At 45.6% G+C, this 569,561-nt stretch overlaps 25 protein-coding genes and 1 long non-coding RNA gene across 64 annotated transcripts; 10 read left to right on the top strand and 16 right to left on the bottom strand.

Annotated features, from left to right (window-relative positions):
* Window positions 1-279: 279 nt before the first annotated feature.
* p2rx4a (purinergic receptor P2X, ligand-gated ion channel, 4a) lies at window positions 280-8,243 on the bottom strand. Of its 3 annotated transcripts, none has more exons than XM_018750372.2 (12): window positions 7,992-8,243; window positions 6,819-6,966; window positions 6,201-6,272; window positions 5,373-5,445; window positions 4,584-4,680; window positions 4,379-4,459; window positions 3,505-3,646; window positions 2,985-3,121; window positions 2,068-2,161; window positions 1,834-1,899; window positions 1,561-1,656; window positions 280-537 (listed from the first exon to the last, which is right to left on the bottom strand). In XM_018750372.2, the coding sequence occupies exons 1-12, from the start codon at window positions 8,132-8,134 to the stop codon at window positions 517-519; spliced, it is 1,170 nt and encodes a 389-aa protein (XP_018605888.1). In that variant the 5' UTR covers window positions 8,135-8,243; the 3' UTR covers window positions 280-516. The 3 variants fall into 3 exon arrangements, with proteins under 3 accessions (XP_018605888.1, XP_018605877.2, XP_018605896.1); XM_018750361.2 differs by having other exon boundaries at window positions 6,792-6,966; XM_018750380.2 differs by lacking the exon at window positions 1,834-1,899.
* Window positions 8,244-10,286: 2,043 nt separating this feature from the next.
* gstt1b (glutathione S-transferase theta 1b) lies at window positions 10,287-14,285 on the bottom strand. The gene is made up of 5 exons (XM_018750278.2): window positions 14,033-14,285; window positions 12,977-13,064; window positions 12,202-12,352; window positions 11,705-11,881; window positions 10,287-11,601 (listed from the first exon to the last, which is right to left on the bottom strand). Exons 1-5 carry the CDS (start codon window positions 14,142-14,144, stop codon window positions 11,404-11,406), a joined length of 726 nt encoding a protein of 241 aa, XP_018605794.1. The 5' UTR covers window positions 14,145-14,285; the 3' UTR covers window positions 10,287-11,403.
* A 3,017-nt stretch (window positions 14,286-17,302) lies between these two features.
* Window positions 17,303-20,963, bottom strand: ddt (D-dopachrome tautomerase). Its single transcript, XM_018751314.2, has 3 exons — window positions 20,776-20,963; window positions 18,128-18,303; window positions 17,303-17,869 (listed from the first exon to the last, which is right to left on the bottom strand). Exons 1-3 carry the CDS (start codon window positions 20,881-20,883, stop codon window positions 17,797-17,799), a joined length of 357 nt encoding a protein of 118 aa, XP_018606830.1. The 5' UTR covers window positions 20,884-20,963; the 3' UTR covers window positions 17,303-17,796.
* Window positions 20,964-23,104: 2,141 nt separating this feature from the next.
* chchd10 (coiled-coil-helix-coiled-coil-helix domain containing 10) lies at window positions 23,105-26,420 on the bottom strand. Its single transcript, XM_029252594.1, has 4 exons — window positions 26,223-26,420; window positions 24,395-24,623; window positions 23,933-24,074; window positions 23,105-23,312 (listed from the first exon to the last, which is right to left on the bottom strand). Exons 1-4 carry the CDS (start codon window positions 26,261-26,263, stop codon window positions 23,293-23,295), a joined length of 432 nt encoding a protein of 143 aa, XP_029108427.1. The 5' UTR covers window positions 26,264-26,420; the 3' UTR covers window positions 23,105-23,292.
* Window positions 26,421-26,607: 187 nt separating this feature from the next.
* On the top strand, window positions 26,608-28,637 carry LOC114910765 (uncharacterized). The gene is made up of 4 exons (XR_003797776.1): window positions 26,608-26,707; window positions 27,177-27,273; window positions 27,435-27,587; window positions 28,231-28,637. It is a non-coding gene; the product is annotated as an uncharacterized LOC114910765 (long non-coding RNA).
* A 9,318-nt stretch (window positions 28,638-37,955) lies between these two features.
* Window positions 37,956-59,831, top strand: mmp11b (matrix metallopeptidase 11b). The gene is made up of 8 exons (XM_029253093.1): window positions 37,956-38,096; window positions 48,153-48,439; window positions 52,216-52,359; window positions 55,852-55,985; window positions 56,185-56,399; window positions 56,888-57,092; window positions 57,395-57,652; window positions 59,106-59,831. The coding sequence occupies exons 1-8, from the start codon at window positions 37,956-37,958 to the stop codon at window positions 59,231-59,233; spliced, it is 1,512 nt and encodes a 503-aa protein (XP_029108926.1). The 3' UTR covers window positions 59,234-59,831.
* Window positions 59,832-66,462: 6,631 nt separating this feature from the next.
* On the bottom strand, window positions 66,463-77,036 carry LOC108936121 (SWI/SNF-related matrix-associated actin-dependent regulator of chromatin subfamily B member 1-A-like). Of its 2 annotated transcripts, none has more exons than XM_018755222.1 (9): window positions 76,873-77,036; window positions 75,279-75,390; window positions 74,970-75,078; window positions 73,556-73,693; window positions 71,850-71,977; window positions 71,580-71,746; window positions 71,089-71,279; window positions 68,776-68,907; window positions 66,463-67,845 (listed from the first exon to the last, which is right to left on the bottom strand). In XM_018755222.1, exons 1-9 carry the CDS (start codon window positions 76,954-76,956, stop codon window positions 67,806-67,808), a joined length of 1,101 nt encoding a protein of 366 aa, XP_018610738.1. In that variant the 5' UTR covers window positions 76,957-77,036; the 3' UTR covers window positions 66,463-67,805. The 2 variants fall into 2 exon arrangements, with proteins under 2 accessions (XP_018610738.1, XP_018610731.1); XM_018755215.1 differs by having other exon boundaries at window positions 74,970-75,099.
* Window positions 77,037-82,226: 5,190 nt separating this feature from the next.
* Window positions 82,227-139,479, bottom strand: ralgds (ral guanine nucleotide dissociation stimulator). Of its 3 annotated transcripts, none has more exons than XM_029252806.1 (18): window positions 135,578-139,479; window positions 96,719-97,023; window positions 95,902-95,976; window positions 95,448-95,641; window positions 93,820-93,941; window positions 93,400-93,615; window positions 93,068-93,171; window positions 92,890-92,974; window positions 92,119-92,196; window positions 90,614-90,700; window positions 90,435-90,467; window positions 90,229-90,350; window positions 89,989-90,084; window positions 89,123-89,351; window positions 88,671-88,745; window positions 86,364-86,621; window positions 85,433-85,547; window positions 82,227-84,824 (listed from the first exon to the last, which is right to left on the bottom strand). In XM_029252806.1, the coding sequence occupies exons 1-18, from the start codon at window positions 135,599-135,601 to the stop codon at window positions 84,649-84,651; spliced, it is 2,394 nt and encodes a 797-aa protein (XP_029108639.1). In that variant the 5' UTR covers window positions 135,602-139,479; the 3' UTR covers window positions 82,227-84,648. The 3 variants fall into 3 exon arrangements, with proteins under 3 accessions (XP_029108639.1, XP_029108637.1, XP_029108638.1); XM_029252804.1 differs by lacking the exon at window positions 135,578-139,479 and adding an exon at window positions 109,725-109,916; XM_029252805.1 differs by lacking the exons at window positions 88,671-88,745; window positions 135,578-139,479 and adding an exon at window positions 109,725-109,916 and having other exon boundaries at window positions 84,649-84,824.
* A 7,299-nt stretch (window positions 139,480-146,778) lies between these two features.
* On the bottom strand, window positions 146,779-162,627 carry LOC108934520 (TBC1 domain family member 13-like). Of its 4 annotated transcripts, none has more exons than XM_029252809.1 (13): window positions 162,588-162,627; window positions 162,127-162,314; window positions 159,215-159,288; window positions 158,927-158,967; window positions 157,665-157,726; window positions 157,408-157,507; window positions 156,454-156,536; window positions 153,961-154,120; window positions 152,523-152,733; window positions 151,168-151,331; window positions 150,687-150,847; window positions 149,403-149,460; window positions 146,779-148,027 (listed from the first exon to the last, which is right to left on the bottom strand). In XM_029252809.1, the coding sequence occupies exons 1-13, from the start codon at window positions 162,600-162,602 to the stop codon at window positions 147,962-147,964; spliced, it is 1,383 nt and encodes a 460-aa protein (XP_029108642.1). In that variant the 5' UTR covers window positions 162,603-162,627; the 3' UTR covers window positions 146,779-147,961. The 4 variants fall into 4 exon arrangements, 2 of the variants coding, with proteins under 2 accessions (XP_029108642.1, XP_029108641.1); XM_029252808.1 differs by having other exon boundaries at window positions 162,445-162,606; XR_003797751.1 differs by lacking the exons at window positions 146,779-148,027; window positions 149,403-149,460 and having other exon boundaries at window positions 150,767-150,847; window positions 151,081-151,331; window positions 162,445-162,607.
* Window positions 162,628-162,676: 49 nt separating this feature from the next.
* LOC108934504 (protein zer-1 homolog) lies at window positions 162,677-178,323 on the top strand. Of its 5 annotated transcripts, none has more exons than XM_018752379.2 (16): window positions 162,679-162,805; window positions 163,954-164,273; window positions 164,786-164,936; window positions 165,777-166,219; window positions 166,580-166,753; window positions 167,253-167,367; window positions 170,688-170,834; window positions 171,606-171,779; window positions 171,963-172,178; window positions 172,479-172,520; window positions 173,019-173,138; window positions 173,639-173,754; window positions 174,192-174,380; window positions 174,608-174,705; window positions 175,816-175,918; window positions 176,170-178,323. In XM_018752379.2, the coding sequence occupies exons 2-16, from the start codon at window positions 164,107-164,109 to the stop codon at window positions 176,225-176,227; spliced, it is 2,313 nt and encodes a 770-aa protein (XP_018607895.1). In that variant the 5' UTR covers window positions 162,679-162,805; window positions 163,954-164,106; the 3' UTR covers window positions 176,228-178,323. The 5 variants fall into 5 exon arrangements, with proteins under 5 accessions (XP_018607923.1, XP_018607914.1, XP_018607895.1 ...); XM_018752388.2 differs by having other exon boundaries at window positions 163,957-164,273; XM_029252807.1 differs by lacking the exon at window positions 162,679-162,805 and adding an exon at window positions 163,425-163,453.
* Window positions 178,324-180,107: 1,784 nt separating this feature from the next.
* Window positions 180,108-194,202, top strand: odf2a (outer dense fiber of sperm tails 2a). Its single transcript, XM_018750337.2, has 19 exons — window positions 180,108-180,230; window positions 181,149-181,268; window positions 181,355-181,468; window positions 181,640-181,813; window positions 182,371-182,558; window positions 183,026-183,155; window positions 183,404-183,535; window positions 183,631-183,705; window positions 183,826-183,897; window positions 184,048-184,164; window positions 185,025-185,210; window positions 186,071-186,180; window positions 187,003-187,138; window positions 189,474-189,584; window positions 190,311-190,574; window positions 191,876-191,976; window positions 192,841-193,003; window positions 193,601-193,726; window positions 193,819-194,202. The coding sequence occupies exons 1-19, from the start codon at window positions 180,228-180,230 to the stop codon at window positions 193,990-193,992; spliced, it is 2,496 nt and encodes an 831-aa protein (XP_018605853.1). The 5' UTR covers window positions 180,108-180,227; the 3' UTR covers window positions 193,993-194,202.
* A 4,956-nt stretch (window positions 194,203-199,158) lies between these two features.
* Window positions 199,159-236,876, top strand: LOC108934758 (spectrin alpha chain, non-erythrocytic 1-like). Of its 10 annotated transcripts, none has more exons than XM_018752839.2 (56): window positions 199,159-199,260; window positions 205,743-205,982; window positions 206,137-206,262; window positions 207,275-207,415; window positions 209,387-209,667; window positions 209,881-210,025; window positions 210,196-210,350; window positions 210,701-210,836; window positions 210,967-211,068; window positions 212,256-212,393; window positions 212,615-212,725; window positions 212,840-212,917; window positions 213,191-213,346; window positions 213,605-213,809; window positions 214,528-214,709; window positions 215,020-215,263; window positions 215,701-215,823; window positions 216,099-216,316; window positions 216,554-216,646; window positions 216,809-216,943; window positions 217,167-217,315; window positions 217,796-217,855; window positions 218,467-218,665; window positions 219,437-219,541; window positions 219,834-219,872; window positions 219,965-220,000; window positions 221,052-221,099; window positions 221,894-221,985; window positions 222,083-222,227; window positions 222,417-222,598; window positions 222,972-223,071; window positions 223,546-223,743; window positions 224,190-224,336; window positions 224,426-224,529; window positions 224,651-224,813; window positions 225,096-225,110; window positions 226,364-226,495; window positions 226,694-226,831; window positions 226,970-227,074; window positions 227,301-227,509; window positions 227,994-228,114; window positions 228,435-228,556; window positions 228,700-228,832; window positions 228,943-229,041; window positions 229,447-229,606; window positions 229,808-229,884; window positions 230,315-230,524; window positions 230,973-231,269; window positions 231,707-231,819; window positions 232,518-232,535; window positions 234,567-234,621; window positions 235,333-235,529; window positions 235,719-235,772; window positions 235,868-236,014; window positions 236,254-236,401; window positions 236,483-236,876. In XM_018752839.2, exons 2-56 carry the CDS (start codon window positions 205,746-205,748, stop codon window positions 236,606-236,608), a joined length of 7,449 nt encoding a protein of 2,482 aa, XP_018608355.1. In that variant the 5' UTR covers window positions 199,159-199,260; window positions 205,743-205,745; the 3' UTR covers window positions 236,609-236,876. The 10 variants fall into 10 exon arrangements, with proteins under 10 accessions (XP_018608355.1, XP_018608359.1, XP_018608375.1 ...); XM_018752843.2 differs by having other exon boundaries at window positions 219,834-219,863; XM_018752859.2 differs by lacking the exon at window positions 232,518-232,535.
* A 26-nt stretch (window positions 236,877-236,902) lies between these two features.
* Window positions 236,903-241,623, bottom strand: dync2i2 (dynein 2 intermediate chain 2). The gene is made up of 9 exons (XM_018752923.2): window positions 241,135-241,623; window positions 240,564-240,830; window positions 240,345-240,454; window positions 239,964-240,121; window positions 239,527-239,636; window positions 238,790-238,954; window positions 238,043-238,275; window positions 237,762-237,919; window positions 236,903-237,385 (listed from the first exon to the last, which is right to left on the bottom strand). The coding sequence occupies exons 1-9, from the start codon at window positions 241,210-241,212 to the stop codon at window positions 237,147-237,149; spliced, it is 1,518 nt and encodes a 505-aa protein (XP_018608439.1). The 5' UTR covers window positions 241,213-241,623; the 3' UTR covers window positions 236,903-237,146.
* A 1,065-nt stretch (window positions 241,624-242,688) lies between these two features.
* setb (SET nuclear proto-oncogene b) lies at window positions 242,689-246,658 on the bottom strand. Its single transcript, XM_018748928.2, has 8 exons — window positions 246,230-246,658; window positions 244,993-245,050; window positions 244,662-244,804; window positions 244,366-244,469; window positions 244,148-244,261; window positions 243,801-243,971; window positions 243,520-243,663; window positions 242,689-243,412 (listed from the first exon to the last, which is right to left on the bottom strand). Exons 1-8 carry the CDS (start codon window positions 246,300-246,302, stop codon window positions 243,392-243,394), a joined length of 828 nt encoding a protein of 275 aa, XP_018604444.2. The 5' UTR covers window positions 246,303-246,658; the 3' UTR covers window positions 242,689-243,391.
* A 2,238-nt stretch (window positions 246,659-248,896) lies between these two features.
* LOC108932774 (golgin subfamily A member 7-like) lies at window positions 248,897-253,794 on the top strand. Its single transcript, XM_018749349.2, has 6 exons — window positions 248,897-248,989; window positions 250,221-250,346; window positions 250,744-250,896; window positions 252,229-252,330; window positions 252,565-252,645; window positions 252,985-253,794. Exons 1-5 carry the CDS (start codon window positions 248,981-248,983, stop codon window positions 252,616-252,618), a joined length of 444 nt encoding a protein of 147 aa, XP_018604865.1. The 5' UTR covers window positions 248,897-248,980; the 3' UTR covers window positions 252,619-252,645; window positions 252,985-253,794.
* An 886-nt stretch (window positions 253,795-254,680) lies between these two features.
* Window positions 254,681-264,780, top strand: r3hcc1 (R3H domain and coiled-coil containing 1). Of its 6 annotated transcripts, none has more exons than XM_018752701.2 (9): window positions 254,681-254,765; window positions 255,340-255,473; window positions 256,145-256,282; window positions 256,663-257,164; window positions 258,558-258,730; window positions 259,138-259,208; window positions 260,056-260,151; window positions 260,510-260,684; window positions 264,706-264,780. In XM_018752701.2, the coding sequence occupies exons 2-8, from the start codon at window positions 255,439-255,441 to the stop codon at window positions 260,620-260,622; spliced, it is 1,128 nt and encodes a 375-aa protein (XP_018608217.1). In that variant the 5' UTR covers window positions 254,681-254,765; window positions 255,340-255,438; the 3' UTR covers window positions 260,623-260,684; window positions 264,706-264,780. The 6 variants fall into 6 exon arrangements, with proteins under 6 accessions (XP_018608217.1, XP_018608207.1, XP_018608225.1 ...); XM_018752691.2 differs by lacking the exon at window positions 264,706-264,780 and adding an exon at window positions 264,409-264,481; XM_018752709.2 differs by lacking the exon at window positions 264,706-264,780 and adding an exon at window positions 264,323-264,395.
* On the bottom strand, window positions 260,710-298,233 carry loxl2a (lysyl oxidase-like 2a). The gene is made up of 14 exons (XM_018752668.2): window positions 298,009-298,233; window positions 295,283-295,597; window positions 292,177-292,352; window positions 279,248-279,459; window positions 276,857-277,073; window positions 273,224-273,407; window positions 268,527-268,678; window positions 267,265-267,432; window positions 265,563-265,728; window positions 264,787-265,027; window positions 264,384-264,499; window positions 264,013-264,149; window positions 263,367-263,478; window positions 260,710-262,744 (listed from the first exon to the last, which is right to left on the bottom strand). Exons 2-14 carry the CDS (start codon window positions 295,569-295,571, stop codon window positions 262,674-262,676), a joined length of 2,241 nt encoding a protein of 746 aa, XP_018608184.2. The 5' UTR covers window positions 295,572-295,597; window positions 298,009-298,233; the 3' UTR covers window positions 260,710-262,673.
* A 9,943-nt stretch (window positions 298,234-308,176) lies between these two features.
* Window positions 308,177-338,732, bottom strand: tacc1 (transforming, acidic coiled-coil containing protein 1). Of its 5 annotated transcripts, none has more exons than XM_018752366.2 (14): window positions 338,191-338,732; window positions 327,176-327,279; window positions 317,532-318,612; window positions 317,243-317,278; window positions 316,014-316,074; window positions 315,473-315,632; window positions 312,815-312,867; window positions 311,098-311,232; window positions 310,753-310,829; window positions 310,570-310,613; window positions 310,231-310,391; window positions 309,838-309,944; window positions 309,595-309,715; window positions 308,177-309,491 (listed from the first exon to the last, which is right to left on the bottom strand). In XM_018752366.2, the coding sequence occupies exons 1-14, from the start codon at window positions 338,262-338,264 to the stop codon at window positions 309,423-309,425; spliced, it is 2,283 nt and encodes a 760-aa protein (XP_018607882.1). In that variant the 5' UTR covers window positions 338,265-338,732; the 3' UTR covers window positions 308,177-309,422. The 5 variants fall into 5 exon arrangements, with proteins under 5 accessions (XP_018607882.1, XP_018607879.1, XP_018607870.1 ...); XM_018752363.2 differs by lacking the exon at window positions 338,191-338,732 and adding an exon at window positions 328,274-329,352 and having other exon boundaries at window positions 310,231-310,388; XM_018752354.2 differs by lacking the exon at window positions 338,191-338,732 and adding an exon at window positions 328,274-329,348 and having other exon boundaries at window positions 317,532-318,609.
* Window positions 338,733-350,925: 12,193 nt separating this feature from the next.
* Window positions 350,926-380,076, bottom strand: nsd3 (nuclear receptor binding SET domain protein 3). Its single transcript, XM_018752331.2, has 23 exons — window positions 379,732-380,076; window positions 374,044-375,044; window positions 373,704-373,863; window positions 373,139-373,293; window positions 372,360-372,917; window positions 371,944-372,085; window positions 371,519-371,619; window positions 371,074-371,119; window positions 369,932-370,062; window positions 369,087-369,212; window positions 367,093-367,219; window positions 362,767-362,964; window positions 361,841-362,020; window positions 359,829-359,978; window positions 358,094-358,250; window positions 356,805-357,007; window positions 356,486-356,598; window positions 354,590-354,859; window positions 354,173-354,289; window positions 353,869-354,010; window positions 353,341-353,447; window positions 352,859-353,063; window positions 350,926-351,682 (listed from the first exon to the last, which is right to left on the bottom strand). The coding sequence occupies exons 2-23, from the start codon at window positions 374,998-375,000 to the stop codon at window positions 351,438-351,440; spliced, it is 4,590 nt and encodes a 1,529-aa protein (XP_018607847.1). The 5' UTR covers window positions 375,001-375,044; window positions 379,732-380,076; the 3' UTR covers window positions 350,926-351,437.
* A 2,136-nt stretch (window positions 380,077-382,212) lies between these two features.
* On the top strand, window positions 382,213-391,644 carry letm2 (leucine zipper-EF-hand containing transmembrane protein 2). 2 transcript variants are annotated; one of them, XM_018748067.2, is made up of 11 exons: window positions 382,213-382,311; window positions 383,565-383,627; window positions 383,773-384,208; window positions 384,401-384,544; window positions 385,689-385,826; window positions 386,973-387,176; window positions 387,669-387,788; window positions 388,052-388,171; window positions 389,056-389,160; window positions 389,283-389,345; window positions 389,816-391,644. In XM_018748067.2, exons 2-11 carry the CDS (start codon window positions 383,587-383,589, stop codon window positions 389,867-389,869), a joined length of 1,425 nt encoding a protein of 474 aa, XP_018603583.1. In that variant the 5' UTR covers window positions 382,213-382,311; window positions 383,565-383,586; the 3' UTR covers window positions 389,870-391,644. The 2 variants fall into 2 exon arrangements, with proteins under 2 accessions (XP_018603583.1, XP_018603592.1); XM_018748076.2 differs by having other exon boundaries at window positions 382,214-382,311; window positions 383,441-383,627.
* Window positions 391,645-392,943: 1,299 nt separating this feature from the next.
* On the top strand, window positions 392,944-406,171 carry LOC108935581 (serine/threonine-protein kinase 10). The gene is made up of 17 exons (XM_018754325.2): window positions 392,944-393,287; window positions 394,828-394,992; window positions 395,753-395,801; window positions 396,355-396,504; window positions 396,792-396,864; window positions 397,589-397,783; window positions 398,002-398,176; window positions 398,517-400,562; window positions 400,663-400,793; window positions 401,200-401,323; window positions 401,537-401,716; window positions 401,882-402,011; window positions 403,690-403,814; window positions 404,227-404,412; window positions 404,574-404,699; window positions 405,055-405,168; window positions 405,650-406,171. The coding sequence occupies exons 1-17, from the start codon at window positions 393,138-393,140 to the stop codon at window positions 405,770-405,772; spliced, it is 4,242 nt and encodes a 1,413-aa protein (XP_018609841.2). The 5' UTR covers window positions 392,944-393,137; the 3' UTR covers window positions 405,773-406,171.
* Window positions 406,172-406,450: 279 nt separating this feature from the next.
* LOC108935591 (ribosome-binding protein 1-like) lies at window positions 406,451-412,768 on the top strand. Its single transcript, XM_018754347.2, has 2 exons — window positions 406,451-406,604; window positions 409,027-412,768. Exon 2 carries the CDS (start codon window positions 409,029-409,031, stop codon window positions 411,087-411,089), a length of 2,061 nt encoding a protein of 686 aa, XP_018609863.2. The 5' UTR covers window positions 406,451-406,604; window positions 409,027-409,028; the 3' UTR covers window positions 411,090-412,768.
* A 15,627-nt stretch (window positions 412,769-428,395) lies between these two features.
* LOC108932452 (ras association domain-containing protein 2-like) lies at window positions 428,396-441,794 on the bottom strand. Of its 6 annotated transcripts, XM_018748883.2 has the most exons (11): window positions 438,915-439,663; window positions 438,536-438,760; window positions 437,068-437,233; window positions 436,828-436,903; window positions 434,806-434,957; window positions 434,090-434,172; window positions 433,249-433,403; window positions 432,409-432,562; window positions 430,774-430,895; window positions 430,143-430,240; window positions 428,396-430,025 (listed from the first exon to the last, which is right to left on the bottom strand). In XM_018748883.2, exons 3-11 carry the CDS (start codon window positions 437,118-437,120, stop codon window positions 429,956-429,958), a joined length of 963 nt encoding a protein of 320 aa, XP_018604399.2. In that variant the 5' UTR covers window positions 437,121-437,233; window positions 438,536-438,760; window positions 438,915-439,663; the 3' UTR covers window positions 428,396-429,955. The 6 variants fall into 6 exon arrangements, with proteins under 6 accessions (XP_018604399.2, XP_029109049.1, XP_018604407.2 ...); XM_029253216.1 differs by lacking the exons at window positions 438,536-438,760; window positions 438,915-439,663 and adding an exon at window positions 441,571-441,794; XM_018748891.2 differs by lacking the exon at window positions 438,915-439,663 and having other exon boundaries at window positions 438,536-438,788.
* Window positions 441,795-444,482: 2,688 nt separating this feature from the next.
* LOC108932943 (solute carrier family 23 member 2-like) lies at window positions 444,483-466,758 on the bottom strand. Of its 2 annotated transcripts, none has more exons than XM_029252831.1 (15): window positions 466,509-466,758; window positions 460,878-460,997; window positions 459,235-459,333; window positions 457,009-457,125; window positions 456,737-456,894; window positions 454,301-454,389; window positions 452,530-452,597; window positions 452,106-452,287; window positions 451,822-451,942; window positions 451,551-451,707; window positions 450,865-451,012; window positions 450,657-450,762; window positions 449,232-449,499; window positions 445,985-446,080; window positions 444,483-445,642 (listed from the first exon to the last, which is right to left on the bottom strand). In XM_029252831.1, the coding sequence occupies exons 2-15, from the start codon at window positions 460,968-460,970 to the stop codon at window positions 445,386-445,388; spliced, it is 1,959 nt and encodes a 652-aa protein (XP_029108664.1). In that variant the 5' UTR covers window positions 460,971-460,997; window positions 466,509-466,758; the 3' UTR covers window positions 444,483-445,385. The 2 variants fall into 2 exon arrangements, with proteins under 2 accessions (XP_029108664.1, XP_029108663.1); XM_029252830.1 differs by lacking the exon at window positions 466,509-466,758 and adding an exon at window positions 466,112-466,477.
* A 3,409-nt stretch (window positions 466,759-470,167) lies between these two features.
* On the bottom strand, window positions 470,168-499,205 carry LOC108932583 (calsenilin-like). Of its 2 annotated transcripts, XM_018749096.1 has the most exons (10): window positions 498,946-499,205; window positions 498,706-498,791; window positions 483,872-484,046; window positions 474,477-474,601; window positions 474,071-474,140; window positions 473,653-473,723; window positions 472,886-472,993; window positions 472,548-472,652; window positions 471,784-471,846; window positions 470,168-471,142 (listed from the first exon to the last, which is right to left on the bottom strand). In XM_018749096.1, the coding sequence occupies exons 2-10, from the start codon at window positions 498,766-498,768 to the stop codon at window positions 471,095-471,097; spliced, it is 828 nt and encodes a 275-aa protein (XP_018604612.1). In that variant the 5' UTR covers window positions 498,769-498,791; window positions 498,946-499,205; the 3' UTR covers window positions 470,168-471,094. The 2 variants fall into 2 exon arrangements, with proteins under 2 accessions (XP_018604612.1, XP_018604623.1); XM_018749107.1 differs by lacking the exons at window positions 483,872-484,046; window positions 498,706-498,791; window positions 498,946-499,205 and adding an exon at window positions 481,637-481,680.
* Window positions 499,206-505,938: 6,733 nt separating this feature from the next.
* Window positions 505,939-509,449, bottom strand: LOC108933423 (proliferating cell nuclear antigen-like). Its single transcript, XM_018750479.2, has 6 exons — window positions 508,998-509,449; window positions 507,947-508,044; window positions 507,643-507,710; window positions 507,305-507,499; window positions 506,836-506,959; window positions 505,939-506,546 (listed from the first exon to the last, which is right to left on the bottom strand). Exons 1-6 carry the CDS (start codon window positions 509,216-509,218, stop codon window positions 506,470-506,472), a joined length of 783 nt encoding a protein of 260 aa, XP_018605995.1. The 5' UTR covers window positions 509,219-509,449; the 3' UTR covers window positions 505,939-506,469.
* Window positions 509,450-569,561: the final 60,112 nt, after the last annotated feature.

The raw sequence follows: 569,561 nt of genomic DNA on the forward strand, positions 1-569,561 counted from the left end.
ATGCATTTGTAAGGGTGTTAAATGTGATCGGGGCAGCTATAGGAAGCCCGTGCACAGATTGTGTTAAATGCAGTTTACACTCACCGGTCACCTTGAGCAGCAACACAGAACGAGCACTAGATTCGAAGTCCTCATCTTTAATCTAGGAGACGCTAAACTCCATCTCACCTGGAAATTTTAGCTGTCATGGTTTAATCTGGTTTTCTGATGTCCCTACTTGCAAGCGAGAGCTTGTTTAGCAGCTGCACCATGAAGAATGAACAGGCCTACCATGTTGTTCACTGTTTATTTAAAATGTTTACTTCTAGAGTAATGTGAAGCGTGGCTGGGAATGACCACACAACGAGTCAGTCGAACAGCGGGTGACCGTTAAAGTACATCTAGAAAGGGGAAATGCACTGTAGATGGAGTAGCCCCTGTGCTGCAAGAATGGATGGAATATGAGTATTGGGTCCTCGATCGCTGCCGAACTTGTCCTCCATCATCGGCCACGCAGATGGTTCCCGCAGAATTCGGTTACGGCATTTCTTCCGAAACCTTCAACGACAGGCAACAAAATCCGCTTAAGACGCTTTCGTCGAGACCCAGAACCGTGTGGCTTGTTATGGGGGAAATGAAACTCGGGTGGGTGGGGTGTTTGATCGAGAGGGAACCGCAACCGGTACAGTCACTGCCCACTTAATGTCGGAGTGATGGAGCGCCGACTGCGGTGGGGGGGAACTGTCCCACGACAGAGATTTGGTTAAACAGCATGGAAATGACAATTTATAGCAATATAGTTATTTTAGTATACATTTATTAACGCATTGAAAATGAGCACCAAAAGCTTCTAAATGACTTTAAAAAATATTTTGTCTAAAATTCTTAAATTTCTCCATGATACAGAACATATACAAATACTTATTCAAAGTATTAAAAAAAAAGTTCATGTTATATATTTTAGCTACTTTCCCTGTATCTTTATTGCCCCAAATACAGAAGACTAGAAAGCTTTGTCCTCATTTAGGTATATATTAAAATGCACATTTAGGTATTTACTTATTCATGTAAGCAATGTCCCTGGGATTAATAAAATGTATCAATCCATCTAAATCTACCAATTAAAATGGTAGATTCTGTATGAATATTATTGTTAATTTGCTAAAATGACACTTCTTTTCAAAGCAACTTGCAGAATATTGCTACTTACAATGATTTACACATTTATATACCGTAGCTGTTTTTACTGGAGTAATTCAGGGTAAGTACCATGCAGGAGGTAGGAATGGAACCTGGGGGCTTTTAATCCTTCCATAATTAATAGTTACGTGTTTATAGTTTATTTAAATGAAAGAACTTTAATATGAATAGCTGTATACTAATGAATGGAAATATCAAAAGCTGTAAATTGTTACAAATATAAAATATTTTGGCGTTATTGCAATGCATGAGAAATACTTAATTTTAGCATTTTAATTTCAGGCAACACATTTTCCATCCAGGACCTGAGCTTTTTGCAGGAGCAGTAATGGTATTTTGAGTCAGCTAAAGGAATAAGTGGAATTGGTGAGAAGTACTCACCAGCGCATAGTCGTCCACGTAGGAATATTTCTGTTCTTTGTACAGGTTGGACTTCTTCATGAACGTCAGCACAACCCAGTCACATACAACATTGACCTTGAAAGAAGCGAAAGGGTGGCGTCACCTGCGGGGTGTCCGACACCCATCGTGCCAACGTCACACGTAACACGCAACGTCACACAGGACCCGGTGCCAGCTGTTAACCGTTAAACTGAACGCAGCCTCAACGTTAACGGATGATGCATTGCTGTCGCCGCACGCGATTGCACCTACCAGGCCGAGGAGTGCCAGTCCTGCCCCGATGTTCAGCAGCGTTGGCACAACGCTGAATTTACCAGCCTGGAGCAAAGACACGTCAGTTTTACTGGTAAACAAGGTGGAGCGAAAAGTGCGGTGCCATCAATCATACACCGGGATGCGACATCAGTCGAGCGTTAAGGGCATCGGCCGTTGGTGCCACAGCTCGACTTCACGCACATCCTACAGGCTACCTGCGTTAAGACCCACCTTGCCGAAAACCATGACATCAAAGCGGATGCCGAAGCCCTTGATCAGAGTTCTGGTTTCCACGTTATCGGCCACTTTGTAATATTTAGCAAACCTGTCGAGGAATGGGAATAACTATTATTGTTAAGTACTCTGATCAACACATCCGTTCAAATTTATGTGAACAGCTTTAAAGGCCAAAATATCAAGTTATAAGTGAATTAAAGTTTTTTTTTTTTTTAAAAAAAAGTGTCCCAAAAAAAAAAAAAACTTCCCATATTAAATCCACCTGAAGTTTTTGTTCTGTTATTAAGCCACAGAAAACAGAAGTAAAAATGTAGTAGCCACCCACCCTCTTCACTTTCCCTCGTGAATTCCTGGCTGTGCACTTTGCCTCTACAATTTTGTAGACGGAGTCACAAGGCAAAGGTACGTGGATGGTTCCAAGTGTGACCCCGTGCACATGACACTCCCGCCACTAATATTAACAAAGGTGGGCAAAGGTGTGTGTCGGTCGGCTCGTGTGCCCTAGTCGCACTCCTGGCGGGAGGGTTAAGGACACCGTCCCGCTCCAATAAGCCGAACATCAACACAACGCCAATTTCGAGAGGTTTTGAAAATGGGAATTAAAAAATTCAGAACCGACACTGAATGCGTACTGGGGGGGGGGGGTGTTTTATTCATCAGTTTCTTCCTGATGAATCACTCAAATGCAGGGATGCATTTTGGTTTCTGGATAATGTTCAGCCCAGTTTTACTTTTAACAGGGAGAAGTGTCAGTAGTGTGCGAGCCGTTGCATGAGCGCCCAGCCGACGAGCAGGTGATCCCGTTAAATGGCGTGAGGCTTATTTACCGTTTAATCCAAAAGAAGCCCATCGCTCTGCACCCGACTAAGAATTTCACCCATTGCACCGTCTTACATACTCAGCCATCCCACCTGAAGTTGTACCCGGGGGCTACGTTGTTGTCGGGGTCCTTGTTGTCCAAGCGCCGGAAGGTATATTTGGGAACGCACCAGCTCTCTGGCATGTCCAGGTCGCAGTCCCATCTGATGTGGATTCCCATCACCCCACCCTGGACACAGAGAGCAGAACTAGTGAATGAATGAATGAGAGAGAGAGAGAGAGAGAGAGAGAGAGAGAGAGAGAGAGAGAGAGAGAGAGAGAGAGAGAGAGATGGACACCCCGATAAGTATGGCTTTTAATTCACCTATGAGAATTTTGCCCCAGTTATACATTTATGCTTTTTTTCTGGTTCTTTCCTTTACTTACTCACTCACATTAAAGTACAGCATTTCTTTGGAATGGGGACACCCAGAATAAACATGCCAGAACCTAGAAAGAACATGCAAATTCTGCAGACAGTGCCAGGGTGGGATCCGAACCCACAACCCTCAGGCTGCAAGGAAGGCAGTGAATCTCCCACTCGAGGTACGGGTCCGAGTGTCGAGAACTGACATGCACTGCCATGCTCTGGAAGTCCTCGTTGGCCTCCGAGACGATGTCCCCGAGCCTGAAGATGGGGCAGTGCGGGTCCCTTTTACGGTCAAATATGCAGTTTCTCAGGTAGGAGGTGTTCACATCGGGCAGGATGTTCCGTCTGCACGCGAACAGAGGAGGCAAACACGTTTATTCCCTGCACTGTAAAGGAGAAGTAGGAAGAGTTCCTTTCACGTTTCTTCACGAAAATACATAAACACACACGCAATCCCTAAACCCTCTGGCCACGCCGCGGAGAACCGTACGAACCCACAGCTTCCTTATGAACCGTTTCACTCAGAATGTGGACCCACTCACCTAATAAGACCTTTCTTCTCAAAAAAATGATAAAGAAATTTATTCACGAGACTTTTCTCCAAAGCAACTTACAATGTCAATCTACCAACAATTATTTACCCATTTATAGAGCCGTGTAATTTTTACTGGAGCAATTTAGGGTAAGTACCTTGCTCAAGGGCACTACAACTGGAGGTGGGGGATCAAACCTGTGACCTTTGGCTCCAAAGGTGACAACAGCAACCACTACGCCACCTGCTGCCCAAATGATATGAAGTGACTAAAAAAAAAAAAAAAAAAAAAAATGGAGATGAAGCAAGAATGGAGGGAGGGAGAAGAAACAAAGCTATGGGAGTGAAAACCTTGGAGGCCCAAAGACAACGGGGGCCCATCCTTCCTGGGTCTGCTGCCCGCATACATAGCGAGGTTCTACTGCGGTGTGTGCAACTTCAAGAGTGCTCGGTAGGTCTTCTGCTTTGTACTAAGGACTGCACCCAATACCACAGCCTGGGTGTGAATCACGGTAAAAGTGCAAAGAGCAGCACCATGGACCCACCTGCCAAAGCTGAACTTGGGGTATTGGATGCTGTTTTTTATGAGCACTGTGAAGTTCTCAGCGTTCGCCAGCACTGCTGGACTGCAATGAGAATATTACTTTACTGTACACTTTAATAACTTTATTTCCTTATAAAGGTGGGCACAATGTATTCCGAACAGTGACCAAACTTGGTGGCAAATCGGCACAACGGTGGAAAACTTACTTTGGTGGTTCCGAGTCTGTCTCTACTGGACACCATGCAAAGACCTCACACGTTCGGGCCGAGTCGGAGAAATTCACACATTTACCTGTCTGCACACCTGGTGCGCAATAGAGAGAGAGAGAGAGAGAGAGAGAGAGAGAGAGAGAGAGAGAGAGAGAGAGAGAGAGAGAGAGAGAGAGAGAGAGAGAGAGAGAGAGAGAGAGATCCATCAGGAACATCAGCCCCTCAGGACACTTCTCCCACCATAGCATCTGATCTGCAGGTTCCCAAGTAACAGCAACACAAACTCAGCAGGTCATCACCTGATGGTCATGTGCTCAACGTACACTGTCATAGTGGAGTGTGCAGAGTCTCATATGACATATAATGTAAAAATTAAATCAATCATTATAAGAGGGCAGCACAGCAAGTAGCACTGCTGTCTCACAGTCTCTGGGTGGTGAGAGAGGACATGGGTTCGATCCCCGCTCAGTCTGTGTGGAGTTTGCATGTTCTCCCCCGTGTCTGTGTGGGTTTCCTCCGGGTGCTCTGGTTTCCTCCCACACTCCAAAGACATGCTGTTCAGGTTCACCCATAGTGTGAGAGTGACAGAGAGAGAGTGTTCCACTGATGTATGGATGAGTGCAAGTACTGTATCTAGCAGTGTAAGTCACCGCGGTGAATAAGGTGTGTGGGCTCATAACACTACATAGAGTTCGTTGGAATTTTCTTTATAGAAAAGCAGCAAATAATTAAATGTTATAACGGGGCATCCACATGGCAAAAAACAGGGTACACCTAAGAGATTACCGTTCCCACGCACGTCGACGAACCCCGCAGAGCAGTCCTTGTCCGAGGAGCAGTTAGTTGAAGAACTTGGCAGCTAAAGAGGGTAAACACCAGTAAAAACTATTATTAATAATAATTCCTAAAAACTTCAGGTGATCCTTTTCACCAAAATTAATTACAATCTGAAGATGAAAAAGTACTTGTCCATTTGTCCAGTTGGATGGTTTTACCATATTAACTCAGGAGAAGTACCTTGTTCATGGGGGCTACAGCAAGTGCTGGGATTCGAACCTGGGTCCTTCGGGCGAGTTCCGCTACACTGCTTGCTACTCGACATCTTAACACGTGAACGTTAAGCTTAGAAATGACCACAAGTGACACTCTACACCACAGTAATACCTCCTGTGCTGTCGTCGTACACTTTGTCATGACTTAATTCTGTGACCCCATCACTGTCTGTTATTTAGAGTCAAATAAATAAATAAATAAAACACACAACTAATATACCTGCAACATATAAGCTCTCAGAAATGAAGCTTTTGTGCAAAGAATGGCTACACTGCGATAGTGTTGAATTAATGCCTTGGGGTATCGTCTCCCCACTTCATTAAAGTAACACGACCGCGAGTATGACATTAACGGTCACGTTATTACGGTTAGTGCATTGATTTTGGCCCAGTGCAGTGGGACGATACAGTTTCCATAAAGCTCTGGACAGCTTTTCCCAAAGTACTTGAAGTTTCAACAGCACGGCTCCTCCAGGACCCGCATAACTGGCCTTTAGGTACTACGGTACCCGTTTACCGCGCCAAGAGAGCATGGAGAGGCTGCCCTCTCTGGGACACCTACCTCTGGGCAGCGGGTCTGCGTCTGGTTCATGGTGACGATCAGGTTGGTCATCACAAAAAATGAACTTTCCTCCTGTGAAGAAACACCAAACGCCTTGTAAAAGTCATCTCATCGTCACGACCTGACCGCACGTGCAAAACAGTGGCGTACGGTCACGTCTTCTCCCTCTACGGTCCAAGTGCTTTACGAACTCCACTAACAGGACGGAGAACACGTGACAATCTGCATGCGTGGTCACCTCCCAACGTGTGAAAAGGAGACCGCACGTGAACAGTACGCTCACCTTTTCCGGAAAGGACCGCAACGGTCAGCCCGATGTGCGTCTGAGGGAAAGATGTCACAATCCATGCACGCAGTTTAACAACACATTCTTGGTTTTATTCCCATCTGAAATCCGATGTGCTAATTTCCGCGATATTGCCATAAATAGGTAACATGGATTGCGACTCTGTCGGCGGGTGCGGTCATCACCCGTATGACATCACACCTCGTGGTCCAGGACTAGTATTGGACCGATGGCCGCACCAGCGTGCACTCCAGAGCACCCCACGTGATGATCCCTGGCTGCTAAAACGTGGACCTCGGCTGTACCTCGTCCTTCTCAGGCTCTTTCAGTACCTGAGGAGGGATGACGTAGTCGGCCACATCCCAGACGCGCAGACCCAGCTGGCTGGAGTTGGTCAGCGCAACGCCTTTCACCTTGGTGGTCACGGAGCTGAGGACCGAGTCAGTGTCCTGGTAGCCCTTCTTCAGCACGCACACGTACCTGAGAGGGTGGGTAGGCAGGCAGTAAGTAAGTGTGCGGGGGAGGGGGAAACGCATGGTCACTGCTTTAAAACCTACGACCACCTGTTTCCCAGCATCCGATGGCAACTCAGCAACTTGCGAGAGCTTCCGCTTCACTTCCAGCCACTGATCCACTGGGACAGCAAAACAAAACAAAACACACACACACACACACACACACACACTGCACACTGAACACCAATGTTGTGCTTTTGTCATAAATGCAGATTTAGAGGAGTCATTTCAAATACTCAAAAAAGTCCTTTAAATAAAAAATAAAAAAAAATCTCATGTAAAATGTATTAAATATTTTTACTATGGAGGGGTGCGGTGGCGCAGTGGGTTGGACCGCAGTTCTGCTCTCCGGTGAGTCTGGGGTTCAAGTCCCGCTTGGGGTGCCTTGCGGCGGACTGGCGTCCCGTCCTGGGTGTGTCCCCTTCCCCCTCTGGCCTTACGCCCTGTGTTGCCAGGTAGGCTCCGGTTCCCCGTGACCCCGTAAGGGACAAGCGGTTCTGAAAATGTGTGTGTGTGTGTATTTTTACTATGAATAATAAACAGTTTCAGCTGCTGCCTTTGGACCCCAAAGGTCGCAGGTTTGAATCCCACCTCCAGCTGTAGTACCCTTGAGCAGGGTACTTACCCTAAATTGCTCCAGTAAAATTACCCAGCTGTATGTATAAGTAAGTAATTATTAATTGTGTGTAATACTAAATCACGTTGGAGGGAAGCGTCACCTCACTTAATAATGTAAAAGTACAAGAGTGAAGAGAAACTAGTCATGATTATATTGTGGCTAATTATGGAAACAGCAAAGCAATTATGGTCAAAGACTTTCAAAAAAAAAAAAAAAAAAAACCATTTACAATGAAACAGAAACAAACACCCTCGGTGCTGAATACCGACATGTGGAACGAAAGGAACGGAATGATGACACGGCACTGTTGACAGAGCGGCGATATTACCGTGTTTTACCCCGTCCTGCTTCCCGCGGCGCGGTAAACTCACCCGATCACGTACGCAAGGATAAGAGCCTGGACCAAACGATTGAGGGCCCCCACTTTCTTGCTCCGGATCAGCAGGATTTTCGGAGTCTCGTACTGGAAGAAACACCGACACAGAAAAGCCCAACAACCGCCCAGTCGCGCCATGTGTGGGGGGGTGCGCGCGCGGGAGAGCCGCGTGCGCGCAGGTGAGGTAGTAGGCGCGCGGGCACTGAGTGGAGCGGCGCTACCGGTCACGGGTTCGCCGCACTTTAACGTGTCGGGGAGGAGCGCACTCCTGCGCGGAGTGTGTGTGTGTGTGTGTGTGTGTGTGTGCGCGCGTCCGCAGTTCCGTTTCGTGAGCGCTTGTTCCACGAGCTCTTAATCAATAAACCGGGTGTGGTGAAACTGAAACATTTTGGTTTGTCCTGAAATGGAAACAATAATAAAGTGCCCCGATACAGTTATAAAAATAAATAAAGTTAATAAATGAACCCTCTGCTATTTCTGTACCCGTTCGCACGTGTGTATCGAGAGTTCCTGTACTGATCAGAACGTTTCCCGCCTATTGATCGTTACACACCGCGTGCGGTTTATCAGTCCTGCTTCTCAGGGGTCTCGGGTTTCATCATGTTTCCTGTCATACAACCGCAGCGCGTGAGCACGAAGCACGGTAAGGTTCCCACAGTCGTGTCGGATCCACACACACTTTCTGAACCGCTCGTCCCGTACGGGGTCACGGGGAGCCGGAGCCTAACCCTGCAACTCAGGGCAAAGGGCTGGAGGGGGAAGTGGAGAGGGGGACACACCCAGGACGGGACGCCAGTCCGCCACAAGGCACCCCCAAGCGGGATTCGAACCCCAGACCCACCAGAGAGCAGCACCCGGTCCAACCCACTGTGCCCCTCTGGTGTCGGATCCCCATACAATAAATCAGTGCAGTACATAAACTACACACACACAGAGTAGACAATGACACACGCGGGTTTCCATAACAACAGTCTTTTAACACATACGATGGAAAGAGTCTACAGTCGGAACTTTGCTCTTTTGCCGTCACGTAACACCACCACCCCTCGCTCCTACAACACTTTTACACCAATTTACCTTACCTAACTACCTACTGGCAACTGTTTATAGTGCAGTTGCTCGCGTCTACCTCTAGGGGCGCCCTCGAGTAGCTTTGGCTTCTGGAAGACTGCACTACAGTGAGTGTACACCTGTGATTCATTTCAAAAAGAATTTAAAATCTTACCATTCTGTCCAGGAAATGGACAAATATCTCAAATTTGGTCTAACATATACTGATCTAGAGCTGTTCTGTTTGGTTCATTAATATCTTTGTTATATTATTCAAGCAGGGCAGCACAGTGGAGCCTCACAGCACATGGGTCAGTCTGTGTGGAGTTTATTGGGTTTGTTCTGGGTGCTCTGGTTTTCTCACAGTACACAGACTATGGATTGGTGACACTAAATTGCCTGGAGTGTGCCAATTGGTGAGGGAGTGTGTCACTACCCTGCGATGGACTGCTGTCCATGAAGTACCCTCTGCTCAGCCTTGCGCCTAATGCTTCCGAGATAGGCTCCGGGGCACTGCAACCCTGATCAATGTCCTGACATTGGTCAGGACATGGATCAGAGTATTGAAATTGGGTGGATGGATTCATTCGGTCAGAAGCTCAGTGAAACAATTAAATTCTTCACAGTAACACAACTGAATGGCAGGAAATAGAAGAAACAGTGAGCAAGTATGTTCAGAACCTCTGCCTTACTTCAGATCAGATGTTCGCAGCTCTTGTCCGGTGTTCATCTGGGTGGGGATTCTAACAGGGACAGTGAGAGTAGCACCGTTACCATGGAAACAAAAGTGGGGACGTTGAAAGTGGTGCGCGGAAGAGAAACACTGTATATGCTCATGGAATGAATTGGTCAGCAATAGAAATTGAAGAGAACTTTCTGGGGTCAACTTCAATTTTCACTCATTTTAAGTTTGCATTTATGTAGCTGGAATTTAAAAAATAAGGATTCTCAGAATCTCACAACAGTTTCATTTATAATAGCTTATTGAACATGTTTGCCCAGAATGGTGCAAACTTGACTTTCCAGCCAGACACCAACCAATCGAAGGAAGAAGGCTAAAAAGATTTTTTATCTTAGATGCATAGATGGCGTCTAGATGGTTGTAGAACAGGACAGGTGAGCTGCGGGTCCAACGTATCACCAGCATGGATTAATTGGGTGAGGACGTCTGAGGGTGAAAGATCTGAAATACCCATCATCTGTGATAATGCACCACGGTACAAAAAACATGCCAACAATTCCAGAACATGTAAGGCTGTGCGATATTTAATGGTTTTTTTTTTTTTTTTTTACACACAAAGCTGACAAATTGAGGAAATTCAGTACTAAAGATACATTTTACTATGGCAAATGTGAGTAAAATTATGAGGAAAACTATAATTTTGACAGTGCTTAATGGCACTGTGCAATTTGGGTTCATAGGTCACCTGTGCCTGCTTTTCCCCGAGAGACTCCTTTATGTACTTTTGGTTCATACTTACAGTTTTATCAATTACAATAAGTTTAGTATATGACATTCCATCTAGTTGAGTCCACGTACCTTATTTTAGTTGTACAGATGTTTGTCATATTTTAAAAGGTAGGAACATTTTTGCAGATTCCAAAGCTGGACTTCAGTTTACAAAGCAAACTGAGGTGATTGCATAGTAGTGCTGAAAATTCCTCTCCTCTCCCGTGAGAGCAGGCCACGTCAGCTTTGCGCAAACATCAGACTAAAATAAATCAATGTGAATAGAGGCTATTTTTGCCAGATCTGATATGTCGGTCAAAGGTGGAGTGAAAAAAATAGCAGTCTCCCTCATTGCTCCCCTCTGTGGACCTTAGTAAACGGTAACAAAATTAGTTTAACTACACATTTCCTTTGTAATAAAGTGAAGTCCAGGGTGGACCCTACTTAGCCTTGCACCCTTTACTTCTGGCTTCGGACCTCCACAACCCTGACTTGGACAAGCGGTTAAGGATAGAGGATCAGCAGACTGAGTCACTCCATTTTCAGCACAAATTACAATGTAAAAACACTTAACATAATAAAATCAAGGATGGTATGTTAGATTTTGAATTTAAATGGAGGGTGAAGACATTCCAAGTAAGCTAAGTAAACCTACATATCCTCCTGATGATGTAACAAACATCTTACGCCATCACATTATTACTGTATATGAAAATGTTCTTGTGAAATTAACATTAAACCAAGTCTTGTTAAATGCATTTTATTTGTTGAGACTATCGACGCAGGTCTTTATAGATGAGCCACACAGTACTGTAAAGGCATCTCAGCCCTTTGTTAATACAAGAGTCAAGAGTGTGGCTTCTGAGTATGGATTCAGACTACAGAATATGATGATATAGGACAAGGTTCAAAGGAAAAGTTTAAGGATCCTGGGTTTGAAAATTTCCAGTTTGCTTGAGTCAATACACTTGGCCATGTCCTGTGCACCAAGTATGTTTTGGTGGGCTTCGTCAAACAAGTCGTTGCCGATCTCTGCCCGGACGCGGTCTCGCCAGGCACTCAGTTTTGGTCTGTCCTTGAATACATCCAAGCCAGCTCCCACAGGCTGCGACACGGGAAGACGACAGTGTCAAAACTAACAATGCCATACCAAACGTAGACTCAATAAAAGTTCACACAAATATGGAGTTATGTTAATGCTTCTCTACCTGCATGATTTCCACAATGGCCACCAGGTCAGCCAATGAGATCTTCTGTCCAGCAATGAAAGGTTTGTCCTGGAGGAACTTTTCTTCAAACAGCCGTAGTGAACCATCAAGGTCCTCCAGTGCAGAATCCATCTTCTCCTTGGGAACATCCGTTCCAAGAATCTTGGGAATCATTAACTGAAACACACAGGCACAGTTATTACACCACCAAATTGTCTTTTTTTCCTTTACATACTGCATTTAAAAAAAAAAAAAAAAAGTTTACAAATAAAGTTGGCGGTAATTGTATATTTTAGGACAACTTCAAAATTGCATAAACAGAATACTAGTGTTTGATGTATTTCTGTACTGTCTTCGTATACACATTAACTTTGTCATACTAATCAGAACCCTTCTCAAGCATTCTACAGAGGGATTCAAACCCAGGACCTTTGTGCTGCAATGAGGGGACTATATTCTGTGTCACCCGCTGCTCTTCATGTATCATTGTAGGTTACCTTCAGCCAAAAGATCTTGGAGCCATGGATGCGGATGGCGCTGTGCTGCCAGGAAAGGTACTCCACCACGCGGGCTCGTGTCTGCAGATCAGCAGGGTACCAGTGGTCCGGGGTCCCATATTTGTCCGCCAGATATATCATGATAGCAACACTGTAGGGCACACAGAAATACTCACAACGAAGGCAAACAAAAGGCATAACAACTGTTCAGGTGCGGCAGGTCAGGAAAAAAAAAGAAATTAGAAACAGTATTCTGTGGAGCTAAAAAAAAAAAAAAAAGAAAAAAAAAGGTGGACCCATTAAAACTGTCTGAATTCTGGGTGGGATGTCCATTAAAATCATTATGGTAAAACTCACATTTATTTAGGAAACACTTTTCTCCAAAGTGACTTCCAATGAACTCTATGTAGTTATCAGCCCACACACCTTCTTCACCACAGTGACTTACACTGGGTCACTCATCCATATGTCAGTAGAACACACTCTCTCACTATGAGTGAAGCTGAACAGCATGTCTTTGGAGTGTGGGAGGAAACCAGAGCACCCAGAGAAAACGTGCAAACTCCACACAGACTGAGCGGGGATCGAACCCACATCCTCTCGCACCACCCAGGCGCTGTGAGACAGCAGCGCTACTCATTGTGCCGCCCACTTGAACTTTAAAAAAAATCAACCAACCACTTTGTATTTGTGACAAAAGTGTGCTCAGACAGAGATTCAAAAACATCTTCTAACTTTTGCAGGCATGGCCGAATGATTTCTAGGACGTTCTCACCTTTCCGCCAAAGTAAAGTCTCCGTCTTTGATGGCCGGGACTTTCCTCAGAACATTGATCTTCCCAAACTCTTCTTGGTACTGCTCTCCTGGATGGGGCGTGAACAAGGTGAGTCTTGAAATGTTCTTTCAGTGGCAGCTTTGGTGCACAACCCCAATCTGTGTTTGTGATTCATTTGCAAGAGATTTTTTTCAATATTTACATGTTCATTAATTATTTCTAACAGTTAGTTAGGGCAGATTCGTCTGTTTCAGGTGTCACTCAGGTTTACCTTAGTTCACCGTAGTTTTTTTTTAGGTTAGTTGAAACACGGACAGGGCAAGTAAGAAGTTGGTAAGTTGGGTGGAATAAACGCGACCGAGTTGTTGACGACGTCGTGTGAGGGAATCGATCGGAACGTGTGTGTCCATCATCAGTGTCGTCATGAGCCGAACCGAACCGTCACAAACTGACAGAACATGAAGCAATTAAGTGCTTCGGTACCACAAAACTTCACTTATTGCCAAATCGATTCTGAAATAACTGGTGAAAAGTCGCAGCGAAGTTCGCCTCAGGACGTCGAGAAAACGCCACAACACGTCACGTGCAGCCGCGGCGACGAGTGCTCAGAGCGCGCGCCGCACGTCTGCGTTGCGCGCGGCAGCGCGCGCTCGCTCGCTCGCATGACGCAGCGATTTCGCGGCGGACGCTCGAGCCGCGCCTGGGCGCTGCACCCCGCGAGAGCGACGGCTCGTCACGAACTGGACACGTCGGCCGTGCGCCGACTCCTTACTTTTTTTTTTTTTTGTTGGAAAACAAACCAACAGCATTAGTCGATTAATCTGCACGGTCACACGTAGAAACGTTCGCGGTTCAGTCGCAAGTGCAAAAGAGTTTGAGAAAGTTAGTGTGCAGAGCAGAGAGAGGGAAAAAAAAAAAACTGCACTGATTTCGCGCGCGCCACGGTCACGGTGACCGTCCTCTTACGAAGCTCGTCGACTAAACTTTGAGAGAACAAACCAGAACGTGACGGACGGACGAACCAACAACACCCTCGTACCATATTATAAAACATACCTTCGAAAAGGCGAATCTTTTTAAATTCGAATGGAATGTTGTTTTTCTTAGCAAAAATGTACACCGAGCGACACGGTTGAGAAAAAAGATCCAAGTAAATTTCGAGAGGCATTTTGAACGCAGGACAAAATAAGTTCTTTTTTATCCCCGTTTAAAAAAAAAAATTAAAAAGTAGGCAAGAACACTTGACCGTCCCGGTTCCCTGGCTTCCGTGCGGTCGCCTGCACTCGGTCCCACGCACTGGGTCCCCCGCTCGACGGGTTGGGCTCTTTTGAGGCGCTCGAAACGCCTCCCCTTTACGACACCCACACGAATCGGCTCCTTCGACGGGCAGCGACTTTGTAGCGTCGCGCAAGTGCAGTGAAAGTGACCCTGAAATGATGCAGGAGCTCGCAACAAAACGCCAAAAACAGAAAAACACAAAATAATTCGCCTTTCTATTAATGCTTTAAAAACTTCATCTGATCTAAATCCCCATTTATTCTTTTAGCTGACGCTCTTTTATTTCCAAAGCGACTTATGATGTTACGGTACTTTACAATTATTTGCACACAGTGGGGTGACTTTACTGGAGCAATTTTGCTCAAGGGTACTGCATCTGGAGGTGGGATTCGAACCTGCAACCTTGGGGTCGCACCGCTAATCCCTACGCTACCAGATGCCACCCTAACGCCTGTGCAACAGTGATTTGGACTTTAGCCCTGTGGACGTTTGAAATGTGGTAAATATTTGATGTTATTTGTGAAACGTGGAGACACCTACTGGTGAAAAGCCCTTTTCACGGACACGCGCGTGTCTCGTGTAGCTTTTTTCCACGCAAGGAAACACTTGGACGATCTCACTCGCTCGCTGCTGACAACCGCTTGTCTTGGTCGGGGTCGCGGTGGTGCGGAGCCTATACCGGAATTACCAGTTCATCAAAGAAATCCGCTACAATGTCTCGTGATCGTTTACATTTATTCACTTAGCAGTTGCTTTTCACCAAAGAAAATACAATTACATTTTCTGTTGATGTAATGCACTCATTGTATTTACATGTACAGTGTATATTACCCCAGACATGTGTCCGATTGGCTGTAGGTTCGACCTAAATTCAAGGAGCCAGAGCCCTACTATATAACCTCTGCACTACACTGCACTTTGCTGGAATGACACCAATAGGATTTTGGGTTGTCATGGTGATGACAATGATAATGTAAACAGTAAATATTTCCTTGGCATTGGTGCTTTTATAGGACATTTTGGAGCAGATACAGATGTGGTGTCTGGAGCCCTAAAGTTTTTTGCTCCTTGATGCAGTTATAGTTTTGCAATTTTATGGCAAAATCTAATCCATTAACCTGTATAAATGTTACCCTGAAAATAATGACCGTTAGTGTAAATAAAGCCTTAATCTATCTGTGATATGCCAGGCAGTGCTTGCTTGAGTGAAAGACATAGGCAGTGATCTCCTTAACTTTATTTCTTTATATTATAAACATCCATGAGACAAATTAACAAAATGTCTCATGAAAAGTTTGAAAAAGTGCAAAAGGCACAACAAAACACTGCAAATTAAGAGAAAGATAAAATGAAAAGGATAAAAATAGCAAAAATAAGTTTAAAATCATATTTTCCATCTAGGATCCCATTTTTTTCCCATAAGAAAAAAAAGATAATTGAATTTACCTAATCTACCTAATGAGTTTTTTGGACATGATTAACCTGTTAGGTGAGGTTCAGGTGTACATGAAGTGTCTCCTCAACTTACAGACTTAATTTGAACTGAAAGACTATTCGTAACTTGTGTTTGTGGCTCTAAAGTCACGTTTATCTTAATAATGCAACCATTTTTTCAATTTATTCACTGGCTAAAAAGCCTGTGATATAGCTATAATAAATGAGTGAACACTTTGTAGCTTTTTTCACTATATTTATATTGAATTTGAGATGTATTTGTTGTTTGTGGTGAATTGTTATGAAAAGTGAAGCACAAGACTTCCATCCACTATCAATAATTGCAGGTGAATTTAGGGTCATAGTGGTTAGGAGCCTATCCCAGACTCATAGGGAGAGACGCAGGTTACACCCTGGACAATCAGCAATCACTCTCTCTCTCACAAACGCTAGAGGCACTTTAGAGTTACAAAAATTCACCTGAAACATGCATTTGAACTGTGGGAGGAAACCAGAGCACCCAGAAGAAAACCTTATGTACACAGGGAGAATTGCAGCCCCGTGCTACTCAACTTTCTTAAAGCTAATTTAAAATTGAAGAAAAAAATCCACAGATTCCTGTTTAATCCTTAGTGTCGACAGATACGTCTCATAAACAAGTGCAATATTTTTCATCTTAGTATATATTTATTCTGTATAGTGATTTAGTGTGTGAGTGTATGGATGAGTGAGCCAGTGTAAGTAGTGTATCTAGCAGTGTAAGTCACCACAGTGAATAAGGTGTGTGGGCTGATAACACTACATGGAGTTCACTGGAAGTTTCTTTGGAGAAAAGTATCTGATAAATAAATGTGTTGTAAATGTAACGGTGCCATACGCTTTGCCAAGTGATGGTGGATTTATTTAGCATGTGCTAAATAAATAAATAAATGTAATCTTCTCATCATTTTTGGCTTTCCATGTTCCTCCCCTTTGCCCTCCAAGGTCGCAGTCAACATCTCCTCTCTGGAGATACGTTTATGTGATCTGCCAACACCACGGAAAATAGTTGAATCAAGTGAGTCCCACACTCCTTTGTTTTGTGCCCTTCGCTCTTCGTTGGCTTGGTGCGTAAACACAAGACATACTTGCTCTGCTCTGAACTGTTACTTTATAAAACAGGTAACACGTTAAAACACCGAAAAACATGGAAAAGTAACTGGAAGAGCCACTTTATAAACTATGTAATATTTGACACTGAATAATTATATAGGTATGGGTCATCTAAAATGAGTTATTCATGGCTTCTAAATGAATACAGCACTGTATGTCAATGTTATGCAGGTCACTTCACTCAATGTGCTTAAATTATACATCTACTTTTCTATTTACTGCAAGATGTGTCTGTCCAAACTAACTTTAATTACTGAACTGTGCACAAAAATGATCATTCAAGTTGATAGCTAAATACAAGCTTTATGCTCTCAGTTTACAGCTCTTTGTAAAAGCTGGATGTTGTCCCGAACCAGTGAACATCACGGTCAGGGATACGACCAAATGTTGGGACTCAAATAACGCAATAAGGTGTAAAGGATCCCTGTCATAAGTACATGTCGTTGTAAGTCGAGGAGCACCCGTACGTTTCGCCTTCATTGTGATGGGGTGCGACCAGAACCTGCGTAAGGACTCTGCGATACTGGTCATTACATATTTATTTGCAAGTTTCTGTTTAGAAAACCACCTAGTTAATCTTAAATTACAGATAAAGACAAGTGACATTATAATAGCAGAGAAGCACAACAGAACAAATTAATAGCATTTCTGTGAATTAATAAAATCCGGAATGTATTTTTCAACATTAAACTTCTGAAGTACTGCATATAAGGAATTAAACCATGTAATTTCTCAATTTGTGAAAATCCCATGAAAACCATGAAAAAGCTGTACTGTCTAACAAGCCCACAGCATTTTATTACACAAATGCTCCCGGACGCAGGCTGCGAATGTGAAATGTAATTCTTCACTGGGGTAAACAGTGTCTACTTCAACAACATCTTAAAGCAGATTGATGACAGCAATTTAGAAGATGTCATGATTTTATGGACATCCGGCGTTCCAAGGCCTCCACTCTACAGGAAAGTCATCACCGTCCCCTTCTTCCCCACTTGCCAAGGCTCCAGAGGGTAGAATTTGATAGCAATCCTATGGAGAAATGTCAAAATCAGGGAATACCAGGTTAGATCTTTCTTAGATGAGTTCCTTTGTATGACAGTCATTCTTCTGGTGAGCTATACAGTTAGGTGAATAAACATCTAACAGTGAAATTAAATGATCACAAGACAAAAGTCCCATTTCACCACCAATCATACCATACACTTAGAAGTTTATCCCCCTCTACTCGAGACCAATTTCAAAGGCCACCCCGTGGTACTTTTGCGCACAGCTGCAGAGAGCACTAACCTGTCTTCGCCGAGTCCCAGCTCCTCTGTGAGGAGCCTGAAGAGGTGCGCGCTGGTCTCCTTGTTCTTGTCTGCCGTGTCCGTCGCTCCGATGGCCGACACCGAGAGAAGCATGCAAGGCGCCGAAGACCCGGCCATGAGCATCGCGAGGCCAGACTTCACCGACAAGTTCATCCTCTGTTAGAAACCAGAATATTAGCTGTCAACACCCTAAATGCCCCATATTCTGCCTCCTTGTTGCTGTACTATAGAGTCCCTGCTGTATGATGCTAATTCAATAAAGTCCAAAACATAGTGAAATGATGTACAGCAGGACAGACCCCCCCCCCCCCCCCCCCAAATGAGAAATAACGTAAAACATAATATGGACTGGACATCGCTAAGGTTCCCTGGTCTCTACTACACATGATTATCAATCAGGACCTAAAACCATATTATCTGAAACAAAATACCAAGGTTAACCATTTCAGATTTTTTTCTTTTTTTTCTTTTTTAAACACTGAAAGATGTATGCGAGATGATGTATGTACATTTCGGAAACGCAGGGATTCAAACAGTAATAGCAGGAGGCAACAGATCTCGTTGCTGTAGAAAGCACATAGACTGTATTGTAACAGACCTTTCATAGTCATAAAATAACATTTCTCAGTAAAAATATACTTGTTACTTTCAATTTAGAGCTACAAATGGGCCCCCCATGACAATCAAAGTTGTGCATTTACATTTACCAGACACTTTTTTCAAAAATGACTTACACTGTATCCTGCTAAAAACACACCTGCAAGTTTTAAGTGTCTTATAGCAAGAAATGGTAAAATTGGAGAAAACATGTCAGTGAAACAACAGCCTACAGCTGCGCTATTGTGGATCATTTTAAATTCTGAAAACGAAACAGTTTTCTAAACAAGCCTCGTGTAACACCGAGAACACGGACTCCTTACAACAGCAACGTGATTGCGACTCGCGGTCTGTTGTAACTTGGTTTGTTCGTAAATATAAAATCACTTTTACCAATCAGAACAGACATTTCACCGCCAGCTAACAACTGAATGTGGAAACGCAGGTTTAATACGCCGAAATTTCAGGGAAAAAAAACCGGAAAAGTCAAGTAAAAAGACTGAAGAAGCAAAAGCTCGTAACTCGAGTGTTCGTATCTCGGGGAGCCGCCAAGATGGTGACGGTACCTGCAGCGGTCAAATAAACCCTCTGGAACGCTAAACATTTACTGCAACATTTTACCCTGTCCGAATCAACTGAACTGAGAAAAACAAGTTACATTGTTACGCAAGTAAATTTAACCAATACGTAAAACGAATTTTTCGCTTGACACAGGTTGTATTAAAAAGTAACTTAATCCCACAATGTCATGCAAAATCCTTTTAAAACTGAACTTCAAGGGCGTTATAACCAGGGGCGTGTCTAAAGGGTGGCACCGCCCCTGAAATATGATTGTTCCCACCCAACCGGTGACTCTCAAACGCCATTGGGCCTAGAGTACTGTCAATCCAACAATGCCCAACCCCATTGGATTAGACTGCTGTCGCTGTTTTATTCGCTGCATGCAAATTTGACAATGCTCGACGCCATTGGATCAGAGCGCTGTCAATCGCTGCTTGAGTTGCGACGCGGAATCACAGTTCCACGTTTTTCAAACAGGAGGAGAGACACGACTCAGCCACAGATCACGTCTCTGTTCATGGTATGAACACAATCATATTTTGAAATATGTGGACTGGGGTATTCTCTGCTGCAATAATTTGCAGGTGAACTCCAGATAACAGCAACAGTATCATCTACCGACTCTCTGAACTAAGATTAAGTTCGACTTAGACTTTCCCCGTCTTAAGCAGCGGTGCACTACCACTTAAAATAAGAAAAGATAAATATTACTTTTATCGGTTCTTTTCTTTGTTGTTTTAAAGACTAAAGGCACAATCACTTTTCCCCAAATTATAGGCTACAGCCTAATACAGGTCTCGATCAACCGCTACACCCCAGACCACAGCTAGACCCCTTCGCTCGTCTACTTCTGCTCGCTTGGTGGTCCCGTGCACGAAAGGTAAAGCACGGAGGTTCTCGGTTCTGGCTCCGTTGTGCTGAAACGACCTTCCCCAAACTCTGTCTGCATGATTCAAGAAGGGTCTGAAAACTCACCTTTTCCGGACCCATTTCGGCCCAAGATCTCTCCAGCTCATGTCCCGGTGTAAATCAAATGTTCATACACCGCGTACTTCATGATAACCCTACACACAGCTACCATTCCTATGTGATTTTGTGTATCTTATTATTAAAAAAATGATATGATAGGAGGTTATAAGGATTCATCTGTCCTATGGACCTACTCGAGCAATGAACATCGCCGGTGAGAGTAACAAACTTAGGGTTTACTTAAGAGTCACATCATCATGATCATGTCTGCAGCCAATCTCTCTTTGTAATGCACGAAATTGTATTTCTGCTGAGATGTACGTCGCTTTGGACAAAACAAGCGTCTGCTAAATGAATAAATGTAAATGTTTTTTGAGAAATGTGCCCCCGGCCCCCCCGCACTGGTTCTCTTGGTCCCTGTCCCTGTGCTAGAAGATGAGATCGGCCCGGCGGAGCTGCTGCTGCTGCTGGTGTTGCATTTTGATTTTCCGGTACACTTACATCCTCGGGTTTCCCCAGAAGAGCAGCTGTTGCGGAGCACAACTTTTTTAGGAATTCCTCCGGGAATCTGCTAGCAGGTAAATTACTTTCCAAATCGATGAACGGCATGTTTCGCGAACTAATTCCTCGTCCTGCTTCCCAGTCTCTGGCCTTCGGTGACGATGACTGTAACGCATCCGTAGCGCTATTGCGCTCCCGATAACAGCATGATTTGGGATCAGTTATTGTCTTTTAGGCTCCAGGCCTTCACAATTATCAGTGAATCACTCGATCTGATCCCGAGTCAGTGCTCTGAGAACGGGAGGTTACCGTACCGGAAATTGTTCTCGCACCTCCTCTGCTATTGGCTAGAACAGACACGCCCCTCCCGGTAGAAACTCGAGAGGGTTTTTCAAAACGGATTTTTACTCCCCCCTTAGTCCGTCTGCAGTTAGCCTTTCATCTTTGACCACCCAAATTGCACTGTAACATAAATGACAGAAACACATTTCTAATGTATGTCACCTGTTTAACCATATTGGATTCTGTGATGATTTCTTCTACTGTAGCAAATTATGTCCCTGAAATGCAATCAGGTCTTTGTTACTGCTGCAACTAAAACACTTTATCACAAACCTTTAGTTTTACATTTTGTTGTTCAAAACAGCGATGTACCTAGAATAAAAGTATCACAGTCCAGATCTTTAGACACACTTTGTGAAAACAGTTCAGTCCACATTACAATAGTGCTCTCAGGTTCACTCTCAGTATGTACAGTAAGATCAGTAGATCCTGAAATCACCTCTGTAGGAAATTAGCGTTTATAGATGTAATAATTATTTTAGTACATGAATTATATGACACTTATTCATCTAGCTGACATTTTCCTCTGAAGTAACTTACACTTATTTTACCCATTTGTACAGCTGGGTAATTTTACTCCAGCAATTTAGGGTAAAGTTCCTTGAACTTGTCACCTTTGGGTCCAAAGGCAGTAGCTCTAGCCCCTATGCTATAAGCTGTCCCACTCTTATTAAATATTACAGATATGGATTCATTTTCAAAAAGAACCTCAGGCTATTTCGGGATTACTGGGAGCAAGGCGGAGGGGGGGCGGGGTTATAACTTGTACGAGACACCAGTCCATTGCAGGGTAGCCCCACACACAGAGTCACTCACCTGTTCACACACTAAGGGCTATTTAGTGTAATCACTTTACCTGAACTGCATGTTTTTAGACTGTGGGAGGAAACCAGAGCACCTGGAGGAAACCCACACAGAGAACATGCAAATTCTACATACGCTAAGTTGGGCCTCAAACTTATGCCCAAACAGCCAAGGTGCTGTGAGGCTAACCACTGCGCTGCCCCAGACATGTGACATTAAATTATTACCACCATCAAAAGTACTTCAATCCATAACAATGTTATATTAAAAATTTCTAGCTTAACATTTTATTGCCATTTATTAATCAGTAATTATTGTTGACTGCTTGCTAAGAACCACTTAACATCCAGAGGTTCTCTAAGATGCCCAGGGTCTGAACATTTACATTCATTCATTTAGCTGACAATTATTACAGTTACAATTATTTACCCATTTCTATAGCTGGTTTTTTTTTTTTTTTTTTTTTTTTAAACTGGAGAAATTTTAAGGTAAGTACCTTGCTCTACAGCCAGTAGTGGAGATCAAACCTGCATCCTTTGAATCCAAATACAGTAAGCATAACCACTACACTACCAGCTACTCCCTGGATGGAGAAAATGATTTAACTATTATTATTAATAGATATAGTGGGGGTGCGGTGGTGCAGTGGGTTGGACCGGGTCCCGCTCTCCAGTGAGTCTGGGGTTCGAGTCCCGCTTGGGGTGCCTTGTGACGGACTGGCGTCCCGTCCTGGGTGTGTCCCCTCCCCCCTCTGGCCTTACGCCCTGTGTTGCCGGGTAGGCTCTGGTTCCCCGCGACCCCGTATGGGACAAGCGGTTCTGAAAATGTGTGTGTATTAATAGATATTAGAATCTGCTGCAAAATCCTACCTTATCGCCTCACCGTGGCACAGTGGTGACAATGTCTGTTCAGCAGCTATGGTAGCGGGGCGTATGCCCTGGCAGGTCTAACCAAGCTACAAAGATAATAGAATAATATTTTTTCTGTGTAGTGGTTTAACAACATGGCAGATTTTTGGGTGGGGACAAAAATATTAATCTATGGAGATTTACACAGCCTTTCCTGAACGTTGAGGGGGGGCACGTCCCTCATTACACCTGTGCTTCGGTCGAACCTGCACCGAGTCTTTTAAACTAAATTCTCTCAACATCTCAAAGAATATAAAGACAGTAAAAGCATTGACTGAATTAAATAGTTTTTATTTTACACTCAAGTACAATATTATAAATTCTAAAATATGACCTCCTGTCCAGTCAGAAAAGAGAAAGCAGTGGTCAGTGGTGACAACAAATAAAGGGTTAAATGTGTGGCTAAAGCCTCGTCTCTAGTGTCTCGCCGAGTTCAGTTATTCTCTTCTGTGGATCCGCAGCATCAGACCAGTGACGTCACACCTAAAATGAGAAACAATGTCAATGTTCTTCAAACACGTTATCTGCTGCCCATTAAAAAAGTCTTTTGTGCTCTACATGCTGAAAAGACATTTCAAATCTCACTGTACATCATTCTATGGTTATACTTTTTTACATTTATTCATTTAGCTGATGCTACAATGATAAAGTTTAAATTATTACAGTTACAAGCTTACAATTCTTTACCTTTATACATTTTATCACTCAGGTGACGCATTTCTCCAAAGTGACTCCCAGTGTTAAGGTTACAATTATTTACCTATTGATACAGATGGGTAATTTCACTGAAGCAATTTATGGTAAGTACCTTGCTCAAGGGTACTACAGCTGCGGGTGGGAATCAAACCTGCGACCTCTGGATCCAAAGGCAGTAACTGTAACCATTGCACTACCAGCTGTTCCCAGCTATACCTTTTAAATATAACGTTTGTGTACTGCCTTTAGGATACAGTTCAAAATACAAAAAATCCATTGTGAAATTCCCATAATATGATGCACACAGAAAAATAATAATGAATCTGTGTATTTTTACTTGATTTTTAACGTTTTGTACCACAATCCTAATCATGCGAACAATGCGGATGTGTTGCCGCCACTTTTACCATGGGAATACTTGCACTGCTTGAGTGCCTCACTGAAGCCTTCGCACAACGTCAGGTCGCTCTGAGTAGTGGCGCAGTCCAGGAACTGCCGCACCTCGAAGCGACAGGGTCCCGGTGCGGACGGGTCTGCGAGGGGGGTCTCCTGTGGACAGGAACAGGCCAGCAAGTGAGGGCTTTACCCTAAAATCTCCGGTCCTCCGACTTCACCTGTATCACGGCAATCAGTTTAAAAGTGACGTCTCTGTGCAGACAAAACATGCTGGGGAAAAAAGGTTTACAGACAGTGCATTGTCTCAGTAAGAATCCAAAAATTATGTCTAAGAGTAACAGGAGTCCTGTGCCTCTGTGCTCAGCACTAAACAGGGTAAAAGCAACAGGACAGAGATTACCTGTATCTTCTTTCGTATTAACGGGAAGGTGGCTACAGCACAGCGAGATGTGCAGCGATCAGCACGCACTCACCTGCGCAGGGGCTGCGGGCTTCACGGGTTCCGGAGCACTGCCGCCCCCGCTGAAGGCTCCGGTGATGGCGCTACCCACCACGTGCCCCACGGCCGAGCCGACGGCCACTCCCGCCGCCGTGGTCGCCATCTGCGCCATGAGGCCCGGCTGCTTGGGCTCAGCAGGGCTGGGGGCCAAGGCAGCAGGGGGTGGGTGGGCTGGGGCAGGGGGGTGAGAGGCTGCTGGGTGGCTACAGCATGGACAGACACAGTTGGACAAGTGAGCAAACTAGAGCAGACCGATGAGATCCTCCAACACGTGAAGAGAGTAGGAGAGGAGATTAACAGAAATACACTGGCTCCTCGTCTTGCAAACATCTGAGTTACGAACTTTCAGAGATACGAACACCTGTTTATTTTAAAATGCATTTCCTTAACTCCTCCATTTTCCAAAGTTTCTGTCCCGACAACGTGCGCCGACCCGAGCGTTGATCAGCAGCAACAAGCGGCCATTGCAGGCGAGTTTGTGGAAAGACACTTTATTTTCAGTCATTTCAGTTAATTTTAATGTAACTTAAAGTTAATAAAAAGGCTTTTAATAGAACCTATCCCATAAACAATTCAAGAAACTTCTTCATATTAAGCATTTACTGTGTAGGTAATAAAGTTGAAAGTGGGCAGAAGGTGAGCAACATGGCACACAGCCTGCTAATGTGGTTAATCAGATTGTACAGGAGTCTGTGAGGCGTCTTTATTATCAGTAATGTATTTTATTGTTAATAAAGGATGACAAAAGTAAATGTTACACTGAGATGGAGCGGTGTCCTGTCCGATGTGCGCTCACGCCCTGTGCTTCTAGGATTGCTACCCCACACTGGAACAGTGGTCACTGACAATGGAACTATGGATGAAGGCTGTTACATTACATTTACACGTATTCATATAGCAGATGTTTTTCTCCAAAGCGACGTACATTTGGACCCAAAGGTTGCAGGTTTGAATCCCACCTCTACATGACGTACCCTTAAGCAAGGTACTTGAGTGAGCAGTGAGCTCTGTGACAAGGTACTTACCAGTTGCTCCAATAAAACTACCCAGCTGTAGAAATGGGTAAATAATTGAAGGTAAATTATCACTGTGAGTTGCTTTGGAGAAAAAAGCAAAATCAGACAAATTAATAAATGTAGGGGGCAAAACATACTGTTAGTCAGTAGGTTATTATTTATTCTAGCTTATTTATCTAAGGTTTGTGGATAAATAAATAGAGAGACAACTGTATAGTGAAGTTATTACCTATTACGACTCAGGTCAAAACTTCAGAGTTACGAATAAGTGCAGCGCATAGCAGACTTCCAGTCCTAACTGTGTTCGTAACTCGAGGAACCAGTGTTCGGACATCGTCTGGGCCAAATTCTGAGCTCTGCTCAAGCGCACCAGCAAATTAATACGCACGTCATTTGAACAAGAGATTAAACGACACTTGGCGCTACAGGCTCGCAACACCGCACGGCCACCCACAGCGCTCACAAGCGCCGCGCACTCTTCCAGGAATGACGTCACAATCCGTCCGCCGTCACTGCGGGTAGTGACCTTCCGCCAACTGCTCATAATTAAATCATGGAACGTACCAGAACGTGTCGAGAATAGTCACTGCTCAGAAGCCTGTTCGCGCGTGGCAGTACTGTGTTTTACAAGGCATGGAGACCGCGGTCTCTCTACACACCAGGCCCCTGGGGGGCACGCCACCTGGCTGGACAGAACTGGGTCCAAACATGCTCTGTCTGTGTGTGTGTGGAAAGTACGTTCTCGTTCTGGTGGAATACACTGTCTGTTACTCTACTGTACTGTACCTGGCCGGTGGTGCCGGGCGACTGCGACTCCCTCTGGCCATTTTCCACGGGCTGGAGGTTCGCTATGAATCCGTTCGGGAAGCTTCTCGCGAGCAGAACGAACTGGGTCCTCGCGCTGCGCGCGCGCACCGTCGTACTGTCCCAGCGCTGACAGCCCCCAGCGCACGAGCTCCCGGTGACCTTGTGCACGAGATACGCGTACTGCGCATGCGCCAGGAAACGGCGGTAATTTTTTTTTTTTTTTTTTTTTAACTTCGCAACTTCTCTTGTAGTTTTCAATTTTCCGCGTCGCCTAAATTCAGTAAAGGGTTTCAATAAAAATGAACATTTACTTTAAAAAATCAGTTATATGCGTTTGTCAGTTTCAAGGACCCCTCTTCTTTTCTAGACTGTTCGACGCGCGGCGTAAGACGATTGTCGAGGTGCCGTTAGGACAAGTTGACTGCAAATCCTTTGGCGCTAATCCACCGAAACGTTCTGCTAATGTCAGTTTTCGGTGAACACATTTATTAATTAGGGCCTGGCAGATAGACGATGAAAGTATGATATCTACTTTTTGAAATGTGGTGCCACAGAAGTATGGAGAAAATAACCGTGGACGGAACACGTTCCAAAATGAAGAACGAGTCACTTAGTTCGATATAAACCGTGCTTCTTATATGTCTCTTTGTATGTTGTCTACACATTGGCTACATTATTATTATTATTATTATTATTATTATTATTATTAAAATGTGTGTGTGTGTGTGTGTGTATTATTATTATTACTATTATTATTTTAAAATTTGTGCATTATTTTTAATATTTCTGAAGTGTATTTTTCTTTTATTTCGCTCTTGTTTCTTTTTTTTTACTATTTAATATTTTCTATTATTTAAACGAGTTCTTATTAATATTATGTTTAAAAGCGTGAGAATGGAGAAGTTAACGTGCACCGCTTACCTTTACCACTAGGTGGCGCTGGACCATTGCTGTTGTGTGAGAAGCGCGGTCGCACGTCACAGATTTTGCACCTTGTACACAAGCAGATGGGAGAAAGGGCGAAACTGTGGTGAAAACATTTTATTATGTTTTTGTAGCCTTAGTGAGAGACAGTGATTGCTGTTCTCGTCGACTTACCCCTTGTTCTCAGGCTCAGTTCTTGTGTTCATGAGGTTCTCGGTCGAGGTCTAAGTTCTACATCTGCCAAGTTCTCCGTGTCTTCACCCGCAGAAAATTGCCCAACTTCCCCAACATCACCGGCGTCCTTCGTGTTTCCACCTTTGTCAAGATCTCTTCGTCAAGTGCGATTCTTCCCATGTCTGCAAGTTCCCAGGTTCCAGCATTCACGGCCAGTCATCGAGTCACCGCAGCACCGTGTTCACGGTGAGCGCTGACTGCATTGTGTGCGTGAACATAAACTCCGCACTTGAGTTCACAACTATTCCCAGTATGGTCAGGAAAATCTGGAAGCGTAATGGATAGAGTTGCTGCCTTTGGACCCAAAGGTTGCAGGTTTGAATCTCACCTCTGGCTGCAATACCCTTGAGCAAAGTAGTTACTCTGATTTCCTCCAGTAGAATTACCCAGCTGTATGAAGGGGTAAATAATTATAACTAGATTCACATTGTAAGTTGCTTTGAAGAAGAGTGTCAGCTAAATGAGTAAATGTCATAAAATGGTAACATGTCAATCCATAAACTGCAAACCCTAAGTATGCTGTGCAAATAATTTTCTAAAAATGTTAGTAATTATAATTCTTAGAGGTGATGGTGGTGAACACCACTGTATTTCCCTAGGGAGAGCCTAACAAAGATGAGATATAGATACAATCAGCTAACATGATTAACCGTGTTTTTACTTTGCACAAGGGATTTCTAGATAGGTTCTGGTTCAGAATTCCCGGCAAAGAGGCTAATGCTGCGATTGACACATTGAAACAAGTACGCTTCTGTTTGAAATGTGCTTTTAGTCCTCCTGTGCCGACGATCTGGACACATTTTCTTGCACCATGTCATTCTCTCCCTAGCTGGATCTCCTCCCTTCACCTGCATTACCTACAGCGTCAAAGCTGTTACTGGGGATGCCCTGGAAAATACAGCTCCAGATACACTTCCTGTGCCTAAGGGGTATAAACAGAAAGAGAGAAGCAGCTTTTGTTTGGTGGGGGGTCACAACAGGACACCCTTTGTGTGCAGTGCAGTAAGATTTGTGAGACCAGGGAAGGGGAAATTTATGTGACACGCATGGAGGTGTGTGGGCCAGTGATTCAACAGACATTGTGTCTCATCCGATCTCCTGCTGCTGTGAGTATCTGTGATTCAATCTCCGCAGCATCAGTTGTTGAATGATTCGGTTCAGATGTTTCTGTAATTACCCAGCGTCTCTCTCAGATACATTCAGTTGTCCAAAGATGAAAAACAGTCATCAACAAGGAAGGAAGCAACTGTATGGGCTCAATCATAGCCAGTACAGTTTATATGCTGAGCATTAATGTCAGCATATTGTTCACTGTGTTCTTGAAGAAGGAGAAATCGGTTGGAGAAAGTAGGGGATCCTTCACATACCCACTGCACATGCACCTAACTTCTTCTTCTTCTTCTTCTTCTTAAAAACAATCACAGGATATTCTTGAATGGGTGTCTCAGAAACACAAGAGGTGCTAGGACTGTTTTCAAGGGTGAGAAAATCTCAGTGGAATCACAATTTTTGGTAAGACCAGAGAACTGTGTGGATGTTGGGTCTGATGTATAACTTGTGTTTCAGAACCACTCTTTCCTTCTACCAAGAGGAGCACTTTCTGAAAACTTGCGGTTAGGACTGGATGCTGTTCCACAATCATTCTGCACTCCAGTAGCAATTAAAAAAAACGTTTTTTTTTCTGATCACGGAATCACAGCACTAAAAAAAGTAGATCCCGGATATTACTCAAACAACCTTTGAGGCATCCAAGGTCGACATCGATGTGTTATTCATAATTTCTCATCATAAGTTTACAAAGGTGCTTGACTGACCTGTTTTGCTGTACAGGTTCGTGTTCATATGAGTAAATACACCGATTTCTGAACTTATGAACATAAATGGAAGTCTGTTCATAATTTGTTGTGTTCATAATTCAAAAGTCACATTTACCACTAAGTCACTATCAATTAAAGCTTAGTATTACAGACATTAGCCTAACCCTCATTTAATTTATGGGTTATTACATTATAGGTAATAATGTAATATAGTAATCATAAATTAAAAGTTTAAGCTTCAACTTTTGCGTTAAGTCCGTAGTATCTTTATTTACTTTGAGCTACACTCAAATTAATTTTAAATCACTGCATATAAAAAATACATAATCTCCACAAACCTCTTTAACCCAGTTGTTATCTGAATCCTCTTATGTTCCTCATTTCATTATTAATCCCCAACACTCCAGAATACTACACATGAGCTGTAAACACTGTGGCAGTGAGTTGAATCTGGACACTTCCACACTTCTTTTTTCAGCGTGTTTTACTGTAGGCTGTAGTGTGTTTTACCACAGACTAGCTATGTACCGATAGATTAGCAGAGGTGTAGGGTCACTGTGTTGGGTCACTATGTGGCGGAGGGTTTACAGCTACTCAGCCCCCAGCTCACATTAAAATTTGACAATGTTTGTGTCATCATTACAACAATGTTCACTTGTTTACCCCCCACAACTGCCCCACCCCCCACTTTGGCGGTGGTGTTGACCCTCTCCTGCTGTGAGTCACTCAAAGCTGGCTGAATCCTTGGCCTGGTGCCCAGGCTTGGCCCCTATGCCCACCCTCTGGCCCTTTCTTGTGGTCAGTCGCCCCGGAGTTTCCCCTCTGGGATGGGGCTCATGGGTTATTGTTTCTCCTTTCATGTTCCCCTCTGTGCGAGGCTTCTGGGATCTGCTTGATCTGTGTCTGCACTGTGTTCTGGGTCTGGTTTGCATTTAGGGCCTTGATTTGTGAAGGGGGCCACCAAGCAGCTCTGAAGGCAGAGCGCCGTGCGTCACCGTCACCCACATGAATTCGGCTCAAATGGGAGACAAAGGGAAGGAGATGATGTGGGAACCTGTTCCTTCCCTGTTAGGGAACTGCCCTCCTGGAGCGGACCCTCGCAGTACAGCTCCTTCTTCATAGGACCCCCATATTTACACTTCATTGTTGCTGAGTGTAACGTGTAGTTGTGCTTTTATTTAAGAACTGTCTTAACCTTTGTTCAGCTTTCCAACCATTATGGTCTGTTTTATACTGGATCAGAAGTCCGGAAGGGAAAATCTCTTTGCTTTTACTGGTCTGCTGCGTATAACTCAGTCATTTTATTTCCAGTTCTTTCTGGATTTTGCAGGCAATTCGTTACAGGCACTCCCTCGATTATGAATGAGTTTCATTCGTAAGTCTGTCTCTAAGTAGAATTTGTACGTAAATCGCTCAATCGTGGATTTCATCAGGGCAAAGCCTTTTATATCCTCCCTTATTTTCCCTTTGTCCTTTAAAATTGTCCCAATCGTTGAGCGACTGTAGCCTAATGCTTTTCCAATGTTTGTTGGCGTTTCACCTTTTTTCCAGTCGCTTTATTATTTCCGCTTTAGGTTCAGTCGTGATCATTTCCTTTTCTTTGATGCATCATAATCACTTGCATCACATTTACGCTTTGATGCCATGATTACGAGGGTAGAAGCAAAAAAATTTAAAACCAAATACAGTAAAACACACGAGACACTGTTAACAGGAACGTGGTCCAACTGAAAAGAATGAATCTGTGTCCTACCTCAGGATCACACACCCACAAGCTGACAAATCGCAATAGACGTGCAGTGTTTTGATGCTTGTTGCAAAGTAGCACCCGTTTGTTATTACGAATCATTGTATGTAACTCAAATTTTCAATATAATAGGCTTTACGGGGGGTAGTTCGTAACTATGGGTTGTATGTAAGTCGGACGTTCGTAATCCGGGCACTGCCTGTAATGTGAGCTTTAATGCTCCCGTTCCAGTTCTCCAGGTCTGACTCAGAAACTACTTTATTGCATGTTGTAAAGGCTAAAGTGTAATGTAATCTCCACTGTCACATCTGAGGCACCATAAAGCAAAAGCCGTCCTTGGTAATAAAAAGAATGGTTAAAATGGTTAAAAGATGCCTTACAGTGCCTTTCTAAATTATGAAGTTAGAGGAGCGAAGGTGTAAGAAGATCCAGGCAGCATGATGAAAGAGTTAATGCCCCGGAGTTTTGAGAAGTACATAATTACCGTGGACACGCAGCCGTTCCGCCCGAACCCTGAACACTGAACCCAAAACCATGGGCTGCATCCTGTGACGTTCATGATGTCAAGGTCTCACTTTTGAGGAATGGTCTTACTTCTTAAGAAAATAAAACTCTTTCGCAGTCATATATGATTAATGAAAAGTGCAAAAATAGAATGAAAAAAACATTGAAACACATTAAAAAGAATTGTTAAAATAATATTGCTGGTTTGTTACAGCAGGACCTATTGTTTTGCATGTTTACAGTTGAGCAATTTGCTTTTAATAACCATAACCAGTGAGCCAAGGCAGCGGGTCCTCGGGCCCCTCATTCATACTGTGCTTTTATTTGAAAAACTGAAACAGACATTTTTAAACCTTTTTTTAACCTTTTTAATTCATTTTTGTATCTGAAACACAGCTGAATGTTTTCTTTGGCACAGTATCGTGTTGTGCTGTGAAAGTAACAAAAAACTTCCCATCCAAGTTTTCTGTTGACCTTAATTTGAGCAATTTTGAAGTCTATTCACCAGCCCATGTGGCCCGATGACCCCTCAGACCAGAGGATGAGCCATATTCCCATATTCCCAGGTGGACTTTGCGGCGTGTGTGCGTACCATCGCACGGCCGCTCCGCTCCCCCAAGCGAACCTGACGAACGTGCGGTGGGCTCTAGCTCCTGGCACAGCTGCAGGACAGGCGAGAACTCATCCGTTGTGTCCATAGGGGCAGCCGTGTGTTTCACCGTCGTCATCCAAGTGGAACAGATTCTCCTCTTCCTCCTTTGTTTCGCTTTTTTTCGTTTGAACGACCCATTTCTGTAGCCACCATGTTTACGTCCTGCTCTGCGTACCCTTTCCACTTGAGGGAAAGTGTTGAATTTTTGGGCAAAAACGGTAGAACGGGACACCTCCTTTGACCTGAAATTTGTGGTGCGAGCACAGCACCTCCACAGCTTTCTCCCACCTCCCACCTCTCTTTTCTCCAAAGTGACATTCGGTGTTAAGCTGCTTACAGTGATTTACCATCTGTGTAGCTGGGTACATTTTAGGGGGCGACATAGTGGATCGAGTGGCTGTCTTTTGGCTTCGAGGTTGCAGGTTCAAAGCCCACATCTTCATGTAGCACCCTTAACTGAGGTACTTGGCCAAAATTACTGCAGTGAAAATTAGAGAAGAAAGGTGGGAGGGCTGGCAAGAGCTTAGCGAAAGGAACACTTTTATTTGCAGCGCGTACTGTGTAAGTTACGTGAAGAAAAACGTGTAACACGGACGCCGAAGAAGGCAGCTTGTCGAAACGAACCGTAATTCATTTAATCCCACAAACTTTTAATTTGGGTAAAATCACAAATGAATTAAAAGCAACTGCTTTATATTTTCGTATATACTTACAAAGCAAGGGAACCCGCTCGCTACAGTGAGTTCGGTCCAGAAAAGTCAGAGACTTTGCGCCTCTGCCGCCATCAAGGTGTGAAGATTGAGGGGAAGCCTGAACGACTTCAGACGAGCGAATCTGGAATTTGTCTCGAATTTGGCAGAAAGTGAATCGGCTTCATTGGAGGGGGGAGGGGGTCCTTGCATCTCGTCGTCCCGAGTGCGGCGCCGAGATGCCACCGGGCAGCATCGGGCAGCCTAACCTCCCGTGACTCTGAGCTGCGGTCGTCGGCCACGCCCGGGGCTGCTCAGCGCCGGCACGGCAAGCGTCGGCACCCCGGCTCGGCTGCGGAGAGCCGCAAACGACGGGGCCCCTCCCGGCAGGGGCGGCTCGACTCGCCGTGGGGAAAATCCCCACGGATTCCCCCAGCCCACACCCCCCCGCCCCACCCCCTCCACGCTCACAGGTGCGACTGCATCGGGAAGCCCTGCCAAATAGCGAGAGCGATGCTGGTGATCCCAGGTGGTGCAGCTGCAGCCCTCCAGAAAAACCACGGTAAAAGTGGGTCATCGCCCAGGTTGAGCATCTGTGTTTGACGTTCCCCTTCCATCTCTGGGGCAGCAGCTGGAGATCTGCTGGAGGCCTCCTTACCTCATCCCTTCCGTGTGGAAAATGCATCTCCCTGCAATTTGCACCTCGGTAGTCAGGAAACTGCTTCTCACCAGTTTTTGGGTCACCTGGAGATCTGAGACAACAATGCAGCTTTACCGTAGTACCAGCCCTCAGGGGAAAAGCTGAGCGAATACTTTTGTGGTTGTAGAACTGGCGTGGCTTCTACGCGGCTTCCACGTGCGTGTCACGGCTAAGCAGTGGGTGGCACGGCATATTTACAGAGAAAGGGCTTAAACTCCAACAAGTCCGAGGCCCGTCGTTCTCAAAAATAAGAGGATTTTGGAACAGGACCGCATTAAGAGGCCTTGTGCCCGCATAAGAAATACCTCGTTGTGACAGTCTTCATACTAATAAAAGACAAGATCAGTAAAGGATTCTGGATCCAGACAGAGTATCAGTCAGCACCTGAGGTCTGTATAATAATCCTTTGTTTATACGCCATCTTTTGCCTTTCACATCACTGCCTCTCTCTCTCTCTCTCTCTCTCTCTCGGTCGAGTAAAAACACCTTCCAGGGTCCTCACTGGTTGCTCAGTGATCGGAATCAGAATTCGATTTATTTGGCCAAGTATGCACACACACGTACAAGGAATTTGGCTTTTGTTCTCCATGGCTCATAGTGTAGAGTAGACAAAAACACAATATACATATAGGGGCAGCTGGTGGTATAGTGGTTAGAGCTACTACCTTTGGATCCACAGGTTCAATCCCTACCTCTGGCCTACTTACCCTGAATTGCTCCCCTGAAATTACCCTGCTATATAAATAGGTAAATAACATTGTAAGTCGCTTTGGGGAAATATGTCAAATAAATGTGAATATACATACAGGCATTCACTTGGGGGGGGGGGGGGAGAAAGTATTGCACAGACTAACAACAATCAGCTGTTCAACGGACCAAATGCTCCTATGATCACCTTTACAAAAGTGCAGCAATTAACCAGCTGCTACCATACTACCTGAAGGTTGTAGGTTTGAATCCCATCTCCAGCTATAGTACTCCTGAACAAGGTCCTTACCCAAAATTGCCTGGCTGAACAAATGAGTAAATCGGTGTAAGTAACTTAATGTCGTAAGCTGCATTGGTGAAAAGTGTCATCTAAATGAAAAAATGCAGTGTTTTTTATATATATATATACACACACACACACACACACACACACACACACTTTCTGAACCGCTTGTCCCATACAGGGTTGCGGGGAACCGGAGCCTAACCCGGTAACACAGGGCATAAGGCTGGAGGGGGAGGGGACACACCCAGGACGGGACGCCAGTCCGCCGCAAGGCACCCCAAGCAGGACTCGAACCCCAGACCCACCGGAGAGCAGGACCCGGTCCAACCCGCTGCGCCACCGCACCCCCTATATATATATATCCCCCTATATATATATCCACATCCATCCATCCATTGTCTACAACCTCTTGCCCCGAGCGGCGTTGCAGCGAGTCAGAGCCTAACCTGGCAACACAGAGTGCAAGGCTGGAGGGGGAGGGGACACACCCTGGACAAGACACCATTCCGCTGCAAGACACCCCAAGCAGGGCTAGAACCCCAGACCCACCACACAGTGGGCACCGACTGAACCCACCACGCCGCCCCCATACATACATATATGTATATAAATACACACACGCACACACCCATCCATGTATTGTGAGCATCTGGAGAAAACTGTTTCCCAAAAGTATAAATGTAATGTCAGCAGTTAAGACTGAACATGCTGAGCTTCAGCGAGTCTTTGAGGAAGTCCAGTGGTCGGCCGCTCAGCTTTGCTGCGGCTGCTGCGCTGGTGGCATCTCAGCGTAGGTAGGAGGACAGCTGGGGTGGAGTACCGTGGTAGCACCCCCCCCGTCTCGTCCCCCTCCAGTGATCAGGCCAAACTGATGGAGGGTGGTGAGGCTGTGGCTCTGACTCAAGCATGCTGGTAAGCAGTGTGGAAATTATACTGGAAGCAATGCGACCATGGTAACACATTCAGGCCGCTGTGGCGTGAAGTCACCCCCCGTCTCACAGGACATGTGTTTGTAACCCGTTTCGCTTCACGCCACAGCCGGAACACATTACTGTGTTTCATAGTCCGGGGCTACCTACCTATTGTTCCTCTTAGTTGTGGTGCAATGGTTTTATATTCACTATACTTGTAATGTTTCGAGTGGAAGGTTTATTACTATGCACCTAAATAATTTGTTTGATATAATTTAACAGAAGGTAAAAATAATGTGGAAATCTTAATGGACTGATCGAAACGGTTATGTTAGATCTAAGATGTTGATTAAGGTGTTGAACATGCATGCTTTTGTTACTGTATGTTCGCATTGTTCATAGGAAGGATTCAAAAGGCTGGCAGTGTGTGTGTGTGTGTGTGTGTGTGTGTGTTTCTGCACCGTGTCGCCGAGCAGCTCCTGTGCTGCAATTCCTCGCTCTCGCCACCGGATGGCGCTAAAGAAGAGCTTCTCACCAGAATGTCTTTCAACGGCATTGTTTTTCAGACGAATCAAAATTTCTGTAAGCTTTTTGTTATTCGTGTTCCGTTACAGATTTTGATTTAGAAAGAGATCGTATATTAAAAAAAAAAAAACTTTAATTTTTGCTTTAATTACAACTCTTAATTTAGCTGAAATGGATCTTGAAAGTTACATTTTTTCCCGAGGGAAAACGGATAATTTCTGGGCAGAAAAGTACCAATAACTCAGCTCTGCGAGAAGAAGGAGCCTTTAATTGTCTCCGTCCGCTACGGGGCTCTCGACGAGTTAGATTTATTGCCTTCATTTAGTCTTCCTCGGCGCGGCGCGCGCCCCCCCCCCCCCACAGTCTCGAGGCGGCCGCGCGCACCAAGCTATTTCTGGAACGTCTCGAACCCGCTGTTTTCCGCGTTGTTTTTGGCGCCTAAGCTGGGTGGGGAGGGGGATGGGGGGGGGTTCCCTCGGTTATGATTCATACTCATCATCGCTTACCTGCCTTTCCTAAACTCACCTGGTGCGCTGAGTGGGGCAGCCAAGGCGGGGCGGGGGGGGATCGACTTTCACCGCTCTGATTAATAATAGAGGGTTATAGAGATTAATAACAGGGTTATGGTTGGAGATATCAGGGCATTTAGTGTGTTGTTTATGGGTTTGCGACCTGTCTCATGGCATCAAAAAGAGGGCGGTGAAAGGCGAAGATCGGGATAACAAGATGTATGTGTGTGTGTGTGTGTGTGTGTGTGTGTGTGTGTGTGTTGTGTATTCATCTGGTAGATCCACAGAGACAAGTAACTCAGAGAAAATTAAGGCGCGTTTCGCAACAGATCCAAATACAGACACACACGTGACTCTCGAAGTGCAGTCGGTCGGTCGATCAGTCAGTCAACACGTTTTAAGTCTTATTCATTTATTCACTTAAAGAAATCAGTAGTGAAGGTTGTCTCTAGCAGTGTAAGTCACGGCGGCGAATAAGGTGTGTGGGCTGGTAACACTACGCAGAGTTCATTGGAAGTCATTTCGGAGAAAAGCGTCTGTTAAGTGAATGAATGCAAATGTAAGGTTTGTTGAGAAGGCAGGAGATCAAGAGAAACGCGGGTCCGAAAGGGAAGTGTTTCGAGACCCGTCATGCCTGCCTGCCTGTCGGTCTGTTCTGCTAATATATTGTCCCTTTTCTTAGCGGACACCTGTTGTCCAAAGGTCACCTGCAGTGTGAGGTAATCGGGCTAATTACACGGATTTACCCATCTATACATCAGGGTAATCTGCCGTATTAGTCAAGGTAAATACTCGGTTGGTGCAGGCTTTCCACTGCCGAAAGGGATTCGAACCAATAACCGTCAGAGGGGAAGATGACGTCCCCAGCCAGGGTATGAGCTGCTGCACGTTGATAAATAGCTAAATACAGATACCTCTATTCATAAATACAAGTACGTTTATTTAATTTACCGTTTCGACCCACACGCCCCATTTCCGAAATGAAGTATTATTAAATTAGCCATCATTTCGAAGTAAACTTTACTCTTCCCAACACTATAATAAACCTAAGTTCCCAGGTTGCGAAAGACAGGTAACATGCAGCAGTAATTCACACACAAATAAGCCGAGATTGGAAAAATACATTGAAATGAAATGTGAAAAAATTAAAAATGATCGAGACGGACGACTCTCACGGGGGATTCGATCGCGGCGCGTAACGACGTCGTGTCTCGTTTTGGCTGTACCGTCCGGCGCGCGGCTGCGGCACGAAGGGGTTAAACCACGTGAGCCCCGGGCAAACTGTCACTCCTGCCCTTTAAAAAGTGTAATTTGAAGAATGAGAACAAAGAAATCGGAGAGTATAAAAATCCCCGCGCAGACGCTGCTCGGCCAAACGGCGCGCGACCTGGAGCTCGCGTGTGTGTCCGAGTGCGTGTCCCAGTCACTCAGTCAGTCACTCAGTCAGTCAATCAGTGTGTGTGTGTGTGTGTGTGTGTGTGTGTGCGCGCGCGCGATCGCAGGAGGATGGTGCCGCCAGCCCGCATTCCGTCGAGCGCCTTCGCCCTACTCGCGCTCCTGTGCGCTCGGGCCGTGCCCGCGCCCGTGCCCGCGCCCGCGCCCGTGCCCGAGAGGACGAGCGGCAGCGGCAGGTACAGAGCAGCTCCGGTGAGTGACTTCAGCGCACCTCGGACCCGCGCCTCTTGCGGTCCTGTTACATGCCATGGGGCCCATCAGTCAGTCAGTGTCGGGAGGTAGAAACATGTAAATCATGTTACCTGTTACACTTAGTGGAGTCATTACAGTGTGAGTTGGGGGGGGAGGAGACGACCCCCCAGGGGCGCCAGTGTGTTATATTCTGAAAATTGTCTCCAAGGTGGGAAATAGACCATGATCTTCCGCTACACGAACGCGCATCATCATGTCGCACCGCCTTACCCGCTTTTACCCGCTTTTACTTTTAAATACGTCGTGCTGATGAAAACGGTTTCAGTAAATTTTTGCTCTTTCCGAAGTGATTCGCTTTAATCTCAGATCAATCAAAGTGACAAAACTGCTTGATGTCATGATGAGTCTCACACGGTGGAACGTGACGAACGGACTGAACCCGAGTCACGTGTCCGCATCCGAATCTCTCCTCCGTTGATGTAGTACAGTACAGTAGTAGTGATGTAACTCGTGCGGTACACTGTGGTATCGCTCTCTGAGATGTACGTGGCTTTGGAGAAAAGTGTCTGCTACACGAATACATGTAAATCAGCCCTTCTTGATGTAGTAAAGGACGCCTGATGTAACTCATTTCTCTCAGAGATATTACCATAAATGCTTATTGAATTTACCCTGTTTTACATGAAGCATAGGTACAAAACTTGAAATGTAAATTTGATAAAAAAACAATAACTTAAATAAGTTCTTCAATAAGTGTGAAATCCAGGGTATAAAATCGTATTCGGAGCTTCTTCAACTGTGCGGCGACTCTCGAGTTACGGACAAGATGAGTTATGAACAGTGTAAGTGGAGGCGCCAGTGTACACAACCCCTGCACACGTGGGAAGTGCGGGTTACATCACAACGCATTTGCTCAACAGGTCATCTGCAGTACTGTGGGGTAACAGCTGCTACTGCAGTGGTTAGAGCTGCTGGCTTAGGACCCAAAGGTCACAGGTTTGAATCCCACCTCTGGATGTAGTACCCTCCCATAAGGTGCTTACCCTAAATTGCTCTAGTAAAATTACCCAGTGTGATAAATGTGTAAAGTAGTCATACTTTATAAGTTGCTTTGGAGAAAAGTGTCAGCTATGTGGATAAATGTAAAAGGGCAGTGTGGGGAAAACCAGGTATTACCTTAGTCCTATGTAACATCTGGTCAGATACCACACAACAACATATTTGGAGAAAAATGTAAGGTTATTCTTATAGGTACTCATTTTAAAATATTTTAAAATGAGAGTTTTAAGACTTTCAATTACAGTTCGTCATTTTCAAAGTGGAATAATTAATGGGAAAATGACGATAAAATACTGTGAAGTTGGGTGGAGCACTAACACAGCCCATATCGCCAATATAACGCAGTTTATTATATGAACATTGATGGATATGGCAGCGTAAACCTGAGCTTAAACAAAACAATGAGAGCATGCTAATAAATCATGAACATGTTTATGAACAATACATTGTAATGGTTAAAAAAAGAAACGGTAAAAATGTAAAACAAAAAAAAAACACAAACATACAGCAGACAGAGACGAGGTGTGGAATGAGAGCGAGACGCTGAGATTGAGTCAGACGCGACCATGGAATAAATATCCATCCAATTTCAATCACTGCTTGTCCTGAGCAGCGTCGCGGTGATCCAGAGCCTTTCCTGGAAGTATGGGGCGTAAGGCTGAGGGGGGTATGCCAGTCCATCGCAGCGTATTAAATATAAATGTAATATTACACTGTATAATAGCTTCCTGTCATTTTGGCCTTAACTAAGAACATGTTACAGACGAGACACGTGACGTAACCCAAGAGCGAGTGGGCGAGCGAGAGAGCGAGAGCAGGAAGGCATCAGTGGACTCGTTCAGGTTTAACAGCGGCATCTCGACTCGAACCATCGGCTTTGGCTCCTTTTTCTCACTCCCCCCACCCCCCGCTATGGCCACCAGAGCCAGGTGGGCTGAAGAAGCGCCGAACTCAATTTGTTCTCCTTACTGACGGGGAGAGAAATGATGCAGGTAGCAGCTTTTTGTTTACTGCTCGTCCCCAGAGGGAGCGAAGGAACACGCATCTCAGCAGTGATTTCGTTTATTTTTATTAACTTAAGTACCTTAAACTGCACACATATATGGCCTTAGAAATACATTTATATTTACGTTTATTTATTTATCAGACGCTTTTCTCCAAAGCGACTTCCAATGAACTCTATGTAGTGTTATCAGCCCACACACCTTATTCACCGCGGTGACTTACACTGCTAGATACACTACTTACAAAGGGTCACTCATCCATACATCAGTGGAACACACATGCTCTCTCTCTCTGTCACTCACACACCGGGTGAACCTGAACAGCATGTCTTTAGAGTGTGGGAGGAAACCAGAGCACCCAGAGGAAACCCATGCAGACATGGGAGAACATGCAGACTCCACACAGACTGAGCGAGGATCGAACCCATGTCCTGTCGCACCACCCAGATAACAGCAGACTTTCCCGCCGCTCTCTTTTCATCTTCACTCGGGCTTCTCCGTCCAAGTCGAAGGGATCGAGAAAACCGTCCGAAAGAGCACACCAAAGACGAGCAGAGAAGCTACCAAGTGGGAACAGTTGATGGAGTCGTGCTCCGAGAAGATGTTTTTGGCTCACTCTGTCCTGCTGGAGGTCAGAGGTCGTCATATGACACACAGCACCCCCCCGCCCCCCCCACACACACACTCTCACACACTGTGAGTCATTGGCTTCAGGGGAGATTTCAGGTGGTGTCTCATGGGCCACAAGTCAGGATTTGTTTAGCCAGCTGGGTTAAGGGGTAAATACCACGGTATCCAGGCAGGACGGTACTGCATTTTTTAAGTACGAATTAAAACGGTTTAAGGGCACGTGAGGGCTTTGTAAGTAAAGAGCAGTTGAGGCACAGCTACCCAAAAGAATCCCGTTGATGGGGTTCGAGGGCTGTTTAGACAAGGCTCCCTTGCAGAAATGCGGCGGAACAAAACCCAGCGTGATGAGCTTTATCCCAACAAGCAGATACCTGCACAGGTAATTGTAGCTCAGCTTCCATTTCTCCAACGCCAAGCCGTGTGGTTGGAGGGGCGGGATGGGGGCTGTGTGACATTGTTGCGCATAAATTTTTCCTTCGAGAAGATAAGGCTCTTTGTTTCAGTCGGCGCGGCCCGACGGGCGTCGGGTCAATTCCCCGGGCCAAAGCGCCAAGCTCTTCCGTCCTCAGAGAAGGTCGCGTCCCGAAGGAGCTGAGCTCATGTTCCAGGAGATGCAGCGCAACGAGAGGAACGGGATAGCCCTCCTACCTCTTTGCCCCCGAAAGGACTACCCCGTTCCTCTCGTTCCGCCACGCTGTGCCGCTATCCACCCGTCTCCAGGATCCGAACGTCCCCTATGAGTGACAGGAGAGGTATGTCGGTGAAAGAAGAATTTCCCAGGAGAAGAAAGTTGTGTGGTGAGCCCTTCATCAGCCGCACCTTCAGAACGAAGAAGAAACACTTGAACTCCACACACACACCTATGTCAAGGGTGTATGTGAGTAAGTCAATACTTAAGTAGATACGTGCCTGCACGCTTCAGTGGGGCCGCTGCTAACGTAGAGGTTCGAGATGCTGTTTATGGGCCCAAGGGTTGCAGGTTTGAATCCAGCCTCCAGCTCCTGTACCCTTGAGCAAAGTACTTCCTGTAAAATTATTCTAGTCAAATTACCCAGCTGTATAAATGGGTAAATAACTGCGGGTAGATTAACAGTGTAAGGAGAAAAGCACGAGATAAATGTAAGGAACGAACTCGGTCCCGACCTTAAGTGTATCTTACGCTGCCCGTCGAGGCTCTTTGGCTACTGAGGGCTTTTTACGTCAAAGGTCTCAGCGGTGTGTGACGTGTCCTCACACACGTGGCGCGAAGCCATGACGGGAACCCTTCCTGTACACAGATGTCACGGTTTCATGTGCAGCGTGCTCTAAAATACGTGCCTGCTAATGAAGCCAAGGGGCCAGCCGCCCCTTAACCCTTTAGCCACACTGATGCATGCTGGGAAGCGGGGGTGCAGTTGCATAGCTCCCCCCCAAGAATGAGACGCCGGCGAGATTGACCTTAGCCGCCCTCTGCCACTGTGGGGCCCGAGCAAAGAAAACCCCAGTGCGCGGTGTTACTGTGTTCTGCGGTGAGCCGGGTGCGAGTGGGGGGGGGAGGGGGGCGTCTAGGTGAGAGACGAGCGCAAGTAGAGACACGTTTCGGAGCGATGTTAACTCCTCTGTGCCCACACTTCCCTCCCTGTGCTCCACACATTCCTGTTTCCCAGCAAAGCCAGTGGATTCTCTGCTGGGAATCTTGCTTCTACTGGTTTCTTTTACCATGTTTCTGAACCTCGTACCTTGTTCACGTCTATGGGCACACAAGCCGATGCTTGTGTGTGTGTGTGTGTGTGTGTGCAAGAGACACTGTCAGAACAGGCATCTACGGCGTCCCTCCACTTACGAACGCCCTTGACCCGAAATTTCGGGATGAGAGCTCTTGCATTCCGATACCCAATTTTCGACTTCGCAACAAAAAATGAGCAGAACGAGATTTTACCAAAGTGCGTCCAGAAAAAACTCGATGTGCGGTAACGTACCATAGTCGGTACTAGTGTATCGCCAGCTGTTTCCTGAGCTCGTTCCTGAGCGCTGACCTCTTTTGTTACATTTAATCATTTATGTGACGCTTTTCTCCAAAGTGACTTACAGTGATTTACCCATTGATATAGCTGGGTAATTGTACTGGAGCAATCATTTCGAGGGTAAGTACCTCGCTCAAGGGTGCTGCAGCTGGGAGTAGGAATTGAACCTATGCCCTTTGCCCCTTAACCACTACACTCCCAGTTGCCCCATTCAGTGCTTGATAAGTTTTGGGTTTGCAGTTTATAAAAGTGTTTTACAGAGTTGTAGTGTGTTCTGATGGACTGAGAGCGTATTATTATTATTATTATTATTATTATTATTCCAATTTAAAATGATGTTAAGTAGGCTTTTGATATCCAAAATTTCAATCTTCGCCCCACTTTCAGGATCAGATTTATTTAATAAATCGAGGAATTGCTTTAATTTTACAAAGTATCATTTCAATTCCGTGGACCAGGGATTGAAGACGCCGCAGTAACTGAACAGGAACGTCTGCCAACGTCTCGAACCGTCACAACCGCACAGGGTCTTACTCAGATCTGTGCTCGACACGTAATAATCCGATAACATCCAGTTCCTCATCACAACCGTGTGTTATAAAATGCCTGAAATTGGAGGCGGTTGCCAAGGGCAACCAGTGAGGGAAATGTTTTGGTGGCAGGTGACAAATCCTGCTATCAGACAATGAATGAGCTCAGTGTGGTAAATCTTTACCGCGGAACCCCAACACTTCTTCACAAAACACTGGCGACGGTGTCATGTTTTTCTTTTGACCATTGAGAAGCCCACAGTTGTTATTCACAGCTGTGTCAGACATCTGGACCCAGGAATTATTCTCAGCGCCCTTCTCATATTGCATCATTTTTGGCACATGCTGTCACTACGACTCGGTTTAGTGAGCGTGAAGAAGAGCCGTCCTCTGTACACACTGGACCTTTGATATGACTTTGATAATTCCCGCTCAGTCTGTGAGGAGTTTGCATGTTCTCCCTGTGTCTGTGTGGGTTTCCTCTGGGTGCTCTGGTTTCCTCCCACACTCCAAAGACATGCTGTTCAGGTTCACCCATAGTGTATGATTGACAGAGTTAGAGTGGGTGTGTGTTCCACTGATGTATGGATGAGTGACTTATTGTAAGTAGTGTATCTAGCAGTGTAAGTCACCGCAGTGAATAAGGTGTGTGGGCTCATAACACTACATAGAGTTAATTGGGAGTCGGTTTGGAGAAAAGTGTCTATTACATGAATGATATTTTTTATATGTAATGTTTTTTACGGAGATGCTGTTTTATGGCTGTTTTCAATATAAAACTTTAATTCTTTCTTTATTCTGGGGCAGGAATAAAGCCAGAATTCTGGGCAGGACTCACTCACTGTTTATGAAATGAACACCACTGCCTTTGGGAGAGATCAAAGACTATTCGAAGCGTTATGATTATTCGGAGGTGAAAGAATTTAAAATCTACCCTTAATTTCCAGTGTCGTACTGTACAAATAAAAGAGCAGTTTTACTGGAAAACACACTGGACTGAAGGTGCCATTGATTCGCACTCTGTTTGTCAAATCACTTTCCGTTCAAAATGCAGCAAATTTTTTTCTAAAAAAGGCAAACACAACTGACATATTTTTAGAAACATTTACATGTATTCATTTCTTAGACACTTTTATCCAAAGCGACAAACATCTCGTAGAAAATACAATGTGTTCATTACATTAGCAGAAAGAGACACTTTGATGCAGACATGATTCTTAAGTGCAGTTTCTTTCTTTCTTTCCACCATATGAACCAACGTTCATCATACGAGTAACTGCATAAAACTATCGGAATATCGACGATTCCTGATCACCCTCCCAGTAATTCTTTTCTGAGATACATATAAACATTTACATTACATTACAGGAGTAGCTGTGTAAAGGTTTATCCGGCATCATCTTAAAGTTATGATGCATGGATGTTTACACCTTACATGAACTTAACTTTTTAAATGTGGAGAGAGATTCAGCAGTTCTGAGTGGGAGGGGGAGGTCGTTCCACCACGACGTAATAGGCAGAGTGGAGGACAGAGCAGGCGCAGCTTTTCAAACGGCATTCATAGGCTTTCAATTTGTCTCCATCATCTCCGAGGGACCGGGAAAAGCCTTGCTTGAGTGTGTGAGAAGGATACGTACAGCACGTTCCTCGGTTTTACGTTTAAACCTTCGCACCGTAGCCTCTTCCTGACGTCGGCGTCCCACTGCGTCCTCCTCCGTGGGGTGCGCTCCCATGTCACTTGTGTGAAGGCGCTTTGCCATTGGACCTCGAGTTACAGGATGGCCTTCGAGAGCCACGGAGCTCAACACCCACAAAAAAACCAGTTTCCCTAAAATGTTGCGTAGATATTCTCATAAATGTGAAATATTGAATAATGTTGTGGCCTGACTGAGGCTCCAAAAGGTCTCCGGTCAAGCCTCCCTTGCGACGTCCCCTTCATGCTGTCGTATTCGCGCTATTGGACCCGTCGCAGCTTCTACACGAGGAACGAAAGACCGAGCGAAAATACCCTCTAGAACGCGTTTCTGCCGAGAAGCGTTTCGTTTCGTTTCCATGGAGACAAACATTCGGTGTCAGATCCGGCCCTTAATCCTGCGCAACTGCTCTACTTTCCACTCCCTGCCATATGTTGCGCGGGAGCCTTCCTTCTGTTTTTTATCGCCCTTCTGGGCCTTTCCTGATGTGCCGCCACCCAAAAATGTACACAGGGAGACTAGTGTGCCCTTATATTTCATGTCTGTTCCACTTTACACACACATCATCTGAACCGCTTGTCCCATACGGGGTCGCGGGGAGTCGGAGCCTAACCCAGCAACACAGGGCATAAGGCTGGAGGAGGAGGGGACGCACCCAGGACGGGACGCCAGTCCGTCGCAGGGCACCCCAAGCGGGACTCGAACCCCAGACCCACCGGAAAGCAAGACCCGGTCCAACCCACCGCGCCCCCGCAGGTAGGCGCACGTACAGTATTAATAATAATCATAAAGCCATGCAGTAATAGAGTAATTAACAAGTGGAAAGTACCTTGTCATGCATTACGATAAGTAGCGTTAATTATTAAAGTAACTGTGTCCATTTGAATGGGATTTGGTGAGATTTTACCATAAATGGGAGTCACTTTTGGGCCTCTGTCATTGCCGGTTCCGGAAGGAAGCGGCAGACCTGAGCGCGGAGTGGAATTCGTGCTTTATTCAGGGAAATCCGAGAGACTTCGTCACGGGACAGGCGAGAGGTCTTCGAGGCGTGAACGTCGTTAAAAGGGCAATCCAAGAGGCAAGGTCAGTACGCAGGCAAGAGGTCGATGATCATAAGGAGGCACTAGGACGAAGGAGTAGGGTTACAGGACGGGGAACGGACTCGGGGACCAGGAAAGAGTAGACCGGTGGCAAGGAGGTCTCAAGCAACAAGGCTGAACAAGGTTCGCAGCAGCTCCTGGTCTGACGCTGCCTTTTACGCATCGGTCTGCACCGTGCCCTAGGTGTTCCGCATCGGCTCGGTGGCGTGGGCGCGGCAGCCTCAGGAACACAAAGTGTTTTACCGTTGGGGGTAATGGATAATTAGAGCTTCGAGAGATGAGAATTCGACTTTCCAAGGGTTTCTCAGAGATGCGTTGCGGAGGAGAACTCGACAGTACATTTCCATCCCCAAAGTCTTTAGGGCGATTTTCATTTCTTCATCAATTTACGCCTGGAACACGAGTTGAGTCAGTTTCTCATTCAGGTGTTAAGAATGCAAATATCAACAATCCCAGCTGCCCTCAACAATGTTTTTGCCAGTAAAACAGCCACAAGTTATACAAATAATTCAGGATCCAGAACACCAGAATATCAAGACTGCTCCTGTGACCTTTAAATCCAGGATTAAAACCCACACGTTTTCACATTGATTCGCTTAGTTGATGCGCTTCTCCAAAGCCGCTCAAAATATTAAGATACCTACTATTATTTATCCATTTAATCAGAGAGGTTACTTTTACTGGAGGAATTCATGGTAAATACCTTGCTTAAGGCTAATATAGCAAGAGTGGGATCTGAACCTGCAACCTCGGCGCATAAAGGCAGGAACTCCAACCAACAGGTGACAGTACATGGTGCTACAACAACTCAACCCGCAGGGATCTACTTACCAAGTGGTTACCAGAACAGGGACTTGAACCCTGGACCCTTCCCTGGGCTACCCAGACTCTTGAGGGCTCACTTGGTTATTGGGTCGGGTCCCACGCCTCCCGCACCACTGTGCAGCGTTTGCACTCAAGGGAGCTGAGCTGAAGCCGTGTCCCGTGTCCCTGTTGTCCCTGGGGGTTGTCTTTCGAAGCGACGCGTCTGCTCCGGAGAGCAGGTTCTCACGGACGTCTGTTTGTAGCTCTTCGTCTTACGGTACAAATCACATCTGCTCTTATCCCTGAATTTCACAAAGCTTTCGTTATAGGAGGCGATCCTGAAACGTGGTATTTTTTTGTAGCGATCGTAGTGAAAGAACATTTCCTTGCGGGTCAGTGTGTCCTCGGCGTGTCAGTTCATCTACAACCGCACTTCCGAGCTCTTGCACCGCGGTTCCTGCGCCCACGCTGGGTCATCTCACCTGGTGCTTCACGTATAAACTGTTCGCTGTAGTGAGACTGCCAACTCGTGGGATTCATAAGCTGGAACCGTGCGCCCATCAGCTCGAGTCGTAGGTGACCCACTCACACACACCTATTGTGAGACTCCCCCGCCAGCGTGTGTGTGAGGAATATGAGCGGAAAAGGGGCTGCAGCGTAACCTCAACTGTCCTGCTCCCGCAGTCATAGCCGCTGTGTAATATTCAGCGCTCAGATTCTCCCATATCCAATAATTCATCACAGATGTTTGGCTAAAAATGAAAAAAAAAAAAATCACTGAATAAAATATTGTGGTGGGTATTTTAAAGTCATAAAAATAAAAAAAGGGTTTCCTAAATTTCACAGCTGGTGTAGGAGCTGTGGTTGGTGAGCGGCAGTGAGGAAGTGTCCCCAGGCAGCAGTGGGCCTCCGTGTTGAACCCCTCTCCCTCCCCCCCACCCCCCAGCAAGGTCTGTGTCCATTTAATGGGCAGGTGTTTTCTCTAAGTGCTGCAGAGGAATTAAGGCACCGTGATGGAGGTGTTGTTAAGGGCTTCTCGGGTCACTCAGCTGGGTATTAAAGGGATCTTCTGGAAAGTTCCTGGAACAATTCTCCTTAAAGCAGAAAGCTTTTTCCATGATCGTTGCGTGAGTCCGGACTAGTCGTTCCAAAAGGTGCGTTGATCCTTCTGCAACCGTAGAGCACGGAGCAACTGTTGCTGTCCCCACGTCAAAGATGTATCTGTGCACCAGGGGTGGCTCCAGGAGACCCAGGCCTATCCGCCGAAGAAGAGGGCGAGGCTGCTCCACGCCCAGGATGCCCTCAAGGAGGAGTTTGAAACCATGGGGGTCCAGCCCAGGAACGACAGCGAGCTGTGGAAGCGACCCCGCTGCGGCGTTCCAGACTACCCTGCTCGCAAAGGAGCCGAGAGCCCAGACCGCCCCGGCGACCCCGGGAGGAGGTCGTATGGCGGACGCCGGCGGCAGAAGCGCTTCGTGCTCTTCGGGGGGCGCTGGGAGAAGACGGACCTCACCTACAAGTAAAGCTCGTTCGCATCGATCTCCGCCGTCCTTGCAATTCACCGAGTTCCTTTCAGGCGTTTAAAGTTACCGTTTGTTTCGGAAGTGCAAAAAAATCCGATGTTGGAAAAGAAATATTATTTGAGCCCCTCGACGGCTCGGGCTCAACACCTTCGGCTCAGTCCGAGTTGCTGTCTTTGCTCCTGTTGTTGCTCTTTGCGTTCATTGATGTCCTTGGGCTGCAAGGTCCCGAATAAGAGGTGAGAACCTCGTGGCCCAAACTTGACTCTTTCTACCCTGGAATCTTTTGTAGAATTTTATTCTAACTGGTAGTTGTGTGCAACACACACACACACACACACACACATGCTTTCTGAACCGCTTGTCCCATACGAGACCGTGGGGAACCAGAGCCTAACCCGGCAACTCAGGGCAGAAGGCTGGAGGGGGAGGGGACACATCCAGGACGGGACGCCAGTCCATCGCAAGGCACCCCAAGTGGGACTCAAACCCCAGACCCACCGGAGAGCGGGACCCAGGCCAACTCATTGCACCACCGCACCCTCCTTTGTGTGCAACAGCATCACGTTATTACTGCCTTCCTTTGTTCTCTGAGAGATTGTGAGTAATTCCCCAGCTTTGTACCACCCTGGGACCCTTTTGTAAAGCTGAACAGGCTCATCTGGACCGGAACCAAACCTTCCTGGATGAGGATGCTTGAAGGAAGGAGAGGGAGAAGAAATACCGTAGTACTGTAACCCTGCCTCCCAGAGCATAGCGCCCTTTTTGGGTTCCCCGTCATATGTTACATGTCACTGCAGAGCCCAGGTACGAGACAGTCACCTTCAGCGTCACCTTTCACCACAGTACTGTTACTGTGGTACCGTGCTGTAACTTTTTACCGTAGTCCTCTTTCTTAGACAGGCGGACGCTGTCGTGTCCCCTGGTACAATGAGCTCGGTGCACCCGAACAGTAATGGCAAACCTACGAGGAAGAGGGCGACCAGGGTGGGGACCGGGGGCAGAAGTGTAAAAAGAGCTGTAAAACACCATGAGCACAACAGCACGAATCACAAAGCGATGCGGTAGTTCTTTTAAAGATCTTTCTTCTGATCCTCCCGGGTCGGTGGAGTGCCGGTGCTGCTGGGGGTGGGTGGTGCTCGTGAGCTGGGATCAGAACCGCAGATGGCCGGCAGGAGAGCAAGGGTCGCCTAAACTGTCATCCCAGGGTGACACGGCGAGTAGCGCTGCCGTTTCGCAGCGCCTGGGTGATACGAGAGGACGTGGGTTTGATCCCCATGCAGTCTGTGTGGAGTTTGAAAGTTCTCCCTGTGTCTGTGTGGGTTTCTTCTGGGTGCTCTGGTTTCCTCCCACACTCCAAAGACAGGCTGTTGAGGTTCCACCGATGTATGGATGAGTGACGTAGTGTAGCTAGCAGTGTAAATCACTGCGGTGAATAAGGTGTGTGGGCTGATAACACTACATAAAGTTCATTGGAAGTTGCTTTGGAGAAAAGCATCTTCTGAATAAATGTAATCACCACTTTGCTTTTGGGAGTTGTGGTGTGACAGGGTGGTGCTGCAAACGCTGCCGAGGGGCTTCCTGCGTGTCTGCGGGACGTAATGAGAGCTCTTTGCCGGCCGAGTCTTTAATAAAAGCCTTCAAGAGTCTGCAGAGCTATGCTGCCCTGCACACACCTCAGAGGGAAAGGTCAGGTGGGGGTGGGGGGGCGACCAGTCCTACCCTCTCCTGTCAGGGCTCGCAGACGACCTCATGTCCTTCATGCTGGACAGCGGAGACCCCACCTCAGCGAAGAGTCGTACAGCAGAAACGGCGCATGGCCTCATAAGCAGAGAGGTGTGTAAATTCGCGGCACAACGACGCATCACGCAGGTGTCAGAAGGTGTTTCATCTTTGTGCTCAAAGTGTCGCTTTGCCTGCTTCCTGTGCAGAATGAAAAGTACGTTAATTGGATGGGGCAGTAACTTTAGTTATAACTAAATCTTATAAACGGGTGTGGTGGCGGAGCGGGTTTGGCCTCTGCCTGCTCTCTGGTGGGTTTGGGGTTCAAGTCCCGCTTGGGATGCCTTGCAATGGACGAGCGTCCTGCCCTGGGTGTGTCCCCTCCCGCTCCAGCCCTGGACCCTGTGTCCTGGGTTAGAATCTGGGTTGCTGCAACTCCACTTAGGATAAGTAGACTTAGACAGTGTGTGTACTTTAACGACTGTAATAGTGTAACTTTTTGCAAAAGGAATGCATGGAAATCTAAAATATGCTCTTTCCCATCGACACATTAGAGACATTAAATAACTGTCTAAAACAAATATTTTTGGGAAACATCTAAGTGCCTAAGACTTTTGCCCAGTACTGTATGTTACATTAATATGATTAATATGTCCACAATGCAGACTTTCAAAAAAAAAAAAAAAAAAAAAAAACCACAAACTTATATTTATTCATTTAGCTGATGCTTTTCTCCAAAATGACTTAGAGAATTAATTGACATACAGTTATTCACCCATTTATACAGCTGGGTAATTTTACTGGGACAATTTAGGGCAAGTACCCTGCCCAAGGGTAGTACGGATAGAGATGGGATTTAAACCTGCAACCTTCGGGCGCAAGGGCTGCAGCTCTACACACTGCACTACCTCCTGTCCCTTTATTAAGGCCAAAGATCCAGTTCAGGTTTCTATCGTTTCACTGCCACAGCAGCCTCCCTGAGTCACGGCGACAAAGAAAGGTAAAGGAACACAGTAATACTGAAAACAAGTGTAAATGAAGGAGAGCAAATCACAGTATTTCTCAGCAGCGGCCAACTGCCCCATCTAAGTCCATCGTCCCAATGTGCGTGTGAGAGAAATACGGGTGTCGACCGCAAGTGTAAGTCGTTATTAAGACTCACAAACAAACAAAACAAAACACAGTCAACAAATAAGTCAATAAATAAGCAAGCCAACAAAAAACAACTAAATAAACTGATAAATAAGAACGCCAATAAATAAATAATTGGAACCGACACAGGACTTTGACCGATTTCGATGGACCAACAAACCGATTGTCCGTCAGCTGCAACGCTCGCGTAAGACCCAGTGCGGATCTTCCGTGCGGATGTTGCGTTGCGGCCACCGAAGCCCCGGAGCCTGATGGCCCACGACTCCAGGTGTTGTGCGTCCTCATCGCGGACTGCGGTCTTTAAACACGCGTCACGGGGATTCGGGCGTGCTGAAGGAGCACGTGCCGCGGAGCCCAGGCAGCGAAAGATGAAAGCATTGCGTGACTGATGAGCGCCTTCATTTCCAGTGCAAAAAGCCCAAGGTGTTGATGCTCTTAGCTGTTGCACGGGTGGCACGGTGACACAGCAAGTAGTGCTGCTGTCTCACAGCACCGGGGTGGTGCAAGAGGACGCGGGTTCGATCCCTGCTCGGTCTGCGTGGAGTCTGCATGTTCTCCCTGTGTCTGTGTGGGTTTCCTCCGGGTGCTCTGGTTTCCTCCCACACTCCAAAGACATGCTGTTCGGGTTCCCCCGTAGCGTTTGACTGAGCGAGAGAGCGAGTTCCATAGTGTGGGCCAGTCCAGCTGGGTGGTAGCGACAGAGCTAGTAGGAGCTCCTTTGCGCACCCCCCCAGTGAACCAGTTCAAATGTACCGGGGGTCTCTCACTAGTGCGATTATCCTGCGGCAAATCCCGAAATCTTGCCGCCTAAGGCACCAGTTGGGCGAAACGGTACAAGAGCAGCTCAGGGCGCTCATTGACTCTTGCGTGCGCCTCCCCTGTGCGTTTGTGCAACCGTTAGGATCGTGCGCTTCCCCTGGCAGATGAGCAAGGACAAGGTGCGGCGCGTCCTGCAGGAGGCGCTGCGGGTCTGGAGCGACGTCACGCCGCTCACCTTCGCCGAGGTCCACGGCGGAAGGGCTGACATCATCATCGACTTCACGAGGTGAGGGACCGGCGCTCCGCAACCCGCCAATTACACACCGTGAACCTGCGCATTACGCACCAGTAAACCGTGAATTAAGCATCTGTAAACACGCGGTCGGGTGTGTGCAAACCGCCACTTACGCACGCGCCCGCTGCCAAGGGAGCGTGCGGTCGCGGACACGTAAACAAGCAACGACGCGTCACTTAAACACGAACGAGGAGTCGACGCGACGCGCCGCTGCCGCTGGTGCGAGAAGCTGCGTTTCGTGCCGCCGGTCAGCATCTTCGGACAGGCCAGGGGTCGCTCACCGTTCGCCTCCGAGACATGTCACGTCCCCCTTTTTTCCAGCTCTAAGGACTGTTGGTGGACCTCAGTTCACGAAACTCATTTCCTATTTAGTGCCGTGTCCAAAAAACTTGCTGCATCTGCTGTGCGGTACTACGCCGTATTCGGTGTTGTTCGGTTGCACATTTCAGACACCATAACCAGGTCCTACTAGTATCAGTCCCTTAGTCTATTGGTGTATTACTCTATTAGTCTATTACTCTGTCGGCGTATTAGCGTATTACTATGTTAATCTATTAGCCTATTAGTCTATTACTCAATTAGTCTATTAACCTATTAGTCTATTACTCTATTAGAATATTAGTGTGTTACTATGTTAATCTATTAGCCTATTAGTTTATTATTCTATTAGCCTATTAGTCTATTAGCCCATTAGCCTATTAGTCAATTACTCTATTAGTCTATTACTCTATTAGTCTACTATTTCTATTACTGCTATTTCCACATTTTCAGTTTAGTGGCGTCTCACTGAACGGCTGCAATTTCCATTTAAACACGTAAAATAACGTGGCGTGATTTAAAGCTGAGGATCGACCGTATTTGCCGTGCAGTTTGATCCCGTTCGGCAGCTGCGTTTATTAGGGCATCTCGAGAGGTGAGTCCACATACCCGGAAGGCGTCAGCGCAGCGCGGTGGGCTTCGGCGTGGCGCCACCTGCACCTGACAAGAGTCCTGACAGACAGGGTAAAACACAGCCCATCGCAGTGCTGCTCCGGATCATTTCCCCCACTGCTGGTACTCCTGTCCAGCAACGATGTGACCAAGGATGTGCGATTTTCGCCCTCCGCTACTTTGTCGGATTCCCTTTCCAGGCAAATGCCTCGCTTTATTTACGCTCTCCGTCTTAGCGACGGACCGACATCAACGCAGCTCTAATGCAGCCTGAAGGCGTTCCGCTTGTCCCGATGCCAATGGTGGGTCTGAACGGTACCCGGAGTACCCAGGGTACCCGCGTGCGGTCAACGGGCCTTGGCTTACTGCTAGTTGGCACCTCTGGCATTCGGGGACGGAACCGCGACGGCACTTCTGCTGTCTTCCCAAAATATCATTCGTATTAATTCCTCAAGTCTTGCAGAGAGCTGGAGCGAAAGGTGACCGACCGCTCTGGGTTTTTTCAGCTGCTCTGCAAGTACCGAGTTTCCAAGTGCAGCGGCAGAGCGACTCCGTTTCACAATCTTACTGTGAATACCGCGGTATTTAGGGGCGCCGGCTGTGCTGCGAGCTGGGACAGAAGCGCTCCGGGGAGCTGGAACGTGTTGCCGGGCACGGCCGACGCTCATAGTTGTGGGGGGTCGCCGAAGTTTTGGAGGGCGCGATTTACACTCCGGAGAGAGTAAATGGAGGCGTTCGGCGAAAACGGAGCCGCCGACTGTCCCGTGTCAGTCGGCGTTTGTCGGTCTTTCTCAGTTCTGTCCTTTCTGCACGTCACGCAGACCACCGTGGTTGCAAACCTCGAGGGCTGGCGAACCCTCAAAGGGGGGAAAAGAGGCCGAAAGCGCTTTGTACTTTTAATGAACCACTTCACAGCCCGCTAACTCTCCTATCGAGAGCCGGAGACTCTGCGCTCCGCAGCTCGGCCGCTTTAATCCAGCGCCGCTTCGCGTCGCCTCGTTTTCCACGTGTTGTTCGAGAGCCTCCTCCAGCGAGCGTTCCGACACGCAGTGCCAGGGCATCCTGCCCTGTGCCAAGAGCCTGCGGGGGGGGGGGGTTATTTGTTTATTCACCATACTCTGGTATCCAGGATACCTGAGAGATCGGAACCCCTGCACCTCCTCAGTGACCTGAGGATGATGAACTGAAATGCAGACATTCTTACCTGGAAGACCAAGTCCTCTCCAGCCTTTATTCCATGTGGTTGGGTATTATCATATTTGTGTTTCATTGATGTAGGGATGAGTGACCCGGTGTAAGTAGTGTATCTAGCAGTGTAAGTCACCGCGGTGAATAAGGTGTGTGGGCTCATAACACTACACAGTATCCAGTGGAAGTTGCTTTGGAGAAAAGCAACTGCTAATTGAATAAATGTAAATTATAATTCCCATAAAGTATGTGCTAAAGTCTCATTTATTAGCAAATAAAAGGTACATCTTATTTCTGTTCCTCCTTCCATGCATGGGGAAATAAGTGTGGTAGCACAGTGGCGCAGCGGGAGCTCACGGCGCCGGGGCTCTGCGTGCAAATACTCAGACGGTGTGGCGTCTGCATGTTCTCCCTGTATGTGTGGGTTCCTCTTGCAGTCAAAAAGTGTTTCATGTGAATTTGTGACTTTAAGTGTCGTGTGTGTGTGTGTGTGTGTGTGTGTGTGTGTGTGTGTGTGAGAGATTCATATGAGACGGACAGTATCCCATGCCGAGTGTATCCTGCCTCACACCCTGTGCATCAGGGATAGGCTCCAGACCACGTCAGCCAACAACTGCTTAACATCCAGGAATGAATTTATAGCTAAAAGCAATAAATACTCCTAATATGACTATAGGAAACGTATAAAAATGATACATCTTAGACTTTGTGATATGGTTACACCCAATTTAACATTACAAATACATGTATATGTACTATGTTCTGTGTCGCACACCGCTGATCTGACTCCCAACAAGGAAAACGTGTTGGGGTTTTTTTTTTTTTTTTTTTTTTTTCTTTCCCCTAAAAATAAGTTTGGCCCAGAAGAAGAGCCCAGACCATGCAGTGTTTCACTCTAAATAAACTGTTAACTGGACTAAATGGCCACGACTAATTTTTTGACAGCACATCTAGTCATAAAAGCTGGGGGCAGAACCTAGTTTTTGGTGTTCGCTCCGCTTCTGGACAATGAAGCGGAGTTAAACGCAGAGAACGTTTAAAATCCCGGTTTTCCTTGGCGGTCGTCGTCGTTTCTCCAAGCAAAGGCCTGAAGGTACGGCGATTACACCGGAGTTAATAATCCTTTTGTCCAATTAGCGTAAACTAAATTTCACATTTTTGTTTCTCCATTTTTGTTACTGTTTTGTTGCTCTCCATTACCCAAAACGAGCTTATATTCTTTGGTTACTCGAAACCTTCCCCATCATGGTATATTTTTCCCAAGTTTTGTTTAATTTCCCTGCACTCAAAGGGTGAGAACACTATATTAAGGGTACGCAAAATGTAGCGGCACTAATCTTCCTCCGCTTTTTGTTGGGTCTGCAGGTACTGGCACGGAGACAACCTGCCCTTTGACGGCCCCGGGGGCATCCTGGCTCACGCCTTCTTTCCCAGGACGCACCGAGAGGGCGACATTCATTTCGACTACGATGAGTCCTGGACAGTGGGCAACAGCATGGGTGAGAACATCCGCTCGTTTACGTAGATCGCTCTACGTACATTTCCGAAATGGACCGAGACTAGAATACACAGCATACGTCCTTCGTTCGCCTTTGTTTTTCAAAATCGAAAGCAATCTGTCAGAAATAAAGCTCAGAATCTCAGTCTTGCTCCTCCAAACCTCCGCAATGGTGGTCTTCTCTCGCGTGTTGCTTCCAGGCACCGACCTGCTCCAGGTGGCAGCCCATGAATTCGGCCACGTCTTAGGCCTACAGCACTCCCTAGAGCCCGGAGCAGTCATGTCCCCCTTCTACAGCTTCTCTTACCCGCTGGAGCTGAGCGAAGACGACAGACGGGGCATACAGCACCTGTATGGGCCTCGGCGCTCGAACCCGCCCTTCACCGGCACAGAGACCAATGAGATCCCCAGCACTGTGAGCTTGAACCCAACATTTCCCCAACACAATTCATACGTGGCTCAGCTTTTGTTATCTGAAGAACCCGATATCAGGAGACCGGATAACAGGAGATACCTACTGAAACAGTTTAAGTCACAGCAGTACAGTAAGAACTCTAGAGAAAAAAGGTATGACGGTGAGGCAGAACATTCCGGAAAAATACGGACAATAGATAATGGACAGATTCAAAACATTTCTCTATCATGAGACATTCTTTTCCAAAGCAGCTTATAATGTTTAGTTACACAATGATAAAGTCAGGGAGTCTTTCACCAGAGTAATTTTAGCCTAAGCACCCAGCTCAAAGGTACTACAGGAGTAGGCGGGATTTGAAGCTGGGCTCTTCAGATCCAAAGGCAGAAGTTCTACCCATTACATCATCAGCTGCGGAAGAGAAATGCGTTCACCTGCAAAGACCGGAGCGTGTGCATTATGTCACGGTGCGTGTGCCTCTCTGTGCCCAGCCGGACGCCTGTCGGACCAACTTTGACGCCGTTTCCATGATCCGTGGCGAGCTCTTCTTCTTCAAGTCCGGCTACGTTTGGCGCATCCGCGACGGACGCCTCCAGCCAGGGTACCCTGCCCTGGCGTCCCGACACTGGAAGGGCATCCCCGAGAGCATAGATGCTGCCTTTGAGGACAAGTCGGGCAACATCTGGTTCTTTCAAGGTAGGAGGCCAGAGGAAGTTGACTGTGACCGTCGGTCGTCTTCAAGGAAAGCTCCCAAAATCAAAACCACTCACGGTGTGAACTCATAAATAACATATTCTTCCCAACTGCGACACGCAAGTGTGTAGAATGTGGAGAACATTGGAGGATACATCCCCCAATAAATGAAGCAAGAAACATTTTTCATCCTGACAGCAATATCATTATTTTTTTTATTAGATGACATAAATATTGAAAACATGTCACTGCTTTTCATTTGACTGGCTGTGGTCTGTGATCCATGGCGTGCGTTTCCTCCCCAGGAGACAACTATTGGGTGTACGACGCCGAGCGGCAGATCACGGGGCCCGATTCGGTGCGGAGCCTGGGCCTGCCTGTCGCAAATATTCAGGCTGCTCTCATGTGGGGTGAGGACAAGGAGAAGATCTACTTCTTCAAGGAGGGCAGCTACTGGCGCTTCAGTTCTGTTGAGAACCGTGTGGTTGACGCCCACCCCCGCAGCATGCATGACTGGCGGGGTGTCCCCCGCAACACTGATGCTGCATTCCAGGATCAGCACGGTAATGATTCCCTTCCAGCCTTACTATCCACCTACCTACTGATTTCACTTGCACACTACACTTGGGGAAGGCTTTTGGAGTGCTGACAAAGGGCAAGGCCATGCAGCTGAACGCTGCTGTTTCGAGTTCCAGGGTGGGTTTGCTTTAGCCCCTCGTAATTTGACCTGGCTCAGTAAAACATGGATCATACTATAAGACCTATTGGACGAAAGTGTTGACTAAGTAATGAAACTACCCAGCAGCTTGATGCATTATTAGAAAATATCTAAATGCCTAAGTGAGGGGGGCGCGGTGGCGCAGTGGGTTTGGCCAAGGTCTGCTCTCTAGTGGATCTGAGGTTTAAGTCCTGCTTGGGATGCCTTGTGTTGGACTGGCGTCCCATCCTGGGTGTGTCCCCTCTCCCTCCGGCCTTGCGCCCTGTGTTGCCGGGTTACGCGCTGGCTCACCGCGACCCCACTTGGGACAAGTGGCTTCAGACAGTGTGTGTGTGTGTGTGTGTGTGTGTGTGTGTGTGTGTGTGTGTGTAAATTCCTAAGGATGAGTATGTATCCTTTTAAAAATCAACCAATGTTTAACAGCTTAATGATTTGCCTTAATGTACCATCAAAACATTTTAAAGCTGAAAAATAAAGGTGTTTTTATACTTCCCACTTTTATATTTGCCTTAATAACATCCATCAAATAGTGTTGTAGACCCTCTGCTGTCGTATTTACATTTATTTTAAACATTTAACAGGACAGAGAGTCACTGCTAACTGGTAAGCTCATGACTTGAGGTGCAAATTTTAACCTGAAAATGGCAAACTTCCTTATATTGAAATGAGCAGTAAGATCAACTGCAAAATTCTGAGAAAAAATGTCAAGATTTAATGCTGAGACAGTTATCAATTAAGATGGGGGAGAAAAGGATTGTGCAGAAAATTAAATGCCCCTATTTGATTACTCAAAGATATGGCTCCTAGTATCTATTCAGCATGTGGAACTTGTGGAACTATGTGCAACTGAGTACCATGTAAAATTGTTACAGCTGTCTGGTTTTTTAAATTATGCAGTTGAAACACTGAGACATCTCCACTCTTTATTTTCCCATACAAAACTGTCAGTCACAAAACAAAGTCCATGACAATTGTTCAGCCGGAAAAAATAATGCAGACACAGTTCATTAAAGACAGAAATGTATTGAGGGCTGTGTGAAATGTGAAGGCTTGTTTTAGTTTGTAAGTCTCCCATTTGGATTGGCGTGAGCACCGCTGGAAATCCTCTCTGCAAGTTCCACACTGAACACACTATCAAAAAATGGCTGTAACATTGAGTGTTTAGGTCCATAAAGAAAAGCATAAGTAGCTCAGAGTCGCAAGTTTAAGATGCTAAGTTCACCTCATGCTCCGTGTGTGAGGTGCTTGATGTCATGGTGAGAAATACTGGAATGAACCCATGTCCTGTTCCTTGACAGGTTTTGCACAGTTCTTCAGTGGCCAGCAGTACTGGAAGTTTGACCCAGTGGAACTGAGGGTTCTGGAGGGATACCCCCGTAATGTTGGAAAGGATTTCTTTGGCTGCGTGTCCTCTGGGAATCCATAAGATTTGTGTGGCTGAAAAGGATTAAGGATTAATCAGGCATAGCCTTCAAGATACGATCGGAATCCCTCTGCTGTCTTTTATTGAAACTATTGATGTGGTTCTCTTTAGATGCCGTGTCGTCAGTTGTAATATGCTTAACGTTGACGAAAGCATCGTTGCGAGAAATTGCAGCTGTAAGACAATGACATTGTGGCTTATGGATGTCATTTTGCTTTTGCGGTCAGTGAGAGTATTGTTGCATCTGTGACCACTGACATGACCATAGCTTTTTATAATTCCTGAAGGACGAGTTACAGTTGCAGAACGGCATGTTTTGTGACATGTTTTCACACCACTCATGTTACAAGCATCACGGTCTGAGGTCATGTTTTTGGACCAATGAATCAATTTAAAAGTTCATGCAGCAGTTAAGACTGAAGTATCTGTGATGCCTTTTGGATAAATTACACTCTAAATACTACACCCCACCAACAAAATGAGCAGCATATTATTGAAATCAAAATACGTATCACATTACTGAAATTACAGCGAAACGTACACAAAATGACCCATTCATCAATTTATGGATGATTTGGTGTTGCTATGAATTATCGCTTCTTCCGATCCTCAGGGAACCTCAACTTGGGTCCTTTCCTCTTTTTTTTTTTTTTGTGTAGCCATCCATTTGGTTTTTTTTTTTTTTTTTTTTTTTTGTTAGTTACTCATATCTTGCCATTTCATTTATGAATTCAATCACAAGGTGACCTCATATGTGACAAGTGCCTGTTGTGTTCTTGCTCCTTGCGTTGTCCAAAGGCCCACGCGGAACATCGCCGGATCTCCGACCGTGTTTTCACAGCGAGGGCAGAGCCAAGCCTCTGTGAACTGGTACAAACGTACCCAGAAATTAACTGTGACTAGGAACCTCATCATTTGCTCCCACTAGAACATTCACTTTTGAAAGAAGTGCAACTTCCGGGGGTCTAAAAACTGATGTTGTGTTTTTAAAGCTGTACACCATGTTCTACAGCATATGTTCAGTTCTCCTGATTCAGTCCATCAACCTTAATGTTAATTTTGTCCATAAAATTCAGGGGCAGCAGGTTGTGTAAGAGCTCTTAACCCTTACAAACTCTGAATTTGCTCCAGTTAAACACCCAGCTGTACAAAAAGAACACATAATGTGCCACTTCTGATAAAAGCATTAGTTAAGCACCAAATTATTCTGTGCTCTTGATGAAGATTGGATTTCGACAACATACACATCACATGTAGTATAATACATTAAATTTACATGTTTATTTTGCAGATGCTTTTATCCAAAGCAACTTCCAATGACCTCTATGTAGTGTTACCAGCCGACACACCTTATTCACCACGGTGATTTACACTGCTAGATACACTACTTACGCTGGGTCACTCATCCATACATCAGTGGAACACACACTCTCTCCAACACTCACACACTAAATGTTAAGGTACTTCACAATTATTTACCCATTTACACAGTGGGGTAATTTTACTGGAGCAATTTTAGGGCAAGTACTTTGCTCAAGGGTACTATAGCCGGGATTCAAACCTGCGACCTCAGAGTCCGAATGCAGCATCTCTAACCATGACGCTACCTTGTAGGCCAATGATATAACTGCACATTTAGGGCGGCAGTTATACTCCGATCTTGTGTTAAGAAAGGTTGTTTTTGGAGTCGCGAACTGAATCAGCGCAGCTTTATTTCACCCCAAGCGAATTAGTTCAATAGGTCGTCTATTTATAGACTGGCTGTTGAAAAAGCACCAAAATAAATTGAGCCCCTCTTGAGAATTGCTCTCCTCCTAACACCCACAGGGGGATTTTACCACATTCTTGTGGTGAGGAACTAATTAGAGTCAATTGCCCCAGAACTCTTTCCTATTATTAAAGATTGCAGCTGGAATGATAATTTAGACTTTTTTTCATGCATATTTTTACACATAAAGATGCCAAAGTCTTTTCCCCCCATTTAATAATGACTCTTTTAATCTGTTAATGACCCCTTATCTGAGATTCCAGATTGGGACAATTATTATTTAGTCACAAATTACAGAAAACAGGGTATGAAACACTATTCTTTTATCTAAAGCAGCTTTGAGCTTTTCACTTAATCCATTTACTAACCTAGATAACTATCCTGAAATTTGGGTTTTTACTACAAAACAAGGTCCTTCTGAGGATTTTAACCCATTTCCACTGTGCTACCTACAGCAGCGGCCCAAATAAGAGTGTAATACAGTTGTGTTTTTAATAAATTAGTAACCTGGGAAGGAAGATTAATCACTTCTCTAAATTCCAGAAAGTTCTTTTTAAATATTCCTGGATTTCATCACAGAATTTCAAAACTAAACGCTAATATAGTAGATGTCTGACTGACGAAAGGAAAGGTGATATTCCGATGAAACTTACCCGATTTTAAAAATATCCGACTCAAACTCATCACTTGGTGCTCTGACTAGTTGTTTTGTAGAACGAAGCCAATATCTCAAAAATGAGCCTGAATTTGCTGCCTGTGAATAAATGGTTGATATGGAATCAATCATTTCTCCGATTCATGGTGCTCTCCGTCAGTGCTGGACACTGATGCCGCGATTTCCGTTTTCTGAATTTTTAAACTTTGTTCTGTCGTTTTTTTTATGCCACTGAGGTAAAGAGGCATGCCTTGGAATTGTGCACCAAAAGTTCTCTGCACCAGTTAAAACGTGCAGCACTCATCTTACCAAAAGACATGTATCTTTGACATTAATCATTATATATTTTTTTTATTTGTTTAAAATCAGTTAACATATTTACTATGTAAATAAAGCAGTATGTTTTGTGTACAATATTTTGGTACAAATAAATTTCTCTCTTTCGACATTGTGAATCTGTTCTATTTTTACATTTATTTATCAGACACTTTTCTCCAAAGCGACTTCCAATTAACTCTATGTAGTGTCATCAGCCCACACACCTTATTCACCGCAGTGACTTGCACTGCGTCACTCATCCATACATCAGTGCAACACACTCTCTCTGACTCACACCAATCTACCTGATCAGTATGTCTTTGGATTGTGGGAGGAAACCAGAGCACCCAGAGGAACCCCACAGAGACAAGGGAAGAATATGCAAACTCCACACAGACTGAGCGGGGATCGAACCCACATCCTCTCGCACCACCCAGGTGCTGTGACACAGCAGCACTGCTCACGATGTTTAATGAACGAACTCTGCAAAAATTAAATTCTACGTCACCCCACAGGGCAGCCACTCAGTCAGGAGGAAGTCTGGAATGAGATGACGAGGTGACAGGTAGATCCATTTGTCTACATTTACATGTATTCATTTGTCAGATGCTTTTCTCCAAAGCGACGAACATCTCATACAAAATACAATGTGTTCATTACATCAGCAGAAAGAGACACTTAGATGTAGACGCGTGATTCTTAAGTGCTGTTAGTTTCTTTCTTTCCACCATATGAACCAACGTTCATCACACAAATAGCTGCATAAAACTATCAGAATATCAATGATTCCAAATCACCTTACTAGTAATTTTTTTTGACAGAAATATAAACATTTACGTTACATTACAGGAGTAGCTGTGTAAAGGTTTATCCGGCATCATCTTAAAGTGCATGAATATTTACACGTTACGTGAACTTAGGAGATTATGAGCCAAGTGAGTCTGGAAGAGGTGAATTTTCACACCCTTTTTAAATGTGGAGAGGGATTCAGCAGTTCTGAGTGAGAGGGGGAGGTCGCTGCACCACAATGGAGCCAGAACCGAGAACCTCCGTGCTTTACCTTTCGTGCATGGGACCGCCAAGCGGGCAGATGTGGAAGAGCGTAGCAGTCTGTCTGGGGTGTAGCAGATGATCAAGTCTTGCAGATATCTGGGAGCAGTTCTATCGATGCTTTTGTAGCCCATAACCAGCGTGTTAAATTTGATCCAGGCAGCATTTGATTGCCTATATTCATTCACCTGGCAGACGCTTTTGTCTAAAGCGCATTCGAATCAGGTTGTTCACGGAGGAGTGGTGTGTCCTGCCAGAAGGGGACGAGCGGTCAGTGTCCACGATGGTAGTTTCCAGGCTGAAGGCGATCGTAAGGTGGCCTCAGTAATATTCACCCTCTCCAATCCTCCAAGGTCCCAGCGGTGAGAAGTCCCACGACATACTTCCACAGCATGTTCCTCCCATTTATGGGCTCCTCTGCGCTACCAAGTCCTGCGCACCTCACCAAGTTACCAGCCAATGGGCTCATATGGGTTCCTGTAGGTGGTGGAGAATTTGCTGCGGTTTCGCTCTCTTCGAAAGGCACCTCGTACGGTTCTTGTTACCCAGAAAAGGCTTCTGAAATATTTCAGTCACGGAATGAAAAATGTCCAGTAAACAACAGTGAGAAATGTGTGTCTCCTTATAAACGAGTGTGCGCTTCACAATCTTTCAGGGAGAAAAAAAAAAAAGACCGACTTCCCTACTGGTGTGAAAGGAGTGTATAAACATATTTCATTCATTCATTTAGTTGATGCAACTCACAATGTTAAGCTGCCTACAGCTATTTATTGTCTATTGTTAGGAGGACGCTTTATAGAGCCTAATGGCTGCCGGTAGAAATGACCTCAGGTAGCACTTCCGGTGTACATTTATTTATCAGACACTTTTCTCCAAAGTGACTTCCAATGAACTCTATGTAGTGTCATCAGCCCACACACCTTATTCACCGCGGTGACTTACACTGCTAGATACACTACTTACAATGGGTCACTCATCCATACATCAGTGAAACACACACTCTCTCTCTCTCTCTCTCTCTCTCTCTCTGTCACTCACACACTATGGATGACCCTGAACAGCATGTCTTTGGAGTGTGGGAAGAAACCAGAGCACCTGGAGGAAACCCAAGCAGACACAGGGAGAACATGCAAACTCCTCACAGCCTGAGCGGGGGATCAAACTCAAGTCCTCTCACACCACCCAGGCGCTGTGAGACATGCTGTCATTCACCGTGGTCTAGTGCTGAAGATGCTCCTCTCTCCAGCAAAAATGTACAGCACAGAGGTGGTGTGTAGATCAACATCACTGGTCCATGGCTTCACTGGTACACTTGCTGCCTTGGCCTTCCACAACCTGGTGGCTCACCCTCAACTACACTTGGTTCTCTACCTTCTCAGACATCGTCCCTTCACTTGCTTTTAACTTCGTAATTTTGACACTTTTGAAACTGCCACATGTATCTTTGTGTCTTCTGCACATCAACTTATGTGAGATGCTCTATGGAAACACTTAAGGGCACTAAGTAAAAAACTGAATAGGGCTGAATTAGAGATATGATGCAACTAGAAAGTAGTTGCAACAAAACTGAAGATATATATTAATATAATGTATAACACGGTTGCGCTCGAGTTCAAAACGTTTCTCCTTTTCTGACAATGACCACCAAAAGCAGTAAAATTACAGTACACAAGAACCCGAAGGTATCCAGTTTCAGAACAAAACCATTTCGTTCACAGCTACATTAACAGACAATGCATACAGAGCACTATGAGATATGGGACTGCAAGCCTGTGATTGAAAAAAAATCGTAAACTTCCCTCCAATTAGAAGAGGAAATCACTGTTCTACAGAACTGATCTTTCAAAGGATTGGGGCAAGAATTTATACACACTGCAAAGCTCATCTGGGAAACCAGGTTTCTGGTATATCAAGCGCAGAATATCCACTGATGATTTCCCATTCAGTTTGAAGTGGTTTCTTCACTCAGCATCACTCAGCATTAACCAGGCATCTGCTTTACAGGCGTTTGTTTCCACTGGTCCAGACCGTGACGGCAACATGACACGAAGTACACATCTGGGAGCGCTGAAAGGAGAACCGTCCTTGGCCATCTGTTCACATCTTGAAGTTAGCAAGAGTGACAACAACCCTTTAGTCTTAACAACACAGCTTACGTAGATCCAAACACTCATCATGGGATGGAAGCAAATCTGTGCCCCATTCAAAAAACAAATGTGGAGAGTTGAGCAAACACAGAACCACACATTATGCCCAAACATATTACTAATCAACCACGGCAACAGGGGACGGATCCACCTTTTGTGTGAATGACAGATCCAGTGAGCTGGGATCAGAAAAAGTTATTGTTATTAAAAGGAATGCAAAATATTTCCAATACAATAAATACGATTTACAAACATCATCTGAAATTTTGAGTTGACTCTTGATAACAAAAAAAAATTGGTATAACAAAATTTATCAAGCGAATACAAAATATCAACTTGCATGTTGCGTGAGTGAAGTGGAACTGCAGTAATGTGCTTTAGATGATGCTACTGTACCAGAGGTACAATTAAGCTGTTTCCTTTTGGTTTCCTGTTCGCTTTGTTTCCATGTGTTCCTACAGTTTCAATGCAAGAATGACTGCCAAGCCTCCTCCCTCATCCACCCACCACAACTCAGTCAACTGTTTTCCTCTTCATGCACCTGGGTACAGTAACAGTTCATTGAAGTAAATTGCCTTGTTTTAAACATAAATTTCATTAGTGAATGTTCATTATTGTCTACTGAACATAAGAAAAGCAGTTTCCAAAACATACTGCTTAGAAATATACCCATTAATGACCTCATTCTGTGAATTTCAAGTGTTAGCCATGAAGTGTTTTATATTGTGCTAAAATCATGAGTTGAGTTACATAGATGTTTTACAGTGTTTTAGTGTTACGTGAAAATTTTTTTTAAAGTTTTCAGAGGGGCAGGGAACATATTATTTTTCCCCATTTAAAATAATGGGAAACAGGCTTTTGGTACTCGACTCGTATTCAGGAACGAATTTATGTTTTATCTCAAAGGATTGCTGTATTTTACAGGCAAAGTCACTGCCTTTGACTGATCTGTGACTTTTAAATACAGTGTTAAAACTCACATCTTTTCACATTTATTTAGCTGACACTTCTCCAAAGCAACTTACAATATGTTTAGCTACCTCCAATTATTTACCTGTTTATACAGCTGAGTATTTTTACTGGAGCAATTTAGGGTAAGTACTTTACTCAAGGGTATTACAGTTAGAGGTAGAATTCTGGGTCCAAAAGCAGCAGCTATAGAACCACTCCAGCAACTCTAACCACTACACTACCAGCTGCCCCATGTTGTTTGGGAACTAAAGCAATCACAGTACATAAGAGGTGCTGAATGCTAGAATCTGACAGCCAGAGTCCCGGAGATCGAGCAGAATTCATGTTTACTGGTGCGTGGCTGAAATGTCACAACAGGGGAAATAATATCCTGTTCAGAACAACAACTACGAGAAAAACACACAAAGAATTACCCAGAAATAATGTAATGCAGGTCAATGTTTTATGCTGTTAGCCATTCATTTATACTTTTTTACATGATTAGAAATAAAACAGGTCTTGAATAACACCAAGCCACTTTTTCACATATTTGCCTTCCATCACTGACTGCAGCTCATGTGTTGTTAAAAGCAGTGATGTCCATCATATGGCGTCCCTCCAAATGCCGTCAGTATGAAGAAAATCATCTTGTATGAAAACAGAGGGAGAGAGTCTGGCTGCTATCCTGCTGTTGACATCAACACCAGCGGAGACAATGCCACCAAGGTTCCGCTTTTAATACTTTTCCATGTTTGCCCATTGTTCCATGTTCTCCAGTAAGGAACTGATGTAATGAAAACTCTGTGTGGTTAGGAGGGGGGTCTGCTTCTGCCAGATTCAGCTTGTCATAAATCTTAGAGAAGGGCCAACAACCCACAATGCAGGAATTTACCCCAGTCAGCACTTCTGGCCAAATAAGACCACATGACTCTGCCAGATGTCTCCCAGAATCAGCCACAAATAAGAGGAACCCAGACACTGGAAGCACAAGGAGAAACATGCGTGTGCGATCAGCAGTCTCTCGTTACAGAGATAGGAACACCTCCGGAAGAACACCATGCTAAGCGGGGTAAAGCGCACTGAGTGGAAGAGTTGAGGAAGCTCTACATGAATCATGTGGTGCACATCCTTACAGACAGAAGGTATCAGTGGCAATGCATGGTCCACTGCATATAGCTCCAGATTTACACTGATTTACAACATAGGGAAAATGCACTTAAGAGAAGGCAGTTGAACTTCAGTTGTACTTTAATTTTAAAAAGTGCCATAGTAAACAAAATGTTCAGAGAAGCAATACAAAAACACTAACCTACAGCAGAAAAATTGTGCTCTCATGTCCCACCGGTCAGTTCAGTTGGAGTATGGGTGGGGGGGATGGGTTACTTCAAGACCCCATGGGGGACAGGAAAGGGAAAGTGACAAGCAAGGCATGGTGGAAGGTGATGGGACATTGAGCAAAGGGGCCAGGATGAGGGACCACAGTCAGGTTAGTCTATGGCCACTATCTTGCCCCAAACATACAGCGGTGCTGCCAGGCCTTGAGAGTGGGACAAGACCAGAACCAAGTCATCTGCCTAATGGAAAGACCCATCGAAAGCACTGACATTCCTGCCATCTTGTTACCCTAGAACATGATCATCTGGGCTGCCATCAAGAAAAGTCCTTGTCCTGGTAGTTATTTGTATTTTACCAGGCCGGAGCTGTATTTGCAAGACGTCTCATGCGCCTGAAATGGGGGGGGAAAAAAAAAAAAAAAAAATCATGTATAAATCAGGTTTTTATTGCCTCAACACAGCATTTTTGAGAATGCCAATGTCAGGGGACAAATGATCTGTTTGAAGAGATGCACATCTCGGGAAGGCTGCACAGCAAAGGTCCTGTTCAAACTGTGAGCTCTGAGCCTCTGTTTAGAAGCATCTTCAAAACAACATGTACTACAAAGGCACCACATAAACATGTGAGACTACAGTGGAATTTTGCAGGAAGTGGCGATACCTTCTTTATGAGGAAAGAACCTTCCACTGGGCAAAAACACTGACCAAAGATAGAGCCATAACAGTTCATAGAGCTTGGTTGTCTTAATGTTTCTTTATACTATATATGTGTGTGTGTGTGTGTATATATTATGTATATATCAAGATGATTACCAACAGTTCACGTTTGGATGAACCATCAAAAAAAAAAATTAAAGGCCATTACATCTATTCATTTGGCAACTTACTGTGTTAAGGTACCTAGTTATTTACCCATTTACAGTAATGCACTGCTTAACAATGTTTCGCTAAATGACTGACCACATATACGACGGTTTGTATAAGTACACTCTATGATGTTCACACAACGATGAAATCGCCTAACGACGCATTTCTCAGTATCCCCATCGTTAAGTGATGCATGTCTGTATATAGCTGGGTAATTTTTACTGGAGAAATTCAAGGTAAGCACCTTACTCAAGGATACTACAGCTGGAGGCGGGATTAGGACCTGCAACCTTCAGGTCCAAAGGCAGTAGCTCTAACCACTACAACACCAGTTGCCATTACCAGGGTCTGGGACACATAGTCACAACAGACAAAGTTACCAGGTTTATGTGTTGAGAACAGTTTAGGACACCCCTCCTCTCCCAACTACACCCTCAGTGCAGCCCCCTACTCACCTCGTGTTCCTATCCTGGTCTCTGATTTTCTTCTCCATCTCGGCATCCGTCAGCGTCTCCAGGAGGGGGCACCACTGGTCGGCGTCACCGGTGTTGCGGATGGCAATCTCCACTGTGGGTAACGGGTTCTCACTGCGACACAAAAGACGGTGTGGCCGCGGCCCATAAGATGGGAGCGCACGCAGGGCTCCCCGGGTCCGAGGACAACATTTCGTAGCTCGTGGAAGGAGACAAGGTCAAGATGATGGGGTGTCCAATGAGAAACGTGATCAGCCAGTTTGTCTGATTTCAAAGTTTATCCCAATTCTAGGGCTTAAGCTGACACTCATTCGGCACCTTCTCCAAAGCGCTTTACAGCAAACGCCATCATACTCAGCTGACACCTTTACCCATGGTGACTTACAGTGCCAGATGCACTACAGTAAATAGCCTACACTGATCGAACCCCTGTCCGATGATACAGGTGCGGCCCTGTGAGACACAAGCACTGTACCTTTAGTGTAAAATGTGCCGAGAGTGTAACGCTAAGGAATTTTGTGCAGCAGCATAAGAGCTGCTGTTCGCATCTTGTCAGTCTCTTCCCGTCTTGTTCCTGATCCTGGGCAAACTGGGCATCACCACCGTACCCATCACTTTACACAATGTCAGCATGACGGAGGAACGTTACCAACGATGGCTTCATCCGCCACATCTCTCACATAGCCTGCATCGATGTAAATAACAGTCCTCCTTTCATACGGATTCTTTATTGTTCTAATCTGTCAAAATCAACTGATGAGGGAGACATGACAAGAGGAGCTGCTCATCTGGCACAGGAAGTGCCCTGTGTTTACTGCTCCATTGCGGGCGGAGGACGTTTACTCTTGTGCCCGATATCTTTACACACAGAATTTACATTGTATCATGTTTTTATCCTTTTCTATTTTCTCATTTTTTGTCGTCATCTTTTATTCAAAGGCTTAATCACAGCGTTTGCCACTCTACGTGAAACCCGTCCGTGTATCCTTACCACAACATACTGACGTGCGCCTTACAACACGGTTTTTTATTATGTGGATCAGCCAGCAGACAGAGGAGTTTATAACACAATATCAGGGCCTGCAGGGTCAAAGAAGAAGTGTAAAGTACTCAGATTGCCAGGATATGAGGTTGAGTATGTTGAGCTGAAATCGGAGCCTTTCGGAAGAGACATGCAGGGGAAGCAGACTGAGAGAAGGTGTTCATAGTAAAAGCACGGGTAAATCATAAGGTAGAGCCATCAATCAGTCCAAGTGTTGTGGGAAGGACTGCAGGGCGAAGGATGAGAAAAGCAAAAAACAGCACAGACACTGGAGGAGCAGGGGCCACGAGGGATGCGACCTAAACAAAACCACTGCACTTCAGCTAAAACACCGAGGGGCAGCAACGCATTCCAGGTTGTGCGGTGCAAATGCGAAAAGCGCAGTTCTGAAAAACAAAAGGTTGCAAGGAAGTTAAGTCCATGCAAAACACATGGTCTTAAAATGTGAGCGGCACCCTAATTCTGCATGATAAACAGGATGCACTCTTTGGGGTGTTTTTCCTATTCTGCTTTGTGACTCATGGCCAGTGGAGTGTGTTTTGGTCTTAGCTGTGACCAGACCCTTAACCGCTCCCCACACCCAGATTGCTGAACATCACACTGAGATATGGACCGGTCTGGGGCCGGAACGCCCACGCCTGAGGGTCACAGCTTCGTCTGCAAACACGGGGAATAAAAAAGTGCATCTCCCAGCCAAGTTAATGGGTGTTATTCCAGCTTGCACAATATTAATTACATACCTCAGACACTAATTCACAAGTATGTTACACCGAAGACAAGAGCCCACGGAAAAGGGAGCACACTGTAAACCCAGGAGCTTCCAGGCCAGTCGTTCTCTGGAGCTTTGACAGTCTGAAGCTGCAGACAGTGTGAGCAGGAAGGAGTTAAATGTCCTGAACAAACAACCATCCAACACTGGAGTCCTTAAGTGCTCAGAAGAAGGGGGGGGATCTGAAAAATGACTCTGAAAGCCTTGGCAAAATGGAAAAGTCAAGTCTCAAGAGCACTTAGCTCAGGACGACCGCTTTCGACTCCTGTCTCATTTTGACTGGAGGCTCCAGAAACGAAGCGCTCTGACCGGTTCAAGTGGTCATGAATGTCGCTGTAGAGCTTAGACGCACTCAGACAGTCAGTCTCCAGAAGTCACAGTCACGCAGATGTTTAATGGAAAGCAGTTAAAAGGGGGGTGGTGGGGTGGCAGGGCAAAGATGTCTTGCTATGGGTACAACCCCTACTGAAGGGAGGTGAGATACCTGAAGGCGTAGGTCCTCTGGTGCCAGCTGAGCTGTCCCCGGATGCTGTAGGCGATGGTGGTGACGAATTCACCCCCCAAGCCCAGCTCTGAGCACAGTTTGAGGGCAAATGTCTCCGGGGAGTTCTCCTTCTCCGACATGTCCCACTCAAACTGGTCCACCAGCGAGATGTTGCCCACGTGGATGTTCAACTGCATGGGACAAAGCACAAGTGCACACTGTCCATGGGTAGGGAGACAGCCCATCTGCGGTGGGGACAACATCTTGACATCGTCCACCGTAAGATGCAGGATTTAGCCTCAATCTCTATGTCTATAATAATTCATAAAAGGTCTGGCTTCAGCTCTACACCTTCCTGTTTAAGAAGCCTGATACAGTGCTGTATAGAGAGAAACATGAGGATGACTTCTGTCTCCCCCTGGGGTTTCAAACACACGTCCTTTAGGGTTACGGTTTTCGGCTTTTTCAGTCTTGCCTCCACAATACCATACCTTAATGATGACCCTTTGGTCCGTCTGCTCATCCAGTATGCTTTCCATGGGATAGGACTCAATCTGCTGCCGGATGGCCGAGGCGATGGCAGGAACGAAGGTCAGCGGGTTCAGGTCCAGGTCATCGCAGAAGATTTCGGCAAACATCTCAGGGGTAATCAGTTTCTCTGGCAGTCAGATGCACAGCAGTATTTTTTGGGGCACGGTCACTGCCATCTGTCTGCAAAGGGGTGTGGTCTCGCTAGAGTGGAGGAGGAACGGCTTTCCTACCATTCATATTCCACGTGAAGGCATCTCTGAGCTTCTGTCCGTCAATCTCCATGTCGAGGCGGATCGGAACCAAGACTTCGGGCTGGTTGGCGCTCTCATGGATGACTGCAGGGTCGTGGTCATCAAAGCTAGCGGAGCACAGCGCAGAGCTATTTGTAAACCTTGACCGCAAACGCTAAATAAAAACCCGCAGACATGAGCATCGCATTCCTCAGAAAGCGGGAGTACAGAGCAAACTGATGAGGACGAAGATACTGGCTTTAACGCCACTCCAAAAAAATAATCCGAGTTTTTCCCAACTCAACCACAAAATCCATCATCTGGACAACACTACCTTATGAACAATGCAGAGACAGATTTATTACCATAATATTTTCTTCCAAAAGTGCTGCAAAATGTTTCCTCAATGGTGACGACAGCTAAGCTGGGAAAGCGACGGCTGATACTTCCTACAGCTGCCAGTATCAAAGAACAGGGTTTCCACTTTACACAAGTCCATGGTTTTTTCATGTGGCCACTACATGTGTGTGTGTGTGTGTGTGTGTGTGTGTTTTAAAATAAAAGTACATGGTTTACCCACATGCTTAATACTAAAATAACACCCACTGCATGTGTTGCTCATGTTATATATTAACTTTCGCTCATTTTCATGAAGGGTGCCAATAATTTTGGAGCTGACTATGTATATAGGCATATACGAACCTTATCAGACTGTCAACATAGGTCTGAAGATACATGCCGACATCATACGTACATGAATGTAGGTTTGCACACAAAAGGCATCTTTAAATGGAATAACTCAGGTAATGAATTTATTTCTGAGCCTGTATGACCCTCTACAGAACTGTTCTCGTGGGGGGGGGGGGGGGGGTGCGGTGCACACAAGGGTCGAAGGAAGAACTTCCTGTGATGGTCAGTACATTTCCCATTGCTACTACTACATCTTTGTGCTGACAATGGGAGGAGGGGGCAGCAGGGGATCCAGAATGGTGCAGTGGTGGGATGACTGCTGGTTTGCGAACCTCCTCTTTGCTCACGAAACCAGGAGGAGTAAACGACGAGCTCGCTTTGCCACGACGAGTACCGTTGGCAGTAAGACAGCATCATCCATCATCCAAGTTCCATCACTATGCAGACAAAGGTCAGTGGGAGGGTTACACCAAAAACGGTTGAGTCAGACGATTACCGGCTGGGTCAAGAGAGAAATAACTTGACAGCAGGGAGCGATACAAAAACACAGGAAAAAAAAAAAAAAAGCACTTGACAAAAACAGAAACCTCAGTTGCAGAGGTTGTTTTTCGCCCTGGAATAACCCAAGAGTAGGGCAGGGGGGCAAAACAACCGCAAAGGAGTCAGCAGCTGGTTTCCTACACGCAGAACAGCAGCATGTCGAGAGCTGCCGCTCGTGAGCACAAACGATGCAGCGTGCAATTCAGTCGAGAAATACACAAGGTTCCAAGACACACGGTAACAAGGAAACCCTTTCCCACACAATGCTTTGTTTTCAACCAGTTTAGTCTCATCTGGTCCTATCCAGTCCTAAGTCCACGAAGTGTCAAAACACTCAAACAAAAGGTGTTCCTAAAGTACACGGTGAGATGTGCAGATTCTAGGTATTAGTGAGCAAACTGGACAGAGCCTGAGGAAGGTGTGTCAGCAGTAAGAATGTGATATAAAAGAGACGACACAGTGCCCTCGGATTTCACCAGAGAGGGAAGGTCCTCTTCTTGTCACGACTCAGGCGACTGCGGTTGATGGTGGTGGAGCAGGGCACGGCATCCAGGTGGTGGGAGCTGTTGGGCAGGGTGGGCACCCACTGGCTGTTCCGCTTGGCCTTCTGCTCCCTGCAGGCAAGAGCGATGGACTCAGATACACAAAGAGCACTAGAGACAACACAGCTTTCCTGGGTTCAACAGTCCTTCATTTACATTTGTTCATTTTGCAGACACTTTTCTCCAAAGCGACTTACAATGTTACTTACAATTACTTACCCGTTTATAGAGCCGAGTAATTTTACTGAAGCAATTTTAGGGTAAGTAGCTTGCTTAACGGTAGCCAGAGGTGGGATTCGAACCCGCAACCTTTAGAGTCTAAAGCCAGAAGCTCAGGCTCTATTAAACCACTCTGATAATACAATAGTTGGCTGGAGGATTTCTGAAATATTACACTAAATAGAAAACGAGTCTGCTCATAATTGGCGGCATGGTGGCGCAGCGCCTGGGTGGTGCGAGAGGACGTATGTTCGACTCCGGCTCACTCTGCATGGACTTTACAGGTTCTCTCCGTGTCTGTGTGGGTTTCCTCCCACAGTCCAAAGACACCCTGTTCAGGTTCACCCATAGTGTGTGAGTGACAGAGAAAGTGCATTCTACTGATGTATAGATGAGTGACCCAGTGTAAGTAGTGTATCTAGCAGGGTAAGTCACTGCGGTGAATAAGGTGTGTGGGCTGATAAAACTACATAGAGTTCACTGGAAGTCACCTTGGAGAAAAGTGTCTGCTAAATAAATAATTCCACCAAAATCTTTGTGTCAGTTTTATTCATTGATTTATTTTGAATAACTTATTATTATTTTGCAGGTGTGGTCCACACTCATTTCTCTTTATATACATAGTGGATATTAGTGATGAATGTTCTTCAGTGAGAAAAATAAATCTAATTTGATCTGAATGACAGCCCATAGGCACACATGGTTTGGGACAACGGACTTGGATGGGGGGAGATGATCAGATACGAAAAACACTAATTTGTTCTTTAGTTTTACTGCAGTTGCAGTTCCAGTATTACTCTATGTTGTTGCCTTTACAAACTTACAAAAAAAAAAAAAAACACACACACACACACACACACACACACAGGTAAAACAGCAGATCACTCTTTAGCTTTGCTGCAAATGTAGCAATCAGAGGCTATAACTGAAAGAGCCCCAGTGAGAAGAATGACAATTGCTATGGGTTTCCTCCAAAGAGATGTCACCATAACCACTATTACAGGGACTACAATTTATAGACTTGTTTCATTTAACCATCTGCATATGTTTTCGTCTCACTAAGGCACATCTGCTACAAGAGTCCATAGGAGAGGTCGAACCCCCAAATCCTCAGTTAAGGTGTTCCTACCTCAGGTAGGCTGGTGGCTCTGTGCTGATGGAAACTGCTTTGTACTTTTCATCTTTCCCATCGAGAATCTCTTCCACTTCAGACGCCTTCAGCAGAGTCAAACTGGTGGCTAAAGTTGTGTAACCATGATCTAACACAGAGGAGACACTGAAGACACTGCTACCCACAAGCAGAACCCTAAGGATTATCATACTGGGTGATTACACTGGAATTGGGTGTTACTGTAACCTCTGATATCACAAGATCATAGAAAAATGGCTCAGAAAGGCAAACGAGGAACTCTAAATGCGAGCAATATTATACACTTACTGTGCGATGATGCTACTATCTTTTTCCTCTCCTCAACAGAAGCCGGCCTCCTCCAGAGCGACGGGTACCTTTTATACAAGGAGCCTCTGAACATTCGCAGGTAGTTACCCACCTGTCAGACGGTATAGAGAGGACAGTACCATGGACAAAATGAGCTGGCTGGCAGCAGCAGACACATTAGCATATTCAATTGTACCCTGAGATACACCCATTAGGGTCTCGAGAATCGCCCCCCGTCACCCTCCACCTCCGCGAGATACCCCGATTCTAAATTTCTTACGCTTATACTTCTTGTTACACTTGTACAGAGTAGAAGTGAAATTCAAGTGATGTGTAGTGTAAAAAAGGGATCCTACAGCAACAGATGGGCAAAAAAAACACCGCGATGTAATGTAAATGTGTAGCTGTTGGCTTTCTTATTTACAACGTTTCATAAGTGACTGACAGGGGATGGAAACCAACAAGGCGTATGCAAGAACCTCTTGAGAGAGACAGCGAGAGATTCATCTTACAAATTTCTAGAGTACTGAACCTTGGTCCTAATTAAGTTCATACATAGATGGCCCACACCACTAGGATAAAGGGTACTACAGCAAGAGTGGGACTGGAACCAAAAACCTTCAGACTGAAAGCTCACAGGCCTAAACTCAGCCCTACCTGCTGCTTTATTAAATGACAAGCAAGCATTTTCTTCCATCACAAACTGCAGACCTCAGTGAGTTCATATACCAAGATGCAGTCCACTCTCCTACATGCTAGGTCAACCTCATCAGCTCAGCATAAGCAGTGCTGTGGAGTTGGAAGCAATTATTGGGTTACTGAGTCAGAGTTGGCAAAAAAAAATGTATCAACTCTGACTAAACGTCCTATATATGCCAGCGTATAAATTGATCCGACGTATAAGTCGACCCCCAAAAATCCGAGGCGTAATATAGGTTTAGGCCTATATTTGCCGGATAAGTCGACCCCCTAAATGATGTGCAACTTTGGGCAGCGCTGCGGAGTCGGACGCAATTATTGGGTTACTGGAGTCGGAATCGAAGGTTTTGCGTACCCACTCCACAGCCTTGTGTGTAAATACACTTATTTACTGGGACTGCGACCCTCCCCCCTCCTCCTGGTGGCCCACGTCTCCCAAACAAGACGAGATACAGCATCATGGTTCTGATGAGAGGGGCCCAGTTTGTACAGAGGCCTGTCCACTGTATGGACGCAGTGCTGCCCCTGAAGCGCCATCATCATCATCATCATCATCATGTCCTGCATCGTCGCGTTCGAAACCTAGAGAGACACACTGACTGACCGAAACACGTCAGAGATAACAACTCCCCAGCTTTTCCCACATCATTTTTGTGAAAAAAAAAGCTGCATGGCTCCGCCTGTTATCAAACGTTCCACTTGATAAACGATTAAAATTAGCAAAAAAATGAAACAATTCGGCATTTTATACGTGCTCTGTGTGTGTGTGTGTGACGTGAACATGATGATGATTCAAGCAAAAAAAAGTAACCCCTCCGCGCTACCCTCAAACGCCACCCGTTAACCATACGCTATTTTTACGAAATGCGAACGTTGTGTGTGTGCAAACACATACCTCCGACCCGATCATGTAAAAGTCCCCATCCTCCTCCAGCTGGAATTTCAGCGGCTTCGGCCCGAACGTTTTACTCAGCGCCATCTTGGCCGCGGAGGAACGGGTGTCTGCGCGTGCGCAGTCCGGTCCCGCCCTTCAGCGCGCCATCAGACGGCTCGCGCGCCTCGCCTCAGCCGTCTATCGTTGTGCGGAGCGTTGGCGTATTTCAGAAAAGCAGTGACATCGAGCGCACACACAGACACACACACACACACACACACACACACCTTGGCGATAGCCGAGGAAATATTTACTGTGAGCCCCGAAAGCGCGCTGTACTAAAAAGTTGATGGCGAAATTTGTCATGAGTTACTTTGAAAAGAACTCTGACCCGCTTCGTTTGGTCGCGAACGAAGGCCGGATCCCCCTAGTAACCGCTTATTAATACAGTAAGCAGATGAATATGATGTATTTGTAAAAGGAAGCGGGTCGAGCCACTGTGTGTTTGGCTGCATCACACTACTGAAGAACTGCTATACACACACGCGCGCGCGCCAGACATGGCGGCGGTTCGGGCGCCACTCAGAAAGAGTGTTCATCCCTGTCTGCTGTGAGCCCGTGTGTTTCACAGGAAACTCGCCAAAAAAAAGGTTTTATATTACTATAGTCTAGGATCAGACATCATCTGGGTTACAGTAATTACTTACAAAACCCATACAGTGTGAGTAAACTGATAACGCCAAGACACCTCAGGTACCACAGAGCGTCTTCTTCAGAAGCCAAGACCAAGTCGGCCCTTTTTCCTCAACACTCTGCGTTTCAAATAACACTTTAACCGCTTTGCTTCCACCTGACAGCAGCGCTTCTAGTACTACTTCTATTTTTTTTTTCCTTTTACATTCACTTGCATTTTCATTGGAAGATATTTACCAGCTGCAACTTCAAGGACATCTTTAACCGATCACTCTCATTAGGAACTTTCCAGAGCCCTGATGTTTGAATGGTACTAAGCTGGGTAATTTTACTGGAGCAATTTAGGGTAAATATCTCGCTCAAGGGTACTACAGCTGGGATTCAAACTTGTGACCTTTGGGTCCAAAGGCAGCAGCTCTAACATCTACGCTATGCTGTAACCTCAATGTTACCAGCTGCCCTGTACTGGTCAAGTGCTGCCGTACTTACATTAACGTTGAGAAAACTAGCAGTCTAATTCTTTTTTTTTTTTTTTTGGAATGTTAAATCCAGTCTTTCATTAGTTATTTACTGATAACTCAACATGGTTCCTACTTTTGATATCAAATGTTACTCTCAACACAACCCTAAGAAAATGGCTGCCACTGTGCTCTTTGCGCTGCCACGGATTCTTGCGTTACTTTTACAAAGTTGAATTAAACTGCTCTGTTATTATTTGTCGAGGCGACGTGACGCTAGAAGCGCTGCGCACCTGCTCCAGTGGAAGAGCTGTGGACCCCAAACAGCGGAGACACAGAAGATTAAAGTATGGCCAACGTCCCAACCCCCAGATTAATGACAGAAACATCTGGAAGTGCTTTTCTTTATCAAATTCCTTTGTTAACCGGCTTTGTTTAAATTTTCTTCTTCGTAAAAATAAAACACAATGAGAAGGATTGAAAAATACAGTATATGCACAAAAGGAAATAGTGGACTCTTTCCAAGACAAGCTCCATTAGATAAATCCTTGGAGAATGGAGACATACTTATGGAGGCATGTAGCCAAGAACTAGACAGGCACTGGGTCATGGAGGGACTTGGGCAAAAGGGAAGTCGACCGGTCATGAGAAATTACCCACATTGGCGCCATCCCTCCACCCCCTACCCCACCATGTATAGCAGACCTGCTGGAGTCCCTCTCGTCCTGAACCGGCGCCACGGGTCTGACTCAACTCATGAGGGAACTCTCGCTGTCATCTGCCTGCATCCTGCAACACTTCAGCAGGCAACTTACTGTGTGTTGAAGGTGGACGCATGATGGCTGCGAAGTGTCCGGCCTGCTGGGTCACTCCCAGAGGTTGCAGTTACCGTAGGATGCTGCTTGAAAGCACGGGAACCCTTGTGTCCCTTCGTTTTACCACAAAATGGTTATTTAATGAGAATCAGTGTTTCGAACATGACATAATGGATATGTGATGACCAATTCCATATGTTGCTTTAGAAGAAATCATGTATGTAGTAGAAACTTGAAACATACGCGCGCACACACACACACGCTGTCCGAAACTGCTTGTCCCATACGGGGTTGCGGGGAGCCGGAACCTAACCCAGCAACACAGGGCCTAAGGCTGAAGGAGGAGGGGACACACCCAAGATGGGACGTCAGTCTGTCACAAGGCACCCCAAGCGGGACAAAAACCCCAGACCCACCAGAGAGCAGGACCTGGTCAAACCCACTGCGCCACCGTGCCCCCCTTCTAGAAACGTGAAAGTGCAAAAATAAGTGAACCCCAAGTTTTACTGGTTAAACCAAGTAGGTGAGTTGAATCACGTGTGGAAATCATAGTAGTTTATTCGTTTTATAGCATTTATAGTAGGGTACATGACAAACTTCTGCAGCAAAGAAAACCTGTCTGTATAAATGTTTTAAATTGCTTTGGCTAAACAACAACAGTAATAATGTCTTAAAACTTTCTTATAGATTATAAACAATGTAGAACTAATCAATATCCCTCTTATTATTTAGACAAGTGAAATTTGCCATCCTCATCATCAGCAATATACATCTTAGAGAAGAATATAAAAACTTCTTTACATCAACAGGAGGAGAGATTTGGATGCAGACGTGGATCTTGAGTAAAGTCAATTTGTCACACACCACAGTATAAACCAGTATACATTACACAAGTAGCTGCATAAAGGTTTTTTCTTAAGAAACAAAACAACTTACATAAAACAGGTTTATGGAGCACATGGAAGATTAGGAGAAGTGAGTCCAAAAGAGGTGTGTTTAGAGACTCTTCTTGAATACTGAGAGGGAGCTCATTCCAACACTTTGGACCAGAACAGAGAGCCTTTGGGCTTTTAATTTGACCTCTTTTGTGTGGGACCACCAAGTGGGCTGAGCTGGAGGAGCGTAGCAGTCTGGCTGTAGAGTCGTGGGGAATCACATTTTGTAGGTATTCGGTTAGCAGATCCACTGATGGTCTTGTGGGTCATAACCATAGACATGAAAACAGCACTCATCTGTTGCTGAACCATACCCAAGGAAAGAATCTTGACCACTACAGTAAAGAGGCCAAAAGTGTGAGTGTGAAGCCCATGAGCAGACTGTACTCACACTGAAGCACCACTGTTTTGGTCTGGAGAGAACCCACATGAGACAAGTCCTGAAGCTCATGTGGTATCTTCAGGGCAAACTGATTCCAAAGTGAAGCACCATGTTCTCCTACCAAAAAGGGGTTGTAGGTGCACTTACCATGCTAGAGCTCACTATCCAGTGACAGTAACTGTGAACAGTTCACCAAAACGTGATGAAACACGTTACCTCCGACGCCCTCTCTAAACTACTGACCAAGCGTTCAGGTCCAGGAGAAGCAGAAACATGCACCAGCTTTCGCCATCAGCTAAATCAACCTCGGAAATGTCCTTATCAGTGACGGATAGTTGCTATGACCTCAACCCCCCCCACCCCCACGAGCGCATGCTGGCCCCAGACAGGAGGGAGAACATTTTGGCAATCCATAACAGCAGAGACACGTTTGTAGATGTTTTGCTCCATCGCCATGACACCGGACCCCGTCTCCCACGCTTCCTCCGCCGCCATGTTCATTTACACACGGAGCCCTGGATCGGCTCTGCATTTTTGCGGTGAAGAGCCTGATAGCTGCACACCTTACAAAAAACATTTCAAATCACTAATGGTCAACGATCCAGCAGTCGGTTTGCCAAGTGAGTTTCATACAACGTAAGAAAAAACACACATGTACACGTAGCGAAACTTGAGAGATGAGGATGAAATCAGGGAGAGGCACACAGAGCACAGCGGTGCGCAGAGATCGGACGTGACCACAGGTGAACGGAGGACTCACAAATATAAAAATAGGGGTTCGAGGTCAGAGTACTGGGGATGAGTCTCCCCAGAGTTCAGGCATGTCTTATTTGTCCCCCCGTGGGAACAGCAGCTGATACTTTTAGCCCCTCCAGTAGCAGACAAGTTGCTTTATACCTGAATGGACCCGAGTGTCCCTGTAGATTTTGGGGCAGATTATGGGAGTGATGTGTGCCAAGAGACGTACAAAGGTGTACATATGTGTGGTGTACAGTGTTTGGTACGTGTCAAACGTTCCTGACATTGCGGTACTTTATTAATAACTTGCTACTGATAACTCCTTGTCCTGATCAGGGTCGCGGGGGTCCAGAGCCTATCCTGGAATCACTGGGAGCAAAGCTAGGGGGTACAGCCTAGATGAGACATGAGTTCATCACAGGATAGCCACCCACACACATCTACAGACAGAGCGAGTCACACAATAAGGACAATTTAGTGACACCAGTTCACCTGAACTGAATGTCTTTGGACTGTGGGAGGAAACCAGAGCACCCAAAGGAAACCCACACAGATACGGGGAGAACATGCAAACTCCACACAGTCTGAACCGTGTGTAAACTTACACCGAACCGGCTTAAGCGCCGTAAGGGTTGCAGTGCTACCCACCGCACCAACGTGCATTAATAACTGGCTGTTAAATCTATGCCTCCACCTTGTGGTAAATTCCAAGGCCACAGTTACCCGCACGAGGGTCTCCTTCAGGTCCGACTGACCTCACTGAAATTAAGCGGTACTGGTGAACCTTCCCAAAAATACTGGAGTGAAAAATACTCAGGCGCTCAGGTGCACATCCTGATTATTTACTTAAATAAAGCAGTTAAATAAATGTGTGCAGCCTTTAATTACTGCAGGGCTTTTATTACTGTTGTTATTGTTCCTACTAATAATATCATCATTCTTTTAAGCGACGCTTTTCTTCATGACCACTTTCAGCGTGAGGTATGTGTACTATGCTACTTAGTGTTTTACCATTAACAGCCGAGTAATTTTTACCGGAGCAAATCACGGTTAGTACCTTTCCCAAGGGTACAACAGCAAGAGACATGGGATTTAAACCTAGGCGTTTCAAAGGCAAGGCAACAGCTCTAACCACTGCGCCCCCTGCTGCCTGTTATATGAGGCTCTCTGCTCTCTTTACCCCACTGCAAGCTCACAAAGGGAGGTAAACTGGTTCCGTCAACACAGTAAATTCAGTCGGGCTTCACCACTCAGCGGAACACGAAACCAAGTGGAGTCGAATCCAAGGAAACCGATCTCTCGCACACTGGTGTGATGTTCATCGTAACACAAAGTCATTGAAGCAAGACAGAGCTTCTGGTTCACACTGAAGGCATTTATTATGGGATGGCAATTATTAACAGGGCTTGGATGGGACGGGACGACAGGCTGATCCGTCATACAAAAGACGAGACTAAGAACGCAAAGGAAGGAGGATCCAGGAGACAAGTGGACCAACAATGACCGTGTTATAAACTTTGTATATATGTACATGTATTTATATATATTAATTTATAGTTACATTGGAAAAGGGAAAAAAATGTACAGTGTTACACAACGACACTATATACAAATCAATAAATAAAGCTAGGACGCACAAACAAGGTTACAAAGAACTGCTTTCTTGTAGAAAAAAATATAAAAAAGAATGTTAAAATAAAAAAAAAGAAAAAAAACGCTGCACTTTGTTAGAAACTCTTTGTTTTTCTGTTAAACTGGAAAGTAATGGCACCAGACTTTGGATGGCATGTCGAAGTGAGGCTGTAAGGGCGGCGAGAGGGGAGAGAGAGACAGAGAGAGAAGGGGGGATCGGGGGGAGAAAGGGCTTCTGGTGCTGCGAGGGGTAACATCGGGTCCCATGATCCCCAAAAGATCTTTGGCAAAGGTTCAGAATATTCAATACCCCCCCTCCCCCCCCAACTTCCCTAATCCATAAACACACACACCACCACCTACCTACTGTATGTACTGTATCTCAGTGCTCTCGCACACTACTGTATTCTCCTGTTGCCTCAATTCTCCCATCAGTCCCACATCCTAAATCCAAGATTACCACAGTAAAGAGTATAAACAAAGAGCCCGGGTTAGGAGGACCCAGTGCCGTCTGGTATGGTGCGGTATCTGACCGGAACACACACTCGCTCATTTCTCCGACAGCCTTCAACTACTTACACTGATTTACCCATTTATATAGCTGGGTAACTTTTACTGTGTACTTTCAGGGTAAGTACCACACTCAAGAGTATTGCAGGAGTGGGGGCATCAAGCCTGGGTCCATGAGCAGAAGGCAGCAGCTTTAACCATAGCGCCACCTGCTGACGCACACATTACCCAAGACTACATTTGATGCAGTGCTCGGTCTGCGCTCCGTCTCCAGGCTCTGTCCCCAACAAACGGTCCACAGTTCCTGTCGCTCTCACTCACTTCTTCTCCCAAAAGCCTTTCTCCCGTCTCGCCCGTCGGCCCTCGAACCCCGGACCCTCTTGCCGCCTTCTTTCCGTCTTCCGTTCACAGATCCTCGTTTAGACCCGTCCTTAACAACGCCCTGCACTCCAGCAACAAAGGTCTTGTCTTGCGTGTGTGTGTTGGTGGGGGGCATTGCAGGCTAGGTGTCCATCACAGTGTGAAGCCAACAAAGGGGGGGGTGACAACACATGGAATTGGGGGGGGGGGGGGGGTGTTCCTGAAACCAAAGATCCTCATGGAGAAAATCAGAACCCGAAGCTCCGCCCCTTGGAGGGTAACACACAATCCCGATTCCGAGCAAGTCCATGGAACGCGGCAGGGAACATTGGTGCGGAATCACCAGCAAGGTCCCGCTGGTCCTGCCGCCCCCACCGTACCGCGGTGAGAGTCCTGGAACTCCAGCAGCACCACTGTGCTTAAGGGAGGGGGAGTCCCCTCTCGCTCGTCTCCGCTCCTGGTTTGAGTCCCGCCGCGCTTCCCGTCCCCCTGACAGCCGGGGTTGTAAACTCTGTGTGTGTGTGTGTGTGTGTGTGTGTTAGCACCAGCTGGACCTTAGTGTAAAAGCAGGAGAGCCGCGGTACAGATTTGATCAAAGGCCCTCCCTCGGTGGTACGCCTGGTCCCCCAGCTTCCGGAGAGCCTGCGGGTCCGAGGTGTGCAAAGCAAAGAGGTGCATCATGGGAGCGCCTCACCTGTCTGAGCAGTGCATGGGAGGGGCTCCTCCCTCTCGCCAGGTGCCAAAGAAAGCCCTGGAAACAAGGCGGTGAGTGTTAGGGTTAAGTCCCCCTTCGAGGAGAGCTACCCTCCAAGAAGGGGTTCGAGATCCACGTGGACGAGAGCATCGGCCGTGGAAGGCACTGTGACACACCAGGCTGTACCGTCACCGCAACCGCTGCCCAGCGGGGGGCGGGGAGGGCACGTCTATTCTCTATCGGGCATCAGCGGCCGGGAAACACAAAGCGGCCTCCCGCTCTCCGCAGAAGTAACCCGAGCGGCGCAGCGACGGGCGCGGCGCACACACTCCGCCACGCAAGCGGAACGATAAGTCCGGCCCCACCGCGGCCACGCTTTTCGCCCCGTTTACTGTTGTTCCGCGCAGCTGGAAACGGGACGTTCGGCCGTCGACCTTCCGTAGGTCCCCAGCGGTTTTGTCGCCTCCGTCGGCGGAAGGACCCCTGCGGTGAGCCGCCGAAGGGCTTTGGCAGTGGAGGGCGGCGTCGGCGCAAGAGCTCCGGGGGGGGCGGCTGTCTTCGAGGGAGGGGGGTGGGCTCTTCAGAAGATACCCTTGGCAATTTTCAAGCCCTTCTGCTTCATGCGGGGCAGAGTGGAGCTGGCCACGTGCTTGGGGCGGCCCGCTTTGGGGAAGCCGCGCTTCTTGAGCACGAAGTCGTAGTTGGCCGACGAGTTCATGGCATAGAAGACGTTGGCGTTGTCCGGAATCTTTAACTCTGTGGAAGGAAATACGGCACCGTTGACTCAACGCGGGAGGAGTCGCCACGGTTACAGCATGCCTCTGCTTTTAAGTCTTGGTAATTTAGATACCCGGTAAAATGATGGTCCAGAGCAACCGAAACGGTGTTTCCCAGCGCAACCCAACCGCCGAAGGGGCCGAGCGGTTTCCGCCGATTCGTTCGGCCGACACTTTTCTCCGCAGTCATTTACGCTACTCGGCTACTTTCAATTATTTGCTCATTTACACAGCTGGGTAATTTTACTGGAGTAATTTAGGGTAAGTACCTTGCTCAAGGGTACTACAGCCAGAGGTGGGATTCGAACCGGTGACCTTTGGGTCTAAAGGCAGGAGCTCAAACCAGGTTAAGTACCTTGTTGTCCCTCTTGGGAGCCCGAGCAGAAACGTTGACGTTACCTGCGTGCGTCTCCAACGGCGACGCTCATCACGGTCCTAATTATAAGAATTATTCCGACGCCTTTTCCCGGCGCCGACACGCAACAAGAGCTGAGGAAGGTGCGCGTGTGAAGACGCGGCGCGAAGAGCCACCAGTGTCCACGTAGATGCATTTCAGCTTAGAAAGACTTCAAATGCGAGAGGAGTTACCTTTCTCTTCGGAGATCTTCTGCAGCAGCTCGTACTCCTCGGGTCGCTCGCGGTCCAGGTTGTGTTTGACCATAGCCTTCCTGATCACAGCCGGCGTCTTATCCTGGCTCGTAACCTGCAGCACGCAGGGGACAACTGGTTAAAACTGCTGCCTGCGGACCCACGGGTCGCAGGTTCGAATCCCCCTCCAGCTGCAGTACCCCTGAGCAAAGTACTTTCCTGAAAAATCACCCAGCTGTATAAATGGGTAAATAACGGTAAGTCGCTTACAGGAGTGTCTTTACGGATCACAGTGGTGAACATTCACTGTACTTATAAAAAATAATATAAATGAGGAGAATTACTGTTGTCAGCGGAGCACAGAGGTGTAAAAAGGGAGTACGGCGACGCATTGCCCACAGCGTACGCGCAAACCGAACTTGTCGGCGCCCTCGGAGCTCTACCGCACTATGGCTCCCGATAAGTGACCCATAATAGTTCATTCCCATTTTTGTGCTCCTTGTTTTTAACTACAGATTTGATTATATAACGTGTTGTTGTAGTGTACTTACTTTTAATAGAAAAAAAAATTATTTTACCTTATTATTTACCAGTGCACCCACCCAATATCAATAACCGCTTGTCCCGAGCAGGGTCGCGGTGAACCGGAGCCTATTCCGGGAGGATCCGGCGAGTGGCGACACACCCTGGATGGGACGCCAGTCCATCGCAGGGTAATTATTTACCACTCTTCATTGTACTATATTCCATTGTTTTACCGATTAGTGTGTGGAAAGTTCTAGAACACAGTACTACGTAGCATGGTTATTCCCAGGGACCAGGGACAGGGGCTAACAAGGCCTTGACCGTCTCCTCCCTTGAAGACGGTCCCATAAGGACTTTGCTGTCGTGCAGAAAAAAAAAAAACCGATTGCAAGCCCCTCCCACTCACCAGGATGCTCTTGTACATGTTGCCGTTGTCCACGTCCAGGCTCACGCGTATGATGCAGCAGTCGTCGGCCTGCTGGTTGTACAGGGGCAGTGACAGGGACGAGTAGCTGGAGACGCCCGACACGGAGCGCTTGTGGGAGCGAGAGCCCGTCACCGGCGTGGAGGACACCGACGAGGAGGAGGCGCTGCTGGAACCCGAGCCGGAGCCCGAGCCCAGAGCCGAGGCGTCCAGCGACGACAGCGAGGTGGACTCCCAGAACTGGCCAGCAGGGGGCGACACGGAGACGGAGGTCGGGGGGAGGGGAGGGGAGGGGAGGGGAAGGGAGGGGAGGGGGTGGGGTTCGCGATCAGAAGCGTATAAAGAAGATTCGGGGTTTACGGGAGGCGGGGACAACCGTGGTCCGAGGGGCCAGCAGCCTTTCGAAGGAGCTAGTAAAACCAGGTGATTTACCTTAGCGTCCAAACAATCGGGCCTTTAAAGGCTCTGAGGGAAAAGGTCAAGTTCGAAAGAGCAGCACTTGCCGCGGCCCCTTCGAGACCAGGGTTCCGGTCCCGGCGCCGAGCCGCTTTCACATTTTTTCTGCACTGATGGCGTCATCGAACGAGAATGTACTCGATGAAAGGTGGAAGGAAAGGAAATCATGGTAAGAATGGTGGCGCAGCGAGCGGTGCTCTCATCTCTCAGTGCCTGGACCGTGCCCAAAGACATGGGTTCTATCTCCAGTCAGTCTGTGTGGAGTTTGCATGTTCAGCTGGGTTTCCTCTGAGTGCTCTGGTTTCCTCCCACAGTCTAAAGAGACGTGTTTTGAGTAAACTGATCACTCTAAATTGCCCACTGTGTGTGTGTAGCAGAGTGTGTTGCTCTGGTGTACAGATGAGTGACTGACTGTAGGTGATGTACTGTACCGTATCTAACATGGTAAGTCACACGGGAGGAAAAGGTGTAGGCGAAATATTACACGTTTACCGTGAGTCGCTTTGGACAAAAGCGTCTGATAAATGGAGAAACGTAGAAATAAAAATTCATAAATACCACCGTGGACCAGTGTAAAAGCTTAAGTTCTTACAGCTTAAGAGCTGTTAATAGTGCTAATATATAAATATTAATAATATCAAAACGTGTAGTTTATGCCACAGAGGCACAGTACAGGTGGTCCCCGATTTACGATGGGGTTACGTTCCCCGAAACCCATCGTAAGTGGAAAATGCATTTAATACACTCAATACGCACACCTGCGTGACGCACTGAGACATGCGGATCGCAGTCGCCGCCCAGCATCACGACAGAGTATCGCTCCGCGAAAAAAAAAAAAAAAAAAATCAAAATTCGAAGGACAATTTCTACCGAATGTCTGTCGCCAGCTCACCATCGTAAAGTCGAAAAAAATCGCAAGTCGAACCATCGTAAATCGGGGACCACCGGTAGATGTGTTTGTTGATAGTTTATTAATGTGCTTATTAACAGCAAGGGGGTCGTTTCAGGAGCGTCGTGAAGTACGAGACACAATTTCAAAGTGTGTCAGTGAAAACCAGGCACAACAATCACATTTTAAATCACGACCCAGCTGTTCTAACAGCTGTACCCGTGACCCCTGACACACTAGACCCGGACCGAGGGGCACCGAGGGGGGTGCGCGGCGGGCCGAGTGCGTCGTGCGTCACGCGTCACCCTCCCCCTTCCTTCTGCGTGGTCTTGAGGAGACCCCTGTGTGTCGCGGGCACAGAGCAGCACGCACACACACACACACGCACACACACGATGACATGATGATGACAGGAAGTGGCAACAAGGTGGACCAATGGAGTCCGCTAGACGGTGCACTTGACACACACCCACCACACTCCCCACATTCAAGTTAGGGCCATGCATTTTACCGCCGTGGTCCTTGACTCGCTACAAACTGAGCGGCTATAAAACCACTTCTTTACCCCCCGCTGCCCTTATTGTGCCGCTTGTCCAGCAGGTGGCGCAGCGGCTCACAGCGTGGGCTTGCGGCGCCACCGGATCGGGACGGCGACGGCGCCGATATTCAACATTCAAGCAAACGAATGTGCAAAACCGCAAGGCGCGTCGCATCAGAGCGGCGGCTGAGCAGCATCATTTGACGCTCGATAGCTGTAATTATGCGCATATTAATTACAGTCGCCGGACGCCCGCCCGTTTAGGCTCGCTGGGTCGCCACGGCGACCGGGGCCGGCGCCGCGCGAAACACATGGCCCTAAAGACGACACCGGTGGAAGCACACGAGACGACGGATGCAGACGGGCGGCCGAGTGAGCGGGAGGTGGGTGGAGGGGGGTGAAGTACCGTAGGAGCGAGGTTCGGGACCGGCCCTCCCTTCCCTAACGCGGAATTGGAATGTTTAACGGAAGGCGTGGAGCTCTAGGGGAAGGAATCAGAGCGGCATCACAACAGCGGTCAGAGGAGGAGCACCGGTGTCTGCGCTGCCTTATCGCACACACACACACACACACACACACACACACACACACACACACACACACACACACACTCGCCATAAGACACAGCACACGACACCATAGCACAGTAAACCTTGTGCAAAACACCAGCGTGAACTTACTGTATTCCCTAATATTCCTCGCATTAATCTTTTATTTATTTACTTATATTTCACCGATTTATGCATTTAACAACACTGGCATTTTAAAGCCGATCGAACTCCTGTAAGCAGAATCGGAAGACCGAGACGGCGCGGGAGACGCCGGGGTCCTTTCCCGACCTTTGACCCCCGACCTCACCTTCTTCTCGTGGGCTTCGGGCGAGTCGGAGATGAAGCTCATGTTGATTTCCTCCACGTCGGAGCTGCTGGAACCGGCCGAGGTCACGCTCAGGGAGTCGCCGCCGTCCCCGGCGGTGCCCCCCGTGCCCCCCAGCAGGGGAGCGTAGCGCAGCTGGTCGAAGGACTTGGAGTGAGAGCCGCACACGCCGCCGCCGCCGCCGCTGGCCTCCGCGCTCGCCGGCTGCCGACTGGGCGCGAGGCGGAGTCGACGAGGCGGGGACAGTCGGGGACAGGTTAAGACAGGTAAAGGCAGTCGGGGACAGATGAGGACAGGTGTGTGTGAGTGTGAGTACAGGTCCTCAACCCCTTTTGTCCTCAGCCCTCAGGGACCAGATGTGTTTTGGAACTCGGATTTTTCAGATTACTTTCCCGAAACGTTAACACGGTACTTGTACATAACTGACCCCCCCCCCCGTCCAACACATGTGCAGCAAAATATATGAATATTGACACTAAGTGGGATAAAGAGCATCAGCTGTACTGATGTTTATTTACAGCTGGACACACGTTTCACATATTGATACGGAAGCTCAACACCCGTACGTTTAAGTGGACCAAACGCTCATGACGTGCGGTGGCTCGAGGACCCAAAGTTTGGGGAAAACGAAACAAACGCACACTTTGTTCGCGGAGCTTTCCGGATTTCGAAGCTGTGGACGAGGGACAGCGGACCTGCGTTCGCTTCGCTGTCCAACATCTGGAGGGACATGCGATGATGATTCGAGCAGAGCGGCAGAAGCGCCGGGACACAACAGGAACACACACTCACACGCACGCACGCGCAGAGTGTGAGAAACAGGAAGCGGACGGCGGCGGGACACTCACTCGCTCCAGCGTTTGATGATACCCGTGTTCTTCTTCGCCTTGAGTGTGTTGCTGGCCGATTCGGACAGGGGTTCGATCTCACAGGAGTGGCTGTAGCTGCGGGCGTCACGGACACACACACACACACACACACACACGTACCATGAGTGCGTGCACAGCGCGTGTTGGAGCTGTGTCCATGCAGAACAGGTCACCCCCCTGGGGGGGGGGGGGGAGGGGAGGAGGTGACCCCGGCCTCACCTCTCGGCCTCGCTGAGCTTCTCGACGGCGGAGAACCAGTCCCGGAAACGGGCGTCGCGCTTGAAGTTGTAGTTGTTACACGCCAGCTGGAGCAGCTTGATCTGGGCGATGACCTCGAACTCCTGCGGGATGCGGGGGGGCAGAGATGCTCAGAACACGGGGGGAGGGGGGCTGCTGAGACGACCTCACGAAAGCAATGATCTCACCTTCCTCCTCTTCTCAAAGTTGATGAGCCCCCCCTAGAGTGGAGGAGGATAAGGGGAGGGGGTCAGTAAAGCAGCACCTTACTTTTTCAGCTCCTCCAGGGTCCTTTAAATGCATTTAGAAACAGTGGAAAATGCAGAAAAAGGGGTGGTGGGGGTTGGTGGGGGGGGCGCACACTTACATCTAGGTGGTCCTTCATTGCCGTGTCCATCATGACCAGGTCCGTCAGGAAGGTCCCCAGATACGGGATGGTGCCCTGCATTACGCTCTGCGGGGACGAACGGGAGACGCGGTTAAGGAGCCGCGGTGATGTCATCGCGGAGACAGGAGCGGCACTTCGATCTACTCCAGTAATACCAGCGTCCTTCTCGTAATGGCAACGTCCTCCAAACATCCGTCACCACAGCTAGATCGCAACGCAGGCGTCAAGACAGCTGGGAGCACAGCAGTAGTCAGAGCTGCTGCCTTTGGCCCTAAAGGTCACGGGTTTGAATCCCACCTCTAGCCATAGTACCCTTGAAGCAAGGTACTTATTACCCTAAATTGCTCTAGTAAAATTAGCCAGCTGTACAAATGGGTAAATGGCTGTAGGTGACTTAACATTATAAGGTGCTTTGGAAAAAAGCAACAGATAAATGAATAAATGTCAAGGCCGCTTCCTGCACACAAAGTAACATTCTGGGGCGTGAACTAACACACCGACGTACGAGTGTCAGACACAAAGGCCGACTGCCTCGGCAGACGCTGTTATTTGTCACTGAACAGAATTAAAAAGTTAATTGTTTGTTGCCTCCAAATCACTGCTAGCTGGATAATTGTACAATAATTACAATAATTTAGAGCTGCCCGTAATTCCCGGCATCCGCCACATGGTGGCGCCAACAGACACTTAATTCAGAAGTTTCATCACATTGTGCCACTAGGGGGCACTGCGTTTTATTGGTGGTGCAGTTGAGGATTAGTGTCTTTCTCAAGGGTGCAACAGCAGGAGCAGCAGGTTAAATCTGTGTCCTTCAAATGCAAGGTGGTCACTGGCTCTAGCGATGATGCTAATATTTATATGATATTAATTATATATTATTAATCTAAGCATATCTTATATTATATGCCCCTGCGATGGACTGGACCCCAGCCTTGCACCCAATGCTTCCAGGACGGGCTCCGGTTCACGGCGACCCTGCTCATGATAAGCGGTTATTAATATTGGACGGATGGAATATTATAGACCAATATAATAATGTCGAGGAGCTGAAATCGACACCTTGTGATGGAAAGGAAACACATGATGATTTCTCACATTTATAAAATAACGCTACGCAGGTTTCCGGTGACCAAAGTTTCGCTGTTCGCACCGTTTTCAGGAACGGATTAATTCCCTCAGTGGGGGGAAGCCTGTATTGGTACCACGGTCCCCCGTGATCACGCGGACGGCCAAAGCACTCAAGTTCCTTCCAGCAGAAAGTTCCGTTTCTTACTAGAACTTTCCATGGCCATCGTTTCCAATTCAGTGACCTTTGTTTAAATGGTCACCATTCAACAACCTCACCGTCACGGTTCAGCTGCGGTCCGGCGAGGAAACGCGTCGCAGCCACTCAGGGTCCCAGAGCTGTGTCCCCCGCAACCCCCACGTCCCCCCCCCCCGAGAGCCCGTGGGACCTCTGACCTGGACTCTCCCACCCGCCTTACCAGGTCCCTCTGCTGCTGGTGCCTCTTCTGCGCCCGTTTGGGGTTGATCTCCAGGGTGGCGAACTTGGAGGTCCCCTCCTGTAAAAGAGCCACGGACATTTACGTCTAGCCGCGTTGCTTCCTGTTGCCGCGGCAACAGGTGATGCCTCTCATCTCTCCGCACTGCCCCACGGGGCAACAAAGTGCGGACGCTGCGTCGCGCCCTCGTTTCCTGTGGAGCGTTGGGCCCGCGGGAGGGCTTCGCACGGCGGTCGCCCACATCCTGGGCGTCGAGCGGAGAGCTGCGACGGTCGGGAAACCGAAGCGAGTGACGAGAACTCATCTGCGCCCCAAGCAACGCGATAAATCCGCTGAAGGTCAAACTGAATCGACGTCACACTAACTCCTCAAAGTGAAGCTGTGGGGTTTCGGAAAGTACCGCGGTAAAAGGGTAGCGCGTGTGATGGGTTTACCCCCGCTCTATAGGCAGCACTGAACAGCGACAGTGTTTTTACTTCACTTTCCAGGCCGCACTGCAGCCTGGAGAAAAATAAAAGCACGATTAATATACATATGCGAAAGCGTCAGCCCTTAGCGACCAGCGGGCTTTGCGGAGCCGAGTCCAGTTCGCTCGTGGTGACCCCCGGTATGGTCTTCCCACTAAGGTACGGCACCCGGAGAGCGTGCGAGTTCCGGCCACCCGGGGCGGGATTCGAACCTAGGGCGCGGCGTGCAGCTCGGGTGCCCGAGGAGGAGGGACGCGACACCCGGCGCCGCGCCCGTCCCACTCACCTTGATGAGCAGCTCCCGGCTGAGCGAGTGGTTGTTCTCATCAGAGAAGATCTCCGAAAGCTCGTGGAAGATGCGGAAGTTCTCCCTGCGCGATAAACGGGAGCGACAGTGAGACGGCGAGGCGACGGCGCGAGGTGCGAAGCCCCGCCGGCGGCCCGTTCGACCCGCGACCGCCCACCTCGACACCTCGTCCCACGTCCTTTTCAGCCGGTGCACGGAGTTGCACTGCAGGGCCGAGAGGATGGCGCGCAGGGACGAGAAGTTCTTCAGGATGCGGCACTCCTGGTGCAGAGCCAAAAAAAAAAAAAAAAAAACAAAGGTTTGATACGGTGTAGGAACCTCACCCACCCCACTCCCCAGCAGGACACGCTTCCAAACACGGACCACGAGGACCACAAAGCGCGAGAGCAGAACCGCAACAGAAAGCGCGGCGGCGACAATCTCAAGCGTCGGCCTGAAGACGTCACGCAGCTCCGCGGTCTCCGCGTCCCGGCGAGCGCGGCGCCTCACCCTGGCCACCTCGATCCAGCGCTCCACCACCTTGGCACGCTGCGCCGGCTTGAGGGCGCGGTCCACGAGGCAGGTGGCGATGACGCAGTTGGTGACCGAGTTGAACTGCGTGACGGTGGCCCGGATGGTGGGCGCCAGGTGCTCCTTGCCCTTCTTGTCCCGCTGAGACCAGATGCTGCCCAGGCAGTGGTAGGGCACCACCTTCTTGAACAGCTCCTGCATGCACCAGTTGGGGGGGCCAAGAGAACAGGTCAACAACGAAGAGACTAGAGACTCGAGACAGAAAGCGCTTCGTGCCCAAAGGTAGGAAATGATGTGACAGCAATCAGTTTGGGAACATTTGCATAAACATCGGAGAGACGCGCCGGCGATGAGTTGGCTCCGCCCCCCCCAGCTTCATCTGCACCCCATCTCTCTCACCGCATCCATCAGCGTAAACTGCTCCGCCACCAGGGTGGGATCGAACGCCAGGAAGTCGGGGCGCTCCTCCTCGAAGCCGTTCTCCTCCAGCATGGCGAAGGGGCAGCTGGCGTGTTCCAGCACTGCGGGGAGAGGGGCACATGGTGGGGGGGGGGGGTCAGGACTCTCCATGCTCCGCCCACGCGACTCGCCGAAAGCCACAACTTGCGACTGCGTCCCGAGGAGCCCGTCAAACGTCCGAGCTCCTCGCCCGATCCTGGACTATGGCGGACGTCCCTCCGACGACCTGGCGGCCACAAGCACCGCGGTCTCCGTGACAACGGTGCGATGAACCCGAGTGACAAAAAGCAACGAGTGGACCGGAGTGTCCAAACAGGCCACAAACCCTAAAGGAGCGCAGCGGCTCAAAGGCCTCCGTCCGTTGCAATATTTTATGTCGCATTTTTATATCTTCAGGTTCTACGTCAGGATATAACTATGACCCGGCGAACGTGAGGACTGAGGGACGGAGGAGCCACCGGCGACCGAGTTTGTTCACTAACCGCTCACAGGGGTCCTGTGAAGCTCCGCTACTCTTTCAGTCAAAGTGTCGATTAATAGTTCTTTAATATAAAGTGCTGCTTGAAAGTATGTGAACCCTTGTGCCCCTTAATATCTATTTGTTATTTACATTCGTTCGTTTAGCTGGTGCTTTTCTCCAAAGTGACTTACACCGTTAATCTATTTACCGTTATTTACCTACCCGTTTATACAGCTGGGTAATTTTACTGGAGTAATTTCAGGTAAGTACCTTGCTCAAGGCTACTACAGCTGGAGCTGGGATTCAAACCCACAACCTTTGGGTCCAAAGGCAGCAGCTGTGACCGCTCCGCTCCGCTCCTGGCCGTCCCTTTATTTCAAGAATTACCATTTACATTTTATGCATTTATTTTAGTATTTTATACAAGAATAATGACCATCCCTGTAGGGGTCACGTATTTCAAGCAGCAGTTTATTTGATAACACGCTAAAAATGTGTCAGACTTGCAATAAAAATAAAACGAATAAAGACATGAAATACCGGTGGAATGCAGGTTTCGTTTGCGTTTTTGAGTCCGCTCCGTACCGTCACGCCCCCAAACCCGGCGACACCCGGCATGCCAGAATATGTTTACATAATATGTAATAATTGCTTTCCTTTGTCTACAGCGTCATACGAGATGCAGAATGTGCCCAAAATATTTTAGCATAAAACATAAATGTGTATCTTATTTGACAGTTAATTTCACTCTATTTTTACCCCTCCCCGACCAAGAAACAGAGAACCATACGGCCTTCCCCTCTTTATTTAACGTTCGCTATAAAGTTCACATTATGCTGCATGTTTTAGGTTTGAGTTCATAAATAACTACTGAATATCGCTATTTATTCCTCGTACACCGGTAAAACAACGTGCTTTGGAGGGAAAGACCACTGGCAGGTCAGACATGTTTTAAAGAACACGTTCCTATGAGCGCGGTCCCTAAACTGACCATCAGCGAACACGGTCCAGAAACGGCGCGGTCGAAAAGAGCGCCGTCCTTAACCACGTTCTGGCACTAACCGGGCATCGACTGAATTCGCAGATTGCCCACCCCCCACGGTCGTACCCTCCTGCTCCGGGTCGTGAACCTGCCGCCGGTGGAACTGCGCCAGCAGGTTGCAGGCTCGGCGCTCCAGATCCGAGCCCGGGAAGTTGAGATGCAGGTAGGCGATGAGCCGCCGGAGGCAGCTGTATTCCGGAGGCTTCCAGAAGTCCTCTGAGTACTGGTCCAGCCAAGCGCCCAGGATGGATGAGATGGTGCTTGGGGGGGGGGGGGGGAGGACAGGAGAATATGAATTATGGGGAAACAACACAACACTGTACTGGATCCAAAGCAGAGAGCGGCTGACACTCTAAAGGGGTCGACCGTGAAAAAGCAGCGAGACCATTATCGGTCCACAAGAGCCTGTATTCGGTGGCAAGGCGAAGAGGGAGGAGGGCAGACAGAAAGGGTTCAACGGGAGCGGATCACGGTCCGGAGCAGGTTCTGGGGTCGATGCGTCCACGCGCCGGGGACTCACTTCTTCAGCTCCGTGCGGTCGTCGTGCGTCAGCCTGGGTCCCTCGGCGCCGCTCAGGTGCTGCAGCTTGGCGTACCTGCAGCGGGACGGGAGGCGCGTCCATCCGCTCAGCGCATCAATTAACGTCACGGTGTTAAAAACACTTCTGTAACAGCTTGATATGCAGCCACTGGTGTAACGTGTGGTGCTTTAACAGCGCTCGGATACACGTGCGTGTGTGTGAGCGTGAGCGAGCCCGCATCTCTCTGTCTGTCGGCATAGCGCGCTGTCGCTTTGCAGGAAAGTGTCCGACTAATGAATAAACGTACCCGTGAACGTATGACCCATTCGTGACGCATCAACGCATTTTACTTTCACTTTCATTTCGTTTAAGGATTCTTCCGGAAACGCCGATTGTCGTCGGCAGGTCCGCTGCGAAGCGAGGGCTCGGAATCCCGGACGGAATCCGACTTAATGAAGCCCATCGCTTTTTCGGCGACTCTAGTATGAAGCACCGCCTGCGGATGTCGATCATTTGCGTTGGTCAAAAATAATATATATAGATTCATTCATTTACCGGACGCTTTCCTCCAAAGCGACTCGCACTTCTGAGATACTTACAGTTGTCGACCCATTTATACAGCTGCGTGATTTACCAGCGCGATTCAGGGCAAGTATCTTCCGCAAGGGTAATACAGCAGGAGATGGGATTCGAACCTGCAACCTTTGGGTCCAAAGGCAGCAGCTCTAAGCGCTACGCCCCCTGCTGGATGTTGCGATTCACAAGCGACGCATTTAAAGGCGTGACGGCAGTTTCCTTCCAGGACTGCTGAGCTCACCTGTTGAGCAGCAGGTCCAGCACCTGCTTGGTGGTGGCGAAAGAGCGATAGGTGCACAGGAAGATGGTGACGTAGGTGGAGTCGTTTCCCCGAAAGGCGGAGACCATGTACTCCACCAGCTTGTCCAGGGTGCCCGCCTTGATGGTGCGTACCTTGCACGTCTCGTACAGGCTGAGCGGCGCGTCGGATTCCACCCCCAGCCAGCGCTGCCCCTTCGTGGCCGTGTGGTGCATCTGCACCTTGCGGAGGGTGATGGTGTAGATGGCCCCCTCCTCCACCTCCTCCCCAATCTCCTGGGTGGAGTTCTGCAGTCAGAGAGGCAGATTAAGGAAAGGAAATCGAGGCACATCTCAGCGCTGACATTTATGTGGGTTCGAATCCGGCTCAGCCTGCGTGGACTCGGCAGGTTCTCCCCTGCTGACCCTGAACCGCCTGCGGTGTGTCAATGTGTGTGTGGCTGCCCTGCGATGGACGGGCGTCCCGCCCAGAGCGGACCCCTCCTGGCCTCGTGCCCAGTGATTCCCGGACAGGCTTCAGACGCCCCCGAGAGGCACAACTGGTTGACGCAAGCGACTATCCATACATCATTTTCATGCGACTATTTCATTCCAAGTTGAATTTCCATCTTTCATTACAACATTTTCACCCTGATTTACTGTCAAATGTGCAGCACGGCATTTCGAACACTGTAATGGCGGAATATTTGCATTTAATTTGACGCATGCTTTTATTCTTGCGTGTTTGATGCACGGCCACATAAGCCTTGGCAGCGGGCCACTCCCATTTACCGTGCCAGCGAAGGCATCTGAATGATGTTAAGAGCGAGTGCAGGCAGCCAGTGACCGCAGGAAGAGGACAAGGATGAGACAGAGACCTCGGCGTTATGAAACGGGGACCGACTGATTCACAGCCAACACACGGACTCTGCCATCGATCAGTGCGGCACGCAGGAGCTCAGAGCACGCCCGCTCGGAGACGAGGACCGGGTGCGGCCAAAGACGCCCGAGATACTTCAGCGGACCGAGGGAGACAAGTGGAGACTGGACTAAAGAACTAAGAGCAGTAAAGTGTGATCTTGGTTCCACGTGACTGTTTTGTGCTCAATTTGCTGCCAGTCCACTCTTTGCCGCCTCGAATCCGCTCCCTCTCCAAATCAGAGATGCATCAACCGCAATGACACCGCTTGTTGCTCCGGTGCACGGATAGCCTCCGACAAGCTTTACGCACAAGATCTGTGTGAACCGCGCACACGGAAATCACGGCGACGTTGGCAATGAGCGGCGTCGGAGGGCAGCAACAGGTCTTACGCACAGCAAGGGGACATTTCAAACGGAGCCCAACGGCTGAAGGTTCTGCAGGTCCAGAACCGGGGACCACGAATTCTCCACCTGAACTTGAGGGGAGGATCAACACGTCCTCTCGTAGTCTCTCCGAGTCCCCGACACATCTGTGACCACGATGGACATTCCAGGGGGTAAAGCTGAAGTGGGGCCAGAAAGCTGCCGTTTGCCATCCCTTCCTATTGGCCAGTATGTTCAAATGTAACACGACACCCTCAGGGTCCAGCAGCGTGGACCACACACTCAGTCCAGAACAAGAGGAGGAGAGTGGACAGGTTCCCTAAGCACACCCCTTTGAGCCTGGCTTTGGTTAACGATGGACACGATGAAGCCCATCGTGTACACAGGGCAGGGGCGTCACCTGAAGCTCCCTGAAAGGACCTTGCATTGTACCCTTATTCCAGGTACCAGAACCAAATTTCTTCAGCAGCAAGATCCACGTCTATAGAGACAGTGTGTCCATTTTTAAGCTACTGATGCTCACAGAGATGAGAGGAGTGTTCCCGAAAATCCATATCAAAGGATTCCCAATTCCCAAGTGGGACAGACCAGACCGTGGGGACATAAGGACGTCACGTGAAGGCCCAGGTTCAACGTCTGAGCTCTTCAAAACTCCAGCAGAAACCATTAAATCAGCAAAGAATTGAGGGACAGACCTTCTCAGTCGGACCAGGAAAGACGCAGCGGTTGGACGCTTCTCACCGGTATCAAAGCCGTCCTTCCGATTCCTCGCTTTCGCAAGCGGACGGATGGCGTCTCAGCCTCTGGCCAATTCCCCCGAGGGAAGGAAATCCAATTACAGCGTTTCTTTGCTCTAAATCTCCGTCTCTCTATGATGGAACCAAAGACGCGCAGGCACTCAGGTGGTCCACAGGGGAAAAATAAAGAGCCCAGCTGAGAAAAGAGTCACTTTCACATCTCACTGTGTTAAAAGAGAAGGCGTTGAGGTCCTGCTGACTTGTCTGTGTGAAACACACTCCAAAGGATACACTCGTGCTGTGTACACGGCTGGGCAAGGAGCTGAGAAGAGGAACAAGGGCTCTTTCTCTTTTTCGGACTCTGATTCCCTCATCATTTCAATTTATCTGCACTGTTAAGCTATTTACAATGATTTACCCATTAATACAGCTGGGGAATTTTAAGGTGACAACCATTGGAACTTGTGACCTTTGGGTCCAAAGGCAGCAGCTCTAAACACTACACTTCCAGCTGCCCCCATAGGCTTTGACTCAAAAATGACATTGACTGCAATCTCAAGGATGGAAAGTCAACCGAACCCATTCCATCTGTACCCTTGTCAAGAGTAAATGTAAGTCCAACAGGCAGTGCAGTGGTTAAGCACCACCTTTGGACCCAAAGATCACCGCTTTGAATCCCACCTCTAGCTGTAGTACCCTTGAATACCCTAAATTGCTCCAGTAAGGTTACCCACCTGTATATAAGTGGGTAAATCAAGTCACTTTGGAGGAAAGCAGTTAGATGAATAAATGTGATCGAACAACCAATAGTGATGTTCATCTCCATCTCCAATGAGGAATGAGAAGATACTACCAGGCTGTGACCGTAGCGAAACCCAAGAGATGAACCCGAAGAGGCCATTTGCGATGGGCTAACGGATAAACGGTTGAACAACTGGTGACATGGGGTGTGGAGAGAAGCGCAGGTGTTTGTTGAGGAACAATCAATTCGTCCATCCTTACCGAGCAACCTTCTCAAAAAGAAGCTTTAACTACATTGAATTTTTGTAGCAGCTCAAGGCACATACTTGGTGTTATTCAAAAAAGCACCGTCTCTGTACCCCTCGGCAGGGCAGCAAATATTTTCTGTTCCTGCTCAAAGCGATGGTTAAGACCTTGTATGAAGAAAGAGGTGGGTCACCGGCTTCTGATCTGTGGAGTAACAGTTAAAAAAAGAAAAAAAAAGGTGTTTAATGTCTTTGAAAAAGTTTACTGGCTTCATGGTTCTCTCACACACCCGCGGTCCTGGCGACCACGCGATTCCCGTAAACAGCCGCACACCGGCGGTCGACAAAGAATAGAGAATCAGCAGCTGCCCAGACAGAGAAGCGCAAAATCACAAAATTTCAGACTTGCCCATTCAAGCAGCTTTACATAAAAACTGTGGTGTTTTTGGCAGATTGGGGTCTTTTTTCCTTCCCAACTGTCCACTCCAATGAGCTGCTCGGACAAGCCAAGTTCTCGACCGCGTAAATGTCACCAAAGCTACCACGACGGACGGAGAAGACAATGGCGCGCAATTTCAGCCTTCGCTCGGGCGATGACTTTCTATACCCACGTCTCGGTGGGAGGGGGTCGGGGGGATATGGGGACTGAGCTCCTGCTGCAGGACTTAAACCGCCCTGGAGGACGGTACTCAGAAAGGCCTGGCCCTGAATCGAACCGCTTTCCTTTGTCCCTTATCGCTTCCCTTGGGTCGGCATTGGCAACAGCAATAACTTTGCATCATTCGACGGCACCAACGACCGCGTCAACGTCGTGAGCGAGGAGAACAATTTGTTTCAACTTTATCATCCCTGCGTTGCGTCCACAGTAAGAGTCACTCGTCTCCAACGCGAAGGCACCAAAGTCATCTGCGGTTCTAGGGGCAGATGGTAGCATTGGGTTTAGAGCCGCCGTCTTTGGGGCTAAAGGGTGCAGGTTCCAATCCAACCTTGATCAATAATACCCTTGAGTAGGGTACTTACCCTAAACTGATCCCGTAGACTTACCCAGCTCTACAAATGGGTACATAATTGCAAGCTGCATGAGATGACTATAACTGCAGAAAGAGGAATCTGGTCAGCATCCTGTTTGGTATCGATCACCTCATCACAACTTTGTTCATGTGTCACTTGACTGAAAGCTCAAGGCCGCTTCTTTAAGAAGTGTGGACATCACCTTGGCCACATGCTGCTGGACCACACTGTGGGGACTGTTGCTCCATTACCATAGCAACCAAGAGTGACTGGGAGAGGTGTCAGTTGGGACATCAGCAGCAGTTTGTCACGGTTGCCACTCTGGACCCCCAGTGGGGCAGGATGGGTTCATGTTTTGTGTTAGGGTTACTGCAGCGGAGAATACACGCTGGGCAAATAGGCACATCTCGCTCACAGTCACACACCTGTACACAGTCATCCAAAACACTTGCTTACAACCACATGCACAGGGAAACAAAAGTTATACAAACAATACTAATCAAAAACACACACACACCCCCAATACCAGACTTTGGTGGTTTCCTATACCAATTTCACACTAGTCACTACATACAAAACACGTGCACCGCTGGGATAAACACACACGACACACGGGAAGAGAAATCAGGACCAATCAGCTCCCCAGAGACACACACACACACACCTTATTCACCGCGGTGACTTACACTGCTAGATACACTACTCACAATGGGTTACTCACTCATCCATACATCAGTGGAACACACACACACACACACACACACACACTCTCTCTCTCTGTCACTCACACACTGTGGGTGAACCTGAACAGGATGCCTTCGGACTGTGGGAGGAAACCAGAGCACCCAGAGGAAACCCAAGCAGACACGGGGAGAACATGCAAACTCCACACAGACTGACTGGGGATCGAACCCACGTGCCGTGAGACAGCAGCAGTACTCGCTGTGCCTCCATGCTGCAAACCCTAACCCTCAGCAGTATACCTCACGAGTTTTCTGGGCAGTGGGGTCGGGGTAAACAGCGTAGAAATACGGTAATGCAGGTTCACTCGTCTCTCCGATTAAGCAGGAGCACTTTCTCTCACACACACACACACACACACACACACACACACACACACACACACACACACACACACACACACGGTCAGCAACTCCGAAACCCCGCAGACCCCCCTCTCGCATGGAGCAGATCTGTTTACCTCCAGCACCGACTCATCACACTGACAGGGGTGTAAACAAACACAAACCCCCCCCATCACCACGTGTTCTTCAAAGGGGGCGCGGGGAATGGAGGACGGGGCTTCCCGTCTCCTTTTAAACTTCACGAGCCTTGTGCGTGCTGCCAACTGACAACTACTGCGGGAGGGTGCCGCATGGGGGGATGGGGGGGACTTCCCAGGTGGGGGAGGAGATCCATTGAGCTGCGGTTGGGCCAAGGGAAGGAGTGCAGAAAGCAAATAAACCCGGAGCGGAACACGCCGAACGGTACCTTCGCGGCACAGAGAAGCACCCGATGGGAAGGGGGAGGCATCAGGGAGACTTTTCATCGACTGAAAAATCCTCAAAATGCAGGTGAAGCTGCAGACAAACACATTTAGAGCAGCACTTCGACAGCACCGACACGGGTTACCGCACCGCCGGCAGTCAAACGGGGTACACTTACTGCCATTCGGAGAGGGGGCCGCGTGCCACCGGACGCCACCGTCCCTGCAACCCAACCGTAGGAAGACTTTGGACCTCGGGTCCTCACGAGAGCGCGGTGAGCATCGCCGCTGCCGGCGCAACGCGGCTCCCTGGCGCGACACGCAGCAGCCCCGGGGGCGTCGACGCAGCTCGACGCGGGGCTCCGAGGTCCGACCGCACGCGACAGGGCGTTTGCTAACTGTCCCCCGGTCAGGATTCCACCGGATCGTCAACGCTATTGAGGTCATGTGCGCAACCTGTGTGTGTGTGTGTGTGTGTGTGTGTGTGTGTGTGTGTGTGTGTGAGAGAGACAGAGAGAGAAGAGGGACAGGGTGTGGCACTGCTCTGAGTCAGAGTCTGAGATTGCATAACCCCGGTAAGAAGTGCAGGACGTTTACCGTTCCCTCTGTACACCTTTGAACACATGACAATGTGTGCCCAACTCCACCGTCAATGAAGGAAACATTCAATTTTTGGAGGAAGTTTATACCACACAGTAAAACAACGTACAGCCTTGAGCCCAGGACTGAACACTCTACTTCACTCAATACCACTGTAAATATTTCTAACAGCGACATTATATTCAGCAGTATCGCTAAGATACACTAACCCTAACAAAGACTCCATCCCTAACACACACACACTGTCTGAAGCCACTTATCCCAAGGGGGGGTCATGGTGAACTGGAGCCCAACCCGGCAACGCAGGGCTGGAGGGGGAGGGGACACACCCAGGATGGGGCGCCAGTCCATTGCAAGGCACCCCAAGCAGGACTCGAACCCCAGACCCTCCAGAGAGCAGGATCCGGCCAAGCCCGCCGCGCCCCCTAACCCCAACCCAAAAATCTAACTGCCCCCAGCTCACCCACATATGAACCTTCCTCTGCCTTCCTTCACAAAACCACCACATTCGAACCTCCTCTCTTAGCCGACCGGCTCAGGACCGGCACTGTGGGACACGCACGCTGACCCCTGGCTCACCCAAAGGTACAGTGAAAACATACAGAACCGAGTGAGAGGAGTTCCTCGCAGTTCCTTCGTCATGCACACGAAACAGGGTAAATTACTTTACTACCTTATACTATGGGCTATCTGAGTGTAATATTACGAGAAGGAATTTGAAAAACACACAATGGACAAAGTCCAAAATGACTGAGAGGAAGCACTTTCCCACACCGGTGTTTGTCGCACAGAAAAAGTCACCGTCCAGTTCACGGCGTTGTGTGTTTTGGGGCCTCTGGGTAATAAAATAAACACAATAAAAGTATAAAACAGAGTTGACGGTGCAGCGCGAAAGGTCACCGTCCTGCATTCTCCCGCTGTGCTCCACACCTACTGTTCCACATGCCCTTTGTCCTGCCTCTCGCACGTGTGGCCAACTGGAACGAGAAAGCGGTCAAACTTAAACGTCGCCTATACAGCCCCTCACAGACCAGAGGACAGAAAACGCCGGAAAAAAGAGGTGAGAGAGAACCGGTCAGAGAGAGAAACCCAAGGCTCGGCTCTCTGGAGGGGGGCAAAGGGTGGAGTGACAGTGTCAGCGATGACATGTCTGACCACAAGTGGCAACGTTTCCCCTGCTCCGCAAAGGCTGCTGAAGGCTGGGGGGGAGGGGCTGTGAACCCTTAAGGTTAGGGTTAGCTCTAAACCCTAAGCCTAACCCTCCTCTGCTCTTCCTCTGTAGATACATCCCTCACTGTACACCCACCCCCCCCGAATGAGTGCCATGCTGAGGACCCTATACCTTCAACCCACCGCTCACACACTACACCCCCACGAGAGACACTTTTGCACGATCAATTCTCCCCCGTACGGGAAAGATTTCTCTATTTTTTTCACATATGAATTCATAATGCATTCGTGAAGCTGAGAAGCAGAAGGAAACGGCTGCCGAAGTACCGCGCTACAATTATTTACCCGCTTATACACATGGGTAATTTTTGCAGTTGGTACCCTGGTCACGGGTAATACAGCAGGGGTGGGATTCAAACCTGTGACCTTCAGATCCAATGGTGGCGTGTGCAATCAATAGGATCCTTATCTGGTTAGCGGTGGAGGGAGGGGGGGGGGGGTTTGCGCTCAGCCTTGGGGCCACACGTCTGCCTCTTCTCCACCGGTCTGCTGGGGCCAGCTGGATGGGGACGCTGCCAGCGGAGACTGTGTGCATTGAGGCAGCGGGGGTGGGGGGTCAGTGTACTCCAGTCCCATAATCAAGGCCCAGCTTGACTGGGGGCCTTGCAGAGTTCAGGCCTGGAACCTTCTGGAGCCCAAGAACAAAGGGAGGCTGTGCTGGTAAACAAACAGCTAGAGGAACGGAGCCTCTTAGGGTTCCCTCCCCCCTACTGTCTGCACCACGGGGCTCCTTTCACTGTGGGGGGGGGTGTTTTTTTCTTTTACCAATTAGTCCCCTATAATTAAAGAGGCCTTCTTGTTTAATCCCCAGCTCCTTTGTGCCTCCTGATGTTCGGGGCATTACTACCCCCACTGGATTCGAGATCCTTCACCTCTGTCTCGGTGTCTCCCGCCTCGTTTTCTTAAAGGCCTCGGAAATAAGAAGGTCGCACTCTCAGGGAGGAACCCCAAGCTGAGCGACGCTCTACGCAGAACCCATCCGTACGGCACGGAGGGTAAAAAGGCAAAAGGAATGCATAGGGTAACAAGTATCGTGAATGACATTAGACCGGCGCATAAGACACCAGCAGCTCCTCGGGCTCGAAACTGGGCGAAGACGGCGCTGACATTAAAGAGCCCATCGGGGGTCTCAAAGCCTCCTAAGGTGGTATCTTTGGCCTAGTCGGTAAACGCGGTAATTTCTGAAGACGGAGGGAAGAGCAGCGTAGTGATCCTGTGCGGGGCTGCCTCCGGCGCAGCTGGGTTGAGGAAACGGGACTCATCCGCTCTTCTTCTACATTGTGTCTTCTTGAGAAAGCACAACCGTCCGTTCCTCCCGCCTCGCACCCTACCTAGGAGCCCGAAACAGTAACGTGCTCATACTAAGCGCCACACGGGACTGAGAAGGAGAGCAGGGCGCCTGGCACCATCGGTTCAAGAGCGATGCTGGAGGACACATCTCCAGAGGTTCCTCTGAAGCTTCGGGAGAAACTCCAAAAAGACCTCTGCATCCAGGTGGACAGAGATGTGGGGCTACAGCCAGGTACTGCACCACTACACGATAGTGTCCACACGCTTGCCGACCTCTCTCAACCTCCCCTCGCTGTATAATCTTTTCCTCCTGAACCTTGTCCTCTAAACTCATTCCTGGCTCCCGCTCGTCTCGGTTGCGATCGCACAGCCTACAGATGCAAAGTCGTGACTGAATATTCCTTTTTCACCCTCCTGATGCGACATTCCACGGAAGTAAACCTTCTTCTTCTTCCTGACCCTCAAAAAACCCAGTTAATGTCACATTCACAAGAAGCAAAACGGAGAACGTTGACTTTTTTCCCCGAAGTCATTGAGAAAAGGCTGAGGTCATGAAGCGCACATTGTTCACCTCAGGAAGGAACCTCGTCCTCTCGCTTCAGTATGGTTAAAGGGCACCGATTCCTTCAACAGCCCTAAATGCGTAGAGTAGAGGTCATCTTGGTACAATGGCGCCTCAATGTAGCACAGTACGGCTTTGTTGGTCATGGCCCGTGAATGCAGAACTTCAAGGGGCAAAGCCTGGGCCATGACATCATCCCCATTAGAAGAGATCTAATTGTCTTCTCCAGCTAACCAGCGTTACCAAATTGAATTGCGGAGAGGAAAAGGGTCGGGGCGGAACGAGAGAGCGAAACGAAGCCCCCATTACGTGCGGTAAACACGCTCCTCGGCTAATCCTTCCATACACACCGACACCCCTAACTATCAGGAACACGTGTTCATTCCGGCTTGTGATCATAGCAGACAGATCATGAGATCTTGGAACAACAACTGAGAAGGAAAACCAGCAACCGCCACTGAAAACCCTAAGAAACGAAACCCTTGCAGTGCAGATGGTCCTTGAAGGCCACATCAACGCTGATCGCTTTCTTCTAACAAATGCAATAAAACAGCCTCGAGATCTCGGTCGAGTCCTAAAGAGGCCGGACTTGGAGCTCTTGTCCTGGTCCGACAAGCTCCGCCGCAGAGTCTCGAGATGACCCAGCGGAAATGTCGCGCAGTATGGAGCAACATGTCCAGGTAGCATTTGCGTGGAAAGAGGCTGGCGGAGGAACGGCCGATGGTGCCGGAAGAGGAGCTCAACGCCTTGGAACTCGACGAGCCATTCCATCGGTGGGTGAAAACCGAAGAGCGCGCACGGCGAAATGTCCAGCGACCCCCCAGCCCATGCCCACGGATCTCAAGGCAAAGAGAACTTCTGCAGAACTTCTGACTTGGAATCGTAACTAAAGCGCGAGTTACGAAGGCTGAGTAAGAAGGGGGCCGACCCATCCCTCGAGTCCAGCACACAACGGAGGCGTCCACCTACTTGCACACCCAACAGCCCCAGATACAAACACATCTATAACTCCCACATATTCCTTCACCAGCCTCGTGCTCCATACACTCAGTAACCACACGAATGAGGTTCTGGCGTATTTTTCACATCGCTTCCTCAATTCCATCGCACAACATCCTGGGTGCAACTTCTGCAGCGTCAAGCGTGACAAAGCTCAGGTGTCACAAAGCTGTGAAGTAAACATCGTGGAAGCGCTTTTTCATACGTTATCGCGCAGTAGTGCAAATATGCGATAAGGAAGCTCACACACTGAACACAGAGCAGGACCAAGGTAATGTGTACCGGTGGGGGCGGGTACAGTACTGCAGAGCGCGGTAAAGCTGCGTGTGAGCCGGTGGGACCAATCGCTCTCCACTCCATCGTGTGAAAACTCAAAGTCAAATCAGAGTCTTCCTGCGATTTAAAATTTTCCAACACGGTATTAGGGAAATAAATCACAGTAAAGTCCTACATTCTGAGTCACGGAGGTCGTCGGAGGACAGGAAGCAGCCCGGCGCCCATGGATGTGGGTCACAGCCTCTGAGACCATGGTAAACATGGTTTACGGCCGGTGCGCATGCACAGGGTCGCACGGTACCACAGTAACATTTCCCAGCCTGGAAGGGTCGGAGGACCGGGTGCGACACAGTAGCCCTGGACGTGGCGTGCAGGTATTTGTAGAAATGACAGCACGAAAACTTGGTCTAAACATGGTTAGTAAGGGCAACTGAACCACCGAAAGGGGTAAAAAGATAACAGACAGGTAAAAACAGAGGTGGTGAGTGTGAGAAATTTGGTGATGGATTACCTTGGTCTTTGTCCCCTACGCATGTCCTGTGTCCACTCAAACGACGCCCCCCCCCAAAAAACCCCCATCCGAGGTGTAGACCTCCAGGTATTTACAGACCCTGGTTGTGCCATTTACCCCAAAGAGCGTATTTACACCACAGCCAGTGAATCATTTGTGAAACGAGCCCTCCACCTGCCCCCCGTCACATAGTCCTGATGCGGTACCACTGTAGGGACACCACATGAAAGGAGGAAGGGGTTACTTTACCGCCCTCCAGTCACAGCTGTCCACACACACACACACACACAGCTGACAATAAGCACGGGCAGAAAAAAATTCCATGCAATTCCTGATGAACACATGAACTCCTTCACTTCTGAAACACATCCTCTCTGTGACACAGATTAACCAATAAGAGGGCACAAACAAACAAACAGACAAACAAAACAAAACAAAACAAAACAAAACAAGACAGACAAAGGGTGGGGCACGAGCCAAGCAGTCACCCGGACTCATGCAGCCACATGGCAGGTGACATCATCAGTGGGGTATTGTGCATTGTGGGCATCCCTCTCACTCACACTCACACTCACACACACAGAGCTACACTGTGCATCCCGAACTAAATCTGTGAGACGCTGGATTTCTCATCATCAAAAGGAAAAAAAAAAAAAAACCAAACTCGATAAAAAACGAAAACAACGAAAGCCTCCACCCTCACATACATCTGCAAGAGCGTTTGTGCTTTCAAAGTTTGTTTTGACGCCACCGAACTAATATTAATACCTTCGTAACTTGTTTCTAAAATCATACCGTTATAGAACCTGAGGCCGTGATACAGATTTTGCGGTTGAGGTTTTAAGGTCGCTGTGATTTGTTGATCATGAGCAAGAATGAAGGGTCTCCTTCCTAGAAGCGGGTGTGGTCATTGAGGTTATTTTCCCAATAGACCAACAGATAAACACTTTATTGATCCTCCAGTGTGGGGGGGTTGGGGGGGGGGCTGTAGGGACTGGGGCCTCATCTAGCCACTTCTACTGCTGGGCCACTACTGCTGCTAAATAAACCTAATAAACATTTTCCAAAACTCTCTCTCTCTCTCTCTGTCCAGAGCAGCGTTACAATAAACCAAGAGCCACCCGGTTGAACCATGAATTTACATCATTTTACCATACAGATACCTTGTACTTGCAGCACACCCATCACGTGCAGAGACCCACCGCAGTGTTTCTGCCTTCATTCTGCCACGTGACAGTCAGACACACACACACCAGATCCAAACTCCTCCTGTTCGCCCTGCAGCAAGCAGGTGTGAACTGGGTTCGATGCCTGAAGTCCGGACACGAGTCCTGGGCGAAGAGCTCCTGCCATGACTAGAAAAATAAGATGCTCACATGACTTGTGTCGAAGGAGGAGAGAGTGAATATTCCGGGGGACAAGGAAGGGGGAGGAGGAGGAGGAGGAGGAGGAGGAGGAGGAGGAGGAGGAGGAGGAGGCGCCCCGCCCGCCCGCGGTTTTACCAGGGTATTCCGGGACTTCTCCACAGTAATTGTTGGCACAGTTTCCGCCCTTTTTCTTACTCGTGACGCAGCGCGACGCTCCTCCTCGCACCTGTTCGCACCTGTCACACACTCAGTGACTCTGACTGACGACAAAAACCGCTCTGATCGTTCGCACCCGCAGCCGCGCGCGCGCGCGCACGTTAAGTTAAAGCACGCGCCGGTGTCCCGGTCACACTGACCTTTTGTTTTGCCAACTCGTGATCGAGACCCCCCAGCGGCACCCCACCCCACGGTACTGTACGCGCGTCGCGCCAACACAACGAACGAGCGCAAAGACGCCTCATCATCGGCTAAACGGACTAGTTTTTAAAGAGCTGCAGCACCGGATCGGATCGGATCGGATCAGATCGCGTCGCGCCGCGTCGCGTCGCGGCGAAATCAAGACGGAGAGGAGCGCTTCGGGGGTGCGGGGGTGTGCCGTGTGGGGGGGGTTGGCCCGTTAGGGGCGGGGGGATCGCGAGACGCGCACGCACCTCGGAGGGCGGCAGGTCCGGGTCCAGCTGCGTGAAGCTGTGCAGGACCACCGGGCTCGCGTCGCCGCCCACCTCCAGCTTCACCGCGTCCCAGATGCTGCGGATCCTCCAGGCGCTCGAGTCGAACATGGCATCGGGGGAGCGCGCCTGGGGGCTGCGCGCCGCCGACCGCATGCCCGTCGGGTGCACCATTGGAGGCGGCCCTCAGCGCCGCCGCCGCCGCCGCCGCGGGAGAGCGAGCGAGGGACCCCCCCCACCCGTGCCGAGCCGCCGCACCGCCGCACCGGACCGCTTCGGCCGATCGGCTGTATAAGTGAGCGCGCCGACGAACGTGATGCCGCGAGACGCCAGCGAGCGCCGCCCCGCCCCGCGTCCGTCTGCCCCGCCCCGGCCGTCTCGCGCTGGAGCACCCGCGTCGCCCCGCCCCTTCTTTGGAGAAATGATGTCATTTGAGGCGCACAGCGCGAGGACAATGAACCGCCGTCACGTCTCTCCCCTGCACGCACTCGCGACATGACTTATCCCTCGCGCATAAACAGGGTGCGTGTGTGTGTTGGGAATCAAACAAACGGGCCACGTGTAATTCGTGGAACGTATAAATAGCAAAAGAAGTGCTTTTCGGTCAGTAAGGGGAGGTTTGGGGGGGGTCTGGGGGGTGGACTCGTGCCCGGACTCGTCGCCCAAGAAACGGTGTCTATAATAATATGTTATAAGAATATTACCAATAATATAATGACACATATTGTTGAGCTCCCCTGCTTTACATTCAACAGTGGGGATGAAAAACAAACAAACAAAAAGCCCATCTGAGAAAACATGGTAATTATTCGTGACAAGAAGGCGAGGAAGGATCCTGGAAATGAGAACATAGTAAACTGAGCGTAATATACTGCACATATGAGCGCTCCGTCAACCTGCGAGGCATGAGCAACGGCACTGTCACACACTTGGACATCTGAGTCTTGCTTGGACGACTGTGGGGGTCGATCACCGTGTTTACGGTACCGTGCCGCCGCCTGGCTCGCTCCGCCGTGCGCCGACGCACGGAGAACAGCGGCGCCCATAGCGCTGACAGCAGGGTGGAAAAGGGCCTTCCCACGTCCTGGAGCGCTTCTACGGTACGCTATCTACTGAGATGCGTGGACTGACATACGAGAAGCACGTCCTCCTCCTCGTCCTCCTCCTCCTCCTTCATCGCCTTCGCTCATCTGCCCGTGTCTGCAGTGTCGGTTCCTCCCTGCGCCACATCTGTTTTGTGTTTGAGCGTGGGCTGAGTCGTCCTCCTCGTTGCCAGTAAACGCCGGCCGGAAAGCACAGGCCGTGAGAGAGGTGCCGAATCTGGGAGGAGGGGCGGCTCTGAGCGCCGGGGGTCCGTTGGGGGGTTGGGGGGGGGGGGGGCTTTCAAATGGCTTCAATTACATATAATGCAGAGCATTCAGCCGTACGCGACGTGAAAGTGATGCGGCGTGCCGATCGCACCGGTGCAGTCTGGTGTCGAGGCCATCGCACGTGCGGTAACCGAACCCGTTTTTCCCGACTGTCTAACCCCGAACCGCTAGGAGGACAAATCGGCAGAGGTGCCTAAGAGTGAGGGATCCTCTCTCTCCTGTAAGCGTGAGAGAACTTAAGAGAGGTGGGCTAAAGCACGGTAAACCATTTGCAGGAGCCCTGGGAGGTGCACTGTTCGGAGGAAGCACTTAGTGACATTCCAGAGACGGAGACACTCCGAGAAGCAGAGAGGATCGAGCAGCGCCCGGGATGGGCTTATTGTCCGAGATGTACCGCGCCTCGGAGAAAAGTACTTGCTGAATGATTCAGTGTACGCTGGCCTGACACTTTTCTCCAAAGCAACTTGCAATTGTTTACCCGTTTACACAGCAAGGTCATTTTTACTGGGCCAATTCAGGGTAAATACCTCGCTTAAGGGTACTACAGTTGGAGGTGGGATCGAAACCTGTGACCTCGGTGTCTGAAGGCAGCAGCTCTAACCACTACACTACCAGCAACCATTATTATTATATATAATATTTATATATAAAAGTAGAATAACTATTATATTATACGATAAGATACTTTATTGTCACTGTATCGAGTACAATGAAATTCCGTGTGGAAACCTTCAGTGGAACAGCAGCACAAAGAACACTTGATACAAACAACCAAATAAGTAAGTAAATAAATAAGAATTATGACAGAATAAATCAGAATTGCACTTTTAAGCACTTTGGAGTCTTCAGTCCTTAACGGTTATTATATATAATATTTACTTTTATATATAAAAGTATTTCTCTGAGAGAGAAAATGCTGTTTCTACAACTAGAAATTCTGAAGACAATCAGACGCCTTGAGTGTTACTGTAATGAAGAAATGAAGAAAGTTTTAACGAAGATTACATGAAACTGCATTAACCTGAGCTATTTTGTCTTTTACAAATAATTCATCCATGTCTGGGAATAAAAAAAAGTTGAATTCTGAGAGGCAGGAACCACGAAATCATTTTCCTTGTTGAAATGAATGGGAAAAGGACCTTCGCGCACCGGGCATTTGCCTAACGAACAGATTTCCAGGAACGCGCTGTGTCCGTTAAGTGGGCTTTGGGTTCGCTGCCATGTGCCCTGCGAAAGAGAACGCTTTAAAACGGCGAGTGGCTCCTCTTTTATGCATCCGCTCCACCGATTCCTTCAGCTCCTTTTCTTTTTTTTTCTCTTGGTCCACGCAAAAAGTGAGAAAACAATTATTTGTTGTGCTGCGTCTATGCAAACTGCCCCAGGAAAGGAAGACGCTCGCACTTACAGCACCCTCCTCCCGACAACAAACCATGGGGGGCATCATTAACGCACTAATTAACACTAATACTAATCTGGGGCTAATCTACACTTTTAAATATTGTCATGAATTTTTAAACAACTCAGTATTAAGAAGCCACAGCCCACACAATCCTACCAGGGACTGCACATGCAGGCCAGGCCCATAAAAATCTTGGAAGATAACTATGTCCATGGGGGGCATCATTATGAGAGCAATTAATACCTTGACCGTGCTTACCATGGACGTAGTAGTGAACACCTTCATGCGGCACCCTCAAGTCATTACAGAATTCATCACATCCAGAGCCATCTGTAGGTACATGGGGGTACCCTACCCTGTACAATTCAGGGTAATTTTACTGGAGCAATTTAGGGTAAGTACATTGCTCAAGGGCACAACAGCTGGAGGTGGGATTCAAACCTGTAACCTTTGGGTCCAAAGGCAGTAGTAAGACAGGCATGACGGCACATCTGTGTTTAGTGGAACACTGGAATGTCAAGAAGCTCATCCAGAATTTGATTTTTGGACGCTCATCCTTGGGGAAGCCATCAGAACATTCTCAGTACTTGAGGAATTTTTTGAACCCTACCAATTATTCTCTGATAGTTCCCACCTTTTCGCACTTACAGACGTGCGTCGCTTAACGACAGAGATACGTCCTGAGAAATGTGTCCTTAGGGGATTTCGTCATTGTGCGAACATCATAGTGTACTTATACAAACCTAGATGGTATAGCCTCAATCATAGAGTATATTTATACAAACCTACATGGTATAGCCTCGATCACAGTGTACTTATACACACCTAGATGGTATAGCTTTAATCATAGAGCATATTTATACAAACCTAGATGGCATAGCCTCGATCATAGTGTATTTATACACACCTAGATGGTATAGCCTCGATACAGTCGAGACATGGTAAACACAAGATTTATGATGCTGCTGCCGGCATAACACAGCATACTGTTTTAGAGTAAACTTTTTTATAAGTCGAAAGAGTACACTGTAAAATAATGATAAAAAGTACAGTAAATACATAAACCAGTAACATAGGTGTTTATTATCATTATCAAGTATTATGTATTGTACATAATTTTATGTGCTGTACTTTTATACGACTGGTAGCGCAGTAGGTTTGTTGACAGCAGCACCACCACGAACACGTGAGGAACACGTTGCGCTACGACGCCACTAGTCAATAAGAATTTTTCAGCCCATTATGATCTTATGGGACCACTGTCATGTATGTGGTCAGTCGTTAAGCGAAACGTCATTAAGCAGAGCACGACTGTATTACCATTCACTAAGACGTTCTTTGAAAAAAACGACGCCATGTTCAACACATCACGAGAGAACAAAGGGCTCCAGACTGAGCGATAAACGGACAAACAAACACATAGTACAGAGGTAAAACCACAAAAACACCATTCCAGAGAAAAGGGTGTCCACTCGCCCAGCCGGGTGTCACCATGTATGAGTCTAAAAAGGGGCAGCTGGTAGGGTAATGGTCAGAGCTGTGCTGCCTTTGGACCGAAAGGGTGTGGGTTTGGATCTGTCCTCAAGCTGTAGTACCCTTATTCAAGGTACTTACCCTCAATTGCTATGGTAAAATGACCCAGCTGTATAGATAGATGAATTGAAGCTGCTTAAAATTGTAAGTTGCTTTAGAGAAAAGCATCAGCAGAGCGAATAAATGTAATACTTCCCTCACGTTCTGCAAACTCAGTGTTGCAGAAAAGCTCAGGTGCTTCAAGTCCTCATCTCCTGTGTTAAAGGTAATCGAAGCGATTCCCGCTAAACTCTGTGTTGTACACCCTCATTTCGGTTTACGAACATCACATCAGTGCCCCATAGCGGTATTAACATGTTGGGAGAAACACGTTTCAGCACATCGCTGGATAATAAAGGCCAGGATGGTTTGTTCTGATGGTCTTGTCATTTTCGGTGAGTTATGCTTCTCATCAGGACCATCAACGCACCTTTAAGCACCACACACACACATAGTCTGAAACCACTTGTCCCAAGTGGGGGTTGCGGTGAACTGGAGCCTAACCCAGCAACACGGGGCATGGGGTTGGAGGGAGAAGGGACACACCCAGGACGGGACACCAGTCCGTCACAGGACTCAAACCCCAGACCTACCGGAGAGCAGGCAAAGGCCAAACCTGCTGCGCCACCATACCCCCCCTCAAGCACCATTTAAAGGTTACTTTCTGAGACAAAAAAAAATACTAAGTTGGATGTGCTGTTCTTGTTACTGTTGATATTACATCCTACAACATGACCCATTGTGCAGATATTATATATAAATGCTGCTTATTCTGCCTGTTTTAGCTTAAAAGCAGAATCAGGTCACAGGAGGCAAATTGTGAATTGCAGAATAAATAAATAAACAAATAAATAAATAAACTGGTCACTAAAAAAGTGATAAACTTGTATTTTCCTGCAGAAACCTTGTACTGTAACAGCTGCTCATTGAGCTCCTGCTTGGAATGTCTTCATAATCAATTCTTCGCACCCAGATTGAAATAGTGCTGCTGTCTCACAGCGGAGGAGGGGGGGGGGGGTGCGGTGGCGCGGTGGCGCGGTGGGTTGGACCAGGTCCTACTCTCCAGTGGGTCTGGGGTTCGAGTCCTGCTTGGGGTGCCTTGCAGCGGACTGGCGTCCCGTCCTGGGTGTGTCCCCTCCCCCTCCGGCCTTACGCCCTGTGTTGCCGGGTAGGCTCCGGTTCCCCGTGACCCTGTATGGGACAAGTGGTTCCGAAAATGTGTGTGTGTGTGTGTGTCTCACAGCGCCTACATGGTGTGAGAGGATGTGGGTTCGATCCCTGCTCAGCCTGTGTGGAGTTTGCATGTTCTCCCCATGTCTGTGTGGGTTTCCTCCAGGTGCTCTGGTTTCCTCCCACAGCCCAAAGATATACTGTTCAGGTTCACTCATAGTGTGTGTGCATTCCACTGATGTATGGATGAGTGACCCAGTATATCTAGCAGTGTAAGTCACCATGGTGAATAAGGTGTGTGGGCTGATAACATTACAGAGAGTTCACTGGAAGTTGCTCTGGAGAAATAGGATTATAATAGTAATGGCAAATTAAAAACAGTCCTACACAGCAGACTGCCAACGTTTACTTAAAGCTGCTGCAATTTTACACAAAAAAAAAAAAAATCGGAACGTGCAAATGTGGCAACAGCACGGCGAGAGGAATTTCTGGCTTTCGACACGTTGGAGATGGTTGTAAGTCAATGAGAGAAACACCTCCAGAAATGAGCCTTCCTTCCCCATGGGGCCGATAAACCAGGCGTCTGCCGCACGACACCGTCTTACCGCAGTACTGTGATTTACAGCACAACAGGGAGGTTGAGCTCATTCGGGCGTAAACAGCCGACCCCCAAACCCAGCATCTTCCTCCAAAAAGTGCGCACACACCCCCACACCCCACACACACACACACACACACACACTCTTCTCTGTATAACCGGGTGACTTAGTTCTAAGCCTGGGCTTATCGACACTCAGTTTAACACAGGTAGCAACTGCAGCACGTCTCATAAGACACGTCGTCTTTTTGGCTTTCCTTAGTTTTACCCTGATTCACAGTTGAGGTAGTGGGTAGAGATCAAACAAACTTCCACCCATTGCCAGGTCCTATCAGCTCCAGATAACAACTGATGATGGTAGGTGGTCTTGGCCAGAGCTCACACCTTCTATCTCCAGGAGAGGATTCCAAGGGACAAAAACCAGTCCCGCTGGGCTGAGGAGGCTGGGATCTGGAACCCAGCGATGCTTGAAGCCGCTCATTTCCACGGGAACCCGAAGCCTCTTGAGCAGCTTTTTTGTTCGTGGTAAAAACCTGCATTTTGTCACGAAATAACCCAGTGGGGTCCAGCAGAATACAAATTACATGGCCACAGATTTACTGCATTTCTCATTAGGAGAGTGCATTTTTACAGCTACAACAGAACAGTGTGGTAAAATGAAATGCCAGGTTTCACGGCAAGTCTGGCAACAAGGCCTGAAGGAAAGAGCAGTTCCAGGCCTGGAGCAGAAAAACAAACTGCACTATTCAATAAACTAAATATATATATGTATCTATATAGTGTATGTGTGTCTGTATATACAGTATGTATCTATATATTGCACAACCCAAGCAACATTTTACATATTTTTTTAACAATTTTTCTAACAAATGCGTATTAAGAGGTCACAGGCCATGCATTCCTACATGGGGACTGTACATGTGGACCAGGTCCATAAATATGCTGCAAAAAACACTACAGTGACCTCAAATCATGCATTCAGGAAAACATATAAACATACATACACACAAACACACGAACGAAACAGAAATACACACATGTGCAAATAAGACACAAGAAATTACAGGCATCACCTCAGTTTCCTAAATTAATCCGTTCTTGCGGATATCACAATTTCGGATACCAAAAACCTTATTTCCCATTATTTTAAATGGGAAAAAATAACGCGTTCCCAGCCTGTCTGAAAATCTCAATTAAATATTCCAAATATCACTAAAGTACTATACAGATCTATATAAAACATACACATTTGCATTCACACCTGTTACTTATGCCCAAGACAGGTTTCCAAAACCTAAGGCAGTTTTCTGGAGTTACTGCTCCACGGTAATTCCCATTTTTCTTTTCATTGATCACTTCTGCTCAGGATGAGCAATAAATCAAGCAGGGATCCACTGAGCATGTTGTGTTATTGTGAACAACTTTGTAAAACTGCACATTGATACTAAATTACACACACATATCCAAAAAAACCATCTGTTAAACTTTTTCTGCTAATTGCTCTATTGTCTCCACAATCATTCAAATAAGATACCCAAGGAACAGCTGGTAGTGTGCTGGTTAGAGATGCTGCCTTTGGATCCAAAGGTTGTAGGTTTGATCCCCCCCCTCCAGATGTAGTACCATTGAACAAAGTACTTATTCTAAATGGCTCCTGTAAAATTACCCATCTGTATATGGGTAAATAACTGTAAGCTTGTAATAACTGTAACATTGTAAGTCACTTTGGAAAAAAAGTCTCAGCTAAATGAATAAATGCAAATATGACAGACATTTATGGAAATTCATACAATTCCCATAATGCCTCACTCTCTTAAAGCAACACTCTCACCTTCCAAACTCAACAAAAGTGGGAGAACTCTGGATGCAGATATGCCAGTTACAGTACATTACTGTACTTCCACTTTGCTCAGGAAACACCAGACTGACAATTTTTTTTGGACCTACAGTACATTGGATACACACACACACACACACACTTTCTGAACCGCTTGTCCCATACGGGGTCGCGGGGAACCGGAGCCTAACCCGGCAACACACGGCGTAAGGCCGGAGGGGGAGGGGACACACCCAGGACGGGACGCCAGTCCGCTGCAAGGCACCCCAAGCGGGACTCGAACCCCAGACCCACTGGAGAGTAGGACCCGGTCCAACACACTGCGCCACCACACCCCCCTACATTGGATACATTTTGTAATACTTGTTTTATGTTCTCACACACACACACACACACACACACACACACACACACACACACACACACACACACACACACACACACACTGTCTGAAGCCGCTTATTCCAAGCGGGGTTGTGGCGAGCTGGAGCCTAACCTGGCAACTGAGGGCAGAAGCTTGGAGGGGGAGGGGACACATCCAGGACAGGACGCCAGTCCATCGCAAGGCACCCCAAGCGGGACTCGAACCCCAGACCTACCAGAGAGCAGGACCAGGCCAAACCCACCGCACCACCACACCACTGCACCCCCCTGTTTTATGTTCTATAAATTGAAAATTGGCTCTCAAAATCCGAGAGTCATTATGCCAAAGTCTTGGATAAGCATGTTTCAGATAAGACAGTTTGTAAGTCGAGGGATGGCTGTACGTACTTGTAAAACACTCTGTTATGTGTACAGATTATATGACATTTTATTTCTTCATGGCCACCAGGTACTGTTACGGTGCAGACTGTGTGCTGCAGAAAACCTGCCTGGAGAATCCCTAGAGTTCCCAGTACTCACTATCCACAATCCACATTCCACTATCCAGTACCCAGTACTCACTATCCACATTCCACTATCCAGTACCCAATACTCACTATCTACTATCAACTATCTCTTACCCAGTATTCACTATCCATTACCCACCAACCACTATCCACTACCCAGTATCCATTACCCACTATCCGCTATCCATTATCCAGTACCCACTATCAACTATCCCCTACCCAGTATCCAGTATCCACTATCTTGACCCAGTACCCACTATCTACTAGATACTATCCACTACCCGCTCATCACTAAGGGCTATACTGAGCACTGTGCCTCACCACAGCTGTGCTCCCCTTGCCCAGAGGCTGCCGAGAGGCTATTTGAACAGCTCTTAACTGAGTACATTTACACCAGTAACAAGTGCTCTGCAGAGCAGAAAGCGAGACAGTCAGCTGGTGTCACCAGTCAATACGCCCTGGTGCTATCTTCGATTTTTAATTTTCACACCCGGCCCCATGCTGTTCCATTGAACCTTCACGTATCAGCGTCGCCATGGCAGCAAATTGGCAGGCGGCCGTGATGTCATAATTTAGCGTGGATAATCAGGCCCAGAAAGGAGACGCTGGCTCACTTTCAGGAAAGCATCACCGTGAATTATTGCTGCTAGTAATGCGTTGGCTCTAAACCATAGAATTAAGGGCCTTGGCCTCTCTTTTTCAATAACACCAGCGCTCTCGAACTCACACACACCACTTACCATTGCTAATGAGGTACCGAGAGGACGGGAGGACATTCGCTCGCTGTATTTACCACGTTCGTGTGCTCGGGACCCGCAGATAGACGCTGACTTGCCCAGCAACCGGGCAGATTTAGAGCATCTGGACAGACGGGCGCTGGGTTCGTCCTCAGGGAACCCAAGGGAACCCAAGGGAGGGAAGCTGGGCGCATTTATAAAAGCTTTACAGCCACGGCAATAACGAAAAAAGGTCTCGCTCAAGTTTCTGGCCCACATCCACTGCAGTGTGAAGATAATGGAAAAAACTTTTTTTTTTGTTCGGTCCACTTCATGGATCCATTAAATGAGAAACCGCAGTAACGTCTCCATTATCCGACCGAAACGAATAATGAAAGAGAAACGTTGAATGCGGGATGAAAGAAACTTAACTTTTAACCTGTTTATTATTAATACGGTAATCTCTTGTACCGAGTGCACAATTAGTTAAAAAAATAACACAATATTTAATAAAGTCAGTGATTAAGGTTTGTTTTCCTGTTGTTTTATTGCCCATCTCTGTTTTTTCGTCTAAATCCTGAACTTTTAAACCTGAGATGTGCGTCGCTTTGGAAAAAAAACATCTGCTATATGAATAAATGTAAACGTAAATGTAAACCAGTGTATATTTTAGCCCTTTTACATTGCTAAGCGGTCAGTCTCAAAATCCAGTCGTTATCTCGTCCTTCGTATCTATCGGTTCGTGTCAAACGAAACGCGTGGGTCCCGAAGTGGGTGATGTCACGCGGTACGTCCGGCATGTCGAATATTCCGGAACGTCGAATAATTGAAGGTCCGACGATCGAGACTGCATCGTACTAATGCTTTAAGTGCCTCACTCACCCGCAGTCCATAACTGCCTATCCTAAGACTGGGCTGCACCAGTATCTTGGAGCCTATTTTGGAGGACAGGGCATAAGCTATGCGGAAAACACCCCAGAGAGGATGCCAGCCCATCACAGGATGGCGCCACACAGAGTCATCCGCACATCCGCACACTAGAGTCAGAACTTCAACTAAAAAGCGTGTTTTCAGACTGTGTGAGGAAACCAGAGCACCCAGAAGAAACATTTACTCATTTAGCTGACACATTTCTTCAAAGCAACTTAGAATTACTTACCCTTTCATATAGCTGGGTAATTTTACCGGAGCAATTCAGGGTAAGTACCTTGATCACGGGTACTACAGCCAGAAGTGCAGATGGAACCCGTGACCTTCAGATGCAGCTGTCCCAGTGCAAACTCCCATACGAACCCAAACAAGCTCCACAGAGATTGAGCAGGGGCTGAAGCGACTCCCAGTCATGTTGCCCAGCTGTTGTGAGGCACCCATCCACCCAACCCACTGCACCACCACGCCGACCCTTCAACCGGTCACATTCCTCTTACCACGAGCGAAGCTACGGGTGGGGCGGGTCGCGCCGAAACCTCACGGCACCCGGGCTGTTTGGGCGCAGGTTCCGATCCGGCGAAATGCACACGTTCTCCCCATGTTTGCAAGGCTTTCCTCCTGGTGCTCTGGTTTCCAGCAGAGTCCAACAATGTGTTTGAGGGGGACCGGCGAGCGCGAAGTGCACGTAGAGTGCGGCTACGTGAAGGAACGTGGGCGTGGCAAGCCGGTGACGAGCTGGCGTCCTTGGCGGGGTGCTTTCAATTCTTTTGGAAATGCAAGCGAATTCGTGAAATGCGTCGCATAACCGTGAGCAAACACACAGCGGAGCGGCGCGTGGCCTGGCAGCGGTGCGCTCCCCCCGAGTCACGGCATCGTCCGGCCCCTAGGGGGCCCCGACGGGGTTGGATTAGCCTTCGTCCCCCGGACAGCAGGGGAGAATGTGCCGGCGCACAGTAATCTAAAACCTTTTCGAAAGCCCTGGAGAAATACTCAGCCAAGGCAACCGAAAGATCCGCAGCATCGCTACCGGAAGCTGCGGAAACGCTCGAGAAAACCTGGTTGCGTCCCACGGTAAAACGCGACACGCGGAGCCCCTAAGAACCGTTGCGTTTGTAGGTCACGCGCTGCTTTTCACGCGTGTCGCTACGGGGTCCTCGAGCAGAGGCCGCGCGGGCCGCGCTCGCGCTCTTCTCGCCCGCGCCCCACGCCGACGGGTCGCGCTCCGCTCTGAGTCATTTCACGTGCGCGCCGAGCCGAGCCGAGCCGCCCACGTTACCCGGCACTGCAGGGTTTCGATTTCGCTTCCGCGAAGGGAGCTCAAAACAACTTGCTACAAATTCCACATTCTGGCCCCTGAGACTATTTACCAGGTTTCGGCCAACGTGAAAACGAACGTGTTCTTTACCACGTTTCAATCTTTTGCTCGTACTGTAACCGCTGTGATGTCGGAGTGAAAACAGAGTTCTCGGGTGTACAGTGACCCCTTCCTCCTGCTGTGTGTGTGTGTGAGATTGTCATTTGCGAATGTTGCCTGTCCTGGACACGGTATGTTCCTCAACAGCGGTGGGCGCCGGGGGGGTCAGAGAGGTCAACGTTGACACGACTGGCTCTTACCCGCCTTAACCGTGGACTACGGACTACGGCCGACAGGAAGCGTGGACTTTAACCGCCTCTCAGCGCGACTCTGCAGTCATAGCAATAATGTGCTTAGTTGTCTTGTTTTAAAAGAGAAATTACCCTCATATACAGTAAAAGTATTGTATCCTTTTATACAACATACTGTATATATGCATTACTAGCAGGAGAGCTGGTAACATAGTGGTTAGAGCTGTTTCCTTTGGACCCGAAGGTCACCGGTTTGAGTCTCGCCTCCAGCTGTTGTGCTCTTGAGCAAGGTACTTACTCTAAAATCACTCCATGTAAAAAAAAAAAAAATTACCCAGCTGCACGAATAATTGTAAGGTGTTTCGGAGAAAAGTGTCAGCTAGATGAACAAGTAAACGATATTATTGATATCTTGTCTCCTAGGTAACGAACTGACCCTCCTGCCTCTACTGCAGTCTCACCACACGATCGACTGGACGCAAAAGTACCAAAAATGAGACTTAATTCAGTAATAACGAGGAACAAGGTGAAGAATGCGTGTGGTTTTCGGATTCTCCCGGGGGCTCTTTGTTCACGGGGCAGTTAGAGCAGGGAGGTGCGGTCGTGTGGTCGTGGGGTCGCTGCCCTCTCCCTCCAGTTGGCCACTGGCACGAATCGTTACTCGGTCCTGCTCCACTAGCCGCTTCGTCCCGTCGGCCTGGAAACACGACGGCAGGAAAGTCTCAGCCTCTCGACCTCTTCCTTCCTCTCGGACCGTTTGCGGTTCCTCGCGGTCGCAGCCCGGAACACAACCGCACCGCCGGTGGGAAGAACAAGTGAGTTTCACACGCCTGTTCACCTTTACACATAAAACACACTAATTCGGGAAACCTGTCACTTACGCTAATTGAAGAAAACAAATCAGAGGTGGAAACAGGGCCAGCAGGTGTTCTCTGTGGGACTCGATCCAACAACCTTCCAGTTAAAAGGCTTCATACTTTCTGACGCCTGAATACATTGATGCAAAGGGCCTCACAAAAGTACCCAAACTATAACTTTCCCCTTGAAAGTTATCAGCGTTGCCTGGACTACAAATTACAGTCACACATATTTTTCCAATCAGTGTTTTTACCGTCAGCTCACGTGGTGTAACACCTCATCGCATGAGGTAAAACAAGGTATTTGTTAATATACGTTTACCTCCTTTCCTCCAAGGTGACTTACAGTGTTAAGCGACTTATAATTATTACCCATCTATTCAGCTGGGTAATTTTACCAGAGTTTTTTAGGGTAAGTACCTGAGATAGTGTAAGGGTGTTACAGCTGGAGGTGGGATTGAAACCTGCGTCCTTTGGGTCCGAAGACAGTACCACAAATCACTACGCTACCAGTGGACACTGTAAAGGTTAAAGAAAAACGGGAAGGGGGCACATTCACAGTGTGCTTTCGTCCCAGGAAACGAACGAACCGCTCGCAGGGCTGTAGTCCCCCGAAACAGGTGACCCCTGGGGGGGGCTGAGCGGAGTCGGGGGGGGGGGGCATCAGAAGAGTGAACGGCCCCCAACCTTGGACAGGAGATCGGTGACGAGCTGGGAACACAGACACCCGACGTGAGAGCGAGAGGTATGTCTGTTTGTGGAAAGCCACTGAAGGCGTTGCAGAGCACACACACACACACACACACACACACACACACACACACACACACACACACACACACACACACACACACACACACACACACACACACGCACGCAACACGTAGGCGCGACAGCACCGAAAATGCCAACGCAACTCAGAGGATCTATTTACTCCATCGCTGCAGTTGGAGATGATGTTGCAACCTCTGGCGCTGTACATTTCCAAACAAACACAGTCACACACACACCAGACCAGATACACACTGTTATTAGCCACCAAGGAGCACAAGCTCAGCGCAGGTAAGACGCGGACAAGCAGAGACCGCAGTGAAACCCCCGCACTGTCCTTTATGCAAATCCCCGGTAGGTGAAACGCACACGTATACGACGCCCCCCGAACCACCGGACCGTCCTACCAAGGTGTCCAGCAGGGAGACGGGCAGGTCCAGCATGCACATCCTGATTGGCTGCGCCAGGGCTCTGTGGACGCCGAAGGTGGGCTCGGCGTCCGGACCCCCGGGCGGGTCCGCGCCTCCGGGCGACAGCTTCCGCATGGGGGAGCTTCGTCTCGTCCTCAGGAAGCGGGAGAACGTGGGAGCGGGGAGTTCACGGTGCGAATGAGGAGAGGACTCCTGCGTGTCCGTGGAAGACCCCCATCGCTCCCCCCTCAGCTTTCCAGCCACTTCCAGCAACGGCTCAGTCCAGCGGCCGCCTCCTCCCTCTCAGCAAGACGAGACGCGGGGCAAAACCTTCGCTCGGCGCCTCTGCGTGTCGGTACCTGCCCGCCAGCATCCGCCCGCCTCTCGGCCGCGCGCACACACCCACGCAGTCCTCAAACACACCGAGTGAGCGCGTGCCAAGTGTGTGAAGGTCTCTCCCGCCTGCACTTCCCCTTCTCTGCAAGAACCCCAGTCACCCACCATATGAGCACAACCAGCACGCTTAACATATATAAAGACCCCACAGTTGAGTGGGAGAGCGAACCCAACACTGAGGTCATGAGGTTCTTTTCAACACTTTTATTCATCTATCTGACGCTTCGAACCAACATTCCGCTACTCACACTTATTTACTCGTTTACACAGCTGGGTAACCTCACTGGAGTAATTCAGGCTAAGTACCTTGCTCAGGGTTACTACAGCTGGAGGTGGGATTCGAACCTGTAACCTTTGGATCCTAATGTAGGAGACTGCTTTGTTTCAAAGCGAATCTGGGACAGAGATCCTGTGCGGTGAAGCGACCACTGGAGGAGCCACTGGAGTCGTGGATGAGAAGTAGAGCTCAGCTCCTTCCCAGCAGCACTCATGCTGAGCTAGTGCCCTGCAGGCGCTACACACCCACCCCACACCACATGCAGCGCACACACTCCCACACTGCACACGCTGCGTGTCAGGGGGTGGCACTTGAAGACAGCGGGACGTCTACATTTACTCCATTAGTGGATGTTCCCCTCCGAAGAGAGTTTGCAGAAGTACACAACGCACTAAGGGTCACACACACGGACACGTGATTCTCGAACCACAGCCAGTTAGTCGACTGCCGCCGCATGTAAAATTCACAGGAAACGCAGCAGTGATGGTGACAGCGCTGGACGCAACAGTTATGAGATCCACAGAGATCTGGTACTCAAAGAGTTGTGTTTTGAGGCCGTTCTCGAAAGGGATTCAGCAGCTCTGAGGAGGAGAGGGAGCTCATTCCGTTACATTGGAGGCAAAACTGAAAACATACAGACTTTCACGTTTGGACCTGTCGTGTGTGGGCGCACCAAGCGGCCTGAGGTGGAGGAACACAGAGCTCCTACTGGTGTACAGGGCGTGATGAAGCCCCCAGCGCATCGGGGTGCGAATCCTTTGACTGCTTTGTTAGGGGTAACAGCTGACCGTAAAATGAGCAGCTGCAGGAAACCAACGGAGAGAGACGAAGAGGGGAGACACAAGGGACACCAACAGTCCAATTTACATTCAAAACTCTCCTTGTACACTGAAAACACGGTAAAGCCCACGCTGCTAGAAGCAGTACTTTTACCGTGTTCAGGCCTGCTGTACGGAACACGAGAAAAAACGCATCGTGGAATTTTCTACTCGCATTTCAGCTCCACGTAGCAGAATTGTCCCCAAATTCCAGCGTCCGGCGTGTCCTTGTCCCTTCTCTCAGTGTATTTACATATAAATTAATGTATCACTCCATTGTACACATTGTAACCGCACAGGAGATTAGATTGTCCTGCATCAACGATGTTTTGGGACTCTAGGAAAGGGGACACCTGTCGGTTCCATTTCCTGTCCTTGGGGGCCGAGACAGATGAGAGTAACGGTAAAAATACCCCACTATACCCATAACTCGAGATGCAATGTTACCAGCTAGGAGGCGATGAGCGCCTTGGCCAGTCCTCCGGTTTGTGAACGCAGAGCCTGTCTGCTGAGCATCAGCTTCTCCCGCATCGTGTCCAGCGACTGGACAAAGGAAGAGACGCCCGCGACGTAGGAAGACAAGCGGCTGCGGAGTCGAGCGAAAGAGATCAGACGGATCGCCGAGGACAAGAGCGAGGCCACGGTAGCAGGCAGAGGGGAGCTCATTAAGATGCGGTGGAGGAGCGAGGCAAGCATCGCCGAGCTGCAGTTGCCATGGAAACAGAGACCACTGCCTCAATGCTTGTCAAGAACGCCGCGTCAACTATGAATGCCAGCGCCGGGGAAAGACCGCTCGCTCGGTGTGTCCTGTGGGCCATGGGGAGGACCCGCGAGGCCTTTGAAATCCTGGGAAGGGATCTCACCGTGTTTTGGAAATGTGACCCCATAACAGCGTCTCCGTGCCTTTTGTTCCCGAATCTTTGTCTCGCCGCCACCTGAGGGACTTGGAGACACCTGGCTGGGGGGAGGGGGGGGTGGGGGGCTGAGCATGTGCCTTCAGGCATCAACCATGACCGCCCCATGTACACCCACCCTATTAATTTACACAGGAGTGGGGGGTGGGGGTGGTGTATACTGGGCACTTGTGTTACAAAGAGTAAAGTCACCAGTTTACATTGATATTTACATTTACTCATTTATCTGATGCTTTTTATTTACCCATTTATACACCAAGGTAATTTTACTGGACCAATTTAGGCTCAGTAAAGTAAATTGCTCAAGGGTATTACAGGAGGTGGGATTCGACCCTGCAACCTTTGGGTCGAAGACACAAACATTTTTCCGCTTACTCATTTCTAATTGCATAATTGTATAGTAAAAGGTAATAAAAAAAGTACCGCCATGTACTTGAGTCCCCTGCATGTTTTCCCCTGCCTCACGCCCTGTGTTTCCAGGATAGGCTCTGGAACACAGCGACGCTGCACAGACTGCGCACTCCATGAAAACGGAATAAACTAAGTCTCCCAGTATATTATTAATTTGTTAGAAATCAGAGGACGCGGGTTTGATCCCCACTCAGTGCGGGGAGTTTGCATGTTCTCCCTGTGTTTGCGTGAGCTTCCTCCAGGTGCTCTGGTTTCCTCCCACAGTCCAAAGACACCCTGTTCAGGTTCACCCCTAGTGTGTGTTCCACTGATGTATGGATGAGTGACCCACTGTGAGTAGTGTATCTAGCAGTGTAAATCACTGCGGTGAATAAGGTGTGTGGGCTGATAACACTACATAGAGTTCATTGGAAGTTGCTTTGGAGAAAAGTGTCTGATAAATAAATGTAAATACAAACAGTTTGTATCCCAGTTTCCTTTGTAGGAAGAGGAATGACGGCATTAATTCCGCAAGAAAAGGAAGAGGGAAGGATAACGTACAAAACAACGATAACAACGCAGTCGCGACTCTCCGGCTGTTCGGTCCTGCTGGTCTGTGGGCCGGGACTGACCACGTGGACTGCGGGACTTTGTAACTCAGCCTGGAATCCAAAGAACCGATTTACGAATGAATTCAGGACCTCCAGCGAGGGCCTCGTACCCGGACACACACCGACTCCTCATCCAAAGCAGAATCGAACTGACACCCCCACCCCCCCCGCTGCTACCTTCCTTCAACGCATGTCCAGTCGAGCCTTTCAGGGACGTCAGAGCACCGAAAACTTTTAATGAGACAGTTATGCATCATGAATAAGAGCACAGGACACTGTTTTACATTCTAACAGCGTTAATTTACCTTATATGAAGTTTTTCCACTTCCTGTTATGTGGAACCATTTATGATGTGGAAACAAAGAGACGCCCATGAGCGACAGAAGACATTCCTGAGAGCGGCTTGTGAATCCAATTCTTGTACATCAGAGCATCAGCTGTCATTTATTTAAGCACGACAATTACAATAAGTGCAAAAAAAAAACAAAAAAAACCAAATAAACCATTTAAACCAAATATCCGAAATGAATATGAACAAACTTATGATATATGAACATGGATATGAACAAACTTCAGCACTTAACACCTTTTGCATTTGGACATTTTCCCATAGCTGTTATTGATCTATTCATGGTAAAATACAGTAAACTGGGTGACTGCGGCCTGGTTGGGGGACAGTGGACACAGGTTAGAGACAGTAGTGTAGTGGGTACAGTTGCTGCCTTTGGACCTGAAGGTTGCAGGTTTTAGTCTCACCCCCAGACATAGTACCCTTGAGCAAGGTACTTACCCTGAATTACTCCAGTAAAGTTACGCAGCTGTATAAATGGGTAAGTTGCTTTGGAGAAAAGTGTCCAATAAATGTAATGTGTTGAAATGGGAAACAGTGAGAAAAATCATAAACTAAATTATGGTAATTATTTATCTGCCTGCAGTAGTGAATTGGGGGGGGGGGGGTTGTGCTGTTTATCACACCGCAACTTCCTGCCAGGCAATTTTATACCCACTGTCTCCTAGATGAGGGTCCGGGGGAGCTGGAGAGCAAGCTGCTGCGGACATGTAGACACACACACGCACACACACACTGTACACAAAGAAAGACATGAACTCAAATCAAAGGAACTTGACCAAAGTGCTCATTGCGGTCGTCAATACAGAAACGGTGGAAACGGCGGACGGCGCCGATCCTGAACTGCACGCAGCTCTCGAACGACGAACAATAAGAGTGTTTATTCGAGTGTTTACTGTGCCCTGGCGGATGCCTTCACCGCGGTGTCCACGGTCCACTGCCCACGGTGTCCGAAAAGGAAAAACGGGACATGTCCTTTCGCTTGAGCCCAAATTCAAGGTCACTTCCTCGTCACTAAGCTGGTAACTCGGTCCTGGTCGATTTTTTCAGCGGCACAGGTTGCTGGGGCTCGGGGGGGGGTCACAGGGCTTAATCGTATATTTTGAGGGAAGCTGCAGCCTCGCCTTCCTGGAAGACGAATCCCCAAGTGAGCCCAACAGGCATCGCGGGAAACATCCCGCTGGGACCCGGGGCACCGCACCAGCCTCAGCGACAGCGTTCCTGCTCATCGCCGGCCCACATCGCCCTTCCAGGGGAACGTCGGCACTGTCCTGCCGAGCGCTCCGTAGGACAACGTGAGTCAGCGCACGCGCGCGTCCCGGCGGCCGTGTCTCCCGGTGTCGGACGGCACGGAGGGGCGCCGGGCGCCGACCTACCCGGCGGGGGCATCCTTGGCGGGAGAAAGTGCCTGTGAGGGTTCGGGGGGGTGGAGGCGACGGCTTTGCTGAGCGCAAGAGGAAGGAGGAGAAGACAGCGCTGAGGTCCGCGGGTGGCAGAGGGTCAGCAGAGCGGGCCTGGTGAGGCCACGGGGGCCGGAGGTCGGCCGTCAGTTCACTGGGCCTGCCTGGAGGCATCGGAACTCTCGGCTCTCTGATCGCTCATCATGGCAAAGACGCAACCGCCTCCCCCGGCCCCCTTTGCACCCGGGGGGGGCGGGGTTGAGGAGATGTGCCTGAATAACAATAGGGCCCCCAAGACCGAGCGCCCGGCAACCTGGGAAATAACAGCCCCGAGGTCCCATTCTGGTGAGGGGGGGGGGACTGAGGGTGCACACATCACTCTGTGTCGTTGCCAGGGAAACGAAATGAAACCAAACAGTCCGACTCGCCGTAAATCGTACCCTTCGCCGCAGCCCCCGCCGCTCCTCCGCCAACGGGGCGACCGAGAGCCCAAGAATGCGAACGTCGACGGTTCGAAGAACCGAGAAAATGCGCGAGCGCACGTGACCCGTGGGCGTAAACATTAATACAATTACATAACCCCACCCCCCCCAGCCAGTGGCGCTCGTCCGCTCGCCCGGGTACGTTAACCACCACGGCAAATGCAAATAACACAGACACGGTATGCTTCATCTAACTAGTTTAAATAAATACACAATGAGCTGGATTCACGCTGCTGACGCAACACAGCCATCAATTTCCACGTGAATTAGAGGACAAAACAAACGGTGCAGCATAACAGCATCTCCGCGTGGTACTATGGTGAAAAGAGAAGATACCGGGAGGCGGTGGCCGTCTTATTTCACTCCACGTCAGTACGGCACCTGGACCTGCCTTTAAAGGGACAGCAAACGTGCCTCACGGGACCGAAAAAGAGCAGGAGGATCATGGGAAAAAAGGTTGGCCACTGGCATGGGATCTCACCTGTAGTTATTCGTATAAGAATTAAGGTAAAAAATAACAGGTGTGGGATGAATGAGGGTAAAAACACTTTTTCTTAAACACGGAGCTGCCACCTTCTGATTATTGGAGGCAACACAGCTTCCTGTGTGTGTGTGTGTGCAAGAGGGGCATCTCTTCCATATCAACATGTGCACTGATTCAAAGTGTACTCCCGTCGACCACTTGAATACACCTATTTCTCAGAATGTTCTACTCCGGATTAAAAACGGCTGAAATGTTTTGGCACTCAGGACTTCAGCACGTGATCATCCTTCCCCTTTTAAAAGAAGAGAAATTCATGGCCTGATTACCAGACATTGACTTATGAGAAGTACTGTACTTAGGGTTACCTAATGCTCGTACACCAACGTAAATTCTTTTCGCTTCCTCTGCTCTCGTTATGTTTCCGAGGAGAACGACGAGCTCCAGGGTGAATCTCCGTGTTATGAAGCCCACTGGGAGGTACCCTGAAGGTACCGGCCATTAGCTGAGTGCTCTCCTCCATCAATACTTCCACCCCAGAGTCCATGAGGCATCGCTGTGAAACATGAGATGAGTCTATCCAAGGTGGTGGTGGTGGTGGTGGTCGGGGGGGTCTAAGGAGTCACTGGTAGGATGAAGACACTAAAATGTCTTATGTTGTTCTTAAGACATATTGCTTCCAAGCCCAAGGCCATTTTTTTCTTAACGTAGTCCTCGTTCCATCAGTTTGGGACATGGTGACCACTCGACGTGACCTTCGTAAACACTTCCATTTAAGCGTTAGATGTGGTCGTTCATACAAGTGCTGGTTGTTAACGTCTCTCTGCAAACAAAGACCCTGATTATGGCATATGAAAGCATCAGTAGAATTGCGCCCAGATATCTACAAAATTTGATCATCCACTACATCCCAACCAGACCGTTTCGCTCTTCCACATCTGCCCGCTTGCTGGTCCCACGCACGAAAGGTAAAACACGGAGGCTCTCGGTTCTGGCTCCGTTGTGGTGGAACGACCTCCACCTCTCACTCAGAGCTGCTGAATCTCTGTCCACATTTAAAAAGGATGTGAAAACTCACCTCTTCCAGACTCACTTGGCCCATCATCTCTTAAGTTCATGTAAAGTGTAAATGTTCATGCTCTATAACTTTAAGATGATGCCCGATAAACCTTTGCGCAGCTATTCCTGTAATGTAACACAAAAGTTCATATATATCTCAAAAAAAAAAAAAAGATTTATTACTAGGAAGGTGATCAGGAATCTCTGATATTCAGATAAAGTTTTATGCAGCTACTCGTGTGATGAACATTGGTTCATATGGTGGAAATAAAGAAAGTAACTGCACTTAAGAATCACACGTCTGCATCAAAGTGTCTTTCTGCTCATGTAATGAACACATTGTATTTTCTGAGATCTTCGTCGCTTTGGAGAAAAGTGTCTGATGAACGAATACATGTACATGTAAACATCAAGAGTAAAAAAAAAAAGACCTAGGAGAGACGAGCACTGCTGCAGCTGTTGCCTCTCATGAGCTATAAACATCCAGTGACGGCCAAACCTCTCCCCGTGACGTCACCTTTGCCTTCCGTATCAAATTTCAGGCCCAAAGCGGAGTCCCGAGTGCCCGCTGTCCACATGCGCGATCACTAACGCAGACTTCTGGCTGCACCACGGCCCTAGAGCCGCGTCTCTGCAGTTCGTGGTTGCGCTCCAGACCAAACGTCTACAGGATTCATATGGCGAGGGGAGAACCTTGGCGAACAGGGTCAGACTACAGGTGAGGGACGGTGACATCACCGGGCCCAAACACGGTAACGGTGGCGGAACACATGATGGATCGCACTCTGTTCGAGAAACTTCTACGGAATGATAGTGACCGAGTTGAGATGGACAGGCCCTCAAGCAGCACTGTCTCCAAAGGATTCATAACATTCAGAGCTGTATCCAGAAAGTGCTTCTTTCAATAGTGACCAAATCTGGAACAACGTCCCCCTCTCACTCAGAACTGCTGAATCCCTGTCCACATTTAAAAAGGGTGTGAAAACTCACCTCTTGCAGATTCACTTCGCCCATCATCTCTTAAGTTCATGTAAGGTGTAAATGTTCATGCACCATAACTTTAAGATGATGTCGGATAAACGTTTACGCAGCTACTCCTGTAATGTAACGTAAATGTTTATATGTATCTGATTTATATGTATCACGAATATTGGTTCATATGGTGGAAAGAAACAAACTGCACTTAAAAATCACACGTCTGCATTTAAGTGTCTCTTTCTGCTATTGTAATGAACACGTTGTTTTTTCTGTGAGATGTTCGTCACTTTGGAGAAAAGCGTCTGCTAAACGAATACATGTACATGTAAATTCATTCAAATCACTTTAAACACATAAGCAAATAACTCAAAGAAAATAAGTCGAAGAATAAGCGGTGATGCAGAAAATAACAAAATGCTCAAAAGGAGCAATGAGGCAACAGAATCGACCCATGACCAAAAAATGTCATATTAACATAGAGACTTGGGCTCTGAAGATTACAGGTTCGAATCCCACCTCCTGTTGCAGCTCCCTTGAACAAGGTACTTACCCTAAAATTACTCAGCTGTGTAAATGGGCAAATAATTGTCGGGAGCTTAAACAAGGCACGTTGGGGAAAAGCGTCAGATAAATATAATCTAACCTAAATTATTGATGCATAACTGGACATATATAATAGGAAGCAACCCCTTCTAAAGCGCTGAGTATTTCTGTCCAGCAACGTTTTTGTTTCGACAGTTTATAACTAGTAACAGACGCAATGACTTTGGCTATTCGTCCTCAACGAGCGACTTACAACACTCTTCTGGTGCGAATGAAGGCAAAGAATACGAGACATTTTCTTCCGTTTTTCAAGCCTCACGTTTCGCCGCTTTGCGCCAAATGTCAAGGGCGTGTGAAATATGCGAGCGACTCGCTTCGTTCCTCGATGCTCGAACCTTGAGTTTGTGCAGCACAGAGCTTTAATTCTTCCACATGGCCCCAACAGGCCCTCATGTGGAGCATGAGGCCATTGTCCACTCCTCCTCCTCCTCCTCCTCCTCCTCCGCTATCAGGACCGTGTCAGACATCTGGAAGCTCTGCGCGTCCAATCCAGACGCGGCTCCCGCACACACACACACACACACACACGCACAACTGTTCCCCAAAAAAAGAGCGTGCCAGCAGGACAACGGGGCGGAATGATGTTCTCCGGGACAGGCCGCTATTGTGGTGTAATCGTGAAAGGGTGGGAGGGGCTTAACGATGTCATCACCCAGGAAGGGTTTCCAGCCCTGTGGAGTTTGCCGGAACCTGATACTCCAGCAGAGGAAAGGAGGCGAAGACAATGATCGAAACCACCTGCAGCCCAGAGCGCCTTCAGCCCGTTACGTAACTTTTTGGACTCAACTTTTTGTCGGCCGCCTGTCCTGCAAAGACGGCAGGTTCGAGTGACGGGTCGCATGGTCCCGACCATATACAGTACATCTGGAGGGCACAGGGGACGCGAAGGTACAGGTGACAGATGTCTCACACACTCCAACCCCAGTCTTCCTAGCAAAATTGGGGAGTTTCCATTCTAGAGCATAATAAACATCATTATTAGCAAAATCAAGGTGCCTTTAACTTGATGAAGATTAACTTTGATCGTAGAGCTTTATATGTATATATAAATTAGTAGGAATTTGTGGTGTGTGTGTGTGTAACCATTATTCCTTGCATGTAATCCTTCTTGCATTAAACTGCTATGTGCTCATGTGAGAGCTGAAGCAACACGTCACAAAACACTTTCTAAGTCATTTCACTGCCATTACAATCATTTCAACTTTTATGCACTTCAGCAGCGCACAGTGGGCCTGTTCTTCAGTGTTGTGGTGGCAAGTGTGTCATCAGCCACTACTTAAGACATAAACACTTAAGAAAGAGTAGTGCTGCTGTCTGACAGCACCCGCGTGGTGCGAGAGGACATGGGTTCGATCCCCGCTCAGTCTGTGTGGAGTTTGCATGTTCTCCCCGTGTCTGCGTGAGTTTCCTCCGGGTGCTCTGGTTTCCTCCCACAGTCCAAAGACATGCTGTTCAGGTTCCCCCAGTGTTTGAGTGACAAGTGTGTGTGTGTTCCACTGATGTATGGATGAGTGACCCAGTGTAAGTAGTCTATGTAGCAGTGAATAAGGTGTGTGGGCTGATAACATTATGGAGTTCGTTGGAAGTCGCTTTGGAAAAAAGCTTCTGTTAAATAAATACATGTAAATGTAACAAAACTATATCCAAACTCCTGTGATTTTACAGTGAAAAAACACACTCTGGATGCTGCGTGTACATGAAAGGAAGCACACAGGGCGCACGGGGCCACAACAGAACATCTTCTTCAAAAGCACCTTTTATAATCATGAGGCAAAAATGTTTTTGCCAACATTTTACTTTTAGTAAAGGTCTCAGTGGTGCGGCGACGTGTCGACAGAGGAGGAGGGAAGCGCAGAACCTTCGTGACGGCGCATGAAATGAAAGATCCAAGGCGTCGCGCGGGACCTTCCTCGTGAACTCGACGCGCCTCCACGCGCTGCGCGGCGCCATCATCCCGCCAAAAAGCGCACAGTAGCCACCTGCTCTTCCCACGCGAACGGGAGGGAAAGGTTCGCATTTGTCGCACAGGGTGTCGAAAATCATGCCACGTGAGCCTCGCGCACCGCGCTCGCCGTGCACCGATTTACAGGAGCGCGCCGCCATCAGCGGAGCCGTCTCGTGGCGCTAGGAAGGAAGGTGTGAAACGGCCTCGTCGGAGCGTCCTCCGGTCGCCCTGTCTAAGCGGACCGCACTGAGGTAGGGCACAGCAGTTAGGATGGTAAAAGTACGGTACATTTACACTGACTCAGCTCGCGCGGTGCACTCAGTAAAAGTGGAAAAACGCGTCGGAAACGACAGGAACGTTCGACGGACTACGACGCATGACGGCCCACCCACAACGCAGCGCTGCCAGCCTCACTCTCACCGGGCACCGGGGGGGTCGCCCAAAGCCACGCGTCGCTTGCAGTTCCCCTGGTGCCACGGTAAGGAGGAGCGGAGCCGTCGGGAAGCGCCGGGGCGGCGTGCGTGACCCCTCCCGCCCCACCGCCCGATCCGCGTGGCACGACAGTCAGAGCTGCACAATGCAGATGGACTCGTGCCACGAGGTGATGGGTTTTTCGTTTGTTTGTGTGTGTGTGTGTGTGTGTGTGTGTGTGTGTGTGGTGCGCCTCGGGCGACTGTTCCAGTCAGTGCAGGATTGACTGTTATGCTAATAGCGCGTCGTCCGTTCGGGCGGCTGCATCGCGGACTCTTTCTCATATTCAAATGATTTCTTGTCCCTTTAACCCGCAACAAAATACTGTACTTGCACCGCGCACCTGATGATGGCAAGCAAATTTCTTTTGTTATCTCAACTTGCCGAAAGACAAGTTTAAGACGTGAACGCAAAATTAGTTTAGGTGCAAATCTAAGGCAACGCGCAGCAGGAAAAGCAAAGCCGGACGCTGCGGTTCGGCAGTGAAGTTATAATCACGCGGGTGTACAGTACTGTGCTGTACTGTAGTATTTTACCTGTGTATCCAGCGTCATCATCATCTCGGATTCATACCCCCGTCCCGGTCCGTGTCCTGGCAGTCATGGAGGCGTCGCGGCGCTCCTTCACAACACGCCTTTGGCTTTGCACATTTTGAGCGACGGAGCCAAAAATCCACGCACAGTGTTTCGGGAGCGTGTCGGATTCCTGTTAACCGTGGCGCTTCTGAACGGGAGCTCGCGAGCGCTCGCAGATCCTCGGGCGAAAGCAGCCGTTTCCAGATGTGTGTCATCAATCGCGCGTGTCGCGGGCGTCCGATCCGTTAAAAAGCGGGTGCGGAGCGGCTCCTCTGCGAGAAAAGGTGGCCCGCGCGCTCGGCTTGGCGCGTTACTAACACGTGTGTGTTTGTCACACACAAATGGGCGCCGAAAGGTGTGGAGTCGACGAAGGAAGGGATGGGATTCCGTTAAATGAGCTGCAGTGAGTGATGGAAACGAAAATGGTCTCCACTTATTTATTATTAGTCACACTGTGTACTGCTAAATTTAAAAGAAATAAAGAAAGAAAGAACCAGAAAAAAACCTCTCGATCTGTGTGTCGGAGAGACACTTTACAGCTGTAGCCACACCATTGTCACTGTAGCGTCACTCCGCCAAATGCCAGGTTTGCAAAACACATCTTCCTTCGCACTCCAGCTTCAAAGAAAGGATATCAACCTTGAATCATCATCCTCATCCTCATCCTCACCGTGCTGCTCGTCATCGGACGTATGCGTCTCGCGACTGAGCGCGCGGGCCCCCTCGACTCGAGCAGCGCGGTGGTCGCAGCCCCTTTCACTGACAGCTCAGGTGTGAACTCATGTTGGTCCAAGAAACACTTTCGCTTCATTTATTGCTTTCCGTCCGGACGCGTCGCGTTAGTGAAGAAAACGCGCTCCGCGCGGCTTTGTTTAAAATTGTAGCGCGTGATAACTCGGGCAAAAAGAAAAATAAAAAATAATGATGATGACAGCTACACCTTCCCCGCACGAACAAAGCAGGATGAGAACGATGCGTTCGACGTTCCCGCGACTGAAAAAAAATCGCAGTTTTCTGTAACGGTGCAGTTTGATGATGGAGAGTCGCACAGAAATCCACAATTCTGGGTCATCGTCGTCGCCCGTTGTAGCCTATTTCAGTCCCTCTTGCTTAGCAAATCGGCGTTTGCTCAAAACCCATATTCCTAATGGCACCGGCGCTATTTTTATTTAAATGAAAAATGACAGCGTTGCAGATCAAAGACGATAATATATTTGTATGTGTCCAGCGACTATTATTAACATCCGCGCGCGCGCTCTTCTCTCAGGATATTCCCCCGTGACAAAATGGACGATCCTTCATATCTCTCACATGTTGTGTTTCGCGTTTAATCCGCGTTCCTGTGTCTGTGCGCCAGACCAGTCAGTTAGTCCGAAAGCCGGCGATGCCCACCGTCCGCTTTTTTTTTTCATTCAAAATGAACTGATCTCCGCTTCTTGTAGGAAAACGAGGGCGCGCGCACACACACACACACAGACACACACACACGCGCGCGCGTTCACAAATAAAGATATTGAAATTCAGGTCCGGCCCGCAAAAAAAAAAAAGGACAAAGCGTTTAAATTCCAGAGGGAAAAGAGCGCGGAAGAGCCGTCGGGCGGCGGTCGGAGGGGAGGACGGAGGGAACGGAAACCGGAACGGAGATGCGCGAGGAAGCGCTTTGCGTGGGAAGCTCGCGCTGAGACCCTCGGAGATGTTCGTAGGACTGCGCCCAGCGGACAGCGCCTGCGGCGGGGGCCCAGTGACCGAGCGGCGACGCCGCCCCCTCCCGGTGTGTGTCGGCTCTCCGCGCGCGCGGGCGGGGCTGCCGTTTTTCTCGCGTTGCCGCTGCCCTCCGCGCGACATGGAGGGGAAGCGAGGCGAGGCGAGGCGAGGCGGGCGCGCGGCTACCGCCTGCACCTCAGACCTTCGTATGCGGCTGAAACGGCGGGCTGTGGCCAAGGGCGCGCGAGACGCTGCCTCTGAGGCGGCGCGCGGAGCCTCCTTAAAAAACCCGTGCGCCACTTTATGCAAGCGCGAGACACGTATATACGTATGTATTATATATAGAAATATGAGAGAACAGACGGGGCGCCCTCGGGTTTCTGTGCAGGAGGCGTAATACGAAGGTGTTCCGAATTATTATGAAGTGGAAACCCTTAGCGCGCGAGCTCGCGTTACACAGTTCGGCACGAGACAACCGGAGGAGTGCAGACACACCGATTCAAAGGAGGAAAGAGAAAGAAAGAAAGAAAGAAAGAAATTTGCACAAGGCTACAGCAGCGCTCATTTCCATCCATTCGCTGCGCTGACGCTTCTTCAAAGTGACTTAAGGTACCAACAGTTATCACAACTGGGTACTTTGTTACTGGAGTATTTTACCGGGGTTAAGTACCTTGCTCCAGGGTGTTTTAGCAATAGGTGAGATTTGAATTTGCAGCCTTCGGATCTTGTGCTGTCAGCTGCCCCTAAACATACAAGTAGTGAGAGAAGACACTGGGTAGCACAACAGTATTGTGTAAAGAAGTTAAAAAAAACGGAGTCTGGATGCCTCAGTACCACTTGGACAGTAAGAATATTTACATCAAAGAGTTGAACGGCTGCCAGCGGATGCGAGCGGAGGTACAAGTGGAGCTCTAGAGCTTAAGGTTGTCTTCTCTTCGTCCAGGGTGTCATATAGAATGCGGGAATCGTCGTCTACGATGGCGAACACTTTGTTTAAGGTTTCCTCCAGAGTCCAACCGAACTCCCGGGACCAAGGCAGCCTAGCGACTGGATCGAGCCCTTCGCTTCGTCCAACTCCGTGCTCCAAAAATCCATTTTAACGTGCATTCCCTAATGGGGAACGAATCAGACATTACCCTGGTAAAAACAGACGGCACACTTCGATCTCAACGAAAAGGCCAGAGACACAATGAGCCTTCTGTTCGGTTACATAAATTATACCTCGGTAAGCTGAATTTACAAACCTACGTGTAAACATTTGTATTGTTTATTGAAGTGTTAGGACCTAGAAGAATGTTCTCAAGGTTTATGAGCATCAAGAGGAGAGGGTATCACATAACCATATTGGAGGATTCAGAACGCTAAGCTAAAGGTTCAAACGGCATTCCATTTAGCGTATTTTTAAAAACGGAGTGCAAAGAACTTTCGTAGCTCCTGCAATATGCACCGTACCAGCATACAAGCTCTAGGTGAAGTAATAATTACACAAATTAATTACTTTGCTGAAGGCTACTGGCTGTAAATATAGCTAATGAATGCCTAATGAAAGCGTACAAATATGGACAACTGAAAATTTATTAAGCTGAACACTCTGAAGAACAGCAGCAGTGCCCCTCCAAGAAGTTAAAGTTACTATTGTTTCCTTAAACAGGCAAATGTTGCCTATTTATATTTGACACTCTTAATGGCAGAATTATACTTTTTCTAAAGGTAAGGATGGCATCAATCTAAAAAATATATAAATAAGCAAAAGAAACAGCAAGTAGCAAGTGGATTTCTACACCCTCCCCAACCTATCATTCCCTGCATGTGAAAAAAGGCGTTTCAGTTTAATGCATTGGATCATCGTGAACATATGAGCCACTAATTTCCAGAAAATGCACACAAGAATGGAGTTTTTTCCTTTGGTATTTAACCATTTTGTTCCCCGTAACTCCTCGGACCCTTCCGTGAAATACTGTTCATGTTGCTCTTAGCTGTGGAAAATGTAATTTCCTTGCGGTTAGTCCTAGTAAACAAAAGCTTCCACCCAGATGTGCACAGGAAGTCAGAATTGTTAACATTCAGATTTGCTTGAACAATTTATATTGTCCAGTCTTCCTTCCACTCTGTTTGTCTAAGTAAACTATGTTAAAATACCATACAATTACTTCCATGTTGCCAACATTTACTGAAAACAGCACAAATAATAAGTGCTTGTTAACAAAAAAAATTCTGTATCGTCATATGTACTGTTTCCCTGTTAAGTAAATAAGAGGAATTAGTATAGTGCTGGTTTGTATAAAACAATAGTAAGTAATTATAATAAAATATTAAAGTTAAAAACCATACCATCTTTCAGTTCCTAGAGTGTATTGGTGCATGTGGAAGAGAGGTTACCATGGAAACAGGCATCTTGAGGACCTGAATCATGCTTCTGACCAGCTGCCTGTGCTTTTACCACGTCCTGCTTTGGAGAGAACGATACAGACTAGTGGGAGGGAGAAGGTAAGACAGGGAGATAAGAGACAAGGAGGTCCTAAGGAGACTCTGTGATCAGGGGAGAATGTGAAGTAATGTCAGCAGAGAAAGTTCACTGGGTTCAATGGGTAAGCAAAGGAGGGAGTGGAGGAAAGAGAAGAATAACGAGAAGGTAAAAGAAACCAGTGGTGGAGAACACAAGAATTTTATGAGCAAGAGAGGTATCTACATTAATTAGCTAACACTTTTCTCTAAAGCCACTTTCAATGTTAAGCTAGTTAGTTATTTATCCAGCTAGGTAATTTTACTGGAGCAGTTTGCTCAAGGGTACTAGAGCTGGAGGTAAACCTGCAACCTTTGCGGTCCAAAGGCAGAAGCTCTGACCACTGCACTACCAGCTGTCACTACAATCATCATTGCAGTAGTAGCAAATAATGACCAGCTAGACTTGTGATGCGCATGCTCTATACACTGAAGCAGGCTCTGGATCCAAACATAGTTAATTTGGCAGAATCGGTGCATTGATAAGAGAAATGGAATCCTTTACTGAGGATTACTGGGTAATGTGGTACGATCATCAGCACACTCTCCTCTGGATCCGGGGGTCGGGCTTTAAATGAACTGTAAAGTAAGGTACACGTGGAAGTAAAAACAAATCAATTTCCACTTAAAATTGGAAATCGACTTTACAGCAACAGCACATTTTATCACCGAGTGTCTCAGTGGAGACCAAAAAGATGAAGGCTGGCACTATTCAGGAGTTTAGTGGAGGGGGGACCTTTAGATGCATGAAAGCTCCCATACACCCTTTTGTATGCAAGTTTACCTGAAAATTCAGTGCTTGTTAATTCAATATAGCTTGAATTAAGAAAAGGCTTGAAATACCTTTATGTTGTCAGAAAATTTATTGCATTTTACAAATGTTTAAAATATGAAAAACTGGCATTTTCACTGTAGCATTTGAATATAAATGCAAAAAAGGAACACATACAGTCCACACAAAGAAAAACAATTCATTGACAATTTCATTATAAAATTTTACATAGTGCTCATACAAAATTTTCACAGCAACAGTATAAAAAGAAAAATACTAAAAATGTTAAAGCATTCAAAAAAAGATGTTTCTTTGAAGTGTAATGCCTTAATATGAAATATGATCTTTTGAAAGGAAAAAAATAAAAAAAAAAACGACAAGTCCGTATCTCCCGATAAAATATGAATTGTATTTATCCTGTTCCGTTATTTTACTACTATATGACCACATGGTTTGGACCTACAACAGCCATCAATCTACAGACAGACATCACATCATACTTGTGCTTTTGGCACCGGTTTCTGGAACTTGCAGGTTCCAACTCACCTTCTGGTGCCTCTGGACCTTCCCCACAGTACTCTCAGCAGAGTGCCCCCCCCACTAGATTTCCCAAGGAACAGCCTACATCTCACCCCCAGCACACAATTCTTCAACCTTCAGCCAACCAACATGTAATCAATGACACTGTCGAAACAACTTCCACCCCCTGACAATACAGTCGATGCTCTCACATTCCCTGCTGAAGACTTATGTTCTCTGGCATGGGACCTTGGAAGGATTCCATTCCTCCACTACTCCCTGTTAGTTGGTATCAAAGGTAGTCAGGAAGCAGCTTGCATAGCTGTCATTGACTCCTGTATAGAGGCTCCCTTTGGGTGGTTCTACTTCAGACCGCAGTGGGAGACTGGACTCTCAAACACGAATGTACCGCAGTGTAAGCCCCAGCACACTGGTGTTCTGCACAAGTTCCATTGTACTGCTCTTGTCCTCATTGTTTGTCTTCTGATGCTTTAGCACAAGAAAGAATCGCTGAGAATTAAATACAGATGGCTTGTTTTGATTTCTATCCCCAGGCTATAAGGGAACTCCCACAGGGTGTCCTCCCATACAGAATACCTTCGGATCAAGGGCTTCTGCTTAGCCGAGACAGACACAAAAGACTTATTTTCTACAGGCTTAAGACACCAACCCACATGTTCCAAAGCTGCAAATCTATAGCAGGCATTTCCAAGTGGCCGGTGTGATATCCCATAACTCAAACAACACAGAGGGGAAACCATAGCCCATCATTAAATCATTAAACTCAACGTCCTTTCAGTGAAGCTAGTCGATAATACTGGCTGAGTGCGTTTCAATGGATGGTCAATGTGACCTCATCCAAATATTAATTTTTCAGTTATAGTGTTTTTTTTTTTAGCAGTCAGCTGCATGTGTTTTATTTGCTACCTTAACCATCATTCCTATTCTACTACACACACAGGTATCCCAGGTGTCAAGTTCTGAGAGCAGGAAAAACGCCTGTACTGTGCAACACAACAAATTTTCAACAAGCCTAAAAGGTGCATTTGAACAATCATCAAACGATATTTCATCTCACTGTGACTGTTCTGTTTTTGTATGGCAGGTACTATAAGGTATGGAGTGTATGTGTCATTTACTTGAATTAACATCCATTTCAATATTTTTTGCTATAACACGATAGATGAGTTCTTATGAAACCCTACTTTATGGAAAATCATGCAATGAAAATAATAGGGCTATAGCACGCCGAGGCGGCCCGGGGAGGGGGCGGAGACAGGGGCAAAGCACTCCCTATTTCTTCCCCGGTGCCCAGCAGCAGAGAGAGAAGAGATCGAGGAGGAGAACGAGACACAGACGAACCCGAGCTCGAACCCGATCCCAGAGATGATGCCCGCGTCCCAATAGATTCAACTCTCCCAGCCCCCCGACCCGCACGAAACCTCATCCTACCTGTTCCCTGGTCCCCCTTTTCCATCCCTTTCCTTCTCCCTGCCCTCATCAACGGGCAACTGCACCTCTTGTCTCGTCTCCTGCCTCGTCTCTTACAAGGGCTTATGAGAAAAACACGGTTATGGGCAGACAACTCAAATCCTCAACAAATTTGTAGCCAACGCATTATCAATTTTAATAACAATCCTGACAAAACTCTGAGCACAGTTTCAAAACATGTTCAATTCAGAGTAAAGAATACTACGGTAAATATACTTGAAAAAAGTGAAGGTAGCTTGAGTGCAACACTGATTTCTTCTTGTCAACCGCGGAAAGGATTTCACTTTTTTTTCATTTCGTTTAAAACGCTTTTACAAGAAAAGCCTAATGTCAGAGCGTTAAAGCTTTTTTATGCCCCCACCTAAAATTTATCACCAGCACATCCTCGTCACCTCGCTCACACATTTTTTGGCGATAATTTGTTTTTCCAAAAATGACGGGAAAATTGAGGAGAACCTCGCTATCAGCACTTGTCGCTGAACGGAGCGACATATAAATTGTCATGTGTATTCCTCCAGGGACCGCTGTGTTCATCTTCGTTACTTTAAGTTGCACTCATTTACTCAGTGACACAAAATGTAAACATGTTGGGGAGGAAATCGCACACGACACAACGGGAGTTTCGTATTTGACGTCACTTCAGTACGAGTGAATTCGCATTAAGAAAACTCGTATAGTCGGAGAAGTGACTGCAACTGAATTTATCTTCAATGTTGAAAACCTGCAGAGTAACTTAATTCAACATAAATCATAATAAAAACAAGTTTCAAGCAAATGTGGCTAGAAACTTTGACTGCAGCTTCAGTAACTGACTTAAGTTCCCTATGAGTACAGTAAGAGTTTACAAGCTGACAAGGTTGCAGTTACATACATTTAAATTTATTTATTCAGCAGACACTTTTCTCCAAAGTGACTTCCAATGAACTCTATGTAGTGTTATTAGCCCACACACCTTATTCACCGCAGTGACTTACACTGCTAGATACACTACTTATACTGGCTCATTCATCCATACAACAGTGGAACACACACACTCTTTCTCTCACACACTATGGGGGAACCTGAACAGCATGTTTTTGGAGTGTGGGAGGAAACCAGAGCACCCGGAGGAGACCCACGCAGACAAGGGGAGAACATGCCAACTCCACACAGACTGAACGGGGATCGAACCCACGTCCTCTCGTCTGTGTCGCTCCAGTTACAGAGTCCAAACTGAGACCATTTCTTCACCAAACCTTTACAGTTATAACATCAAAAGCACAGGAACAGTTTAACCTGAATCCTGCTAAACTCTCTCTCCCGGTGTCAATATTCATGCCATTTTCACTGCCTTTAGATTCAGCCCCATGAAAACACAAATTGGGTCCTGAGGTTGAAAGTTTACATGTATTCATTTAACTGACACTTTTCTCCAAAGCAACTTACAATTGTTTAGCTATTTACACGGGTGGAACAATTCAGGGTAAGTAGCTTGCAAAAGGGTACTACAGCCAGAGTTGGGGATTGAACCTGCAACCGTTGGAGTCAAAGACAGTAGCTCTAACCACTACGCTACCGGCTGCTCCATACTTCAGACCCGTCTTATGTTCATAACCCCATGGTTCTTCTTGAGAGGAAATCTCAGATCTGCCAAGTAATGCTGGCAATACATGGAAACCATGCTCATAACTGCAGAAAACTGAAAAACACTGCTATTCCATCTGATACCACCACACCACTAATTGAGCCTTCAACCCACCTCTTCAATTGCTCCCCAGTGCTGATTGATCCAAATTCATGAATCTCACACATGAGACACACTTCTAGGAGATCCCAGGCATTTCATTTTTCGCACTTGTCGGGTATCAAATACACTTTGCGAACCACTCACGTGGTAGCTGTGTGCAAAGCAATATCAGACATCTTTTCTTATTTTCTGTCTTATTGATCCCTGGGGATCAATAAAGTATCTGTCGATTTTACATTCAAAGAGCTGTCAACTGGTGAAGGCCAGCACTTATGAATATTTATATACGGAATATTGCTTGTACAGCTCCTACTGTAGTTCATTTGCAGCACAAATCCTAGCAGCCATTCATTTCCGAGCAGAAAACATCCATCATGAATTCCCGCGAGTGGGACGAGACCCCAGAACCCCTCACTGAAAAACTGGAACATATAATGCTAGTGAGCCCGGTGAACCAGGTCTCTGGTACCACGAGCACCATGAGCAATGATCAGCTCATACACAGAGCACACGCAGCACGTAGAGTGCGTACACAGGACACACATACTTCGAGAGAGAGGTCCTAAGCTCATAGGTCTGTGTTCGTTTGCATTTGTTCGTTTTTTGATTCCAAATTGAAAAACAAAATGCAAATTACGAGGCCTTCATTCGTTTTTTGTTTTAAAAATGAAAAACAAATTATGACTTAATTAGGTTCAAGAATCATTTTTTGCTCAAAATGTAACATATTTAAAATACGCCTCATTTATAGTTTTGTGCCGTATTATTTTTTGACTTTGAGTTATTTCGTTTTGCGGTATTCTTGAACAACCCGCATGTAAACGAAGTGAAACCACACACAATCCATGAGTGGCTTTATTGAACATGCAGGCTTCGCTCTGAGTTATTGATCATAACTTAATATGAATCACTATGTGCTTTTCAAAATCAGAAAGAGAGTGACAGTAAAAGGGAGAATGACATGTCCACCAAGAAAATGGGCAGGATTTATTTTTCAGGTGCTACTTCTTCAGAATGGGGGCCGTGGTGGGTTTGGCCAGGTCCTGCTCTCTGGCGGGTCTGGGGGTCGAGTCCCGCTTAGGGTGCCTTGCAATGGACTGGCATCCCGTCCTGGGTGTGTCCCCTCCCCCTCCAGCCCCACACCCTGTGTTGCTAGGTTAGGCTCCAGTTCGCCTGGAGACAAGCGGTTTCCGACTCTGTGTGTGTGTGTGTGTGTGTGTGTGTGTGTGTGTGTGTGTGTGTGTGTGTGTGTGTGTGTGCGCGCTTCTTAAGAATCGTATTACTACTTAAGCGCAGCTGTTAAAAGCACCATCAAGTTGTAGCTGACTAGTAGTGGCGGTAGAGCATGATGAGATATATGTTTCATTCATCATATTTGGTATTGTGAGATTTTGATTTCTACACCTTGTGCGATTAAACGAAAAGAGGAAATTAATAAGTCCTTTTCTTCTTTGTGTGTGTGCTCAGAAACAATAAAAAGCCGTTTTTCTCATTTTTCTGCAACGTACACGCGACAGTACCTTCGTTCCCTGATGGTCTCTGCTGATTCTTAAAGCAGAAAAGCAAAGTACGGGGTCATTGAGCTCAGACAAAGCATCCACGGTTATGCACCACAGGTCACATTCACCACAGGAATAACATTCACCATAGTTCAACAATATTTATCATTCATAAAGGTCTTCACATAACCAGACAGTGTGGATTGGTTTTAGCTTCCTTACCATGAGGGATGCACGTTCAGTAGTATGTAATAAATCTATGACATTCGTAACGATTTGGAACGTCCCTTTTAAGGCTGCCATATGGGATATTTGTGGGAAGAAAATTTGCCACCGAGATAAAGTCACATTTCTGCTACAACCTCTGTGTTAGAACCTGCAGCCAGGTGAAGAGCCTTTATTTTCATACAGCAGAAGTCCAGGGATGAGGAAATATGAGTCCCAGAAGGACCAGTTTTAATGTTTATGGACAACAAAGGAATTTGTACAATTAAAGGATTAATTTCAGCTCCCTCAATGATAAATCTTTTCTTCAGAAATTACAAGAAAAACAAGACTATACGTTGAGGGTATATTTATTTATACAAACGCACTGACTGAAGCAGATTCATTTGTTGGATTAAAAGTGTACCCAGACAGTGGCCCTTCGTGGACTGTGTTTGAAACCCCCTCCGAAAGGCTCCTCGGTAAATTTGACAGCTATGAAATCAGATTAACCATAAACTGATACAGTAAGTGACCAGATCTGCAGAAATTGTTCAGTTTGGTCTCTTCAAGACCAAGTCATTGACTCCCTCCGGTCTTTCCAACGTTCCCTGATAGTGTGTATAAATAACGGCTCCAACACCACATGGCATAAAACTATAACCTGGAGTCAAAGTAATAGTCCAGCATTTTTGGGAGTTTACTAATATTTTTGACTGGTGGGGGAGGAAAAAAAAAAAAAAAAAAAAAAAAAAAAAACACAAAAAAGGACTGACTGAGATGAGGAAAAGCAGGTATTGTAAAAACTATTAGACTGCGGTACATTTGTTGTCAATATGCAGAACTATCATATGTAAGCAGCAGCAATTCTGTGCTTCCTTATCCGTTTGATTTATTTTTCAGCCTCCTTCCATAAAACTTGAAAGTCAGCTGCAAACTCCAACCTGTGCGCTTTTTTAGGCCTGCAAATAAACTGGACTTGATGGTTATGTCTGTAAACACACAAACCCTGTTCCAGTTAAAAGTTTCCATTTTCAGCTGTTTTTCAAACACTCAGATGTGCTACGGGAAGGTCACGTTTCAGAGGAGCAGACTATACATGGTTATCGTTCCAAAAAAACCGATAAGTGTATGAAAGGCCTCAGCTTCAGGGTATTTACACTGTAAACTGAATAAACAGAGTTAAACTGGTGTAAGAAATGTAAGAAGGGAATGTCAACAAGCTTTGGTGTTCAGGAATCAATTATATATATATGTGTGTGTGTGTGTTTTTCCATACTACTCTGCTTGGATAACACAATGTAACAAAAATTTTGTGTAAATTTTTTCTGTGTTTCCCACTCAGTTTTGTTGGACTAAACATACTTTTGGCGTTAGTTTGTACTATATATTCTGTTTTTAACAAAATATTCCACATTCTTGAAATTGGTGAATTTTGGCCCCGGGTTCCAAGCACTGAATATTCCAGTACCTTTTAGGATCTAATGCTTTATAGAATGTTCTGCTGCCTTTTAGAATATTCCAATGGCTGCGAAGTACCAAACTAAACCTTACACTCTAGAAGAACTAGTGGTATTTTTTTTGTAATTATTCAACTTTAATCATAATCAATGCAAAAATCGACATAACAACTAAGGACTTTGACAAATTTTGTTGCGTTGTGTAATCATAAGTTGTGGAATCATAGGTCATATGTAGTGCTTTGCTTTATCTTCACATTTTAAAGTTTTTGCTGTAAAAATGCACACAGTGAAGCAACGTGCTATCATAACGGAAGAGGGGCAGCACTGGGGTGAAGGCCATTGGGCGGAGATCACGGAAGGCGACAGCAAGTGGACAGACCTGTCCCCCATCGCACTGAGGCTTTCCAGCTGCACCTTCCGCTGTCACTGCGCACGCTGTCGTTCCACCAGGTCCGGGGGTCCCGGCTACGCTCCGTCCTGCAGCTCTTTGGCCCTCCTCAGGATAGCATGGACATCTGAGATGGGATAGTCCTATGGGCAGAACAGCCACAGCACAAAAAGCTTGAGACCCTTCAACTCATCCAATAATTTTCATCACCTGCTTTGCAAAATAACTACCTACATAACTTACAGTACCAGTGAAAAGTATGTGTGCATCTAGGCTAAACAATGATGGGATCCACTGCACTTCATCTGTAGGAGCTGCTGCAGAACACAGTATACATATGTAAACTAGTTCATAAAACAGTTTATCAACTAAGTGTCTTATTTAAAACAGTACACTATCTAGACAAGCTATCCAGGTGTTAATTTATTTTAGTAAAGAGTACAGGCCAGGTTGTTCTTGTAGGAGTTGTTTAGTAAAGTTGGAAGATTGTCAGTAGACTACAGGTTTTGGTGGCAGAACTGTGATACCTGGACCCCACCCCCGATTTTCAGGTGACCTGTTTAGGTGAATGGCTGATTTTTTGCTGCAACATTTTCATTAAATGCCTCATAAAAAACAACCTTCCAGTAAGAGGACTCAAACTTTTGACGGGCAAACAATTACAGGTCTACAATCACTTATCCACAGTTCAGAAATCTGAAAACCTCTGAAAAGCCTGCATTTTTTCATACGTTTGGCACCAAACCTGATCACAACGATGGCAACACTCAAGTTCCTGAATATCCAAGGTCTTCAAACAATCAGATGTACTGAACAGTTATTGCATATAGATGTACAGGTACTTAGCTTAGTCTAACCTGTGTATGTTTGAAGTCCTACTGAACGTATTACTTAGAATTAAGAAGCAACAGGGTATTAACGGTCTATACGTATATTATCCCAATCTTTCATTTGCAACTTTATTATTGTATAAATAAACTGTAAATAGAATGCAGTGAGGGGGGGCACGGTGGGTTTGGCTGGATCCCGCTCTCTGGCGGGTCTGGGGTTCGAGTCCTCCTTGGGGTGCCTTGTGATGGACTGGCGTCCCATCCTGGGAGTGTCCCCTCCCCCTCCAGCCTTGTGCCCTGTGCTGCTGGGTTAGAATCCGGTTTGCCACGACCCCGCTCGAGACAAGTGGTTTCAGCCAGTCTGTGTGTGTGTGTGTGTGTAGACTGCAATACTATTTATAGTCTATCGGATATCCATTCATTTTGCTGCAGAAATATTAAATGTTAAAATGAATAACCATAGAGGGTGTCACATAATATACGGTATATGCACCGTATTACCTTCCTAAAAAAAATTCTGAATTCCAAAACACATTTGGCCCCAAGGATAAGGGGCTGAGGACCTGTATTAACATAAACATGTATAAACATTTAGACATGCAGCATATCTACTTAAGGCCTTCAAAAGTGGATTAAGCACAGGCCTCTTCCCATACACTAGAAACACACAGAGGAACGTGCACATTACCTGGAGCAGTCTCATGTTAGTCGTGAAGTCGCCTTCCAGCAACTCATCCCGAATGAGACTTTTAAAAAAAAAAAAAAAAAAAAAAAAAGAAAAAGAAAAAATGGTTACCAAACTGTGCTGGAAAAAAGCAACACAAACTTTGAGTCAATAATGTCAGACAGTGTGGTACAGTAAGTAGTCGTGGGAAACTCCAAAAGGGACTGATGAAAGCTGAAGAGCGTGCCAAATGATATCCACGGTGACCTGGGTGACAATGGAATAATCTGAATGACCTCCTGCTAAGATGAAGTGGCTGTGCAGGTTGTCACTGTGACCGGAGGAGAACCACACGGTCAATGTGTTGACCGAGCACCGAAGTCAACGACGATGAAGCCGAACCATCATGGCTGTCACCATATCACATGAAAACACCAATATGAGAAAACATTTGAGGCTCACTGTCGACTGTACTCTCCCACCCTGCCATGCATTTTCTTATGCCATTAGACCATTTGGCGCTACCCTGTATTGCACCTCACAATGTCTGTAACTGTTTCAGAAACAAGATCGTAACCATTCTTCTTGTCCTCATCAGCCTCTCACTTAGACCACCCATGAAGATCACACATCAAGCTAAATTTCTTTCTTATTCCGAAAGAAGAAGCCAAGGACACTCTGATCCATCCTGACAACAATAAGAGTCACAATCATCTGGAACCAAGTAAGTCATGATTATCCTCTGCATGTTCAGGCTGCACACAGACAGGTCACTAGACATTTTCCCAGAATTTTACTCTGCTGCAGGGGATGGCTTTCAATTCCCTGATAATTTTGTTGTTTGATGCCTTCTGGAAAGAGCAAAATGTTTTGCTTTGTATGTGATGTTGGGGAGGTCCCAGGGATGTTGACGTGAGACCTGTTTTAGTCTCTCGCTGATCTCTGGGAATGTCCTCAGTAGGACCTGGCAGAGCATCCTAAGGCTGAATTAAGAGCAATCAACCAGACCAGGTCATACACACCATGTCAGAGCAGCAGACAGGAAGGGTGTCAGGACAAAACTGTCTGGAGGGAAAGTGGCCGGGAAAAATTTCTTAACATTTTGGATAGAAAAAAAAATACAGGTACGGAATCAAGATTTCAGTACGACTTCAGCGGTGTCAGCGGTTTCTTTTCCTGATTTTACACTGTTCACCTGAGAATAACCCCCAATCTGGTCACAGTTTGGAAATGTGTTTATGAAATAAAGAAAAACAAAAAAATAATCAAAATGTGACAAAGGCAGGAACAAAAAGGTGGTGCTCTTACATTAGCATAGCACAACAGATGAGGATGAGGAAATCGAAGCGGTCCTGATGAGAGAAGAGAGCGTCCCAGATGCGGATAACATCTGGCAGCAAGAACTCCTGGGAGAGGAGCAGAGTCAGCCAGCGGAAGGTGAAATACTGCGGCTGGATGTTCTGCTCTTGCTGGGAACAAAAGGAGAAAACAAAAAAGTACTTCAGCCATGAATAAATGGTTTTTCCTACCCCTCTAACTTAATTCCTGCTGTGTTTTCAGCCCAGGGATGTTACTAATGTGAAGTTCACCAGGTGCCATAGTACTTACTGCTTGTACTCAGTTAAGAGGTGGTGTAAGAGCATACCCGTTAAATTCCGTAAATGGACAAAACTAAGTTGCTTTGAATAAAATCATCGCTCACATAACATCATAACAAGAGGAGAGGTGGTTGTATAGGAACAGCCGCTGGGGTCTGTGCCACTCAGAGAGAAGCGGACTTCTTGCTGACCAGCTTGAGGTAGAGCTCCATGTCCTTGTCCTTGAGGGCCGAGTAGACGCTCTCCATGCGAGTGGTGATGCCGCACGGGGAGTCGTCGAGGCTCTTGATGAAGTTGTCCATGTTCTCCGACATCAGGTTGGTGAAGCAGAAGAAGGTATCTGCCTCGGCGTGTTCTGGAGGCGGCACACGTGTCAAGGTCACTGTTGCCCTCCAGCTGAGGCATCGTGGGGCACCAGGTAGCCAAGTGTGTTTTGTATTTTGACAAAGATGAAACTCAACAACAAACACACCAACAATAATATCCTGAATCATTTCACTGGAGCGTCTGCATTTGTTACGAAGTAGAAAAAGTGTCACCGAACGTGTGCGCTGAAATGTTCACGAACAGACGAATCAACAAAACCGGGGATTTATGTCAAGAGTGGGATCCTCTGAAGAGACTTAACTACAGGCAGGAGGTGGCATCCATGCCCAACACTGCTTAACATATATTATTTACTAAAAGACTTTCCACTCATAAGGTGACAGTGTCGGGAGAAACACACTGCACGAAACTGCTGCACATTTCTGACCCGTAGCACTGATTCGAAAGAAAAGCCAGGGAATATTTCAAATAAGGTACATTTTTCAAAAAAAGTGGGAATATTCAATTATTGTTTTCTAGACACTTGGTCACTTATTATTACACACATCTGAATAAGACCTGAGACAACTTTTCCAATAATAATAGTACCTTTAGTAATAATATAAATAATAATGATAATAATAATACCTTTTCTATGAGATGTATGTCACTTTGGAGAAAAGCATCTGCTAAATGAAGACATGCACATATTATAAAAGTTGTCTCAGGTCTTATTGAGATGTGTATAATATTATTATTATGCACATCTGAATAAGACCTGAGACAGCTCTCCATGTAGTACTAACATGCTCACCAAGAATGCCAAGTCTGTACCCTGGTACATTTCCCTGTTCTTGCAGGAATTTCTACAGCAGGTAAGTTGAAAGTTCCAGATACTTTACACTACACACAGACAATAAAATAATAAAAGAATCATGAAATAAAGTAACGTGCCTCCACTGTCAATTGTCACTTATGATCATAGCGCGCCAAAGCCAAGAACAGAAAACTGGGGTATAAGGTGTGACACACGATGGGCAGGAAGGACACAGCAATAAAGTAATACACCAATCGAGCAATAAAATACCATCTTTACTGCACAGCTTCTTTCTGAAGCAAGAAGGCCGAGGCAGATAATATCCTGTCTTTCCTCGTACTCGAGATACTTGAGTACGCAATGAAGAAACAGACATGAGAGGCTCCGCTAGTAATAAGCATGGCACACAGACTTTGGACTCACCCTTCCACTGCCTGTTGGGGTCCGTGGCCAAAGTGTAGTAAATGGGCCCGACAATTTCGTTCATTCCTTGCACGTAGGCAATCCCCGGGTTAAGCTTTGCGTAGACGAAGAGGATGCGCTCCACCACCTCCCAGTGAGCCTCGCTCCCTTGTGGCAACGGCTCATATTCACCTGGAGGATGCAGGGTGTGCATCTCCCCTGCAGAGCTCACCTGTGAGCACAGAGGGAACGAGATGACGAAATCATGGCTAAACTCTAACAATATTCCATGATACAGTTCATACATCGGTATAATTAATGCTTCTTCCGCCATTCAGACAAAAATACGCGAGGCTCTCATCAGACAATGAAGAGAGGAATAAATTAATGAAAAAAAGACAACAGCTCACATCGAAAATTATCATGCGCGCGCACGCACGCACGCACACACACACACACACACACACACACACGCCGCTTTTGCCCAGCTGGGCGAGTGGACACCCTTTTCTCTGGAATGGTGTTTTTGTGGTTTTACCACTGTACTATGTGCTTGTTTGTCCGTTTATCGCTCAGTCTGGAGCCCTTTGTTCTCTCGCGATGTGTTGAACATGACGTCATTTTTTTCAAAGAACGTCTTAGTGAATGGTAATACAGTCGTGCTCTGCTTAATGACGTTTCGCGTAACGACTGACCACATACATGATGGTGGTCCCATAAGATTATAATGGAGCTGAAAAATTCTTATCGACTAGCGACGTCATAGCTGTCGTAACGTGTACGTTGCGCTATGATGTTACGACAGCTATGACGTCGCTAGTCAATAAGAATTTTTTTTTCCACGTGTTCATGCTGGTGCTGCTGTAAACAAACCTACTGCGTTGCCAGTCGTATAAAAGTACAGCACATACAATTATGTACAGTATATAATACTTGATAATGACAAACGCCTATATTACTGGCTTATGTATTTACTATACTGTACTTCCCATTATTTTACATTGTACTCTTTGTACTTATAAAAAAAGTTTACTGTAGAACAGTATGCTGTGTTATGCCAGGAGCAGGGTCATAAATCTCATGTTTACAGCGTCTCTTGACTGTATCGAGGCTATACCATCTAGGTGTGTATAAGTACACTCTATTATCGGTGCTATACCATCTAGGTTTGTATAAGTACACTGTATGGTCTAAGCTATACCATCTAGGTGTGTATAAGTACAGTCTATGATCGAGGCTATATCATCCAGGTGTGTATAAGTATACTCTATAATCGATGCTATACCATCTAGGTTTGTATAAGTACACTCTATGGTCGAGGCTATACCATCTAGGTGTGCGCAAGTACACTCTATGATGTTCGCACAACAACGAAATGGCCTAACGACGCATTTCTCAGAACGTATCCCCATCGTTAAGCGACATAGGTGTGTAAATGAAAACACCCTCTTCGACTCACATTGGTTATTCCACTGCGGTTGCAATTCACTGTCTGAGCCTTTAAGGTGGTCTGTTCCACACGGTGCCGCAGAGTCTCGTATTTGTTCTGGGGGTCCAGGATGAGCTGGCAGGGGTACTCTGTGGCCCTCTGGAAAAAGGCCATGTCTGGGCACAAGCGTCTGCCAAGGCACCAACAAAAAGGAGACCGATCAGCTCGAACCTGTGATTTCACGCACAGAAACAAGAGGATAAAAGGCATACATTTTACACATACACAGCGACAGGCCACTTTATTAGGTATGCCTACTGTTTTACACTGACTGCACCCCCATTATTTAAAGACAGTAGAGAGGATTGAGAGAAAGCTCCGGCGAACCTATGGATGAATGTTACAGTATGAAAGACGTCATCCGGATGCATCAGTTCCAGCACCTGAGATTCACACGCACTCAGCAGCACCAAAAATTTACAGGGAATGATGTGGGGGGGAAATGAGCAGCAGTCCAGCAGTTGAAAATGCCTTGTTGATGGAAAAGGTCTGAGGAAAATGAGAAAATTTGAGATAGGCTGCAAACAGCCAAACAGCAGCTCAGTACAACATCAGAGCGGTAAAGGTATCCCAGCACACACAACCTGTTCAACTTTAACATGCTTAATGGGTACAGCAGCAGAGGAGCAGGTTGGGTTCTACTCCTGTTAGGTCTGAATAAGAAAGTTATGTTCCAGTGGACATGCAGCCCCCACCTGGATGACCGAAGAGAGGAAAATGCTGCCTGGTCTGATTGCAAAGGTATTGGCTCTTGGTGGTATAACTGTGCCAAGGATGCTTCTTGGGCACATATCAGGATCCTTAGTATGAACTGAGCATTGCTTGACATTGACACATACCTAGCTGACCAGCTCAATCCCTTCATGGCCACACTCTAGCTTTCCCAGGCTGACACATCGAGCAGAACAATGTCCCATGTCTCAAAGCATATACTTCGAGGTGGCTGAAAGAACATGAGACTGACTTTGCTTTACGCCAGTAGCTCATGCAGTCCCCACATCTCCATCCATTGGGACGAGGTGGAGCAGCATCAATGTGACACCAAAATATCTGTAGCAACCGTTAATGCTGCTGAATAAGTATGTAGCAAGACTGCTTCAAAAGGTCTCCTGCACCTTGTTGGACCCATGTCTCAGACTGTTTCTGAAGCAAAACAGGGATACAGTCACCACTAGCTAGATGTAGCTAGTGAAGTGACTGGTAGATGCACATGGTGTTCATGACTCCACAATGACAAAGACACTGGGACCTACAAATGTTGCTGAGCTGAAGGAATTCTTCATGCTGGAGTGGGACAAAAAGCTCCCACAGCTACTGTGAGACCCAGGTCAACATCTTCAGAGGTGTTTAGTTGCAGTCATTGCAGCTAAAAATGACACAACCAGTTATTGACAATGACTTTTTCACACTGGGATATTTGGTGGTGTATCGTTGACATTATTTAGTAAGTACACCCATTACCCTGGTAACAATGCTCATCCATTCCATTAAAGCACTCCTTTTGGCCCCTTTCCACCTTTTCTCTGGAATTTTTAAATAATAATGATAATAATAATGTTTAATTTTTTATTTTCAGTTTATCTTTCTCTGCCTTCGCAGCATTTCCTAGCACCTTCAGTACTTTCTTTTCAACCTTTTTAGGAGACAGTTTGATCATCTGACTTGCAGATGTTTACGATAGAGAAGTACGATTCACTAGATCACTGCTGCTGTCACCCAGCCTCCAAGAACAAGGACACGGTGAGTATAGTGGTTCTGTTCAGGATTACTAATTAGTGTCTGATGCCAAAAAATATTGATTTAATTGGCAGGTTACAGCTTTATGTACCATAGCGGTTGTTGGTTTCGAGGTAATTTAGAAGATAATACACTAGATTTAGCCAGAAAATAACCACATGGATGCCACTGAGAGACAAAACCTTGTCCATACCTTGAAGCCAAGTGTGTATTCCGTCTGATACAACTTGTAATGTTGTTGTACAAAATAAAAAAACCTGTTGCACCAGTGAAATGACTGTGCAATGAAAAATGAATTTAAAAAAAGGATAAAGGCGATGCTGCACATTTCACATGACCTGGTTTGTTTCTGCATTATGTATTTAGGTGAGTTTCTTTTATGGAATATTAGTATTTGGTTGAAGAACTGATCAACTTCAATGGCAAAACGATGCAAAATCATATACTATCAGAAAGAGGCGAGTAGTTCTCAATCACTGTGCACGTGAGCGTTTGCGTTTGTACGCCATGCGATCAGCGACAAACTAACAATGTCATTGACAGTCAAGTTAAAGCTATTTTCACACACAACACTTGGCACTGAACTGAGATTGTCTCTTCAGCCAAAAAAAAAAAAAAAAAAAAAAAAAATCGTTGGTCCACTTGTTCCATAAAGGTTGATGAAAACCCTAGTAACGATACCATGAAAGAATACACCACGGTATCTGTGCACTCTTACAGCCCTACCTGACATCTTTATCGATCTGCAGCAGAATCTCGTTGTCCTTGAAGTAGCTGTTCCACTTGCTTTCTGGGTTAGGATTCAGAGGCTATCAAACATACAGAAAAGGATGAGCTCTCAGTTGGCAAAGAAACAAACCATGACACAAGGAAAATGTTCGAAAAGCTACATATTATAAAATCATTGTCGAAATTGTTCTGTTGCCTAACTGATGTTGTCTGCAAAGCATGGTGAAATTTTACTTATTTACACTACTGCTAGCGGTACTGCAGCAATTTTGCTTTAAGCTCCTTTCTCAAGAGCCAAAGCCTTAAATGTTCAAGTCAGACACCTTAATCACATTTTTACCCAGTGCATTACAGTGAATTATACTAGTCTTCATGCCACTGCTATCCAGTCGAACATGTTGTATTGTGTACAGATTGCAAATTGTTCATAATGAGATTCATTTTGCCTGTCCTGGGTGTGTCCCCTCCCCCTCCAGCCTTACGCCCTGTGTTGCCAGGTTAAGCTCTGGCTCCCCGCGACCCCAAATGGGACAAGCGGTTCAGAAAATGTGTGAGATTCATTTTGACCTGCAGATATCCTGAGTGAATTTCACTGAACATTTACATTAATTTATTTATCAGATGCTCTTCTCCAAAGCAACTTCCAACGAACTCTATGTAGTGTTATCAGCCCACACACTTTATTCAGTGCAGTGACTTACACTGCTAGATACACTACTTACAGTGGGTCACTCATCCATGCATCAGTGGAACACACACACACACTCTCTCTCTGTCACTCACACACTGTGGGTGAACCTGAACAGCATGTCTTTGGACTGTGGGAGGAAACCCATGCAGACACGGGGGAGAACATGCAAACTCCACACAGACCGAGCAGGGATCGAACCCACGTCCTCTCGCACCATCCAGGCAGCAGGGAGACAAAAAGATAGAGGCTATAAAACATACATGATCCTCCAGGGTCACATCCTCTCTGGAGACACCTAGGTTTGCCTTGGCGATGCCTGGCTGGATGATCGTCTCCCGTAAGAATTGAGCATAAAGCTCCCTGTGTGGGCACATGGGAAGAGCGGGTCAGGGAGAACAGGCCACATCACCTTCCAGCATGGGAAGCGAAGTACAGCATCTGTTTTACCTTGTTAATACACTTGATAAACCTGTTGCCCTAGGAATAAAATGACAAATAAGGGATGGGATCATCATACCTCTGTTTCTTCAGGAAGGGCTCCCATAGCGCCTGTTCCAGGGGAAGGTAGTTTAACAGAATCTGATGATGACAAAGGGATGTTGTTACAGCAGCTGGGGGGCATCTCAGCTAATATTTGGACACTGTGACTTCTGCACTACAACATTCACACAAATTATTGCTATACAGCCTCACAAAACGGGGTCCTATAAAATAATACTTTTCCTGACAAATATTAGGAAAGGATTTTTTTTTTTTTTTTTAAAAGTACAGTATTGTCATGCATAAAAATAGCATTTATTTTGGTTCACTAATTAATTGCACATGATGCATTTTTATGTGGGAATAACTTTTTTCACAAGAAATAACGTTAAATCAATCCCCCCCACTAGAAGAATTTGCCTAAAGGGATGAGTGCCCTGCACAAATTAAGCCCATTAAGCAAAGGATCGCTCTCTATGTCATTAATGAAACACAAATCACATTTACACAGTGGAATATAAAACTTCCTTTGACCCCAGTGAGCTTTTAAGTAAAATGTTTTTCAACCTATAAGTTCATTTACACTGAAAATATCCAAATATGCATTTCAAATGCAGTGCTGCTAAAGGTAATAGCTGCTCTGCTGCACTTCTCCCTGATCTCAGAAGCGCATGATAACCATGAGCATATGTTTAATAACATAATTTAACAATGGAAAACACACACGTCGTCTGAACCGCTTGTCCCATACGGGGTCGTGGGGAACCGGAGCCTACCCGGCAACACAGGGCATAAGGCCGGAGGGGGAGGGGACACACCCAGGACGGGATGCCAGTCCATCACAAGGCACCCCAAGCGGGACTCGAACCCAAGACCCACTGGAGAGCAGGACCCGGTCCAACCCACCGCGCCCCTGATCAATGGAAAAACATACATGCAATTTTGTGTATATTCATGAAATTGCATGTATGTTTTTAATATCATGTAACGTACTGTATACTGGTTCATACGGTGGAATGTGACAATGTGACTGTACTCTATAGTCATGTGTCTGCATCCAAATCTCTCCTTCTGATGATGTAACGCAGTCTCTGTATTTTTCTCTGACGTACGTTGCTTCGGAGGAAAGTGTCTGCGAAATTAATAAATGTGTGATGTTGCTGAATTGGACAATATCACACTTCCCAAATGAAACGGAAGAGCAAGCGGCTCGAGCAAAAAGCTTTGTTCTTGTTCCCAAGCATTGAAAACTGCAAGAAAAAAACAGCACATGAGAACGAGTCGGGAAATAAATGTCACCTTCCAGCACAAAGAACGTATTCCGCCCTCAAAAGGGATTCCTGAGAGAGAGAGAGAGAGAGAGAGAGAGAGAGAGAGAGAGAGAGAGAGAGAGAGAGAGAGAGAGAGAGAGAGAGAGAGAAAATGGGTTGGACACCAAGCTCTTCAAATAAAATGTCATCACTTCTTGTGAAACCTTTCATACAGTCATCAGGAAGCAATGTGCAATTCGACAATTACCTGCTTTGCTGAAACCTCCACTCCATGAAAAGAACAGTGTGTAAGTGCACCGTATACCGCGGTACTCACCATTGAAGCACAGCTCACGGAGCACCTTCAGGTCGATCTTTTCCTCATTCAGGGCCACATCGAATTCCTGAATCCTTCCCGAAAACAATTGAAAGAAGACGGGAAAACTTCAGCAAGGAGCATGTGCTGTCCTCATGTTCATAATCGCGACAGATTATTCAGGACTCTTCTTTTACCACTGCAGAACCTTTATTTCTTCACTCATTTACATTAATTTATTTATCAGACACTTTTCTCCAAAGTAACTGCCAATGAACTCTATGTAGTGTTATCAGCCCACACACCTTATTCACCGCAGTGATTTACACTGCAAGATACACTACTTACACTGGGTCACTCATCCATACATCAGTGGAACACACACTCTCTGTTACTCACACACCACGAGTGAACCTGAACAGGATGCCTTTGGAGTGTGGGAGGAAACCAGAGCAAACCCACACAGAAACAGGGAGAGCATGCAAACTCCACACAGACTGAGTGGGGATCAAACCCATGTCCTCTTGCACCACCCAGGTGCTGAGACAGCAACTCTGCTCACTGTACCACCGCACCGAACATCACAGCAGTCACACACTCATCTTCGAAACACAAACCCAACCATAGAGATTGAAGACATGTATGGAAGACAAAAGAACACTGAAATACTCCCAGTGAGTACAATTAGAGACATGTGCACATGGTTCAGAACAGTGTGTTTGTACAGCAAATGCATTCCCAGAATTCCTGGCTAACACTATAAAGAGTTAGAGCTGAAGGTAATAAAGTGGAGAGAGGTGTCGAACAGGGGAAAAGCAGCTCCAAACGGGGGAGGGGCATGCAGAGTAGTGGTTAAACACATGGATTTGCCAGTATGTATTTCAGAAGGGGCTCTTCCGTTGTACTCTTTATTAAGGTAAAAGTCAAGACATTTACCTGCTTCTATAAATGAAAAATGCCAATTTACACTAATTTTGGAAATGTGTGCAGGAGTGACTACACTGTGATGGACTGGCATCCCGTCCAGGGTGCAGTTCCCCCCTCCCCTTCCAGTTGCCTTATGCCCAGTGATTCCGGGATAGGCTCCAGACCACTGCGACCCTGTCCAGGATAAGCAGTTAACGAAAGTGAGCGAGTAATTTTGGACGAAAGCAAGCTTTTTTTTTTTTATAGACAGGAACATTACAGGAGTCACACACGCTCCTGTCACATTCTTCCACACCAGCTCACAGTTTGACCGCAGCTGTGGGACCTGTTGAGCACATCTTGCTTCTCTTTCAGCTGGACAGAGACGTTTAGTCCTTGAAAAGAATCATGTCGGTCGACGGCGGTCACATCCTGTCCAGAGGGGCTCGCGGCAAACTGTCTGCCGTCAGCAAAAGTACAGCGTTTTCACCACTTGTGAGGAAAACAAGTCATCTGCTTTCTCTTCCACCTCTCCTTACAAGTCACAAGACAGGAAAGATGACCTTTGTAAAGAGAATTATGTACGGAACACTAAAACAAGATGCACGGTTCTGTTAAAGTTTAACAAGTACTGTGTATTTTCCTCATTAAAGATAAACTTTCATTTTTCATGAAAGGTAAACCTGGTAACAACAAAAAAATACAGCGCTGTACCTCAAGCTGGCAGCGCCCCTCACATGCTTATATATCATTGACTATCACCTAAGGTTATACTGCAAGTAACACCAGTCATTCAATAAAAAAAACTTAAAAGAGAGAGAAAGGACAGGTATTATTTACATGTATTTATTTATCAGAAGCTTTTCTCCAAAGCAACTTCCAATGAATTCTATGTAGTATCAGCCCACACACCTTGTTCACCGCGGTGACTTACATTGCTAGATACACTACCTACACTGGGTCACTCGTCCATACATCAGTGGAACACACACACTCTCACTCTGTCAATCATACATACACTATGGGTGAACCTGAACAGCATGTCTTTGGAGTGTGAGAGGAAACCAGAGCACTCGGAGGAAAAAAAGTCCCATATTTCCATTAGCAGCAATAATGTAAAGAAAACGCGCGAGGGAAAAAGACCCGTTCGTTAAGCGCTAATTACCTGTACAGGTACAGATTATTGACAAAGTGTTGTTGTCCAGGAGGAAATACCCCGTGTGTAAACGTCTCTGACTCTGTGGCATTCATTCATTCATCATTCGTTCATTCATTCATTCCCTCACTGAGCTGCTGCTCTTCTCCAAAAGCGACTAAGTAAGAACGCGAGGGCAGAGTATTTCGGTAATAAACACATTGTATTTTCTATGAGATGTAGGTCGCTTTGGAGGAAAAAAAAAGCGTCTGCTAAATGAATACATGATGTAATAAATGTATTTTACACTTATTTCCCCACTTATAGCTCGGCTCAGCTTTTAGTGCCGATTCGAACCCCGTGTCCAGGCTTGAATCAAAAGGGTGGCGGTTTTAACCACAGCACAACGCAGCCCAATATAAAGTGGGTAAAAACAGTAACTTGCGAAATCTGACAGCTGGGAGGGAGCTGTAATACAATTGTATTAAAATTAAAAACAAATACTTAAATTAAATGAGACATTACAAAAAAAAATGGAAAACTTCTTCAATCACTGGAATTGTATTTGACCGCTGGCAGAAAAAAGTGCATTTTTAAAGTGCGGTAACAGTCAGTTTACTAAGTCGTTGCGTTGGCGGCGCTTTTAATGGAGCGCTCGCGCTCGAGGAACTACACTGACGCGCTCTGACTGTCCGGGATGGGATCGGATCGCATCGCAGCGCAGCGCCTCCACTCGCCATGTCCGGCAAATGAAATGAAGGGCAGAGACCCGGGCAGGACAAGCGCGACATTTATCCCACACCTACTCGCCCAGCGCGCGCACACCTGCAAACAAGCCGTCAGGGCTGGAGTCGCGAGTCACGCGCGCGTGCTCCGCGACGCCTCAACTGACCTGCTTTTGTACGACCGCGACATGACGGCTCCCCGGCGGCCAGGCGACAGGAACGCAGTGTCACAGGAAAAACAGTCCGATGGGGAAACAGGCCGTTCCTGCCCCGCGGACGGAGATGATGGACGCGCCGCAGGGTCCGGGCGAAGCCGGGTGCTCTCAGTCTCGCGTTCAGATGCACCGCTTTTATTCTGCGGTGTCAACCGAGAAGGAGAACGAGAGGAAAAAAACACGTTTTGGGGAAGACGTGTCTATTTGAGACATGTCAAAATGCGAAATCGGTCAAAATGCAATTTTAGTGGGGAAAAGCAACGAACTCACTGAACTGTGCGCGTTAAGATCCGACATTCGAAGCTAACTTTTAGCTTCGACAGAAGCACAACAGCAAGAATATTCAATACATCAAGCGACAACATTCACATGATTTCCGCCAAGCAGAAATGAGACTCCGACCACTGACTCACTGTGCAAGAGAACATTGTACGGGCAGACTCCCCCCCCCTCCGTCCCTCCCCCACAGCGCAGGAAGTAATTCCTCGCTCCGCGCCGCGGTGAACTGGAAGCGTTGATTGTTTTGTTGACAGCTGGTGGGACGCAAACCGGAGCGAAAGCAGAAGACGAACGGTGAAAAAGGGCCATAAAGCGGAGCTGAGCGGAGCGGCGAGCGGCGGGACGGCTCAAGGTGGGCGCCGCCTCACACACGGCGCTCCTCCGGGGCGCTGACACAGTCCTCCGCGGCCGCTCTGCGGGCTGTTTTTTCATTTCACCTGCCCTCCTCCTCGGCAGCTGCAGCAGTGCTAGTAGTAGTAGTGGTAGCTACGGGCTCGCTGCGCCGCCCTGTCCTACTGCGCTCCCTCGTCCTCCTCCTCCTCCTCCTCCTCCTGTCTGTCCTGTCCTGCGCGGAGCTCCCCAGACACACGTCACGCTGGCTGGGTTGGCGAAGCAGGGGGACGCGCGCCTCACCGTTAACTGACAGGGCTCGAGCCCCCGGCGGCGGCGGCGGCGGCGGGCGCCGGCCTGCAGTGCCGAGCGAAACGAAAACTCGTTCCGAAACTTGTTGTTTTGTTTGGCCTCGGAAACTCGTTCCACTTTCGCTCCCTTCCTTTTTCGCGCCACACATGACATGACATTATCCGCACGCGAAGTTTTTGCGCTGCTCCGAAACGGCGAGCGTGTTACTGTTAGTCAAGAGACTAGAGACTCAAGTGAGTCAGCTGCAAAATAATAATTAATTTAATACTCAGGGGGTGCAGTCGCGAGAGCCCGGGGGGTCCTGGATTGTTGGAAGGACGAACGAGGGGGGCAGCGAACCGCGCGCGCTCTGCAGTGAGTGAGTAGCCGCCGGCTCGCGAAGAGGTGTTACCGGGGTGGGGAGTCAGACCAGCCCCGGCCGAGTCGAGCATCGACCGCCGCACGTCGGTCCTGTCACTCAGTCAGTGTGTCTGCGCTGCGCGGGCACGTGCGGGAGCGCGATCCCGACAAACGCGCGCTTCGCCACACGCTGACTGTGTGTATCGCTCTGGCTGAGAAGGTGTGTGTGTCGCAGCGTGTGTCACTTCGTGCGCGTTCCCTCCGCGACGGCGTCACGTGTGCATTTTTCCGAGTGTCTCGATGGATACCGGCAAAACGGAGTCTTCGTAAAAATATTATTATTATTATTATTATTATTATTATTATTATTATTATTATTATTATTAGTAACCCTTAGTATGAATCTGTTTTTTTGTTACTACTCTCATTGGCGCACGTGGCTGTGCAGGGCTGGCATTGTTGTTGTTTTGAACAGTGGCAACCCATTGTGTGACATTTGATTTGCACGTGATTTTCTAGCAGACACTTGGCCCTGTGTCCTTGTCCTTGCCTCGCCTGTCCCCGATGCCTGCGGTGTGAGGACCCGGCCATCCCCGTCCGCCAGCCTCCGGGCCAGCTGCTCTCGCCCCATCTTTGGACGGGTCGGGCGGAAGGAGGCAGGGAAGAGTCGCCATGGCGTCCAAAGTGGGAGACGACCCGGAGTCCCTCATCACGCTAACCCTAACCTACTGCCTGCGAAACCTGTGCCGGACCATGTGCTACGCCGGCGACAAGAACCGGCCTCGGCTGCGACCGGACATCTTCCTTCCCAGCGAGATCTGCGACAAGCTCGTTAATGCGTACGTGCGTCTGGGGTCGCGCCCCTCCCCCGTCTCCCTTAACACCGCCGAGTCTCTCGGCTTCATCGCCGCACGAGAGTTCCCTAAACCGCTCATTGCTGCGGCATTTGTGTGTCGTGCTTGGTTTTCTGCTTTTTCCAGCTGAAATGTGTCCGCCGCCTCTACGAGAAAACCAGTCCGTTTCCGCACGGCTCCGATCGGCCGCCCATCGCATTTACGTGCGCATACATTCATTTATCAGACGCTTTTCTCCAAAGTGACCAGCATCTCATAGAAAATACAAGGCGTTCACTACATTAGCAGGAAGAGACACTTCGATGCAGACGTGTGATTCTTAAGTGCAGTTACTTTCTTTCTTTCCACCATATGAATCAACGTTCATCACAGGAGTAGCTGCATAAAGCTCAGAATATCAATGATTCCTGATCACCTTCCTAGTAATAATTTAATTTTTTTTTGGAGATATATAGACATTGAAAATAATGCCGTTTTTGTTTCTGTTTATACTTCAGGTACATGGATCTGGTTCACACGGACAGTGACTTTGAGGAATACGGCGGCTTTTTCCTGCTCTTCTCGGACCCCCACAGCACCAGGCTGTCCAGGGTCCAGCTGCGAGAGGACGTTGTTAGAGACCGAGACCTTGAGGCAATTGGGAAACAGGTGCTGCCCCTTGGAGAACCAGTCCACAGATAGCAATGTCACCGTGTCTGACGTCTGGTTTATTTTATTCTGCAAGGAAAATACCCTTCAATATCTGATATATGTGACATGGTCCCTTCAGCTCTTAAACTGTTGACTGTTTGAAAGTTCTGCTACCTGAGAGACACTTTTTTTTTTTGCAGAGACACAGATTTGTTGCTTATGTTTTTATTTTAAGTGATTGATTAGCAGTATTTCACCCATTAACAGAACTGGGCGTTTATATTGGAGTGCTTAAGGGCAAGTAATTTGGACAGGTGTATAACAGTAGGTGCAGCGTTTGGGACGTGAACAAACACCCTTCGGGTCACGAATCCATGCGCTTAGCCTACACAGTGTCTCCTGTCTCAGTTAAATATTTCTGTATCTTATGTAAACACACCTTTGTGTGGTCCATGTGAACATGTGTTGAAGTGTTCAAGAGCTGTACATGTACTCCTGGCTGTTGCGTGTCATCAGTATCATTCGAGTTTTAATCCTCTCGCAGGAGAATTTGATAAGTCTGTCTTTTTTGTTAAACTGGACAGGCAGCAGGTGGCATGGTGGTTGCAGCTGCTGCCTTTGGCTCCAAAGGTCGCAGGTTCCAACCCCACCTTTTTCTGCAGTGCCCTTGAGCAAGGAGTTTATACCTTAATTGCTCCGATCAAAAGTTTCCATCTGCGTAAATGGCCAAATGGTTTTAAGTCGCTTTGGAGAGACGTGTCAGCTAAATGAGTAGATGTGCTCATTGTTTAAACTGCCAGCTACAGTATTTTATTGATCTTTTGTTTTCTTATCAACCCCCTCTGTCAATCCTGTTAGGATCTCATTGAGCTCCACCTGACAAACTGCACCAACCTATCGTCTCGCAGCTTGAAAACGCTTTCCTGCTTCCGGCAAACCCTGGTCTCCCTCAGCCTCTTTGGATGCAACAACATCTTCTACAGGAAAGGGGCGGCACCTCTGGCGTGTAGCGAGGCGGACGAAGAGGGACGGCCCGTCCGCCGGCACTTGGACTTGGACTTCAGCTTCCAGGGCTTCAGCAGGCTGCGGTTGCTGAACCTGGGTGGCTTGCCCACAGAGGTTGACGTGGAGTCCTTGTTGAGGCCTCTAACTACGCTGACCTCGTTGGACCTCTCTGGTGTCCACCTGGCCCGGGCAGCCTTCCTAACCCAGTGGCGGGAGCGCCTGGCTTCGCTGGTACTGTACAATGTAGACCTGTGTGAGGAGCTCGTCCAGACCATCTTACAAATGAGCCAGCTCCGGTAAGCTTTAAAGTAAAAGTAATACGTCTACATGGTTGCTCAGCCAATAGCCTTATACTTACAGGGCTGCAAGGTAAAAATTTACTGCAGTGCTCTGGGTACTTAGCTTCACACCCAGGCTCTAAACGTATGTTTTGCAAGTGAACGTGGGACTTTACGTCTTCAACTGTGCAAATTTGTGTGCGGCTGTGTGTATGAGTTCACTGGTGTCCACTTCAGGGTGTGTATTTTTTTTTGGGTGCGTGATTACATTTTTTTAACGGCAGCTAGATGGACTACTAGCAAAAGTATTGCACTTTGTGAGCAGTGCCAGACGGAGTGCTGGATTTGTCTCTCCTCTCTGTGGCCTCCTCCGTCTAGGCATCTGGACATCTCGAGAGAGAGTCGGCGTAGCTGCAAGTTCAAACTGACAAGGAATATGCTGACGAATATTGTACAAAGCCTTACCCATCTGGTGTCCTTGGACATCTCAGGGCACACAATGCTGGACAATTGTGCTGTCCCACACTTGGAAGATGCTCTGGGCCGCCCCAGGTGAGTAACCCAACACTTCCACTTTAAATTTTATTTGCCGAGCTCATATTCTAAACTCAGTGGTAGTGTTGTAGTTAGAGCTGCTTCCTTTGGACCCAAAGAGCACAGGTTCGAATCCCAGCTCTAGCTGTAGTACCCCTGAGCAAGGTACTTACTCTGTGTCGCTCTAGGAAAATTACCCAGCTGTACAAATGGGTAACGGTAGCTGAACATTATAGGTTGCTTTGGGGAAAAGCGTCAACTAAATGAATAAATGTAAACTCATCTGGCCAAAAAGTTATTTGGAAAAGATGACATAATTTGCATTTTTTGCGTCCGTGTTGTTTTGCAGCACGTCGTTAGGAATTTGCCTGGTTTGTCCGTACTGGTCATTATGTAAGCGCATTCTTGAGGAGCTCAGGGTCTCATGCTGTGGGTTTAAGGATGAGCGAGACTGACGAAAGCTTTCGCTCAAAGTACTGATGTAGTTCTGCCCATTTTGTCTGCTTTCATTGTGCAGCATCGAGCCGTGTAAGAGCAGCATCCTTCCTCTGCGAGAGCTGAAGAGGCCGCTGCAGTTCTTGGGGCTGTACGACACGACGCTTTGTAATTTGACACACATACCGGCGTACAAGGTAGGGTAGCTGCATTATATAAAAGAAAATGTATACACGCACACGCATAACTTATATATAGTCTGTTTAAATAACTTGAAAGAAATCTGGTTATGTGCAGGGTTTTACTGAGTGCACTTTTGCCTGTTTTAAAAATTGGTTTGTTGATCAGTGAGCTTTTCTCTTGTAGTTCTTATCGTCTCTCCTTTAGCCCGAAGTTTGCTCTATTAAATTTTTCGCTGTCAAATATTACTCTCTGGGTATTTTTTTTTTTTCCCCCATTTCATTACCATTTTGTTTTTAATCACTGAAATATGTAACAAACTTATATGTGTGCAGTAAGGTGCACAGTCGTTCAATTCACATTGCCTGTAGTGTGTGCACGTGTGTGTGTGTGTGTGTGTGTGTGTGTGTGTGTGCGCGCGCGTGCGTGCGTGCGTGCATGGACTTTGGTGCACTAGCTCCCCACTTCCGCTCGAGTTGTGCGACGAAAACATCGACAGCAGCTAATGAAAATGTAGTCTGTCCTCGGAACAATGGACTACATAGGGGAGTCAGCGTCCGTTGTTCCTGACATTATACACTGTTTTATTACATCAAAACACAAATAAATTTGCTCTTACAGCACTGTGCAAAAGTCTTAGGCACTTAGATGTTTCATAAAAATACTTGTTTTATGTATTTATTGTCTTCTGCATTAGTGTTAATGGGAAAGAGCATATTTTAGATTTCTAAGCATTCCTTTTGCAAAAAGTTACAGTATTACGATAAGGGTTTTGTATGTCAAGAAAGAAAGAAAAAGCACACACACACTGTCTGAAACCGCTTGTCTCGAGGCGAACCGCAGCCTAACCCGGCAACAAAGGGCAGAAGGCTGGAGGGGAAGGGGACACACCCAGGACGGGACGCCAGTCCATCACAAGGCACCCCAAGCGGGACTTGAACCCCAGACCCACCAGAAAGTGGAACCTGGCCAAATCTGCCACAACCCCACTTGGGACAAGCGGTTGTTGACGATGAATGGTTACTCAACTTTGTAGGAAGTTTTATTAATTAAGAGCATTATTTTTGGAAGCATTCTCACTTTACAGCTTTTTCCCCCAACCAAGTGCCTAAAACTTTTGCACAGTACTGTATGTATGCATCCTGAAAAAACTGTCCAAGGAAAATTTTAAAAAAAATTCAATTGAAGTAGTACAATACTGCAAAACACATGTGAACAAAATCCTGCTTTGCAAACTTTGAGAGGGGGATGTGCTTTCTCTGGTTTAATTCAGAGTTGTGTGCCCTTCTACCTCTAGGAAAGGGTTAAATAAAGGGTGATTGGGACATTGTTCTTCCTCTGCTGTTAATAGTCTTATTCTTGCGATCAAATGAAGAACCAATCAAACAGCTGTTGGTAACACTAGTAGTGTAGTGGAGCTACTGCCTTTAGACCCAAAGGTTGCAGGTTCGAGCCTCACCTGTAGCTGTAGTATCCTTGAGCAAGGTACTTACCCTAAATTGCTCCAGTAAAATTACCCAGCTGTATAAATGGGTAAATAATTGTAACCTCAGCACTGTAAGTTGCTTTGGAGAAAAGCGTCAGCTAAATGAATAAATGTAAATGTAACAGCATAGAGTCAGTGTGCTTTGCAGTGAAACATAGGCGGTGGTCATTAGCAATCCATGAGCTAGATTATCAGAATGTGTACGTCCAGTGTATAGCATATAGTGCTGCTTGTAAGTATGTGAACATTATAGGCATGGTCATTGTTCTTGTATAAAATATTACAATAAAATATAATTTTTAAATCTTAAATTTACAAAATTATGATTTACACACCTGATTCCACTTACCTACTTTATTGGTTTAACCGATGAAACTTTGGGGTTCACTTATTTTTGTACCTGCGCTACTTAATTTGTTTCTACTACATGCATGATTTCTTCTAAACCAACACATGGTACTGATCATATATTGTCATTAAAAAGACTGCTTCCCATTCACCATTTTGTGGTGAAACTAAGGGACACCAGGGCTTCACATACCTTCAAGCAGTACTGTGTCTTGTTCTATATTGTATATTTGCAGAGCACACTTAAGACCCCTGCCACCCTACGTTACACAAGCAATTATTGATAATGCATGAATAAATAGAAAAACAGAAGACAATCTAGAAATAATGTTTGTTACAAATCTTGCTACATATTTTTGTGTTGTCATTGTCATCCATAAAAATATTTTCTGTATTCTTATAATTTTAGGTGCCATTTTTTTTTTCCTGTAAATTGATTTTGGTGCTTTAATTAATTTGTGTTTATTTCACTGTTTTAAGTGACCTATTTTTAGTAACATTAAATGTGCCTAATAGGGTGATTTCACTGAACAAACTAACTTCATTATGTGAGAAATTGGTGGACATACACTAGTGTTCAGAAGTTTGGAATTGCTCAAATTTTCATTTCACACATTTGACAGTGGATGAATGGAAAAAAGAGTATTTTGGATGGAGGAGTCTTCAGCCTTAAGTCCTAAGTATGAGGTGTTTTGTATCAAGGAGTAGAACATCTGTGAGACGGAGAACAAATGAAAGGATACTGGAGGAGTGCTTGATGGCTTCTGTCAAGCGTGGCGGAGGAAGTGTAATGGTATGGGGCTGCTTTGGTGCTGGTAAGGTGGGAGATTTACACAGAGTGCATGGAATACTGAACCAGAACGGTTACCATTCTATTTTACATTCATTCATTTAGCAGACGCTTTTACAAGCGTTATGGCATCCCTTGTCATCCCTTTTCATCATGTAGCAGGACAACAGTACAAAGTGTACTTCTAAGCAATGCAACAGCTATTTGGTTTAAGAAACAGGAAGCTAGAGTACTGTGTTTGAAGGACTGGCCAACACAATTGCCAGATCTCAACCCTGTTGAGCTCTTGTGGGAGGAGCTTCACCATAAGGTCAGAGAAAGTTGTCCTACCAGCCAGTGTCATTTCTGGGAGGAGTTACAGAAGACGTGGGTTAAAATTTCTTCCGGATAGCTTCAGAAACTGACAGCTAGAATGCCAAAGGTCTGCAAAACTGTAGTTGTTGCAAATGGAGGATTCTTTGATGAATGCAAAGTTTGATGCACTGAACAGTAACATGAAATAAAAATTTTGACATTCAGTGTGTTGACTATCATTTCTAATTAATGTATTGATACCTTGGTAAATAAAAGTACTAATTCATCAAGAACATTTCTGGCCAATTCCAAACTTTGGAACACTAGTGTGTTTGTGCAAATGTGTGTACGTAGTAGACTGCAATCATAACATGGGCACGTTATTCATTCATTCATACCTGTGTCTCGGCTCTGCCCAGGTCACAGGAGGGAAAAATGAGGATCAGATTCTAAACGCCATCGAGGCTTACACTGAGTTCCGGCCGGAATTAGCACACAGAGCCATCAACCAGCTTTTCGACATCGCCAGGATACAGCACTGCAATCAGCTGCTTCGGGCCCTAAAGGTGGGGAACGCTACCCCCTGCGGACCGTTCACCTGCCCTCCTCTTAGACATCCGCTCATCATCTGCCTTCGACCTTCCTGTTTTCCACTAACTCACTCACCTCACTGGTTTAATATACGCCATTTTCCCCATTTAGTCTGAGCATGTTACCTTCACGTCTGAAAAAGCGTGAACACAGAATGGATTCAGACCGAGTTACAGAATGAACATATTTCATTTGATTTCCTTGCTAATAATTTGCTTATAAATAACTTACAATTGTGATTTGTGATTTACAATTGTGGGCAGCACGGTGGCATAGCAGGTAGCGCTGCTGTCTCATAGCGTATGGGTGGTGCGAGAGGACGTGGGTTCGATCCCCACTTAGTCTGTGTGGAGTTTGCATGTTCTCCCTGTGTCTGCGTGGGTTTCCTCTTGATGCTCTGGTTTCTTCCCACACTCCAAAGGCATGCTGTTCAGGTTCCCCCATAGTGTGTGAGTGACAGAGAGCATGTGTGTGTTCCACTGTTGTATGGATGAATGAGCCAGTATAAGTAGTGTATCTAGCAGTGTAAGTCACTGCGGTGAATAAGGTGTGTGGGCTGATAACACTACATAGAGTTCGTTGGAAGTCGCTTTGGAGAAAACTAAAGAAATCTGAATGATTTTGTTCATTATGCAGGCGGCTAATTGCTATTCCGTTACCACAATTACTCTTCACCTTTTTTTTGCTGCATTGTGTGCTGTGGTTCACCAGCTCTGACCATGTATATCTACAATCTAACTCCTCAGTTGGTGATCGCTGCCCTCAAATGCCACAAGTACGACAAGAGCATTCAGGTGACGGGCAGCGCAGCGCTATTTTACCTGACCAACACAGAATACCGTACCGACCAAAGCGTGAAGCTCCGGCGGCAGGTCATTCAGGTGGTGCTGAATGGCATGGAGCAGTATCAGGAGGTTACGGTGGGTGAAGGGGACAGAAGTCAAACATAAGAGTAATGTGAAATTGTCACATGAGAATTTTAAGTGTCTTGTACAGCTGGTCACTGGTATTCAGTGAGCGTCACCAGTTCATCCTACTCACACTCCTGCGGGTGGCCTTTATGCCCTCTTCCTGGCCTTATGCTCCCCCCCCCCCCCCCCCAGGTCCAAAGGAACTGCTGCCTGACACTATGCAACTTCAGCATCCCGGAGGAGCTGGAGTTCCAGTACCACCGAGTGAACCAGCTGCTCTTGCGCATCTTGGAGCCGACGCGGCAGGACGAGTCCATTCAGCGCATCGCTGTGCACCTCTGCAATGCCCTCGTGTGCCAGGTGGACAATGACCACAAGGAAGCTGTGGGCAAGATGGGCTTTGTCAAGGTACAGCCTGTGAGGGCCTTTTAGGGTGCGCACACGAAAAATGCCGTACTGTGATACTAAAAATATTGCAAGTTAATTATTAGCCTTATTAATTACTACTATTTCAGCCACTGCCAGATTTGTGTTACCTGTTCTTCTGTAAAACATATAAAATCACTATTTGTGAAGGTGTCACGGTAGAAGAGTTTACTGTGAACTTCTTCAGCTCTACTGGGTTTTGACTGGACTGTTATGACTTGGAAGTTGCATTACAGTGTACAGGGTTAGCATCTCTCCATTTCTTTCCCTCCGTTTTCTTAGACAATGCTGAACTTGATACAGAAGAAGCTGCAAGATAAATTGGTGAGTTTTCCAAGTCTGGTGTAGCTCCGACACCAACTGGCTCCATCTCAAACACAAGCGTTGGAAAAATGAGTCACGGTGGTCACAGACCGAACTGCTGTCCCGACGACAGTGTTTGTCGCGTAGCTTCGTGCAGCAAACTTTTCTATGTAACAGGGAAAAAATACAAAGATTTTGTATGAAAAATTCTGAAATGTAATAATGAGATCTTGCTCCAGCAGTGGCAGGCCTGCGTGTTGCTGTGTAATTTATCTATGTGGCATAATGGTTAGAGATGCTGCCTTTGGACCCAAAGTTGCAGGTTCAAATCCCACTTCCATTTGTTTTACTGTTGAGCAAGGTACTTACCATAAATTACTCCGGTAAAGTTGTCCAGCTCTATAAATGGATAAAGAACTGTAGGTAGCTTTACGCTTTGGAGAAAAGCATCAGATAAATGAATTAATATAATGTAATATTCTACGTATTTCCAGCATGTTCTCCCATTTCTGGATTTAGTGTGACCAAGTAATGGAGTTCTCCTGGAGTGCGCTGTGGAACATCACAGATGAGACACCGGACAACTGTCAGATGTTCCTCGATCGCAGTGGCATGGCACTCTTCCTGGAGTGTCTGAAGGTGAGGAGGTCTGATCCCCATCCTTTGGGTTCAAAGAGGGGTAATGGGGCAGAGGGGGAAGTGAGGGAAATGTGGGTTGTGTCAAGAGCAATCACAAATCACTGGAGTTTTTTATTGGTGAAAAAGAGCAACAGCACTGGGTCAGAGCAGCGCAGAAACAGGAAAGACGCACACAGAGAAACTGCAGACTTTGTCTACATTCGTACAAGAGGTGGGCAACAGCAAACACCAGGTGGAAAAGGAGTTGAACTTTGAAATCACTAACCACAGTTACAAACTCAGCTGCAAAGGTGAGTCAGTTGCAGTTAGAAGTATGTATCAGCTAGTAAAATAGTCTGACAATTGTTTTTGATATTTCAAAGCAACATGAGGCACCATGAGTTCCAAAGAGGCTAATCGGTCAGCGTCCCTGACTCTTGTTCCACTAGTGGTAAAATTATTTGTTTAGGACAAGTCTTAAAAATAAGAGCACATCAATCCAAATGTCTCCCTCCTTATAGGAGTTCCCCGACAAGCAGGAGCTACATCGCAACATGCTGGGGCTGCTGGGTAATGTGGCAGAGGTGAAGGCCCTTCGGCCTCAGCTGATGACCCCGCAATTCATCACGGTATTCAGGTGAGAGCTGCGCTTTTTTTTTTTTCTTTTTTTTTGGCTTTCCCACTTGCTATCAAAGAGTGACATTAAGAAAGGCATGTGGTTAAATATGTCATTTGTGTTGGTGGCTAATTTAAAATCCACAAAAACACTTCATGACACTGAAGAACAACAGACTCCCTCCATCACACTTTATCAGTAACAATTCCACATTTTACCCACCTGTACTGTTGAATTATTAAATGGAAGAGAGGAGTTAAGAGCATGGCTTAAAATTTCAGCAGCGGCACCGCACCCCATGTTCAGCGTTGCCACCCACTTCGTATGAGTCCCGGAGCTTGGTGACGAGGCCAGCCTGTCTTTCAAGACTCTTGGTTTCTATCAGAGAATTGAATGTAGCATGCTGAGCACATGGTGTGTGTGTGTGTGTGTGTGTGTGTGTGTGTGTGTCTGCACAGTAACCTGCTGGATAGCAAGGCGGACGGGATCGAGGTATCCTACAACGCGTGTGGGGTGCTTTCCCACATCATGTTTGACGGACCTGAGGCCTGGGCCATGGTGGAGCCGTGCCGGGATGAGGTCATGGACCGGATGTGGGATGCCATCCAGAGCTGGGACGTCAGTTCGCGCAGAAACATCAACTACAGGTGGGAGCTCCTGTGACAGGAGTTCAGTAGTCCATGTACTTCAGAGATGTAGGTCAGGGTACCTAGGACACAGCCGATGGTATCTACAGGAAACTAAAATAGGGCTCAGCTCAGTGGGCCAGTCATGTTGTCTTGGAAAGGACTCCAGGCCAATATGGCACCAAGCACATTTCTCGAAGTATGAATGTGAAGTTTTACAGATATCTGCACTTCTCCTGTCCCTTTAGGTCCTTTGAACCAATCCTCCGCCTGCTGCCCCAGAGTATTTCACCAGTCAGCCAGCACTGGGCCACGTGGGCTCTGTACAACCTGGTGTCTGTTTATCGTGAGTGCCGTGTCCTCTGGACCAGTTTACGCGGTCTCTGTAGTATGCTGGGAGTGACCAGGGAGAGCAGTTGTGGGTGTGTTTTCAGGAGTTTTTAATTATTTGTTATTATTTCTTTTCCCCATACTTAGCAGCTAAATACTCACAAAGCCCTTAGCAAAAAGGAGTCACTTGATGAACAGGCACTGGCCTTTCCAAACACAAAGAAATGTTCAAAGCGCAAAGTACATCATCAAAATCAAATCTCTACATTCAAGTCTGCACAGCCAAAGCTTCTATTCAGTCAAAATGGTAAATTGGCTGTACCTGGGGCTTGGACATGTCCAGGATGGACCTACCAGGGTCGCTTTGTGTTTTATCCACTCACCAGATTAAGTCACTAGCAGATCACTGTTATATACACGGGCTGGACAAAATAATATAAACCCAACATGAAAAATCAACTTAACTTTGAAGAGTCTGGATCACAATTACAGGTATAGCTGCAAAGGTGAGACATATTGGGTTGATTGCCAATTAGCTGTGTGTGAGTGTGAGTGAGTGTGAGTGAGAGAAAGCTATGAAAGAGGTCTGGAAATTAGCACTTTGATAGTGAATTCAAAGCAACATGAGGCAACCAACAGAAGGAGTGTTTCAGTTGTCAGTGTGTCGGTCACAAAAGCTGCATAATTAATTAATATGCTAAGGTGAGGAGTCTCAAAGATGGTACAAGATACTCACTAAAGGCCCCAAAAGTTTAGCCTCAAAAATGACCACAGAATTGAATCGGTGCCTCATGTCCCAATCTCAACAAAAACTGTACATCTCAACATCATTGAACCTTTATGGGAAGTTCTAGAGTGGAAAGTGTGAAATTGGTTTCCACTCTCCTCATCCTTCAAGGACCTGGAGGCTTTTCTTCTTGAAGACCAGTGCAGTGTCCCACTACACACAGTTCCACATTTGCATAAGTCTTCCAAGAAGGACTGAAGCTGTTCTGAAGTCAAAGGGTGCCCCTACACCTTGTTGGGTCCTTGATATTAATGTGCGTTTAGGTGTTTCTGTTATTGTCCAATCTCTTGAAACAACAGTACATCTAAAGTGTCATTTAATTGCTTCTTGTTCCACCAGCGAGTAAGTACTGCCCACTACTGATTAAGGAGGGTGGGATGGCTCTTCTGCAGAGAGTACTAGAGCTCCAGACATCACATGAAGAGACCAAGGACATGGCAAGGTACAAGTCTCTTCTCTTGAGCCATCCTCATAAGCCCAAGAGAGCAAATTTTAAACAAGTAGTGCAGTGTATAAATCCGTTAAGGGCGTAGGGCATTGACCAAGGGCTAGATGGTCCACTCTAATCTTATTTCTCTTTAGTAGAACATTTTTTGACAGAATTTTGGGCATTTGTAAGGCTTATTACAGACAAATGTGTGACATGTTATTGTGATTTGGGCTGGTGGTTGAGGTTTTCTCTCTTGCCTCCAGGAAGGTGATGGAGCATTGTGGAAACTTCAAGGAGGACCCCATGGACACTGGGAGGTAAATGGTGACAGCAAGGGCAAACGCTAGAAGACATGGAAGAGAAGGAGAGAGAGAGAAACAGACTTTTGTTTTCCATCTCGCACCAGAGGCAACTGTGCGCATCAGTTTACTGTAGTGTCTAGACGGGGGGGATCTTCGCTTCTCGGCCAGTGTTTTCGGGAGGAGCTGCTCAGTGTGACAGCGGTACGGAGACGTGTGGCGCACTGGATCTTTTCTGTGGTATTGCACACGATAAGCTTTACTTGTACGACTTATATGGTTTTGTTCTCTTTTTGTGTGGGTGTGTCTGAGGAAACACAACAATATGGGAGACGTCTGTTACTTTACTGTAAGATGAGAAAGAAGCGCTCGAGGCGTTTCTCCTCGCTGAGAGGCCATCGTGTACGAGCTTGGATTCCGCACAGTACGTTTTGTTGAACACCTCAATTAAACAGTGATGTCCCCTCTGAATGTCACTGCCCTGCCTCTCATGGTACATGTACTGCCCAGGAGGGAGAGTTCCCATTTCTGCCACGAAGCTCTAGTCTGACCCTTTACCGCTGAGCTAGTCGTCAACAGAAGCCCTGGATTGTGTGGGGATTATTAAGTGGTTAAATTGGTCTTTGGGTCTGTTTTCATGTCCATCGTGTCCCCTTGTGGGCAACAGGAAGTCTTCCCTCGTGATATCGAGCATTTATCAAGCATGTGGAAGATTGCTGCTTGTCTGCTTTGTATGTAGTTGAAGCACATTTTTGTTACTCACTCTTTTTATGTCATGATTTAAAAACAGTCTGGGAATACTATGACCAAGTAAAATTTTCCCTTGAGCAGCCTGCTATGAAGATTAAAACACACTCCTCTGAAACTAAAATGCCAGTTAAATACTCTCCCAAGAGATGTCTGCCGATGGCATTCTTTTAATGTGGCTTTATTTTCAGTTAAAGAACTATAATAGCATATTTCTATAAAAATATGCTGTTACAATGAGTGCAGAATCTTAAAGGTTTTGCTTGCAATATCTGTGTGATTTTTTTCATGGTCTTTAATTTACAGAACTCAAATGATTTCATTTTGTCATCGTTAAAAGGGTTGTGCTGTGCACTTCAAATGAATCATGTCGATCAGAAAGAATTCCACGGATTATTTTACAGGTCAATGTAAGTCCTGTTCAAAAGTGTTTCAGAACATTGTCAACTCTTTACCAGGCATTTATGTAAATAACATCATGGTACAGTGTTCAAAACCAAAATGTTTATGATGTCATCCTCCACCCCCCATGTAGATGAAATGCTGGGATTATTTATCAAATGATTTTAACGTAATTGTGAAACATAGCTATGTGGTACGGACAAGATTTTAAACAAGTTTGTCTACCTTTTTAGGACAAATGAGTTCTTGTTACTCTTTTCTAAAAACATGATGTGTTATGATACCCGAGCATGGAGTGTCGAGGTGGACCTTTAGAGTTGTAGATGCATAATTTAATTGTTATTCCCTAGTGTCATTTGGATTCCCAGGGTTTTGTCTTTTGTTAATTTTACGACCGCCAAGTCTATTTTGACAGTCAGTCGTTGGGTACGTTTGTATGGCGGGGAATGTTGTAATATTCATTTGGGGAGTTTTGTATGTATATCAGAAACACTCATAGCGATACCATTAATGTTTACTAGTGTTGGGTTTGTTGTCAGAATTAAATGTAGAGCGCCGGTCGGAGTGATGTCAGAGACTGTAATACACTAAAGAGCAGTGAAATTCTCACTTATTTTGGAAGAATCATATTATCTATAAGTGGTAATCAGATGGTGAAGTATAATGCCCTCATCTTATTTTTTTACATCTTTCTTCATTGTCCCTTAAGTAGAAACAACTCAGGTTGTGTGTGTGTGTGTGTGTGTGTGTGTGTGTGTGTGTGTGTGTGTGTGTGTGTATATGACACAGGGGAATATGGAAAAACAATGTTTGCTTGAAAAGGGAGCCACGTTTGGTTCTCTTTCACTAGTATAATGGTTCAGTTCTCTCATACATTTAGGATTTTGATTAAAATAAAGCTGCGGTGTCTGATTTTTCCACCTTGTTTTCTTTCCACGTCTGATCAAATTTTGAAGAACGTCTAAGAAAAACAGGAGTGATGTGTCATGGTTTCTTTAGCTAGAACTTGATCATGTGCATCTTCACAAATATCAATTTTTACCATTAGAGCGATTACTACGATCCGCTTTACAGTATACTGACTGTAAGAATACAGATTAATTAAAATGAAATAAATGTTGTTTCTGAAAAATCAGGTTTTCAATATTGCTCACTTTCTGCTGCTTAGCAAGGATAAATATTATTTCCCTGAAGCTGTAGAGCCTCAACTATCATCTTGGAGAGTTCAGTCAGAGTTTGCTTTACATGTAGGCGCAGAGGGTTATGCTGTTAGATTTATGCAGATTATAGGAAGCTAGACAGCTGTGTGCTTTCCAGCCAGCTTGTAATATGAACTCTGACCTCTGACTTGCGCTTTAAGACTGCATCAAATTTCTACATCCTGAAATGGCGAAAGTACTGTAATACACGGTGAATTGTTCTACACGTTACATGGTATGCCGCAGTATTATCTGCGCTGGAATGATACTTTGATCATGCGAGCGAATTTGTACGAACGCAAGGTAATAGACACTTCGAAGGTCACCTTTCTTATTTAATGTGCTCTTTAAGGTTTACTGTACTTTACTGTGTTCTTTAAGTTGTTTGTATTGTAAGCTGCTCAGCATTACAGTATATAACTGTTTGCACAACTGGGTATTCTTACAGCATCGCTCAGGGTAAGTATTTATTCAAGGGCACTGCAGGGGTAGCGGGCACCAACTGAGAGGCCCAGTAGGCCAAGAAAGTGCATTGCTGGATGAGGATGACACATCCTTTCTAGTGGCTATCAGCATTTGTGCTTCACCAGCGATGAACTTGCAGCAGCCAAACCTAAAACTAAGAGCAAGTGAAATACTGGCCGTCTCTAGCCCAAAGCCATTTCGATCCACCAAATGATACAGGAGAACTCTGCGATTTTTTTGCACTGTAGAGAGGAGCAGACTGAGTAGGCAAGTTATCTGATGACCTGAATGGGTGGAGAAGGAGCCAAGCAAGGTGAGGCATCACAAGGAGTACTAGTGACGCCAACTTGAGCAATGAATCCTGGATCATATGAGGAGCCATGCATTAGTATAGAGGCTACTTGCAGATGGCAACAGACTGATTCTTTGTGAAATCTTAAGTTGAACAGTGAATTTAGGATTTTGCGATGGAACTTTCATGTCTTGAATGGACAACCATGCTCTTTTAGTTTTTTACCCGGTCTTAACTGTCATCTAGTACATATTACCAACAGAAAACACACACACACACACACACACACACATTTTCTGAACCGCTTGTCCCATACGGGGTTGTGGTGAACCGGAGCCTAACCCGGTAACACAGGGCGTAAGGACACACCCAGGACGGGACGCCAGTCTGTCGCAAGGCACCCCAAGCGGGATTCGAACCCCAGGCCCACCGGAGAGCAGGACCCGGTCCAACCCACTGTGCCTCCATACAGCAAATACAGTATTTTTGTAATCAATTATGAATTATAAATAAATGTTAGGAGGGCAACGTTAAAATAATGGCAATTTCTTCCGGAACACTTCTCTAGAACGTGCGGCGCTCCTGGATCAGGGTGAAGGTACTGTACACTGGGACAACGGTCTGTTCACCCATCGGAGCAGGTAACGTCGCACTGTAGTGTCATCGCCCGTTTCTATGGCAACATGGCGTACCGCGTTACCACCGGCAACAGACGGAACAATATCCTGGGTCACGGATCCAACCAATCAGGTGCTATGAAAATAATCCCGCAGTTTAAATTAGCCAATCAGCAACGACTGGCAATATGCCGGAAGGACGGCTGGCGGAGACTTAACTTTGGGGGAATCGAAACGTTTAAGGTTTTTTTCGCCCCCCAAATAAACTTTTATTCGTGACTGTAAGCTTTTCTGTTTCTTATGGTAAGTGAAATTAGTCCAGAGCTTTCTATGTGGCGCTTAATCCTGTGTGGCTTTGCGTTTAAGGTCGGACCCGCGCCGCGTTCGTTCGGTTCGACTCGACTGACCTGCTGTAGTTCTACTCTACTACTGTAGTACCCAGGCTTGAGCAGGGTACTTTACCCTTAATTAAATGCAGTTACCAGGGGGGTAAACGGCTGCAAGCAGCGTAAAACTGTGTAAGTCACTTCAGCGAAAGCCGGCAGCTAAAATGATGAGTAAACACGCGGTTACGGTGCGTGTTCGTGGTCCTGAGTTGAGCAGCATCGCGCGTGGACGTGATCGTGGAGAAATTTAAATTATTCCTCTGTGGCTTTGCTGACGTCAGAGTTCGGAACAGCGAACTAAACCACAGGCAAAGTCATCGTATGTAATCAAATGCTCTCCTACGGAGACACTCAGCGGGTGAAATTGCTGTGGTAGAGCTGCTGCCCCTCTGGCCCCCAAAGGTTGTAGGTTCGAATCCCAGCTGCAGTGCCCTGAGCGAGGAACTTAAATAAATTTAAGTGTTCCACACTTATGGGTAGATAATTGTGAGCTGCTGAGCTAAGTGTAGAAGAAAGTTGCACTAATTGGAAACAAAAAAGGTGGGTCGTGATGCTGTTCGCAAGGAGACGATCAGTCGTTTCTGATCCGGTAGCTGCAAATGTTCATTTCTCCTCCGCTCCAGCCTGCAGAAATAGTGCTGATGTCGATAATCCAGGTGTGTTACCATGATCCTCGCGTCCAGTTCTCAGAAGGTCGTCGCACGTGGTCACTTTTTTGACACATAGGAACTGTGGCCGTGCATCTTGGAGAGGCTTGTTTTGTGCATCAACATACATCACGTGAAAATCGTTTATCATACCGGTTGTCTGACGTTGAGTTTTCACTTTCCGTAAGAAAAAAGGGATGAAAACCCGCACTGGTTCACCGCCGCTGCACGTGCATGTGACGGAGAGCACCCCCGTCCACGTGCACGTGAAAAGGAATCAAAAGAGCAAGTCAGCCGGGAAGACCCAGGTCAGATATTTCAAATGAAGCATAAAATGTACAGAACCCCTGTACTTACCTACCTGAGTTGCTTAGCACCACGTTTCCGCTTGCAGGCGGCCGCAAAGGGGGGGCCCGGAGGCTTGCGATCCACAGCCCTGGTGAAGACACGGGTGCCATGGATACCGCCTGGCAAGACCTCCTTAAGGGACGCCTCGTCTAAGTGGGAGGTCGGTTCTTTTTTTAAATTTTTTTTTTAGAAAACCTCTAAGAGTCCTTGTTCCGTTCTGCTTGTGCCGTGAATCCACGATGCGCGTCTTCCCCTGCTTCCCTGCTAGCCGTCTTGTACCCGTTGAGGTCTAAGCAAGCAGCCCGTCCTTAAAATCCGATTCCTGTCCAAGGGGCCGACGAACCGTTTGGATATCGCGCCTCTGTCGGAGCCCAGCTCCTTGGCGGGGATGCTGCGACCGGAAGACCTTTCCGCGGACGAAGAGGATGTGCTGCATGGCCGCATCCACCTATATGAGAGGAAGATCGATAACCTGGTGACGGAAGTGAACTCCTTAAAGAACGAGGTTGGTCCCTCCCTCTGCCTCTATGTATACAAGCGGTCCCCGATTTACGACGGTTCGACTTAGGATTTTTCGACTTTACGGTGTTGAGGTGGCGGTAGAAATTCGGTATAAACCATACTTTGAATTTAAATTTTTGATTTTTTTCAAGCGATATGCGGCACGGTGCTCTCTTGCGATGCTGGGCGGCGACAGCGATCCGCATCTCCCGGTCTGCCACGCGGTTGTGTTTTGAGCATCGATAATGTCACACAAACGCTGATCCTTGTCTGCTGCTACTGGTGGGAAGAAGAAGAGCTCAATTACTGTTGAGGAGAAACTCAAGATTACTGCCCACCATGGAGGCGGAAAGCCCATAATGGCCATCGCACGTATGCTAGGCTATGATGTTCGGTAGGTTAGGCGTATTAAATGCGTTTTCGACTTAGGATATTTTCAGCTTACGATGGGTTTCGCGGAACGCGACCCCGTCGTAAGTCGGGGACCACCTGCACACCTTTTTGGTCTATTACATTACATTATATTATATTAATCATACTACCTGCGGGACGTGGCTCTAGGTTGAGCTGTGTAAACGGGAGCACCTGCTGGAGCGCCAGTCGGAGCAGCTGAGCGCCTCCCAGCGAGTCATCAGGGAACAGGAGGAGGAGCTGGCCGAGGCCGCCAAGGAGCTCGAGGTTTCCGAGAAGGAAAATTCCCGCCTCCGCCTGTCCATGGAAAAGATACAGGAGGAAACGGACTACACCAGGTGTGAGGCGTGGATACCGAAAGGGTCGCTCGCGTTCGCTCCTCCGTGTCGATCCTCTTCCGCTGTTAACCGTCCTCCCGAGCAACTGATGACAGTGTTGAATCACTTTAAACTTAGTTTTGTTAAATTTTTCACATCACATCAGTGGCATTACAGAGAAGGCCTTTCTTCCTCCCTCCCTCCCCACCCTTTGAAACAAAGAGCCTGAGCCTCCTGCTCCCTTACTGACCAGTGAAACAAGGACAGTGTGATCCTCCACCTCCCTCCTTGCCCCATAACAGTGACAGTCTAAGCCGCCGCCTCCCCCTCCTCTCTTGTCGTCCCTTGAAACAATGACAGCGTGAGCCTCCCTCTTCTCTTCTGTCTCTCGAAACAAACGGATGAGGGCTTCCTTCTTAGCCGTGACCGTCAATGACTCGTGTCGCCTTGCCGCGCCCCCACCCCGCGCCCTGTGTTACGTGCGGCAGGCTGGAGAAGGAGGCCCTGCTGCAAGAGAAAGACGCCCTGCTCAAGAAGCTGGTGGAGGCAGAGATGGATGGAGTTGCAGCCTCCAAGCAGGTGGCAGCCATGAGGGAGACGGTGGGCAGGATTCAGAGTGTGAGTGAGCTGTTCCGGTTCTTGGGGAGGAGGAAAAAAGTAAGAAAGGCTGTTGGGGCCACCTTTTCATAATCGGTTTTTGGCTGGCATTTGTAGTGACTACAGATACGAAAGTAGTCATAATAAATACTGTAGTATGATTTCGGCCTCCCCTCTCGTTGGATATGAAAGGGATTACGACGGAATGCGTTTTGATCTCCCGTTCCTTCCTTCCTTCCTTCCTTCCGGCCACCCGCAACCCCATCTAGGAAACGCAGATGTCCGGGTCGGAGGCCTCCCTGTTGGCACGCCAGAAGGAGCTGCTGCTGCAAAAGCTGGAGACGTTCGAGGGGACCAATCGCACCCTGAGAAGTCTTCTGAGGGAACACCACATGCGTGAGGTTCTGATTTCACCACCGCATAGCTGGCCCGCTTAGCAAGGGTTGATTGCATCAGGAGACGCTTAACGCGGTGTCGTGTGGCGTTCGTTGCGCAGACGGAAACGGTGAGGTTGTCGGAGCAGAAGGAATCCCTTCTGAGGAGGCTCACGGATCTGGAGGCAGAGAACACGGTACGTCCATCCGCTCGCCTCCCGCATTTTCCTTTCCCGACTGGCGTAGCCCTTCTGGTGTAAATCTTCTGAAGCTGTCCTGCTCAGTACTTAACGTTAGAATTTCCCCCCTTCTTTCAGCATCTTCTGGTGAAACTGCAGGAGAGAGGGGAGGAGGTTGATCAGCTCACTGTCCTTCTGCAGACTGAGAAGGTGTTGTCCTGCGAATGTAACCTGTATCTTGTAAATGCCACATGTGCTTCGCGTTCATACCGGCATTCGTGTCGCTGTCAGATGGGCCGTTACGCAACCTTCGGGCCGTTGGCCGTGCCTCTTGTGCTCCTTCCTGTCTTTGTTCATTAGGACAATGCAAAGACCACGGGAGAGCTGTCCAAGGTACTGGAGTCAACGCGCGCTCATCTTCAGGGCCAACTGCGTAGCAAGGAGGCAGAAAACAACAGGCTGGCCATTCAGATACGGGTATGAAATTGCTTTGCGTTTTTCACTTCTCGTGCTTTAGAAGCAATTTATTCAGTCTCTTACATAACATGCATTATAGAATGATAGGACTCCGAGGTGGAACAGTAGGTGGTTCTTGTGCCTCACCACTTGTGGGCTCTAGGTTTGAATGTGGCTCAGTCTGGACAGAGATCTCATGTTCTCCCTATATTCCTCCACTTTCGCAACACAAAGGTGTGTTTCGGATGAATTTGACTCTAAAATACCCTTTGAGTGAATGAATAAGGGTAACTGGCCCAGGTCCCATTCTTCCTGGATAGACTCCAGACCACTGGGACCCTGCAGTAGAGAAGCAGTTATTAAAAGCTGGTGGATGGATTACTCGTAGAATGGTCTTTATAATATAAACAATCTACAATAGCAGTAAAGCCATGTAACCTGTATTTTTTTTCACCAAAAACTTCTAAAAATCAACTGAGTACATTTATTTGTTTAGCAGATGCTTTTCTCCAAAGCAACTCCCAATGAACACTATGTAGTGTTATCAACCCACACACCTTATTCACTGCTAGATATTCTACTTACACTGGGTCACTCATCCATACATCAGTGGAACACGCACTCTGTCACTCACATAATGGGGGAACCTGAACAGCATGTCTTTGGAGTGTGGGAGGAAACCAGAGCACCCGGAGGAAACCCCCGCAGACACGAGGAGAACATGGAAACTCTCCACAGACTGAGCGGGGATCGAACCCATGCCTTCTCGCACCCCCCCAGGCACTGTGAGACAGCAGCGCTACTCGCTGTGCCACACTAGAGCAGAACAAAGATTTTCGCAGTGGGGTTTTTAGGGAGACAAATGATGTGTTGTGGGCCAGAACCTGGATCGGGTGGCGAACCAGCACCGGGGCGAGATGGCGCACGTGGTGGAGCAGCTGAGAGAGCTGAAGCAAAGAGCTGATGCTGACAAGGAGGCCCTGAAGAAGGCAACACGAGCGCAGAAGCAGCGGGCAGAGCGAAGTGAGGACGCGGTCGGGCAGCTCGGCACCCAGCTGCTGGAGAAGGTCTGTCTGAGTCTGGCGTTCGGTTTCGCTGTACGGTCTGTCTGCATCCGAGTTTGTGTCTCCCTCTTTATGTCCTTGTTGATGAAGCCGGAATTCATCGTAACATTTACATAATCTGTTGTGTATTGCGGTTGGCGGTAGAGACTGAAGCAAGCAAATCAACTTGAGCGCCTTCACAGTAAAACTCAAAGTAAGCAAATCTGAAATTTGCAACAGAAATCTTAATAACCCAAATCCATGGGGTGTTCTGCTGCCCCCATGTGCATTTCTGCAAGTCTCTCTGTCCTCAGACCAGCTGCCTTTAAATGTCTTGGGTTGGTTGTCCTTTAACAATAAGCAGCTGGCCTTCATTATACTGAATTGGTATGGGGGAGGCAGTATTTCATCATGTCCACCTGTTTCCAGCTCACAGAATCATTTAGGTAGACCATATGGCAATGGTCACCAGCCTTCATCCTGGAAATTGGCAGGGTATGTGGGATTTTTTTGGTTTATCCGTGTTAAAAAAAAAAAAAAAACACATACACAGTTCCTTCGAATTGTATCTCAGCCATCATATTTTTTTTTTTTTTCCTCAATAAGGTGATAATGGCTTAATGCATCTAAGGCAGAGACTGCAAAGAAAACCTGCCCATCTTGTTGATATATGAGAAGGACTGGTTGAACATAAACACTTTGGCCACGTGGTTGTCTAAATTGCACCGTGAGTCGTATCGTCATGTGATAAAAGCTTTAGGTGCTTCACAAAAAAGGGAATCTTTTCCTCTCTCCCTGTTAGATAATGGGCTCACGTTCGGCCTGATGTTACGCAGCCAGTTAGGGGGCGAAATTAGCGATGCTGTGCGTTTTCCGCCGTGCAGGAGACTCAACTGGCAGATGCGGTTTCTGCAGCCGAGAGCTGGAACAGCCGCCATTCTCAGCTTCTGAAGGAGAAGAACCATATGGAGATGGAGATTACCGTCCTCAACAGGTCAGACCGAGACACCTGAGTGCCAGCCTGACTCCGACCTCGCCGTCGAGAATCCGAAGCGTGATGCCGCATGTTTATAATTTCTGCTTTCGGTAAAACGACGTCCGTTCAGCAACAGCGAAAATGTATTCGTCTCTCGTAAGCTGAATGTCTTTGTTGTTTTTGATGAGTGCAAACATTTTAAAATATGTGGAGTGCCGATCCAGATGCAAGAAAAAATACAAAATATGTAGCTACAGTTTGCCTTAGAAAAATAATATAGTAGCCCCCCCCCCGCCTTATCCCTTGTGGATATGTTCTGAGACCTGCAGCGGATGCCTGAAACCGTGGATGGTACCGAACCCTATATATACACTATGTTTTTTCTGATTTATACAGTACATACCTATGATAAAGTTTAGTTTATAAATTAGGCACAATAAGAGATTAAGAACAGCTAATTGCCCAGGTCCTCATAAGTATAGATTTATTTTTTTTTTTTTTTAAATAAAGACTTTATTTTTTTATTTAGAAAAAGGGTTACTTGAACACAAGCAGTGCGATACCCCGACAGTCGATCTGATAACCGAGGCGCTACTAAGTGACTAATGGGCGGGTGGTGTATACAGCGTGGATACGCTGGACAAAGGGATGATTCACGTCCCAGATGGGACTGCGCAGGATTTCATCACGCTCCTCAGGACGGCGCGCAATTTAAGACTTCTGAATTGTTTATTTCTGGAATTTTCCACGTAATATTTTCGGACCGCGGTTGACCGCCGGTAACCGCAACCGCGGATGAGGGCGGACCGCTGTAATAATTTTGTGGTCGTGTCTCCGCAGCCGTGTGGCTGATCTGTCTGAGCAGTTACGTGATGTGGAGGACAAGGCCCGAGCTGAGAGGGAGGGGCTGCTGGACCGACTACATGGTCTCACTTCCGACTACACTGCTCTCAGGCTGGAGAACCAGACCCTTAAGGTGGGTTGGACCGGGTCACACATGGCCCTATTTCACATTTGCATCCTTCCCCTCGGTTTCACAACGTCAAAAATACGTAGACATCTGACCAGCAGTATTTGGGTTCAGGTAGAGTCCTGGCTCCAGTGCAGCATGGTTGCGGCCACAGTGGTATATGAATGGACCGGTTTGGGCTCTGTTCCATCACAGCGATATGGCAAGTGCAGGGAAAGGAGTGGCAGGCTCATTCAGAATGAGGTGTTCAAAGCAACAGAAGGAGAATGTGTTACTAGGATGGTGGGGATGCGGCAGCAGGGACCAGGGACAAGATTGGAACAAGCACTGTGGCATAAAGTCTCGTGGGCTGCAATTTGGAGAGCAGAGCCCCAGCGTACCAGTTTCCTGATCGGGGCAGTTTTGCGACCTGCTACCGGTGTTTAGCAGCTGTTCCAGGACATCTGGGGATGGAAGCTGTTTCTCCAGCCACAACCAGGTACTCAAGGCTGTGGCACTCTGTCGTCGTGGGAACAGCACGCAGTTGGATTCCCCAGCTGGCAAGGAAAACCATACGATTTATCAATAAAGGGTAAACGTGCATGTGTCGCCAACCTGTGACGGACTGGTATCCGTCCAGGGTGTACCCTTGACAAAATTTCCCTCGCAGGATCAGAACTGCCAAGATCATAATAGAAATTATGATGTAGTAATTTAAAAAATTATGTTCTTTGCATAAATATTCAGACCCCACATTAATACTCAGTGTAGCCGTCTTTTGCTGCAATGAATTGGTTTAACTCTTTATTTACATTTATTCATTTAACAGGCGCTTTTCTCTAAAGTGATATACACGTCAGAGAAAATTCAATTTGTGCATTACATTAGGAGAGACATAGTTGCAGACGTGATTCTTAAGTGAACTTGGTTTGTTCCTTTCCACTTTATGCACCGATGGTCATCGCTCGAGTAGGTGCATAAAATGCAGGATAGATGAATCCTGATAACCTCCTACCATTTTTTTTTTAATAAGGTGCACAAACATTCACGTACAATACAGGAGTAGCGGCTGTGTAAAGGCTAATCTGGGGATGATCATAAAATTACGGTGCATGAACATTTGCACTATACATGAGCTGGATAGATCTTGGGCAAAATGAGTCTAGAAAAGGTGAGTTTTCAGACCCTTCTTGAATTTAGACAGTTTCAGCAGTTCCGAGTGAGAGGGGGAGCTCGTTCCACCACCATGCAGCCAGATCCGAGAACCTCCGTGCTTTACCTTTCATGCACGGGACCACCAAGCGAGCAGAAGTAGGCAAGCGAATGGGTCTAGCTGGGGTGTAGCGGTTGATCAAGACCTGTAAATAGCTGGGAGCAGTTCTCTTGATGCATTTGTAGGCAATAACCAGGGTCTTGAATTTGATTTGGGCAGCTATAGGAGGCCAGTGCAGAGAAATGAGAAGAGGAGATACGTGGGAACGCTTCGGCAAATCAAACGCAACTCATGCAGCAGCATTTTGTAGAAGCTGCAGAGGTTTGATGGCAGTAGCATTAAGGCCACACAGGAGAGAGTTGCAGTAGTCCAGATAGGAAGTCACCATGGCCTGGACAAGTAGTTGGGCAGAGTCGGTTGTGAGGTAGAGACGGATCCTACGGATATCGTGCAGGATGTATCTGCAGGACCGGGTTGTGGCTTCGATGTGCTGAAAGACAGACTCGCGTCAGTCGTTACTCCCAGACTCTTAGCCAGGGAGGTAGGCAAAATGAGCGAGTTGTCCAGTTTGATCGATAGATCTTGACAGGAGGACAGGCCAGCTGGGAGGTGAAGACTCTCTGTTTTGGAGTTAGTATATTCCAGTGTTGCGCACTGTTCAGTAGTTATGTTGGGCCCTTAGGCTGAGTTGATCTAGGTTGTTTGGGTTGGTTAGATGACCCCTGTGGGGTGCAGTTTTCAAATGGTGCCACAGATCCTCAGTGAGGCCAGGATTTTGACTGGGCCCTTGTGTTTTGCTCCATCCATTAATCCTTCTATTCTAACAAGATGCCCAGTCCCCAGTGATGAAAGCTGACCCACTTCATGATGCTGCCACCACCAAACTTTTGGGGATGGAGTTTGAGGCCTCATCAGTGTTCAGTGTACACCACAGGTGGTGCTTAGAGTTTTGACTGGAAAAAAAACTCTCATCTGACCACAAAACCTTTCCACACTTAGCATCAGGGTAAATCTTGTGCTTTCTGGTAAACTCCAGTCATGCTTTAAAGAAAGTAATGGCCTCTACCGTGTGACCCCCAACAAACTCAAACCTAGCACTGTCCATGCCTAAGGAAAACCATCTCATGTCAGCCGCTGTGTCCTTCTCAGGCCACGCTGGCTGCAATGGAAGAGAAACTCACCCTCTCCCAGTCTGATGTGCAGCAGGTGAAGGCCTCAGTGAAACAATACGAGAGCCTTGTGGAGAGCTACAAAACCCAGGTGAGTAAACTTGTGGACTCGCACATACAACGACACAAACACACTTAATTATTTTTTAAGTGATTTGCCAAATAATATTAAGGGATAAGGAACAAAATTCACTGGTACCTCTTATCACAAACATCCAAACTGTACAGGTATAATTTCAGCTAGAATATTTATCTATTATGGCTGTATCCGACACCTTTACAGGATCGACCTGGCAAATAAACGGTGGTAGATGTCTATTATACTTTTTTTTAATTGGAAAGAGACAATGACCACATGTTGACAAACACATTTATGTGATTCATCAAGCTCTTCCTTGCGAGCAGTTTTATGGAAGTTTACCATGAGAGATACGGCAGGGACAGCTGGTTGGGTTAAGGTTAGAGCTGCTGCCTTTGGACCCAAAGGTTGCAGGTTTGAGCCCCACCTCTGGCTGTAGTACCCTTGAGCAAGGTACTTACCTTAAATTGCTCCGGTAAAATTACCCAGCTGTATAAAGGGGGAAATAATTGTAGCCTTAACATTGTAAGTTGCTTCGGAGAAAAGCGTCAGATAAATGAATAAATGTGAGTGTAATACCCGGTGTTCCGAGTACAGAGGAACACGGACACTCTGCATCGTATGAGCTGTTGATGAAAATAGAATAAAAAAAAATGTGTAGCAAATTTTCTCATTTATTATAGCGTCATCTGATGAGTATGGATGGTGATGCGTAGGACTTGCCGCTCTCTTTTGCAGGTGCAGAAGACCCGTGCGGAAGCGGATGAGTATGCCCTGAAGTTGGAGATGACCGAAAAGGAAGCGCAGTCGCTGCGGGAGGATCTGAAACGGCAGACGGAACAGGCGAGGGGTCGACTGCAGGGGCGCCTGGCTCAGCTTGAGCCGTTGCCCGAGGCGCTGAAACAGGCCGAGCTGCAGTTGCAAGAAGCGCAGGAGCGCGAGCGCGCACAGGAGAGGAGGAGCATGGAGCTTTCCGGAGCCCTCGCGGAGCTGCGTCTCAAGGTCTGCTTCTCCGTGTGTGTCTGTGTGTGTGTCTGTGTTCACCATCCTAAACAAAGATTTGGGAATTTTTCAGGGCTGTGGAGTCGGTACACCAAACCTCGGACTCCGACTCCGGTAACCCAATAATTGCTTTTTACTCCGACTCCACAGCGCTGGAATTTTTACCATTTCTCCATGCAAATCTGTACCAGGAATTTTCAGATTATATCTCATGTTTTATGGCAATTCAAGTGTGGGTTTCACTGGGTCATTTCAAAATACGCATGTTTTCATTATTAAGTTCTCTCTTATATTTACATGTATTCATTTATCAGGTACTTTTCTCCAAAGCGACAAACATCTCATAGAAAATACAATGTGTTCATTACATGAGCAGAAAGAGACACTCGGATGCAGACGTGTGATTCTTAAGTGCCGTTAGTTTGTTTCTTTCCACCATATGAACCAACGTTCATCTCCATAAAACTTGATCCGAATATCCACGCTGCCAAATCGCCTTCCTAGTATAATTTTTTTTCTTGAGATATATGTAAACATTTACGTTACATTACAGCAGCAGCTGTGTAAAGGTTTGTCCGGGCATGATCGTAAGGTTATAGAGCATGAACATTTACTCCTTACCGGAATTTAAGAGATGATGGGCCAAGTGAGTCTGGAAGAGGTGAGTCTTCAGACCCTTTTTAAATGTGGACAGGGATTCAGCAGTTCCGAGTGAGAGGGGGAGGTCGTTTCACCACAACGGAGCCGGAACCGAGAACCTTCGTGCTTTGCCTTTTGTCCGTGGGACCACCGAGCGAGCAGAAGTAGACGAGCGAAAGGGTCTGGTTGGGGTGTAGCTGATGATCAAGTCTTGTAGATAGCTGGGAGCCATTCCATTGATGCATTTGTAGGCCATAACCAGGGTCTTGAATTTGATCCAGGCAGCTATAGGGAGCCAACGAGGAGGGGAGATAATGTGAGAACGCTTCGGCAAGTCAAACGCGACTCGTGCTGCAGCGTTCTGTATTGGCTGTAGAGGTTTGATGGCAGTAGCAGGAAGGCCACACGAGAGAGCTGCAGTATCCAGACGGGATGTCACCAAGGTTCACAATGATCATAGTTGTTTCTGACGGAGTGGACACGTTAGTTCTTTACTTTCAGCGCAAGGGTCTCCACCTCAGTCTCCTCAGTCGACTAAATCGTGAAGAAAGTCTCGGGATGTGTCATATGGCTTTTGGCCGACTCCATGTGTCACCTAGTGTTGCATTTCCCTGAGGAGGTTTCCTTTTAAGGGTAGGAGATAAAATGTTTTGCGCGTGCAGGCGGAGCAGCAGAGCGCCCAGGCGGAGGCGGCCCGAGCGAAGAACCTGGTGCTGCTGGAGGAGAACAAACACTTGCAGAATAAAGCTGGGATTTTGGAAAGGTCAGTTTCGTTGCCTTACCGGCGCCGTACAGATTTGTAATGATACCGCTATTATGAAAGGCTACACAAAGGTTAGAGACAGCGCAGGGTTGGCACAGAATAAAAGGCACTATAGTGTTTCTCTTCGCTCACCTGTATGCAGCTTGATGTTCTAACGTGTCTTTTCCACGTGTACGGCAGCTGGTTCCCTTGAGGTTCATGTCCATTATTGCGTCGCCATCAGCGTGTACAAATAGGCACCAAATGGGGATATTTTTGCAGCACATCTTATGTATGTTAAAATGCATTACAGCCTCTCCCCTACTTATGACCTATGCGACTTACAACCATCCGTACATATGACCGAAAAAATACTGTATAATTTTTTTTAAAAAATTAAGAAAAATATATACGTCCACGGCTGCGTGCGTAGGATATCCTTTTATATTTCCACAAAATACTCTGAAATGATAGAAACTAAAGAATGATAAATATACTGCTGTACTGTGTTTGGTGAGATCAAAAAAAACTAAGAAAGCAGAAAATAAACCAAAGAAACTTTTTTAATAAACAAAAAAGTGATTTAAAAAATGATCAATTCATTAAACTCCTTAAGCGAAAATGAGATAATCACGATAGAAGCTGCATAATGTACAAAATGAAATAAAGAATCTTAAAGGTTTAAAAAAAAAACTACAGAATCATATAAAATGATAAATACGATATTGTCTCTCATAAATTTTGAGATCCGGCCGGTCGGTCAGAACGGAACTCCGACGCGTGTCGGGGAATGGCTGTACTTTCAGCTTCCGTATCACTTTCAGCTCATCGAAGATCCGAATGAAACGCTTTATTGCGTCTTTATATCCCTTGATCCCTTGGCAGAAAATTGGAGGAGGCCGCTTCCCAGAACCGTGACCTGTTGCAGGTGATTTCCAAACGGGAGGAGACGATCCATACCAACCAGCTGCACCTGGAGGAGAAGTCCCGGGAGTGCGGTCTCCTGGCCCGCCAGCTGGAGGAAGCCCTGGAGGATGCGCGCTGCCAGGTGGGTGGCCCAGGTACAATGGGCTTATGAGGAGTCCGCGAAGGTCCGTCTCATGCGGTGCCTCTCGCTGGTGTGTGTGTGTGTGTGTGTGTGTGTGTGTGTGTGAGTGAGAGAGCAAGCTTTAGTGGTAGCTGCCTTATGGTAACTGAGGTCTTTCAATGCCTTATAGTATGTTGTGTTGTCTAGGAATCGCATCGATTTATTTAGATGTAATTCTACTCTTGGAATTAGCTGGAAAGCAAATTTTTCAAACAAATTGTAGGCACACACACACACAGCCGGAGCCTAACCCGGCAACACAGGGCGTAAGGCCGGAGGGGGAGGGGACACACCCAGGACGGGACGCCAGTCCGTCGCAAGGCACCCCGAGCGGGACTCGAACCCCAGACCCACCGGAAAGCAGGACCCGGTCCAATCCGCTGCGCCACCGCACCCCCCCAAATTGTAGGCATTGTTAATTTTATTGACTTGAAGCTTTTTCTCCAAGGGTTTCGTAACGTCTCCCTTCTGATATTTTTCTAATGAGAAGATTCTGTGGGATGCCTTGCGTCACGGGAAGGGCGAGCAGTTGGCACCGCTGTTCCCTTCCGTCCCCAGGTGGCTCACACCCGAGAGCGTGCCGCCTCCAAGGAGCGCTCCACCCAGGCGAAGCTTCTTGACCTGGAGAGCCAGCTGAGCCGCACCAAGAGCGAGCTGGAGCAGCTGCGTCGGGCCAAAGAGGATGTGAGAAGAAACGCACCTCGTTTTTGCCGTTTTCGCCGGTCTGCGCCCGTTCATTTCATCGCTTGCCCTCTCTGTGCGCTGGCCCATCCTAGGCGGAGAGGCGCTTCCAGAGCCGCCTGCAGGATGTTCGGGACCGCCTGGAGCAGTCGGACAGCACGAACCGCAGCCTGCAAAACTACGTGCAGTTCCTTAAGGCCTCCTACGCCAGTGTGTTTGGGGACTCCGCGCTTGCTAGCTCCGCGGCACGAGGTCCATCCCCTCTGTGAGTAAACCCAGCTCTGCGGCTGCCCGCGCCCATGGGCGACGCAGGCCGTCATTCTTCTAAAATATAGTTATTCCTTAAGAAGCTTTGTGAAAATGTGCACAATTCCAATATCTATTTATATTCTCGACATTGACGCGCCTGCGTATGTGCAGGACTTTTTAAAATCCGATTTATGTATAATTTACGATTTTTGAATTTGAAATGATCATTTGTACAATTTCGGCGTTAACTTACTGTCTTCGGTTCAAGATCCCTATCCACGGATGTCATCGAAATGTGGAACTTGGGTTAGTTATTTATTTAGTTATTGGGTTAATATTTATACAAATATCTTAGCCCATATTAAAATTTATTTTTGTTCTCTTTTTTTTTTTTTTTTTTTTTAATTTAAAGCCATTCAGACAGAAAATGAATGCTACAATAAAAATACTGAATTGTTGCCTGTGTTGTAGATCACTGTTAAAAACTGAAGAATCACTTCCATCACATGACGCACATGTGAACATTACTGTATATTGTAATCACGTTGGAGAGATTTTTGTTTTTCGTTACAGAGTCCTTTATCCCGACTTCATGGAAACTGTGGAATTTACAGGGCGATTGATTATTTTGTATTTGTATGGTGTTAATCTTTCAGTCGGTGCTATTTTTTGCTCTACAGCAGGTCCTCTACTTATGAACTTAATTGGGGCCGAGAGTTGGTAAATTACTCAATTTGTTAGTCGAATGCGACGGGTGGGCCGAGGCTTCACGTAAATTGTTTAATTGTGTTCTACTTCTTTATGCCGGTATTCATGTAACGTGTGTTCGCAAAAACGGTGGTGCTGGACCAGGTGACTGTCCTCTGACCATCCATTCGTCTGTATCTGTCTGTCGGTGAAATGCGCTTTTGTTTAAACGGTCACGCTTCGGAAAACGAATACAGGCGGTCCCCGACTTTCCGATGGTGAGCTGGCGATAGACGTTCGGTAGAAACTCTTCAAATATCTCACACACACACACACATTTTCAGAACGCTTGTCCCATACAGGGTCGCGGGGAACCGGAGCCTAACCCGGCAACTCAGGGCATACGGCTGGAGGGGGCGGGGACACACCCGGGACGGGAAGCCAGTCCATCGCAAGGCACCCCAAGCGGGACTCGAACTCCAGACCCACTGGAGAGCAGGACCCGGTCCAACCCACTGCGCCACCGCACCCCCCCCCCTTCAAATATCATTATATTCAAATATATTATCTTAGAATTTTGAATTTTTTCCCCCCCCCGCAGACAAGCGATGCATTTTCGACTTGCGATATTTTCGACTTACGATGGGTTTCGCGGAACGTTACCCCGTCGTAAATCGGGGGCCACCTGTAAATGTAAATTTCAGCAACCTTGCAGCTCGGAATTTCGGACAGGAATGCAGCAGCGCTGTTTGTCTGTCTCTCTCTTTCTGGCCGGGTGCGTATGACCTTCTTGTAGGTAAGAAAGCGCAATGAAGAACCCGGTCGGGCGCTAAATATGGGGGTGTTGACTAACTTAAGGCACAGCTTACTATTCGTAAGTGCCTGTTAACCAGGGAAGCTTTGCCATGTACAGTATGTTGCTCTATTTAGGAAAAATAAATACTTCCCAAACAATTCTAATTCCAAAAGTTTGTAAGTGGGGGACCTACTATATATTTGTCACAACTGAGTAGTCCAGCTGTTTCTTTGTAATCATACCAATGGTGTTGCATTTTACTTTTTTTTTTCCTCCTCACAGAACTGATGTTAAATTGAGTCATCAGGTGTCTTTCTGTAATTCACATGTGCTTTTTTAAGAGTTGTTTTTTTTACATGTATATAAATCCTTTATATACGTTGTATGCATATAGAAATGATGAGGTGTGTTGGGGAACAATAAAGAAGATTTAGAAACATTTAATTTGTCCTCAGCTGTTTCGGTATCCTTTTAATCTACTAACAGGAAAGTTCTTAATTTAATCTAAAAATGGTGAATATCATAATGAATGTGCTAGGCACTATGGGTTAACTGAACACAGACAAATTTAAATGCCTCTTTGTTTTTGGTTGGGATTCAAGTCTCATTGCCAGTTCTCTATGGATCAGTGACTGATCAATTTATTTCTATGTACGGTTCTATCCTGAAGATACAGCAAAAAGGTTACGTATAAAATAAGACAAATTATCACAGGCAACATGTTGCGTTTGAATGACAAATTTTCAAAGATAGAAACATTTTTAAATCATTTTTCTTGTATTTTCTCTTTTCTGGTCCCTGTTTCCATATCCAGCCAATAACTGGCAGCATAGTGCACCCAAGCAGAACAGTTGTGTGGGACTGTAATTCATTTACTTTTACTCATTTAGCTAATGTTTTTCTATAAAGCACCTTAGAATTTTTGTCATTTACAGTGATTGATCCGTTCAAACGGGAGGTTTTGCAGGAGCAATTCGGGCTAAGTCCCCTGCTCAAGGGCAGTGCAGCAGGATGTGGGATTTAAACCCGGGTTCTTTGATTCCAAAGACTAGTTCTAACGTGCCTCACCTTGCTTGCATGGTCTTTATAACACCTGTCTTGAGTTTTTGAGTGTGCACGAGTCAAAATGAGGAGCGTTGAACGTTTATGCGAAAAATCAATCAACAGTGGTTACTAAAAAGGAGTTTTTGGACAGAATATTATACATTAACTGCCGTCATCTGCTCAGACGGTCCTTCTCCAAGTGGGCCCAGTTCAGCAGGATGGGTCAACAAAGCCTCGTCTCCTTGCAGGTATAATTAATGCACATCTCTAGATATAAAGCTTCACAAATATCTGTTCCCTTTGACTATGCATCAGTAGTTACTGACAATGAAAACACCTTTAGATAAGCGCTAGATACAGGCAGTCTTCGGATTACGAACGAGTTTTGTACTTATGTCTGTCTTTAACTCGAATTTGTTCGTAAGTCGGATAATTGTGGATTTCATCGAGACGGAGCCCTTCACACGCTCCATTATTTTCGCTTTGTCCTAACTGGGCCTCACGAGCCAATGAACCGCTGTAGACACACAGTATTTTGATGCTCGTCGCAAAGTAGCGCCCGTTTCTTATTACGAATCATTGTAACTCAAATTTTTAATGTAGTAGGCTTTACGGGGGTGGTTTATAACTACGGGTTGTACGCAAGTTCGTAACCTGGCGACTGCCTGTATATTATTTGACATATAGTGCTTGCAAAAACGGTGGTATTGGGACACAAGGGCTTCACATATTTTCGAGCAGCACTGTAGTTTGAATTTCAGTTTTAATACTCCTCTCGTTCTGAACATAGTTTTTTTTATTTTTTTTTTTTCTTTTCCTCGATGAAAGTATGCAAAAATTATTCAAAGTATGTTAATTTTATTTGGCCACAAATATTGCTAGAGCGCAAATGTTTTTTATTTTTCGTTTCGTGACTGACGAGGTTAGTGCCTTCTTTGCATCAATACCTTGTATATATATTAAAAAAAAAATTACTAGGAAGGTGATTAGAAATTGTCGATATTCAGATAAAGTTTTATGCAGCTACTCGTGATGATCATTGGTTCATATGGAGGAAAGAAACAAACTAACTGCACTTTAGAACCACACGTCTGCATCTAAGTGTCTTTCTGCTAATGTAATGCAGACATTGTATTTCCTACAATTTTCTGCTCTGGAGAAAAGCATCTGCTAAATTAATAAATGTAATATAATTGCAGGGCTTGATGTGTTAACTTGCCTTTATTTTAAGAGGCTGAACAGAGTGCAGCTCTTAATTTCTGCAGTTATATGAGATAAATAATGTGTCCTCGCTCCATGGCCCGCAACATTTTTTGGTCGGCTTTGCCACTCTTGTGCTTTCATACATTGTGCATGAAAGGCTGAAGCGTTGCGTGCCGAGGGCCTTTCACTGGGCCCGGAGAGCTCGGTTCCGGGATCTACGGTACAATTCCATGACTGAGCCTTAGTCAGCACGTTCCAGGACCTGAGTGCTCTGGCGGAACATAAAAAGCTCTTGCAGCGTCAATCGCATCCTCAGCATTAGCTGGCAAATGCTGAACCCAGTGAAACCAATTAGCCTATAAAGCTTTTAGCCAAGCTTCAGTGAGCTATTAGATATGCTGCTTTTATCTTTCCTGTCAAATATGCTCCTTTTATCTGGAAACACAATTTTTCTCAATCTCTTAATAGAATACATGTGACGGTACAGTGGTACAGCGGGTAACGCTGTTGTGTCACAGCGCCTGGGTGGTGTGAGAGGACGTGGGTTCGATCCCCGCTCGGCCTGTGTGGAGTTTGCACGTTCTCCCCGTGTCTGCGTGGGTTTCCTCAGGGTGCTCTGGTTTCCTCCCACAGTCCAAAGACATGCTGTTCAGGTTCCCCCATACTGTGTGTGTGTTCCACTGATGTATGGATGAACGAGCCAGTGTAAGTAGTGTATCTAGCAGTGTAAATGACCGCGGTGAATAAGGTGTGTGGGCTGATAACACTCTACACAGAGTTAATTGGAAGTCCCTTTGAAGAGAAGCATCTGCTAAATAAATGTAATATGACAAATTGTTTTAAGCTGAAAGAAGTGTCTACATTAAGTAAATAAATACAGGTTTTTAAACAAATACAATGAGCAGTACAAAACATCAGGACACCTAAACCGGTAAAAAATGTTTTTACTAGAAACAGTAATATACATGAACTGTTGGTTCAGCGTTTCCATGTGCATTTATTCATTTATCTGACACTTTTCTCTAGTGTGACTTGGTGTTAGGCAGCTTACAATGATTTACCCACTTATGCTAGCCTAATGTGTGTACTTTTAGAAAGACTGTCCAAAACCATGTAAAGTGAACCCTGAAAATAAAATTGCCGAAATAAACTCTAAATCTCGCATCTTAACCACGCATTTCTAAATGTGACGCCAAACTTCTACGTTTTCAAACTCATGTCTGGGTTTTGATAACTGTAAAATACTGAGTGAAGCTCTATAAAAACTGGAACCGAATGCTTCCTTGACACGCGTTGCTGCTCCGAGGGGCTCGCGTCGCAGGTTTCTTTCCCTCGCGGAAAATGTTCGGCCTTTTTCGGCCTTTTCCGCGCGAGACTCGAGGCGCCGTTGCGGTGTGTGTGACGTCAGCGCCCCGCTCGCGCTCGCGGTCTGTGTCGCCGTACATCGCACCGTAATAGCGCGGTCCACTCGCCAGAGCGCGTGCATTCGGAAAGAGTCGCTCGCGCTGTTGCGCCCCATACGAAGAGCTGCCGTTGTCGCTGCAACTTTCGCAGGACGGTAAGAAACAAATTTTACCCGTTTCCAGTCAGCACAGAAGTGAAGTGCTTCATTCGTACATTTTTTTTTCCGCTTCAAGTTCAAGTAAATGCATTTCCTGCTTGAAAGCTGACGAACAACTCCTCTCCGCGCGCTCAGCTCTGCAAAATTTTTTTTTCTCAGTACAGTAGCCTATTAATTCCAAAGCCTTTGCACAAACACCACACACACACACACACATTTTCAGAACCGCTTGTCCCGTACGGGGTCACGGGGAACCGGAGCCTACCCGGCAACACAGGGCGTAAGGCCGGAGGGGCAAACACCATCTTCACCTTATTGAAGTTTGATATGTGTTCATTTAATATTATTTTTGTTTCATAATAATAAGAATTATAATATTGAACTCGTTAACTTTTACGTCACGTGTGCTTGTATTGATAATGATCATATTCCTATGCCATGTTATGCTTTTCTGATTCACACACTTCACTCTTCACTTCATTCAACGTTTTTTTTCCTCTGTATTTTCTTGTTTTAAAATCCTCGCGTGAACAGAGCGGTTGATTTGTGTCTTCGGTACAATTACTGTGGTGAATAATTGAAGCGGAAAAGGTAACCTGATAGCAGAGCGCTAATATATAATATGAGAGGGGCTACGAAGCGATCCTGCTCTCGAGGGCGAGGATCTCTCCCCCCCCCCCTCGCGCGCGATTATTAGTCGAATACGGCTAATAATTAGTTTAAGACATCCTTCGATACAGGCAACAATTTGAATGTGAATCCCCTGCTTCTGAACCTGCGCGGTAGTAATACTAATGGTTTAAATAGTCATTGGAAGATTGTTTGTGTTGTACATGTTTAGGAAACTTCCAGAACTTGTTGATTTTGATTGTTCTGCACGTCTCAGCGTTTTGTCTCTTGCCCAGTCAGTGTGGCTACCTGCCACTTTGCATCTCCTCACATCTCTTCACATCTGATCATCTGACCATTCTCCAGAACAGGAGGACGGCCGTTATACTCTGGTGCAACTTAAACAGTTCACTCTGAAACGAGAGATTAAGGTGAAGCGCCTCGATTAATTGTTTACTATAAGCATTTTTAAGTATTTTTTTTTTTATCCACCTAGAAAGAAGAGTGCACTGTAATACATTGTACTTCCCATATTTCACTATGTAACGTACCAAATGGACTTGCTCATTTTTTTGAATGAGGTCCTAGAGCTGATGGAGTAGGTGTGGTACATGATCTAACTACATATTTCAGCACTGAAGTGATACTCGCACAGTATGGTTGGGTGAAAGGGAAGGGCGGCCCTTTGCATTGGGTATTGCCATCTGTTTTCCATTTGTTCCACTGTCAGATAGCAGATGGAGAAATGCAACCCCTCCCTCAGTATGATCCCATCAGAGCGTTCCCTCTCCTTTGTGATCGATCTCTTTCTCGTTCCTTTGGCCCATTCATGTCGGCTTCTGTAGACCAAAATGGTGCCACCGTGGCATGCTACCTTTTTTCATTTGGAACAAGTCCTTCAGCATTCCCTTCCTAATCAATCTGATCTCATCTTGGATCATTGTTGAGTCACCCTTCGAGGTTCAGGAAGTTGTCAGTGACGCAGGCTATTGGTTCCATGCTTGGTACTTCAGCTTGTTTTGGCAGAATCCTGCTCATCTGTCACATTTGAGATGAAAACAGTCAAGACGACTGATAATGCAGACATTTAACTTAACTATCAGCCAGTTTGATCTCCGGAGTTCTGCACTGTTTTCCTGAAGGGACTCTATGGACATAGGGCATGAAAATGAGTGTAGTTTGTTCCACAGACGATATTTTCTGTACTGAAAGTAAATAATCTTCTCCTTGAAACCATTTACATATATCATCTTTTGATGACGTAGGCTGGACGAATCACTTGTGTTGTGTAAGTGGTATGTCGAGACGGCTTTTGCACGTTCCATTGACCTTCACAGCTGGCGAAATGTTCAGTGTTTGTGATGCAGTCCAGGATGGGCGTGGTTCTTCTTCCTGTCACGTTGAAGCAGACTGTCAGTTCCATCTTTTTCTTTGCAGAAGCAAATGCATCAGTGAGTCCAGTTATTTTCTCCTTGAGTGCACTCACCCTGATCTCTGTCCCTCCTTTTGCATTGGGTGGCTCCTTTAAAGATTACTCTTTCGAAATTCTAAGCACTTAATATCCTGCAGAAGTAATACTCAGAGGTCTAAATGCAATCTCTGTTGGGGTCTTGAAACTGGTCCCCAATAATTTGTTTCCAGAACAGTACAATTGTGGTTATTGTGATTAATACCACGTTACGTCTGTATGTTACATAACCTTGATGCCTTTTTTTCTGAGCTTGAGTCTGCAGTTCTAAGAAAAGAAAGTTAACGTCCTTTTTGCCGGGCCATTTCATCTATCATTTTTTTTGTAATCAAATTCAGATAATGCGTTGCTTGGAGACAGTAGGGGGTTCCATGGCAGTCGCACAGTTGCTACAATGTTGAAAGCGAGGCGACGTCTTTATTGTGATCTTCCGTTTAATGCGGTTTGGGATTATAATTCGATATCCTATCAGCTCGATCCCTCAAGGAGACTTGTTCTCTGTGTTCAGAGTCCATTGTGGCAAAACAGTGTCATGTTTCCTGTGTCTTTCCCTTGCATTTGCATCTTCCTGTTGGAGCTGAAACACTATTCAAAATTTAATTTGGCATTTCAAATCTTTAAGTTAAATGTTATTTTAAGTTTGTCTTGTCAATGAGCATTAAAATGTGAAAATTTGTATTGTGTGTTTAACCGTGTTGTCTTAACATTGTTCTTTCTTTATAGATGTCGTATTGTGTTACTACTTTTTCATGCTATTGTATAACAGTTTGTTTTTGCATAACATTTTAAATTTCATGTTCTGTAGCCAACACCAGTACTCCTCACCATGTCTAAATTTATAAAACCCAAGCTGAAGGTATATGTATTGTGTGTTTCTTTATACTATTTTGTGTGTGTGTGTTATTTATGTGTGTGTGTGGTTTCCATTGGGGACTGGGGTTAAGGAATGAGGGTCTGTGAAAATTCTAGAACCCTGGTGAGAGGAGAGAACTGTGTACGAGGGGAGAGGGGAGCACTGTCTCTCCCAGAGTCCTTGCTGCACAGACATGCTTGTTCACCAGCTCACGCTTGGCATGCTGCAGTGGGGCAAATTTGCCTATCTGTGGTGTGGACCGTGTGACCTGTAGTCCCTGTCCTGGGTATTTTCATTTCTCTGCATTTTTATTGTTGATTATTTCCTCTATAGCTTGCTGAGTACTTCACTATGTGTCCTTTACATAGGGGATGGGGATAGGAAGCTAATCCCCTTGTTCATAGTACTCATCAGGTGGTTAAATTTGCTTGAAAACACTGTTTTTTCTGTGTGTGTATGATGGATAGGATTTCTGACACAGCTGAAGTCCTGCACAGTGCCTGTCAAACGTTTGAGTCTCTTTCCTGGAAGTTCAATTTTTTTTTTTTTTTTTTTTTTTTTTTGGTCCACAACACATTTGGTCAACAAGTTTCAGCAGGAAATCAGAAGGCATGTCATAAGCAGCTCTTCTGCTGTGGGGCACTTGTGGCTTGCTTTGCTTTAACTCATTCGTCCAATCTGTCTCCTAAAAGTGTTGTCCAGTGTACTCAAACTTTTGACCGGTGTGGTAAGTTGATTAAAAAAAAAACAAAAAAAGCATTCAGTATGGTTTCCGATTTTGCTGTTGTCTTTATGTGTCTCTGAACAAGAAGACTGAAAGGATCAAAACATTGTCACACCTGGCGGTTTTTGATACATGTAGTATATAACTAATTTTTGCGTTTTCCAATGGGGCGTTAACTCCCTAAAAATTTCTCAGCTTCCACTTCTGATGGATTCTGTTTGCTCCTTTAATGAATAGTTTGCCAGGGGACATTATTTTGATTTACTTTTATACTGTCTGTACTTGCAGTCATCTTTGTGTGCTGTTGTTTGCATGTTATTGAGTGCATACCTGTTTTTATAATGTTGAAAGTGCTACATGTAATCCTTCACAGTAATACAGTCAAGTGATGTGATGACATTACTGTAAAGGACTGGATTATTAATGTCTTATAGTGTAAATTTATGTATACTGTGCAAGCTCACGACGACAAGGACTGCATTGTCGCTGAGACCAAAGTCGCTCTTTGTCCACGATTTCCAGTCCAGTTGCCCAAAAAGCCGACATCAGAGCAGAGAAAGCCAAGCAAAAGGCGTTTCCTACTGCTTGTCTCTCCGAGGCGATCCATTGTGCAGTGGCGTTCCCAGTTTCCTGTAAATTCTTTGGCTATGCAGCTAGTTGTGTGTGATCTCATGAACCAGGACTGTTTCCCGAGATACTGGGTGGAATTTCCTGAGACCCCACTGGCCTCCCCTTCCCTTTGTGCTTTGGTATAGAGCCTCTGTCCAGATGGAGGGAGTTTGTTGTCCAAACTCTTGACTTTTACTTGGTTTGTAGATGCCCTGCCTGCATTCCTTCTCCCTGTGTGTTTGGGTCTCGCTGTGTACAGGCAAATGCCTCGGTTGTGTGTTAATGGAGGATACCGGGGGGGTGTACAGTATCAGCTTCGGGCCGTGGAATGTGCAGCAGCTGCCTGGGGTGTGTTCCCTGTAGAGTGTGTGTGTGTGGGGTGATGGGAGGGAGAGGGCCTTGAGAATGTCTGTCCACACAGTTTGGCATGCGTGTGCACGCGTGTGTGTGTGAGTGAGTGAGGGCCGTCGTTATCTTCCATGGGCAGCGTAGAAAAGGGTGGGGCCACGTGTCAGGGGGCTTATCAGGCTACACTCTGCACTGGTGCCATTTCATAGCGGGTAATAATTCTGCAAGAGAAAACCGTCGGTTCTCATGACTCATTGGACACATACAGATTACATTATTCTGTAATTTTGAATTTATGGTTGTTCCTCAACTCACCATTTCCTGTTCTGTAATAAAGAAGATTGTAGAAAAGGACTTATCACTTCAGTGGATAAGGGCACCTGTCTCATCACTCTGGATCTGTGACATTATTGAGCCATTAAACTGAAAGGATGTGACTTCTCAGTCCAGAACTGCATTTAGTAACTTATGTTACTATATTAATAATATAACACATTGTTATACACACACACACACACACACATTTTCAGAACCGCTTGTCCCTTACGGGGTCACGGGGAACCAGAGCCTACCCGGCAACACAGGGCGTAAGGCCGGAGGGGGAAGGGGACACACCCAGGACGGGACGCCAGTCCGCCGCAAGGCACCCCAAGCGGGACTCGAACCCCAGACCCACCGGAGAGCAGGACTGCGGTCCAACCCACTGCGCCACCGCACCCCCCACATTGTTATAGTAAAAGTAAAAGGTATTGGACCATAGCACTTAGTGGTCACACTTCCCTCTGTTACTATATAGCATTGAGATAGCTACTGACAGGTAACTGGCATTCTGTTTTCCGTCAGCCATGCTGTCAGCTGGGGGGGGTATCGGTGTGACAGAGATGAATGCTGTTGCTGCAGTGTCAGCTGATCCCAGTCTGATAGATGGGCGCTCTCCAGTTCCAAACCAGGAGCTCCAGAGGCTCTGTAGTCCCCAGACAATAGGCTGTTTAATTCCCTATGACTGTCCCCATAGCAGCGAATGCTTAGCCACTGCAGGGCCTGCCAGCTCCCCTTAAATTAGAAATCGAAAGAGATCAGTCCATGCTTTCCTCTGCTTTCTCAGTCCTCTCAAGTTTGGGCACTAAATATACATGAAGCTGATATTTGTGATGCTTTCCAGTACTGAAGATGGATTGTTGGAAGTTAAGTGCTGTAAAGCCACATAAATTGTCTTGATGAAACTTCAAAATCTTTACTTTTTGTTTTCTTAAGAAAAGATGTTGTGTTATGTCTGCTCCGTTTGCCCAGTGGCTACGTTTTAGCATTAATGGCCACTGAGAAGGAGCTGGGGAAAAAGGAAATAGGTGCAAGATAAGAAAGGAGATTCACGTCCTTTTCCTCAACCATTCCCTTGGGCTACAAGGTCATGTCTGTTAATGAAACGTCGCTGTCCTCACTTACATGTGCACTGCGTTCCAGGAGAGGAGCTATGAATTGGCTGCAAAGACAATTCTCATCATGTCACATTGGTGTCATACTGGCTCCTGTCCCCAGGCTGCCTGGACCGCAGACCGTCTCCCTGCATGGCTTTGTTAGGACCATTAGCTGCCTGTGACCACGGCCCCTTTGCCCTTATTGTACTGCTGCCAGGCAACGTGTTGGCCAAGCGGTGGGGAATTTCCTCTCAGCTGCTCTCCTCTTGGGGTAGCTGCTCCATTTTGTGTGTGTGTGTGTGTGTGTGTGTGTGTGTGTGTGTGTGTGTGTGTAAATGGTTGGAGAAATTAAGCAACAGTGTTTTTTATTCTGTACCATTTTTTTGTTCACATTGGCTTCTGTGTCCCCCTCTGGGCGCTGCATTAATTCCCTACGGACGGCTGTGGGATTAGAAAATGGACATCAGCGGAGTCAAAGTGCTGGAGACGGCCGACGACATCCAGGAACGCCGGAAGCAGGTGTTGGATCGCTACCAGCGCTTCAAGGAGCTGTCGTCCCAACGTCGGCATAAGCTGGAGGATTCCTACCGCTTCCAGTACTTCCGCCGGGATGCTGATGAGCTGGAGAAGTGGATTCTGGAGAAACTGCAGGTCGCCTCTGATGAGAACTACAAGGACCCCACCAATCTGCAGGTCAGGAGGGGTTGTGCCTCAGCAGTGCTCTTCTGTCATTGCAGTGTTATCCTATGAAAAATTCCAGTATTTTGGTTTATAAAAGGTATAGTGATCATAGTCAGTCGGCATAGACTGTAAGATGCGGTTCTGATTATCATTTTCCCTTCCACAGGGGAAGCTGCAGAAGCACCAGGCTTTTGAGGCAGAGGTCCAGGCTAATGCTGGAGCCATCGTCCGCCTGGATGAGACAGGCAACCAGATGATCTCCGAGGGCCACTTTGCTTCCGAGACCATCCGTGTAAGGTTTCGCTGTTGTACCGCAAAGCAGAACACTTCACAGAACCATTTCACTGTCTCCTATTGTACTTGATGACTGTAGAAGTCACGTTACACTGCGTTCTACTGAGTTTCGAGCCCTCCTCTTCACAGACTCACTGGAATTGACTGGTCAGTGGTATACAACCATGACCCACAGCACCAGTCGAAAGTTTGAGTACAGTTGCTCCAGTTTAGTTTTTTCAAGACATGAAGTTAGTGCTTTTACTCTTCCATTCCGTTCAGTTCATCCTATGTTAAGTATTTCCCAGGTGTACTCAAACTTGTGACTAGTACTGCACATGTTTAAAAGTTACTCAGTCAGATCATGTGTACAGAGCTGTGTGTCTTTAGAGAATGGCGCTATAGCTGATGTTGGTGATGGTTTTTGGGAATGTTGTGAAGAGTTCTGTTAAGAAATCCAAACCTAACCACCTTTTCTTGGTTCAGTCTTTCACGCCCTACCGGACTGCCCAGCGGCCCATAGTAAAAAGTGTTAATGTTGGTAATTTCATACAAGTAGGTGCCTGGGTGCTCTGAACTTCCAGAAAGTGTTTTTTGCAGTGTTTCTTGATCCTGATGTGAATTCTTTTTTTTTTTTTTTTCATCCTTTCAGAACTTTTTCTTCATAAACACACAACACTCCTGTCCTGATTACATTTCCTCTGTTATCACAGTCAAAAATATTTTTGTGTTCTCTGTTTGTTGGTTTTATTAGTGATCGCAGCGTCAGAAAATAGTATTATTATTGGTGTTGTTTCCATTGGATCTTGTTGGGTCCATAGTGATCTCTCATTGCGACATTGTGTCTGGTGGTGATCCTAATTTATCAGCAGAATTCTTGTTGGAAAAGTCTGTTATGTGACTACATCTGCTGCATTTACTTGTTTTATTGCTAATTCAGTGGCAGTGATTGACAGAGCATTGACTGAACACTTTCTGCCCAGTACTCTTCGCTGTCCCACCCATTTTCCATGTGTTCACCACCCATGCAGACACGCCTGGAGGAACTGCACCGGCTGTGGGAGCTGCTGCTGCTCAGGACCCAGGAGAAGGGGGAGCGCATGCTACAGGCTCAGAAGCTGGTACAGTACCTGCGTGAGTGCGAGGAAACCCTGGACTGGATTAATGACAAGGTGAGGGCCAAGAGTGCTCTGAATTAGATTAGGCTTCATCTAGTGGTTATAGTGGGATGGACTGAGTGGTTACAGTGTTTAATGGATGCAAACACTGGAATAGCAAATTTCCAAGATGCAAACATTTACATTTACGTTTATTCATTTAGCAGATGCTTTTGTCCAAAGTGACATACATCTCAAAAAAAAAGACATTAACAGAAGGAGAGACTTGGATGCAGACACATGATTCTTCAGTACAGATGCTCCTCTACTTACAACGGTTCGACGTATGATTTTTCGAAGTTACGATGGTACGATAGCGATACGTTTTCATTACAGTACGTACTTCGAATTTGGAATTTCCATATGTTCCCGCTCTCGCGATTAGCGGTACAATTCTCTCTTCCGATGCTGGGCGATGGCAGCAAGCCGCAGCATCCACTCAGCTGCTCTCGCAGTCTCTGTATTGATCACGCCAACGAGTGTAAACAACCGCAAGTGTAAACAAGTGATACTGTGTCGAAAGCGTTTTTTTATTTTGTGTTTTTGTATCCCATCATGTCTACTAAACACCCATGTGTGTTTCCTGCTTAAATTTGCCAATCTGTAAGCTATGATAAATGTTCTGAACACATTGAAGGTAGGGTAGGCTAAGATATGATGTTTGGTGGGTGCGGTACTGTATTCTTTCTCTACTTACAATTTTTCCACTTATGATGGGTTTATTGGAAAGCGTAACCCCATCATTAGTCGAGAAGAATCTGTATAGTCAGTTTGTCACATTTCACCATATGAACCAATGTGCATCACACTATTAGCTACGTAAATGTTTATCAACAATTTCTTATCAAAAAATTAACATTTACTCGTTTATCATGCACTTTTGCGATCATTCTCTATTGTATGCACTTTTTTAAATGAATTGCGGTCATTGTTCTAGTTTATAAAATTTCTGTCTGTCTGTGACCAAAAATTACCAGAGTTTTTGCATCTAATCTCTGATTGGAAGAAAAACTAACCCAGACAGTATAGAAGTGGGTGTGGATTTATTCAGCTCAAACCCCCAGTGTTTACACTTTGTCTCTGAATTTTGATGATCAATAACAATAAGGAGTGCATACGTTTATCCAAAGAATTGGTTGTCTTCTTGTATTGTATAAGAGTTTGTGGAGAGAAGGTTTTTCCAGTCATTTTGAATTACTTCTAATTTTAATGTAGTTCAAAATTAAGAATTGAGAGGTAGTTCTACTTATTTTTTATTAAAGGTATATCCAAGATTTGTACAGAACCTAACCAGTAAGTAAATCCAGGGGTGTCAGTATTAAGCCTTTATTTACTGTGTAAATAATCAAAAAGATGAGAGTGAAGATACTAATGTGATGAACTAGTCACCAGTTGGGATTCAGTAGGAGGTTTTGGAGGCTTTTTAATTGTCAGTTGTTTTAAAGATAACTTGAGACAAGACTGAAATCAAGTCACAAAGTAAGTGTTTCAATGTGATGGATTGCTATCCTGTTCAGGATATACCCTACCTCATACCCTCTGTTTCCAGGAAGGCTCCGAGCCCCTGTGCCCCTGCTTTTGACAAGTTGTTATTGATAGAGGGTCCATAAATGGAAGTGTTACTACAGATTTTTTGTTGTAGCCTTATCTGAGGTTTTTGCAGAACCTAACCTGTGAATAAATGGAGGGCATGAACTTGTATTGATTATGACTTAGAAGTAAAAGTGACTCTGGCGCTATGAACAAATCAATTTACGAGTAAACTTCCTGACACAACTGTTTGTAAGTTGAGTAGCCAGTGTGTATGCACCTGTGTTTGTTGTGAATTTTTCCAAGTCCTGTGGAATTGATGGAAATTAAGGATGCTCTATGCACTTTCATAACACAGTAGGTTCACTGAGGTTTGTTGGACTTAATTTTACTTTCAGAAGCTTGAAATATTAAACAGAACTTAATTTTGTCATCGGCATATCTGTGAACCCATAGGAGGCCATTGTGACCTCAGAGGAACTGGGCCAGGACTTGGAACATGTGGAAGTGCTGCAGAAGAAATTTGAGGAGTTCCAAACAGATATGGCAGCGCATGAGGAGGGTGTGAATGAGGTGAACCAGATGGCTGGAAGACTGGTGCAGGAGGCACACCCAGAGACGGAGCTGATCACCCGGAAGCAGGATGAGGTCAATGCTGCCTGGCAGAGGCTGAAGGACCTGGCACGGCAGCGGCAGGGCAAGCTCTTTGGGTCAGCTGAGGTGCAGCGCTTTAACAGGTACTGCCAAACCAGTGGAGGTACAGGGACCCTGGTGCACTCTTTGATTGCACAAATGTTAGGTGTTACATTATCAATCATATCACATTTAGACCTTCACTGGATGTGAGCATTTGACAGTTCACTGAACGTCAGCACTTTCCTATTTGTTAGGAAGGAGAACTAGGGGTTGGATGTCAGTGTTTATTGAATATTCTTTTGGCCATCTACCAGAGATGTGGATGAGACAATCAGCTGGATCAAAGAGAAGGAGCAGCTGATGTCATCAGACGATTTCGGTCGTGATCTCGCCAGTGTGCAGGCACTGTTGCGCAAACACGAAGGGCTGGAGAGAGACCTGGCAGCCCTGGAGGACAAGGTTCGTCAGTGTTTGCTCTTTCATTTTTGCATTTTTGCATTAACTCATACATTTACTCACCGTTACACTTTTACACTCCCATATTCACTTACACATGCAGTAATTCACTGCAAAATGTTTTTCATTTAATTCGCTTAGTCATCGCTCCTCTTCCAAAACGTTCCATTCAGGTAAACAATCTGGGTAATGAGGCAGAGCGCCTCCAGGAGACCCACCCCCAAAATGCCCCTCAGATCCACTTCAAGAGGGATGAGCTCATCACCAGCTGGGACCATATCCGCACACTTGCAGCAGAGCGCCATGCTCACCTCAACGACTCCTACAGGTGGTTGCCGTGACCCGTTTGGTGATGTAACACTAGCAATGATCTGTTTTTTTAAGGTTAATGCCACATGAATGTGAATAAATGTATTCCAGGACCTTAAAATATGTATTACTCTCCCATTGTAAAAAACCAGTGGTCATATGATGTTTTTAGTTGATTTGGACATTTACCTTCAAATTTTCATTTTTGTAAGTACTGCATTGAATTAAAAGCATTATACTGGTAACAACAAATGCACACATTTACAGATATATAATTCATGTACATGTTTGCTTATATACTATATGTGTAGCAGAGGAGGTATTTTTGCAGGTCATACTGAGTATGGGGCTCCCTTGTGCCTCTTGCAGGCTGCAGCGCTTCACAGCAGACTTTCGTGACCTGACTAACTGGGTGACAGAGATGAAGGCCTTGATCAATGCAGATGAGCTGGCAAATGATGTTGCCGGTGCTGAGGCCCTTCTGGACCGTCACCAAGAGCACAAGGTGACTTTGAAAGCCGTTCACACCAATCTCCAAATCCTATGCTTAGATTTTACACTGAGTCATTACATTGAATTCTGAAGCCAGGGGTGTCTTTGGGCATATGTTTGTTAGTGTGTTGACTTCTCCACAGGGGGAGATTGATGCCCATGAAGACAGCTTCAAAGGGACCGATGAGGCTGGGCAAGCCCTAGTGAACACTGGGCACTATGCCTCTGATGAAGTGAAAGAAAAGGTAGCTCATTCCACCCTCCTTCGAAACTTGTACCTTTTGTTGTGTGACACTCATTAAAAGTGTCACAAAATTAAAAGAAATATTAGGCCTTTTCCATTTTTTATTTCCACACAGAATTTCACATTAGCCAATAGAACATAAAATTTTATGGCCGGAATGCAGAAGAGTACTTCTGGCAAAAACCCACTTCATCTTAGCATCAAAAGAACACCATTTCTACATTAAGCGCGGTGGTGGCAGCATCTTGCTGTGGGGCTGTTTCTCTTCAGATGGGGCTGGGGTACTTGTCAGAACAGAGGGGAAGGTGGATGGTGCAAAATACAGACAAATTTTTAAAAGAAACCTACAGTCCTGATCCAGGAAGTTGGAAATAGGTAGATGTTTCACCTTTCAACATGACAGTGACCCAGAACAATGATACAATGGCTGAAGGGCAGGAAGGTTAATATCCTTGAGTCTCCTGGTGAGAGCCCTGCCCTAAATCACATCCAAAATCTTTGGAATCACTTGAAAAGGGCAGTCCATCACTGGTCACTGTGCAGTTTGACTGAGCTTGAACAGTTCTATGTTGAGGAATGGACAAATGTTTCTTCCTCAGTTTATCTAACCAAACTCGATTCAAGGCTACAAGTCAAGTAAAAAGGTGTTTCCATCAAGTCTGTACTCAGGGTGTGTTCTCTTGTCTAACACAGTTATTCTATTGTTTATTATAGTGTTTCAGAAATTTTGCCTTTTTTAACTTGGATTACAATTTGTAAGTAAAGCTTTGAGCTTTAGGGCAACAAAACATCAATATTTTCAAAGGGCATGGTGACTTCCTACACCCACTGTGTATATGCCATGATCAGTCTGCATAGTAGAGTTCTGAGTGTTCTCACTCCCCAGAACTGTGTGTCTCTCTTGAGACCTGTTTGTTTGGCTGTATTTCTTCAGACATATTATTAATTATTATTCTTATTATTAGAGGTTGTTATTTGTGTGCATAACAACAGTTGTACCTTTCAGTGGTGCAGCATATTTCTGCTAAGAATTCTCACCAGATTCCTCAATGCATCGTGCTATATTTGTGTGTGAATGTTGTCAGTTCTTATACTTCACTTCTACTGCCAGACCTCATTTGATCTCATTCTTCATGGCTGCTGCTTTGTGTGTGTTTCTGCATGTGTGTGTGTGTGCACCTCCCTTAGCTGGCCATCCTCTCTGAAGAGCGGGAGTCCCTGCTGGAGCTGTGGGAGCTGCGTAGGCAGCAGTACGAGCAGTGCATGGACCTGCAGCTGTTCTACAGGGACACGGAGCAGGTGGATAACTGGATGAGCAAGCAGGAGGTGGGTCCGCACCTTTCAACACACATTTCCAGGATGTAAAACTGTGACTAGTCGTAATTTGTGTTTGAAGTGAAACTGTTGTAGGACAATGACCAAAACAAAGTTTTGGCAGAACCTCACATTTATTGTTGAGAGTGATTTGTTTCTGTCCCTTAATAGTCTGCCTTGTGTTTATTGCTTTATTTTGGCTGTGAAATTCAACTCTCATCTTGACCATTCAGGCCTTTCTCCTGAACGAGGATCTGGGTGACTCGCTGGACAGCGTTGAGGCTCTGCTGAAGAAACATGAAGACTTTGAGAAGTCACTCAGTGCCCAGGAAGAGAAAATCACAGTAAGGCTTTCTCAGTGCTTTCTGTATTTTTTACATTTTCTAATTGTTTGCTCTACGCCATGGTCATCACAATCATTCTAATGCGACTTTTTCTCTCCTGTGGAACATGTCCAGGCGCTGGATGAATTTGCCACTAAACTGATTCAAAACAACCACTATGCCAAGGATGACGTGGCTGCTCGGAGAGATGCGGTGAGAAGGGGCAAAGGGGAGAAATTCCAATTAAAGTGCATGTACTGTGATGTTTCAGGAAGTAGAAAAATTTTTGGATCCGGATTAGTAGCAGAATAGACTTAGAGAACATAATATAAAATATTGTGACTGAACGTCTTTGTAATACGTACAGTATTTTTAATGACAGTTTTTATTTACATGCATGTATGATTTAGAATGTAGTGCTTTATGTTTAGTTTGTAAGGCTGTGTGATGTATCACATGCTAACACGTGCCTTCTGCTCTATGTAGCTATTAAATCGGCGCAACGCTCTGCATGACCGCGCTCAGTCCCGCCGGGCAGCTCTCGAGGACTCCTTCCAGCTGCAGCAGTTCTTTCGTGACTCCGATGAGCTCACAAGCTGGATCAACGAGAAGATGAAGACCGCCACGGATGAGGCCTACAAGGTGGGCTTCTGCAAGAACATTACTGTGGAGTTATTGAACTCGCAATCCTGAAGGAGTACAGCAGGTTTCCCCATTTTATTCATAATACAAAAGCTCGAAAGGGAGTTTTGGTCAGGATACATTGTCATGCACTGCATGCATTATTTGGAACAAAGAACTTTTGGACCTGGCCCCTTCAAGACATTAGTTGCATTATCATAAGCTTTGTCTGTCTTTTTGACCTTCAGCTCTTTTCCACCATCCATTCCCTCTCAACAGGACCCCTCCAACTTGCAGGGGAAGGTGCAGAAGCACCAGGCTTTTGAAGCAGAGCTCTCAGCCAACCAGAGTCGTGTGGATGGCCTCCAGACCTCTGGCCAAGACCTGATTGACCGGCAGCACTACGCTGCGGATGAGGTGTCCAGTCGCATGGATGAAGTCAAGAACCAGTGGAAGATGCTTCAGGAGGCAGCGGAACTCAAAGGTGGGGTAACATAAAATTAGACAACAAATGTGTTTCTGTGGTCTTTTTCAGGTTTATATAGTTTTTTTTATTAACATCAGAACAGCACTGGATCGTAGCAATATAGAGGCGGAAACGGTACACCAAGAAACTGCAGATATATCCATGTACAAGAAACAAGCACAGCTGGTTACAGTATTTTACCAGTTTGATCACCTACCATACATTTACATTTGTGTATTTAGCAGACACCTTACTCCAAAGTAACTTCCAATGAACTGTATGTAGTGTTATCAGCCCACACACCTTATTCACCAAGGTGACTAACACTGCTAGATACACTACACTACACTACAAGACCATACCACTATGCTAAGATGTTCCACAGACACTCCAGAATTCATTTGAATTATCATGCGGATCGAATTTTTCGAGCAGATGAAAGTTGAACACTGCAGTGTGGTTTCTTTTGAAATTTCCAGAGGTTTAGAAACAGTTATTTCAGCTGTGGAAGAGTCACCTGAATGATGTGCATGAACCCACAGAGTTCATAGCAGAATACAGTGTTATGAGCTGCCTAAGCTAATGTAACATAATGTTTGGTGAATATTTCTAGAATTTATAGAGAGAAAGAATATCTACACACTAGACTGAGAACAGTTAGCGTGTTTATTAGAAGCTGCTGTTAATTAGCTAGAGATGGGAAGACATTTAACCCACCTCCTCATCCACATGCTAGGCATAAAGCTCCGTGAAGCCAACCAGCAGCAGCAGTTTAACCGCAATGTGGAGGACATTGAACTCTGGCTCTATGAGGTGGAGGGCCACCTGGCTTCTGACGATTATGGCAAGGACCTGACTGGTGTCCAGAACCTGCAGAAGAAGCACGCCTTGCTGGAGGCTGATGTGTGGGCCCACCAGGTGCCTGGAGCTGCTCTTTTTCCAACAGCTGATCAGCATGGCTGTATTTTTGGGCCTTTGTTTTATAGGTCCATGCTCGTGTGTAATTATACAGCAGTTTTTTATTGCATGAGAGCCTAATTAACCTTGACGCTTTAATATAATGCTTACTTCACACTTTTTACATTGGGGGCTTAGTTTATATGTCATAAGAAAAGTCAAGAAGCTCTGAAACTTTATATAAATAGGGCTACTACAAATTTTTCCTGATCAGAAATGCATGCTTATACTACACCAAACTAATTTTCCCGTCCACTTTTGCTCAAAACAGGACCGCATTGATGGTATCACCATCCAGGCACGGCAGTTCCAGGAGGCAGGCCATTTTGACACTGACAACATCTGCAGGAAGCAGGAAGCGTTATCGACCCGCTATGAAGCACTGAAGGAGCCCATGGCGGTGCGCAAGCAGAGGCTGACGGACTCGCTGCGCCTCCAGCAGCTCTTCCGCGATGTGGAGGATGAGGAGACCTGGATCCGTGAGAAGGAGCCCATCGCCTCCTCCACCAATAGGGGTTAGTGTTTAACCTGAGCATTTGTGCAGCACATATATGTGTACACCATTCTTTTATCCTTTTTTGAGACATTTATAAGGAAAATGTCCCCAGCTTGAATAGTAAACACTGAGAAATGCATTTAGTAGAGACCCCATGAAAACAGGTTTTAAACATATTTATTTTACTTAAGTAAAATGTCATGTTTTTTGTCAGTATAACTGGATGTGGTCAAGACTTATTTATCTGATTAAAGTAAGACTATGAAACCAGTGCATTTGTTGGAGAACAAACGTGCACGTGTGTATTTGTTTTTGGTAAACATTTTAGACATGTCCAACCCTTGGTAGAACATAGCTCTTGGTTTTGTTACCCTGCTGAAGCTGTAGGAAGTGCGAATGTAAACATGACAACAGCAGATGCTAATGAGTTTTGTTCCTTCATGTCCTCCAACCCAGGCAAAGACTTGATAGGTGTCCAGAACCTTCTGAAGAAACACCAGGTGCTGCAGGCTGAGATAGCAGGACATGAGCCCCGCATCAAGGCTCTCACCCAGAAGGGCCAGGCCATGGTGGATGAAGGTGAACCTTTTGTACATTTTTTCCTGCACTATTTTTACAAGCTTTTGAAAACAAGCAAAATCACTTGTAATAGGCAGATATCCTGTATTTCTGCAGTACTGTAATGCTTTGCAAAATTTTGTTCAGCTGCAAGCAGATTTCTCCTCACCTCTGTCTATTTTATTAATGTGCATTGTATTAATGATAACTTTTCCCCACCATTAGTGATAATAGGACTGTGCTGGACTTGTGCCCCGAGTGCCTGTTACTAATAATTCAGTTCTCCTGTGATCCAGGCCACTTTGCTGGAGAAGACATGCAGGTGCGCCTGGATGAACTGAGTGCCCGCTGGGAGGCGTTAAAGAACAAGGCCGCTCAGCGGCGTCAAGACCTAGAGGACTCCCTACAGGCCCAGCAGTACTTTGCTGATGCCAATGAGGCCGAATCCTGGATGCGTGAGAAGGAGCCCATCGTAGGGAGCACCGACCATGGCAAAGACGAGGACTCAGCTGAGGTCAGGAGGCCAGAGGAGAAGCATGGCCATAGAGTTGGGCTCTGTCTCGATTGACAGAGTGGTAAACATTTGCTATGAGACCATAGGCAGAAGATTAGGTTCATTTCCCAGGAGAGTCATAAGGGAGGACAAATGCTAAGGAAATAAATTATTTATTCATTTGTTCTTGACTATGTGGTTGATTGGTGGCTGTAGCATGGCTGTTTGACTGCAGGTGTTTCCTTCCTCCCACCACAGGCTCTGCTGAAGAAACACGAGGCGCTGATGTCAGACTTGAGTGCCTATGGCAGCAGCATCCAGGCCCTAAAGGAACAGGCACAGTCCTGTAGGGTAGGTTCTTGGTGTAATGGGGCAGTTTGGCCCCTCGACTCACAGAGGTCACTGAAGTGATCTAGTCTCATAACAGGAGATACATGAGGGAAAGAAAAAGGAGTATGTTGACTGATGGGGGCTTTGATGTAACCTGTCCTATACATGTGTCTGACACTATAGCAACAAGTTGCCCCCACGGATGACGAAACTGGCAAAGAGTTGGTGCTGGCACTGTATGATTACCAGGAAAAGAGTCCCCGAGAGGTCACCATGAAGAAGGGCGATGTTCTCACTTTGCTCAACAGCACCAACAAGGTGCCTGCCACCCCTACATCCTCAGTCACTCCAGCACTCATACCATACATCTATGTGTTCCTTCACAGCCATACTGTTACTGTCACTTTCTCTGTGGAATTATATATTTTTTAAGCTCATACAGGATCCCGCACTGTACACAGTGACTGACAAATACATTAGATTATGAAAAATCTCAAGTGTGATTATTCCCTTTTCCTCATCCTGGTATGCCCTCCTTCAGGACTGGTGGAAGGTGGAGGTGAATGACCGGCAGGGCTTTGTACCAGCTACCTATGTAAAGAAGCTGGATCCAACCCAGTCCTCGTCCAGGGAGAACCTCCTGGAAGAGCAGGGCAGCATTGGCTTACGTCAGGAGCAGATTGAGAACCAGTAAGACACCCCCTGATGCATCACCTCAGGTCGTTATGAGGCTACCAGCATTGAGGTCTCCATAAGGGCTCACATCAGCAGTTGTTTACTCATGCAGTTTTTTTTAAACGTAATATACATAATCAAATTTCTAAGTCAGGTTGTTATAAGGTACCAAAAACCAGTTTTCTCTTTCTACCTTTTTCTTTCCTTGCTATATTTCTGTAATAATACACAACACAAATAATTCTGCAAATCATAGTCAGCTGTCTTTTTTCCCAGTATGAATATTTTACCTTTGTGCACCACTTTGCATGTTTGATTGGACTTTTTGTGTAACCTCCTCTTTGAACTCTATGAGTAAAGTGCACCAGAGCTATGTCTGACTAACTGCACTACCTTTTCTGTCTCTCTTCCTTGATGTCCCTAACAACTAATACCTGTCTGCATTCACATCTACGCCTGCACCACTCTGTGCTCTCTGGCTCTGCATCTGTGCAGGGCTGTGGGCACCAGAGAACCATGCAGCGTATCTGTGCGCATGGAGCAGGTGAAAGAACTGTAAGTACCTAGAATAGCCATTCTAATCTGCCACAGTCATGAGTTTTTGTGGTATGGCATTAGCCTGTGTGTTGGTCTTACTCATCATAGATTCTGACAACCTTGCAACTACCATACATTAAATCACTTTTCCTTAACTTTCCTTTTTTTCCCCCAGTTGACACTTCATCTCAAAACTTGACCTTGAAATGTAATTTCACATATCAGGATCCTCCCCTTTTGCACTTTGTTGTGCTTTGTACCGATTCATCTTTTTCAAATATTTGTAACTCCTTTCTCTTTCCCCATGGAATCTTCTATATGTTCTGTCACAGTTTAATGTATTCCCTACATATATACGTATATATGTCCCTCCAGCCTTGCGCCCTGTGTTGCTGGGTTAGGCTTCGGTTCGCTGCAACCGCACTTGAAACAAGCGGTTTCAGACTGTGTGTGTGTACACACACACACACACACACACACACACACACACACACCATTTTAAGATTTAAGGAGGTGATTTGCGATATGCTGTTTTGTGAAACTGAAACTGTAATCTGTATTCTGTATCTTGGATTGATGCAGATTAGGGGAGAACACCTTTGACTCTTTATCCCCCCCCCCCAAAAAAGGTACAGCACACTGCTGGAATTGGGTGAAAAGCGCAAGAAGATGCTGGAGAAGAGCTGCAAAAAGTTTATGCTGTTCCGAGAGGCCAATGAACTGCAACAGTGGATTAATGAGAAGGAGTTCACACTCACCAGCGATGAAGTTGCTGCAGACCTGGAGCAGGTGGAGGTGCTGCAGAAGAAGTTTGACGACTTCCAGAAGGTGCGCTGTGCAGAGGAGAGGAGGCATGTGTGCTCACACATACATTGACTGAAACCGCTTGTCCCAAGTGGGGTTGTGGCGAGCCGGAGCCAAACCTGGCAACACAGGGTGTAAGGCTGTGAATGCTAATGAGCCTGTTACATGTTTTATACACCCCTGCTCAAGATTAGGGACAGCTTTAAGCACAAGCTTCGGAAGGGTCATTGTCTTTTCCAGTTGATCTCTATGAATTATTCTTAACTGAACAGTTAATGCAAAGCATTGCAGCATTACATGTTAAACTGCATGCTTCATCTTAGGTCAGTACATTTTTTCAGTTGTGTTAAAGTGAGTTCACGATGAGAGCCAAAGGCTCAAATGGTTGGAATTGTTTCATATCCTGACAATGAAATCCAGTATTTACAAGGAGAACTGTGTCCTTGACATAGCTGTCAATATAGCAATTCCTCAATTTATAAAATTAATCTTAAAAATTCCGAATTTTAAGACGGAAGAAGAGAAGAGGATTGGAAGTCACTCTTGCACTACTGCTGCGCAAATCTGTGGAAATAAAGTGAACACAAGACAGGAAACCAACAGATAATGTCTAATGGTGCACTAGCACCAACCACAGTACCTTACTACATGAAACTCAAATTTTTTGGGACATTTCAGATAAACTTTATTTATGCTGATGTTTTTTTTCCGGAGCTGTTATCCTGAAATTTTATATGCCTTTAATCCAGGTTTTTTAATTGACTCCTGCTGTCCAATCATACTTGTGTTGAACAGGACCTGAAGGCCAATGAGTCGCGTCTGAGGGATATCAACACGGTGGCTTCAGAGCTAGAGTCTGAGGGCCTGATGGCAGAAGAGGCACCCATTGTCTCGTCACAGGTAGGAGGGCCCATGGGAATGATTATTTTAAATCTGATGTAGAGTGTTGAAAAATGGGTAATGGGTATGTGCATATCTTAATTCTACAAGGCTGGAAGTTACACTGTTTGGCCTTTTAGTAAAATTGCACAACAGGATTAGCCCTTTTTCAGGATTGCTTTATAGTTTTTCATTTAAACCATTTCATAAGGAACTGTTTCAGGGCAATACTTTAGATGTGTTAATTACTTAAACTAGTGCTGTCCTGAGCTATGACTTTGTTTTTCTGTTTTTTTTTTTTTTCCCCCTACAGCAGCAAGAGCTGTTGGGCGCAGCATCTGGAGTAGGAACTGTAATTACAATTATATGTTCTTTTTCATAAACTACTTTTCACAATATATCTGTGGTTATACCTGTAAATGTTTGTTTTCTTGTGTTTTACAGGATGAACTTGACACAAAGGGTGCTTCTCCATGGAAGGTAAATTTAAGATCCTACTTCAGTTCATCATTTTATTGTACTTTGCCAAAATGCCACACTATTTAGCTGTCGGGAAACCGGATCAAGCTTTGGCTCCTGATTTGAGTTGATATGCTAGCTCTGTTTAAGAATAAATAGTAAATGCTTCTCAAAGAAGTTAGTAACAGTAAAGTTTGTTACTCTAAATATCGTAAGTTTGGTATCCACTGTATGTATGTTGTATGTAGAAAATGTTTTTTACTATTGAAGAACCATGAAATTTAATGGACCCAGTATCTAGATGTTCTTTAACACACTGAAATGCCCTTTAATTTTCTTTATTTCAACTTGTGAGATACAGGTGGTCCCCGATTTATTATGGTTTGACTTGCGATTTTTTTCCACTTTACGATGGTGTGATAGAAATTCAGTTGAAATGGTACTTCGAATTTTGTTCCCCCCCTGGGCAAACGATATGCGGAGCAATACTCTCTCGCAATACTGGGCAGCGGCAGCGATCCGTATCTCCCAGTCTGTCACACAGAGGTGTGTATCAGGTGTATTAAATGTTTTTTCGACTTACGATATTTTCGATTTATGATGGGTTTCGCGGAACGTAACCCCATCGTAAATTGGGGACCACCTGTATTTTTAAGAAGTAATATATCTTCAAGGATTTTTAATGTCACTGTGCAGCAGGATATTACCCCAGGTCTATGGTGGATAGCTCCCCTCGCACTCCAGTTGTCCTGCACTGGGGATTCACTCTCTTCTATCTTTACATTTTTTTATTGACTCTGGTCCAACTCATCCAACACAAAGCCACATACATACATTGAACAATATACAAATCCAAATGGACCCACTCTTATATCCTGTCTGTTGAATTAAATGTTGGTTTCCTTGAATATTCAGTGAAAAGGTTCTCTTCGTTGTTGGGGATCTTGTTTCGTCGGTGATACTTGAAGCAGAATGAAATCTATGCGATGAACTAAAATAACTTTTAACTGAATGCTGTTTTTCTCCCTCTTCTGTTTCCTTCTTATTTTGGTGTTATTTTTATTCTTTATAGTCTGTACGCCTGGTTGTTCAAACAGTGGCAAGCTTTAATACAATCAAGGTAAATTTACAAACTTCCATCTTGTAGTCCCTTGTAATTGTCTGTCTGAGGTTTCTGCTCATCTGGGTCCTCTTGTTCACTAAACACACTAACCCTTCCCATCCTATGGTCCATTGTGTTTGTCACATCCATCAAATGTCATCCCATAATAAAAAGTCCAGTAATAGTCTTCGTCCGGTCTTTTAATTGGATTGTGTCATTCTGTTAATTCTATGGTGAATTTCACTTTTTTGTAGTGTATTTTGAAAGTTTTTGAAATAGTTTAAAATCATCAAATTTATGACTAAACAGAAACTAAGAAGTTTACGCTCAGTGAAAGAATTTAAAGTGGTATAATTTAATGGCTCTGGGTCAAACAATCATGTTGCACATACTCAGGGAACCTCTTTATTTTTTCATGGTTTAAAGATTAACCCTTGCCTAGCTGTCATAAACCCCTCATAAATCAACAAAAATGGAACCCCTTGTTTCATAGCCCTGCTGATAAATTGGAATCCACTGCTTGCATGTTAAAATTTAAGGTGGAATGTAGAAATTGAGTATGTTCTTGCTGAAAAATCAGAGTACATCTACAAAAATTAATGTAACTGTAAAACTCCAGTTTATTTTTAATTTGTGGAATGGAAAAATCTTTATCAGACTACATGTATTAGTATTCTTTTTTTAATATTGCCAAAACTGTGTATATTTCTCAGCCGTTGAAGAAAAGCTAAAACTGTTGATTGGCTGGTGCTGTATCAGTGCAGCAGGTTTTCTGTTAGCAACTGTGTTCCTGTGTGGTGTCTGCCTGCCAGGAGCTGAATGATCGCTGGAAAGCCCTTCAGCAGCTGGCACAGGACCGGAGCAACCTGCTGGGGAGCGCTCACGAAGTGCAGAGGTTCCACAGGTACACCTGCAGCCTTCTGTTCATCTTGTGCTGCACCTTGTGGTCACTGTACACCATCTAGTGATCCCTGAGGGTCTGTGATCCTGCTCTGCTGCAGGGATGCTGATGAGACCAAAGAATGGATTGAGGAAAAGGACCAGGCGCTCAATACAGACAACTATGGCCACGACCTGGCCAGTGTGCAGGCGTTGCAGCGCAAACACGAGGGCTTTGAACGAGACCTGGCTGCCCTGGGAGACAAGGTGAGAGCCTCAGTGATTCAGTAACAACACCAGTGACAACTACAATAACAGCTATACCTTCAGATGGGAGCTTCACTCTGAAAGTTAATTCCCTAATTTTAAGTGAGTTAAAATTAACTAAAGTTAATTCTGTAGCCAAATTCAAAAGTGATAAAATTGTGTTTTCTGATCCTGTCCGCACCTGCACAGGTGAATTCTCTGGGTGAGACAGCTGAGCGGCTTATCCAGTCACACCCGGAGGCGGCAGATGACATCCAGGAGAAGTGTGCTGAACTGAACACAGCCTGGAGCTGCCTGGTGGGCCGAGCTGACCAGCGCAAAGACAAACTGGGCAGCTCCCATGACTTGCAGCGCTTCCTCAGTGATTTCAGGTGAGTGGTGACCAGTAGTGGGGGATACTTCATGGAGAAACTGCAGTGGAAGGGTGACAAGTGAGGGCTCTCTTTAAAGTGCTCACACTTGAAATATGAATTATGTTTAATTTGTTTAGTGACAACTGGGTGCATTTTAGTCACTACTGCCAATATGTATAGCTCAGGCCTTTGAGCTCTTAGTGTAGGTAGGCATGTAGGATGGAAGGAAGAAAGTGGGATAGATGAATGGGAATGACAGGATAGAAGAGGAGGAAAGATTGTGTGTTTAGTAGGAGATAATGTGGAAAAATGGGAGGATAAACTAAAAGTACATGTGTGTCATTGAACCTTGGTAAAAACACCTCTGTCCCCCCATCCCACCACTGCACAGGGACCTTACATCCTGGATCAACGGAATCCGGGGGCTGGTGTCCTCAGAGGAGCTGGCCAAGGATGTGACTGGAGCCGAAGCCCTTCTGGAAAGACATCAGGTACCATCATCAGCACATACATGCTGCTGATTTCATGCACCTGTAATAAGCTTACCTTTGGCATTGTACACCTATGAGACAATCCATTTTACATGTACCATGTTGCTTAGAGTAGTTCAGGAATGAAAGTTATTTGTACATACTATCTATTACTGCTTTTTGAGTTTTTCTCTTCAAGGAGGTATTGAACTTTAGACACAAAATATGGATGTTTTTTTGTGCTTCCCTGGGAGATTTTTGTTTCTCTCCTCAGCTGCCAGCTGGCTTATTCTAATAATTAGCTATGACTGCTGCTGTTCTGTTTTATTTTTATTGCATTTTGTATTGTATCCTAAACTTTGTTCAGTGTTCGGAGTCACCTTGATGAGGAGAACACTTTATAATAATAAACAGATGAATTTTATCCAGCTGTTTGAGTATTTGCATAATGCTCTTTGTTTTATTGATCAGTTTGGTACATTTTATCCCCTTTAGGAGCACCGCACTGAAATCGACGCACGTGCCGGCACCTTCCAGGCATTTGAGCAATTTGGTCATCATCTGCTGGCGTGTGGACACTATGCCAGTCCTGAGATTCAGGAGAAGCTGGTGACCCTGAATCGGGAGCGGGATGATCTGGAAAAAGCCTGGGTACAGCGCCGTGTGATACTGGATCAGTGCCTAGAGCTGCAGGTGAGCTTGGTCACCTTGATGACATAACATGCGCATACTTGCAAACCATATACAGATCAGCCCAAACAAAGAAGGTCATGCTTAACATTCCATCTGGTAGACACAAACAAACTCTTAGAGCCTACTATTTTAAATAACAGCATCCTATAGACTTTTGAGAATGCTAAAGACTGCTCTGTATCCAATAATATTAGAAACTTAGCTCCATTATATGCATTATTGTGAAGATTTGGTTATAAATGAGCTGTGGCTGAGCAGCAATGTTGACCAAGTTGTGAAATCAGAAACTGGTGATGACACCTTACACTTATACATTAAATATTTCACTCTTTTAGTGGGCAAACTGCTCAGGTTGACTTAGCTGCTGATGGGTGTGACAGTGTTGCATACTTGCCGATGTGCTCCTACTCACATACTGTTGTGCGTTCTCTTTCTGTGCACTACAGCTTTTTCACCGTGACTGTGAGCAGGCAGAGACCTGGATGGCAGCCCGTGAGGCCTTCCTGGCCGGTGACGACAAGGGTGACTCGTTGGATAGTGTGGAGGCGCTCATTAAAAAGCACGAGGACTTTGACAAGGCCATCAATGTGCAGGTGCTCCCGATATGCCTTCGTGCTCATGTGCTCTTCATGTGCTTTCTCTTGAAAGCTGACTGAAACGTTTAATTTCTGCTGCCCTGCAGGAAGAGAAGATTGCTGCTTTGCAGTCCTTTGCAGATCAGTTGATTGGGGCAGATCATTATGCGAAGCCTGAGATTGCTAAGCGGCGTGATGGGGTCCTGGACCGGTGAGTAATGCTGGTGGTTTCCAGCCAGCGCCCCTTTAATGGGACCAATCTCGTTCCTTTCCAAGGCTGGTTATGCAGGCACATCCATACGTTCTTACTCTCTTTCTCCATGTTGTAACAGCTGGCGCCACTTAAAGGCCCAGATGATTGAGAAGCGCTCGAAGCTGGGCGAGTCCCAAACTCTACAACAGTTTAGCCGTGACGTGGACGAAATCGAAGCCTGGATCAGCGAGAAACTCCAGACAGCCACGGATGAATCTTACAAGGACCCCACAAATATCCAGGTACAGCACACTCAACCCAGCATGTAGTCCTCAACACACATAGACTTTTATTGTGTTAGTTTGAACATTTGTCCGATTTACTGAGTAGGTACAATTAATGAAAAGTACTTTTGAAATGAGTAATTAGTTGTGTTTTTTTTTTTTTTTTGGTATTCTAAGCTTGCGTTTGCTCTATTTTCCATTATTCATAAAATTACGTGCCCTTCTTGTACCCCCTATCAGTGTGCTGGGATAAAGGAGTGAAAATTTTAAACTGTCTTTCTTTCTGCTGTCTATTTTTAGCTGTCCAAATTGCTGGTAAGTTCAGTAATGTGTTGAGTTGCTAACACCGGTAGTTTTCTTTCAAATTTCTTTGTGTTTGACCTGCCTGTTGAGACACAGTTGATACTGCTGGATCCTCATTTCACTGTGTCTCTCAGCACTTGAGTGCTTGCTTGCTTTTATGTTTTAGCATTCACTTATTTGTCACTTTTATGTGTTTCTTTACATATTTTGATCACACAATAAAATTGTTACATTTTTTTTTAAAAGTATTCCATCTTTGTCATTCCATACATTGAAATGCCACTTTTTTCTTTTTTTACCCAAAACAAAGCCAGGATGTATATTAACTGGATAGGGAAAGAGAAATTAATGTACTTCGAGCAAGAGAGGAGGAACTCGCAACCTTGCTGTTTTGCTTTGCATTCCTTTAAAGTCTCCAATGAAACCCTAGGGTCGCTTTGTAATTTGTCTTTGTCAAACCCTGGCTTATGCTTCAGCTAATTTACAGTAAGTGCTCCTAAACTAGCAACATATTGAAGACCTGAGGCTTGTGGGCTCAGAGCAGGTATAGGTCAGATACTTCCCTCATCACACCCTTTCCTCCTCTCTTTGCTAATGCCAGCTCAAAATGAATGGAATGACATTACAGGAAAAGGCCTGTATTGGTGGTTCTCCAGAAAAATTTGCTGTTGTTAAAATTAATTTTATTGTTAATTAATTATCCCTTAGTGCCTTGTTTTTCAGTATGTTTGTCATTCTTTGTGATGTCTTCTGTCCTGAATGTTATCCATATCCATTGATGTATATGGTGTTGGAAGTTTGTCTTTATTTGTGTAATTTTGCTGTTTTCTCTTACTTTTCAAAATATTTTAGTTTCCAATGTCTTTTGCATGGGAAATAGCTGTGGGGCCTGTAGTCTTATCAGACAGATTGTCACCATTTACAGTTATTCATTTAGCTGATGCTTTCGTCCAAAAAAATTTACAATTTTACTCTACCTTCATTCATTTACCCATTTATAGAGCTACGTAATTTTACTGGAGTAATTTAGGGTAAGTACCTTGGTCAAGAGTACTACAGCAGTAGGTTGGATTCAAACCTGCACATTTCAGTCCAAAGGCAAGAGTTCTAACCAATATGCTACCTGCAGTCCCTGCATTTCAGGAATATTTTTTGACTAGAATTAAGATATCAGTTGTACAAGCCCATAAGATTGATTCCCAGTTTGTAAGTTTCTCCACTGAGCTTCTCACCACAGGACTCCTGGTGGTCTCTCTTGCCTGCAGAGCAAGCACCAGAAGCACCAGGCTTTCGAAGCAGAGCTGCATGCCAATGCCGATCGCATTCGGGGAGTCATCGACATGGGCAACTCCCTTATCAACAGGGGTGCTTGCGCCGGCAGCGAAGATGCAGTCAAGGTGACAGCTTTTGCTGGACGTCACAGCGATTTGTACAGCTTTTCATATTTGCACATAAACTGTCCTTTCTGTAAATAATGCTGCACTTGAATAAAAAACTTATAGTTAAACTTACACTGAAAGGGACAATATCAGTTCAAAAGACCTTCCAGTCTGACCCCACAGTGTGCATATTCTGTTTTCATCTGACATTTTCAGGCTCGCCTTAATACCCTGGATGACCAGTGGCAGTTTCTGGTCAACAAGTCTGGAGAAAAGAGCCAGAAACTGAAGGAGGCCAACAAGCAGCAGAATTTCAACACAGGCATCAAGGACTTTGACTTCTGGCTGTCGGAGGTAAAAGCAGAAGCAAGGCCATGACACAGCAGCATAGTTACCACAAAATTAATGTATTTTTAAAACTATTTCTATTACGGATGACTTGTTCTTCATTTATACTTTGTCACTTGTCTCTCTTTGCTTTTCTCCCTTTAGGTTGAGGCTCTCCTTTCCTCTGAGGATTATGGAAAGGATCTGGCCTCAGTGAACAACCTACTGAAAAAACATCAGCTTCTAGAAGCTGACATCTCAGCCCATGAGGTGAAGTTTTGAGACTGTCATAACAAACTAGTCCTGTTTCTGAAAGAGGGGATGTACAGGCATCATAGTGCAGGGTGTCCTTTATACTTAAATGCAAATGATATTAGGACCGCTCTATGCTTCACCACACATAGAAGGACAGATGGGAACAGCCATTATACTCCTTGTTTGGGACTGGAAAGGTTTCCTTTTCACCGTGTACACTGAGCTGCCTTCCATTCTGCAGGACCGCCTAAAGGACCTTAACAGCCAGGCTGATGGCTTGATGGCCAGCCAGGCCTTTGACACCTCGCAGGTCCGGGACAAGCATGACGCCATCAATGACCGCTTCGCCAAGATTAAGAGCATGGCATCTGGGAGGCGCACAAAGCTGAACGAGTCGCACCGCCTGCACCAATTCTTTAGGGACTTGGATGATGAGGAATCTTGGATAAAGTGAGTTTGCTCCCTGTAATCCTGTAGCTGATTTCCAAACCAGCCCTTGGTTCACTTTATGAACTTGCTTAAAGTTGAAGGTGCCTGCAAAACGCTTGACCAATTTTCTCAAGTTTGTTGAATCACACATGGTACTACTTTATTTTGTTCTGTGTGGTTTTATTTAAAACATTGAAACTCAGAAATAATTACTTTAAGGTGAAATTATTAGAAAATTTCTGAGAGAGTTGGTCAAGACTGAATACTTCTGCAACACCCTGTATATAAGGTTCTGGAGAACCAGAAAACTTTGGACACTGTCAACATTAAATCAGTAATATAATTAAAAAGTCAGAAAAGAGCTGTGGAATATCAAAGCGGAAATTTAAAATTCTATTTAACAAAGATAAGGAAGAACCTTTCAACATTGGGTATTAAGCTCCTGTGTCTTACTTGGAATCCTGTACTGGTTGCTATTGACGTGCGACCCCCCCCACCTCTACAGGGAGAAGAAGTTACTTGTGAGTTCAAAGGATTATGGACGTGACTTGACAGGAGTACAGAACTTGAGGAAGAAGCACAAGAGGCTGGAAGCAGAGCTGGCTGCCCATGACCCCGCCATACAGGTACACACTTAGAATCACACTTTGGAGACCTGTCCCAGTACAGTAAACAAATGATTGTATATGTTGTTCATTACCACAAAACATATGCAGAAGTATGTCTACAGCATTTTACTGATGACCCAAGTGTAGGTTCACCGTGTATCCATGCTTGAGATTCAAAATATGTTAGCTCTATAGTGTATATAGTATGTGTACTATAAATGGTGTTTGTGTGTGTGTATATATGTGTGTGCTGTAAATGAGATTCAAACCAGCAAATGATTACACTTGCACCTTGCTCTCCTCAACACTTACCTTCCTGTCTGTCCTCCATCCATAAGTCTGTGCTGGAAACTGGAAGGAAGCTGTCTGATGACAACACCATCGGACAGGAGGAGATTCAGCAGAGGCTGGCGCAGTTTGTGGAGCACTGGAAGGAGCTGAAGGATCTGGCCGCGGCACGGTAGGACCTCTGCCACTGAATGCTCCTGCAGTCTGAGCCCCATCTGTGCCGTGTCCTCCAGAGAGAGACAGCAGTTTTGGAAATTGATGAGCATGGTTAACTTGTTCACTTTGTGTGCGTTCCTGTCCACGTATGGTCTGCAGAGGGCAGACGCTGGAGGAGTCGCTGGAGTACCAGCAGTTTGTGGCAAATGTAGAGGAGGAGGAGGCATGGATCAATGAGAAGCTGAACCTAGTGGCGAGTGAGGACTATGGGGATACACTGGCAGCAGTGCAGGTGAGTGGGCATCAGTCTGGTCATCTCCCCTGCATGAGGAAGGTGAGCTCTGTTCTCCTTGTATAAAAAGCAAAGCTGATATTTCATGACATCTGATGGTTGTGGCTTAGGGTTTGTTGAAGAAGCACGAGGCGTTTGAGACGGACTTCACGGTGCACAGGGACCGGGTGAGCGACGTGTGTGCAAATGGAGAGGAGCTCATTAAGAAGGTGAGGTGGTCCTCTAGAGAGAGACAACATAGTGTCCTTGAGCAGCTCTTCTTTATTTCATTCAGTGTGTTTTGCTTACTTGACTCATTGGTACTCTTCTCAAAAGTATGTTTTACATGTTGTGTATTACCTGTTAATGCAGTTTTTTCCACTACTAAATTATGAGACTTTGTCATAAGTGAAGTCTGTGTTAACCGGGTGACAAAAGGGGAGGCTCCGTTTAACCTTACTTTGAAGAAATAGTGCTTTATTAATTTCCCACAGACTACTAGAGGACTGCTGTAATACATTTGTACATCTGTTAAAGTACTTGGGTACGTGTCTTGTACAGCTTGAAGTCTCTTTTCTTCATGCAAACCACAGGCATTTGTGTGGCACTACTGAGATGTGTCTGTGTCCTTACAGAACAACCACCACGTGGACAATATCAGTGTGAAGATGAATTCCCTGCAGGGGAAAGTGTCGGAGCTGGAGAGGGCAGCGGCGCAGAGGAAGGCCAAGCTGGATGAGAACTCCGCCTTCCTGCAGTTCAACTGGAAGGCCGATGTTGTCGAGTCCTGGATCGGTACGTAAGCGTGTCCTGAGAAGAGGCCTCAGTTTGAAAGGTGTTATTGGTTAAGGGCAGAGCAGAGGGCAGTTATGTCCTGTATGCTGAAATTACTGGGGGGAGATTTTCAAGACAATATAATAAATGTGGTCTTTCAAACCAAAGACTAGTATTGAAAACTAAACTGAGGGAAAAATTGGCCACCTTGTGTTCTTGCAGGTGAGAAAGAGAACAGTCTGAAGACAGATGATTATGGTCGAGATCTCTCATCTGTGCAGACACTTCTTACTAAGCAGGTATGACATTTTGCTTTTCAAGAATTTTTAATTACTCATGGAAGAGATTTAAAATCTCAGACAAGAGGTGTCACACTTCAAGAGCTCTTTAAGACTTACCAAGAACACTAGTGTGACTGATTCTCTCATTAGGTGTTACATTTTCGTTCCACTTTTGGAATCCAAATAGACGTCAGGAGAAAAGCAGTCACTTTTAATAATTTGTTTTGCAAACATTATACATATTACTAGCTCTTTTTGGTGACTTTTTTTGGTTCAGGAATTAATAGTAATTTTCCCCTCTGTACTGTTATCTTTAATTTACCTGTTTTTTTTCCTTGAAATGAACAGTACTTTGATCCTGAGTGCTTGACTTGCATACACCTTCACATCTCACTCCCATTCGCTCCTTGCCTGCTCTTGCACCCCATCCCACCATCCAACCCTGTAGGAGACGTTCGATGCTGGACTCCAGGCCTTCCAGCAGGAGGGCATCAGCAACATCATGGCACTGAAGGACCAGCTGCTTGCGGCCAAGCATGTTCAGTCACGTGCCATCGAAGCTCGTCACGCCGCCCTCATGAAGCGTTGGAACCAGCTGCTCTCCAACTCCGCTGACCGCAAAAAGAAATTGCTGGAGGCCCAGGAGCACTTCAGGAGGGTGAGGAAGGAACAGAAAGTGTCTCTGTTAGACCTGTTGCTGCCATGTCAAATGAGAATTCCTTTGTGCACTGCAGTCCATCTGCATCTACTGTATCCAAAATGACTGTTTTTAAACTTGATGTGCTCTTTTAAATTATTTGGGGGAGTTTTTCAAGGCAGTATAATATGGTCAATGCTCAGGTTCTGCGGTTTAACACCTAGGACATGTTCAAGGCAAAAGGTACTCACCTTATTGTCCTTTATAAGTTAATTCTTCTTTTCATGGACCATGTATAAGGACCAGAATGGTATGGTGTTATTCCACATGAATTCTTGAGGAAACTCACTATGAATATTTTAATTGTAATGTAATATAATATAGGCCTCCTCGATCCTACTAGGACAAGCGGGATAGAAAATGGATGGATAGATTGATGGTGCTCTTTTAAATTATTTCTCTCCTCTAGTTGGAGGATCTGTTCCTGAGCTTTGCCAAAAAGGCTTCAGCCTTCAACAGCTGGTTTGAGAATGCAGAAGAGGACCTGACGGACCCAGTGCGCTGTAACTCCCTGGAGGAAATACATGCCTTGCAGGAGGCACATGAGGCCTTCCACGCCTCGCTGAGTTCCGCTGAGGCCGACTTCAACCAGCTGGCTGAGTTGGACCACCAGATCAGGAGCTACCATGTGGTGTCCAACCCATATACCTGGTTCACCATGGAGGCTCTAGAGGAAACCTGGAGGAACCTACAGAAGATCATCAGGGTGAGGGATGTGGTTTGATTAGATACAGCTGTATACAGAGAGCCGTTGAACTGAATAGATTATCTGCGTGCAGAAGAATATGAGTAGTTGTCTGTTTTCATGTGTAAAAATATGTTATTGGTCATTTATAATCTAGGGACAGCTAGTGGTTAGAGCTACTGCCTTTGGATCCAAAAGTCACAGGTTCCATCCCAGCCTCTGGCTGTAGTACCCTTGAGCAAGGTACTTACCCTAAATTGCTCCAGTAAAAATTACCCAGGTGTATAAATGGGTTAATAATTGTAACTGTGAGATTGTAAGTAGCTTTGGAGAAAAGCGTCAGATAATTGTAAATTTCAAAAGCAATTCTGAATAGACAATATCCACAATGTATGTACAAACATGTAAAGTAATGATTTTATTATAACAAGATTCATGAAATTTGCCTTTTCTCCCAGGAGCGAGAGCTGGACCTGCAGAAGGAGCAGCAGCGGCAGGAGGAGAATGACAAGCTGCGACAGGAGTTTGCCCAGCATGCAAATGCATTCCACCAGTGGCTACAGGAGACCAGGTGGGGGCACTGTAATTCAGGGACTTGGCAATACGTGGAATAATGTCTAAATCTTGCTGCTAACTGAACATTTGGTAGTTATATAGGTAATTTGCTGCTTAAAGTTTAGATCCAGTTACAGATTACAGTTGAAAGGAGATGATCAAACTTATTTTTTCCCTGGACAGTTTGATCACAGAGTTTGTACGGTTTTCCTGGCCTGGCAGTATGGGCTGATGTAGTATGAGGCTATTTTATCTTTGTCCAAAAAACTAGTCCAAAGTAATTTGGGCTGACATTATGTATATATATATATATATATGTTTCTATATGTTCTGTATAGCGTGGTAGTAATATTCTTACAATCATAACTGCATTTCTTTCATCACAGTGCATACATTTAGCTCATAAAATGTCCTTTCTACCAAGATGTTTTGCTTTTCAGTGCTTTCATGTTAACCCTGTATGTACTCCTAGGAATCAGGCCTTTAATCTGTTTTGCAGTGTTTGGATGTAGCTGTGCTGGCACATATCTCTACACAAGAAACTCTCTCATGCTGCTGGTCCTGTGTTTGTGTTTACCGCGCACATGAGTCTCTGCCAAGGCTGCATGTGCAGAACTCTTGCTGTCGATTTAATCATTGTTCTCTCTTTGTTTTTCCTCCCATTTTCCCCCTTCCTGTTCCTTTCTCGCTTCCGTGGATCCATTTTTGAATCAGGACGTACCTTCTGGATGGGTTAATATCACACATTTTCTCTCTCTTCCGTTTGCCGTGTTGTGTGTACAGTAAATCCTCCTTTTAGATTTTGGTGTGTGCGAGGTTCTTTTCAGTTACCTAAAGGTACCTGTAAGTTACCTGAAGGTAGCTGTAGTTTTCTCACCTGTGTGTATGTGAATGGTCCCACTGTTGAGTAAGGGGGCTTTGGCGACACTTGGCAAAACCAGTGTTTATAATGCTGATTGTAGTATAAATTACCACTGGGGTCATTTTATCGATCAAATACTATTGTTCACACAGAAATGATTGTCTGTCAAATCTTAAATATGGCTCGGCATCAAAGTACAATACCACCTTATTCATATATATGTATATTGACACGCCGCTCCAAACTATCTTTACTTTGATTCATTAAATTAAAAAATAATGTCATACGTTTACCCTTTTGTCCCAGTGCTTAACAGTGGTGCTCATTACCTATTTTAATATTGTTCTCTAGTTTCCTTTTAAACTGTGTTGTTTCCTCTTCATTGGAATTGACACTTTCTTCCTCCCCTCCTGCTCTTTCTGAATAGCATAGCCTATCGGCGGGTTATCCGCGTCTTTCAGTATGAAGTCGATGATGATCTTTCTGGAAGGTCTTTGCTGCATTTTTCTGGTTCCTCTCACCTTCCCAGCTCAAGTGTCTTTAGCCCAGCCTTCCTGCTACCACTCCCTCCCGGCCCTTCCCCTCCCCTCCCCAAACACTCCTAAGTAGCATCTCCTCACAACCCCCTTAGTCCAAATGCAAGCTGCTGGGATCTGCGTGTTCAGTCCCTCCTGAACTAACACACCGTACCTCTGTTATATTAAGGCTCTTCCTCTTAACTCACCTGCTTACTGGTTCAGGGCTTGCTGTGTATGTACCGGTGTAGTGCTGAGTTTGAGGCCTTTTCCGGGTGCGTACTCCAAACTGTCAACGGTGGAAACTGCATTTGTATCTTAACTCATACTCATGAGGGCAACAGTTTGTGTTCATATTTGCTGGAGGAAGAGGAGTGATGTCAGAGTTGAACACAACGTTTGTCAACACAGTTACCTGTGGAATTCCATACACGCAATACTGATCAAACAGCACTGAAAGCATCGCAACAGAAATACTATGTAGTATTCAGGACTGCACATTTGTTTTACTGAGACATGCAGTTTCCACTCATTCGTGGGGCGCGGTTTCACCAGGCATGGTAAGGGCTACCACGGTTATAGGTGGGCTGTTTGGCATGCACTGAACTGCACTGAGAGCAGGGGGCCAAGTGCAGTCTGCAAACATTTTGACTGCTTACGTTTCACAAACACATGGTAAGTGATGATAAACTGTTTGGAGGAAGTACTGTCAGCTCCAGACTTTTGAATACATTTTCATGGGAGTGGAAATATGAAGTTACAGCTAAAGTTGTCTCTCTTCTCCACATTCAGTATAAGTTTATTATTTTAGAAGAATTTATGCCTGGGTTAATACTTAGTAATATTATTAATTTAGATTTACTTCTAAACAAGCACCTAGTACTGCAGTATCATATTTATTACTTCACCTTTACTTCCAGGGAGTTCAGATAGGTGAGGTATTTTACTGAAATTGCACTTGGCTTCCAACACCTAATGACCCTGTTCCGGTATTTTTTCCCCTAGTGAAAGTTTTTAATTTTTTATTTTACCTTTGTCATATTTATTGTTTTTCCTGAAATGCTGAACATGAACACCCATGACCTGGCTTACAAAATCCTGACATTTGCCACATTAGACAGAGGTAGGAGAGGTATTTCACCTCTGAGTTCAGAAAGTGTGTGTGTGTGTGTGTGTGTGTGTGTGTACGTACCCAACTGGCAGAGTAAAAAGGTAATTGGGACACTTGGTGCCTTAATCTTCAGTGTAAGTGTGGAGAGTACTAGGCACAAACTACTCTGTCCTTTGTCTAGGAGTGGAAATGGACAGGATGCTGGTGTAGGGTGTGTCCTGTTGACACCCAGCCTGCACCTCCTCTCATTGTCATTGTCATTATCATGCATGCAGGTCTTGCATGGTAGAAGAATCTGGAACCCTGGAATCCCAGTTGGAGGCCACCAAGGTAGGAGGGAAGGACTGTTTCTGCATAAGGCAATAGAATGTGCAGATTTCCCGGCCTCTTTAAGGTAGTCTTAACAACAACAGCTAACACCCACAGTTTGATTGTCATACAGAGAAATATTGCTGTAATTACACTGAAGGGACAAATCATGGAAGCTTTTTAAAAACAAATGTACTTTTTGCACCATGTGTCACAGAACTTGCCACTTGGTGTTAGCAGTTAATGTGATTAGGGCTGTTTTAGATTTTAATCTGAAAGTTCCCAGTCTGAATCTGTGCTTCTGCTGTAAGACCCTAAAGAACAGTATTCACCTCCTTATTGCACCAGTAAAAATATCTCCTCAGGAAATGGGGAAATCATTATGAAATTGCTTGTTTAACATTTAAATTAACTTTGTCAAAGGCTTCTGCTAAATAAAGGACGCAGGTTCAAATCCTGCTCATACTGTAATACACTAGAGCAAGGTACATACCCTGAAATGTTTGAGTAAAAACTACTCGGCTGCTTGAGTGGGTAAATAATTGTAAGATGCTTCAGAGAAAAGCATGGGCTAAATGATAAAGATTAACAATCATACAAATGAAGCGGTGATCCCATGCAGCTGTTGGTAACAGTAAGCGGTAACTGTCAGCGGTAATCAGTTGTGTAGGAAAGCCACAAAGGTAAAACTGTCTTCATGAGTCATGCAGCCCTACGTGTACACGCCCACAGCGCAAGCACCAAGAGATCCGGTCCATGCGCAGCCAGCTGAAGAAGATCGAGGACCTGGGAGCAGCTATGGAGGAAGCGCTCATCCTGGACAACAAATACACGGAGCACAGCACAGTGGGCCTGGCACAGCAATGGGACCAACTGGACCAGCTGGGCATGAGGATGCAGCACAACCTGGAGCAGCAGATCCAGGCCAGGTCAGACATGGCGCGCACACACACGCACACATGCGCAGAGACTGTAAACATAACGGTCTGACATAAGCAAAATGTGCTGGTTTGTCATGAACACGCTGCCACACACACAAATATGTAAATTCCAAGGTTATTTAATTGGTTATACTAATCTGTGTTGTTGTTCATGGAAATTTGATCTTGCTCCTGCAGAAACACCACTGGTGTGACCGAGGAGGCCCTAAAGGAGTTCAGCATGATGTTCAAGTGAGCCTTGCTATGTATTTGTGTCTTTACCTTGTCCTGGACAAGCACACAAGTGATTAAATTTGCGAAACTTTCTTCACACAATCCACTCACAGGCACTTCGACAAGGACAAGTTTGGCCGTTTGAACCACCAAGAGTTCAAGTCTTGTCTGCGCTCCCTGGGCTATGACCTACCCATGGTGGAGGAGGGCGAAGTTGACCATGAGTTTGAATCCATTCTCAACGTAGTTGACCCCAACAGGTCAGAAGCTTCCCATTCACTACTCGTGACAAATATCTTTGAGGCAAAATATTTTTTTATGTAATTGTCCAGAGGTTTTCTTATACTGAACATTTAACAGTTTGTTTAGAACCTGCACATTTACCATCTGAGTAGTAGCTTATAGCTTATTGCATTTTGAAATAATTGAGACCTTAGTTGAAGGTTTTTTGTATGGCTGCGTTGTAGTACGCATACAATCACACCGTGTGTGTTTCCAGGGACGGATATGTGTCACTACAGGAGTACATGGCCTTCATGATCAGCCGGGAGACAGAGAACGTCAAGTCCAGTGAGGAGATAGAGAGCGCCTTCCGGGCACTCAGTGCAGAGAACAAGCCCTACGTCACCAGAGAAGAGCTGTACCAGGTAAGGGGGTCCCATATCATCCTCCTGCACTCTGTAAAATCTGAAGTCTTAACCCCTGACATCTCTTCACCACCCCACCAGAACCTAACAAGGGAGCAGGCAGACTACTGTGTCTCACACATGAAGCCTTACGTGGACAGCAAGGGTCGAGAAATTCCCTCAACCTACGACTTTGTGGAATTCACCCGCTCGCTCTTCGTCAGTTAACCCTCAGCTCCACCCACCAGCCACGAGTCAGGATGTGTTTTCCTTTAGCCAAGCTGCATAAGCGAGCTCTATATCTTGTTCTCTGCGCTTCCCTTTTGCATAGAAGTAGATGTTTTTCTGCTCTTTGTTGTGGTGTTTAGTAGGAGGTGAAGTGCTGTGCTTGATATAAAACGTATGCAAACTATATAAAAGCCACTATAAGACTTGTGTAACTGCAGCGTGCTTTATTAAATGCTACTGATTCTAACTGGAACATCTGTAATGTGTGGATTCATGACTCATGAGGACAAAAAGCTTTTATCAGTGTATTTCCGTAAGGAAAAAAAATCCTCTGCATTTAACCTTGGTATCATAAAAGCATTTATTATTCAAACCTTATATATTCTTCAATAACTCATATATAGCCAGGCTATACAAGACATTGTTCTTAGTCCCAGCAGAGCCCAAACTGTGGACAGTCCATTTCCCCAGAATAAAAGGGACCGTGCCGATTGTTGGTTGTGTCCCCGTTCGTGGAGGTTGAGGAAACCCGGTCCTCTCACTCTGTCACCTCACTGGCCAAGTGCTCCAGCTGTGCAACCTCCTTGGGTCCCTGTTCTGTCAGCTCAGTACTCAGGTGCCAGATGTTCACTGTGCCATCGGCATTTCCCATTGCCAGGAGGTGAGTCTGTCGGGGGTTGAACTCCAGGCAGTAGACAGGCCGGTCCCCACTCTTCTGCTCAATAGTGGCCACGGGCCTCAGCGACATCCCCCCGAGGTCAAAGATGTGCACTGACCCTGCAACAGCGAAGTGCGCATCCTGTCACCGGGCAATAAGCGGGACGACACTGCATCGTGTCCTGGAAAGCTGGTCTGAAGGAACTGAGGGCGAGTACCTTGCTCAAGGGCACTACAGTGCCCTGCGGGATTTGAACCTGCAATCTTTGGATCCAAAAGGTGTAACCACCACACTACCAGGCTATAACAGAATTGTTAGTCATGATCTATAACTATTCATTGTTACAAGCTGCCTATTCCTTAATATATGTTATAAAGTATTACCACATGATGAGAAAAGCGTGTTAGATGTTACACGTTTTTGATTTATTAAATTAGGGCTGAGAACAACCCATGCAGAGATAGTTGGAAGAAGGTAATGGGACACAAAGTTTACCTTCCCCTGTGGCAGCAGCGAAAAGCAGAGGCCGAGTTGGGGACCAGCGCACCCCAAACACATAAGAGTCACACACCTGCAGTGACACCAGTGGCTCAAGCTGCAGCAGACTGTGCAGGTGGGCAAAGCCATCTGTCCCCACGCTCAGGAACAGGTTCCTGCGGCAGACAGATTATTCAGTTGAGTCTTTCTTCCTTTGCCCCGTTGTACTTTAGTTCACAAAAAACTAAATGTTTCAATTATGGGGTCATGACAGTGACGTGGGAGTCGGTGCCACTGACCGGTGAAACGGAGAGCAGTGCAGGGCGTACACAGGGCCGCAGTGCGGGGAAAAGCAGAACTTGGCTGGAGCACGCAGGGTCACGCTCTCGCCGTCTGGAGTCGTGGCTGCTGGCGCTTGGGCAGAGAACGAGCATTTCAGCACCAGGCCCCCCTCGGTGCCCACCAGGAATGTGTCCGAATCCCAGGGAGAGAGGGCCAAGGAGGCGATGCCCACGCTGCTGCCTCCTCTGGGCTGTGGGACAAAGAGCAGTAAAGGAAGTGACATCTTATCATCTGGTCACACTCGGGGCAGAGAAGACATCCCCACCCACGTGTCTACATTAAATGCCTTTCGTTCTCCCCACAAAAAAGCTAAACTTGTTTTTCTTTAAGTCAAATCACATTTCTCAGTGATGAAAAATGGCAAGAGACTCATACATGGTATGTTTAATCCTTACAAGTAATTGATACGCTAATTTAAAATGTATCTACTACAAGTAATGCATTACAAGGAGTTAGTACTTTTCTGTAAAAGTGGCACACAACTGATAGCTGAAGACACAGTCTGGTTAAAACACCGACACCTTCTTATCTGAAGCATGATTTCACCATCTGTTCAGAGATCAGCTGAAATGAATAGTTTGTAACAGGGCTGACCTGGATCGGGACCGAGACACCACGTCCTGTCACAGCTGAGGCGCAGCCAGGGTTCGGTGACCCTAAGACAAACTCTAAGCCTGGACAAGAAACAGACATTGGTCACTTACCTTGGTTAACATGGTCTTGTGGGGCAGCTGCTGTCTAAGGAGACCATATCCGGCACTGAGGACAAGCTCCGACTGCTCGTGTACAGTCCACAGCAGGACCCGGCCCCCGGAACCAGCGCTCAGGACAAGAAACTCGCCCCTCCGGCCTCCGGGAACCCAGTGCACCTGTTCGGAGCACAGCAATATCAACATTAACGTCGACCAAAACGCATTTACATTTGTTCATTGAACAGTTTTCTCTACCACAACACACAAATATTCTAAAGTGCCTTCAACAAAACATTTGATATAAACAATTTCCAAAGCACAGTTAGTTTCAAGCAGCTGCTTATAAAGCTGCAATTCCCATAATTAATAGGCAGATAATCAAACAAATCTATTCTGCTGTCAAGAGACTGCAAGAGAAGTGGGTCCAAAAGCGGTAGGTTTCGAGAGTCTTCTCAAGGGAAGTTCTGACAGCAGATGGGAGGCAAAGTGGCAAAAGAGTCCATTAAATGTCCAAGTATCCAATTTAGCCAAAACTGCATACTGGCTTAAATTAAACTTAGAGCCTTACTGAACGTGTAGAGTCTTAAAACGCACATTAAAACTCCCAAGAGCATTCCAGAAAGAGACCATCTGAGCCAGTAAGTTCAATGGTGACATGAGATGATGAGATGCCTTCTTCACTGCAATGAGATGAAGTGATGAAAGGTTACCATGTTCATGGTATGCATGAGAACGAGAGAGACCCCCACCTGACACACGGGGTCTCTGTGGGTATCGGGGGACATGCCCGTCTTTGCCAGCACTGGGTCTTGCACGCGGCCGGTGTCCCACACTACCACCTCGCCGCTGTAAAGCCCCCCTGCGGACACGGCGAAGGGGCCGACGTGGCAGGAGGGGAGACAGCGTCCGAGTCACGTGGACGGCAAAGACAACAACGGAAACACTGATCCCCCTACAGATGGAGATCTATGCGGTTGATCATCACAGACCATCAATCAACATCCAGGCAGAAGAGCCACCAGGTTCACCGAACCTTCATGGCTCACAACATTGAACACTTAGCATAATTCCAGTGAAACACTCAATGCTAATGTCAGATGCTGAGGAGGACACACACACACACACACACACCACTCTGGATGCATGTGGAGTGCAGAAAGAGCCGGAAGACACGCTCTGCGGTCACCTGCGATGAGCGACGGCCGCGACGGGTGAAACGAAACGGACATCACTGCCGTGGCCACATCTATGACGGCGTCCGGGCGCTTGGGGTTCAGGCCTTGGCGATGAAGGTTCCAGGTGCACACGTAGGACTTCTCCGTGCTCCAGTCACCGTCGTCCATGCTGGCGGAGGAAAACCGAGAGCGTGCCGTCGAGCCGAGGCTCCAGAGGACAGGGGCAACGAGCGGCTTATCAGAATTCGGTGAACAGAAATATGTGCCCATACGGGGGAGGGGCGGGGCGGGGGGCGGAATAAGTAGGACAAGGTCATGCGCGCTTCGCTGTTGGGGAAGTTCCGCATATCTATGTGCGTCGAATTAAACGGGCGCCACGTGACTGCACTCACCGGCCGAAAGCGCACGCTATGACTGAGCCTGTGCAGTTCCAGGACACGCTGGTTACGTGAAGGTTTCTCTCTTGAGCCTCAGGGTACTGCAGAGAATGAGTGCACGAAACCTGCGAGCGAACACACACACACACACACACACACACACACACACACACACACGTGAGAAAGACAAGAGACCAACAGGATGGACGGCTCCCTCTCCTGAACCCGTCTCACCGTTCGGTTCTGTTCCTCCCAGTTCACTTCGAACCCGTCGAAAGCGTGACTCTTGGCGTTCTTTACCAGCTCTCTGATGACCGTGTCTTTAACCCGGTCAAGGAAGTCCCCCAGTCCAGGGAATTCGGTCCGACGTCCGCGAGCGAGGTCAAGGTGCGGCCAACGCCGCTCCTCCTCCTCCGGATCAGTCTGCGTGTCCCTTTGAGCCCAAGAGGGCACCTGGGTTCCAGCATCAGTGGCCTCCAGGGCTGCTGTCTGACAGCTCTTCTGCATGGGGGGGAGGGGGGAGGGGCGGGTGTAGAGCTCAGCAATGGCTACTATTCACACGCACGTGTTTGAACGCATTAGACAGGGAGCAGGCGTACACGTACACGTACACGTACACACACGTCAGAATCTGATAATGCTGAGGTGCGACAGTGGAGTGTGAGGGTGTCATTTTCCACGCCACGGTGGTGGACCTCAATATTGGTCCACATTTTACACGCATATTAATTTAGCCCGTCCCTCAACCCGAGGGGACACTCGTACTGTGTGTAAAAACCACGGTGGATGCGGCTGAGTACCGTACCGCGCGCCGCTCCGCCGCCCCGGAGCTTCTCCAGTGCGACTCCGCGCCCACCGTCTCCATGGTTTCGTCCGTAAACATCGCGCGGCAGCCGGGCGGGCGGCCGACCGGAAACGGAAAAGGCTAGAAAGCCGCAGCAGCTCCTCTCTCAGCGGACAAAGCGCGTGTCGGACATCGGTGCCGATCCGCATACGCGGCTCCCGCTCGACACAAACACACACTTGTTAAAACCCCGACGAGCGCCCGAACCTGGGCGGATCTTTTCTCCGGAAACACGTCACTCGCGGACAGCAGCACGAGCTCCCCCCCCCCCAACGTGTGGGCGGCGCCGTCGTCTCGAGAATTGTCTTACGGTTCGCCTCGTCTTTTACGCTCTTAACGCGGCTCGTCGACGCGTTTGTTTGTCGCTTCGACAAATAACGTGTCGTATTTGGGACCGGACCTTGGTCTCAGCCCAAAGCTGACGGTCACGGCGCCGCAGTCAGAGCCGCGCGCCTGTCCGCGCGCAGTTAAAATGGCTGTCGGGCGCGCGAAGGGGACAAAATGACAACTGGCGCGCACGCGCCGGCTGCTGCGACTGGCGCACGAGGCGCTCCGCTCCTTTCGTATCTTTGAATGTCGGAGTCGTTTTGCAAATGAAATGTAAAGCGCGTGCCAGAAGTGAAATTAATGGCGCGCATTTATTAAAACTTGAAACGGTGCAAAGCAGTGCGCGCGACGCACTGGAGAAACGAGGTACAACACAGTACGTTTATCCTTCCGAAGATCGCACAAACCGTCAATGCAAATACTGATTTTGCTGAAAAAATTAAATCAACTCAGTCATTAATATTAACCCACACGAAATTGGCCGAGACTGATATAATAATCTCACATAACGCGATTATGACTATTTGTATTTGTTCACGTCACTATCTTTACCTCATTTTAGTGTCTCCGAGACTAAATTTTACTGTGACATCGCCGACGGCAGCGCGCATGCAAATATCCTTCTTCCTAACTGTACGAAATATACATATGAACACAACTGTCTGGCAAGTTGGCGGAGGATCCTCGCGACAGCCGACTGTCCACTAGTCACTAGTGTAAAGGTGGTAACAGAATTAGGGATCGATACATTTTTAGCGCTATTTGCCAAGCTTCCTTCACTGGTTCTGCGTCACACAAACATATTCATTAGCAGAGCAGGAAGGGACGTTTCCTACAGGTACAGTACGAGTTCCAGCAGCTCTGGTCCGTATTTATACATCACGACACGTGCGGACAGCGACAGGTCGCGTGGGCCCGCGCGCTTATTTCCTCCTCTTCGCAGGGACGAGTCCAAATTTGCCGTTTTTCACGTTCCACATCTAAGCACTCAAAAACGTACGCGATCCTTCGTTGATACATGTAACTTTATTGGGACGCAGTAAAGTGTACAGTGTTTTCGGTGAGCGCTTCTCCCCGCCGGGGAAAAAAGGTCACATGTGAGTTTCCTGTAAAAATTCTGCCCTCATTCCCATCTGCTTCTTCAGTAAATATCGGGCAAGGCAGCAAGGGTCAAAATTACAAGAGTTGTTTCAGTTTTGTTTTTTCTTTATTAAAAATGTAATTTCAAACCTCATGAATGTCTGTAAAACATTACAATGAAAATAACATATCAACATAAATCCATAAATGTTGATGTGTCAAAATGCCCATCTGCCTCCCACCCCAACTCCCTCCCCAATAAACAGTCTAGAATAAACCCACCCCGCCCCAATGTTGACCCAAAACATTACAAGAGACAAGAACAAGCTGGTGCTTTCTATTTGTCCAATTCACATGGGGGAAAAGGATGAACTAGGGCCAGCTCTGTACTGAAGTATTTATACATTAAAAAAGTTGAAGGGGATGCTAGAACTAGCAGATCACTGCACCATGGCTTTTATTTAACTCACAACCTTAAACAAAACAAAATTATATATATTTATAAATCGCTATTTTACTGTAGTCTACATAACATGGCGTGCAGGTGGTTAATCTGTCTTGAGATGGAAGTGTGCTGGGGAGATGATTCATGGAACCTCAGCAAGGTCTCTCCACTAGTTCTGATGCAAGTCTGTCCTGGGAATAGATCTGTATTAGACATGACATATACAGGAGAGGGCTCAGTAGAACATGGAGACAGAGCACACAAAATAAAAATAAACCAACAAAGCATCTTGCTCCCAAGAATTAGAGGAAAATTAAAAGGAAAAAGAACGGGCAAAGATGTATGTGGGTTCCGCTGTCTTCAGGTTTAGTCGTCTTCGCCGTCATCCTACAAATGGGGGGAGGAAAGAAAACCTTAACACTCCACATGTGATCAGAACTGCTGCTCCCCAGAATGCACATCTCACAAAGACATGGCAGTTTAACGCGCAATACCTCTCCTTCTTCCCCATCCTCCTCCTCGTCATCTTCTTCGCCATCATCCTCATCTCCTTCTTCATCAATGTCCTCCAAGCCTTCTTCCTCCTCCTCATCATCATCATCCTCACCTTCACCTTCTTCATCATCCATGTCAGGGACCTGGAAGTTACAGAAAGTGGGGGCGAGGGACTATTTACACAACGCACGAGGCACATGTATGCAGCGTATCCCTCGTCCCGTAACAGGGGTTCCTGCTGCCGAGCCCAACCTTTTCCCCACTCAGCGCAAAGCCTCACCAGGTAGTACTGCAGCGGGTTTGGCCAGATGTCATCCTTGATGACCTCGCCCAGCTCATCAGCCCCTGCATCAGAGTGGTCGGTGAACCAGGTAAAGAAACTCTCGGGTTCTTCATGTTGCCTCTTCTTTCCTGCCTTGTTCTGTGTCTGGCTCGCACGCTTCGTCAGATCCTGGTAAAGATCCATTTAAAACCATCACATGGAATGTTTGGTGATCGCTTTAAAAAAAAAAAAATGCAAGTCCCACACAGGGTGGTAGCAGATCACAAATTGCTCAAGTTAAGCAAGTACCACTTCTTACACACTTGTGTTGTAAACACCCGGTAAGAAAGCTACGCGCCACTGACCTTTCCTGCTTTCCATTTGATCTCTGTTGACTTTGATGATGGGTCCCCACTTTCATTCAAGTGAAACTCTTTCGACAGGACTTTGTTTTCAAAGTAAGAATTTTCATCGAAGTACTGAAACAGCAGGGGGAGGGGGGGAAAAAAAAAAAAAAAAAAAAAAAGTCAGTTTAAAGCAATAATGCAGATGAATGTAAACAAGAAGCAAATGAAATACTTACAAAATCTATTCTGTAACCTGACTTGATGTCTTCAAACTCTGTCACTTCCACTCTGGTCAGATAGTGAAGAGCCTCCTCATCTTCCTCACCAAGCAAAGCAGAAACTACAGGGGACAACACATTCATTTCAGTTATTTAACTTGGATCATTTCTTCAAGTTATTAAAAGTACATACATAGTTGATATTCTACATGAATCCAGCAATCGAGGAACTCTTTGTAACGCACAAGAGCTTTAAAATTTCACACGTTCAGTTGCAGCCAACGTCTCACACGGAGAAGCAGTCGTTCACTCACCTTGTGGATGGTTGACAAACGTCGTGACCCAGAAGTTGGGGATTTTGGCTATCAGTTCTGACCGTTTCTGGAAGAATGGCTGACGCAGCTTGTTGTACTTCTGTTCTACTTTCAAGATTTCCTCGCTGGCCTGTTCATTCAATCTGCAAAACCACACAGATTAATAACTCCCACAGTCACTTACAAAAGAGGAAAAAAAAAAAAAAAGATTCTTACACAAAACCCTACAAGGCATTTTACAAGCAGCAGCATCTTTTCCGGCCAAAGCAGACAGTTTTATTCTAAGGATGAAAATCATACAGGTCACAACACACACTGACTATGAGTTTACCTGTCAATTTCGTTCTGTACTTCATCGATGTGCTCAATAGCTTCCTGTTGCTCTTTTTCTAGAAAGAGAGGGAAATTTTGAACATGATCAAACTGTGTCCGACATGGGTAAAACAAGGTAAGAGCACACAAAGTTCAGGGTACTAATTCCATCCGCTGCTCGAGTTTTCATTTCTGAGTGAAAACGCCGCTCGCGGCTTCGCCACAACATCCAGGTACCGCGCGCGACAACAACGTGTTACTTATTCCTAGAAATTACAGCCAGCTGGAAGAAGAAAAGAATAAAAATGCGCGTGAAGCAGGCAGGAGAGCAACAGCAGAAAAGCGGCAACGGAACTTGAGCGGCAAAAAAGGACTCGCAGCAACAGAACGCGTGTGTAAGTAGTTGAACAAAGGGGGCGAAAAAGTGTGTGAATGGCGGGCGACGACGGGGGGCTCGCGGCTCAAGGTGGACGAGGACACACCGTTACACACACGCACACGCACGCGCACACACACACTCCACACACGCGGTCCACCGCTCGCGCTGCGCTTCCTGCTCGCCCTCGGGCCGCGTGGTTTGAATGGAGGCCGGAGCGCTCAATGTGGCGCTCGAGCGCCTTTCAGCGCAGCGCCGCGCGCACGAGCCACGACGACGCACGCGGGCGCTCTCGCCCAGAACGAAGGGCCTCGCGGGCTGCGGCTGCACCGCAAGCGCTCGCTTCATAAAAACGGGCTCCTTCGCACCGTTCGGAAGAGCGCGGGAGACTTATGATGGCGGAGCGGAGAGGGCACATAGCGAGTTAGCTAACAATGAACGTCGCTGGGCCTCGGGCTCTGCTCACAGCCGCGCCACCACCAGCAGCAGCAGCAGCAGCTCCCGGCCCCCCGCACAGCCCGGTCTGCTCCAGCGCGGGGAGCTTTCGGTGCGGACGTGTCCGTGTGGAAACGGCGTTCGGGCGCCCGAGAGAAGCGCACGGCAAACACGCGTGAGACACAATGAAGCCCGTGAAGCGCGGAACATCAACATGGCCTCCCCCACACTGCTGCGCGCACGCAGCCCTGCATCCGCGGCCCGCCCGTCCGCCTGCCTGCCTGGCCGCCCGTCTCGAGAGTCGCGGCGGCCCGGCTGTCCCAGCTCCACCGTAAAGGCGCTTCTGGCGAAGCGAAATTGCTATTGATTATACAACTGCTGGAGTACTAGGCGACTGTACAAAAGGGGTGAAAATGGCGGTGCTGTGAAGGCCGCCATTCCTTACCGGAGGTCTCGTCCGCTCCGTCATGGTTCGAGTTCTGCTCCTTTCTGCTCACTTTCGCCGCGGAGGCCGACATGATTTTCGCGGGCTGTGAGTAAGTTTTGTTTTGTTTTTTTTTGTTTTTTTTTTGTTTGTGTGTTCTCTCTCTCTCTCTGAGAATATCTTCCGATCAGTTTCGATCGTCGCCGCGACGAAGAGAAAAACTTGCTTCAACCTCTGCCGGAGAAGTGCAAAGAAAACGTGTCTCGCGCTCCTCCACTATGCTCACAGCGAGGCTCAACACACACGCGCTCCGCTCAGTGCCGCCACAGCGCTCGCGCTCGCTCGCTCTTGCTCGCTCACTCACTCACGCGCTCCCTTTCCCCTAATGCACGCGCTTCGCAAATGGAGATCGAATAAAGAACTCCTCCTGCCGGGAGGACGATTTACAAACCGCGGCTCGCTCCCGTCTTTCGCTCCCAATTGGTGGGCCCCAAATATCTGGGCGTTACGGCGAAAACGAAAGGGTGGGGTTTCCAAAAAAACAACAACCGACTGACGTCAAACAGAAGAAGTTAATTTGAGCTTCTTTCTCGAAAACGCGCACTCGTTTCTGATTGGCCGTGACATGGAAAAGTGTGTCTGCGAACCAATGGCGAACGAATGTGCGGCAACACGCTTAAAGAAACAACTTGCGAACGATGAAGGGCTTCGACTCGCGCGTTTCGTGCTGCGCGCAGTTCGCTTGCAGTTATGTCGATTGGCCTGTAATTTTGCTTTCACCTCTTCATTTCTTACATCATCTTTTTTTTTTTTTTTTTTTTCTTCTTCGCAAAATTGTGGGCATTTCGTTCCAGTTGCTAAAAACTTACTCTTTCAATTCTTTTAATTTAAATCTTCACACTCTGCTAAAAAAACGCTGGCGAAATGACTGACTCGCTCGCTCACCTTCTTTGCTATCTACTTATCCTGGTCAGGTTCCCGGTGGTCCGGAGCCTGCCCCGAAATTACTGGGCAGAAGGCTGGAGCGGTACTCTCTGGACGGGACATCAGTCCGTTACAGGGTAGCGTCACCAGTTAAGCTGAACTGCATATGTTTGCAGTATGGGAGGAAACCAGAGCACTTGTTTGTTTTCCCTCTGCAGAAACAAAGGTATAGTAGACAGTTTTTGTTAGTCATATATAGTAATATATCTAACCTTCGTTGGTCTACACACTTCTTTGACACTAAAATGATTCTGAATAAATATTACAATATTGATTAACCTAGTAAATTCCTTCTGTATATGTTTATATAGTACTGTAATGGGTACATAGCTTTGTACTATACATTGTACATTTAAAGCTGAGGTCACTTATTCTTTGACGTTACCTTCTGTTACTGTGGTGCAGGACTGCAGTCACGCGAGGGGACGATGTGAAGATACTGTTCAACGAGCTCAGCAACACGTCATTTGGCTTTGATTTTGTGTTTACTGGGCCGAACACACCCCTTTATTGAAGCCCTTATGCGAACACACGCGATGGAAACAATGTTTCCACGTGCGCTGCCCGTGTTGGAGACGCTTTCAGCCCAACAAAACCCACGTGAAGTGGAGAAAAGTCGCACATTCCGCCGCGTTGGAGATCTGGATTCACCAAGAACTACACACGGTGTCTGAAACCACTCGTCCCAAGCGGGGTCGCAGCGAGCCAGAACCTCCGCGACACAGGGCGCAAGGCTGGAGGGGACACACCGTGGACAGGACGCCAGTCCATCGCAAGGCACCCCAAGCGGGATTCAAACCCCAGACCCACCAGAGAGCAGGCAGAGGCCAAACCTGCTGTGCCACCACCCCTCTCTCACTAAGAGTTGAAAGAAAGAGGGAAAAAAAAAAAAACATTAAAAAAAAATCAACGCTTCAGATGGACTCACTGTAAACATTAAGAAGTTTGACTTGCCGAAGCGTTCCTACGTATCTCCCCTCCTCGTTTCTCCTCACTGGCTTCCCATAGTTGCCTGGATCAAATTTAAGACCCTGGTTATGGCCAACAAAAGCATCAGTAGAACTGCTCCCAGATAGCTATAAGACTTGATCATCTGCTACACCCCAACCAGACTGCTAGGCTCTTCCACATCTGCCTGCTTTGTGGTCCAACACACGAAAGGTAAAACACGGAGGTTCAGAGCTGTTTCCAGAAAGTGCTTCTTTCAAAAGCGAACAAAATTAGAATGACCTCCCACTCTCACTCAGAACTGCTGAATCTCTGTCCACATTTAAAAAGGGTCTGAAAACTCACCTCTTCCAGACTCACTTCACCCATCATCTAAGCTCGGGTAAAATGTACATGCACTGTAACTTTAAGATTATGCACAGATAAACCTTTACACAGCTACTCCTGTAATGTAAATGTTTATATGTATCTCAAAAAAAAAGATTTATTATCAGGAATCGTAGATATTCGGATAAAGTTTTATGCAGCTACTCGTGTGATGAATGTTGGTTCAAATGGTGGAAGGAAACAAACTAACGGCGCTTAAGAATCACACGTCTGCATCAAAGTGTCTCTTTCTGCTCATGTAATGAACACATTGTATTTTCTATGAGATGTACGTCGCTTTGGAGAAAAGTACCTGATAAATGAATACATGTACTGTATGTAAGTTATTCATCCCCGACGATGGGGTACAGTATTATTAGGCAGCACCGCCGACCTGCAGGGGGCGCCAGCGGCCTTTAGCGTTGAAATGCGAGGCTCTTTAAATCCCGCGGAAGAGTTTTTTTTCCCCCCAATATGGCGGAGGTGAGGATTTCGAAGGTTCTCTCGACTATGTTTAAAAAAAAAAAAAAAAAAAAAAGTCTTTTAATTTAGCAGCGTTTCTCACGGAAATACTCAGACTAGTATTAGAATAGTATGTATTAAATGTTGATGTACACATATAGATTTATAGAGAGATGTCTCGATGTTAACGTCGTGAACGCCCTGCTGCTCTGCTCCTGCTGTGTTCGGTAGAAAAGCTGTGTGAATTAGACACTTGGTTTTTAAACGGTTCAGCTTTAATGGATAACTCACTGCTTTGAACGAAACTGAATAAAACTCACTTAAAATACGACAGTACGTACTTGAGCAGGTATTGGGATAATATGTGAATACATGGTGGAGAACTGATTTAGAAGACGCGGTCCCCGACTTACGATGGGGTCACGTTACGGTTCACCCGGCGTAAGTCGAAAATACATTTAATGCACCTAACCTATCGGACATCACCGCTTCTTATCCTTTAAGATGGCCAAGACTGTCGATTGTAAAAGTCCAAGTTCACGTGCGATGGCAATTACGAGCTTTTCGCCTTCATGTTGAGCCCTTATCTTGAGTTTTTCCTCAACGGTTTAATAGCCTCTTCCTCCTCCTCTTCTCGCCAGTAGCAGGAGACACAGATGGGTGTTTCGTAGACATGATGGATGCAGAAAACATAACGTGGATGCAGGGGGGTTATCCAAAAAAACGCTGGAAACAGAACGCTGTAGAATATCGGCTCTATACGCTAGCGACCGCGTGGCAGACTGGCGCCGCCCAGCATCGTGAGAGAGTATTGTACCACAGGTTGGTTTGTCGGGAAAAAAAAAATCAAAATTTGAAGTACAGTTTCTCCTGAATGCATATTGCTATCGCGCCACTGTAAATTTGAAAAATTGTGAGTTAGACCATCGTAACCTGGGGACTGTCGGTGTACTTAAAGCACTTAACAGTTGCGAAAATGTTTAATAATGGTATGTGCTTTACAAACTAATAAATAATCCATGCGTGACCGCTTGTCGTAGGGCTAAATGAGTAGCTCTCAAACATGTCTTTGTCCTAACCGGTTGCTGCTGCTGCTGGGTTTTCGCACTTCTTCCGAATTATTATGGTTGCTGTTGTATTTATGTGAAATCAGTCATATGGCCAGTCTAGTTTAGTCCTGGTGTTGGGATCGTGTGACTGGAAGGATGGCTCAGGTTATGTTGCATGGTTTTGTTTCCCTGTGTCCCTGCAGACCCACAGCTTGCAGGATCTGCGTCAGCAAGCATCCATCGCTGCCAAAGTGTTTGTCCAGAGGGACTACACCACAGGGACCATTTGCCAGTTTCAGACCAAGTTCCCTTCTGAGCTGGAAACAAGAGTACGTTAATGAAAACCGCATCTTTTTCTGAATGTTTTTGGTGTCTTTTTAGAGCAGGTCGGAATCAGTATTTTCACACGTGTGTTACGGATTGGTTCCGTTGTCTGTGTCTGTGGGTAAGTTTTAGGCACGACAAGTGCTCCGGCAAGGACGTGTACATGTGGTACAATGAGAGCTGCACTTGTACGTTTTTTACATTTTTCGTGTTCTCTCCTATTTCAGAATCAGTTCTGTATAATGTTTGGATACAGAGCTATCATGGCTCCCTCATGTCTTGTAACTGCATAACCTACAAAGAATTTAAAAAAAAACAGTGTCAGGCCTGCCCGTGGAGAGTAAATGAAAAAATACTGCCAGTAATATTATGTGTTTACTTGTGGTGGTTGGTTTGTCTCAGATTGACAAGCAGCAGTTTGAGGAGACAATACGAACACTAAACAACCTATATGCAGAGGCGGAGAAGCTGGGTGGCAGGTCATACCTAGAGGGCTGCCTGGCCTGTGTCACGGCCTACACCATCTTTTTGTGCATGGAGACGCACTACGAAAAGGTACGATACAAGTAGGCCTTTCGCCAGACTTTGGTCAGAATCTCTAAATAGACGCCTCTTTGGTGAGGAGTCACAAGTCTCTTGTGTCAGACCACAAGCTCTAAGTTTAAAATCAAATACAGTATTTAAAAATAAAACAGATCATAGTAGTACATTTAAAATCAGGCTGTGCTCTAGTTAAAATTCCTTGGTTATAAAACATTACTGGGCCTCAAAGTGAAAAGGTGTACACTGACTAGAAGGTTGCGCCATTCAAAGTAATTTTAATTTGCAGTCTTTGAAAGGATAGAACTTCGAATCTGTTAGTGTAAAGCGCTAGAGCTCGGAGGCTTTTGTACTTTGTGTCATGAACATGTCAGTTATGCATTTTTGAAGATTGTTTTTTTAATTGCATTGCTTTCGCAGTTCTATGTTCTAAAAATTCTGTGTTGCAGAGTGAAAATGGCCAATGTTTGTGTTTTCTGCTACTAGTTAAACACATTTAGGGGTAGAAGAGGAGGGGGTAGGGGGTTCATGAGGTGGGAGCTGTTTCGTAAGATCTTGCAGATTTTCCAGACTGATTTTATTCAGTCCATTTTTATGTTTTATAGCTGTATCCGAGACTTACTGATATTAATAAACAAATAAATTGAGGTAAATGTCTACTATTGCACATTTGTGATTGAAAAATGAAAATTGTGTTTGTGATGAATCGATTATGTCCTTGTGGCCAGTAAAATACAGATGAGATTAAGTTGGAACACTTTTTAATACTTTCTCCAGCTCACATTTTTCTCTTTTGTTCTCCTGTGACACTTGAAGGGTAGAAGTAGCGCAGCACTGTCTCAGGTGTTTAATGCAGAACACAACACATGAAGCCGGAGAATCTGAACATCCTTTAAAAGGAAACTTAACATTAATGTTGCTTAATGTAAAAATAAACAAACTGGTGTCCCTATCTCATGCTCGATGTTTCCTGTATAGAAAAACACTTGAGGCCATGCATTGTGTGAGCTGCTGATGAAAACAATGAATATGTAGCTTTTATCGATTGTGTTGTAATCAGTGGACTAAAGATCAATTTGAGTTACGAACAGAATTCTGGTCCCCAGTTGTGTTTGTAGGCTGAGATACAACTGCATTAGCTGTACTACAGTTTGAATTCCTAAATTGAGAATGTATGTGAAAAAACACCACTGTGACTTCTCTTGAACAGAAGATCTTAATTGCATAAGCTTAGAAATTCATGAGCTCTTGTCAGTTGCTTTGGTTTCCTGTGAGTTAAAATGCAAGATGCCTAGTAATTGTATAAAGCAGTCACATTGGGTTTTGTTCTGCCATTTGCCTTGTAAGGTTTTGAAGAAGATTGCCAAGTACATCCAAGAACAGAATGACAAGATCTATGCACCACGGGGCCTGCTTCTCACTGACCCTATAGAGCGAGGCTTGAGGGTTGTATCCTTTATCTCATGTGGGAATGTGAATGCAAGACATGACTTTAGACTTCTTCAGCATGAGGGTCTTTCTCTGGCTTAGGAGTGTTTGAAGTGGTATGATGATCCTGTCTGCTACATTTTGCTGGATTTTAAATAAAGCCGGTAAGGTTATCCTGGTCATCTTTGAACTTGTCTCTAGTACAATTGGTGCTTTTGGCACTTCCGGTTTGTTCTTTTACTCATTCATCACCAGGTTGAAATCACCATTTTTGAAGACCAGAGCAATGGAAGGATAGAAGGAAGGTGATGGAAAGAAGAGGAAACTTGGGATAAAGTGAGTTCTCTCACTGTTTCCTCTAATGGAACACAAGCGATCAGTGAAATGTGTAAATGTCATTTTAATAGTTTAATAGCTTAACAGTAGGACTGCTACTTTTTTAGTTTTCATTTTGGCTTTTTCCAATGAAATGGCCAATGACTTTCATCAGCATGTAGGATTATTTACCTGCACCAATAGTGATGTGTTGCACAAGAGTTTTGTATGGATGATTGATGTTTCTAAATCTCATTTTGTTTGGTGACAACTGTTAAGCATTTCATATAAATTGTAGATTACTTTATGAATTCATGTATATGACATGTTATTTACAATAAACTTTGTTAACCGTTTCAGGACATTTTGTGTTCCCCCTGGGCTGCGCTGTAAGACTGCTGGTTGGAGCTTTGACCTCTGCCGCCTGAACTACAGCATTTCTAAGTCCCTCTTTTTGGATTGCGTCCTGATAGTCTTTTTTTCCTCCTTTCGTCTTTGTCATGTCTATTTATTGCTGCCCTGCATCTGGAGGTGCTGTAGTTCTGTTCCACTGAAAGCACCAAACACAACTGCTGGTTATTCATTGGTTTATTCACACATTGTGCATATTTGTATGTTTAGTTGTAATCGGTACATTTTCATTTGTGTTGCCCTTAACTGTGCCATATTCATCTTTCTTTATTAGTATTAGGGAAACTCATAACATTTTAAGGCTGGCTTTGTATATCTTTGCAGTAAATAGGAAGATGAGATGCTGTTTTGTACCTGAGAATTGTATTTGGTTTTTGTCTTCTTTAAATGTTACATGACCTTGACCAGTTGTCATCGTAAAAAAAAAATTCTAGTAGAGTCCTATGGTTTAATAGCAACGGTGCACATGAATAGTGTAACTACTTATGATAGATAAATAACACATTTGATTAACATTCTAGTGAGGATTGGGTGGTAGGCCTGTCGGTGACTTTACAGTACAGAAGAGTATGGTGCAGAAGGGTAAAGAGTCGGTGTGGTTCTCAGAGCGGTTGTGCCATTTCATTACGTGTTTACAATACTGTCTGCTGTACTGGAGCTCTCATCCTGTCAGAGTGTGGGTCTTAGACCAGTTCCTCATTCCTACCAGAGAAACCGAAAAATGCTCAGCTTTCTCTTTTGTTTTCGTAAGGATCACGGTAACCGATTTTACATTTTGTTTTTGATGTTAATGTTTTCATAATTTATGAAATATAGCTTAATAAAGTTTTCATTAACTCTGCAGCTTTGTTCCTCTCTTCTTGTATTCAAGTGCTGTTGGCAAACAGTGTTTACCTGACATAAACCGCACAAATGTTTTGACTGAGAAAGGACTGGGTGAAGGCATGCTTTAATTGCAAATTTAACCTCATTACGGACAATAACGTACACTTTTTTTTTTTTTTTTTTTTTTTTTGAAAAGCACCTGCTTGTCTTTTTTTTTTTAAACAGAAGTCTTTTAAACAAAGTGTATATTTCGGTCTTTAACAACATAATGTTAATGGCCAAGTATGTTTGTACATACACTACAGGGAGTCTGACATAGCGAACGGACCTTCAGACACATTCATGATGCAGAACAACCCTAAAGTGGCAGGGTTTCCATACAGTAACATATTTTAAAAAAGAGTGAGGTGCAGTGAGTTCTTTGGCCATGAATTGATACCCCAAGCCGGACTCTCAGACCCTTAGGCAGGGCGCCCCCTTCAGGTAGCCCACCTAATTGCATGCAAATTACTCAACTCCAAGTAATTCCTCTCCTCCACCCCTAGGGGCGCCATTGATACACGACCGTGTGGCTTTTCACAGGTGATCTATGTAAGAAGTGTAATGTCACTCATTTAAAAGTTAATGTGAAAGTACAATTGTTCACATCTCACAGAATTACTTCCTTCATCACTTTCTCCGATACGTACTCGCTGTGTAAACTGCAGCAAAGTGATTCGTCTCCGGTCTCTACCTCAGTAGTTTATCCCGCCGGACACCAGGGGGCGCGTCGCATTTCTGGGAACATGAATTAGAGTCGCAGTTCGTACTTTCCGTTTGGTGCCGAGTTTGAAGCCCGAACGACGTTGTGCGTCTCTGCGCAGTGAATTCGATGTCCCTCATCGCTTGACTCGGACTGACTACAGGTGAGTTCGCGCGCGCGCGCTTCCCGCCTCCCGCCCGGCTGTCCGCGCGCGCTGCCGCCCGGTTGCAAAAGTGACAAGCCGTTTGGTGTCTGTCGGGGATCCCGGGTCAAATTTTATCACACATTTATTCGTTTCTCCGCGTGGCGCGAGGATTATATTAAATGTCATATAATTAACGTTCTGCAGTAATAATAGTGACGCCTTCCGGTGACATACTGACATTTGGTCATTTAGCTGAGGCGTATTTTCCTGCAGCGTCTCAGGCAGTGATGCCGCGCTGCTGCGGACATCGCTGTGCGCTAATCTGCTTTTCTGCTAATAATAATAATAATAAGAAGAAGAAGAAGAAGAAGAATAATAACTATAATAATAATAATAATATAATGAAGTATTGAGCTGACGCCTCTATCAAGCCAAGCCAAGGTGACCTGTTTGTACACTTATGCCACCTGTGTGTGTTGTCACTTATTATTACTTGAGGTGTGTGGAGATACACAGTTACCTGAAGGAGTGTGACCTCCGCTGTGCTCGTGGGTGTGTATCTTGACCTGTGTTTCCCGTGTGACGCACACAGCGCTCCGCACACCCCCTGGACACCCTGGCGGTACCTTTCTTCGAGGGCTCCTACCTCCCAAAACAAGAGGATGAGTTTGTGGACACGGTCCTTCAAGAGATGGAGGCCTTTCTGCAAGCAGGCGAAGAGAAAAGGTGGGCGGCGGCGCACTTGACCGTTGACACACTTGATTTACCCATTTACGCAGCTGGGTCATTTTTTTACTGGAGCAGTTCCTCCAGGGTACAATAGCAGGGGGTTAGATTCGAACCTGGGTGTTTCGAGCAAAAGGCAGGAGCTCTAAGCGCTACGTCCCCTCGTGCCGGTACATTCCACTTGTTTTTTTGGGTATTAGTCACACTGCCCTTTTAAAATCCTTAAAGTCAGTGTTTTGGCAGTTTGACTGATAACTGTGTAATACCTGTAATTTTTTAATGTATTTTTAGGAAACGGATTACATGAAATAATTAATGCACATGAATGTTCTCGCTATGTCATATTGCTGAATTGTACTTAAGGTGTTTTAAAATGTTGTGTATTTCTGTTTTATTTTCTGCTATTACCAAAGAATGGCTGTAAATTCTTCAGCTGCCACATTCATATTATCGTCAGGGGAAATCATGTTTGCCGTCGGCGAATGTTGACAAACAGAAAAAGCGCAGCACATTTTTTCCGCTTCATATGGTACAGTAAATGTGCTGGAACCCTTTAGCGATGGCTGGAGTGCTGAGCCTGTGGTGCAGGTATCATGCCTGTTCGCATCCGTGTGCTTCCGGAAGACACGTGAAAGGAGCCCCTGGCTGTTCCCTTTGTGTCTCTACACCAGTGTGCTGCTGTTCCCTCCCCTCCCGAGTCGACTGCGCTTTCTGATCCACAAAGCGGTGGAGAAGTACCCTCCCCTGAGCACCTTCTCTGTGGGGGAGGGATGGAGCCGCAGGGTGGTGGTGTGCTACTCTCACCTCAGGTATGGCTTCTGGGGTCTCTCTTTGTCCCTGTCTCTGAATAGACTGTCCTTTCTGCTGCATTCATGAATATTCATGGTTGAATTGACTGTAAATGCTGTTAGGGTGTCATTGTTGCGCAACGTTTAATCAGAGCACAAAAAAGTAAAAAAAGAAAAAGACTTCATTCACAAAGTAATTCCTGACATTATTTTAACTAGAGTTCTGAGATTGATGAGGTTCCCACTGTAAATTCTCATTGCTTTGAATGTAATGAATGAAGAATGCTGCAAGACACTGCGTAAGAGAGTGCTGGACACTGTAAGGTGTGGTGCACGAAGTGTGTAACAGGTTGATGCTCTGTGCGTCTCGGTATGTCCGCTTAACCTCTGTCCTTCTACAGGTTGCCCCTTGAGCGGGAGGGGGAGGCTGACGCTGATGCACACAAGCAGGCCCCTGGGCGGGACAGGGCCACAGAGGGTGGGAAAGGCAGCCAGCCTCCCGAGCCCCGGCGGATGCGCAGCAGGGGTACTCGGAGGCCAGACAAGGCCATCTATGTCCCGCGTGCCATGAGGATAGCTGCTTCCCAGGGTCCTGACCAGGTGGAGCTCAACCCTCCGAGCTGTACCCTGAGCCCGAGTGCTGCAGAGGAGTCCTGCCCCGATGCTGCCAATGAGAAGCTTCCACAACCACCAGCAGCCCCAGATGAGTCTGCTGGCAAGGCGGAGGTCTCTGACCCCCTTGCCGACCCAGAGACGCCACCAGCGGTCCTGGAAGAGACTGTCTCTTACTTCATTTCTATGTCCCTGGACAGCGAAAAGGAGGACAGCAGTGGCATTGCTGAGCCGGCAACCTCACAGGTACCAGGAGAGGCCAAAGAAGACCCTGAAGATTTCACTAGAGAGGTAGAGTGTGTGAACAGTTAATTGAAAAATGGTTCAGATGGGCTTTTTACACTTGCAGATGAATGAGGAAATTGTTTCACTGGTGTCAGTCTCATGAGACAAAGTGATGCTGAAACACAGGACTCGCTGTCCTGAGCACACATGTATGTTGTTATCAGGGTTTGGGTGGATCCTGGAACACTGGAAAATGATGGAAAATAAACAGCAGAATCCAGTACTGAAGTATCCTTAGACATAAATAAAATTGAAAATGTTACTTGAAGTATCTGGGGCAGTTGGTAGCGTAGTGGTTAGAGCTGCTGCCTTTGGATCTAGAGGTTGCAGATTTGAATCCCATCTCCAGCTGTAGTACCTTACTTTGGAGAAAAGTGTCAGCTAAATTAATCAATGTAAGTAAAGTCATGGAGAATATTGTCAGTTCCTACATTTCCTTTATTTCACAACGGAAACCACTACACTCAATAATTTGCCCCCCCCATTGTATTTCACGTGACCTCACACTTGTTCTTCATATGATCTTGCATTTGGCCATGTGTACCGTGTAATTGACAGCTACTGACAAGTGCTTAGTGTCATAGTCTAACAGAGTAAATCTGTGAGGGTGAGTCAAAAAGCATCTGCAGTACAGATACAAAATGAATATGGTGAATTATGGATGCTTTTTGACTTAGCCTTTTATATTAGGCCTGGTCAGTGTCTAGTTGCTAGGGTACCCAGAAAGTGCGCTGTTGACTAGCGATGGGTAGAATTAGGGCTACTGTTTGGCTCAGCAGAATAAAGCACGTGAGCATATTGCAGATGCCATTACTGCACGGAGAATTTGGACATTAGAAATATGGGTGTGTCTAAATTGAAATGTCACATGAAAGGAAGGAAACATCGTGAACTGAAGAAAAACAAGCCAGTGAGTCCGTGAAGAAGTTTTTGGCCCATTTGCAGAGTCATCACAGCTACTGCATCGCTGTCAGTGTGTCATGTGTCCATGTGTAAGAAAAAGTGAGTGAAATACGAACTCCTCTGGGTGTTAAATGTGAAGGAGAGGCATCATTTATGCTACCTGATAATGAGAGATAGGTCAGTCCTCTACATGTGGGGTAAGTAAATGTGACTACTTGTTATGGACTCGTGAGGTCTGTTCTCACTGCATAACGTTAATCATGAGGTTATTGTTGACTTAGTTTGTCAGTGAAATCACATCCATGCAAGCAGTCAGTAATGTAATATTGCTAGCGTTTTACATTTCATATTAGGCTTGTGTCACTTTGCTGTTGATATTCAGTACTGGAGTGCTTGAAGTCTTGATTCCCCCCCTCCCAGTTGATACTGGAAAAATCGTGAAAAATCCTGGAATTTGAAATTGGTGAAAGGATATTTATTATGCTTATTTTGTCAGATTGTAGCTCACCTGCGGGAAATGGACATCACCATTCAGAGTGTTCACAATGAATACTCCTCCTACAACAACATGTGGATTGGAGCGGACGACTTCGCCCACGTGATCGAAATCTACGACTTCCCGGCTGTCTTCAAAACAGAGGACTTGCTGGATGCTTTTGCAGACTTCAGGTAGCTCCATCACCGCAACATGTGGGCCTCACATGCCTGGTGCCTGAGAACTTTGTTCCTCTGTTGGCTGAGCTGACAAGGATGTTTTCCAGGTGAAGTGTTTTTTTGGTCTTGGGAAATGCTTATTGTGACACCTGTGAGCTGCCAGCTGCTTGCTGGTGGACCAGGTGAAACTCATTCCTCTCCAGATGTTTCGTCACATTGGTAGGCTTGTAGCCACCTTGCAGAACACCTCAGGCATTTACACTGCTGGCACCAGGGTTCACCCCTTCTGAGTGTGGGTGGAGCGTTGAGCTTCAAAGGGGATTCAATAATTCCCTCCTCCTTCTGCTGATTAAGAAAGTATTTGTAAGTTACAGAATTATGGTTTAAAGGAGTTTTTCTATCTTTGTTCACTTTTTACTCAGCAAGGGAGGCCTGAAGATTAAGTGGGTGGATGACACTCATGCCCTGGGGGTCTTCTCCAGCGTGTCAGCAGGTAGGACCTTCACTGCCATGCACAGCTGTCAGTCATGCACAATGCTTATAAATACCCACTGACCTCCAGGCCTCATATGTATTGTTTCCTACCAACTGGCACTTCCTGCACACAGTGGTTTGTCCTTAACACTCTCCTTTGGTGCTGGTTTGCTTTCCTTCTGTTCCGCCAGACCTCAGGCAGGCACATGCTTCCCCGATCTCTGCATTGTCCTCCTTGCGCTTGTTGCCGGGCGATCTGGCTCCCCCAAGCCTCCTGACACGCTTTTCTTTTCATCCGCCATCATTACCGCCAAGCTAGCAGCTCACGGCTCCATTCTCATTTCCCAGTTCTGTGCTCAGGTTCATTCTGCGTTTTTTATTTTTTCCACGCATTCAGTGCTGAGTGCCATGGCCCCCTTGTTCCAGTTGGGGCCTCAGTTGTTCCCTTTTCAGTCTTCCTTCTTGTCTCTGCAGTGTTCATCCAACAGCCTTTGGTATATACTGCGGTACAGTGCCAACAACCTTTGCAGTCTGTTCTACTTGTGGTGCAAACAAGCCTTTGTTGACCTTTACTGTCGGCAGAGCTTCCAACCTTGTTTCATTTACAGCGCTTAGAGTCCACTGAGTTTTGGGGGCTCAGCCCTCCAGCATGCTCTAAGCCCATATACAGAGTATACCGTGTGTCTGCTCACACACACCAGCAGTTTCATTCTTCTAACTCCTCAACAGCATCACTGTGGCTAAATTATTACAATGCGTTTATCTCAGTCCTGTTGCTGTTTGCAGAGCTGAACCAGTGACTGGGTGTAGAGTCACGGTCCTTGTTTTGGATGAGTTCATTCTCCACCCTACGTTTGCACGTTCAGCTCAACAGGCGCTGTCCATACGGCACCCGATGCTGAAGGCTCGTACTTTGTCCGAAGGAAGCAGCAAATCCAAAGGAAAGGCTCTGAGACGCGCAGGTAAAGTAGCGAAACACTGTTTCTCTTGACCATGATCGTCTTATTTCTCTCTCACAGGTGGTTGAGTGTCAGCTTCAGTGGCAACTGGCAGTTAACTAGCTTGCCAGCAGGCTGAGTGCCTCTGTAACAGGCAGAGCAAACTTCGCCTGCTAAGCTGGAAACCTTGTAGCTCATTAGCATAGCGAGGGGGGGGGGGGGGGGGGGGGGGGCTTGTGTGAAAAGCTGTTTTTCACAATGGCCTCTTTTGTTTGAAGACTTTCCTTGAAAGGAAACAGATGGTAAAGTGATGCCTTCAGCAGGAGAAGCTGTGCGCTGCACCGGTGTCTGAAAGCCTCTCGTTGTCGCCACTCATTTCCAGAGTTCATCCAGCCCGTTAAGGAGAGACCACGCACAGACACAGCCGTTGCCCGCAGGATGGTGACCAGGGCGCTGGGCCTACAGCGGGGCGGCCCACGGGGCAAGCGCTACTGAATGTCACGGGCCACCACGTGCTCCAACTTGCAAGCGAGGAGAGCAGGGGACTTCTCTCGGAAGTAAGTCACACATGTGCAGAACAAACTCGTCATGGGTTATCTCTCCCCAAACGTTAGGGCGTGTTGTGTGACTGTTGGTTCACCTCGTGAACCAGGTCAGGCAAGTCTTTAGTTAAAGGAGGATTTGGTAGCAGTGCTAATGCAGCGTGGACTGTACACCAGGGACCTTCAATGGTCCTAGAGGTTTACGTTCCAGCCAGGAAGTGAATGAACTTCTGACCTGCTTTTAAGCTCTTTGTGGCTCTTAGTGAAGAAATGAACTGGAGGACAGCAGTTAAGGTCCCACTGCATGTGGAAGGAATACGACTGTCTGCGGGTTTGATACTTTTATTGTGGCCAACTTATCGTGGAAGGAGCTGCATGGGTTTTGTCCCATTCAAGTGTGAGTTTACAGGGTCCCTGTTTGGTAGCACCACTCACAAAGCAAATACAGAATGCTGAACCTCACACTGGCCAAGGCTCAGAGGACTCAAATTTATATCCCTGATTCTTCTGAGTAACTCTTTAGAAGCGATGAAATAGGAAAATTGAAGCTACATACAAGGTAGAGAAAATGAGAAGCACTGACATGGCATTTGCATATTACAGCAGGGTCCAAAATACGGATAAATTGTACAGTACAATTTGAGTGATTATGCTGACATTTCACAATATTTGGAAATCTAAAGTGGGGGGTGCGTGTTGATGTCAGTGCAACCAGGCAGGAATGTGGTCTAGACCCAGAGACCTTTGAAGGCCCACCGGCCCGCCCCTCCCACCTTGTGTGGACTTTACGAATGATTGCTTTGCCAGTGTTTTAGATGCAGGTTTGAACAGCAGAATTACACTCTGAAAGCAGCCTTGACCATGGGTCATGGTCACCTGACCAGTGACGGCTTCCTGTATTGTATCACTGCCTCCTGTTTTAGGATTATGTGCTACAGCCAAAACATGAGTATGAATAACTATGGTAATATTGAAAGACACAGCAATGGATAAATGATATTTTCACCCCAAGAATAAAAAACCTGACATTTTAAATTAATAACACATTAAAGTACATTAATACAAGATATGTTGTGCCAGAAGTTCTGGTCTCATGGTGAAAGGGTGTGTAGTTTTCCCAGAGAAGACAAAAACTAAATGGCATCCTAATAGTACCAGCGTAACATGACCATTTTCTCCCTATTCCTACATGACTGAACTTGAGGATTTTTATGGGTAAAACCACTTCACATGTTGTTTTTGTGTTATAAATTTTATTCCCTACAGTCCTGGCAAGTCTGTGAAAATCGCCTCATAATATGTGGCAGGTAAAAGATTCCAGCAGTCTTGGTCCTTTATTACAAAAATAATTTTGTTCGTAATCTACAGTTCTGCCTACTCACTTTGAGAATATGAACTCCTAAAAAAGTCGTAGTTATTTGAAAATTAAAATAAGGCGCTCAAAAAATGTAATGTTACAGTAGTATTTATCTGTGGTATCTAAAGCCAAATGTTCCTGTAAAACAGAACTGATATTTCTTCATGACAAAAAAAAAGGTATGATCATTTGTGAAGTTTTCAAACTTGTGGTTCTTGCCAAAGACCTCACAGATGTGAAGTGGTTCAGATGTTACTTAAATTTTCTCCCTGAAAGATGGTAAATATGCTGTACATTAAGTGTACAAGAATTGCACTTAGAATTCCCTTTTCCAGCAAGAAGTCCGCTGCGTTGTATGAAATATCACCAGCAGGAGGCGTCATATTGCAGATTCAAAACTTCCTTTGTCACAGAGACTTTATCTAACAATGAGGTTAAGTCTTCAGAGGAGAGCAACTGTGTTGTGGGTGTCAGTTGCCCCTCCCCCGGTACAAGTGGAGTGGGTGTCCTTGAGTTCCCATGGAAAGGGGTCATTCAAAAGGGAGCACAGTGACTCCCTCTAGTGGCTGCGGGGAGGGAGGGGGGATTCCTGTTCTTGCTGGTTGTTGGCAGCTTCGTTCAGTCAGATCGTTTTCACGCTCTTGCGTTTACCTGTAGGAGAGCTGATTGGTGCGGAGTCCTGGGAAGGTGTCATCTGTTTCAAAGCTTAAAGAGCCACCTTGGAAAGGAGGGGAAATAAAAATAGACAAATGACATTGTCTCACCTAAAAGCTACGCTTGCTCACTAATTGGGAATTTATTCTGTTTTGACAGAACTGACCTGCTGGGACCCTCAGCACAGACAGGCCACCCAGTAAACCTCATTGCCAATTCCTCTACAGGGATTAACAGTGTAACCCTTTCCTATGCTGTCCTGTCCTCAACGCTTCAGGATACCTGATCGTTTCTCATTGTCTTCTCCAGAATTTAACTTCTTTTGAAGAAAATCCTCTTTTGAGTTTCTCATAATTACAGAAGTATTGCGATTCAAATGTTTTAAGCTTTGTTTTTAATCATTTCACTTTTCCTTATTCAGCACAGAACACAAGCTGTTTACTGTCCTTCAGTGCAGCGTTTTATACCGTATTCAGTATTTATTATCAAGTTTTATTTTCTGAAGTTAAAATTCAGAGAATTTTATGTGAATATTTTTGCTTTATCAATAAATTGGCATGCAGACATTTTAGTTGGGTCCTGTGTGAATTTGAAAGACTCCCAAACAACCACAATCCCTACAACTTCAGAAGATGACAATTATGGTATAATCATTTTTAATATTTTCAGGGTACATCGTGTCTCACCTATATGGCAGTTGTATGTCCATATCCGGTATCCATCATATCGACACCTGCATTTCATAATATTGTTGCTGTAGTCCGACTCCGCAACTTCGTAATTGGGGTTAATTGCAACCTGTGGGGGAAGAGATGTCAGTTTCACACCATCTTATTAGCATTTACCATTAAAGCCTAATTTTTCTATAGCTGAAGTGTAAACATTTTGCCTGTATGGTGTCACTTCATTGCAGTCACAGCATGTGAATATACTGTATCATAAGTGACTGACTGACCAACTGGTGCAGTTGTACAGTATGATATTTTACAGCTATTCATTTAGCATCTCAGAGAAAAAATAAAAAGAGTGCGCTACATGAACAGAAGGAGACAGCTGGATGCGGACATGTAACTAGAGTACGTTTAATTCGTCACATACTACCCTATGAACCAGTACACATTACACCAATAGCTACACAAAGGTGTCCCCATTATTCAACAGTTTCTGCAAAGTGACTGTATATATCATTTTGGAAATTTGAAAATAGCAATTTTGTTTTCGTCAATAGGAAAGGATGGGTTCCCTTCTGAAACTTGAAAAAATCTGTCTTTATTCTTCTATCTTGTGGATGTTTTGGAGGAAACACAAGGGGTAGAATAGCTGGACAAACACCTGGAAGATGTAATCCCCCGGCTTCACATCTGTGATGTCGATCCACTGGCAGTCAATGTCGTGCCTGTACGTGTCCCAACAGCCCACTGTGATACCCTGAGGGCCAAAGTTGGCACAGGCATATCGCTTCTCAATTCCTGCAGAAAGGGTCATAGTGTCACCTGTGTCATCCTGGCCAAGGGAGACTTGCTAGTGCACCTTAAATGTTCTGCAGTCACTGGAAAGGCACATCTGATGACCACCTGGGCAGCTGAAAATATTCAAGCACAGCTAGATAGAATGGAGTCTATTTATGTGAAATTCTGTGCAGGGGACCTTCTCTGGGGATGGTGCTGTGAAGGTAGGGGTCATGCGGGGCCACAGGAACTCACCCTCATCGCACTCGCTGTCCTCCAGGCAGAAACTGGCCTTGTGTCCCTCAGCCACCTTGGAGCCATTGAGACTGAACAAGTCGTAGTGGGTGAACACCTCCATGCTGTGGTAATGCCTGCAGGTCGACATGCTGCTGTTACACCCTGTGCGAGTGCACTTTCACCCGACACACTGGGCGCTCGCTGCTGCTCATGATTTTACTGACTTCTGCTAAGACAACTGCTCCTTACAAGTACATCCTGCCAACGACTTCACGGAAACCCCGTTTTCTGCATAATGGAAACTGTGTCTGTACTGCAGTGTCTGTACTGTCATCTGTAGTACTGCAGTGTCGGCTGGCAATGTGCCGTCCCAGACCCAAGACACCGCGTTGACCCAGGAACCTGGAGACGACCCCCTTGCCTGTGGCATTCATGCCAGATCCACGAGTGATGACTGGCTTTGGGCCGGAAGTCGGCGTGTCCGTTGTTATGGATCTGCGAGGAGAAGCGCAGCAGGCGGCGGTAATCGCTGGCTGAAGCCCCCTGGGCTGAGCTGGACAGGCAGTTCTCTTCGTGCGCGCACTGGAGCATAAACATGGGCCGGTCCTCCAGGTATGTGGTCTGCTCTACCATCTGGGGGTTCAGCACTAGATCTGGGGCAGCTGTTGATGATGGAAGGCAGACATGTGGTGACTGAGATTATGAACTAGGAGAAAATTCAGCTGAAGGTCTCCATACCACCTTCATAAGCATCACACGCACATCTGAGTGATGTAGTGTGAAAGTTTCATGATGTTTATTCTCTGTTATACAAATATTTTGTGTCCCTGTATGTCAGTCCACAAACTCAACTGTTTGACCCTATACACTGACTGTGTGAAAAGTGTATTTTGATTTGCAGTAACTGAAGTACCACTAATATCTGCTTTGTAATAACAGTCTATATGCAACATTTAGAGAACTTGTTGTAAGCGCTGGATAGATGACTGTACTCCAGAATCCGTGTCTATGTTCAAATTTATCTCTACTGATGTGATTCACTCTTTGTATTTTTTCTTGGAGACGTACATCACTTTGGAGAAAAGTGTCTGCTAAATGAATAAATAAAACACTTTGCAGCGACATTAAACTAATGTGGAGGATGAGTTGAAGACTTTACAATCTGGGATGTGGTTAATGGAAAATGTAGGGACTTACTGTCAGAGCAGGAGACTCCAGCAGAGAAACGTCCACCCCCCTTGGGGCAATGGATGTACTTCCCATGGTGCAAACAGTGTGAGAGGGACATTTCTGTGCCAGAACAGCGCACCCCACTCATCACCACAGTGTCAGCGCTCACATCGCCTGGCCAGTACCATGTTTCCTGTGGGGAGGGGGAAGAGGACAAGAGAATTTTGAGGTAATGAAAGCTTAAAAAAAGCATGGAGATGTTGCTGTGGATGAGTTAAAGAGAAAGTAGTATCAGTAGTAGTACCATTGTACCAGGAGAAGCGCACAACACACCACTAAACAGGCAGCACTTTCATCGAGAAATAACCTGGAATCTGATGCAATTTTTGAAAACAACTTTGTAGAAGATTTGATTGCTGTTGCGGTGCATGTTAACTGAAATAAACATGTTTCTGACACTATTCAGATGTATCCTTTGCCTGCTGTTTTGCCGTGTTTACATAGTATTTTGAACAAAATATGCTGTAAATTCCCCAAAGTGTCAGGAATGATGGTGAAGCATTTATATGAAATGTTGCTTTTATGTAGAAAGTGTTCCAAACATTAATGAGCACTTCCTGCATAAAAGCTCCTTTTCCCCTTTAATGCATTTGTCACAGATTCAAAGTTATTTGTAACATTTCTGTTAAAGTGATCACTCTAAACTCTTGTGTGTATTCTTCCTATCATGTTTATATTGTGTGCCGCTGTTTATCTGTCTGAAGCCCTGATAGCAGGAGTGTTGTGCTCTTCCCTCCTAAACAACTGCTGTCTGCTTGTTATGCAATGTCTGGCCCACCAGTGGGATCCAGGCTGAGCCTTGTATATCTGCCCTCTACGTGCTGCTCTCTCCAGCGTCACACTTTCTGAGCTCTTCCCTGGCTACAGAAACACTCAGCTATCTGGACTTATGTTTGGGGCTTTTCCTGGTACCTCTATTGTGGACACTCATCTTGTAACAAGCACCAAGTAGCTGCGGTTAAAAAGTGTAGTTTAAGTTTTTAAAAAAAAAAAAAAAAAACTTAAGTGAACAAAAAGGAAGGGCTCCTAAAAGGGTGAGACCTGTGGGCGGACTGGCTGAGCGAGCACTGCTCTCTGTCAATACCAGCAGGGCAGTGAGCTGTGTGATGTGTCCTCGCTGCACTCGTCTGCCAAGTTGTTTTATGATGGAAGTTTCTGGAGACTCAATCACAGCCCCCCGGTACATCCCTTCAGCCCAGTGAAAAGGCAGCGATGGAAATTCCGACACTCTGAGTACCTGATGTACTGCACGTAACCGAGGGCGCGTGCCTGTAAATGATATTACAGCGAATTTGTCCACTTCGCCTGTCTCGTTCCTTCTGCTGTGTTCAAGGCGGAGCTGTTATTTACACCTGAACGGCTTTTGCTTTTCCAATCACTATGAATGAAAGCACACAGCTGTACAGCTCTTCGCACATGTCACGTGTTGGGATCTCCTGCCGTGGCACACCGAGGGGCAAAGAGGTTTTTGTGTGACTTTAATAAAATACCTGAAGCATTTCTTTTTCGCTGCTTAATTGCGTAATTGATTAATCGATGAGGACTCAAAGGAAAACTGGCACCCCCTGTGCTCTTGAAGGCAGGCAGGACAGGAACACAGCTGCATGAAACAAAAGGCAGTGCTCAACGGTGCCATGGGGCAAACTTGCGGCCTGGAGGCAGGGCTTACCTGAAAGGCATGGTTTGCAAATCCCAAGCCAAGCTGTCGACACACCACCGTGGCCTCTAGCGTTCCCCAGCTGTCACTGCACACCGTGCCCCACACCAGCGACCCGTTCCTCTCTGCCAGCACCTCCACGCGCCCTTCGTAGGGGTTCCGCCCCCCACTTAGACGCACCTGCCAGGGCAGTAGTGGAGCAAAAGAATTTGTGTAAGGGTGCAACCCTGGAAAGGTTCATAGATTAACCATATTAACCAAATCCATGCATTCATTCATTCAGACTGAAGCTTTGCTGTGGTGCAATGTTTCTGCTCAACTTTATTGTCCACCAAGTCAGTGTAGTATAACAGAAAGTAACAAGGCACTTTTCTCCACTGTATTGCCAAGGGAAAAAATTTGGATGTGCAACTTGTCATCAGGATTATGGCACTTCAATGCAAATTCAGCATTTCAAAGAGAAAAGGATGTGACTGCCTACAGCATTTTGACTTACATAAATAATGAAGAAAACAATCCATGCTTAGTGTTGATAAAAATGAAATTATAACAGTAAATTCCAGGTACTACAGTTGAAATACCAAGGAACAGTGGACAGCCCACCCTGCAAATGCAGATCATAGAGCTGCTTGGCATCTACTGGAGTCTCCCTAAAGTGAGGAAGAGGCAGCTGCAGTCCAGACTGTGCCAGTATAACATGCATGTCCCAAACCACACACACTACACCCCGAGTGTAAACATAAACAGTGACCCCAAAACGATAAACACGGAGTAAAGACTTTGTAGGAGACCATACAGTTTTGGCTGGTTGAACTAGTACAGTTACCAGTGTAATAGCATAATAAAGCAGCTGGTAGTAATTAAAAGCAGCTGTGTTCCTCCGTTTCCCAGAAGTACGTGTTGCTAACCTTTTCCCATGGCGGCCTGCGGGAGCACAAACCTCATGAGAAAATGAATCTAATTAAGAGAGTGACCATAATGTAATTCTGGCACTCCTGAAGAAATGCCACATTTAAGACACTATGATGTTTGTGTGTGTGAGACAAGAAGCTGTGGAACGGAAGGTGTATCACATTGTCATCTTCAAGAGTTTCGTGCAATGGATCCAACACCCAGAGATCTTGGGTAAGAAAACCAAAGGTTTCAACAAAAAAAAAGTATAACCAGGAACTAACTGCATTAACTCCTTGTTGTCTGGGACATCACTGCTATTATGCCTCTTGTGGGGCTGCAGTTGCCAGCTATACAGTGCTGAGTGCACGCAGCTACCTCACCCTCTCTTGGAATCCCATGGCCGGCACGTTGCACCTCACGCCTGCATCCTCCTCATGACTGCACCCCAGGGAGTCCCTGTTGAAGTAGCACTCAGTGATGGACTTCTCAAACCCCGAGCATTCCACCTCATTCATGTGTACAGGGCCCATTCCTGGGGAGAGAAAGACAAGTGCCATTCCTGTTATTTCACTCATTTCATGACACATTTATCAAAAGTGTCATAAAAATGTCACCCATTTATATAACTGCATGCTTTAGTGGCACGAGTCAGGCTTGAGAACTTCTGTATGCAGTGACATCATAGTCATCCATCCCAGATGACACACAAAGGAACCGATCACATGCACTGCAGTCATCATTAATAAGTTTCACATATTGACTAGCTAGGATTGATGGGAAAATACAAGATTTTTATCTGTTCTCTTTGCGAACAAAGCATCCATCACACTTAGTAACACTCTTGAAGGGATCTAGCTTTTTCCCCTTGTCAAATTAAAGCAAAGCCCTGCAAGAAGTAACACAAGTAACAGACTTTCCACAGCAGTCTATCAGCAATCCCCCAGCCTGCTGTTTCCTATTTCTTTGCGATATTTTGCTATTGCTCTGGAATTTACTGTCTACATGAGGTTTGGATCAAGTTTGCAATGAGTTATGGATTCTTCTTTTAGACTTTCCAGTGATGCAGATCAAATATAAAAAGTTTTTGTTGTATCTGCAACTGCTTTATTTTCATAACTTTCAAACGAGAGAAAAGAGAAAATATATATTTAACCATCCGGAACGTTCAGTATACAACTTCTTTCCTAAGAGAATGTTGAGAGCTTTCAAAACTGTTAAAAGATGGCTAACATGTTTAATGCACTGATACCATTGTGGTTTGGATGTGGTGTGTGCTGTTCACATGAAGTTGAGTATTTCATCATTACATATTGTATTCGACAGGCAAACCATCTTCTGGAGGGGGGTCACCTCACATTAAGCATTAGCAAGTAATCTGATCCAATCTAACCTGAGAGTAAATGCACACACACACACACACACACACACACACACACACACACACACACACACACACAAAGTCTGAACTGGAACCACTTGTCCCAAGCAGGGTTGCAGCAAACCAGAGCCTAACCCAGCAACACACCGGGTGCAAGGCTGGAGGGGACACACCCAGGACGGGACGCCAGTCCGTCACAAGGCACCTCAAGCGGGACTCAAACCCCAGACCCACTGGAGAGCAGGACCCGGTCAAACCCGCTGCACCACTGCGCTACCGCGCCCCCTTGAAAGTAAATGTTAAAAAAAAAACTAGTTAATACATAGCTAGTACATTTACATTTATTCATTTAGTAGACACTTTTCTTCAAAGCGACGTACATCTCAGAGGATACAATTTGTGCATTACATTAGGAGAAAGAGACATATTTGCAGATGTGTGATTCTTAAGTAAAGTTAGCGTCTTTCCACTATATGCACCAATTTCAGTGTGATGACTGTCAATGACAATGTGATGCACCTTCCATTCCACAGCTAGTAGAGTGGTTAAGGACACAGTTGCTGGTTCAATTCACTGCAGGGCCCTCACTGTAGTACCTTTAAGAAATGCACTTGAATTACTCCATGTTTTACTGTATGAATGTTTCCCGTTTCTGAATTGTTTGTATCACAAGTTCAAACTCAGATCCACCACCAGAGTTGAATAATTCTCAGCGCTCAGTATATAAGCCCTGTAAAATGCTGATCTGTGTTCCATAACACCGTTCATATTTTACTGTGCTGTCTGCCTCGTATGGTTCAAATAGCTATTACAGAACTGCCTCATAATCCGACTTTACTGAGCACAATGGAAACAGAAATAACTGGGGAAAAAAAGCAGCAGAACAAGGAACTTCCATTAGGGGAAAGTGGTATCTCAGGGTAACTGTAAAAATGTAGAAATTATGAGTCACAAATGAGGTTCCACTTACCATACTGGCAGCGGAGTGCCTACTGGCTAAAGCTAGTACCATTTATAGGATAACTATGCTAGAACTAAGTCCGATATTTATTTGACAGGTTATTGGTTTCAGACTCATGTTGGCACCAGCAAAAAATAAAAGCTCTGAAGAGTTTTGCAGCACTCAGTGTGAATAAAGAACACAATGTTCCCAGAGCATGAGCACAAGCATGAGCCCAAGTATTGTTTATTTCCAAGATTTATGTCATCAGACCCATGTTTTTGACACACTGGCTGTTACCCTGAGAAATTTCTTTTAAGACATGAATTATGTTGATATTAGCCCATAAATGACTTATGTGGATATTAGCAGTTTAGTATTTTGTAGCTACATTTTAGCTAATGAAAAAAACTAAAAACAGATGTGTCAGGGGACTTTAGGCAAATGAGAGGCCCTAAAGTTGGTGCTTCCTTCAGAAGCCACTCAAGTGGTTTCTTTGACGTCTGCACTTTGACATCTCTTCAGGGCTTGTGTGACCACAGGACGCTGCGACAGGATCCATAAACATATGGAGTAGGAGGAAAACATATAAAAGATGGGAATGAAAGACCCAACCAACTGTGTGCTGGTGCTAGAGAATGAGACAAACACTTATGATAAACTATGCATAAACTTAGCATAAAAAACCCTGTAACAGAGGAGCACAGAAACAGGGTTATAAAAGCATTTATAAAGCTAGAAAATCTGGGGCATGGAGTGGAGTTGGAGAGACTGATGAAGCGACAGAAAAAAAAGCTTCCTTTTCCTTGTTCCACTGGCAAATCCAGGACTTCCAGCTTAATCTGGCCCAAGATATCCTTGTTACACAGGAGTGTTCAGCAAAAACATTCCGAGCCCTTTGCAGCTGTGCATATCAGTCTTCCCCAACATTTGGTTGACAGATGACACCAAACTTGAAACAAAATGCTGAGTCTCGTAAGCTCTTATAGCAGGATCCCATACAGCAAAAAACCTGCTACAAAGGCTTATGAAATATACAATTTTTTTACACAACAGGCTTATAATTCAGTGCAATGGCATTTTCGCCAATTATTTTATTTTGTACAATGACTTGCAGTGAGTCTCAAATTTAAGTTTATCTTCCTCAGTGGTGTCAATCTAGTTAATTTTACACTTCATTCATAACAAAACCAAAGTATATACTTCCTGCTTCATATCACTTTGGCAATCTCAGTTACAACCATCGATTAAAGTAAATAAGAAATGAAATAGTCTCAACACTATTTTTATTATTATTAATTCATTTAGTCAAAGATTATCATCAGCAATCTCTTAAACTTTATTTCTTTATATTATAAATAATTGGGAACTAGACTGTCAAAATGTTTCCATAGAGTACCGTGCCTCATACCCATGCTTTTGGGATAAAAGCCGGACCTCTGCAGTCCTTAACTGGACAAGTGGTTATTGGTAATGGATAAATAAGTGAACGAAAATACAATTAGAATTAATGGTAAGGAAACCCCCTGACACTGGAAGTTTACCTAACAGGGTGATGGAACAAATTATCCCTGTTAAATGAGGAATGATGCTGCTTCTGTTTCCCTCTGTTGCTCTCTGGCTCAAAATGCCTTGAACTGTTTGTTCCTAATCAACCTTTACATTCTGGATCAATGTCTTTATAAGAGATGAAGCTCTTTGGGGATGAGATGAATTTGGACACAGATGGAATATTGACAAACAATTGTTTTTTTGGCCTTGGGGGTAGTGGCAATAGTCATACAAAGGAAAAGATGGGGAACAGAACATAATACAACTAACAAAACAATCTCAGAATTTCTAACAGATAGGGGCAGAATTCCAGATGTGTGAGCTCTGAGTCTGGGATCTCTCTTCTCTCCGTGCAAAAGAAAGTTAAAGTTAAATTGTTTATTGAGGATTATTGTCTTGATTTTGAGCAGGTGCTAGCCATGTAACATTCCCCTTCCTCCTTGCTGCCATGCCTGTTGTGTGCTACAGGTGACACAGCCACTTTGGAGGAATCCCACTTTGTTAACAAAGCAATGCAGCCCTCATTTTTCAAGTTTCTTGTTTTTTGTGGCACAGGGTAATAAAAATAAAAAAAAAATAATTTAAACAATAAACAACCAGAGATGTGAATGAATATAAAAGAACAAAAGGATATCACTGAGTTGCTAAACTTTTTCTATTTGTATCCACAGGTATGATAATGGACATACAGAATAAGGGAAGATGATTTTGACAGTGCCCCAGAAATCAGATTAAGGTTTGCAAAGATTACTTTATTAACTAAACAGAAACGGTGAAGAATAAGCAAGAGTCTGACAACCACTTTCAAGGATGAAGGAAGTATTACATTTCTTCCAGATCTCACAGATCACCATCATTTACCATAGTACTTCCAAACTGCCAATCAGAAACCTTGAAAGGTTTTGCACTTTTTATTGCCAATGGAAATAAGGTGAAGGACTCAGCTATATGTTTAAAAAAGGATAGTATAAAATTACATTTCACCAGAGACTGAAATCTGAGGGACCACTGGTTAAGTGATTGCCACATTACAGCTTATTAAAAATTAAAAGCTTATTAAAAATTTATCAGCCCCATGAGAATACCAGTGACAGAAACACTCAATAGTCCAAGGAAGCATACTAGGAGGGACAGGAAGTGTAGATCTCAGTTCCAGCCTTCCTTGAGCCAGGCCCCAAAACACAGCTTTCTTCACAGATAGAACTTACCTTGACCCATCCTTCCCCCTGTCAGAGCCTCTTTGGCACTGCCAAAACCGAGTTCACGGCACACCACGGTAGCCGAGCGGAGGTCCCAGTTGTCATCACAGACAGTACCCCACTCGCCATTCTTCAGCACCTCCACGCGGCCCTCCCCGACAACAGCGCCACCCTTTAGACGCACCAGGGGTTGCTGAAGAAAGAGTTTCAGAATGGGGACATCAGTCAACAGTGACAAATCACGCACCCCCTCAACTCAGCCCAAACCAATTCACTCTGAGCAAGTTTACAAGAGCCAACATGCTATAGTCTGGGCTCAGATACACTAATCTGTGATTGATCACATCTAGCCTGGGATTCCCAAGATTAAATTTGTCCAGGATGCATTATTAAGTGCAGGTATGAGAGTTGTAATCAAGATTTAATTTAAAAATTGGCATTATTTAACTGTAGTGTCTGCTCCATGGTAATTGATGGAGGAACAGCTGATTATATCACATTTCCAGCTGACTCTGCATAGTCAGTTGTTTCCAGGCAGTCTTGGATGTGTTGCTTTGAGGCTCGCACAAGAAACGCAAAGCAGGAATGTGACCTTGTGGCAATGAGCTCAGAAACGGAAGCTGCGAAAGGTGGAGAAAAACAACTTAACAGCCTGCACATTTCAGCCTCAGATACACACCTACAATGGCACAGTGAGTAGTGCTGCTGTCTCACAGTGCTTGTGTTATGTGAGAGGATGTGGGTTCAATTCCCCCTCACTCTATGTGGAGTTTGCATGTTCTCCCCATGTCTACATGGGTTTCCTCTGGGTGCTCTGGTGTCTTCCCACAACCTGAAGACATGCTGTTCAAGTTCACTAACAGTCTGTGAGTGATAGAGAGTGTGTTTCACTGTTAATAATAAAGTTTAACTGTATAGATGAGGGACCCATTGTAAGTAGTGTATCAGTAAGGTGTGTGGGCTGATAACACTGTGCTCACTAGAAGTTGCTTTGGAGAAAAGCATCTTATAAACAAAGTAATGCAATCACCTAAAATCATCCTGCAGGTGTAGCCATCTTGTTCTAATTTACTGGCTTTACAAAATAAAATGTCTTTTGCAAAAACATTGTCTAAATGAAACATACACAGTAATTAAAGACAACATAACAGTGTACATGGTAACTGGGGTGGGTATTGGATTTGGCGCCATATTCCACAGTTGAAAATAGGAAAGTAAACATTTCCCATATACATTTTCAGAATATCCAGAGTTCAAGTTTCCAACAAAATGTAAATAAAAGACCCAATACAGACAATTTTGGCAAGATCGCAGCAATGTGCTTTTTGTGAATAGGTTTGGAAAAACATTTCAAATTCGCATTGTATGACTTTGTTTTGTTATCCACAGAAACATAGGAATGTTCATGTTGGGGAACTCTGACAACTTCCTGACGTCCTCAAACTGGCAATGAATCCCATCACTACCATCTAATTCATTGACAAAGCAAGAATCTCTAGCATTAACTGTTCTTAAACTATAGACTGAAAACAGGTTGAAATTAATGCCGTGTTCAGACACTTTCACTGGCCTCTAAAGGATCACATCATGCAAATTTTAAGCACACTGTTGAGAGCTGAAACCTGTTCAAGCAGATAGGGTTTTTAATCAGTCTGGATTCAAAGTTGCTCACTCCACTGAGACAGCGCTCCTGGCAATGTCTGATGCTCTCCAGTCAGCTAGAGTGGCATCCTTCTCCTCAGTCCTCATCCTCCTCGACCTGTCTGCAGCATTCAACACTGTAAACCACCAGATTCTACTGTCCTCTCTTGGTCAGTTTGGCATCAAAGGAACAGCACTAAAATGGTCTGAGTCCTACCTATCAGAGAGATCCTATTAAGTGGTCTGGCGGGGCTCCGGTTCTTCTCCTCTGCTTCTCACAACTGGTGTCCCGCAGGGCTCTGTACTGGGCTCTCTATTTTTCTCAATAAACACCTCTTCCCTCAGCCCTGTCATCGCCTCCCATGGATTCAGCTACCACTGTTACACTGATGATACCCAGCTCTTCCTCTCATTTCCACCTGGAGTATCAGATATCTCCGCGCACATCACTGGCTGCCTGTTGGACATCTCTGCATGGATGTCTGATCACCACCAACAACTCAACCTCTCCAAAACACCTCCCAGATGGGCTGTCTTCCTGTGATGAAATCTCTTTCAAGCTGGACAACTCACTGATTTTGCCTACCTCCTCAGCTAAGAGTCTAGTAGTAATGATTGACTCAAGTCTGTCTTTCTCTCAGTGCATTGAAGCCACAACGTAGACATGCAGATACATGCTGTACAACATCTACAGGATCCATCCTTATCTCACAACAGAGTCTGCACAACTACATGTCCAGGCCATGGTGACATCCCGTCTGGATACTGCAACTCCGTCCTGTCTGGCCTTCCTGCTACTGCCACCAAACCTCTGCAGTTGAAACAGAATGCTGCTGCATGAGTTGCGTTTGACTTGCCGAAGTGTTCTCACGTTATCTCCCCTCCTTGTCTCTCCTTGTTGGCTTCCTATAGCTGCCTGGATCAAATTCAAGACCCTGGTAATGGCCTACAAATGCATCAATGGAATGGCTCCCAGCTATCTACAAGACTTGATCATCAGCTACACCCCAACCAGACTGCTATGCTCCTCCACATCTGCATGCTTGGTGGTCCCACGTATAAAAGGTAAAGCACAAAGGTTCTCGTTTCTCGCTCCGTTGTGGTGGAATGACCTCCGCCTCTCACTCAGAACTACTGAATCTCTGTTCACATTTAAAAAGGGTCTTAAAACTCACCTCTTGCAGGTTTTAGCATGGGGTCAGGGATCAGCAGAACCTGCTATTTCAACATATGAGGAAAGGCAAATTTTTTCCCTTAAATTTAAGGATGATACATTTTTCTATTATAAAACACATCAGCAGCATAGACCAGTTCAATGAAGATTTAAAACATGCAAAAGTGATTAGTGCAACAGCTAAAGCACTTTGCGGACAAACACATAAACAAATTAGACAATTATAAATTATACTAACATCACTGTTTTGCACAGAAGGAGTTTAAGCACAGCTGTGTTAGTACAATCTTCAATTTAATCCTACAAAATCTCATGTTTTCCTACATATCTAAAGCTTTACATGTAAAGGTCCCACCTAAAAGATAAAAACGCATTAGTGACTATGCAGCAGTGCTAAGAGTAGTCTCTGCAAATCGCACTCTTGCAGGGACTCTGAGTTACACAGTGTCATATATCACAGATCAGCGATTGTGGTTCAAGTCTGCATGCAACCGCATCTCCACTGCCGGCCACCTTCCAACCGTAATTGCTCTCATATTAACACAACAGTAAAATATAGACATATCCACTTTTCCCCTCATATGGACATTGCATAAGCAATGCTAGAATTCAACTGAAATTAATTAGAAGGTCCTTTATGAAAGTCTTCTGTACTTTTCCCCTTGGACAAAGTGGACATTGGTTATTTCCTAATGGATTATAAGGACAATACAGACAACAAAACAATTTACAGAGTGTTTGACTTTTGACCATGGTACAACAGTGATCTGGAAGTGACACTGTCATGGGCATAGCTCATAGGTGTGAGTGCTATCTGTAAAGCTCACCTCCTGCCGGTAGGCCTTCCGGAAGCCTGTCACAGGGGTGGGGGCAAAGACCCTTCCTGGTACACAGCTCACCACCACAGGCATTCCCAAGGCACAAGTGGAGTTGCCTTTCTTTGTGGGCGGGGGTCCCAGCCTACAGTTGGACACGTGGGCCTCATTTCCAGTGCAGTTCACAGAGTGGCCCCAGTACTTGTTCTTCCGCCTCATGGCCACCATTCTGAGGACACACAGTGAAGGGGTTAAATAATAACAAACACAACAGTATAGCAGATACCTTTGTCCAAGGACTTATAACAGTACAGGATATTAATGATGATGACGGTCCAGAATAAAATACAGTGCTAAAGAGTTGCTAATAGCATTGTGAGATGGGTTCAAATAAAATGAATGACATGGAAAAGTAGATGTTAAATGCTTCCATGGAGTCGAGTTAAGACATATGTCGGTCTTAAAAAGTAAAAAATAAATAAATAAATAAAATCAGGAGACTAAAAAGCATACATGATATTAACTGGAAACTAATTCCACAGCCTGAGTTCACATAGTACACATATACATTTTCGATTCGGTTTTCTCACACAGTGACATAAAACATAAGTCTAGGCCAGCTGATATTTTTACAAATCCTTCCAGTACACTGGAGCATAAAACCTTCCATCCTGCAAAGTGACTATTATTTTTTTATAATGTTAAACAGCTCCAGCCTTTATCAGCTGATGTTTCAGCTATACTGAATCACTGTCATATCTCACACTTCTTAAAATAAATGGTATCTAACAGGCTTTGTTTTTGGCCAGCTGTTTAAGGCTGGAGTAAAGCTGTTCCAGTTGAGTGGAAGTCAACATTCCGTCCTGCCAGTAGTTCGGAATGACTTTCCTTCAAAGAGAGAACATGAGAGCTGGAAGATCATTCAGAAAAGCACAACATGTTCCCTCATGTTACAAGTCATAGCTTCGGCTGCTACCTTCAAAGAGACAAGCCAAAATGACTGCGCCAGTGTTCTTGCCATTTTAAAAGGTTCCCAAAACCATCCCATGGGGGAGATGAGCAAGTCCAGCAGATATGATGAACGACAGGAAAAAGCAGTAACGAGAGCTTCAGGCCCTGACTTGAGTCAGCTGTGATGTGCTTGTGCAAAACATTTCACACAGTGCAGGACATGGAAAATTACAAAGCAGTTTGGCTCCTGTAATATAAACAAGTAGATGAGTGCAAGAAAACAGTGTACCTCTGAGCTCTCAACAAAACATAACTTTTGGCACCCCTTCTACAAACTGTGGCTTTAGATAGAAAAACGTGAACTGAATAACTTGCAATTCAGACTGACAAAGTACAAGCAGTAAAGAGGCACATTGTCAATACTTCTTGCTCCTTTAATATTAGGTGAGGCACTAACTGTGGTGCAGCTGTGGCAGAACCTGTCCTAGATGGCTATAAACCATGCAGTGTTAGTGAGTCGGAGGGGGGTGCGGTGGCGCAGTGGGTTGGACCGCGGTCCTGCTCTCCGGTGGGTCTGGGGTTCGAGTCCCGCTTGGGGTACCTTGCGACGGACTGGCGTCCCGTCCTGGGTGTGTCCCCTCCCCCTCCGGCCTTACGCCCTGTGTTGCCGGGTAGGCTCCGGTTCCCCGTGACCCCGTATGGGACGAGCGGTTCTGAAAATGTGTGTGTGTGTGTGTGTTAGTGAGTCTCTCTGTTCTACGGAAGGGCCCACAGGGTAACCTGTTTAAAGTACGTGTGAGGAGAGTAAGCATACAAAATTCTAATTCTCTTTTGACAGCTATGTTTAAAGTGCAGCAACACCCAGGCTGGAAAGAAACACCAACAGCACTTTTCTTCTTGACAGAGGACTGTCCTCAAACAGTAGCTCTATGTCCCCCTCCACATCAGCCTTTCTACATTACTTTTCTGTTCCAGCAGTGCAGCCACTCTTCTTAAACTCATATGATACACGACTGGTGAACTCAACAGAAGTCCCTCAGTTTGTTTCCCTTGGTTACGCCACCCTTCAGGAATGTGTCAGTTCGGTTAATGTTACCAAGTTCAGAGGGAAACCCATGACTGCTTGCTAGCAGTCATGATTTACACTAAAAACATTAAAACCAACAGCTCATTCAAAAAGTCCTGTGATATGAATTAACTGGAAATGTTACCTGAAACACAAACATTTGGAAGAGTTCTGGAGAGAGCAGCTGGGGGACAAGATGTGTGACCACAACATAAAAACAATGCAAAAAAATGAGTTCAGAATGTGACTGGCAGGTACAATAGACTCATTCATACTCACTCAAATCTCAGTAGATTTATGAGATACTGTTACACCCTTTTACTAGTGTAAACAACCCTGGAAGTTAGAATAAGAATAAAAAACATGTGGGGGACAGGAGCACTCACTTGTAGACTTTCATGTTATACTTTTTCTCGCCAGGGAAGCCAAACATCCCACAGATGACCCTGGAGTTTGTTGGGGTCCACGCCTCGTTACAGATCTGCCGCCATCTCCCGCCCTCTCTGACCTCCACAAAGCCCTCCGTCACAGGGATGCGCTTGCGCTGCCACGACAGGATGGCCCGGATGCGCACATCTTCCACCTGGATATTCAGATTCTAAGGGAAAGCCCAAAAAACAACTCGGTATCATGGTCTGCTGGTGGCAATTCAAAATATGAGAAACACAAAATAGGTACAGGTGAGTGAAAGACACAGAAGTCAGTTGAGATCATTTAACCTGCTGAAATGATTTATTAAAAAATCTTTTTAAAAAAGTTAAATAAACCAATTTGATCAGCATATTGTTTTTGATCTCCTAGGAGATCTACTGGGGGCCATTATGGATTCTATATGAATGCCAAGAGCTCTTGGACAAAAGGAAGCCCTGAAACAGTGCTCTTTCTGTGTTGATCAGTTTACCATCTGGGGCTGGTTCTGAAAAAGAGCAAAATCATCTTTGTGAGAAAAAAATGCTTCAATTTTTAATGTGGAAGTGTTGCTTTATATGGGGGTGCGGTGGCGCAGTGGGTTGGACCGCGGTCCTGCTGTCCGGTGGGTCTGGGGTTCGAGTCCCGCTTGGGGTACCTTGCGACGGACTGGCGTCCCGTCCTGGGTGTGTCCCCTTCCCCCTCAGGCCTTACGCCCTGTGTTGCCGGGTAGGCTCCGGTTCCCCGTGACCCCGTAAGGGACAAGCGGTTCTGAAAATGTGTGTGTGTGTGTGTGTGTGTGTGTGTGTGTGTGTGTGTGTGTGTGTGTTGCTTTATGTCTCAGCTGCAAAATAAGAAATAAATAAGAACTTCATAGAATTTATGCCACTTTGGGGCAAACAATACACACTCTGAGTGCCTAATCTCCGCATGCCAATGATCCCTCTTGTGATCGTTCAGGCGCTGCAAGGAGGTATGCTGAGAAATTTTGGAAAAGGCTTTTTTAGTAAACGCCCTCTGGACCTACAAAAAATGTCTATTCCCACTTCATGTTCCTTATGGAGGAGACTTCAGATGCTGATACAGGGAAGTGTAGTGGCCAAAACACACAGCTCATCACAGCCAAAACAGCAGAGGTGTCTTTGGTGATGTATCACATTGTCATTATCATTTGTGTTGAGTTTCAGTAGATTCCCTTGTTAGTGGTGCCAGACTCTTCCCATTAAGCAACTGGAAGCAAGCTGCCTCAAAAAAAGTTTCATGCATTTTCGTGACAAAGTCCAATATGAACACAAGCTTCAAATGTGGACTGCGTTTAGTTTGATGTGAGAAAAAGCTGTGACATCAACTCTATTCAAATGAGCTGTGAAAGCAGCCAAGATCCACAGTGGTCTTCAGAATCAGACAAGTGGTCAAAAATGAGTACAATTCACATCTAGATGTGTACGAAACTTCCATATCATTCTAATCTAATCCTGTGTCATACTGTGGACGCCCACAGTATGACACATTGCACATAAACTGTGGGTGTTGCATATAAAGAGGAACCTTTTAATGGGGTTCACATCCCACTCCCATTTAACCTGATTAAAATTACCTAAAAAGCTAAAATCAGTTCATATATGAGCCTGTGAAGGCTAGACTGAACACACACACACACACACACACACACACACACACACACATTTTCAGAACCGCTTGTCCCATACAGGGTCATGGGGAACTGGAGCCTACCCAGCAACTCAGGGCGTAAGGCCGGAGAGGGAGGGGACACACCCAGGACGGGACACCAGTCCATCACAAGGCACCCCAAGCGGGACTTGAACCCCAGACCCACCGGAGAGCAGGACTGTGGTCCAACCCACTGCGCTACCGCGCCCCTTCGGCTAGACTGAATATTACATCTAAATACCTAAAAGATGCATAAATGTAAAAAAGAAGGAAAATAAGCAGGTAAATAAATGCAGCTCTTGTTAGGCATCACACAGGGTAATTGTTAAGTACACAGGACTTGTAACCCTAAGACTGCTAGTTCAACTACATGGAGCAGCTCTACTGCAGAATGCTTTTCTGAAAGGTACTTGATCTGAATTTCTTATTCTCACACAAATACATTATATATTATTTAAATAAATGATAGTACAAGCTAATACAAGATTAGACACCACATGTGAGAATATCCACAGAAAATGTGACAAAGGTAAGTTGCAAAAGGAAGACAAAGGTGTCACTGTGTAAGCTGGTTCTCAAATGACTTCTCTGGTCAAATGTGAAGCGTAGAACACAGTACGCAGCACAGGCAGGAGTTTTTACTTAGTTTTTGTAAATGGCACCAGCCTTAAGAAGCATGAAGAAGCTGCTGAGCTATGGGACACTTTGCTTGACCACACCAATCACATGAGAGGGAAAAGCATGTTCGTAATTTTACTGAGACTCTGCAATTCCTTATAAATCCAGCCTATGGTTTGTCAGAAGATCAGAGTCTGGGGCAGAAGGTGAACACAGCAAGAGGATCTGGGAACAAGATCGCAGACGCAAGGCAAGCAGCCCTCTCTAATGTAAATAAAGGAAGGGTTTTGGGATGATGGGCGAAGCAGCCTCAAATATGACCATCTTGTCTGTGTTTAGGCTGGCAAAGGAATTTGATGGAATGAGCTTCATAAGCTAAGAGGGTGTGTAGTCAATCAGGTTTCTGAAATAAACACACCTGCTTCCTGCCACACTGGACAACCGCAAGGTTTCTACTCCAGACAAAAATATCCTCTCAAGTTTTTTTAAACTGTGATCTTGAAGTTGCAGATTACCATTTGATACCGTGGGACAGTGTGGGATATCACATCACATGAGTGGGAAAGCCTGAAATTTGGAGACAAAGGGGAGGTGTTGAGGTGTTGGAAAGGTACTCGTGGGAATAGAGTCAAACAAGTTCACTAGGCCAGTTGCTAAGGCGTTACAGGGTATACAAAGTTGTCATTGTCAGTTTAACAAATAACTCATCTCTGGCTCTAAAACCAACCTCACAAAAGTTTAGGAAACCACATAACCACAGGTCTTCAGGTGACATACAGTAGACACAACTTTCTGCAGTTAGGATTATAACCTTAGACCTAAAACAAGACAGAACATATGATTTGAAAAGTAAATGACAACATGAATTTCCGATCTCTTGATCAGAAGTAAAAGATGTGAGAGAAAAGGTCTATGGGTACCGTCACATTTCAATCTTGTGAAATTATCAAAAAGTAAGAAATTTCTGGGAAAAAATGAATTATCAGCAGAAGCAGAGCCTATTTGTATTTTATTTGGCCATTGCTTGGAAGCCATAACCACAAGAGCGAGAATCACAAGAGGATGAGTATCTAACTAGACCCCAGTGAGATCTCTGTGGCCTGTGGCAGCGTGCCTCACAGGGTCATGTGAGGTTAGCCTAGAGCTGGCCCCTTACAACCCCCACTGATAGTGCAGACACTGCTTTGGCAGCACAGGGCACTGAACCCTAGCCTGCTTTTGGCAGTCTTTAACATCACTACATCCAACACAGAGCCACTAGTAAGATGATACCAGGCCCTGAATATATTCGGAGTATACATTAAATAGTGAGTTAAGATATAGTACAGAGTTTAATAGCGAGAAACGATACACTTTCTGATTAACATGCGTTCCAAGGCCAAAGCGAGATGTGACTCGACACACTGAGTGGACTGCAAATGCAGTCAGAACTGTCCCACCCATGTTCTCTGAGGCATGATCAGAGCACAGGGTGGGTGGACATACTTAAGAAGACCTCAGCAGCACTGGAATCTACAAATGCAAATGAAAAGCAGACGAACGAGGCAGAGATGATTGTCCTGCTCAGAGGTTTGACACTGACTGACCACCTGGTAGACCTAGAGAAATATATTTTGAAAATAAATATTTCCACACACTCCCTGTGATATCGAGAGACTCAACATCCTTTGCCTCCTGGAGCAATGAGGTAATGAGGGCATAGCTGCTCACATTGCTCTCCACCAGACATCGCAGTCGTATCAAATCAACAAGAAAAATGTTTGGGAAACAAATAAAATGAGTCAGAGCTGCACCAGTGAAGCAACAGATTTAAAAAAATGAACCAACAGTAACTGGGAGGAAGTCGGCACAATGCTGGCATTCACTCCAAGCATTTCCAGGCTTAAGAGCTGGACACCAAGCCCACATTCACATTTAGGGCTGTGGAGGGGGGGTGGAAAAGAGTTTTTTGCACTCAGAGGCTGTTATTCTTCCTTTTAAAAAGTTCTCAGTTCTGAAACAGCAATGAATTCATAGTATGTTGAGGTGTAGTTATAGGTGTGCCTACAAAAACACAACAGGGCAACCGACTGACCTGAGACTGCATGTCTCAGCACTGTGGCCATGGGAGTGTGAGGTAGGGAAAGGTTCCTGGACATGGGGGGTTTGGGGTCTCCAAGGCGGCAGAAAGACGATGAGGTATACGCACAGTGAGTCCTTTAAGTGGAGGACATGTCAACAGAAAGGTCACTGGTAGTTGAGGAGACGGGAACACGGAGAGACAGACAAACTTTTCCATAAATTCACTATTAATATTCAACACATTTTTCCGCTGCTTTTCAGCTGCTATTTTCCACATCCTGTCTTATCTGAAAATAAGTCTCCACAAAAGCTGGGTATGTTGCAGAATCCTTGTTTTTAATCAGAACTTGACTGAAATGAACAAAATTTCCAACCATCATGAGTTCCTGACCAAATCTGTGAGCATCCAGTGTGGTATGCCATAAATACAAGTGACATCTTTTATGTTCTTTAAATAATATTAGCTATCTTCACCAAAAGGGGGGCACAGGAATGCGGTGGTGCAGCAGGTTTGGCTGGTCCTACTCTCTGGTGGGTCTGGGGTTTCAGTCCCACTTGGGGTGTCTTGTGATGGACTGGCATCTCATCCTGGGTGTGTCCCCTCCCCCTTCAGCCCTGTGCCCTGTGTTGCTGGGTTAGGCTCTGGCTCGCTGCGACCCTGCTTGGGACAAGCAGCTTCAGTGTGTGTGTGTGTGTGTGTGTGTGTATTTTCACTGACTTCTGAATTTCAATTCATTTACTAATTATTTCAAAATTTTGAAAATTTCTTGCACTGACTGAAACTCACTAAGGCCAAACCACAGCAATTAGACCATGACTAGAACACAAGAACCATTTACAGTTGTCTTTATCATTATAGAGGACCAATTGTTAAGGCAATGTGTTAGTCAGCTGCCAAAATGGAAGAAGGAGAATAAGTGGAGAACAGGAAGCTCTTCATGGCCTTTCTGTTGAAAAACATTCCTCAGTAGCAGTAACACATTGCAGGTCACTTTGAAAGCAGGAGAATAAACCCCTTTCGCAGACACACCAAGGACAAATACTTTGCATCTCAGCTCCAACACCCACAAAATGGTTAAAAACTACCTTTTCCATTTTTCAGAAGGTAGCAAACAAATCCGCTTGTAAGCGTTTTCTATTTTCATTTGACAATGTGGGGGTGTGATCCTTCACTGATTAATTTTCCCTTCCCTGCAGGCACACCTCACTCCCCATTCAGCCCACTGCTTGGGGGTCTTCACGTTGGACTAACATGTGCATGCTTTGTATAAAAAAAAAAAGCAAAAAATCTGCCGAACATCTGTGGTTGGCCTGGATGCTGAAGAGGGGAGGGCCAGACAGCTGTGAAGCTCATTCTCAGCAAGGGAGACCAATAAGAGGGCTCTGAAGACATACAAGGCCACCCTTCACTCCAACACGACACCCCCAGTTCAAGAAAGTCTTACCAAAGCAGGGTAGCTCACATGTCGGACAACCCAAAGGAAGACATGCCAGGCTGGCAGAATGGAATGACCTGTATGCTTACAGCTTGTCTACATCTTAATTTTGTAGCTGGTTTAGAACTGTTTCAGCTTCAGATATCCACAGATGTCCTGCTTTTATACCCTGGAGAAAAGTATTTTTTGAAAAGGGACTGAAATACACATGCCAAAACATGTCAAAGTGTAAAAAGGCCACAGAAATCAACAGTAATCACTTAGCTGAGATCACTACATTGGTTTGTGTTGGTGGGGTTAGTTACCTGGTGATCACACTGACAGCTCCTGAAAGCAGAACCCTAAAACTGCTCTTACATTTACTATGCAGTGCAGGAAAACATGATCCCCTCAGATAAAGTAGATGGAAACTGAAATGCGCTGAAGCAGGATCTCTGTATTTTACCATGAATTACTCATTTAAGAAATTATTTTACATTTTTATGCAAGTATTTGTTAACTGTCAGTTTTGAAGCAAATATGATGGCTACATTCTGCATTCATGAACCAAGCAAATTATTATATATTTACCTGATACTTTTCTCCAAAGCAGCTCACAATTATTTACCCATTTACAGAGGTGAATAACTTTACTGGAGCAAATTAAGGTAAATACCTTGCTTAAGGGAATTATAGCTACAGGCGGGAGTTGATCCCACAACCTTTGGGTCCAAAAGCATCGGCATAACTACTACACTACCAGCTACTCCGAAAAAATCTGTTCCAAAAGAATTAATGGTAAAGCTTAACAGTTTACCTACTCCTCACAGCTCTTAGCTCAGCAGTTACACATTGGCATGTCACATGAATGCACCAGATTTCAGTCTTATGGAGTTCGTTGTACCTGTCCTAAAGGAAGAAAATCTCAGTAGTTAACTTCAAGCCACAGATGATTATTTCCATGTGTGCCTTTGGCCAATATTCTGGCCAGGTTTTCCTGAGACATGCCGTGAGTCACCTTAGCTTAGCTTAGGTGCACCGACATTCATGCTTTCCAGAACGTTGTATACACTGAGGCCAGAAGATGCCATTTGCTTGACATCACTGCTCTTAGTCATACTGTGAGGGTTTTTGTCTCTATCCAACCACGTGGTTTTATGAAAAATGAGCAAGCATGCTTAAAGTATGCAAGTATGTACTGTGATGTAAATCAGTGAAACGTGTTGGGGAGTTATAAATAAATTATTCTCACACATGATTAAATAACAGTTTAACGTTCTTGTTCATAATTTTTATTTGCACACCTAAAAGGTTTAAATGAAAAAATCCAAGTCGAAGGCATGAAATCGTATTTACAGTTTTTCTTGATCGATTTGACACATTACTCGAAACTCTGGTCACTGCTCTCAAAACAATTAACACAGCCATCTGAACACTTCGTAATTGTCCTAAATAGATTGTAAGTTCTTGTCTATCTCATACTACTTACAAATGACATGCATACTTTTCCCAAAAAACTGCGCACAAAATTCTGCAATGTTTGCACAACAGTTCATACAGCCAACCAGAACTGTAATATACGAGGAAAAAAGCAATTGCATGTCTTTCATTGGTTTAACAGAAATCACAAACAGAGGGTAGAGGAAGTTGAAGAGTTGAAGAGGTAGAGATGTGGGGAGAGGAGGCAAGGATGTAGGAAGAGGAAAAAGGGGAGGAGTACAGGGAGAAGAGATGGGTAGAGTGGAGGGCAACGGTGCAGTGAAAAGTAGTGGTGAGGAAGGGGACAGCAGGATGGAAGAGGAGGCAGGAGAGGCAGAAGGATAGGGTACAGACAGGTTTCAAATGAAATGAGGGCCACCCTAATTGACCATGTCACAAATCATAGTCTCGTCTTCAGAAAAGCTGGGCAGAGAGTTCAGCCCAACATAAACAAATCCACCGTGGCTTCAATCATCCGCACATTTGAGAGTGAAAACCGGTAAGTAACCACACCATTGTACTGCTATAGTTAGACACTAGTACTCTAGTTCTCTACTATAAATGTTCGTACTCATCCAAACATTTGTTAGAACGGAAGTCAACATTCAGGTGGACAAACGAGACTCTTCTCAATTGAACAAGAGCATGTCATTGTTGACATGGTGGACCAGAACAACACCATCTGCCTCAAAGAAATCCAGCAGAGAATAATACAGGACAACCAAGCATTCCAGAATATCCAGCAATGCAGTCTTGCCACAACTGATCATGTTGTAAGGAGAGATGCCATCCGGATGAAGCAGGTATACAAAGTGCCCTTTGAGAGGAACTCTATCAGAGTGAAGGAGTTGCGATTCCAGTTTGTACAAGTACATGTAAGCCAAAGAATTACTGCACTTGTACCATAAATACAAAGATATTGTTTCCCTGGATGTTATGTGTCTATGTACTATTCCACTCTAAGTAGCAAATTCAGGCGTCTCTGGGCGCAGCGCTATGTGAAACTGGGAACCCAGACTGCTCCATAACACTTACAGTATAAACTTTGCAATCAATACCGTTACTTTAGAAAACACTAACTTATTGTACCTTGCATTTTTTTTTTTACTCTAGAGGATTTTGGAGTTGGATAGCAGTGCTACCCATTTTGAGTACCTGTATATTGATGATGCTGGCTTCAGTCTTAACAAAAAAAGGAGAAGAGGGAGGAATGTGATTGGCCATCATGCCACAGTCAATGTCCCTGGCCAGCGGGGAGGCAACATCACCATATCTGCTGAAGTTTCAACTACTGGTGTTGTGGCACAGAATGCTGTCTTGGGGCCATACCGAAACACTGAAAGGATACGCATTTTTTTGAACTCCCTCAATAAAATGCTCTTCCCGCAGGTTGACCAGAAGCAAATGGAGCGAGATTTTGTAGTTGTTTGGGACAATGTTCCATTCCACCATTCGGCGCTGGTGCGGGACTGGTTTGAGCATTACCCACATTTCAGGTGTTCCTTTCACCATATTCTCCTTTCCTGAATCCAACTGAGGAGTTCTTCTCCTGTTGGAGATGGAAAGTGTATGATCGCAACCCTTACAGTCAAGTAAGTCTTCTTCAAGCAATGGAAGAGGCCTGTGGAGATGCTGAGGCAGAAGCTTGTCAAGCATGGATTCAACATTCACTGTGTTTTTTCCCACGGTGCATGACTTGAAAGAACATATGCTGTGATGTAGATGAAATTCTCTGGCCAGATGTGAATGAGAGGCATGATCAAAAAAGTTCAATGATTGCAGTGCATATATATACAGTATATATTTTTTCTTTCAGACAACTCATTGTTATACAACAGAACTCCTCAGTAGAGAACTTCACGATAAACGTGTATTTGCATTCATGTATTTGTGTGTGTACATGAGACTACGTTATACAATCAACAGAGCACACAATTATACTTTTGATGTTAGTATTTAATTTTAGTAAATGCATTAGTAGAATAAAAGGCAGTACTTTATTATGCAGTGGAAGTGAACTGTTTGGTCAAGGTAACAGTGTGTTCAGTCGGCTGTGCTAATTGTTTTGAGAGCAATTACATTCATTTGGAGAAATGTGTCAAAACAGTTGAGAAAAACTGTAAGTTAAGCTTTTTGCATTTATAGGGGTTTCCTCCAAGCCCTTATGTTTCCTCCCACAGTCCAAAGATACTTCAGGTGAACTGGTGAACCTAATCTGTCTTTACTGTGTGTCTGTGTGAGTGGGTTTTGATGGCCTGGAGTCTTATCCAGCATGTACCCTGCCTTACATCCTCCGCTTCCTGGGATATTTTCTGCACCACACTGAACCTATACAATATTACTGGTTTCTGAAAATGGATGGATGGATGATGGGAATTATCTTTCAGCTGGGCAAAGTGTGTCATAGTTGTTGAGTAATTTTGTTGAGAAAACGCACCAGATGTTACCTAGACGACACACAATCTAACTTTGAGGAGGTCAGCTACAGTATGACTCATGTCACCGATGGTGTGGAAACATGAATTCAACAGAATGTGACCCTATTTGTGTGTCATTACATTTGCATGTGCAAATACTGGTATTGGGTAGTGATAGGGAGTGAAAGACTCTGCTCTGTGATGTACTTACATATATCTGACAGACTGGGAAAATTCCTAACCCTAAGGTACACCCTACACCATGGCTAGTATGAAAAATCCAGATGGACATAACATAGAAAAGTGATGTCAAAACTGATCTGTTTGAAACCTGTATTATCTAAGGCATAAGGCTACTTACAACTCTGTAGCTATATGAGAAAGTGCTATACTTAACTTTTCAGTAAATACCTTGCCCACAAGCATAACTACTCTCTCATGGCGTCAGATAGTGTGAAAAGCAGTACTTCAAAAGTAGTATTTCTCTGAGTTAATTTGGGATGAATGAACTAGAAACCGCAACCATGCTGCTGACGGAAAAAGTACCCCTTGAAAGGGTTAAAAAAATACACATTTCTCAGGTTTTTAAAAAACAAGCTTGCTTTTTATGTAATTTTTAACATGAAGTACATATTTGATTGCTATAGTGCTGCAGCACTAATGGGTAACTAAATAAACATACGTATAAGAAAGAGTGTACTCACAAACCAGGGGCAAGGGGGCTAGGAGGTATACTTATTACTTTTATTCAATGTTCTTAAAGAGACTCCAGCTACTTCTGAAGCCAAACTTTTTTGTTAAATGGAACACAGTATAGGACTATAAGCTGAAATATATGTAACGGAAAAAAAAAAAAAATGTTTATTCTATATCTCACCCAGACAACTACAAAAACCACTGGTCAACCCAAGGATAACATCAGAGGTCTCAACAAGAGAGTTATGGGGGTGTTAGTGGGACTGACATGCAGTTCAAAGTTTACCTAAGCTCCACTGAGCATTTTATATTTATTTATTTAGTATTTTACACCCACTCCTCTTATTCACGGGAATGTAAAGCACTGTAAAGTGATATCTGACATTAAAAGGCTTCTTTCAGTTAAAGTTATACATAATCCTCAGTTGCCTTCGTGCCCTCTTATTCTAATCACGTTCTCTTTGAATAAAACCCTTGCCTGTGCAGGTTTTGAACACTATACCAGAAGACCTTGAGTAGGCTTTCCACCTTTGGGAAAGGTGCAGCAATGTTCCCGTGTGCAAAAATGTGATGTAACTCCCTGGAATTTCCAACAGACAACCAACACCAGCTAGCCATCATCTCTGCCGATGTGAGTCACCTCATGAATATCATTCCCCCTGCAACGGAAGGGGGCAAGGCATGCGCTGCACTAATGGAACGCAATGTTATAGTGATTAAACAACAGACCACTCCGATGCTCTGGGATGGGTTTTGGGGGTGGAAATGCTGAGCTCAGCTCTTTCCACAGACAACCAGAAGGAAAAGTCCATTTGGGTACCCCAATCTCCACCCACCATGTCTGCATGCTGGCTGAATGACCATCATCAGGAGAATACAGAAAGAAACAAAGAAGAGCCTTTGTGCGTTTTAGTTAGGATTGGTGACTAGTCATTTTAAAAATACATTTTTTCTATTTTGTTGATAGCCCATTACATTAATTCATTTAGCTGATGCTTTTGTCCAAAGCAGCTTATAATTATTTACTCATTTATACAGCTGGGTAATTTTACTGGATCAAATTAGGGTAAGTACCTTGCTCAAGGGTACAGCAGCTGGAGGCAGGGATGCAACCTGCAACCTTCAGATCCAAAGGCAGCAGCTCTAACCACTATACTACCAGCAGTTACAACCACGTTCCTCTACAGAGATCTTTTCGTAATTAGTTGTGAATACCAGTGTTCCACAGCATAGTTCACATTCCTCTGTACACAGCGTACAGCATATGGGTTCAAAGCCACTTTTATTTCAACGCCCAACTCCCCCATCCCCACCATACCCTGTTCAGAGCCCCACTACTGGCTTCATGGAGATTTGGCTGAGATGGACTGAAAAATATCCCAGGTCACCATCAAGAACACCCACCAGACAGGAAGTATAGGGAGGGGATCTGTAGGAAAATGTTCCACAGTCCTTCTTGTGGTGGGAATCCAAACAGCTCCCAGTGAGCACTGCTCTGGTCAAACAGGGAGAAGTAGCCTGAGACAGTCCTGTCTCTTGATAAAGCTCCCCTCTGACTCACACTTTAGCCTGCCAGACATGGAGGACTGGATTGGAGGTTTGTTATGGGACGCCTGCAAGGGAATGTGGCCTTACGCTTCAAACAAAAGCACTCCCCAGATATATTTGAAATGACCTAATCACTAGTACCAAAGCTGTCTGCGGGGAAGCTCTGCCACATTCCCAAAGAACTGCTGTCATGTTCCATCCAGTAAAGTCTGGAAAAAGTGATTCGCTCTGCTTCCTTTGCAGTAGTATTCACTGTGATTTAGTAATAAAAACACAATATAGTTTTTATGTTAAAGAGCAGTGAAATTACTGATAGATTTCTTCTGTGGTTGAAGGCAGCTTTGAACAATAATGTACATTTTCAGCTCAGTCACACAGTGTCCACACACCTAATGTGACAGTGCTATGGACATGATGACCCTTATAAGCCTCAGTTTGAAATCCTGATGTATAATATATGCACACTATGTACTAAGTTGCAATTAAAAAAAAATATACATCAGCTGTGAATCCAAGAAAAGCTGTTGACCATCTGAGTAAACAAGCAAGTGATGGCCTGATGCAAGAAGTCTCAGAATTGAATTAAAGCAGTTTAAGTTTCTTCTACTCCACATCTGTTCTGAATTTTCGAGAGAGCTGTAGGACTGAACAAGTTTTAGCTCAGCTAAGGGAACCAATTCAACACACACACACACACACACACACATTTTGAGAACCGCTTGTCCCATACAGGGTCACAGGGAACCGGAGCCTACCCGGTAACACAGGGCGTAAGGCCGGAGGGGGAGAGGACACACCCAGGACAGGACGCCAGTCCGTCGCAAGGCACCCCAAGCAGGACTCGAACCCCAGACCCACCAGAGAGCAGGACTGTGGTCCAACCCACTGCGCCACCGCACCCCCTCCAATTCAACACTGAACAGCTAAATCAAAAAAGGGAGAAAAAGGTATTTAACTTCTGGAAGGCTTTGAAGGAGAAGCAGAGTAGTGGCAGTGGTTTACCTCCACGTTGTTGGCCAGGGCTCCGACAAACCTGAAGCCAGGAATCCTTCGGGTGCTGCAGACCACACCCACATCCTCAGAGTGCTTGCAGTCAGACACCCCAAAGCCGTTGGACGAGCACTCCGCCAGCGTCACCTCTCTCCCCGTGCAGTGCACATTGTCCAGCCAGATGCGCCCTATTAAATTGGACCAAAGGAGAAACGTTGTAAACGGTGTTCTAAATATTTGATTTTTGCAAAAAAAAACTGCTTGAACACATGTGCTACAGAGTGTCTGGATGAGTGATTAAGGGCCATTCTGCAAACTTCATAAACTGCTTCACCACTCAGGGTGAGAGAACATTTAATGGAAACAGTCACAGAAATACCTTTCCTCTTGGGGCAGTCAGGGATTTATGCAGACATCTGCAGTGTAAGACAGATGACTAACCTGCTCCACAAATGGCAAAGCACGAAGGGCAGATAAGAGAAGGGGAAATGTGTCTTTCAGGAACAGCAGCAAGACAAAGCATACAGAGTGAATAAAGTCTGTTGATCTGGACATAAGCAAACTGATGGGTGAAGAAACAGTGCAGGTAGAACGTGAAAAGTGTTGTGAACGCACAGTTGAATATCAGCTACGCAAAGCAAGACAGTGAACACCCTGACTGTTGAAATTGCTCAGACAGCTTAGTTCCAACATCCTGATCTGTTTTAAAGCCTCATGCTCACATATTGCTTTGGACATGATGTTTGGCTCATCAACTATAATCACTGTAACAAAGAGCTATAATCACAGGGTAGAGAAAGAAATAGGAAAATAAATGTACTTCAGCCACACCCTCTACTGGATCTCCATTTTTAAACTAGCTGTATTTTGTTTAGGTAAATGGGGCAGTACCCTAAGTTTGCATTCTAATACGGCCCCTTTGAGTAACAAGAAAGGGAAAAAGAAACAACCGTTGAACATTAATGCTTTACAACATTACAGATAACCTTAACTGAACTATGTCTGAAGAGCATGGACATAAGACCAGAAAGTATATGGTGCTCAAGTTCTGAAGAAATTCTCTTCAAAGTCGATGTTGCACCCTTAGCCCAGTGTATGTGGCTGCTTGAAAGAACTGACTTTTATGAACAAGTGAATGCATCTTACACAGGTGGTCCTCCCCTTAGCACGGGATTCTGTTCCAGTGACACCATCGTAAGTTGACTTGATCATTAGTCGAAAAATTCCCCTATGCTGTATTAATATCAACCATGAGAATATATAAAAAATGAATATGCATGAGGGGGTGCGGTGGCGCAGTGGGTTGGACCGGGTCCTGCTCTCTAGTGGGTCTGGGGTTCGAGTTCTGCTTGGGGTGCCTTGCGACGGACTGGTGTCCCCTCCCCCTCCGGCCTTACGCCCTGTGTTGCCAGGTTAGGCTCCGGTTCACCACAACCCCGTATGGGACAAGCGGTTCAGAAAATATGTGTGTGAATATGCATGAAAGCTAGGCTGTATAAGGATTTTTAAAATATTTGTTCACCATTTCAAACATTATTCATGTTAAAATACTAATATACAATAATAAATAATATAATCACCGTACAGTAATAACAACACGAAATACTGTACAGGTAATTATGCATAATGTAGTTGATACTGTACTATATTCATTAATGAATAATACACACTGACTTTTCACTTGCTATAGATTTTAAATACATTTACATTTATTTATTTAGCAGACGCTTTTCTCCAAAGCGACGTACATCTCAGCGAAAATACAATTTGTGCATTACATTACGAGAGAGACATAGTTGCAGACTTGTGATTCGTAAGTAAACCTAGTTTGTTGCTGTCTACTTGAAGCACTGATGTTCATCGCTCGAGTAGGTGCATAAAACACAAGATAATGAATCCTGATAATCGCCTACAAATAAAAAATTAACTTGAAGGGAATAACCAAAGAAAAGCAGCTTTCTAAACAAAATGCACTGCTAGACACCCAAACAACAGCAAAAATGGGTGCCTTGGGGCAGTGCGGCCAGCTGAGGTTACCATACAGCAGATGTCTAACAGTTGCTAGGTATTACGATCAAACTTCGGGACTTGAAAATAAGGTTAACGGAATCGGCATTCGTAAGTCCAGGTGGTCGTAAATCGCACGTCACTTAAGCACCACCTGTATTCAGTTTTCAAGCTACAATACAGTACTTTGCACTCAGTAATGAGACACGTTTCTGTCAAAAATGTTACTCAAAATCCTTACTACTTGAAGCATACACAAAATACACAGAAAAATCAGAACTTTCAGCAGTCACACACAGCACATTTAAGTGAAAAAGGATAATGCAGCAAATCTGAGAGAAAAACTGTGGATTTACAAGAAACTGATTTATAAGTAGCTCTCAGGAATGAATTATGCTCATAAATCAGGATTGAGGTGTACTACCTTTTTACACTTCTTTATTCATTTAGCTGATGTTTTTCTCCAAAGCAAGTTACAGTGTTAAGATACATTCATCTATTTACCCATTTGTAAAGCAGAGGAATTTTTACTGGAGAAATTTAGGGCAAGTATCTTGTTCAAGCGTACTACAGCCAGATATGAGACTCAAAGCTGTGAACTTTGGGTTGGAAGGCAGCAGCTCTAACCACTACACTACACAGCTGTACCTAACTGCTTAACATATGTATTTCTGTTCAGAACAATAAGCGTAAATGACACAGGCTGGCAATAATTTCTTGTTTACTCACACACATCATCTGAAACAACTTGTCCCATACAGGGTTGTGGGGAGCCGTAGCCTAACCCAGCAACACAGGGCGAAAGGCTGGAAGGGGAGGGGACACACCAGGACAGGACATCAGTCTGTCACAAGGCACCCCAAGCAGGACTCAAACTCCAGACTCACGGGAGAGCAAGACCAGGTCCAACCCACTGCACCCCCTCCTTCTTGTTTACTGGTTCTACTATTTAAAGATGTACTTAGAACTTTTAAACAAGCACAGAAATATATATCTCTGGCTGAAAGAGTTACATATTCTAATAGTCAAGGGTTCAAAATAATTTTTCCTTTCAAAGAATTAACACAACACTGCCTTGATGCGGCTGATAGAGACTACATGAATGTCCCACCTTCTCCCTGGCCGAATTTGGCAGAGGGGGACCAGGAGACTGCCTCCACATAGCCCAGCTCCCTGCAGACCACGGTGGCAGCATAGATGGAGAAGTCATCATCACAGACGGTGCCCCATTCGCCGTTATAGTACACCTCCACACGGCCTTCGTTGTGCTTGCGCTTACTGCCCGCCAGTCGGAGCTGGATTTTGGCTGGCTCATTCTGGGCCTGGGCCTGGGCCCACAGGAAGAGCAGGGCAGCCAGGATGCAGGGTGCAGAGCAGGGGCTTGGCATTGCAGAGGGCATGGTGAAGGGCTTCACTACAGAAAAAGCTAAACGGGACAAAACAGAATGACCACAACGAAAATTAGAGCTCTACTGAACAGAATCCAGATGTAAGGTCATACTACATTAAGGTTTAAAGACAAATATTGACAAAAACTGAAAAGAATGGCAGGATTCACCCAGTGAAACCACTTTGAATAAACTGCTACAAATGCCACTGATTTCACAGAAACTTTCTGGGGTTACTGGCAACACTTTAACCCAGAGCATGTGCACCATACATCAAGTTATGAATTTGGTGCAGGCTTACTCCCACCTATTACGTAACAGCTCCAAGTTACCCTCTAGCATTCTTCTGTAATGAACTGCTCAGTAACAAATTCTTTCTGTGCTTATAAACATATGAAGTCATATGTGGACTCATACCAATCCATGTGTGACACAAAAGTATTTGGAAGCAGTTTTAAAAATTATATTGCTCTTTTCTGAAATGGTTTAGCCATTTATGGAGAATGTGAGAAATTAGTGCTTTTAAATATTATGAAAGTGAGCTGTGGCTCCATGGAGCAGGATATGCATATGCTCCTATCAGTTCACCTCCAGACTGCACACTGGCCTAGGGATGTGGGCCTAAGAGCATGTCAGTCTCCTGGGAATTTGTTTGGTCATGCCGTTATTCTGCTGCTGAAAAGGGGAGGGGGGGTCACAAGGTCAAACTGAGAAGTCAATCTCACCCCTGCACCATGAGTAAAGCTAGGGAAAACAACAGAAAATACTGCTGCCTGTTTCCATGGAAAGCACCATTCATGTAGAGGGGTTCTCTCATGTGAAGTTTCCATGGTATCTGAACTCCTGTTAACATGGTATCTGTAGATCCATCTGGAGCATGACTTGCTGAGCAACCTGGGCTTGAATCAATAATGGATGTCACTATGGTGCACCTTCAAATTACCTGTCTTTGTCACAGATATCAGAGATGGAACAAAACACAGAATAAGTGTCTTTTCACTGTCCAGTAGGCTTCGTCTAACTTGTCCGTGAGCTCAAGCTATCCTGTCTCTGCCTACAGGCCACAGGTAGAAAACCTGATCAATAAAAAGATACAAAGACAGCTTCACAAAAACCACTCATTTTTACTTTTTCCAGAGTTTAGAGCCGTTGTTCTCAAATGGAATAAGGGAGGGAATGATAATCAAACCACAAACACATCCCTAGCAACCACCAACCAAACACCGTACAGTCTCCAGGATGTCCTGGACCTCAGCATTAATACCCACAAAGCAAGAGGCCTCAGCAAAAATGTGTGACCTGTTGTGTGTACCTCAAACTCAACCCCCCCCCCCCCCCCACACACACACACACACACACACACACACACATACACACCCGACTGGCATCAGTTTTACCAGTGCTTTGTTAGCTCATCTCCACAATATTCAGAGAGTGTCTTCCAGGGGTCACTGGGAAAATGTAAATAATTAAATTACTAATACAAAGTTTACATTTTTTTAAGCCTGTCATGGAAGAACACAAAGTGTCCTCTTAAGTAAACAGTTTTTGCTCACAGTGAATTCGATGGTAATTTACAGAGGAGACAAGGTAATTAATTCATAGATATGTGAAATGTACACCCCACAGGTCAAGAATATGGAGAAACCAAAGTCGAACCATCTGCTGTCATGAAGCAGCTTGACGTTATGTACTTTACCATTTTCCCCAGGACGACACTGTGTCGGTGCTGTGGTTTCCTCACAGACTAAAATTTTTCCTCACAGGATACAGTCTGTTTGCTCACAGACGAAAGTGTGTTTCCTCAGAAAGTGTAGTGTGTTTCCTAATGGACTACAGGATTTTCCCCAAAGACTATAAATTGCATTTCCTCACAAAATACAGTACTTTTCCTCACAGACTAAAAGGTGTTTCCTCAGAAAGTGTAGTGTTTCCTCAGACCACGGTGCTTTTCCTAAAAGAGAGTCAAGTGCATTTCCTCACAGACTAAAATGTTTCCTCAAAGACAAACCTTTTCCTCAAAGACTATAATAAAGTGTTTCCTCACAGACTAAAGTGCTTTTCCTCACAGAAAATGTTTCCACTGAAAGTGTTTCCTCAAAAACCAGTACTTTTTCCTCAAAGAGTATAAGTGCGTTTCCTCACAAACTAAAATGTTTCCTCAGATAATACATCTCCTCACATATACTAGTGCTTAGTTTTCTCACAGACTAAAAGTACATTCCTCACAGACTAAAGTACATTCCTCACAGACTAATAAAAAAAATAATAGTATTTCCTCACACAGAAGCAGTGCTTTTCCTCAGACTAAAATGTTTCCTCACACTAGACTAGCTTTTCCTACAGATAAACTGTGTTCCCTCAGACTACCCTGTGCCTGTGTGTGTGTCACAAACTGTCACCAAAGTGCGGTGCACGAGAACGCACCCGTCCCGAGTCGTCGACTTACCGCGAGGCAGCGCAAAGTGTCCTGACCTGAGGCAAAAGTGTGTGTCCGTGTGTGTGTGAAAAGGGCGCTCAGCTCAGCACACTGGGCTTCCTCTTCCACATAAATCAGTAGAGCGGACCTTCTTCTTCCTGCCCTTACCCCCCTTTTTATGTCCGGCGAACATGTTGGTTCCTCAGGGAATTCGCCGTGGCTACACCTCCCTCCCTGTTCCTCCCCTTTCCATCCTCCTCACTTTCAGCCGCAGCCCCCCACTCCCCTCCTCATCCCCGCGAGGAGGGGGGACGCGCGCGCACACTCAGTCAGCCTTGGCGGGAACGAGCTCAGTTTCTCAGCGTCGCACAGCGTTTTATCCACTCAGAGGACAATTTCCCCCCCAATGACTGCATTTACATGGTTTTTTTCCTTTCAGTGTAGGGCGTGGGATTCGAAACTCACTTTATTTTTTAGTGCAGCAGGCTGTGGCATTCGAGCCTCAGTCTTCAGGCGAGGTGACAGTTCGAGCCTCGTCAGTCGTTACTTCGGACGGTCCGTCAAATTCATTCGGCGTTAACATGATTAATATAAAATCCCCGTTTATGAATAAAAATGCAGTCCTGGACTTGGTGACGTGGCTCTTACGAAGATTTCAGTAAAACACACATTATAAATAATGGCTCAATAAAGCTCCGTTTTTACATACATAAGGCGATAAGGCATTTGGGTGTGGAGACGTCTGGTAAAAATGTCAACGGGTAAAAAGATGTATAATATAGTCAGCAACTGTTAGTACCGTCAGTCACAGTGGATTTTTAAGCAGCGGCTGGTAGAGTAGTGGTTACAGTCTGAGGTGTTGGACCCAAAAAGGACGCAGGTTTGAATCCCCTCTCCAGCTATAGTACCCGTGAGCAAGTTTGCCCCCCTTAATTACTCACCTGTGTAAATGGGTAACTAACTAAGTGCTTCACAGTGTGAGTAGTTTTGGAGAGAAGTGTTAATTCAATGTACAGCATCCTGATCCTACACCATCGTGGTTGGTGGAAGGAGTACAGACGCTTTGCAAGGTGTGTCTATGCTTTTTAAATGTTATAAAGTATGTTTAAATTGTTGTTGAATGGCATTACAGGGAAAGTCGCTGCTATTTCAGCAATGTGAGTTTAAAACATGGACTCCGTCTTCAGTTTGTATGGATGACTGACCCCACCACAGTCAGGGAGACGCCACACGGACTGGACCGCAGTCAGGAGGGGGTCCGTAAGGCCATGGTTCGACTGCCATCACCCAGATCGCCAGCCTAGACCCATGTCAGGTACTTAACATTGAGTGCTCCTTCTCGTGATGCACAGAATAATGTGCACATAACTGCTAATTTAATAGCTCTAACACACACACACACACACACACACACACACACACACACACACACACACACACACACACGCTGTCTGAACCGCTCGTCCCATACAGGGTCCCGGGGAGCCGGAGCCTAACACGGCATAAGGTTGGAGGGGGAGGGGACACACCCAAGATGGGACGCCAGTCCATCGCAAGGCACCCCAAGCAGGACTCAAACCCCAGACCCACCAGAGAGCAGGACCTGGTCCAACCCCCTGTCCCACCATAATAGCTCTAAATGTTTTGCAGAATTTCAAACTATGTGAAGCGAGCAGTTTAAGTGAAATACCTCCCAGGAGGCAGGATTTCTGATATTGATACTACACTGATCTCATTAAAGAAGAGCTTCATATGAGTGTAGCCTAAAGCTGAATGATAAAATACTGCAGTCTAACTGGTCCAAGGGGGTCAGGACCATAGAAGATCCCTCTCCCCAAACTCTTGGCTAGTACACACACATTTTCAGAACCGCTTGTCCCAGACAGGGGCACGGGGAACCGGAGCCTACCCGGCAACACAGGGTGTAAGGCCGGAGAGGGAGGGGACACACCCAGGACGGGACACCAGTCCATCACAAGACACCCCAAGTGGGACTTGAACCCCAGACCCACCGGGGAGCAGGACTGTAGCCCAACCCACTGTGCCACCGCACCCCACCTCTTGGCTAGTAACCTTGTGTAAATTCAAAAGCTCAGCGTTTGTGAACGTTTGGGACAATTTTGGGGAATAGCCAGGATTTTGTAAGTGAGATGGTCTCCGCTCTAACTGGAGGGGATCTCATGTACTATTGGAAAATATGGCAGGAAAACAGGCTGATTGGTTAATTTGAGCACCATCCAAGCAGTAACCATGTAATTATAAATTGCAGGGTGTATGTAATCCCACTGATCATCTTTCTCTTTCTACTACCCAAAATTACACACTTGTTTTATATAAATGAACAGCGCTGCATAAGTGGGTAAATAATTGTTAGTGGAGAGAATATGTAGAAAGAGATGTATGTCACTTTGGAGAAGTGTCTGCTAAATGAATAAATGTAAATGTAATGTAAATGTAGAATATAACACTAGCACTGTACATCACCCTGGACAAAGGCCTCAGATAAATAACAGTTGCTGTAATAACTATCTGACTATAGTATTTTATTTTGTATGCATTTAAGAAGCGGGGGGTGTGGTGGCACAGTGGGTTTGGCCAACTCCCCCCCTCTGGGGTTCTGGGTTCGAGTCCAGCTTGGGGTGCCTTGCAACAGACTGGTGTCCCATCCTGGGTGTGTCCCCTCCCCCTCCAGCCTTGCATCCTGTGTTGCCGGGTTAGGCTCCGGCTCACCAAGACCCCACTTGGGATAAGTGGCTTTGGAGAGCGTGTGTATTTAATGTGTAATTCGCAGTAACATTTAATGTTATAAAGTTATTTTTCATGAGTTAAAACTGCATATTGAAGCTGTTGACACTGCTAATGGCTCAAAATATTAAAAACCCTACTTTTAGACTGGTATACAGTAGGTTTTTAATATATTTTGATTGTTGCTTTAATTCTTATTTTTTACGTTACGTATTGTTTTATGTGAGTCCAATGTTGTACACTGGCCGTGTCATGGTTGTCCAAGACAAATTTCCCAGAAATGGGACAATAAAGTATATTCTATTCTATTCTATAAATAAATATACTTTCAGATATCCTATTCCTCTTCCTCAAATTTGGGGTTTGTGCAGTGGGCAGTGCAGGTGCCTCAGTGTCTGGACTTTGCAGCTGGACATTATTTTGATCCCCATTCTGTCTGTATGGAATTTGCACCTTCTCCCCATGTTTGTGTGCCTTTCCTACAGGTGCTCTGGTTTCCACTCACATTCCAAAGACTTGAATTGCAGGTGAACTAGTGATTCTGGATTTCTTCTTGTGTGTTGGTGTGTGTGTGGGGCAACCCTGTGAGTGACTGGGGTTCTATCTAGAGTGTACCTGGCTAGCGTAGCACCCTATAGTTCCAGGCCATGGTGAACCTGCTTTAGGAAAAGTACTTTTTGATATTGAATGAGCCAAATCGATTTTTGAACAAATACCTTTATGTAACTATACTTTTACTTTAATACTGTTTTTCACTACTGTACCCACCTCTGACTAAAAGGGAAGAATAATTTGCAGTCTTTGTGGCTTTTGATTTAATCCAAGTTATTTGGTGTACCTAATTTTGCATTTTAAAAATAATTGGACAACTACCCATTACAAAAACTCCTTTAAATGTTTCACAGGTTACCAATCAAATACATGCTGGGATGTTGAATATTAAGCATCTTTTGAAGCGGAGACTCCGAATGATGACCATGCTCTTCAGACCTCCTGCCCTGGAGGCGAATTCCATCCTGTATGATGCTGTGATTATGAAGCCCAGCAGTGGCACTACACTCTAGCCATGGTGATGGACACAACCCGATTTGTGTGACCCTTGTAGCCCAGTTGAATGCCACTCAGCATGATGCTGTTGGTCATCAGACTTGCGGCAGAGCTACCTGGTGCTGCCGGGAGACGTTGACCACTTGATGGCCATACACTCGGACAACTAGTAATTGCATAGTATAGAGGACCAAAAGGTACAAACCAGTCATTAGTAATACTGAGATTAGATTATAACTGATCTAAAACAAAACCTGCTGGTTGGCAATCTGTCATGATGGAAACTGAAACCAATCCATAATACAAATTGAAATCACACTGTCACTTCAAAGACCATTTGTGGTGGTATATTTATCCTCATTTCATTTATTTATTTAGGAGATGCTTTTCTCTAAAGTTACTTCCAATGAACACTATATAATGTTATCAGCCCACACACCTTACTCACTGCAGTGACTTACACTGCTAGATACACTACTTACATTGGGTCACTCATCCATGCATCAGTGGAACACACACCCACTCTCTCTCACATGCTACGGGTGAACCTGAACAGCATGTCTTCAGACTGTGGGAGGAAACCTACACAGACACAGGGAGAACATGTAAACTCCACAGAGATAGAGCAGGGATCAAACCTACATTCTCACACACCACCCAGGTGCTGTGAGACAGCAGAACTACTCGCTGTGCCAGCCCGCTCCCCCGTGGGTTAACTTTCATGAAGGGTTAGCTAATGAAAATCTTGTTTGCACTGGTGGCCCCTTGTGGAAATTGAAGGTAGATATCTTCAGTAAAATTTCAAAGAATAGATACCTAAAAATGACACTCAGAACTTCTCCTATCACCCTAGATTTACTGTGTTAGATTGTTGTTTACATTTATTTATCTGGCTGACACTTTTTTCCAAAGCAACTTACAATCTTAAGCTACCAACAGTTATTTACCCTATTTACACAGGTGGGTAATTTTACTAGAGCAATTTAGGGTAAGTCCCTTATTCAAGAGTACTACAGCTGGAGGTTGGATTCAGACCTACAACCTTTGTGTCTTAAGGGAGCAGCTCTAACCACTACACTACCAGCTGCCCCTATGGGTTCTTCTCATTGAAACTCCAACTGTCTGAGGCCTCTGAAGAAATTCCTTAACAAAACAGGATCAGATGAATAACTTCAACAGCTGTTCATGGTTTTGCACGATTGATGATCACATCTATTTAAAAATGCATCTTATTTTTCTCCAAAGTAACTAAAATGTCTTCTTGGATGGAGAGGAAAAAAATTGCATGCATAAGGAAAGCAATGTCACAGAATGTATTTTCTATGTAAAATTAAGCAGAAAAGAAAAATAAATTCTGAGACAAGAACAAGGCGCATCATTTTTGACAATTAAACCCACTAATGAAGAAACAGAAACAAAGGAAACACAAGAAGCAAAAATTTTGTTTCTCTTGTTGTTTGGCCATGTATTATTATATTTTAGACAAGATGGAATTTTACCTTTCATAGATATTATGGGTGTGTCTGCGATCTATGTAGTTAAAGTTCAATATTATCTGCAAATCCAGAGGTTAAAGAGGCTGTTTAATTTCCTGTGCCCGTTAATGTACAAAATACATTTTACTTTACACAAAAGATTAGATGACCACTGTTTGATTATTTCATAATAGCAGGGTTAATTATGGCACAGCAACTGATGGAACCGCTGATTTCCCACAACTGAAACTGAACAGGCCAGTTCAGCCAGTAAAGCTGCTCAGCCTGGATTAAGCATCATTGGGTTAGGGTCCTGAAAAGCCCCCTTACTGAACCTCATGCTGCCAATGGAGGCATCTGTTCAAAATGGCAAACCTCTACCTGTTCTGAGCACATTTCTCCACCCGGATATGAACAGCAGGTACGGGGACGGGGCAGGTAGGACTTGCAGAGTAAACCCTTTTAGAGCTGTGAGTTAGGGCTTTCCAAAAGCCAAGTGGAGCAGCAGCAAGGCTCCCAGAACGAGGGCAGGGCTGGAGCTCAGGACCCCAGTGGCACTGTGCCCCCCCCGATGGCTGTGGGACAGGTGGGGGCCGTTGCAGTCATCAGTAAAACAGCACTCCATCCTCACGTCCTCACCGCCATGGTGTGCCTTGTCACAGAACGACTTGTAGGAGCAAGACTTCACGAGTGTGTCTGAGGTACAGAGAAAGCAAGAACAGCAGAACTGCGTTGAAATTTATACCTGATTATAGCAAATGAAACAAAACCCAAAACTAAAAGCAATGGAGATCATTTATGTCTTCGTTATTACCATAATCATTACTATCCGGTCTTGAAGAATTTGCACATTTGACACAAAAAACATTTGAAACAGGAGTTTCATTGTCAAGTAAGCTTTACGGGTTGCAGAAACACAAGATGCCAGGAGAAATGTGTTACATGTTTTGCCATGACCATGGGGCATACAGTATTACATAGAGCATTACATCAGAAAGAAACATCACAGGAAGCGCAGGTGTGTGTACTCACTCAGACCCATGACGGTAGCGCAGGCATCTGCGTACTTGGGGCAGGTGGAGGAGCCCTGCCGGTTGCACTCGTCCTCGCCGTCCGCCACACAGGTGTAACACCTCAGAGCTTTGTCTTTGCAGGGGGAACAGGGGAGAGCGACTGATCTGAGACTGAACAGCAGGGATTCCTTCCCCATACGTGGCCAGAGGACAAGTCAAGAGGACCTTCACGCTGTTCTGTCCACTACCATGTATCTTTCTCTTCTAGAATATTACTGTATCTCCTGTCTGAATAAAGAATTGAACTATTGACACGCATGAAGCATTTTCTATCAGTAGGTTTTGATAGACATTTCCATTTTTTCATTTAATTCACAATGTTAAGGTACTTGCAATTATTTACCCATTTATACAGTTGGGCAATTTTACCGGCGCAATTTAGGGCAAGTACCTTGTTCAAGGACACTACAGCTGGAGGTGAGATTGAAACCTGCCACCTTTAGGTCCAAAGTTAGCAGCTGTAGCATTACCAGCCACCCCTGTGTTTTCACAGGTATTTCATTCAAGAATAATCAGTTGCAAAAACTACAAAAGCTCAACTTGTGTGTATTAAGCAGGTATATGTGAGGTAGTGACAACATGAAGCAGAAATTTTTTCCCGGTTATGTTTCCACAGCAATATGATGAGGGACGAAATTGTACGAGAACTGATTTAATCAGACAAACCCCACTGTGCTGCGTTCAGCGCAATATGGGCTCCTATCTACTCTCCAGAGGGATCAGACAGAGATCCAAGTAAAACATGTTTTCTGTTTTTTCCTTCAGTTACATCATTTTTACTGTTTCATGCTTTACTAACTGCATCCTGTTGGACAATTACTAGTTGAATGTATATGAAAATATTTTCAAAATGTATTTAAAAAAATGGTCTTAATTAGCTGGTTATCACTAACACAAAAGGCCATGGGCTGAAATAAATCTTTTTCATCTAAAAGTTTATGATTTTCCTTTATTTCCTGAATTTTAGCTGCAGTTAATAAGCTGTATTTTCAATAGTTTCTATACGATTTCCGGTCATGCTTAGAGTTGATTATGATCGTTTCAAGCAGTGTAATTCCAGTTGGCTTGTGTTTTTTTCCCTTCTGTATTAACCTCTCTAATTTCTGTAAGTCATTATTTAATAATTTTTTTGTTGTTGAGCATTCTTTTTCTATGATAAGACCTGAGGAGGCTGGTTGGCCGTCATACAAGCATCCCATGCTGACTGAAGCCGATGACCACCTGCCATGATGGACAAGATGTACTTATGTGAACTGGGACATCGAGTTAACACTTAGCTACAATGTTATTATTAGTTATAAATTGACTCAAATATCTTTTTTAACTTAGAATGCTCAGGAGAGGTGGGCAGCAACTGGCACTTGGACCTCCAGAGGGTTTTTTGCTCCTTTGACTTTCAGTTGGGAGTTTTTTGTTCCTTTCCTCCATAGCCAGTAGGCATAATTCTAGCTTTAATAAATGCATGGATAATGTGTTACTCTGGTATATAGTGAAGTCTTGTTTGTCTTATCCCTTTCTTCAGCACTCTGTGTCACTGTGTGAGAAAAGCGCTCTATAAAAATTAATTGAATTGAATATACCTTTACCCTAATTTGTGACTGTGATTTGTTCCTGAGAATTGCACATACATTAATTTGTCCAAAACTGGGTCATAAATTACCATTACCTTTGGCTTTCACCAAACAATAGTCAATCCAGATGTAGAAAACGGTGAAATATGTAATTATGTTCAGCTGGTAATTATTAAACAGGGCAGAATCTTTCATTGTAAGTACCCTAGGAGAGCAACTAAAAACATAGCAACACATATGTGACACAGGATGGAGGTACTCACTGTGCATGACAAGAGTGAGGAAGAGCAGCAGCACAAGGAGCCTCTTCATGGTGGCTGGAAGAATGTTGTGGCACAAGTGATGGAGGACGGGGCTCCAAAGCTCTTAGCTCTAATCCGCACCCTGTCTGCCTGGGGCTGAGACGGTTGGGTTTAACCGCTGCTTCAGCTCCTACCTTTGAGGAGGTGCATCCAAAATGAAACCAGGAACCGACTGATTTCTATACACACAGTGGACAGGTCACAAGGGGGACAAATTAGAACTTCTAGTGTCAACTTCTGGAATGAAGGCTTCGGTCTCACCTTCACTTCGGTCAGGGCAGGGGATAAACCCTCAGTGAAAGTTCAGTCTTAGCTGTGACAGCTTCAGAATGTAATAGGCTCAACAGTGAGAGCATTACCTCATCCTCAGAAAAGAAAGTTCAAGGGAAGTTTCCTGAAATTAAGGAATGAGTCGTTTTACAACCCTGCTGAGGATGTTTTATGCACACTTTCATCTAAAGCCGCTTACAATCTGACCCATTTGTGCAGCTCAGTACATCGGTTAAGCACCTCTGTCAAGGGCACGACAGCATGGCCCTTTGTGTGAGTGGAACCTTCTGGTCACTCTCCTTCTCCATCACCTGCTCCATCAATGGAGGTGTTGGCATCAAGTAGTACAAACAGACAAGGGTCCTTGGGAGTTTTTACAACATCTTTAACACAGGGATGTGTGTGGTCAGCGAGCGACCAAGTGTGGAACAGCCGTTGGTGAACTAACGCCCAGTTCAGTAAACACGATCCATAGTTACTGAAACTCCTCGTAGTAAAAACAGATGATAGAAAGATATGAATGAGCAGAACTATTCACAACCAAGAACAGAAGAGACTAAAAAATACTCAATATGTGAGAATGTATTTAAATAACCATTTCATAAGTAATGCAAACAAAGTGTTATCTCTAAACTAACCACTTAACATTAAAGTTACTCCTCAATTTTGTTAAATTCTCTAAACACTATGGACTCTACAATCCAGTCTCTTTAATTTGCGGGTATTGGACACACACCCCAAGTGTGACCGGGCTCCCTGAAAGTCACTCACAGCCGTATTTTGTCCCTGAGCTTAAGATGGTCTCATGGGAACCACTGTGAAACATAAGGCCAGCAGACAAAAAGAGGAAATACAGTAAACATGCATTTTTAGCAGTGACCAGCACAGAAATTCATATATCTAAAGCGAGCAAGTAAACCAAGGCTCATGACATCATCAATTAAAAAAAAATACTCTACAAAAGAGAGCGCATGGTAATTTGTAATTTTCATAATGAATCTCCATGGTGGAGGGGCGCGGTGGCGCAGTGGGGCAGTGGGTTGGACCGGGTCCTGCTCTCCAGTGGGCCTGGGGTTCGAGTCCCGCTTGGGGTGCCTTGCGACGGACTGGCGTCCCGTCCTGGGTGTGTCCCCTCCCCCTCCGGCCTTACGCCCTGTGTTACCGGGTAGGCTCCGGTTCCCTGCGACCCCGTATGGGACAAGCGGTTCCGAAAATGTGTGTGTGTGTGTGTGTGTGTGAATCTCCATGGTAAAAGCTGCCAGAACAAACATGGACAAACAGAAACTTGGCAATAATCATTTTATTGTCATTCAGGCATATGTGAACTAAAAATATATATTAGTAAACAATTTCATTACATCTCTGTAAGGTCCTCCACTATACAAATATCACTGAGACTCATTTGCATATAAAATGTATGTATACATATCCACAGCCAGAAAAATGCTATTTAAGTGGAAGAAAAAGCAGTGAAAACAGGGCAGCTGGGTTCTACGTCAGGTTACCAAAATTACTGTTATTTGGCACCAGGACACTCATGTCATTTACTAGTTGACGGTATTGTAACAAAGCAAGGCATGGCCAACAGAACATGTGCACAAGGCATATTTTTGGTAATTTCATGGTAAAAATGGAGTCACTGTTATTACTATAATATTGCAGAAGAGAGGGGGGGGGAAACTTTCTGTATCTTGTTACAGATCTAATTCTTTGGATTTTTTATACTGTACATATGTATGTATTCTGTAACAGCAAATTCACAGTACTAAAGCAAGCAAGTGCACAGTACAGTCACAATGACCAGAAAAAGTACAAACATGGTTTTTTCCCCTCTCAGTTTGAATGTCAGTGGCTGGCTCTGTTGGTGTGTGACCACTTGATGCACAAGTAGAAGTGCAACATTTCAAACTTAGATAGATGGATTTTTTTTTCCTTTTTCCCTTAAATTTATAGATATTGTGTGCGGTAGTGAACTGATTACTGTTGCATAAATAATACGCACTAATCAGCATATGTGAAGTGGCTCTAGTGAAAACTATATGCACATATACTGATGGTGAGAATACAAAATGATATATTGTCTCTCAAAGGTAAGTCATCTGGCTGCTGACAAAGAAATATTTTAATGTGATTGACATATATAATATCTCTGCATTGGCAAACAACTGTTACTGCCAGACAAATAACATTCTTGCATCCAATGATAACAACTTGTACATAATATCTACATATGTTAGTGCTATATATGCTTATAGATATTTTAAGGAGATTTCAAATGGCCTCTATTATGTACAATAACTGCCTTTTTAAGGACAAACAAAGCAACAGTACAAGTAAACTCTCTATGTACATTGCAAAAATAATAACATAGAAAGCAATAAATGTGTCATTTTCCTGCCCCCCACTGAGCCTGTAGGAATAGCAGCTGGTGATGTAAACACAAGGACCAAGGCCTGGTTGATGGACTCAGCTGTCCTCTGACACCCATAACCCACTGGGAAGACGTCAGAGCTTTGGCACCAACACAGAAGCGTTAGGCTGGTAAGCATAGTACACGCACACGTGCACACACGCACTCATACACGTCTTTTCTCCCGTCATTTAACTCCAGCAGGAGTGTCCTAAGGTCACAGATACACACAGCGTCAGCACAACTACATATCCAGTCTCCAAACTGAGAGCTTTTAATACCACGGAGTTACTTTCTTTCCTGGAGTGTGAGTTTCACTTGTTGGATCATTTGTGAGAATGAAATCTGGAGGACAAATTGGCATTCAGTGTAAAAGGGTCTTTCCTTTCAAATGATAAATGCGGGAATATGTCAAATGCAAGGCGTAACTGGGCACCTTGGGCATCTGGAGCTGATTGGCTGAGCAGGGCGGGTTATGTACTGTATCGGAGGTTGGGGGGGTGGCAGCGCCTCGGTAACAGGAGCACATTAGATCTGTGCTCAGTTTGCTTTCAGTCAGTTCTTCCCAACTTTGCAATGAGTTCATCACAGATCTTTGTGAGCTCCTCTATCTCCTGGTTCTGGGAAGAGCAAAAAGGACATTAAATCACAGACAACTGGTACCAGAGCTGCAGGAACGGCCTGTGTGCGGTTTGTGGTTTTAAGGCTGGACATTAACCTTACCTTTTGGTGCAGGGCTCTCTCCAGGGACTCCACCTTCATTTGCTCCTTGCGCAGGGTGGCATGGAGAGCCACACTCTCAGAGTTGGCTTTGGCACGAACCTGAGCAATCTCCTCATTGGCCCTGATACACATGGGGAGGGAAGAAGCATTGCTGTATCTCAACACAAGTGTTCTTCAGTGAACTCCTGCAGAGGGACTCATTCCTGACCTTGTCGCTGCTCCCACCCCTGTCTCTCTACTTACTTGTCCAGTTTCTCCTCTGCATGGATCTTGAGCGCTTGGTACCGCTGTTCTTCTTGCTTCACCCGCGCCAAGTACTCCTGTGCACACTTCTTTAGCACCTCTTCGTTCTGGTGGGGTCACAAGACAAGACAAATGCACTTGCAGAAAAGAATGTGCTGGACTGTAGGAGCACAGATTTTTGCGAGGTTGATTACAACCACGGTCGTCATTATTCAGCACATCGGTACAGATACATGCATGATGTGAAAAACGTTCCCAGCAGTACAAAAGCTTCAGTTTAATTTCTTTGGACAGTACGGTTGAGGGGAAAGGGTTTACCAAAGCCTAGCAGTAAAGAAAGCACTCATAGAGAACATGCGTGAGACCTCCAGTAAGAGGCCAACCCTCACATACCTTCTTGAAGCCCTCGAGGACACCCTTCATGTTCTCGTACCTCCGGAAGAGGTCAGAGAGGGAGCGCTCCACGGAGTTGAGGTCAGCGAGAGCCTGGTCCCTCTCGAGGGTCAGCTGCTGGATGGTCCGCTGAGAGCCGGAGCTGGTGCGTTGCTCGTCTTCTGGGGGATCCCCACACAAACAGGTCACAGTCATGGTCACCATCAGATGATCCCAGTGTGACAATGTGACACAATACTACCCTCATACAAGTTCCCTTTTTGTTCACACTTTGCTTTTTGTACTCCAATTCAGTGTTAAGTTTGTAAAGACAGAAAAAGCACCGACTACTGCACTCACCTATCATCTGTGCAATTGTCTTTTCATATTCCGCCACAATTTTTCTGTTGAAAACAATGAAAACTAATTTAAGTGTGACAGTGTGATCTTGCTTTGCTTAATGCATAATATTTAGCAGAGCACACAGTGAATGTGGAGAGATGAGAGAGACAAGAGATGCTCATACAGTCAGTTTCAACAAACCTCATTTCCATGACCTCCTGTCTGCTCTCCTCATATTTCCTCTTCCATTCAATGGCTTCAATTTCTTTCGATATGATCTAAAAAGAAGAACCAAACTACTTCCTATTCCATACTAAGCACCATTGCTCCAACAGCTTGTGTTCTGGACACAAGAATCTAAGATGAAAAATACAATGCCCTGCTTTCCTTACACTCCTGTAAACATAGAAAAATGCTCTAACAGCATATTACTGATTTTAGCAAATACCATTTCTAATAACAAGCAAATGGGTCAGAGAGAAAATAATTAATAGTTCAACTGTGTATTGAGCTCAAGCTCCTTACCCCCACCAGACAGTTTCATACCTCTTCTCTGATGAGGGTCAGAACAGCTGCTTTGTCTGCCTCGCTGATGCAGATGGTGTCCAGGACTGGACTTCCTTTGTCCTTGCTCTCACTTCCTGTCAGCTTTGACTCTTTGGTTCTACATGGGTCATCATACTATGGAGAGCAACAGAAATAAACTTTAATTCAACAAACTCGCATTTTGACTTCACCAGTGATTTCCGTACAGCGGATTCTGTACTATTTGGAAGAGGAGTAGAAACATGCTGTTAAGTCCGCTGCCATGATTCACCCGTCCACCCATCACCACGTGCACCATCACTTTCGTTCCAAGCGAACGTCCTAACATCATTAGTCTGTTCATAGCAGTTGATCATGGACTTACATTGTAAGTCCAGTCTGTAGCAGTAACCCTGAATCCTACTATGGTACACTACTCAGAGTGCTGGTGTACTTTCCTGGCTAGACGGCTTCCAAACACTCTTCTAGATGTCAGCTCTATGAAGGCTGCAGGTAGTGTAGCAGTTAAGGTAATGACAGATAACCCATAGGTTGCTTGCTCAAGCCCTGCTGTGGCACCGTTAAGTAAGGCACTCAGAACTAGCCCAGCAAAGAAACCCTACTGCATAAATTCATGTGATACTGTCAGCCATTTTTGGTGAAAGCATAACCTCAACACACACACACACACACACACACACACACACACACACACACACACACACACACACACACACACACACACCATCTGAACCGCTTGTTCCATACGGGGTCGCGGGGAACCGGAGCCTAACCCGGCAACACAGGGCGTAAGGCCAGAGGGGGAGGGGACACACCCAGGACGGGACGCCAGTCCGTCGCAAGGCACTCCAAGCGGGACTCAAACCCCAGACCCACTGGAGAGCAGGACCCGGTCCAACTCACTGCGCCACCGCACCCCCTAGCCGTAACCTCAACAGTGCATTAATAATATATTAACAATGACAGAAAATGATACAGCAGATAACTAAATTAAGTGTTCCACAGTCCCTATACTTTACTCCATGAATCTGTGAACCTTGTGTTGCAATCTGGTGTGGTGACACAATACTGTTCTGTCTTGTTGCTGCATAACAGTCTTATTTGATTAGGAGCAGCGAGAAAGATGACAGCTCCATCGATGGCACCGCTTGAAACCAGAGGAGGGAAAATCCCACAAAACCCTTACTCTGCAATTCATCTCAACAGTGGATTATGATGCCCAGATGGTGACTGTCTCCTTCACAGAAACACCTAATCCCTGTGTCAACACTATAACAGCCTGTAGAGTAAGAAGTTTAGTCTTCACCCACTGGACAAGGCACACAAGGGTCACAACCTGGTGACGGCGATTGGCAATGATCCTCGTACAACATTCCCACCTCAGAAAACCACCACCGCTCTTAACATTCATTCTGAGCTATACTATTTTTTCTATTACCACGTCTAATTAAAGGTCCAAAAACACCAGGATGGGGACTTGACCATTTTATTTAGTTTGATGACAGATTCTGAGTGCAAGGAAGAGACCCTACAAGGAGCCCAAACAGGAAAGCCTCTGAAAGTCAACCAGATGAGGAAAGTCAATAATAACAACAGTAACAACAATAATAATAATAACAACCACCATCCTATGTTTTACCCTGCCATGTCTGACTGAGTATGTATGCTGCTTACCTGCAGGAACACCAAACTCTCCACTGTTGTGTGTAATACTTACAGGGCAGCCAGAGTCCTGATCCTTCAGGTGATCCGCCTTTCCCAGTTGCACTCCTGGGCAGAAACATAAGCACATGTGTTTACCCACACAGCAAAAAACATGAGGACTCAAGGGGGAAAACCTATAACTGAAGTGAAAAGTTAACATAACGTCTTTACAGCTACAGTGTAGCTATATACCTGCTAAATCTGCAGACTGTAACTCCGGTAGTTACAATGCTAGTGTATGTATTTCAACAGACTACAGTGTCGGTAAAATGAGTAAATACTGGACAGAAAACAAACACTCAAGTATTTAACCATTACTTTTAATACTACAGCTGGAGCACAGCAGGTTTGAACCTGGCTCAGTCTGTGTAGTCTACATGCTCTCCTGTGTTTTGCTGGGCTTCCTCTGGGTGCCCCTGTTTCCTCCCACAGTCCAAAGACAGTTGTTTCAGGTGAACTGGTGACTCACAATTGTTTATTTTGTATGTGTTTGTGTGCAATTGTCCTGCTGTGGACTGATATCCCATCCAAGGTGTACCCTGCCTCATGCCCTATGCCTCTGAGATAGGCTCCGGACCACAGCAACCCTACACTGGACACAGTTATTGGTGATAATAGAGGGAACAGATGGAAGTTAAGTCAACCTAAAATATAACACAATTAAAATTCATTATGGTTTATAGTAATGCTGCAATAATTATTGTGTGTGATATGTATTATTCTGAAAATGCAATCTCAGTCTTTCTTGAAGGCAAGTGCATTTTAAAAGAAAAAACAATTTTTAAAAAATTGTATTATAACCAGTAGGTGGTAGCAGATTCTAATTCAAGGATTGTTGGCTTGACTGTTGATCTCATCCCCAAAACCTCAAGGGTTTTGCTCCAAGTTCAAAAATACAGCAACAACATTAATGTTTATTTGCTCTTTGTTATGTTCCCCCATGCAAAAAAGAGTGAGTGTGCTATACGTCTCTGACTATAATGTAATGTTGAACATATGTACAGTAACAGAGAGCTTCTAGTACAGTAACCTATACATCATTTTAACAGGAACTCATTTAGGTGGCACCAGAACAGAAATACTGACAAAAGAAGCCATCATTCTGAGTTTGGACAATTAAGAATTGAGCAATGCCTGTTACAAAGGCAAATGAGTGATTTGACTGATTTAACAGTTTATATTCCTTATTTTATGGGGGCGCGGTGGCGCAGTGGGTTGGACCGGGTCCTGCTCTCCGGTGGGTCTGGGGTTTGAGTCCCGCTTGGGGTGCCTTGCGGCGGACTGGCGTCCCGTCCTGGGTGTGTCCCCTCCCCCTCTGGCCTTACGCCCTGAGTTGCCGGGTAGGCTCCGGTTCCCCGTGACTCCGCATGGGACAAGCGGTTCTGAAAATGTGTGTGTGTGTGTGTGTGTGTGTGTGTGTGTGTGTATATATATTCCTTATTTTATCAATCTTGTGGAGGGGATTTTGTGTTTTTATGTGAGTAACTGGTCCCCAAACGTTCTTGGACATGTTAAAATGTCTGCTTTCCAACATATCTGAAAACCACAATTTGAGAACTACAATACTAACTAAGAACTATTTATTCAACTAAGCCAAAGACTGTGTCAACACTCTGATGAACATTTAGGACCGTTCTCTAAACTGGCTCCCAGTGGTTGAACAAACTGAATGTGAACTTATCGACCATGACAATATAAGGATGAGTTTTTTTTAAAAGATGTGCACCATACTTATGTACATTCATAGGGTTAAGTTGAACTCTACAAAGGCAGACAGAAAGCAGTGTTGACCAGGTTACCATAGTGACCCATCTTTGGCTTAAATGCAATTATTTCTCTTACCATCTTGTTTTCTTTTTGTGTCACATCCACACAAACAAGATAGTCTCTTAAATGTTACCAAAGGACATTTTATGTCATATCTTACATCCATGAGAAAAGTCTGTAAAATTGTTTTGGTCATTCAGCGCCAAGCAGTGTGACCGAGCGTTTGAATGAGGACACTTGAGAGGCTGGTTCCAGCACAGTGACACTTTCAAACTTACATCGCGGTAAAGCTCTTCTGCTAACTGTACCGCATCAGGGGACGGCCCTGATGACTCAACACATCCTGTTTATACACTCTCCGAACATGCAAGAGCCTGATGGGGGAAAGAGAGCTCGAGGGAGATGGAACTAACATCTCAGAAAAGTCTCAGCTGCCTCACAAATGTCACAGGAAAAACAAGCGCAATCGAGGGAAAACGCAGTGAAAGTATGGGAAAAGCAGAGGGCAAGTTGTAAAAAGTAGAGAAAAAGTAGGGAAAAAGTAGAGAAAACTGACTCAACTTATGGAAAATATTTGGTCCGTCTGCTGTTGTAGAGCTCCTGGATGAGATTCTATGGTTAACCACAAAAAAAAAAAAGAGGCTAGACAAGGCAGAGGGAGGAGCCTACCTAGGCTTGCGAGGGTGGAGAGAAGAACCTACCCAAGGTGGGTGGAAGAACTTACGGTTGACAAAACAACGCACTCAGGGTACATGAAGAAGGTGAGCTGAGAGAAGAGCTATACCACGGTAAAAGGAGGAATGTACACAAGATAGACTAGCTGGACTCGTGCACTTTCTACGCATTCATATGCTTGCTGCCATAGGAGAAGGTTCTCTAAAACTCACAGGGTACATTGTCTCACCTTCCATAGGCTGCTTTGCTGTCTCTGAGGGACCACCCATGCCATCGCCCAGTTTATTGGGTTTCTGCACTGTTGTTGTGGATGCCAGTTTCTCCTCGTCGGTAGCGTGACCCACTCGATGAGAGATGTCCGGTGCCTGGGACACAACGGGTTCATCTTCCTGGGGACATACCGAAGAAACAGAACAGGGTGCGACTCACAAATGCTGCTTGTAAAGTGCAATGAAACATTGGCACTGCGGAGCAATGCAAGATCAGCCCTGAAGCTGAAAGGAAATTGGCAGAATTTAAAGTAAAACATTTTAAAAAGGTAAGCCTTTTTAGGCTGTCAGGCAATCCACTAGAGGCATGACGTCCACTTGGGCCATGTGCCTGAACATAGTCAGTTCTTTGGAAGTGGACAAACCCAGTATCTGAGTGTTCATGCTTCCTCTAGGCAGAGAAAACACAATCTAAGGCCAAAACACCACATTCCTACAGCACTAGAGCCATAGCTCAGGTAAAAAAGAAATTTGTTTTGGGACATGAGTATTTTACTTTACCTGACTGCAGACATCCAGAACCAGAGACTGGTTTTCATACTTCTTCACTTTACAGGCGCTCCTACAAAGGAATGTGTGTAAGAAGTCAGGCTGTGGTCTCCACTTGGCTCATTGTGCTCTGTTGAGTCTCACTGTTTGGCCTTGGACAGATGGGCAACACTGGTAAAACCATGGTGGAGGAGCTCATTAAAGCACCTGGTCAGCAGTAGTCAGCCATTTGCTCGCAGCACTTTTTACGAGATTCCTATGACTCTGATATTCTGTGATGTTTTACACATCATATTTTATTAAACCGTGGTGAAATAACACGAAAACCAACAGTAATAAAGGAGCACTGACATGGAGAGAGAAGGTCTATAGTACTCTACATGTCTGGGGGACACATTGCTGACAAAAACTCTGCTAAAACACAAGATACTCTGTAAGGTTTTCCCTGTGGCAGTTTTTAACAAAGTTTGTCTAATGAAAGTTTGACTGAAGGAATTTATTCCACAACATAACCTATGGTGTAGTGTAAACAAAAAATTCAAAGTCTTTGTAAAGCAGATAGACACGTCCGGTTCTTTGAGGAAGGCAGATCCACAGACCACCCCCCTGCCTCCCGTCCCCGTCCCCCAGAACCCTCCGAACCCTCTACCTACTGTGAGGACAAACTGGACCTTCTATGACGGAGGAATCTTAGCCACAATAGCCAGCATCACTGTGTGCCTACAGTTAACAACCCTGCTTGCCTGGGTGTAGTTTTGTAATTTTAACTCAAGGATAAGGCTATGCGTAGAAACAAATATACTGGTGTTGCATATTCCCAACATATTTGTCATGTAATACAGTCCCACTGTGGAAAGAAAACATTCACTGATGGGTCCCCATAATGTTTTTTCATTGCATGAATGATTTTTATGTATACATTAAACAACAAACACTAATGAACACCAGGCAACTTGGCAAAATTAGATTTGATGCTTATGAAGATGAAGGACACTGAGTGTGTTACTAGGTGAGTGCAATGACAAAGAGATCTGCCAGCAATGCCATTACTGTTGGCATGAAGACCTGCCTATGTATAATGCAGTGCCCACCTAAGCCCAAAAAACCCATAAGCCTCAGTTCATGGCTGCATGCGCTGGGATGCACTGAGCACAAGTGAGGATGGATCAGGTGACAAACAGGCTAAAGCAAGAGCCTTATTTTTTGGGGGTTGGTGGCAGGCTGGGGGCCGGAGTACTTACAACAGAAAACAGAGAAATCTCACTTGTTCAGTTGTCCTGATGCAAAGACAATGAAGGGACATGGAGACAAAGATGATACGGGGGGGAGGCGCGTAGTTAGACAATGGAAAGGAGAGATAAGAGAACAGTTGAGTGTAAGAACAAGCAACAGGCAGTGAGAAAGCAGTTCACGTCATTAAAGGGCAGCAGGGGAGTTTGGTGGAGACTTGTTTCTTTTTATAAGAAAATACTGACATGTTACAGTTCCTACTCAAACTGTAGCAGCAGGTGTAACAGCATGGAGACTCACGTGATCATTCTGCCCTTGTTCTTCTTTGGCGACTGTGTGCCCCTCCCTTCCTCCTCTAGGGGGAGCTCTGTCTTTCTGCAAAGTGCGTCGTCTGCTGGCTTTAAGGCCAGGGGAGCCGGAGTAGTCAGTTCTTCCTCAGCCAAGGTCTTGGAGGGTTTGAAAGGGTCCACTGAGTCATCAAAATTGTCAGGGTCAAAGGTGTAGGACTCCTTAGGGAGAACTGGTGAACTTCCCATTTTGGCATTTCCCCCAAAGGGGTTGAAGCTGGGGTCATCCCACTGGCTTGGATCAATGTTGTATGTAGACTTGGGAATGGGAGTCTCATCTAGGCCATATTTGGGGGTGCTTTCTGGAGCTGGCTCTGCAAGTTTTGGCTGCTGCTTCTTGGGGGTGAGTTTGCTTGTGGGCTTCTTGCCCAGCTTCCGCTGTGGGGGTGGCCTTCTAGGGCCCCCACTCTTCCCATCATCTGACACTTCAAATTCCATGACAACGGGTTTGAGATCACATGCAGGTTCCTCAGCAAGTATGGCTGCAGGGTTGTCCTTGGCACTGATTGCACAAGGGGAAGGAGAGTTTTGGACCTTGGAACTCACATCACAAGGGGGAGGAGAGTTTTGGACCCTGGAGCTTCCACTAGTAAAAGGGTTCACATTATCATTGTGCAGGTCTAGGTCTAATTTATAGCTAACCTTGGGCACTGGCACCTCATCATCCAAGTTGGTTCCATTCTGGTCCCCTGACATCTTCAAGGAAGCGGGACGGTTCTTTTCATGTTTGACCTTGAGCATGGCGGAGTTCTCATCTGCATAGCCATTATGGAGCTGCTCACTGTGCTGGTCTGGAGGGTCACTGATGGGCTGACTGACCTCCAACAACTCTGCTCTTGCGGGTGTCTCATGAGGGCCTTCGACCACATTATCCAGTGCACCTACAGCCTCCCCCTGCATTGCGATGCCTTTGTCTGCAGGGGGGGACTGGCGTGCCAGGGGAAGCTCGTTCTGGTTACTGTTCTCATCCAGTGACAAGTTCTGTAGCCCAGCAGAGTCAGAGATCCGCTCTTGGATGTTTTCCAGCGCATCTGCTGAAAGGGCAAATAGATGCATTTAGTAACAATGCTCATGGGGTGAGTGTGCAAAATCAAATGTCATTAATTTCAACATTTCCACTTCATACACCATTTTACCAGGTGCTGTACTGGCTCTTTCGACGTGCAGAGGGAGACTTTAACAGGACCTTGACGTGTGTCTTTTAGTCACTCTCAATGGTCAGCAATATGTATTGAAGTCTTCCGTCCCTGCACCTCCCTGAGCATCCAGGAACAAAACTTCTTTCATAGAATCTAAATCACTCCAGTGTGCCTTCACAGGACATTCCCAGGGGGATCTCTGCTGTGCTTTAAATGCAAAGCGTTCCCAGACACTTAAACACATCTATTCTGGGAATGTGGTAGAATACAGTTTTACTGGACTGGGGTACACACAATGATCCAAGAAACCTTTAACAAAAAATGTGACTTCTCCCCAATTATTTCCTTGTTAAATTACAACCCAAAGTCCTTTTCTGATGGCATTACTGTATGTAGACTAACTACTCTTACACATTGCGCAAAGAAATGTATTTTAATGTTGTGGTTGACACCAGAAGTTGTCTCTGTAAACATATGGATGACTGAGGTGTTTAAATTTCTCCCACTTGAAAAACTGACATTTCATTTGTCTGACAATTATAAGGAATTATGGAATATCGGGACACGCTTCCAGAAGTTACTAGAAAGTGCTACCTAATCATTGTTGTGATCTCATGTTGAAAGACTCATTCAGCTCTGCTGCCGTAATGAACGGTTCAGGAAATCATTTCTACTGTTAGCAATAACTTTGTACAACAGCTCACCTCTGTGTGACAGATGAACTATTCAGCACTATTGTTAGTTCATTTTGTTACTACTTCATAATGATTATATTACCGTTTTGTACAACTTGCACTTTACTGTTGCACTACATACTGTTTTAATTTATTTTAATTTATTTAATATACTTTTTATTCTTTTATTCTTCCAACTGTATACATAATTGTACATACTTATATTTTTATCTTGTATTTTTAACTTGTATTTTCCCACTTGTTTTATGTTTTTTTTTTTTTTTTTTAATATATATTGCAAGTATTTATCTGACTTGTGTTCTGCTGCTGTAACATAATAATTTCCCTTGTGGGATCAATAAAGTATATCTATCTATCTATGCATTGTGGTCTATTTGACCCTGAGCTCATTTGGAAAATACTGTTTAAATTACTGCAGGAATCATAGTGACTGTTGGTTAAATGTTCAGTTTTAGGATATGTGCATGTCATATCAAACACCTGATTAAAAAGACAAACACGAAAATCAGTGCAGAGCAAAACAATGCTTTCCACAGCTTTCATTATTTTATGAAGAAAGAATTAACAAACAGCATTAAAAATAGAAACGTTGACAATCTAAAAGTGCGCAAGTACAGCTGGAAGCACGTGTTTAAATAGAGCATTCAGTAAAAACTGGTAAAGTGACCCATTGCTGGAGAACAGGGTTTTTCCGACATGTTTGACCATATTTGAGTCACATGTGCCCAATCGGTAACAAATGCATGGTGAATAGAAGTATGGTGAACTGAACAATTTTTACATCGTTTTAAGCTACTGTGTTGTATTTAGTACTGTAAAATCCCACTAAAACAAAAAGAGCAATAGCAAATCCACAAGAAGGAAGCATCATGGGAAACACTCCAGCTCGTCATTAAAACATGGGGTACATGTACACAACAGAACTGAACAGCCCTGTAGTATTGACTCCAATATTGCTTCAGTGCATCTCTACTGATCAGTGAATTCTTGAACAACTCTGATGAAGCTGGAAAACAGCACTTGAATCTAGCTATTAGACCAAATTTGGATTTTCCCTGTAATTAAAGCTTGCAAGAGGTGGAATGATGACATGGGGTGCAATTTACCCCAATGGACAAGCTCCCAGGGCCTGCAACATGGCAAATCTGCTTAATGAGTAGTTGCTGGCCATTTAACAAGCAATAAAAGGAAAGGGTTTAAGGCATGAGGGACAGCAGGGGGAAGAAAGGAGAGAGAAATCTGAGAAATCAGAGCCTCTATCCTGCCCATGTGCGCCTCCCACCCCAGAATTTAGCTTTTCATGAGAAATTTCACGCTTCTTTTCACACAAATACGGTTGGACTCAAAATCGCATTGCTGACCTGGGCTTTAGAGAAAGCACTTGGGTCACACCCTGATGTCTTGAAGCAGGAGGAATGCAACCTGCAAACAGAGCACCCCTTCACTCCAACTTCACCCACCTTTCCTCTTTGTGCCCTATATCATATCAACTCCCTTCATTTTTCAACTCTGTATTCAGTTAAATTTCATAGCTAATATCTAACATGAATGCATTTTAGTGGCGGTGATCACTGGAGATAACAGCAGAAAGCATGTGTTTGTGGCAGGACTCCCACAGGATGAATATAGCCGTTAGTCCCACGTGTCTGCGTTACATGTCTTCGGTCAGAGTGCTACACCCTGATCCCCGGATAGACAGTGCAGCCAGAGGGGCCCTCTAGCATGTGGAAAGTTCCGGAAAATGCAGCTGTGGGCAGCAAAGGCAGAGGAGGAATTCTGTAGGAGGTGCCTGACTCCATGCCAGACAGAAAAGGCCTGGCGCCTGAAAACTGTGTAGTGATGATATTTTGTTTCTCTATCTATTTTTCCAGCACTCACTGTTTATCCAGGGTATCTAAGTTCACTGCACCCTTTCAGGGTATCAGTGGGGTAAAACTGTGTTGCTAAAGATCCTGATCAGCATTCTGGTTGCAAGCAGCTCCTTGTAAAACTGAGAATTCCAAGAGTCACACAGCCGTGACGTTAAACTGTAGCACCACAGACCAGTGCTAGTGGCCCATTACAGCAAGTTTACGCTATTGCAGAGCAGTGTCGACATAAGTGAGTGAAGTCACTGGTGAAATGACCCTTTAGCACAGCTTTCCTCTGTTAACACTATGGTCACTAGATACTAGTACAACTAGCTACTCATTCAATCTTTCTAACTTTTACTGAAGATTGAACAACACACTAAAATACAAATGACCTGGGCCCCATAAACAACAGCTTGTTGCTAGGCAACAGGTGAAGAAGCATGAGACTGGTTATGCAAATCCAGCAGAGCTGCCTAGAGCTTTGGTCAGGAAAAGACGAGACTGGTCCTTCTGTAAAGATATGTGCTTGCACTGCTATCTGTAAAAGAGAGGTATGGTATTTTTCTCTCCCACAGACAGTACGAAAAGCATATGTGAATTTTAGCTGCCAGTCATCTTGAGTGAGGAGCTCAAGAAGAGCAGTGCCAGTCCTTTCACACACACACACGACATACTTGTCAGGATAGACGCTGTATGTCTGAACTGTGAACAGAACTGGAACCACACTGTGTCCACCTGTGTTTGCAAGGCCAGTGACCACAGGGAGTCCAGTCCTGCTCAGAACATCTGAGCCTAGATGCCTGTGCACAGGGAACGATGTGAGGTGTGCAGGCAGGACCCTACAGCTCGCAGGTCAGGTCCCGCTGAACAGATTGCATCACCTCCAATGCTAGAGGGCAGGAACTCCAATCAAGGACATCAAAACTCTACTCTGTGTCTATGGCAGCCCCCCACACACAGCCTCCATCATCACAGTATCACATGCACCTCTCTGCCGCACTAACAGCATTCACGATGTGAGCCCCACACCCCTCACCCTTGGGTGTGTGTACCTAAAAATGCCAACGGCTATTAACACAGTTGTAAAGCCAAATATGCGGGACCTGATACATTTCTTCATTCTTACATTAACGTCTCTCTTCGCTTGCAGACCAGCTCAGAGTATGTTAGGCTGTCAAGAATCCTCAATCTCCTATCAGCCGTTCCTGAGGCACTGTCCCTTTGCCAACTGGCCCCCTCCCAGTCCATACCTTCAGCCTTGAGACACAAGTAGTGATGGAGGGGGTTTATTCATTGTGGCATACTTCCCAATTCTCGCTTTGGTATGTTACTAAGCACTGCTGAGGGCAAGCTGAGCTCTTACCCTTTTCGACAGGCATCAAAATCAATGAACAGGTCTTCCTTAAGTCCTTTATGTGAAGAGCTTGGGAGGTGCAACAGACGCATGTTAAGCTGTGAATCTAGCCTTATCATTTACTCCTACTGTAGCTCGACTGTCATTGTGTTGCAAGGAAACGTCTCGATTCTACCAAGTGAAACCAGAAGCAATGTAGGCAGTTCTATAGAGAAATTCCACTGTAAGACAGATGTACCACAATGAGAAAAGCAGTCACAGCAAGCATTATGAAACGAACGTGGCCTGATTCTCCCAAGTAATGTTTCCATGGAAACTCCACATTCTCTATGTGGCTGACCATGTTGAAACATATTCCAATCTCTGACAGTAGCCCATCATTTCCTGAGATGCAGTAGGAACTCATGCTGCACAAACTGTAACCTTAGATGAAGTCTTTTAGTTACTGTGTCAGCATTTAGACTTCTCCAGAAGTTTCCATTTGTCCCTCAATTGACTGTGACTGTGTGCACTGCCATGGTTCTATTCCAGTGCGAAGGCTGTGTAAACTTCTCGAAACAGCAGAGTACGGTATTCCTGCCTAGGACACATCTCACTCACATACCCACAGCTTAGAGTAGGCCCAACACTATGAGCTGAATTCTTCATGAATTGCGAGCTAACATTCAGATTAACTTATGCAACAGTGAAACTGAGTGGAAAAAAGTCCCAGCAAACAAAACTGCTGTTCAGACAGTGAATTAGACTGCTGATTCCAGTGAAATGGACACTGAGATGTCCTCTTGAACCCTGCTGTTTGCACTGTTACTTTCAATCACCCAGATCACACCTTATCGAACATGCCATGACTAAGGTTTGTTGCATGATTACCTGCAAGCAACTGCAGCAACAATTACTGCAAAAAATATACAACAGACCAACACCAAACAGGCAAAAGAGAGCAGGAGATTGACTCGGAAGAGGATGTGTGAGCAACTTCTTCAAAACAACAACAACTTGAGGCCAGCACTTTTGTTTTACAAATGCATGAACACCCCAGCTGAGCTGTGAAAAGTTGTTCTTCTTCAGTCAGTTCCAAGAATCAGTTTTAATTAGACCAGTCATACCAATTAGAAAGAAGTCCAAAGACTCAAACTCCATGTTAAGCAGCACAGCGGGGTTGAGAGATCCCTTGACCTCACTGCTATTTACACAGTGAGTCCGGTCCTTAGGTCATGGAGCTTAGCATTCGATGTTGGAGGTTCTTCTTAATTGTTGAGATGGGAGGTCCACTGACTCTTTGATGCAAGCATGAGCGAACACACCACAGACAGACCATATCAAGACCAGAAAATGACGACAGGCCTCAAAATGTAACACTATGTTTTGGTACTAAGTCTTTTGAAGCTCACAGGACATATGGAACCAACTTCATTAACTCAATCCTCCCAATGATTTTGATGATAAAATGCAATTATCTGAAATGGCCCAGTGAAAGAGATTACAACTAACAGTATTTCAACAGCACTGAGGACCAGTCAGGTCAACAAAAGGACAAACTTATGTGTGGGATATACATGTTTCCCAAATAAAAAAGGGATTTTTATAAAATGAGACTTATGAACAATAGTAATTTTTACCCTAAAACACAAGCAACAGTAGGTTGCACTATGAAATTCAAAACCCAAGTTATAAACCAAAACTTATGAGAAAAACCTCAGATAAAACAGAGATTTCAATTAAAAATGTGCTTTAGCAATTTCGAGCATTATGCAAGGTGAGCAGCCCCCCATAAGGAGCATACCCTCTCCTGTACTCATGATTGGCCAGCTGTGTGCCAGCTGTCAAGAATCTTTCAGAAACCCCTTGACTTCATCCATAGTGTGTGCTAAATCAAGAGTTTTAAAAAAAAGATGAGAAAGCAAAGCAAAGCCTTACTTCTCAGCTCAAAGATTTAAGTCCTAAGACACATAACTGTCTTTAAAGGCAATATCAATACAAATAACTGTGTGATTTGATTTACTATTTATTTATGACATATGAGACTTTGAGTGTTATGAGACATTATGAAAATTGATTTGTTAGGCAGTGTTATAAGTCCAGTATATGATTGCAGCGGTTCAGAGCCTAGCCTGGAAACACAGGGCATAAGGTAGGGTACACTCTGTATGGGATGTCATTCCATTGTAGGGCAATCAGACATACAGTCACCACACAGATGGACAGACAGAGGATTTCAAGGTAACTATAGTGATTCTAATCATCTGAACTTAAATTTCAAATCTGAATTGATAAGACAGAAATTTTCCATTTTTGTAAGAAAAAAAGGGGTGGGTACCATTTGTGACTCAAGAGCACATCATTTATTTTTTCTCCATTTAAATTGAGCGATGAAGAGCTCTTTTTTATGGCAATTCTCTTTACAAAAACATCTTCAGGAGCAAATTATCTTCATTACAAAGACTCTACTGCACCGCAAAAGACCTCTCTGTCAAGCTCCTGAATTTCGCAGACGACACCACACTCATCGGCCTCATCCAGGATGGCGACGAGTCTGCTTACAAACAGGAGGTTAAAGAGCTGGCAGTCTGGTGCAGTCATAACAACCTGGAGCTGAACACACTCAAAACGGTTGAGATGATTGTGGACTTTAGGAGAAACACCCCAGCATTATCTCCACTCACCATCATGAACAGCACTGTGGCAACAGTGGAGTCATTCAGGTTCCTGGGCACCACCATCTCACAGGACCTGAAGTGGAAGCTCCACATAGACTCCATTGTGAAGAAGGCCCAGCAGAGGTTGTACTTCCTTCGCCAGCTGAGGAAGTTCAATCTGCCACAGAGGCTGCTGATGCAATTCTACTCTGCAGTCATCCAGTCTGTCCTCTGCACCTCTATAACTGTCTGGTTCTGCTCAGCTACAAAATCAGACTTCAGATGATTACAGGGGATAGTCCGGACGGCTGGAGGAATCATCGGCACACCACCCCCCACTCTCCAAGAATTGTACTCGTCCAGAGTGAGAAAAAGGGCTGGCAAAATCATCCTAGACCCTTCGCACCCAGGCCGCTTCCTCTTTGAATTTTTGCCTTCTGGCCGGCGCTACAGAGCACTGAGCACCAGGACAGCCAGGCACAGAAAAAGTTTCTTTCCTCAGGCCATCTACCTCATGAACAGCTAAATGCCCCCTAGGGAGTAAACTGGTGCAATAAACAACGCTATTTATTTTCTCTTGCATTGTATATAACATACCTGTACAAACATATAATGTCTAGTATCTATTTTGCATATTGTGTACTTTATACTCTATATACATAATATATATATATATATTTTAACCTTTCATTAGCCCACTCTACTTTTATTATCTGTGTCTTGTCACTGTCATTCTGTCTGTGCTGTGGAAGTTTCTGTCACCAAGACAAATTCCTTGTATGTGTAAACATACCTGGCAATAAAGCTCATTCATTCATTCATTCTATTAAACAAATGTGCAGCATGCAAGTCTGTGGCATTATTCTAATGAAATGCAATGGAATTCTTTTCAATACCAGAATTCGAAACGCAACAGAACTGATGGAACACACTATACATGCATTCACAGTATAACCAACATCTCACATTTTGCTGAGATTTTCTGTGCACAAAATCAAATTTCATTGTGGACAGGAGTCAAAAAAAAGTCAAACTAAAACTGCTACAAGAGACCCAAGGCTTTGACAGCAATAAGTCAGTGTTTAATGCTTTTATAATAGTACAGGACTATTCATTATATAACACGCCATAAAACTGCTCATAACTACAGAACCACAGGATTTGTAGCACCGCAAAGGAACAAAAAATTAAGCCCTTTTTGCAAAGGCAGCAAAACATTTCCAATATTATATTAACACCAATGTTTAAAGAAAGGGATTCATAAATCATGATTCTTTGTAGTTTGGCTTTTATGAAAAGAGAGGGAATGTCACAACTACAGTGTAAATGCCTGACTTCAAAAGTGATCACACCTTTGCATAAAATAAATAAGCAGTAATGGCCTCCTTTGCTCACCAGTGTCACTACACAGTACATCAGTTTGTGATTCACAACTTCAAATTCCCACCGTACCTGTGTGGAGGCAAACTGGTAATTGGCCCTGTAGGGGCTGTTATTAACAGAGATCTAGTTCTGCTCCAGCTGTGTTACATTCCCCAAGATACTACTGCATGTGATGGTCAATTAACACGACTACTAGTTTTGTGGGTGAATTCTTGCACAAAACCAATGTCTGTAATGCCACTACACATTTCTAGCCAACTGAAAGCGGTCTTACACATATGAGCGAGTTCTTAAGAGTGTTTCATGACTTTAGCAGCTCTGATGATCTGCAGTCACGCCTCTCCATTACATCACAGCAAACACATGCCACTGGAACAGTCTGTACTCTGAAAGGAATGTGCAGCAACCATACGCTGTCCTGCTCCTGTTACCATGGAAACATCAACAGCCCTAGCACCTGTGCTGCATCCACACATGAAAAGATAGGAGGGACACGGTGAATCATCGTGGCTCTCAAAGGGATGAAAGAGCTCTTACCTGGGCTGTTGGCAGCAAGGTCCTCCAGGTCTCCTGTGGCCCTCAGTGGGCTGTGAACAGGGGTCTCAGCCTCGGGGGTCTCAAAGTGGCCCTCGGAGTCAGAGCTGTGAGAAAGAAAAGGAACAGACACATTGAATAGGCTGCTTTGGGTCACCGGACCTTGGGTTGGCCTGAGAAAATTTACCTTTTTTCTTTTATCTGACAATTTCGCCAAAGTGACTTACAATGTTACACTATTTACAACTCTTTATCCATTCATACAGCTGGGCAATTTTACTGGAGCAATTCAAGATAAGTACCTTGCTCATGGGCACTACAGGTGCAGGTGGGATCTGAACCTGTAACCTTCAGGTCCAAAGGCAGCAGTACTAACTACTACGCCATCACCTGTCCTCAAACTCCTCATTTGAACTGCATATGCCACGCACACTTGTACCTTGAGAAGGTGCTGGTATACCCTTCACCTGTTTGCCTTCATGCCCACTTGGTATTGAGCTGGCCCTTTAAGCAACCACTGGTTTGCCCCTGCACAAAAATCCAAGGGCTCCCTAAAAACCGGTGCAGCAAGAAAAACAGACATCTACAAAAGTTCCCCCTCCCCCACTTCCCTGCACCAAGCACAGTAAGCAAGGCCAGTTTAGATGGCAACCTTGTTTTGTTCCTTTTGTTGTCTATTAGGAAACTCAGCAGAGCCCAAGTTTTTGATATTATCTGCGTGTGGTGGACCCCGCTGAGAGGGCCTTGTTTTAAGTAAGACTGCATCTGTGACCTCGCTCAAGTCTGTGTGCTGGGAGAGAGACCCTAGCAATAGCTGCCTATCGAGGCCATCAGAGGAACAGTCTTCCAGATGAAGGACCAGGACCAGGACCCCCTGCCCAGTAACAGTCTGGTCACTAATAAAGGAGCACACAGATGGATCTCCCTAGCTGCACACACAGTCCTTGCTGCTCCTGCTATGCCTCCTTCTTCATATGCCCATATGTAAATAACCCAAAGCCTTCCTTGCTGTCAGGCTCACAGGTCAACCCTCAAGCAAAACCCTGTCACATATTCAGAACACACACACACACACACACAAATCTTCATAGACAGACTTGCCTGCCACCCTGGGACCTCTCCTCATCATGAGACCAAACCTCTTCCTCGTTCATCTCCCCCTGGGCTCCCTGGGCACCCTCCTCTTCCTCGTCCTCTCCTCCACCCCGGACTGCTGACCATGTCCACTTGGCCCACTGCATGGGCGAGAGCATCGACCACGACATGTCCACGGTCTGCCCTACTCTTCTTCTCCTTATTCTGCTACCTTTAGGTCGTAACACTGATGCAATGTGTCACTCTGCTGGGGGGCAGATGTGGATCTGAAACGGTGCTGGTCCCTCTGCCGCCTCCTCACATCACGCAGCCGCGCCTCTTCTAACTTGTCCTCCTCGTCACTGCACTGCACATCTCGTATTTGTCTGCTTCACCCTTCTCCGCTTTTCCTCCCTCAGGGTGTAGGAGAACTAAGGAAAGTCTCTCGCTCTCTGGCTCGCTCTCACTCTGACTGACTGCTCTCACGTCTGGCCGCTGAGCTCAGAACAGCACATCAGGCATCAGCTGGCACACAGGCAGTCTGTTCTCCCACCAATCAGGAGAGAGCAGTCCCCAGCCCCACCTCAGCGCTACATTTCTGAGCACTTCCACTGTCAAACCGAAGGGGGTAGAAAAGCTTCTTGTAATAGAGGAGTGTTTATTTCGCTTTCTGCACTGGTTGATGGCCCCTGAGGATAAGAAGTGGTACAGCCCTGCTGCTCTGAATGGAAGGAACTCAGCAGTTCACCCCTGCTTGTGTGAAATCAAAAGGGGGGGAAGTAAATATGGCGAAGTGCACTTTCAGCTGCAGATGCATAGGAATTTGAGTGACTAAGCCCCTCCATACAGCGACTACGATGACTGCTTGGGGGCTGATGCCACTTTCCAAGTCACAGTCATGCTTTCTAAATGCTTTCTGCAGCATGCCTGGGAAGGTGGGAATTGGTTCTTTCTCTCCCCTTCTGTGATGGTTGTTTGCTTTGCCTACCATAACCATAACACCACAACATGAGTGTGAGTCCTACATGCAGCAGGAAATTTGTTTCAAGCACAAACAGAAGAGTCTGCTGTCCTCACGCAATAAAAAAAAAAAAACAATTCTTAAAGAAATGCATTAAGCTCTTTGAAATATATAAACACCTTCAAACTGAGAAGATAAAAATAAACACTGAAAACCTGAAATGATAGCCTAGATATACATGTCACACAAGAAAAAAAAACATTTAGATGCAAACAAAATATTAAGCTGAAATCAACTGTGAATTTAAAAATAAATTTGGAATGATAAATATGACTCCGTAATTTGATTTCATGTGCAATGCATGTGGAAGGTGCACAAGGAGTCCAGCTGACACATCATACTGCATTTATATAACACAGATCCAATGGTGAGTACTTATGGTCGATCACTGATCTATGGCAAAAGTCCCTCTTGATGAAACGTATATTCACTGTTATGTATATGCCTAGAGATTTCCTGCAACATGCGGTTTGTTCAGTGTTTTTGTGCTGTGTACCTTCACAGTCATATGGAGCACATGAGAATTCAGAACAAGATGTGGGCTCTTGATTACTGGGTCACTATTTGTAGAGGGCAGGGTCCAGACCCCATACATAAGCCTTAGATGTTTGTAGTTTGTTCATTACTGCCCTGACCCCAAGGTGTCAGGAAGGACATTCTAAAATAGTCAAGAGAAAGTTGGGTGAAGGTAAAGAATGTGAGCAATTCAACATAGACCCTTCCCCCACAATCTGGAAAGGAGCCTGGGGCACTAGGGTGGGCCTAGCAGCAATACCCGTAGCACGTTGATCGCATAGTGGAGCAAGTTAGGGCCAGAGCTCCACCACTATCCATCCATACACACATATACACTTTTAATAAATTGTCAACCAAACAGGACTGTAGCAATGTGCATTTCATCAGAGGATAACTGGGAGTAAGACAAGGTAAATCCAGGATCATTCTGGTAAATATTCAGCTACAAATCTAAAGTTAACAAAGTGACTATTATTATTATTTAAATAATATGACATTTATGAAAGTAGAAATAGATTACAGACTGTGTTGATCATGGCAGTTTGAGGTGCAGCACTTCCCTCCCCCACCCAATGAGACACTGTTGGAGTAAGAGCATCAAACAAATGACTCTGATTTGGACCCAGCACAAGATCAGAAAACTTCACTCATTGAGCTGTTACCACGTTCCTTTTCTCCTCACACTAGGTCAAAGTGAAGCTGTTCGATATGGACCTCCTTCCTCCTCATGTGAACTAGGACCCTGACTTGACCTACAACTGAATGTTACATTGTGATATGTTACAATGTGGTGTCTTTCCACCTTCCCCAGGAGACTCAGCCAGTGGGGATAGAGCAGAACAAGGGAGATGAGAAGTGTGCTACTTTCACTCAGAAAGAGCCAAATTCTTATCTTAAAATGAGGCAACCTGAGAAAATCGTACTCTCTTCCCATAACATCCTCAAATTGCAGTGCTCCTCTTTCTGCAGAAGTACCGCTTTTCATGAACAGCAAGATGCCCTCCTCCACAGCACAGCAACCACAGGAACGGTGGTTGCATCTTGATGTTTGTGACATTAATAAAACTGGGATGAAACTGGGGAAAAACAGGGATGAATCACGAATGTTACATAATAGAGTAGCCAAGAAGAGCTACAGGGAAAAGGGATTTGCTGGAGCAGATGGGAACAACTGGTGGACCTGGTCAAGAAACACAAAACCTGGAGGGAAGATAGTTGCCATTCAGGGTCCCGGGACAGACAGAGCAACGTGCATGCCAAAGCTTTCACGCACAGGAATGCAGAGGAACACTGACACATGCTGAAAAGAGGCAGATACAGTAGCTATTTTTAGCCCACATAAAATATCAGAATTTAATTGCGTACATCCAATGTATTCTCCAACAGATTTCTCACTTTTAATTAAAACTATAGCTTTTATTAAAAATTGGTATAACTGTTGTATATTACATACAAGGAAGAGTTTTCAACGTAACTTCAGGGCTGCATTAATCTTACCGAAATTATGGACCTGCTTGCTTACTTGGAGCACCAGCCTGGTTTCCACTGAAGGCTGCATACTTTCCCAAGTCTGCTTATGAATAAACCTGTGGTTCCTGTGGTGAGCCAACCCTCAGATGACATAACCTCCCAGTTTTTAATAAATTAAATGAAAAAGATAATTATACCTCAACCAAATCACAAGGAAAATCAGAGATGTGTATGAATAATCTGACTTGTTTAGCACACCTGAGACCTAACTCAAAATATTTTGCATTATTCTTTCAAACATTGTCATTTGTGCATAATCCAGCTGGGTTATTAATATGACAGTAAGTGTCAAACCTGATCTTTGCTTGTCAACACAAACCTGGTTTAGACCCTTCTTTGGGTTTAGACCTTCAGGCAGGACCCCCTTGTACATGAAGACTCACCTAACAGCCTGACATTTTCATAGTTCACTTGTAACTCTAACATACAGGTAAGGCTTTGGTCAACTTCAGTATTTTCAGGCATAAATGTTACATAAATGTTACAAACAGAACTGTCTTTTGTATTATTTTAGACTCTTGGGGACAGTGTGTACCTTTAACTTACAATAAGTTATTTTCTGTTAATCTTAGCTGCCTGATATGTCATGTGACTTTAACACCCACTTTGATGTTGAGATAGATATTCTAGGAAAAATATTTCAGCCCTCTTGCATTGACTTGCAGACTGACATACTCCCTGTGGACATCCAAAAACATGTTAATAATAGATCTGTCTCCCTTAGCTTTATCAGTCTTCTTCAGTAGTGCTTGAGGAAGAAAATGGAAATACGCCCCTGATCAGTGATGTATTCTCAGCTTAGTTACTGTGAAAACTTCACATTTTAGCAGTGATGCCAGTGCCAAAGAAGTCAGAAATGAGAACAGAATAGATAGGTCTTAGGAGAAGTAGCTCATGTGAAAACAGTTGCAGTCAGAGCTGAGAGATTTTCTCCTTGGTTTAGCAGTAAGACTTGGTCCCTTAAACTGGAGAGTTATGAATTAGGGTGAAAGTATTAATTTGCAGGCTTTCCAGCCTGCCTAGACTCATGACACTGTGTGACACAAAAAGGCGCTCCACACAACTTGCCCTTGCTACATTATATTTAGATAATATTTATGACATACACACACACACACATTGTCAGAACCGCTTGTCCCATACGGGGTCACGGGGAACCGGAGCCTACCCGGCAACACAGGGCGTAAGGCCGGAAGGGGAGGGGGACACACCCAGGACGGGACGCCAGTCCGCCGCAAGGCACCCCAAGCAGGACTTGAACCCCAGACCCACCCGAGAGCAGGACTGTGGCCCAACCCACTGCGCCACCGCGCCCCCTATTTATGACATAATCCTGATCAATTTGTCTTTTAATACTTCTTCCAGCCTCAAATTATTTACCAGTTCTCAAGATTTCTCTTTTCCAGGTGCAGAAAAAATTAGAACTTGCATTATACTATGGAAGTGATGACTATTTTAATGTCTTGCTCTCATTAAATTAAAACACCACTGTTACTCTGTAACAACAAATTTAGAAACATGAAGCAGAAATTGTGATCATATTATGCCAGTTCTTATATTCCTGCATTGGCTCCCTGTAAGCTTCAGGATTTGTTATCTATAAGAATCTAAGGCTTTAACTACTTTTTATAACTATTGTATGTAAAAGGCTAAACTCATTTCTTGATCACACCAGAAACTACAGTACAGTCTACAAGCCAATGCTAGGGACAACAGTTCAGTTAGTGAATTCAAACAAGACAAATGCCCTACCACTTTTTTGCATGTTCTCACTAAAGCTCCTGGTGCTGCATAACACCTACAAAAATACAGTACTAGTATGTAAACATATGGTTCTCATCAGTTTCCCAGCAATAAAAAAGGCACTTCAGCTTGCCATGTTGCCAACTGTAGGATAGTAGGAAGAGGGGGCCATCCAGAGGCAGCAGGAAAAATCATCCCAGAAGACAGTTCACATTATTATCATCCATATGTCCCTTATCAATAACTGTTTCTCCAGCTGGTAACATTTTCTTTGCTTTTTCCTATCTTGTTTGTAAAGATGGGCAGAGACTCAGAAGCCTGTTATTAATACAAGAACAGAACAAGACTCAAATGTCTGCATCTAGAGCTCATTGTCTGTCAGTGTGATGCACTTTTGTATTGTTTTCTGAGATGTATGTCACTTTGGAGAGAAGCATCTGCTAAACTAACAAAAGTAATACATAATCAAACACCTGTTATCCGCAAACAAATGCAGGTAGCCAATGTGGGTTAATCGAGGCCATTCAATGGAAGCCAAAGCAGGCTCATAAATGTGTTCACCAGAATGACAACTCATCCCATTACAACATGGGTACACCCAATGGGTATAACTGGTTCGCTGTTATTGCAATTTGATTCTTATTGCAAAGGGATTTAGTTTTTGCCACATTAAAGAACATCATGACACAGTACATGTAACACTTTAAAACAGCACCACTGAGAAGTAGGTTATCTTTTTGACCGCAAATTAGGTTAAACTCCACTTGCCGAGAACAGAATGAATGCCATTGGGGAAGTTAAAGTCCTTGATAAACAGAATTCACTGTGTTCCTGCCATCTAGTGGTCAATAAGGAAAACTACTGTAAACAAAGAAGGGGATTTCATTTACATACATACATACATACATACATACATACAACTCAGAGTAAACACACACGCATGTCAGAACAAAGAGCCTGAGAAAGAGACAAATGATTGCTGAAGTTTCTCCAGTAGCACTGTTTTTGTCAGCACACATTACACAAATACATGCTTACAGAGCTAAGTCCAGTAGGGAATAGGGGAGACTGGGGCAGGGGATGTGATTCAAATTATGAAGCAGTTAGGAGAGCAGGAGGGAACTGGGTATGTAAGAGTTGTATTTTGACATCCTTACTGAATTAAGAATGGGACTCAGCAGTTCTGAAAGACAAAACTCATACCATCACACTGGATCATAAGTCAAGATGTCATTGGAGCCAAAGGTCAGGATACGTTATGCCCTCAATGTAACCAAATATTAATTAAAATACCAAAATAATAGGAATTTTTACACATCCCCTAAAGTGAACTCTCCTCAAAACAACTCTTTATTAACTGTAATTTCAATGGAAAACCCATGAACTTCCGAACCAAAAAGACCCAAATTTAAAGAGCACAAACAGGGACAAACAAATGACCTAGGCACTTTTCTCTTTTCTGCTGTCTGGAAAACGGCTTAGGTCTATTTGAACCCGCACTGCTAGGTACAGGAACAGCTTTTACCCCACTGCTGTAAGAGCATACAACATCCACCAATGTGCCACCTTTTGTAACTAGAGTTGGACTGTTCCCTCCAACCACATCGGCACATTACTTGCATTGTCACTTTAAGTATTCTCAGTTTTAAGTACTCTGGTTGTCTGTTGTTATTTATCGTTACTGTTATTTATTGTTACTGTCTTGTTTTTGTGCAGTATTATCTTTTTTTTTTTCTTCATAGTCTGTGGAGAAGCACTCAAACAAGAATTTCATGGTACTTGTGACAATAAACCTTGAACTTGAGTCATGAGTCTCTGTGCTGTTGGGGGGGGTTACATCAGAGAATGAAAACACACACACATACACTGACTGAAACCACTTGTCCCAAGTGGGGTTGCGGTGAGCCAGAGCCTGGCCTGGCAACACAGGGCGCAAGGCTGGAGGGGGAGGAGGACGCACCAAGGACAGAACGCCAGTTCATCACAAGGTACCCCAAGAGGGACTCAATCCCCAGACCCACAAGAGAGCAGGCACAGGCCAAACCCATTGCACCACCATACCCCACTAGAATAAAAATAATAATTCCTATTATGTTACAAATAAAAATGTAATAATTCTAATTTTTATGACAAAATAGCACAAACACAACATAAACAAAAAAAATATATTTTTCTTATTTTAATTCTATTTCTAGGGAGGCAAGAGTTTTACAGGAACTTCTCACAGCTCCTAGGTTATGAGTTCAACTCTGTGCGTAGTCTGCATGTTCTTCCCATGTTCACATGGGTTTCCTCCAGTTTCTTCCCACAGTCCAAAGACATGGGTTTCAGGTGAACTGGTGACTCTAAAATGCCCTTAGTGCGTGCATGTATTCATGTATTTAAATAGTACACATGGACGTGTGTGTGTGTGCCTGCAGAAAAAAAGCAGTAAACTGAAAATGGACAGATTGTTGTATTATTATAATTTTTTTAAATGCAGAAATTTATTGTAAATTCCTTTACAGTGGTAATTTATACCGTGTCTTTTTGCTTTACTGTAGAGTGCTTTGAGAAGCTGCTTTTACAAGTGCTATATGAAATAAAGATTATTATATTTATTAGAACAGTACCTAAGCAGACAATTCCCTTTATTACTATAACACCCGTATTCAAGGCCATAGTTAGTGTGCTGAATAGTCATGACAACTCCAAGGGCCCACAAAAATTGCAGTAGTAATTTTATTTAAAATGGAGGGCAGAGCATTATTCTTTCAATGGCATTAGTAGGATCTAGGGGCGTGGTGGTGCAGTGGGTTGGGCCGCAGTCCTGCTCTCCGGTGGGTCTGGGGTTCGAGTCCCGCTTGGGGTGCTTTGCGACGGACTGGCGTCCCGTCCTGGGTGTGTCCCCTCCCCTTCCGGCCTTACGCCCTGTGTTGCCGGGTAGGCTCCGGTTCCCCGTGACCCCGTATGGGACAAGTGGTTCTGAAAATGTGTGTGTGTGTGTGTGTGTGTGTGTGTGGCATTAGTAGGAACTAGTAGACACAGCCTTGCTTGTAATCCTTCTCTGTTGAGTTGTTTGTAAATCAAATCATACAAAGCCATACACGTTCATACTGTCTTTCAAGAAAATCCTGTGTTTCATTGCTTAAAGTTTTCAAATACATAAACTTTCGTTGCAACGGACATGCACAGGAGAAGCTGCACACCTCACTGGGCAAAGGAACCCTGGTCTGGTACAACATCATGAAGGCACGTATTTTGAATCCACAGAATTTGAATCTGTCAGCATTGAGTGTGTATTGAAAGAGAAGAGTCAAACCACCATGATTCAGACCCTGCTTGTACACTAGCGGTCACGGATTCCAAAGGACACGGCTTAGAGACAAAAACCTTTTGGATTTAAGATACCAAGTGTGTTTAAAATGTGTGGTACAAGATGGTATACAGCAGGGGTATGCAACCTTTTTGAATGGCAACTTCAGTTCCCAGCATGCTGCAACGAGCCGGCAGCTGAGGACAATGTGTTCATAGTGACAGGCAGCACAGCGGTACACAAGCACTGCTTGTTCATGGTAATGGTCAGACCAGAGGCCTTCGAGGGTGTTGATGGCCAGCCTTCAACATGTATAGGCTCTTGTCTAAAGGGCCATGCTAATCTTAAAAAGACACAAAGCCCTCTTTGTGGTTGAAGTTCAGAACTAAAGAAAGGCAGATACTACAGTATGCGTATCAAGTACTACAGCCAGCAGTAGTTGTAATAGATGGATAGCTCTGACCTCCCAAACAGTAAGAGGTCAGTAAGAAGCACAGTGGTTAAAGACATGGACTTCTAGTTGTGGCTATCATTCCTGGAGTACCACCGATTAAGAAACATAACAAATTGTTCCATTAAAATATTTAACTGTATATGTGGGGAGAGCTGTAAGAAATTGGTCACTGCTCAGAAGTGCTAACTAATCACAGAAATCTGTTCAGAATGGTAAAAGTGCTTTGTTAAAGTGATTTGTTAATATAGACATGTGAAGATCATAAATAAAAAAATGCTATCAAGTCATCCACAGTGAAGGAGTTACTGTGGGTTACTGTAGACATGAACATTTGACAAATTCATTACAAAGATCTGTAAAGGAACCCTGCTTACCTAGTTCAGCACTAGACAGGTTCCCCCTACACACTGAGCCATGAAGCACACTGGGCTGCACATCACTCTTGCAGAGCACTAGGAGCTGCGAAGGAGACATGCTGAATGCCCTCAGCAGCTGACTCTGGGTCAGTTCAGCCATTTAAATATTGTTAGGACAGCAGAAGGATGAATCAGCTGATCCCAAACCAACTGTCAACAGAGCAGACGGTGGTGCACTGCCCCACCTCAGACAGAGAGAGGAGCAGTTTGATGGTGAGCAGTTTGATTACATTAACAGTACCACGTAACATCAAGAGCTCCAGCGCCAGACCCTGTCACATACAGACCCAACTGTACACAATTCACTCATTACACTCATAGATCTGCAAAAGACAAATGTTTAAGCGCTACAGATATCACTTGCAGGTCAAATATTATCTCTTACAATGCTTTTGAAGGTGTGTCAGTATCTGTCTACATTTGCATTTGTGTGCTTGCAGGTTAAACATTAAACCTGTTTTGCCTGCACACCCCTTTAAAAGTGAAACTTCCAGCTAGAAAACGCATCTTGACTAGGCCAGTCTGCTTCTGTGCTACTAAAATACAACAATGAATAATTTTACGCTTCTTACGTCAATATAAGCCGGAAAAGAACCCTTTAGAAGAGAAGTCACCTCAGAAGTCAGGACAGGTGTAATCCTGCCCTTGAGGAGAGTGCAGGCACAAGGTGCCAAGACTGACGCAGCATTCAACTGCCCTGCTATGGCCACAGAACCGGTAGCACCGGCTGGAGTGCTACTAAGCATGCAGCAACACAGCCAGCATGAGATCATTGCTCCAGACCTGCAGTGGCATAGCAGGCAGCGTGAGAATGAAAAACTAACACCACTTAAAAACGCAGCTCTTTAATTGTTTTTCTCTTAGATAAAAAAGGATAACATCTGTCATAGCCTGCCTTATAGAGAATGGAGTCACCTGCAGAAACAGTGGAGTCACAAATCAATCAAATAAATTACTTTCTGCACTCACATGCTACTCTTCTTCTGCTTAAAAGAGTTGGATGTCCCAGGGGTCTTCTTCTGGTGTGCAAGAGAGCCTCCCATAGCGACAGTTTTCTGCCCCAGTGTGGGACAAATCTGTGTGCGTGCCTGTGTGAAGCCTGGTGGTGTCAGAATCACTAAGAAGGTGAACGTCCTTCAACCACCAGGTCCTGGATGCTGGTGTGTGTTCCCCAGGGCTGGTGCTCCTGTTAGCTGCTCTTGCTGCACTGATGGTGCATCATTTACTGCTGCTCCAGCCCTGACCAGCTGTTGGCTCTGCCACCAGTTCCCTCCGCCCCGCCTCCTCCCTGCCTCAGTGTGTGTGTGTGCTCCTCCTTTTTTCGCTTATATGGCTGTGTGACAGAGCTTCAGGGTAGTTCCAAGTAAAAACCACAGGTCAAAGTGCAACATTTCTGCTTCATTGTGGGAACAAAGCTAAGGAAGAATACTAAGAAAGATCACAGAAAAGTTTAAACAGAACACAACCTTATACATAATCAGATAATTTCTACAGTATGAATCGAAGATCGTGACTTAATAAAGAAACTTTGAAAGCCTAGCGTTTGCATGTAGAAGTTAACCATTTTGTCAGTGAAATGAAACTATAAAACATCAGTGATAACAAGCTGAAGAGTGTCTAAATGATTAAATGGCAGCAAATAAAGTATTGCAGGTTTAAGATAGTTCATCCTGGTACTTCATTTGCTTGAATATGTTTTGTTAGCAATAAATTAAATAATAAAGCCAAGTAATGTTTTATCATTAACTTTATTTGTTTGTCACAAAAGAGGGTGTGGTGGCGCAGTGGCTTGGACCAGGTCCTGCTCTCCAGTGGGTCTGGGGTTCGAGTCCCGCTTGGGGGTGCCTTCCGACGGACTGGCGTCCCGCCCTGGGTGTGTCCCCTCCCCCTCCGGCCTTACGCCCTGTGTTGCCCGGTAGGCTCCGCGACCCCATATGGGACAAGCAGTTCTGAAAGTGTGTGTTTGGCACAAGCAGTTGAGACCCATTGTCAGTTGTAAAAAAAATCCACAGGAATACACTGCTATGATATGAGATAACTGTGCATGAAGTATTTATTACTGAAGTAATAGGAGTTCATAATCTTTTATTCTAGTTCAAATACCAGAAAAAATTTCTTGTGAAAGCTATGCTTAAAAAGCAAAAGAAGTCCTGAAGTAGTATCTTCGAGAAAGGTGTGCAACCTGAATTTCTCCAGTATAAAATATTTATCCATATCACTGAGTAAAACTTTAAGTCAAAGCAAATAAAAGGAACAGCTAAACATTAATAATAATTTAAAAAAAAATAGCATATCACTAAGAAACCACAACTTACGCAGAAAGGAACAACATACAGCAAAAAAAGCTTTGAAAACAACAGTTAACTGTCAGATCCAAATTTCCACTAGGTCAAATAGCTTTGGTCTAGGTGAAAAAACCTAACACTTTATTTTTTGAGAAATAAATGGCATATCCCTGTATTTTGCATAGACAGAATACAGTGTAAAGAACAAGGGAACATAAATATTCAAATAAATGATACAGCCCCTACAATGAGCTATGCAAAGTGAGGGGGAAATATGATTAGCAACATCCAAATGATGCCACCAAATTATCATCACCATAACATTTACTATCGTGGCCCTGATGTGGGAGAGACATTGTTTTGTGGCTCTGTTACACATTTGCACTCTTTTGACAAGTCTGACTAAAGTCTCTATCGAAAAACAGCGTTCAACGGTATAACAATTATTTGAATGGGACAGCTGGCAGCGTAGTGGTTAGAACAACTCCCTTTGGACCTAAATGTTGCAGGTTTGAGCCTCACCTCTGGCTGTAGTACCCTTGAGCAAGGTACTTATCCTGAATTATTCCAGTAAAAATTACCCAGCTATATAGATGGGTAAATAATTGTAACCTTAACATTGTGAGTTGCTTTGGAGAAAAGCATCAGCTAAATTAATAAACGTAAGCAAATGAGTGATGGAACAAAGAGTGGACCAGTAGCACTGAGGTGACCCTTTCTATTCCACACTGGCACCTTTATTTAGAACTGATATACAAGAAAACCTGCATGTTTGCTTGTAGATCAAGCAGAAATTAACCTTTCATTTTTTGGGAGACCTGGCTTGCATAAGCAAAAAGTTTTGTTAAAATGTATGCACCAAATAGACACACACACAATGTCTACAACCGCTTGTCCTGAGTGGGGTCGCGGAGAGCCAGAGCCTAATTCAGCAACACAGGGTGCAGGACTCCCATCCTGGGTGACCGGTCTGCCGCGAGGCACCCCAAGCAGGACTCAAACCCCAGACCCACCACAGAGCAGGCCCGGGCCAAACCCACTGTGCCACCGTGCTCCCTGTGCACCAAATACTATAAAACTATATTTGCTTCTGCAAGCCATATATACACACACACACACACTTTCAGAACCGCTTGTCCCTTACGGGGTCACGGGGAACCGGAGCCTACCCGGCAACACAGGGCGTAAGGCCAGAGGGGGAAGGGGACACACCCAGGACGGGACGCCAGTCCGCCGCAAGGCACCCCAAGCGGGACTTGAACCCCAGACCCACCGGAGAGCAGGACTGCAGTCCAACCCACTGCGCCACCACACCCCCCAAGCCATATATATTCAGCGGTAAATACAAGGATGTCATTTTCTGAAAACATTCTCTGACTGTTGAACCAGGGACACCTGCCCACAACATTAACTTCAGCTCTAGGTCAAAGTAAAAAATCATTTACGGTACTCGCTGTTATCAGCACTGCCTCTGACTTCTTTTTAACAGATTTGTCAAAGCTCAGATTTTAACTCTACACAGTTATCTACTATTAAATTATTTAGCACATAGTAGTATACAGTAAAATAATAAGACAATGTCCATTGTTGACATGATCCATCCTATAATAATCTCTGACTAAAGGAAACAAATATTTATAAATGTTTTGTTAATATGGTGTCAGTGTACCCAGTGCCTTTTACCAACAGCATTTCAGTACTTCTGTGTACCTTAATGAATGTTACAAGGAAGCAGAATGGAAAACAATTTATGTGATGTGAACACATGTCAACAGTGAATAAAGCCTGACCCCTGCTGGTCGGACCCAGAGTGAACATTTCTTTCTTAATTTCCATAATAGACAAGGAGTGAGAGGGTGGAGATAAATAGAACTACAAAATGATGTAAAACTAGCTCCGTTATCCATTATGTTATATCTAAAAACCAAGTGTAATCCTAAAATAAACAATACGAGTACAATGAAAATGTCCATCATAAGGATTTATCAAGATTTGCACAGTGGACTGGGAATGTCACGGCAGAACGGACACATCTGGCAGACATCCCAGTTAACAATGATTAGACCCTGGACATTAGACCCTGCTGACAGTGACAGGCAGATCTCTGCTGTTTCTTTCTGAGGCATGGAACCATGCGAAATCAGCCCAAGGGAACAGGGGCTGTTGATTCTGCTCACATTCAGAGCGTCATTCCACCCAAACATTTCATAGCTGAGTGCCACTCACTCTCTCATTGTCACTAACCGCTTGTCCTCACCAGGGTCGCACGCATCCAGAGCCTATCCCACAACCACTGGGCACAAGACTGGAGGCAGTTACACCCTAGACGGGATGCCAGTCTATCGCAGGGTAGCCACAGGCACACACTCACTAACCTGCATCACACACTATGAGCAATTTAGCATTGCCAGTCCACCTGTGCTGCATTTCTCTGGACTGTGGCTGGAAACCAGAGCACCCGGAATAAACCCACGCAGACATGGTAGAACATGCAAACTCCACAGACTAAACCAGAGCTGAATCTAAGCCCAAACAGCCCATGCATCTTTCTAGTCCTCACTGATGCTTTCCAGCCACAGAACATCAATATTGATGTTCTGTGGCTTGAATATATGATTTTCCAAGGCATTCAATTTGTACGTGACGTGATCACCAACCTCTGTCCAGAGCCAGCCCGAGAAAAATTGGATGTCCTAGAAAAAAGCTCATCTCTTATTTTCCCACAGTTCCCAGGCTGTACATCATAATGTACAACATTTTATTCACCTTTCAGTGCACTTTTAGCTGACACGTATAATGATGGTCAAGAGCTGCCGTTTCAAGCTAAAACAGCAAGGTCTGTATTATATTACCGATGCCATCTTTACACCTGGTATTAAATATACTGTGCAGTGAGAGTCCATACATCTGTTGACAAGGGGTTGAACTTGGACTATTTCGTAGGGGTACTGTGGTGGTGGTGGTGGGGGGGGGGTGTCCCCTGTCCTCACAGTGTTCAGACATGTCTAATGTGTGCCACAATACTTATGTATAGCTCCACTGAGTAATATTGCTGATATTTTCAGGGGCCCCCAACACCTGAGAAGTTGTTACACCAATGATGTAAATAGTATAAAGAGCTCAAGAGCTTCCACTCACCTGATTTAGGTAATAAAGCACATTTAAATCTTAACTGAATACAAAGCACTTTGGATAGCTTGTACATGATTTTTTCCATGTTCTTTCATTCTGTTAAGGACTATTTATACTCTATTTAGGCTACATTCAGATTTTACACAAATTAAAAGTTAAACTGCAGCCTTTCAGTGTATCACACAGGATGTTTGTTTTGTAAACACAGATTCAAGAATTCAGATTTAAATCTCACACATGTCGAGTGTGTTAAATTAGGCAGGGGGACTTTGTGGCTTGCGTGGACAAATCGTTGAGCCACCATGTCACCGTTACCGTCACTGGTCATAACAATACTTTTCATAACTTTCCCATATTTTACCCAAATATGGAATGGCATTTAAAACGTATGGAAATAAGCGGTGGGTTTAAACTCCCACGTTTCTACGCTTTTGAATGAAGCCATGATGTCACTCTTATTAAGTAAGGGACACTCTCAGCAGCAGAACAGAAGACAGAAGTCTAGAAGTGAGTCAGTATCGGTAACACTCACCTGATAGTCCAATACACGTATGATCTCTCGCGGTTATCAGAAAAGTTTGCTCGAGAGGCGTCGTTTCGCCACGCGCAGCCTCGAGAGAACACCAGTCGAAAGCCTTTGAACGCGCCCGTCCTCTGGCCAGATGTTTTACGTGGAAAATGACGTCAGAGGGCCGGGAAGGGGATGGCGCGCGCGGCGTCCAAGTCGCGAGCGCCGGCCGGTTCCTCCCGCCTTTGGCGCTCGTCTCGTGCGGATAAACCGTCTCCGCGCCGACAGCCACATCACAGCAGTTACTCACTGCCGCTCTGTCGTTGCTCGGGAAATGTTTTTAGAAACAAAAGACGTCCCACCGGCGGAGAGAGGAAATCAACACGCCTTAATGAACTCTGAGACTGACCTGCTGAGGCTGATGTAACTGTTACTGTCTAGTGCCCGCTCACGTCAACTATGAGCATAACCCGGCCGGTGTGAGGGAGTCTTGTCACCCTAGAACAAGTATAATTTGCCGCCCCACTACTCGTGGTGTAACTTTTCCGAGTCTTTCCAGCCAGCCAGTTTCTAGTATAATTCGCGGTGAAAGCACTTATTAGCTGGCTGGCTACGAAATGCGTCCCTCTTAGTTTCGCCGCTCGCCTGACGAGGAAGGGCCCCGGATGTTGCGGCTCCATGAGCCGCGAGGCCGTTCTTCCGGGAGGTCAAAGCCTGTCAAAGCCTGTCAAAGCCTGTCAAAGGCTGTCAAAGGCTGTCAAAGGCTGCCGTTCGCGCTGCGAGCTCAGGATGCCGACCTTCCTCCCAACAGCAGCGCTATTATTTCCTCACGACAGCGGAAAAGTTTTTTCTTCTTCTTCATCCGATTGCGCCCTGGCATAGTGATCGTGCGTGTTTTGGCTGATGTATAAGTAGCAAGACAGTGATTTAAAGTTAGTCCTGTGTTATCAATAACTGTTGCCAGTGCACCTTTCACAAATGTTAGTCTTTAGGGGTGTATGTAGGGCGCAACAGTACAATTAAATCACAAAATACAAATTAAGAAAGACAGTCACCTTTACTGCCCGAATACACAATACAAAAAAAGAAAGATCCAGTTTGATTTTAAAATATTTCCGAGAGCAGAGGGTGTGCTCGAGTGCCACTCTGTGCCGCTAATTAATTACACTACTCTACAGTTGTGGGTTTGTTCACATCTGGAGACGCCACTTGACGTGTCCAAGAAGTAAGCAGAAGAGGAGAAAAGCAAAAGGCGCCACAGTGTTCGGGAAAGCGGTGCGAAGCGGCGTTACCTCCGGGAAGAGCGCCGGATCCCTCGAGCCGGTCGCGCGTTGAGCGCGCGCAGCGACCCGAACACACGTACTAACTAAGTATGACGACGTTTGTCCACCGCGTTCGTGAGAGGTCAGGCAGTACGGCCAAAGTTGCAGGGGCGCCGGGATTATTATACTGCCGACTCGTGTGAGGATTTGTGAAGGAACTGAAGGAGGAAGGGCGGGAAGGGAGCTCAATTCCTTTTTTTTTTCTCTTCTCAAAGGAAAAGGATGTTTTGTGACGCGTGTCGGCGCGGAGAGCGGGCTGTAAACGGGCTCTTTTCCGCCGCCCTTTTGCGATCGATGCCGCTTTTAGGACTAGAAGTGACCCGCTTTTCGCTCTTCACCTCCGTCCGCGGTGTCCCGAGCGGCGCGCGCTCAGCTCCCGTGCGCGAGGACGCGGATCCGCTCCGAGCGCCTGTGCGTCGCGGCCGAGATGTTCGCTCGTTTCAGGTCGCTTTTTGAGGTCTCATAAACAACCACTTATTGCCACGTATTGTCTTCTCTTTCCTTTTCTTTTTTTCTTCTTTCTGCTGCGCTTCACCTCTCAGTGGTACATCTTGCAGTGGAAAGTGCTCTTTTTTGCGCTAATTTAATTTCCTTTTTCTGCAGGGACTCCCGGTAAGCCGGCGCGCGCGCGCGCGCGTGATGGAGGAAAGTGTATAGACAGTGACAGTGAGCGAGTGCGCAGATTAACAGCGGACCTTCACACAACCGCCTCGTGCTGGCCGCGCGCGCGCGCGCCCACCTGCCTCCAAAGCATCTCCTCCTCCTTCTTCTTCCTCCCAGGAGGCGGCAGCTATTTATTGTCCTACTTGCTGATCTAAGGGTCACATCCTGGACTTCTCCGCATTCAGAGACGGTACATGGATCATATTAAGCGTTAAATGTAATGACACGACCTCCATTCTTTGTGAAGAATTAATCGGTTCCTGAAAACGGTGCGGATATCGAAAACCAATTTCCCATTATTTTAAATGGGGGAAATATTAATGCGTTCCAAGCCTATCCATTTTAGCCTTTAATAATGATATTTCCATTTAGCTTATACTTTTCTCCAGTGACTTACACTTACCTGTTTAAACACACACACACACACACACACACATTTTCAGAACCGCTTGTCCCATACGGGGTCACGGGGAACCGGAGCCTACCCGGCAACACAGGGCGTAAGGCCGGAGGGGGAGGGGACACACCCAGGACGGGACGCCAGTCCGTCGCAAGGTACCCCAAGCGGGACTCGAACCCCAGACCCACCGGACAGCAGGACTGCGGCCCAACCCACTGCGCCACCGCACCCCCTCCTGTTTAAACAGCTGAGTAATTTTTACTGGAGCAATTTAGGGTTAGTACACTGCTTAAAGGTACTACAGCTGCAGATTAAACCCACAATCTTTTGGTCCACTATGCTACCTGCTGCCTCTGATGAACTGTTTTTATTGTGAAGGCCAGTGGTGGGTGTGGATGCACTGTGATTGCAGGCCAGTGCTCTCAATGGCAACATGAAGAAATTCAATGAAGCTGCTAAATCACACACACACTGGCTGAGACCGCTCATCCCAAGTGGGGTCACGACAAATCGGAGCCCAACCCAGGAACACAGGATGCAAGGCTGGAGGGGAACAGAGCACACCCCGAACGGGACGCCAGGCCACTGCAAGGCACCCCAAGCAGGGCTCAAACCCCAGACCCGCCAGAGAGCAGGACCCAACCAAGCCTGCTGCGCCACCGCACCCCTGCAAGCTGGTAACTGTCAGGAGTAAATATGACTTTCTTAAGCAGGAGTCCAGACCTATGTGGTAATGTGTCCTGCCCTGCCCTGGATAAGGAAGGAGAGGTCAGAGTAAATGTTACCCAGTGCTCAGCTTGTACCCCAAGGTGAAATGTACAAACCAATCCTGAAACATGTAAAGTAAGGTAGAATGCAGTAACCATCAGTGGCAAAAGCAGAAAGGATGTGTCACTGAAACAGTGCGCTGCATGGAATAAAGCTTACAAATAAACCCTGTGTCTGAGTGGCTCACTTAAAAAGTGGGGACATGACAGTGTTTTCAAACTTTTTTTTTTTTTTTTTGGAATTTAATACAGGGAAAAAGGAAAATTAAAAACTGCCATGTCAAAAAAACTGCTGAAATATCAAGTTATTTTCAAAATGAGGGTCAAAATTAGATTTAAATTGAGCTTATTCATGTTTTGATTGAAATAACTTCCTTGGAGAAACAAAGTGAACGATATTTGTTGGAGGTTCCCAGGTTCCGAGTCCTCTTACGTGACAGCATAAAGTAAGCGCACAACAGGTTTTACAAAACAGGAGCAGGAGTAAGAGAAAGGGCACTTCTGAGATGAACATGTTAAAAAAAAAAACCTCTTTCTGGAATGATACGGTCCCATTTATTGTTAACTGGAATTAAAGGGAAACCTCATCAAGCATCTCAATTTTAGGAAGAGTGCAACGCTAAATTCACCCACAGGTAAACTGGCCACGTTAAAAAGACACAACCCATCCTGATTTGTTGTAATTTGCCAAGTTTTAAATAAGGAACAGATAAACCCAAACCAAATGCCAGAAGAGATTCTTGCCTCTTGCATCAACACTTTTTTTAAATAGAATTTTTCTATTATTTTGTACCATTAAAACGAAGGGAATTTGAGCATAAACACATGTATTAAAAGACTTGCTGAATGCAATCATAAGTATTTAAGGGGCTCAGTGTGGCTGAAATAAGGAGTGCAGCTCTGATTTGAACATACTGTAATTGTTTTATTGAAGTCAAACTCCAGGCAAGTCTGAGACTGATCAAATCTGTGGAATGTTACGTAAAAACCCTTCAGAATGTTTTCTGATAGAGGCAAACGTTTTTGAGCTCGAGATTTCAAATAAAAAAAACAGTCAATATACGTACAAAAAATATACGTTCCCACACTCACATCCATAAGCTAAATATTACAGGCATTCTAAAGACACTACAGCAAAATGACAGTTGAGTTCTTGGCTACTAGTATGTACAAGTTGGGACAAGCATCATTCGTTTACATTAGCAGTAACATAGGTTGAACAATAAACCAAAATATTTTACCCACTCTTTTTTGTTTTTAAATTTTTAACTGCAACATCAATACACATATAACCCTAGCACAAATCCTAGGGAATTTTTACTACAATGTATCTTGAAGATGAGGTTCACTCCATCTAAACCAAAATAATTTCAGATCTTTTTATTTAATCTTAGTATATATGTTGATGTTCATAATTAAAAAGTTAAAAGTTACAATAACTTGTACAATAACAATTTAAAAGTATAATGGAAATGCCCAACTAATAAAATTCAAGACAACATTGGCTTGTATAAAAAATTGGTTAAATCAAATCTTTAACACCAAAGTATGGCTCAACAGATTGTAAACAAAACATAATTACATTTAAATATTAAATAAAACATTCTGAAGTTAGTGAAACAATCAGACACAACACACTATGTAATACATAGTTATTTCTGTACAGTATGCTGAGCTGAACAGTAATAAGTGTCACAGGATCATGAACAATGACCAGATATTTCCGTAATGAAGCGGACAGATTGAGCCGGACACACGAAGAATGAGTACAGGTTTTGGCTTTCTTGACTGTCAGTACGTCTGGGTCCAGAAATATGCAAGGAAACATTAACAAAAATAAAAAAATACATATAAATGACCAGAAAAGCAGCACAAATTTGAATGGAGCAGCACGAATGGAGTGAAAAACACTCCACGGTTAACGGGCCATGGAGACGAACGGAGAGAACCAGCGGTCAGCCTCGGCCAGATTCTACATCGATATGGTGAACTCGCAGAAAGTAAGGTTTTTCTCCTCTCTTTCAATGAAAGTATTTAGAAGTTTTTTTGCAAGTATTTAATTGCGCATGAGTGCAAAGGATAGTGACTGGTAAGCTGAGGTCAATGAAATGCAAACAGCAAGATGGGCAAGAAAAAGAACCCTTAATAAAATGGCCAAAGTTGAACATTGTCTTCCCCCTTCAGTCCAGATAGAGACGAAGGAAGTCAAATCCCACCTGCGAGAATTTGAGTTTTTAAATGTTCCTGTGCATAATGAAATTAATATAGAAGCCTACGCAGCAATCATATTATAAGCCCAAGCACAGAGCACAGATGCAGTTGAGCACATAAGCATTTTGCTGTTTTAAAGGTGATACACCGTAGTACAAAAACACAAACCAGCGGATGTGAATGATGAAAATTCAAGTAAACTTTAAAGAAAGCCCTGAAAAGGCAATGGATTCCTCTCGTGAATAAATTGACTAGACGTGACGAAGCGTGGAAGTGCGCCGGCCGAAGGCCTCCCTTCGCTCCGCTGGACGTCGGCGATCGTTTGAGGAGCTACAGCAGTGGCTCACACACGTGGCCCTTCGATGTACGACAATACTGTACTTCAACAGCACGCATAACTTTACAGCTACCAGTACCAGGCGATGAGGTCAAACACGAGGTCGAGAAAGTGAGGTACATCGACAGGAAGTGATTTTGGCAAGAACACAGCAACGGCATTATGGCATCGAGTATTACTGCTCAGGAAATTACACATCACGATAGATAGTTGCCATTTAAAGTTCATCAAAGCCTTTACAGTATTTTTCACAACACAAGAAATGTCATCTTGGCAATTGCTGAGGCTATCAATTAGTTACACAGTTTGACAAGTTCGAACAGCTATGATGTCAATTTGAATTCCCTCTCATCGGGGCTCGCTCTAAATTAGAGTCACTAAGTTCTATGAAGTAAAAGTCACCGTTGATTTAGTACCATGTGAAACTGGTATAAAAAGGGTGCAAGTGTCACAATATCAAGAAACATGATCTATATGGAGCTGGTTGAAAATCAAACTTTTTTCAATATTTAACGACGAAATGGTACGACAGCCCATGTTATTGCTACATGTAATACATGGTAAAAAATATTTGAAAACACTGGGATTAAAAAAAATATATATCATTAAAAAAAAATAAAAATCTGCCTATGTTACTGGCCATTAATTTGGAATTGCAAGCTGCTGAAGTGAATTTCGACTGAGCTATGAAAAGAAAAAAGCTCTGTGTTGGGAGGTATTTCACCACTCTTAGTGACAGTACCGAAGACAGCGTTCCATGCAGTAGGCAGTGCCTTAGCTTTCTACAGGTCAGCCTGGACTCTGGGGTGGATCCTAAGTAGCACCACAAGGTAAGCAACATCTGGATCACAGAGGTTCTAAGTTTTCAAAGCACTTTCTCACAAAAGTCATCAAGAACATATCACTTTTACATGATGCACAAAGAAATAAGACTTGCAATGGGCATTATAAAAAAAGAAATTAAAAATTGGCAATTTAAGCTGACAGTTTATACCACTTAAACACAACAGTGAAATTATTTTGAAGCTAAAATACTTTGCATGAAGAATTTAAAACTATTTGTTTCAGGCTTATATGACTAAAATGAATAAAATGCTGTGATATAAAATTCAACAACTCTAACTGAAACAAGATCCAAAATAATGGGCAAGTACGATCAACAGACTACTTTTTATTTTAAAATGCTTTTACGTCCCCCAAGACATGGAGAACTGGCTCCTCGAGATGAGTTGCTAGTTTTAGTTATCTGCAGAATTCACTACTAGAGCAACGCTCCTTATACAAAATCCACCATCAGAAAATGAAATTAGACATTTCAGAAAAATAAAATCCAGAAGTTCTCTGTGGTACGAGTTGCACACAAAAAAACCACTGAATGGCTAATTTTTTTACCGAGACACCTTGCATCAGACCTTTTCTTGTGTTCTTCATTTTAAATATTCAAGATTAAGATGCCTGCCCAAAGGAAATCATTGTCGTGCGGTTAAACTCAAAAACAACTGGTTTGTCTATGCACACTGGACTACTGTTAAATTCTCTCTCTCTCATTCTCTCTCTCACACACACACACGCACACGCACACGCACGCACACACACACACACACACACACACACACACACACGCGCGCACACACACGCGCGCACACACACGCACACACACGTGATGGTAGTGTTCATGGATCCACACACAGTAGAAATGAGAAAAGTACTTCAAGCCGGTCGTGGCATTTGTCCGTACCGTAGGGCCATCATAAAAAAGCCTCACAACTAAGTGCATGTCTGAGTACTCAGATAACATGGTGATACACAGAAACTGAACAAACATTTAAAAAGAGACAGTACTTCCTAAAAGGCCTTTGAGAAAGGCTGAAGCTGAAAACATATACATATAAATATATTAATAAATATACACATTAAAAATTCAAACCAAAATACAGGAGGTAATAAATTTCTTCTTTGCAGTCTGTTGAAGAAATATAGAGTGTTATGTTGGATACAGAGTCTTGATTTAATGCTCTTAAATGTAATGTAATCAAGGTGACACTGAACAACAAGTTTTTTCCTAAGCTTTCAATATATCTATGTATATATATAATGAGGTACATAATTCCAATATCGTGTTTTTGGAGTGATCAACATTTGGAAAAAGGAGAAGGGGGAGCGGAGGTAGGGAAAGGGGCTCTGACAGTCTCCCCTAAACAGTCCTTGTCTGTGTCTTTCACTATGGGGAAAAAATTAAGAAAGAGCAGCAGGGGAAGGATGAATCATCTCCTTACACCCAGGATGAAAAGTTCAGCTGAAGACCATGTGTGTTGCCAACACTCACACTGTTGGAATCTTGCGTAAAAAGTAAAAATGGAAAGATATTGTAAAAATTGTTAAATAAAATTAATGGCAGTGGTAAAAATGAATTGCTGACCTCCAGTTAAAATAATAAACTGGAATATGATGACAGATTTAAAAAAGAAAAGAGACATCACTATTCTCAGCTCTTCTGTATGGCATTGTTTAAAAAGAAAACAAGGCTTATGTGGCATGACTCCCCCACCCTTTAATTATTCCTCAATTCCCCCCTTTCCTTTGCCAGAACATCAATAGGGAGAGTCCTCCCCCGGCTCCGGAGGCTCCTCTTTGACCTTGACCTGGCTAAGTTCAGACCAGTGGTTTGGGGGCTTCTCGGGGTCATGTTTGGAGCAGCAGGGGTGCCCGTCCAGGACAGAGGGTACCAGCATGCCCTTCTCATGCTCCCGGCAGAAGGAGCTCGGGCAAAAGTGGCAGGAGGAAGAGACTGGACGCTGACACACACTACATTGGTGCCAAGGGCACTCCCAGCGACCTGAGTCAACAAACGGGGGGGGGGGAACAGACAATAGTTAGCATCATCACTAATGAGGAGTACAACAGCTAGCAAGGGCCACGTACAGCAATGCCAGTCACTAAACCACTAAAGAGTTGGGAAAAACTGGAAATTACAATTATTTTGTTACATTACATTACATATACACCCAATCACACACACACACGCTGCACTATGTCATATCAAGAACGTACCCGTTTCCCAAAGAAGTACGTACACTGCTATAAATAAACACACACCCTTCTGAACCTAAGAAGTTCCTGCAATCTGTTTCTTGGGCTGACTGACACTTAAAAATCACAAAAAACACCCACGTTAATAACATTATCCTAATGTTTCACCTTATATTTTTATTATTAAGAACTTTCTGTGTATCAGACTAGTTGCTGCTATTATTAAGTTTCATATGGGGCAGCAATCTCTGTGGTTTGATATCATATTGTGTGTTATGAATATTCCACCAGCGCAATGCAAATGCAGTGACAATTCACAGGGACACGGAAACGGTTGAAAAAATTTTAATTTTTAACAGATTATTTGTGGGCCGTGTGAAGAGTCGATGCGGAAAAGGGAAACGCGGTAGAAACGCAACGTGCAGTTTATCGGCGAGGACTTTAGCTATAAGGTAATATGTTGAAAAAGAAGCAGGAAGAAGAGATTTAGAGCACCTGGGAGGAGTAGAGCTCTCATTACGACTTGTTCCCAACATTCAGAACCTGTATGTGCAGCTGTCTCTGATTATCTAGTAGGACAAGTGAGTGATGTGAGTAATACACACAGCTCTGTGTGTGTGTGTGTGTGTGTGTGTGTGTGTGTGTGTGTGTTCATAGCTCGTGACCAGCTATCAGTCCGACTGAGTGACACTTTGTATGTGCCAAGACATTTCACATTGGGTTTGATACCTGGGTAAACACTGATGGGGTCCTTAAACAGCAATGAATCCCAAAGAATTTCTGCATTATAGGGAATATCTGCATGACAACGATCCTTACAGTAGCGTAACACAGTAAACGGTATAGACAAAGCAAGGCAAAATAAAAGACACCCTAAAATGAAAAACCAAAATACGTGTCTCTACCACCAGGAGCAATGCGTTCACCATGTGGCAACACACTCCTGGTGCACACACAGCACCGGGTACGAAGCAGGACGTACCGTAGGGTGGCTTGGTCAGGTTGAGACACAGCAGGTGATACGCTTTGGGGCACTCCTTCCGGTCGCACATGACCAGTTCACCGCCCTCGCCACAACAGAAGCAGTAATAGTCATGCGGTTGCCTGCTCTCCGGCCTCAGCTTGCGCTTCCTGGGCTTCAGCTTGGCGTTGCGGGCTTTCTCCTCCTTTTCTATCACCACTGCACTCTGAGGGATGGACAAAGATGAGCACTTTACAAGAAGCGTGTATCCAACAGTGGCCTGTGAACAAAAAGCTTTTGAAATCCAGCAAGGGCCCGTGCTGTTTAGGCCAATCACAGAGGTTCAGAATTCAGCCTTGCAAAAAGGGCCAAACTCTGTGTGTGTGTGTGTGTGTGTGTGTGTGCTAGTGTGCCTAATTCAATTGTTGTTTTCCCACTGGTGAGGGCCGTTCCGCTCTCCCTGGAAGGATCTTTCTGGGGATTTTGTCGAAAATGCTGCTCACCTTTGGCCGAACCCCCAAGAAGCCACTGCAGTTCTCTGCTCCGCAGTGACAGGATGTCCTTCCGTTGCCGAGGCAGTCCAGGTTGTAGTTGAAGGTGAGCTCTGTGCCTACAGCGTGTGCGCACACACACACACACACAGCTCTCAGGTATTATTCACAGCACATTATTCATCTGGATAATAAATCTGTACTTCAAAGCTACATGGTTGTCTTGGCTCACATTTACATTGTTACATTTATCTGACACTTTTCCCCTAAGTGAATTACAGTGTGAAGTTACCTACAATTATTTACCCATTTATACATCAGGGTAATTTTACTGGAGCAACTCAGGATAAGTACCTTGCTCATGGTGCTAGGGAAGAAAGTGGGATTTGAACCAGTCTCTTTCAGGCAGCAACTCCAAGCACTATGCCATTAAGCAATGTTTGTATAAGGAGTGAAAAGTGGATGAGGAAAAAACACAACCCGTTCTGTTGTTTTCTTCACCACCTGCATCTCAAGTAAAGGGTCTTCTCTTACTCTCACCTGCCTCTATGTCACACAGGGCAAAGAGCCCTATGCGGACGTCCCCGTTGACCGTCCACTTCTGCGTCTCACAGTTAGGGCTGCAGCTGTGGTTCATGAAGCGGGAGAAGTTCCCCTTGGGCCCGGCATCAATCACACGGTCCTGAGGGCCACAGGAGACCATGAACCTTTAAACAGACTGGGGGCAATAAGCTTGTGCAGAGACCAGTGGCTCTTGGAGATGTTAACAAGCATAGAGTGCGTTAGCATCACTCTTTGTGAACGAGAGAACATATTCTGGGTATTTTGCAGTGTGAACATGTACCTTGGTGAGAGTAAGCATGTAAAAGTTGGTCACGTGGTTCTCGTGGGCATGTTTGATTCGTTGCCTGCATTCTTCTGAGTCAATTACCTCCCCAACATACTCGGTCACAAAATCTCCCTTAGAGATAACAACAAATAAGGTACATTCACAAAGTCATCTCTTCAACCTTTTTAGATAAAGGCAAAGATGGAAAAGTGATCAGGGGTAGGAACTAGTAATCTGTAGGTGGCCTAGTCCAAGGGTACCTGCTCTTGTATCCTGGAGTGGAACCTTCAGGTAAAATATCTAAATGTCTAAATAGTAAAATAAAGATAGTACCTGAAGCTGTACTAAATGTACCACAGTAGACATTAAAGTGGGTGATTTGAAGTCAAGGTGGCTGATGATAATGAGCAGTGTGAGTCTGCAAAGCCTAACCTTCTTCAAGTCCACCTTGGTCTTAAGGCCCCAGCCGCAGCCCTCGGTCTTAACAACCTCAGTCTCGGGGTAGAGGCGCCGGGTGAAGCGTTGGTTGTGGCAGCGGTCCCCAGCAGGGCACACCTGTGGGTGACACTCGTACTGCAGCATGCGGTTCAGGCACTGTGAGTCCTGGCCGCATGGGCTCTCGTCCGTTGGCTTGCAGCCGCAGCGTGGAATTTCAGACAGGTCTGCAACGTGAACCTGCACCTTCCCCACCGGTTTGTTGGACTGTCAGAGATGTAAATCCAAAACCAAAGGCCAGGTCAGTCAAATGTACATATGACATGTACATATAAGCAATGGGCAGATGGTTTTTCTCCAGAGTGACATACATCTCATGGTAAACAAAGGTGCATTCCTCAGACAAGGGCTGTATCAGAGTAACAATACACTTATTATGGACCTAAGAAGAAGGGCCACCCTTTGCCTTAAGAACAGCTCCAATCCTGGGGGACACTGCACCATTCTTCAAGAAGAAAAGCCTCCAGATCTTTGAGAATGAAGGAGCTGGAGATCTCCTTTACACTCGGTGCTCCAGACCTTCCCACATAGGCTCAGTGATGATTGATCTGGTGACTGGGGGCATTACCATCCTGGTATATGGAAACACTATGAGGGAACTGTGTCAGCACCATGAGGTCCACCAGGTTATGCAAAATAGCATAAAATTCTGTGGTTGTTATACAACCGTGCAAATCAGTCATTGAACCGAATGTCTCCCATGAGATGACCGTCCATACCATTACAGATTTCCCAAAATATAACAGCTGGCTACAGACGTTGTGGGTTGAAGATGTCGTTTAACTCTCTGTGCACATAAACCCATCCAGATGTACAAATAGGGTGAAAGGCGACTCATCAGATTCAAGCGACTTTTTACCGTTGCTCAGGGGTCAAGGTTTTGTGCTCTTTACACCAGGTCATACATCTTTGTGCGTTGTCCTCAAGATACAAGTGGTTTCCAGACAGCAGCCCTGCCATAAATTACCGCTTTGTGTACATTTCCTGTTGAAACTGGGTCACAGAGGTACTCATTCAATTCTGTGGTAATTTGTGAGGATGTATTTTGGGGTCTTCAGCAACTCTCTCGCGAAATGTCTGTCTATCCCTGCCGGAGCTTCGACTTATGATGACCGTTCCTCTTCGTCCATGCAGTTTGCCCATGTTTGTCACATGTTGTTGTTACTTGACACATTAAATAGTTCAACAGTTTTTGTGACCAACGCACCTGCAATTCAGGTACCGACTATTTGGCCTCTTTGGAACTCGTTGAGAGCTCATTATCAATGTGCTAATAGTCAGAGCGCTTTTATAACTGACACACACACACACACACACACAGCTTATTGGCAATCAACCTAAAATGACACCTTTCTTGCTGCATTTGTAAAGTTACAACAAAGCTAAACACCATTTTTCATATGGGGTTTGTTATTTTATCTACCCCCTGTATTATCCTCAATTACGCAAAAGTTTCCTTCCCAAGCTTCCGAATTACCATGGAAATGTCTTCTGCAGATGTGTCAGAATTTCATCATTTTGTTGGATAGACATTCATTAATTTATGTGGCACTTTTCTCCAAATGGACTTACAATGTTATACTCCTTAACATTAACTCTGGGTATATTTTGTCTTGCAGTAATTTAGGATAAGTACCTTCCTCAAGGGTACAACAGCTGGAGGTAAGATTCAAACCTGTGACCTTTGGGTCCAAAGGCAGCACCTCTAATCAAGACACTAGCAGCTACAGATGTAGTTTTAGGTATATATGCCATATACTGTAAATAGATGTAGGAATAACTCCAATATATATATAGACAGCGGTAAAAAGAGTTACATGACCAGTGACTCACCTTGATGAACTTGTATGGTGGTGGTTTACGGGAGTTGCGCTCCTGCTCCAGGGCCTCCTTGTTCTCTCGCTGTGCCTTGAGCTCCTGAAACCTCCTGGCAGCCTCCTCAAGGGCTGTGAAAGTACCCGGGAGGACCGGGATTCTTGGTTAATGCGCAGCGGTGTCACATCCCTTCATTTCTCTTTTTCTAACTGACACCATATTCACAAAATTAGCTCTGGTTTTAACTAAACTGGGCCCATTCCTCCTACATCAGTCCCTGCAAACCGAGGAGAGAGCCCAGCTCAAGGGGAGCTGATGACACACGTGATGCTCTTACCTTTCTTGAAAGTCTTGTTAATGGTGGCCTGGCCTTCGGCAAAGTGCTTGTCCCCTTCCACATATGGGAAGACCCGTCCCTGACTGGTCCAGTAGTAGTCGTGGGAGCCAAAGAAGAAGACGGGGAAGTCCCCAATGTCATGCTTCAGGGTCTGGATGTTAAAGGGGACCAGGCGGGGGTTACAGATTTCTGCTGGCCACCACCTGGACAAGAAGACAAAGTCAGGGTTTGTGGGCTGAGTGTTGCACGAGCTCCATGAGTTGGTGGATCTTGTCTATGTGGCACGCAGGAGCACAGACCAAGGGCACCCCTTGGATCATCGACTGCACCTAAGCAGGAAAGGAGGTTCAAGTGTTGCTGCTGCTCATCACAGTTTCTTTTTTTGTGCTTCATTAAGATGCAGTTGTTGCACTGTTTGTTTTACGTCATAACAACACTCCATACATCCACACTGTTCCATCTCAGGCCTGGTCACTCTCAGACTGGACGCGCCCCGGTATGTTGCAGTCGACTAGCTAACAATGGACACTTTCAACCATATTTTGCAGATTAATGCTCAAGGTGGGGGAACTATACTATATAGACGTGTCGCTTAACGACAGGGATACGTTCCGAAAACGTATTTATATAAACCTAGGCGGTATAGCCTTGATCATACAGTGTACTTATACAAAACCTAGATGGTATAGCCTCGATCATAGAGCGTACTTAAACAAATCTAGACGGTATAGCCTCAATGGAGTCAAGAGACATGGTAAACATGAGATTTATGATGCTGCTGCTGGCGTAACACAGCATACTGTTTTACAGTAAACTTTTTTTATAAGTAGAAAGAGTAGATTCTAAAATAACGATAAAAAGTACAGTATAGTAAATACATAAACCAGTAACATAGGTGTTTATTATCATTATCAATTATTATATACTGTACATAATTGTATGTGCTAACTGGTAGCGCAGTAGGTTTGTTGACAGCAGCACCACCACGAACACGTGAGGAACACGTTTCGCTATGACGCCACTAGCCGATAAGAATTTTTCAGCTCCATTATAATCCTGTGGGACCACCGTCATATATGTGGTCAGTCGTTAAGAGAAACATCATTAAGTGGCACATGACTATGTAATAATATGAGTGCTAATACTGCTTAGTTTTTATCATGTACAATTTTTGATTAAGGGTTATTCCTGGGAACAAGCATCCTTAAGCTACCAGTTGGACCCTTTTCCACCACAACACCTACAGGCTTCCTACACTCTGTACTTATAATAAATGGATGAATGGTTACCTGTAGTTACCCAGTTTGACCCAAACAATCTGCTTGTAGTGGGGCTTCCTGCCAGTCTTGCAGTCGGCACAAAGCCAGGCCCCCTCGGGCATCTCGATGTTCAGACACTCCGGGTGGAAGGAGGCAGGGCATGATTCACAGCACAGCAGCTTTCCTCCTGGCACGCACAGAAAGGGCAGCACCGTCAATGAGCAGCGGCGACAGACAGGGCATTCTCCAGGCCTTACCCAGCGCATGCCAGTGGCACAAAGAGGATTTTTTCACATTTAACTGCTGCATCTCATTTGTTCACATTCAATTCCACTTGGTCAGGAATAAAGGAACTGCTAACAGCGATGCTGTTAGACACACTCCTTCGTAAGGTTACTTTGGGTGGCTTCCACGAGCCTCTCAATTGCCAACACGGCCGATCGGTGACCCGCAGAGGGATCTCGGACCGTGTACCCCGTGCAGTACACGCTGGCGTGCTGTGGGCTACGGCCAACAGAGAACTGAGAGCGTTTTTCTGTGTTTGTACAGTACAGAAAACTCTTTGCTTCACACACATGACATTTAGCCAGATAAGCAGCACTGCCTCTCACTTCACTGCGGCACCACTGAGAGGAGATTTTAAAAAAAGCTTCACCGTCACACCCATGCATTCCATACATTGCATTATACAGTCACTTCGACCGATATCAACACCTTAGGCATCTCTTTTAACTGCTGCAGCAAATGGCACATTTCACATGATAAAAATGTATTTTAATCAACATATTTTAAAAACAGTGCATGAACGTACAAGTCATGAGATCAGTACTGTCCTTTTTTATAACACAGAAACAAAGGTGAACTCAGGCACGATGTATTCTTCAGTTAATTCTCTTCAATAACACAAGAATATCTCAGAAAAATGCTTCCAACTACAACTGCTGTTTTTTTTTTTTTTTTTTTTTAAATGAATGCGCACAAAGGATGTCGTGAATACTAAGCATGGGATGTCTCATTACCTCAAAAGAGATCACCAGCGACACAAAACTGAGCTTTGAACGTGGTGTGCCATGCAACAGAGCAGCCATGCCATCCAAAAACACAGCAAAACGAAGGTGGAGGCAAACATAGACCCCATTCTGCCATCGATTCTGAACTTAAGCAGAACAGAAGCAACAAACGCAAAAAGCTGTTACTGCAAGACACATGAAAACAGTGAGCGGGGAAGTCAGTGGTATGGGGCAGTGAGGGGTACATGTGGCCAAAACAGCACCAGGGCTCAAAATAACCGGATGCTCTATGGTGGCCGACTGCCGGTGAACAGCGCGCCAGAACCATCTCTGTTTTCACTCACTAATTCCACCCCATAAGAACTAAAAACCCAGAGTAGGACAAAGACACAAACACAAATAGTGTGACAGCAGTGACCTGAGACTTAGTGAGAGGTGTTTCTCACTTATGTCACAAGTGTGTGTGTGTGTGTGTGTGTGTGTGTGTGGCTCCTACACAATTCCCCACTGCTGAGGTGTGTTAGATGCACCTTCGGGACAAACCGAGTCTCCGTCTCCATGCCAAACCAAGATGACATGTTATTTTAAGCCCTGTTTTTGTTCCTTTGCGTTACCGGCAGCTTCACAACGAAATAAACAGTGAGTTGCCAAAAAGCAGCACAGCCGAAAGCAAAAAGGTTAACGATAAGGCCAAAGGAAAAAAGAGCACAAGTACAAACACTAAAACAAAATGTAGAAAAAAACTGTACTGTTACCTTTCCCAACATTCTTTTTGGTAGCTGACGAAGAAGGAATCATGGGTACTTTCATCAAGTCAGCACCATTTGACTCAGTGAGAAGGTAGTGCGACTTATAGGCATATGAACTTAATATTGGGTTGTCTGTACCATCCTGCACTAATAGCCCTACACATGAGACAAACAGGAAGAGTGATGAGTGACCATGAAACTACCCATGATTCCAGAAAACAAGACATCAAGGGAAAAAAAAGACAAGAACTATTAAACATGAATACACGTGGAATACAGCGAATATATGAGTGTCTAAAGAGAACTAAAACTGTATTTAGTTTCATTAGGAAATCAGTTCTCATAAAAGACAGAATACACTTATCCCCCGTGAAACAGCCCTAATTCGTTCCTGAAAACGAGTATCGAAAGACCACATAGTGAAATTACTCATTCCATTGTTTCTGATGGGCAAAAATACCATTTCGTTGAAAGCCCATCCCAAGTTCACACCAAAATTACCCTCAATGATGCCTAATATCATGAGGAAAAAAAGTTGGGAAACAGGACAAATAAAAAATAATGACAACATTAGGAATTTTTTTTAAAATTGAATTCTGTTTGATAAGTTTTTTAAGTAGCATTCATATCCACTGAGCCTTTTTTACATAGTCAGCAAAGCTTTTTACAATAGACAGTGGCTGTAGCAGCAAACACACGTGTACGTAAAAGCCTTCCTCACCATTCTAGAAAATGACTTATTTTCAGTCTACATTTCGATTCAATTACAATTCTCCTTCCATTATATTTTACATTTGACTTCCTGTCAAATTCATACATAAATACAGTAAACAGTTAAGGGCTTTTTATAGCTGTTTTTCACTGGATCTTTATGCTAAAGTAGAAATATTTGTGGAAGTTTCACGAAGAGTAATGTATATAGAATAAATTTTTAAAATGACAAATTTCTTGAAGTTAACTTTAAGTTGTGGACCAGGAAAAACCAGATATCAGGAAAACCAAATAACAGGGGGATGAGTGTACTGCAGTTTTTTCATCTAGAAAACAAACCAGTTATATAAGACTGTAGACAAATCTGTTAAATCACATCAGTTTCCAGTAATTTCATATAGTGCTTAAGTTAAAAAAAATATGACAATATGAGGAATTCATCATCCTAACAGTTCCTTGAACAGCTAAAAAAAAGAAAAGTTCTTAAAATATTTGTGCGATACACCTGCAGCGTTTCCCTACACAATGACAAGTGCGCTGGATGTTGGACGTTTATTATAACGTAGCCTTCGGAGAACCAAGAGGGTATGGAAACTAGGCTTTGAAAAAGGTTCAGGAGAGATATTATTGGGTGTGCAGAAAGAGAAAGGAAGAACTCTTTCGTCTCGAAGTCTATGAGAGCACATGCAACCATGCTGCATACGGTGTGTAGCCTCATCACAAAGGCTCCCCAACATACAACCACATCTCAGAAAACAACACAGAAGGGACTGAAATAGATTAAAACTGAAAGCAGAAGGAAAGGCATTTAAATGTGTGTCCTCCTTCATAAGCATGAACAGCCTAGAGCTTCTTTCATTAGCAGTTTCATCATACACACTGAACAACGGCGACAAGAAATGGGAGATAAAAAGAAGTGAAAACCTAAATAAGAGTTGATCACAGCACTGGCAGAAACACAAGCAGAATTTAGAATTATAATCAGTGACAATTACAGTTGTTGGGATGCAATAAACTGGCACCGAACAGCAGAGCTGCCAATATTTCCCTGGGAACGTTTTCTAATACGGTAATAACGGTAATAGCTCTGCAACAAAGCATCGCTTTAACTCGATCTTTCGACTTTGGGGGGGGGGGGGGGGGGCACAAAATGAAAGTGTTTTGGCATCAAGAAATTTCTGTTTTTCAGAGCAGGTTTTTCAAAGACTTCTTCCATGAGCCGTGTGCTCCCAGCATGGAGAAGGCGACCTCTGCCACACGAAGACAACTTTCCACGTCTGTAACCACAGAACAGAAGCCAAGCTCACCTCGGGCACAGATGAAACACCAGCCTACGTTTACCGGTGACGTTGCGTGGCCGTTCTTCCCGGAGTTCGAGTGGTTGCTGCACACGATGACGTGCGGTGTGATCACCACGCTACCAGCAGCGATGCAACTGTCACCCGTGTGATAGGCCACGGGGCAGCGGATACAGCGCATCATCCGACCTGTGCAACGCCACACAGAGAGAAAAACATGGCTTAAAGAAAAAACACAGATACATAATACAATAGTAGGACAATAGTACTACACTTAGCCAATGCTTTCTTCCAAAGCAACTTACAATTATTCACCCATTTATACAGCTGGGTAATTATCCAAGAGCAATTTCAGGGTAAGTACTGGATAATTACCCAGCTGTATAAATGGGTGAATGAATGAATAAATAAATAAATAAATAAATAAATAAATAAATAAATAAATGCAATTACATTACAATTACAATTAACTGTAACTGTATTACAACAAATAACTGCAAGAAAGCTGGTAGTGCAGTGGCTAGAGCTACTGCCTTTGAATCCAAAGGTTAGGGGTTTGATCCCCCACCTCTGGCTGTAGTACCCTTGAACAATGTACTTACCCTAAATTGCTCCAGTAAAATTACCCAAATGTATAGATGGATAACTCATTGTAACATTAACACTGTAAGCTGCTTTCGAGAAAAGTGTCAGCTAAATGAATAAATGTAAATACTTTGCCCATAGGTGTGAGACTTGAACCTGCAACCACTGAGTCCAAAAGCAACAGCACTAACCATTACACCCTACAGCTGCTCCGCTACAACATTTGTTACCGCATAATTAAATTAATGGATTGCCTCTCCAATGATCAAATCACCTGTGCAGCAAAGGGAAATATGGATAAAATGCAGCCGCCGCCACTGATATGGTTCCATTCTGGAACAAGTCGGTACCTTTGCTGGCTTTGTGCAGGTCTCTCTCCAAACAGCAGGTGGCGCAGCTGTGCTGGGGGCAGCGCAACCCCTTGCTGTCCACTGAGGCACTGGCATACTTGCGGGCGCAGGTGTCGTGGTAGAAGCGGCCGCAACCGTTGACCGAGCAGCGTCTCACGCTGCTGTCCGACACCTTGCAGGAGAAACAGGGGTGAGCGCCTGAGGGGGGAGGCAGACAGGACAGGGTAAGACTCCCGATCGACCCCAACCCGTGTCCTCTCCGTTACAGGGTCCCGCCGGCACCACACGGTCACGGATGGTTTCCCACCCTTATATGACATGATGAAAATTCCATGTTATTTATTTCCAAATCGATTGTAGTCAAAGAGCCTAAGTCTACACACGTACGGTAAACATAGCTCGGAATACACTCCTCCTTTACATAACAGGGAGCTGAACAGCGAAGAAAAAAACATCAAGAGACTATGAAAATATGCATTTTTCATACAAAACTGTTGCTATTCATACAACCGAAATGTAGTCACCTGGCCTTCTTACTTCCACAGCAACTATTTCATTCTGTACAATAGCTTGAATAAATCACACACCACACAGTCTAAAGCCGCCTGTCCTAAGCGGGGTCGCGGCAAACTGGAGCCTAACCCGGCAACACAGGGCACAAAGCAGGAAGGGGAGGGGACACACCCAGGACGGGACACCAGGCCATTGCAGGGCACCAGAAGCAGGACTCAAACCTCAGACCCGCCAGAGAGCAGGACCCAGCCAAGTCCGCTGAGCTACCGCACCCCCTGAATGAGACACTTGTATCAGGAATTTTGCAACGAAGATACACACTTAGTGTGTCAAACACAAATGATTTTTGTCTCAACCCATTAGGCAAAGCCCCGTTGTCAAGGGATCAAAAATTATTTCTGATGGAGGAAAAAGGTTGCTGGAGGGAAAAAAAATGTGTTGTCAAAAATAATTAAAAGACCAAAATAAAGCTGTTTTTATGCATGACAATAACACAAACCTGTTTTATAATATTTATGTCCAGATTATTTTTTCTTTTAATGAGATACTTTCATTAATGCAGTCATTATGAATAACTGCTTGTCCACTGCATGTTTACAGATATTCATTTAGCAAACGCTTTACTCCAAAACAGCTTACAATTATTCACCTATTTATACAGCTGGGTAATTCTTTTTTTATCACAGCAATTCAGAGTAAATATCTTGCTCAAGAGGATGACAGGTGGGATTGAAACCTGCAACCTTTGGATGCAAAGGGTGCAGCGCTAACCACTACACTGCACAGAAAAGGATCCAATGAAGAACTGACCTTTCATTATTTTTTACCCTATTTTTTGTGATCCTATTCTTAAATAGGTGTCCTTTTTATTTTTACAATTCTTCCTGGTAATCCTTTTATTCGCAGTGATCAATCTGTCCCATGTATGTATCCATGTTTTACTGATTTTTTCCTTATTGCTAATTTATTTACTGTGATGTATTTAAGTGCCATTGTGTCACACCCAGTACCACTGTTACAGTCATGTGAAAAAGAAAGTACACCCTCTTTGAATTCTATAGTTTTACATATCAGGACATAAAAAATCATCTGGTCCTTAGCAGGTTTTAAAATCAGGTAAATACAACTTCGGATGAACAACAACACATGACATATTACACCGTGTCATGATTTATTTAACAAAAATAAAGTCAAAATGGAGAAGCCATGTGTGAAAAACTAAGTACACCTTATGATTCAATAGCTTGTAGAACCACCTTTAGCAGCAATAACTTAAAATCATACAAGAAACGATTACTTCATCAGTCTCTCACATCACTGTGGAGGAATTTTGGCCCACTCTTCTTTACAACGTTGCTTCCGTTCATTGAGGTTTGTGGGCATTTGTTTATGCACAGCTCTCTTAAGGTCCCGCCACAGCATTTCAACCGGGTTGAGGCCTGGACTTTGACTGGGCCATTGCAACACCTTGATTCTTTTCTTTTTCAGCCATTCTGTTGTAGATTTGCTGGTGTGCTTGAGATCATTGTGCTGTTGCATGACCCAGTTTCGGCCAAGCTTTAGCTCTCGGACAGATGGCTTCACATTTGACTCTAGAATACTTTGGTATACAGAGGAGTTCATGGTCGGCTCAATGACTGCAAGGTGCCCAGGTCCTGTGGCTGCAAAACAAGCCCAAATCATCAGCTCTCTACCACCGTGCTTGACAGTTGGTATAAGGTGTTTGTGCTGATATGCAGCGTTTGGTTTTTGCCAAACGTGGCGTTGTGCATTATGGTCAAACATCTCCACTTTAGTCTCATCTGTCCGAAGGACATTGTTCCAGAAGTCTTGTGGTTTGTTCAGATGCAACTTTGCAAACCTAAGCCGTGCTGCCATGTTCTTTTGAGAGAGAATAGGCTTTCTCCTGGCAACCCTTCCAAACAAACCATACTTGTTCAGTCTTTTTCTAATTGTACTATCATGATCTTTACATTACATTTAGCAGACGCTTTTGTCCAAAGTGACGTACATCTCAGCAAAAGTACAATTTATGCATTACATTAAGAGAAGGAGACACAGCTGCAGACATGAAAGTCTCAAGCAAATCTAGTTTGTTCTCTACTACTTGCTGCACCTAGGTTCATCGTTCGAGTAGGTGCATAAGACACAGGATAGACAAATCCCGATACCCTCCTACCAATTTTTTTTTTTTTTTTTTTAATATTATAAGATACACAAATGAGCAAGTACAATGCCAGAGTAATGGGTGAATAAAGGTTGTATCTGTGGATGCTTATGGAGTTGCAATGTGTGAACAGTTACACCAGAAATGAGCTGGAGGGATCTTGGGCGAAGTGGATCTGGAAAGGTGGGTTTTCAGATCCTTCTTGAAAAGAGACAGTTTCCGCAGTTCTGAGTGACAGGGGAAGGTCATTCCACCACAACGGACCCAGAACCGAGAACCTCCGAGCTTTGCCTTTCGTGCGCGGGACCACCAAGCGAGCAGAAGTAGATGAGCGAAGGGGCCTGGCTGGGGTGTACCGGTTGATTAAGTCTTGTAAATAACTGGGAGCAGTTCTATTGAACTTTAACATTTAACATGCTAACTGAGGCCTGTAGAGTTTGAAATGTAACTCTTGGGTTTGTTGCAATTTCTCTGAGCATTGTACGGTCTGACCTTGGGGTGAATTTGCTGGAACTTCCACTCCTGGGAAGATTGGTAACTGTCTTGAACGTTTTCCACTTGTGAATAATCTTCCTCACTGTAGAATGATGGATTTTAAATTGTTTGGAAATGGCCTTATAACCCTTCCCAGATTGATAGTCAGAAACAATTGCTTCTCTAAGATTGCTGATGTCTTTCCCCCTTGGCATTGTGTTACCACACACCTGAATGCTCCAGACCAGCAAACTGCTGAAACTTTGGCTTTTATAGAGGTGGTCACACTTGCTGATGATCAGTTAATCAAGGGCATTTGATTAGCAGCACCTAGCTGCTACTTACCCTCTTAATTCCTATGGAAGCAGTAAGGGTGTACTTAGTTTTTCCACACATGGCTTCTCCACACACACACACACACACACACACATTTTCAGAACCGCTTGTCCCATACAGGGTCGCGGGGAACCGGAGCCTACCCGGTAACACAGGGCATAAGGCCGGAGGAGGAGGGGACACACCCAGGACGGGACGCCAGTCCGTCACAAGGCACCCCAAGCGGGACTCGAACCCCAGACCCACCGGAGAGCAGGACCCGGTCCAACCCACTGCGCCACCACGCCACCGTGCCCCCCATGGCTTCTCCATTTTGGCTTTATTTTTGTTATATAAATCATTTATATGTGTATATATTTACATCAGAAGGGTATATGTGGCTTTCGTTTCCTTACATATGGGTACAATGAAGAAGGTTTTCCTGCCGAAAAGCAGAAAGTTCCCGAAAACACTTTCTATGTCGCTCTGTGTAAGAGGTGGCATGCACAATTATAAACAAATGTTTATAATGTAGGATGAATTCTTCCTTTACGTTAGTCCGACAGTATTCATGTTATTAAAACCGTTTATATGAGTGTGGCTGCATGGCCATCACTCCGTTTCTGTAAATAACACCAATAAAAGCACAGTTTTGATACACACCCTGTGTACACATTCAGTCCTGCTCCCTGGAAAAAAAAGAAAAAAAAAAAGTGTGGAATTTGGTGCTACTGCAGTAACACAGGAATGATTTTCCTCACAGGGATCAGAAAAGTATGATCATTATGATTATATTTAGTAGAAATTACAGACACGTAGGGTAGCCCATTAACTGGTGAATGAAATAAGAGGCCTACCTGCTTTACACTCAGCACATGTGAAGTGCCCTTCGGGGGGGGGCAGCAGGCCTGTGCACTCTGGGTGGAACAGTCGGTGGCAGTCGCCCTCGCAGCACAGCAGGGTGTCTCCGAAAACCTCGCAGATCTGGAAAGTTCCAAGGAGTGGGACATGACAACAGGTAGAGGCTGTCTTATGAAGAAGGGCACATTGTACAGAATCCTCAGCATTCCTCCTGTGTGACCTTCAACGACACTCTGCTCGATGCAAGTATACCACGCTCTTATTTCTCTTCTTTCTCTGTAGTTCAAACCGACAAGCAGCACAATGGTGCAGCAGGTAAGGCTGATGTACCCAGCTTCTGAGATGCTGGTATAGGTTTGAATCCGGCTCAGACTGTGTGCATTACGCAGAATGTTCGCCTATGAAATTAACATATCAAATGTGTTCAGTACTAAATCTGGTAACCATTTGGCACTAACAGAAGTTTACATTACAATTATTTAGCAAAGACATTTCTCTGAAGCAGCTTACAATATTAAGCTACCTACAGAGCTGTGTAACATCACCACAGCAATTCAGGGTAAATAACTTGCTCAAGTGCATTACAACAGTAAGCAAGGTTTGAACAAACAACCTTCAGATACAAAGGCAGCAGCTCTAACCACTACACTATATCCTGTTCTTGTTGAATGTGTAATATATATTTTGAATAACAGTAAAGCCAGACAGTTTTTCACTCAGCTTAGTGGTAACTCCTGTTGGAAGCAGCAGTCTGAGTGTGAAGATTAGAGACAGCTGGAAGCGTAGTTGTTAGCGCTATTGTCTCTGGATCCAAAGGTTGCAGATTTGATTCCCACCTCCACTTATAGCACCCTTAAGCAAGGTACTTACCCATTCCAGTAAAAAAATTACCCAGTTATACAAAAAAGTAAATAACTGTAAGGGGATTTGAAGAAAAGCATCAGATAATGAATAAATGTAAGATTACCCTGCATACCGGTGTACTCACTACACACAGACCTGTATTTCATATAGATTCTTCCCTTTCTCTCCTCTTTCCTGCCCCAGCAGTGGCCGTGCCATCTCCTCATCCTGGGCCATCCCTGTCTCTCCCTCACACCTTTGAGTCGACTCTGTCCGCTGTCTCCCCCATCCACACCCTCGGCTGCCTTCTCACCCCCTGCAGCACATCAGCTGCCCTCTGGTTGTTTCTCCGCTGCCTTTCCCCTTCTGCCTCCTCCACTCTCAGATTGTAGCAGGTGCACACTTCAATCTGGCCTCCCTCTCCTGCAGATACCATCGACCGTGCGTCCGCTCAGCGTTTGCGACTCCCTCACCATCACTGCCCAGCATCTCCTCCATCTCCTGCATGACATCTCTCTGCTTTTCAGACACATTCTGCTCTGTTCTCTTCCGCTGCTGTGGAGAGCTGAACAATGACCTCGCTGTTCTCGCCAACCTGGTGGCTTTGGGGACTCAAACGTAACATAAATAGTTGTCAGGAAAGGTGCTGCACGGATCTTGCAGTGAAACCGGACCATCTATTGGGGAGTTCAAAATTAAAAGCCTTGACAGCATCACCCTGCTTTGTTCATCCGGCCTGAGGCCAGCAGTACCCCCTCTTCTTAGTAAGACTTTCTTTTCCCCTCTGGTATGCAAAGCTCTTGATATGGATAGCTGGGGCACCTTTACTCTACGCTAAGGTAGTAGTACAGTAGTAAATGCCTCTCTCTCGCAAGTCTCCTTGTTTGCATACTCAGCTGAGGGACGGCCTTCTCTAGACACTGCTTGCGTGGTGTGACGCAGCTTCCGCTTCCTGAAAAGTGAACCAACGGTGCCCTCTGGGATATAAACACATTTGGATGTTATTTGGAATCTTTTCCCTAGTTATTGCATTGGTATTATTTTTTCTGCTGCTTTGCAGTTCTATGAAATTAGGGTGTAAATCCTTTAGGAAGGCACTGTGGAAACACTGTCAACACGTGCCTTGGGGGAGATCCAGAGGGCCCACCTGACAAACACTGTCCTTCTTGGATGTGCTGCCACCTTGCCTGGACAGGCTGGAGTCCACAGACTGCGCATCAGAACCATCGGCGTCGGTGGCTGCAGGGCTGTCGGAGCGCTTCCCAAACGTGGCCTGTGAGTGCAGGGGGTCGTGGGAAGATTGAGGGACGCAGATGAACCATGCTGTCAGAGCACTGTCACGCAAAAGCCTATGACCAGTTAGAACACAAAACTTTGCTTCATCTTTAAAACACGTAGCCATTCATCACTTCCATTATTACTAAGGCCCAAGATGAGGGATTACATTACAATCAGCAACTATTCCAGTAGGAAAAAAGTCCTCCTGGACAACAGAAACAAAACTTCCTTCTGCAGATTCTCAGTCATTCTATTGTATCCAGCTGTTGTGCTGCTGTATAAGATGTCCATCAAACTCATGCTGCAATAAATTATATGTAATTGAGCTGTTTACTGAATAAATTACATCATTTAAGTTGTTTTAAACAGAAACCATTAGTTCACTTGCTATAACTTGGAACTGACACAAAATACCAGATATCAAGTATGAGAGTTAACAGTTTTGTCTCCTAAATGTTACCTAATTTACTATACTGATCAATCCATGAATTAATCAGATTCAATATTAATTTATTCTGTTATAATTTACATACAATCATAGAACTTTTGGATAAATGCCAATATCAGATTTTCAAATATCCACCTTATAAGCTTTTTACAGCAAACTTGTCTTGATGCCCAACATGCACTAAGGGCTATTCAATGCATGGAAAAACATTAAGTGGGGAAATGGGGTGATGAGCAGGTCTGGGATGAGCTGAAGGAAACCCTCACCTGTGGATCGTTGAGGCCCCGGGAGTCGGAGTCAGAGGTATCACGGTACTGGGAGCTGGTCATCTCCACATCGGTGGAGGCCCGGCTGCGTTTCTTCAGGGGCTTGCAGGAGTCTGAGATTTCACTCGCACCTGTGGATGGGTGTGGAGTTGGGAAGTGTGGACAGTTCCCCTTTCAGCACCCTGACACTAACAGCAAACACAAGTCTTCTCTGCTGCTTCTTTGTTGTTTTGTTGGTTTTTTTTAACACATTTTTGGAACGATTAAATTGTTTTGCAGCAGAAGGTGGCATAGTCACTGAGAACATCCTCTTGTAACCTGAAAGCTGCTCGCGAAAGTTCTAGCCCCTGGCCTACTGTAGCACTCTTGGGAAAAACACTTGAATTACTTTGAATTTTCAGGTCGCTTTTGATGAAAAGATTTGTGAAGCAATGACATAACAATAAAAAACAATATTTTCGTTTGCTACTGACCGTGAGGAGCATATGTTCCAGCGACACAGCAACAGACTTCCTTACACAACTGTGAGTAAAGCGGCGGCAAAAAAAGCCGGCACTTTGCACTGCGGACGATCAAACATTGTTTACTGTGGTACTAAGGCACCGGTTTGCCACAGTCCCCCCTTGAGAGCTTTTTATCTGGCCAAAAGTCAATGCCGGTGCTCCCAAAGCTCTTCCCTAATTTTTTGCAGTGCCCCCGGGCAGGCAGTGGGCAGTGCTGCTGCCACAAAGCGTCCTACCAGTGTGTCTGGGCTTAGTCAGTGCTGGATTTGTATGTCCTCCCCATGTTAATGTGGCTTCACATTAACTGATTAACTGATCCTAAATTTCCCTTAGTGTATGAATGTGTAAATGAACATGTGTGTGTGTGTGTGTGTGTGTGTGTGTGTGTGTGTGTGTGTGAGAGAGAGACCCTGCATTAAGATAATGAGTTATCAATAATGAATGAAGGAACTAGGGAATCTCCAGCAACATTTCAGAAATAATTGAGTAATTAAGTCGATTATTTGTATACGAATGAGCAACATATTCTGCTAATATACCAAGGATCTTTTTACTTCAGTAACCATGGTAAAGAAATTATTCATACAATAGCATACTTTTTCATTGCAAAAGTAAGGAAATAGAGGGGTATGAAAAAACCTTTTTGTAATCCTGTCTTCAGAGTATTCTGGGGAACAGATTCTGCCTGGAGAGAAAGAGAACAATGAAAAAGTAGCAGCTCTACTTAGATAACGGCTCCAAATAATAACAGAAGCTTGAGCAGCACAGTCCTGCTCATCTGAGCATTCAACTGCAGCAGTTTTTGTAAGCAAATTTGACACTGTGGATCTAAGGACCTGCTTTGCCTAAACATGAAGGACAATAAACACTGCAGGAGGCACAAGTGTAGAAACAGGATGACAGAGGTGCAGACCACCCAGCTTGTAGAGAACTGTTGTTAACCACCACTACTACTTCTTCCCTCACACTTTGTAGCTCTAAACCAAGACTGTACGGAAGTTAACTGCTGAAAATGAGAGACAACAAGAAAAGCAGTAAATCTCTCCCAAATCACACCAGGGTAAATGTCAGTCTGGAGTCCTACCTGCTCTTTCTTTACCTTCTTCTTCACCACAGGTTCTGAGCCCTTCTCTGACTCAGAGCGGCTTCGGATGGACCTGCGCTGCTGCTTTCTTTCCAGAGGCCCTGTGGGCATGAGCACAGATTACACTGCTCGTTCTCAAGGCCCTGCCCCACAACATGGCATCTAACCCCTCTTCCTGACATACACCAATCCACAGGTCTGTTCAAACATCCCTCAACATTACTAATGAGTGTCGAACTCAAGCACCATACACCGAAATGACACCAGTAAGGAATACCTCAGCAGTAACTCTTCACCACACTTTCTACCGCTGTACTTGTTCCTCATCATGCTTCAAGAGTCAGAAACCTCTGAAAGGTGTCACACGGTGCCAGTGTGTACATGAGAGGTACTGGTGTGGCTGTGATTTCTATGCAAGTTCCTACCTGAATGGGATACCTGACTGCCTGCTGGGACCTCTGATGTTGCATGCTGAGACAGCACCTGCTCGCTCCTCCGCCCAGCTGGAGAAAGAGACGCTCCCTTCTCCTGCTCCCTGAAGCTGACCTCAGCTTTGTCCCCAAAGCCCTACGGCACAGGATCATAACTGGATCAAATACCCCAGCAAAATGGCTCTGCCAGGAGGTGTTCAGACATCTAGTCGTAGGGTTGTGACTTCCATTGTTTCTAATTGTATCTGCAGATACTTTTAAAGACCAGCACAAGACATTCCATGTTCCAATCACTGACTAAATTAATGAAACTACAGGAAGGCTTTTATTCAGGATCACAACTCGCAACTGTTGGTAGAGGGAAAGATCATAAGATGGCGGAAGGCAGAGGAAGGCTTGGAACACCTTACCACAGGTGACACAAGGGACTGGCCATCTTGCTGCTCCTCACACTTCAACGCGTGGGATGACAGGCTCTTTTCTTGAGTGAGGGGCCAGTCACACTTTGTAATCTCCACGTTGAGCTTCTTCATGGTGACAGACAGAGGGAGCAGCTTGCGGGCGGCAGCCGTCCTCCAGGCCGTTTTCACTGGGGGAGGCATTTGGTGGGGATCCACGGACACCTCGGAGGCTTGGGGGCTCCGCTCACTCTCACCTTTGAGCGGGCCAGGGGATGAAGGCTCTTCAGCACTGGCTGCGCTGCATCGCCTCCGGGGCTGCTGCCGACGGGGTAGTCGAGCCTGCCCAGACTCGGCCCCTTCTCTCTCCCCAGCGCTACCCCTGGACCGCCGTGCCCTCCGCGCCGGTTTAGTTCCGCTAGGTGCCTTAGGTTCTGCTGGCTCCTCGTCCACGTAGATGAAGGTGTAGGTGTCAATGCGCTGTTCTCTTGTCATCTGCAGGGCGTCCTCAGCATGACCAACTCCCACCTCCCACTGAGCACGCTCCCGCTGAGGCTGGGGCCTCAGGAGCTGTCAGATCAGAAGGAGCTGTCAGAAATCCCTCAACACCATGCTTGATTCCACAAACCTTTCCAAAGGCTTCCACTTGCACTCTTGCGACTTCAAGACAAGGTTGTAGTAATTTACATAACACAATGACTTGGTATTGGGAGGTGTAGCTACTGAACAAAGTCCTATAACAATTGTAACATTGCCCTCACCCCTTGCTATGACCTCATATCCATGCGTACCTTGTGTCTTTCCGCTGGGTTAGTGGTCTTACGCAAAGTCTCAGCCTGCAGGTCATCATACTGATGCTGGCCTAGATAAACCACCACCCTCTTCTCGTGGATCCACGCTCTCTCGGGGACACTGCTGAAGAACTGCACGTGATACTCCTGGTGACCTAGGAAAGGGGGCAAAGTGAACTACACCAGGGCTGTCGTCCTAGCTATGGCTCTGCAATCCAGCAGCATCTGAGTCTCTCTTGACCACACTGAGGTACCAAGACGAGAGAATGTCAAACACGAAAGTGATGATTAATTGAGGTTAATCAATAACATTAGGCTGGAGAAACCAGTTTCAAGCAGTTCAAAGTCATTGTGTCCTTTTCTGAAGTACATACCAATATGTTCGTACAATTTGTTCCAAAAGTGTTATCAAAAACATTTTTTGGTCACTGTACAACAGCATGAACACACATAACAACTGAACACACTTTACTTCTGCAACAGTCAAACTGCAAAGTTCATGGCATATCAGATTTAGGAAAAGAGGATGACTTAGATGTTGACTGACTGTAGTGTAGTGGGTTACCTCGAGTGTTTATCCTGGTGTGGACGTTCAGCTGTGGGTCATTGGACACCATGCAGGGCCACCAGGGGTATGTCCCTACCTTGGCCCACACTAAGTCCCCCACTTCAAATTCTGCACACCACTTGGTGGCTGGGCCAGCTGAAGGATCATGCTTTTGGATCTGAATACAAGAAAGCGATCATTAAGTACTGAGACCAAAACACTAAACAAAGCCATAGCCTAACAAACTCAAAATATCAAACACCGACACTAGTTCCTACTTTGGTAAAATGGACAACTAAACCAGCCAATAAAGCCACACGGTGAACTTGGAGCGAGAGTCAAGAGGAAGAATGCTTACCTGTTGCTCCTTGGGTTCATCCTTGATTTCTGTCTTGGGAACCTTAAGGCTCATGCTTGACACCTCCTGCCCAGGTTCAAGAGGGCCAGGGTTGGCATCACATGGCTGACCGTGGTCAGAGGCTGCTTCCAAAATAACTCCCTGCTGCTCCTCCCCCTGAAGCAAGTTGTGGCTCCTGCTGCTCCGTTTCCTCCTTTCCTTCTTGCGCTCGTGCCGGCGGCGAGACGCCTCCCCAGCCTGAAGCTCACGGAGCAGGTCTCCACAGAGGGAGGATTCAAACAACTCGCGTCCATTCTGATATGTCTTGATGATCTTCAGCTTGATCTCAGGGGAGCTGGTCTTTTTAGGAGTAGGCTGGGTGTCTGGCACCAGGGGGCGCAGCGGTGCACTGTCCACTGCTGACGGCGGAGGGTGGGACGAGGGGAGCAATAAGGGAGGTGGAGGCGGCAAAACAGGGGCTACAAGGTGAGGAGGAGGTAGCTGGTGATGGTGGGCGGCAAGTGGTAGTGGGCTCTGGGGTTGAGCATTGGGATGGTGAGGATGGAGGAACTGGTGATGATGAGAAGTGGGTGTGGTGGGTGATGGCGGCTTCTCATGTACCACTGGGGGCCTCAGCACTGTACCGTCTCCTGGCAGAAGACAGTGGTCCCCGTAGCCACGAACAGCACCATATCCATTGGCAGAGCCATTAGGGAACTGTGGATACAAGGAGTACTTGGCCGTGGGGTCATAAAAGCCTGTTGGGTAGCCATTGGTGACCCCGGGCAGGTCATCAGGGGGGTAGGAGAAGCTTGACTCCAAGGCCGACTCATAGGCGGAGGGGCCCCCGTCTTCGCCTGCATCGCTGCTGGCATCGTATGCATCCTCCTGCCGAATGTTGGCCGAGTCAATAAGCTGTGGCGGTTGCTGAATTGTGTTTCCCATGATCCCTTGCATGAAAGAGAAGGAGAAATCCATTGTTCTGCTCCAGCATCCTTAAGTTTCCCTTTCTCTTACAGGGCCTAAGAGAAGGGAAGAAAAGAAGAAGAAAAGCAATCTCTGTTTAATTGAAGCAAAGGATTTCAGTAAGATAATACCTTGTGTTGCTTTCCTTGTCATGGCTTAAGGTTCCATGTCTAGCACTGGCTAGATCTCAATTACTTCTACTTCATAAAAAAGTTTTTGCAACCAACTTGGTAATCAGTAACATTTGCCAAATGATTATTTAAAAATGAGAGAAGAGATTTTTGTTCACAGCTGATGATAACATCTTTCATTTCTTACATCCAATACCTTTGAATCCACAGCATAGGCAAGCGGCACTTGTCCCATGAAAAATTGAAAATATTCTCGAAAAACCTTGGATGGGCTGAGATCCCATCCAAGGTGTACCCTGACTAGCCTCACAACCTGTGTATCCAGGATATGCTCCGGACAACTCTGACCCTGACTTGGACATGAGGTAAACAATAGTGGGGGGAGGGGGGTCTCATACAGCTGAGCTGTACCTACATATTATTATCACCAATGAGAAGATGAGAGGATGAATGCAACCTGAGTGACATGTCACTTCATGGCTGGACCAATAAAAGAATGATTTTTCCCTGTGACACATGAAACAAAGAGAAATTGAACTGAATGAGAATGCTTGAGTGAGCAGTCACATTAGTACATCCTCGTATAGCAATATTTCCAAAACAGGCCTTGTATGTCAAAGGCTTCAGATCAGCTTCTCAAGCTGACAGAAAACAGACCCTCATGACCAGTTTAATGAACTGCACTGCATAATGTGAACCAAACAACAGTGTTTACCGCCAAGCTGGAGATAGTAAAATGTAGCGCCCCCTTTTCCTTTGCCGTGGGTCTGCATGACACTGGCATAAGGCTTGATTCGGCTTAGTGCATTCTGATTTAGGAAGCCAAAAAACATCTGCTATCACCATGGGACAGTTGATAGTGTACTGGTTAGAGCTATTGCCTTTGCCTCCAAAGGTTGCAGGTCTGAATCTCACCTCTGGCTGAAGTACTTGTGAGCAAGGTACTTACCCTAAAATTACCTAGCTGTTCAAATGGGTAAAATAATTGTAAGTTGCCTTGGAGGAAGGTGTCAGGTAAATGTGCAAAGTATTTTATAATTATTGATTTAACTGATGCTTTTCTCCAAAGGAACTTGTAATGATTTGACCCATTTACACAGATGAATAACTTCATTGGAGCAAGTTAGGGTAAGAACCTTCCTCAGATATACTACAACTGGAGGTGGGAATCAAACCTGCAACCTATGAGTCCTAAGACAGTAGCTCTAACCACTATGCTACCAGCTGCCCTCTGAAACATTTGACTTTTTTCTTTTAATATTTTGAGGTTTAAACTCAACAGCTATTTTTTATTGTAACAGTGGTGCACTGTTAACAATAATTTAGATTTTAAGTCCATCTACATAACACTGACTTATTTAATGTTTAATGCTAAGCAGATGCACATTCAAAAATACATGTGAACATGTAAAATAAAGGAACATCTGACTCCAAGTTCTCACTACTACTAAATACTACTTTTACTTTAAACTACTTTTCTCTTAATGTAATTCATAAATTGTACTTTTGCTGAGATGTACATCGCTTTGGACAAAAGCATCTGCTAAATGAATGAATGTAAATGTAAATACTACAGGAGATGCCAAAAACAAACATACACAGGTATTTAGCCAAAACCCCATATTTACTTAATTTCTGGCACACAATACAAAAAGAATTGTACTACAATTTTTTTTCCCTTTTTTCACTCACTCATTATCGATAACTGCTAATCCAAAGCCAGGGTCACGACGATCAGGAGCCCATTCCAGTAGCAAAGGGCACTAGGCCAGGTAGGGTACACCGTGGACAGAAGGCCAGTCCATCGTAAGTTAGTCGCACAGTACAGGCAATTTAGAGTCACCTGTTTGCCAAAAACATGTATCCTTGAACTGTGGGAGGAAACCAGAGCACCTTGAGGAAACCCACACAAACATGGGTAGAAAAAAGCAAATTCCATGCAGCGCAGAATAAACAGAGGTCAATCTCACGCCTAAACAGCCCAGGCTCTGCAAAGCATCCATACAAAAAAACTGCACCACGATAGCACCCTTTTTTTTAAAAAACAGTGTTCTTTTAAGCTGATCAAATTTGAACACTGCACTGAAAAAAAGCATTCAACTGCTCCCCTGTTCAAGCATCTGCAATATTTATGCATATATCACCTTTTATCATGTAAAGCATGTTTACTGCATGTCTGCATGGTTTAAAAACCCAAATGCTCCAGGGGTTTATGTGGTTTCTTTGAGGTACATGTGAACATCTGACCTTCAGAAGTATAAGAGACCAGTTCTCACATGTGCACAACACACACTAATAACAAAGCACTTTTTTGGCTACTTTTGTTTGTCCACTTTTTCAGGCTAGATGTGAAATTTAGTTTGTTATTACAGCAGTGCTATACAGCCAGTGTTTCGAAGTAACGTACCTTTATGAGGCGCACTAATGTAAAGTTTTACTCAGCAGTACAACGCCAGGGCCGCTCCTGAGATTTGAACTGCCCTTTTACGGGTCACAAACCAGTGACATAACCTGTGGTGTTAGAAACAGTGCTGTGGAGTTAGAAGCTATTGGGTTACTGGAGTCGGTAAAAAACGTACCTACTCCAACTAAATGTACCGTACATACTGGCGTATAAGTCGACCCCCAAAAATTAGAGGTGTAATATAAGTTTAGGCCTATATTCGCCAGATAAACGACCCCCAAAATAATGTGCAACTTTTGGGCAGTGCTTCAGAGTCGGAAGCAATTATTGTGTTACTGGAGTTGGCAAAAATATGCCGACTCTCACTAAATGTACCGTATATGTCGGCGTATAAGTCGATCCCGTGTAAAAGTCGACCCCCCCAAAAATTAGAGGTGTAATATAGGTTTAGGCCTATATAACTTTTGGGCAGCGCAGTGGAGTCGGAAGCAATTGTTGGGTTACTGGAGTCGTAGTCAAAGGTTTTAGGTACCGACTCCACAGCCCTGGTTAGCAACACAACTTGGGCATGTAACCACTCGAAGTTTAGAGTAAAAACTGAGGTAAAACTGTAAGGGTGTGGGAAATGCCTCTCGAAGGGCTGTTAAGATGGTCTGACCAGACGGGCCCTTATGTCCTTCAGAGCAGCCAAAGCAGCGCTAAGCTAATTTAGCACAAGACCAAACAACAGGTCACAAAGCAAACGTTACTAAGGAGGGTCAATGAATTTTGGAAAGTCGTCGACTTTTCGGCCAAAAATGAAGCAAGACGCGGCAGGCGCGGCTGGGTTTGGCGAAACTTTCCTGTCAGGTTCTTTAACCACACACTGATTTGCGGAACTTGCATTTCCTGGGAGTCCATTTTTCACAGAGCAACTTCAACTCGGTTATGTGTGACATTTATACAAAATTAAACGCAGATTGAACCTGACATATTCCCCAGAAACACACAGAAGAGGTTGTGTTGTTTCACGTCAACACACACTTCACTGCAGGCACTAATTTTCTCGGGCAGGAATTAATTTTTCTCTTCTGGCGAATTGCAAAAATAGGAAGCATGCAATCTAGGTAACTACAAATTAAAAGAGCTGTAACGCCCGTACACCGCTACTGCTCTGCGAAAGGGTAATTCGTAAAAAAAAAAGAAGAGCAGAGGTAGTAAAGGGGCTCGAAAAACCCCGGTTCCCATTGTTGGACCATTTGGTGTGGGATACAAAAGAAGAGCTTTCTGAGCATTTGTGATGTTCCAGGGCGCCGCGCGACTCATTGAGCAAATGGGACGGAGCGCAGTTACTGTGCAACTGCGGAAAAACGAACCCCGAACGGGCGAAAGTCGCGCCTCGGCGCACGCATGATTACCTGTCTCATTAAAACAATACGGGCGCGTTAGTGGAAAACGGCTACAGTGGCAGTTTTCAGGAGTCCTAAATCGATGTAAACAGTGCTCGGGCGTCATTCTCGTTATTAAATAACTCAAGGAGAGTGAGCCGAGCTCGCACTTTTTCATTGATAAAACTGCTGCTGGTGAACGGCAGCGCGGCCAACATCTGCACACGAAAGACTTGGGGGCTGAGCGCAAATTCATTCAGCTCACAGAAGCCTGCTGATGTTTAACAAAAATCTGGACGGGAAAGAATGCACATATTAGTAAATGTTTGCACAAAAAGCACAACGTGTGAGGGAAAGCCGATCAGAGCGGCAGTGTCAGACGCAACGTGCGATTTATCGGGAATTTATGGAGCAGCTCAGTCCCAGCAACTGCGCTCCTGCTCCTTCTCCTGCTTCTGCTTCTTCTCGGTCACTATGAACGTGTGCGCATCGGGTATTTACGGCGCGATGACGTTACATCGGTCCGCCGCTAAATTATGCGCACGGTTTAAGGCAACGGTTTAAAGAGCTAATTAGCGCTGCGTCGTTCAATTAACCGTCTAGAAGGACATGCAAAATAACGGAGTAACACCGGACCGCAAAGGCTACGAAAGACCAATATGGCTGCCATTGCCCCTTTAAATCAAATTGGCCGGATTATACCTCCATCGCTGGCTGCTACAGCACAGAACCGGGGCAAAACGAGCGCATCAATTAAAGCAGGCATCGTGGTGTGCAGCGGCGCGATATATCGATCATGGCACTCGATTCGAAAATACGAATATAATAAAAATGCCAGTACCTTCAGCGTGTTCCATTATAAACAAATACACCCAATATCTGAGCCTCCTGGTGCAATGTATTTTTTTTCTAAAAAAAAAAAAAAAAAACAGATACAACGAAAGCGTGGAGTCACACAGTGAAGGTATCTCCGACTGCTCATTCAGTGCATTGATTTAAAAAAAATCAGGGGCAATATTCAGTCATTTCTCAGTCTCCATGGCTGATGGAGAGGTCGCAGATGTGGGAGAGGGCCTAGTATTTTGCGGGATGTTGGAGCGGGTTTTGAATAAATCTGGCTCCTATGTATTTTAATGTAAGTGTCTCCCTCTCTCCCTCTAGCTGTAACAAAAGCTCCCTGCTTCCAGGGCCCCGTCTCCCTGCTCAGCGCCAAAATAACACGCTCCCCATTGGCCGTCATGCATCTGCAAGGGGCATGCTGGGAAATGTAGTCTTTAACCATGAACGAGCGCAAAGCGAAGGTTTTTGTTTTTATTGTGCAAATATTGAAAACAAAGATGGAGATTTTCCCTGGAGATTTTTAAAAGGATTATCAGTGCCTGCATCTGATTACAGTCAAGTTGGATACCATTTATGAACGATTTACTCTTTCTAATACCTTGACAACAATCAGACGCAAAGTACAATTTAAATTTAAACTTACTGCAGGAAATTACAATGTTAGCATATATTTGAAATAATGTTATATAAGTATATATTAACATGTCATCATGTTACAAGAAAATATTTTTTTCCAGTTTGAACTACTGTTTTTTTTTTTTTAAAAAATGTTAATGTAATAACATCTTCAGTGTTAAATGTAAAAGCTTAGCGTTATAAGATGCTTTGCACTGGCTATATGAAATGTATGTTTAATGAGTAAACGGAATAATATAAATAATATTTTACATATATAACGTAAATTAACTACACCATTACTAGATTTATGTTAATTCATTTTTGAGTGTTCCTGGATTTGGAAGATTTGACTACAAATGTCACGGTTCATGAATAAATGCACATTTTACTTTTACTTATTTTGCAGGCTTTTATCCAAAAGGACTTACAAGGAACACTAAGTAATATTTACCCAACATCTTTTCACCCACAATGCAACACACACTCCGTCACACACTATGGGCGATTTTAGGTCACCAAATCACATCACGCACACGTCGACTGTGGGAGGAAACCCGCAAGAACATGGAGAGAACATAAAAATTTCACACACACTGAGAGGGTATCGAACCCACGTCCTCTCGCACTGCCCAAGTGCGCTGAGACAACAGCGCCACCCACTGAACCACCCTTGGCTTGATTTTCTTTCCAATAATCAGAGTATACATAATGGAACTCGGGTGTAAATATAAACTTTAAAAATTAAAACCTTTTAATTGTACTACTGAGCAACACGTAAGAAACATCAAAGAGATGATTGATTGATTTATTGTTTTACTGATTGATATTCCAGGGGTGTCGAATAGGATTATGGCTCCTGCTGCTGTATATTTTTGATATCAACAAAGAGAACGTCCAGCAAAGTGAGTAAGCGCTATTCATTGCCCTTGCAAGTCATTAAGACTATACAAACCTACCCTCCTAGTGCTGTAAACGCATTAAATGTTCGTTAGTTAGGCTGCACGGTGGCACCCTGCACGACTGTTACTAACAACTAATACAATCTGAAAAAAAAGTGCATCAATTTAAAACATAATTCTCATTCATAATAATATTTACTGTTATTATTATTATGACGGGGTGCGGTGGCGCAGTAGGTTGGACCACAATCCTGCTCTCCGGTGGGTCTGGGGTTCGAGTCCCGCTTGGGGTGCCTTGCGACGGACTGGCGTCCCGTCCTGGGTGTGTCCTTACGCCCTGTGTTACCGGGTGGGCTCCGGTTCCCCGCGACCCCCTATGGGACAAGCGGTTCTGAAAGTATGTATGTATTATTATGACTTCTGTTTTTAAACCAGGATTTTGAACATTTTGTGTTTCCTCCACCAACACGACCCTTTTTTACACTGACTGAGTTCAATGGTAAGCGTAATTCATCTGCTCCGGTACCTAGTGGAGAATTTTTTTTTAATTTAATTTTCAATTTCTTTTCTTTTTTATAGGTATACCTACGAATAAAACGGCGGCAATATTAATAGAAATCGCTTCGCAGCCATCCAGTCACCGTGCGCAAACATACGAAAGATTGCAATGATTGGTTCAGAACCGGCCAAAAAAAAAGTAGAAATACCGCCAGTAACCAGATAGAAAGGCTAAAGAGAGCAGGGATTGGTCTCTATCTCACCATTAAACATGCTCATAAAGACGAAGACGAGCAGTGATTGGTCCCTGTCCCATTATTACGCCCCCTCAGAAATACGACTACGGCAAGGATTGGCATCAATCCCACAATTACGCATGCGCAGTAAAACGAAGACGAGCAGGGATTGGTTGATAGTTTTGCCGGGAGGCGGTTACCTACTCGCCTGATCGACTGCGTCAGCAGCTACTAAGTTTGTACGACGTGCAGTAACCTCGGCTGAGTAACTGCCGGCGGCAGAGCGGTTGGATGGATTTGTTGAGCAACTAACCTCTGTAAAGAACACTGGTACGAAAGATGCTTTTAATTAGTCCTTTTACTCCGGCGAATATATTCACATGAACTGAAGACTTGAAGTTGAATGCCTATGCTGTCGTGTCTCCAACGAACGACTCGACTGTGGGACAGATTGAGTCATTCAATTCGGACTCCGAGACGACGTTAGAAATAGTCTACAGTTCGAATGGTAACCGAAGCAGGGGGACAGTCCTGAAGGAACTCGATATATTTATTCATCCTTCGCAAACGCGGCAGAGCGTTGCTGCAGTTCGTCGTTGTTTGTCGTGGCTTTTTTTTGTCAGCCGTAGTGACGGGACCGCGGCCATGTCACGTGCCGTATCATCATTATAGTTGCTTCAGCTTATCACAATTTAAGATGTAATTGTAACCCACGACGACAGCGGCTGAGAACCTGCCTGTGCTGTTTTGAGTTGTTTGTAAGATCGCTGTGGCTAGCGAGTCTCTCTCAGGTCCTGGGAGTACAGCAACACGCCGGTACCGAGTGTTTAAGCCCGCAGGCGCAGTGTCCTTTAAATTATGTATCTTATGTTATAAGAGAAGTGCTCGCTCTTATAACTCTGCGCTTATGTCAGTTCGTACAATTGGCTCAAATATTAAGTGCGCCTGTAGTTGAACCGGCAGTAACAGCGTAGGTTCTCCTGTCGCCGTCACTGTGACGTCACATCCTGCACGTGGGTCCCACTTCCCTGACGCGTGTCTCTGACCTCTTGTTGTGCAATTGGAGGAGGTAGTGCAGAACTTGTCATTATGTCATTATCATCACACTAAATGTTTTTATTCTGTTACATTGTTTCTGTTCATGACCCTTATTACAACAATTAATTTAACTCATGCTTTTTCTCCAAAGACACCTAGTGTTAAACTACTTAGTTATCCATTTGTACAGCTGCATAATTTTACTGGAGCAATTTAGGGTAAGTACCTTGCTCAAGGGTGCTACAGCCAGAGGTGAGACTCGAACCTGCGACATTTTGGTCCAAAGGCAGCAGCTCAAAGCACTACTCCACCTGCTGCAACTTTGTTTGTTGATGTCTTACCATCTGTGGTGCTGCGTCTAATCTGACAGTCATGTAATTGCCACCCTGTGCTTTTTTTTGTGTTGTCGCGTTGCTAAAAGACATCTTGGACAAAGGTGTGGCGATAATGAGAATCGGTAAAATCCCAGTGTTGTTACTGAGGCACCGGAGATGCAGGCGGACGTCTTCGTGAAGGAGCTCGCTGAACTTGCACTGTTGTTTCAGAAAAGTGTGAGGTGCGCACACCATGGCGGCATCCAGCTCCCACATCTTGTTTGCTGTGACAAGGTAAAAAGGAAATTGACATTTTTTGTACTAAGTTATGTAATAATAATAATTTAAACTTTTTTCATTTCTATTGCTTCCCCTAAAGGTCCCATTGTTAGTGTGGATGTCTTATGTATTGATATAGGATGTGGTTTTGTGGTTGCAGGGGAACCTGCTTGTTGTCCAAGCGGCATGGCTGCACCTCTCTCTCCTCAGTGGCCTGTGTTAGGTACCACCAGGAGCTAACCAGCAGGCCGGTAATTCCCGTCGTGGCCCTCAAGTGGACGCACCCTTCTTGGGTCCGGATCCACATCAATCTGGGCTGCACGGGGACTCGGTTTCTCCATAGCTCCTGTGCCTGGCTCCAGGAAGTCAAGGAAAAACCACAGGAGGGTGCTTCTGTCCCACACAGCCCTGTCCCCACTCCTCCTTGTGCTCCGGAGACAGCAGTGGTCAGAAAGTCCCTCGGCCAGAGGGTGGTGGATGAGTTGAAACACTATTACCATGGGTTCCGCTTGCTGGGGATTGACACCAAGGTTGCTGGCAGGATGGTGTGGGGGCTTCTGCACGGTCAGCAGCTCAGCAGGCGGGAGCGGAGGAGGGTACGTGAAAGGAAGTGTCCTGTTGTTTACCCTTCAAGCGTTGATAATTCCCCTGTTATGCTACAGTATTCCCTGGGTAAAGTGCAGTGTGATAAAGTTTGTTTGCAGCACTGTGGCCCATGGCCTCTGAACACAGCCTGAGGCTTTGCTGTGTTGTGCACTCACCCTATACCTCGCTTTCGTCCTTCTCAGCTGATGAGGACGTGCGCCGACCTGTTCCGCCTCGTCCCTTTTACGGTCTTCGTTATCGTGCCCTTCATGGAATTCCTGCTGCCGGTCTTCCTCAAGCTCTTCCCTGAGATGCTGCCCTCCACCTTTGAAACGGAGTCGAAGAAGGTAACTCCTCAGCGTATGCGAAAGTTTGGCTTTCAGCAGTGTGGTGGTTGTGCACTGCAGAATTTATTCTTTTTGAATGCTTTTGGGGGGATTTTTTTAGGCTCTTGCTCATTGCATGTCTCGGTGTCTTGCATATTTATAGTCTCTCGGATAAATAAGTTCAGCATGATAGACAGGACTCATTAGAGAGAAGGTGGCTGGAGTAGCATTTGATGTACACAGATCGGTGTGTAACAGCTTTGTCTATACCGTGCTCCCGACACTGAGGTGTTTGTGGTAAATTACATGTGGTATCTCACTATAGTTAACGGACTCTGCGTATTGCGAAGGGTGTCAACCGTAAAACCCGTAGGTGTGTTGATCTTTGCCCTGTATGAGCTGGGCTGGACTGATAAGAGGCAGAGGCACCAAGAGCCCTTCTAAGTCATGTAAAAACAGTCTGCTGCAGTCTTGATGTGCTGCTTGAATGGGAAACTTTGTCAGTATCGTTACGAAAACACACAACCTGTGCTTTCTAAGGCCTTTTTAAAGTCTCTGAGGTGGGTGTTGTTACATGTTCATGTCCTCAGCCTGGTCTCATTACATAACACATCTCCCTAATTGGTCACTTCCTCAGTCCTAAAGGTAGTTCAGTGCAGTGTGAGGAGTAATGAGGTCACATCTTGGTTATTTACACTTGTTGTGCTGAGGTTGTGTGGGACTCCCCACACAAATGTGTGCTGGAGGTCAGAGAACTGGTCTGCAACTGCGTTTGAAGAATGACCACAACATGAAAAAGGGAAGCTGACACCGTTTCTCAGAGACTGGAGCAGTCTTTGTACAGGGTACCATTATGTTGTTGTTGTTTCATTCTCGTTAATCTTTATTGCTGCTCACTTGGTCAGATACAGCACACTTGAGAAAAGTCGGTTGCGATATACCATTGAATGCAGCCTTACGAGGTGAACGAATAAGATAATTTAACCTGTCATTGGTGTATGCTGTAGCCTGGTGATAACTTTTTATTGTTTTTATTTGGCAGTTGGTAGTTTAGCGGTTAGAGCTGCTGCCTTTGGACACAAAGGTCCCAGGTTCAAATCGCAGCTGTAGTACCCTAGAGCAAGGTACTTGCCTGAAATTCAGTTTCTGTGTCCTCGCTCTGCAGGAGGAGAAGCAGAAGAAGGCGCTGTCTGCCAAGCTGGAGCTCGCCAAGTTCCTGCAGGAGACCATCGCTGAGATGGCAAGGAGGAATAAGGCCCAGGTGGGCAACGAGACACAGAAATTCTCCTCTTATGTACAAAAGGTGAGTTTCCAAGTGGGTCTTTAAGGTGTCTTTCAACTTTGAATTATTTTTTTAATAATTTACCTTTATTACTTAGCAGCTGCTTTTCTTGAAATAGGTGAGGTTTGGACACAAACGTGAAAAGTACAGTGAATTTGTCTTGTATCACTATATACACCAGCGCACGTTACACTGGCAGTTGTGTATAGAGGGGTTTTTTGGAAGACGGGTAACACAGCACATGTTTACCAAGCACGTTAGAGATCTTTAATCCCACCTGGGAATTTTCAGCCCCAAATCCGTGGCAGAGAACACACTTAACAGCTCTTCTCCACTTGTTTGGGTCGTTGCCCAGCTTGCGGACAGGGCAATACCACAGCAAGTGAGTCACCCTGATGACTAAAATGTTTATCAAACTCTATGAGCTGGAACTTGACAGCTGTACTTTAATAAATAGCTGCACTTAGCCTTGTGTCGCAGCTATGAATAGGAGTGCGGTAGTAACATCACGTCACATCATGTCTTTCAGTTCCACCTTTTGTTACGTTTGTTACTGGTATAAAAATAATCGTAATTTATTTTTGTACCTCCCCGTTGTCTAAGGTAAACGTCAGTCTTGCCGCTGACACAGCATTACCCCAAATATAACAATCAAAAAAAAATTTCAAAATTCAATGTCCTGGCCTCTGGGCATAGAACTCAAAAGGTACTGTTTAAGCTAAGGAAATCATACTGTATTTACTAAGTAACATTTTAAATGAAAGATGGCAGAAAACATGTCGATTACACAGAACGCACGGTTTATTCATTTAAATGATGCTTTTCTCCAAAGCGACTTGGGAGCAATTCAGGGGAAGTTTGTTGTTCAAGGGTACTACAGCTGAAGGTGGGGTTTGAACCTGTGACCTTTGGGTCCAAAAAGAGCAGCTCTAACCACTGTGCTGCCAGCTGCTTACACGCAAGCTTACCGAAATGTTATTTTGATGCAATGGGACGAATTCGTTTAGGCGGGATACCTTTGTCACCAAACCCATACATTGGGCGCTATGTTGACAACTGTTTTAAAATAATTAGCTCTTTGAAAAGCTCTTATTTGTTTAGAGTACAGAGTAGGGCTGGTGGGTGGTACAGGGCTGTGACGTGTGTGTCTTTTCGTGTGTCGTGCAGGTGCGCCACACAGGCGAGCAGCCCAACACCAAGGACATTGTGCGGTTCTCCAAGCTGTTTGAGGACGAGCTCACGTTGGAGCACCTGGAACGTCCTCAGCTGGTGGCCCTCTGCAAGCTGCTGGAGCTGCAGCCCATCGGCACAAATAACCTGCTGCGTTTTCAGCTGCGGCTGCAGCTGCGCACGATTAAGGCGGATGACGAGGCAAGGGGCCGTACGGCACGACGGGTTGTGGGAGGAGTGTGTTCATTTCTGAAGTAAAAGTACACTCACCACCCAGGTTATTTACCGTGGCGGTGGAATCTCAAGTTCCACGTGGCCTCGGCGGCAGGCGTATCTCAGAAAGCCAAAAATGTGCGGAATTCCACTTTTTGATATTTTTCCCCTCAAAGAAACGAGAGGTCGCTGGCGTGAAGCTGACACCGTAGAAGCAAAACGTACTTAAGAGTGTGTTTACATCATTTTGCCACAGAAACTGCTGTTCTGCACAGTTGAAGCAATATGTAATATAAAGTTGATATGAAGTCAAAGTAGTTACTGAAACTGTTGCATCATGAAGCGCAACTGGTTTTACGTGAATTAATGTTTCTGATTTGCAAGGAGAGCATAAGTTCTTGAAGCTGCTTTATGTTTGCATTTGAGGGTTTGCTGTCGCTCATCCGTGTCCTGAGCGATCGCCTCTGTCTGTGTGCGCAGTTGATAGCCTCCGAGGGCGTAGCCTCCATGAGCGTGTCCGAGTTACAGGTGGCCTGCAGGAGCCGGGGGATGAGGTCTCTGGGGCTGACAGCGGATCAACTCCGGGATCAGCTGCAGCAGGTGAACGTCATGCTCGCCTCTACTCTGTTCCGTCCCTTTCCACAGAGTTTCTTCTTTCTTTCCCATATTTTTTTTTTTTTTTCTCCTTCACCTTCCTCTTTATGCAAAAGTCACTTTGCCTTTAAAAACTACTTAGAGTTTTTGACTGGATTTTGTTTCAAAGGCTTAGTATAAAAAGTGCGTGTGTGCGTATAGTAATAAGCGAAAGTAAAGAAGAGACTAACTGAAGGATATTTTCACCCTTCTGGGTACATTATACTTAGTGGGTGGATCTGCACCTGAAGGAGAACGTGCCACCGTCCCTCCTGCTGCTCTCTCGGGCCATGTACCTGACTGACCTCACACCCAAGACCCCTGTTATCCCACCTGTGCCCAAGATGGAGGTGAGGATCATGAAATGCTGAGAAATGGCAGGATCGGTTTACCACTCGGCGTCAGGCAAGGGGCTCGTGCATTCAGAGAAAAACAAGGCCTTGAACCAAGTTTACTGCTTTTAGAACAATTGTCAGGTGCTGAATTTATTCATTTATCTGACACTTTTCTCATAAAGTGACTTACAATGTTAAGGTATCTACACCCATTTATACAGCTGGGTAGTATTACTGGAATAATTTAGGATATCTACCTTGGTCAAGGGTCCTACAGCCAGAGGTGGGATTTGAAGTTGCAACCTCTCAGTCCAAAGTCAGCAGCTCTAACTGCTATACTACCAGCTGTAGGGAAGTAATGGGTAAATCTGATTGTTTTAGCACACATTACATTTATTCATTTAGCTGCCACTTTTCTCCAAGGCAACTTACAACATTGAGGTTATAATTATTTACTAATTACAGCTGATTTTTTTTTTTTTTTAAATAAACTGGAGCAACTTAGTGTAGGGTACTATAGCAGGAGGTAGGGATTGAACCTGCAACCTTTGGATCCGAAGGCAGTAGCTCTAACCACTACGCTACCGGCTGTTCCCGGTATTATTATGGTGAATGGGCTGTTATTTTGTGCTGTATCCCACAAGAATTATGTGGTGAATCTACCATCTGAAACTTGGCCTTCACGTGCTGTCAGTCCCTGACTCCCCACATAGATTGGAACTCTTGTTTAAACAACAATGGAAAAAGTACACAATCTTAATGAGGTAAATGTACATGTGAATAAATTGCACATGGTGTCAGTAAACAGTAAACAAGTGTTTTATTAGTGATGGTCATAACACCCAGATACAGGACTCAGTGCTCAGGTACACATGTGGCAAAAGAACTGTGTGTTGTAGGTTACACCCCCTGCCCCCGAAAGGGATGCTGCTCTGCGGGAGGAGTCCCCATCTGCTTCTTTAGATGTGCTGGTGGACCCTGCTCCTGTCCTCACAGAGAGGAAGGTGAGGAGAGCTTCATCTGTACTGCCACACACCCCACTGGTCTTGTTTAAACATGTCACACTAATTAGTTGTTTTTTAAAATCCATTTGTTTGTCTGTGAACCTGTTACTTGCAATTTCCAGGGAGAGGAACTAGTGAACAAACCCATATCAGACATGCCCCCGACAGCTGCACAGGTGATACAGGTAAGACTTTTAGTCGGGGGGGGGCACATGGTAAATTCATGCGTTTTGAGGTTGTTTTACGTACCTAATCTATAACTGAACAGCAACAAACTATCTAAACAAATCAGTCGATTTGGCAGGTTTTGATGATGATGATGATGATGATAATAATAAAAAATACTTGTTTGTTTCTGGACCTGAACTGTAATCTACATTTACTTAGGTGACCTTTTTTCTCCAAAGCCGCTTACAATTATTTACCCATTTATACAGCTGAGTAGTTTTATTGATGCAATTTAGAGTAAGTATACTCTTACAGCTGGAGGTGAGATTTGAACCTGCAACCTTCACATCCAAAGGTAGCAACTGTAACCACTACATCTCCAGCTATAACCACTACTGGTGCGCTTTGGTTTCAGCTACAAGTGGAGTTGAGGAAACGAAGCTGTTTTTGCAAATCAGGCCCTTTGAGCTTTTCCTGTCTCTTTCAGGCTAAGAGTGCAGAAGCGGCCCAGAAGTCCAAAATGAGTGCCAATGGGATGTGAAGTTAAGGTGGGAGCTCTTCCGCCCACTCCGTGTGCTGCTATGTGGAAACTTCCCTCCTTCTGCAAACTCCTGGAAAAGGGGGTCGGACCACCACTTCTGGACTGATCTCAGCTCCTGTGACCCCCCCCCCCCTACCCTGAGAAGTACGGGGATCTTCACTGGGGAGGTGGTCCACCTTCAGCCCTCCCATCATTCACCCGGGTTTACTGTGATGGGGAGATGTGCATCCAACAGCCCAACGGCATCATTGTTCTTGCACTGCTGCTTTTCAACGCAGCTGAAATGCAACTTTCCTTTCTGAGATTATGCAAATAAGGCCGTGTTCACAATCTTGAGTATTTGTGAGCAGTCTGAAGAAGCATCTTTTGCTCTCAGTAATCAGTTGGACCTCTTCTGGGGAAAATACACTGTATTTGTGCTTCCCCCCCCATACTGATGTCTTGCATTGCCAGCATGTTCCAGAACTGCTGGTTTGCAGACGAGATCTTTTGTAAACTTTTTTCTCTTTTTTTTTTTTTTTTTGCACACCTGTGGAGGTGCACGTTCCCCCCCCCCCCTTCCGAGGAAAGGATTCAAAGTATAGCAGCTACAGCCCAGAGCTTCCTGTGGAAAGACATGGACTGTGGCAGGGCCCATTTTTACTGTGTTTGTACTGTCAGAGGTATTCTGTAGACCTGCCTGCTAATAATAACTTTTTCTGTTTCTCTTTGTCTTCAGACGTCTCGTATGACACTCTGCTGTGTAGAACGTGACCTCACATTTTTTAAAATTTATCTTTGGATTGAGGAAAAAATCAACAAAATTTTACATGGATGCTGCTGTTTCCAAGGCCTTAAAGTTGTTGCGGATTGTTTGTTGGACAGGGAGCTTCGGCTTCCCTCTCATGGCAGGGACTTGATACATTTTTTTTCCAGTGGTTTTTAAATGCCAAATACATTTATATAACTATATGCAGTTTTTTTAAATTCCTCATAAGTCAGAGTTCTGTGGTGCTCCTGCCCTTCTTTACCTCATACAGTGTGCACATAGTCAGAAAGGACAAACCCCAAAGTGTTAAGGTTCAACCTGCGTGCTGAATTTTTATTTTATTTTAAGCCCTAGGTGCTGGAAAAGCACCCAAAGAAGTGTCTAAACTTGAACACAGAATCATGTCTGCGGTCATCTCCAAACTCGTTACGAAACGAACTGATCAGATTGTATGGAAGTGCTGTTTCCTTCTACCTTTTTCCTTTCTCTTGCACGTGGTATTATTGGGGAATTGTTTGGATAACTTGTTTTTAACATGCTGACAGTGGTGCTGTGTATATCCTCTGTGTGTGCGAATATTGTATATGCATTTTTTTTTTTTTTTTACAGGAATGATTTTTGGATTTCCTAAAGCTCTTAACTGTAAAGGCTATAAACAGACCCCGGTTGGACTGTGTTTTGACTCTTTCCGGACTCCTCTTGGTCCTACGCAGTTCTCCTGAAACAGAAAGGCCTTCCCAAACAAGCAGGTGCCCAATTGAGTGGTTTCTGTTTGTTTTAGTGGTAAAATGAGAAGTGTTATCGAGCTATACATTTGGATAAAGTTTCCTGTGTAAGTGTGTCCTAGTGTTAGACATAAATAGGAGCACCTTTAGTGAACCGAATATCAAATGTGGGATGAACTTTACGCATGCCCTATAATGTACTTTTTTGTTCCGAGCACAAAGATGTGATGAAGAATGATGTTGCCGCCAAATGCAAGCGAGCAGCTGTGCAGAATAAAGAGCACCGCGTGTTTCAGTTCACACTGCGTCTGTGTTGCTTGTGTGTCTCCTTTCTTTGCCATTTTAAGTATTCATTCATATTTCATATGTCCTGCTGCAGCTACAGGATTTGCACGCGAGTGCCAGACGGCAGCCCTTGGCCGATTCTTACCCACAATGCAACGCTTCCAGTGAATATTTGCAAGGGCTTCCAGGAAGCTTTGCTGAAAGACCCTCCTCCCCTGCCCTGTTGCCTTTACGCATGGCTGAGAGCGCCAGTGTGCTCTCCCTCCGACTGTGGTTGAAGAGCCCCGAGAAGGCTGCGTGACGTGTTAATCTTTTTCTAAATCTCTGCAGTAGGAAACATGCATGATGGCAGTGGAATGTCACATCTGTGTGTGTGTGTGTGTGTGTGTGTGTGTGTGTGTGTGTGTGTGTGTGTGAGTGAGAGTGAGAGTGAGCATCACTATCGCTTGTATTTCATATGCTCAACAAAGTGCTGTTTACACAGAGTGAGCAACAAGCCGGGAAGGAAAAGAAATGTTATACAACCGATGGCTCATATATTATCTTAAATAGCACCTGATCACCCCCCAGCTGGATTAGTCCCTAAACAAGTAGTGTGCTGTTGTAAAAATACCTAAGTAATTATTTTATTGACTAAAGAAAACATATTGAACCAGCATAACAAAGGGAAAAACAGCCAGATATAGTTTGTCTTTCTGTGAATAATCTTTATGCTTTTCCTGGTCATTATTATTAGCAGTTAACATTATTTACTTAGAAGCTTTTCTCCAAAGCGACTTCCAATGAACTCCAGCTAGTGTTATGAACCTTATTCACTGCAATGACTTACACTGCTAGATACACTACTTACAGTGGCTCACCGATCCATAATTGTAACATTATTGTGAGCCCGTTGTGTGGCGGCCCTCGGGGCACCCAAAGGAGAACCGGTGGAGCCTCTGTAGCTTGATCTCAAGCGGGGAAGACTGCGAGGGACCCTGCAGCACGTTACGTTTTGAGTCACGTAATGCAGGTGCAGAGCTTTGAAAACCTGCTTTCGTGAGCACAGCTGTCGGGGGGGGCTGGGGTACACCAGCCCGTGTTTGTGACCACACCGGGCCCTTTCCAGAACAGTCCTGTCGATGTTGCTCCGCTGCATGGAGTCCTTGTTTCCTGAAGACCGTGTGGGGTCACAGTGGAGCGCTGTGGGCGGAGAGGCTCCTCTGCTCAGATGCTCTTGTGCCAGAAAGTACACAACTGCTGTCACCCTCTTTTTTCATCTGTAGGAAAGGATGTGGTTATGCGCAGCTTCCTGAATGACAGAGGTGTGCTGCGCCGCTCAACTAGACTCGACGACCTCGACGCTCGTGTCTGGAGGACGCTGGTAAGAGCCCCTGTGGATACGCTGGATGCGGAGGCACCTTCGGCCACCGGCACCTCTAGCTCTCGACCGCACAGGGACCAGTAAAGAGCGAGCAGACCACAGGAGGCCGTGGTCTTCGGGACCAGGGCCGAGGCCAGGAGGGCTACCATGGCGTCCCTCCTGATGCGAATATTCCGCATGGGTGCCGAGAAGAAGCGAGCGAAGCAGTACGAGAACCTCAGGCGGGACTCGGACCCGCAGGAGAACTGGGAGACGCTGGGGGAGCTGGGGGACGGGGCCTTCGGAAAGGTCTACAAGGTGAGTGCGGAGCTGCCGGGAGGCGCGTGTGACGGCCGTGCGGCGGGACGCTCCCCGCTCGCTTTGTCTCAGGCGGTCTGGGACGAAGCCCACTCGGTCCACCAAGTACAAACTTGACTTAGCTACTCCAAACAGGGTAAAAATGAACCTCTCTGAGAGCTGCTGAACAATCCAGACAGCGCTGCATGTGCTCTTGGCTCTGGTTTCACCAACACCAGTCCCTAAAGACAGTGTAAGAATAACAAAGACATATTTCACCTCCGTTGAAACCGTGTCAATTCGCGAGCAGAGTAAAGCACAGTATTGAAGGACTTCTGCGGAATTCAGCGTCAGACGTCCATTGTTAGCGTGTGCGTTCAGCGAGGTGTGTGTTACTACAACCGCACAGTACCGATACATATGCATACGTCATCTTTTTATTTCAGATGGCAGTTCCGTCATGTTGTTATGAATATGTGATTCTCTGTACACATATACATATACACGGTACATACGTATGTATTTATAATTTTTGTATGGGATGCCAGTTTAGTCATGTTATATTCAGTATATATACATACACATGCATACATACATTTATTTTTATAATTTTAAATCAGAAGTCAGTTTAATTATCTTTTGTTCAGTCTACATACATAGATGCACATTTCTAATTTTGTATGGGATGCCTGTTTAGTCATTTGTATTTAAGTAGCTTGAAACCAGGCTGCGTGTCCCTCGAACACAGTCTGTACCACGGTAATGGCTTTCATACATCACACATGACACGGCACCTGCCAATATTGTACTTGCAAGACCCTCGCAGCTTTAGTGCTTCTTCTTACAGTGTAAAAGGCTGTGCCCATGTTCCCCGGGCGCAGCGCTAGATGTAGACTGGAAGGTATTTTCACGGGAGACCTCACACCGAGAGCACAATTCAGGTCAATAATGAGCTTAATTTGCACCTGGAATACGACCAGAGACACACTTTACTGTGCTGGGTTCCGGCAGCCTGAAGGGCAGCGCAAACGATGCGTTTTACCCTCATCTGGTTGGCTTTTTTTTTTTTTTTTGCTCTAAATGTTCTTAGAATATATATTTATATAAAGGCAAATACAGTAGAGGGGCCATGTAGCACCTAAAATACAACAGGACTGTAATAGTGTCATACAAACATATCTCGGTCTCCTAGGTAACCGTGTATGACACGGAATTGAGGCTGCAGTGCGGTTTTGGGGATTTCCTGAACACCATGCATGCTGAAAGATGACTTCCTGTCTGACATTCTGGCTCATTTGTCTGTTTTCTGTACCGCCGAGTTCAGTACCCTCCCCATGACCAAGGCCCAGACAAGGGTGGTGGTAAAAAGCGCTGTTGGAGACGAAGAGTCGCGTTAAGAACACCTGTCTTATACCTGCCCACACCTTCTCTGCTACATCTCGGTTTCCATCTCCTCTCTCGCCTCCGCTTCTCGACACAGTCAGAACTCCCACAGCGAATGGAAGGTTTCGAACGTGTGGTCTTATAGATGAGAACTTTGAGCTTTTGTGCTGATGCTCAGGTGCGCAACCGGGCAACTGGTACCCTGGCAGCGGCGAAGGTGATAGAAGTTCGCAGCGAGGAGCAGCTGGAGGACTACATCACGGAGATCGACATCCTGGCGGCCTGTCGCCACAGCCACGTCGTCGCCCACATGGAAGCCGTCTTGTTTGAGGGTTGGCTGTCGGTGAGGGAGCAAGCGGGGTGGCAGAGCCTCTTCTTACACACGTAGCTCCAAAGTGGCTGCGCTGAAGGCAGTTTTTCTAGAATTTACTAGAATTTTTGCTCGCACATACAAGGAACACTGTACTGAGAGATTTTATGTACAAAAAAGTCACATAGATATTTTGCATTGGACCATTCCAGAAAAGCACTGAAACATAGCAGTCATTGGAAAATTCTAGAAGGCACCATAAAGAAAGCATCAGATCCTAAAAGGTACTGGAATAGTCGGTGCTTGGAACCCGGTGCCAAAATTAGCTCATTCCAAGAATGTGGGATATATGTCTAAAAACTGACAAATAGTATGAACTAATGCCAAAAGTATGTTTAATCAAACAAAACCGAATGGAAAATGCTGAAAAAAATCGACATAGTAAAATTTTTGTAAAGTTGTGATATCAATTCAACTCGCCTAATTCCGTTTATTTATTGAATTATTCATATTTCTTATCCATACTCTACAGACAATATGATTTGAAAGAAAAAATAATTTAAAACAGTTTTGATTGAAACAGAACGACTGATGATGGTTGTGATAAAAGTACTATTTATGTAACAGCAACATGGGGAGGAAAGGAGCATCGCAGCCTCATGACACACCACACCATGTGTAACCATGGTAACAGAGATGCTCTGAGTATTTGTTAACATTCATCCACTGGGGAATTACTGGAAAAGTGAATGTGACAGTGAAACAGTGTGTACCCCCCACCCTCCCCACCCAGATCCTAACCGAGTTCTGCCCTGGAGGAGCCCTGGATGACATAATGCTGGGTGAGTGGAGCCTTTGTGTGCATTTGCTTCACAACACTTTGTCTCATCTGCTGCAGCAGCCCCTCTCGGGGGAATTTCTGTTTTTTGTACAGTCCTAGACCAATAGGGCCTGGTATTCACTGGAAGACTCACTCACTAATAACTGCTAAGTCATTCTTGTGCTCCCCCGCTGCCGCCGTGTGCCTGTTATAATGACTTATTCCCCCAATCTGCAATCGATGCCGTACATGTGCTTCCTGCGGAGGAACGGCGCTCCTGTCAAATGCGAGCAGCCCTCACGGCTCCTGCCGAGTGGGGAGGTTTGATTTGCTTCTTCCCTTGTGGAGCGGAAACGCGGACAGAGACGCCACGTGGGGACGTGACCTAACCCATCACTGGTGTTGCAATGACCGGAGATGTGAAATCTGACTGTCCTTGTCTCATGCATCCATGTGCTAATGTGCAATGGTCACTCTTGTCGTGTGCGTTCGCAGCGGATATTCCCGATGCAGATATGCACACGCATGCCTAAACGTCCCGTCACACACCTGTCCCGTGTCCATTCCGTCCCCAGAACTGGAGCGGGGGCTCTCTGAGCAGCAGATTAGTGAGGTGTGCTGCCAGACACTGCAGGGACTGTCCTACCTGCACCAGCACCACATCATACACAGGGACCTGAAAGCTGGCAACATCCTGCTCACCATGGAGGGTCAAGTCAAGCTGGGTAACCCCTGGCCCCACCCCACCCCACCCAAGCCCACTCTGCCCATACCCCCACTTTGTTACACTTGCATACCTAACATGTAGAGTCTCTATTTCCCTCCTTTTATCCTTGCCGTTTTTTATTCACACACACACACACACACACACACCATTTTTCCCATCCCTTCCCCTCCCCTCCTTTCAGCCCTCCTTGAACACAGCCTCTTTTCATTGCCCTTCGTGCAGAGCCATGCAGACACTCCATTTCCTGTTGATCCTTACTCTTCCTTTCTTTTTTTCTTTTACCAGCGGACTTTGGAGTGTCTGCCAAAAATGCCAACACCCTCCAGAGACGAGCGACTTTCATTGGAACTCCGTACTGGTTAGCATCGTTGTCTTAGTAGGCAGTCAAACGCTATGTAACACCCTAAATGTAGAGGAACAGACAGCAGTGCAGAGGTACAGCAGGTGGTGTTGGTGCCTTGCACCTCCTGCAGTGTGAGTTTGGACACGGGTTCAAATCTCGCTCATTCTGAATGGGGTCTGCATGTTCCCCTTGTGTTCATGTGGTGCTCTGGTTTCTTCCCACAGTCCAGTTTTCTAAATTGCCCCATTCTCTGTGTGTGTGTGTGTGTGTGTGAATTTGCTCTGAGATGGACTGGTGTCTCATCCTCGGTGTACCCTGGCCCATGCCTGTGCTTCTGGGATAGGCTCTTTACCACCACCACCCTTTATTGGACAAGATTATCGGTAATGGATGGATGGACGGGTGGATAGTAGTGTAGCACTCTGACATTCACTATTATGCTATTACCATTGCTGCGATAATCTTCAAATTAATTTAAAGTTTTGTATAGAGTCAGACTTTTATGCTCAGAGAAGTGGAAGTGGAAGAGGAGTGTTCACAGTAACAGAGCCTGGAGAGGTTCAAGGTCCATTTCTTCAGCCTCACTTGACTTCTGGGCTGGACCTGTATCCATAGTGCTATCTTCCTCTGTTGTTCCACCAGTCTCCTTCTCGGTGGTCAGGCTTAAGCTTCTCTCCAACTTCTCCTCTTGACAGAATCGTGTACAGGAGTCAATACGTCTGTTTGTCTGTCGTCTCAGGATGGCCCCAGAGGTGGTGCAGTGTGAGACGTCCAAGGACAACCCCTACAACAGCAAGGCGGACATCTGGTCCCTGGGCATCACCCTTATTGAAGCAGCTGAAATGGAGCCTCCCCACCACTCCCTGAACCCAATGAGGGTCTTGCTCAAGATCGCCAAATCTCCTCCCCCGACACTCACCAACCCTCGGCTTTGGTGAGGACATGCCTCTATAAACTAGCACCTAATACGTTATTCCTGCATAGTATTCCGTTATACGGTATAATAGAGAGAATGTCAAAGCAGACTCAAGAAGCATTGTTTTAAAATATACACCACAGTTAGTAGAATACACTTTCGGTAGACCAAATGGAGAGGAAAAAGACGACAGAATGACTTAGATACAATCTGCCGTACCATCCCTTATTTTGCAGGTCATCCCACTTCCAAGATTTCCTTCGCAGGGCACTGCAGAAGAACCCAGAATCTCGCTGGAGTGCACAGCAGCTCCTCGCTCACCCATTTGCCTATGCTGGGCGTGATGGGTGCGCCTTGAGGGACCTCATTGCAGAAGCTAAGGCTGAAGTGATTGAGGAAATTGATGCTGAGGTATGGACACAGAGGAGTGTCCAATATTGGCAGAAAAGGACCACCTAACACTGTCTTAGTCGCCATTAATGGTTTGATTTATCATACCAGGTCGCATGTTTAAAAACACTGTTAACAAAAGAGCCAAATACCTCAAAATTCTGGCTTGAGTTCTAAAAAGCTCATGTTATATTGTACTTCTGGAATGGTTTAACAACATGTCAAAATTTAAAGTGTAAATATGACATGTGGAATGCTGTGGATCTTGTAATACTCTAGTTGCCTTAGCTAACACCTGTGAGGTCTTGGCCTGACTGTAATTAAAACTATCACCACTGCTTGTCACACTCTTTTCACCCAGTCCTTGTCAGACCTCCAACACTCTCTGGCAGAAGAGATGGCCAAGGATCCTGAAAAAGGAGGCACTAACTCTGGGGATGAGGTAGTCCTAAATGGACCAGTAAAGGAAGTGGAAGTGAGCTTAGAAGCTTCATCCCCTGTCGAGAAAGCAAAAAGTGATCCTGATGGAGATCCCCAAACTCCTGGAGAACCAGAGAGGGAAGCCGCTGTAGTGGTGACCCGGAGGGTATCCAGTGCTGCAAGGAATAAGCAGAAGCTAATGAGGCGCTTGTCAGTTCCTGGTACTCTCTTTTCCTTCTTCAACAGCAGCTCCAAGCGCTGCAAGTCTGGGTTCTGGGGGGACAGTCCTGTCCTAGCAGCAGATCAAGGTCAACAGGACACCCAAAGTGGTAGTTCTAAAGGCAACATGGTGCATGAGGACAAGGAGAGTGCCAAAGAAAACCCTCAACAAAGCACAGAAGAAAATTGCCTGGAGAAGTGGGAGAGAAGCTTAAGCCTGACCACCGAGAAGGAGACTGGTGGAACAACAGAGGAAGATAGCACTATGGATACAGGTGCAGCCCAGAAGCCAAGTGAGGCTGAAGAAATGGATCTCAAAGCAAATGAAGCTGAAGATCAGACATCAAAAACTCAAGAAACAGATCAAGAAGCAACTGTGCTGCAGACAAAAACTGAGCTTTGTGGTGACAAACTGGAATGTGGTGCAGTCTCAGGAGAGGACTTTGCAAGTTCCCAGCCAAGTGAAAATGTGAACGTTGAAACACACAGAAGCTCTACTGACAGTTGTGAAGACCTCAACGCAGACCTTGTGGCTGTAACCAAGGAGGCCTCTTTTTCATCTGAATATTTGCAAAATGCACTGATTTTGGCCTTGTCTTTGGAAAACCCTCACACTCGGACAAAGCATGAAGGTAAACCAGCGTATTCAACCATAGACTACCTAGATTTGTCCATTAAAAGCAAGGGTGAGAGCATTCCCACAAAAGTGGGAACAAGCAAAGTCAGCTTTGACAATGAAGGGTTGGGTGTGACTCAGAGATCTGTAAAGAAAGCTGAAGAAGAAGCAGATGATGCAAATCAAGAACAAGAGCAGAGCAAAGGTGGAGGGGCCCCTGAGGAGGAAGCAGATAATCTGAGAACCAAAGAACAAGACCAGACGGTGTGGGAGAAAGAAGAGGAGAATAAGGAGGGGAATGAGCTTGATGAAACTGCTGGAGTGCACGAGGAGGGCATACAGAGTCTGGATAGAGAAGAACAAGGTGTAAATATAACTCTTGTCAAATCAATGTCTCCTTTAGAGAAAGAGGATGAAGTATCCACTGATAGTGTTGATGGTGAGACAACACAGCCAGGACAGGAAGTAATAGTGGAAGTAAATGAGAAAGACACTTCACCTCCTCACACAGAGGATGTAACACAAGACAAGAGTGAGGGAGGAGAAGAGATGATGGATAAAGAAGAGGAGGAAGTGAAGCTAGACAAGGACTTCAAGTCTACCGAGTGTGAGAGAGGAGATGGAAATGAAATAGAAGAAGAAGGGAAAGTCTGGAATGCTGAAGAGACAGATACTAGCGAGGCAGAAATTGCTGAGCAAAAGATGCTTGAAGCAAAGGAGACAAGAGAACAGGAGAATACACAATTGTCATCAGAGTGTGAAATGAGCGAGGAAAAGAAGCCAGATGAGGTGGATGGTGTGGACGGCGTGGATGAAGTGCACAGGAAAGACGCAAAAGATAGAGAGACTGTTACGGAGGAGGACAACACGAGATCCGAGAACAAAAGCACATCATGCACTGAGGACAGAAAGCCTGTCAAAAGGGTGAATTTTGCCAAGGTGGCAAATGTAGAAAAAAACATAGATCCTCACATTTTGAATTCCAGCACTGAAGAATCACAATCTGGAGATGCTGAAATAACAGACAGAGGTCATCTGGGATCCAACGGGCACCACCTGACAAAGGATCAAGCAGCATCGCCCATAACTGAAAGCCAGCCTAACAGCCCTGACACAGAGATTTCGTTTCCGCTAAGTTCAGGACCTGAAGGGGTGAGTTGACCAACTGCGTCTGTGAGCCTTCCACAAAGAAGAGCACATGCGGCCCAACCCGATCATCTCCTCTTACCTCATCTGCATCTTCTTCCTTCAGGATCTCCCGTCTACCAGAAGGACAGTTAAGAAGACACGAAAGTTCATGGTGGACGGCCGGGAGGTGAGCATCACCACCTCTAAGGTCATCAGTGAGAGTGACCGGAAGGAGCAGCAGATGCGTTCCGTCAGGTATGTTATTCTGTCTGGGGGGGGGTCAAACAATCTTACATTTATATTTATGCATTTAGCCGATGCTTTTCTCCAAAGCGACTTAAAACCTTGAGTTATTTACAATCATTCATACAGCTGCGTAATTTTAATGCAATAATTTAGGGTAGGAGCATTACTCAAGGATGCTACAGTTGGTGAGATTTGAACCTGCGACCTTTTTACGTTCAGAGGCAGCAGCTCTAACCACCGTGCTACCAGCTGTCCCTCGTCTTACGCGAAAATCAAGGTGCAGCTAGTTGGAACGATCATGTTCATACACTCTCCTCAACACACACATCAGCAAAATAGTTTAACCGACAACGAGGGAGCCATCGCTCTGCTCAAAGTCAGCACTGTAAATGACACCGTTTTCCCGCGTGTGCAGGCGGCAGGAGCTGCACGCCCTGAAAGTGCTGCAGCGGGAAGAGCAGAGGGAGTACGCGCAAATGGAGCAGCGGCTGCAGCAACAGAGGGAGCAGATGTTCCGTCACATCGAGCAAGAGATGACCGTGAGTGAGAAGAACCTTCTCTCCTGTTCCTCCCTCCTGCACCTGCTGCGTTTTCTCCACAAAGCTGACGGCCTTCGCCTCTCCTTCAGGCGCTCTTTCAACACCTCAGCAGGACGTTGTGTGTAGGGGTTTGCGAGGGATGGGAAGAACCCCGAAAAGGGATTCGCCTTTCGGATTCGTGTGAGCGCAGCAGCTGTGTGTGTCTTCACCCAGAGTAAGAAGCAGTACTACGACGGCGAGCTGGAGCGGGTGGAGCGTCAGTACAGGCAGCAGGCGGAGCGCATGGAAACGGAGCACACGGCGAAGCTCAGGGAGGAAGCACGCCGCCTCAAGGCCCAGCAAGAACGCGAACTGGAGCGCAGGGGCCCGGCGCTTCGGACTGACCCCCGCGAGGTGAGCGGTCCCCGTGGATGGAGGAGCACGGCTGCCGGAGTGGAACCAGACAAACATCTCACTTCTGCTTTTGTTTACTGCGACAGCTTGATCGAGAGCGGAACGAACGAACAAAATCACTGACTCTCCTGCCTCTGTCTGTCCGTCTGTCCGTCTGTCCGTCAGGAGCAGCGTTTCCTGCAAAAGCAGCAACAGGAGCTGAATGAAGCTCTGCAGAGGGCTGTGCAGGAGCACAAAAGAAAGGTGGCGTCCATGGAGTGGGACATTACGGTTAAAACGCAGCAGCTCAAGAGGGGTAAAGCCTTCTCATGGTCCTTACACTGTATCCTTCACTTACCAACATTTACTTATTTAGCTGATGCTTTTCTCCAAAGCAACTTATAATCTTAAGGTATTTACAATGATTTACCCATTTATACAGCTGGGTAATTTTACTGGAGCGAGCAGCTCTAACCACTACGCTACCAGCTGTCCTAACACAGCAGGGACTGGAAATCTGTTCGCAATTTGATTTGTTCGTAACACCAAAATCACTTTTACCACAAGTCACGTTCGACAAAAACTTCATTCACCAGCTAGGTTCTAAAAAGAACTCAGACAAAGCTTTAATAAATAAAAAAATCTCTTTAAGACATCTTTTCCTATTTTTAACTTGAAACAACATTAAAATTAATTTTAAATGACCATGATCCCATTACCATGCTTGTTATGTATATTACTATGTTTGTTAGAGGCTAACTTTCAACTTTATTATCAGCACCATCACAAGGTTAAAAAACCCAGATGTCCGTTGATTTAATTATGGGTTACGTTCTGCAGAATCTCAGAAAAAAGCATATATATGTAAAGCAAACATATATATATACACACACACATTATATACATGTAAAACAAAACACTTTGAGTTAATTTTGACATTTTAACTTAAGGCTATATTAAACTTGCTGGCCACATACCATTCCTGCTAGCATATTCCATATATTTAATGAAATAAAACAGGAGTGACTCACTACAGATCTCAGTTTGAGAATTTAGACGTTTAAATTTGCAGGACACTTTTCTCCAAAGCAAATAACAGTCCGTCGTGATCCTGCCCGGGACAAGTGGTTGTAGCCATTGTGTGTGTGAGTTCAGGATAAATACCTTGCTCAAGAGTACTAAAACTGGAGGTGGGATTCAAACCCAGGACCTCCAGGGTCAAAGGTTTTGGCTCTAACCACTACCTGCCGCCCTATAGGAAAATTTATAAAATTCAAATCTAAACTCACATTTTTTACCCAGAGTTCTGCTGTCACTTCCTTTCCACATGACCTCGGCTGTCAATCAAGGTGTAACTAAACACAACGCTAAGCTGTGATTGGTCAGCGCTAAGCTGTGATTGGTCAACACTAAGCTGTGATTGGCCAACACTAAAGGGTAACTGGTCTCATCGCACAGAGGAAAACATTGCATTTAATGGTATTAACACGGTGCTCATATGCTATGCAGGTTCTCAGTTATCTGTGGAGGACCTGGATATGATGACTAGTATCCCAGGACCACAGGACAGTCGGTAGTGCACTGATTAGGGATGAAGGCTCATATTTTCAAACTGTGAGGTCTCGGGGAAAAGGCAGCAGCTAAATAATAAGCGAATAATGTTAAGCGCTCATTGGCTAAATTTCACAATTGCAATATGGAAAACGAAATCAACATGACATAAGTACACTTGATTGCTCTTAGGGAGAGAAAGCTAAAACATTAAATGTGAAAAATTCAAAGGTAACAAGAGGGTGACAGGAATGTAGCAGAACAGGAAGTGTGTTTCTTTCACTACAAATGGACTTTATTAAAAGTGTTCTTGTCAAAAACGTCTTGAAAAAACATACAGCATTGCCAGAAATGCAGTAAAAATAACCTGTTACTACCCCGTCTGGAAATAACTTGGGGAACGAGTTCCGATCCTTCGCTTCCTGTACCCTTCCTTTCTACAGCTCGAGAATCTGTCATCTGGGAGCTGGAACAGCGCCACCTGCAGGAGAAATACCACCTCTTCAAGCAGCAGGTGAAGGAGCAGTTCTCTCTGCAGAGACAGCAACTCACCAAGCGACACAACAAGGTAAGAGCGGAACCCGATGTCTCACCACGTAGGTCCTGTCGGAAGGGGCGAACTCCCAGAGCAGCCCATTTCCCTTCTTTTACCGTGGTCCTCACTGCGGTGGGGTGGGATGGGGCACATCAAACTCAGAGCGCAGTGGTATTTCCCAGAATGCAGCAGCAACCCTGCAAGCATCCTGCTGGCCTAAGGTTGCACTTGAACACCCTCCACCTGGTTCACCAAAGTGTGCATGGAGCTCATCGTCACAGATCCCCATCACTGCAGTAATTTGAACTTCTCGTGGTGGTTCCTCACCTCGTGTTCCAGCTGAGAGGGGAAACATTACGTAGGCGACGCCGACTCCGGGATGCGTCTCCACCTGCGCGATTCACTCAACCCTCGTCGTGTTCCCACTATGCACCTTGCTGTCCAGGACAAGGAGCGCGCCTCTCGCTTCCACCAGTGTCTCATCGAGGAGCAGAAGTCGCTGCAGGTGCAGGAGAAGACGCAGCTCCAGCGTTCGCAGCGCGCCGACGCCAAGTTGCGGCTCGCCCAGTTCAAGCTGGAGCTGCGGAAGGAGGGCCTGGCGGGGCCCGAGCACAGACAGCGCCTCGCTCAGGTTGGCACAAGCCGCTGCATCTCTCTTCCTTCGTGAACGTGACCCCACCGTCCGGGGTCGACACGCTCGACGAGCAACGCGTCCGGCTCGGCGAACGTCGGCGGGCAACCTGACGGAGTGTCTCCTTGTGCCGATTGCTCTGCCTTTTCTCCGCCTTCCAGTTTGTGACAGAGGAGGAGAGCAGGCAGAAGCAGGAGAAGCAGAACCTGCAGCAGAGCCAGGAGCGACAGCTGTGTGAGCTGCAGGAGCAGTGTGAGGCCAACATCGCCGAGCTGCAGCAGCTCCAGGTATCTCCGCTGCACAGCTGTGCAAGCACTGAGAGCTCAGCACACACATAGACACACACACAGAGGAGCTACAGGTATGTGCTATGACACACGCACAGACACACATGATATACGTATATACACATACACACACACACACACACACACACACACACACACACACACACAGTTCAACTTGATACCCACATACGGACAGGCCCCAGAGCTAAAGGAGCACATGGCTGTCGCTGTACAGCTGTTGCCACAGAATGCCCTTATGTCACTTATGTCAGGCTGTTTCGAGAGAACACTTGTAGGGCGAGCAGGGGTGCAGCACGGTAACCTGTGTGTGTGTGTGTGTGTGTGTGTGTGTCAGAATGAGAAGCTTCAACTGCTGGTGGACAAAGAGAAGAAGAAGATCAAGGACCTGGAGAACGAACACACCCTGGAACTCAGTGAGTGGAAGAACAAGCTGTCCAGCAGGAAGGAGGTAGGGAGGGGCGCCGGCTGGCTGGGGGGCGGGGAGGGGCGGCTGGTCTCTGAGGAATGAGCTGGAACACGTGATGAGGAAATGGAGAGACGAGGGCTCTAACTGACCAGTGTGTTTGTTTTCGCATCTGTTTTTTCCACCTACTTGTCTCTGCCTGGACTCCTGTGTGTGTGTTTGTAGCTCTGCCTCTTCGTGTGTCTCCATCTCCGTACGTCTGCTCTGGGACACGTGTGTGTTTCTCGCTCTCCCTCTGCACTTGTGCACACTGCTGCGTGTGTGTGTGCGCGCGCGCGCGCGCGCGTCCTCACATCCTCGGCAGCCACTCCAGGCCATGGTACCGTGCCCCATGCCTCCACTCTTCCCACAGTAAACATGCACACAACGTAGGAAGAATTTATTGTCCTTGAAGCCCAAAATCCTTTGCCCTAATTGTATTGCTATGTCTTATTTGTTTTTTGGGTTTTGTTTTCCACCACTGCAGGTGCTGGAGGAGGATTTGGCGCGCAGGAGGCGAGAGAAGCAGGGCCAGAGAAGGCGGAGCGAACCCGAGACCCGACACGGAGCCCGCCGGGCCAGGTTCTTTCCGAGCATCAGCTTCTCCTAAACCGGCGCCAAAACCGCATGAACACGTATGAACATCTGGCCCCATGAACATTGTCTCCACACCAGGTCCACATGTGGAACAGCTGCTGTTTGTCTCTCAGCTTCGTTATCGTTTCCACATCATTTCTCCGATCGTCCATGTTTAGTCAAAGCTAAACTGACTGAAGTGACTCAACAAAAAGAAGGTCTGGAGGAGACACAGAAAGGCTGAAATCCGCACCCCTGTCTCTCACACTCACACACACTCAGGATGAACCCTGTATTATTCAGTTTTCTGGAGTTTTGTCCCACACATGTAAATACTGATGTAATATTGTGCTGCAGTCTCTTTTCTTTTTCTTTTTTTAAAGTCTGATATGTTGGCAATATATTGTGGAATACAATAAATGACAAGGTGGAACACCGCGTGGCTCGTGTGTGTCTCCGCGTTGGAAGGCTTCGGGGGGGGGGGGGCAGTGGGTCCCCGCGGGTCCCCGCCGCACGCGCTCGCGCCCCAGAAGCGCGAGAGGCTCTTACAGCAATTACGGAATGCATCTGTAACTTCATTACTGCGCTTTGATCCATGTTTCACCGCCAACCCGCCTCACGCGCCACTCCGCTCCGCTTCCTGTTGATGTCACGTCGCGGCGGGGGGTCGTTTCTCGGAAGCGCCGCTAGGAGCCACACACACACACACACTCTCACACCCACACAGCCTCCAGACCCGAGCGCGCTCCAGCATCGCGTGCGCGCCACCGACGGACTGGGGTACGAGGAGGGAGACACCGCCCTCTGTTACTGACTGTCCGGCCCGTCCTCTTCATCGGCCTCCCGAACCTCCCAAACCTCCCACGGTAGGGTGTTTTCCGGAGGACACACTCCTCCGCGCTGTCCGGCGCGCGCGTCTTACACACACACACACACACACACACACACACACACACACACACACACACACACACACACACACACACACACACACTTGGGGAACAGTGTAAGTGGAGTGTTACTGTGTGTCGGCGGGAAATCGCTTAACTCGCGGAGATACATCGTGTAGGAACTGATCAATACTGATCAATATATAGTGATCAAAGCGCCACTGTTATTGAAATGTTCTTTTTAAATGTAATGTTTTTATCGCTGCGCTCCTCTGTGTTCCCTGCGCGCGGGTCCCACCCATCGCGCGTAACAGGTGAAAAAGGTCCGATGGGTTGTTTGTCGTGTGTGGGTGTGTGGGTGTGTGGTGGGGGGGGGTTCAGCCCGGCACGTGCGCTGCGATCGGAGCACCACGTGTCCTGACACAGGTGAGCAGGTGGAGTTTTGCTCAAACTTTTCCGCCGGTCCAGTCATTCGCGAGACGAGGCACCAGGAATGACCGTCTTTCTGTCCTTAATCATAATCATAATCATAATCCAGAGGACGCTGCTTCTGTTTAGTGCGTCACGCCCTCAGTAACATAAACTCGAGTAAAAGAGTGTATACAAACAATGTATAAATGCAGCACAGTACCTCTCAGCCTGCGCACACGCGACTGAATTTGTTTCTCTTCATTTTTTTAAATTCATTTCAATCTGAAGACTTGACTCTCCAGCGCTTAGAACTCGTTTTTAAGAGAAATATCCAGGAATATAGTGAAGTGGCAGCTGCATTTCTTTACAAAATAAAATTATTAGTATTAGCCGTTATTTCCGTCTCTGTTCGTCCGTCACGTGGCCGCAGAGGCTTAAGAGACTCTTTTCATGCCTTCATGGAAGCGAAGGTGAGTCTGTGGAAAACTGCAAGAACTTTGAAAGTTCCCTCAAGTTAATTGTTAAGCTCTGAGGTGAAACGGCTCCCATGAGAAGGACGGACACACACACACACACATACATACATACATATCCTCCTCATTCAGTGTTTGCTTCTCACCTTTAAACACTTCTCATTATGAAGGCTCGAGCTTAACTGCTTGAAATCACACACACTGTCTGAAACCGCTTGTCCCAAGCGGGGTTGTAGTGAACCGGAGCCTAACCTGACAACACAGGGCGTAGGGTGGGGACACACCCAGGACGGGATGCCAGTCCGTCGCAGGGCACCGCAAGCGGGACTTGAACCCCACGAGACCCACCAGAGAGTGGGACCCAGCCAAACCCACTGCGCCACCACACCCACCTCCTGCTTGAAATTTATAAGACAAATAAATAGTGAAGATGATGCTTAAGTATGACTTTCTTTCCAAAACAAAAATTTTTAATTTTTTTTTGTAATGCTACCCTGTGATGGACTGGTGTCCATCTGGGGTGTATCCTGACTTGCCTTGTGTGCTGTTCTTCCTGCATTAGACAAGCAGTTATTAATACTGAAAGAATACATAATATTTGGTATTATAATTGACACACCCAAATAATAAAGTAGCAAGAACCAATAGCTCTAATAGAGTAAAGAATAACACCTAGAACCACAAAAAGGGATCTGCAACTATAGGAGGGGAAAAAAATTTAATGTTCATAGACCAAGAAACCCCAATTGTTTTCCTCTCAAACCAGTCTCTATGATCAATGAACCCCCTCACAGTCCCTTTTAGACCCATCTGCGGTTGCACAGTGACTGATATATCCCATAATTCCTGTTATGTCTAATTTTTTTCCAGCCCATTCTTGTTTGTGCTCCAGGGGATCCCTATCCATAGCATGGGATACTACATTACCTTTTATTTTGATATTTAATGAATTTTAAGCGGGGGGTGTGGTGGCGCAGTGGGTCTGGGGTTTGAGTCCTGCTTGGGGTGTCTTGTGACGGACTGGTGTCCTATCCTGGGTGTGTCCCCTCCCCCTCCAGCCTTATGCCCTGTGTTGCCGGGTTAGGCTCTGGCTCCCCACGACCCTGTATGGGACAAGTGCTTCAGATGGTGTGTGTGTGTGTGTGTGTGTGTGTTTTAAGCACCATTTTTCATCTGGTAACCAATTCTTGCCCATGACAAACAGTAATTTGATCCCTCATTTGAATAATGGCGTGATGTAATGGAAAGAATCCACTCTACTTTGTGAGGAATGGATGTGTTTAACTAACCTGAAATTCATAATATTGAGTGGGCCAAATAATACAAAGTTTCAGAAATAAAGCTAAATTTCTTTTGTCTTTATCCGTTTTCCTCACCACTCCTGGAAAAGGACAAATACTTGGAATACAATTTTTAAAGAACGCTGGATGTTGTAGTCTGGATACACTTTTATCACAGTACATGAAGTATAATTTACCCCTATGATTTAACTGTTCCTTTGCCTCTATGTACAGCTATGGGGCAACTTTCATACCTGATTGTCCTGTGTCTGGTGCTGCTGCTGCTACACGGTCACTCTGGCAGAGCCGGGCGGAGCAGCAGTTCAAGGTCAAAGACGTCCTCGAGCAGTAAGAGCTCTGGATCTTCCTCTAGTAGCAAGAGCTCTGGATCTTCCTCTAGCAGCAAGAGCACAGGGTCTGGACACAAGACATCCTATAGCACAAAAACCAATGCAGGGACCTCCAGTCACAACCCGACCCAACATCATCCAGATCATGGCTCCCCTCACCAGTTTCCCAACAAAAATCCAGCTGCGGGTGGTTACCCAAAGCAAACTCCAGCTGCTGGTGGTTACCCCAACCAAAATCCAGCCGCTGGTGGTTACCCCAAGCAAACTCCAGCTGCTGGTGGTTACCCCAAGCAAACTCCAGCTGCTGGTGGTTACCCCAACCAAAATCCAGCTGCTGGTGGTTACCCCAACCAAAATCCAGCTCCTGGTGGTTACCCCAAACAAACTCCAGCTGTTGGTAGTTACCCCAACCAAAATCCAGCTGCTGGTGGTTACCCTCATCAGTTTCCCAACCAAAATCCAGCCGCTGGTGGTTACCCCAACCAAAATCCAGCCGCTGGTGGTTACCCCAAACAAACTCCAGCTGTTGGTAGTTACCCCAACCAAAATCCAGCTGCTGGTGGTTACCCTCATCAGTTTCCCAACCAAAATCCAGCCGCTGGTGGTTACCCCAACCAAAATCCAGCCGCTGGTGGTTACCCCAACCAAAATCCAGCTCCTGGTGGTTATCCCAAACAAACTCCAGCTGTTGGTAGTTACCCCAACCAAAATCCAGCTGCTGGTGGTTACCCTCATCAGTTTCCCAACCAAAATCCAGCCGCTGGTGGTTACCCCAACCAAAATCCAGCCGCTGGTGGTTACCCTCATCAGTTTCCCAACCAAAATCCAGCCGCTGGTGGTTACCCCAACCAAAATCCAGCTGCTGGTGGTTACCCCAACCAGTATCCAGGTGCAGGTGGTTACCCCTACCATTATCCTGGGAGAGGGGGAGTCAGTCCTGGAGGATACCCAAAACAGTATCCGTCAGCTGGAAATTTCCCTGGAGGGGGTGCAGCGTATCCCAGTGACAAGATCCTGAGTCCCCGCTATGGGTGGGGCTACAGCTATGGTGCTAGTGGTGTGGGGGGCTCCCCTTTTTCTCGAAAAGTGCAAAGCAAAGGTCATTTCCCCTCTGAAAAATCCAAGGGCTTTGGGAAGAAGGCAGCAGTGGCTGCAGGGTTGGGGGTCATGACTGGCGCAGCAGTCGGCTATGGGGTTGGCAGATATTCCAGTCCCAAATTTGGTTTCCAAAACCCAATGGAGGAGCAATTCTACAACTACTACATGTACAACCGTTACAACTCTAATCCCACTCACATTGACCATCATCATAAACCCACCCAGAACAGTGGCAAAAGGAAGAATTACAACAGGAATAACCCGAGCCGGAATAACCCGAGCCAGAATAACCCGAGCCAAACCGATGTTTTTTCCAGCCAGCACCTAGAGAATTTCATGGAAGACTGCATGAAGAGGACCGACTTACTAAAGGAGAAGCATGATGGCAGCCGCCGGCAAGGCGCCGATGGGGCAGGATCGCAAGAAGTCAAGCCAAGGCCTACAGGGGTGCCGAAAGCTCAGGAAGACCATTCGAGCAGAAGCATAGGCACTGAACGTTTCGAGATTCCTGCACCAGGTAATGACAGCATCAATATCACATCCACTGAAGGAGGCATGCTTGACATCCCAAAGGAGGAGCGATCCCCAGCCCCTGCTGCAAGCCCACTGGAAGATGATAATGACACGGTAAGCATTGTCGAAATTGGATATCCAGAGCTAGTGGAGCAGCTTAAGATACGGCGATGCGTGGAGTTGTATACCGTCTATGAAGAACAGCGACAGAAGAATGCTGAGAGGGTAGAGATCCCTTTTGGGAGCGGGGTGCAACAGCACCCTCTCTGTCATGGAGTAGTACTGCTATTTACCACTGCACTCATGGTCTTGAGCAGCACACTCCTGCTTCACTGAGACACACCAAAGGACTGCATTCCCAGGCTCTAAGACGTGACTAGTGGTGGAGACAGATTTTATGGACATTATTTCAGGTGTCTCTTTTCTGAGTGGCTCCAAATATCTCAGACTATTTTTCATGCTTATGTATTAATATCGTATTGTCCCTTCTCTGGTCCTGCTGTTTCTTGTTGCACTACATATTGTCCTTCTGTGCCACAGTATTGAACTTCATATTTGGTGAAATACTGTCATCTACACTCTAAAATCTGTATATATCAAGCTGAGCAAATTTGAAAAATGCACATCTAATTCCCATTACCTCTTATTGTTGTTATTATTGCTATGAAATAAATGCTATAAGACAGTAACAAGGCCAAAAGAAAGAACGTCTCTACATTCATCACATTTTCCTTTATTGAAAAATACCTTAGTTATATAACTGTTCATCACTGACTACTCAAAGCATTGTTTTGCTATAGGTACAATATGTATGAAAGCCTTTGAAATTCTTGTGGAGCCTTGCTCACTGAGTTGTTCTTAATCAATGTGAAGAGACTGCAGATGAAGAATGAAACACAAATAAGAGAGAAAGAGAATGAAAAAGAGAGGAAGGAATAATAAAGAATAGATGGAGAGTAAAAGTTGGCTTCCCAGAGAACGGTGGGTAGCGTGATAATTTCTGCTGCTGAAAGAAATGGTTACTGTGTAAAAAGCGATACTATTTGAGAAATGATATTCTATCACCTTTCAGCTGAATATCGGTGTCAACAAACACATACAGTACAAGACATATTGTTAAAACAATCAACATTAGAGGAAAAGAATATAAAGATACTATTTGTATTTTTTAACTTGACAGTATTTCACTTTCAGGCTCCCTCTCCGTCTGACGCTGAAAATCAGATGTCATTTGAACTCCATTTGCACTAATTGTTTGACATCGAGAAATGTAAATATCATATTTGATAGCCATTACAATGTTGTAAAGGAGACGGATTTATAGAAAGTAATGTTTAGATGAGACAGACTGAACATCTGGCACTGGAATCAACTTTATATAGTTCGTTATATACATTTACGTTTGCATTTATTTAACAGATGCTTTTCCCCAAAGCGACGTACATCTCAGAGAATGATAAGTATATGGCTCGCTTATTTATGCAAATTTGCATGGGCTTGTGTGTGTGTTCTCATGCCCTTGTAATTTGTCATCATCAATGTGTGTCCAACTTTGGAATGTTTGACTGTCATAATATATGATCCGCATACACACGTTGACAGAGTAACACGGAGCAAATACTGTATGTGAATGTATTCTTGAACTATACACTGTGTCCTTAATACATGGCAAAGTTCATGTGTCCATCAGCGGTAACACGATGTGAAATGTTTTCGTTTCCTGGACGCTACTTTGCTGAAGTTTAATATTTAACTTTGAGGGAGAACCGTTTTTCTCTTAGCAGAGGAAATAGGAGCAACATATTGAAAGGCTCCAATGTCTTACTTGGTGTTATATTGTATTCCAGCTTGTATACACTTTGTTCTTGTGTATTTACATATGTAAACTGTGTATTGTTCTGTACGTAATGACAATGTGATGTGTTCTACATTGCTGTATACGCCGTAGATTCCGAGGTCACAAACGATCTCATTGCTGAGGGCGAAACTGACTGTTTTCATCAAGAACGACTCCTTCTTCTGTGTTGCAGTGTTTGAGAATAAAACCATGTTCTTGCTGTAAAACACCACTCTTTGTCTTCATAACAGTTGACCTTGTTCAAGCCCTGAGCTTCTGGCTGTAACACATTGTCGCACCAAGCGAGACACTTACACCAAACAAAAGTATTTGCAAAAGTAAGAGAGAAGATGGCATTTATCAGATTAAAACATTAATCAAATGTTCTTTTCATATCTAGTAAAATCCAATTAGTCAGAGTTGTTTAACTGATGACTTATTACATGATGGTTAGTCGGTTTTTCCTTTGATAAAACCATTTAGGATGATGAATCTCTCATATTTCTGGCATTTGGAATGAAAAATATTTTCTGACGTTTCATCAGTGATGTAACCCCAGAGGCTCTGGGTGTTTGGGTCTCAAAACCGGACATCCTCACCAAGGTGACACGAGTTGGGTTGATCAGATCAGGTAGTGCTGTCTTGAACCCAGAGACCTTCTGCGGCAAATTCAAAAGAATCAGTAGATATTGTAAAAGTCAAAATTGTGAGCACTGGGGAGGACAGGGAGAGTGTTGGGAGTGCTGATCTGCAAAGAGATCAAGGGAATTCTCCGTCCAGAGTCTGAGTCTGAATCTATTGATTGTGGGTTTGCAGTTTTCCTCTTTTTTATGTTACTTTGGGCCAGCTGGTAGTGTAGTGGTTAACAGTATTGCCTTTGGATCCCAAGGTTGTGGGTTTGGTCCCCACCTCTACCTGTAATATCCTTGAGTGATGTCCTTACTGTGAATTGCTCCAGTAAAACTTACCCACCTGTGTAAATAATTGTAGCCTTAACAGTGTAGGTTTCTTTTGAGAAAAGTGTCATCTAAATGCCATTTTCATTTATTTAGCAGACACTTCTCTCCAAAGCAACTTCCAATGAATTCTATGTAGTGTTACCAGCCCACACACCTTGTTCACCATGGTGACTTACACTGCTAGATACACTACTTACATTGGGTCACTCATCCATACATCAGTGGAACACACATACTATGGGTGAACATGAACAGCATGTCTTTGGACTGTGGGAGGAAACCCACACAGACACAGGGAGGACATGCAGACTCCACACAGACTGAGCGGGGATCAAATCCACATCCTCTCACACCACCCAGGCACCATGAGACAGCAGCACTACATACTGTGCCACCATGCATTAACACCTGTGGCTCTGATTCTTTCTGGTCAAGAATTTCCTTGAATTTTCAATTTATTTTTACAGAGCTTTCTACTCACCCGGTGACACAGAGTGCTTTAACACAGGCAATGCAATGCAATGTCCACAGCCGCTTGGGACGGGACGCCAGTCTGCTGCAAGGCACCCCAAGCGGGGCTCAAACCCCAGACCTGGCACACGGCGGCCACTGGCAAAACCCGCCCCACCACTGTGCCCCCAACAAAGGCTTAAGGAGGGGGGGAAAAAAAAAACATCAGTATAAAGAAGACAGTTGACTACAGACCATTGTAATACACACACACACTTTCAGAACTGCTCATCCCCTACGGGGTTACAGAGCCTACCCGGTAACACAGGGCGTAAGGCCGGAGGGGGAGGGGATACACCCAGGATGGGACACCAGTCCATTGCAAGGCACCCCAAGTGGGACTTGAACCCCAGACCCACCAGAAAGCAGGACTGTAGTCCAACCCACTGTGCCACTGCACCCCCCTGTCATCATAATACAATGCTTTTATATAATGCTATAAGTATAATTATGCCTACTGGCCACATAGGAAAGGAACAAAAAACTCCCAACTGAAAGTCAAGGGAGCAAAAAAAAAAAAACCTCTGGAGGTCCAAGTGCCAGTTGCTGCCCAACCCTCCTGGGCATTCTAGGTTAAATAAGACTTCTAAGCTAGTTTACAAGTAATAATGGCATCGTTGCTGTATGTTAGCTCGAGTCCCAGTTCAGCAGGGTACGTTTCGTCCATCGTGCCAATTGGTCACCATCTTCAGTCGGCATGGGGTGCGTCTGTGACGGCCGGCCGGCCTCGTCGGGTCTTACTCTAGGGAGACGGTGCTCCGCAAGAAGAAACTGTTAGTAATTTATAACTTAAGCAAATAAATTTAATATGCTTTAGTATAGAGGTGGGAAAAACATAAACAGAGCTAAGTGGAATTGCATTTCGAGGTAAAATGCCTGACTGAACATGTAAGTCTTTAGTCTGGATTTAAAGGCTGAGACAGACGGGGCAATTCTGACAGTAGCTGGTAGACTGTTCCACAGTTTAGGTGCTCTATAACTAAAGGCACGACCTCCTACTGAGGTCTTACTGATCACAGGTACTTTAAGGTAACCTGCATCTAATGAATGGAGATATCGTCCTGGGATATAAAGATTAATGATCTCACAGAGGTAAGCCGGAGCAATGCCATGCACTGCCTTATAGGTCAAAAGTAGGATTTTATAATCAACTGTATAAGAGACCGGGAGCCAACGCAAGGATTTAAGTACCACTGTTATATGGTCGTACTTCCTAGTTCTAGTGACAATTTTCGCAGCAGCATTTTGTACCAGCTGTAGCCCGGATACAGTCTGGTACGGACAACCCGACAATAAAGCATTACAATTGTCCAGCCTGCTTGAGACAAAAGCATGAACCAGTTTCTCAGCATCCTGCCTACATAGGAATCGCCATAATTTAGCTGTGTTTCTCAACTGAAGGAAACACGACTTACAGCATAAATATAGGAGGAAAAAAGTTTGCACAAGTCCACCAGACATCGTTCCCATCTGGCCCCTGCTCAAGCAGCTGAGTCTTTCCTGTTTTCATAAACAATTCGTAAGAAACCGGTGAAGCTTTAACATACAAACCTGTAATGGGCATGAATGTGAGAATGAGTGAGGAGAGGCTGCTCCTACATGCGCAACAAACAGGTAATGCTTTCGAAACGAAATAAATTCCCAATTAAAGAGTCAAAGAATCAAAATTTAGTTTACAATTTGAAAAATTAATTTTGAAGGGAGACATTCCCCAAAAATGTGGCGCTCAGGTGGATAAATGTTGAAACTAAGATGCTGTGGGGCAATAAAAAGTGTTGCTGTGAAAAACATGAGAGTTTTGAACAAAGTTTAAGGCACTGTATGGAAAACCAGATTTATGATCAAAACTGGAAAAATTAAACTTTATAGTTAGTTCACGTGTTTTTCATCAATCAAAAAGGCCAAAATGATATTTTTGGGGCAGTTTTCGGGCTTGAGAAATGTGCTTTTTAATGTAGATTATATCCAGAGACCATTTAATTAGTTAACCAATTAATTAACCAATTAGTTGAATTTGGAAACATATTCAAACTGTTTTTTATAGAAAAAAACCCTTTTCTCACAGGAACATTGAGACTGTTACAGTCCTGTTGTTTGGGATTAATTCTGAAGTTGAAGCATTTAAACAGCACCTCCGAATGCTGCCAAAGACACTTTATTATAATAACATCCATAACTTTGTGATATTTGAAACCAGCTCAGTTCAAAAGTGATGGAAACCACAGCTCGTCAGCTACCTTAACACAAGGTATCCTGAAATGCTCATTCTAGGTGATAAAATGTTCTCTAGAGATCTTTAAGGTATGTACTGCTGACCATCATTAAACATGGTAAATGTGGTTGGGGGCCTTTTCTGACATACAGTTGCATTATAGCACATGTGGGTTTTGGTTGCTCCGCAGCAGACAGAAAAACCAGGTAAAGTGTCGTCTCCACATGTGCGGTCCCTGGATACGAAATCATCGAAATTGTCCAGTGCCGAGAGCCTTTAAAACACTCCGATCCAGTTTCCCAGCGCGAACGGCAACAGCGAGACCAGAAGGAGCTGCGTGAAAAGAGCTGGGCCCCCGCTGGAGGTGCTTCTGTAGTAGCCCCACTGTGACTGATTGCGGACCCCCGCGGCGCCGTCTCTGCCGTAGCTGAACCCGCTTCCGTAGCCGTGCCTCAGCCTCCCGAGGGATCCCACCCCGTAGCCGAGTGCGGCTCCTCCCAGCGCCCCCGCGGCCGCCGCCCCCGCCAGCTTGGCGCCGTTTTGTGGAACGCTGCGGCTCCACGAGGGGAGCGGGGCTTTGCTCTCCATCTTGACCCCCTTACTTCCATATCTGCCTCTGCCTCGGCTCCTGGCCCCCCCTCCTCGCCCGCTCTGGGCGCGGGGAAGCAGAGCTGCAGTGAGTAACAGCAGCGCCCCCAGCAGGACGAGTCTCCGATGGGCGGTCATCTGGGGTTGTGCTGAGACGACACAGAAGTGGACGGGTAACAAAAGCCTTTAACTTTGTGAGAGAGACCACTTGAAAGCTCATCTTTGAAATGGAAATAATGTATCCATATGTAGAATGTAATGTAATGTATAATGTAATATAATAATGTATCCATATGTATAATGTATTTTCTAATGTAATACAATAATTATCCATATGTATAATGTAATATAATGTACAATGTAATATAATAATATATCCATACGTATAATGTTATGTATTGTATAATGTAATACAATAATGTATCCATAGGTATAATGTATTTATCCATTAGTATAATGTAATGTTAATGTATTTTATAATGTAACACAATAATTTCCCATATGTATAATGTAATATAATGTACAATGTAATATAATAATATATCAATACGTATAATGTTATGTATTGTATAATGTAATATAATAATGTATCCATAGGTATAATGTATTTATCCATTAGTATAATGTAATGTTAATGTATTTTATAATGTAATACAATTATTATCCATATGTATAATGTAATATAATGTACAATGTAATATAATAATATATCCATACATATAATGTTATGTATTGTATAATGTAATATAATAATGTACACACACACACACATTTTCAGAACCGCTTGTCCCTTACGGGGTCACGGGGAACCGGAGCCTACCCGGCAACACAGGGCGTAAGGCCAGAGGGGGAAGGGGACACACCCAGGACGGGACGCCAGTCCGCCACAAGGCACCCCAAGCGGGACTCGAACCCCAGACCCACCGGAGAGCAGGACTGTGGTCCAACCCACTGCGCCACCGCACCCCCCTTATAATAATGTATCCATAGGTATAATGTAATTTAATGTATAATAAAATAAAATAATGTATCCATATGTATAATATAATGGCTCCAGTAAAATTACCCAGCTGTATAAATGGTTGAATAATGGTAAGTAGCTTGAGTTATAAAAGGGTTGTGGTGATACAGCAGTTTTGCCCAGTGCCTGCTGTGTGGGGGGGTCTTTGGTTTGAGCCCTGCTTGCGGTGCTCTGTGGTGGACTGGTGTCCTGTCCAGGGTGTGTCCCCTCCCTCTTGGACCCTATCCCCTCTGATGCCGGGTAGACTCCGGCTCACCACGATCCTGCTCAGGACAAGCGGTTGTAGATGTTGGTCGGTTAACACTGTAAGTTGCTTTGGAGAAAAGCACGTGTTAAATGAATAAATGTATCGAACGGGAAACGTTTCTTATTTCGGAGACGAGCTATTCCGACGTCACCGGCACCGGACAGTGACCTGCTCTTTCTGGCGCTCCGAGCTCCCTTGGCGTGGTAGTTTTGGACAAACCCGCTCAAACACCAGGCAAAGTGATGCTATCATATTTTCCTGGCTCTGTGCCAGGTCGTCCCAATAAAGCCCGAGCTGATTTGGACAAACAATGGCTGTACCGCGCCGTCCTGTTTACGGTGCCGGAAAATCAGCACTATTTGAAAAAGGACGGGACACAGTCAGGCGACTTGCTGAACCACAATGCCATGTGCCTCGCTCAGCAACAAACAGCAAGCGGCAACAAATGAACGCTCTTCCAGAGCTCCGTGGCTCTTTCCACAACTTTTTTTTCCCACCAGTTTCAATTAAAAATATCAGCTGAAGATTGTGAACCTGTTGATTTTTTCTTGAGGGCTTGACTATAGGAAAGACTTAAGTAACAAATGACAATACTCTCTTCTTCCCTCTCCTTAATTTAGATAAAAAAAACAAGATAAAAAAAATTAAGGAATAAATAACATCTATTTACAGTAATTCTGAATATTAGAGTTGGATTTTGGGCTATATGTGAATGCTCAGTGTGCAGTAGGCTACATAACGGAAAAAGTTTCATCTAAAAACTGTGCATTTTTTTCCCTCGACGTGAAGTGGCTTCCACTGCCGAATATAACATTTAGGCACCTTTTGGAATAACTAGCATCATGATTATGAAATATAACACCTATATATTACATTTTCTCACCTAGCAGATGCTTTCCTCCAAAGTAACTTACAATGTTGAGGTTACAATTATTGACCCTTTTATACAGCTGGGTCATTTTTACTGGAGCAATTTAGGGTAAGTACCTTGCTCATGAGTACTAGAGCCAAAGGTATGAACTGAACGTGTGACCTTTAGCTCCAAAGGCAGGAGCTCTAACCACTATGTTCCTGGCCATCCCCCTTAGACATATTATTTTAATGTATTTAATATTGTAATTATTAATGTAATTTTTGGAAGTACTCCAAACAATAACACACAGCGTGTCACTCGACCGGTCTATTAGAAAGCAGCCCGAACGGAAGCAGAAGGTACTTTTTACCTGGTGAAGTCTGCACTGCAGCGGAGAGTCGCGCTGTGGTTCTACTGCAGAGCGTTTCTGTGCTCTGAGCTCCGCCGTGTCGGTGCCGCCGGGCCAGTGCCGCTGTAACCCTGTGACCCTCTCGCTGTACCTTTTATTATGTTCTCGTCTCAACCGCTCTGCCGCCCTGCGGCCCTCAGGCACAGGGGCGCGAACATGCCCCCCCCGCCCCCAGGTGTGATGTCATCCTTTTAGTGATCAACAAAAAAGAGAAACGATAAGAATCGTGGGTCGGATCTTATATTTGTGTTCCGCGAAAAATGACTACTTGTTCCACTCGTTTACTCACCTCTTTGGACTCTGACCTTCATTTCTTTTCCTTCTATTCTCATCTTCTGGTTTTTAGCATCTACGTTTCCTCTTCCGCTCGTCTTCAGCGTCCCTCAACTCAGCTCTTTGTTTTGAGATTGTTTTCTTGGGAACTGACCCTTCTGGGGTCGACATTGATCCTGGGCTCGCAAGACTCGTGGTGGGTGTGTAGAAAACAGCCGAGACGTCGCTGGTCGTTGATATACATTGTGCATCGCTGATATAGTAGCTGGATGCGCCTAGGGGTTTGTTCTTATGCTTCTCACCCAAAATGTTGCTTCTAGAAACTCCAGATTTTCATACCTGATGGCAACGTTTTACAGCACAGAATCTTTCTACGTCTATATGCACAGATAAGTTAAACACAGAAAAGAATAACATAAAGTGTCTTGGGGTGGTGGGTTTGGCCAGTGCCTGCAGTGTGGTGGGTCTGGGGTTTGAGCCCTGCCTGGGGTACCTTGTGGTGGAGCGGTGTCCCGTCCAGGGTGTGTCCCGTCCAGGGTGTGTCCCCTCCCCGCTTGGCCCTGTGTTGCCGGGTAAGGCTCCGGCTCGCCGTGACCCTACTCGGCACAAGCAGCGGTGGATGCTAGTTAGTTGGTCTCAAGAGGGTGTTGGGCTACGATCCTCCAGAACAGCTTCGGTGGACCTTGGGGTATGTTATACAAGTTTCTACGTGGAAGAAAAGAGTAACCTGCTCATCCAATGAGGTCCAACACTTTGCAGACTCAGTGAAAGTTGAGCCAAAATGCGACAGAGGGTATCGCCAGAAGTGGAAGGTCACTAAGTACTTGAGAGTGCCTTTACCCCAAAAAATGGAGTTTATGTCTACTGCATATTCACCAGTCAAGTTTACATTTACCTGATGCTTTTTTCCAAGGCAAGTGGCAGGAGACACAGATGGGCGTTTCGTAGACATGATGGATACACAAAACGCAACGTAGACGCAGGGGAGGTATCCAAAAAAACGCTGGAAACAGAACACCGCCTACACTGGGACAGTTGGCAGACTGGGAGATGCGGAACGCTGCCGCTGCCCAGAATCGCGAGAGCGTATTGTACCATATATCGCTCGCCCGGGAAAAATTCAAATTCAAAGTACGGTTTCTACCGAACGCGTATAGCTATCGCACCATCGAAAGTCAAAACATCGTAAGTCGAACCATCGCAACTCGGGGACCGTCTGAATTTCTTAATACAGCTGCATGTCCGTTTCCGTTCTTACAGTAATTCACAGTATTTCATGGCAAATGTCTGAATTGTTTAAGATGAGAGAACTGACGCAGACGGGCGAAAATATTGATTTCTTCAGTAGCTGCTCTTGTTCGGCAGCTGTTTCCTGATGTTCACGTTTGACGTCTGGAAAATGGGAAAAAGAGTCTGTCTTTCGCATCATCTCTGCGAAGCTCTTAGAAAAGACCTACAATGAAATTTGGCTTTATGAAGGTTCACTGTATAATCTGCAATTAATAGTTTTTTCAACAAATGTATGAAATTTCTTTGAATGGTTTGAAATGTTGCCAAAAAGATTTATTGAAATAAACATGTGTCCAGAAGACCAGTTTAGCCGTGACGAGGGGGTAAAAGCTACAGTGTTTCGAACAGACAGTTATTTCTAAAGGTGTGTCATTATGCAGTACATTGATTTACTGCACAACCATACATTTATACCAGCTGAACATACGGTACAAATATACTTTGGTAGGTGTGTTTAACAGAACAAAATTGCTAAGAATAAAAACACTTGTAACTGTTTATGAAATTGCACAATGCAGCAAAGATATTATGAATTTTGTCCCGGCGACAAAGCAATGGATTTAGAAGTTATGTACCCGTCCTCGAAAACGTGAAATTAAATACGTGCTGAAGGTACCGAAGACATAAACACTATTATAATTAATGGCAAGATAGTTTCGACAGTTCGGAGGGTAGAAACTTGTATTATTTAGCCTTCAGCAGGTACACAGTAGGTCAGCCTTCATCCCGGGAGCCTCCGCCTTGTGTGAGATTCGGATTAATTCGCTGGAAAGGAAGGGAGGGCAGTTCAAACCGGTCCAATCCAGTTTCCCAACATGAGCGGCAGCGTGGATCCCAGAACTATGCGCCAGCCGACAGCTGCTCTGCCGCTGCAACCACCTGTGTAGTAAACCCACTGATTGTGGACCACCTGGTCACTTGGGTACCAGCGGCCATAGCCGTCTCCATCGTAGCTATAACCGTAACCGGGCCGCAGTCTCCCCAGAGATCCGACCCCGTAGCCCAGAGCCGCCCCACCCAGCGCCCCAGCGGCCGCTGCCCCTGCCATCTTCAGCCCCTGTCGCGGTGCCCCACGGCCCCAGGATGAGAGTGGGGGTTTGACACCTCCAGGCACGCCTCCCGCTTGGCCCCTCTTCCAGCCGCCTCCGCATCGAGCGCTCGGAAAGAGAGTCGCCCCAAGCAGGAGTGACACCCAGAGCGAAAGGAGTCGGCGCTGCTCCATCGCTGCGGAGGCCCACAGGTGCAGAATCTGTCACAAGTGAGAGGAAGTCATAGGAGTCATAGGACAAATTTCACAGGATGGCTGGTAGTGCTGTGGTTAGAGCTACTGCCTTTAGACCCCAAGGTTGTGGGTTTGAATCCTGGCTGCCATACCCTTGAGAAAGGTACTTACTCTGAATTGCTCCAGTAAAAATTACACAGCAGTATAAACGAGTAAATAATTGTTAAGTTGCTTTGGAGAAAAGTGTCATGGAAGCTGATGAAAAAGCACACAGCATGAGGTCTCTTCCAAAAATTATGGAAAAGCAAGATATTCACTTTGAACTTAACGGGCACAACGTTCCTATCAGAAGTTGTCTACGTCGTTCTGTTATGACAGCATACGTACAGTATGGCTTCGAATCCCAGGCGCGGTCGTCCAGCTCGGGTGAAGACCGAACCCAGCGGGACTCGCTGCTCCGCCGAGCCGTCACGCCCCAAATATCGCTCAGTCGGAGAAGATCTACCGGCGCAGGCAATGCAGTCCTCTGACAGTGTTTGACATGGAGCTGGCAGAGTGCGACCAACAGTCCCTGCATAACAATCCCTGGTATTTATAGCGTGAAGAGAGTGGAATAATTATGCAGAATCACGTGTGGAATGATGTGCCTTGTGCTCAGAAGCAAACAAAGCAAAGGAGAACAAGAGAAACGTTGTTGTGTGTGGACCTCCCTCCAGAGCGGTGCGGTACTGACCACAGTTTGTGTTTCACTCCACTCTTTACTGCCCACATCACATCCCAGCTTCCAGTTCAGTGTAAAACAGCGTGGTATTTGGTGGTCCTCACCAAGTAAATGGGAAACGTATTTTCTACACTGCTTTACTCACTTTACCCCATACTTTTTTCTAAAGTGACTTTCCAAGGAATGCTGCTTCACTCTACCGCAGCTGCGCAGCTGCATTATATTTATTCGTATTGCACGTTTGTTCAAAGCAATGTACAATTCAGGGTAAAAAGTGAATTCCACTGCAGAAGAGTTTTTTTTTGAAAACAGGAGATTCTCAAAGCACAAAGTCTTTTTGTCCATCTGCACTGTTCATAGATTTTACAGAAAACACAGACGTGTGATAAAACGCAGTTATAACTGGGTGGCAAGGTGGTGCAGCAGGTACTGCGGACAGGTGTGCATGATCTCCCTGCGATGCTACGGGTTTCCTCCCACAAACAAAAGACTTGGGTTTAAGGTGAATCTGTTACTGTAAATTAGCCTGATTTTGTGTGTGTGTGTGTGTGTGTGTGTGTGTGTGTGCGGTTGCCCTGGGATGGGTGGGCGTTCAATCCAGGTTGTACCCTCCTCACACCCTGTTCTTCTGAGACAGGCTCCAGGACTGCTGGACAAGCTGTTATTGATAATGTATGGAAGGATGGATTAGAACTAAATTATAAGCAGTATAATAAAACACAGCGATTCTCCTTATTGAAACACACATGAAACCGCGGTGCACAGTGGCGGTTATCAAGTAAAAAAATGATACGTGACCCTCAAGAACAGTATTTATGCACCCAAGAAACATAAATATGTGGGAATTTGATAATGATGTTTTTTTCCACATCTGGGGGAGTCCTGGTTGTTTCAGGGTTGGCAGTGTAGGAGTGCAGTCCTGTGATTCAACTGAAGACGGTTTACCCTGAATAGGGTACCGTACTTCAGAGCGCAGCCGCTCACAGTCACATTTACTCACAGTCCATGAGGTGTTCCCGCTTCTCTGTACGGAAGAGCAGATAAACTGGACAGCTCTTTCAGGGTAGGTGCTTCTCCGGGTGGCACAGTGGCACAGTGAGTAGCGCTGCCGTGTCACAGCACCCGCGTGGTGTGAAAAGATGTAGGTTTGATCCCCACTCAGTCTGTGCAGAGTTTACATGTTCTCCCTGTGTCTGTCTGGGTTTCCTCTGGGTGCTCTGGTTTCCTCCCACACTCCAAAGACATGCCGTTCAGATTCCCCCATAGTGTATGAGTGACACAGAGAGTGTGTTCCACTGATGTATGGATGAGTGACCCAGTGTAAGTAGTGTATCTAGCAGTGTAAGTCACCATGGTGAATAAGTGTGTGGGGCTGATAATGCTACATAGAGCTCATTGGAAGTTACTTCTGAGAAAAGTATCTGATAGATAAATAAATGTAAATATTCTGTCCATAGGGGGTGCGGTGGTGCAGTGGGTTGGACCGCAGTCCTGCTCTCCGGTGAGTCTGGGGTTCGAGTCCCGCTTGGGGTGCCTTGCGGCGGACTGGCGTCCCGTCCTGGGTGCGTCCCCTTCCCCCTCCGGCCTTACGCCCTGTGTTGCCGGGTAGGCTCCGGTTCCCCGTGACCCCGTAAGGGACAAGCGGTTCTGAAAATGTGTGTGTGTGTGTGTGTGTGTGTGTGTGTGTGTATTCTGTCCATCTGGATGGAATAAAGACTTCCACGAGCAGGACTGTGAGCAACATTGTTGTTTGAAAACCAGTATTATTTCTACTTTAAGTTCATACTGAAGGATGTCCAAGCAAAAAAAAAAAACAAAAAAATGAAAAAAATAAACACAAGTTAACTACATATAGATGAGCACAATCAATTTGTGTTACATTTTTAGCCAATGAACTGATACCATAAAAGCACACAAAAAGTCCCCAAACTGGTCAGTGTGTTGTGTGTGCGGTGTGTGGTGCAGGGCAGAGTTGCCCCGTGGCTGACCATGTGAGCGCTGTCGCTCAGAGCGCACTGGTCACCCTCAGGCCACACGCTCTCCACAAAACACACACATCTTCACACTGCCTTCACACAGCACCTGTATCTGGGAGCTCCATTCCAGAAAAATTTTGCTGTTTTTGGAGAATTGCGGAGGTAGCGCAGTGGGTTTAAGGGGGTCCTGCTATCTGGTGGATCTGGGGTTCGAGTCCTGCTTGGGGTGCCTTGCAGTGGACTGGCATCCCATCCTGGGTGTGTCTCCCCCTCCGGTCTTGTGCCCTGTGTTGCCGGGTTAGGCTCCGGCTTGCCGTGACCCTGCTTGGGACAAGCAGTTTCAGACAATGTGTGTGTGAACTGTTTGATGCAAGCAGCAATAATGTATTGTCTATTTTCACGTTTTGTAATGAGCAATTTATCGTACCAATGTGACACGCCAAATCAGTATTTCATATTTCTTTGTAGGCAGTGTTACTTTGTAATGACCTTGGTAAAAACACTGTAACCAGCACTACCTGTATATCTGAATTAGCTTTTTGCTCAGCCAGAAGAGCACCTGTTTCACACGAGATTTACCTTACATACCCAGACCCAAAGCTGTTCCACATTATGATTTACAATAGAAACATTTGTGCCAGTTTTCAGCATAATGAAATGCTGATTCGATAGTTTTTCAAGAGTACAAACAGAGTGATAAAAGGATGAAAAACACAAAGAAACCAAGGGCCGGGCTGGTATCTACAATAGTGACACAGGTGAAGGTGCCATATGAGTGTTGCACACGAGATCATCCCAGGTAGAGAGCAGAGATACACGACACTGTGTGTGCAGCTGTGAGACACAAATAACAAAGATTTACAACATAATTTATCATTTATAATAATAATAAATATTATCGGTTTAACAATACAGACAACATGCCAACTTGAACCCTCCTTCTGGTCGTGTAACTGAAGTTCCATGTCTCAGATCTGAAAGCTCCCCTGTGCCCTTCGGGATTCTGAGGTGTTCTGGCCTCCGAGATGTTTTCAGATCATGAGCAACAGGTGACACTGCTACCTGCTAATTTGCATAAACACTTGGAATGTACACTCACTGGCCACTTCATTAGGTACACCTGTTCAACTGCTTGTTAACACAAATATCTAATAAGCCAATCACATGGCACCATCTCAGTGCATTTAGACATGTAGACATGCCATGTTTAAACTGAGCATCAGAATGGGGAAGAAAGGTGATTTAAGTGACTTTGAACGTGGCATGGTTGTTGGTGCCAGATGGGTTGGTCTGAGTATTTCAGAAACTGCTGATCTACTGGGATTTTCACGCACAACCATCTCTAGGGTTTACAGAGAATGGTCAGAAAAAGAGAAATATCCAGTGAGCGGCAGTTCTGTGGGCGGAAATGTCTTGTTGATGTCGGAGGAGAATGGCCAGACTGGTTCGAGATGATAAAAAGGCAACAGTAACTCAAATAACCACTAGTTACAACCGAGGTATGCAGAAGAGCATCTCTGAACGCACAACATGTCGAACCTTGAAGCAGATGGGCTACAGCAGCAGAAGAGCACACCGGGTGCCACTTCTGTCAGATAAGAACAGGAAACTGAGGCTACAATTCGCACAGACTCGCCAAAATCGGACAATAAAAGATTGGAAAAACATTGCCTGGTCTGAGGAGTCTCCATTTCTGCTGCGACATTTGAACGGTAGGGTCAGAATTTGGCGTAAACAACGTGAAAGCATGGATCCATCCTGCCTTGTATCAACGGTTCAGAATGGTGGTGGTGGTGTCATGATGTGGGGGTATTTTCTTGGCACACTTTGGGCCCCTTAATGCCACAGCCTGAATATTGTTGCTGACCATGTCTATCCCTTCATGACCACCATGTACTTATCTTCTGAGGGCTACTTCCAGCAGGATAACTTGCCATGTGACAAAGCTGAAGTCATCTCATACTGGTTTCTTGAACATGACAATGAGTTCACTATACTCAAATGGCCTCCACAGTCACCAGATCTCAATCCAATAGAGCACCTTTGGGATGTGGTGAAAGGGGAGATGCACATCATGGATGTGCAGCTGATAATCTGCAGCGACTGTCTGACGCTATCATGTCAACATGGACCAAAATCTGTGAGGAATGTTTCCAACACCTTGTTTAATCTATGCCACGAAGAATTAAGGCAGTTCTGAAGGCAAAAGGGGGTCCAACCTGGTACCAGCAAGGTGTACCTAATAAAGTGGCTGGTGAGTGTAGACCTGTCACTCTGTGTTCCAGACAAAGTAAGAGAATGTACTGTGGTAAGGCTTCAACGTCAGTACAGAGATCATCCGTAACTCCTCCTGTAGTTCATGAAGGATGGAGGAAATATGGCATAATTTCTTCAAACTGTATGGTTTTATGACATCAAACCTCACCTGGAAGCCAGAGCTGCTGTGTCCTCCAGCCTGACTCCATCACTTCAGATCACACTCTCATAACAGCAGCGTGTGAAATATTCACAATCTTCACCACACTTTATGTTTCAGGAATATTTTAGCAAATTAATGTCGTATCATTTTTGGCCAAACTGATACAAAAATGCAAAGCATGGCACGTAGTTACTAATTTTTAAAAGCTTGAAGCTATTGGTAAATAACAATCAGCGAAGTTAAACATGAACAAAATATTCAGTTTATTACTTTTTCAGTACAGAGTCTCACATGCTCTTGATGATACGGCTGTATGATGAACAAATACTGTACAGGTGGTCCCTGATTTACGAGGGGGTTACGTTTTGTGAAACCCATCATAAGTCGAAAATGCATTTAATACACCTAATACACACCTCTGCATGACAGAATGGGAGATGTGGATCGCTGTTGCCGCCCAGCATCGCGACAGAGTATGGCTCCGCGTATCGCTTGCCTGCGAAAAAATATCAAAATTCAAAATTTAAAGTACGGTTCCTACCGAATGTCTGTCGCCAGCTCACCATCGTAAAGTCGAAAAAATCGCAAGTCGAACCATCGTAAATCGGGGACCACCTCTACATCTTGCGCACGTTTGTTGAGGATGGAAAATACCATACATATACCACACTTATACCATTAACAAGAGAGCAAAGCACTGTTTTACACTCAACACGGGTTGCACACAAATTCGTGAGGAAACGCACAGCCTTTCCACGTAAACCGTACCTGTAAATGTCGTAATGCGACCCACTGATACCAGCCGTGCTTCGTACCCAAGACGCTTGATGTCAACCACACAGGTACTGTGCATATGACAGAGGCTAATGAATATATGCTGAATATGAATATATGGACATATGGTATTTAAGCACTTCAAGCATAATAATTAATGCTAGAAAATCCAGTATTCATTAATGACTGTGAAGAGTACAACCCAGGGGGGTGTGGTGGTGCAGCGGGTTTGGCTGGGTCTTTCTTCCTGGCAAGTTTGGGGTTCAAGTCTTGCTTGGGGTCCCTTGCAAGGGACTGGTATCCCAGCCCGGGTGTGTCCCCCTCCAGTCCTACGCTCCGCGTTGCTGGGTTAGGCTTCGGCTCGCTGCAACCCCCATTGGGACAAGCAGCTTCAGCCACCGTGGGTGAGTATAACCCAAGTTTTACATTCCATACCTGAGGAGTACAACTCCTCACCAAGGAAGTTTCAACTGACTGTAAGAGCAACACCATGAAATGGGCTCTTGGTAGCAGGACTCCACCAAAGAGAGCTGAGTGTGAACGGTTCCACTTCGCCCAAAGAATCAGGAGTTAATGTTACACGGAAAATAAAACACAGCAGAACTGAACTGGGTGAAGGGAAGTCCTGGATGAAGCACACGTCCAAATCGAGGTTTTTGCGGAGATACAATTCATCCACTTCTATGCATCTAGGGACAAAAATTCCCAGGGTTTAAACTTTATTTCCACTATTCCAGTCGAATACACAGACACACACACACGTACACAATCATGCCGGCGCAGCATTCGTTACAATCTGCGCACTTTAGTCAACCTATTACCAAGTGTGCTCACATACACTTCCCGGGACTCATGTGGTCATGTCCTGTATCTTCGTGGTACTTGGGAAAAAACCAACACAGCTGCCCAAACTGTGCCTGACGTAGAAAATGAAGACGTCTCCCTGCAAAACATCTTGTCGGGTTGAGATGCTCTGTGAAATCCGGCAGGACGGTCGATACGGCATCGGATTGAAGCAACCAGTGGATGTCAAGTTCACTTGACCGTAGGAGTGGATCTGGCACTTGGTCGGGATGTTGACATTACTCTCCCATGTCAAGGGGAGCTGAGAGGAGATCAGCACCGCTACTGGCTCCAGGAACCTCGGCTCCCTGGCGAGGAGTTGTCTCCAGAAGACACCCCTAGTCAGAAAACATGTGTGTCCCGCGGTAACTCACTGTCAGAGGGACACCTTGACAGCCCATGCTTGTGACGGTGGTACATTGCAGTCAACATCTCATTACGAGACAACCACTGGACTGTCTTGGCAAATGCCTTCTAAGGATCAGTGTGACTTCCTTGTGTTCCACTCTTTGGTTTCTTCAATGTACCATGTGCTTTTGTTTGACCAACTACTACTTGCTGCATCGTGCTTTGCTGTGGTTGGCGTTTCACTAGCATTATTACCAGCTGAAATATGGCTAAATATGCAGGTACTTTAAGGGAGAGACTGTTGGGATGAAAGTGGAGGATTAGGGTTAGTGGTTGAGGTTAGAGTTAGAGTTGGAGTTGAGGTTAAACTTAGGGGTTAGGGGTGAAGGTTATAGTTAAGAGTTTGGGTTCTGGGTTAGGTAGTAAAGTGCTGAGCAGAAAGGCAAGGGGTAGAAGTGCAGCTGGAGCAAAAATAAGGAGGCGGAAGTCAAGACTGATGTTGAGGGGCAACAAGGAAGTGAAGAACTCTGAACACACAGAATAAAACCAACACACCTATACGGCGTCCTCAGAGCAACTGCTAAACATACTGGAGCGTTCATCTGGGCACTTTTCATCCAGAACACAACGACGTTGCATGTTTGGGTGCAAAGACCTGTTCACTTCGAGACATATTTAGGAGATGTTTGCAGTCCTTCTTTCACATGCATGTTGGACCCTCTGTCAGGCACTGCAGCTGCTTCTCAATCATACGGCGGAGGGAGTGGTACCTGCGTCAGGGATTGGAAGAGAGACGTTGGTCCAGAGGATCAGCCTCTTAAAGAAGCAGGTTAGAGCACAACAAAGCACATAAACACAAATGAAGTCCTGGAGGCGTGAGGATGTACCTGCTCCGGAGCTTCTGCACCTCCCTGTCTTCCTCCTCCTTCAGCTTGGTGATGAAAGTCTGCAAAACTGGCATCTCAAACTTGATGTACTGAGCCACCTGGCAGGAGAGCAGAGTTAAAGTTTCCACATTTTCATCATAACCGCTCAGTAAAGGTGTCAGCATAAACCATGAGTCATTTCACTATTGTCCTCGTATCCCATTCCTCGTTAACCAGCAGTGGAAAAAGAAGTGTTCCTGGAGCTATTTCAGATGATGGTAACATAGGTTTGGGGTACAGTTGAGGATTGGGTTTGGGTTAGGGATTGGGTTAGAGTTTAGGTTGGGTTAGAGTTGGGGATTGAGTTAGGGTTAGAGTTAGGGTTGAGGATTGGGTTGGAGTTTAGGTTGGGGACTGGGTTAGCGTTAGGGTTGGGTTAGGGTTGGGGATTAGGGTTAGAGTTTGGGCTGAGGATTGGGTTGGAGTTTGGGTTTGGGATTGGGTTAATTTTAAGATGTGAGACTGTTTACTGTATTACCACACAGCTATCAAATGAACATTTTTTTATAGCACATGCTAAGAGCACAGAAGCTCCTGGGCCCAGTATTCTAACTGACTCTACAGTTATTGTGTTTCAAAATCTGCTCCTTACGCTGTAAGTGATCTCCTCTCCGAGGTCCTTCTCCATGATGAAGATCTTGCTGACCTGCTCACAGGGGCCCTCGAGGATGCGCACAACCAGAGGGTGATCCGTGCGCTTCAGCTGCACGCGTTCTTTGGCATACGCATGGTCACACACACACACACACACACACACGCATAAATGCACACATATTGTTTACACTTATTACTGCTTATGTGTATTGAAATGTTATACGCTGCTGTCCAAAACAGAGAATGTACACATTTAGCAGCAGAAATATCGATATCCAGTGCCTCGAAGAAGCATTCAGCCCTTAATACTTTTTAAAAATTTTGTTCTCTGAAAGGGGGGTGTGGTGACGCAATGAGTTTGGCCATGGTCTGCTGGGTCTAGGGTTCAAGTTCGGCTTGGGGTGCCTTGCAACGGACTAGCATCCCGTCCTCGGTCTGTCCCTTCCCCCTCCAGCCTGAGTAGAGCTGGGGATTGAACCTGCGACCTTCAGGTCCAATGGCAGAAACGCTAACTACTGTGCTTCCAGCTGTTCCTCTACTATCTTCTCCCTGTCATGTTACAGGGATGCTCTTGAGGGGTGGAAAGTGAACGGCGTGAATAAGAGACAGATCCCAGACAAACTTGTTACCCTCTTGCAGAAATTACAGACATCGACCCAAAGCGCTGAAACGTCTTAAAATGAAGAACAGAGAACTGGCTTTACTCCCACCTAAGACCAGTGGCTGAACCTCAGACGCGATCCCCATCACCGATGCCCATTTGACCTGTCCGAGCGAGAGCCACGCGGAGGAGGAGGGACGTGCAAACGCTGCTCCACCTCCGCATCTCAACACGCTTACTGAAAAAGGTCAGTCGTCGTGAAAACTGCCAAAGTGGTTCAACAGGCAGCTGAACATATGTACTAAATGGTGACATTCCAGTTTTTTTATGCTTCATAATTATCTTTTTTTGGGGGATACTCTCTGAACATAAAAAAATGTTTAGGGATACACACACATTTCTTGAACCGCTTATCCCATTCGGGGTTGCGGGGAGCCAGAGCCTAGACTGGCAACACAGGGCAGAGGGCTGGAGAGTGAGGGGACACACCCAGGACAGGACGCCAGTCTGTCGCAAGGCACCCCTAGCGGGACTCGAACCCCAGACCCACCGGAGAGCAGGACCCGGTCCAACCCACTGCGCCACCGCACCCTCCGTTGTTTAGGGATAATAAAAATGAATTAAACTGAACAATTCGCAAAAAATTCCCATTCTATTAAACTAAAATTTCAATCTGTGTAGAAGCTGAACGGGGCTGGAAACATTTTCAGACAGGCACATTCAGATACCGCACCACACAGACACACAGAGCTTGTCCCAAGTGGGGTCACAGCAAGCCAGAGCCTAACCTGGCAACACAGGGTATAGGGCTGGAGGGGGAGGGGACACACCCAGGATGGGACACCGGTCCATCACAAGGCATCCCCAGCAGGACTTGAACCCCAGACCCCCCAGAGAGCAGGACCTGGTCAAACCCACTGCGCCACCACACCCCCTACATAGCCAAACGCAATTCAAGCAAAGACCCGCACAGACGCTGGCGCACACGCACGCACTGATGGAAAGGGACAATCCGCGCGCACACACACTCACCCCCACTGGTGTGGACCAGGAAGAGTGTGAAGTCGTCAGGGCTGTTCTCGATCTTGAACTTGTTGAGAAGGACACGCAAAACCTGAGATGTGCTCATGCAGCTGTTGATGCGGACGTTGGTGACGGAGCCATAGGTGGGCGTGAACACGGCCGTCTGTCGGGGAAAATTAACAGAGTGCGTGAGAACCTATATGGTGACCGTAAGCGCAACGGAACACCTTTTAGCGCAGTGGTTAGAGCTGCTGCCTGTAGACTCAAAGGTTGCAGGTTCGATCCCCACCTCCAGCTGTAGAACCCTTGAGTAAGGTACTTACCCGAAATTGCTCCAGTAAAATTACCCAGCTGTATAAATGGGTAAATGATTGCATGTTTCCTGGGAGAAAAGCAACAGCTAAATAAATAAAACGAAATGCAAACCAACAAAATCAATGGCAGCAACAACAGGACGTGTTGAGTTTGAGTGAGTTGCTTTAATGCGTGAATTTTATCTGATGCTTTTCTCCAAAGTGACTGACAGTGTTAATTTCCTTACAGTCATTTACCCAGTTAAACAGATGGGTAATTTTACTGGAGTTTTTTAGGGTAAGTACCTCGCTCAAGGGTACGACCTTCAACCTTCAACAAACCTACAACCTTCGGGTCCAAAAGGCAGCAGTTCCAACAACTACACGAGCAGCTGCCCCTGTTTCTATTATATTGTATTTCTATTTCATGCAGAATCCAGACAAAAGACCTTTTAGAAACACCTCCGAAACTCAGAAATGTTGATGTTGAGGTAGATCAGTCACACATTTGTCCTTGAGCTGAATGTGTGAAGTAAAATACGTGCTTTTTCTTGACCTTGTGGTTGTAATAGTGGCCGTTGATGGAGAACCTGTGACGTCTGATCCGTCGCTGGTCGCCAGGCGATCGTCTGGTGCTCCGCCTCCACACCCCAACGTCACTTCTCGTCCTCAGGAGCTGCGGAGAGTCTTCGGCACCTTCCTGACCTATTGCTGCGTGTCCTCAGGATTTGAGGGAGAGAGAGCAAAAAAATACAGAACCCTGCATTTATTGTAGTTAATATGTGAGAAATAACATCATAAAGGACAGATGGGCAATATGAGCCATGACACACTTGACAATAGAACATTTCCCTGATCTATATATATTCCTGAATGTTCAATATGCACATTTTAAGATGTAATGGGTGGCACAGCGAGTAGCGCTGCTGTGTCACAGCGCCTGGGTGGTGCAGGAGGATGTGGGTTTGATACCCGCTCAGTGTGTGTGGAGTTTGTATGTCCTCCCTGTGTCTGTGTGGGTTTCCCTGGGGTGCTCTGGTTTCCTCCCACACTCCAGAGACATGCTGTTCAGGTTCACCTACAGTGTGTGAGTGACAGAGAAAGAGTGTGTGTTCCACTGATGTATAGATGAGTGACCCTTTGTAAGTAGTGTATCAAGCAGTGTAAATCACTGCAGTAAACAAGGTGTGTGGGCTGATAACACTAAATAGAGTTAATTTCAAGCTGCTTTGGAGAAAAGTGTGTGATAAATACATGTGAATGTTAAGTTACATAAATGAATAATTACATTATAATAATTCTGTTGCATAAAAAAGTTACATTTCGAGAAAAGGTAACCCTTCATCCCTACTCCTCTTTTCTCCTCTTTCTCTTTCCTTCTTGTACTTAAGTCTCACCTCCTTCCTCCTGAGGTCTCCTGGTCAAATCCTGCACTTGGCCCTCAAGCTTTGCCACTTGGGCTTGTGGGGGGTCACTCTTGCTGGGAGAGACAGGAACGTGTAAAGTGTGAAAAACCCAGAGAGAATCAGTCCGTAAGCAGAACTACGACACACAGAGGTGGACAGTAACGTGTTGCGCTAAACCCGTCACTTGAACTTCAGCACAGTTCTGCAGAAAGTGTACTTCTCACAGTAAATTCTGGCTTCAGTGCCTTTTACTTCTTGTTACACGAGTACATCTGCAAAGACAAAACTATATTTTACACTCTTTTGCACCATTACATTTCTGTCACCTTCTTGCTTTTTTAAATTTTCACATTCCATAGTTGAAACACGTTTAACTTTCTCTCCTTTAAACTAATGAAGTCAGTTCTGTTGTGGCTGCAGCAAAAGGGTGTAGAGAGAATTATTCTTAATTTAATAAATGCAGTCACTCATTATTATGAAAGTGACAACATCTGTTATTATCATTTATTACGACATCAGTGAAGATCAGATCATATTTTAGAAGCCATTCATAGAGAAATCTAGATAATTCCAAAGGATTCAGAAACTTTTTTAACGCAGCTGCGTGTCTGTTTTTGCCTGTTCGTTCATTGTATGTTTCAATTCTTCTTTGGCTCTTTTCTCGATTCATCTACAGTATGTGAGTTGGTGCTACAGTGAGTTCTGACCTCTGTGCCTCCAGGCTGCAGCCCGAATGCCAGGATGTGGAGGAGGGAGGAGGTCTGATTCGGTCTTTCTCATCCTGCATCTTCAGCCTGATTGGTCGCCGCAGCCCCCAGGAGACACTGAGCAGTCCCTCCACAATGAGCTCCCCTTCCTCCTGAGCACGAGCAAACAGGGCCGTGCAAACGGGTCAGTTCAGCTGTCGCACTTTAAACGAAATGCATAAAAAAGAAAGGAGATGGAGATGCAGTCATGCGCCGCTTAACGACTGATCACAAATACGACAGTTGTCCCATAGGATTTTAATGGAGCTGAAAATTCTTATCGGCTAGTGGCGTCGTAGAGCAACGTGTTCCTCACGTGTTCGTGGTGGTGCTGCTGTCAACAAACCTACTGCCCTACCAGTCGTATAAAAGTACAGCACATAAAATTATGTACAGTACATAATACCTGATAACGATAATAAACACCTGTTACTGGTTTATGTATTTACTATACTGTACTTTATCATTATTTTAGTGTAACTCTTTCTACTTAAGGGGGGCGCGGTGGTGCAGTGGGTTTGACCAGGTCCTGCTCTCTTGCAGGTCTGGGGTTCAAGTTCCGCTTGGGGTTCCTAGTGATGGACTGGCGCCCCGTCCTGGGTGTGTCCCTTCCAGCCTTGCGCCCTGTGTGTTGCTGGGTTAGGCTCTGGCTTGCTGCAACCCCACTTGGGACAAGCTGTGTGTGTGTGTGTGTGTGTGTGTGTGTATGTGTGTGTGTCTTTCTACTTATAAAAAAAGTTTACTGTAAAACAGTATGCTGTGTTACGCCGGCAGCAGCATCATAAATCTTGTGTTTACCACGTCTTGACATCGAGGCTATACCAACTAGGTGTGTATAAGTACACTCTATGATCGAGGCTATACCATCTAGGTGTGTATACGTACAATCTACGATTGAGGCTATACCATCTAGGTTTGTATAAGTACACTCTATGATCGAGGCTATACCATCTAGGTGTGTATAAGTACACTCTATGGTCGAGGATATACCATCTAGGTGTGTATAAGTACAGTCTATGATCGATGCTATACCATGTAGGTTTGTATAAGTACACTCTATGATCGAGGCTATACTATCTAGGTGTGTATAAGTACACTCTGATCGAGGCTATACCATCTAGGTGTGTATAAGTACACTCTATGGTCGAGGATATACCATCTAGGTGTGTATAAGTACAGTCTATGATCGATGCTATACCATGTAGGTTTGTATAAGTACACTCTATGATCGAGGCTATACTATCTAGGTGTGTATAAGTACACTCTGATCGAGGCTATACCATCTAGGTGTGTATAAGTACACTCTATGGTCGAGGATATACCATCTAGGTGTGTATAAGTACAGTCTATGATCGATGCTATACCATGTAGGTTTGTATAAGTACACTCTATGATCGAGGCTATACTATCTAGGTGTGTATAAGTACACTCTGATCGAGGCTATACCATCTAGGTTTGTATAAGTACACTCTGTGGTCAAGGGTATACCATCTAGGTGTGTATAAGTACACTCTGATCGAGGCTATACCATCTAGGTGTGTATAAGTACACTATGATCAAGGCTATACCATTTAGGTGCGTATAAGTACATTCTGTGATTGAGGCTATACTATCTAGGTGTGTATAAATACACTCGATGATGTTCGCACAGTGACGAAATGGCCTAACAACGCATTTCTCAAAGTGTATCCCCGTCGTTAACCGAACAATGACAAAGCACATGGAAACATATCGCCACCCTTGAATGTGCATTTTGACACACACGCATCTACAGTGAAGATATTTAATGAGTTATGGAAATTAAGTGGTGATGGGTAACTTTCAAGGTGCTGTCCTGAAGGATTAAGTGTAAACACAGAGAGAGCAGCATGGAGACTGGACAACGTACAGTACGTTCATGATCTAAGCCATAAAAGAGTAAAGCGAGATGAAAAGCGAGAGGAGGAGCTGTTTTTGGAATACAGTCAAAGGTAGCAATCTCACCTCCCTGTGTCTGAGCTGAAGATTGTGTCCTTCATAGTAAATATTGTACGTCCTGAGGTGCGACAGCAGCGCTTCTCTGTAACAACATGAGAATATTTTTCAAGTTCCTGTGAAGTGCTCTTGACTCTACTGATGAAGAAAACCACAAATACTAAGCAGTCGACAGCTCCTTCGTCTTGTCACGCCATGACTGTGGTAATCTGCAAGCCATATGAAGGTGTGAAGGTTGATCCGACTTACTTGCTGACAAACCTGTTCTCTCCGATCTTGACACAGTGCTGTCCATCATCCATCCTAGCTAAGCGGGACCAGGGGAGGGTGTTGCAACAGTCATGGACGGATTCGTCGTCAGTCCAGGTCTCTGTCAGCGTTGGGACGTGTGTGATGGTAGCACCGCTTCACGATGCTTCATGGATGCAGAGATGGAGAAACTCAAGGTCAAAGACCTGCACAGGTCTATGTGAACACCCTCCAGATACCAGCTGCTCCGAAGTAAAGAACTGCAAGAGCTCAGTTAAAACAGATTCTTTTACAAATGCTCAAGTGAGCAGACGTAGAGGCAAAAAGTCAGAGGAGAAGTCAACAGACAAGAAAGAATAATATCAAAGATCTTGCAAAGCAACACATTCCTTCAGAACAACAGATGCTGATGATAAGAGAAGGTAAGCAGTGTGAAGCTGAAGCTCATTAGAAGACGTTGAAGAAAAACACAAAACAAGAGAAGATACCAAAACTGGTCTCCTGAAAGCAGAGCAGATGTCACCCCAAACACAGCAGCCAGCATCTGTATATGGAAGGTGAAAAACCTGACCACACACTTCCTCCTTCATCAACTCTCTTCCTCATGCAAAAGTTCACACAGGAAACCCGAGCTATTCTCTGCCGCCCAGATGAACTTCCTCTCATTACTAAGAGGCTTCAGCAAACGATGAGATGTGGAGCATTGGGGCTGCATGCCAAGCAGTAGCCTACTAACACAGTATGGTGATGCTCAAATGACCCCGTCACCTTCCTCAGCGATCAATATATGCCTTATAATACAAGCGTTGCTGGAAGATTCCACTTGCAGTAGACACCATTGGGTCACCTTCAAGAGGAAGAGCTGAAATTATGTGAAAAACATACAAGACTCATGCGTGACTATAACTTGTGGGTGAGACCACATGAAACATGTCCCACAAGCAGCACTGACACATGTTGGGTCCTTTATCTGGTCCCACCCACACTTTACCAATGACGTGCATCAATGCGCAGCCCCCACCCTTATGTCAAATAGGCTGAGCCAACGGTCTAAAATGCTATGAAATATTAAATACCAATCAAACGACCACACAAGATGACATGATTAATATTTCAGAGGCTTCATTCAGGCCAGATGAACATCAGATCCAGGACCCTGGCAGACAGACCAACAATACTGTGTGCTTCTTAATAAGTCACCCTTTAGCCAGCTATAAATGCTTAAAAGTACTTGAAATTGAAGAACAAAAAAGTAAAAGTATGGTGAACGTAATTAACTTAATGGCCTGTGGGGTAAGTCTCACAAATTGCAAAGTCAATCATACGAGCAAGGGTTTGACGATGACGTTCCTTTTACCTTTGACCTAAAGGTAGAACGGTGCAGATACCTCATCTCATCTGTACAGGTGGGTCTAATCAAAGGTCCCTGCTGGACCGCGGTATACTGTAAATGCTGTGGACTAGATACCGCTCTTTGTAGTACAGGAATGGAGAAGGAGCGACGACAGCTGCACTTCTCCTTGTGACCGAGATTCAGCCCCTGGTCCCCTCGTGATCTTCTCACTGGAACTTTGCCGCTTCTTCTACTTCCAAGCCCTGATTAGCCATGGTCATGGCTCACATCTCATTACAAAGAAAAGCTTCAGCAGAGTGTCTGGATGAACCCACTTCACCGCAGAACTAAGGTCTTGAGCTGTGTAGAAGAATGCAGAACATTTTTCGCACATCCAAGTCAAGCGAGCCCAGGGAAGTCATGAGTTGTGAACAACACCCACGAGTCCGAGCCCACATACATGAACCCTGCGAGATCTGAGTGCTCACTAACAATAAAAAGCAGGGTTACGTACAGCAGGAGGAGCTCAGACCGACCCAAAGCCTCTTGTTCCGCGTTCCAAGTGAAATCACGGACTTTGGAAGAGTTTTCCGGAAACTGCCGAACTGTTGCCTCATGGGCCCCATTATACATGTTTCATCAAGGGCACATGGGACAGCATGGACCACTGACCGACCGGCACCGTAAAGTCCAGCCAAACCCTGAGACAAGTTCCCCCAGCTCATAGCTCCATAAATAATTCCTATTATTTCCTGGAATCCGACTGGCAGACGCCTTCCGTCCACCTCCAGACTTTTCTCCGGACGTCGAAGAATTCGAAACCCTGCAAGTCCCACAGTAACTCAGCTCTACCATGTCAACCATGGACTTGGCCCGAATGCTCTCTTGGTTGCACTTTGGAACTTTTTTTGTCCTCTTCTCCAAATTCCTCCTCCTCCTCCTTCTTCTCACTCTCCTGTACATTCAAGCTATGAAATTTTGCCAAAGGAAACTGGCAGCATAGCATCTCAGTATCTCCAAGAATCTTGTTCTTTATTTGGAAGCGGAACATTTCTACCAAGAATGTGAACAGCAGCTGACGTCAGGAGAGAAGTATCTTTTTTGCAACAGAACTTGAGGTATTTACATCAAATCGGGTATCAGGAGTCCCCCGCGTTCTTTTCCTTATCTCAGCGTCTGTCTTCTTTCCAAGTTCTCCCCAGCGAAGGACCTTCAAAGCAAGACGTAGACCTTCAGCGAGCCGAATTATTCTAACCTCTCACTTCCAACGCTCCAGACCTCATAACAAAATGTGATAAATAAAATAAAAATACTAGAAAAATATCTGACTGCTTAAAACAAAATAACTAAGGCAGAGATATATGAAGACATTAAATCTGTGACAGTCCTGTTATGTGGGTGAGAATTAATTACAGAATCTTGACTTGAAGAAAAAAAAAAGTTTCTTCCAGGAGGTGGACATAATCATACTCTGTAACTGGAATACACTGGCTCAGCTAGTGTCTGAGTTACGAACGTCTGAGTTACGAACGGGGCTGTGGAGTCGGTACACAAAACCCCCGACTCCGACTCCAGTAACCCAATAATTGCTTCCGACTCCGACTCCACAGCACTGGTTACAAACTTTCAGAGATACAAATATTTCCCCTTTCGTTTATTCAGTTATTGTCACGCGCAACACAAGGAGCCGGGTCGGCTGAACCCAAGTGCCGCGTTGTTCGTCTGAAGTTGAGGGAAGAGGCAAGTTCTCAAAACCAGGGACAGGCAAAGGGTCGGTCGATCGGCGAACAGGACAGGAACGAGGATCCATGGACGTGGTCGGAAAACGAAGCAAGGAGTCAAAAACCGGAGATCGTTAACAGAGAATAGAGTAAGTGTGTGCGCAAAGAAGGGCGGTTGTCCCAAACGAGATTCTGCAACGGTACGGGAGCTGAAGAGGGTCTTTATAGGGTGAGCGATTACTCAGGAGCTAGTGCGGAGTCAGGTGTTGTCACTTGTGTTGTGGGCATGGACGTGACAGTTATATTATCTTAACTTGTTTCACATCACACGTCGTCTGAACCGCTTGTCCCGTACGGGGTCGCGGGGAGCCAGAGCCTAACCTGGCAACACAGGGCGTAAGGCCGGAGGGGGAGGGGACACACCCAGGACGGGCCAGTCTGCCACAAGGCACCCCAAGCGGGATTTGAACCCCAGACCCACCGGAGAGCAGGACCCGGTTCGTCCCACTGCGCTACCACGCCCCCCCCAACTTGTTTCATTTTCTGTAATTTCTGTTCTCATATCAAGGTAACAGAGAAAGGAGTACGGGGAGCTGAGTAATTCATCTGGATCCTCAGTTTTTACAGCTGCATTCCAGTGTTTGTAGGTGTTTGTAGGCGATCAAAGAAGAGATGAGGAGCTCAGAACATCTGTGGAATTTGTGGACCCACAAGTGGCACCAGTGGACTGAAAGTGTATTTTTTGCTATCACTTTAAAGAAGTTTTTGTTTTTATTTTACTGTAGTTTGAACAAATATGTTAAAATGAAAAGTGCTTTTATTTACTAGAGTTACAATATATCTAATATTCTTACATTAATCTTACTGTAAAAAAGCTGAGGAAGAGCCGCACATTTATTATTAACCCTTTACTGACTGTGTGTTGTGGACAGGAGCTGATGCCTACCTGCGCCTGCTTATGACATGACCCGTTTGGGGATGAATATGGAATTGCGGACAGATTTTTGACAGATTTTAGTGTAGTTTCATGTCAATAAAGACGCAGTGGACTAGGAAGGACTGACTCTCCCTCTCGCACAGTATATTTCCTTTATTTAGTAGGAATTTACCTGAGCCTCAGGTTGAGGTTTTTACACCACCATCTCTGTTATATAGCCTTTACTGACCGTGACCGAGGCAGAAAAAAAAAGGCAGAAGCGACTTCGGAGAAACGGACAGATCGAGTTACGAACAGACGTAAATCCTCCTACAGACAGACAGCGCGTGCGCACCGCCAGTCACGGGCTTCGAACGGACTTTCCCGCGGATCGAAGCCCTTCGCGGCGCTGCGGACACGTCTCGCGCTTCGCGCACGTGCTCACGGCCGTGTCTGCGCGGATCCCGCCTCCCTTCACTTTTACCTCTCTGCCTCAGTGTGGTAAATCAATGTGAGCCGCTCGGGAGCCTTACCCGCCTTGCTTCTCGCGCCGCCGCACCCCCACCCGGCCGCCCGGGTGTCTCTCTCGGGGTCTCTCCTCGGCCGCTTCGCCTTCGCCTTCGCCCTGGGGAAGCCGTGAGAAGAAGGAGGAGCGGCGCCGCGTCTCGAGTCGAGCATCGTCCGCCGGGCTGCGCGCGACGAGGCGGCGACGAGCGCGAGGAGCGGCGCGCGCGGACGCGGACGATCTCATTCGAGCGCCGCGCTTACATAACGGTGACGGAGCGGATCCCCCCCCCCCCCGACACACACCACCGCGCCCCCCCATCCGCATCCCCATCCTGTCGTCGAAACTGTCGCGCCAGTTCAGTTCGCAGGGAAGGTCCATCTGGCAGGTGAATGCAGTACCGTACCGTACTTTACCATACTTTACCGTACACGCGCCGCCTCCTGAGTACTGTGGCAGAACACAGTACCGAAGACGTGGGATCGACATTTCGCTCAGATTTTACTGTGCTGTGTGTGTTTTCACGCTGTCGCAGTAAGACCGTGTGTGTGTGTGTGTGTGTGTGTGTGTGTGTGTGTGTGTGTGTGAGAGACATCTTAATATCCCGGCTCTGCTGGGTGTAACGAAGGATCGTGTCCGTCCCTGGGGGGGTGTGACCCCTGCCCGGGTGGTGGGAGAGGTGCGCATAGGGATTTGGGGGACGCGGACGGGGGGGGGGGGCACGATGGCCCATGGGGGGGCGACGCGTCACGAGAAAGACACAGTATATGCACTTCCATCACATACATGTGCATGTAACCCATAGCGGGGGATGCGCCCCCCCCTCCCCCCAAACCTCCTCAGGGTTGACTTTCATTCATTCATTCATCCATCCATTCAGCTGATGCTTTCCTTCAATAATTACCACACTTCACCCATTTACACAGATGATGAAAGAATAAAGCATCTTGCATTTATTAGTGTGCAGTGCGCTGTTCACACACACCAATGTACAATATACACACAGGTGTCTTAAAGCATTATTCCATCTCTTATACATATTCATATGAATGAGTACATATTCATGTCTTTATTAAGCAATATTTCTTCTGGTCACTTTTCATTTGCACATTATTAACATTGTTATTGAACAGGAAGGTAATATTTAAAAAATACAATATTAAAATTCTACCGCACAAATACCCATCTTTCACTGTTTACCAGGTCTTTTAAATGAAATGATCTGAAATAAAAGTGCATCGTAACGGTGCACTTTTGCATGGTGATTCAAAACTGTTTGCATTCAGGTTTCCACAAACACTGTGGAAAAACTACAAAAGTAAAAGCAAACACTTGTAACGCGCAGACACACACACACACACACACACACACACACGGTACTGTACTGCGTATTACTTACACTGTTGTAAAGTACACTGGTGTGTGTATATTGATCATACATTATTTAAGTAATCATTAACGTAATTGATCGACAGCAAAGGATCCGTGTGATTCAAAGTATTCCAGTGTCCCCTACTCATTATTTATATTTTTCTATATTATATATATGTATATAAAACACTAAACAGGAGAATAAAAGCAGGAGAATGTTCTTAGTCGCAGGACAGTTGGCAGCTTCCCGTCACCGATTCTTAACGGCAAAGAAAGAGCTGTCGTTACGAGAATCGCTGCTCGTAATTCTGCGGTTCTGCTGGCCAAGCGCAGGGACCCCCAGCAAAGCATCCCAAGACCCCCCCACCCCCGAATCAGCACTGTAGCGTTGAATGGCAGAACAAGAGTAAACCCCGGTACAATACTCCTGTCCCAGCACAGTAAGGTCACTTACCGGACCCCCCCCCCCCAAACACACACACATCCGGCTCAAAGTCCCAGGTTCGTCTTCATACCTCCATTATGGTAAAGTGCTTCGGATGCAACGTGGTCTTTTGGGGAAGTCACAGCCGAACCCACACGAGACAATACTGCGGTGAAAAAGAGCTGGAAAACGGCGCAAAATTACACCTGAAACGTGGTACACAACAGCAGGCGGTGGTGTGACTTGCGACAAATGTACAGTCCTGACATTTTTCGACCGATGCTCTTTTGTTGGGCTCTTGAGCAGGCCGGCGCACCACCCCTTCACGTGAAACCCCAGCACCGTCGCGCATTTACCCTGTTTTTGGGACGACTGGTTTTCGGCCTCGGTCCTCACAGCAACCTGCCTACGTCGGTCTCGGCGCAGCTCAGATGTTCATTTACCGCGATTGAAGTGGACGACGGGAACCGCAACGACCAAACGTGTTACCGGGAGGCTCGGTTTGCTTTTTTCGGTCACGCGAAGCCCGATTCGTCCATGACTCAGAAAGCAGTGAAATTATTCATTTCTTTGATCGTTGTTTTTTCAGTACTGGACAAATTCTACAGATTGCACCACATCCGTCCGTTCGTCCCTCCATTCATCCGTCCATCCATCTGTCCACCCATCCATCCATCTCTCCATCCATCCATCCCTCCATCCGTTTGTCCATCGTCTGTCCGTCCGTCCATCCATCCATTGATCTGTCTGTCCATCCATCCATCCATCGATCCATCCAGCCGTCCATCCCTCCATCCGTCTGTCCATCTGTCTGTCCAGCCGTCCATCCATCTATCAGTCCATTAATCTGTCGGTCTGTCCATCCAACCATCCGTCCATTTGTCTGTCCATCCATATGTCCATTCGTCCCTCCATCCGTCCATCCATCCTTCTGTCCGTCCATCCATCCTTCTGTCCGTCCATCCATCCTTCTGTCTGTCCATCCATCCTTCCGTCCGTCCATCCATCCTTCCATCTGTCCATCCATCCATCTTCAGTAACTGCTAGTACTGGTCAGGGTTGCGGGGCTCCAGACTCCGGTAGTTGAAGTTGAACAATATTTAAAAAGTTAATATTTTCAGTATCTCACGCCTTTGTCCAAAGTACAATGTCACACAATGCCGCGTTTTCCAATGATGCCGCAGATGATCCCCATTTGTACAACAGGGTATCCTTACCGGAGCAATTCAGAGGAAATACAGTACTTTGTTCAAAGAGGGGATTCAGAATGGGAACCTTCCGTTTCCAAGGCAACGGCCCTAAACAATACATAAACCGCTGCTTCTTAAACTATTAAATTAAGCATAATTGAGAACCCCGCTGGAAGAAAAATCCATGTAAGGGTGTCTGTGAGGACCAGGGCACAAAACAAGAGTAAAAACACATTTTTATCATTTTAAAAACTAATAAATACGCAGTTACTGGCATTTCTTTCTGCTGCACGCTTCGCTTGAAAAGACGCAGAGGAAGTAACCCGAAAACGACCGAATTTTGGCTTCCCGTCACTGAACCGAGGCTCCGGTTACCAGCAGCGGTACAAAGTAGTGCAAAGGAAAATCACAACAACGTTGGCTTTCCGTGTAATTTCCGTGTAATCGTCCACTGGCCTGTCTCCGTGCCCCCCGGGGGGTCCGCCTCTCTGTCCGTGGTCTGACAGCGACACCTGGCCGGGCAGGTGATGCTGCGGGGGGCGAGGGAGGGGCTACGCTGGCACTGCTGCTCCACCATCTGAGCGCTTCCCATGCAATAGCCCTGCATTTCTTACACAAACAAACAAACGGACGGACAGACAGAATGGACGTGGATGCAGACGGAGCTCTGCAGAAGCAGCAGAGAGATCGGAGCGAGTGCGGTCCTGCTCCAGTGAGGACCGTCAGCAGCACCAGCAGCAGCATGGAGAGCTGTTGCATCCACATCATCCGAAAGGAGGGAAAAGTGAGGTATCGGATGCCGAGGAAAGGAAAGCAGCACGAAGTTCCGCTGATCCTGCAAGAGCCTCAATCCCCCCGCTATACTTCACTGTCCCCATGAGGGTCCCCGGCGGTCCCGCCCTTCCCGCCGCAGTCCCGCCTCCCGCAGCCCCCCTCCGATGCCTCCCAGGCGTAGCCGCTGAAGGTGGGGCTGATGGGCAAGTGTTGGAAAATGGGGTGGCGGCGCAGGAAGTCCATGCCAAACGGCAGGTCGTAGGATCGCAGCCCCTCCAGCTCAGCCGCGCCGGAGCCCGAGCCGAGCTTTAACTTGCGGATACCTCGCTCGCCGGGGGTTCCTGGGAGGGAAGGGACAGCGAAGAGCACAAAACTCCATGAGGGACAGAGAAAAGCTTCCTGCAGGGGTAAAGAAGGAGGTTCCGGCAGAGAAAGAACTACATTCATTTGGCTGATGCTTTACTTCCAATACAAATTACAGCGTTAAGGTTACACTTACTTGTACCTTGCTCAAGGGTAGAGGTGGGAATCAAACACGTGACCTTTGGATCCAAAGGGTGCAGCGCTAACCACTGCACTACCAGCTGTCCCCACGTATTTATATCTATTTACTTTGATTTCTTTCGATACAAGCGACACCTTGGCGACGAAATAAAGGAGAGGAAAACAAGGTGAAACTTCACCAGGAATCGTGTTGTCCAGCACAAAGGCCACCGAGCCCCCGACGAACATGGCTGTTGTGAGGAGCACGTTGAGAACCTGGTCGATCTCGGCGATGCCTGCGAGGTGGGTGGAGGAGAGGAAGAGGCTGTGAAGGAAAAACTGACCGACTGCGTTACAGACACACCGGACACCGACCTTCAGAAGGAAACAAGCGGGAGAGGAAATCTGTTCGTAATTGAATTCGTTCACGACTCGAAAGCCACTTTTTAAATACGGCCACTCCCCGACACACGTCCGAGTTCCGTTCTGACCGACCGCTCGGATCTCGAAATGAACGTAAGTCGGACGTACGTTAGCATGGCGCGTGGAATTCGTACGCCTGTACAAAGTTCTTTGATCCGACTCAGTTTCTGTCGTGATTATCTCGTTTTTTTATTAACCGGCTTTATTAATTGACATTTTACACGATTCTGTAGTTTTGACCTTTTATTTAACATTCTCCAGTTCATATTTCATCATTTTTATTTTTTACGTTATAAAAGTTCTATCGTAATTATCTCATTTTTATTTAACCAGTTTTATGAATAATCGCTATGGTTTATTATCTTAGTCTTTTTATGATTTCGCCAAACGCAGTACAGTAGTATATTGATCATTCTTTACTTTCTATTTCATCATTTTAAAGTATTTTGCGGAAATATAAAAGCGTATCATACGCACGCAGCCGTTAGCTCTAGCGGACATACAACCAAGCATAATTTTTATATATATATATTTTTTTTCTTAATTTTTTATAATTTATACAGTTTTTTGGTTGTATGTATGGATGGCTGTAAGTTGCATAGGTCATAAGTAGGGGAGAGACTGTAAGAGATTACAACATAGACATCCCTCAATTTATTTACAGGACAGCTGCTGTAAGAATGATCAACACAGCTATAACAAATAAAAAAAATACTGTGCAAGAGTTTTCCTTTCGGTATTTTCATTAACTTGGACCTATGCCAAAAGTGATTTCAACAGGTACTTTCACATCCGTCTTTTAAAGTCTCCTAAAAAGCGTTTAATTGCTACAAATTGCTGTTTAACGTTATTGTCTGATTCATTCCATAAACATGAGCAACGTTTGTTTTTTTTTTTTCTTTTTTTTTGCTGGCCACTGACACACACCGTAAACATAGCTGTGTTTTACTGCCATCGATTTTTTCAGAAGGGAAACACAGGTCATGCTCACTTGAAAAGAAATGGAAATGACAGAAAACACACAAGTGGAGATAATGCAATTTAAAAATACATAAATAAACTGCAAAATGATCGTATCTTCAAAAATTCACACACGCTGACCGGAACGGCTCGTCCCAAGCAGGGTCTCGGCGGAACGGAGCCTAACCCGACGACGCCGGGGACGCACCCGGGAGGGGACGCCAGACCGCCGCGAGGCACCCCAAGCGGGACTCGAACCCTAGACCCACCAAAGAGCAGGCACAGGCCAAACCCACTGCACCCCCATTGAAAAAAAAAATCAGCCTGTGCAAATATAGGAATATATACAAACACATACATTATGCTATCAAAATGACAGTATGGGAAATATTGCTCTCTTGAAGCTTGATGGTTTGCACTGAACATAAAAGCCACAGGCAGGAATCCCTCCATTTACAAACTTGCCGTGACCCAAAAACTTCGGTATAACAGCTTTTAATACATTTAATATGTTTTCAGTTTCGGGAATGAAAAAAAATCAGCATATCCAGCACAATAAATCAGGAATCAGAAATCAGTATCAGCAGAAATTCATCCAAAAAAAAAAAGTGAAAGTCATGAGTTGCACAAGGGAAGTGGAAGAGCAGTAATGTACAGTAGCTGTAGTTTCAGCTTCACTTTGTTTCAACATTTGTGCAGCTTCAGTGCAACAATGACTGCCAAGCTTCCAGTCAACTGATTGTCCTCCTCACTTGCTGGGTGCAGTAACAGTTCACTATAGTAAATTGCCTCATTATATTTACTGATTTATCAGACACTTTTCTCCAAAGCAGTTTCCAACGAACACTATGTAGTGTTATGAGCCCACACACCTTATTCACCACAGTGATTTACACTGCTAGATACACTACTTACACTGGCTCACTCATCCATACATCAGTGGAACACACACACACACACACACACAATGGGGGAACCTGAACAGCATGTCTTTGGACTGTGGGAGGAAACCAGAGCACCCAAAGAAAACCAACACCGATATGGGGAGAACATGCAAACTCCACATAGACCGAGCAGGGTTAGATCCCATGGCCTCCTGCACCACCCAGGCACTGTGAGACAGCAGCGCTACCCACTGTGCCACCGTATCGCCCCTACATTGCTCATGACAACATATTTCCTCATTGCTGTCTACTGGAAAATGGGAAATCACAGATAGTTTCCAAAACACACTGCCTACGAAAAACATACATACCCAGGAATGACCTCATTCAGTGTCTTATAATCAGGAAGTGTCATATTGAAATCATGGGTTAATAGTTATATACTGTAGGTGTTTTACAGTGTTTTAGTGATATTTGGGGAAAAGTGATTTAGGATTCAGGGGGTGCAGTGGCGCAGTGGGTGTGACCAGCGCTCTGTGGTGGGTCTGCGGTTCGAGCCCTGCTTGGGGTACCTTGCAACAGATTGGTGTGCTGTCCCGATTGTACAGACAGTCCCGGATTACGAACGTCCGACTTACATACAACCCGTGGTTATGAACCACCCCCCATAAAGCCTATTATATTAAAAATTCCAGTTACATACAATGGTTCGTAATGACAAACGGCGCTACTTTGCGGCGAGCATCAAAACGCTGCGCGTCTACAGCGGTTCGTCACTTGTGGGCGCATGAGTCCGAGGTAGGACAAAGACGTCGTTCTGTTAAAGATGTTTTCGTGTATCTGGAGGTGTTTCTTTACAGCGTTTTACGCAAAGAAAGGTAAACGATACACTATGTACTTAGGCAAACGTTTGACTGACTCGCGTTAGATACGAACCGCACCGAACTCTTCCGACTTACGTACAAATTTGACTTGGGAACGGAATTCGCTCGTAATCCAGGGACCGCCCGTAGAGGGAAATAGGCTTTCGGCAGGTAAAATTTTGGCATCCGCACCATTTTCAGGAATGGATACATTTTGTAAATCGAGGGATTGCTCTGTTTACTAGGGTAATTCCATGTTTTCCGGCACGTTCTATACACGAACTAGAGTGCGCAGATTTGCTCTCCAGCCTCCCTACCTGTGACGAGGGGGTTCTCCTTGAGATAGCTGGGCAGCATCAGGCCGAAGAAGATGGAGAAGCCCAGGACGAAGAGGTTGCGGGAGGAGTTGAGATCAACGAACTGCAGGTTGGAGAGACCCACGGCGGTGATCATCCCGAAAAGCGTGCAGAAGAGCGCGCCCAGCACCGGGTCCGGCAGCGAGGCAAAGAGAGCGCTGAACTTGCCCACGAGACCCAGCAGCAGCATGAGGACGGCGCCGTATTGGATCACGCGTCGGCTGCCCACCTGGAGAAGAGCGGCCCGTTAGAAAGGGCTCCGAAACCTTCTCTCTGCACCACGGTCCTCCACCTCCTCGCGCTGTTCCGGCGCGGGTACGCCGGCGTCGGGACTTGAACCCATTAATTCAGGATAAGTGTCTTGTTCAGAGAGAAGAGTGCAGACCCCAGAGGGGCCCATCCCCGAACGAGCGACATGTCCTTAACTACCGCGTTGCCACCAACAAACCCGGGTTTCAATCCCCACTCCTACCGTAGTGGCCCTGAGAAAGGAACGGAAAAACGACCCAGCTGTATAAAAGGGTGAGTCGGTGTGTTCTGGAAAATCACCCCATTGCGAGGGGATTAAATTAACACTCTGCATGTTGAGCCTTGCAAACAGCTGGTAGCGCAGTGGTTAGAACTGCTGTCAACAGACACAAAGGTTGTGGGTTTCAATCCCACCTCCAGCTGTTGTACTCTAGAGAGAGATACTTACCGTAAATTGCCAAGGTGCATTAGTGTAATTCGAGGGTAAGCACCCTGCTCGAGGGTACTACAGCCAGAGATGGGATTAGAACCTACAACCTTTAAGTTCCAAAGACAGAAACTCTAACCGCTACACTACCAGGTGCCCTATATGTCAGTGGCACCTCTCTGTGACTGAGACCATGTGCCATGAGGAGGGACAATGTCCTCATCACCCCTTATTTACACCACATTTACACCATTTACATCTCCAGCAAGAGGGGACACGTGATCCAAGACGGAGACTCTGATCCAGACCTTGACAGTGATCCCTTCTTTAAAAAGCACAGGTTTCCCACATACCTTCACTCTGTCCCCAGCCCTGCTTCCTCAGGGTTAATATTCACAGTTTCTCCTACTGTAATGCCCTTAATCAAGGTAATTACCATCAACCGATAGAGTAAAACTGACCCAGCTGTGTAAATGGATAAACCACCACAAGTAAACACCGTAAAGTGCTTTGTTGTCAGTGAAGTGAATTAATAGTATTAAATCTGCTGTTTTAGTGTGACACTTGAATGGCAATAAGTAATATTATAAAAACAATAAACTGAACTGACTTGAAGACTCTGTCATTGTTCTACCGTGCAATACAATGAAATATATAATAATAAAAAAGTTAAACCATCACAGGAGCGCACAAGGACTGCGGTGCGTTACCTTGGTGATGCCCAACACCCCGATGTTGGGGCTAGAGGAGGTGGAGCCGTTGCCCGTCCCGAAGAGGCCGTCGAGTACGCAGGAGAGCCCCTCCAGCATGATGCCCCTGAAAGGAGCAGGGGGCAGAGCACACGACGCGCTCATTTCCAAACGAACGCTCTTTGCCGGGCCCGTCTGTCCGCGAAGGCGGCGCGAACCGATGTCCTACCGGTTGATGGCGTGAGTCGGCGGGGGAGGGGCGCAGGAGAGCCGAGCGCAGGCGTAATAGTCGCCGATGGACTCGATGACGCTCGATATGACGGCGCTCATCATGCCGATGACGCCTGCAGCGGACACGGTGGGCAGACCCCACTGGACTGTGGGAAAAGGGACACCGGAAGCTCAGCGGGAGACGTCCAACGCCGCTCTGATCCCACCGCTTCTTTTACTGCATAAATACCTCTAATACGATTTATGGTCTTTATTTATCCCGCTAAATGTGAATATTCATACATGTTAATATCGGAGTGTTTGATTGCAGGCTGCTGCCCCGGACCCCCCTGGGGGTGGATGTACCGTATTACTTTTCCACAGTCGAGAACACCTCTGGCCCCAGCGCTTTCAGGCAAGGGGTTCTGGACCTGTACGTTCATGACAGCTCTATGCGACACGTTTGTGGACCGTGCCCAAGGTGTGGGCTCTGATATTAGATCTAGTTGACACTTTTCCCCCAAAGTGACTTACAATTATTCACCCATTTACACAGCTGGGTAACTTTACTGGAGCAATTTAGGGTAAGTAGCTTGCTCAAAGGTATCGGAGGGTGGGATTCAAACCTGTGACCTCTGGATCCAAAGGCAGCAGCTCTAATCGCTACACTGAATCCCGCTCAGGAGCAACAGCAGGGAAACTCACAGGGGTAGGGAACCTTGAACCAGGGGGCCACAGCCAGGACGCCCTGCCGTGCGTCGGTCCTGGCGTAGAAGCCGTACTCGTTCTTGCGCGGAGGGAATACGTCCGTCACGGTGAAGATGAAGCACAGCAGCCAGGACGCCAGGATGGCCATGATGATCTGAGAGAGAAGGGGAGACGACGGAGCGAGACGACCTTAAGCCGAGGGAGAGCCGGACGTCCGTCCCCGCGGTACCGCGGCGCCGCCGGCCCCACGGCCCCCGGCCGCACTCACCGGGAACATCTTGAAGAGCTGCAGGCGGTAGGAGCTCCAGCCCTTCTTGGCCTTGTAGACGGGCAGGGGCAGCTGCACGTTGCGGGCGTACTGGGAGAAGAGCAGCACCAGGAAGATGGTCCTGGGGAAAAGGCGGCACGGAGGAGTCACCGTCGCGCACCGGAACTGAGCGTGTGTGCGTGCGCGTGTGTGTGTGTGCGCGTATGTGCGCGCGTGTTCGGCGCACCGCGCCAGCGGGACACCCCGGTGCTCTCACGGCGCGTGTGCGAAGCCTCTGCACTCACAGCATGGCGATGCCCCAGTGCTTGCCCGCCCTTTCCCCGGCGGCCTGGAATCCAGAGAGGCCGATGAGGGCCACGGTGGGGGTGATGGTCAGGGGCCCGATGTACTTGAGCAGGAACCCCGGGAGCCCGAGGGCGCCGACGCACACCTCGATGAGCGACGCCACAATGATGGCCCCCTGCACCTACGAGGAGGCGGGATGTTGAGACGGTCACGCTGTCGGACCCTTAGAATCCTACTGGCCGCGAGGGGCCCCGGACGCTGTAAAAAAAACACACATCCTGCCTTCTTACGGAAACAGCCGCGCAAAGATTTGCACGACAACGTGCGTGTGGAGCAGCGTGTGGAGCAGCGTGTGGAGGAGCGTGTGGAGGAGCGAGCCGACCGGCAGGCGGGGCTAAGGATCGCCAAGCGGCACCGCGGTACCTCTCTGATCCGCGGGTGCCAGATGTGCTCGGTGTGCATCGGTGACGTGCCGTTCATCACTGGAACATCTGGGGGGGGGAGACATGGAGAAAGAGAGAGAATGACACCAGTTATTATATTTTATTATATTTATTAGACGCTGTTTTCCAAAGCAACAGACAGCATTAAGGTATTTATAACTATTTACCCATTCTTACAGCAGGGTAATTTTTACTGGAGCAATTCAGGGTAAGTACCTTGCTCAAGAGTACTACAGCGGTAGGTGAGACTAAAATCTCCAACCCTTGGGTCCAAAAGCAGAAGTTCTACAGCTGCCCCTAGAACTGTAAAATTAATAATAATAATAATAATAACAATAATAAAATTAATTAATAATAATAATAATAATAATAATAATAATATTATTAATAGTCGCCACTATTGTACCATCTGTTGCTTCCTGTTGGCTTCCCGTCTCACGTTCACTTTGTTTCGACAGGTTGGTGCAGTTTCAGCGCAAGAACGACTGCCAAGCCTCCTCCCTCCTCCACCAGAGGCACAGAGACAGTTCATTGTAGTAAATTGTCTTATTTTTTATTTGTAAATAAACAAAATTGTTGTCCACACTCGTTTTTTTGACATAAATTTCATTACTGGATGTTCGTTGCTATATTCGGGAGCGTTCGGACCCTCACGACCAGACTGTGTAACAGTTTCTTCCCCCAGGCCATCGGACTCCCCGATACCCAGGGACTGGACTGACATCAACCCCCCCCCCCCACACACACACACACACACACACACACACCTGGACTCAACTGAACACCATTCCACTCCCTTTGCAAATATGTGTACATTTTACAGCATTTATTATTATATTGTAACATTGTGTATATTATAATATACTGCTGTAATGTAACACACACACTTTCAGAACCACTTGTCCCATACACAGGGAACCGGAGCCTACCCGGTAACACAGGGCATAAGGCAGGAGGGGACACACCCAGGACGGGACGCCAGTCCATCGCAAGGCACCCCAAGCGGGACTCGAACCCCAGACCCACCGGAGAGCAGGACTGTGGTCCAACCCACTGCGCCACCGCACCCCCTGTAATGTAACATATTATAATATATTGTTTCTGTGTAGCACCCTGGTCCTGGAGGAACGTTCTTTCATTTCACTGTACCTGCTGTATATGCTTGAAATGACAATAAAGCCACTTTGACTTGACTTTGATACTGAACATAACGAAAACACGGTAAACTTACGAAACGTACTGCCTATAAACCTTCATGAGCTCGTTCAGCGTTTCACACGAAGCGTTTTATATCGTGCTGAAGCCATTGGTCGGCAGTTCTATTGGAGTTTTACGGTGTTTTAGTCATATTTGGGGAAATTGCTTTGGGGTTTTCGGCGGCCTCCGAAAGCATCATTATTCCTTCCCATTCGTAATAATGAGAAATAGGCTTTCGGTATCCGAAACGTCAGATTTATAGGAATCATTTCAAAGGCAAGGGATTGCTGTATTTGACAAAGCAGGTTTTCCCCGTAAGAAATTTACAAAACCTTCCCAATATTTTTGGACGCTTGGTAAAAACCGATGGCCGTCACTTTTCGGAACACATCCGGATTAGCGCCGGAGCGACGAGCTCAGGTAACGAAGCAGCCCTCGGTGGCACAACCGAAGATTCGAACCCGCGACCCTTGAGCGAGGAGCGCGCGCGTCTCGTCCCGGCTTTCTCCGCAAAGGGCGCGCGTGGCCGCGAAGCGCCCGCTCGCGTGACCCACCTGTGCTGTTGCACTTCCACTTGTCCAGGGACAGGATGGCACGCGCGGGGGCGAGGAAGGCGAAGGCGCTGGCCTGGAAGAGCGGAAGGCTGGCGGACAGAGACAGAGGGACGTGATGAGAGCGACGACGATGCTCATCTCCCGAATTACTGGAGCTCCTCCTGGTCCGAGTCGCCGCACCACCTACATGCGCATCGTGATCATATGAACAGCTTCAATGAGAGAAATAACAGGAACGGGGCAGCAGGTACCAGAGAGGTTTGAGCTGCTGCCTTTGGACCCGCAGGTTGCAGGTTTCAGTCTCACCTCCAGCTGTAGTACCCTTGAGCAAGGTACTGACCCTAAACTGCTCCAGTAAAATTACCCAGCTGTATAAATGGGTAAATAACTAAGTCACTCTGGGGGAAAAAGAGCATCAGGTAGATGTAGTAATATATTACATCTGCTGTGCTATTTGTGTGTCTTGTACTTAAGCAGTGTTTTTCTCTCTGTGTCCAGTTGCACAGGTCGGATGATGCAGGAATAATGTGTAAAAAATGAGAAGTTGCTTTGGAGGAAAGCGTCACATAAATGCAATAATATTTTTGATAATATAATCTTTTAAATAATTGTAATTTTTTTCTCATTTGATGTAATGCTGTCATTTGACCACCAGGTGTCAGCATCAGTCATCACAAAACTGAAAGCACACTAACCCTAACCCTAACCCTAACCCTCACACACACACACACACACACACACACACATACACACACACACACACACACATACACACACACATACACACACACATACACACACACACACATACACACACACACACACACACACACACACACACACACACATACACACACACACACACACACACATACACACACACACACATACACACACACACACACACACACACACAGAAGCTGAAGCCGCAACAACCACCAAAACTGTCAGCAGCTCCTTCCAGCAGTTTCCCAACATCTGTTTGAGTTGTAACCCCACTGCCTTTGCAGTCTGGCCCATTTCGGTGGTACCTCCTGGACTCAATTCTACACAGGCGTCAGGTATCGGGAATAGTTCCTCTTATGTTGCATTAAAAGCAAAAGAATGTCTGTAGTAGCCGATATAAAACATGGTAAAACGTGGGTAAAACTACACTGACAAAGAAAAGTTTCTTGTTCTCTGTTCTGCTCGTCCTGTTCAAACCCCTTCGATGTTTTTTTTTCCCTTTAATAGAGCATGAAGATGATACTACGAGGCGGCCGAGTTCTTGGAGCACTTGCGGTCTTAGTAAGATGTCATGAGTTTCAATTCCGGAAAGTTCCTTTTCTCCAGATGCTTTCTGCAGCCCCCCAAAGTTCACTTTAAGTCTAAAACAGTTTCCAAGTCGGTCCCAGTGACAGAGTGTACTTTGTTGCAGTGCAAACAGGCAGTATATGCCCCATGGTGCACCGCTGGGGGGGTGGGGGTGGGGGTGGGCATTGGATCCGGTGCCTCAACTATCTCAGCCAACTCCTCTTGATCTAGAAGAGCCACCAAACATCTACAAGTGATGGTGAAAAGGCAAGAGAAACCGCTCACCTGACCGTCCCCGAATTCACAGTCATGCGGTATCTTAGCAACAGCGACGACGACAACAAAACAGCGGGAAGCGAGCGCGAAACTGATTTTGGGGAAGGGCGCGGGGTGTGTGTGTCTGGGCCGCTTCTCCACAAACACAGTGTGACTTCCTCAAATTAAAGTTGCAAAGTCAAATTCCGGTTCTCTTCACTGCTGGGAAAAGCAACGAAGGCCTCAGAACCGTGAAGCCGTACGAGGTCGTCCGAAGAGTCCGACGGGGGACAAGGGGAAGGGACCGTGCGGCTCGCGCGCGTCGCACCCGCAGCGGGATCGGAGCGGTGAGCGCAAGGCTGGGGAAGAAAGAGCCGCGATGGCCCGGGAGAAGGTGTTTCGCTGAACGTCACCGTGTCCCATTCATCTCGAAAGGAGAGCTGAGCGTGTGTGCGTGTGCGTGTGTGTGTGCGTGTGTGTGCGCGCGCGTGCGCAAACGTTGCTCTCCCTCCCAGCTGCAGCACTCACAGCAAACAGGCGAAAGGGCATTTCGTGACACAGCAGCCTTTCCCCACAACCCCCCTGGATGCTCTCGCCCCTAGCGGCCAGCAGGCGGCGCGGCGCTTGGAGCGGCCCTCCGTGTCCGAAGGTTGCCGGGTCAAATCCCACCTCCTGCTGCAGCGCCCTTGAACAAGGTACTTACCCTAACTGGCGCCGGTAAAAATTACCCAGCTCTATAAAAGGGTAAATCACAGTAAGTCACTACGGATGAAGGAGTCAGATACAGGAATAAACGTAACGGTGATAAATGATAAAGGTGCCGAAGGCGCTCGACTCTCCCAAGGGGTGCGGGGGGGGGGGGGGGGCAATGCCCCCTGGCGCTCGTACCGGCAGCCCAGCGTGGTCTGCAGCAGGGTCGTGATGCCCACGCAGAAGAAGATGGTGCCGATGAGCTGGCTGGTGGCCCACTGGTCGTAGCCCACGCACATGGCCTCGGTGAGCAGGAAGGGCACGGCGATGGTGCCGCTGAAGCAGGTCAGGTAGTGCTGTGGGGTGGGATGGGATGGGATGGTGAGGGATGGTGTACACATAACTGTTCTTTCACTAACGTATAGTGTGTGTGTGTGTGTGTGTGTGTGTGTGTGTGTGTCTGCGCTCACCTGAAGGCCCAGGAACACACAGAGATACCAGGGAGGGGTGTCCTCAATCGTATAGATCATGTCCAGCCGCTGCGCCTGCGCATTGTCACTGCTGTCCAGTGTCTCCGACAGTGAGCCCTGTGGAGATGCGGACACACACACACACACACACACACACACACACACACACACACACACACACACACACACACACCGTTATTCTGCCCCTCATGACACTTGGACTCATGGAGCTGAACTGTGTTTAACTAGATAATGTTAAGAAAACTCCTCCCCGCCCCCTGCTGATCAGAAGACTCGTTTGCAGAGATTCATACAGAGACAGAAAAGCTGCAGAAAAGCACCCAGTGACTCACACACTGTACTAGAGTAAAAGTGCGGGGGCGGGGACAGTGTGACCATGACCGGCCTTGAAAGTCCAGCAGCGAAGGAAAGTGACGTCGAAACCTTGAAAATGAAAATCACACTTGTTGGCTTCATTCCAGAAAGAGTGAATTAGCAAAACATCCCTCTTATTTACACAGCAGGGTAATTTTTTATTTACCAGAGCAAATCAAGGTAAGTATCTCACTCAAGGGCCCTAGAGCTGGAAGGGGGACTTGAACCTGTGATCTTTGGGTCCAAAGCTATTTATTTATTTATTTATTTATTTAATTGATATATTTTTTTTGGCTACATTCTATACACAGGAAACACCTTTGTAAAAACCCTGCTGTTTTACCCTCCTGTACTATAGTAGAGAATATCACGAGCGTAGAGCTCAACCGAAGCTCATCGTTTAAACTGTCGACTCTCCATCCTCCCTAAAGCTGTTGTTTCTTCTCCGGTTTAAATGTTACAATATTTAAAATAATCTCTTTCTTCCCAAAGTGGACACCGATCGTTCCTCCCTCCGCGTCTTCATAGACAGTGGGGCCTTTGTGCCAATATTTATTCAGTATTCAGAACCAGTATCCAGTATTCACTATCGAGTATTCAGTATCCAGTATTCACTATGCAGTATTCAGTATCCAGTATTCACTATCTAGTATCCAGTATTCAGTATCCAGTATTCACTATGCAGTATTCAGTATCCAGTATTCACTATCTAGTATTCAGTATTCACTATCTAGTATTCACTCTGCAGTATTCACTATCCAGTATTCACTATGCAGTATCCACTATCCAGTATTCAGTACCCAGCATCCATTATTCAGTATTCACTATCTAGTATTCACTCTGCAGTATTCACTATCCAGTATTCACTATGCAGTATCCACTATCCAGTATTCAGTATTCACCCTCCAGTATTCAGTATTCACCATCCAGTATTCAGTACCCAGCATCCATTATTCAGTATTCACTATCTAGTATTCACTATACAGTATTCAGTATCCAGTATTCACTACGCAGTATCCACTATCCAGTATTCACTATCTAGCATCCCGTATTCAGCATCCATTATTCAGTATCCAGTATTCAGCATATATTGGTGACTAGTTTCTTTTTTTTCCCAGTAATTACAATGTATTTCATAAGCTTGTTTAGTATTTTCATTAATTCTTGCATAAGAACAAGGTTACTGTAGGCGAGTAACAGTAACACACACACACACACCGAAGCCCACTTTGATGTACAGTATGTAATATTTACGGCAGAGCCGAGCGAGTGCGGCGACACACAGCGCTACGGAGAAGCAAAGTACACCGTTACGTACCGTTTCCGTACCGCGTTTACTCCTTTGAAACACCAACGTGTGTCTTTTCAGGGAATCTGGTGATATTTTACCCGAAACGGACACCTCGGAAACTCACGAACACGTCTACCGCCGAAACGCACGGTAACCGCGCCTCTGCGTTACGAGAATTCGGGGTTTTTTCAAAGTAAATTTACCCTGGCGAGGTGGGTAATATTTCATCGAGGCCCGTTTCAGGTGGGAAGCGGAAACGGATACGAAAGGTTCGGACGTGCGCAGATTCTCTTCTTACGCGATCCTTTATTCTAAATGTCCTTAAACGTGGTGTCCGTTGAGGCGATGGGGTCGAGGCTCGGCGACCTCGTCACGCTCAGATGTACCAGCGTAGAGCACCGGGGCACCGCAAGCGAGTCCGGCAGCACACCGTGGTAAAAGATGAGTACCGGCGGGGAGGAGATGTCCCGTCCTGTCCCGTCCTGTCCCGTCCCGTCCGGGAATACGAGGAAGACAAACGTTGGGGACAGGCAGGGCGAGCGTAGCCTCCGTGTCCTCACCTCGTCCTCGGCGGCGCTCCCCCCGGGGTACGTGGCCATGAGCTCGGCGTCCTCGGAGTCCCGGTCCACTCTGGACGGGACCGCCCTGCTCGCGAGCACCTGTGTGGGACGGGGCGGGAGGATGTGTGTCGTCGCCGTGTCGTTTCCACACACGCACACACACACACACACACACGTGAGAATGCAGGCTTAGGGAGACAGAAGGACATGCACAAACAGAAGTGGACACACACACACACACACACAGTGAGATAAAGACAAATACGAGCAGTCGTCCAGGTCACTGTGGACACAAAGAAGCAGGAAAACAGACTGGAAAGGAGGAAGTAAACAAGGAAGAGATACAGGTTTAAAAACGGACCGCTCCCACTCCCACTCCAGACGGTCCAGTAGGACAAAGGGGACAAGTAAGGACACAAGTAAGGACGCGAGGGACCTGGCGTCCTTTGGAGGCGGCACATCAATGGCCCTGGTCGAAAGAAAGAGAGCGGAGGGTGGAATAGGGAACGGCCCCGTGGAAGTAAGCGGCAATGGGCTAGGTGGGTTGACGGGCGGGGGGGGGGACGACGACGACGACGACATCGCCAGGCCCAGAAACAACAGGGCTGTCAACTCTTATAACATCTCCTCTTTTCTGTCTGCGGCTCAAGAGGTGGAGGCGTCGCCCTGAGAAACCCCAGGAACTCGCAGCGTCGGTATTTCGGCGGAACTTCGCCCGCTCATCTCGCGGCGAACGGTCGGTGACGAGAGCGAGGATGCGTTGCCACGGTTACGAGGCGAGCGGGTGAAAGATCGCCATAAAAGTGACGCAAGGGCTGGCGCCAGCTGACTCCCGGGAGACACCCGATGGGTCGAGGTGCGATGAGTCAGAGTCAGAGTCAGACTCGGGGGGGGTATCATGCTGAACGGCAGCGAGGCTCTAATCCCAGCTTCAGCCCCCCCCCCCCCTTTATTATAACCCATGAGCTATGAGCCCCAGCTCGCATTGTGACACAGGACAGCAATGTTCACTGAAACTGGGTGTGAGTGGGAGGAAGGGGGGGTGGGGGGTGTAGGGGCTGTGGGGGGGGTGGGGGATGGACAATATGCTGTGGCTGCTTTCAGTGTAAACGCCCCAGGCTTCCATGTGCAGAACGCAGAACTACCCCCCAGGGCTTGGGGGGGCAGAGGTTGGGGGGGGGGGGGGGGGTGCAATGTATAGCACCTGCATCCTGCACACAGCTGCACGGGAGGTGGGAAAATTCTCACAGCCAGACACACACCCAGTTTCAGGGCTGGTTCGACACCAGCAATTACGAGCTTAACTGAACTAAGGATTTGATACGTTTAGTCGTCACTTTACTCTTTCGGTGCTGGAAAACACACGCACACGCACGGACGCACGCACACTAAGCGGGGCGGCAGGTAGTAGTGTACTGCTGGGGGCTGCTTCAGACACCAAGGTCGCCGGTTCGAATGCCGCCCCCTGCCGCAGAACCCAGAGCGAGACACCGACCCGGTACAAAGTGAGCCCGCTGTGTTCGTGTACGCGGGCAAATGGGGGTAAATCCGGGTAAACGGGTGTAAGCGGCCCGGCAGCGCGGCAGGGTGTTAAAGGGCAAGTTCGGACGCCGACGCGAGGAGGACCGCGAGAGGAGACTCACCGAAAGGGGGTACGAGTCCTCGCCGCGCCTCGTCTCTCCATCACAGAGGGATCCCTCCGGCGCCGCGTTGGCGACGTTCTTCCCCACGCCCATCGCGGCTCGGCTCGGCTCGGCTCGGTTCTGGGGGGCACAGCCGACGTGAGCGACAAACGTACCAGCCGCCGTTGCCGCTCGCGTCCCGTCGTGTCCGGAAATGCTCCAGGAACGAGTTCTCGGGCCTCCGACTCACCCCAGGTGACCTTTCCCTCCCGGCGACCGGAAAGGCCGAACTTCGCCGCGGCGACAACCCAAGCGAGAGCCCGACACGCTGCACGAGCTCATTGTACAAAGTCCCCTCGCGGATCCGAAACGTTTCCTCATTTCGCAGCGGATCAACGAGCGGCACGTCTCCGAAGAGGAGCTCGATCCCCGTACTCCGGTAAACGTGGTAAATTCACACTCGGGCGAATGAACACAGAGGGGGAAAGTACGGAACGAGAAATGCGGTTCGATGGCCGTCTCGAAACATTTCTTATCCCAAAGAAGTAAGACTAACTTGGTTTCCAAAACTGCAAGCGCGCGCACACACACACACACACACACACACACACACACGGTTGTGCACTTGGATTTCATTTGGTTTCGCCGTGAAACCTCATCCAGCCCCAGCTGAACTGAAGTGAACTTTCGCAAAGGTTACTTATTCAGTTCTCTCACTCTATTATTCCATATTTCACACTCTTACTGTATCACTGGGTTATTCTATATCACGCAGGATTATCGTATTATTGTGTTATTATTATTGTATTATTCTATATCATACACGTGAAACAGGATTATTGCGGTATTCTTACTGTATTACTGTATTATTCCATACAGTACAGCTTTAAGAGGATTACGGTATTACTACGGTATTCTACATTGTACAGCTGTAGGATAACAACGTAAAACCTCAGCCTTTGCGGGGGGGGGGGGGAATTAAGGGTAAATTTTCTGCCGACCCGCGGAAACACCACGCGGGCCAAGTGTGCCCACTGTGGGAATCCGAGCTTGGGGGTGGGGGTGGGGGTTCAGGGGCCACTAAGCTGCAAATCCTCGCTCTGGGGGGCCACCTTTGAGAAAGAGCACGTCTGCACACTCCAGCACATGCGAGCTTGCCAAATATTTAGTCAATTATGCCTCACTGTGGGGGGGGTTGCAGTGGTGCCAGGGAGCCCCCACAAGCCCCTGGAGACAGGGGACGGGGGGGACAGGGGGACGGGCCCCGGGAATCGGCACACAGTCCCCTCCTCCAGCACTAGATGGAGGCGTGAGGGCGAACAGGCGAGGGGCTGCGACGCGACACGCTGCCCTCCGGAGCGCAACTCCTCGCGACCAAGAAGCAGCGGACCGAGCCAGTTGGACCTGGAGCGCGAGAGCTCACGGCCCCGTACCCGCTTTACCGCGGTACCCATCTCTCTCCAAGATCGTTCTGTGTTTTTCCACTCGGACATCACGTGAAGCGGTTCGCAGTCCTGCCGTCAGGCCTCTTGTGGATGAGTTACACTCGCAGGTTAAGAAGAAATGCTCTCGTTATAAACTGCGATAAGAGACTAGAGGCGAGTGGAGGGGGCACGGTGGTACAGCGAGTAGCACTGCTGTTTCACGCTGTCTGGGTGGCGTGGGAGAATGTGGGTTCGATCCCTGCTCGGTCTGTGTGGAGTTTGCGTGTTCTTGGGGTGCTCTGGTTTCCTCCCACACTCCAAAGACATCCTGTTCAGGTTCCCCCATTGTGTGTGTGTGTGTGTGTGTGTGTGTGTGTGTGTGTGTGTGTGTGTGTGTGTGTGTGTGTGTGTTCCACTGATGTATGGATGAGTGACCCAGTGTAAGTAGTGTATCTAGCAGTGTAAGTCACCGCAGTGAATAAGGTGTGTGGGCTCATAACACTATGTAGAGTTCACTGGAAGTCGCTTTGGAGAAAAGTGTCTGATAAATATATACATGGAAATGAAAAGAGTGAACAAGAGCAATGAGCCACACAGGATTAATGTGTCTCCACTGTTACACCAGAAAATTACTATTTGGTACCACTGTAAACTCAGTGTACTGTAATAATTACCATTATAATTACTGCACATTGTAATAACTACTATAATACAGTGCTGCTTGGAAGAATGTGTGAGGATGGCCATTATTCTCATATAAAACAATAAAATAATCATACCAAATGAATAAATGACTACGATTTACACCCAGCGCTACTCACCTACTCGGAATAACCAGTAACACTTTACTTATTTTTACACCTTTACACTACTTGTTGTGTGTTTCTACTACATACACCGTTTCCTCTAAAGTAACATATAGAATTGGTCGTTACACACCTATTATGTCACATGAGAAACACTAATACTCATTAAGCAACCATTTTGTGGTAAAACTATGGGACACAACAGGTTACTATACTTTCCAGCAGCACTGTAATTACTGTATACTGTAATACTTACTATTATAATTCCTGGGTGTGGTAATATTTACTATTATAATTACTGTGTACTGTAATATTTACTGTATTTACTGTTCACATGGGTTTTCCTGCACACATTAGGGGGGCATTAAAATAATGTGTCTCTGTGAACCACTAAAGTCTCTTTCATCCACAGCTGAGTAAACATGTGTGATAAACACAGCGGTTTGATCAGCCTCATCAGCCTGAACACACACACACACACACACACACACACACACACACACACACACACACACACACACACACACACAGTCATGTTTACTGAGGACTGGGGAAGATAAGGGGGGGGCGGGGGGTGGCTACGAGGGCCTTACTGGCGGGAGATAAGAGCGGAAACAGAGACGAAAGTGTGGGACAGGGGTCGCGGGAGGTAATTTGAGGTTTACGACCTTTCGGAGCAAAACCACTGAATCATAATGATATGGCAAGAGGAGCGGCGAGTGATAAAGAGTGAAAAGCGCAGAGATTCGGCACATTGACATGTGCGTAAAAATAAAAGAAAAATGTGGGTTTCACTGGGGGTCCAGAAAATGGAAAATTTTAAATCTTTTTTTTGCTTTTTTTACTAAAATTATGAGCAGAAAACAGGTGGAGAAGCAGCACGTGTGACTGGTACTGTACTGTCACCACACACACACACACACACACACACACACACACGGTGTGTGTGATGAACCCCCCGATGATGCGGGGCCACATTAGTATTGCCTGAATGATCACATTGGACTGTTTGCAGCAGTAATAAAACATGGTGCTGATAAGGTATATGAGAGGTAATCATCACTGAGCCAAAGTAAGGTAAGGTACCGTGTCTGTAACCCCATGTAACAGTGTACATTTATTATTTCTCTAATCATATCTACAGATCGCAGAGCTCAGTCCTGTTTCCTGATGTATTACCCTTCAGCAGGGTGTTGGCCCTTCCTCTGGCAAAAATTACCCACCTGTATAAAAAGGTATAAATTAATAAGCAGCTTAAATATGGTTGTTTGTTTTACAGGGTGATTTTTGGTCTTTCTGGTCTTTGACCAGGTTCTGTCTCCATTTTGTCCCTGTTACTGCACAGGGAGTGTAGTGTGTGTGTGTGTGTGTGTGTGTGTGTGTGCGTGTGTGTGTGTGTGTGTGTGTGCGTGTGTGTGCGCGCGCTCGTGCTTTAGGGGATTAGTAGTTTCCAGTCATTAGTTTATTCGTACTTTCATTCATTCACTCAGTCAGGCAGAGAGCAACTTTGCTTCTGAAGGAAACAGAATGATGCTACAGCAGGACACACACAGCACAGTACTGACAGACACCGTAATATCAGTGGAATTAATACATTTACACAGTATAAAATTGCATATAAGTATTAGACAAGTGTACAATTGTGTACACAGTAGTGCGCAAAAAAGGCAGTACAATACTGTGAGGTCAGTGGCAGTGGGGCAATGAGTGGTCAGTGGCAGTGGGGCAATGAGGGGTCAGTAGCAGTGGGGCAATGAGGGGTCTGTGGCAGCAGTGGGGCAATGAGGGGTCAGTGGCAGTGGGGCAATGAGAGGTCAGTGGCAGTGGGGCAATGAGGGGTCAGTAGCAGCAGTGGAGCAATGAGGGGTCTGTGGCAGTGGGGCAATGAGGGGTCAGTAGCAGCAGTGGGGCAATGAGGGGTCAGTGGCAGTGGGGCAATGAGAGGTCAGTGGCAGTGGGGCAATGAGGGGTCAGTGGCAGCAGTGGGGCAATGAGGGGTCAGTAGCAGCAGTGGGGCAATGAGGGGTCAGTGGCAGCAGTGGGGCAATGAGGGGTCAGTGGCAGCAGTGGGGCAATGAGAGGTCTGTAGCAGCGGGGCAATGAGGGGTCAGTAGCAGCAGTGGGGCAATGAGGGGTCAGTGGCAGCAGTGGGGCAATGAGGGGTCTAATGAGGGGTCAGTGGCAGCAGTGGGGCAATGAGGGGTCTGTGGCAGTGGGGCAGTGAGGGGACAGTAGCAGCAGGGGCAATGAGGGGTCAGTAGCAGCAGTGGGGCAATGAGGGGTCAGTAGCAATGAGGGGTCAGTAGCAGTGGGGCAATGAAAGGTCAGTAGCAGCACACGACAACAGGAGGATTCACTACAGAGAACCGTCCTGGCAGTAAGATCAACGAGCTCATGATGTTCACCAGGTAACACACTGGTAAAATCAGTAGATTGGTGCGCAGAAGGGACTCAGGTGGACGTCATCAAACCCGGGCTCCATTCAGATACTGGGGACCCAAAAAGTGACTAGAGAGTCACACAGTCATGGTGGGAGGACACTGTGACCCCTCCCCCCCCTTTACAGCTATTACTACATATTTACCTGCACCATTTCCTTCAACTGAAAAAGCGTCGGGAGTGATTACTTCACATCACGTGCGACATTTGGAAAAACGTGACCGCCCAAAAAGTGGAGTTTGTGGACATGATCATGACAGTGTTTAGTGTCCGACTCCGAGTCTCTTCGCCGAGTTATTACCGTGCAAACAGCACAGTATTTACATTGTTACATTTTCCATCATGTTTTCCCAGTGTCAAATGACAAGTAGCAGGTGAAAAAGGAGATAAATCATGCGGCGCAGAGGAAGCGCGGATCCCTCTGTTTTGGAAACCTTCACGCGCTATTTTTACCATGTAGAACCGGCGACCAGCACCCGTCGGGTCGGGTCGGGTCGGGTCGGGACACGTGTGTTCACTCTGTTTCCTGCGAGTTCGCGAAGACGACGGTCCACGGTCCAGGGTCCGCGCTCGCGCTCCGACTCACCTGCTCGGGGGCTCCGGCAGTCACGTGCTGCGCTCGCAGATCTCTCCCGACGAGTCCCCCGTCGCCGTCGCGTTACGAAGCGGTGCCCGGACTGCGCGCGCTCGGTGCGTGCCCCGTCCCGAAGCCCGTCATGTCAGCACAAGCTCCCCCGCTGCGAGGATTAGCGTGACGTCACGAGCGGAGCCGCCCCAAAGCGCCCCCGGAGAGTACTGTACTTTATTATTGTACTGTTCCGGCTTGTCTCAGTGGGGACACCTGTCGCACGCACCGTTTACACTGCGCGAGTGTTGGCGGTACTTTTATTATACTGTAGTGGAAAAAGCCGCGATCCGCTCTGCTCTCCGCGCACCTTCCTTCGCCTCCCCCCCGCCGCCCACCTACCTACCTACCTACCTACCTTTTCTCCACTCTGTCTCCTGGCGGCCTCCCCGGTGAACTAGGTCACCGCCGAAGTGAAGTGACCTATATATTTGGCTTCTCTCACCGTTACTCTTTCGGGTGCTCTGGTTTCCTCACACAGTCCAAAGACGCGTATTTCGGGTCGGCCGGTGACTCTAAATTCTCAGACACCTTCAGCACCGCTTACCTGCTCTAGACTAGTGAGTCAGACATGTGTGTGAAACTTTGCTGATATGTAACTGGATGACACGAATTCATGAAATACCTCCCCTTCCGGCAGTGGCAGCACGTGCATGATGACTATCTGTAGTGGTTAAGGACACACAGATGAAACTGGACCAACGACATTCCGATCAATGAAGGCCACCAAATGGTTTTTCTGGACACATCCCGGACCCCCGGCCGAACACGTGACAGTTGCCACTGATACAATTTGGGGAACAAGTCTTTTTGTTTTTTATTTATTTATTTATTTATTTATTTATTTATTTATTAATTATATATTATATTATTATTATTATTATATTATATTATTATTATTATTATTATTATTATATTATTATATATTTATTTATATATATTTATTTATTTATTTAAGTCTATTTATATTTATAACTTTATCACATTTCTCTTACACTCCCTTGCATTTGTATTTAGCGACTATTTTTGTACTATTTTTGTATATTGGGTACTTTATATTTTTTAAATATTTTTTATCCCTTGCTCACATACTGATACTCTATCTTCTCATCTGTGTCTTGTCACTGTCATTCTGTCTGTGCTGTGGTAGTTCCTGTCACCAAGACAAATTCCTTGTATGTGCGAACATACTTGGCAATAAAGCTCGTTCTGATTCTGATTCTGATTTTGCTGGTAAATTGCAATTTGTGTGTGTATGAGGAACTACCCTGTCCCTCCCAGATCCGCTTATTTACATGATCAGATACACTGAAGTGATCCGACAGCAGATCAAACAGCAGATCAACACAGTAGGAATCAATCGTCAATCGGTGTGAAAAATCGCTCAAAATCTCACCGCGTTTTCATTGCTACAAATCTGTCTGCTCCGTTATCATTATATTTTAAAGCATTCAAGGTAAAACGTTACGAAACGTTCTATTCGTGATATGAAACGGTGAAAAACTTCCACCTCGGGCAGCGCGTGACGCGCTATGAGCTTCACATGCTCTTAGTCACCCTCACTTGCACTTGCGCCTCACGCATTGGATGCAAATCACGTTACCAATACTCTGTTCTCATTGGCTAACGTCAGAGCGCTCCGCGCGAAAGACCCGCCCCCTTTAACGTGGCCGTAGCCGGAACGTAGAGCACGTCACATAATAAATGTAGTACTTCGTTTTCGAACAAATGAGAAATATTTAACCCCTTTAAAATCTTTCCACATCTGCGATATTTTCACTGAACATAATCAGTGGAATTAAAGTCAGCAGATAATGTCACATTCTGGCGGTTTGTGGTTCGAATCCCGGTTCTGGTGTTGTAAATTGGCACCGTTTTACCCCTGAACGGATCCAGTGAGCTCAACCTGCTGTATTAATTAATTGGTAAATTATAAGAAACTTTTATATGTAGCGTTGCACTTGGTCTGGTCTGTGGCGGTGAAGCTGTGCTAGTATTTACACTGAAATGTCTTCCATCCAGATAAGATGCACTTTGTTCAAACAGTGCTTTAAGATTATATTGCCACTCCAGATCGCGCTTTTGAACATAGTTTTATAGTATTTGTTCTTGTTTAATTATGGCGATGGGTGTGTTTATTGCGTTCTCGCGTCTCATTAATCTCTGCTGTTGACTTACTGCGCGATGACAGCGCAATACACGCGCTGGCCGCTGGGGGCAGAGTGGAGTCCTACCTGTAAACCAGGTAACTCGCATTTATTCATTTAGCTGACACTTTTCTCCAAAGCGACTTACAATGTGAAGGTTAGAGTTATCACAACGTTACAATTATTTACCCATTTATACAGCTGGTAGTACTTGTACTTGTATAGTCTGTCTTAGATTATGTGTATGTATAGTTAACTGTTTATAGTATATGTATATTTGCCCTAATTTTAGATTACCGATTTAGTAAATTAGCTATGTAGGTCTAAAAGCTGTTCTTATGTCTAGTGTTGTATGTTTATATTTATGCTTATTTACACAGCACCGTGGTCCTGCGAGACACGACATTTCGTCCCACTGTATGTCCACACATGTAGTGGAATGACAATAAAGCGCAACTTGACTTGTAATTTTCACTGGAGCAATTTAGGGTTAGTACCTTGCTCAAGGGTACTACAGCCAGAGGTGGGAATCAAACCTGCAACCTTTGGGTCCAAAGACAGCAACTCTAACCAGCATCAGCTGTCCAATTTGAAGTCCACTTGCTATAGCCACGAGACAGTAAATTGGGCCTTGAATACAGTATTATGTTTTGTATATATTCTGTTGCTGTTTAATGAAACGTAAAAGTATTTTTCTTAACCAATTAATCATCAGTATAATCAGTACAGTAGCTGATTATTGAAATTATGGACAGAAACAGCCTCGACTGCAGATGCCCTTTCAGCGGTGTCTGGGACAGAGACTGACCAGGGTAGAGTGCAGTTCCCTGCCATCCTGTGATGTCTTCACCACCAGAACCCCTGTGGATCGACCAGTCCTGAATGTAATGTACGTAAAGGTCTGTGAGCGTTACCACGTTGAAGTTATAGAACCAGACTAAATCACGTGTTTCATAACATACTTATTTTTGAAATTGGATTTTAACTTCTTGTGAAGGGATGCTTTTTTCCCCACGTGGTAAATTGGGTAAACAAGGTACTGAAAGTTAAGGTCAGGACTGCTGCTACTTTAATGGGAAACACTGTTACTTTTATTTAGTTTTGTTTATCATTGTGCGGGGGTGCGGTGGCGCAGTGGGTTGAACCACGGTCCTGCTCTCCGGTGGGTCTGGGGTTCGAGTCCTGCTTGGGGTGCCTTGCGGCGGGACTGGCGTCCCGTCCTGGGTGTGTCCCCTCCCCCTCCAGCCTTATGCCCTGTGTTACCGGGTTAGGCTCCGGTTCCCCGCGACCCTGTATGGGACAAGCGGTTCTGAAAGTGTGTGTGTGTGTGTGTGTGTGTGTGTGTGTGTGTGTGTGTGTGTGTGTGTGTGTGTGTGTTTATCATTGCATAGACAGTGGAGGGTTTTGTATGTGCACTTTACTGCATTGGCGCAAAGCCATTTGTTACACTCACTCCAGGGGGCTCTCCTGTGGTGCACGGTCCAGTAGATGGGGAGGAACACAGGGAGTAAACGCAGACGGAGCTCAACCATGTCACTTGGGGTGATCACCATGACAACCAAAACCCTGTTGGTGTGATTCCAACAAAGTGCACTATAGTGTTGAGGTTACATGTGGCGATGTGGGGGGCCTCGTACCGCTGACACACTAGCTATGCAGAGCACTTACAGCCCCGACCTGGAACAAAAGGCAAATCGTGTCACATTAGGTCTTGTACGAGACCAGAACAAGGAATCGGGTGGGCAAAATCATCACAAATTTAAAGAAAGAAGAGGATTAACAAATTCAAATTCCAAAAGCAGCTAGGTTAAAAAAAGAACCAATAGACAGTCAATATTTTTATTTGTATAGAATACTTTATGATGCAGGGATTACCATAGTTCAAACACTCTTGATTTTAACTGATCAAGGCCATTATCCAGGTAAAAATGCATAATAGGGTGTGAACTGAGATTGGCCTCACTGTAGCTGCATTTTTCAATGACCTCACAACTCCATCCTTGTTCGAGACATTCAAACGAAACGGTGCACTTTACCGCTGTAGTACTACGCACAACTGAGTCTTATAAACACGAGATTCACAACTTTTTGTGCCAAGTTCTTTTCGAGAACAAGATGCGACTTTTAACACTAAAAGTTTCTTAGTGCAGACAAACCACAAACGAAAGTCTTCAGACAAACATGCTGAAAATATTTTTCAATTCTCATTCTTGGTAAAAGTGTTTTTTTTTTTTTTCTCTCACGTTAATGTTCAGTCCACGTCAGCCACAGCTGTCCTCCATGCACCACTGGATCCTCTAAAGTCACTTTCTTTTCCAGGTAAGGCCCAGCTGAGGACTGGGCTCAGGGTTAGGACACTCGGGTCAGAAAATTAGGAGGATGCACGATGGGCCCCGAGATGGGATCTTTCCAGAAAGAAAACATTTGTGTTTCTCTGCTTCTTCATCACTCCCATGAAAATCCGTGTGGGGAAAAAAGTTCTTTTCCTTTGTCATTTTCTCCTACAGCACTATGTACCATTTAGTTCTTCTACAGAAGGGACTTCTCTTAGTGAGATGCACAGCCAGAGCATGTTCGTCCAGAGACGGAGAGGAGGGACCTGCCCACTCAGTCATCTCCCCTCATCATTCAAAGTCACTGTGCTACATCTCCTAGATCATATCCTGGATAGTCTTCTGGCCTCCACAAGGTTGCAGGGTTGTGTGCATGCTGGCTGTACAGGGTGGGTGTAGACAGGTACAGGTGTGCTGCCCGGGGTGGGATTATGCGGCAGTCTGTTTTGGGTTCTCTCCTTGTCCTAGATTACATTTTCAAAGAGCTGCATGGAATTCATTATGTTCTCGTCCTGGAAAAGAGGAAAAGAATGCGTTTCTGTTTGGTGTTTGAGAGACTGCTCTTTTGAAGGGGAAAAACAAAACAAGATGTGTATCATCAGGGCTCGTTACGCTATTTATGTGTTCAACTGAATGTCAAGTGTTTCACTGCAATGTGCACGCATTCCTTCTCAGTGATCTAATACCTATGCCACCTCACAGTTTGTTGCTAGGCGACAAAGCAAACCATTCTGATGGTGTGTCACTCACCTTTCTCACCTTTTCCAGACCCATTTTGCCCAAGATCTCTCCAGCTCATGTACAGTGTAAATATTCATGCACCGTAACTTCATGAGCATCACCAGATAAAGCCTTTGATCAGCCACTACTCCAGGATTGTATTTGCTCGCTTGTGTATCTTAATATTATTTTAAAAAAAAAAAAAATGGTAGGAGGGTATCAGGATTTGTCTATCCTGTGTTTTATGCACCTACTTAAACAATGAACCTCGGTGCAGCAAGTGGTAGGCAACAAACTAGGTTTACTTGAGTCACATGTCTGCAGCTGTGTCTCTTTCTCTTAAGGTAATGCATAAATTGTACTTTTGTTGAGATGTACGTCACTTTGGACAAAAGCGTCTGCTAAATAAATAAATGTAAATGTGTGCTTGTACCTTTCGACAGGTCTCTATGAACTCTTCAATGGTGACCACTCCATCTCGATTCCGGTCCATTTTCTGTAAGAGAGAGAGACTAAGTTGGGAGGGAATGGACTGGAACGGGTTTAGCATGTCCCCAGATTAGCATGTCTGTACTGCATGCTTCGGAGGACCTCTTGTAGAATCGCAACGCTGGTTTTTGGCAGCGCTTAAAGGGGCTTCACTTTGCAACCTTGCAGCTCTGGGATTCAGACACACTACGCTGCAAGTTCAGATTCAGAGAGACGAGCTCTGATATTAAATCCATCAGTTACACTCTGAGATCATAAAAGCCCTGTGTAACACAAGCAATAATACAGGTCATCTTGGGTAATCTGTAGGTCATTTTACATCCCTCAGTGTAAGTTTTACAGTGTACTGTTAAAACTGCCTCCAGTTGTGGTATAAATGTCCAACTATGCAAACAGGTGGAAAGAAAAAATGAAATGTATACAGTATGTTCAGTACGAGGAATGCATGTGCAGGGAAAATGAATAATCCTAGCAATAAAAATTTTTTATTAATATATAATACTTCACAGCCATGACGGGCTGAAGGGTGAACCGGTCATTTGAAGCGCTTATGTGTGCCCCCTTTCGAAATGTTGTGTGTCTTGTGTCTCCATTAGAAGTTAGTGTGTAACCCATGAGCCTCGACAACCAGGGACTTTTGAGTCATCTGAAGGTGGGCTTTCCAAACAGGAGTTAAAATGAGGCTGCAGGCTGAGCTGATGTTTGGACCTGGAAGAACTTCTCCATGTGCTCCACTGGTGCCTCATCCCGCACACTGGGTGACGTGTACTGACCCATCATGTCGTAGATGGACTTCATGATGGCAAGCATCTCCTATGGGCAGCACATATACCCAGATATGAGCACACATGACTGCAGGTCAGTCTCAGTCACAGGAATCCTCCGGTTACCCTATGCTGAAAACCATGTAGAGCGGTAAATTGTTAAACTGACTGTTAAACTCAGATGTTCTTTAGACATTTAGGTCAGTTTGTCAGATTAATGCCATCCTCTTGCTGTACACTCCTCCTGCCCACTTCACTGACTGACACACACGCTGCACTGACCTCTTTGGTGATGTAGCCGTCCTTGTTGATATCGTAAAGGTTGAAAGCCCAGCTCAGCTTCTCCGTCACAGAGCCCCTCAGCAGCACTGAGAGCCCAATTACAAAGTCCTGCAATGAGCACGGGTGACTCAAGTGTACAGCACATTTACACCCCTTCAACCATGCCTGAGTCACGCAGTCTACGCTGTTCATGCTCCATCAGGTACAGTGTAAACTCCATTGCTACACTTGGAAGAGTTCCAGGTACTTCCAGAGTCACACAAATATTGTTTCGTAACAATCTGTTACGTACATCAAACCTACATTGTACCTGAGGTGTGCGGACAAAGAGCACCGTGAACTTGTCCAGTAAACTTACAAAGAGCAGTAATGGACACATTTAAAGCATACGAAGAAAATTAAACTTGACCAATATCTTTTAAAAAGCATCAGTGTGCATAAAGATGTTTGCATTTATTCACATAGCTGCCACTTTTCTCCAAAGCGTCTTACAATGTTAAGTTACCTACTATGTGGCCATTCATACACCACAGTAATTTTAGTGGAGCAATTCAGGGTACGTACCTTGCTCAAGGGTGAGCAAGGTACTACAGCAGTAGGCAAGAGTTAAACCAGCAACCTTTGGATCCAAAGGCAGCAGCTGTAACCTCTGTGCTATCAGGTGCCCCCATTTGCTCCCATGAAAAAGGTTTGTGATCTGCCTGCATCTGCTGAGGAATCTCTATCATTTACGCTCATTGAAAAGACCTCCGAGCCGACAGTCTCACCTCGAAGCGGATAGAGCCGTTCCGATCGACGTCGAATGCGTTAAACAGGAAGTGTGCGTAAGTAGTGGAGTCTGTAATGGTGGGGGGAGGTCCAAAAGTCAGTTATTCCACACTGTATTTGTTTCGGTATCATTGTGATATTTTTATCTATTACAAAACACAACTGGATTTTCATTTCCACTGTTTCTACTGTTTTCATTCCTGAACTTCTTCAGCGTCCGTGATAGGCTGGCGCCCTGTCCAGGCTCTACCCTGTCTAGCCTTGTGCGCTGTACTTCTGGGATATGCTGTACACCAGTGTGTCCCTGACGCACTTAATGGAGAGTGAAGGACCGACAGAACGTCTTCAGCACTGTCTACAGTACCTCCTGTCCTATAGTGGTTTGCAAAGGAGAATCAAGCATAATGAGCTTTTCACCTCCTTGAGGGAAGAACTGAGAGTAAATTGACTTGAAAGTTTCCTCATCCACCAGCCCGCTGGGACACTCCTGCGGATGCATGAATGGAAAAGACTTAAAAGAGCAGGACTAGAAAGTACAGAAGACCAGGGTCCGTGCAAACAAGAAAACGGAGAATAAGACATTAAACAACAAGAGATGAAAGGAATAAGGGGAAAAAAAGCATCAACAATTTTTTACTCTATTAACAGAACATTTAAGGACAGACCTAGTGGACTACTTAGTAGACATCCCTGGGGATACCCCTTTTGACAGCGTAGCCACTTCCTAGAAGCAATCCAGACCTTACCTTTAACCACACCCCAAGCCCAACTGTCCACAGGGCCTCGCTGTAACCCCCTCTCAAACCCCAGCCTTGAAACTCACATTCTTGAAGCCCCTGTAGAGGGACTGAAGCTCTTTCCTCGTGAACTTGGTCTGAGCTTGAAGCTGCTCCAGACCCTCCGGTTGATGGCGTACAGTTGACAGCTCCAGGTCGCTGTCCCCACCATCTGTGTGGATGGGAGAGGGTGAGAGAGAGAGAGAGTGAGAGAGAGAGAGTGAAACGGAATCAAGAAAGAGGAAAGACTATCAAATATTCGTGCATAATGACGACTCACACATGGCACTGAAGGGGCAAAATGACACAGGCACCAAAACTGAGCTAAAAATGGAAGAAGAAAGGCAGTGAGTGAATGTGAGGGTGTGGGAAGTAGGGTGGGGCTGGACGAATGGACGGACGAACAGGGTCAGGACCCCAGGAGGAAGGATGCAGGATCCATAAACTTAACATAGGCATTGTGAAAAATTTATGAGCTGGAATGCCGGTGGGGGGCGCAGTGGTGCAGCGAGTTTGGCTGGGGCCTGCTCTGTGGCAGGTCTGGGGTTCGAGTCCTGCTTGGAGTGCCTGGTTTCCCATCCAGGGTGTGTCCCCTCCCCCTTCAGCCTTGCACCCTTTGTTGCCAGGTTAGACTCTGGTTCACCTTGACCCTGCTTGGGACAAGCAGTTGATATTGTGTGTGTGTGGAATGCTTGTGTAAGGTGTTGGTGTTGAGTCTAAACGCATGACAGAAAGGAGAAGAGTGTAGAGCTGGGGGACTGCACAGACAATGAGGACAAGTCTGCATTAGAGGTGGTGCAACTTGGACATTTAATCAGGAAAGTTCCACATAAGCAGAGGGACAGAGAAGGCTGGTAAAGTATGATGAAAGCAAATACCAAAGCACACAGTGTGCTTTTCTGTTGCACTCAACCATAGACCTTCGTTCCCCGATGCAAGAAGCTGCAAGTGTTTGTAGATCAAGTATGATAGGAAAATGGGACCTTTGTGTTTCCTCATCAACACACAGTCAAGAAAATAGCCGAGAAATCTGTGGAAAATGTGTGTATTCAGCACTGAACATTTTGTGCTGCTCATTCTCTGCACCACCTCTCATAAGTGCATCGTTTCCCTGCTTTCTTAGCTCTTCTGTGACAAAAACAACTGATGAAGATGGAAAAAAAGACTAACTTTTTGACCTGTGGTCACTCATTTCAGGGACAGCCTGGTCCCAGTGACAGGTCAGCAAACACTCCCACTGTGGTAAAACTAATTCGGGTGGGAAAGACTTACTTTGCACATACCTTCATAGAGCAAAATAAACAACATCCCAGTATGCAATACAAACACACAATGTCTACAACCACTTGTCCCAGGAGGGGTTGTGGCAAACCAGAGTCTAACCCAGCAACATAGGGAAGAGGGCTGAAAGGGAAGGGAACACACCCTGCATGGGACAGCAGTCCGCTGCAAGGCACCCCAAGTGGGATTTGAACCCCAGACCCACCATATAGAAGGCCCCCGCTAAACCCGGCGCACCACCGTGATACAAATGCAGAAACTTATTAAGCTCAGTTGCGGAGCAATTACCCTTTTGTTCACAGCGCATTAAAAGGAAGTTATTAATGTGTCTGCAAAGTATGGATCAAGAAATCCTTACCTCCCACAGTCATGGGCTCCAAGAGGCCCAGCTGTTTGAACACAGCCACAAACAAGATAATGACCACGCCGACAGTGAACAGGTCCATACCCTGAATCCCCCAGCGCTCTGGTCAACACAGGTCCGCTCTCACCAGAGTGGCAGTAGAAGGTGTAACTGCGGTCGTCCAAGCGAATGAGCCAGAGGGAGGAGAGGGCGCTCTAAACCACAGGACCGGCATGGCGTGGACACACTCTCTGGGTGGACGCCCTCCCTTACCACCCAATGCATGGGAAAAGGGCCGATTTCAGCAGGGGGGACAGCGTAAATGATAGTCACCGAAACGATGATGCACACATGTCCATCAGAGCCCCACACAGTTGCCCAGAGGAAGCTGCTAAGTGGCATAATGTGATTGGTTTTGATCCCACGGTGCGAAGGTGCTTTACAGTTTCGACAGCATGGTGGTGTCTGGTGATGCTAAGTGACCTGTGAGTCACAGTAAAGTCCCCCAAGTGTGAGCCACGTAACATGAGCCTCCGTCAGACATGCTACCCGGGACACGGAGACACTTGCGTGAATCAAGTCCCACAGACAGCACACTGGATTAAAGAAAAAACCCAAAAAGAAACCTTCCGTACACTCTGAAAAGTTTCACCAAACTACACACTCCTCAAACTCTTCTCTGTGAATTCTCACCATATTCATCCAGTTTATAAAGACACCGATGCCTGAAAGATGCTGCGGAAACGTGAAGGCAGATGGAAGCCCACAAAAACTTGCACAGTGCCTGCTGGAGCCCGTCAATGAAGGGGTTCAGCCTGAAGGTCTCTGCTGAAGCGCTTTTCCTTCCTTTTCCGTTGATATTGATCAACACTTGTCCCTTTCAAAGTTCCCCCTTCGCCCCTTTTCTCCTCTTCTCCAGGCAGAAACAGCTATTCATCCCATTATCTGCGTAACGTCCTTCCAACAGTGACCAACAAATTCCCCTAAGGAGAAAATTACAAGTTTCTGCTGCTTCTCGGAGGGTAAATTTCCAGGAAACAACTGATTTTGTTCTTTAAAACGTCCAAGTTGGTTGTGTAGGTCATGTGACTAATCACTTCTCTGTCCATTTCGCCATCTTCTGTCTGCCGAGCAGTTGATCCCTACAGTCCATGTCTAAGAGTCACCTTCTTCCACCTTCTCTCCCTCTCCACTGTTGAACCTGCCCACCCCCCTCCCTCTCTCTCTCTCTCTCTCTCTCTCTCTACCCATCAGAATCTTTGAATCCAGCCGCCTCCTGCTTTCTCTCACATCTGGCTCTTGCACCTTCTTTGCAAAGTGAACATTTCTAATATTTATGATAATTTGGCCTTTACAGTACCTCTGGCTGAGCCCCCACGACCACGTCCTTAATATTTTTGGACCCGTCATGTCGCGCTTTGAAAGAGGACATGGAGCACTTGACATTCTTACAGATGCGTTCACGTGGCCATCTCAGCCCAAGAGGAGGTGAACATTGCCGAGAGAACGAGCACAAATGAATCCTGAATAAAGAAAAGGTTAAGAAGTCTGAGATGTGTAGAGAGCGCTAAGGAGGCAGAAATGTGGGGAGGATCGGAGGAGCACTCTCACTCAGAGCACTTTCAGCGCTGCACGATGTCGATCAGCGGCTCTTCCATGGCCGTGAAGTGACAGCCAAGTCAAGGCTGAGAACTCATCGATCAGAGACAATTAAGGTCGGTCATTTCCTTCCTGCCTTTTCTCCCCACACTGGAGTCTTTCCTTCCAGTGGGTTTAGAGTGGGAGACCAGTAAAGGGGGTTGGACTTGTGTCAGAAGGACATATTCCAAACCTCGACACAGCTTTTATGTACATGTACTATGGTAGCCGGCACTTAAAAATCCTTCTGGGTATGTTTTGTTAATAATTTAAAAATATTAAGAACAATTGAAGCACAGAAGTGGCTTCTGATTTCACTATGGCCGCCCCTCTCCTTCATTCCAGGAAATCTGCATCAGCGGTGAATTCTTGTAAAACAAACAAGTAATAACGGTTAATTTAAACAGCCCTTTTTTCCTCCTGTGTATTTATTGCCCTTTACTTCTGTTCTGTGTTGCTTCATGGTCTCTGGAGAAATGACATTTCGTTACACTGTATGCAAGCTATATAGAGGAATGACAATAAAAACAACTTGAAAATAAATAATGTTCCTGAGCCACTAAGCGTTCACTGGTTCTGTCCCCAACATCCTAAATTCCTGCCTTTTTAAGAAGTCTTCACGTTGTCTCCATGACTGTACAGGTAGACTCTGGGTGCTCTGGTTTCTGCCCAGAGTCCAGAGACAAGTGATTCAGGTGAACCGGTGACTCCAAATTGCCTAAAGTGCAGGTATATGTGATGGATTTGTGTGCGTCACTGCCCTCTGATGGACTGCCATCCCCCCAGGGTGTACACCCTGCCTGCCTCATGCCCTATGCTCCTGGGTTCAGTTATTGGAAATGGATGGAGAGACGGATGGATCCTGATATGTGCATAGGATATGTGTGGATCCTGATATGTGATATGTGCATCCCTACCAGGACTCGTTTAACAAACAACAATGACAAACCGTGGTTCACTGCAAAACTCAGACAGCTTCGTCAGGCCAAAGAAGACACCTACAGGAACGGGGACAGAGTCTTGTACAAACAGGCCAAAAACACACTGGCAAAAGAGATCAGAGTGGCTAAGAGAAACTACTCTGAAAAGCTGAAGAAACAGTTTTCAGCCAACGATCCTGCGTCGGTGTGGAAAGGCATGAAAGACATCACAAATTGTGGGATGATGGTGTTGAAGGCTGAGCTGAAGTCCACGAACAGGATTCTCGCATAAGTCCCTGGTTTGTCCAGATGTTGTAGAATGTAGTGCAGTCCCATGTTGACTGCATCATCCACAGACCTGTTTGTTCGGTAAGCAAACTGCAGGGGGTCCAGCAAGGGTCCAGTGATGTCCTTCAGGTAGTCCAACACCAGTTTTTCAAGTGACTTCATGACCACAGACGTTAAGGCGACAGGTCTGTAGTCATTAAGTCCTGTGATTTTGGGTTTCTTTGGGATGGGGATGATGGTGGAGCGTTTGAAGCAGGAAGGAACTTCGCACATCTCCAGTGATCTGTTGAAGATCTTTGTGAAGATAGGGGCCAGCTGGTCAGCACAGGTTTTTAGGCAGGCCGGTGAGACGCCGTCTGGGCCTGGTGCTTTCCTTGTCTTCTGTTTGACGAAGACCCGACGCACCTCCTCTTCGCAGACTGCTGGAAGAATCATCGGCACATCCCCCCCAGCTCTCCAAGAACTGCACTCGTCCAGAGTCAGTAAAAGGGCTAGCAAAATCATTCTAGACCCCTCACATCCAGGCCACTTCCTCTTCGAACCCTTGCCATCTGGCCGGCGCTACAGAGCACTGTGCACCAGGACAGCCAGGCATAAGAAAAGTTTCTTTCCTCAGGCCATCTACCTCATGAACACCTAAATCTCTCCCCTAGAGAGTAAACCGTGCAATACATAATGCTACTTATATTTATATTTATAACTATTTATCACATATCTCTTACTCACACTCCCTTGCATTTATATCTAGTGACTATTTTTGTATATTGGGTACTTTATATTTTTAAATATTTTTTATCCCTTGCTCACATACTCTATCTTCTCACCTGTCTTGTCACTGTCATTCTGTCTGTGCTGTGGTAGTTCCTGTCACCAAGACAAATTCCTTGTATGTGCGAACATACTTGGCAATAAAGCTCGTTCTGATTCTGATTCTGATGTTTATTAAAACTGGAAGTGACACAGTCCCTTTGAGAAGTTGCTTTTAAAGACACAATAAAACAGAATTATTATTAGAACCCTGCCTAGAGAGAGATCTCTTGTAATGTACACTGGTTCTTTGTGTAACAAATATTAGAGTTACAAACTGTCCGAGATACAAACATTTCTCAGTTTATCTTATTTATTTTTAAGAACATTTTCCTTCACTTTCACCATTCTGTCTTCTAAGCTTTTTACCTGGTGATTAAAGACGATCTCCTTCTCTGCACGGAGCACACTACAAACACTGAAGCAGACCTTCTGTTCGCTTTCTGTCTGCTTCCGCTTCTGTAAATAGACAGCGCAGCTACCTGGATGCCCAGAAAAACTGACCTCGACAACATGATGCAGGAGCAGGACTTGAGCTGAAGAGGCCGACTGCAGTCCTGAACCCGCACACCGAACCAGGATACTCTCAGGGTCTCACAATTCCAACCTACTAACTTGGAGTCATTTTTGGTTTTTGCCCTGGTTCTTTCCCATCCCCACCAGCAGCCACCACCATTCAAACCCTCTGTGTACACTAGCAATGATTCTTTCAGGGTAATGCAGAGGTTTATACAGCAGATTTAGTTAAAAAAAAAAGCCAGATTCACACCAGTGAGGAACAAAAAGCTTTTGGGCTTGAGACCCCAAGCGTGTTCGGCACTTCCAAAACATCTGACACAACAGTCTCACACAAGCAGAAAAGAAAAACACCTTTTGTGAAAGTGGAATTAATTTTAAAAGGAAACTGCTGTTGAACTGAATAAGAAACCTGTTGTATGAAAAAAAAAAAAGTTGTCGCAGGGGCCACTAACACTGGAACTGAATGTATTAAAAAGTGACTTTTTAGTTTTTTTTGAGAAATTAAAAAGAGATTAACGTTAGACAACTCACGGCCTCCCCCTGGTGGCCCTGAAGAACAGCGTACACGGCCCTCACTGTCAACTGTCTACGGGCTGCATATAGGCTCCGTTAAGCTGCCCCCCTACAAACAGCACAAATGAAAATAAATAAAAAAACACGATTCGTTATTACTACATTGTTGCCTTTTTCTGAAGAGAAAATCAGAATTTGAGCCGTTGTTTTTTTTGAGATATTAGCCATTATTATTTTTTTTCTAGGGGGGGCGCGGTAGCGCAGCGGGTTGAGCCGGGTCTTGCTCTGCGGTGGGTCTGGGGTTCAAGTCCTCCTTGAGGTCCCGTCCTGGGTGTGTCCCCTCCCCCTCCAACCTTATGTCCTGTGATGCCGGGTTAGGCTCTGGCTCCGGCTCCCCAGGACCCTGTGTTTGTGAGTATTTTTTTCCAGGGTGTGACATCACCAGTCCCCCTACAATGCAGCAGACGCTCCAGTTCGGGCTCATTCTTCAGTGCTTCGTTTGTGCCCTTTACACTGCGGTTTCCTCTCTTACTTTGTGGAGCTATTAAAGGCTGTTTACATGGCACGTGGCGTCATGTCTTTTTTCATTTGTGCTGTCTGGGGGGGGGGAGGGGGGTCAATTTCACGGAGCTCTGGTCACAACACCGACCAAGTTCGCTCTGCAACCGAGAAAGATCTTAGGAAATAAACAGAAGCAGCAAAGGAAACGGCTTTAAAAACAAACTCGGAAAAGCGTCTGCTAAGTGAATAAATGTAAATATCCTTTTTTACTTAACAAGTTTCTTTACTTGAAACTTAACAACAGCTGTTGATAACAGACAAGAGGACACGAGGAGCCGGTGCGGTCAGTGGTCCTGCGCCCCCCCATTGTTCCGACAGCGGCTCGTCTTGTACTTACAGAGAGTGGCCATGAGGTGGCGCTCCTACTCCTACTCCTACACTGGCACGACCAGCGAGCGCACTCTTGTGAACCGCCGTGGCGACGAAATTACAGTAAAAAAACACCACCGGCTATCGTGGAGGACTGAGTCTGTAGGATTGTCTCCACCTCTCTGCTAACACATTATTTCACCTAAAAATAAATTATCTATGTGTGAGATGTAGACCCAGCTTAATTATCACAAGTCGCGCTCGACTCAAGGCTAGGTGCTGGAATCCCCCCCCCCAAAAGAACCACTGTAAATTAGAGAAAAAAAAAGAGACGGAAGAGCACACAGGAGCTTAATAACTCAGAGCACTGTTTGTTACGTAAAGAATGACGTCATTGGTACGTGACGTCATCGGCCGTGGACCAACAAACGCAAAGGCAGCGCAAGCCGTATAATTTTTGTTTTATGAGTACAATGATGAGAAAAACTCAAAACAGGAAGGAACAAGCACTAAAAAAGAGGTAATAGGGAACACTCATAAAATGTATACAAAAATGAAATAAAGTATAAAAAATGTATAAGCATTAAAATACACACACACACACACACACACACACACACACACACACACACACACACACACACACACACATTTTCAGAACCGCTTGTCCCTTACGGGGTCACGGGGAACCGGAGCCTACCCAGTAACACAGGGCGTAAGGCCGGAGGGGGAAGGGGACACACCCAGGACGGGACGCCAGTCCGTCACAAGGCACCCCAAGCGGGACTCAAACCCCAGACCCACCGGAGAGTAGGACTGCGGTCCAACCCACTGCGCCACCGCACCCCCTGCATTAAAATATGTATATAAAAATACAATCCATACGTAATACACAACTAATAGGGCAGAGGAATCATTGGTAAAAAAACACGGTTAAGAAAACACACGTGACTGAAGGCTGTGTTGCAAAAAGCAGTTTAATAACACTAAGTTGTGTCAATTTGGTGACACAGTGTGAAAAGAAAATGTTCCAGAGTGCACCCACGTCACGTCACATCCCACCATGGTAAAATGTCTGAGGATGTCATGGGGGGAAAGGGGTTCACATCTTAATTTCCCCTTGTGTTTATATATTATTCATATTTATTAATTTATTTGTGTCCCCCTCACGTTCACTGACCCCTACATTTTAGGGCCCTATAACTTTATGAGCACAGTACAGGTTGCACGGACAATGCAAGAGGCAGACTACGTATGTGGATAAGCTGGTCACTTCTGCACTTGACCGTCATCCTTTCACCATGTGTGAGAGTTTATATGTGCTGCTGCAGCAAATGCAGTTAGGGCACTTAAAGCGGCTATCTAGAGAACAGCGGACACACTCGTTACTCTTCACAGATATCCGTCCGTCTATAGCAGGTGGTCTCTTAGGGTCCATGGTCTCGGGATCCAGATAAGGGACGTTTCTGGGTGCCATGAGGGCCGCTGCTTAGCATGTCCCACGATTCCACTGAGATCTCTGATGTCACAGATCAAAACAAGAGCGAGTTTAAGAACAGAAAGAAATAGGGAGAGAAATTGCGTGGCGCATTCTGAACCACTTTGCCAGGGTAAGGATGTGAGGGCTGCAGATTAAGGCCTGTTCTCTAAGGGCTCAACCCACTTTGTGAGATCCTGGGAATCAACAGTATGTACCCCTGAGAGGCCCATGAAAAGTTACAGGGGGTGGCCTGCAAACACCGGGCCCAAGCAGGAACTGACACTCATTGCCCCAAAAAAGTAGCGTTAAAGTTGGCAGAAAAATAAAGCGGAAAGCAGCGCTTTGGCACTGAGGCGTGGTTGATGAGATCATTAACAATTTAAATCAGAAGAGGAAGGGTGGGGGGGCACACATTAGCCACCATCTATACACACAGAAGGAGCAAAGTGAATAATTAAAACATGCAAGAGGACTGTTTTTGGGGAAGCACACAGATTCTGCTGACTGGCAGTGGTTCGTCATTCGTTGCCACAGACATGTCCCACCATGATGTAAGCACAATCTTACCGTACACTCCTCACCAACACCTCTGTGTGCTTTTGGATGTAACACAGATACTCCTTGTTCCACTTTGGGTTTCAGCACCTACACCCTGCTTATCCCCCCCACTCAAACAGTGGGCCATGTTTCTCTACCCAAGCCCCACTTGCCCAGCACCATGAAACAGGTTACTTGAAATTGTTTGCTGCTTTCCGTGACGCCGCCCTCCAGGTGCTGCCCTACCTGGGCCCTGTGGTGTTGCGCTGGCTAGGATCCACTTGACAAGGCAGCACTTCATCAGGGCTCTGCGGGACAGTCGAGGCTTGTGCCACTTGGCGCCATCCTTCTGGGGCCCAGGAGCTGGCTCCACCCCGTTAACGTCAGCTGGCAGCGCGCCGTCCGCCACCTTCCCGTCGGCCTGGGCAGGAGAGGAGTGGGAGCAAGCAGGTGAGCGTAGGGTGCAGAGGGAACGGAACTGGACCAAGACTAAAAGAGGCTCTGCTGTCATACCCCTAAAGAAGGTGCTTAACTCTTACTAGTCGACAAACGTTCTTCAAAAAAAAAAAAAAACTAAATTATGCACAGTGCTTCCGGAAAGCTTAAAGAGTCGCAGACACACAATGTGCAGCTTTTAGTGAAGCTCCTGGTATTTCGGATCCGACACATAAAGTTTGTAAAGCAAGTGCAGTAAATGACTGCCATAATGCAATCTGGCAATTGAGAAAATTGCCTAATTGCCAACATAAAAGTATTGTGCTGTAAAATGCGTTAATTTGCAATAGGTGAAAATTTCTACAGGTAAAAGCCATAATCCCTCAATGGTGCTGCACTTGTTTACCTCTGTGAAATAACAACTTGTTCTAGGGTAATATTTTCAGAACCATTATTAAAGCCAGTGAGCTCCTCTGATCTGAAAATGAAGGAAGACTGAATTTACCAGGAAAAGGTGATACAATCATATATTAACATTTAGGCAAAAATTAAAACACTCTCCAAAAAGTCTCAGTTTTCTCCTACTTTAAGTGAGCTAGGAATTAGCCCTGATACAGATTTAGCCAAACCAACACATGAAATAGTACAGTAGAGCTTCCCCAGCCTGGTCTGGGAGATGCGACACAGTGAAGCGAGGTATGTATTAATAAACACACAGATATCAAGAAGAATAATACATGTGAGCCAAATTTGTAGGAACGGGGGAAATGAGGTAGTACTGCGAGGCTGAAGGAGACAGATGGGGGTGGCGAAGACAAACATTGGGAGAGACAAGTACAGGGATTCAGAGACACGAACCACAGGCTGTGTAAGACAGTGTATTTGAGTATGTGTGCGCTTTCACTGTCTGTGTTTATGTGTGTGAGTGTTTGAAGGGAGGCCACGCTGATGTACCACACACACACACACACACACACACACACACACACACACACACACACACTGTCAGAACCGCTTGTCCCATACAGGGTCACGGAGCCTACCCGGCAACACAGGGCGTAAGGCCGGAAGGGGAGGGGGACACACCCAGGACGGGACGCCAGTCCGCCGCAAGGCACCCCAAGCGGGACTCGAACCCCAGACCCACCCGAGAGCAGGACTGTGGCCCAACCCACTGCACCACCGCGCCCCCTGTGCTGATGTACCACGTTTACTTTAATATGAAACTAAGGCTGAGTGCACAGAGCTCCTTTAGGAATACACTCAGTCATTTAGACACTTGAAAAGTGCATCAATAAAAGATAGAGGGACAGTGTGCTGGCTGGGGAGCGTACAAGAGGAACGATCAACGAAATGTCCCGCTGTGTCCCCAACTCAACACTCATACACACAGACACACGCTGTGCAACAACTAACATAAAGATATCTACAGCCTCCACCCTATGCACACACACACACACACACACACACACACATTTTCTGAACCACTTGTTCCATACGGGGTCGCGGGGAACCGGAGCCTAACCCGGCAACTCAGGGCGTAAGGCCGGAGGGGGAGGGGACACACCCAGGACGGGACGCCAGTCCATCGCAAGGCACCCCAAGAGGGACTCGAACCCCAGACCCACCGGAGAGCAGGGCCTGGTCCAACCCACCGTGTCCCCCTTCCACCCATGCCAAAATATCCCCCAAAGTCATGATGATCACTAAGAATCTCATAGCACCATTATGCTGCTCAACTCACAGTATAAAGATGTCGCTGATTCTTTGAGCCACAGAGCAGAGGCAACAGCCCCAGGAGGGGAAGTGTGTGTGAGGTACAGTGTGTGCACCTCAAGAATTAAAGAGATTGTAAAAACAGCAATTAAAAGACTATTGATTGTATCACTGGATGTTGGACAACAGTAAGTGAACACATTTTATCCAGATACAGTCAAGCGCCACTTAACAACGTTTCACTTAACGACTGACCACAAATATGACGGTGGTCCAAGATTATAATGGAGCTGAAAAATTATCAACTAGTGGCGTCGTAGTGCAACGTGTTATGTGTTCGTAGTGGTGCTGCTGTCAACAAACCTACTGCGCTACCAGTCATATAAAAGTACAGCACATACAATTATGTACAGTACATAATACCTGATAATGATAATAAACACCTATGTTACTGGTTTATGTATTTACTATACTGTACTTTTTATCGTTATTTTAGAGTCTACTCTTTCTACTTATAAAAAAGTTTACTGTAAAACAGTATGCTGTGTTACACCGACAGCAGCATCATAAATCTCGTGTTTACCGCGTCTCGACTGCATCGAGGCTATACCATATAGGTGTGTATAAGTACACTTGATGATGTTCACACAATGACAAAATCGCCTTACGACACATTTCTCAGAATGTATCCCCATCACTAAGCGACGGATGTCTGTAGACAGAATTTATCCAAAAACTCATTTAAACTTTGTTTTTTAATAATACTGAATAAAACTAGCAAAGCTAAATTAACTGTGAGAAGTGTTCACTTAAACCCCTAGGGATATTTGGCCATAAATATCATCCAAGTTGACCACCATTTGTATATTGTACAATAAGAACAGTTACAGTCTAGGGCTTCCAGTAGCAAAGTGAACATATCCGCAGTGACATTTAATCTGTCATTCATACTAATGACTTCAACAAACCACCAGTTTAAACCCTGCAGTGGCTGAACCTAAAGCACAAAAATTAACAGCAATTTACATTAATTTACTCATATGATTAATATCCCGCAGGTAGCTGATATTGCACATTGACTGGGGAAGCACACTTTTGTCACAAAAAGGGACATACCTTACCAGCACTCTGGTGCATTACATGCATTAGAGTAAAATAACAGAGGTTATAACCATGCCAGTAGATAAAAGGACAATAAATTAAACTAAGGCGCAGTTCACACAGTGCATTAAGAAGCAGTGAACCACAAGAGGATGATGTCTTACCAAGAGGCTCATTCGAAGATCTAACATTTCCTAAGCACATCTGGAATAAATTGAGATCCAAGCAATGGCATGGAAAACAGTCCATTAAAATATATTCTAATTCACATTTACATGTACATTTATTCATTTATCAGAAGCTTTTCTCCAAAGTGACGTCCATCTCATAGAAAATACAATGTGTTCACTTACATTAGTAGAAAGAGACACTTACAGACGCGTGATTCTTAAGTGGTTAGCTTCTTTCTTTCCACCATATGAACCAACGTTCATCACACGAGTAGCTGCATAAAACTATCAGAATATCGATGATTCCAAGTCACCTTCCTAGTAATTTTTCTTTCTGAGATGCATATAAACATTTACGTTACATTACAGGAGTAGCTGTGTAAAGGCATATCCAGGCATCACGTTAAAGCTATGGTGCATAAACATTTACACCTTACATGAACTTAAGAGATGATGGGTGAAGCGAATCTGGAAGAGGTGAGTTTTAGACCCTTTTTAAATGTGGATAGAGATTCAGCAGCTCTGAGTGAGAGGGGGAGTTTGCTCCATCGCAACGGAGCCAGGACCAAGGGAATTTATGGGAACTGAAAACAGCCACCTGAGTAAAACTAATAAAACAAATCGTTCCACTATCACACATGCGGCCTGCAGAAGAGGAGGATAGAGGTAATGGCCTCGGGTTCTTGTTGATCCAGACAGTGGTTCAGCTCACACAGACAACACTTTTCCTCATCCACACCTCCATATCGTTTTTCCTTTGCTCAATATTTGCTCTTGGGTGATAATGGGAAATCCAAAGCCTCTTCCCGCTGCCTTTTAAGCCTCCTTTATTTCCTGGCTCGTATTTCCTTTGTCAGACTTCTGAATATATGGTTCTGATCTTTCTCTGTTGTTCTTTATTATCTGTATGACTTAAAGATATAAGAACAAAAAACACAAACATAGGAGATACAGGAGAAAACTAAGCAGAAAGAAAAGTGGTTCTGGATTAGTGGAAAACGAGAGTCCAAGTACAACAGCTCACGGAGCCGAGTCAATGCAGTGCTTTCGGAGCTCAATGCAGGAGGGGATAGGGAGCAGCCCTGCCATAACGGGTAAGGACACACAAAGCGGCATGGGGACAAAGGGACAGAGGAAGCAGGATGATTTCAGTGTGATATAAATACATTCATTTGCATAACTATTTCAGAACCTCCGACAGGAAGGAAAGTAAAAGAGGGAATTCCGCATCATGACAAACAATTAAAAAAACTAATTGCATGCTTACCGCAGTACAGTCACTCTCTCTGTTAAAACACAATATGTGCTTAAGTACCTGGATGTGCAAGCTGAGAGTTGCTGGTTTAAACCCCAGAGTTATGCTGTACCCTACAGCAAGGTACTCGACCAGTCTTGCTTCAGTGGAAATATACAGCTGCATAAATTTTTAAAAAGCATCTCTGCATAAAAGCATCTACAAAGCAAATATTATCTTAATAGAAAAAGCAGAGATAATCAGGAAAGAAATAACTCAGTGGATCAACCTGTTATGCGATGAGGAAATGAGGGCAGGAGTTAACGGCCTTCATTTAATTCTGACGCAGGTGCCGCAAAACCTTGTTCCTGTTTTAAAAAAAAAAGATTGTAGGAAGGTGATCAGGATTAGTCTATCTTGAGTTTTGTGCACCTACTTGTGCAATGAACATTGGTGCACAAAGTTGAAATAAACAAACTAGGTTTACTTAAGAAGCACATGTCTGCAACTATGTCTCTCTTTCTCCTAATGTAATGCACAAATTGTATTTTGTCTGAGATATACGTCGCTTTGGAGAAAAGCATCTGCTAAATGAATAAATGAAAATGTAATTGTAAATCCGTCATTGCTTTCATGGCAGTGCAGTTCACCTCAGCCGGTACTTCAGCTGTCAATCACACTGTCACTAAAATGTGATTATTTGTTTTGTTGAGATTCGCTTTTCCGTCTCCATTTACATTTATTCCTGTAGCTGATACTTTTCTCCAGAGAAACTTTAAACAATGTTAAGCCAACTGCAATAACTTACCCACTGACACAGCTGGGTAATTTTTATTGGAGCAATCTAGGTTAAGTACCTGCCTCAAGATCACTACAGCAGGAGGTGGAACTTGAACCTACAACCTTTCGACATCAGCTGTAACCACTATGTTACCCCTATCAAACTTGCAGGAATTCGACAACCCTTGGGAAGTACGATAGCTATTGATAGTGATCTCAGTTGCAGAGTTAACCTGTAAGCAGGGTAAGTGATATGAAGGTGAAGTGATCTAGCACAGCTCCATTGTTTTAGAGAGCCTCTCCAGCCCTGCGACTCTCTCACACCACCATACTCGTCTGGCAGGCAGGGTCCAACTACAGCTGCATTATTTATGAAAGTCTGGTTGAGCCTGACTCCTTAAGTAAGATTGAGGGTGCAGGCTCCAATTAACATCCATTGCGGGTGCTGCTGTTGCTCTGCAGTCCACTGGTGCAGACGCAGCAAGATCCATAAGTTGTCGCAGAGCCGCGAGACCCTCGGATGCGCACCGCTCCCCCTCGACACCCTGCTGCACTCATAGTGGGGATATCAGGCTTCTAGAAAACAGGAAACCAACTAGAACATAGAAGTGTTGACAGGAGCACAACACCGGTTCTCTTGGACAGCTGGAGATGTTTTCTAAAGGTACAGTACTTCCTGTAAAAAGGTCATCTGCAGAGCTGGGTCACTGCGCATTGTCGTGACTTCAGTAATGTCCGCAGTCTGAGCTCTAATACATATGGCACCTTTTCCCTGCTGCTGTCCAGCCCTCACACATTACATTTATTTATTTAGCAGACACTTTTCTCCAAAGTGACTTCCAATGAACTCTATGTAGTGTTATCAGTCCACACACCTTATTCACCACGGTGACTTACACTGCTAGATACACTACTTACAAAGGGTCACTCATCCATACATCAGTGGAACACATACACTATGGGTGAACCTGAACAGCATGTGTTTGGAGTGTGGGAGGAAACCCATGCAGACATGGGGAGAACTTGCAAACTCAAAGCTACGTCCTCTCGCACCACTCAGGCACTGTGAGACAGCAGCACTACTTGCTGTGCCACTGTGCCGCCCGGTACACACACTGCTGTACCATTTCCGCACTCATCATCGACACTCTACTTCCGTAACTCCAGCTTTGTCACTCCGCACTTCGTGGTGTAAATTCTCCTTAATTGCACAACTCTGTCACTATCAAGATTCTCAGCATCATGAGCACAGTAGATAATCAAAACTGTCACTGCTGAACTCCATCTACACCGTCCAACTGTGTGACCAACACCGCCGAGGCTCTCCCTACAAAACTCCACTGACGGTTACAGGACAAATGTCACCATCAAGCAACACTATCAACTGTCACTTTCAACACTCACTTTAAAACCGTACTGCACAAAAAATCTGTTACACATGTTAAAACATGGTATCTCTAACCACTGTTGCCCCAAAGCCAAATAAAAGGCGTAATAATTTTGACAAATAATACAGTGCATAATGTTATCACAAAACAATTAAAAAGTAGCCCATTATGTTAACCTTAAATGAGTAGCTTAATGCTATTTTTGGGCAAATGGATTTACTCCGGTGTATTTTTTATTTGTGACACTGAGGAGGAATTGAACACTGTGAATCAAATGCATGTGTTATCGCTAATAGCCATTCTGACCTTAAGACAGATGTTTGGTCTCTCCAGACTGCAGTAGCCAAAATGTATTAGTTGTTTATTGTGTACTGGGACATTTCTGAATGTCACACGTTTCAATACGACTTCTGGATTTCTGTGATATTCAGGGTGTTTTCACGTTTTGTGTTACAGTAGAAAGATGACAGTAGGATGTGTTCTGTGCTATTACCCTAATTAAGTTGCAATTATTTCCGACACTAGTTGTTCAACTTTTGCTGTTGATGACATCTAAAGTGTGTTTTCAGAGTTGGTAAATGGTCTCAGCTGACTGAGTATCAGTGTTAATGCTAAGGAAGGATGTAGAGGGGGAAGGGGAGTGCGCTATGCTCGGAAAGGCTGCCAGATGGCAACACTGTAGAAATGCAGCACAAACCCAAGTATCTCTCTGTTGTGTCGAGCGATCGACAGCTCCATTCTTACAGTATCACAAAAGACAGGCCTGTATAAATATCACCCCGACCCCATGCTGATTTCCTCCACAGTGTCATTTCCAGTTTGGCGTTGCACTTGGCTGCCTACAGCAACTGGACGTGAGTGCGAGGAGGAAGATGACAGCTGATGTGTACACCACCAGCTCCTGTTTAGCTCGGCCTTCTTCTTGTACAGCGAAGTGCTAAGATCCTACAAAGTGCACTTTAGCTCTGACCAGAGCAGCAATGCAGCCGCCACCTCTGGTCAGCAGGAACCCCAGGGACCCAGTAACAAAACTGCCTCATGCAGCAAATCGTCTGACATTCACCTGAATAGAAGACACCCATCTCCCACAAACAGAGGAATAAATTCAATTTATTTGGTCACCAGACTCAAACCCTGATATTTGTTTTCAGGTCCAAGCCACCCTTGGGACAGTTGGAATAATTAAATGAACCATCAACTGACAGCTCATTTTGGGAGTTTTGCCCCTTTTTCTACATTAGCAAAAGGAAATGGACCGACTACAATGTGGAAACTGATGGTGTACGTGCTCAATGTGCTACTTCTCCCTTCTTGTACCTTCCAAGGCAGTCTGTGGCCTAGACTCCCTTCGTGCCAGGAGTTGACAGCAGAAACCATGTAGCTCACTGGAGTGATGATGGGCTGTCGCTGCCTCATGGTGGGTTCTGGCTGGCATCACACGCACCCACCACAACAAGGCAACATCATTCAAGAATTATGTATGTAAACCACTTGGTAAACAGGTTTCCAGAGTAAAGACACTGAAAGTGAGTCAGAAACCAGTGAATAAACTGTAGATGTTATGGAAGAAGACATGATTAGAAAGGCTGCAAGGTTTAGAAGTTAGACAGATCAATCCAAAACAGATCCATCAAGCTGTGTGAATAAGATGCAAAACCTTACTCACACACTCACTACAGATAACTGCATATCCTAAGGAAGAAAGCAGGAAATGGATTTAACAGTAAATTGCCCTTTCTACCTGATGGCAATTATTAGCAACACCCCCAACATGGTATGACTACCACCACTACAAATGTAATAACATGGTTTCATGACTCTCTATAGTCCTCCTCTTACACAGTTTTGCCCGAGGGCAATTCTTCAAAAGCACAATGAACTGAATGACTGCTATAAACAAAGCTCAGTATCAGAAAACCAATCTACAATAATTATTCACTTTCACAAACCCCTTGCCTTGGTCAGGGTCGTGGAGGTCCGGAGCCCATCAAGCACAAGGCAGGGGGATACACCCTGGGCAAGAAACCAGTCACAGCAGGTAGCCACAGACAAACTCACTTGTCTAATCACACAATATGGGCAAAATAACGGCAAAAATTCATCTCAACCTCATGTCTTTGGACAGTGGGAGGAAACCAGAGCACCCAGATGAAACCAACACAGACACGACGACAACATGCAAACTCCACACAGACCATGCTAGATTGAAACCAACACCCAAACAGTGCTCGTGCTGGAAGGCAGCAGTGCTACCTGCTGTACCACCCTGTACAGTAATCAATTATTTAAAATTAATTAGTCCCACCCTGGGTGCGGTGGTGCAGTGGGTTGGACCAGGTCCTGCTCTCCGGTGGGTCTGGGGTTCGAGTCCCGCTTGGGGTGCCTTGCGATGGACTGGCGTCCCGTCCTCGGTGTGTCCCCTCCCCCTCCCGCCTTACGCCCTGTGTTGCTGGGTAGGCTCCGGTTCCCCGCGACCCCGTATGGGACAAGCGGTTCAGAAAATGTGTGTGTGTGTGTAGTCCCACCCTGAGATATGCCCATCCAAGTTGCAAAAATTTGACTTTACAAGGAATTTCAGTTAATCCCTGCTTGTCCTCACAAGGCGTTGCTTCGTATGCAAAAGGATCAAATTCGGATTTTGTACAATTTTTGTGGTGGGACAAATTTATATTTACACTTATTCATTTAGCAGATGCTCTTCTCCAAAGCAGTTTACAATGACTATTAACTTATACTCACCTGAAACCTTTATCCAAAGTCGCTTACAACATAAGACAAACTGCATCAAACTCTCTGTAGTCCTTCACCCATCTATACAGCATAGCAATGTAAAACACTTGTAGCGTATATGTATGCATGTAACTAGTTCATCTGAAACACATCTCTTGACTGTAAGAGGAAACCCATACGCACACAGGGGGAACATGCAACCACCACACTGACTGAACAGGGATCAAACCCATGTCGAATTGAATGGATCAGATGCAGTGAGACACCATGGCAACTTATTTGGTGAGTGCAAATTCATTTCTTTTGTCTTTGCATTAAAGGTTGAGTGAACACACAAACACTGAGTTTCATATGTTTGTATGTTTTATGAGCAAAGTCTTAAGTTTATGCTATGTAATAGCAACAAATGAGCTGAACTAGCGCAGATAAAGAGACACTTTTATACAGTAATTAATTTAAGGAAACATTAATTGTCTGTTGTGATAACTAATACACAGAAAATTATTATGTCCACTTTAACAATATTCAGTGATGTTTTGGTATGAATGGTTGTCAGATTTGGCTCTCAGGAACGCATACAATTTTTCCCCTTGAAATGAATGGCAATTATGTCTGAGTTCCAAAGGATTTTTCAGGAACACGCTGCTTTTGTAAGGTGAGAGACGACTTTACACTGCAATCACAACATGTAGGGCTCACACCAGACACCCCGATACACGTGCGGTCAGAAAGAAGGAAATTCATTCTACTTCCATTTTCAGCCTTCAGATGCCCTTGAGATTATTCTTCTCTTTTGTTTCAGGTTCCTGGCCAACCCTGGGATCAGACTGGTTAAAATATGCCGTGATGTGCTCTATCTATTAATAAAAACCTTTCCTTTCACATCACACTTGAAATCCCCACATGCTTCCACTACCAAATCATGCAAGATTAAATACCTTGCAGACTGCCAGAGGGCACTCCTCACGCTACAGGACCACGTGAAACGGTTTTTGGTGTCACTCTTGTCTCTCGCCAGTGAGGCCCTCATAACTCTCAAAGGGCAGTCTGGGTACTTATGGATCCACTTACGGAAAATCATGCTCTGTTATGTCACTGCTGTGCAGGATTCCCCCTGGTACTTCAGTCCACCCTTGACCGCGCCAACAAATCTCTGACCTCAGGGCACTTTAATCTAATTCCCATAATCCAGCGAGCTGCAGATTCTAGTCCCCGAGCACTCCTTCTGTCCAAAAGAGGCAAACTACGTGATGACAAGGCACAGGGAAAATGAGAAGATGCCTCCAGTCGAGTGCAGCCCTTCACTCATTGTTTCCTGCATCACTGACTTAGTGTGACACAGCTCTGCCCTCTTCCTTCCCCGTCAAGGGTTCTTCCCACTGACACAAAAGAACCTCCACTTGGCTGTCCTTCTAGTGCAGTCCCTTTTGTCTCCTGTCCCTCTTTTACTCCACCTGTCCTCCTACTCCTTTTATTCCCGTCCATTCCACTGTCTCGCTCGCTCTTGTTTATAGGTCTTACTCGCCACACACCTTATGTAACAATAATCTTCACAAGGCATCAATCATTCCTAAGCAGATAAGCAGTGTGATAGCAGCGAACAATCCCCTCCGAAGCCCATCGAGGACACATCCAATTTGAACAAAGGCATAAAACTATATACTGAAAAAAGAGGAGGCAGCGACTGCACTCATTTGAGAAGGGATCAATAAGAGGTCTCCTGGAGAGAGGGAGAAAGTCAGAGACAATAAGAGACTAAAATAGCAGAGCATCTCTCATGTTGAATTCTAGCTGGATCCTTATGTGAGCTGCAAAGAACAGGTTAGAAAGATGTCATGTCTGAAGTACTCAAGAGCTACCACAGTTTACAGAAGAGGAATGCTATACTTTTTCCCCATAGCTGGTCTTTTGAAATCCAAAACAGCTAACAAACATCCTTTTTTATAGCAAAATGCTTTTTTTTCTGCAGCAGGAAGGGGTAAATACCAATTCTTAAGGGTTCTATAGCACATTTTCCTGTTGGATTTGAAATTGCTAGAAGGAAAGATATTGAAGACAAGAAGCAATAGAGAACTAAACAGCGGAAGACAATGTAATGACTCGGATCAAGTTGTGACATGTATAAAATAAAAGAAATGAAAGAGAATGGACTTGTGTGTTTCTTGTTTAGATCGTTCATTCAATTCACATACAGCAGTAACCCATACTTACACTTATTTGCATAATCCATCTATTAACTCCCTCACAGAAGGGCAGAGGTTTCATTTTATTATTGGGAAGATACTGCTACTGCAATCCCCCCCCCCCCATTCTGACTGCTCTCATTAGTCTATCTGTGAATAAAAAGTGCTTGCCATGTCATTACTATATAATTTTTATTTTTTATATATATATGAGGGTATGGTGGCACTGCGAGTTCAGTCTGTGCCTGTTCTCTGGTGGGTCTGGGGTTCGAGTCCTGCTAAGGGTGCCTTGCAATGGACTGGCATCCTGTCGTGGGTGTGTCCCCTCCCTCTCTGACCTTATGCTCTGTGTTGCCAGGTTAGGCTCCAGCTTGCTGCGACCCCAGCTCAGGACAAGTGCTTTCAGTCAATGTGTATGTATATATACACACATCAGTCATTTGTTGTGCATATATACACACGCACACTTTCTGAACCGCTTGTCCCATACGGGGTCGTGGGGAACCGGAGCCTAACCCGGCAACTCAGGGCATAAGGCTGAAGGGGGAGGGGACACACCCAGGACAGGACACCAGTCCATCGCAAGGCACCCCATGCAGGACTCAAACCCCAGACCCACTGGAGAGCAGCACCTGGTCCAACCCACTGCACCATCGCACCCCCCTGTGCATATATATATTTACACAAACACACATACATCAAATCAATATACCAAATAAAGTCAGAGGTTGTGCATATTTTTAAGCTTCATAAAAAGAGCTAATGAGGTCTTCAGCTCTCATATCTAGTCATAAAAGCACAATAAATGTCAAGCAAAATCTTTTTATATTAGACTGATTTTTTTTGATCAAACTAAAGTGGACACAGGCAAAAAACAAAATTACTCTTTTTAAAATCAACCAGCATCTTGTCAATGAAATAGGACAAACAAATGTAAAAATGTTTTATCATTGGGGGTGTGGTGGCGCAGTGGGTTGGACCACAGTTCTGCTCTCTGGTGGGTCTGGGGTTTGAGTCCCGCTTGGGGTGCCTTGCGATGGACTGGCGTCCTGTCCTGGGTGTGTCCCCTCCCCCTCTGGCCTTACGCCCTGTGTTACCGGGTTGGCTCCGGTTCCCCGTATGGGACAAGCGGTTCTGAAAGTGTGTGTGTGTGTGTGTGTGTGTGTGTGTGTTATCATTAATTAAGAGAACCTCCCTCTGGCTTACTGGACACAAAATGCACATAAGTGCCTCTGATCAGACAGAGTAAAAAGATAAGCGAAATCAATAAAGACATCATGAGAGTACTGCACCTCTTTTCTTTGCTCTCAGACACTAATTCAGCTCGTCTCCAATTAATAGCAAAGTCATAGATAAAAAGGTACTTAACTGTAGTTAGTATCTACTAGGTGATGCATTATGAATATCGCTCCACAATGACATCTGATTTCCTCTGTCCTGCTACACAGCTAGTTTTCCGGAAATTTTCACACACACAGCCTTTTTGCAGCCAGTTTTTAGAGCCTATAATTTTTTTGTTTTATTGATTAGATGCAGCCTTTTGCCTTTGCTCACTTTGCTCATTTTTACTCTTTCAAAGTTGTGTGGTTGCAGTTATGCCTGAACATACCAAAATAAATCTTACTCATATTACTAACATATACTTTTATATTATATTAATTTTTACTAAAATATATCTTACAACTAGAGGGGATGCGGTGGCGCAGTGGGTTGGACCGCAGTCCTGCTCTTTGGTGGGTCTGGGGTTCGAGTCCCGCTTGGGGTGCCTTGCGACAGACTGGCGTCCCGTCCTGGGTGTGTCCCCTTCCCCCTCCGGCCTTACGCCCTGTGTTGCCGGGTAGGCTCCGGTTTCCCGTGACCCCGTGAGGGACAAGCGGTTCTGAAAATGTGTGTGTGTGTATATCTTACAACTATATTGCTAATACAGTATTGCACTTATCTTGACTACATACCATCACCCCCCAGAGCTAAGCCTGTGTATAATTCCACTGAGTACAATTACTAATAATTTATGTAATTTGTTGGCATCTTCTATAGACTTGAGGAACATTTGGAATGCAGCAGAACTGTTATGCAATAAGCACATACTGTAAAGTATGCCCTTAATCAAAGAGTGACCAGCCTGAACTGTTAAATTGTGTTTTTAAGATAAGAACAATTTAAAACATCTCAGCACTGGTAACTTGCAGTTTGCATGTTTTCCCGGTGTCTGTGTGGGTTTCCCCTCACAGTCCAAAGACATGCTGTTCAGGTTCATTGATGGTGTGTGAGTGACAGAGAGAGTGTGTGTTCCACTGATGCATGGATGAGTGATCCAGTGTAAGTAGTGTATCTAGCAGTGTAAGTCACTGCGGTGAATAAAGTGTGTGGGCTGATAACACTACATAGAGTTCACTGGAAGTTGATTTGGGTAGAAGTGTCTGAAAATAAATGTAAATGTAACTGAGAACTTGAGCACCTGCGACTGACATTGTAGTGATCTGTGTTGTGCAGAAATCAATATCAAATATTGGAGGAGCTGTATCTTGGGGAGCAATGACTTAAGCGGCTGGGAATCCACTGACTTCAAAATTGAAACAAGTGCAGGAAGGAACAAGATAAGTTCTGAACTTCTGGAACTATAGATTTAATTAAACAAATCTTTATATAAAGTAGAGTAGTAGTAAAAGTAAACGTCTCCAACATAAATTCTGAATAACTCCTCTAGACTTAGTACAGTAAATAATATGTTTGGTTGCTCTAATCAGCTGAGCTGTTATTGTGTTTATGCAGTAATTAGAATATTACACAGTACTGTACATTTTTTAGTGATACACGGTATTAAGTTTGCTCTTGATGCTGCAGTCTTGACAGGGCAGGAAATGTAACGCTACATGGTAGCAACCAAGAGGACGCACAAGTTGCTCAGAAGGGTGAGAACGAGCGCGTCCCCCTCTCCGTCCCCTCTCGCGGGAGAGCGAGCGGGCGGGCGGCCGGGGGCACGCGCACACTCCCTCGCGCGGCGCGCTCGCCCGGAGTGACCCGTCACGCGCTCAACGTTCCCCGCTGAAATGCAACGACGAGCGAAGCCGGAGTCACAGTATAAAGAAGGACCTGACACAAAAAGTTAAAATTATACTGAAACTCTACTGTACAACATCACTTAAATAACGTCACTCTCACTTCGGCGCCGTTCGCTTAATATGAAAAGAAGTTGAACAATTAAAGTGTTTTTTTCCTCGCGCTGTCATTTCAAATTCATGCCGAGAACCAGAGCAGGTACTCTTAGACTAAGGCTTAGTTTCACTCGAAATTCTGTAATAAAGGGAATATAGCCCCATTGTACATAAATACATTTATTTACCTGCATGGTGTATGATATTTGCTTCGTTGTCTTCGCGGGGGACCAGCGATGTTCGATCTGCATTCACTGTTCCCACCGTCTGTGAACTGATGCGCCGTGAAATGAGAGAGAGAGAGAGAGAGAGAGAGAGAGAGAGAGAGAGAGAGAGAGACGCTGTCTCTGCTGTAAATTCAATTTTAAATTGCTTTTTAAAGCCCCGATTAATCAGCGCTGTAGACTCATTGGCCCCACTCGATTTACCTTATAAAATTATTTATATTAATTGTCAAAATCGTAAATATAACTGTAGGCCCTTGTCTTCCTCCCAATACTTCAGCAAACCAAACTTGTCCGCTCTGTGTACCAATTCGATAAGCAATTATTTCCTGACAGATAATTGCATAATTATTATCTAATGCCGCGGAGTAAATCTGTAGCAGTAAACAGACGGGGTGAAAACGCGGTAAGTCGGTAGTGCTCGGATCGACTTGGAAACCCTGAGGCGACGACGCACTGAGCGGTGGCACGAGAGGGGCGCGTGCGAGCGCGCGTCAAAGTGGCGGGCGGGGGCGGACCGCCTCCGCCATTCCACCGGTTATTTCGCGCGCCAACTGCGAAAAATGCGCAGTTGCGGGGGGCAGGAAACGCAGGAAATGCAGGCTGTCCGAGTGCCGCGGCACGAGTAAAAACGAGTAAAAACACCCCCACAGTCATCCTCGTGATGCTTGAGATCCACAAATTACTGCCATCGAGTGCTGGGACAACTGAGCTAGAAAGTATGGAGCTGGTCGGGCATAAGAGAGTGACAAGTCGGCGGCCTTCCTGCTTCCTGCACGAAATAAACAAAAAAAAAGAACTTTAGTAATGCAGTGAACCACAAGGGCATTTATATCAACTGACTTTGACATTAATGGTGACATCAAATATCCCAGTACCGCTGCAGAGTAACAAATGCCTCAGATTTCTGCTTCTCGCAGCACTGTGAAAGAAAAGGCGATACTGCAGACACCTCCTGTACGACGTTCACGGAGTCCGCGCTCTTCCAGGCTCTCGTGACACGTCCCCTGGACGACTGGGCCGCTGCAGCCCCCTCCTGTCTGGTCTTCCAGCCTCAGGCATCAAGCCTATGAAGAAGATACAACATTTTGTGGTTTGAGCTGCGTTTGACCTGCCAAAGAGTTCCCACGCGGCCCTCCCCTTACCGCTCGACAAGATTCATGTGGCTCCGCCGTCAAGTTCAGGACTCCGTCCCACTGCCCACAGGATGGTCGAAATAAGCACTTGTACACCTTCAGGATGTGGTCATTCCCTACAACCCAGCAAGAGCATCAGTGCCGCGGAGTCGGAGTCGGAGGTTTTGTGTTCCGACAACGTCCGTAAAAAACGTACCGTATACGTCAGCGTATAAATCGATCCGGCGTATAAGTCGACCCCCAAAAATTAGAGGTGTAATATAGGTTTGGGCCTATATTCGCTGGATAAGTTGACCCCCAACATAATGTGCAACTCAGCCCCTTCATTTACACGTGCTTTGGCCTCCCTCGCTGGGCGGTGGGTCCTTCTCGGTGATGTTCCTGCTCCGATGGATCCTGCCATAGCTTCAAACACCTTGTTATGACAGCAGCAATAGGAGCCTTCGCCCAGTGCTCTTGTCCAGCTGTTGAGGACGTGCTCCAATGTCCCTCTCTTAGAACACAGCTAATAGCGTATTGAGTAGAACTGCTGTCTTTAGATCCAAAGGTTCCTGGTTTTAATCTCACTGATTACTGTATAATCAGTAATAGGGCCAGCTAGTAGTGTAGTGGTTAAAGCTACTGCCTTTAGATCCAAAGGTTGCAGGATTGGGCCTCACTTCCAGATGTAGTACCCTTGAGCAAGGTACAAACACAGCTTGGAGTGGAAAACTGAAACTCCTTTTCTTAGCCTCAGATACAGCAACAATTCCAGGAATGGAAAGCTTTTCATTATTTAATGAACTGAACATAAAAAGTAAAGCTAATTTAAAATTCCTGAAAATAAAAATATGTTGCCTTCACAAAGTCCCCCAGTCCACTCCCTGCTGTCGACCACACACACACACACACACACACACACACACACACACACACACACACATATTGTCTTAAGCCGCTTGTCAAGTCATCCTATAGGCATTGCTCCATAACTTATTTTGATTTGGTCTCCATGGTAGCAGGACACCTCGTCTTACGGTAAAACACGGAGGCTCTCGTTTCTGGCTGCATTGTGGTGGAACGACATCCCCCTCTCACTCAGAACTGCTGAATCCCTGTCCAGATTTAAAAAGGGTCTTAAAACTCACCTCTCCCAGACTCACTTGGCCCATGATCTCCTAAGTTCATGTAAGGTGTAAATGTTCATGCGCCATAACTTTAATGTCATGCCCAGATAAAGTTTTACACAGCTACTCCTGTAATGTAAATGTTTATATGTATCTCAAAAAAAAGATTTATTATCAGGAAGGTGATCAGGAATCGTCGATATTCGGATAAAGTTTTATGCAGCTGCTCGTGTGATGAACATTCCTTCATGTGGTGGAAAGAAACAAACTAACGGCACTTAAGAATCACACGTCTGCATCAAAGTGTCTCTTTCTGCTAATGTAATGAATACATTGTATTTTCTATGAGATGTTCGTTGCTTTGGAGAAAAGTACCTGATAAAAGAATACATGTAAATGTAAATGTACTGGCTCTATTAAAATCGCCACCAAAACTGTACCAGACTTGATCTGTAAAAACTGTGCAAGTGAATTGAATTAGAGCGGCTCACACTTCTACTGCAGACCGGACTCTTTACCGCCATCTAGGAGCTCGGAGGCTAATAACATCTCACATTTGCTGCGACGGACAGTGATGGATCGCACAAATTTCCAAATTTGATCCCTTCTTAGCAAAGGAGGAAGTCTGTTGATTTGAGGGAATAAACAGCAATCTGTAACTTTCATCCATATTGATGAAACATCAAACCGGATGCTCTTCTATTAGTTCTCTGGTTTTGTACAAGTTCCGGACAGCAATGGATTCGACTCTGGGTTTAGCCAAAGGACTGTTTTATTTTTTGTGGGTGGGTTCGCCTGGGTCCTGCTCTCTGGTGGGTCTGGGGTTCAAGTCCCGCTTGGGGTGCCTTGTGACGGACTGCCGTGTCATCCTGGGTGTGTCCCCTCCCCTTTCAGCCTTGCGCCCTGTGTTGCCGGGTTAGGCTCTGGCTTGCCGCGACCCCGCTTGGGACAAGCGGTTTCAGACTGTGTCTGTGTGTGTGTGTGTTTGAAAAGGGTGGGGGTGGGGTTTGTTACCATAGAAACTTCTCCCAGCTGTAAAGGATGCTTAGAAAAATAGAGGTGAATGGCGTGCAATTTATCTTCAAAACACAGAAATGGAAAGGATGCAGAAAAGACGGCACGGACACGGCGCATAGCGGCACGGTAAAATTAAGGGAAAATAACGGAAAGAACGAGGCACAGGTCCCAGGCCTGGGAAGACATCGAAAACACAACACTGACTGTCTTCCCTAGAATCCAGAGGGAAACTTTGGAGAAATGTGCATAAATGGCAAAGCGCAGCAGACGATAGTGAAGTGCAGTTTATTGCGTTAACTTTCTTTACCGTTTGATTTTTGGGAAATTTTTTTTATTGCTAAAACTGGATAAGAGCGAATACAGACACAGAAACCGCCCAATTAAAAACACGTTCCAAATGGTGCATTGGACCAAAAAGGTAATTGCTGCTCTGTGTTCACATGTCCCTCGGTGCTCCTCTTAGCTATCTGCCCACAGGTCCATCACCCCCCCTCGAATTCATCCCAACTATTTTTAGCCCATCCCAGCTAAGAGCAAGAGGCTATACTCTCCGGAGGATTAAGGCATTGCAGGGTTTAATTGAGGGTGTCTGAGTTTCACCCGTACCATTGCATCGCTGCTCCTCACACACACACACACACACACACACACTGCTTTCCTCTTCCTCCACGTTTTTCCTTTCCACGGTTCAGTGAACGAGTCTTCCCTCATCTTCCATCCTTGGCGAGTCATCATGCTCCCATCATATTAATTTTTAAACCTTTCTTTAACTGTTCATGTTTTACTTCAAGCCTCTTTGTTTAAATGTGCATCACTGGTGTTGAAAGCCAGCTGTGATGTATTGAAAATGTAGGTAATTCGGGTCTCTCGCCACGGGGACACGCGGCCAGGGGGAGAGGCGGCAGTCGTCGCCCCCGCTCCAGTGTGCGCGCTCAATTTTTGGCGGCGTCTCGCGAGGGAGGTGGAACAAGGTGACCAGGACCGCGGCTGGGTCCGTCATGCACGCGACACACACGCAACACACACACACACGAATTTCAGAGCGCACTGCTTCCCTCCAAACGCATGAAGGCATTTCTCAGAATTCACATGAATTATTTGTTGGGCCTGTGCCTCTGGCATGAGTGTGTGTGTGTGTATGTGTGTGTGTGTGTGTGTGTGTGGGGGGGAATAGAGGTTACACAAGAGCATGTTCTCTGTTCGTACCCTCAGTGTGTGTCCTGTACTCTTACTTCTGGCTGACTGTAGGTCTGCCCACCTCCACTTGAATCTCCCCATCTTTCAAATACCTCATCAGATGATTTTGATTATGTTTCATATTCTATATGGGGGGTGTGGTGGTGCAGCGGGTTTGGACAGATCCTGCTTTCCAGTGGGTCTGGGGTCCGAGTCCCGCTTGGGGTGCCTTGCAATGGACTGGCATCTTGTCGTGGGTGTGTCCCCTCCCTCTCCGACCTTACGCCCCGTGTTTCCGGGTTAGGCTCCGGCTTTCCGCGACCCCAAGGGGACAAGCGGTTTCAGACAATGTGTGTGTGTGTGTTATATTCTATAAGGGCCCTTACTGCTCATTAACAAGTGACAGGGCTGAAGATCTAGTGATGTCCACACAATCACTGCGGTCCATAAATGCTGTTGTGGATTGAATATTTAGTCTGAGGTTGAAATCATTAAGACGAACATGCAGACTCCTCAGGAACTTGGATTTTATGACATTGTGATACGAGCAAAATAAAGAGGATGATTTTCTTCTTTTCTTCTCCCCCCCCGATGACAACGGATGTGTCGTCTCTCATTGCACCTTGAGTGCCGGACATCTCTGCGGGAACGCCTGACCACCATCTACAACTTCGTGTTTCCAAGGCTGAGATGAGAACCTCCCAGCAGGTTCATTCACCTCTCAGGAATTGTCCGTCCAACTAGAGAATCTATTAATTTCATCTTCTTCATTGGTCAAAAAGCTGGGAGTAACAATCAGTTCAACTCTCCGCTGCTCCTGGATGATGAAGTCATTTACCTCCCCCATTTACCACCTCTTTTGTGACATCAGCAGGATCCACCCACATCTCAGAAGATGGTCTACAAAGCTCCTGGTCTGGGACAGGGTACCAGGTTCAAGTCTCTGGAAACAGCCTACATGGTGAAAGGCTCTGCACCCAACACCTGCTGGGCCTGATCACACCCTACACCCAGCAAGACCACAGAACTCCTCCAGTTCTGCTTGCTCAGTAGTCCTGCACTTCAAAAGGTCCAAAACTGAAAGTCTGTAGGCTCTTGCTTTTTACTCCAGTGTGTTGGAAAGATCTCCTTTTGTTCCTCAGAACTGCTGAACCCTTTTCAAATAATAAGGTGGCAACTGGTTCGGAGGAGGTGATTTTTAAAATAAGAGCAATCGCACAGACAGCTGATTTGTTACTCATATTGACTCATTCCAGTCAACTCTGTTTTCTGGTGCTGAGCCAACAACTTGTAGCCTCTCCAAAAAACCTCCCAGGGCCTCGATGCCAAACGGCTGCCACTTCTCCCAGCTACTGAAGACCAGTGGCCTCCCACTAAGGAAACAATTGAATTCACTTAATTTAACCATTACACCACAATTAAATCTGAGGAATGTAATCTGAGGATTTGAGAGAAGAGGACCTGGATGGTGCACAATAAACAGTGTGAATGTGACATTTTGTAAAGAGCACACGCTTTTTTGTGGGGTGATGGAAGTGGCCTCATCCATATTTCTGGTTTTTTTGCTCTGGATAATAAAAACCTTGGATACTTTGAGCATCCTGTCATTTTGGCCATGTGACAAACTGCTCCACAAATGCCCAGTGCTTATGACGGAAAAACACTTCTGGCCACACAGGTTCTCAACTCTCCATCAGTGTTTTCAGTTTCTGTAGTAACTTCTCTAAATTGCCAGGTAATCAGTTCCTATACAACAGCACCGTGTTTCTAACATCATGAATAGTGAAAGACCGAGTGGAACCTGTGGACGAGCACATATATTCAAGACAAAAACTGGGAGATAAATCACGCATTGATGAAATCAGTTGTGAAGTCAAATTAAACATCTTACTCCAAAAACCTTTGCAAAAAAAAAAAAAAAAAAAGAAAAAAAAAAGAAGAAAAAAATCACTTCGCCAGGGCATACTAAACAGCTGAACTGTTTTGAAATGTAGGGCATTATAAAAAGCAATTTAAGACAAGTCACAAAATGAAGTGCAACGATGAAAATCTGACGTTCTGCACATCTCGCCCATGCTCTGCGTTACACAACAGAGTGATGAAGCAGAGCAGATGTTTTGAGACTCACGGTGGATTAGTCTCAGACAGCCCATGCTGCCTCCCTCAGACAGAACAATTATCCCTTCTGGGCTTTAAGTTTTTTTTTTTTTTTTGTAGGTTGCAGGTGTCTTTACTGCTATTTGGACTATTTTGTATATTCAAATCTTAAGGTATTTTATACTTTCCTGTCACTTTCCATTGTTTCCTCTAAGTGATTACTGCACAATCAAGATACATTTATACAACAAAAAAAATTTTTTACAAAACACCTGCTCTCACATAATGTGTATAGAACACCCACTGACCTTTACGCTCCTGCAGTTCATTTCCAGCAAAACCGCAACTCATTTTTCAGTCTGAACTGGGGTCTAATTCATTATAGAGAGGGAACAAGGTGCATTTCAAATAGAACTGCTAAAGTTATGATTACGGCAGAAACATTTCACAGTTTAGCTCACAGCTGACATCCACTGGTGAGAAAAGAAAGTGTGTTCCATGGGCACTACCATCTTTACCCCTAACTCCTACAACTATACCCCCCAAAGCACAGAAAATTAATTTCTCATCTTCTCTCAGGCAAATTAAACTTTCCCCAACTCTGAATTACCTCAAAACAAAGTGCTATGGCACTTAACTTCGTTTAATGACGTTTATGCAGATGTAGCCAACGAGGACCTTGATGAAACCTGAGGTGAAGGATTTGCACACCAACATGTTTAGAAAAAATTCTGAACTGTAGGAGCCAAAAAAAATCCACACAATATGACAATTTTGTCTATGGACCTAAAAATTAACTTCCACACAAGATACAAAATGTTTAATAATCAGTCACTTGGGATAAAAGATTACAAACTGAAGAAAAATAAAATGGGACTAATACATATTTACAGCAGAATTATCTACAAAGAAGATTGACCACTTTTACAGATGACTGACACCAGACCAGGAGAAGTAATGGAGAAAGTCACTCTCCAAAAGAAAGGGGGAGAGGGGGGGAAGGAAAAAAAAAAAAAAAAAAAACACCTTCAAAAACTTAATATTCCTGCAACAAATGAGACTTTTCAAAATAAATGCCTTTACACCACTTAAGTGATGCAAAAGGTAAAAATTAATAAAGCAGTAATACAAGACTTTTTTTAGCACATGTCCCCCATGATCCTTCCACTCTGCCTTGCTCCCCTCCGATCTAGCAATTAAGAGGATTCTTCATCAATCTTAGGAGCCAGATAATACTTGATGTGACCCATGTCTGCAATCTTGTACTCCACCACTGTCAGGGGAAAAAGACAGTTTAGCAATGAAGCTGCTGAACATCCATCTCCATCCTGATGATATGGATGCAAAACATGAAACATAGTGACTTACATAAGCCACACAAGTGATATAACATGATCCTTGGTACAAATTCATGATGTGCACCACATTAAATTAAAACAATCCCACTTAATTTACAGCTCACCATTTCCCCACCAAAAATAGCACCACACAGTTTAACAGCTTTAGGTAGCTGAAGGTACAGAACCCATAAAAACATCTGTAGCGTGCTAGAAATTACCCACCCAAGGGGATATCAGCAGACATGCTGAGTGTGACTGTCTTAGAGAGGGGCGTAGCCTTGGTGAAGAAGTTCAGGTAGTTGAGAGCAAAGATGAGCTGCACAGGCTCATTCATTTCAATTGTCACCTGGCAAAAGGACAGAGATGGGCTCTTTATTACTTCTGCTGCTGTTGCTTTGAGTGCTTCATGGGGTAAGACCACACTAACAAAAGCAAACATAAGTGATAATGATTTCATAAGTGAAATGTCAAACACCTAACAATGTTAGCAAATTGGAAAAATGTGAAGTTAAAATATTCTGCATTTTACTAAGTTTTGGTCCATTTCCAAATACAGTATATTGGCATTAATTTTGAGAATCACAGAAGATTTAAAAAAACATCCTTCAACTTCAGACAAAATGGAATGAAAGTATAGTATCCTACAAGTAATTAAAAGGGTTTCATCTGTCACGCTTGCATGCAGACTCACCGCTTCTTCCTCTTTGTCCACATTGCTGGTCTGAGAAAGCTTGACGTTACCAGTGCCCAGCTCCCCAGAGGCAGAGAACTTGACCCCATCCTTTGCACATGAGATCATGACAGCATCACCAATCTGAGACAGGTCCCTGCAGATGCGGGCAAACTCTCCGGAGGGCATCTTTACCACACAGCTGTACTCTTGCTCCTGGTGAGGGGGAAGGGGGAATGGGGGGTGTAGGGCAGTAACCCCTGCTGTCAGTTTCATGGGAAACTGAATACATGACTTCATCACTCAGCTGCAACTGCAGCTTAATTAGTATGATGAAAATCATACTAATTAGTCCTCACCGGAATTCCAAGCTGCTCTACATCCAGGTCCATCAGCTTCATCTCATAGTCAGACACCTTTTCCTGGTCTAAGAAAAAGAGGAAAAGTCAATGGCTTTCATGAAGATGATTACCCAACACTAAGCTGCTTCAGGAAGAAAGAAAAGCCCAAAACAAATTAATGTATCACCCTAGAAATAAAATGCATGCTTTAGCAGAACATAAACAAGCTTTGAAAGCTCATGAACACAGCCTTGCTTTTACAAGCTTTCATTAACTGAGACCACACGAAAAGAAACAAAGAAACGCAAGACTGGGTACTCACTCGGTGTCTCAAAAACGAGTGCCAGTGTATCAGCGTTGTCCTCCGCCCGCAGAGTGATGATATCATCATTGCCCGCACACTTCAGGATCTTGGACATGCTGCAAATACACAGCTAAGTTATTACCAAGAATGGGGGATGTTCATTGATCCATGTGAACTGTGGCCACGTGTGTTTTTGGGTGCCAAGGTACCAGTTTGACTACCAAAAAAGGCCTTGTACTTATAGACTGAATTCTACCATCCATACTAAGCTCAAGTGGAGGAATATGACAACGATCATCACGTTTAAAAGTGTCAACGTTTTATTAAAAAAAATTCAAGAAAATATATTTGCTGCAAAACACATCTTAATATTAAACATTAAAAACCTTTATTTTGCAACGATTATTAAGCACATTTCACATCTACGGTGACATAAGAGCTCACAACTGAACAATATCTCAGTTCATAGCACAGACGAGCGAGCGGAACCGGCAGTTTCCCGCTTTTAGCGCTGAAAATTGGCGCCGAAATGACGTCACAGGCGCGATCCCGCACAGCGCCCCCCGAGTTACATGACTCAGGGCGGTAGTAGGCAAGTTCTTCACAGCCAATTTCCACACTTTTTGGAGTTTTTATATATAATATCTATGTTTTTTTTTTTTAATCCTTTAAGGTACTTTGACCTCATTTTCAGTCTACTACTAGCAAGTTCGATGGTAGACACAGCTCAGCAAGACTCAGGCCTCAAAATAAACACTCTCGGCCGATGGGCGGAAATAAAATCACATCCTTTTCTCACAATGTTCCAACTAAAGTTTAACAATTCGCTCACAACAACTCCGACCCGGCGTAAGTGCATCATTTGCGAAACGCGCTGCACACCGACCGACCGAGCGCAGAGCAGACATGTACGAACATGTCACACTGGAGACTCCCGGAGGACCTGCATGAAGACGAAGTTCTTCTTCTAAAATATAGCGCATCAGCGATCTGCTATTCTGTTCAGGAGTGTAGTCTAGAACAGAAAAGTGCACAACAAGAAAGCTGCGAGCGACTCTGTAGCGCTCACCTGCCCAAGTTGACCCCCATAGCGAGGTTTCGGTCACACCGATAGGAGTCGAAGCCATCGCTGCGCAGGGTGAGCTGCACCAAGGACACATGGGACGAGTCCATGCTCTGCAGGGAGATCCCGGACGAGCTGACATCCCAGCACGCTTCGGTGATGAGGTCCTTGAGTGCCTCCAGAACCTTCTTCAGGATCGCACCCTGAACCAGTCGTGCCTCAAACATTTTTACCTGCCTTTAGGCTAGTTTAGCGGTTCCCGTGAAAATTAGCCTGAAATAGTGCCAATACACAGGTATTTACCTGTTTAACTCGTAATTAAATACAAGTTACAAAATAAAATGAAAAGTAACTACTATTACGTCCCCAAAAAGCAAAGACAACTCGGTGCGATTAACAGAACTTATACACTTTTGCGCGCGGTGTCCTTGTTAAAATGACTTCGCTACGCTTCGTCACTTCCGGTAACCCTTTGGCCCCCTCCTCCTGGTAGGAAACTGAGTCAACCAATGGTCTCATTTTGGATCCGACCACTGTTATCCAGCCTGCATTAATAAGGTCTGCAGAGCCAAAATGGCAACCCACCGTATCGTGTTCTCGCGTGGTTATAAAGGAGCGAGATGTAAAAGCGCGGGAAATACTCTTCGTAGACTGAGGAACTGAGTGCAGGACAAAGATAGAACTGAAATAGCGGCGTAACTCCATAAGCTGTAAATGCTTATATTTGATACCAATATACGTTGATTCCTTTATATAACTACTTGGTTCTCGTTAAAAGGAAACAAGGACGTCTTGAGCAATAAATCCAAATCTGACATTGATTCTGTTCAGCACTGTGCTGAATTTGTGCAGATTTGGATTCATTGCTCAAGTTTTGAAGCCAAACATTGAAAATCCAAAGTTTTTACATTAAATGCCACACTAAAACCCTTTCCACTTAATACATTATTAAAAATTGTTGCAGTAAAAATTTGTAATCCCCTGCTTTTGGTTATAGTTGTAGTGCAACTGTTTACAATACCACTGAAGTCTGGATAAACCTACTGGATAGAAGAGTTTGTTTAAACTAAATATTTTTTGCTTTTTTTAGAATAGCGACGACATCAAAACTACGATGTCTTTAAGTCGGATTTGTCCGTAAGTCGGAACAGTTCGGTACAGTTTATATCTAATGCCAGTCAAATGTTTCTCTTAGTATATAGTATATCGTGTAGCTTTCTATGCATAAAACACATTAAAAAAACACTTCTGGATACACTAAAACATCTTTAATATAACAATACAGTAATAATAATACAATGTAATGATAATAATGATAACAATAATAATAACAACTATGTACAGTATTTATAATAGAGAGACATAGAAAGAGATAATAATAATAAATGTTACTACAGTATGTGTGTGTAGGTATAAAAAGCATTAAAGAAACTTTGTTTGCTTTTACAATGTTCGTTGGCATTCCACCTTTTTCCAATCGCTTTATTATTTCCGATGTAGTTTCAGTTGTGATCATTTTCCTTTTCTTTGATGCATCACCATCACTTGTATCACATTTACGCTTTGGTGCCGCGGTTAGGAGGGTAAAAACAAAAAAAAAAAAATAATAATAAAGCAAATACAGTAACACATGGGACACTGTTAACAGCAACGTGGTCCGACTGAAGAGAAGGAAGTCTTTGTCCTACCTGGGGCTCACGAGCCAACGAACTGCTGTAGATGCTCAATGTTTTGATGCTCGTTGCAAAGTAGCGCTGTTTGTTATTACGAAGCATTATATGTAACTCGAATTTTTAATATACAGGTGGTCCCCGATTTACGATGGGATTACATTCCCCGAAACCCATCATAAGTCGAAAGTATCGTAAGTCAAAAATGTATTTAATGTACCTAATACACACTTCTGCGTGACAAACGGGAGATGCGGATCCCTGCTGCTACTCGTGAGAGAGTATTGCTCCGCGTATCGCTTCCCTGGGAAAAAATCTAAATTAAAAATTCGAAGTACCGTCTCTACTGAATGCCTATTGCCAGCTCACCATCGTAAAGTCGAAAAAATCGCAAGTTGAACCATCGTAATCGGGAACCACCTGCAATAGGCTTTACGAGGGGTGGTTCGTAACTACGGGTTGTACGTAAGTCAGACGTTCGTAACCCAGGGACTGCCTGTACTGGTTGTAAGGGGAGAAAGTGAAAATATTATTGCAAGTAACTTAACACACACACACACTTTCTGAACCGCTTGTCCCATACGGGGTCGCGGGGAGCCGGAGCCTATCCCGGCAACACAGGGCGTAAGGCCGGAGGGGGAGGTGACACACCCAGGACGGGACGCCAGTCCGTCGCAAGGCACCCCAAGCAGAACTCGAACCCCAGACCCACCGGAGAGCAGGACCTGGTCCAACCCACTGTGCCGCCGCGCCCCCCTGTGCAAGTAACTTCACTCAGTGATTAAAAAGGGTGATAGAGATGTAACAGTGTAAGAAGTAAATTTTTCCCTTTACAAAAAAATCACTTTTTGACTTGGGTAAAAATAAAAAGCATGGGTGCCGAAAATTACTCCGAAAAGTACTTTTTTCCAGAAATGTACTTGGGTACAAGAAAGTAAATGCTTTACTAACCAGCTCTGGTCATGTGTTTTATGTGTAACCTTCTGAAAGCTCTGAGTCTGTTTTAAGAACTGAACACTATGTAAGAAATAATCAGTTTCTCGTTTATTGTAATGTATGGAGCTGGCATGATCTTCCCATGTTCATGCAGCTTTTCTTCCACAGTCCAAATACATATGTACATTTCAGGTGAATTGGGTGCATTTTAATTATAATTTCAATTGACCATTGAAGGGGCAAGACAGTGAAAAACATAGGAAATCCACAAGGGCTGGCTCACAAAAAAAAAATAAATAAAAATAACAGAATAAAAGCAAATGGTGATGGTTGCACACTGAATGACCAACAAAAGAAGACTCAGGGACAGTTGATAGTGTAGCAGTTAGAACTACTGCCTTCTAATCCAAAGGTTGCAGGTTTGATCCCCATCTCTGGTCCTCTTAAACAAGGTACTTACCCTAAATTACTCCAGTAAAATTACTGAGCTGCATAAACAAGTAAATAATTACAGCATTAACAGTGTAAGCTGCTTTAAAGAAAATTGTCAGGTAAATGAATAAATGCAAATTGGAGAGCAGATGAAAACAAAACCACTGAAAGCTGGAGGATGAAATGATTGGTGTCTACAGCAGAGATGAGGCGCAGGTCACGACAGAAGCTGTTGTAGCGGTCAGTATCACTCCTGCACTGCAAATGGGATTGTGAGGAGGCCACACAGAACCCTGGCTTCTCATAATGCATCACAGTGCCCTGCACATGTGGGAGATGAGCAGCATGGTCCATAAGATCCATTTCAAACTCTGCCATCAAAGCTCTCCAGCTGATACAAAATACTGTAGTACAAGTAACATTTTACCTACCAAAGCATCCCAATGTATTCTCCTCTTTGTCTCTCTGCACGGACTTCTTGTACAGTAGCTGTCCGGTTCAAGTTTGACACTCTGGTCACAGCCTACAAAACCACCACTGGATCTGCGTCCCAATATCTACAAGACCTGATCTCTCGCTACACCCCAACCAGACTGCTACTCTCCTCCACGCACAAGAGGTTCAAAATCAAAAGCACAAAGGTTTTCGGTTCTGACTCTGATGTGGTGGAATGCGCTCCCCCTCTCACTCAGAACTGCTGAATCTCTCTCTACGTTCAAGAAGTGTCTCAAAACTCACCTCTTCCACACTCACTTCTCCCTGAGCTCATAAGTGTTTGATAAACGTTTACCATGTTATTTTCTGAACAATTACAAAAAATATTATACATGCAGTAGGAGGGACGGTGGTGCAGGGGTCTTGGCCAGGTCCTGCTCTCCGCTAGATCTGGGGTTCAAGTCCTGCTTGGGGTGCCTTGCAATGGCCTGACGTCCCATCCTGATTGTGTCCCCTCCCCGCTCCAGCTTGATGCGACCCCACTTTGGACAGTGTGTGTGTGCATGGAGCTACTCATGTAACTTACACTGGTATGTGACACATTAACCTCCTTTTATAGAGGCATTAGTGCAACTGGCCCCATGTGGACCTCATGTCCTCTTTAGGGGAGAAGAAGACTTAACCTGGGCCTCTACCTACCACACTGGTACACCAAGGCACATTGTTACAGCTAGTGTATTCTTTTTTTCCATAATGAACATTTACATTTATTTATTTAGCAGACACTTCTCTCCAAAGCAACTTCCAGTGAGCTCTATGTAGTGTTATCAGCCCACACACCTTATTCACCACGGTGACTTAGACTGCTAGATACACTACTTACAATGGGCCACTCATCCATACATCAGTGGAACACACACACACTCTCTCTGTCACTCACACACTATGGGTGAACCTGAACAGCATGTCTTTGGAGTGTGGGAGGAAACCAGAGCACCTGGAGGGAACCCACACAGACATGGGGAGAACATACAAACTCCACACAGACTGAGCGGGGATCGAACCCATATCCTCTTGCACTACCCAGGCACTGTGAGACAGCAGCGCTACTCACTGTGCCACCCACACTTGGATTATGCTTAATAATAAAACATATTTCCGATTACTTTCCTTCACCTTTTTGAATAACCTTTTTTTTTTTTTTTAACGCACTCATGCCATTAGTACAGCTAATGGTATTAATTGTTGCAGCAGAGGCCCTGAGCCACACAAGGACATGATGGCAGTTTGCAATTATCCCCCCTTCCCTCTAGGGGGCACTGTCTACACATTTGCCGCCCTCTTCCCTCTCACACACCCTGTGCAGCAGGAGCCTGGGTGTGTTACACAAGGACAACTCAAGGGGTGTGAAAAATAAATATTGTGGTGTGTTGCTCCCGACGTGGAGTGTGTGTCGCTTTCCTACACGACAGGTGTTTCAGGCGAACTGGCGACTCTAAACTGACCTGTCGTGTGAGTAAATAAGTGCGTGTGTGCGGCTGCTGTGGATGGACTGTGCTTCTGGGATAGGCTCCAGACCACGGTGACCCCTCCCTAGACAAGTGGCTGCTGAAGGACAGAAGAATGGATGAAGCTTTACTTGGCTCAAACCCCAGACCAGTGGATCCTGGCATGAAATTCTCAAATATGTCACATTTTTGCTTTCAAATTATTATTTATTATTTTGCTGACCCCTTTATCCAAAGCAGCTACTGTGGTTAAGTGCATTATAGCATTTCTTTATTTTATTGATTATTTTAATGGCATGTAAATGGAAGAGAAGTTAGCACTTCTGTCTTTGTACTCAAAGGTCGCAGGTTCAAATCTCTCTTTGAGCAAAGTACTTACCCTGAATTGCTCTGGTAAAGTTACCCATCCAGGTACACTAACACTTTAGAGAGAATTATCAGCAAAATGAATAAAGGTAAACAGTAAAATGTGGCACGCAGAGCTGGAGTGTCGGCACTGAAGGGGAAGAGCAGCAAAACCGTACAGGTGGGGAAATTGATGTTTGCAGCTCGGAATATATTCTGTGCATTAAATGCAGATAAAGCCTCTCGTGTTGCTTTTAATGCACATTTGGACACTGCGCTCCGTGTTGAATGGCGGTAAATTAACATTGGACTCATGAGAAATGTGCTGCCGTGGGAAGATGGATCGTTTCCTGCTATCGGTTTGCGTGGCAGATAGCAGCAGAGCAGCACTCCAGCACACACGCACAAAGAGAGAAAGACATCAACTGGAAGCTGAACTATTCCTCGCCATTAACTGGAAATTACATCCTTAATTATTTATGTTTTTTACTGTTGTCTTAAATTAGGTAAACAATATATATATTTATTTATATAGATATATATATCTATACAGCAGTACTGAAAGTCCCCTTAACCCTTTGAAGTTTATTTTATTTCAATTAGAACTCCAGAATGAAGCCTTCAGTGGCCCAAATAACAATCACAATTCATTGGGAAATGTGTGCGTGCTGCACGGAAGCAGAGCTGGATGCTGCCCTGCTGCACATTTCAAACGCCTTTTGTTTTAGACCGGCATAATCGCGGTGTTTCGACACAAGAGCATGAAAAGAATGCAAAATATTCCAGGTTCCCAGAGCTATTGCAGGACCGGGTGCGGGAGGTGACCATTAAAAGCTTCTTTTCTGTTAGTATTTACGCAGATTATACAAATTACTGGAACAGAAACATGGAATGGAAGTGCGCCGGCACTTCTGATTTCTCTGTCCTGTGCAGTTAAGTGTCCAGATAATGATATTTACACATTTGTTATTTAATGGGCAATTTATTCCATGTAATGAATCGTGACTCATTGAAGTAATTACCACGAATCCAATAATATCACGCAAACAGTGATTGCTTTTGAATACAGGAGGACAGAAACAAAACAGAAAACAGACACGGCCCTATTTCCTCTATGTAAAACACGCCAGAGTTTTAATATGGAATTAATTTCGGTAAAAATAGCAGGTTGTCTACATTGAAGGATGTTTTCACGGGGACGGTTAAAAATTTGCTGAATTTTTCCTCGTTGAATTTCAGTTTGCTTTAGAAAGATACGGGGATGGGATATTCAGGCATTACTGCAGTTCAGCGCGGCAGTGTACTTGTTTGGCCACCGGGTGGCGTAGTAGTTAGAGTCGGTGCTTTGCAGTCAGAGGGTGCGGGGTCAGTTCCTCGCTCTCGCTCTAGTGCCTGAGTGCAGACGGAACATTGAAAAAGAGTGTATTTTGGAGAAATGCCAAAGAGCACCAAAGAGCTAAATTAGTGAACAGTAATACTCTAAAACTGGCATAATATTTTGAAAGTTAGATATTATGTTTAAAAAAAAAGCAGAATGACATCGAAGTGGTTTCACGTGAAGTATCGGCTGAAGAAACAACTGGGCAGAACTTATTGGTTTTCTCCTTGGTTTAATAATAAGAACATGCTGCCACCCTCAAAGGAACTGGTAGCACAGTGGTGGGAGGAGTAACTTCCTTTGGACCTGAAGGTTGCAGGTTCAGCTCTCACCTGCTGCTATAGTATGCTGAGAAAAGTCTCTACTCTAAATCGCTCCGGTAAAATCACCCAGCTCTATAAATGGGTAAATAACTGTAAGCAGTATAACCTTGTCTAAGTCCTAAGTCATTTTGGAGAAAAGTGTCAGATGAATGTGAACTAGAGTGCAGGTGGAAATCTGCTGTGCATCAGCTCATCCTGGGTCATTATCCATCCTTTTTCAGCAGTGCTTATTATGTGAAGGGTCACAGTGGTCTTGGGCCAACCCCAGATGTCACAGGGCGCACGGCAGGGTAAACATTTATATTTACATGACATTTTACATGTATTTATTTAGCAGACGCTTTTCTCCAAAGTGACGAACATCTCATAGAAAATGCAATGTGTTCATTACATGAGCAGAAATAGACACTTAGATGCAGACGTGTGATTCTTAAGTGCAGTTAGTTTCTTTCCACCATATGAACCGACGTTCATCACACGAGTAGCTGGGTAAAACTTTATCCGAATATCCACGATTCCTGATCAGCTTTCTACTTATATATGCACACATTTACATTACGTTACAGGAGCACCTGTGCAAACGGTTATACGGACATGATCTTAAAGTTATGGTGCATGAACATTTACACCTTATATGAACTTAAGAGATGATGGGCCAAGTGAGTCTGGAAGAGGTGAGCTTTAAGACCCTTTTTAAATGCGGACAGAGATTCAGCAGTTCTGAGTGAGGGTGGGGTGGGGGTTGTTCCACCCAAATGGAGCCAGAATAGAGAACCTCCATGCTTTACCTTTCGTGTGTGGATCCACCAAGCGGGCAGATGTAGAAGAGCGAAGCAGTCTGGTTGGGGTGTAGTGGATGATCAAGTCTTAAAGATGGACTTAAACCCAGTAAGGGATGCCAGGCTATGGCAGGACAGTCGCAAACGTAGCCACAGCCATGTAGGCTCATACTCTGGGAAATGCAGAGCGTCCCGTCCACATGAAAAGGGACGTTTTAAGACCGCAGTAGGAAGCGATTGTAAATCACAAGCATGACTTTCAAACTCCAAACAGACAGGCGGTTAGAGCTGCAGAGCTGTGGAGTCGCGAAGGACCGGCGCCGCCTGCTGCACCACTTCACAGAGCTCACTTTGTGCTCTACCAAAAAAGCTCTCAGCCCAACGCGTCCCCTTATTACTGTGAGAAAACAATAAAAACCAAATTCTTGTTTTCCATCCACTACTTTCGCTGAGCTCAGTAAATCAATTACATGTGACAGTATTCCAGCAGTGATTTCTTCCATGATTTTCTTTGAACAATAGAAGAGGTTTGGATTAGGGAAGGGTGCGAACGCACTTCTTTGGCCGTGGGGCCGCTTTTCTTCACCAGCCCAAGTGAATTCGTTGACGGGGTTGTTCATGTCATCATCTTGTCTCCCGCTTGGGGCTGCTGTCTCTGTCACTGGCTCTGGTTTCTGCTTCCTCCGGGCACTGAGATACCCGCGGCGAATTGTCGCAACCGAGGTCTGCAAGGCCCAGTCATTGCTCACAAGTCAAGGGGCATCTGGATTCATCCTTAATATTTGAAAGGTTTATGAGTGAGATGTTATACAAGAGAGGAGAGCCAGCTGCCTTTTCTTTCTTCCTTACGAGTTTAATGACAGCTGGCGCATTTTTAAAAACGGCCAAAGCTGCCCTGAAACCCATTAAACCTGCAGCCTCCTTATTCAGCCTCTCTCTCTGGTTCCTATATGTCTGTCTGCAGCACGTCGGCTCTTCGGGAGACCAGGTACGGACCGGTGTCGTGGGAGTTACGGGAAGTAGGGGACAGCTGGTAGCATAGTGGTTAGAGCTACTCCCTTTGGATCCAAAGGTTGCACATTTGATCCCCACCTCCAGCTGTAGTACCCTTAGCATGGTACTTACCCTAAATTACTCCAGTAAAATTACCCAGCTGTCTAAATGGGTAATTAATTGTAACTTTAACACTGCGGGTCACTTTGGAGAAAATTGCCAGCTAAATGAATAAATGTAAGTTTACTTTCCTTTCCTGGTTATTAAGGTACTTCTTAATAACAGAAAACTCCCAAAGAACCACATAAATGGAAGTGGCTTCGCAGTAATAAAAAGGCCACGAAGGGCTTTGAAGTTTCAATCTAATTCTTAGTTTATTTATTTACTTATTTCTTGATTTATGTATTTCATTTATTTTTTTTAAGTGTTCTTTCTTTCGGCTGCTGTTGTTCTGAGGGCTGCAGCACAAAATTTCATTACGTTGCATACAATGACAGTATAGTATCTCATCATCTCATCATCATAAAACTCTTGAGTATTTGCAGAGATGCTACAAATGTTATGAAGCACAGCTGTGTGTCTTTGCTGCTTGAATGACACACTTATCCCCCGTTAACTGGTCTTTCCTGAAAACCAACCAATTATTGAAAAATTGGATAAGGAGATTAATGGGGAACTTCCAGTTTGGTCCTCCCCTATCCCAAAGTCATCATCCGTTATGATGCCTGATATTTACATTTATTCATTTAGGAGGTGCTTTTCTCCAAAGCCACGGAGAACTCGATAAAAACACCAACAGATGGAGAGATAGATGCAGACACAGGGTTCATAAAGTACAGACAATATGTAAATTACATGGATTCTATACACAGCTATTCATATGTTGCAGGGTTTTTTGTTGAGGTATTAGTATAGTATTGAAGATTTATGGAACAGATAGGAAATCAGGATAGAAGTGGAACAGAAAGATATGTTTCGAGAGCCTTCTTGAATGATAGGAGGGATTTTGCAGTTCTGAGTAACAGAGGGAGCTCATTCTGCATTGAAGCCAGAACTGAGAATCTTTTGGCTTTTGGACCTCTTTTGTGTGGGACCATGAAAGGGGCCGAGGATGAGGAGTGTAGCACTAGCGTTGGGGGTCATCTGGAGATGCTTCATAGCAGCAGAAGAAAGATGAGGCAGGAAGGAGGTGTGGTCATCTAGGTGGGATTTCACCATGGCCTTGAGCAGAAGCTGCAGAGAATATGCTTTGAGATAAGGGTGCATCCTGTGGATGTCGTGCAGGGTGCATTTGCAGGACCAGGTTATGGGTTCAGTGTTTGGAGGGGAGGAGAGCCTTGTGTCTATTGTTACTCCCAGGATGTTGCCTGAAAAGGATGAGATGTGCAAGTTGTTGGGTTTGATTGACAGCTCTTGAGATGTAGATGGACCTTCTAAGAGATGAAGGATCTTGGTCTTGGAGAGGCTGACTTGTAGATGTTGTTCAGTCATCCAGACAGATGTCTGAGAGGCAGGCAGCGATCTGTGATGATGACTGCGGCAGAAGGGAGGGAAAAAAGAGCTGGATATCATCTACGTAGTGCTGGTAGGCGAACCCATGAGAGGCGAGGACTGAACCAAGGGAAGCCTTACTTTTTTAGCAGTTTGTCCTCGGAAAATATATTAAAAAATCTACATATTCTATTGCCGCCATAAAGTGTTTCCATAGCGTGTGCAAGAAGCTTTCCTGAATCATGGGCAGCTGTAATTTGCATTTATTTATTTATCAGACGATTCTTCCAAAGCAACTTTCAATGAACTCTATGTAGTGTTATCAGCCCAAAACATCTTATTCACCACGGTGACTTACACTGCTAGATGCACTACTTACACTGGGTCACTTATCCATACCTCAGTGGAACACATACCCTCTCTCTGTCACTCCCACACTGGGGGGGGGAAACCTGAACAGCATGTCTCCCATTCCTCCCAGTGTGGGAGGAAACCAGAGCACCCAGAGAAAAGCCACACCGACCTGGGGAGAACATGCAAACTCCATACAGACTGAGCAGGGATCAAACCCATATCCTGTCGCACCTCCCAGGCCCTGTGAGACAGCAGTGCTACTCGCTGTGCCACCATGTCACTCCACTTGCCACAGGTGAGTAATAAAGTCCTGTAGGTAGGGGGTGTAGCAGTCCATGAATGACCTTTAACCCCAACCCTCTGCCCCTAGCTCTCACCCCAAGCGAAAAGAAAAGGGGAGAAAAATGAGTTCCAAGCAGAAATGGAGCAAGAACAACGGAAGGGCTCATGTGGGATTATGTTTTATCATAGCAGCACGACTGAATACTGCCAAATTCTGTCTGATTTATGGAAATAAAAGCACAGCGAGGCCCCAGTACAAAGAGGCAGATTTGTTTCTGCCGAGTGTTTGTCTCACTGCTTCACTCCTTCCCAGATAGCGCCGTGGACGGGGGGCCGTGGAGCCCAAGCCAGGAGCCGACACTATTTCCACAGCGTACTCAACGCGTCGATGTGCTGCCAGTCAGTCCCCAGAGATGACAGTGTAGCCTCAGCACATCACTAAGGACAATTTTCGCAGCACAGGTACTTTTTCTTCTTGGTTGCACTTTTCTTCACATAAAACAAAGTTTTTTTTACACACAGTAAACACAGTGTACCAAGTTTTTTTTTCCCAGTGTTTTTTAGAGGTCTCTTCATAAAGGAACTTGATGAGAGCAGCAATTTGGGAGCTCTGAACAAAGGACTTTGTCTCTTTAACAAGGTCACGGGTCATGATTTTTCACAAAAGCCCTGTTTTCTGTGTGGGCTGTTACCTGTGTGGATGCCAGTGCGGCTAAACATTGTGGGTAAACATTATGTAATTGCTCAATTGTTGAAAACATGAATTATTTGGTACAAAGCGTCAAGGAAAAGTAGGCAGCCGAACGCCCAGTGTACGACCACAATGGCGTCAGAGCCTAAGATCATTGTGTTCATGTTGATATGCGCATATGTATTATCTTCTCATCACTTGGAAAATAATCAAAAAGAGGTATGAAAGGGGCTTGAAAGTGCAGAACGGAGGGAAATATAGACAAATGTTTGTATTAATGTATATACACTGATCAGCCACAACATTAAAACCACTGACAGGTCAAGTGAATAACACTGATTTTCTCGTTACAGTGTCACCTGTCAGGGGTGGGATGTATTAGGCAGCAATTGAACAGTCAGTTCTTGAATTTGATGTGTTGGAAGCAGGAAAAATGGGGAAGCACAGGGATCTGAGCGACTTTGAGGAGGACCAAATTGTGATGGCTAGATGACGGGGTCGGAGCATCTCCAAAACAGCAGGTCTTGTGAGCTGTTCCCGGTACGCAGTGGTTATCACCTGGCAGAAGCGGACCAATGAAGGACAATCGGTAAACTGGCGACAGGGTCATAGGCGCCCCAGGCTCATTTATGCGGGTGGGGAGTGAAGGCTAGAGCGTCTGGTGCCATCCCACAGAAGAGCTACTGTAGCACAAATTGATAGAAAGGTGTCAGAACACACAGTGCATCGCAGACCGGTCGGAGTGCCCAAGCTGACCCCTGTCCACCACCGAAAGCGCCTACAACGGGCGCATGAGTGTCAGAACTGGGCCATGGAGCAATGGAAAAAGGTGGCCTGGTCTGATGAATCACCTTTTCTGTTAGATCATGTGGACGGCCAGGTACGTGTGCGTCGTTTACCTGGGGAAGAGATGGCGGCAGGATGCATTATGGGAAGAATGCAAGTCGGCGGAGGCAGTGTGATGCTCTGGCCAATGTTCTGCTGGGAAACCTTGGGTTTTGCATTCACGTGGTGTTACTTTGACACGTACCATCTACTGAGAAATTGTTGCAGATCACATATACCCACCCTTTCATGACAACGGTATTCCCTGACGGCAGTGGCCTCTTTCAGCAGGATAATTCACCCTGCAAAAATTGTTCGGGATTCGCGGGGTCACGGGCGCCCCGGGCTCACCGATGCTCGCGGGGAGCGAAGGCTAGTCCGTCCGGTCCGATCCCACAGAAGAGCTGCCGTAGAACCCTGCCACGCTGCAAAAATTGTTCGGGAATGGTTTGAGGAACGTGACAAAGAGTTCAAGGTGTTGACTTGGCATCTAAATTCCCCGGATTGGATCTGTGGGACGTGCTGGAAAAACAAGTCCGATCCACGGAGGCCCCACCTCGCAACTTACACGACTTACAGGATCTGCTGCTAACCTCTTGGTGCCAGATACCACAGGACACCTTCAGAGCTCTTGCGGAGTCCACGCCTCGAAGGGTCAGGGCTGTTTTGGTGACATAAGCGGCCCCACGCAATATTAGGCAGGTGGTTTGAATGTTTTGGCTCATCGGTGTAGATGTAGCATAAGGTCAAACGATAAATTAGCTTCACTGCTTCACATTATAAAGCAATCAGAAAAGATTATTGAAAATGAAGTAAATATGTGTGGATTTTCAGCTCAACTCAGTATTGGTCTCCGTTTGGACCCTAATAGCTGAATTTGTTTTCCTTTCTGTCCAATAATGAATTTATTGTTATTAACATTGATCTGGAATGTTCTGTCGTGTTCGTCCAATTTCATCAAAGTTATTTTTTCCTATGCAATAATTGTAATAGTTATTTATACTGACAGCAGCATTAAATGTTCTCGTCTCTTAGAGCTGCGCCTGCACAGAAAGAGCTTATTTCCGTGGAAAGAGTCCTTTTATTAATATTTGAATTTATACCCTTCTTAACACACTGAAAATCACTTTTTGATATACGCAGAAAAAATATAGTCAGACATATAATGTTAAAAAATTGTTAATAACAGCCACCAGAAAAACTGCCATCATTTTGGCAGTTGTATAATACTGACATTGTCATTATTATATTGAAATTATGTATTGAATAATTGCCTCACAGCTGAATCATTTGTCCTAAATCTTTAATAAAAAAATTAGCAATGATCACAGCGACGCTGCACTCAGACATTCAGTTATCAATAATAAATGGATGAATGTATGACAAGCAAAGCTGTTTTTCTTTTTTACTCCATCGCTGGTAAAATATGTGGTTAATTCCTGCCTAACTCATGTATGAATCATGAGGTCGTTAGAATTACCTGTTGGCACCCATTACGTATCGGTTCGATTTTTCTACATTATGATTTCTGAATTATTTTGGTCTACATGTTCTCTTGGCGTTGTAAGCTTCATTGCTGAGTTTCAGGTACGTATATATTAAATATCAACTCATTTTCTGTTCCAGTATTTTTAATTTCTCTGTTTCCTTCACCACGAATTGATGCAAAGCTGTTAAAAAATTCATTGTGCCGTATCTGCATTATTGATCGCCTCCTTGCGCGCTATAATGTATATACCATGAGGGGCCTATGCATTATGATGAAAGGCACAGAACATATAAAAGCAGGAGCATCCTTGAGTCCCTGCAAAGGAAGGTTCGGGTTGATCGTGTGTCAGTGCCCATTTTTCAACGAATGATTTCTGCTTAAAGACACGTTAAATTTTGGTTTTGACATTTGACACTCAGTGAACGTAGAGGCAAAACGTGACATTTATTCTAAAAAATGGCGTTTGAGCCAATGACACCGGGTGGTGTTGAGATCAGATCCCCTGTCTTGGGAAGGACCTTGGTTCTACTCCTGCTCTAGTACCCTTAGGCAAAGTACCTTCCCTGAATTTCCATAGTAAAAATTACCCAGCGGCACAGACAGGTAAAAACGTAGTTGTAAGTAGTAACTGCTCTGCGAGAACAACATGAGCGCAATGAATATATAATAATAATAAAATTAATAACAGAATCGAGCTCCGAACCAAACAGTGTTGACTCAGTGCTCTAGATGCATCTGTGTTTACTGTAGTTACCCCATGCTAAAACATGGTGTTTTTCGTAAAATAAGCAGACATGCATTTTTTATTGCGCTCGAGGCTATGGGAGTGCCGCCACTGTGTAACCATACCGTGGTAAGGAAGGGTTGAGAGCCCTGCGCCAAGACACCATCGGCTCCCCGGGATGAGTGAAACACACCCCTGGTGTGTGAAAGAGCCACGATGGAAGTGTTTATTCAGGGCAGCGATATGGAACTGCGGGAGCAAGTATTCGAATGGCAAGAGGATTCTGCACGTTCTCTGAGATGTTTTTTGTGACAGGCGTGAAAAACATTTAAAAATAATGAGAGTCCATCATTCTCCTTCCCTGCAGGACTTTAAAGTGCAAATGCCCTAATAAAAGCCCGCTCCCTCCTTTTATTCAAATTACAAAGCCGAATAAAAGTTCAAAACAGTTTTTGTATTTTGAGCTCATTAGTGATGGAAATAACGAAAAAAGATGTATTTAAATAGTCCCCAACCGGTGCTTTGAAGCACGAGGGAAGGAGCGGCACGGTAAACGACGCGGCCGCCGATCGATCCGGCGAATAGATGGGCCTGAACGTTTCACGGCGACGGTTTGAAAGGTTCCCTCGATTTACATAACTTGCATATTTGCATGCTTTCAGAATTAAACATCCTCAACTATCGTTTACAAATTAATTTGGAATTTGTCGTGAAGCACCAGGGTCTGTGGACTGAATAGGAACACGGGGATTATTTTCTATTTCTTTAAGCGAAACAGGGTTACGTAAACGTTTTAAAATTTAATGTACATATTCCGGTTATTATTCCGTGTTGCTGCAGCTATTCTGAGTTGAAAACAAGATGTTTGCTGTCCTACATGCTAAATTTTAGGTGGCGCCGCAGTAGGTAGCGCTGGTTCGAATCCGGCTCAGTCTGTGAAATTTGCATGTTTCCCTGGGTGCTCTGGTTTCCTCCCACAATCCATACAGTTCAGATGAATCAGCTACAGGAACAGCTGGTAGTGTAGCAGTTAGAGCTATTGCCTTTGGACCTGAAGGTGATAGGTTTGCTCCCCGTCTCTAAGCAAAGTACTTACCCTAAAATTACCCAACTATATGGGTAAACAACTGTTTCTATCTTAACATTGTAAGTTGCTTTGGAGAAAAGCATCAGCTAAATGAGTAAACAAATCGGACACCCCTATCCAGGATATTACTCCCTCATGCCCAGTGACTCCAGGAGATGCTCTGGACTGGCGCTACCCTGACCGTGGATAAATTTTACATTAATTTTGGAAAGCCCTTTTTTCCTCGCCTCGTCTTTTCCCCTTTTCTAGACAGCGGAGACATAGCGACCAGGGGGCTTTTGATGAGAGATTAAGTGCCTGCATTACGGGATGAACGCTTTTTTTGTGCCGCTCTTCCTCGAATGATGGATCGCAGAGGAACAGAAATGGCCACAATCCAACGAGATGAAGAGAAAATCGCCCCGGAGCGTCACACAACGGCTCAAGAAGCAGAAGGGAACGGTGCGGTAAACACATCACCCCCCCCCCAACCCCCACCCCCACTCGGTCGGGCCCTTAATTACCTCAAAACTCTGCTGCCAGTTGAAACGATTCACTCGTTAGTGTAATAACTCAGCATCACTTGGCTTCCGTTTCAGTGTGAATATATTTAGCGTGCGATATTTCGGGGATGATGATGCTGAAACTGACTTTATTGTTTTGACAAGGGGGGGGGGGGGGGGGGGGGGGGAATGCAGCCAGCCCAGTGCGGGATCAATATGAGTCTGACTGGGGCACAGGGCACCGGAGGGTGTCCGCAGGGTTAAGGGGTGTCATTCGGAGGAGCGAAGAGAGGCTCCATCTGCATCCATGTCCAGCCTCACGCTCCTCATTACGGAGCTCTGGCCTCATCCCTCCAGCCCGACACCCTTTCTGGTACCACGCTGTCAGTAAATCCAAGGCAGCACCGTTTTATCTGACCCTGCTTGTGCCGACACTTGTGTGAGACGCATCTCGGCTAATAGCGCCGGTTGAATTATTCACCCATCTTCTCGACTCCGGGAATAGGAAAAAAAAATATAAAAACAGAGACGCTCCAACTGCAATCACTTTGCTCCCCTAAACCAGGGGCCTACAGTTCACAATGATTTACTCTGTCTGCTTATTCTGTCCTGTTCATATACCACCGAGGTGATTTATTTAAGGTATCAAGTGTATTATGGGGGGGGGGGGGGGGGGGGGGGGGGGGTGCAGTGGTGCAGTGGGTTTGACCATGTCCTGCTTTCCGGTGGGTCTAGGGTTCGAGCCCTGCTGGGGGTGCCTTACGACAGGCTGGTGCCCCATCCTGGGTGTGTCCCCTTCCCCTCCAGCCCCATGTTGCCAGGTTGGGCTGGAGGGGGACCAGCGGTTTCAGATGATGTGTGTGTGAGTGAATCATGTGTCATGTCTGTATCTGTCATGCATCACTAAAAAGGGGTTTATATATTAGAGGTGGAGCAGTTACCCTTTGCAAGGAATCCAAATTTCCTCTACACTTTAGCGCTCTGGGCTTAAACCCCTTTTGGAATATGGAGAAAAGCTGAACTTTCTTAAAGAGTTCCAAGAAGCGTAAAGCACTTGAAAGAAGGATTACGGTCATGCGCCGCTTAACGACGTTTCGCTTAACGACTGACCACAAATAGGACAGTGGTCCCATAAGACTACAATGGAGCTGAAAAATTCTGATCGACTAGTGGCGTCGTAGCGCAACATGTTCGTGTTCGTGGTGGTGCTGCTGTCAACAAACCTACTGCGCTACCAGTCGTATAAAAGTACAGCACATACAATTAGAATCAGAATTCAGAATCAGCTTTATTGGCCAAGTGTACCTGAGCATACAAGGAATTTGTTTCCGGTTTAGAGCAAACCTACAGTGCACATTCACACATACAGGCTACATACGCACATACTGAACTAGACACAGACTAATACAAACATGATTACCGAGAATCGATAATAATGTACAAAATAATACTTGATAATGATAACAAACACCTATGTTACTGGTCTATCTATTTACTTCATCATTTTTTACAGTGTACTCTTTCTACATAGAAAAAGTTTACAGTAGAACAATATGCTGTGTTATACCAGCAGCAGCACCATAAGTCTTGTGTTCAGGTTCAAGTTTACCCTGTCTCTTGACTGCATCGAGGCTATACAGTCTAGGTGTGTATAAGTACACTCTATGATTGAGGCTATATTGTCTAGGTTTGTATAAGTACACCCTATGATCGAGGCTATACTGCCTAGGTTTGTATAAGTACACTCTGTGATCAAAGCTATAACACACACACACACACACACACACACACACACACACACATTTTCAGAACCGCTTGTCCCATACGGGGTCACGGGGAGCCAGAGCCTACCCGGTAACACAGGGCGTAAGGCCGGAGGGGGAGGGGACACACCCAGGACGGGACACCAGTCCGTCGCAAGGCACCCCAAGTGGGACTCGAACCCCAGACCCACTGGAGAGCAGGACCCGGTCCAACCCACTGCGCCACCGCACCCCCCCAAGGCTATAACATCTAAGTGTTTATATAAGTACAATATGATCGAGGCTATACCATCTAGGTATGTATAAGTACACTCTGTGATCGAGGCTATACTGTCTAGGTGTGTATAAGTACACTCTATGATCAAGGCTATACCATCTAAGTGTTTATATAAGTACAATATGATCGAGACTATACCATCTAGGTGTGTATAAGTACACTCTATGATTGAAGCTATACAGTCTAGGTATGTATAAGTACACTCTGTGATCGAGGCTATACCGTCTAGGTTTGTATAAGTGTATCTCAACTTTGTATCTCAACTGTTTGTATCCAACTCGCCAGTAGAGTGATGGAGTAAATACTGCTTTGTATTTTCTGATTTACACCGATGTGCGTGTGCACGAGCACAAAGTCAGCACATTTCAGTGACAGCTCACTCAAAACACAGCTCGAGTCACTAGAAATCCTGCCATTTCGTCTGTGTGAAACCATCAGTGCGGATGAACTGAGTGTGGGAACCGCTGGAGAATTTCCTTTATAGAAGGAACGTAGGGAAGTTGCTTGTGCCGCGACGAAGAGCCCTCCTGCATAATGCATGACTGCAGGGTGACCCCCCGACAGCAGCCCGGATACGTGCGCAAACCGCTGGAGGTGCTGCCGGTGCCCCCCTTTGTTCGCCTAACAGCCTCATAGTTTGTGTATTTTCGATGTGCTGCTGATGGGGTGCTAATGAAGCCCCAGACGAGCCCCTGTGACATCGTTGTCTTGTACACACAGCGTAACTCCTACGAGTGCAGCAGCATGAGCCGTAGAGAAGGAACTGTTGCGGTGAGTCTTTTCGCACCAGATATATATCGAGAATTTGCATTGATTCACCTTTTATTTATTTAGCTGGCACTTTCCTCCAGGGCGCCTTACACTATTAAACACTTTGCAACGATTTACATATTTACAAGGCAGGTCGACTCTTACTGGAGCAATTCAGGGTAAGTACATGACTCCAGGGTAATAGAGCATAAACAGGGATTCAGACCACGGGTGGCAGCTCTAACAACCCGAGTTGCCTGCTGCCCTCATGTTAACAGGGCAATTTCAGCAGGGGCGTATTAGACCAAAACCCCCCCTTCAGGTCTCTTTTGTCCAAAGCTGTCCCAACAAGGGGGTGTCACAGGTACGAGGCCTCCGGCTGACTAAGCCCTGGTAAAAAGTACACTAAGCAATAAAAAGACTTTAAGCCCTGCAAGGCTCCTTGTTGTCAATACAACTGTTTGTATTGGGATCTGAGAGTTTGAGTCTTTTCAACTCATCTCATCAACAGTCACAGCGGACGTCACAATGAAAAGCGCTTTTTAGAGGCTAGAAGCATCGCATCGTAATGTTTTATTGGAAAAAAAATCTGCAGCGTAAAATGGATATACTTACCCAGTAAAGGCGGAGTAATTAAGAGCTCAGCTGGGAAGGAAATCAGTGCAGTGTGTTCCCTGAGCCCGTTCCAGCTTATTAATTATTCTTCATACATTTTACATTTATTTATCAGTCACTTTTCTGCAACGTGACTTCCAATGAACTCTGTAGTGTTATCAGCCCACACACCTTATTCACCGCGGTGACTTACACTGCTAGATACACTACTTACACTGGGTCACTCATCCATACATCTTTGGAACACACACACACACACACACACACACACACACACACACACACTCTCTCTCTCTGTCACTCACACACTATGGGTGAACCTGAACAGCATGTCTTTGGAGTGTGGGAGGAAACCAGAGCACCCAGAGGAAACCCACAGAGACACGTGTAGGTGACGTTTTCATGACTGATATTCCCACCAACATCCCTGCAATAGTCCATCATTGCAGGGCCCCCCGCGGGTGGGGGTCACGCACTCAGAAGTGTTTTCAAATGCGCTGAAGGCCGAAACATTCAAGGGCTCCACTACTGCTTCTTTCTCTAGTGGCGCAGGACCTGTTATCCTTTATTGAAGTGGCCCTTCAAAAATCCAGTGTCCTTAAGAATTCAAAGACAAACGAACCAAATCCTTCCGTAAATGGCCTTGCTGTAAAAGATTTTTTTAGGAGATAATGCCGGTGACCTCTAAATGTTCAGAAGAATGTTTCTGTTTAGTTGTTCAGTTGATGTTCCAAGTTTTGTATATTTTGCGATTAAGAAAAGCCTCGACAGACCGTGCTTAACCACCAAGGTTCACCAGATGCATTAATCTAATTCGGTGAACCAATAACGTACTGATGTACACAGAAAAAGTTTGAGGTCAATACTCCTGTGTGTAACCCTTAACTGCACAGTTTAAGCAGTCGCTTGAAACAGAAGCCCATGTTTAAATAATCAACTTGTTCTATAATTTATTGGGCGAGAGACAGACACCATATAGCACTGAGCTCCCCAATAAAGTCGGTACGCCCCACAAAAATGTCCCTTTTTCAACAAATATGGATATTTTCATCTTAACAGTAGTGTGAGATGAATAATCGGTAAATAACCGCAAGTTGGAGAAAAGTGTCATAAATGTGACTGTCTATGAGTGTCAACTTGGAGAAGTTCTTGTCCACTCTCTACATTTATTTATTTGACACGTTTCTGCGAAACAACTCCCAATGAACTCTATGTAGTGTTATCAGCCCACACATCTTATTCACCGCAGTGACTTACACTGCCAGATACACTACTCACACTGGGTCACTCATCCATACATCAGTGGAACACACACACAGTATGGGGGAACCTGAACAGCATGTCTTTGGAGTGTGGGAAGAAACCAGAGCACTCAGACAAAACCCATGCAAACACAGGGAAAACATGGACACTCCACACTGACCGAGTGGGGATCGAACCCACATTCTCTTGCACCACCCAGGTACTGTGACGCAGCAGTGTTACTCACTGTGCCGTCCCTCTCACAGAACTCCTTCAGCTGTTTGACGTTCGAGGCTATCTTGCACGTTCTGCCTGCATCGGGTCCCCCACCATGATTTCTGGCTTCATGGTTTGGGCTTTGACTTGATCATTCCATAATCCTCCATTTCTTCTTTCGGAGTCGTCCTTTTGTGGATTTCCTTGGGTGTTTTTCGCCTTTGTCTTGTTGCAAGGTCTGCTTGGTCTGTTTATAGTTCAGCTTGAGCTTTTTCACAGATGGCCTCACATTGCCCTCAGGCACTCAAGTACAATGTGGAATTGATGGTTCACTGGCCAGGTTCTGAGGCGCAATCATGCTTTACAGTTGGTATGAGGTTCTGTTGTTCAACAGCAATTTTTGGTTTTCATCAACATGACATCTGGCATTATGGCCAAACAGCTCTACGTGTGTCTCATCCATCCAGAGCGCATTGTTCCTGTAGTCCTGACCTTTACCTAAGCGCTTTCTGGGAAACTGCAGTCAGTATCTATATTCTTTTTGAGAGCAGCGGCTTCTTCCTTCTAGACCTTGCATGTTGTCCAAAGTTGCGTAGTCCTTTTCAGTTGGTTGACTCATACACTTTGACTTGATGTTAACCTGGTGATCTTGGGGACTTCCTGCACCATCTCTCTCAGCTCTTGGGCTGGTTTTGGTGGGATGACCAGGCCTCGGTAGATTGCCGGTGGTTAGAAATTGTCTCTATTTGTAGATGATTTCCTGAAAAGGGCAGCGGTTGATTGCAAATTGCTTGGAAATGACTTTCGAACCCTTCCCAGATTCATGGGCATCAACAATGTTTCTTCTGAGGGCACTCGGGGATCTTGTTCTATCCCGGCACCATGTAGCCACACACCTCAACCACGAGCACCAAACCAGTGTGTGTAAGGCAGCGCCCCCAATTTACTCTCTAATGACGTTCTCATCACCCTAATGAAGGTGGAGTGAACTAACTTTGTCCACACAAAGAAATTCATCTTCAGTTGATTGAATGGTGCAGATGAGTGGAAAATGTGATTTCTTAGTGTCATTTTAAAAATTTGATCATCTCTGTCTATCAGGATTGTTGAAGTGATAATCAAATATCCTTTTGTTCAAAAACGTCAAACGGCACAAAACTTTTCATGGGGTGTGTTTACTTTCACACCGCCGCACATTAGAAATGGTAAAAAGGGTAATACATTAGAATGTTCACACTTCTTTTTGACTTTCGGCTCCTGCTAGGTCCATAAATCGGGCATTGACATTCAGGAAGCGGCGAACACCTACCATGAGTTCACATCTTGTCGAGAAAGGGGAGAAACGGGTTTCCTAAGGGGTGTCGTTGCCCATGGCTGTTTTCTGTCTTCCCGGCACTCAATGCAGCAGAGTGGATTCGGTCCTCTGCTCCTCACCTGCACTTCTCCCAGAATCACCCTGAGACACCCCACCTGGGGGAGGGGGGGTGGGGGGGTGAGGCTGGCAATGACCTTCCTGTTTAATTAAACATGAGCTCAACTCGTGCTCAAGCCCCATCAAAATTTCAATGTGATCCTAATCCCAAAACTTGACGTTGAGCCCATGAGGAAGAAAAAAAATCAGGGTACAATATACAAGAAAAAAGTTAAAAAAAAAAGAAAGAATTTGATTATTTGACAGGGTCTTGGTTCTGTTTCTCTGCTGTGATTCGCCGTGCTGTTTGAAGGCTCACACAAGGTCGAAGGATTGGCTTTCAAGTGAGTTACTTCTCCTGAGTTAGATGCTTTTCAACGGGCGACCCTTCGTCGCTGCGTCAGTGACAAACCTCTCGCATCGTAAGTGTTGATATGGCGGGCGAACTTTATAGTGCAAATCATCCTCCTGCCCAAAAGAGACGTGAGTGTGCATCCGTACAGGACGCGCTCAGAAATTTCCCTGCTCATTTCGAGAACGTACCGCATGGGTTGGCGCACTGCGTCGGTACCGCACATGGGAAGCGAACGTGGTCCACGAAACGGAGGGATGTGTATAGATGCTCTTCGTGATGCTGACATGGCTGCTCAGAGGAGAATGTCTTCATAGAAACATCTGAAGGATGCTGGTGGTGGAAGAGGTGACAGGATGGATAGAGAATTGTAACTGAGGTTTTTATGCATCTATATTTAGCAGAGGACTGATTGTTAATTTTGGGCGCGTGTGTTCGGTGCCGCTGGAAGACGGAGTCGGAAAAGCTAAAAATGAGGCTGTCAGGCTCCTCATTTTCCTCTCTGCTATCTTGACTTGTGTCCAGGTAGGGTGGCAGAGGATGATAGCTTGTCTACGTTAATCTCCCACGTGGATTTACCGTTGGGAAGGGTTCCTAGAACATGCTGGAAAAATGCTTTTCTCTGCTGGAAGGAAAAAAAAGAAAAGGCGCCACATCTTCACGTGCAAGAAACCCAAGGAAACCTTCGCAGACCCCCCCCCCCCCCCCCACCAACAACGATCTTCTTCTGTTTGCAGCTCGGCTTAGCATCCACATGCTCCATCCAACAGAATAATGCCTCCAGAAAGCCTGTTCAGCCTTGTGCGCTGAAAAACTCTGCTCTTGCTGGAAAGTTTCTGTTCCAATTTATTTCCACCCTCAAACCCCCTTCGCCCTTCTCACCTTAGATACTCCACAGCTTACTTGTTACATAAACCATTTGCACAACTGAGCTCTTACTAAGCTCATCTAGGTAAAGTGTCTCCTGAAGAGTACATCAGTACCGTGTGATCCGCACCGTTTCGGCTCCGCTACTCCAGGCTCCAGCGCTCGCTCTCCTCCGATGCTTCTGGTACTTTATTAAGATGATCGTGTCATCAAATGGCAATTTCACTCTGTTGTTGCCCTTCATTAGCTTGGTAATTCGTTCTGTACAGAAATGTGGAACGCATCATTATAGGGAATAATCCGTTTAAGTGATGGCCTGTGATCGTATCTGAACATGCCACAGCTGGCATAATTAAGTTTGCTTCTGGATGCTGGGGCACAACAATGTGGCTTTTTCGTTTTGCTTCCATCCTCGTAAAGAACCAAGTGCTGCAAGCGTGCTCTTTGTGGCGAATGATTGTGAGTCGGAAACCACGGCGCAAAATGAGCACTAGAATGGAAAAGGGAGCTGCAAACTGCAAGTGATGTATGTGGAGCTTCATGAGCTGCATAATAAGTCCATACTCGTCAATACATGGAAAATAAGATGAGGCTACCGTGTGGTCTATGAGTGCGGTCTCTAAGAGCAATTTGTTTAACTCTATTTTAGTGTCATGTTCATATTCTGAGCATGAATCTGTTGGGGTGATACAGCCTGGGTGGTGCGAGAGGACATGGGGTCAATCCCCACTCAATCAGTGTTGAGTCTGCATGTTCTCCCCGTGTCTGCGTGGGTTTCCTCTGGGTGCTCTGGTTTCCTCCCACACTCCAAAGACATGCTGGTCAGGTTCACTCATAGTGTGTGAGTGACAGAGAGAGTGTGTTCCACTCATGTATGGATGAGTGACTCAGTGTAAGTAGTGTATCTGGCAGTGTAAGTCACCGCGGTGAGTAAGGAGTGTGGGGTGGTAACACTACATAGAGTTCGTTGGAAGTCGCTTTGGAGAAAAGCATCTGCTAAATAAGTAAATGTTTTAGGGACAAATTATAGGCATTTTTGCGGTTACCTCTGAGATGGTAATGGAGAGAAACTTATTAGCTGAGGCTCCAAAGTGCTTTCCCCCTCTCATTATTTATTCATACTTCATTATTTATTTCATCCCTTGTTATTTATTTGATCCCTCATTATTTTCTCTTATTCTCCAGCACTGTCAATGCATTTTTGCAGATGTTGTATATATGTATGTATGTTTATATGTGTGTATATGTATGTTGTGTTTTTTTTTTTTTTTGTCTACTCTTCACTATGAGCCACTTGGAACCAAAGCCAGATTCTTTGTATGTGCGCACACACTTGGCCAAATAAATCGCGTTCTGATTCTGATCCTCATTCTGATTGTGCCAGTGGTGTTTCTGATAAATGTGTTTAGTAGTGTTGTGTAGCATTTATAGAGTTTGAATATTTCTGAGAGCTGGATTGCCAGGGGGTGCGGTGGCGTGGCGGCGCAGTGGGTTGGAGTGGGTCCTGCTCTCCGGTGGGTCTGGGGTTCAAGTCCTGCTTGGGGTGCCTTGCGATGGGGTGGTGTCCCATCCTGTGCGTGTCCCCTCCAGCCCCATGCCCTGCGTTGCTAGGTTAGGCTCCGGCTCCCCGCAACCCTGTATGGGCCAAGTGGTTCAGACATTATGTATGTATTTATTGCTATGTTTCTGAAAAGTTCAGCTACCTGGTGTTTGCAGCATAAGCGGGGTTTGAACATCATTTTTTACATGCCGCAAGAGACCGGTGTGAAGGACCTTTTCTACGCTGTTCTTTCCAGCTCTGGTAAACTCCAAAGGAAAACACCGCTGTCATCACCTTGTCCTAGGCCTTGGTCTACAAAGGGAGATGCACCGAGAACACCGACTGTGGTTCCTGGTGCGCGGTGTGGCGTTCGGAATGCGGATGTGGTGGAACAGAACGCTGGAGCCACTTGGGTATGGTCCACGGTCATTAACTCACAAAGGTTAGCTGGTGTTAATTGTGCAGAAGGCATTGAAGGAAGGGAACCGCAGGGTGCCGTTGGTGGTGGTGCACATCATCAGGAGGTTGCCGCTGGTCTGATGGGCGAAAGAGCAGTTGCCAGTTTGCAGGTTCCTCTCTTTCCAGCACAGACAACTGAGCGGGAAAAATCTCATTCTAAGGCCAGATACCGAAGAACAACCCATCTCGAGAGTTGATAGCGGAGACAGGTGCACAGTAAATGGATGGCAGGAAATCATAGAGGTTTACCTTAGGAGGAGGGGCTCCAGTGGGTCAGAAGAGGACACAGAAATCCTGCGAGGACTCATGGGGTGAGCTGAGGACACAGCAAAGACTGGAATTCACAGCAAACCCCCGACTTCATATAGGCAAAGACCAAGATGTAATGTTTAAAATTCAGAGGGAGCACTTTGGAGAAGCTATTTCCTCAACAACCCCGATGGCCGATTTCTATTCCACGTTACCAGAAATCAGAGAACGCTTTCAATTATTTGGTCAGACTTGACAAATCAATGGGTCTTGCATAATGGATGTGTGTTTGCAGAGACACTGAAAAAGGGCAGAATATCTCAGGCATGGAGTAACCATGACGTTGGTCAAATACCGTCCACATACTGCGTTTCAAAGCAAACCTATTGAAAGATGGACTATTGGAGAAGTGCAGCAGATGATCGATAGTCACTGTGGAGACACCGTATCTTCCTCACCTGGGTGAACATAAGGCACTGCAAAGGCCAAAGAGGATATCAGACCCAGTGACCAATGAATGACCCAGCAGCTTCTTGCTGGAAAAGAACCAGCAGGTGTGTCTGCTGATGATTGTTGGACGCCGTGGAAGAAGCTCATCGGATTCGTTGAGAAACTCTTCGGAACTTAGGAGCAGAGTCAACTAAGTCCATGTGCCTTATAGAAGGCCTCAGATGTTCAGGTGTTCGCCGAGCTTGGCATTCAGCCTGAATGCCAAGCTCGGCGAACACCTGAACATCTGAATCGACAACCCGCGCAACGAACGCCATCAATCTTCTCGACCATTTCTTAGGGAAGGTCTGTTTCAAGCGCCACGCAACGAGCCACGTGGGCTTCGTTTGTCCGAGGAAAAGACAGGAAGTGATGAAAGCGCGTATACACGTGACTCTGCCTTAAAATAGGTTGATCATGGCAAGGAAGGGGCAACACGGTCCAATGAGCGACGCCCCAGAGAGTGTCCTGCCTTGCAAAATTTGGCCGATTTCCTGCCGTGCGGAGAAACTGCAACTTCAGCGCCGAAGTACTGGTTACCAGGCGGAGCGCGGCATCGGTCTTTTCCACTGCCCACTACTTGTAGAAGGAACGGTGGAGCGTAAAGCTCTGACTGACAGCGGTTTCAAGAGCTACTCTCTAACGTGAGGAGGCAACGGGAAGTTCTCAGACTCCGGCGTTGCAGAGCAGCTGAAGCAGATCGCTTTACTCGTTCATGCGACACTTTTCTCCAAACACATTGGCACGGCCAGGTAATTTTACCGCAGCAATTTAGGGTAAGTACCTTGCTCAAGGGCACGGCAGCTGGAGGTGGGATTCAAACCTACAACCTCAAATCCAAAGGTGGTAGTTGACTTCGCTTTGTGATCGGTTGCACTATTAGGGGGTTGCGGAGGAAGGTGGGCGGAGCCTAACTGTGGGATCAAGGTGACCATTGATGTTTAGGGTTGTGAAGTTGCAGTACCTGCCCTAGCTGTACACAAACGCTCTAAAGCATGTGGTAAAAACGAAAAAGTGGCGTCGAAGCGGGTCAGGGAAGACTTGCGTGAACCGTGACTACGGTTGCTTTCCGATGCGGAGTGCCGGCACGGTGACGGAATCCCAGGAAAGGTCGGAGGTGCTGTTCTGCGGCAGAGGGTGACCGCCGTGCCGCGTCAGGAGGGCACAAACTGGATCTCCACCGTTGCGTTTCCTTGGTGACGTTTCCGTTCTCGAGCCATCGGTTAAAAATGTCTCGAGTTGCTCCGGCTATCGCTAAGAAAACCATACTCATAAAGGGTAAATCTAAAAATATGACCCAATGGCTCAGACTTACGATGGACTTTATTGAACACGATCTGCTCTCCGCGCTTCGTAAACAGCAGTCCCACAAATTTGAGGAAGTTTGCTCGACGGTCCTTAAATCTGAAGGCCTGTCGATTAATTAACGCCATAAAACTTTTTCCGACCGTCCTCAGCTGTTTGGGAATACAGAAGTAGGGGATCCACGAGCGCCTCGCTTGAATAGATCTAATCGTAATGATGACGGCAATAATTTTAATTCGATTTTTAATAGAAATAATTTACCGCTACCGTGTTTCTCCTTTGTTCCTTGCTGTCTGCGCTCTTTACCTTCCCACTCTTACCGCGCCGCAGTCAATGTGCTCTGACAGTTACCATTTATCTGCCCCCATTCTTCTCCTCCGTTCTCCACGTCCTCTTTTTATTTCTTCCCTTCTCCTTTTCCTTGTCTTCGATCTCACGTTCTTTTCCCTTTGTCTTTTTGAACCTCGACATTCAACGCATCCACCATGCTTCACCACGCTTCACCACGCTTCACCAAGGATTGCCTTATCACGTGACTCCCATCCGTGGCCCCCCTTCTTTCCCTTTTCATTTTCCCGCCGTTGCTTTTGATTTCGTCTCTTTCTTTGTTTTAGCTTCTCCCCTGTGTCTTTTCCTCAGACATACTGATGTATTTTTATTTCCCATTTTCCCTGCGTTTCCCTTCATAGCTGTTGCTGTTCTCTTCACCTCTTGATGATTTGGCCTGCGGTGGGACGACTTCACCGAGGTGTGTGTCGCTTTGCTACACGCTCATCTGTTGGCTTTTAAGCACGAGGGGAAAAAACTGTCAAAGAAACGGTGTTTGTGACTGCTGGAGTGGCACAACCCAGCTGCCCAGTCCAAGACTGTACTGCGCCTGTACTGCGTCTGTACTGTGTCTATATCGCGTCTGTACCACGTCTGTACCGCCTCTGTACCGTGTCTGTACCGTGTCTGTGCTGCATCTGTACTGCTTCTGTACTGCGTCTGTACTGTGTCTGTACCGTGTCTGTACTGCGTCTGTACCGCGTCTGTACCGCGTCTGTACCGCTTCTGTACTGCGTCTGTACTGCGTCTATACCGCGTCTGTACCGCGTCTGTACCGTGTCTGTACTGCCTCTGTACCGAGTCTGTACTGTGTCTGTACTGCGTCTGTACTGCCAAGAAAAAAAGACAGCTACAGGGCTAAGGCTGCAGGGCTGAAAATCACAACCTTTGCACAGACCCCAGACAGCCGTCCTTTTTGTTTCTGTTCTTTATATTCATAATACACTCTATTAAATAACGGGTCCTGCCCTCTGGTGGGTCTGGGGTTCGAGTCCCACTTGGGGTGTCTTGTCCTGGGTGTGTTCCCTTCCCCTTCCCCTCCAGCCTTGCGCCCTGTGTTGCCAGGTTAGATTCCGGCTCTCCGCGATCCTGCTCGAGACAAGCGGTTTCAGTCAACGTGTGTGTGTGTGTTTGTGTGCGTATTAAATAATTACAGAATTAGATTTTTTTTGATTCTGCAAATTCTGATTCTGAGATTTTCCAAAACGCACACCAATTTGAAGATCTGTCTGCCCACTTATTTATTTCCTAATTATGTGGAATATAATAAAGTTTATTTCACTTGTAATATTTTGGGGATTTCAGCATTATGTACAATTCTTAAGCATAATGATTAAACCCTAAAGAGGTATTAAACATTTAAGCATTAAGGTACTGAGGTATGTGCTCGAGGGTTAGGGTTAAGGTTTCTTTCCATTAATCATTTTAGGAAAGTCCATCAGTCCAATCAAGGAGCTGCTCATCCCACCCGCTGCATACAGCCTCCTCGCTTCATTCTGTCCTCAGCCTCTTCGCTCAGCTGGAATCTTCGATGTTGGTTTTTTCCAACAAATTCGGAAAAAAAGCCAGTGAATCAGTGACCAGAACCATCCGCGCTAAGCCAAACAAAGGAGCGAATTGCACCGCTTCGGGTGACGCTTACAAAATCCCTCCTTGTGTTTACTAAGGATGCCACTTTAAGCATCCTCATTCTCTCGTTCTAAGTCGTCTGGCTGTCAACTGGTATTATTGTTATTACTGTTACCATTATTTATCGCTATTGCTGTTGCACTACTCACTGTCATTGTCATTGTTCTGTTTATGCAGTATTTCTATTGTCTCTGTCTTTGTCCGTAGTCTGCGGAGAAGCATTCAAGTAGAATTCCGTGATACTTGTATAACAAGGTACTTGTACCTATGACAATAAACTAAACTTGAAGAGACTTGGGTCACTTTCAAATCACACTGAAGTTGTGTGTGCTACAGCTCCCTGAAACAGAGCCCCTTCCATAACGCCACATTTATTTATTTAGCAGACGCTTTTCTCCAAAGAGACTTCAACAAACACTGTGTAGTGTTACCAGTCCACACACCTTATTCACCGCAGTGATTTACACTGCTAGATACATTACTTACACTGGGTCACTCAACCATACATCAGTGGAACACACACACACTCTCTCTCTCTCTGTCACTCACACACTATGGGCGAACCTAAACAGCATGACTTTGGAGTGTGGGAGGAAACCAGAGAACCCAGAGGAAACCCACAGAGACACAGGGAGAGCATGCAAACTCCACACAGACTGAGCAGGGATCGAACCCACATCCTCTCGCACCACCCAGGCGCTGTGAGACAGCAGCGCTCCTCGCTCTGCTACTGTGCTGCACATTTCCCTCTTTATTCATCCTCGCTTGTCTAACCCCATTTTCCAGGGTTTGAAAGTCTTTTTCTTTCATTTTTAAATTTTCTCTTTATCTGTCCCACCCAGCGGGGGCGTAGTGATGTGGCGGGCTTGGCCAGGTCCTGCTCTTTATTGGATCTGGAGGCCAAGTCCTACTTGGGGTGCCTTGCGATGGACCGGCATCCCGTCCTGGGTGTGTCCCCTCTCCCTCCAACCTTGCTCCCGGTGTTGCCGGGTTAGGCTCCGGATCGCCACGACCCTGCTTGGGACGAGCGATTTCAGCCAGTGTGTGTATGTGTGTCCCACCCAGGGGTACGCTTACCCCTCTCAGCCTTGCACACAGTGATTCCGGAATAGGCTCTCGACCTTTACTATTGATAACTATATTAATAACTATTAACATAGTTCTTAATACTGTTATATTAATAACTATTAATCACTATTGATGCATTTGTAGTCCATAACCAGGGTCTTAAATTCGATTCTTTTATGCTATGGTTTGCTGAAATTTTTTTGAAAAGGGAGGTGCAGTTTTATTCTTAACATACACAGGGAACAAGATATTTGCTCTATTAAGCGAAACCTTTTCCACAATCAGGTGGCAGAAAAAAAAACTGCATATGATGTTGATAATATGAGTTTTATGCAACTATTTGTGTGATGAACGTTGGTTCAAACGGTGGAAAGAAAGAAAGCAACTGCACTTAAGAATCACACGTCTGCATCTAAGTGTCTCTTCCTGCTAATGTAACGAACACACTGTATTTTCTATGAGATGTTCATCGCTTTGGAGAAAAGTGTCTGATAAATGAATACATGTAAATGTAAATGTAAATGATGTGACCTCCAGGGGTCGAGTCCCCTGAACTATATGCAGTACACCTCTCTGCTCCGCAAAACTTTCTTTTCTCCAGGCGTACTGGCCTTTTCTTCTACTGCTCACCGTTTTCCACTCTGCACTTCGGCGTGAAGGACGCTAACTGGTCGTACGGTGCCAACCAGAGCCTGACTCAAAGGGTATGGAGTGTGTGGGAGTCGTGCGCTCTTGTGCGTTTCTCTAACTCTATATATAACATAACGGAAGAACACGAGGACCTTCACATTTACTCTATTTTTTTGTTACATTTTAATCTCCATTACTTAGAAAGAGAAAATTAACTTCAGATAATATTCCAAATGTTTTCTTTTGAAAGAGCTAAAATCAGTGCTGGCATCTTGACTGAGCCCGAATAGTTGGGCACCGTGTTCTGCCGGATCTATAAGACTCATTACATTGCCATTGTTCCCTGTCATTAGGTAAATAATTTCTGCTCTAATATATGCTCCAATAATGGCTCGGTGACAACTCTCACTTTTTAATAGAGGAAATTAAACTTTTATGTCTTTAATTGGGCAGTTTCACATTTTTACTACGCAATATTACATTATTACCAATGCAGTGAGGAAAGTAAGTCTGCGGAGCGAAATAGATGTGTTCATGAGAGAGTAATTATGTGACAAAAAGGAAATCAAACTGTAATTTCTAGAGGCCCATAGTGCAGCCGTCTTAATGCATTAGGGTTGTGTTCATACTACTTTGCTCAGTTGTTAAGCGTATTTATAAACTCAAAGGAATTTGTTGTCCACCCGAATTTGTATAGATAGAAAGGGTCTTACCTGGGTTTTTTTTTCTCAAATGCGTCACAGCATTACAGTATTCATACAAAAATCACTGCAATGTTTCGCTGCTTTGAGGTGTATCAATATCTGCTCGTTATGTATTCACTTCAGTAATTTCTATTAATGCAGTAATTTATCATGTTATTGCTGTCTATGTATCGCTTTATGTACTTGATGTGTTTATATTAATAATGCAAATTAATGCAATAATTGACTGTGGATTAATGTGAATATAGGTACATAATTATTTGCTGCGTGACTACAAACCCTCTCAAAACAAATGGAAAATGACACTCAATACATGAGTAAATAAATTTTAAAGTGAAGATTTTTTTTTTTTTTTTTGGTTAAAAGGGACATGGTGCCGGAAGGCCAATTCCGGCTGAGCGAGAGCAGTCAACGCATGACGTGATGGGCTGAGTTTTCAGCGGGACGTAGGCGCACCGGGGGATTCAGGACCCCGGACAGCAACCTGTCGCACTCCAGCTCGCCATCCTACAAGGGGGTCATGGCGTCACTTACAGGATGTGCTTCTGCTCTCCTGTTGAATTTATGAGTTCTGAAAGGAGACGCGGGGGGATCCAGAAGTGTTTACACACAGCAACGGCTGCGTCTTTCCAGCCTTTGGCCACGAATGAAAAGGCTTCTCAGACAATCAATGCAAAATTCTCCAAAGGTCAGTGAATTAAAATTAAATGTAATTGTGGAAGAAAATTCTCTCCACCCAGAACTGATCAGCTGCAGGAGCCCTCGTCACCTGTCCACAAAACACACACAGATTTTTCGCGCCGACGTCGGCCGGTGGAACAGCCCCGAACACTTGGGCGTCTCTCCCCCGATCAGTCCTTGCTGCCTTCCTTTATTTGCAAAACTCATATGTCGTTCATTTCGGGGCGTGACAGTTAGGCACGTCGGTACCTTTCTACTTGATGGTTGTCACTCGCACACTTTGGGGAACCTGAAGAGCATGTCTTTGGAGTGTGGGAGGAAACCAGAGCACCCCAAGGAAACCCATGCAGGACAACATGCAAACTCAACAGACTGATAATCATCAAGTCATATGTTTAAATCATCTTCAGATCAAAGTTTAATACCGCATAATACTGACAGTGCTCCTGAAAGAAGAAAAAAACGTTGGAAGGAGCGCAGTCTAATAAACTGTTGTCCAAAACTAATTATACAGACGCTTGTCTTCGCTCAGTTCCCAATCGGTTTGCAAATATTAGTTGGTAATTCCGCCAAGGACCACAAAGCTCTCGGAACGGCTCTGTTTTGGAAACCCTGCACGTTGCGCTGAATGAACATAATTGCTCAGCTGGAGATGAAGAGGGAAAAATGGCTTTGAATGTTGTGAAAAGAAGCTTGATGGCTGCATGTTTCTCCAGCGACACCTTGGAGAGCAGCGACAGCTCGCTATTCTGCAATTCTGCAACCCGGCGAAGATCAGATTACCTACGGAGCGCTTCCGTAGAGCCGTGAGTGGCCAGCCTGGGCGGTGAGCTGGCCGGGTCCAGTGCCGTGAAAAATTATTTCCCTCCTCCATTATTTACTCTATTACTGCAAAATTTTGGCACTGTTTTCGGCCGTCAATTAAAATATAATATTAGTTAAAGAGCACTTGAGTGAACCAACAACACCAACTTACATTAATTAATCAATTAAGAAATTGATTGATTGATTGAGTGAGTGATTGATTGATTGATGTAAGTTGATGTTGTTGGTTCACTCAAGTGCTCTTTAACTAATATTATATTTTAACTGATGGCTGAAAAGTGCCAAAATTCAAGTGAACCAACACCACCAACTTACATTAATCAATCAATCAATCAATCAATCAATTCATTAATTGATTACATTTTATTTAACAGTTGAGGGCTGAACTCTGGAATCTTCTTATTCGGCTCATTACTCTGGCTGTGGCTTGAGAAGGGTAATAATTTGGATTTGAGCACCTAAAGGATGAAGATGGGTGATGCGGCATTACTTCAAAAAAGAAAAACCGAACCCTTACTGATGCTGCCGAATTCATTCAAATTTCTGATTGTGAGATTTTAAAAAATCAAATTTTTAAAAAGCTGCATGAGGGGTTTTCTCAGATAGGCTGTCCCTGCTCAGAAAGAAATAAAATGTATATTAAACACGACTGACATCCCTCGGGAAACACACCACCAGCCCATCGGTGTCAGGTGCTTTAGTTGCCTTCACAAAGAAGCCGTTTGGACTCTCGGAGACCTTGCATTCGTATCGATCACCCCCCTCTCCCCCCCCCCAAGGTAACCATGCCAACATGCCCAAGGTCTGTTTGTCTGAAAGTGAACTTTTTCAGAGGCCCCTTTGAGTGGCGAAGGTCACTGTGAAGCTCTCAGCAAGGGGTTAGGTGCTGTGCAAAGCTGCACAACAGTGTGCTGTCAGTGCCAGTGGCACAGGACTCCTTTATGACACGCCACTGTGCGCTTTACCGCGGTGCGGATGGCGAGAGAGACGCCAAAAACCAGAGAAAACAGAGGGTGGGAAAGACAGAGGTGAGCGGTGGGGGGTTGGGGGTCGGGTGGTGGGGTGCCAGCTTCCCTGTGTGAGTAACCGATGGAATTACCGCCAGCGTTAATCCGGCTCGCTGCGCCTCGCTAGGTGTCGGTCCGCAGGCGCAAACGGGGCAGCGAGACAATATTGATCTTCGTCCACAGGCTCATGTGAGCCACGTCCGCGGCCGTTTTTCTCCATGCGGGTGTGCTTTTTAAGCGTGCGCGTAAAGAATGAGTGCTGAGCTGCAGGAACAGCTCCCATGGTGCACCAGATCCCAGTGCCACCCGCCGCTCCTCCGGATTGAACCCGGGTCCCCCGGAAAAAACCTTCATCGACCTGCTGCTCCCAGATGTTCTCGCATCCTTTGAGGGAGAGCAGGAAACGTCAGGGCCACCAGCTTGCCCCTCGGAACAACGTCCCCCAATAACTCGTTGAGACGGTTCACGAAGCGGCGTCGCACGGATGGCGTTCGACGACCCCCGCCGGTCAGGTCCGTTGGGACCGTATCGCCGAGCGACGGGCCGTCCAACGGTGCAGAACGAGGCACGGTATCCGGTGGCCGTGAGAGGGGCACAGAATGGTGACCCCACCTCTGCTGTGACAACATGGAATTGTCTGTCGCCGAAGATGAATCCAAGAGAAACACAAATCATCGTAAAGACAATGAGGCTCCTTATCAGTACGTGTGTGTGTTTATAGATCTATATCTATATCTATATCTAATGATCAATTCCTTAAGTTGGGTTAGAGGACATAATGAGTGTAGTAGAAACGCACAAGTAGTGTAAAGGTGTAAAAATAAGTGAAGCCCAAGTTTCATTGATTATATACAACCTATAAATTATAGTCATTTATTGATTTTATAAGTTTATTTTAATATTTACATTTTATATAGTATATTTCTGGATTTCATACAAGAATAATGAGAGTCCCTGTGTGGTTCACATACCTCCAAACAGCGCTGTTTGTGCCAAATAGAAGTGCTTCACAAAATAAGGTAAATAAACATATTTTCGACATTGTTTTAAATTAGAACCTTTCATGAAAAATAAACCATTTAAGTAGATATACAACACGATGTTTTTTTTTTTTTTTTTTTTTTTTTTTTTAGATTTCACAAAGGAAGATACCTTGACCGTTCCCACTTATTCTTTCCCACAACGAACTCTACAAATTCTGCTGGGAAGTATTTTTTTTTTTTTTTTTTTTTTTTTGTAAATGAATTTACTAAAACTCGGGCCTTGAATTACGTTACTGATCTCGCACGATTGTTAACGCGATTACAGTTCTTCCTGGCTAACGTCATCAGCGAGTTCGGTACCGTTACGATTACGGAGTTATTTCGTTTAACGATCCCTGGAACAGCTGTGTTGGTGCCGAGAAACGAAGCCAATCGATAACGCTGACATTTGCACTTTGGTGGCTACGGGTGTAAATAATGAAGCGTTGAAAAGGGACTGCGTGGCACAATGAATGGAGCAAAGCGGGTGATGATGGGATCCTCGAGAAGGACGGAAACAGTAGGGTAGGGTAGGGTAGGGTAGGGTGGGGTAGGGTAGGGTAGGGTAGGGTAGGGTAGGGTAGGGTAGGGTAGGGTGGGGTGGTAAAAAAGGCACATCTGGGAAAGGAAACACCCTCGATGGCCTCAGTCGGGGTTCGGTCGTCATGACCTGCTGCAAAAAGTGAATTCTTTGCACCAAAGTGACCTCGCAGGTAGACAGGTGGCCTTTCCCGCATAGCGTGTGTTTAATTCGTAACTGGTAGGGTCTTTAAATAGCCGCCAACGGGGTTCTCCCGCAAGCGCCTCTAATCCCACGAGAATCTGACTGAGGTTCGTGACACTAATCCGAGTATCACCGCCTTTGATTTCCGTTTGTTAGCTCACATGCATGGGCTCTGAAACGCGGTAAATGATCCGCTGATTAGACGTCAACGGCACGCAGCGGGCCGCCGCTGGGATGAAGGGTCTTATTGAATTTACTGTCGTTACATAAATTAAATGGGTTACTTTTTCAAAAAAGCTTCTCCGTGTGTTTATTAAATTTGAAGTAATTCACATTAAAAAAAAAAAATAAGCCAAACAAACGCTGTTTATGGAGCGGTGTATTTTAGAGGAGTAAAAGTTCGCAACCTACAATTTGCCACGGTTCACTTGCTTACCGGTGCTTTTTATGGCCTTTGCTCTCCGACAGCTGCGCAGTTTCCTTTTTGTGGAGCGTCGTTTCCTCGTTGACTGCGGCTGCCGGTTACGATGGAGCCCCGGTGAGATGAGAGCGCGGGGGTGGGCGAGCGAGATGCTGCGGGGAGATACGTTAGGACTGCTGGTGGCGTATCGGTCAAAGGCAGGTTTTGGGTGGGGGCGGCGATGTACTTCAGGGTGCCTCCTCTTCCGTTTCGGCTGCGATGCAGGGGCAGATGCCGAAAGGTCGCAGTTGACAGACGCTCCGGCGCATTAAACATGAATAGATCCGGCTGTTGGGCAGATAGCGGCGGTCACACTCTGCCGCCTGCCTCCCCCCCGGCCGAGCCTGGCCGTCCGCAGGAGCCCCATAATGGATCTGGGCCAGCCTGCCGACTCCGTCCTTAGCGGCCGATGCTCCGGCGCCGGCCCCGAGCCGGCCTTAAATTTACATATATTGTCTCTGTCGTACAAACACAATCATAAAGAAGCGAAAAAACAGCACCTCTGCTATAAACCTGTTAAGGGTGTGTTGCTGAAAAAAAAAGCTCACACTGTTTCAAAAGAAGAAAAGACGTGGCGGGTATAATACTTTAAACGTTCGTTATATTTATTTATCTTTCAGACACTTTTATCTAAAGCAACTTCTAATGAACTCTATGTAGTGTTACCAGCCCACACACCTTGTTCACCGCAGTGACTTACACTGCTAGATACACTACTTACACTGGGTCACTCATCCATATATCAGTGGAACACACTCTCTCTGTCACTCACACTATGGGTGAACCTGAACAGCATGTCTTTGGAGTGTGGGAGGAAACCAGAGCACCCCAACAAAGCCCACACAGACAAGGGAGAATACACAAACTCCACACAGAGCGAGCAGGGATCGAACCCACGTCCCCTCACGCCACCCAGGTGCCGTGAGACAACAGGGCTCCTCGCTGTGCCACCGTGCTGCTCTGTGTTCAAACGGGGATTAATGTCAGGTGGAGGCTGACTGAGCCGTCCAGTAAACCTGCTGTTTGTCCTGATCGGATCAGCTTTGTGTGTAGAGACATCACACTTGTGCCTCAACTCCCAGGAAACGGCCCTCTGCAAACAGCCTTCATTTGTCCACGTTAATAGGCTTAAAGGGGCCGCGATCCAAGCGGTGCGTCAGTGTGTCGCTGAGCGGGATCCTCAAATACTGATAGGGCTGCTTAGTTAGCGCTCCCTCCTCCCTCTCTTCTAATCAGATTTTGTCAGTCATCTGGATTTGTCGTAGCCCATTTTCGGAAAAGTGCTCGCACAAAACGTGGAATTTGAACATGAAGGTTGTCAGTTCCAATCCCAGGAGGGAGGCTGCTGTAAAATTCCTGCTCAGAGTATCTGAAATATCCAGCTGTATGAAAGTGTACATGAGTGTACCCACTTCATGGGTGAGACATGTAGAGGCTTAAATGTGAAAGAAGCCCCTTGAGGTTGGGGGGTTCGGAAGGAGGTATAGCTCACTAAAACTGAATAAATTCCGCAGCTTTGATAAATTTCAGGGTTAGGGCTTTGTCCTTCCCATTAAAAGCCCAGTGACTGGGGGGTCGGAGCCCCTTGAAAGAAATCACAGAGATGTAGTTGAATAACTTTCTGAACTATACGAGACCGGTTTTACAGACGGGGGAGGGTGCAGTGGCACAGCGGGTTGGACCACAGTCCTGCTCTCCGGTGGGTCTGGGATTCAAGTCTCGCTTGGGGTGCCTTGTGATGGACTGGCGTCCCGTCCTGGGTGTGTCCCCTCCCCCTCCAGCCTTGCGCCCTGTGTTGCCGGGTTAGGCTCCGGTTCACCACGACCCTGCTCGGGACAAGGGGTTTCAGACAGTTTGTGTGATAAAGTAAGATAAAAATATAGTGGTAAAAAAAAAATTCTAGTGGTCTAAAAATGCGGCATAACAGAAACATAATAAAGATGCATTAGAGATATACAGCAAAATACAGAAGTGGAGTCCAATATTAAAGGTTAAATAAAAAGTACAATGTGCTTCTATGTTGGTGTTAATATTCAGTTGCCGTTTTTTGAAGGAAGGCACTTAAGGTTTTCAGAAATGGAAATTTCCTGCCCTTCGGGGAACAAAAATCATTTGTTGTTGTTGCACCACATGAACTTCGAAACCCTATTAACTCAACTTTTTTCTACTCATTCCGGCTTTAATCAAGTCCACTTGAGCTAGATTATACCGGGTGGAAACGTGGGGCGTTCGGTAACGGAGGAGGCGAGCGGCAGTGGGGACGGAGGACTCTTGGGGACAGCTAATTAGGGGCAGCGCTGAAGGCCACCAGTGTCGTGGAGAGAGACGACATGTGGAACACGGAGGTGCGCGGGAATGAGCTGCTTTTCGAGGCTCTATTGCAAATTGATTATGCTGAGCTTGTTTGTGCTGAGCTCCTTTGGCTGTTTTACAGTGAATTAAAGCTGCCCGCTGCCGAGGCCAGAAGCTACACGGCCCCAATACCGTTGGACGTCTCCGCGGAGAGTAACGGATGTACTCCGTGTTGCGTTATGCTGACATTTGCACCGTGCATCGTACGGGAAATGGGATTTTAAAGCTTATAGCGGCCGAATTTGTCACGAGCTGTCAATGCTGAGTTGGCCACATCTGCTTTTTTAGATGTATGCAAATGTGAGCGTTAGAAGCAACTCAAACTGCCGCTCATCATGCGGAGGGAAAAGGTGGAGTTACAAAGTGGAGTTACAAAGCAAAGCAAACGTTTCAAAAGAGCTCGAATGGCCTCGCCTTTGTACTTGTGTCTTTTCCCTGCGCTGCTACAGTAAACATCTAGTTACGTACCTTCCGAACAAATAATTCGGGCCTTCGTGTGACGGTGATTTATACGTACATATATATATGTATATATATGTATATATATACACAGAATACTGTGCAAAAGTTTTAGGCACTTGGTTGGGGAAAAAAGCTGTAAAGTGAGAATGATTCCAATAATAATGCTCTTAATTAATAAACTTTCTATAAAGTTTAGTAACCATCCGTTGTCAACAACCACTTGTCCTGAGCAGTGGTGCAGCGGGCTTGGCTGGGTCCTGCTCTCTGGCGGGTCAGGGGTTTGAGTCCCGCTCGGACTGCCTTGCGATGGACTGGTGTCCTGTCCTGGGTGTGTCCCCTGGGCTCCTGTGGGCTCGCAGCTCAGGGCAGAAGCATCGCTGGCTGTGGAAGCCAGTTGGATGCACCCACTATGGCTACAAATGAATGAAATGGTGCAAAACCCCGCGAGTCGGCGAGAGCAGGGATGGAAGACGGCTCACAGGTGAACTTTATGGCTTTTGATCTTGGAACGGTTATGGCTACGAGCAGCGAGTTGGGCATGGGGGGAACCAGCTCAGATGGAGATGGATTTGTGTGTGCGGGTGGAGGAAGGTGACATCGGCAAGAGGCCTGACGAATCACCAGGGAGGAGAAGATGCCTGGATGTGGGAGGGCAGGGGCCCCAGATTGATTACTACTTCTTGAGAAGTAGCTCAATCAGTGGGTTGAAGTCCAGTGGCAGCTTTCACACCAAAGTCCACAGGATGTCAGTACCCCTGACACTGAGGAAGTGGGACTGGACACTGGGTTGAAGGATGGTGAAAGACAAGCAGGTGAGGTGGTGCACACGGGAGGGGTTAAACCGGGGAAGGAAAACACAAGGAGGCAACAGCCAAGGGTTAAGTGGCCAGAAGCTAGAGAAGAAGCATCTTGGTCTTGGGTCATGGAGGTGTGTGTTGGCTACGATGGATGTTCTCTGTGGCTTCATGTTGTTGGTTGGACTGGGTCTTTGTGTACAGCCGTTGTAATATACGGGGTATGGGGTATAACATCTTGTCCTGTGCATCTTGAATGTCACACCCCTCAATCATCTTCTTGTTTTCCATTGATGAACAGCACAAGGTCACAACAACATACGGGTGGAGACAGCACACCGAGGGATTGCAAGCACGTACCCGTAGATGAAGCGAGAGCTCAGGGTTAAAGGGGTTACAATGTGTCACAGTTATGATCATTTTGTACTTTCTATTATCTTCCAGAAGGGTGTCTAGACGTTCCAGGTTTTTTGAATGGTTGCGTGAACTTCATTCCAGGGGGCTTGTGTCTTATCAGGTTGCCAGAATAAATGCAATAAAGTGCCCAGAGATGTTTTGCAATTTAATGAATGTTCATGAATTTTCAATAACTGCTCGCCCTAATCAGGGTTGCAGAGGCCTGGAGGTTATCCCAGAATTTCTGGGAGCAAAGCTGAGGGGGTACACCCTGGGTGGAACATCAGTCCATCCTTTTGGTACAAAGGCAGCAGTTGCAGCCACTACGCCACCAGCTGTCCCAGCAGGACGTATTTCGAATAGGTGTAGGAACCGTACATTACGTTACGTTTACAGGCGGAGAGGTCCACGAAGTCAGATCCTCCTTAATCCTCTTATTTTGTGATGAATAGTTGGTGTCTCGAAGGTGATTAAGATCAAGACTAAGAAAAATTCTGAAAGGTCCAACGTCGGACTTTGGCAGTGCGAAGGGAAAAAACTAATGGAATTATGGGGAGCGTTCAGCTGCATGGGCACAGATTTCAAGAGATTAATTTTATAACCTGAAAGTTTACTGTAATAGAACGTCACTTTTAAAACTGCTGGGACTGATGTTTCAGGGTTATTCAGGTATAGCAGCGCATCATTAGCATATAGAAAAAAAAACTGAGGTCGTCCTCCTCCACACGGCACCCTCATCCAGCAGAAAAACGCCCTTGCAGAACGTCGTTTGTATTCACCTGTGCTGAAGGGTTTAAATACAAGGGCTTAATTATGCTTAATTATGGTTAATTAGGTTGTTGTCCATCTTAAGTGTATCCAAGACAGCAACAAGAAGCTTCATTCTACTGTGTCAAATGCTTTTTCTGCATCAGATAGAAATCAAAGCAGGTTCTTGCTTTCCACCAGCGACGTTCAGAATACTTAAGGCACGAAGAATGTTATCAGAGCCATACCTCAGGTTTAGTGATTTTTTGAGAAGATCAGTCTCGCGGTTTCATACCAAAGTTTCGGTGACAATTTTAAAATCCACATTCAGCAAACTCATGGGTCGGAAGTGTCATGTCTATGCCCGCACCTCGAACAGCAGCATCCGAGTCAGATTCTCCCACCCGGAAGCAATCGGAGTGCTCGCCTTCGAAAGACGCTCCCCGGCCCGCTCTCGCTCGCGGGACATCATTGAGACAACGGTCCCGTCGGCGCCTACGCTCTTCACCACAGCCCATGGCCCACGGTCCGTTTCCCTTGGTCCCCATCTCCGGTTCTTCGTTCTCTGGCTTCCGACCCCTCGCCTCGTCTCCTGACTTTGTCTACGCATCTTCGCTCCTACTTTGACCGCCAATGGACCGACTCTTCGCCCTTCCCTAACGACGAGAACTCATCCAATCCCTCAGCTCTGACTGAACGATCCTGCACTCGGGTCCAGCCTTCCCCGCGTCCCCTGCTCCGAGTGACAGGAAGGAAGCGTATTCTAATGGCAATATGTCTTTCTTCAAAATTAGAATAATTGAATAAATGTGGACACTTTATAGAATAAGTTGTACGATTGCAGCCATACTAAAGATATCAGTCGAATATAGAGGATGTGCTGCATTCCTTGCTCAGTGCTGTCGCCTTTATGATGCGACAGGTATTGCATGTTTTCTTTGTTATTCTTTGTATCAAAATAGGCTATATTTTGGTAAAATAGACACTCGGGTGTTATTTCGAAGAAAATGCTCTCTTGCAGTTTTACGAGAATGCTGCTCATTGTGCTGGTAATCCTGCACAGGACAGAAACAGGAAAAAGAGCATTGAAAAGAGTCTACGAATACGCTGAGAACAGTTTAGGTATGGCTGTGATTGTTCATTTGGCCATTGCTGATATCTTCCGTTCCTGCTACACATTTTCAGGATAAATAAACGGACACAACGACTGCGTGTGACTCCTCATCGCAACCAAGGCTACACCTCGTACAGTCAGGAAATAGAGAGTAACACCGACAGAGGTCATCTGTTAATAGACCATTGAAAGAAACTCCCTTTGGCCTCATTTAACTGGAAATTCTGCTGTAAAACTGCTAGAAAATACATATAAAGACATGAGATACAAAGAAAGGATAAACGTCTGGTATTCCATTGGTAAATGTGCGTCTCTGGTGACTGTGTGAGTCCATGGCTGTGATTTGCTTCCCCCCTACACCTATTAGTCTGTCAGATCTCTGTTCCACTGCTTCTTTCTTTTTCACCCAATTATCATCTGCTGAAATGAGTCACACTGATGACCTCAGCGAATTGAGACTTTACCGTCAGCTTAGACTATTTTTTTTATTTTTTCATATTCCTGCTTTTTTATATTCAGTTGTACCAGCCAAAGGAACTGGATGTTCAGTTTAGAAATGTGTGCAACCCCCTCCCAGTGCGCTCATTATGTCTGACGGCAGTGAACTTAAATTTCCCTTCTCCTCTTGTTCATTTTGTACCTTTAGGGTTTGCTTTGACTATCAGTTATAGCCAAGCGAGGTTTATTTGACAGAACAAACAAGGCTTCCTTGCAGAGGTAAACTATGTTCAGGTATATGTTCGTTGCTTTTCAGAATCCTTTTGGGAACTTTCTTAGCCCCTGCATCCCTCCTGATGGTACCTGAAGCCCTGCTGATTTTCTCTTCTCGGTCATACATCTCATGTCCATAACCTCAGTCTGAAATCATATGTTCTCAGAGGTGAGCTATTACTCTGCCTTTGGTTTTACACTCCACGGTAGGTCCTGTGACTGATGATTTGCTGAGACTGCAGATGAAATGCTGCAAAGGGCTTAAGAGAGCGCCTGGTCTGTCTTGGGACGTTATGTGCTCAAAGTCAGTCTGTCACGCCAAACACAGCAGGCACACGATGTCTGGGACTGGTACTCATGTACAGGGAGCGGACAAAACAACAGAAACACCGCATGAAAAAGGTGGCGTTCGAAAAGTTACTTTATATAAAGTTACTAATTTAAAGTTACTGTAAAGTCACCAAACCATAATTAGAAATGCAGCTGCAAGGATGAGTCATATTAGGTTGACGGTAACATTTACATTTACATGTATTCATTTATCAGACGCTTTTCTCCAAAGTGACATCTCGTAGAACATCTCATAGAGAATACAATGTGTGCATCACCTTAGGAGAAAGAGACACTTAGATGCAGACGTGTGATTCTTAAGTGCAGTTACTTTCTTTCTTTCCACCATATGAATCAACGTTCATCACAGGAGTAGCTGCATAAAGCTCATAATATCAACGATTCCTGATCACCTTCCTAGTAATAATTTTCTTTTTTCGAGATATATAAACATTTGCGTTACATTACAGGAGTAGCTGCGTAAAGGGTTATCCGGGTTATATATATTATATTGGATTTTTCTCCCCAAATGGGTAAAAGATCAGCATTTCTCTATATTTAGTACCAGAGGACTCATGGTCAAAGTCAACGAAAACTCTGCAAAACATTTAACAGTCTGGACACAAATGTGTACAGAGAGTATATTCTCGACTTGTTCGTTGGGAAATCATCAATCTTTACCACTCACAGACTGAATTTCAAGCGTTATGTGTTAAGGATTGGGGTGTTTTGTTGGATGGAAACCTATCATTCGTGCCTCATGTTGTTACTTTGATTATGTTGTGCTTCCTTTAGCTGAGAAATATAACTAAACTAAGGCATTTTTTACATAGGCAGGATGCTGAGAAACTGGTTCATGCTTTTTTTCTAGCGGGCAGGACTGTTGTAACGTTCTGTTATCGAACTGTATTAACAGTTCATACAGAATTCTGCTGCCAGAATTGTTACAAGAACTAACAATAGGCTTCCAGTTAAGTTTTCAGTGCATTTATTTATTTAACAGATGCTTTTATCCAAAGCATCAACTGTCAATAATGTCAATAATGCTCCATCTGTCTCAGTCTTTAAATCCAGACTTAAGACTCATATGTTCACTCTGGCATATGAGTGACTGATATGATTTCTGTTTGGTTTGCTGTCATTTAGCAGAAAACTCTCTGGTTTCATTATGTCTTAAGTTACTCACCCTTTCCTTCTTGTTGAGCATTGTTTCCCCATGATGAGACCTGAAGATAGCGGCCAGGATACCAGCTCTTGACTGCATGCCATGGTAGACAAGACCTGCCATGCAAACTGAGACATCAAGTTATTAGAGTCTAGCGACTATAGTATTGTTGTAAATAGCTGTTTAAGTTCACTAAAAGTCTTTTTTATGTAGAATGCCCAAGATGGGTGGGCATCAATTGATACTTGGACCCCCGGTTTTTTCCTCCTTGCCTATCGGTTGGGTTTTTTTAATGTAAATGGCCGGTTAGCTTATTTATATCTTTAATACCTAACATAGTTATCAGAGTAATTTAATGTATAGCTTAACTTTTATTTGTATTATGTCTTCCGATCCCTTGTTCAGCATAGTGGCACTGTGTTAAAAGAGTGCTTTACAAGAAAAATCTTTTTTTACATCACTATCAGCAGTTGCATAATACATAAGAACTTTTCACTTCAGTTACCATCATTAATAAAACTCATAACTGTAGTCTTGATTGAAGGGGGAGTGTTGAGTTGAGTTGCAATAATTACTGTACGTCGCTGCGTTTTGGGGAGGTGGGCCGTCAACATTCAGCTCTCTAAGACAATGCTACTTTATGAAGATGTTGCCATGCACTACCAGGTGTTTTTCCAAAACTTTAAGATACTTGCATAAAATGTTTTCAGATTTTGTTTTGTTATATACAGTATATGCATCCATTATAGTTTGCAATGTTCACAGACCTTTCCTGCATTCTATTGCTGAGAATGTTAAGGATTATTAATTAATAATTTAGTGTAAGTTTCTCATCTCATTTATATGTATTTAAACATTAGTTTGATGAACCCTCGATGATTTATCACTCATGCTGCTGCAAGCGTTTCATTTACACAAAGAGTTTCAAACACTAAGCTTTCTCTTGCAGCGTGACAATATTCACTCAGAGCACATACAGAGGCCTTTGACCGGTAATCAATCAAATGCAATCAAACACAAAAAACATTTTAAACATATTGCCAAAAATGTGTTTTGTTTTTAGGTAAGACATATGCTCAAATATTAATGGGGTGGAAATGATTTGAAAGACTGAGCAGTACAGCAGAAGGAGAAAAATTCATTCCAGTTTTGAAGGCTTTCTTGAAGCCCACATATGTGACTGTGTGTGTGTGTGTGTGTGTGTGTGTGTGTGTGTATACAAATGGGTCTCGATTTCATACACATTTTTTACCATGGAAAGTTATGGTAACGGTATGTTTTCACTTTACCAGAAATCATCTTATGGAGGATTTTTCCGGAACAAATTACCTTTCTAATGCACACTATATATATGTACATAGACTGGGATTGAGGTCCTCATGTGCACCTTCACTCAATGCAGTGATTGATTCTGTCCAGTTAGTAAATCCTCCAGGATGCTGTGCGCCCGCCCTTGTCACGTTAAACCTCTAATTAAGATCCAAACTGTTTCCTGTAGGGAAGTGTTCCAGTTTACTGCCTTTCCAGAGACACCAATTCCCACATTAATCATCTCCCACTTGGGAGGCCTTCTGTCGATTCCTACTTTCTGGGGTATCGGGCTTGCAGCATGCAGATGAACAACACTGGAGAGAGAAAATGGCTAGTGGAGGGAGCTGTGGGAAGTGTTGTCAGACTTTTTCCATGAACTTTTCTCGTGTCTTTTTCTGCTATTAACAGTGTTCTTAAGATTTATTTCGCTGGCAGCTCATTGATGTCCCCCTTTTATGCCATAATGCTCAAAGGCTCAAAACTCGGTTTGCGTCAATAGGCACTAAAGCCAGAGGTGTTTGCATAGCATTTCCCGCTCAACCAGAGACCGAACCCACGTCTCTAATGGCCACAACCTTCTTCACGCCAAGCCAAGAGGCCCAACTGGTTGACTCTACTGAAGACCCAGCTCTCCAAAGAGGGCAGCTACACCAAGCCTTGTCTTCACTCCATCAACCCCAATGAGCTCTGTCACGCCTGCAGACGCTAACCTGCTGTTTTGTCGAAAAAACAAGGGCTTGACCAATTTGCCGGCACTTAGTTACCGCTTAGACGGGCAGCTCAACCAACAGACGTGGTACCAGGTTCCGATGGACGCAAATAAAGAGAGGTTGTTCGTACAGCGATGTGCTATTTTAGCCATCAGGGTGCTTGAAACAGCCCGATCGTCCCCCTCCCACGTCCACCATTCCATCTACCCCTACGTTCAAGAGCTCATTGCGTAAGCTGGATTCTTTTTTTGCATAAATCAAAGTGTGTGGACGGGATGTCTATTTCGGCGTCACGCACTCCTTCGCTTGACTCCATACGGCAGCGAGCACAACACACCGTGCACACTGTTGTGGACACACACTTCACAATGGCTGTGGAATAGAGGGAGGAGAGAGAGGACAGCTCGCTCCCTCTTCCAGGCAGATGCAATCCCCTCCCGGTGAAAAGAGACGAGTGCTCTATGATGTGCCACCTCCACGCTTGATGTGACGGCTAAGCATCAGCGCATCCTACCTGGCAGAGAAAAACACGAGTTCACGAAGTGCTTCTCTTCCGCTGTATTGCAAGAGGACCGAAAGCACCGTCCTGCGTGCTTCGGATGACGCTCAACGCCGGCCTGTCTTCTCTCTCATTCGCGGTTCAAACCTTATTTTCTTTGATTTTCTTCTCTTTGCGTAACTTGCAATCGCTGCTGCCCACAATCCCCACATCGACTCCTGTGCATGCAGTTGTGTGACAGCAGGATGCTGTGGACACGGAGCGTGTTGTGTGGCGATGTAATTTAATAGCTAAGTACAGTTCTAAAGGTAGGAAATGCCAACAAAATGAAGAATTATGCTGAAAGGTGGATTTCACATATGAATTAATCAGGTGTGTTAATATATATTCTCACTTTTTTACAGTTGCTATGCAACCCTTTCTCTATGTGTTATTAAACTGCTGGACGTCCTTTTTTAGAATTCAGAACCCACATCGCAAGTTTTTATCAATATGCATTCTTCTGAAATAGAAATTGCTGCTCTGCCCCCCATCATGAAATTAGGGAATAAAACCGTGTAATAAGTGTTTCCTACCGTGGCACAAATCTGTCTCTGTAAACCATCAAGATCCTCCATCGTCGTTAAATGTTCTCTTTCAAAGGAATCAGTATGAATTAAGCCTGGTTTCCTACCCACAAGTCCATGATTGTGCCAATAGTCTCCTCCTCCCTCAACTTATCTGAAGCACATTTATATTTATCAGACACTTTTCTCCAAAGTGACTCCCAATGAACTCTATGTAGTGTTATCAGCCCACACATCTTATTTACCATGGTGAGTTACACTGCTAGATACACTACTTACACTGGGTCACTCATCCCATACATCAGTGGAACACACACACTCTCTCTCTCTGTCACTCACACACTATGGGGGAACCTGAACAGCATGTCTTTGGACTGTGGGAGGAAACCAGAGCACTCTGGAGGAAACCCACGCAGACGTGGGAGAACAAGGGAGAAGGACAGATATTGCAAGGCTGCTTCGAAACAAGCAAGAAGTCCACCATCTCTTCTGTGTCACTTTAAGACAGGCACCCAGATCACTGCTAATGCCATTCCTACAATATACAGCAGTTTTTACTGCAGTTAAGAGTGTAGTTCATCTTAGTGATTTTTTAGTCTGGAATTATGAGCAATTATGCAGATTAATAACTGTAAATTTATTAAAAACTTTTGTGATGAGTAACACACCAACTACGACTTCAGGGAAGATGGTCTTTTTTATATTATGCTCACTGTTTTAATCTGGGAGAAATTAATTAATAGGGGAGCAGGAGAAGAAGACAAGTCTGTATTTTAATTTCCCTGCAATGCACAAGGGGTAATTCTGTTATCTTCATTTTATTTACTGCATCCCAATCCCCATTTCGACTGAAACACAATGCATAGGATGCTGAAAAAAAGTTTAAAAAATGATGAAAGTAACGTGTATTAAGTCAAAGGAAACATAGCCTTCAAGAACTCAACATTTTCAGCTTTTTTTCCTGTTATGGTGCAATTTGTCCACGTCTCTAAAGATGTTGTTCATCAATCACTCAAAAAAATTTTGATTGCATCAAAAACATGACAATGTCAGTGTTGTGATAAAACTTCCTTCACTTGATGAAATCAACCTTCATTTCCTTTTTCATCGACTAAGTAACTGATGAGCCCATCATATTTTCACCTGTTTGACCCCGTGTGCGAATAAGTGTCCAAGAGTGTGTGTGGCATCCAGCAGCAACCCAGCAGCTGGCTGCCACCCACACGCTTGGACACTGTGGGAGGAAACTAGAGCACCCAGAGGAAACTCACGCGCACACATGTTCTCCCTGTGTCTGCGTTAGTTTCTTCTGGATGCTCTGGTTTCCTCCCACAGTCCAAAGACATGCTGTTCAGGTTCCCCCATAGTGTGTGAGTGACAGAGAGAGAGAGAGCGTGTGTGTTCCACTGATGTATGGAAGAGTGAGCCAGTGTAAGTAGTGTATCTAGCAGTGTAAGTCACCGTGGTGAACAAGGTGTGTGGGCTGATAGTAACACTACATAGTGTTCATTGGAAGTGGCTTTGGAAAAAAGCGTCTGATAAATAAACAAATGTAAATGATCATCAGCAAGTGACACCATACTTACAACCTGCTCACTTTGGCCAAATCCGATGACCCCACCGAAGGAAAGTCCCCATGACAACGGAACAAACAGTTCACAGGGCTGGGATGTGGTTTGACTTGAAAATGAAAGTCTGCTCCAAAAAAAATGCAGAACGTGTGTTCCTTGTACTAATGGACACTAATGGGCACCTTCCTCTCACTGCACTAAACTGCCTTCCTGCACATTTTTATTTCATCCTTATACCTTTTGACTTGTTTCTCAGTGGGTGGACGACACATGTGGTGACTACTGAATTTTCATTTTTATCTGCATTGCTGTTTTGCAGATATGCAGTGAAGCCGTTCATTTTACATGCTTTACTTCAAGGTAAACACGGGTATTTTACACCAGTATTTAGTAGAACTGTCTGTACAGTCCTCCGGCATAAAAGCAGTGCGTAACAGTAAAATTTCAAAAGTATATATTTTCTAACAATTTATAATAATAATAATAATAAGAAGAAGAAGAAGAAGAAGAATAATAATACAATTTATTCTTGGAATAATAATAATAATAATAATAATAATAATTCTTATTATTTATTTATTTATTTATTTATTTTATTAAAACATATGTGTTTTGAAATGCATGGGTGAGAAGCAGCACCGAAGAGGAACAGGGACACAGTTCAGCCTGACAAAGCAAGAAAAGAGCATTTAGGAAAGTAAGTTTTACCCGGTGTTTTACCTGGTTTACTTGATGAAAGGAAATGCTGTTATTCTGCCCTTGAGAGGCGGCCAGGGAAATGGGCCGGAATCGCTTTAGATTCGTTTGCTCCCTCTGACTCATTTCCTTCTCCTCTCTCCGTGGGGCGTTGGCTGCTGTGAGCGTTTCGAGGACCGAGGTGTTTGTGGCGTAGGATGCCGGGGGGGTCGGCGGCGGGTGCGTCCGCACCCAAGCCCACACGCAGCAGCATGAGCTCATCCCCAGCCCAGCGGAGGGAGACCGCAGGCTCAGGTGAACTTCTCCACGTATAACCGGCAGGTTTCCCGTCGCGTGTGGGGGCGGGACTCCGTGCTCCTTGTTGGCCGTGAGCAGGGGGTCGACACCTTCGCGTCACGAGCGCATCCCATCCCAGAAAGAGCACCGCTGCTGCTCTAATTGATTCCTCAGCGAGGCTTCCGCATGAGCCGGTGCATCGTGCGAATCCTCCCTTCCGGCGTCTCGCTGGGCGCTGACTCACCGAGCGTTTGCGCTACCGAGCGCTGCGGGAGACGTGCGCCGGGCGTTGGGCGTTGGGTGCGAGGGACTGAGCGGGAGCGATGAGGTGCCTTGGCTCTGGAGGAAGGACAAAGTCTCTTAAAGATGTAAAAATGCGGCCTTTGAATTCAGCCGCTCCGTCCATTAAGCGGCGGCTGAGCCTTTCGACGCTCGGCGGAGCCTTTTTTCCAGAAACTTCTTTTATTCTTCTGATCTTGGTGGACAAGCACTAGGGAGCAACTGAAGATTGGTTGTCTTTTCCGAAACGCTGGGCCTGCTGCCTGTCATTAGGTACCAAAAATTCATATAAACTGAACCAAAATCGAAGCGGATAAAGTACATTTATGCACCAGCCATATAGCGCACACGAACGCTTGATGAGGCTTCAACGGCTCCTCCTTCATGCATCCTGCGGCTGCTGAGGGAAGCCACACCAACTTTTTGCATTTTTCCCTCAAGCAAAGTTCAGAAATTCTGCTTCTGTCAGTGTAAATAGTCTATTTCTGCTGAGAAACATATACAGCATGTTAGAATACGGGTAGTTTCTGGGTTACGAATGAGTTCCGTTCCTAAGTCTGTCTGTAAGTCGGATTTGTATGTAAGTCGGAACAGTTCGGTACGGTTCGTGTCTAACATCAGTTATTCAAATGTTTCTCTTAGTATATAGTATATAGAGTAGCTTTCTATGCATAAAAAACATTAAAGGAGCACTTACGGATACACTAAAACATCTTTAATATAATAATACAGTAGTAATAATAATAATAATAATACAATGTAAAGATGTAATGATAACAAGAACAACAATAATACTAAATGTAACCACAGTGTTTATAATAGAGAGAGTGTGTATGATGTGTGTGTGTGTGTGTAGGTATAAAAAACATTAAAGAAACGTTACAATGTTTGCTTTTCCAATGTTCGCTGGTGTTTCACCTTTTTTCCGACCGCTTTATTATTTCCGATTTAGTTTCAGCTGTGATTATTTTCCTTTTCTTTGATGCATCACCATCACCTGTATCACATTTACGCTTTGGTGCTGTGGTTAGGAGGGTAAAAACAAAACAAAAAAAAAGTAAATACAGTAACACATGGGACACTGTTAACAGCAACGTGGGCCAAATGAAAAGAAAGAAGTCTTTGTCCTACCTGGGGCTCACGAGCCGACGAACTGCTGTAGGAGCGCAGTGTTTTGATGCTCGTCACAAAGTAGCGCCGTTCGTTATTACGAACCATTACAGGCAACTCAAATTTTTAATATTATAGGCTTTGCAGGGGGTGGTTCATAACTTTGGGTTGTACGTAAGTCAGACGTTCATAACCCGGGGACTGTCTGTACAATAATACACACACACACATTTTCGGAACCGCTTGTCCCGTACGGGGTCGCGGGGAACCGGAGCCAACCCGGCAACACAGGGCGTAAGGCCGGAGGGGGAGGGGACACACCCAGGACGGGACGCCAGTCCGTCGCAAGGCACCCCAAGCGGGACTCGAACCCCAGACCCACCGGAGAGCAGGACCCGGTCCAACCCACTGCGCCACCACGCCCCCGCTGTACGATAATATTATATAGTAAATATAATACATGATTACAATATATAAAATACTATTTCTAAATGTAATAATACATATAAACAATAATACTTCTCTACTGAGATTTATTTAATTATGCTTTCAAGGACAAAAGTGAATAATATGGATAAAATATGTTTCATCTCAGAGTGCGATTGCTAGCTGTCCAATGGAGGTGTTGGCAAACCAGGATTAATGTTTCCTTCCAGCTTTTTCTCTCCACAGCTCAACTCTGCGGGACTCCAGGAAACCTGCAGATCTAAGCATCATGTCAGCGTGGCTGCGCTTGGCTGGAAGAAGGTGCGTTAAGAGTCCTTTCTCATTCCATATGTTCGCGTTAAGCGCGGGTCTCTCCGCACCCCCCCCGGCAGCACAAGCCGTATCGCGGTTCCGAAACATTTCCTACTGCTCGGATCACGCCGGCTGGTGGGGCTCCTCCGGGTGTTTGTCCCATGGTTGATTTGCAAGCGGTTTCATGACCCCCGGCACAGCAGACGGTTTTTTTTTCTCTTGTTGTTGTTGTTGTTATTGTTTTCTTCGAAACTTGAAGATTTGACCCTCATCCCCTTCAAAAAAAATTCCCTGCCTCCTCCGAACGCTGACCGCATGCACGATAATCCAGAGGGAAGGATGCCAGAGCCAGAAGGTGTTGCCCTGCCTGTGTCTCTTACCGCGGTCACTTTTGCATCGCAGTGCCGTCATGAGGTCCACTTTGAGCGGCGAACCCAACGACCCTGTTCGGCCCTCCTTCCACTCAACACATTTTGGGCTCTGCAGTCCAGGTGCCAACAGTCGCGAACTCTTCGTCGCACGAAAAAACTACTACAGACACCCTCGACTTACGCAAATAGGCCGTTCTTCAACGCCTAAGTTACGTAAGTCGACATTTACGCATTTCGGATTCCCCCTCCTCCCCCGACATTCAACGTGATAACGTTAATAATTTTTCCATCTCGGTAATTGCATCTTGACATTTCTTCGTTATTTTTGATGTTTTGACGCTCGCCGTTCCTTTCGCTGCTCCTTTATACGTTCAGCATCCTTCACTACGGCATTTATGCTCGATATGCTGGGCCGGTTGGTCTACCTTCATACTTCCTTATTATTTTCAATTTCACCTCCAAATCGATTGGTATACAGTTGCGAGACACTTCTCGTTTTCCTTCGAGCGCACGTTAAGCACCAGGCATTGCGAATAATAAGAAGGATAAAAAATATGGGAAAAAAGCAGTACGCTAACGAGTGGAGATGAGTTCAGGACTCACAATTTACAAGAGCTCGGAATATGCAGCTTCCTGCCTTGTCTGGTTACACCGACTTGCGTATGACGTATTTCAGATGTTTTGCGTGAAATAAAAGCTCTACCCGTAAATGATGCGTATGCGGGCCAATTTTTTACGTAAATCCGAATTTCTGTAAGTCGAATTTACAAAAGTTGAATTTACGTAAGTCAGATTTACGAAAGTCCAATTTACGTAAGTCGGATTCACGTAAATTGAATTTACGAAAGTCGAATTTTCAAAAGTAGAGGGGTGTCTGTATTAAGATAAGCCTGAAATTGCCTTTCTCAACTTCACCTTCAAATCCCGTGCTTCCTGGTCAATTTAATTCATTGTACAATTTCACGAATGACTTGTCCTCGCAAAGCTGAGATCCAGGACAAAGACATTTGAGCCAACGCTGCACCGTCAAAACCGTTGCAGTGTTTTCCCCGGAGCCAGATCGGGGCGTCCATAAATTATCTGATGATGTATGTCGTGCAAAAAGAACTGGAGCAGAAGTGTGTTGGGCTGAAAAAGTTCAAGGTGCTCCAGCTGTACGCGTGGCTGATATGAAAAATAAATTGCACAATTGCTTTATCTTGGACAGAGACACCTACACTTTATCAGTGGGTTTCTCCGGTCTGAGATCTTCATTTAACATTCAAAGGCGATTAAGTGAAGGATCCTGTTTTCCAGGGAGTTCCCGACCCTCAGCCAACGATCCCATGATGCCGGGGGACCTGGATGCCGGGGCACCTCATCGTGTTGCTGCCGGCAAGAATCGGCTCTTGGACGCAGGGCTCTGGGACCGAGTAGGAAAAAGGATCAAGTTGAGACCGCCGGCCTCTGGAGATCCACACATATGAAAATGTTTGAGCTCTGCACTCTGCACTATCCGCTGGAGCCTGGGTGGCGCAAGAGGATGTGGTTCGATCCCCGTTCAGTCTGTGTGGAGCTGGCATGTTCTCCCCGTGTCTGCGTGGGTTTCCTCCGGGTGCTCTGGTTTCCTCCCACAGTCCAAAGACATGTTCTTCAGGTTCACCCACAGTGTGTGAGTGACAGAGAGAGTGTGTGTGTTCCAATGATGTATGGATGAGTGACCCCGTGTAAGTAGTGTATCTAGCGGTGTAAGTCACCGCGGTGAATAAGGTGTGTGGGCTGATAGTAACACTACATAGAGTTCGTTGGAAGTCGCTTTGCAGAAAAGCATCTGGTAAATAAATACCTGTAAATGTCAATGTAAGTAAGAGTGAGTCAACCAAGAACATCTATTATATCTACTTGTATGTAGTTTTTTTAACAATATTTCTTTTGTTGAGGTTCCGGCAATAGAGAAGGTCTCCTCTTCCACTCTTCAGCAGCTTCACTGCATTCTGCTTCTCCTCCTCTCGCTACGGCACAAGGGCGCTGGATGCCAGAGGATATTTTTTCCCGCCTCCCTTTTTCACCGAACACACCAAGATGTGACTGTGCTGCCTCAGTGCTCACGGTCCTCTGCGCTGAAAAATAATAACAAAGCGCCGCCGTCAGATTGATCTCGCTTTAATTGACCTCATTGATCTCGGTTAATTACAATTCGCACCCAAAGTGCGGTGACAGGTTGTTTGTTTGTTTTGTTTTACCTCCCCTGCTAGAAATTTGCATTTTTTTAAACGATTGTTTACAGGTTTGACTAGACAAAGCTGTCGTTTGCCGAAATCATTCGATTGCCCAAATATTTAAAATGTGCAGCTCAGTTAATTAAAATATCCCTTTTCCGGTGCGAAGAGATCCTGTGGTGATGACAGATTAGAGATGAGGTCCTGTGAAGAATGACTGCAGCATAGCAGGGTAAAGAGAAAAAAGTAATAAGGAACTAAATAAATAAACTAAACACACATTTTCTGAACCGCTTGTCCCATACGGGGTCGCGGGGAACCGGAGCCTAACCCGGCAACTCAGGGCGTAAGGCCGGAGGGGGAGGGGACACACCCAGGACGGGACGCCGCCAGTCCATCGCAAGGCACCCCGAGCGGGACTCGAATCCCAGACCCACCGGAGAGCAGGACCCGGTCCAACCCACTGCACCACCACGCCCCCCTAGGAACTAAATAAATAAATGTAAATGTAAAATGAATTAATCCAGATTATATGTACAATGTGCAGAATGACCTGTGTGGCTTTTTATATCACTTCTCAAATGCAGAGCACATCGAGGCAAGAAGAAAATTAATGACATATCAGTGAACTTTTGAGGAAACTGACATATAGTGGTGGTAAAATGGGTGGCGGGTGACTAGTAATGGGAGGCAGCTTGTGGTTGGTAAGGAGACGTGGCCTTTTGATTCTTCCACATCTGCCTGCTTGGTGGTCCGTATACCAAAGGTAAAGCACGGAGGTTCTCGGGTCTGGCTCCATTGCGGTGGAACGAACTCCCCCTCTCACTCAGAACTGCTGAATCCCTGTCCACATTTAAAAAGGGTCTGAAAACTCACCTCTTCCAGACTCACTTCGCCCATCATCTCTTAAATTCATGTAAGGTGTAGATGTTAATGCACCATAACTTTAAGATAATTCCCGGACAAACCTTTACACAGCTGCTCCTGAAATGTAACATAAATGTTTCATGTATCTCCAAAAAATAATTATTACTGTCATAGCTGGCTCCGGAAGGAAGTGGCGGACCCAAGCGCAGAGTGAAAGTCGTGGTTTATTCAGGGAAATCCAAGAGGCGTGGTCACGGGACAGGCAGTCGGTCTTCGAGGTGCGAACGTCATAACAAGGACAATCCAAAAGGCAAGGTCGGTAAACTGGCAAGCGGTCGATGATCATGAAGGGGTACGAGGACTGAGGAGTAAGGGCACGGGACAGGGAAAGGACTAAGGGATCAGGAAGGAGTAGAGCAATGGCAAGGAGGTTGCAAAAAACAAGGCTGAACAAGGTTCCGTGTGAGCTCCTGGTCTTACGCTGCCTTTTATGCCCCAGGCTGCGCCGCACCCCAGGTGTGTTCCGCGTTGGCTCGGCAGAGTGGGCGTGGCAATTACTAGAAAGGTGATCAGGAGTCATCGATATTCTGATAAAGTTTCATGCAGCTACTCGTGTGATGAACATCGGTTCATATGGTGGAAAGAAAGAAAGAAACTGCACTTAAGAATCACACGTCTGCATCAAAGTGTCTCTTTCTGCTCATCTAATGAACACATTGCATTTTCTATGAGAAGTTCGTCGCTTTGGAGAAAAGCGTCTGATAAACGAATACACGTAAATGTAAATGTAATTAGGTTAGTTTAAGTCTGTGGCCCGGTCTGGGGGCGTGTGGTGGTACAGCGGGTTTGGCCAGGTCCTGCTCTCTGGTGGGTCTGGTGTTCGAGTCCCACTTGAGGTGCCTTGTGGTGGACCGGTGTCCCATCCTGGGTGCGTCCCCTCCCCCTTCAAGCTTGTGCCCTATGTTGCCGGGTTAGGCTCTGGCTCACCGTGACCCCATTTGAGACAAGTGGCTTCAGACAATGTGTGTGTGTGAGTGGTCCAGGTCTTGTTGGCAGGTATGGAGGTAATCCTGGATGGTTTGTGAAGGTGGTGTGTTTGCAGGTATGTATGGAACTGTGGTTTAACTGGGGTAGTTAAGTGTGTGGAGGTGCAGTATTCGTTGAGGGTGAAGGGCCTCTAATGTGTGTGGAGGAGGGTGGGTCTGAGATGCCAGTTAATACTGTTGAACCTTCCGGAGGTGTCGTGGACCTAACTGAATGAAACACCTACAAAGGGAGGTGCCCACTTGACAACCTCAATGAAATACCCATATTGGTACCTCATGGTTGTGTTGAGTAGGAAGGGAAGTTAAGATTCTTGGTCTTGAGTCATGGAGATGTTTGTTGGCAGCGTTGGATGTTGTTCTCTGTGGCTTCATGGTGAGGTTGGTTGGACTGGGTCCTTGTGTAGAGCTGGTGTAGTATACACATGGGGTGTAACATCTCGTCCTGTGTATCTTGAATGTGTGTGTTGGGTTTGTTAGCTTCAGGTGAAGTCGTTGAAATAACGAGCCACTGAGGCCTCTATTACTTCCATACGTAGATATAGAAATACAGGACTGGACCAAGTGGGGAAAGTGTCTTCTTTTCATTCTAACCACATGAAATCACAATAAATATAATATAATTATGTAACAATATTTCAGTGTTAGCTCTCAACTACGAGAACAAACACGGATCAAAGACCTTGGAGCTTCGGATCAAAAATAAACTTTATCATTATTTATTTTAAGGATTAACAGCGGGCTGTCGACTGAGGACAGCCTGAAATCACGCCTGTCTTCTTGCCTGTAAAAGGTAAGGAGATACGGAACAGAGAAATAGAGAAATGGATCTTTTCCAATCTAAGTAGAGCCTCCGATAAAGAACCGAATTCTATCTGGTTTCACGTGTGACCCAGCCAAGGAGAAGCGGATGCATTTTAATGTAATTTCCCGGGAACCAACTGCTTCTTCTCTTTGTTTCTGAAATGAAAAACATGTTAGAACAGATATCTGAAATTACAGCTTGAAATGTTTGTGAAGTATTGTTCTGAAGGAAGTCTTCTAACGACACATTGAAATCTGGGGAAGATATTTCAAAATGGCCAAGGAAATACACAGTTAAAGAACAATTTCACCGATGAGCCAAAACATTCAAACCACCTGCCTAATATTGCGTGGGGCCCCTCGTGTCGCCAAAACAGCCCTGACCCGTCGAGGCGTGAACTCCGCAAGAGCTCTGAAGGTGTCCTGTGGTATCTGGCACCAAGAGGTTAGCAGCAGATCCTGTAAGTCGTGTAAGTTGCGAGGTGGGGCCTCCGTGGATCGGACTTGTTTTTCCAGCACGCCCCACAGATCCAATCCGGGGAATTTGGATGCCAAGTCAACACCTTGAACTCTTTGTCACGTTCCTCAAACCATTCCCGAACAATTTTTGCAGCGTGGCAGGGTTCTACGGCAGCTCTTCTGTGGGATCGGACCGGACGGACTAGCCTTCGCTCCCCGCGAGCATCGGTGAGCCCGGGGCGCCCGTGACCCTGACGCCGGTTCGCCGGTCGTCCTTCCTTGGACCACCATCGATAGGTACTAACCGCTGCATACCGGGAACAGCCCGCAAGACCCGCCGTTTTGGAGATGCTCTGACCCGGTCGTCTAGCCATCACAACTTGGCCATCGCCAAAGCCGCTCAGATCCCTCCACTTGCCCAACGCATCAAATTCAATAACTGACTGTTCAATTGCTGCCCCATATATTCCACCCCTGACAGGTGTCCATTTAGCACTGCTGATTTTACTGTCCATATCACACAAATTTATTATACCTTTCTGTGATTCTCTAGGGTTTCTAAACTCAGTATGCAAATTGTTGCAGATGTTTTACTTAAATATTTATTCTGCACTATAGTATATAGCATATATATGCTTTACTTAAATCACACGCTGTCTGAAATCACTGGGCTCGACGAACCGGAGCCTAACCCGGCAACACAGGGCGTAAGGCTGGAGGGGGAGGGGACACACCCAGGACGGGACGCCAGTCCATTGCAAGGCACCCCAAGCGGGACTCGAACCCCCGACCCATCAGAGAGCAGGACCCGGCCAAACCCGCCGCACCCCCCCGCTTTACTTAACTGAACTTTTCAAGTAAAGGTAACTGGTAATTTCTCAGACATGATCTATTACTGTGATATGATTTTATTAACACATAATAGCTACCATTTCACTTCAACATTGACTTATATTTTCAGTGTAAAATACAATGTCTGTCAGCTTTTGGTGAAATTCAGAGATTTATCTAGAATGTGTTTTTCACAGGAAAGTTCATCAAATGGAATATCAGTGAGTGACAATAAAACTATGTATAAGAACAGCCATAAATATGAGAGAAATTGAAGTTTTGCACATCAGTACATTTCTAAGAGATAATGTGGTCCTGAGATTAAATTACCATATTAATCGGTGTTCAGGATGGTGGTTCTACAGTCTCATTATTTCTCATAATAATTTAGTAACTTTGCTTTGCGGTGAAAAAATGGAAAGAATGTGAACGTAAAACCGCAGAACACTCCAGAAAGCGGAGCGATTGTCAAATGCTTAAAAAACTTTAAATTTATTAGACTTTTTTCTTTGTTTTTGCAACCATATAAGAGAATTAAGCACAATTTGTTGCCTTGGCAAGATTTGAGCTCTGGCAGAAGAAAGACTTGTTTACACTTTTTCTAAGAGTGATGCACAAAGAGAAGATGTGGAATCTGTTGTTTGTTCCGAAATGTTTGTGTACGCCTGCGTTTTCGTTTGTTTTCTTTGCTTTTATTTATTTCTAGGAAAAAACCACAAAAGTTGAGTTTTACGTCTCTCCTTTTCAGATGAAATGTGTGATTTCTGCCATTCTGTTTTATGAAATACCTACACACACACACACACGCACACATTTTCTGAACCGCTTGTCCCATAGGGGGTCGTGGGGAGCCGGAGGCTAACCCGGCAACACAGGGAGTAAGGCTGGAGGGGGAAGGGACACACCCAAGATGGGACGCCGCCAGTCCATCACAAGGCACCCCAAGCGGGACTCGAACCCTAGACCCACCGCACCCCCCACGCATATATATATATATGTTCTATATATATATATTTATATATATTCATAGATATATATTTGCTCAACAATGAAGAAAAATACTGTTACTAAACACTAAAATCCTGACTAAGAGTGGATGAGAAGGTTGTTGGGGAATCAACAAAACACAAGTTTCTGAAACTTGTGCAGCTTTTCACTTGAGGTGTTTCATTGTTTTAAAAGAGTTGTTTTTTTAAACAAACAAAATTCCCCTTTTCCCTGATCAATGTGCTGTTTGCTCTCGGGCAGCGGTACCGCGGTACTGCTCGGCCGTTAACACATCATCAGCGTCTCTCAGGGTGCGGACAAACAGCACCGGAGGGTCACTGCAGCAG

This window comes from Scleropages formosus, chromosome 6 (genome assembly GCF_900964775.1).
Source record: "Scleropages formosus chromosome 6, fSclFor1.1, whole genome shotgun sequence".
NCBI lineage: Eukaryota > Metazoa > Chordata > Actinopteri > Osteoglossiformes > Osteoglossidae > Scleropages > Scleropages formosus.

What these genes read in the sequence shown, in the direction of transcription:
- LOC108934504 (XM_018752379.2), top strand. Translation starts at nt 164,107, where the DNA reads ATGGCGTCCAAAGTGGGAGACGACCCGGAGTCCCTCATCACGCTAACC. An exon ending in TCTTCCTGGAGTGTCTGAAG is followed by an intron (nt 173,139 to 173,638) that starts GTGAGGAGGTCT and finishes CCCTCCTTATAG; the next exon opens with GAGTTCCCCGACAAGCAGGA. An exon ending in CGCAGAAACATCAACTACAG is followed by an intron (nt 174,381 to 174,607) that starts GTGGGAGCTCCT and finishes CTGTCCCTTTAG; the next exon opens with GTCCTTTGAACCAATCCTCC.
- letm2 (XM_018748067.2), top strand. Translation starts at nt 383,587, where the DNA reads ATGGCGGCATCCAGCTCCCACATCTTGTTTGCTGTGACAAG. An exon ending in GCAGGCGGGAGCGGAGGAGG is followed by an intron (nt 384,209 to 384,400) that starts GTACGTGAAAGG and finishes CGTCCTTCTCAG; the next exon opens with CTGATGAGGACGTGCGCCGA. An exon ending in CAGCTGCACAGGTGATACAG is followed by an intron (nt 389,346 to 389,815) that starts GTAAGACTTTTA and finishes TGTCTCTTTCAG; the next exon opens with GCTAAGAGTGCAGAAGCGGC.
- LOC108932774 (XM_018749349.2), top strand. An exon ending in TGGAGACGCACTACGAAAAG is followed by an intron (nt 250,897 to 252,228) that starts GTACGATACAAG and finishes TTGCCTTGTAAG; the next exon opens with GTTTTGAAGAAGATTGCCAA. An exon ending in TAGAGCGAGGCTTGAGGGTT is followed by an intron (nt 252,331 to 252,564) that starts GTATCCTTTATC and finishes ATTCATCACCAG; the next exon opens with GTTGAAATCACCATTTTTGA.
- odf2a (XM_018750337.2), top strand. An exon ending in GGGAACACCACATGCGTGAG is followed by an intron (nt 183,536 to 183,630) that starts GTTCTGATTTCA and finishes TTCGTTGCGCAG; the next exon opens with ACGGAAACGGTGAGGTTGTC. An exon ending in TGGAGAGCTACAAAACCCAG is followed by an intron (nt 189,585 to 190,310) that starts GTGAGTAAACTT and finishes TCTCTTTTGCAG; the next exon opens with GTGCAGAAGACCCGTGCGGA.
- LOC108932583 (XM_018749096.1), bottom strand. Translation starts at nt 498,768, where the DNA reads ATGCAGATCGAACATCGCTGGTCCCCCGCGAAGACAACGAAGCAAATA. An exon ending in AAATATCATACACCATGCAG is followed by an intron (nt 484,047 to 498,705) that starts GTAAATAAATGT and finishes TCTCCTGCCCAG; the next exon opens with GCCGACGGGAAGGTGGCGGA. An exon ending in CGCAACACCACAGGGCCCAG is followed by an intron (nt 474,602 to 483,871) that starts GTAGGGCAGCAC and finishes CCATCCACACAG; the next exon opens with ATGGTGGGGACAGCGACCTG.
- LOC108935591 (XM_018754347.2), top strand. Translation starts at nt 409,029, where the DNA reads ATGGGGCAACTTTCATACCTGATTGTCCTGTGTCTGGTGCTGCTGCTG.
- tacc1 (XM_018752344.2), bottom strand. Translation starts at nt 328,437, where the DNA reads ATGTCGTGGTCGATGCTCTCGCCCATGCAGTGGGCCAAGTGGACATGG. An exon ending in AGCAAAGCAGCCTATGGAAG is followed by an intron (nt 312,868 to 315,472) that starts GTGAGACAATGT and finishes GTTTCTGCCCAG; the next exon opens with GAGTGCAACTGGGAAAGGCG. An exon ending in AGAGAGCCCTGCACCAAAAG is followed by an intron (nt 309,492 to 309,594) that starts GTAAGGTTAATG and finishes TGCTCTTCCCAG; the next exon opens with AACCAGGAGATAGAGGAGCT.
- chchd10 (XM_029252594.1), bottom strand. Translation starts at nt 26,263, where the DNA reads ATGGCCAGAGGGAGTCGCAGTCGCCCGGCACCACCGGCCAG. An exon ending in CGCCCGGCACCACCGGCCAG is followed by an intron (nt 24,624 to 26,222) that starts GTACAGTACAGT and finishes TCCATGCTGTAG; the next exon opens with CCACCCAGCAGCCTCTCACC. An exon ending in GCAGTGCAAGTATTCCCATG is followed by an intron (nt 23,313 to 23,932) that starts GTAAAAGTGGCG and finishes TTCTCATTTTAG; the next exon opens with GTGTGACGTCACTGGTCTGA.
- setb (XM_018748928.2), bottom strand. Translation starts at nt 246,302, where the DNA reads ATGTCGGCCTCCGCGGCGAAAGTGAGCAGAAAGGAGCAGAACTCGAAC. An exon ending in CGGAGCGGACGAGACCTCCG is followed by an intron (nt 245,051 to 246,229) that starts GTAAGGAATGGC and finishes CTCTCTTTCTAG; the next exon opens with AAAAAGAGCAACAGGAAGCT. An exon ending in TCAAATGGAAAGCAGGAAAG is followed by an intron (nt 243,972 to 244,147) that starts GTCAGTGGCGCG and finishes GATCTTTACCAG; the next exon opens with GATCTGACGAAGCGTGCGAG.
- ralgds (XM_029252804.1), bottom strand. Translation starts at nt 109,916, where the DNA reads ATGGTGCACCCGACGGGCATGCGGTCGGCGGCGCGCAGCCCCCAGGCG. An exon ending in CTGGACCTGCTGCTCAACAG is followed by an intron (nt 95,977 to 96,718) that starts GTGAGCTCAGCA and finishes GTCCCGCTGCAG; the next exon opens with GTACGCCAAGCTGCAGCACC. An exon ending in TCACGACCCGGAGCAGGAGG is followed by an intron (nt 93,942 to 95,447) that starts GTACGACCGTGG and finishes CTCTCCCCGCAG; the next exon opens with TGCTGGAACACGCCAGCTGC.
- mmp11b (XM_029253093.1), top strand. Translation starts at nt 37,956, where the DNA reads ATGGTGCCGCCAGCCCGCATTCCGTCGAGCGCCTTCGCCCTACTCGCG. An exon ending in CAACATCTGGTTCTTTCAAG is followed by an intron (nt 57,093 to 57,394) that starts GTAGGAGGCCAG and finishes TTTCCTCCCCAG; the next exon opens with GAGACAACTATTGGGTGTAC. An exon ending in TGCATTCCAGGATCAGCACG is followed by an intron (nt 57,653 to 59,105) that starts GTAATGATTCCC and finishes GTTCCTTGACAG; the next exon opens with GTTTTGCACAGTTCTTCAGT.
- gstt1b (XM_018750278.2), bottom strand. Translation starts at nt 14,144, where the DNA reads ATGCCTCTCGAAATTTACTTGGATCTTTTTTCTCAACCGTGTCGCTCG. An exon ending in CCAAGATCTTTTGGCTGAAG is followed by an intron (nt 11,882 to 12,201) that starts GTAACCTACAAT and finishes TGTGTGTTTCAG; the next exon opens with TTAATGATTCCCAAGATTCT. An exon ending in CCATTGTGGAAATCATGCAG is followed by an intron (nt 11,602 to 11,704) that starts GTAGAGAAGCAT and finishes CCCGTGTCGCAG; the next exon opens with CCTGTGGGAGCTGGCTTGGA.
- LOC108935581 (XM_018754325.2), top strand. Translation starts at nt 393,138, where the DNA reads ATGGCGTCCCTCCTGATGCGAATATTCCGCATGGGTGCCGAGAAGAAG. An exon ending in CCTGGATGACATAATGCTGG is followed by an intron (nt 395,802 to 396,354) that starts GTGAGTGGAGCC and finishes TTCCGTCCCCAG; the next exon opens with AACTGGAGCGGGGGCTCTCT. An exon ending in TAAGTTCAGGACCTGAAGGG is followed by an intron (nt 400,563 to 400,662) that starts GTGAGTTGACCA and finishes TTCTTCCTTCAG; the next exon opens with GATCTCCCGTCTACCAGAAG.
- LOC108936121 (XM_018755215.1), bottom strand. Translation starts at nt 76,956, where the DNA reads ATGGCGCTGAGTAAAACGTTCGGGCCGAAGCCGCTGAAATTCCAGCTG. An exon ending in GATAGTAGCATCATCGCACA is followed by an intron (nt 75,100 to 75,278) that starts GTAAGTGTATAA and finishes CCTCTGTGTTAG; the next exon opens with ATCATGGTTACACAACTTTA. An exon ending in AAGAGGACCTTCCCTCTCTG is followed by an intron (nt 71,978 to 73,555) that starts GTGAAATCCGAG and finishes GTGCTCCGCTAG; the next exon opens with CTTTGATGACCACGACCCTG.
- LOC108934758 (XM_018752839.2), top strand. Translation starts at nt 205,746, where the DNA reads ATGGACATCAGCGGAGTCAAAGTGCTGGAGACGGCCGACGACATCCAG. An exon ending in CCCAGGAAGAGAAAATCACA is followed by an intron (nt 212,726 to 212,839) that starts GTAAGGCTTTCT and finishes GAACATGTCCAG; the next exon opens with GCGCTGGATGAATTTGCCAC. An exon ending in CGCCTCCTCCACCAATAGGG is followed by an intron (nt 215,264 to 215,700) that starts GTTAGTGTTTAA and finishes CCTCCAACCCAG; the next exon opens with GCAAAGACTTGATAGGTGTC.
- ddt (XM_018751314.2), bottom strand. Translation starts at nt 20,883, where the DNA reads ATGCCGTTCATCGATTTGGAAAGTAATTTACCTGCTAGCAGATTCCCG. An exon ending in TTCTGGGGAAACCCGAGGAT is followed by an intron (nt 18,304 to 20,775) that starts GTAAGTGTACCG and finishes GGTTTCTAACAG; the next exon opens with AGGATGAACTTGTCGGTGAA. An exon ending in CTGGGACTCGGCGAAGACAG is followed by an intron (nt 17,870 to 18,127) that starts GTTAGTGCTCTC and finishes ATTTCTCCATAG; the next exon opens with GATTGCTATCAAATTCTACC.
- dync2i2 (XM_018752923.2), bottom strand. Translation starts at nt 241,212, where the DNA reads ATGTTTACGGACGAAACCATGGAGACGGTGGGCGCGGAGTCGCACTGG. An exon ending in GGGAGGAACAGAACCGAACG is followed by an intron (nt 240,455 to 240,563) that starts GTGAGACGGGTT and finishes GTTCGCTCGCAG; the next exon opens with GTTTCGTGCACTCATTCTCT. An exon ending in ATAGCGTGCGCTTTCGGCCG is followed by an intron (nt 240,122 to 240,344) that starts GTGAGTGCAGTC and finishes TTCCTCCGCCAG; the next exon opens with CATGGACGACGGTGACTGGA.
- LOC108932452 (XM_029253216.1), bottom strand. Translation starts at nt 437,120, where the DNA reads ATGGATGATGGACAGCACTGTGTCAAGATCGGAGAGAACAGGTTTGTC. An exon ending in GCCACTATTACAACCACAAG is followed by an intron (nt 432,563 to 433,248) that starts GTCAAGAAAAAG and finishes TTTCCCCGACAG; the next exon opens with ACGGCCGTGTTCACGCCCAC. An exon ending in CCTGGTCCACACCAGTGGGG is followed by an intron (nt 430,896 to 432,408) that starts GTGAGTGTGTGT and finishes CGTATGCCAAAG; the next exon opens with AACGCGTGCAGCTGAAGCGC.
- LOC108932943 (XM_029252831.1), bottom strand. Translation starts at nt 460,970, where the DNA reads ATGGGCGTGGGGAAGAACGTCGCCAACGCGGCGCCGGAGGGATCCCTC. An exon ending in GGCACCCGCGGATCAGAGAG is followed by an intron (nt 452,288 to 452,529) that starts GTACCGCGGTGC and finishes GCCTCCTCGTAG; the next exon opens with GTGCAGGGGGCCATCATTGT. An exon ending in CACTGGGGCATCGCCATGCT is followed by an intron (nt 451,943 to 452,105) that starts GTGAGTGCAGAG and finishes CCTTTTCCCCAG; the next exon opens with GACCATCTTCCTGGTGCTGC.
- LOC108934520 (XM_029252808.1), bottom strand. Translation starts at nt 162,471, where the DNA reads ATGTCGGATCTTAACGCGCACAGTTCA. An exon ending in TCGCGGTCGTACAAAAGCAG is followed by an intron (nt 159,289 to 162,126) that starts GTCAGTTGAGGC and finishes GTTTTCGGGAAG; the next exon opens with GATTCAGGAATTCGATGTGG. An exon ending in ATCTGTTGTGCTATGCTAAT is followed by an intron (nt 149,461 to 150,686) that starts GTAAGAGCACCA and finishes TTTTTTTAAAAG; the next exon opens with TCTCATTCGGGATGAGTTGC.
- nsd3 (XM_018752331.2), bottom strand. Translation starts at nt 375,000, where the DNA reads ATGGATTTCTCCTTCTCTTTCATGCAAGGGATCATGGGAAACACAATT. An exon ending in CAGTCAGGTATCCCATTCAG is followed by an intron (nt 371,620 to 371,943) that starts GTAGGAACTTGC and finishes TCATGCCCACAG; the next exon opens with GGCCTCTGGAAAGAAAGCAG. An exon ending in CCTGACCAAGCCACCCTACG is followed by an intron (nt 351,683 to 352,858) that starts GTACGTCCTGCT and finishes TTGTTGACTCAG; the next exon opens with GTCGCTGGGAGTGCCCTTGG.
- loxl2a (XM_018752668.2), bottom strand. Translation starts at nt 295,571, where the DNA reads ATGCCCTCTGCAATGCCAAGCCCCTGCTCTGCACCCTGCATCCTGGCT. An exon ending in GGACAGCGAGTGCGATGAGG is followed by an intron (nt 264,150 to 264,383) that starts GTGAGTTCCTGT and finishes CCCTTTCTGCAG; the next exon opens with GAATTGAGAAGCGATATGCC. An exon ending in GACATACAACTGCCATATAG is followed by an intron (nt 262,745 to 263,366) that starts GTGAGACACGAT and finishes CTCCTTTCCAAG; the next exon opens with GTGGCTCTTTAAGCTTTGAA.
- r3hcc1 (XM_018752701.2), top strand. Translation starts at nt 255,439, where the DNA reads ATGGAGGCCTTTCTGCAAGCAGGCGAAGAGAAAAG. An exon ending in GTGTGCTACTCTCACCTCAG is followed by an intron (nt 256,283 to 256,662) that starts GTATGGCTTCTG and finishes GTCCTTCTACAG; the next exon opens with GTTGCCCCTTGAGCGGGAGG. An exon ending in CTTCTCCAGCGTGTCAGCAG is followed by an intron (nt 259,209 to 260,055) that starts GTAGGACCTTCA and finishes TTGCACGTTCAG; the next exon opens with CTCAACAGGCGCTGTCCATA.
- LOC108933423 (XM_018750479.2), bottom strand. Translation starts at nt 509,218, where the DNA reads ATGTTTGAGGCACGACTGGTTCAGGGTGCGATCCTGAAGAAGGTTCTG. An exon ending in ACTCGTTTTTGAGACACCGA is followed by an intron (nt 507,711 to 507,946) that starts GTGAGTACCCAG and finishes TCTTTTTCTTAG; the next exon opens with ACCAGGAAAAGGTGTCTGAC. An exon ending in TGGACAAAGAGGAAGAAGCG is followed by an intron (nt 506,960 to 507,304) that starts GTGAGTCTGCAT and finishes TCCTTTTGCCAG; the next exon opens with GTGACAATTGAAATGAATGA.
- p2rx4a (XM_018750361.2), bottom strand. Translation starts at nt 8,134, where the DNA reads ATGGCGCGACTGGGCGGTTGTTGGGCTTTTCTGTGTCGGTGTTTCTTC. An exon ending in CGCAGACCCGCTGCCCAGAG is followed by an intron (nt 5,446 to 6,200) that starts GTAGGTGTCCCA and finishes TACCCTCTTTAG; the next exon opens with CTGCCAAGTTCTTCAACTAA. An exon ending in TCCAGAGCATGGCAGTGCAT is followed by an intron (nt 3,122 to 3,504) that starts GTCAGTTCTCGA and finishes CTCTGTGTCCAG; the next exon opens with GGTGGGGTGATGGGAATCCA.